The sequence below is a fragment of the Strigops habroptila genome, chromosome Z (assembly GCF_004027225.2).
Source record: "Strigops habroptila isolate Jane chromosome Z, bStrHab1.2.pri, whole genome shotgun sequence".
NCBI classification, from domain to species: domain Eukaryota; kingdom Metazoa; phylum Chordata; class Aves; order Psittaciformes; family Psittacidae; genus Strigops; species Strigops habroptila.
The window spans coordinates 56,914,464-57,491,179 of record NC_044302.2 but is presented as its reverse complement, the minus strand read 5'-3'; the positions used below and the strand labels follow the sequence as shown (position 1 = coordinate 57,491,179).

Genomic DNA, 576,716 nt, shown 5'->3' with positions numbered 1-576,716 from the left:
TAACACTGTTAGCCTATATAGTAAATTACAATATTTATCCAGTTATTTCAGCTTAAGGCTAACTGGATAAGTATGCTGGAGACAATTGTTTACATCAGCTATAAGCTTTTTTAGAGCTGTATGCTAAACTTTAATTTTCTTTCTGAAATGTCGAAGGTGTCAGCAGGTGACATTCAGGAGTTAGAAGACTCTCTCACAGAAGCAGGATACCACTGGTTTTTATTTTATAGGTACCTAAGGTGAGACCTTCAAAGCTTTGTAGATACAATATATAGCTATCTCAAATCAGTGTTTCTGATCAAGGACATGGCCAATTTAAACTGGGTTTGGAAATAAGGGTCAAAGTCAGAAATTAGGAAAGCCAATACTGCTATAAAGCCAGTGGTCAGAAAAATAGAAAACAAACAAACAGACAAACAAGGGTACTCCAAATTGCCAGGTAAGACAACATGTTCATCCTCCTCTTGGGTCTCATGGTGGCAGTAATCCCTGTGAGTAGATCATTTGCACTTGGTTCCAGATAAGACAAATGAAACGCTGGGTCTTCTGAATGTTTGTCAGCAGTTATAGTCTTTTCAAAGACCTGAAATTGACTATGTATTGATGTCTCACTTTGTTTGACTGCTGTACAAATCCTTAGATCTCATGTAAAGCTCTACAATTAATGAAAAAGCAGGTGTTTCCCAAGGCCCTGGTACATATGTTTCTTCAACAATGTTGCAAGATGGATTGCTAGACTTTGCGAAGGTTTTAACTAATCTGATAGGTACTTGTACTTGGGAGGCCTTAGAAGAGGGTGGAGCTGCAGATAGAAACCCTACCTGGAAAACAAGGGAGTCGTGTAAGGAGAGGTGGTCTGAGGTTCATGTGTACATTCTGTGCATGAACAGAGATTAGTCCAGATTATCCTAGTAACATTTTGAAAACAAAAAGATACTTCTATGATTTTTTATTTTTTGGTTTTTTTCAGCTCTCCAGGTGTGCTTATCTGTCCCAGTGGGGTAACCAGCTGGGCTAATCAGCTCAACTTAACACGTTTAAAGAGAACCTGCCTGAAGCATGAGGTGAAATTTGGCAGTCTGTCGGAAATAATGCCATCAGAAAGGCCATGCAGGTGGAAGGTTCCTGTTGGGAACAGCTATCTGACATGCTAATGGAAAAAATTGTGATAAAGCACCATTACCCAGTGATAGCTGTAGATAGTCTAGATTAATCCTGTATTATTAGTTTTTAGTTTAGAACAACACATTTTCTGAATGAAGTGGGTTACTGGTATTAAAATCTGATGCAGCCTTACTGGGACAGAGTGTATTAGAAAACAAAAGTAATTTTATGCAGTTATTAAAAATGAAATTAAGAAATATGAATTTGACTCCTTGATTTTGATCACAGTAAATCTATTGTCACTGGTAAGATATTTCTATGGGTTATGGATTATATTCTTAAATCAAAGAAAATAATAGGAGAAGTAAACAAAGTGGGATTGAAGAGCAAGGTTTTAACATATCTACTTATTTGAAAATTGTTCTGTGAGTGAAAAGGGATCACTCCCAGTTATAAACTCCAAAGTTAAAGCTTAACTATGAAACAACCTCAAAAAGTGCCTCTCATCACTAGCTAGTAGCAGGAAATCTTTTTCATCCTGAAATAACTTAAAAAATATAAGATGCTCTTTTGTTCACAAAAACATGTTACAGCAAATACTTGCAGTGCTTTTCTACTTTTGAACATTATCCAATCAGCAGTTCATGCATGCTGCTGCTAATTGTGAAGAAATTATTAACAAATTCATCAATTCAAATAGCTATAATTTTATTGCTGTGTTTTACTACAGTTTGGAACCCACACCCAATTACTTGCTTAGGCTTGCAATCCCAAAAACCTGCTCTTTTCAGTTGCTTGCGCATTACTTGATACAAAATACCTTGCCAGTCAGTCTTCCTAGATATTCCAAAAATATACTGTCCATTTTTTTGTTGTATAAAAAAAAAAAAAAAAAAAAAAAAATACACAGGAAGACAATAATAATTCTATCTTGAAAGTTAAAAGAGTAATAACATATCTGAAAATGTGTCTCAAGCTATTCTGAAATATTTTTGGCCAATTCTGTGTTTTCTGGATTTCCACACCCCACCCCCACCCTTTTCATCCATTATAATAACACCCACAGGGCTTTGTCTGCATTTTCCTTTAACAATGGAAATTGCTGATTGAATTGTATGTAGATTATTATTCAGTTGCAGCTTCCTAATGGAAATGTATTAGTATAATAGAGAAACGAAAGAATAGTAATAAAAAGGAAAGATTTTTTTGCCCTCATTGTTTTACATTTGTTCTTTAGCTTCTTAAATTATTCTTTTCAGCAGTTACACTCCGTACAAGTTTGAACCTGAATGAACTCTGTTTATCTATGTCTTAACATTAAGCATTTTACCTGTAAAGGCAGAGATAAGACTTTTAGCAATTTCTGTGTAGCCTGTGTTGTCTCATACTTTCATATTAACAGCTAAAATGCCGAATACCAACATGTAGGTGCCAAACAAGCTGAATTGTTGGAACACATGGAATTAAGCAAAATAAAAATAGACCTTTCTAAAAATATGAATTTAGATAACAAAGGCATACACTGTGCTTGACATATATCTTCTTTTGTTTATTACATTCTGTGGGTCTAGAAACATCTTGTAAAAATATTTTTACTCATATAACTGGGTTTCATTTCCAAGTCATGATAAGGCATTTGTTCTTTACACAGTTATTTGTTTAGTTTTTGCATAAGTTCATTATCATTCTTTAAAGAAAAAGATGGGTTTACCCAAGATCAGCCTTTCAGAATATTTTTTCCTTCATTGGTCTTTCTGGGAGGTGCTGATTCATGTAGATTTCCCATAATATTGAACAGGTTACCTATAGTTTGTACAGCTATAGGGAAGTAATATTCTTTGTAGTACTGCTAGTTCACTTCTTTCACATACATACAGGACAATCACTAATTCTTTTGGTGTTCATAGCTTATGAAACACAGTAGCTGTTTATGAGTCTTGTTTGTTATCAGTTAAACTCTGTTTTAGATGGGACTTCTGTGACATGCCTTGTGTCACGGCAATTGAACCAGTGTATAATAACTGTGCAATAACGTGGAGTAAATCCTGTGACTATGGAAAGACCATTAGATAAGTAGATCTTCAAGTTAGTATTTTATAGTTAATAGATCATACTTTTTTAAATTTAATTTTCATTTGATAAACAGATGTGATTAACAAGTCAGCATGTGTATTTTTCTATTTAATAAATTAATGCCTAAAAGTATTTTGCACTAAGTACATACCATGCCAAATCACAAAATTGTTTCTGTCAAGGGTAAGATTTAGTGTGCTAATAACAATAAATTGTGATACAAGGTTTCTCAGAAGCAGCTTCTGGTAGACGGATATAGAAGACAACTGAAAACCACAAAAAGTTAATAGGGTAATCATTACATCAGGGTTCCAGCTTACAATTTATTTGAATGGATTCTTATTGCCTTACAAACTGAATTAACATATTCTACCCAGGATCCAATATGAACAATATCAAGCAATAATATTTTCTCTTTGAAAAAAACAAACAGACAAACATATTAAAAAACCCCAACACACAAAAACAAAGAGAACAAAACACTTTAATTATTTTAATCAGTGAAGACATTTAAAATTGATATTGTATTGGTGATCAAGTGGTAATGTCTCCTCAGACATAACCAGGAAAAAAAAAAATTGTTCAAACATTAGAAAACCTGGCATTTTCAGGATATGCATGTTACATGTATGTCTTTTTTGTATTTAATAACTTTTTAGTAATATATGCACACTAATGGGTCAGGTCTACCAGACCATCAAGATCTCACTCTCCAAGATTGCAATACCTTTTAAATTAGTGCAATCACACAGTTATAAAGAGTTAGATTTTCAATGGATATATCCCACTTTAAATATTTCTAGACAGTTTTAAGTACTGGATAATGAAAGTAGACTTAGATAACAGTATCAGCTGAAGTAAACTGTTATGGGTTAACAGAGGAAGATCAGAGCTTTGTTAATGTTAAACTTTTTTCAGTATCTAACTACTAACTCTTGAAGACTATATCTATAAACCTTGGATATAGCACGTGGATTATTGCACGTTTTAGATAAATTAAAATGTTAAAAAGTTGGGGTAAAATGTGTAGAAAGCATTGCAGCATAACATGGCTCTTATGCGAAGCATGATAGAACTGGATGAGTACTGTGAGGGGGTTTTATTAACCAATTCAGTTTCTCTATTCTGTGCACAAAGCCTTCTTTGACAATATGCCACCTTTAATACTAACTAGGATTAATTTTCATTCATTAACCATTCATTAGGTTTCTAACATTCTTCCTAAAGCATATCTTCAGTTAATTTTCTATTCTAATATGTAAGACTTCTATTGCAAGTGCAATATGTAGCACAAAATGTACACTGATCTTTTAGATCTGTCACTAATACAATCTCAAATAAATACTGAAATGAAATAATTGAAACCTACAAACAAATATGTCTATTTGGCAGTCTTTAAATGTCATCAGGACAGCTTAAATTAATGATATTGCAGATGGATGTTAAAATGTAGTAGTATCTATAACTGAAAATCATAATTGACTTATTCAGAGCTGAATTTATAGAAAAGCTGAGCTTAACATGAGATTTTTTTTCAGAAGATCTAATGAAGGAGAAATGAAAAAGACAGATTTTTGTTTTCTGTAAAAAATTGTATAAAATATAATGGAATAATAAAACAAAACTTTAAAATAACAAAATAAACCAAAACAAAATAAACTAAAACAAACTAAAACAAACTAAACTAAACTAAACTAAACTAAACTAAACTAAAATAAAATAAAATAAAATAAAATAAAATAATTACGCTTCTGGTATGGTATTACACATCAGAGGCATACCTAGTTTGGTTGTTTCTGATTTAGACATTAATAGTTTTCTTAAATTTTAGTGATCTATTTTATCTGCACTGATGTAATAAATTCATTTGGGTTTGTTATTTGATGCCCCGAGTGTCTGCAGGATCTGCATCAAACAGGAAGAAAATGAATCTAAATGATTAACCAAGGGGAAATCACACTTGACCAATCTGATAGCCTTCTATGATGACATGGCAGGATGGGTCGATGAGGGGGAGCAGTGGATGTTATCTACCTCAACCTCAGCAAGGCTTTTAACACTGTCTCAAATGACATCCTCGTAGGTAAGCTTAGGAAATGTGGGTTAGACAAATGGACAGTGAGGTGGATTGAGAAGTGACTGAATGGCAGAGTTGAGACAGCTGTGACCATTGGAGAAGAATCCAGTTGGAGGCCTGAAGTCAGTGGTGTTCCCCAGGGATCAATACTGGGTCCAGTCATTTTCAATTTTTTTATCAATGATCTGGATGAAGGGTTCACTCAGCAAGTTTGCTGAGGATACCAAGCTGGGGTAGTGACTGATACACATGAAAGCTGTGCTGTCATTCAGCAGGACCTTGATAGGCTGGGCAATTGGATGGGGAGAAACCTAATGAGGTTCAACAAGGGCAAGTGTAGGGTACTGCACCTGGGGAGGAAGAACCCCAAGTTCAAGTACAGGTTAGGGGCTGACCTACTAGGGAGCAGCTCATCTGAGAAGGACCTGCGAGCATTGATAGATGATAAGTTAACTATGAGTAGGAAGTGGGCCCTTGTGGCCAGGAGGGCCAATAGTATCCTGGGGTGTACTGGGACGAGTGTGGCCAGCAGGTCACTCTGGAGACATTCAAAACCCACTTGAACATGTTCCTGTGTAACCTGCTCTAGGAGGCCCTGCCTTGGCAGGGGGGTTGGACTAGATGATCTCCAGAGGTCCCTTCAATGCTAATGATACTGTTATTCTGTGATTCTGTAAAACTGACAATTACTGAAAGGGTCCTAAGAAGATAGAAGTTGTGAAATTTCCAAATCAAAATTTTTTAAGGACGCAGTGCTTGAGAATTATTCACAGAGAATTTTTACACAAAATTGAGATTTCATGTACTTTTTGAGAAAGTAGTTCAAATTAGTTTTGTATCTCCATCATGATCATTGTGGACAATCTGCTGCGTTCAAGCCTTCCAAGTAACTTCTGCACAATAACAAGGTTGCTAACTGCCTCACTTTTAGTTATTAACTAATCTGTGACCGGTGAGTTAAATAACTATCAATTATAACTAGATAACTAGATATCAATAACTAGAATAAATGGCTATGTGTTCAGTAACATATCTTCTTGCCATCCAACATACCTCTAGCCATGTGGTATTTGCCAGCTGGTATTTTTTATTTATATGGCCTACCGCCAACTGGCTGTCATTTACTCAGTCACACTGGAATGGAAAACAAGCTACTTGCTGTACGTACATACCCACTTCTATTTGTACTTTGCCCAGGAATAAACTAATTGCTGCTGTAAACAGTGTTCACACCTTACCCAGGGATGTAAAATTGTGCCAGCTGGCCTTTTGGCTTTGACTAGCCAATTAATAGTGGCTGTCAATTAGCTATTCACACTGGAATGGTTAAAAGAAGAAACATCTACTGACATGTAAATTAGATTCAACATCTATTGCTCATTCTGATCACTCTTTGCTTCATGGATCTTAGGCACTATAGTTGGAAAGGAATCAATATGTCTTGTCAACTGTCTCTCTGTGAATGCGGGTTTCCTTTTTATTTTATGTTTACAGGGTACTGTCTAACCTAGCTATGTTTCAAGTGATATCGCTTCTAATTCTTTTTCATTATGTTTTTAATCAAAAGTTGAGCAGATTTTTATTTCTTAATGGTTTGGATGTTTTTTTGTCTCTTTGTTTTCTTTAAAAAAAAAAAACCAAAACAAAAACAAACAACAAACCCAAAACCTATTTCTTCACAGTCAGCCTAAATGTTCTCTCTGTTCGTTTATTCTCTTGCCTCATAACACTCCTCCTTCATGGCTTTCTTTTCCCTTTCCATCTGCTGCCCTTTGCAGTCAGACACAAGTTTCTGCTCTCTAGTAAGTGATGCACTTGCACTTTCTCATTCCCCCTATTGCTAAAAAATGACACTTTCTATCATCAATACATGTGCGCATACCATAATTCACAAAAGAGAAAAATCTGCTTCCGGAAAGGAGTTATTTCATATATATACCTGTGATGCTATTAATTGTTACTGGGTGGGACTCAGGAACTTAATATGTGACTGTAGTCTAATTTACCATATTTATTCTCATCGTAATAGAAGCTCTAACTTTAAATCGATTAAATAATAAATATGAGTAAGTTTGCAAAATGAAAATCGTAGGTCATTCTCTCACAGATATCACCAGAATTATCACCAGTTTGATGCAATATAGTGAATTAGAAAGGACTATTTTACTGAAAACTGTGAAATATTTAAACTGCCCTGACACTAGGATCCTATTTGATTCTCAACATTACATAATGTTCTAAAGATCTAAAATCACATTATACAGTTTTGGTTTTGTTCTATGCCCATCTGAGCTGACAGTCAGGTGCTCAATAACAGTAAAATATTTCTGTTATCACAATTACAAGGCCAAAAGTGTAAAGCCTTGAGTGATAGGAAAAAGTCACTTAGGATTTCTGATTTGGTTGACAAAATATTCCCCAGATACTTGCCATCTTGCAAGTAGCAATGGCACAGGTTAATCAATACAAATTCTTCCTGTCTTTTTTAGGTTTTTTTAGGAAGAAGAAAAAGAAAGACATTTTACACGGTAACCAATTTTGTTGCAATGACTTTAGACAGACTGGAAGGCTGGTGTTTCACAAAGGATCATATTATATCGACTATTCTCAGAAGGCCAAGACAACCGCTAAGAAACCATCTGAAATATTATGCACAATTCTGATCATGTTTGTTCAAGAAAGATTAATTGAGTTTGAAACAGGTCAGGAAAAGGGATTTTGGTGCAATCAAGGGAACTGGCAGTCTGCATTAAAACTTGCCAAGCCTGACTTGATAATCTCATAAAAGGGAGCTAAAGAAGAGGATGGATCTTTATCGGTATGCCTGTGAAGGGAGGAAGAGAATTGAACTAAATAATTAAAACATCCGTTATGTAGTCAAAACTATTACATATATGAATATGAAGATATAATGAAAATTGATGGCTAGCTACATGGGAATTAAGCAAAATACATGATAAATAGTTGAATAAAACAAGTTGTTTGAATCTTCCTAGCAGAACATATGTGAAAATTATTCTGGTAATGTAACTGTGACAGATTTTTTGTCTTTATGCTGAAGGCATCTAAGCTTCCATGTGAATATATTCTCCAGGAAAATTTAATGTGTAATATTCCCTCAAGTACCTCATTATTGTATATCTTCTATATGTACTTTTGTATTGTATTTATTTATGTATTTTTGTACACATAAACCATAGATACTTATCCTACATTTATTAGGGTTGTTCAATTCTTGTTGGTATGCTGGAGAAGTTCAAGTACACAGTATTTTTTATTTCATGTCTTGCATGTAACCTTTACCTACTAGAAATTGTATTCTGCATTGTCTTTTTTTTTTTTTTTTTGTGGAAGATATTTAGTGACTTTCACTGTTCTCATCCTACTACTCAGTGCTGAATGTATTTTAGTAGCCGTATTTGAATAGATAGATTGATTTTTGATTTGTACATCTGAAGTTCTCAGCTAGTTAAAGTGTAGTGTTATATATTGCAATGATTTCCCAAAACTATTGCCCAATGCTGTAAAATAAATATAAAACCCTTCCTCATCTGTTCAATTGTGGTACCTCAGCGATGTGTGCAGTCTGCTGCCTGAGAAGCAGAATTTATTTCCCACAAAAAAACAAAAAAAGTACTTTATTAAACTTTATGTAATGTGAAAATATATAGATGCAATAAAATAAACTTGTCACGACTTTACTGGATTTACAAGGAATTTACATGGAATATCTTTTGTAGCCGAGGTTATTGAGATAGTTCTGTGAAAATTCCTCAAAAGGTTGGGTGGTGATACAACTTTTTGTGGTTAGCAATTTGATTTAGGTCATGTTTGAAAGTCAATTCTAAAATCCTAAATCTTAAATATGTGTCTGCCTTCTGTATGTTACAGCAAAAAAGGAAAGGGCTTTGGGGAGAACAGTCAGAGGATTTATGGTACTTCATATTTTACTCAAATTTGATAATCCACAAGAATTGCTGCTTTACCCACTGTCGTGGTTTAAACCTAGCTGGGAACTAAGTACCATGGAGCTGCTGACTCCTCTCCCTTCCCCCCCCAACCCAGGACAGAATGGGGAGGAGAATCAGAAGAATGTAAACCTCGCAGGTTGAGATAAGAACAATTTAATAATAGAAATACAGTGCAATATAATGATAATAGAAATAATAGCAACAATAACAATACTGATAATAGTAATAGAGAACAATAACAACAAAAAAAAAATAGAAATGAGAATTCAGAAAACACAAATAATACACAATAAAATTGCTAACCATGCTCTGACCAATAGCCAGTTTGACCCAAGCAGCGATCGGTCCCTTCTGGTAACTGGAGTAACTCCTCCCAGTTTACATCCTGGGCATGATGTGCTGTGGTACGGAATACCCACTTGGCTAGTTTGGTTCAGGTGTCCTGTCTCTGCTTCCTCCCAGCTTCTTGTGCCTCTCCTCACTGGCAGGGCATGAGAGACTGAAAATTCCTTGATCAGGGTAAGTGCTACTGAGTAACAACTGAAAAATCAGTGTATCAGCATTATTCCCAGACTAAAGCCAAAACACAGCATTGTACCAGTCACTAGGAAGAAAAACAACTCTATCACAGCTGAAACCAGAACATACAAACCTTTTTTTAAGTTTCTGGCCAGTTAGTAAACAGAGTGGAAGTGTGCCTTTGGTTAGATAATGGTTCAAATATTACTCAGTAGGACAGTATTTAAGTAGCTGAATATGAAAATTATAAATACATAATTTTTAATCTAGTAAAATTTTTGACAATGAAGTACAAACCTCTAAATAGTATTGATGGCAAGAAAAATCATTAATGTTGAGTTAGCTGCTGCTGTATTTTAATCTTACAATAATTAACAGTGGAATAGAGACAAGGAGTAAGTTTTGGGATCTATTGCTGGGTTTTATGAATAATTCAGAAAGTTATGCAGAAAGTCTAGAAATTCTTAGGTTTTAACTTCATTTAGGATTAGAAATGTAACTAGATCCAATGGATCTCAATACTATGGGGAATCTTGCATCTAACTTAAAACCTTGTCTGTTCTGTTTTTTAAAATATCTGAACCACAAGAAGGGATCTTAATAATAGCTTCATAAGGATGAATTTTAGAGTTTAATACAAGAATTACCTTATATTTAAAAATTCTTCAGTGGACATGGGTATTCCCAAAGTTTACCTACAAGTTTCTGAAAAAATCTATTTCAGTTGTAACCCTTTATTTAGGATACGTCTTGTGCATTATCTATACCTAATTTGTGAGGGATAGTGTATTTTTCATCCTTGCTGGTGTTCACTTTCCAAAGACTGGCTGGAATTGTGGGAAGTTTATGAAAATATGTAGTGGTGAATTGTTTTGATGACATAGAGTAATACACTATTGAATTATCACAGCAAGTTCAGGTACTAGTGTGGAAAGTTTTTGTGGTTTTTTTGGTAGGCCTAATTGGGAATTTCTTGTATGTTAGAAATATCAAAAGCTTTTTCAAATACATTAGAAATAGCTGGTGTTCCACATAAGCCACAGTGTAGTTCTTGAATGTAATAAAAGTCAGTTCTTCCTCTTACTGCATTGGTCCACCTAGAGATTTATCAAAGCCTTATGATCTTAGGAGACTTTTTCTATTAGAGAGGGGTTGTATAATCTTAAAAAAAAAAAAAAGTCTTTTCTGATTAATATTATGTTAATATAATTTTTATAGCTTCCTTATAGTTTAAATTGCATATTATGCTTCCTATTTTTACTTTTTTCCCTCCTTCATAACTGCAGGTACTCTGAGAAGGCTGCCAGGTAAGCATAAGCAGCTGCAACCTAATCACATACAGCTTAATGAGTCTGATGAAACAGTGTGATTAAGTTCAGATTAAATATATCCTATCTAGCATCAGTCTTTCTGCCCTATAAACTTTAAAAATGCAGATTTCTAACCTATAGTGAATTGTTACCTCGTTACTGAGTTTAGGTACTATACTGTACTTTTTGAGTCTTTCTTAATTTAAGTTTAGTTGTACATCTTTGAGACAAGAGGTGTGTGTTGGGATTATTTATAACCTGAATGATTAGATTTACTTGTAAGTGTAAAATAAGATCCCTCTTACAAATGTAATTCTATTTCAGAAAAGACTGAATTAAGGGATATGCATGTAAACAGGCTTTTAGAAGATGGAAGAATAGATATAAGCAAGAAGTAAAAGAATAAAAAAGGGGATTTATACTTTAACTGGAGCTGACCAGAATTTTTCTGTGATGGGAAAAACCTGATTCAAGCTTATTGTAAAATGTTCTATAGAGCCTCATGGCAAGCCTGTCTGAGTTCATCTTTGAGCTGCCATATTGGCTACCTAAAACCTGCCGAGGTTTTAGGCACATACTTAAAAAAGGCACATACTTACAACAAAAAAAACCTAATCAGTGAACCTAACAAAGCCAAACAAAACCAAACCACAACAAAAAACCTAACACAAACAAACAAACAAACAAACAAACAAACAAAAAACCCCAATCTGCAACCTCTTTTTGGTTGGCTAAAATACAATTTTAAAAGGTTTTAATTTAAATTCTTATTTTTCTGACTTTGTATTGTAGCTCAGAATAGATAAGAAAAGGTTTGAAAATATCAGCTCGCTTCCTTTAAAAAGGTAAAATTTTCATTCCCTTTAGGATTTAATTTTAATTAAAAATGTAATAAGAAATTTTACTAATGATGGGAGATTGCTGTTTTAGCTCTTTATGGGTAACAGTTTTATGTCTAAAGATGTTCACATATGCAGTTTTCTTTTTTTGGTTTTTTTTTTTTTTCTGATGAAAAGACATACATATCCCTGATGAGTTTTCTCAGTGGGTTTTTAATTTTGTTGACTCTTTTGTTTGAGTTGAATCTAAAGTAATTTGAAGGGAAAAGATGCTAGAAGAGCTATGATCTGCATTAAAGAACACGACTGTTTTCTATTTATAGGCAGAATAGCTACTTATTTATGTTATAGTGAAAATTTGATTAAAGACATTTCTAAGTATCTATCTTACTTTAAGATCAACTAATACTAAAAGTAATGACACTAAAATAAATGTTTAGCTTATTTTCAGTGTAAATTTGTAGTGGAAAATGCTGAACATGTTTCTATCTGGTATGTGTACATTGGTGACAGTTGCAAAGCATCACAATTGTATTTCTTTTTATAAGACTTAACAGACCTGATTTCAATGCTACTACTGTTGCTGTTACTAATTCATCCAGCTGTTTGTTAGATTATTTTAAACTTGATTGCAGGAGTGTGTAAATATGTTAAACATTTGCAGAAACCCCCATAAAACATGCAGTTCTTTAATCTTTTAACTATGGGGTGAGCTGTGGAAGATGGATAGGAAAAGCTAAGAAATTTCACTTGTCTTACTGTAGGAGGAGGTGGAAAGCTGAAGTACTCCTCTGGAGCTTTACATATGCGTGCAATGATAAATCACATGAAATTCATGCAGATGTCAAAACACTCTCTTTAATGTTGTGATTTCAGAGTTCTGTTCTGCTCTTTTCACTTCTATTTCCTTTATAACTTCATTCTCTTGAAAAAACAGAATATTTTTTTGACGTTCAAAGTGGATTTCTTTCACGTGAAAAATAAAAATCCCAAATGCTAGTTTCATTGTTTAACCACATTGTGAAGTGACAGCAGGTTTCTTCTTGAAGTAGAGGGAAAAATCCGGAGTCTTCTAGGTGGCTATGTAAAAAATAAGTGTGATTTGCCACTCCTACCACAATCTCCTTGCTTTTTTCTAATCTAACTTTAAATAATAATAAACATCAAACTTCATCAAAGACATGAAACCAGGAAATCATATTTGTCTAGTTATGTAAGCAACTTTACTCAAAGAACAACATTAAATTTGTCCAATTAATACTAATTATGTTTCAAAACACAGAAAATACATGCCTTTTGCATATTAAAAAGCAGCTTCTGTCATAGTTATTAATATGTCATTTTTTTCTTTTACTTTCACTGGTGTTGTACTGTATATTTATATAAAATCTTTACTGGAATTGAAAAATCTGAAATCATGTTTGGTTTGAAATATGTCACCTTCCATAAACCTCTCTCTGCATCAGAAGATCTATTTGGTTTCTGATGGGACAAAAATATCTTCTTCATGTCTTCACTTGACTCAGTTTGCTGGGTTTAATGTTTGTTTAGATTCCAGTTTTAACCTGGAGAAATTGATCAAAATTACCAAAATGTAGCTATCATGGGTCGAACTGCAGGGCCAAACTTTCAGCAAGCTGCAATGTGCACAGTATAGATTGCTCTACTCATTTCTGTCATATTTCCAGGTATCAGCACATATTCCTAACTAGGAACAACATAAATTTTACATCAGCACATCTCCTAGATAGATAGCTTTCAATGTTGGAAGCCTTAGCCAGAATGTAGACCTAACCTCCTGTTGCTGCAAATGGGACAGGCAGTGTTGGAAAAACACAGCAGTTACTGCTGCTGCTGTGGCTTCCAGCTGCCCCCAAAGTATGATTCTGATATAGTATAACCTGGGTAATATACATGCGTAATTAAAAAGCCTTTAGGGCTACCTTGTCAACTGTTCTATAGCTTTGGATTAGATTCTTCAGTGCCCTGGTTAAGAAAAGGAAAAAAGCTAACTTCTGTTTTAAGTTGTTTCATTAAGAAGCTTCAAAATCGTGCTACTTACAGTAATAGCCATTCCAAGGAGTCATTAATTTGCCCCAGATTTTCTTTTGAAACACTTGATTTGAAAATTGGCCTCCCTGTCAATGTAGTGTGAACAAAATAAAAAATAAACCCCAGTGACAAAACAGAAAATAACCTCCAGTGAAAATCTTCTTTTTTTTTTTTTTAAATCAAACTGACAGAAACCATAAAATGTGAAGAAATTACTAGCAATGGAGTAAACAGAGTGCTGCTGATAAAATCTTTAACCTTCACTTTTCAAAAATATACTTTTCATTATTCAAAGCAGGAGTTAATGAGGACTTAATACAGTTTTTGGCTCTGGCCTAAATTGCTTCTGTATAGCTAATACAAAGAATTTATTTCTGGTGAAAAGCAACATATTTGTTTTTACTGAATTTTTATGGATTGTGATTATACATAATGAGATTTTTCTCTAACAAGAGGGGTTTTTTTAGCTCACACATTTTGTGCAAGCAAATTTATATACTGTAGAACATATGATTCATGAAAAACTTTCGTTCTCCAAAGAAATTTTTCTTTAATAAAGGACAGAACATTTTTTTTCCATTATCATAACCATCATACTTATTCAAGTCTTAAAATGTTGCCTTTCTAGCTTTATTATGTACTTTCCAGTAAATAATCTTGACTTGCGCAAAACATCTGAGACTAATGCAAAAAGAATACTGGGGCTGAGAAAGAGTAATTACAAAATAATACAATATTTATTAACAAGGTGTGGTTATGCAACAAAAGAAGACTGACTGACTCTGCTGTGATGCTGTTGTAAAGTTTGAGCTGTATTGGGCAGAGGGCTGAAAAACATTTTTAAATTCCAAACCCATGATATTTTACTATTAAAATCCATCATTACCTTATGATGTTAAGCCATTTAATCATAAGTTAGAAGTCACATATATGAACAACTATCTTCTACATTAACATATATATTTTTATAATTGGTCAAAATCAATCTGTTCAGATTGGGCAAACATTCTAAAACCATCAGGTCATTCACCACATAGTGAAAAATCCATGTGCGTTAAAAATCTTTCATAAGGAATGAATATACAGAGCCAGATGGTTCTTAAAAGGAAAATGATATTCCATGTAAAGGTTGAGGGACAAAAGACATAGCACACATTTTTCCATAATAACTTGGGAGACTGAGACCTTCTATTAACCCAGGTTTCCTCAACTTATATAGTTTACTGCATAACTGGTCCAGTTGAAGGATACAGAACTTGTCTTGCATTAAAGTTCTCTTCATTATTGGAAAGAAGAGTCTTAGGGAAGTTTTCATTTTTAGAGAAGCACACTAATGCATGCATTGTGTTAATACTAAATATCACAGTCAGTGTTTTACTGGATTGTAAAAGAGGTTTCTTTCACGGTCTTGCCATGGAACAGCATTAAAGAAAATGATGCTGTTAGAGTATAGGCTAGAAAAAGACAGACAGACCTGTCTCTTCTGTCCTGAAGGGTTTATCATCTTGTTAAACTGAGAACAACAAGGAAGAGCTCAGTAATACTGAGTTTGGAAGTGTATAGTAAAAGAAAGGTCCCTAAAAGAAAGGTCCCTAAATACAAGTTATTTAAGTCCATAATTCCATATCTTATTTAAATAATCTTATCTATTTTACCAAATCATTTTAAACAGTCAAAAACACAGTAAAGAAAATTATCTTCTTATCTATTATTAACAATACAACTATTCAGATATTACTTTCTTGATAAAAGGAAAAGAATCATGATTCTTGATTGAAAAAAGAAGAAAATCTGTATCAAAGGATTCATGCAATTTCTACTTTTCTTGTTAAGGTAACTTTACAGCCTTTCTGTTCGTAGTGTGTAGAATACAGGTGGTGACCTCTTTTCAGTATTGAGCCAAAGAATGTATGGAAATTGGTTCTCCCATTCAGACTGTGGAATAATTAAACGTCCACCAAATGGAGATTGCTCCCATTCAAGGGATGTTTTTTCACATTTACGGGGAAAAAACTCTGCATAAAATTTAGCAGTTCTGCTCCTTAACCTGTCTGTATTCTACTTAGATTTTTTCCTTCCTGTTTTCCTTTTTATAGGCACACTAAGCATTCACAGAAAGTATTCCATCCTTTTCAGGACTTCTCTGACAAACTGTCAGACTATTTTCCCTGGAATATGTATTAGATGTATCTCAAGATAATAAATGAATAACAGCAGAAATAGTATAAAACAAGTTCTCCAGTGGGAAAACCAAACCAAACCAAACCAAACCAAACCAAACCAAGCCAAGCCAAACCAAACCAAACCAAACCAAAACCAAACCAAACCAAAACAAAAAAAACAAAACAAAACAAAAAACCCTACCAAAAAACCAACATAAAACACCAAGCAAGACTAGAAGATGAAGCATATCATGTAATAGTAGCAGTCAGCCAGCAATTTGGAGATTCAGTTTTATGAATGTAATCATATGGTAATCCATATGATATATATATTTAACTCTACATACGTCGCTTTCTATGCATAATCCATGTCTTGTGTTATCATAGATTTAAAGTTTTACGCCTGAATTAGTTTAAGGGAAAGTTAGCACACACTAGATATTAAGACTGCATATTGCTGGAGTTTTAATTTTTTATCACTAACATGTTTCATTAGTAACATAATAAGATAGCCTCAAGTTGCATTAGGTGATGTCTGGATTGAGTATTAGGAAAAATCACTTCACTGGAGGGGTTGTCAAGCACTGGAGCAGGCTGCCCAGGTAAGTGGTTGAGTCACCATCCCTGGAGATATTTAAAAGACGTGTAGATGTGTCACTTAAGGACATGTTTTAGTGTTGGAATTGGCAGCGTTAGGTTAACAGTTGACTCAACCATCTTTAGGGTATCCTCCAACCTAAATGAATCTATGATTTATGAAATGTGTTTGTTCAAAAATAGGTTTCTTAATTTTTCAGGGAATTCAATTTCATATAGATTCCAGGTCTTTCGAAATTAGAACAGCGCGATAGTTCTTGCCATTGTAGGCGTCCATCTCAGCTGAAGTGTATTTACTGAACTGATATTTTTCTGGTAAGAAAAATAATTGAATCTGCTGAATCAGCTTTGATTCAAACACTGAATAAGGCTTTCTCACTTCTACTTTTATGGTTTAATTACTCTTATTTCAATATTCATTAAAGCTCAGGTCTGTAACAGGATTAATAGTCCTTTGCCTATGTCCTCCATCCTCATCTTCCATGGGGATGAAATGAACTAATACCAATTTTGAAAATGTTACGAAAGGGCAGACTGCACCGCAACTGATCTAAATGACTTCCAAAGCTAGTCAAAGTTTGTCTGACAGTGTCAGAATGAAGTTCACCTTCATTTTTCCTAAAATACATTATACATTTGCGTGTTCTTTGGAAACTTATCTACTTAAAAAGTTTGTGTCTGTTCTGTTTCAAAATGTGTGGCTTTCATTGGCAGATTAAGAGAAGAGGTTGACAAAGCTGTTGGTATCATAGTAGTGTTTTTGCAAAGATACTTAAGGTGGCATGGGTCTTTACTATAAAATATTTAAAAATTGCTGAGGAGGAAGGTATGGGTATCCAGATCTTCTATTCTAGAATAAACAGTTTTCTTCTGGATTCTGTCTTATCGTGGTTGATACCTTTGGTGATCAATAAAAAAATTTACTTTTAGCAGATATTGCTTTAATTTTTATTTCTTTGTTTCTTGTTATTTTTATTTGTAAGTATTTTGCACAACATCTTTGGGGCTTATATTACATGAACTAATTAACTACTGTTTCAGCAAGGCTTTTAATTTCATTTGAATGGTAACAGTCCTTAAGTTCCATTCTATATCACATCTAGATACTTTTAAGGAATTTTCTAGCTTTGCATGGGACTTGCTCTATTTTATACTGAACAGCTTTGCTGTTAAAATCCATCTCATCTCACTTTTTCTGTATAGAATACTACTGCCATGGATGATTTTTTTTTTTTTAAGAGTAAGTGTGTTGTCTCTTCCCAGACACATCCCTTTCTCAGAGCATTATCTGTTTCTTCCATGCCTTTCCTGGAATTATATGGCTAAACTGAAAAATAACACTCAACATAAGGACCTGCCTAGTGACTTTTGCATGCTTAATGTCATAGGAATATTTTATTTACTGAGATTAAACAGTTCCAAAACTGATGTTGGAGTACCTTAATATTAACTTCTGTTCACTCAGAGAATTACCAAGTGAACAGAAGTTATTTATTACTTCTGGCTTCCCTGTTCTTCAGCACTTTTTAATTCATACCAGTGTTGCAAATGTGGTTATTGTCAACTTCCTTCATCCAAGTGTGTCATTGAAAATTTAATTTGTGTCCTCTGCTTCTCCTCTACAGTAATTCTTTTATAAAATAAATTTATTTTAAAATAATTTGACCATAGATTTTTCTTGCATTTCAAAATCATGGTGCTTTGTTATAAAAGAATACCTATCAAAGTGCTTTTTTTTTTTTTCCTTTGTTTGATTGGTTTTTCATTGTTTCTCCTTTTTCTGAGGTAAAACTTTAGAGTCATCTACTTTTTATGCAGTTTTAAGCAGCTAGAATTTTGGCCAGATGTTTAGGAGCTTCTCTCTGTGTGTGTATTTGTCAGAGTATGTTTCCTCAGGAGTCTTGAATATTTGTGCAAATGTTCAGTACCTGAGCACAAGGGCAATATCAGTTGCGTAGCACATGGCTCCTCACACTGCATGCTTTGTGTTTGATTCTGCAACTCTGGGTACACAGATGCCTCAAAGCTGGACAAAAAGTATTCTGGTGTTCTGATCTGAATATGTTTCCCAGCGATTTGAAGTCAGCAGGAAACCCAGAATGAAAATTGTACATTTACAAAACTTGAAAAGTTGGTTTCTCTAAACACTTCGCACTTTAAGGTCCAGGAAAATTAATATGAAATGTAATATTCTAATGATGTTGTGAAGATGTTGCAGAAATCTTATGGCTATGACAAACTCTAATTTAAAAAATATGGAGTGTTTCTTGACATAATCCTAAGACCCTTTTCCTGCTGAAATCTATTTTACTTTGTAAAACTTTTATAAATCAATTTGCAGGGCAAAGAAGTCACTTTTTTTCTGTTTAAAAATCATCCTTTAAGATGTCTTCTTAGCAAAAAACTTATAAACTCTCTGAAGAGAGCTAAAGAGCTCTTTTTTTTTCCCCGGTGTGGTTGGTATGCTTTGTCAGTATAAAACTGGGCAAGAAAGAACTGAATTCGAGAAGCTTTCCTTTCCTTAGATTGTCTTGGCCAGATTAGACAGCCTTTCTCAGAAAATGGGTGTCTGCTTCTCTTACTTATTTCTTGCAAAATTTACAGCATGCATAATGTATATGTGTAATAGTATCGTCATCTGATTTAACAAGCTTTAATGCGAAAGGCAGGCTTTATTGCATAAGCTTCAAAGCCATTATGCAGTATTTCTTTCAACAACGAAGACAGTGTAACTTTCAAGTACTAGGTGGCATAGAGCTGTTCATCCTGCCAATAGCTCAGCTTGTTCACACTGAAGAGGTTATTGCTATGATGCCAGGAAAACAAAAACCTACATTATATTTTGCTTGGATGATCAACCTGAATAAATAAAAAGTAAATTGAGATTCACTGTGGAACACCTATATTATATTGTTATTGGCTTGTGTGTTGTACGTACAACAGAAGAGCAATTGTATCCTGCTCCTTTTCCCACAACATAAGGAATCTATTTTTTGGAGCTCAACACTTTTTCTTACTGCCTGTGAGCATACATTTCCTTCCACAAAAAGATGACATCTCTAACTTTCCCATTTTGTGCAAAGCACTGTAAGCACAGTGACCAAAGCGATCCAGAATTCAGTTGAAAACACAGAGAATGATATGTTTTCAGGGGTCTAAAATCTTTTCTTATATAAGATTATTCAAGAGAGAGTTTGAGGATAAAATTTTAGTCAGGGGTTTGAAATTTATGACAAAGACAAATTTTTATCATGCTCTGTGTCCAGTTACATCACATTCAATATTCCCTTGCACTCTGTCCTGTCCACAGATCTTGTGGGGATTATTAATCTGTGTTGTTCTGATTTAACACTGAAATTTCTCCTCCAAGGAAAAAATAATCTACTCACACTTCATCCTTTTTTTTTTTAGTTGAACCAAATCTAGTCCTTCAATTAATTTTCTTGTTTTAATTTTTCAATATTAATAAGTAACTGTTGGTTATAAAGAATGCGGGGAGATTATTTTGAAAGACCTTGAAAAGTGTAATAAGGTTTAAGGTTTTACTGAAGTTCAAAATTAAGTTTTGCAAATGATATTTCTACATAAATTATTTATACAAGACCATAATGAACAAATGATTCAAGCTGCATTTTTAATTAGATGATAAAAAAACTTCTACAGCAGCCTATCATGGCTTTAATGATCTAGAAGCAGATCAAATTTCAATTTTGAAAAGCAAAGAACTTCTGCTCAAAGTCAAATTAGCAGGCAACTATTAAAATGCTAACTGCAATTGAACTGCTATCAATACTGTCTATATCCACAAACATACAGTGTATTATGATGTATAAAGCTTATGAAATGCCAGTAAAATGGACTCCAAACAAAGAGATTCTTAATGAAAATATAGTGCCATTTATAAGCTGTTATTAGCATTGGAAAAAAATGAGCCATGAATAATAAGCTTTTGAGTCCTAACATAAAGGGATAATGGAATACTGTATATTGGAACACAATAACCATTGCTTGTTTCTGTTAATAAGCATCTTTAAGTTCTCACATGAGAAAAAAATCCACTTTCTTTGCATCTAGGTCCTTATGTTAGGTATTAGAATTACTTAAATATCACTATTAAATCTTTAAAAACAAAAAGCAGGAATCAAAGAGCCCTTGAAAGTTCTTCTACAAAATCAGCTTACTCAGGGAATGGTCTATAAAGTATGGTAGATATTTGTCTGAATCTTTCCTGTTAGCTTTAACACTGAGTATTGTTGTATTATCTTGAAAGGGTACGTCCCAGGTTGTAATAATTGTACTACAAAGTTCTACCTAACATCAAGGCTGTTTCCTCCTAATTAAACTAAAGAACATTTTGTCTCTTGCTAGCACAGAAAAAAAAGAACTGTATTTCTTTCCTCCTGTTGGTATTTTTGATTGGTTGGTTTCATTTTTCGGGGGGTGTGTGTTTGTTTATTGTTGTTGTGTAATAAAGACTGTTATGTCTCATTATTTTAAACTGAAATTTGTAAGTTTTCATTTTCTTGACCTGGCGTCATTTTATTTCCTTTATCAATGTGAGTCCTGCACTCGTGTGCAGGAAAGGACGGTTGTCAACTGTGGCTGCAGTTTATCTCAGCAACCTTAACAAAATGCAAACATCTGAGATGCACCTGCGTTATTTTCAATTTTTTGGCTATTCTAAAGGAACATGTGCTGTTACCTAGTTTCATTTTCTACTTAGTGCATGCTAAGATATTTTCTGATTTACCTTTTTTTGGGGGTGGGGTGTTAAATAATGCGAGGAATTTAATTACATAGAGTAGTGCACAAACAAAATACAAACATTTCCTTATGAATTATCATGCTGTTATGTGAACATATTTGTGAATATATTGAGGGAATTACCAAATAATGGAATGAAAATTATTACGATTTGTTTCTGTATAAATAACTCAAAATAAAAAAAGTTGGAAAATTCCAGAAAAACAGATACTCCAAAATTGAAGTGCTCAAATTCCTTTCACTAGTTGAGAACTACTCTTCAGATAGCTATTATAGTTGCTGTTTCAAGATCTTTTTGAAAGCATGGATAACAATAGAAAAACTTGTAGACAAAGTTTTATGGAGGTTTATACTGCATACCTCTTGGACCATTTTCAGTTTAACACCTGCCACTGAATAGGAGCCTTGCACTGCTAACATAGAGGTCTTGAACCTTCTTTCTGCCAAAACACAGACATTTTAACCTGTGCAGTTTGTTTTATAAAATGTTCCAGCAGTTCTATAGAGCATAGTGCAGTCATAAGTCAATAATTTCATAAAAATTGATGCAGAAGATTTCTCAATATCTGTCCTCCTCTGTGAAGAGGAAGAAATATAATTTGGCTTACAGGTCACAGTCTATGCTGTCTCCTTAATAGCTGGCTGTTGTGGATTTTTGGTTTGATGGGGGTTTTTTGTTGTTTTTTTCTTTTCTTTATGATCCTTAGAAAACCATAGGCTTTATTTCAAAAGCAAAATTGAATCTAATGATTGTACTACTAACTAAATAGTATTACTATTCATAAAATCAAGGGAAGAAGTCTGAAGAAAGCTTAAAAAAAAAGAATAAAATTGTGCTAGGGACAGGGCAGGATGGACACCATTAATATTTAATGGTCTAAGCTGTGATAATGAGATTGCTAAATAACATTTGGTAGGTACAAGCAGACATTCAGCAAAGTGAAATTTAATTGCAAGGTCTGAAATATACACAGAGCTGCTCTTCAGTTATGAGCCTAAAGACTCCTGTGGCTGCCAAGCTACTGGGAAATAAAAGTGAAAAAAAGAAAGTGTAGCATGTGAAGTTGAGAATCCTACTTGTGAGGAGTAGTGGGAAGAAAAGAGAAAGTAAAAATAGGTAGCTGAGAAATTTACCAAACCTTTTGTGTTCTGTTTTGTTACATGGAAAAGAAATGAAAACAAAATCCAAAACTCTTCAGAAAACCAGTAACTTCCCACAGTCATCTTTTCACAGATGGCTCAGGGAAAGCACTAACACAAACTCTTGGTTCTCACTCAAGTACTGTTTAGGAATTTTGATTTCATGACTCTCTTTTGCAAATTACTCATTTTGATTGGAATCTTTCAGCATGAATAACTACAATACAGTGCCTGTCCCTGACACAGGTTTATTGTATTTCTCTTCGGCTTCAACCACTGAATCAGAACATATTTGGTAATTATTTTGCATATTAAGTACATGTTCTTTCTTTTCCTGCTGCAAGCCTTTCTTTAGAGGAAAATGAGAACCAAATAAACTATAAATAATTAAATGGAAAGCAAATGCGTTGAATTTTCAGAATTTGATAATTTTGATGAATTTTCAGAAAATGATGAGCGTTTAGTTTCTTAAATTGAAGCCCCAAAATATATGCTACAGAATCTGTAGCTTTTTCTCTTTTGATCATATTTATTCTGTGTCTTATGGAAGTTCTGTTTAACAATGATAATTTTTTTTCAAGTCTTCTGAACAGTTTTGTTCCAAGAAAAGATCAAACTCTTTAATGTCTCTAATGTCTTGACTGTTTTCACCTCTCAGCTGAAAATTATTACAAAGCTCTTCATAATTATCAAGAAATGTAGCACCCCAAGTGTTTGACTATCCATTTTTTTAGGAAGAGTCTGTTATTTCAAAACAGCTGTTGAAAAGTTCTCAGTAAAGGTGTCTCTATCGGGAACATGCACACACAGAGGGTACATACACACGTATATTTTGAAGAAAAAAAATTCTCTTACATCTTCCTAGAAGCCTAGAAGGGTTTACAGTTTCCCATTTGCCTCTTCTGGTCACCAAATATTAATGTAAGTCGTTTTCTAAATAAAAAGTTAAAAAATTAGGTACTTCCTCATACCTTCAGAAGGCTAAGATATTTTATTACATTTATACAAAGACTGGCAACCTAAGGCAGTGTACAATGTATTTAGCAGTAAGACAAGAAAATGACATATTTTACACTAGATATTTTATGATGTAAGCCCACTGAACTTTTTAAGAATATATAAAAAAGATCAGGTTGTCAACACAACATGAACTCGTACATGAGAACTCATGCTGGCTTAAATGTATCTATTTGGCTCCAGGACTTAAGTAAATTGAATCCTCAAAAGAAAATGAAAAAAGGGGGAAAAAATGGACACCTCGACCCCTAGAATTATCTTTTCCTTAACTGATCTCTAAATTGTAGGTAATTCTCTAGACAGCACAGTTAGATAAGAAGCTACACATCTGACAGTTGTAAAAATATCATTAGTTACATAACAAATGTAAGTTTAAATGTAAGTTGAAAAGTAACACTTTTCTTCACAAGGCAGGATATTAGAATTACCTCACCCACAAAATGTTTTGCCTCATAGTTTTATTCATTCTTATGATTCTACTTTTCTATCAGAAATTTTCAGCCTGATGTCACACTATGTATTTAATTGCTTCAGCTGCAATTTGTCTTCTGGCTTTTAAATATTATTTGCATCCTGCCCACATGATCTTCTGTATAATGTATGGCAAAACAGATGCAAAGCAATCATCAAGTCAGGATATTCATTCCATTTTATAAACTCACTGTTAGGATAGAACTAGGAAGAGATCTATTATTTCAGTTGTATCTGCCTAGAAGTATCCCATCACTAGAGGAAAGGTTTTACTTTGTATAGTGCTCATTTTAGGTCGGCTTTGATGTGCTCTGATTTTACTACAGCCTTAATCTTGTGACAGCTTTCTCTTCATGCCTACTCAAAATGGTTACTCCATCTCATAATGACTGGCAATTTTGTGCAGACTTTGCAGATGAAAGCAAATATCTTTGCTTTGGAAGTAGCTGAAATAGTCTTTCAAATATTGCCCTGAACTTGCAATGTATACAGTATTGGCTTTGTCTGACAGTGTAGTATGAGAGTTAGTAAAGCTGAAAGAAAACCTAAGGAGTATGCAGAAAAACTGTATGAAGCATCTATAAGGCCAAGAGAAGGTGTGGGGCTGGAAAATCATTGGAAGAGATTTCACATAATAAACCTTGAGCAATGGAGTAACTGAAAAAGGATAGCTGATGCTGAGGGAGAAAATGAAGTCTTCCTGAATAAGTGTTAAAAGGAGTCAATTAAATTAACCCAGTTATATCATTCAGACTTTATTTGTATCGAGGTACCGGCAAATGGCTAGCTGTGAGTTTAGGAAATTTTGTCCTTAAATAGAATATTATGGAGGGATTCTCATTATGAGCATCTGGGGTTAAAATTGGAAATAAGAACCTGTCTATGGATGTAGACTTCACAGATTTTATGGACTCAAATACTGCTTCTGGCTTGTGTTGCGTTTGTTCTTTGGAATTTAGATCATGCTGTTTGGAATGGTTGAAGTTACAGAATAATTTGCTACACACATGGCCAACACACTAACATGACTAAGTACTTTGCATAATGGATAGGTTACCCTAGCTAGCTAGACTTTTGTTGAACAATCTAGTGACTCTCCTGGCATTATAAGGTTTTGGTTAAGATTATAAGGTTATGCCTTCTGAACTCTTTTCCCACACATCAAGTCTGTTGACTTTTTTCCTTCTATCTAAATCTCTGTTTCTTTCCTACACAGTCTTCTAGTGCTACCATCAGTGCTGACTGCAGATAACTTGAATTAGCTATGCAGCAAAGCCACAGTGGACACTGACTTTGGAAATGCATGAATACACAAGCCTGTAATGATTGTTGCTACCTTTCAGGACGTAGATGGAACAGGATGAAGAAATCTGAAGAGACTTGATATATCAGCTCTTTCTGAGTCAATAAGGAATTAGATAATACTATATAATTGGTAGGATAAGAAGTAAATCACTATATTGTGATGTTGCAGAGGAACAAATATGCAGCTGAGGGAACTCACAGAAGCCCAAGTTTTAAAAAAATAATAACAAACAAAGTGCTATTATTATGTAGTAACTTAGAAAATGTGAAATGGATTGGATGTTTGCCCTAAGTACCCTTTAAGGGATTGTTGGGGAGAAACCAGCAGTGCTTCCAATAAGCAATACAATCTATAACTTCATGGCAACAGAGTCAGTGCACAGACAACATGGTTGGAAGGAATGGTGAAGGAAAGAGAAGCATACCAAAGCTTAAACTCTTGCCTTCAGGCTCTCACATGAACTATATCACCTAATGGTACCCTGAGACCTTAAAACTTATAGCAAACAAAACCGAAAGATGTGATTTTGTTAAAAAAACTAAGTAAATATTGGAAAGATTAGATGAGTGGGGAGATAATGACTGCTGAGTTCTGAGCTGGTCAAATGTATTTTTATTATTTCAATCTACAGAGAAATTTTCCTGAAGAAGTGGTACTGATGCCTCTGTTCTTTCACAGAAGGTAAGCACTGTCATTTGCTTTGTTATAAAATGCATAATAAAATGATGATAACAAAATGTTTTTCTGAGATCATCTTAAAAAAGCACACAAAAATTATAAAAATGCATAGGCCTTTGTAACGATTTAGCAGAGGGCAGTGTTTGATTTCCACCACTCCAGCGCAGAAAGCTACAGGGGAACTCATTTATTTTGCTCCCTGCTAGGCAGGGGTGGAATGCAACTAAAGTACAAGATATTCATCAAATTAATTTCTTCTGACAGTTTAGTGTGTCTTTCAGCCTGCACAATATGTATTACTCCTTCAGTATGGGCAATGAGTATAATGTGTAAAGGCATTTGAAATATCTTTATTTACTGTATGTGTTAACTACAGTCAATTTATGTAATAAGTATAGTTTCTGTCATAAATTTAACATCATGCCCTGGCAGGCAAAGAAGTAACTGGGATCTTATGTTGCTATTTTTTATTTTGGCTTTCTCTGCTTTTGCTTCCTCTGTAATCAGAAAGGATCCAAGCTTATGGGAAAGCAAAATGTGGCATCCAAGTGGCTTTTGTGTGCTCTTGATGACTAAAAATCATTGGCAGAAAGCAGAAGTGTGAAAATCATCTCTGCAGGAAAAAATAATTGGCTTAATATCTCCTTTTCCTTTGTTGATTTACTCAAAGAAACTATTTTTAATAAGGTCCTATTCATTATACAACTGGCATTTTACAGTGAACAAATTTCAGGCTGTGATTTACTCTACCTGTTCACTGGGATTTGAAAGTTTCATTCTGTCTTCAAATGCACTATGACAGTTTTATTTTATTTCCCCCTCTTCGTTATCGCACTATTTTTGTTGTCGGAAGAAAATCCTCAAATTTCAGACTCTCTGGCCCTGTTTCACTGTTTTCAGCCATTTTATGGAAACCACAAATATTCTTGGACATTTAGGTCTCTAGTTAGTTGTGATAGAAAGACAAGCTGCCCTGACTTAACAAACAGCAGTCATTCACAAATGTGTGAATCCTGTATGTTAATTTCAGGAAGTAGATTTGGTGCAAAAGACCATTTTCTTTCTTAACACATCCTTACAATCTCCAAATTATGTATCTCTTACAGGATTTGTGGTTTGGGTCAACAACAGAAATTTTTATTGTAATTTACTTTGGAACTGAAACCAGCTAATGCCACTTTTCATGAAAGGAACTCCTTCTTTTGGCCAGACCCAGGGATGACCAGTCCCATCTTTTAATCATTTGAGAATTACATAGCGTGAGCACAGGGGACATCATGGCACCTAAGGAAAGTTATTCACAAGGAAGTCCAAAAAACTTGGGTTTATTTTAAGGGCCTGAATAACTTGAAGACATATTTTGTATAAATGCAGTAAGGCCACCTTAATAGATGCCCTGTATTTTATCTTTGTATTGCTTCAGTAGTGATCATAGATATTGAGTTTCATGGCTCAGATTTTAAAAAAGAATGTCAGAATAATTTTCCCTTGTAAATGGGGAAATCGTTCTATTTCTACTTTCCTTCTACATTCCACTACAAAATGGTTATTTGTTTGTATAATGATTAGTTATTAGTGCAAAATAAAGATTTGTAGACAGTTGCATATAAAATTGGATTTTATTGTATCTGGGTAAACAAAAGAGGTGATTTTCTTCAAACATAATCTTGTCTCAGATGCACTTCTTTTTGATTAACTTCTTCTTCATACAGATAATCTAGACATGAAGACCTTCCTGTTTCTCTGAGGACATTGCTAACATTTGTTTCTGCTTTAAAGTGGCAATAAGCATCAATATATCTAATGTATGGCTAGTTTTATTAACAGTAATACATTGATTTTTCTCTTCTAAATAGTTCTGACAGTTCAACTGTTTTATTATTCTGACTGTATGACCAAAAAAAACCCCCAAAAATCAACAAAAACCAAACCAAAAATCACATGGAACACAAAAACCAAGACTTATTTCCCTCTAGGGGAAAAATGGGGCTAAAGAAAGGGAGACGAGTATTGAAAATGGAAAGAAGTAAAAAATAGGCAAACTGAGTCAAGAGAAAACAGATAAAAATTTGGTAATTATGGCATGTAATATCTGAGATTAACAGCTCCACAAGGTGTAACTCAAAGCACAAATACAAAAAAAAGCCTCCAGGCTAAAATCTAAAGAGATTCAGGGTGAACGATGGGGAACATACTATCATGCCTGTACCTATGAGGAGTTTTAGAAGGCATTTCCTTTTTGTTTGCCTTGTTTTTTTTCATTTTTTCCCCTAAAATGTGATGTATGAAAAACAAGAAGCAAAAAGGTCTTCAAGAAGTGTTTACCCAGTCCTGAACATCAAATGCTTGCCCAAGTTTGATACTCTTTAAGTCCATATGGCAGAAATTAAACTTTAATTTAAAACAAAACATTCATAACCTCTTTGTATTCTCCAAAACTGAACCAATTAAAAACTGTTGGAATGTCATCTTTGCTGGTCTTTAGGTATGCTGGGTTAATGACTCTGAAACAGATTTCCTTTCTCTCTAAAAATTTATTTCAAATATTAATCCTGAAATTTAATGATAGTAGTTAATTGTCAGTGTAAACCATATGAATGGTAACTATTCTGAAATGTTTTGGCCTAACCAGTTAGAAATCAGTAGCTGTTGCTGAACTGATATATAAATGATATTTCAATAGAAACACAACTTTCTTGCTAGTTGGATCTGAATAGTAATGTTACAGCTTTATAATGGAAGTCAAAGAGAAACAGAGCTTACTCCATTTGAATGGAAAATTTGAATTATGGGATTCTTTGCTCTAAATTTTTATGTTTAGTAAACAAATAAAATACATTATGAATGTTGAAGACGATGTACTGATTATTAACACTGAAAAACTATTGGAAAATTTGATACTGCAATGTTTATGTTATTGTTTGAAGAGTATGTACTACCTCCTAAAACATGAGGCAGACAAAAAACAATGAGGCAAAATCAGGTACTAAATATGTGGTTTTTAAATGAATACACATTAGTCCAATTACCAGTGAAGCAAAGGGCGGAACAAAAATCATAGGTGATCATGAAATTTATGGTTTGTGTCTTAAAGGATGTACACAAGGTCTCCAAATTAAAAAATCATCCTTGCATTTTCTAACTGTTCAGTTTGCATTTTCAGTCTTTGCAATATAATTACAATTGTGTTCCATGGCAGTAATATTTAATATGATTTATACATTTTGTTTTTCTGTTTTAATATGCCTAACTTTTGGAAGTTCCTGTTAATTATGTTGGGTTCAGAGGAGTCATATCAGGTAAAATTTTTTTCCCAAGTTCAAAAGGATTAAGAATTCTATGTCTCGTAAATCGTTTTGGTTCAATTATTGTAGGAGACCCAAATACAGTGCAGTAAAAGTTAAAAACTGCATGTTTCCACAATTTTTCTTTGATTAGGTCACATCTCTTGAACTGCTCTAAAGCAGTTTGGTCTGACACTAACTTCTCAGAGTATCCCATAACAAAGCTAACCAACTGATAAGGAAAAAGGATAAGGTCACATCAAACTGGCATTGGAATATGAAGTAATAATATAAGTTATGCTAGTTTGGGACAATAATTTAATTCGCATTAATTCTAATGCACATTAATTCAATTTTTTTATAATTCTTAGTTTTCACAAATTTTGAGTTTTCTGTTACCAAATTAATTCTGTTATTGTGATCAGGTAAATGCCTGACGAAATTAATTGTTGGCATGCTGAAGATGTCATGCTGTCATAACTTTTCTTTTTATTATCACTGGTTATTCACAGTTAACGCAATGGAAAACACCTGTCGAGAAAAGGTATGTAAAACTAAACTTTGTCCTTAGTCTAAAAAAACCCTTAAAGTAGCAATATTTTTCCCTATATGAGACTACCAGCTTCAGGAATTCTCAGTTTTTACAGATGCTAATTTAGACATACACCATGCTCCTGTCATAGCAAAGAGAGAGATAAAGTGAAATCAAGGTACTTAATCAAGTATTTTATTATTTATTTTATTTTATTTTAGTTTAGTTTAGTTTATTTTACTTGCAAGTAGTGTTTTCTCTAATACTGGTTCATCATACTGTCCAAGTGTCTCACAAAACCTTATTAAATAACACTCATAATACTAACAAGTAAAGAAATACAAGCCTCTCTGCTTTAGGTGTAGGCTGCAAATCATCAAGTTACTGTGAAACATTTCAGAAGACTTTGAAGTGATAAGCAGAACCTTGATCACAACGGCTAGTAACCATGTAAGTATACTCTCTCTTGGCTCATTACATTACACATGTATAATAAAGGTTTATTGGGTTTATATGGCAAAGTTTTGGTAACAGGGGGGCCACAGAGATGGGATCTGTGAGAAGATACTAGAAGATACTAGGTACTAAACTTCTAGATACTAGAAGATACTGGAAGCTTCCCCCATGTCAGGTAGAGCCAGTGCCATGTGGCTCCAAGACAGACCTGTTACTGGCCAAAGTTGAGCTAACCAATGCTATTGATAGCACCTCTATGATAACTTATTTAAGGGTGAAAACGGTGCTCCAGAATAGCAGCTGAGAGAGAAGAGCGAAAATATGAGTGAAACAACTATGCAGACATCAAGGTCAGTGAAGAAGGAGCTGGAAGACATGTTTCTCTGCAGCCTGTATTGAAGACTATGGTGAGGCATGTTGTCCCCCTGCAGTCCATGGAAGTCCACAGTGCAGCAAGATACCCGCCGTGTTGAGGGCTCTACACTGGATCAGGTGGATATGACCTGGAATAAGCTGTAACCCTATTGACGCAGACTGCAGCAGGCTTCTGGCAGGACCTGTGGCCCATTGAGAGGAGTCCATGCTGAAACATGTTTGTGCACAGGACTTGTGACCTCATGGAGAAGAGACACAATGGAGCAGATTGTGAAGAATTGCAGCCTGTGGAAAGGACCCACACTGGAGAAGTTCGTGGAGGACTGTCTCCCATGGGTGGGACCCCATGCTGGAACAGGGGAAGAGCATAAGAAGGAAGGAGTGGCAGACGCAAAGTGTGAACTGACCATAACCTCCATTCCCCCTCCCGCTGAACTGCTTGAGGACAGAAGGTAATAAAATCTAGACTCAAGCTGAACCTGGGAAGAAGGAAGGGTGGGAGGAAGGTTTCAGATTTGTTCTTATTTTTCATTGTCCTACTCTCTTACTAATTTGCAATATATTAATTTCTCTGAGTCAAGTCCGTTTTTTCTGTGACACTAATTGGTGAGTGATCTCCCCATCTTTGTCTCGACTCATGAACTTTTTGTTGTATTTTTTCTCCGCTGTCCTCTTGACAAGCTGGAATGATAAACTGGCTTGGTGGGCACCTGGTGCTCAGGGAAAGTCGACTCACTGCGAAAGGGAAAGTCATTTAGGCTGGAAATTCAAAGGCTCAAGGTTTGGGTAATGTAAACTTTTTAGATTGTCCTGCAGTCATATTTCCTCTTCTATGTGATGAAGGTTGGAAGACTAAAATGCACATCAAAATCTCTTACTGCTCTCAGAGAGACTATCTCAGCTTCAATAACTGAGTTGTGTCATTCTGGAAAGAAATAGTTCCACAGGCCATGAAAAATGTCAAAATGGTGCAGTGTACAATGCACTAACTTTAAGAAACAGAGGCCTTAAGGTACTACATGTAGATTATAAAAATTTTGTCAGGGTCTCTCAAATTATTTACTAAACAAAATCTTTCCTCTGAAAACCACCACAGGAACAGGGCCTGACTGAACCATGAGTAATATTTTAATCTTTGATGCCTCTCTTCTGTCATGGAGAAATTTGTCTTCCTACTCTTACTTTCTCTATAAGATTCAACAAAGCAAATAAACTCTATTCACAATAAATAACACAGAAGTGAAATGTCAAATAAATCATGTTTTTATTAGTCATTAAATACCATTATCTGCCGTTACACTGACCAGAAGACAAATTGAAAACTAACAGTAATGAAGTTACTGTTAATTGTAATTGTGTAAATGTCAATGTTAATTGTAAGTGTGTAAATCAAAAGCTATGCCTTATTTTCCCGATAGCAAAGTTTATATTTAATGTTACATAAGCCTGCTGCTTTAATACTTAGAAATCTTTCTAAGTAAGTCGACCATAAGAAATTGTAGGATGAGAAATTATGTCAAGTCATGTCAGCTTCCACTTAGCCAACTCAGTTCTTCAAAGAAGCATACAAACAGTGCAGCGTAAGGGGAGAAACCTTTTCACTACAGCTGTAGTACAATCGCTTATACTTGCATACTGATATAAAGTAGCACTTAAGAATATTCTTTGATACATTACTGGTCTCTGCACACTCATTGTTATGATGCCTGGCATCCCTGGGCAATGGGAAGGAGCTCATGGATGAAAGCCACCTCAGATCTGCCACAGCCTTCAGCTCTGTGAGGTGACTTTAGATATTTGAATACTGAAACATTGGGGTGAGTACGTATACGACTCCCAGCTGATCTACTAATTAGCTAGGCATTGCAGAGCTACTACTTTTTCACTCACAAAAACAGTTTCTTGCAACAAAACACTTTCGGGGATGCTGACTTGCACACAGGATTAGTTTATCTTGTGGACATGGGAGGATTCTCCATCTTCCTGAAACTACTGAAATAAAAGGGGTTTGTGGCTTTTCACACAGCTACTGGTGTTCAAGAGAACAGTATAACTCCCTCCTGTGGGCTCAATGTATGGGAGGTCATGGAGCAGCCAATCACTGATCATCCATTTTTTACAAAAGGATATTCATGCTACAGTCAGAACTCTTAAACTAATTCTACCATGAATGTCAAATGCTACTTTGTCTGTTTGTTTGTTCTTACATGGGAGAAGACATCCCACTAGAAATTTCAAATCACTGGCTCCTTTTTGGCTTGTATGAGAGCAAATGAGCATTCTCATGTAAAATCAAACTATGAGAAGCCTTACCATGTTCTTTAGAAATGCCTCAAGGAAGGTTTGTATGGTCTGTGAGTGTTGCCTTTTCCATTCCTGTTGAGAAGGTGGAAAAAAAGTGTTTTTATGTACATAATATTTTATGATTGAGGAACATTTTTTTAAGTGATTGATTATGAAGACGAGCTCAGTAGTTTCACAACTGCCAAGTCTGAAAGCACATAAGGTCATATAACACAACATGGTAACCTCTGGTAGAGAGGAAAAGCTTAGTATGTAAAATGAATATGTTAGAATATATCAGCTGTTTACTTGTAGTTTTTTGTAAGCATCAAGAAACAATGTGAAAGGAGTTCTAAAGAAGAACAGATAAAGTGATCTTTGTTTTGTCAAAAATGTATCTGTCTCCCACTCTGAAATAACAAAAAAAGTTCTGTTGCATTGTACTCCAGTTGCATGTGCTTTATTTTTTCAATGTGGAGCATAGACCATTGGTCTGTCCTGAAGATATTTTTTTTTTGGTGATATAACCAAGCATGCAGAAATTTCATGATCAAGCACATAGAAATAGAAGTTCCATAACTATAGGCAATTAGAAGCTATTCAGTAATTTCTACTAATATTTAAGGGATGTCCTTTTCTCTCTTTCCTAGCCTCCTTTTTTTTTTTTTTTTTTTCTTCTATGAAGTTGAACCCAAAATTTGAAGATATATACACGGTTAAAAAATCAAGATGTGGTTGAGACCAGATTGGTTTTCTCTGAACCTGTCGCTTTCTTTCTTAGTATTATACACTCTGCTTTTTGTTACTTTCATAACACATTTTCTGAAGGGAATGTCAGTGAAACGTATCTGAAAGTGGCACTAATGCACGCTGAAAATGACAACATCAGCTTGAACGCTGTGAAGGATTCAGACTGAAAAATTCTATAGCATTTTGGTTAGCATTTCCAAACAGATGCTAAAATATCTACATAAGGACAAAATTTAGATTTATAGATACGGGTTTTGTTATTTCTGAAGATATTCTTAATGGATTTTTAATTATACCTTTCCCATACCTTAAAATTTTTAGGTCTTGCTGCTCAGTGAGTAGCTAGTAAAATTACAGATTTATAAGCTAAAGCAGGACGGGTTTTAGACCATTGTCTTCACATGACATATACCACAACATATTTTATAAAGTTAGTTAGAATTGATAGGTCTATAACTTACACTAAGACAAAAATAAACTAAAAAAGTAATGAAAATTTGAATGAGAATAAAATTTTCAAGCTATTTAACTAATGGAACTGATAACAGCAAATTCTTTGGTGATAAGCACTTCACTTGTACAGAGAGGTACTTTCATTCTAATTACATGAAATATGAAATAGTTACACGTATGGCTTCAAATCCAAACTATTTGTAGACATTAAAATGGTTACTTTCAATATGAAAATTCAATCAATGACCTTGGTAATCTAGTCCATGCACATCTGTGTAACAGGAAAAGTAACAAAAAAAAAAAAAAAATCTTGCATTCTCAGCACATAGAAAGCAAAATGAGAATGCAAACTCTTTCTTGCCTCTAAAGACCCAGTGTCGGATACAGACCCAGTGTTGGATTGCTCAGACCCAGTGTCAGATACAACACTAGGAAACTTCTGTAGCCTCTGGCTGTACTATATCAATACTTTGGATATAATATTTCACTCTCTAGAGTTGTCAATCTCATTTTTTTTTTTTTTTTTATTTTCAAGCACTAAATTGAAGAGAGTGTGTCATTTTCCTAAAACAACTACAATACAGTATCGTTTCTTAATGACATTGTTGAGTAGCTGGAGACACAATAAACTTCTTCACTCGTGACAAGAGCTTACTGTTGAGGAAAGTGCAGTATTTCCAGTGAAATAGAAAGTGAGAATTGATAAAAAAAACCCAAAGGTAAAACCAGTAAAATATGCAAAACAGAAAAAGAGACAATTGACTTGAATAACTGAAATTATTCCTAAAAGGAAATATTGTCATGCTGAAAGCTAAATTTAAGAACTTTTAAAAAATTGTTTCGTCTTACCTATTGAGTGGGTAATTTCAGTATCAGTTACAGTTTTCTAAAACTCTTCTAACTACTCAGGTTTTATACAAAAGTCATATCAGCAAGAGATAAATGATTCATGTGGTGATCCTGAGCAGAAGACATGGAGAAGTTAGGTACCTGCAGTACCATTAACCTGAGTATGACCAGGCCAATGCTGTGCTGCATGGGGTTGCACACCCAATGTTGCCTTTAGGAAGTGTTTTGTGATGCACGAATGCCTGGGCTGTAGGAAAACCTCAGCCACCTTACAGCAACAGAAGACCCTGCAGGCAGCTTACTCAGTAATGGTGATAATGACACCAGTGTGGCCTGCCTTTATCTAAAAGCACAGCAAGAAATTCTCATAAGAACATAATTTCTCTTTAACTGTAGAAATGATGACTAGAGTTTTTCTGTTGTAAAGAAAATCTTACAATAGCTTGAATGGCTGAAAGGGGAAAATCTCTGCTATGCATAGGGTCTGCATGGCATGCTGCATGTGAGTCAGAGCCTGTTTGATATTATGCTGCTCGGGACTCCCAGGTGAGGCTGCACCTCAAATACTGTGTTCAGTTCTGGAACCCTCACAACAAGAGAGATACTGAGTTGCTGGAGCGGGTTTAGAGAAGGACAATGAAGCTGGTGGAGGGTTTGGAGCAAAAGTCTTAAGAAGAACGGCTCAAGGAACTGGAGTTGTTTAGTCTAGAGAAAAGAAGGCTCATGGGGAACCTTATCACTCTCTACAAATACATGAAAGGAGAATGGAGAGAGGAGGTGGCTGGTCTCTTCCAGGTTACAAGTGATAGGATAAGATGTAACGGCCTCAAGCTATGCCAGGGGAGCTTTAGACTGGATACTAGGAAAAATTTCTTCACCAAAAGGGTGACGAGGCATTAAACAGGCTTCCCAGGTGTCCTGGGTTCAGCTATAGCAGTCATTTTTCTCCTTCTTAGTAGCTGGTGCAGTGCTGTGTTTTTTAACTTTCAGCCTGGGAACAACGCTGATAACACTGACGTTTTTAGTTGTTGCTAAGTAATGTTTATTCCAACCAAGGACTTTCTCAGTCTCATGCTTTGCCAGGGAGGAGGGGAAGGCGGGAGGAAGCAGAGACAGGACACCTGACCCAAAATAGCCAAAGGGGTATTCCATACCACAGCACGTCATGCCCAGTATATAAACCGGGGGGAGTTACCCGGGAGGCCCAGATCACTGCTCGGGTCGGGCTCGGTATCGGTGGGCGGGTGGTGAGCAATTGTACCCTCTCCCCTTGTTATTTCACTAATCATTATTATCATTGGTGGTAGCAGTAGTGGTTTTGTATTATACCTTAGTTGCGGGACTGCTCTTCTCTCAACCCATGGGAGTTACATTCTTCCGATTCTCCTCCCCATCCCTCCGGGAGCGGGGGAGGAAGGGGGGAGTGAGCGAGCGGCTGTGTGGTTCTGAGTTACCGGCTGGGCTCAAACCACGACACCAGGGAAGTGGTGGAATCACTGGCCCTGGAAGTGTTCAAAACCCATGTAGATGAGGCCTTCAGTGACATGGTTTAGTGGTGGACTTGGCAGTCGTTGGGTAATGGTTGGACTTGGTGAATTTGAAGGTCTTTTCCAACCTAGTTGATTCTATGATTACCTGTGCTATTGTTTTATAATGTTATCGGTAATGAAAAGCATTTTAAATTATAACTTATGGAGTGTGTCTTTCTTACTGAGATCATAATGAACCAGCTCCTCCCAATGCAAAACAAACAACTAGATCAAAGAATATACTACTTATCAATAGATTTTTTTTTTTTTTAATCCCATATCCCTCTATGTTTAGAAGTCTTATCAATTAATACCTAAAATCTACTCTCAGTTTCAGGTGCCTCTCTGGTTGCCATTTTCATATTCTGGTGATCATATTTACCCTATTTTTATTGTTCTCCTTCTACTGAGATGTCAGTTAAGGCATGTCATTCTTTCCCCTTTTTTTTGTGATTGTTCAGGGTGAAAAATTACAAGAACCCTACTATGTAGTGTTACTCAAAAGGGCATGAGGAGTAAAAAGTCTATAAACTATTTTTGCTTAGCAACTGAAATTGCGTGACTTTTTTTCCAAATTCTACCTGGTTCATGAACTTCTTATTGTTAAAGTCAGTCTATGAAGATCTTCAGCAGAACCTATCAACCAAAGCATACGCTCTAGATCAACTATGTTCTTCTCTTTTTTTTTTTTTTTTTTTCTTTTTTCCCCCACTGGCAGCAATGATATTTGATCTTTCCTATATTTGCTGCTCTTCTTACCGGTACTGTCTAAACTCTGGAAAACATGAGACAATGTCGTGTGTCACTACTTCTTTTAACACATACATTTTCAGTCTTCTGACTTTTCCCTAATATGCCAAGTCTAGGCACTTCTTTTTTTTTTTTCTTCCTTCAGAATAGAAATCAATTATTTATTGACTATGACATAGAGTACCTGACTGTTCAATGCTGTCACGTTAGGTCTCAGGTAGTTTATGGCTCAGTGCAGGAAATAAAGACACTTGTCCTCAACATAAGAAGGAAATGGAACTGTTGGAGCACATACAGAGGAGGGCCATGAGAACGATCAGTGTGCTGGAGCACCTCCCATATGAAGACAGGCTGAGAAAGTTGGGGCTGTTTGGGTTAGCTATAAGGAAGAAGTTATTTACTGTGAGGGTGGTGAGGCACTGGAACAGGTTGCCCAAAGAAGCGGAAAATGCTCCATCTTTGGCAGTGTTTAAGGCCAGGTTGGACAGTGCCTTCGGTGACATGGTCGCCAAAAATTTGATGGGATAATATAATATATAAAACTTGGAATTACTAATGAACACTACGTCTTTACTACAAGTTAGACAAAAACAACGTGAGGTAGTATCAGGTTTTAAATTGAAAGTACTTGATACTCCTATAGCTTCTAACCTAGTAATCATATTCAGAGATGAAAAGATATGGAAGTGTCAACATGTGGCAACATGCTGGTAACTGGTGTTTTGTCATTTCAAATTTTCCAACTGAGAATGAGAATCCCTTGTCATGGCTGAAAATTTGAACGAGGACAATTTGTTTTGTGAAAGATATAGTTTCTGTCAGATGGTTGAACAGTATTATTGATTGTTATTAATTATGAATTAATTATGAATTGGTTATTGATAATTGTTAGATGATTCCGTTAGATCCAGTTCCAGCTGAATGGAACTTTGAGCAACCTGGTCTAGTGGAAGGTGTCCCCGCAAATGGCAGAGGGGGAAGGGGTTGGAATTAGATGGTCTTAAGGTCCCTTCTTCTTAAGGTCCCTTCTAACCCAAACCATTCTATGATTCTATGATACTGCGATTCTATTATTGTTTTTGCACAGAACTCAGCAATCAGTGGCAGTCCAAAAGAAAAGTTTACTGTGATTTGGGTGACAAGCAGGTATGACAAGAAAGATGAATTGGCCATAGTTAAGGAGAAAAGGTAAGAAAAGCAGGGTTTGCAGTTTTAAATATTATTATTAAAGTTTACTGAACAATCTTAGGATATGTCTATGAGATCAATTAAGTTGCAGTCATAGCTACCTGTCACCAGCTAGTAAGCTCATCAACACTTGCCGAACATGAAGTCTGGCTGTGGGATGACCATTGTATCACCTTGCCTAAGCAGGTAGTTAAGAAATAAAACTCACTGGCAGGAAGAAACTGCCTGCTTGCCAGCTTAAACCCACCTTTACCAACTTTATGAAAACTCTTTATCTAAACTGTTTTCAGTACTCCCATATTTAGTTAACCAATCTAGAATCAGATTCAGCCGAAATCTAAGGATTGGTGATGTGAAGGTACATATTATTTTTGCATATTAATAATTTCTTTTCAGAAAAAATGGTTTGGTTTAAGCTAAAAAACAGTGATATAAACTCACTTGCTTGAATTTGCTTGAAATAGTCATACAGCTACATGTTGAAGGGAGCTTTAGACTGTGTGAACTTTTCTGTGTGATACTCCTGATCTTCAGATGAGAAGCCAAGTCTGTTCTCTTTGTGTGCAGACAGCATGAAATTCTGGTTAAGTTTCTCAACTAGAATTCACTCTGTTTCCTATATGAAACTGCTTTATTGACATTATATTTTATCTTAAATGCATAACAGGCAAAAACATGAATGTAAGATTAGAATTCTCTGTGAGATAACATACTGTATTTGAAAGATATTCTGCAATCTAATTACTCATATAATCAACTGTTTGAGCTTTGATATATTGTCTATGACATTGGGGTTGCAGTTACCACACACCAAATAAACTTGTATAGTCAAGATTTCTTATGAACACAGTAAACTATGCTTTTCATTCATGCTCTTGTTTAAACAAGCAATAGAAATCAATCAAAAAAAAAAATAAAATAAATACAAGGATCTTGTTAAGAGAATGGAAATACAGAGTGGGAAAAAGACGTAAGAAATTAAGTAGTAAATTATCATTTCAGAGAGGGGAAAATGTTATATTTCAAGGTTGTGAAAAGTATTGAGAATGAAAAGAGGCAGAGAAGAGCAAAAGCCTTAACCACTCTTGAAACACAAAGGCATAAAGAAGAGGAACAAAGACATGGAGGAAAGTAGGCAAGGAGTCAAAATTAATAGTTTTATAACCAAAAAGTAGGGTAGGATGTCAAGGGAAATCTCAATCAAGTACAAGGAAGTTCATCATCACATTGTTAGAACAGAAAACAGAATAAAACTGTACTAAGTCTGGGACACGCTTGGTAATGAAGTTGAAAGAGTAATTTCAAGTAGTCTAATTAGACACAAGAAGATGAAATGATAACATAATCTTGGAAGAATGGATAGAATCAAAATGAAAAGCAACTAGAAGCTGGGAAGCTAAAGAAACAAAGGAGAGGAGAGGAAAAGATGGGGAAGATAATAATGTTGACCAGTATTATTTTAACTGTAGATCCTTGCTTGAATGATTTATTTTTATCTTTCACTATCACTTACTCTATCTCAGCTACACCTTTTCATTTTCTTGAATATCTTTCATCTTCAGAAGCCAATGAAGTTACAAAAGTAAAGGTTAGATGATGATGACATGACCAAAATGTCCGGATATTGGTATAGCTTGCCTGTCAGAAGTTTCAAAACCGGTATGTTTGAGCTTCTATTTTCTCTTTATGTTCCCAAGCAATATGGCACTGAATATAAATCAGAAATGAATAAATGTCTGAAAAGGCAAAAGCAGATATAAACATCTGAAAGAACAAATACTTAAAATACAAATAATCCCAGTTTTGATGGGTCAGCATAATTTACGTATTTATAAGGTACTTGTGTTTCTTATACATCCAAACTAAGAAACTTCTAAACAAAACAAACTTTTATTTATTTATGCATTATGATTTCCACATAAAGTGACCAAATATGATGATTCTGGTCTCATGGACCCAAGAAGGATTTGAAAAAATAGACACAGTTACAGTCAGTAACAGTATGCTACATGAATCAGTCAGTGGCTTTCTAGAAGACAAAATACCTTATCTATTCATAAGATAGCCTGTCAATAAATCCAACACACACTTATTACTTATCAGTCCAATCTACAAGAATTTGATCTGAAACCCAGGTCAGGCTTTTTTTTCTCTCTGTTTTCAGTTTCTGAAAATACGAGATGATAACTAATTTTCCTTATTCTGTGTATTTATAATTTCTCTACCCCATGATTTGTTCTTCTTCATGTATTTCTCTTTTCCTACTGTAGTTCAAAGTTTTGTGCTCCTAATGTTAACCTGCATTGTTTAAACTTGTGTTCTGTAGTTATTACTTTTTCCCCACTGTAAAGATCTACTGGTCTTCAAAACAAATCTGTGTTTTGCCATTACTCTCAGAACTACCAAATAAGCCAATAAATTGTTAAGGGGGGGGGGGGGGGGGGGGATTGCACTGTTCCTCAAGGGAGAAAAATATACTAGAACAAAGAATCCTTTGGTAAAGGTCTATAGCCTGAATGCTTTGTCCTCTGTTGAAATTATGTGGATAGGGAAAGAGGGACACAGTATTTAACTGGATCATAAATCACAGTTCAATAAAGATCAATCAGTGTATAAAGAACTCAGACTAGCTTTCTGATGGGAAGAAACGTAAGTTAACAATGAATAAGCGCAGAATCACAAAATCGTTAGGGTTGGAAGGGACCTCTGGAGATCATCTAGTCCACCCCTCCTGCCAAGGCAGGGTCACCTAGAGCAGGTTACACAGGAACACATCCAGGTGGGTTTTGAATGTCTCCAGAGAGGGAGACTCCATAACCTCCCTGGGCAGCCTGTTCCAGTGCTCTGCCACCCTCACCATAAAGAAGTTCTTCCCCATATTGAGGTGAAACTTCTTGTGTTTTAGTTTATGAATGCTGCTCCTCATCTTGTTGCTGGACACCACTGGAAAGAGTCTGGCACCATCATCCTGGCAACCACCTTTGAGATATTTATGTGCCTTAATGAGATCCCCTCTCAGCTTTCTCTTCTCTAGACTGAATAGACCTAGCTCCCGCAACATCTCCTCATAAGAGAGATGCTCCAGACCCTGAGCATCCTTGTGGCCCTCCACTGGACTCTTTCCAATAACTCCTTGTCTTTCTTGTACTGGGGAGCCCAGAACTGCACACAGTGCTCCAGATGTGTCTCACTAGGGCGAAGGAGATGGAGAGGATCACCTCCCTTGACCTGCTGGCCACACTCTTCCCAGTGCAACCCAGCATACTATTGGCTCACCTGGCCACAAGGGCCCACTGCCTGCTCTGATTATCTGATGATAAGTTGCTGATAGTCAATTTATCATCTACCAATACTCCCAGGTCCTTCTCAGATGAACTGCTCCCTAGTAGGTCAGCCCCTGACCTGTATTTGAGCCTGGGGTTCTTCTTTCCCAGGTGCAGTACCCTACACTTGCCCTTGTTGGACCTCATTAGGTTTCTCTCCACCCAATTCTCCAGCCTACCAAGATGCTGCTGAACAGCAGCACAGCTTTCAGGTGTATCAGACAGTCGTGGTTTAAGGCCAGCAAGTAACTCAGACCCACGCAGCCGCTCGCTCACTCTGCCCCTTCTACCTCCCTGCTCCCGGAGGGATGGGGAAGAGAATGGAAAGAATCTGACTCCCATGGGTTGAGATAAGAACATTCCAGTAACTAAGGTACAATACAAAACTACTGCTGCTACCACCAATAATAATGATGATAAGGGAAATAAGAAGGGGAGAGGATATAATTGCTCACCACTCACCGACCGATACCCAGCCCGACCCGGGCAGTGATCTGGGCCTTCTGGGTAACTTCCCTCAGTTTATATACTGGGCATGATGTGCTGTGGTATGAAATACCTCTTTGGCTATTTTGGGTCAGGTGTCCTGTCTCTGCTTCCTCCCGGCTTCCCCTGCTCCCTGGCAGAGCATGGGGCTGAGAAAGTCCTTGATCAGAGAAAACATTACTTAGCAACAACTAAAAGCATCGATGTTAGCAGCGTTGCTCCCGGGCTGAAAGTCAAAAACACTGCACCAGCTACTGCACCAGCTACTAAGAAGGAGAAAAAAATGACTGCTACTGCTGAACTCAGGACACAGCCACTCCCCTCAGCTTAGTATCATCAGCAAACCCTTCATCCAGATCATTAATAAAAAAGTTGGAAATGACTGGACCCAGTATTGATCCCTGGGGAACACCACTGACTTCAGGCCTCCAACTGGATTCTTCTCCAATGGTCATGACCATCTCAACTCTGCCACTCAGCCACTTCTCAATCCACCTCACTGTCCATTTGTCTAACCCGCATTTCCTAAGCTTACCTACGAGGATGTCATTTGAGACAGTGTTAAAAGCCTTGCTGAGGTTGAGGTAGGTAACATCCACTGCTCTCCCCTCGTCGACCCATCCTGCCATGTCGTCATAGAAGGCTATCAGATTGGTCAAGCGCGATTTCCCCTTGGTTAATCCATGCCAACTACTCTTGATGACCTTCTTCTGTTTTACATACTTGGCAATGACCTCCAGAAGGACCTGTTCCATCATCCTTCCAGGGATGGAGGTGAGTCAACCCACTACAGTCAGAACAATTGTAACTGCCATAAAGTCAAGCATGACTGATGTGATGGTAGTGTCTTAAGTTCTGTATATCTTTGTGTAATGTAATTGGCCGATCAACATAAAAGAAGGTTTTGCCACTGCTTGAAATATTGATGTAGATCAATATTGCACCATTTTCCTAATATGATTCAAACAGGCGTATGTTGTTATTCACTTTCATGCTCATTTGCTATTTGTGGCTAACAGTTTGAAGGAGTATGTTAGCCTCGGTTAATGATGCCTTTGGGGAAGTGCTGGGCATTTTCTAAGTCAACTCCCTTTCCTTCCACTCACCACAGAGGAGCTCTTTGGGAACTGGCAGTGTCCTTTCAATCTGTGTATGCAGCCTGGAGTGGCTGGACCTTTACCACCAGTGCATCAGTGCACTGGTTCTCCATTCTCAATATGCAGAAAGCCAGCAGCCTGCAAGACTTCACTCCTGTTCAACTTATAACATCTGCTTCACTTGGAGCAGAACAAGCAAGTTCTTCCTATCAGTGGATATTACTTCTGTACCCCATCCTCCTTTAGTATTCAAATAATAGGACAGTAAGATAACATGCTAGCATGTCTTTTTCAGCAGAGAGCTTGATTTCAGCATACCTGAATAAGTACTTTCACAAACTGATTGCTTTCTTGATACAAGAGACTACCTCTCTATAAAAATAATCATGACCATTCCGAGCACTTACAAATGAATAAACTCAGGAGTGAAGTTTCACTAATAAACACATTATGAAGAACATATTTTCTTAGAATGGTCTATATGTGACCTTATTTTTGATGAAATTATTTTTTAAAAACAAAACTGATTTCGAGCCCTGAAAAATCAATGCGTCATCAGCTAAAGATCTAATTTGGATGTAATCATAGTACACAGGATCTTCTGTTCAGGAATCTCAGAATGTAAATGCAGACCAGAATGGTTGAAAGCATTCCTACTATTTGAATGTGAATTATGATGACCAGTTTAAGATCATAAATTTATTTTCCTAAATATGTTGAGCAAAACAGTTCAAATAACACATGCAAATGACATCCCTTTTTGATACACAGCATCCAGGAGCCTCAGTTCGGAGCGGCAAGAGCGACCGAGGGAGCCTCAAGTCCTCGACAGGACTTGCTCAGGAGCCGGCAGCTCAGCTCACACGAGCAGCTGACTCACAGGGGGCGGCGCCAGAAGTGACGGCACCAGCCCTCAGTGGGTAAAAACCCATCCCAGGGAGCGCGAGCAACCAGGAGCGCGGCGAACAGGGCGGGCAGTCAGGGCGTGGCGCAGCAGTCAGGGTGCGGCAGTTCGCACAGGCAGGGCGAGCGGGCGGCGAGCGGGATGGTGAGCACTCGCCTCAGGACCAGGGCCCGCTGGCGGTGGCCAGCGTAGGCACCCAGACAGAGCCGATGAGAGGGGAGGCTGCAGCACAGACCTCGGAGTGTAGAAAGTGCCTTGACTGGTCTCTTGAGGCACGGGTGCACAATGGACAGGGCTGCACTCGGTGCGCCCTGGTGGAGGTCCTCCTGCAGCAGGTGGCTGAGCTGCGGGAGACTGTTGGAGAGCTAAAAGATGCCAAGGAAGCTGAGAGGAAGCTGGGCTGCTTGCTCCAGGCCCAAACTGTGCAGGGGCTGCAAACATCCAGCATTGCTCACATTGGAAAGAAGGAGGGCAGCAACCCAGGAAGCTGGGAATTAGTCACGAGAAAAACTAACAAAAAAGGGCAGAAGAGGACAATTAACGACAAGGGGCTTCCTCCTAAATCTGATGTCCCCACCCAGAACCGCTTCGCAGTTCTGCAGGGGGCTAATGAAAAAGCACCCACCACACCTAATGAGCATCCTGCTGATGCACCAGTAAAGAGGATCACTACTGGTGCCTCCAGGAGAAAGCAGAGGGTCATAGTAGTAGGGGACTCTACTTTGAAAGGCACAGAGGCACTCATCTGCCGGCCTGATCCAGTCTCGAGGGGGGTGTGTTGCCTCCCGGGGGCTCGGATCAGGGATGTTGCTGAGAGGCTGCCTGCTCTAGTAAGTCCCGCTGACTATTACCCCCTTCTAGTGGTCCATGTGGGTACTAGAGATATAGATAGCAGTAGCCTGGAGAACATTAAGAAGGACTACAGAGCCCTGGGAGAGGTGGTTAGGGGCTCTGGAGCTCAGATAGTTTTTTCATCGATTCTCCAGGACAAAGGGGAGGACCTTAAAAAAGCTAGGCGCGTTTGGCAGGTTAATAAATGGTTAGAACGGTGGTGCCATAGTCAGGGGTTTGGCTATTTAGAACATGGGGCTCCATTTGGGAGGCCAGATCTACTGGAGGCTGGTGGAGCTGGTCTGACAAAGAAGGGGAAGAGCTGTTTTGGTAGGAGGCTTGCCAGGCTGGTCAAGAAAGCTTTAAACTAGATGTGTTGGGGGAGGGGAGCATTGATCCACCCCAACACTCGTGGTCAGTTGTCAGCACCTGTAATAAGTGCTTGGAGCGATGTAGAGATGTTCCAGCTGCCCCAGCCATTGAGTCGGCTGCATTTGGAGCTCGGCTAAGGTGCCTCTATACAAACGCTCGTAGTATGGGGAACAAGCAAGAGGAATTAGAGATGTGTGCAAGGCTACGGGAATATGATGTCATTGGTATCACAGAAACATGGTGGGATGGCTCCTATGACTGGAATGTCGGAATGGAAGGTTACAGGCTGTTTAGAAAAGACAGGCCAGGCAGACGGGGAGGGGGCGTTGCTATCTATGTCAGTGATAGGCTAGAGAGTATGGAACTCTGTCTGGGGACGGGTGATGAGGTAACAGAGTGTTTGTGGGTCAGGATCAAAGCGAAAACAGCAGTGGGGGACATTACGGTGGGGATCTGTTACAGGCCGCCTGATCAAGAGGACTCTGTGGATGAAGCGCTCTACAGACAGATAGGAGCAGCCCCATGCTCGCAGGCCCTTGTCCTCATGGGGGACTTCAACCACCCTGACATCTGTTGGAGAGACGGTACGGCCCGGCACAAGCAATCCAGGAGGTTACTCGATTTTGTGGAAGACAACTTCCTCTTTCAAGCAACAGAGGAGCCAACAAGGAGAGGTGCCATGCTGGACCTCGTGCTCACCAACAGGGAGGGACTGGTTGGAAATGTGACGCTCCAGGGCAGCCTTGGCTGTAGTGATCACGAGATGGTTGAGTTTGAGATCCTCAGGACGGTGAGAAGAGCATTCAGCAAGCTCACTGCCCTGGACTTCAAGAAAGCAGACTTTGGCCTTTTCAGGAACCTGCTTAGTAAGGTTTCCTGGGATACAGTCCTAGAGGGCAGGGGGGCCCAAGACTGCTGGTCGATATTCAAGGATCACCTACTATGTGCTCAAGAGTGTTGCATCCCGACTAGAAGAAAGTGCAGCAGGAGGGCCAGGAGACCTCCATGGATGGACAAGGAGCTGCTGAGGAAACTTGGAGAGAAAAAAGAAGCTTATAGAAGGTGGAAGCAAGGACAGGCGGCCTGGGAAGAATATAGGAGCATTGCCCGGGAAGCTAGGGACCAGGTTAGGAAAGCTAAGGCCCAGCTAGAATTAAGTTTGGCAAGGGATGTAAAAGATAACAGGAAAGTATTCTATAGATAAGTAGCAAATAAAAGACAGACTAGGGACAATGTGGGCCCTCTCCAGAAGCTATCAGGAGAACTGGCTACCATGGATTTGGAGAAGGCTGAGGTTCTTAATGACTTCTTTGCCTCAGTCTTCACTAGCAAATGCTCTGACCACACAACCCAAGTCTTGGAAAGCAAATGCAGGGACTGTGAAAATGAAGATCTTAGTCCCACTGTAGGAGAGGATCAGGTTCGAGACCATCTTAAGAACCTGAACATGCACAAGTCCATGGGACCTGATGAAATCCATCCATGGGTCCTGAAGGAGCTGGCGAATGAAGTTGCTAAACCACTGTCCATCATATTCGAAAAATCCTGGCAGTCAGGTGAAGTTCCCGATGACTGGAAGAAGGGGTAATATAACCCCCATTTTCAAGAAGGGGAAGGTGGAAGACCCGGGGAACTACAGACCAGTCAGTCTCACCTCTGTGCCTGGCAAAATCTTGGAACAGTTTCTCCTGGAAAACATGCTAAGGCACATGAAAAACAACGAGGTGGTTGGTGACAGCCAACATGGCTTCACTAAGGGGAAATCCTGCCTGACCAATTTGGTGGCCTTCTATGATGGAGCCACGGAACTGATGGACAGCGGCAGAGCAGTTGATGTCATCTACCTGGACTTGTGCAAAGCGTTCGACACTGTCCCACGTGACATCCTTGTCTCTAAATTGGAGAGACATCAATTTGATAGATGGACCACTCAGTGGATCAAAAACTGGCTGGATGGCCGCACGCAAAGAGTTGTGGTAAATGGCTCGATGTCCAGTTAGAAACCTGTAACGAGTGGTGTCCCTCAGGGATCGGTGCTGGGACCGGTCCTGTTCAACATCTTTGTCGGTGACATGGACAGTGGGACTGAGTGCGCCCTCAGCAAGTTTGCCGATGACACCAAGATGTGTGGTTCGGTTGATATTGTCTGGAGGGAAGGGATGCCATCCAGAGGGACCTTGACACGCTTGTGAGGTGGGCCAATGCCAACCTTATGAAGTTTAACCAAGCCAAGTGTGAGGTCTTACACCTGGATCGGGGCAATCCCAGGCACTGCTACAGGTTGGGCAGAGAAGAGATTCAGAGCAGCCCTGAGGAGAAGGACTTGGGGGTGTTGGTTGATGAGAAGCTTGACATGAGCCGGCAGTGTGCGCTTGCAGCCCAGAAAGCCAATCGTATTCTGGGCTGCATCAAAAGAAGCGTGACCAGCAGTTCAAAGGAGGTGATCGTGCCCCTCTACTCTGCTCTTGTGAGACCTCACTTGGAGTACTGTGTACAGTTCTGGTGTCCTCAACATAAAAAGGACATGGACCTGTTGGAGCGAGTACAGAGGAGGGCCATGAGGATGATAAGAGGGTTGGAGCACCTCCGGCATGAAGACAGGCTGAGAGAGTTGGGAGTGTTCAGCCTGGAGAAGAGAAGGCTGTGTGGTGACCTCATAGCAGCCTTCCAGTATCTGAAGGGGGTCTATAAGGATGCTGGGGAGGGATTCTTCCTTAGGGACTGTAGTGGTAGGACAAGGGGTAATGGGTTCAAACTTAAACAGGGGAAGTTTAGATTAGATATCAGGAAGAAGTTCTTTACGGTGAGGGTAGTGAAGCACTGGAATGGGTTGCCCAGGGAGGCTGCGGATGCTCCATCCCTGGCAGTGTTCAAAGCCAGGTTGGACCACGTGGTTTAGTGCGAGGTGTCCCTGCCCATGGCAGGGGGGTTGGAACTAGATGATCTTAAGGTCCTTTCCAACCCTTACTATTCTATGATTCTATGATTCTATACTAATACAATATTTATTATGTTAAAACATTGCTGACTTCAAGTATATTAAGATCTCATCTGAAATAAAGATTAGTTACTCTAGGAAGACACAGTACAACACATAACACAACTGAAATCAAACAAAATTGAAAGTGTTGTGTACATTGCTACATAGTGTCTTAGTAAGTCATGATTACTCCATTTAGAATCATAGAATAGTTAGGGTAGGAAAGGACCTTATGATCACCTATTTCCAACCTCCTCTGCAAGAGACAGGGACATCTTCCACTCGATCAGGTTGCTCAAAGTCCCATTTGATCTAACGATCACCAATTCATAATTAATTCATAATAATCAATAACAATAATACTATTCAACCATCTGATAGAAACTATACCTTTCACAAATTTTCAGCCATGATAAAAGATTCTCATTCTCAGTTGGAAAATTTGAAATGACAAAACACCAGTTACCAGCATGTTGCCACATGTTGACACTTCCATAACTTTTCATCTCTGAATATGATTACTAGTTTAGAAGCTATAGGAGTATCAAGTACTTTCAATTTAAAACCTGATACTGTCTGTAGAGAGCTTCTTCCACAGAGTCCTCTTGATCAGGCGGCCTGTAACAGATCCCCACCGTAATGTCCCCCACTGCTGTTTTCGCTTTGATCCTGACCCACAAACACTCTGTTACCTCATCACCCGTCCCCAGACAGAGTTCCATACTCTCTAGCCTATCACTGACATAGATAGCAACGCCCCCTCCCCGTCTGCCTGGCCTGTCTTTTCTAAACAGCCTGTAACCTTCCATTCCGACATTCCAGTCATAGGAGCCATCCCACCATGTTTCTGTGATACCAATGACATCATATTCCCGTAGCCTTGCACACATCTCTAATTCCTCTTGCTTGTTCCCCATACTACGAGCGTTTGTATAGAGGCACCTTAGCCGAGCTCCAAATGCAGCCGACTCAATGGCTGGGGCAGCTGGAACATCTCTACATCGCTCCAAGCACTTATTACAGGTGCTGACAACTGACCACGAGTGTTGGGGTGGATCAATGCTCCCCTCCCCCAACACATCTAGTTTAAAGCTTTCTTGACCAGCCTGGCAAGCCTCCTACCAAAACAGCTCTTCCCCTTCTTTGTCAGACCAGCTCCACCAGCCTCCAGTAGATCTGGCCTCCCAAATGGAGCCCCATGTTCTAAATAGCCAAACCCCTGACTATGGCACCACCGTTCTAACCATTTATTAACCTGCCAAACGCGCCTAGCTTTTTTAAGGTCCTCCCCTTTGTCCTGGAGAATCGATGAAAAAACTATCTGAGCTCCAGAGCCCCTAACCACCTCTCCCAGGGCTCTGTAGTCCTTCTTAATGTTCTCCAGGCTACTGCTATCTATATCTCTAGTACCCACATGGACCACTAGAAGGGGGTAATAGTCAGCGGGACTTACTAGAGCAGGCAGCCTCTCAGCAACATCCCTGATCCGAGCCCCCGGGAGGCAACACACCCCCCTCGAGACTGGATCAGGCCGGCAGATGAGTGCCTCTGTGCCTTTCAAAGTAGAGTCCCCTACTACTATGACCCTCTGCTTTCTCCTGGAGGCACCAGTAGTGATCCTCTTTACTGGTGCATCAGCAGGATGCTCATTAGGTGTGGTGGGTGCTTTTTCATTAGCCCCCTGCAGAACTGCGAAGCGGTTCTGGGTGGGGACATCAGATTTAGGAGGAAGCCCCTTGTCGTTAATTGTCCTCTTCTGCCCTTTTTGTTAGTTTTTCTCGTGACTAATTCCCAGCTTCCTGGGTTGCTGCCCTCCTTCTTTCCAATGTGAGCAATGCTGGATGTTTGCAGCCCCTGCACAGTTTGGGCCTGGAGCAAGCAGCCCAGCTTCCTCTCAGCTTCCTTGGCATCTTTTAGCTCTCCAACAGTCTCCCGCAGCTCAGCCACCTGCTGCAGGAGGACCTCCACCAGGGCGCACCGAGTGCAGCCCTGTCCATTGTGCACCCGTGCCTCAAGAGACCAGTCAAGGCACTTTCTACACTCCGAGGTCTGTGCTGCAGCCTCCCCTCTCATCGGCTCTGTCTGGGTGCCTACGCTGGCCACCGCCAGCGGGCCCTGGTCCTGAGGCGAGTGCTCACCATCCCGCTCGCCGCCCGCTCGCCCTGCCTGTGCGAACTGCCGCACCCTGACTGCTGCGCCACGCCCTGACTGCCCGCCCTGTTCGCCGCGCTCCTGGTTGCTCGCGCTCCCTGGGATGGGTTTTTACCCACTGAGGGCTGGTGCCGTCACTTCTGGCGCCGCCCCCTGTGAGTCAGCTGCTCGTGTGAGCTGAGCTGCCGGCTCCTGAGCAAGTCCTGTCGAGGACTTGAGGCTCCCTCGGTCGCTCTTGCCGCTCCGAACTGAGGCTCCTGGATGCTGTGTATCAAAAAGGGATGTCATTTGCATGTGTTATTTGAACTGTTTTGCTCAACATATTTAGGAAAATAAATTTATGATCTTAAACTGGTCATCATAATTCACATTCAAATAGTAGGAATGCTTTCAACCATTCTGGTCTGCATTTACATTCTGAGATTCCTGAACAGAAGATCCTGTGTACTATGATTACATCCAAATTAGATCTTTAGCTGATGACGCATTGATTTTTCAGGGCTCGAAATCAGTTTTGTTTTTAAAAAATAATTTCATCAAAAATAAGGTCACATATAGACCATTCTAAGAAAATATGTTCTTCATAATGTGTTTATTAGTGAAACTTCACTCCTGAGTTTATTCATTTGTAAGTGCTCGGAATGGTCATGATTATTTTTATAGAGAGGTAGTCTCTTGTATCAAGAAAGCAATCAGTTTGTGAAAGTACTTATTCAGGTATGCTGAAATCAAGCTCTCTGCTGAAAAAGACATGCTAGCATGTTATCTTACTGTCCTATTATTTGAATACTAAAGGAGGATGGGGTACAGAAGTAATATCCACTGATAGGAAGAACTTGCTTGTTCTGCTCCAAGTGAAGCAGATGTTATAAGTTGAACAGGAGTGAAGTCTTGCAGGCTGCTGGCTTTCTGCATATTGAGAATGGAGAACCAGTGCACTGATGCACTGGTGGTAAAGGTCCAGCCACTCCAGGCTGCATACACAGATTGAAAGGACACTGCCAGTTCCCAAAGAGCTCCTCTGTGGTGAGTGGAAGGAAAGGGAGTTGACTTAGAAAATGCCCAGCACTTCCCCAAAGGCATCATTAACCGAGGCTAACATACTCCTTCAAACTGTTAGCCACAAATAGCAAATGAGCATGAAAGTGAATAACAACATACGCCTGTTTGAATCATATTAGGAAAATGGTGCAATATTGATCTACATCAATATTTCAAGCAGTGGCAAAACCTTCTTTTATGTTGATCGGCCAATTACATTACACAAAGATATACAGAACTTAAGACACTACCATCACATCAGTCATGCTTGACTTTATGGCAGTTACAATTGTTCTGACTGTAGTGGGTTGACTCACCTCCATCCCTGGAAGGATGATGGAACAGGTCCTTCTGGAGGTCATTGCCAAGTATGTAAAACAGAAGAAGGTCATCAAGAGTAGTTGGCATGGATTAACCAAGGGGAAATCGCGCTTGACCAATCTGATAGCCTTCTATGACGACATGGCAGGATGGGTCGACGAGGGGAGAGCAGTGGATGTTACCTACCTCAACCTCAGCAAGGCTTTTAACACTGTCTCAAATGACATCCTCGTAGGTAAGCTTAGGAAATGCGGGTTAGACAAATGGACAGTGAGGTGGATTGAGAAGTGGCTGAGTGGCAGAGTTGAGATGGTCATGACCATTGGAGAAGAATCCAGTTGGAGGCCTGAAGTCAGTGGTGTTCCCCAGGGATCAATACTGGGTCCAGTCATTTCCAACTTTTTTATTAATGATCTGGATGAAGGGTTTGCTGATGATACTAAGCTGAGGGGAGTGGCTGTGTCCTGAGTTCAGCAGTAGCAGTCATTTTTTTCTCCTTCTTAGTAGCTGGTGCAGTAGCTGGTGCAGTGTTTTTGACTTTCAGCCCGGGAGCAACGCTGCTAACATCGATGCTTTTAGTTGTTGCTAAGTAATGTTTTCTCTGATCAAGGACTTTCTCAGCCCCATGCTCTGCCAGGGAGCAGGGGAAGCCGGGAGGAAGCAGAGACAGGACACCTGACCCAAAATAGCCAAAGAGGTATTTCATACCACAGCACATCATGCCCAGTATATAAACTGAGGGAAGTTACCCAGAAGGCCCAGATCACTGCCCGGGTCGGGCTGGGTATCGGTCGGTGAGTGGTGAGCAATTGTATTCTCTCCCCTTCTTATTTCCCTTATCATCATTATTATTGGTGGTAGCAGCAGTAGTTTTGTATTGTACCTTAGTTACTGGAATGTTCTTATCTCAACCCATGGGAGTCAGATTCTTTCCATTCTCTTCCCCATCCCTCCGGGAGCAGGGAGGTAGAAGGGGCAGAGTGAGCGAGCGGCTGCATGGCTCTGAGTTACTGGCTGGGCTTAAACCATGACAGGCTGATACACCTGAAAGCTGTGCTGCTGTTCAGCAGCATCTTGGTAGGCTGGAGAATTGGGTGGAGAGAAACCTAATGAGGTCCAACAAGGGCAAGTGTAGGGTACTGCACCTGGGAAAGAAGAACCCCAGGCTCAAATACAGGTCAGGGGCTGACCTACTAGGGAGCAGTTCATCTGAGAAGGACCTGGGAGTATTGGTAGATGATAAATTGACTATCAGCAACTTATCATCAGATAATCAGAGCAGGCAGTGGGCCCTTGTGGCCAGGTGAGCCAATAGTATGCTGGGTTGCACTGGGAAGAGTGTGGCCAGCAGGTCAAGGGAGGTGATCCTCTCCATCTCCTTCGCCCTAGTGAGACACATCTGGAGCACTGTGTGCAGTTCTGGGCTCCCCAGTACAAGAAAGACAAGGAGTTATTGGAAAGAGTCCAGTGGAGGGCCACAAGGATGCTCAGGGTCTGGAGCATCTCTCTTATGAGGAGATGTTGCGGGAGCTAGGTCTATTCAGTCTAGAGAAGAGAAAGCTGAGAGGGGATCTCATTAAGGCACATAAATATCTCAAAGGTGGTTGCCAGGATGATGGTGCCAGACTCTTTCCAGTGGTGTCCAGCAACAAGATGAGGAGCAGCATTCATAAACTAAAACACAAGAAGTTTCACCTCAATATGGGGAAGAACTTCTTTATGGTGAGGGTGGCAGAGCACTGGAACAGGCTGCCCAGGGAGGTTATGGAGTCTCCCTCTCTGGAGACATTCAAAACCCACCTGGATGTGTTCCTGTGTAACCTGCTCTAGGTGACCCTGCCTTGGCAGGAGGGGTGGACTAGATGATCTCCAGAGGTCCCTTCCAACCCTAACGATTTTGTGATTCTGCGCTTATTCATTGTTAACTTACGTTTCTTCCCATCAGAAAGCTAGTCTGAGTTCTTTATACACTGATTGATCTTTATTGAACTGTGATTTATGATCCAGTTAAATACTGTGTCCCTCTTTCCCTATCCACATAATTTCAACAGAGGACAAAGCATTCAGGCTATAGACCTTTACCAAAGGATTCTTTGTTCTAGTATATTTTTCTCCCTTGAGGAACAGTGCAATCCCCCCCCCCCCCCCCCCTTAACAATTTATTGGCTTATTTGGTAGTTCTGAGAGTAATGGCAAAACACAGATTTGTTTTGAAGACCAGTAGATCTTTACAGTGGGGAAAAAGTAATAACTACAGAACACAAGTTTAAACAATGCAGGTTAACATTAGGAGCACAAAACTTTGAACTACAGTAGGAAAAGAGAAATACATGAAGAAGAACAAATCATGGGGTAGAGAAATTATAAATACACAGAATAAGGAAAATTAGTTATCATCTCGTATTTTCAGAAACTGAAAACAGAGAGAAAAAAAAGCCTGACCTGGGTTTCAGATCAAATTCTTGTAGATTGGACTGATAAGTAATAAGTGTGTGTTGGATTTATTGACAGGCTATCTTATGAATAGATAAGGTATTTTGTCTTCTAGAAAGCCACTGACTGATTCATGTAGCATACTGTTACTGACTGTAACTGTGTCTATTTTTTCAAATCCTTCTTGGGTCCATGAGACCAGAATCATCATATTTGGTCACTTTATGTGGAAATCATAATGCATAAATAAATAAAAGTTTGTTTTGTTTAGAAGTTTCTTAGTTTGGATGTATAAGAAACACAAGTACCTTATAAATACGTAAATTATGCTGACCCATCAAAACTGGGATTATTTGTATTTTAAGTATTTGTTCTTTCAGATGTTTATATCTGCTTTTGCCTTTTCAGACATTTATTCATTTCTGATTTATATTCAGTGCCATATTGCTTGGGAACATAAAGAGAAAATAGAAGCTCAAACATACCGGTTTTGAAACTTCTGACAGGCAAGCTATACCAATATCCGGACATTTTGGTCATGTCATCATCATCTAACCTTTACTTTTGTAACTTCATTGGCTTCTGAAGATGAAAGATATTCAAGAAAATGAAAAGGTGTAGCTGAGATAGAGTAAGTGATAGTGAAAGATAAAAATAAATCATTCAAGCAAGGATCTACAGTTAAAATAATACTGGTCAACATTATTATCTTCCCCATCTTTTCCTCTCCTCTCCTTTGTTTCTTTAGCTTCCCAGCTTCTAGTTGCTTTTCATTTTGATTCTATCCATTCTTCCAAGATTATGTTATCATTTCATCTTCTTGTGTCTAATTAGACTACTTGAAATTACTCTTTCAACTTCATTACCAAGCGTGTCCCAGACTTAGTACAGTTTTATTCTGTTTTCTGTTCTAACAATGTGATGATGAACTTCCTTGTACTTGATTGAGATTTCCCTTGACATCCTACCCTACTTTTTGGTTATAAAACTATTAATTTTGACTCCTTGCCTACTTTCCTCCATGTCTTTGTTCCTCTTCTTTATGCCTTTGTGTTTCAAGAGTGGTTAAGGCTTTTGCTCTTCTCTGCCTCTTTTCATTCTCAATACTTTTCACAACCTTGAAATATAACATTTTCCCCTCTCTGAAATGATAATTTACTACTTAATTTCTTACGTCTTTTTCCCACTCTGTATTTCCATTCTCTTAACAAGATCCTTGTATTTATTTTATTTTTTTTTTTGATTGATTTCTATTGCTTGTTTAAACAAGAGCATGAATGAAAAGCATAGTTTACTGTGTTCATAAGAAATCTTGACTATACAAGTTTATTTGGTGTGTGGTAACTGCAACCCCAATGTCATAGACAATATATCAAAGCTCAAACAGTTGATTATATGAGTAATTAGATTGCAGAATATCTTTCAAATACAGTATGTTATCTCACAGAGAATTCTAATCTTACATTCATGTTTTTGCCTGTTATGCATTTAAGATAAAATATAATGTCAATAAAGCAGTTTCATATAGGAAACAGAGTGAATTCTAGTTGAGAAACTTAACCAGAATTTCATGCTGTCTGCACACAAAGAGAACAGACTTGGCTTCTCATCTGAAGATCAGGAGTATCACACAGAAAAGTTCACACAGTCTAAAGCTCCCTTCAACATGTAGCTGTATGACTATTTCAAGCAAATTCAAGCAAGTGAGTTTATATCACTGTTTTTTAGCTTAAACCAAACCATTTTTTCTGAAAAGAAATTATTAATATGCAAAAATAATATGTACCTTCACATCACCAATCCTTAGATTTCGGCTGAATCTGATTCTAGATTGGTTAACTAAATATGGGAGTACTGAAAACAGTTTAGATAAAGAGTTTTCATAAAGTTGGTAAAGGTGGGTTTAAGCTGGCAAGCAGGCAGTTTCTTCCTGCCAGTGAGTTTTATTTCTTAACTACCTGCTTAGGCAAGGTGATACAATGGTCATCCCACAGCCAGACTTCATGTTCGGCAAGTGTTGATGAGCTTACTAGCTGGTGACAGGTAGCTATGACTGCAACTTAATTGATCTCATAGACATATCCTAAGATTGTTCAGTAAACTTTAATAATAATATTTAAAACTGCAAACCCTGCTTTTCTTACCTTTTCTCCTTAACTATGGCCAATTCATCTTTCTTGTCATACCTGCTTGTCACCCAAATCACAGTAAACTTTTCTTTTGGACTGCCACTGATTGCTGAGTTCTGTGCAAAAACAATAATAGAATCGCAGTATCATAGAATCATAGAATGGTTTGGGTTAGAAGGGACCTTAAGAAGAAGGGACCTTAAGACCATCTAATTCCAACCCCTTCCCCCTCTGCCATTTGCGGGGACACCTTCCACTAGACCAGGTTGCTCAAAGTTCCATTCAGCTGGAACTGGATCTAACGGAATCATCTAACAATTATCAATAACCAATTCATAATTAATTCATAATTAATAACAATCAATAATACTGTTCAACCATCTGACAGAAACTATATCTTTCACAAAACAAATTGTCCTCGTTCAAATTTTCAGCCATGACAAGGGATTCTCATTCTCAGTTGGAAAATTTGAAATGACAAAACACCAGTTACCAGCATGTTGCCACATGTTGACACTTCCATATCTTTTCATCTCTGAATATGATTACTAGGTTAGAAGCTATAGGAGTATCAAGTACTTTCAATTTAAAACCTGATACTACCTCACGTTGTTTTTGTCTAACTTGTAGTAAAGACGTAGTGTTCATTAGTAATTCCAAGTTTTATATATTATATTATCCCATCAAATTTTTGGCGACCATGTCACCGAAGGCACTGTCCAACCTGGCCTTAAACACTGCCAAAGATGGAGCATTTTCCGCTTCTTTGGGCAACCTGTTCCAGTGCCTCACCACCCTCACAGTAAATAACTTCTTCCTTATAGCTAACCCAAACAGCCCCAACTTTCTCAGCCTGTCTTCATATGGGAGGTGCTCCAGCACACTGATCGTTCTCATGGCCCTCCTCTGTATGTGCTCCAACAGTTCCATTTCCTTCTTATGTTGAGGACAAGTGTCTTTATTTCCTGCACTGAGCCATAAACTACCTGAGACCTAACGTGACAGCATTGAACAGTCAGGTACTCTATGTCATAGTCAATAAATAATTGATTTCTATTCTGAAGGAAGAAAAAAAAAAAAGAAGTGCCTAGACTTGGCATATTAGGGAAAAGTCAGAAGACTGAAAATGTATGTGTTAAAAGAAGTAGTGACACACGACATTGTCTCATGTTTTCCAGAGTTTAGACAGTACCGGTAAGAAGAGCAGCAAATATAGGAAAGATCAAATATCATTGCTGCCAGTGGGGGAAAAAAGAAAAAAAAAAAAAAAAAAAGAGAAGAACATAGTTGATCTAGAGCGTATGCTTTGGTTGATAGGTTCTGCTGAAGATCTTCATAGACTGACTTTAACAATAAGAAGTTCATGAACCAGGTAGAATTTGGAAAAAAAGTCACGCAATTTCAGTTGCTAAGCAAAAATAGTTTATAGACTTTTTACTCCTCATGCCCTTTTGAGTAACACTACATAGTAGGGTTCTTGTAATTTTTCACCCTGAACAATCACAAAAAAAAGGGGAAAGAATGACATGCCTTAACTGACATCTCAGTAGAAGGAGAACAATAAAAATAGGGTAAATATGATCACCAGAATATGAAAATGGCAACCAGAGAGGCACCTGAAACTGAGAGTAGATTTTAGGTATTAATTGATAAGACTTTTAAACATAGAGGGATATGGGATTAAAAAAAAAAAAAATCTATTGATAAGTAGTATATTCTTTGATCTAGTTGTTTGTTTTGCATTGGGAGGAGCTGGTTCATTATGATCTCAGTAAGAAAGACACACTCCATAAGTTATAATTTAAAATGCTTTTCATTACCGATAACATTATAAAACAATAGCACAGGTAATCATAGAATCAACTAGGTTGGAAAAGACCTTCAAATTCACCAAGTCCAACCATTACCCAACGACTGCCAAGTCCACCACTAAACCATGTCACTGAAGGCCTCATCTACATGGGTTTTGAACACTTCCAGGGCCAGTGATTCCACCACTTCCCTGGTGTCGTGGTTTGAGCCCAGCCGGTAACTCAGAACCACACAGCCGCTCGCTCACTCCCCCCTTCCTCCCCCCGCTCCCGGAGGGATGGGGAGGAGAATCGGAAGAATGTAACTCCCATGGGTTGAGAGAAGAGCAGTCCCGCAACTAAGGTATAATACAAAACCACTACTGCTACCACCAATGATAATAATGATTAGTGAAATAACAAGGGGAGAGGGTACAATTGCTCACCACCCGCCCACCGATACCGAGCCCGACCCGAGCAGTGATCTGGGCCTCCCGGGTAACTCCCCCCGGTTTATATACTGGGCATGACGTGCTGTGGTATGGAATACCCCTTTGGCTATTTTGGGTCAGGTGTCCTGTCTCTGCTTCCTCCCGCCTTCCCCTCCTCCCTGGCAAAGCATGAGACTGAGAAAGTCCTTGGTTGGAATAAACATTACTTAGCAACAACTAAAAACGTCAGTGTTATCAGCGTTGTTCCCAGGCTGAAAGTTAAAAAACACAGCACTGCACCAGCTACTAAGAAGGAGAAAAATGACTGCTATAGCTGAACCCAGGACACCTGGGAAGCCTGTTTAATGCCTCGTCACCCTTTTGGTGAAGAAATTTTTCCTAGTATCCAGTCTAAAGCTCCCCTGGCATAGCTTGAGGCCGTTACATCTTATCCTATCACTTGTAACCTGGAAGAGACCAGCCACCTCCTCTCTCCATTCTCCTTTCATGTATTTGTAGAGAGTGATAAGGTTCCCCATGAGCCTTCTTTTCTCTAGACTAAACAACTCCAGTTCCTTGAGCCGTTCTTCTTAAGACTTTTGCTCCAAACCCTCCACCAGCTTCATTGTCCTTCTCTAAACCCGCTCCAGCAACTCAGTATCTCTCTTGTTGTGAGGGTTCCAGAACTGAACACAGTATTTGAGGTGCAGCCTCACCTGGGAGTCCCGAGCAGCATAATATCAAACAGGCTCTGACTCACATGCAGCATGCCATGCAGACCCTATGCATAGCAGAGATTTTCCCCTTTCAGCCATTCAAGCTATTGTAAGATTTTCTTTACAACAGAAAAACTCTAGTCATCATTTCTACAGTTAAAGAGAAATTATGTTCTTATGAGAATTTCTTGCTGTGCTTTTAGATAAAGGCAGGCCACACTGGTGTCATTATCACCATTACTGAGTAAGCTGCCTGCAGGGTCTTCTGTTGCTGTAAGGTGGCTGAGGTTTTCCTACAGCCCAGGCATTCGTGCATCACAAAACACTTCCTAAAGGCAACATTGGGTGTGGCAACCCCATGCAGCACAGCATTGGCCTGGTCATACTCAGGTTAATGGTACTGCAGGTACCTAACTTCTCCATGTCTTCTGCTCAGGATCACCACATGAATCATTTATCTCTTGCTGATATGACTTTTGTATAAAACCTGAGTAGTTAGAAGAGTTTTAGAAAACTGTAACTGATACTGAAATTACCCACTCAATAGGTAAGACGAAACAATTTTTTAAAAGTTCTTAAATTTAGCTTTCAGCATGACAATATTTCCTTTTAGGAATAATTTCAGTTATTCAAGTCAATTGTCTCTTTTTCTGTTTTGCATATTTTACTGGTTTTACCTTTGGGTTTTTTTTATCAATTCTCACTTTCTATTTCACTGGAAATACTGCACTTTCCTCAACAGTAAGCTCTTGTCACGAGTGAAGAAGTTTATTGTGTCTCCAGCTACTCAACAATGTCATTAAGAAACGATACTGTATTGTAGTTGTTTTAGGAAAATGACACACTCTCTTCAATTTAGTGCTTGAAAATAAAAAAAAAAAAAAAAATGAGATTGACAACTCTAGAGAGTGAAATATTATATCCAAAGTATTGATATAGTACAGCCAGAGGCTACAGAAGTTTCCTAGTGTTGTATCTGACACTGGGTCTGAGCAATCCAACACTGGGTCTGTATCCGACACTGGGTCTTTAGAGGCAAGAAAGAGTTTGCATTCTCATTTTGCTTTCTATGTGCTGAGAATGCAAGATTTTTTTTTTTTTTTGTTACTTTTCCTGTTACACAGATGTGCATGGACTAGATTACCAAGGTCATTGATTGAATTTTCATATTGAAAGTAACCATTTTAATGTCTACAAATAGTTTGGATTTGAAGCCATACGTGTAACTATTTCATATTTCATGTAATTAGAATGAAAGTACCTCTCTGTACAAGTGAAGTGCTTATCACCAAAGAATTTGCTGTTATCAGTTCCATTAGTTAAATAGCTTGAAAATTTTATTCTCATTCAAATTTTCATTACTTTTTTAGTTTATTTTTGTCTTAGTGTAAGTTATAGACCTATCAATTCTAACTAACTTTATAAAATATGTTGTGGTATATGTCATGTGAAGACAATGGTCTAAAACCCGTCCTGCTTTAGCTTATAAATCTGTAATTTTACTAGCTACTCACTGAGCAGCAAGACCTAAAAATTTTAAGGTATGGGAAAGGTATAATTAAAAATCCATTAAGAATATCTTCAGAAATAACAAAACCCGTATCTATAAATCTAAATTTTGTCCTTATGTAGATATTTTAGCATCTGTTTGGAAATGCTAACCAAAATGCTATAGAATTTTTCAGTCTGAATCCTTCACAGCGTTCAAGCTGATGTTGTCATTTTCAGCGTGCATTAGTGCCACTTTCAGATACGTTTCACTGACATTCCCTTCAGAAAATGTGTTATGAAAGTAACAAAAAGCAGAGTGTATAATACTAAGAAAGAAAGCGACAGGTTCAGAGAAAACCAATCTGGTCTCAACCACATCTTGATTTTTTAACCGTGTATATATCTTCAAATTTTGGGTTCAACTTCATAGAAGAAAAAAAAAAAAAAAAAAGGAGGCTAGGAAAGAGAGAAAAGGACATCCCTTAAATATTAGTAGAAATTACTGAATAGCTTCTAATTGCCTATAGTTATGGAACTTCTATTTCTATGTGCTTGATCATGAAATTTCTGCATGCTTGGTTATATCACCAAAAAAAAATATCTTCAGGACAGACCAATGGTCTATGCTCCACATTGAAAAAATAAAGCACATGCAACTGGAGTACAATGCAACAGAACTTTTTTTGTTATTTCAGAGTGGGAGACAGATACATTTTTGACAAAACAAAGATCACTTTATCTGTTCTTCTTTAGAACTCCTTTCACATTGTTTCTTGATGCTTACAAAAAACTACAAGTAAACAGCTGATATATTCTAACATATTCATTTTACATACTAAGCTTTTCCTCTCTACCAGAGGTTACCATGTTGTGTTATATGACCTTATGTGCTTTCAGACTTGGCAGTTGTGAAACTACTGAGCTCGTCTTCATAATCAATCACTTAAAAAAATGTTCCTCAATCATAAAATATTATGTACATAAAAACACTTTTTTTCCACCTTCTCAACAGGAATGGAAAAGGCAACACTCACAGACCATACAAACCTTCCTTGAGGCATTTCTAAAGAACATGGTAAGGCTTCTCATAGTTTGATTTTACATGAGAATGCTCATTTGCTCTCATACAAGCCAAAAAGGAGCCAGTGATTTGAAATTTCTAGTGGGATGTCTTCTCCCATGTAAGAACAAACAAACAGACAAAGTAGCATTTGACATTCATGGTAGAATTAGTTTAAGAGTTCTGACTGTAGCATGAATATCCTTTTGTAAAAAATGGATGATCAGTGATTGGCTGCTCCATGACCTCCCATACATTGAGCCCACAGGAGGGAGTTATACTGTTCTCTTGAACACCAGTAGCTGTGTGAAAAGCCACAAACCCCTTTATTTCAGTAGTTTCAGGAAGATGGAGAATCCTCCCATGTCCACAAGATAAACTAATCCTGTGTGCAAGTCAGCATCCCCGAAAGTGTTTTGTTGCAAGAAACTGTTTTTGTGAGTGAAAAAGTAGTAGCTCTGCAATGCCTAGCTAATTAGTAGATCAGCTGGGAGTCGTATACGTACTCACCCCAATGTTTCAGTATTCAAATATCTAAAGTCACCTCACAGAGCTGAAGGCTGTGGCAGATCTGAGGTGGCTTTCATCCATGAGCTCCTTCCCATTGCCCAGGGATGCCAGGCATCATAACAATGAGTGTGCAGAGACCAGTAATGTATCAAGAATATTCTTAAGTGCTACTTTATATCAGTATGCAAGTATAAGCGATTGTACTACAGCTGTAGTGAAAAGGTTTCTCCCCTTACGCTGCACTGTTTGTATGCTTCTTTGAAGAACTGAGTTGGCTAAGTGGAAGCTGACATGACTTGACATAATTTCTCATCCTACAATTTCTTATGGTCGACTTACTTAGAAAGATTTCTAAGTATTAAAGCAGCAGGCTTATGTAACATTAAATATAAACTTTGCTATCGGGAAAATAAGGCATAGCTTTTGATTTACACACTTACAATTAACATTGACTTCATTACTGTTAGTTTTCAATTTGTCTTCTGGTCAGTGTAACGGCAGATAATGGTATTTAATGACTAATAAAAACATGATTTATTTGACATTTCACTTCTGTGTTATTTATTGTGAATAGAGTTTATTTGCTTTGTTGAATCTTATAGAGAAAGTAAGAGTAGGAAGACAAATTTCTCCATGACAGAAGAGAGGCATCAAAGATTAAAATATTACTCATGGTTCAGTCAGGCCCTGTTCCTGTGGTGGTTTTCAGAGGAAAGATTTTGTTTAGTAAATATTTTGAGAGACCCTGACAAAATTTTTATAATCTACATGTAGTACCTTAAGGCCTCTGTTTCTTAAAGTTAGTGCATTGTACACTGCACCATTTTGACATTTTTCATGGCCTGTGGAACTATTTCTTTCCAGAATGACACAACTCAGTTATTGAAGCTGAGATAGTCTCTCTGAGAGCAGTAAGAGATTTTGATGTGCATTTTAGTCTTCCAACCTTCATCACATAGAAGAGGAAATATGACTGCAGGACAATCTAAAAAGTTTACATTACCCAAACCTTGAGCCTTTGAATTTCCAGCCTAAATGACTTTCCCTTTCGCAGTGAGTCGACTTTCCCTGAGCACCAGGTGCCCACCAAGCCAGTTTATCATTCCAGCTTGTCAAGAGGACAGCGGAGAAAAAATACAACAAAAAGTTCATGAGTCGAGACAAAGATGGGGAGATCACTCACCAATTAGTGTCACAGAAAAAACGGACTTGACTCAGAGAAATTAATATATTGCAAATTAGTAAGAGAGTAGGACAATGAAAAATAAGAACAAATCTGAAACCTTCCTCCCACCCTTCCTTCTTCCCAGGTTCAGCTTGAGTCTAGATTTTATTACCTTCTGTCCTCAAGCAGTTCAGCGGGAGGGGGAATGGAGGTTATGGTCAGTTCACACTTTGCGTCTGCCACTCCTTCCTTCTTATGCTCTTCCCCTGTTCCAGCATGGGGTCCCACCCATGGGAGACAGTCCTCCACGAACTTCTCCAGTGTGGGTCCTTTCCACAGGCTGCAATTCTTCACAATCTGCTCCATTGTGTCTCTTCTCCATGAGGTCACAAGTCCTGTGCACAAACATGTTTCAGCATGGACTCCTCTCAATGGGCCACAGGTCCTGCCAGAAGCCTGCTGCAGTCTGCGTCAATAGGGTTACAGCTTATTCCAGGTCATATCCACCTGATCCAGTGTAGAGCCCTCAACACGGCGGGTATCTTGCTGCACTGTGGACTTCCATGGACTGCAGGGGGACAACATGCCTCACCATAGTCTTCAATACAGGCTGCAGAGAAACATGTCTTCCAGCTCCTTCTTCACTGACCTTGATGTCTGCATAGTTGTTTCACTCATATTTTCGCTCTTCTCTCTCAGCTGCTATTCTGGAGCACCGTTTTCACCCTTAAATAAGTTATCATAGAGGTGCTATCAATAGCATTGGTTAGCTCAACTTTGGCCAGTAACAGGTCTGTCTTGGAGCCACATGGCACTGGCTCTACCTGACATGGGGGAAGCTTCCAGTATCTTCTAGTATCTAGAAGTTTAGTACCTAGTATCTTCTAGTATCTTCTCACAGATCCCATCTCTGTGGCCCCCCTGTTACCAAAACTTTGCCATATAAACCCAATAAACCTTTATTATACATGTGTAATGTAATGAGCCAAGAGAGAGTATACTTACATGGTTACTAGCCGTTGTGATCAAGGTTCTGCTTATCACTTCAAAGTCTTCTGAAATGTTTCACAGTAACTTGATGATTTGCAGCCTACACCTAAAGCAGAGAGGCTTGTATTTCTTTACTTGTTAGTATTATGAGTGTTATTTAATAAGGTTTTGTGAGACACTTGGACAGTATGATGAACCAGTATTAGAGAAAACACTACTTGCAAGTAAAATAAACTAAACTAAACTAAACTAAAATAAAATAAATAATAAAATACTTGATTAAGTACCTTGATTTCACTTTATCTCTCTCTTTGCTATGACAGGAGCATGGTGTATGTCTAAATTAGCATCTGTAAAAACTGAGAATTCCTGAAGCTGGTAGTCTCATATAGGGAAAAATATTGCTACTTTAAGGGTTTTTTTAGACTAAGGACAAAGTTTAGTTTTCATCTCTGAATATGATTACTAGGTTAGAAGCTATAGGAGTATCAAGTACTTTCAATTTAAAACCTGATACTACTTCACATTGTTTTTGTCTAAATTGTAGTAAAGACGTAGTGTTCATTAGTAATTCCAAGTTTTATATATTATATTATCTCAAATTTTTACAGGAATTTTAACTTCCTATGTCACACTAGAACTTTTCATAAATTTGGTGATATATCAGAGGTTCCTAATATGCAATGTGGAAAATCAAGACACACTCTTGAAAGTGTTGTTGCCCAAAAAGGTATAAAACTCAATCAAATATATTTTTGTGACTATCAAATTGTGGACTATTAAAAATACTTATTCTTTTGTATAGTAGGCTAAATTTATTTATGCTATTTTTAATGTTTGTCCTGACACAAGATTTTTGGCATTATAAAAAATTAATTTGCAAACAGTCATAATGCCAGCCAATTTTTCAAGGAAGTCTTTCTTTATACCCAGCTCTGTTCTGTGAAGGCTAAAGAGAGTGATGGTTTGTTATCATTAACATGTCACAAGGCATGTAGAATTTGCATGATGTAATGAAAACTGAATTGGGTTTAGGTTCTTCAGAGGTATCCCCTTACTCTGTTAGCCTGTCAGAGGTCTCAAAATTGAAATAGGTTTGCTGTTCTACTTATCTGATTAGTCTGTTTTCACAGCCTTTTAGTCAACAGTTTCTCTTAAGATCACTGTGACAGATTTAAATTTCAGTATAACTCCTTAGGAATTACACATTCCTTAGGAATGTGAATTCTGAATGAAAATATAATTTAAATGTATACAGACTGGGAGATGAGTTAGTGTGGTATTGGAAATATGACTTTAGACTACAGAAGGTGAAGACATAGTGTTGTAGCTCTACCATATTTAAAAAGCAATGAATGGGTTTGCCCATGACTTCCACTTGACAAGTATTCTTGGTGGAGTCAAGGAAGGAAACCTAAAATGTGAAGAAGGTGTATCAGTGAATGTCATAGCTTTTTAAAATGGATGATTCCCAAAGAAGCAGGTTTGCAGCAATGAGGTAATTTCTTTCAGGTGAACTTAAGGTGAAGATGAGAGCCTAAAAACAGCTAGGCTACACAAAGTGGGTCTGCCTTTATTATCCTAGTCAACAGAATATCTGGTAGGTAAAAAAATGAAACTTTTCCACAGGAATTTATTCTCCTTGAAATGCATAATAAGTACTCTTCAGAACACAGCTACATCACAGAAGCCCACAAGTTGTGAGTTTATGGGTGGGAGGTGAATCATACGCATCCACATGTAGAATGTTATATCCGCAATAGAAGTGATTGGTCCATTGCCCAAGTATTTGACCCAAGAGTGGGAGAAGGCTTATGCCAAATAGGAAGAATCCCAGTTCCAGCAGAAATGAAATACAGAACATAATGACTGAAAAGGATTACTGAAGGGATTTGAAGTGGAAGAAAAGAGTAATCCTGAACCATTTTATTGGTGGCAGTAGTGAGCTTATGTTTGTTCCAAGTTACTAGGTGTTAAAGCATTTTGCCTGATTATTGAACTATTAAGACATGTCAATACATAGGTAATGTGTCTGGTTTTTCATATATTTTTTTCCTGTGTTGGTCGGGGGGGGGGGGGGGGGGGAGGAGAAGAAAATTTCTTCCACGTCCTAGAGAACATATCAGAACACTAAGATTTCTGGGTAGAGAATGTTGAACATCAAGGAAGCCTGCCTAGAAACCATTTTTATAAGGAAGTAACTACTTCTACTTGTTTGTAAGGATGTGATAATACAACAGATATTAATCAAGGTCAAACTTTTCTTCAAGCTTGCTCTGAAACACACATGCAGCTGTCACTGCTGAAGATAAGTAATCATTGGTTATCTGATGAAGAAAGAGTTGGCCCTCCTCTGTATGTGCTCCAACAGTTCCATTTCCTTCTTATGTTGAGGACAAGTGTCTTTATTTCCTGCACTGAGCCATAAACTACCTGAGACCTAACGTGACAGCATTGAACAGTCAGGTACTCTATGTCATAGTCAATAAATAATTGATTTCTATTCTGAAGGAAGAAAAAAAAAAAAGAAGTGCCTAGACTTGGCATATTAGGGAAAAGTCAGAAGACTGAAAATGTATGTGTTAAAAGAAGTAGTGACACACGACATTGTCTCATGTTTTCCAGAGTTTAGACAGTACCGGTAAGAAGAGCAGCAAATATAGGAAAGATCAAATATCATTGCTGCCAGTGGGGGAAAAAAGAAAAAAAAAAAAAAAAAAAAGAGAAGAACATAGTTGATCTAGAGCGTATGCTTTGGTTGATAGGTTCTGCTGAAGATCTTCATAGACTGACTTTAACAATAAGAAGTTCATGAACCAGGTAGAATTTGGAAAAAAAGTCACGCAATTTCAGTTGCTAAGCAAAAATAGTTTATAGACTTTTTACTCCTCATGCCCTTTTGAGTAACACTACATAGTAGGGTTCTTGTAATTTTTCACCCTGAACAATCACAAAAAAAAGGGGAAAGAATGACATGCCTTAACTGACATCTCAGTAGAAGGAGAACAATAAAAATAGGGTAAATATGATCACCAGAATATGAAAAATGGCAACCAGAGAGGCACCTGAAACTGGAGAGTAGATTTTAGGTATTAATTGATAAGACTTCTAAACATAGAGGGATATGGGATTAAAAAAAAAAAAAATCTATTGATAAGTAGTATATTCTTTGATCTAGTTGTTTGTTTTGCATTGGGAGGAGCTGGTTCATTATGATCTCAGTAAGAAAGACACACTCCATAAGTTATAATTTAAAATGCTTTTCATTACCGATAACATTATAAAACAATAGCACAGGTAATCATAGAATCAACTAGGTTGGAAAAGACCTTCAAATTCACCAAGTCCAACCATTACCCAACGACTGCCAAGTCCACCACTAAACCATGTCACTGAAGGCCTCATCTACATGGGTTTTGAACACCTCCAGGGCCAGTGATTCCACCACTTCCCTGGTGTCGTGGTTTGAGCCCAGCCGGTAACTCAGAACCACACAGCCGCTCGCTCACTCCCCCCTTCCTCCCCCCGCTCCCGGAGGGATGGGGAGGAGAATCGGAAGAATGTAACTCCATGGGTTGAGAGAAGAGCAGTCCCGCAACTAAGGTATAATACAAAACCACTACTGCTACCACCAATGATAATAATGATTAGTGAAATAACAAGGGGAGAGGGTACAATTGCTCACCACCCGCCCACCGATACCGGGAGCCCGACCCGAGCAGTGATCTGGGCCTCCCGGGTAACTCCCTCCGGTTTATATACTGGGCATGACGTGCTGTGGTATGGAATACCCCTTTGGCTATTTTGGGTCAGGTGTCCTGTCTCTGCTTCCTCCCGCCTTCCCCTCCTCCCTGGCAAAGCATGAGACTGAGAAAGTCCTTGTTGGAATAAACATTACTTAGCAACAACTAAAAACGTCAGTGTTATCAGCGTTGTTCCCAGGCTGAAAGTTAAAAAACACAGCACTGCACCAGCTACTAAGAAGGAGAAAAATGACTGCTATAGCTGAACCCAGGACACCTGGGAAGCCTGTTTAATGCCTCGTCACCCTTTTGGTGAAGAAATTTTTCCTAGTATCCAGTCTAAAGCTCCCCTGGCATAGCTTGAGGCCGTTACATCTTATCCTATCACTTGTAACCTGGAAGAGACCAGCCACCTCCTCTCTCCATTCTCCTTTCATGTATTTGTAGAGAGTGATAAGGTTCCCATGAGCCTTCTTTTCTCTAGACTAAACAACTCCAGTTCCTTGAGCCGTTCTTCTTAAGACTTTTGCTCCAAACCCTCCACCAGCTTCATTGTCCTTCTCTAAACCCGCTCCAGCAACTCAGTATCTCTCTTGTTGTGAGGGTTCCAGAACTGAACACAGTATTTGAGGTGCAGCCTCACCTGGGAGTCCCGAGCAGCATAATATCAAACAGGCTCTGACTCACATGCAGCATGCCATGCAGACCCTATGCATAGCAGAGATTTTCCCCTTTCAGCCATTCAAGCTATTGTAAGATTTTCTTTACAACAGAAAAACTCTAGTCATCATTTCTACAGTTAAAGAGAAATTATGTTCTTATGAGAATTTCTTGCTGTGCTTTTAGATAAAGGCAGGCCACACTGGTGTCATTATCACCATTACTGAGTAAGCTGCCTGCAGGGTCTTCTGTTGCTGTAAGGTGGCTGAGGTTTTCCTACAGCCCAGGCATTCGTGCATCACAAAACACTTCCTAAAGGCAACATTGGGTGTGCAACCCCATGCAGCACAGCATTGGCCTGGTCATACTCAGGTTAATGGTACTGCAGGTACCTAACTTCTCCATGTCTTCTGCTCAGGATCACCACATGAATCATTTATCTCTTGCTGATATGACTTTTGTATAAAACCTGAGTAGTTAGAAGAGTTTTTAGAAAACTGTAACTGATACTGAAATTACCCCACTCAATAGGTAAGACGAAACAATTTTTTAAAAGTTCTTAAATTTAGCTTTCAGCATGACAATATTTCCTTTTAGGAATAATTTCAGTTATTCAAGTCAATTGTCTCTTTTTCTGTTTTGCATATTTTACTGGTTTTTACCTTTGGGTTTTTTTTATCAATTCTCACTTTCTATTTCACTGGAAATACTGCACTTTCCTCAACAGTAAGCTCTTGTCACGAGTGAAGAAGTTTATTGTGTCTCCAGCTACTCAACAATGTCATTAAGAAACGATACTGTATTGTAGTTGTTTTAGGAAAATGACACACTCTCTTCAATTTAGTGCTTGAAAATAAAAAAAAAAAAAAAAATGAGATTGACAACTCTAGAGAGTGAAATATTATATCCAAAGTATTGATATAGTACAGCCAGAGGCTACAGAAGTTTCCTAGTGTTGTATCTGACACTGGGGTCTGAGCAATCCAACACTGGGTCTGTATCCGACACTGGGTCTTTAGAGGCAAGAAAGAGTTTGCATTCTCATTTTGCTTTCTATGTGCTGAGAATGCAAGATTTTTTTTTTTTTTTTTGTTACTTTTCCTGTTACACAGATGTGCATGGACTAGATTACCAAGGTCATTGATTGAATTTTCATATTGAAAGTAACCATTTTAATGTCTACAAATAGTTTGGATTTGAAGCCATACGTGTAACTATTTCATATTTCATGTAATTAGAATGAAAGTACCTCTCTGTACAAGTGAAGTGCTTATCACCAAAGAATTTGCTGTTATCAGTTCCATTAGTTAAATAGCTTGAAAATTTTATTCTCATTCAAATTTTCATTACTTTTTTAGTTTATTTTTGTCTTAGTGTAAGTTATAGACCTATCAATTCTAACTAACTTTATAAAATATGTTGTGGTATATGTCATGTGAAGACAATGGTCTAAAACCCGTCCTGCTTTAGCTTATAAATCTGTAATTTTACTAGCTACTCACTGAGCAGCAAGACCTAAAAATTTTAAGGTATGGGAAAGGTATAATTAAAAATCCATTAAGAATATCTTCAGAAATAACAAAACCCGTATCTATAAATCTAAATTTTGTCCTTATGTAGATATTTTAGCATCTGTTTGGAAATGCTAACCAAAATGCTATAGAATTTTTCAGTCTGAATCCTTCACAGCGTTCAAGCTGATGTTGTCATTTTCAGCGTGCATTAGTGCCACTTTCAGATACGTTTCACTGACATTCCCTTCAGAAAATGTGTTATGAAAGTAACAAAAAGCAGAGTGTATAATACTAAGAAAGAAAGCGACAGGTTCAGAGAAAACCAATCTGGTCTCAACCACATCTTGATTTTTTAACCGTGTATATATCTTCAAATTTTGGGTTCAACTTCATAGAAGAAAAAAAAAAAAAAAAAAAGGAGGCTAGGAAAGAGAGAAAAGGACATCCCTTAAATATTAGTAGAAATTACTGAATAGCTTCTAATTGCCTATAGTTATGGAACTTCTATTTCTATGTGCTTGATCATGAAATTTCTGCATGCTTGGTTATATCACCAAAAAAAAAATATCTTCAGGACAGACCAATGGTCTATGCTCCACATTGAAAAAATAAAGCACATGCAACTGGAGTACAATGCAACAGAACTTTTTTTGTTATTTCAGAGTGGGAGACAGATACATTTTTGACAAAACAAAGATCACTTTATCTGTTCTTCTTTAGAACTCCTTTCACATTGTTTCTTGATGCTTACAAAAAACTACAAGTAAACAGCTGATATATTCTAACATATTCATTTTACATACTAAGCTTTCCTCTCTACCAGAGGTTACCATGTTGTGTTATATGACCTTATGTGCTTTCAGACTTGGCAGTTGTGAAACTACTGAGCTCGTCTTCATAATCAATCACTTAAAAAAATGTTCCTCAATCATAAAATATTATGTACATAAAAACACTTTTTTTCCACCTTCTCAACAGGAATGGAAAAGGCAACACTCACAGACCATACAAACCTTCCTTGAGGCATTTCTAAAGAACATGGTAAGGCTTCTCATAGTTTGATTTTACATGAGAATGCTCATTTGCTCTCATACAAGCCAAAAAGGAGCCAGTGATTTGAAATTTCTAGTGGGATGTCTTCTCCCATGTAAGAACAAACAAACAGACAAAGTAGCATTTGACATTCATGGTAGAATTAGTTTAAGAGTTCTGACTGTAGCATGAATATCCTTTTGTAAAAAATGGATGATCAGTGATTGGCTGCTCCATGACCTCCCATACATTGAGCCCACAGGAGGGAGTTATACTGTTCTCTTGAACACCAGTAGCTGTGTGAAAAGCCACAAACCCCTTTTATTTCAGTAGTTTCAGGAAGATGGAGAATCCTCCCATGTCCACAAGATAAACTAATCCTGTGTGCAAGTCAGCATCCCCGAAAGTGTTTTGTTGCAAGAAACTGTTTTTGTGAGTGAAAAAGTAGTAGCTCTGCAATGCCTAGCTAATTAGTAGATCAGCTGGGAGTCGTATACGTACTCACCCCAATGTTTCAGTATTCAAATATCTAAAGTCACCTCACAGAGCTGAAGGCTGTGGCAGATCTGAGGTGGCTTTCATCCATGAGCTCCTTCCCATTGCCCAGGGATGCCAGGCATCATAACAATGAGTGTGCAGAGACCAGTAATGTATCAAAGAATATTCTTAAGTGCTACTTTATATCAGTATGCAAGTATAAGCGATTGTACTACAGCTGTAGTGAAAAGGTTTCTCCCCTTACGCTGCACTGTTTGTATGCTTCTTTGAAGAACTGAGTTGGCTAAGTGGAAGCTGACATGACTTGACATAATTTCTCATCCTACAATTTCTTATGGTCGACTTACTTAGAAAGATTTCTAAGTATTAAAGCAGCAGGCTTATGTAACATTAAATATAAACTTTGCTATCGGGAAAATAAGGCATAGCTTTTGATTTACACACTTACAATTAACATTGACTTCATTACTGTTAGTTTTCAATTTGTCTTCTGGTCAGTGTAACGGCAGATAATGGTATTTAATGACTAATAAAAACATGATTTATTTGACATTTCACTTCTGTGTTATTTATTGTGAATAGAGTTTATTTGCTTTGTTGAATCTTATAGAGAAAGTAAGAGTAGGAAGACAAATTTCTCCATGACAGAAGAGAGGCATCAAAGATTAAAATATTACTCATGGTTCAGTCAGGCCCTGTTCCTGTGGTGGTTTTCAGAGGAAAGATTTTGTTTAGTAAATATTTTGAGAGACCCTGACAAAATTTTTATAATCTACATGTAGTACCTTAAGGCCTCTGTTTCTTAAAGTTAGTGCATTGTACACTGCACCATTTTGACATTTTTCATGGCCTGTGGAACTATTTCTTTCCAGAATGACACAACTCAGTTATTGAAGCTGAGATAGTCTCTCTGAGAGCAGTAAGAGATTTTGATGTGCATTTTAGTCTTCCAACCTTCATCACATAGAAGAGGAAATATGACTGCAGGACAATCTAAAAAGTTTACATTACCCAAACCTTGAGCCTTTGAATTTCCAGCCTAAATGACTTTCCCTTTCGCAGTGAGTCGACTTTCCCTGAGCACCAGGTGCCCACCAAGCCAGTTTATCATTCCAGCTTGTCAAGAGGACAGCGGAGAAAAAATACAACAAAAAGTTCATGAGTCGAGACAAAGATGGGGAGATCACTCACCAATTAGTGTCACAGAAAAAACGGACTTGACTCAGAGAAATTAATATATTGCAAATTAGTAAGAGAGTAGGACAATGAAAAATAAGAACAAATCTGAAACCTTCCTCCCACCCTTCCTTCTTCCCAGGTTCAGCTTGAGTCTAGATTTTATTACCTTCTGTCCTCAAGCAGTTCAGCGGGAGGGGGAATGGAGGTTATGGTCAGTTCACACTTTGCGTCTGCCACTCCTTCCTTCTTATGCTCTTCCCCTGTTCCAGCATGGGGTCCCACCCATGGGAGACAGTCCTCCACGAACTTCTCCAGTGTGGGTCCTTTCCACAGGCTGCAATTCTTCACAATCTGCTCCATTGTGTCTCTTCTCCATGAGGTCACAAGTCCTGTGCACAAACATGTTTCAGCATGGACTCCTCTCAATGGGCCACAGGTCCTGCCAGAAGCCTGCTGCAGTCTGCGTCAATAGGGTTACAGCTTATTCCAGGTCATATCCACCTGATCCAGTGTAGAGCCCTCAACACGGCGGGTATCTTGCTGCACTGTGGACTTCCATGGACTGCAGGGGGACAACATGCCTCACCATAGTCTTCAATACAGGCTGCAGAGAAACATGTCTTCCAGCTCCTTCTTCACTGACCTTGATGTCTGCATAGTTGTTTCACTCATATTTTCGCTCTTCTCTCTCAGCTGCTATTCTGGAGCACCGTTTTCACCCTTAAATAAGTTATCATAGAGGTGCTATCAATAGCATTGGTTAGCTCAACTTTGGCCAGTAACAGGTCTGTCTTGGAGCCACATGGCACTGGCTCTACCTGACATGGGGGAAGCTTCCAGTATCTTCTAGTATCTAGAAGTTTAGTACCTAGTATCTTCTAGTATCTTCTCACAGATCCCATCTCTGTGGCCCCCCTGTTACCAAAACTTTGCCATATAAACCCAATAAACCTTTATTATACATGTGTAATGTAATGAGCCAAGAGAGAGTATACTTACATGGTTACTAGCCGTTGTGATCAAGGTTCTGCTTATCACTTCAAAGTCTTCTGAAATGTTTCACAGTAACTTGATGATTTGCAGCCTACACCTAAAGCAGAGAGGCTTGTATTTCTTTACTTGTTAGTATTATGAGTGTTATTTAATAAGGTTTTGTGAGACACTTGGACAGTATGATGAACCAGTATTAGAGAAAACACTACTTGCAAGTAAAATAAACTAAACTAAACTAAACTAAAATAAAATAAATAATAAAATACTTGATTAAGTACCTTGATTTCACTTTATCTCTCTCTTTGCTATGACAGGAGCATGGTGTATGTCTAAATTAGCATCTGTAAAAACTGAGAATTCCTGAAGCTGGTAGTCTCATATAGGGAAAAATATTGCTACTTTAAGGGTTTTTTTAGACTAAGGACAAAGTTTAGTTTTCATCTCTGAATATGATTACTAGGTTAGAAGCTATAGGAGTATCAAGTACTTTCAATTTAAAACCTGATACTACTTCACATTGTTTTTGTCTAAATTGTAGTAAAGACGTAGTGTTCATTAGTAATTCCAAGTTTTATATATTATATTATCTCAAATTTTTACAGGAATTTTAACTTCCTATGTCACACTAGAACTTTTCATAAATTTGGTGATATATCAGAGGTTCCTAATATGCAATGTGGAAAATCAAGACACACTCTTGAAAGTGTTGTTGCCCAAAAAGGTATAAAACTCAATCAAATATATTTTTGTGACTATCAAATTGTGGACTATTAAAATACTTATTCTTTTGTATAGTAGGCTAAATTTATTTATGCTATTTTTAATGTTTGTCCTGACACAAGATTTTTGGCATTATAAAAAAATTAATTTGCAAACAGTCATAATGCCAGCCAATTTTCAAGGAAGTCTTTCTTTATACCCAGCTCTGTTCTGTGAAGGCTAAAGAGAGTGATGGTTTGTTATCATTAACATGTCACAAGGCATGTAGAATTTGCATGATGTAATGAAAACTGAATTGGGTTTAGGTTCTTCAGAGGTATCCCCTTACTCTGTTAGCCTGTCAGAGGTCTCAAAATTGAAATAGGTTTGCTGTTCTACTTATCTGATTAGTCTGTTTTCACAGCCTTTTAGTCAACAGTTTCTCTAAGATCACTGTGACAGATTTAAATTTCAGTATAACTCCTTAGGAATTACACATTCCTTAGGAATGTGAATTCTGAATGAAAATATAATTTAAATGTATACAGACTGGGAGATGAGTTTAGTGTGGTATTGGAAATATGACTTTAGACTACAGAAGGTGAAGACATAGTGTTGTAGCTCTACCATATTTAAAAAGCAATGAATGGGTTTGCCCATGACTTCCACTTGACAAGTATTCTTGGTGGAGTCAAGGAAGGAAACCTAAAATGTGAAGAAGGTGTATCAGTGAATGTCATAGCTTTTTAAAATGGATGATTCCCAAAGAAGCAGGTTTGCAGCAATGAGGTAATTTCTTTCAGGTGAACTTAAGGTGAAGATGAGAGCCTAAAAAACAGCTAGGCTACACAAAGTGGGTCTGCCTTTATTATCCTAGTCAACAGAATATCTGGTAGGTAAAAAAATGAAACTTTTCCACAGGAATTTATTCTCCTTGAAATGCATAATAAGTACTCTTCAGAACACAGCTACATCACAGAAGCCCACAAGTTGTGAGTTTATGGGTGGGAGGTGAATCATACGCATCCACATGTAGAATGTTATATCCGCAATAGAAGTGATTGGTCCATTGCCCAAGTATTTGACCCAAGAGTGGGAGAAGGCTTATGCCAAATAGGAAGAATCCCAGTTCCAGCAGAAATGAAATACCAGAACATAATGACTGAAAAGGATTACTGAAGGGATTTGAAGTGGAAGAAAAGAGTAATCCTGAACCATTTTATTGGTGGCAGTAGTGAGCTTATGTTTGTTCCAAGTTACTAGGTGTTAAAGCATTTTGCCTGATTATTGAACTATTAAGACATGTCAATACATAGGTAATGTGTCTGGTTTTTCATATATTTTTTTCCTGTGTTGGTCGGGGGGGGGGGGGGGAGGAGAAGAAAATTTCTTCCACGTCCTAGAGAACATATCAGAACACTAAGATTTTCTGGGTAGAGAATGTTGAACATCAAGGAAGCCTGCCTAGAAACCATTTTTATAAGGAAGTAAACTACTTCTACTTGTTTGTAAGGATGTGATAATACAACAGATATTAATCAAGGTCAAACTTTTCTTCAAGCTTGCTCTGAAACACACATGCAGCTGTCACTGCTGAAGATAAGTAATCATTGGTTATCTGATGAAGAAAGAGTTGGCCCTCCTCTGTATGTGCTCCAACAGTTCCATTTCCTTCTTTATGTTGAGGACAAGTGTCTTTATTTCCTGCACTGAGCCATAAACTACCTGAGACCTAACGTGACAGCATTGAACAGTCAGGTACTCTATGTCATAGTCAATAAATAATTGATTTCTATTCTGAAGGAAGAAAAAAAAAAAAGAAGTGCCTAGACTTGGCATATTAGGGAAAAGTCAGAAGACTGAAAATGTATGTGTTAAAAGAAGTAGTGACACACGACATTGTCTCATGTTTTCCAGAGTTTAGACAGTACCGGTAAGAAGAGCAGCAAATATAGGAAAGATCAAATATCATTGCTGCCAGTGGGGGAAAAAAGAAAAAAAAAAAAAAAAAAAGAGAAAGAACATAGTTGATCTAGAGCGTATGCTTTGGTTGATAGGTTCTGCTGAAGATCTTCATAGACTGACTTTAACAATAAGAAGTTCATGAACCAGGTAGAATTTGGAAAAAAAGTCACGCAATTTCAGTTGCTAAGCAAAAATAGTTTATAGACTTTTTACTCCTCATGCCCTTTTGAGTAACACTACATAGTAGGGTTCTTGTAATTTTTCACCCTGAACAATCACAAAAAAAAGGGGAAAGAATGACATGCCTTAACTGACATCTCAGTAGAAGGAGAACAATAAAAATAGGGTAAATATGATCACCAGAATATGAAAATGGCAACCAGAGAGGCACCTGAAACTGAGAGTAGATTTTAGGTATTAATTGATAAGACTTCTAAACATAGAGGGATATGGGATTAAAAAAAAAAAAATCTATTGATAAGTAGTATATTCTTTGATCTAGTTGTTTGTTTTGCATTGGGAGGAGCTGGTTCATTATGATCTCAGTAAGAAAGACACACTCCATAAGTTATAATTTAAAATGCTTTTCATACCGATAACATTATAAAACAATAGCACAGGTAATCATAGAATCAACTAGGTTGGAAAAGACCTTCAAATTCACCAAGTCCAACCATTACCCAACGACTGCCAAGTCCACCACTAAACCATGTCACTGAAGGCCTCATCTACATGGGTTTTGAACACCTCCAGGGCCAGTGATTCCACCACTTCCCTGGTGTCGTGGTTTGAGCCCAGCCGGTAACTCAGAACCACACAGCCGCTCGCTCACTCCCCCCTTCCTCCCCCCGCTCCCGGAGGGATGGGGAGGAGAATCGGAAGAATGTAACTCCCATGGGTTGAGAGAAGAGCAGTCCCCGCAACTAAGGTATAATACAAAACCACTACTGCTACCACCAATGATAATAATGATTAGTGAAATAACAAGGGGAGAGGGTACAATTGCTCACCACCCGCCCACCGATACCGAGCCCGACCCGAGCAGTGATCTGGGCCTCCCGGGTAACTCCCTCCGGTTTATATACTGGGCATGACGTGCTGTGGTATGGAATACCCCTTTGGCTATTTTGGGTCAGGTGTCCTGTCTCTGCTTCCTCCCGCCTTCCCCTCCTCCCTGGCAAAGCATGAGACTGAGAAAGTCCTTGGTTGGAATAAACATTACTTAGCAACAACTAAAAACGTCAGTGTTATCAGCGTTGTTCCCAGGCTGAAAGTTAAAAAACACAGCACTGCACCAGCTACTAAGAAGGAGAAAAATGACTGCTATAGCTGAACCCAGGACACCTGGGAAGCCTGTTTAATGCCTCGTCACCCTTTTGGTGAAGAAATTTTTCCTAGTATCCAGTCTAAAGCTCCCCTGGCATAGCTTGAGGCCGTTACATCTTATCCTATCACTTGTAACCTGGAAGAGACCAGCCACCTCCTCTCTCCATTCTCCTTTCATGTATTTGTAGAGAGTGATAAGGTTCCCCATGAGCCTTCTTTTCTCTAGACTAAACAACTCCAGTTCCTTGAGCCGTTCTTCTTAAGACTTTTGCTCCAAACCCTCCACCAGCTTCATTGTCCTTCTCTAAACCCGCTCCAGCAACTCAGTATCTCTCTTGTTGTGAGGGTTCCAGAACTGAACACAGTATTTGAGGTGCAGCCTCACCTGGGAGTCCCGAGCAGCATAATATCAAACAGGCTCTGACTCACATGCAGCATGCCATGCAGACCCTATGCATAGCAGAGATTTTCCCCTTTCAGCCATTCAAGCTATTGTAAGATTTTCTTTACAACAGAAAAACTCTAGTCATCATTTCTACAGTTAAAGAGAAATTATGTTCTTATGAGAATTTCTTGCTGTGCTTTTAGATAAAGGCAGGCCACACTGGTGTCATTATCACCATTACTGAGTAAGCTGCCTGCAGGGTCTTCTGTTGCTGTAAGGTGGCTGAGGTTTTCCTACAGCCCAGGCATTCGTGCATCACAAAACACTTCCTAAAGGCAACATTGGGTGTGCAACCCCATGCAGCACAGCATTGGCCTGGTCATACTCAGGTTAATGGTACTGCAGGTACCTAACTTCTCCATGTCTTCTGCTCAGGATCACCACATGAATCATTTATCTCTTGCTGATATGACTTTTGTATAAAACCTGAGTAGTTAGAAGAGTTTTAGAAAACTGTAACTGATACTGAAATTACCCACTCAATAGGTAAGACGAAACAATTTTTTAAAAGTTCTTAAATTTAGCTTTCAGCATGACAATATTTCCTTTTAGGAATAATTTCAGTTATTCAAGTCAATTGTCTCTTTTTCTGTTTTGCATATTTTACTGGTTTTACCTTTGGGTTTTTTTTATCAATTCTCACTTTCTATTTCACTGGAAATACTGCACTTTCCTCAACAGTAAGCTCTTGTCACGAGTGAAGAAGTTTATTGTGTCTCCAGCTACTCAACAATGTCATTAAGAAACGATACTGTATTGTAGTTGTTTTAGGAAAATGACACACTCTCTTCAATTTAGTGCTTGAAAATAAAAAAAAAAAAAAAAATGAGATTGACAACTCTAGAGAGTGAAATATTATATCCAAAGTATTGATATAGTACAGCCAGAGGCTACAGAAGTTTCCTAGTGTTGTATCTGACACTGGGTCTGAGCAATCCAACACTGGGTCTGTATCCGACACTGGGTCTTTAGAGGCAAGAAAGAGTTTGCATTCTCATTTTGCTTTCTATGTGCTGAGAATGCAAGATTTTTTTTTTTTTTTTGTTACTTTTCCTGTTACACAGATGTGCATGGACTAGATTACCAAGGTCATTGATTGAATTTTCATATTGAAAGTAACCATTTTAATGTCTACAAATAGTTTGGATTTGAAGCCATACGTGTAACTATTTCATATTTCATGTAATTAGAATGAAAGTACCTCTCTGTACAAGTGAAGTGCTTATCACCAAAGAATTTGCTGTTATCAGTTCCATTAGTTAAATAGCTTGAAAATTTTATTCTCATTCAAATTTTCATTACTTTTTTAGTTTATTTTTGTCTTAGTGTAAGTTATAGACCTATCAATTCTAACTAACTTTATAAAATATGTTGTGGTATATGTCATGTGAAGACAATGGTCTAAAACCCGTCCTGCTTTAGCTTATAAATCTGTAATTTTACTAGCTACTCACTGAGCAGCAAGACCTAAAAATTTTAAGGTATGGGAAAGGTATAATTAAAAATCCATTAAGAATATCTTCAGAAATAACAAAACCCGTATCTATAAATCTAAATTTTGTCCTTATGTAGATATTTTAGCATCTGTTTGGAAATGCTAACCAAAATGCTATAGAATTTTTCAGTCTGAATCCTTCACAGCGTTCAAGCTGATGTTGTCATTTTCAGCGTGCATTAGTGCCACTTTCAGATACGTTTCACTGACATTCCCTTCAGAAATGTGTTATGAAAGTAACAAAAAGCAGAGTGTATAATACTAAGAAAGAAAGCGACAGGTTCAGAGAAAACCAATCTGGTCTCAACCACATCTTGATTTTTAACCGTGTATATATCTTCAAATTTTGGGTTCAACTTCATAGAAGAAAAAAAAAAAAAAAAAAAAAGGAGGCTAGGAAAGAGAGAAAAGGACATCCCTTAAATATTAGTAGAAATTACTGAATAGCTTCTAATTGCCTATAGTTATGGAACTTCTATTTCTATGTGCTTGATCATGAAATTTCTGCATGCTTGGTTATATCACCAAAAAAAAAATATCTTCAGGACAGACCAATGGTCTATGCTCCACATTGAAAAAATAAAGCACATGCAACTGGAGTACAATGCAACAGAACTTTTTTTGTTATTTCAGAGTGGGAGACAGATACATTTTTGACAAAACAAAGATCACTTTATCTGTTCTTCTTTAGAACTCCTTTCACATTGTTTCTTGATGCTTACAAAAAACTACAAGTAAACAGCTGATATATTCTAACATATTCATTTTACATACTAAGCTTTTCCTCTCTACCAGAGGTTACCATGTTGTGTTATATGACCTTATGTGCTTTCAGACTTGGCAGTTGTGAAACTACTGAGCTCGTCTTCATAATCAATCACTTAAAAAAATGTTCCTCAATCATAAAATATTATGTACATAAAAACACTTTTTTTCCACCTTCTCAACAGGAATGGAAAAGGCAACACTCACAGACCATACAAACCTTCCTTGAGGCATTTCTAAAGAACATGGTAAGGCTTCTCATAGTTTGATTTTACATGAGAATGCTCATTTGCTCTCATACAAGCCAAAAAGGAGCCAGTGATTTGAAATTTCTAGTGGGATGTCTTCTCCCATGTAAGAACAAACAAACAGACAAAGTAGCATTTGACATTCATGGTAGAATTAGTTTAAGAGTTCTGACTGTAGCATGAATATCCTTTTGTAAAAAATGGATGATCAGTGATTGGCTGCTCCATGACCTCCCATACATTGAGCCCACAGGAGGGAGTTATACTGTTCTCTTGAACACCAGTAGCTGTGTGAAAAGCCACAAACCCCTTTTATTTCAGTAGTTTCAGGAAGATGGAGAATCCTCCCATGTCCACAAGATAAACTAATCCTGTGTGCAAGTCAGCATCCCCGAAAGTGTTTTGTTGCAAGAAACTGTTTTTGTGAGTGAAAAAGTAGTAGCTCTGCAATGCCTAGCTAATTAGTAGATCAGCTGGGAGTCGTATACGTACTCACCCCAATGTTTCAGTATTCAAATATCTAAAGTCACCTCACAGAGCTGAAGGCTGTGGCAGATCTGAGGTGGCTTTCATCCATGAGCTCCTTCCCATTGCCCAGGGATGCCAGGCATCATAACAATGAGTGTGCAGAGACCAGTAATGTATCAAAGAATATTCTTAAGTGCTACTTTATATCAGTATGCAAGTATAAGCGATTGTACTACAGCTGTAGTGAAAAGGTTTCTCCCCTTACGCTGCACTGTTTGTATGCTTCTTTGAAGAACTGAGTTGGCTAAGTGGAAGCTGACATGACTTGACATAATTTCTCATCCTACAATTTCTTATGGTCGACTTACTTAGAAAGATTTCTAAGTATTAAAGCAGCAGGCTTATGTAACATTAAATATAAACTTTGCTATCGGGAAAATAAGGCATAGCTTTTGATTTACACACTTACAATTAACATTGACTTCATTACTGTTAGTTTTCAATTTGTCTTCTGGTCAGTGTAACGGCAGATAATGGTATTTAATGACTAATAAAAACATGATTTATTTGACATTTCACTTCTGTGTTATTTATTGTGAATAGAGTTTATTTGCTTTGTTGAATCTTATAGAGAAAGTAAGAGTAGGAAGACAAATTTCTCCATGACAGAAGAGAGGCATCAAAGATTAAAATATTACTCATGGTTCAGTCAGGCCCTGTTCCTGTGGTGGTTTTCAGAGGAAAGATTTTGTTTAGTAAATATTTTGAGAGACCCTGACAAAATTTTTATAATCTACATGTAGTACCTTAAGGCCTCTGTTTCTTAAAGTTAGTGCATTGTACACTGCACCATTTTGACATTTTTCATGGCCTGTGGAACTATTTCTTTCCAGAATGACACAACTCAGTTATTGAAGCTGAGATAGTCTCTCTGAGAGCAGTAAGAGATTTTGATGTGCATTTTAGTCTTCCAACCTTCATCACATAGAAGAGGAAATATGACTGCAGGACAATCTAAAAAGTTTACATTACCCAAACCTTGAGCCTTTGAATTTCCAGCCTAAATGACTTTCCCTTTCGCAGTGAGTCGACTTTCCCTGAGCACCAGGTGCCCACCAAGCCAGTTTATCATTCCAGCTTGTCAAGAGGACAGCGGAGAAAAAATACAACAAAAAGTTCATGAGTCGAGACAAAGATGGGGAGATCACTCACCAATTAGTGTCACAGAAAAAACGGACTTGACTCAGAGAAATTAATATATTGCAAATTAGTAAGAGAGTAGGACAATGAAAAATAAGAACAAATCTGAAACCTTCCTCCCACCCTTCCTTCTTCCCAGGTTCAGCTTGAGTCTAGATTTATTACCTTCTGTCCTCAAGCAGTTCAGCGGGAGGGGGAATGGAGGTTATGGTCAGTTCACACTTTGCGTCTGCCACTCCTTCCTTCTTATGCTCTTCCCCTGTTCCAGCATGGGGTCCCACCCATGGGAGACAGTCCTCCACGAACTTCTCCAGTGTGGGTCCTTTCCACAGGCTGCAATTCTTCACAATCTGCTCCATTGTGTCTCTTCTCCATGAGGTCACAAGTCCTGTGCACAAACATGTTTCAGCATGGACTCCTCTCAATGGGCCACAGGTCCTGCCAGAAGCCTGCTGCAGTCTGCGTCAATAGGGTTACAGCTTATTCCAGGTCATATCCACCTGATCCAGTGTAGAGCCCTCAACACGGCGGGTATCTTGCTGCACTGTGGACTTCCATGGACTGCAGGGGGACAACATGCCTCACCATAGTCTTCAATACAGGCTGCAGAGAAACATGTCTTCCAGCTCCTTCTTCACTGACCTTGATGTCTGCATAGTTGTTTCACTCATATTTTCGCTCTTCTCTCTCAGCTGCTATTCTGGAGCACCGTTTTCACCCTTAAATAAGTTATCATAGAGGTGCTATCAATAGCATTGGTTAGCTCAACTTTGGCCAGTAACAGGTCTGTCTTGGAGCCACATGGCACTGGCTCTACCTGACATGGGGGAAGCTTCCAGTATCTTCTAGTATCTAGAAGTTTAGTACCTAGTATCTTCTAGTATCTTCTCACAGATCCCATCTCTGTGGCCCCCCTGTTACCAAAACTTTGCCATATAAACCCAATAAACCTTTATTATACATGTGTAATGTAATGAGCCAAGAGAGAGTATACTTACATGGTTACTAGCCGTTGTGATCAAGGTTCTGCTTATCACTTCAAAGTCTTCTGAAATGTTTCACAGTAACTTGATGATTTGCAGCCTACACCTAAAGCAGAGAGGCTTGTATTTCTTTACTTGTTAGTATTATGAGTGTTATTTAATAAGGTTTTGTGAGACACTTGGACAGTATGATGAACCAGTATTAGAGAAAACACTACTTGCAAGTAAAATAAACTAAACTAAACTAAACTAAAATAAAATAAATAATAAAATACTTGATTAAGTACCTTGATTTCACTTTATCTCTCTCTTTGCTATGACAGGAGCATGGTGTATGTCTAAATTAGCATCTGTAAAAACTGAGAATTCCTGAAGCTGGTAGTCTCATATAGGGAAAAATATTGCTACTTTAAGGGTTTTTTTAGACTAAGGACAAAGTTTAGTTTTCATCTCTGAATATGATTACTAGGTTAGAAGCTATAGGAGTATCAAGTACTTTCAATTTAAAACCTGATACTACTTCACATTGTTTTTGTCTAAATTGTAGTAAAGACGTAGTGTTCATTAGTAATTCCAAGTTTTATATATTATATTATCTCAAATTTTTACAGGAATTTTAACTTCCTATGTCACACTAGAACTTTTCATAAATTTGGTGATATATCAGAGGTTCCTAATATGCAATGTGGAAAATCAAGACACACTCTTGAAAGTGTTGTTGCCCAAAAAGGTATAAAACTCAATCAAATATATTTTTGTGACTATCAAATTGTGGACTATTAAAAATACTTATTCTTTTGTATAGTAGGCTAAATTTATTTATGCTATTTTTAATGTTTGTCCTGACACAAGATTTTTGGCATTATAAAAAAATTAATTTGCAAACAGTCATAATGCCAGCCAATTTTTCAAGGAAGTCTTTCTTTATACCCAGCTCTGTTCTGTGAAGGCTAAAGAGAGTGATGGTTTGTTATCATTAACATGTCACAAGGCATGTAGAATTTGCATGATGTAATGAAAACTGAATTGGGTTTAGGTTCTTCAGAGGTATCCCCTTACTCTGTTAGCCTGTCAGAGGTCTCAAAATTGAAATAGGTTTGCTGTTCTACTTATCTGATTAGTCTGTTTTCACAGCCTTTTAGTCAACAGTTTCTCTTAAGATCACTGTGACAGATTTAAATTTCAGTATAACTCCTTAGGAATTACACATTCCTTAGGAATGTGAATTCTGAATGAAAATATAATTTAAATGTATACAGACTGGGAGATGAGTTAGTGTGGTATTGGAAATATGACTTTAGACTACAGAAGGTGAAGACATAGTGTTGTAGCTCTACCATATTTAAAAAGCAATGAATGGGTTTGCCCATGACTTCCACTTGACAAGTATTCTTGGTGGAGTCAAGGAAGGAAACCTAAAATGTGAAGAAGGTGTATCAGTGAATGTCATAGCTTTTTAAAATGGATGATTCCCAAAGAAGCAGGTTTGCAGCAATGAGGTAATTTCTTTCAGGTGAACTTAAGGTGAAGATGAGAGCCTAAAAACAGCTAGGCTACACAAAGTGGGTCTGCCTTTATTATCCTAGTCAACAGAATATCTGGTAGGTAAAAAAATGAAACTTTTCCACAGGAATTTATTCTCCTTGAAATGCATAATAAGTACTCTTCAGAACACAGCTACATCACAGAAGCCCACAAGTTGTGAGTTTATGGGTGGGAGGTGAATCATACGCATCCACATGTAGAATGTTATATCCGCAATAGAAGTGATTGGTCCATTGCCCAAGTATTTGACCCAAGAGTGGGAGAAGGCTTATGCCAAATAGGAAGAATCCCAGTTCCAGCAGAAATGAAATACAGAACATAATGACTGAAAAGGATTACTGAAGGGATTTGAAGTGGAAGAAAAGAGTAATCCTGAACCATTTTATTGGTGGCAGTAGTGAGCTTATGTTTGTTCCAAGTTACTAGGTGTTAAAGCATTTTGCCTGATTATTGAACTATTAAGACATGTCAATACATAGGTAATGTGTCTGGTTTTTCATATATTTTTTTCCTGTGTTGGTCGGGGGGGGGGGGGGGGAGGAGAAGAAAATTTCTTCCACGTCCTAGAGAACATATCAGAACACTAAGATTTCTGGGTAGAGAATGTTGAACATCAAGGAAGCCTGCCTAGAAACCATTTTTATAAGGAAGTAACTACTTCTACTTGTTTGTAAGGATGTGATAATACAACAGATATTAATCAAGGTCAAACTTTTCTTCAAGCTTGCTCTGAAACACACATGCAGCTGTCACTGCTGAAGATAAGTAATCATTGGTTATCTGATGAAGAAAGAGTTGGCAAAATGCCATAGTGGCAACATGACTCCCTTGTAGCTGATGTCTGCAAATGACAGGTTTTGTATTTGTCAGTCTACAAACTGTGCGAACGTTTGGGTAGACCTTCGATCTTCTGGGTTATGTTGGCAAAGCTTAATTTTTTCAATTTTTTTTAAACTTACATCAGTTTAATTCATTCTAAACCAGTTTTTAGAACATATACACAGTATTTTCTTCCAAATATGTTGTAGGAAAAAGATCTGTGGAGAGTAGCTAATCTCAGAAGACTCTTGTCAGTGGCATACAGATCATATTACATATGGGAAGCAATAGTGGGCTGCTTGTTGTACTGAATGAGGGATCTGGGATGCCACAGACAGCAGGAAGCACTCGCGTACAATTAAAAGGAATGTAATTCATTATATGGAAAAACCTCTGTGCCAAATGCTCTGCATTATTATCTAGAAATTGTGATGTGCAAACAAAAGAAAAATGTAAATCTAGAGGAAAAAATCTCAATCATACTAGCTGAATTCATCAGATTGATTATTTGTTAGCATTCAGAGTGACAACATATGGTCTAGGCAAAAAAAAAATTATACGTAATATTTTCATTTTTAGGCTTGAACCTAATAATACCACAAAATAGTAATATGCTCATATTCTTCTGTAGCTTTATTTCCTTTTGCAACTCTGATGGACTGATCATAACCCACTCAATCCAGAAAGTATCAGATACAGAAAATAACATACAGAAAAAACTTGGAACAAATCGGAGATAGTTCTTGATTTTAATCCTCAGTATAGAGACTTAAAAAACTTTGCTGGCACCACTTTATGTTGAGGATTAAAGTAGCCTGATATAATGCTTAGGTTTTCCATCTGGTGCATTGGGAGCGAGGAGTACTTTAGAATATGATTCACATCTTTCAGGGTGCAAAGTAAGAAATCCTGAAAAAAAGGAGGCTGTTTGTTTGAAAATCTGGTACTTTTTAAGATCTAGCTGTTGAATGATAACCTTAGAAAATGAAACCATATATTGTACCTTGGTTCAGGAAACAAAAAGACTGTATACACAAAAGCTAGGGCACATTTGCCCCAGGAACAGGTCTATATTTGTGGCCATTATGGAGCTTTTTTTTCATGTGAGCTGGAGATGAAGACAGCTATACAACACCATGAGGTCTGATGGTATAAACCCTTTCAAACCAATGAATATGTGGTGATCATCCTACCAAACCACAGGAACTACAGAAGTAGAAAGAAAAAAAAAGTTGAGGCAAGGCCACAACTGGAAAGGTGGTAGAAATGTGAGTTTGGGCAATACAGTGAGGAAGCATGGGAGGAGTGGGCCAGTGCTCAGCTCCCACTAAGTCAGATTTTTAAGTGGATGTTGGCTAATTTACTTCTGATTGGTCTGGGATCCTTCTGTTCTTGATTGTGACGTTATTGGGTTTGACTGAGACTCGGTCTGTGCACAGGGAGGACGAGCTCTCCATACACTAAAAGTTGGGCTCTTGGGCCAGTCCAAGCTGCTAGGATAAGGGACCAGGTGTAAAAAAAAGGACCAGAGGATAAAAAAAGAGTTGAAGTCTCCCTTCTGTCAATATTCCAGTGGCATGATAAATACTGTTCTCTCCATTTCTTATCCTTGAATAGGCATTAACCAACTATGGTAATTATCTAGTTCAAATTCCTTTTCTGAGAGAGTCAAAACAAAGTAATTTATTGTAAGAAATCATCTTATACAGCAACAGAAAAATTATTTTATGTCAACAAATGATACATTTTCATCCGCCTGCAGAATTTAGCTGGACTGGTAATTTTTCAACAGAACTAATCCTTGCACAATATTTAGGAACAAAGTACTGCTTTTGTGGATAGAAGGCTTTTACAATCTGCAACATTCTAGTCACATCTGATATCAAATACATCCCTTTTATGGACCAAATACAAGCTGTATTTGGTGTTATTTGACAAGCTTATTTCGCCAGCTGTAGGCTATAAATCAGTCATTCCATAAAAAGAAAACCAAAATACCCCAGGACATCCACATTTCAAAGATTGTAATTGGGATAATTTACCAAAGGTTGGCAGATTCCCTCTATGCAATCTACTCACACAATTTTAGAATGAACTGTGTTGCCTAAACACCTCACTGTGATTGCACTTTTGCTTCAGCAGAGGGAAATTACTGGAGAACTAGGGTGAGGAGGTCAGAACTACAAGACAAATGAAGTGATGAATTCATCTAAACATAACAGAAAAGGAAATAATGTTAATTTGACATTATCTTGAGCCATTTTCCCTAGAAAGCTGGGGACCTCCAAGGGATTAAACACAGAAATTGTGAAAAACAACTCTCTGTCTCAAAAAAACTAGATCACTGGATCCCAAGAGAAGCTGGTCTATCTCTAAAATTAAATGTTCTCATTTGCTTTTGAAAACAAAAGCTTATACAAACCTGCAAACATTGTGCTATGCCAAGGCTTATGCGTTATTTAGGTTAATTTATTCTTACTAATAGAGAATCATTTTACTTATGATACAAAACAATGCACATGATAACTAATCCTTTTGTTATTCTATACTTCCAAGGTACTTGAAGTTTTACTTTCCTAAACATTCGTCGTATCATTATTCCTATGTGGATAAAATTATGGCCATGGAGGAATTCTGTCAAAACCAGTGAATTAACCCTGTTCCATTGATGATTGTCCATATTAGACCAAACTTTCATATGCATTAATAGCTGTCAGTTACTAAACAGATTGAGGTACTCTAATTCCTCTAGCCACAGATAGCTGCAAAAGTCCTTTATGTAACATGACTATCAGGACTAGAAGCACTCTTACTATTACCTTTGTAGACATAGCGCTTCAGAATGACTAATCCCCTAACAGAAAATTGTCAAAAGAAATGCTAAAAAGCTTTATGCCTAGTTTTAATATCATTGTGTTTTCAACTGCTGCTGAATGTGTAGTTATGTAAAGATATTATAGTAGATATATACCTATTATACAAAAAATGCATAGTCATTAGTTAAAAACCTTTAACTGGTGCCCCCTAAAGCACTACCCAGAAACTTCAATAGGTTTATTATATCTTATACACATTCGATATCTGAATAAGACTTTAAACACAGGGAACGTTTTTCAAGGAAATTTTGTTCTCTGTATGAAAAAGTTGTGAACTGTGAGTTTTAATATCTGGAAATGGGATTGTTCATTATGCTATAAAATATATGTATGTTTTAATTTCAAGGCCCATTACATTAAGCAAGAGAATGCAACTAGCCTTTTAATGTCTCCAGTGGCAGGCTACAAAGCTGTTCTTACTAGGTACCTTAAATGATAGTGATTGATTTCAATATTGAAACCAAATAGAACAATGTTTTATAAAAAGAAATAAAAATACCCCTGTAAGCATTTAAGAGAATTCTGCAGGCAGAACGTTTTTTTAGGATATGTCAGCCTTACAGAACTTAGTACATGGTGGGCCTAAATTTAATTTGCTGCTTCTATGTACTATTCTAAAAATTTGGTGCATTAGAATTACCTGAATGTTCAGGTGTTTGACATCAAACTGTATCCAAGCTTTCTTGATCTCTTAGTCGTCAAACTGTGCAATAATAAAACTGTAATCAGAATGTAGATTAAAATAGTTATACAAACTCAACAATTATGTTGAAAAGTACTTTTCAATAATAACTACTTCTAATTAACATGGTTACTGTGAATCTGGGAGAAGCATTTACACCAAAAAGCATAACCAAAATCAACAGTCTCCTTGAGGAACAATAAAGCTGATGAAAGATCAACAAAATTAACTACTAGATTTCAGATCCAAGGAAAAAAAATCAGTGAAAATTACGAGAGTATCAAAAGTGGAAGAGAGAAATGGTTAAAGTGTGAGAAAAGTTTGAAAAAAACAGTAATGGGATAGAGAATTGAGTATAAGAGGAAAAAACGTTAGACAGTGAAAACTATAATTTCCCCAAGTTTTATGATTTGGTTGAATCACTAAAAGTTTAGGAGTTTAACCCGGTTCACATAGCATGCCTGGTCTTACCTGAACCTCTTTTGTTACAAAAGTGTGCTGAATATCTCAAAACCAAGTATATTTTACAACATTTTCAATATTTCTTAGATTTTTTTTTTCCCCCAGTCATTTTTCAAACTATTTCCTTAATGGAAAGACTTCAAATTTATGTCAGAATGTTAATCAATTTTCTTACTACCAATATTTTTTGTTGTTGTTGTTTTGAGATCTGACCTGTGTTTTGGGTCAATTTTTATATTTGGGTAACAGGGCACTGCTACTGAAAAAAAGTAGAGATTGTTCTTACATTTCTGCTCCTCCTTAAGGGAATGAAGTGCTTTTAGTATCAAGCAATGGAGCAGCACATTTCCAACTCTGTTATGAATTCACCTCTCTATTATTTATAGGCAAAGTAAATGGGTTACAAGTTTTATTTCTAGGTTTGCTAGATGCTAAAATACATCTATGTATTTCCTGAACCATTAATAAATAAGGTTCTTTCTTCAATGATAACATAAACTGTCATATCAGAAGCTGCTTTATCGTCACTATTAGTAAAACGATTGAAACAATTCATCAATACTGTTACCCGGGAATCATTTTCCACTTTAGTGTGGAAACTGCCTGTTAGAAGGCAGGAAGTTTCTTTAGGAAGCTGAGTTTTGAGAGCCACTGAAGGAAACTTCATGATAAAAACCAAAATAAAACTGCTATAAGGTATTAAATTCAGTGGATCTGAAAAGGAGTTGAATCTCAAATTTTATGTCACTAGTAAACTATATACTGTTCAAATTCACAAGATATTAGGAAATGTCTTCATTATTTAAGTCTTTCTGGGAAGGTGAACATTTGACCAATAATGTAAAGACATTTTAATCTGTGGCATTGGCCTTTTTCCTCACCTCGTGGTAAACAATAAAATTACATGAGGATATGCAAATAATTAAATTTCCTAACTCCCCACAGCAAATATAACTTCTATTTTGCTCACTCCAGAACCTTTTTAGAATTCCTTTAAATGTCTTCAGCATGTGCTTGTGTACAAAAAGAAGGGAGATGAGTGAAAGACAGAGACAAGTTTGCTTACCACTCATTAGCAAAAAAGAAAAACTTAGAGAAGCTTTAGTGAAAGACATTTAAAACTCTTTAAATTTTAGCTGATAATGCCCTTTTCATTATTTGTAATTACACTGAAGAAATATGATGACTTTTTGGTGTAATTTTGTGCTTACCTTTAAAGATAAGTGAGGTAAGAATGGCTTCAGCTGGTGGAAGTCAGTTCAGTGTCACTCCAGCTGGGGCAACGACGATTATTAGAGGAGAATCTAGCTCATTATTTTTTAGGGTTGCATTTTCTTCTTGCAGTTATCATTCTTGCTTAGACATAGTCTAGGTAATGCTAGGTGGACTGGATGTAAGCTGTAAAACTGTTATATCAGGTATACACTCTTCTCTCTAGTAAAGTGACTAGTCAGGGGTCACCGACTGAAAATGAAACATCTCCACTGTTGGCATTCAGCCCAGGTTAGAATCTTCTCGAGTACAAGGAGGTCTGGGGTGGCCATGTCAGTAGTTGCAGCACTCTAATCACACAGCTAGTGCAGAAGCAGCTTGCCATATTACAGACAATCCCAGATACACTGACTGTCACTCCTGTCCTCTGCTGTCCCACCTGCAGGCACTTCCCAGCATGTGCAGGCAAACAGCTCTGGCTCACACACAGTGCAGAGAAAGCCGAGATCCAGGACCACACCAAACCATTCTCACAAGCTGAGAAGAATGGGCTGGAAACATGGCCATAAATATAGCTGAGTGAAGTAGTGTCCAGAAGGGAAAGAAAAGCTCTGGAAGCGGGAGGAGACAGAAAGACTATTCATGAATGATACTAAATTTTGAAAAAAATACTGAAGACAAGAATATAATTCAGGAGGGTTGTAGAATTATGGGATGACAGGAAAGGAAGATTCATCCTGGAAACTGGAAAGTAATATATCAGAATAACAAAACACCAAGGAAATTCACGGTGAAAAACCTGGAAAAAAATAGTACCAGAAGAGAGAGGGAATATATGGGGAATGGTAAAACACTTAAATTACTGACTTTATGAGTCTGAAAATTACAAATAAAGGCCTAATATTATTGTCCTAAATAAACAGCTGTAGGGGTTTTTCCAGTTTAAGCTCATCTGTCTTTCCATTTGTAAATAATAATCCAAATTAAAACCAAAGCTTTATCAGGAACAAAATTCAAATCTTTCCTCTTGCAAGTTGCAGGAATATTGTACCTAACCTATACTTCCCTTCAGGACTGGTAGGAAAGGAAGATATGTAATTTCTTTTCACCACCATCACCTGCTGCATCAGTTCCCTGTCTCTCTTAACATCTTAGGCTGCCTGGATCAGTTCAGAGTATACAGTTTACACTGCATAATGTGGGATCTAGGGTGAGGGGGAAGATAACAATGACATTTAATTGTGACTATTAATTACAAAGATTAAAAATAAGTCTTTGAGGCCTATGATACTGCAAGTCCTAGTAGTTCAGTAAGCATTAGCTTATAAACACAGGAATAAAGTACTGCTATTTCAGGTTGCCTAAACAACATATCACACCACAAATCTGAAAGGTAAAGTTTTGGATTAGATGTAAGACGAGGAGGTAATATCATTGAGTTGTTCAGCCCTTACACCATAAAATCAGAGATCAAAATATGTTTAAAAAGCCATGAAATATACAACTAAAAATGTAACACAGCTCTTATTCAGTGGCAGCGAGGAAGCACAATATTTTTCACAGGAATTAATAATTTACAGTATTTTATTTTATACGTGAAATGTAATATGTACACATAATACAAAAATGCACAGTTTAATTATTTACTGCAGAATCTTTTTCTCATGCAAAATGTTCTGCAATTTTCTGCATATCAGGGATAATCACAGATTGTGACTTAAGCACATATATAATGCTATGATAAATAATATTTACTTATTCAATGAGCTATAGTAATTTCTTGAAGTTTAAATTTGCATATATTTTATAGTTACTTTATATTCTAGTTATATATTTTATAACTATAGTAGTTATATATAAATATATAACTATATTAGTTATATATTTAGTTATATATTTTAACTATATTTTAGTAATTTTATAATTATTTTATAGAATCATAGAATTGTTAAGGTTGGAAAGGACTTAAGATGATCTAGTTCCAACCCCCCTTATTTTATGAATATTTATATATTTATATTTATAGGTTTATATACAACTTAAAATTATATAAAGTAGGAGCTGGGCTGTCACTGACTATTCTGTTACTCAGAGGAATGCATTGCTACTTATTTTTCTGAGATATTTACAGTAAATATCAGTAGAAACTATTGGAGGCAGAAGATAAAATTACTTTTTTTACCACATGGATTTTCAATATGCTTCCTTGCAAGAGAGTGCTGATTTGTCAAATAACTCAGCAGGTGGAAATTTCAAGATCTTATCTATAAATTTTATATCCATATATTCAATATAATTGGATGCTTGTTGACATTACATTTGGATTATGTGAATCCTCCTGCCTTACAAATAATTTACTCTTCAAGGGAGATTTGGTATGAACAAATCTGTACTCCTATTAAAGAGTTTTTGTTTCAGATAGTTCATGCTATTAAAGAACTTGCATGACAAATTTAGATTGTCCTTTTCTCTACATTTACTTCAAAACCAAAAACCATTAAATTGAAAACAAACAATAAAAACCCCACCCCCCAGAAACAGAGGCTTTGTTTTGTTGAGAAAACCAAGACTTCAGTTTTCTTCTTTTTTTTTTTTTTTCAGAATTTTAAATCAACATTAATAACCTGAATGCATCGATTTCAGAAGTACTGGATATCTATTGCTCAATCATAGAATCATAGGATCAGCTAGATTGGAAAAGATCTTTAAGAGCATCAAATCCAACCTTTACCCCAGGACTGCCAAGTCCAACACTAAACCATGGCACTTGAGGCCTCATCTACACATTTTTTGACTCTTACAGTGATTCCACCACTTCCCTGGGAAGCCTGTTCTGATGCCTGACCACACTTTTGGTGAAGAAATTTTTCCTAGTATCAATCTAAACCTCCCCTGGCACAGCTTGAGGCTGTTGCCTCTTCTCCTATCACTTGTTACCTGGAAGAAGAGACCAGCCACCTCCTCACTTCATTCTCCTTTCAGGTATTTCTAGAGAGCGATAAGGTCTCCCCTGAGCCTTCTCTTCTCCAGACTAAACAATCCCAATTTCCTCAGATGTTTCTCATCAGACCTGTGCTCCAGACCCTTCACCAGCTTTGTTGCCCTTCTCTGGATTCAACTCAATATCTCTTGTAGTGAGGGGTCCAGAACTGAACACAGTATTTGAGGTGCAGCCTCACCAGTGCCACATACAGGGGGATGATTGCTGCCCTGGCCCTGCTGGCCACTCTATTTCTGATACAGGGCAGGATGTCTCGGCCTTCTTGTCTGCTTGGGCACAAGCTGGCTCATGTTTAGACATCAACCAGCATCTCAGGTCTTTTTCCGCCAAGCAGCTTTCCAGCCATTCTTCTCCAAGCCTGTAACGTTGCATGGGATCCAAGTGCAGGAGCCGGCACTTGGCCTTGTTGAACCTCACACGACCGGCCACAGGCAGATCCAGCCTGCCCAGATCTGTCTGCAGAGCCTCCTGATCCTCCAGTAGATCAACACTCCCACCCAACTTGGTGATACCTGGGAGATGTTGAAAAATTTTGAAAATCTAGCAGTAAACTACATTTCAGCTTTGTTTAAAAATCTTACTAATGTGAATTAACATGGTTCACTTTGCCTTTTGAATCTAAATTTTCATCACAGAAACTAGTATTCTTCAGGTTATGAATAAGACTGACAATTTGCCTCCACTCCCTCTCATTTTTCACTTGTCTGCTAATTACAAGTTATATTTCTGTAATGCCTCTTAAGTAGATTATTTTTTGTCCTTTCTTATGTCCCTGCAGCTGCTGCCTTATAACGCATCTGTCAGAGCAGGTGCTCTGCATTCATTTGCAACACAATTTTAGAATTTTGTTTTAGTGTTACTTTGTACATAGGAAATTACTGATTATTACTGGCATTTGTAGTAAATCTGTTTCATTTCCAACTTGATGTTTTCCTATGGTATTTATTATCAAGATATTTAGAAGACCTTCTATAACTTTGACAGGTTTCCAGATTTATACTCGCATGTTAAGATGTTAATAGCACCTCCAAAATAAGGCTGGTCTTGGCCTTTAGATTTTACTGACTTCATGCTGGAGAAAACAACTCCTACATTCCTACATACCGATTATTTCCTTTTAGATATTCCCACTAGTTTGCATATTGCTGGCAGAATTTTGTAAATAGATTAATTCTATATAACCTTTTGCCTTCTGACAAAGTGTTCACATTTGGAATCCCAGAAGGTATTTTTACATCTATTTTTTTCACAGTTGATTAGAAATCTATCAGCACTATGAAAGCACTTTCTGCTTTACATTGTTTGAACCACTAGAACTACTTTGTCAGCAAAATCTCAGTTCAATTTCATTTTGGCTAATATTTGTACTGTTATCTTTGTGCCTATCCGTTAATTCAGATGTGTTCTTTTACTTTCTTTGCAATTTGCTGAAGATTTGAAGTTGCTTAGAAGATCAAAAGGCAGGACAGTCTGGGACAGGACTATTTTCTGAGAAGTCCAAAGGTGCTTTGTATAGTGATCACTTAACTAGGAAAAAGAGCTCATAGTAGACTGGTTCTAACTTACCTCTATCTGATAGTCATACAGCATAGCTGTAGGGTTTTGCCCTAGAAATTTAAACCTATTCCAGTCCCTAGATTTTTTTCTAAGTGCTAACTCCCAGTAGACTATTCACTGACTCATCAGCTAGCAAGAAATGAAGAAAGAGAAAAACAAAATAATCAATCTGATAGGAAAATTTGAGGGACTGGAAAGCATAAATAAATCTGCAGCACCCTCGATAACATAGGGCATTTTGCTATCCAGAAGGAAGTGTGTACAAGTTGGAACTGCATGATGTTAAGGTCCTTTCCAACCCTAACCATTCTATGATTTTACGATTCTATGATCACCAAACTATGGCCAAAAGCCAAAATTTTGCGAAATTTACAGGCAAAAGTGTTGAGGATACATGAAAGGGAAGAAAATGTATATCTGCTTTGGGCCACTTTCCAAAAAGAGTGACAAAAGGAAAGGATCAATGAGAATGCCTTCTGGAATAATTTAGGATATCACTTACAGCTTCAAAATAGACTGATTTTACATATCACTGTCAATAAAAGGAAAATCTTACAATAGTAACATTTTATAGTATGTATCAATTTAATGTGTATATATAAATAGATACAAAAATGTTGTGCCAAAATATTTTTTTAAGAATTTATGATGAGAAAAACTAGGACTCTAAGGCTGAAAGTCACATCAAACTTGGTGTGACCACTTTCACTTATTTTAATGAGCACACAATGTTATACTTTTGTCTGAAATCTTGTCTGTATACTTTTAGTGTTACAGATCTTCGAAGTGTGCAAGCATTCAAGTAGGTGTTGTAGGTGTTTTTTGGTAATGCATATGGAAGGCAGATTCTTTCTTGTCTGTTGGTCAGTTTTGGGTTTTAAGGGTTAAAAGAACAGTATGCCTTTGATTTCTTGGACAAAAGAAATTTCCTCAAAATCTGGCTTACAGTCTTACCACAGCCTTTGGATACAGCAGGAAAATGTAAGATCTGAATTCAAGGACAGAAATTGACCATCCCTATATGGCTGCCTGTCTAATGGATTCATTATTTTTATATGTCATAGACTTAACTCTTAAAACTTTATTATTTCTTCTTTCTTTTGAGAATTTCCTGATATTAAAGGAGCAAAATAATCTAAATACTCATTTTCAGGGAATTTTCTGTTTGTTAAAATTTTTGAGAATCACCTTCTGAAAATTTGAGACCCTGGATCTTCTGACAAGTGCTAAATATCTTGATCTGGGAAAATCCCTTGTCTCAAATTAAAGGAAAATGTATTTTTTCTTCCATCATCTTGATTATCAAAATTCCCAATGCTATTTTGTTAACTATAAACATTTGATATGCTATTAGTATTTATTCAATTAAGAATAAATATCATTACAAAAATCTCTTCACTGCTGGGAAGTTACCACATCTTCTAATTATCCCATCGAAGAACTGTATGAAACACTACCAAAAAAAACCCCCAACAGCAAAAACCCATGTGAAGAATAATAACCAAATATATGAGTGTTAAAATCTCTTTTGTCTACCAAGTGAACATTAAACATTTCTTTCTGACTAATTCATTCTGATTGGCAAATCACATTTGGAAAAGAAGAATTATGAGGGTTTTTTATAGTAATGTTTTCAACTATCCCAGATCAAAACCTTATTTAGCAACTTTGTAGACATTCATTTCTCTCCTGCACTGTCCATTCTGTGCGCTTAGTTGGGTATGTTAAAGTTAAATTGGTTAGGTGAGTGCTATAGAAATGAGACAGAGTCCTTGTTTGAAAGATTTGTAAAGTCTGTCTCCAAAAAGAAGAGGAAGACCATTCCCAGAAGTATGGTATATTGCTAATCCATTAACAAATAGTTCCATAATGGGTCTACTTACATAGCTTTTTTCTGAATGTGATCTTCAGAACAAAGTATTTTTGTTTGTACTCTGAACAGTCCTTCAACTTCAGAACAGTGAAATTACATAGTATAAGGATAAAACTTGGAAAAGCTTGCATTTCGATGTTAGCCTTTGTCTTCTTTAATATCACTTATCAAAATAGTGAATATTTGTATAAGGATTAGCATCACTGAAATGCTTATTCATAGAGAAACAAACAAACAGAAAATAAGCAGTTTACTTATGGGGCAATTACAGTTTGCGATAATGAAGATTTTTCACTTGATATGAGTCATGTTACATTTTTTAAATCAGATTAGATCGGTCAAACCAGAGTATTAGGAATATAAGTAAATCATTACAAATAACTTGTAAATAGAACCAGACCAGGTTATTTAATTATTCTTATGGTGCTACCAGAAGGAAATATTAATTATATGTGTTGGTCAGTGAATGTGTAGTGGCATATTAAATACCCAGTAAACAATATTAATTCTTCTTCTATTTTTAAATCAAATTTTAAAAGCATTTATATTGTGATTTCAGAGTTGTGCCCATAGTTTCAGTGATTCTAGGATCACATTCTTAAACATGAAAGGTAAAGAGTCAATGATTTTTTTTTTTTTTTTTTTTATTTTTCTTAAAATCCAACAACTTTGCATTCTGAACAGTCATAGAAGGTTCATCTGCAAGTGACTGTTTTTCAAAGGTGGATATGTGAAAGGATTTTAATGGTAGTCCTGATGAGATCTGGCTATACTCAGTTTAGAGTTTACAAATAATTTTATGGATGTTTGTTGTACAGATGGCTGAGCCTGTGCCAGTTGTCTTGGCTTTTTAATCAGTGGAGAGAAATAGGCACTTTGGGGATAGGAAAGATCTAATTTTGAACTACTACTTTAGGACAACTTGAATCATCCTCTAAAAGTATCAGTTTGTTTTGTATGTGGAGTTTGTTTTATATATGAAGTAACTCTCACAAAATTGTCCATAGTAGATGTTGACTATTCAGTAGTTGGACCATGCCATAACTTCACCACAGTTGCAAGTTATTACAGTAACAGATAACCAGTAACATGATGCATGATAATACAACTGATTTTCTCAAAAATGACAGAAACAGAATTAAAACAGTAGAAAAGGAGGGATGTCTGCCATACAGAAAACCAACCAAACAAAACTTTTCAAGGAAAACAATGCAGAATATGGACAGCAAAAGTCTAAAATTAAAAAGAGCCTTTCCTCACACTGAATCAAGTGGCTATATTACGATCATGATTATCAGATATTATTAAGGACTTATTAAGAATCTGCTTTAAAACTCTAATGCAGTTTTGATTGGTTATTCAGGAAAATACAAGTTACTGCATACATTACAAAAGATGGAGCCTCAGGAAAGTTTTAAATAAAATTAATATCCTCTTTTAGAACATTTCTGCTTATTGTTTGAACTGATAAATATCACCATATTTCTTGTTATTTTGCTAAAATGCTGGTTTACTTCTTGATCTAGACATATGAAAAGTGGTAGCTGTAAACACAACTTGAGGCCAATATTATAAAAGAAAGCATCTTATTTTCTTTTAAAATTTACATGGTTACAGCTTTAGAGTATGCAGACAACTTCTGCTCCAAGATTCATATCCTTTAGGCAAATCAGTTGATCAAAATTTGATTCTCATTTGCTCAGACAATCTAATTTCAAATTTTAAAATGGTATAATTACTGATTCTTTTTACTTTATAGCTTAAAGAGCTTAATGGGCATTTAATGATAGCCTCTAAAAGCATCAGAGTAACAATAGCTGCTCTGTATGAGTTGCAAAAGTTTAAAATCGGAATTTTTAACAGCACAGGTGCCTCCTGGCATCTATCTTCCAAGCTGCTCCCAAGTCCAGATTAGACCACTGATTGTGACAGTACCACTGATAATTCATGTATCTGTGTTTTTCAAACCCAGATACATGTTTCAGGTAATTTTTGCATTTAGTTGCAATGGAATTTTAAAACTGATTTCCTTGGGAGTGGGATTGAGGCCTTCTGAACAGCATCTGTAAAGACTATCTGGGTACTTAGATGAGCTGTTTGTGGGTGTTCAAATAGCAGAACTGGACAGTAATAATGCAAATTTTTGCAGATTTTTCTTATTTCTTGTACTCTTTATAGTTTCACGAGGGAAGTAGATTTTAGTAAATTAAGAATTAATTCTTAACTACAAATATATAGTGACATTTAATCTTTATGAGATTAATAATAACAACAGTATCAACAGCAATATTAATATTAATCATGTAGTTTCATTAGTGCCAAAAAAACCACCCCCCTCTGGTACAGGATTTTTTTTACTAAATGTCTCATTACCTCATATCCAAACCATCTCATCTGTTCAAGAACTGTCTGTTTTATTTTTCTTAACTTCAGCATGGCAAAATGTACTCAAAATCCACTATGGGGTTCGTATATTTCACCTTTTAATAGAAGAATCAATTAAAATACTTGGAGTGTTAGTACTGCCTTCGCCAGAAGCAGTAGGAAGACTTTGTATGCTCTGGGACTGTATGTTCACAGGTGCAAGTCGAAAAATAGAAAATACGAAAGATGGATGAGTGTGTTGGATTTGTGTGGCAAGGTTTTGATACCAGAGAGGCTGCAGGGGTGGCTTCTATGGCATGCTGCCAGAAGCGTCCCCCATTTCCAACAGAGGCAATGCCAGCTGGCTTCAAGGTGGACTTACTACTGGTCAAGGCTGAGACCATCAGAGACAGTCGTAGCGCCTCTGGGATAACGTATTTAAGAAAGGGAAAAACTGCAGCTGCGAGAGACAGGAGTGAGAAAAATATGAGAGAAATGGCTCTGCAGACAAGGTCAGTGAAGAAGGAGAGGAAGTGTTCCAGGCACCAGAGCAGGGATTCCCCTGCAGCCCATGGTGCAGACCACAGTGAGGCAGGCTGTGACCCTATAGCCCGTGGAGGTCCATGGTAGAGCAGATACACACCTGCAGCCTGTGGAGGACCCCCACCAGAGCAGGGAGATGCCCAAAAGGGGGCTGTGACCCCTTGGGAAGCCTCCACTGGAGCAGGCTCTCTGCAGGACCTGTGATCCCAAGGAGAAAGGAGTCCACACTGGAGCAGGTTTGCTGGCAGGACTTGTGACCCCATGAGGGACCCACACTGGAGCAGTCTGTTCTTGAAGAACTGCACCCCACCGAAAGGACCCATGCGGGAGCAGTTTGGGAAGAACTGCAGCCCGTGGGAAGGACTCACATTGAAGAAGTCTGTAGGGGTCTGTCTCCTGTGGGAGTAATCCCATGATGGAGAACGCAGAGGAAGAGTGTGATTTGGAAGGAACATCAAAGACAAAGTGTTATGAACCGACCCCAACCCCCATTCCCCTTTCCCACTGCATGACTAGGGAGGATGAGGTGGAGATATTGAGAGTGGAGTTGAGCCCACAAAGAAGAACAGGGGGGTGGAGAAAGTGGTTTAAAATTTGGGGGGGTTTATTGCTTTTTACCATATTCTGATTTGACCAGTAGTAAATTAAATTAATTTCTTTGAGTCAAGCCTGTGATGGTAATTGGTAATGTCTCCCTGTTCTTATCTTAACCCCTGTCCAGCTGATGAGTATCACCTGGTGTCCAGCTGAGGTCAACTCACCACAAGACTAAGGTTAAACTAACTACAGTGAATGCATAACTGGTTAGGCAGAAGTAGATGCACTGAAGTTGCAGTGTCTCATAAGTATATATTTGCAACATTTCAGGACTGTTTCTTTCTCAGAATGCCTTCTAGGACCTGAATCTTTGTTCATGACGGTTCAGAAAATTCGTACCTTGGGATGATCCATTCATTTACCAAGGCTCAGGTTTTGTACAGAACTAAGCTGTAAACTGTATTAAATAAAATTGGTTTTCCAGTGAAGCTGAGCTGAGCATTTTATACATTGCAAAATAAAATTCCAGTTAGAATGACCTTTGTAAAAGTCTATTTTATAAATTTATTCTGTTAAAGTGAATAGGTGACAGACTAAAATTTTAAAAGTTACTTCATAGGAAGAGCTCTACACAACTGCCTCACTACTGTTTCTTTGCATTTCCTTCCTTCATGTTTCATAGATTTTTTTTCTCTTGTTTTCTTCAGCTTTCTACTAAAATATTTTAATATGCCTTAACTGAACACACATTTTCTTTGATCTCACTCACTGCAGATGAGTCCCTCAATGGCATTGAATTTAATATCTGACCTTAGTGAGTTTATGTCCACAGCTACATTCTAGATTTTTGGGGCTTTTAAATTAGAGTTAAGTAAAGAGTACTTTTAATCAATGTACAGTTACTCATAATACAACTATTTTTTATTCTTCCTGCTTCTATGATACAATGAGAAGTACTATCAGCTGGAGACCCTCATAGGTAAGAAAATTGGCAATGGTGACATTGTGACCAGCAACATAATGGACTCTTTTAAAAAGGAGTTATAAGCTGACCTGTACTTAAGCTTCCAGATATATCCCTATCATTTGTGATCTCAAAGATTGCTATTGGATTTTCATTCTGAACACATGAGTGATCTCAGTAGGTACAGATCCATGACATCTGCAGCTTGAAAAATAGATAATAGGAAACTGCTTCATCTGTCTAGCCTGCTATGACAAGCCTGACTGTACCCCTTAATTTATTTTTGTGGCACAACTTCACTAGTTCTAGCATTTGTCCCTTCGCTTTGTATACATATATTCTTCATAACAATTGTTTTTTATCTCTCCTGATACCAGGTCTACACAAAGTTCCTTGACAATTTGGGGAGATAATCATAGTGGATCTCAACAAAGTACAGCTGGCGTTCAGAACTCGGTCTCCAAGAAACTGCCCTAATATAAAGACATTTGGAAGCATTTGAATTCTGAAACACCTATTTGTAATCATAAATAAATACAGAGATAATTTTAGTAGGTCTTCCTTTCCATTGTTTTGCTCTGTTTTGTTTTTTAAATGTATGTGTTTAGCTGTTTCATATATGGAAAAATAATATGGAAAATTCTGCAGCAATAGTATAGGAATACTGGTTTTACTGGACAATATTGGAATATTCTGGAAAATACAGAATGCAGTACAGACCCATACTTTGATCTTATTTCAAAAGCATGCTACAAGCTAATTTGCTACATAAAATCTCAGCATAACAATGTATCATTTTATTGATGGTGCCTGTGGGTAATGCTCTAGAATGAGAAAACATCTACATGTCTTGATGCTTCTATGCTTTTCTCACTTGCTATGTTTTGCAGGCTGCTAGAGGTGACGTGCTGCACGGAAATCTCACCTAATGTAGTGGTGCACAATTAAATATTACTAATGAAATGTCAGCATCCAGAACACAAGCGGTGATGATTTACCCTTCTTTACCAGAGATAATTATTTATCTTTACTAATTGTTGATTTTCTTTTTTTTTTGTGCCCAGCAGTTCACATGGTACAGAGGTCCACTCAGATAGTTTGAGTGGGGTCCAAATTTCCTTTTCTCCTGACTTACACAATTACAAAGGATTTTGTTTGAGAAAACTTAGGCACAGCTAAGGGAAGAGTCTTGTTTGTCTGAAAACCTTTGAGAGCAGAAAGAGATTTCTAATGTGTGTCTGTACATAATTTTGCTTATAATTAATATTAATGGACAAGACAAGAGGACAGAAAGGGAAACAAGATAAACACAATTAAAAATGAGGTAAAGCTTTGATAACCTGAAGAGTACACTATCCAAATGAAAAAAAACCCACAAAAAACCAGCAGAAATTATGAATAGGAAAAAAACATAAGAAGAAACAAAACAAAAATTAAAGTTAGGTTAAAGTTCTTAAATCTTACACATATAGACAGCAGCTAGGCTTCTTGGGATAGGAACATCTAGAAAAATAACAGGCATAGTTCTATAAATTGAATAAATGTAAAAGACATTCTATATATTCTTTCCTTGTGGAAAAAAATCCTACCTTTTTGGCCTTCTCTTGTTTTGACCAAATCCTTTGAACCTCTTGCATAAAGAGTTCTCAGAAGAGCAGCTCCTTTAATTCCTGACGTAAGCTATTGCTCTTTTTTTTTTTTTTCCCTGATGTGTTAGTATTCATATTCAGTTCATTTCCTTAGCAGACATTAGAATTTTGACCCTGCAGCTGCTCTGTTCCTTGGCTGCTTGGTTGGCAACTGTCCTAAAACAAATACAGCTGACAGTTTAATACCACTAGAAATTAATAGTAAATATTCACAGTGGGTTTTAGGTAACTGATACCAAACTTCTTCCCCTTCAACCATAACAACTAAACTTATATCATAAAGTTGAAAACTATAATCTCAAAAAGGTGTAGGACTAAACTAAATTTTGCCAGGACTATTTTGGTTGTTTTCTATTGAACCTTTTAAACTACCAGAATATACACTTTTCTCTGAAAAAGTGTAATTTCTTCTCCTTTAAATGATTGAGGGATAGTCCCACCACAATAGCAACTCGTTATTCCTACAAATGGTAAAAGATATAAAATTTTAAGCATCTATACTTGACTGATTCACATAAGTTAGCACATTTTGCATTTTAGGGTTTATTTGTGGGTTTTTTTTTCAGTATACACTAGTATATCTCTGTTGTTAAAACACACTTCTTAAATAAAGAAGCAGTAGAGTATATATATAATCTTTGGAATTCTTTCTCTTTTTTTTTTTTTTTGTACATTGCAATAATTTATAAATACTGATTTTCTTCTGTGTGTGCATTTGTTTTCTGTGTTTTTTGTTCAATGTAGCTTCACTTACCTAGGGCTTGCTTTATTCTTTTAATGTTTATTAGAAGTTCACTTTTAGGCCCAAAGCAGGAATTGTTATAATACTTCAGAAATTGTTTTATTTTTAAAATGTGGTTGAATGATTGTCGTGGTTTAAACCCAGCCAGTAACTAAGTAAGTACCATGCAGCCACTCTCTCACAAAAAAATCACCACAGCAATGAAGACACTGAAAATAAGATGTATTCAATTTCTGGTACTGATCTGAATCCAGGCTTCATCAGGAAATTATTTGCATGACCCAGTTAGGTCTAATCTAAACATTCAGCTCAAACTGACTCTAGTTTCAACTCTTTCTGCTCTGCATACGTATCTTATTTTTCTTGTTCTTCTTTATTCTTGATTTTGGATAGGTCTGTGTTCTGGGAATAAGAAATTGAACTACTAAGTAACTCTTAGAACTGAGTGAGACAAAGCGTTTTGAAAAGCAAGAAAAAAGGACAATGTATCAGATTGTTTTTTCCATATATGCATTCATATATTCTTATTTTCTATTCATAAGGATATAGTAAAAGATAGAAAAGGACATCTTTGTACACTTAAATCAACCTCAGATTAAAATGAAACACGTTTTTGACTGGACATCTTTTTAAAACACATAGAAGGAAACACTGAGTTGAAAGGTAATCGTAAAACCTATATACAACATAAGAACATCTTGCCTTAATACTGTGTGTACTAAAACTAGAAAGAAAAGTGAGAGAAGAGTCTACATGATGCAAATCACCTAAGATTCCTCATGGAACACATAACTTTTTTTTTTAGATATAGCAAGAAAAATAACTGCTTAAAATACGTAAAACAGGAAAAGAATTAGTTACATTTATGTTTACAGAAGTAAAAGAATTTCTCTTCAAAGTTGCACCAAAAATATTACTGAGGCTTGCTTAACACTTTATTTCATATCAGTTTATCAGCAATAACTGCACAACCTTAATCCAGAGTAGGAAAACATAGGCAATTGTTATGGACTAGCTGGTCCACAATACTTTGCTACCTAGCGTAACATATATCATATGTTCATATGTTCATATGTCAAAACAAGAGGTCTTAGAGAAAACACTGATTTGCTTTTTAAACCTAAATGAGTTTGCTATCCCTGTGTTAGGCCTGTAGATATAATGTTCATTAACTGTTAAAGGATTTTTGTGGCTAGAATTCATCTGAGTAAAGCAGCCTTGCAACTAAAGAAATTTTCTGAAGTGTTTCATATCCACTCAGCAGGGTGTGAGCAGGTGATGAGATAGTCTGGAACATGGTTCTCACCCCTGGTTGCAGTCTAAATGCACATCTGGACCTCTAGATTGACAGCACTGCGCCAGCTACTAAGGTGAAAAAACGACTGCTGTAGCTGAACCCAGGACATCACTAGGCTTTTGATTTGAAGCAATCTGTAAAATGGTAAATTAGAGCAGGAAAAATAGTTTACTATGGCTTTCAAAGGCATTGTACTAGGTCATAAATACAGTGCAATTAGTACTCTGTACTAAGGCAAATATGTGTCTAACTGTAATTGTATGTTATATCTCTTCTACATTGTCCTGGGATTATGTACAAGTGAGACTTAAAAAGAAATGCTCACCTGGAAGCACAAAACTAATTCCAGTATAAGGAGGTACAGCTTCTGTAAATTTCACACAGTAATGTTCTTTGACATTTAATAATATTTAATAACATTTAATAACAGAAAAATTAAATATGCTAATCAGACTTGCCACCTGAATCTAGAACCCAGAAGGATCATAAACAGATATGAGTACTAATATGCTCAGCTATTTTAAGAAGCTGCACATTTCTGAATATACCTTGAAATTTCCAGTTAGAATTTCTTAACAGTTCTGTCCTGCCTAAATATTATCCTAGTTTATTCAGTCTATTCTAACTATAAATCATAACTGCTAGGAAATTTTTAGCTGATATTTGAGAATATTCCTTACAAATAATTCGGATGGAAAAAAGGAAATGCAATTGATTCAAAAATATATCTTTTTTCAGTTCTCCATGAAAACATGACAAAATCAAATTTCTGAATTAGGGTATTTAAGATTACTAAGTATGGAAAATTTGTTTTGTTATAAAAGCCTCATGAACATTGATATTACACATAGGAAAAAAAAAACCAAATAATAAAAACCATGAAACCGCAATCTTTATTTTTTATATTTTCTTCTCAGCATTTCCAGGTACTGGCATGAAGCAAATCCCAGTTCCATGGGACAGGATCCTGATAGGCCCCTTTAGGTACTAGAAGGTTGTTATAGGGGCTTCCTGGAACCTTTGACTTCCAGAGCCAGAAGCTCACACAAGGACAGGACCAGAACACGGTGCTCTCCTGATCTCAGCCACGTGGCCAGACATTCGCCAGCTGCTGCAAGGACAAAAGTTAAGTCATCGAGTCTGGCAGAGCACCTGGGCAGGGGTTGCGCATGGTGAACAGTGGTGGCTGCTCTGCAGTTATCTTGCCTTTTGCAGCTGCAGGCACAGAACAGGACAGGATCAGACCATGGCACGCTCCAGTCCGCAGTCACTCGGGCAGAGAGATTCGTTACCATCTAAAAGGACACAGACGCAAAGTGAAGTCATGGAGTCTGGCAGAGCCCCGGGCAGTGGTTGCCCATGGTGAGCCAGTGTGGCTGATGTGTCGTTTTTTCTCCTGCCTTTTGCGGATGCAGGCCCAAACGGAGAATGGGCCAGGCCATGGCACACTCCTTTCTTCAACCACACAGCCAGAGATTTGCTTCCTTCTACAAAGGACGCTGACGCAAAGTTAAGCCATGGAGTCTGGCAGAGCCCTGGGCAGGGGTTGCCCATGCTGGGCCAGGGTGGCTGCTGTGTAGTTTGTTATCCTCCTTTTTGCAGATGCAGGCCTAGACAGCAAACGGACCAGGCCATGGCATGCTCACGCCCTTCTCTCCGCAGCCGCTCAGCCAGAGATTTCTGCAGCTTTCAATAAAGCCATTGACCCAAGGACAAGGAAGCACAGCCAGCATCAGCCTGTACTGCGCCATCTTCCCACAGGCAGCTGGAGGCTCCCCACAGCCAGGGACAAGGGGACCTCTGTGCCACTCACCCTCCCTGTGTGAAACCGTCCTGAAGTAAAATTTTCTGATTCAGAAACCATTGGCTGATTCTTCTGCTTTGTGTGGTCTTTGGGGGCAAATCTCCTGGGTCTTTTCCTTATTATCGTACAATTATGGAATGGTTTAGGTTGGAAGGGACCTTGTGGTCCAACCCCCCTGCCATGGGCAGGGACAGAGCAGGTTGCTCAAACACCCATCCAAGCTGGCCTTGAACACTGCCAGGGATGGGGCAGCCACAACTTTTTTGGGCAACCTGTTCCAGCGTCTCACCACCCTCACGGTGAAGAACTTCTTCCTAACCTCTAAATGTACCCTCTTGCGTTTTAAAGTCATTCCCTCTTGTCTGATCACTACTTGCTCTTAAAATAAGTGCCTCTCCAGAGTTGAGATGACCGATAGAATCAGTGAGTGCATAACGTCTACAATGTTTTTCTTACTTTTTTTTGATGCACCCAGGTCAGATAAATAATAATATATAGATGTTCACAATTCACAAAAACATATATACATCACATTCCTTGAAACATATATTCTAGAAAACTCCTGTCTGTATTCTATGTTTTTGAAAAATGGAAAAATTTTCAATTCCATAACATTAATTTTTTCTCAAGACTATTACTTAAAATAGCTAACATTTACTTTTCCTAGTCCTAGAATCACCCAGTTCTTTCCTCCTTTTACTCACACTTCCTTTTCTGTTGGTTCTGTGGTCTCTCTACAACAATTGATACTCCTCCTTTCCATTATATGTTGATCAGTTTTTTTCTGATATAAGAATATTCAAATGACTGAACTAGATAAACTCCACTGTCCAGGGGATAAACCCCACACTAATTTCCAGTCTCTGACATGACTTTTTAACAGACAACTTTATAAAACAAAGTAAGTAGAACCTGAGCATATGTTCCAAGCCTGCAGGGATATACAATGAGGAATTAGACCTATTACCAAAACATAGGTTCACAGCCAAATGTTAGTTCCTTTGTTTTACAGAAAAATGGAATAAAACAGCTCCTTATGGCAAACATTTATTTAGTGAGTAACTTTTTTAAGCAGCATTTTATTTTCTTTCAGTTTAGATCATTTTTTTATTACTATGTCCCTGTATTCACTGCTGCCCAGCTCTGCTCTTTCATGCTACAAGGCCTATTTTCCACAATAAACTGTCATGTGGTAACCTATAGAAATATTTTCAATTACTTTAAAAATAAATATGCCTCAGTTTCTTACATCGGTTTTAATAAAATTAAGCCTTTAAGTAATGCAAATCCAGTTCACGTTTATTTCAGTATCTTGGATTCAATCATATTACAGTAAATTGTCATGGCTACTGAATTTTTACGGTATTCTAATAGATTCAGAAGAAGATACATGAATACATGCGGTATATGTATCCCAAGAACATAACAGGAACCATGAAACCACCACAAAAATCCAACTAATCTACTCTGCAAATAAACAATCAAGAATAAAACTAATAAAATGGTGGAAAAAAAAAATCCATCGCCATAAATTGACTTAAGTTTTTTGACACACTGCTATGCTTCATTGGATTACATTGTTGTTGGATAACCTGAGACATCAGTAATACCATTTCCCAAATTCCTAGTATTCACAGTGTATTTGTATAATCACCATTACACCTGTGATGATAATGGATTTATTTTTTTTATTTTTCCAGTTCTAGAAAAGGATGCAAAGTGGAATCAGACAAAATATATTGTTTTGGATTACATGAAACTTAGATATACTTAAATATTCTACTATTTTTCAGAATTAAAAATTAAATAATATAGGATAGTTTTCATTTTTTATTGCTTTTTCAGCAGAAATTATTGGAATAATGCAACTTAATAAACACATAAAATATTTAAAACATAGGCTGTAAGCAAAAACCACTTTGCCCTAACAATTCTGCTTACAGAAGAAGTATTTAAGATGCAAACCAATTAATTATGAATTAATTTGGTCCTGAATTTTAAAAATAGGTAAATGGTCTGAAATTTCATTAAACTCATTTCTACAGTATATCTGACTTACAGACAGGTATAGTGTCTTGGACTTTTTCTTTTCACTGGTAATTTGAAATGTAATCCTACTGCCTACAGAGGTCTCCAAGGACTGTGGTTTGGGCTAACAAAGCGATCTGCACATGGAAACACTGAAAGCTTCATTTCAGCTGTTTGTCTTCTGACTATTTCAAAATCATCCGCATTATGTCTCTGCTCATTGGAAAGGTGTCACTCAACAGCTGATTCCTTAGGCATATTGACAGATGTATAATTTGAAATACCTGCTGGATAGCCAATGCATCAGCAAGATTTTAAATTATGTTGTCATCTGGAGAGAAGGACTAAGCTGCTAAACTAGCTGCAAACATTGGCTGTGTAGTGACCTTTGCATAGAAATAGTGCTTCTACACAGGAACATTTTAAGGTCATGGGATTTATTCCAGTTCCTCACAAAGGCTGACATTTTGCAAAAGCCAGGAGCAACTCTGTACTGATTTTTGTTACCTAGGAAATATCTCCCTTTGGTATCCATCAGTATGGGTCAAACTAATTCAAACTCTAAGACCATTAGACCCTATAGAGTTTCAGAGCAAAAGGATTTTTAGTGTTGCAAATGGTGGAGTTGTACAAAGAATATTTTTTCCCTCATTGTTTTACATAGCTGCTCATAAGAAATTAACCCTGAATAGTGTGATAATCAGAATTCCTCAAAAATGCAATCACACACAGAAAACTAACAACTTGTCTTCCACTTCCTGTCACTTTAGTCTTCTGCTATTGAGGCAGTGTCATGTTTCACTTGCAAGAAAATTGGTCAGAATCTAAATAGATGCTATAGAACGGCCTGTAGGTAGCCATGCCCCTACTGCTTGGCAACAATCCTCTTGCACAAAACTCTTCCCCACCTGCAACTTGTGTAAATCCCATCCAACTTGTGCATCTGCTTGTATGGGAACATGGTGGTTTCCTGATGAATTCAGATTTGAATCCTTATGCATTAGAGTTCTAGGACTTTACATTCATTTTTTTTTACCTTTATTACCTTTATTACCTAAAAAAGTAAACCTTTCTTTAAAGACCCCAACACAGCTAAAAAGTAGTGAGATGTGTATATACTCGTCCGAAAGCAAATATGGCTGGAAAAAAACTTTATAGACCTTTTTAAAGTGTGTAGAATATCTTGCTCATTTAAAAAATAATACACTAACTATTATTGGCAGAAGTCAATGTTGAAAGCTGTTCCCTTCTCTATTTTTTTTTTATTTTCCTTCTTCTTTTTTTTTTTTTCATTTCTTATCATTCTTAGTTTTAGTTACTAAGCCAAACAATATGATAAAGGGTATAGAATTCATTACATTTAGAATGGCACAAAGAGTCTGACCCTGAGTTTTGTACTGTGTCTGAGTTTTGTAACCTTAATGAACCAAACTGTGGACTGTGAAATAAACTTATAAAACTGTAAGTTCATGTAGGGTGCTTTATAGCTCACTATTTAAGCCAAATGCTAAATGGGAGACTAATGTCATTGAATATCCTGGGATTAATATAGGTAATAATCATAAAGATCTGATAAAAATTAATCTTGAACACCACATTAGTCTAAGTGAAATGTGACACTGAATGCCAAGAAAAGGAAAATCTGACCCTTTGAGGTACAACAAATATAGTTAAAATTAATATGTTAGGACACTGCATATCTCCAGCATTGTTGATACAGGGACTAAGATCACCTTTATGCTTTATAAAAATAATATGAAGACCCTCTTTGGTATAAAATTAAAACTCTCTATAATAAATCTCAGCCCAGATTCCTGCTGTGCACAAAATCCCTCCAAATAATTGAATATTTCAACCTCGAGATTTAACTTGGATATATCTGTAATAGAGATTTTGCCAGTAATGTAGCTCTATTCCCTGTGAAATATACTACTTTACTATTTTGCAAAATGGAAATTTGACTATAGAATAACATTATTATGTTTTGTCAGATAAGCCCACAGACACTTTAACATTTGGTCTTCATATATTTTCTGCATTTCTAGGTAAATTCTGATGTATAGGTTTGTGGTTCACAAAAATCTTCATAAATTTTCAGGGTTGTTGTCTGTACATTTAGCCTAAATTAAGTTAATATTCAGATTCCATGGTAGTGGAAGAGTTCTTAAAATCTCATTTCCTTAAAGTTCTTCATTAAATAAATTGCTTTATAAATTGTCTTTTCTTACCTGTAAAGTTATTTATGCAATAAAGTTTTTTGGTTTGGTTTGGTTTGTTTTTTTTTTTTTCATCGATGTGTAGGATAGACTTACACTTGATAATAAGAAAACACTGTACACACATGTATATGTATATTATGTTGCTAAGTATATACAATTTTGCATGTATACGGCCAAATTTGATGGAGAAGTGTGGTTTTTTTTCGTTTTATTTAACTGCTCATACTCTACAAAATGTCAGACAGGACAAAGAGAAGATTTTTAACTCTGAAACCATAGACAAATTCTCATGTTACGAATATAGATCTCTAACTTGTAAGGTTGAAGAAAAAAACCAGATATTCAGCTGTGTTGACCAGTTAGAATTTCAGAAACTCAATATACTTAACAGCCACTCCATTGCAAACTTTCTCCTAAAAAGCAATTTTTGCAAGATAAGAGTATGTTACACATACACTCACAAATGAAGAAAGCGGTGAACATGACAATGGATTGTAAACTTAAATTGTAATATCTTTGGAAATCATCGATTGACACATTTAGAAGTATTGAGTGCTCTCCATCTAAAAATAAAACTAATGAGACCTATTGACTATTTTAGGTGCCATCACAAAACCATTAGATTTTGGACACCATTCTGCAAAATTCTTGATGCTAATGCAGGATTTCCTTTATGAACTTAACTAGCATTTTTGTAGACTTGACATACATATGGATATGAAATGCTGTTGACATACATTAAATTGTGTTTATTGAATAACTGTTATCTGATGCAGAAGGTGTGATTTAAAACCTTGGGAAGCCACAGAAAAATTAAGTCTTATTTCAAATAATTTTTACAGATTACTACTTTAAGTCTAACACGAATGAATTCTGGCAGGAAAGGAAGGAGAAATTACTTCAGAAGCCTACAGACTCATCATATGCTTAAATGAAACAAAATTATAACACATTATGATAAATCTTAGCATAATGTAATATAAAAAAGACGCATCTGAATGGGATAAGAGCCTGTCAAAAATAGAACACAAGTATTTTTATTATGATAATTTTATAAAAAACAAATAAACTTCAACATGTATATTATGTTCTTGTTTACAAGTCATGAATAGTATAAATATATTTGCCAGATGTAATCTAACCAGAATGAGAATCAGAGTGAAAATGGCACTATTCTTTGTTATTCTACTTCAAATCAAACTCACTGGTTCCTAAATACAATGCTCATTTTTGCTTCTTCCAGCTCAATTTTCTTCAGATAATGTAATTTCCTGTTTAATCCAATGAGATAGTCATATGCCTCATATCTCCTTTTATGACAGTGTACAAGTCCTCTTTTTATTTTAATAGTTTCCAGTTTTTTTCTAAAAAGGGTGTTTTTGCTGAAATTTATTCCTCTTGTTAAATCCTCATTAATTTCCCTTTTTTTGAAATCCAGAACCAGTACTGGAAATACATGATTTGACTCTGATAGAGATTTATTCCTACTATTGTTGCCAGACCTCTTTTGTCAGCTGCCCCCCATTCTTTCTTTTTATCTTCTGCTCTCTGTTCTCTTCCTACTAATTTATCAGGCTTTTTATAACAATTAAATGTTAAAACTCTGCGGTTCAGAAATTAGATAGAAATTAGAGAGCAAGGGAATGTGATTTTAAAACTAAGCTTAGTCTAGCATGACACCTTAGAAGTTAAACTCACAGTACTATGCATACTAATTTTGTGTCTTATTTCCCCCCCCATTTATGTCCAAGTTCATTGATCCTGCTTTTGAGAACCAATCTCAAAAAAACCCAAACAAACAAAAAATTTACCCCATAATATTTATGTTTACTGCAGACATAAAAAGAGATTTACAATAGTAGTTGAAGTGAAAGATAATAAAATGTCCTAAAAAGCTATGAGGTACGGCAGAGAATTCGTATGTCTTCGTAAGTTGATAAAACCACAAGACAAGTGGATCATCAGGAATAGGAAGATCGATAATCACCCACTGGAACTATTATAGGAGAACTTTAGTCATTCATGGAATTTGTATACAAATTTGGCTAAGAATAGGGAGAGAACAAAACTATCAAGGAAATCAGATAAGATGCAGAAGCTAGGGATTTCTTTTCTGCTAAAGGAGATCTAATTTCATAGTAAACAGACTTGGAAACAAACTTCAGTATCAGTATTTCCCAAAAAAGCTAGGGAGAAATCCAGAAATCTTCATTCCTGCCAGAAAGGAGGTAGATCCCCTTTCTCATGTCTTGTACCTCTTTTGAGGGTACAATAGTGGGGTGTCAGCACTGCACTAAAGATTGACATTAGAGAGAAAATGGGTGCTGTCTAAAGACTTCCTTAGTTATTGCTGCAGAGTATTAAATGAGAGACATTTTTGACAACCGAAGTTAAAGCTCATCTGTTTAAGCCATTTTATCTTGTCTTCATTCCATTTTGTCCAGCATGAAGGAAAACAAGATTGAAGGGACAAATTTTCTTCCACATAGACGATATACAGTACAGAACGACAAAAGAATAGAACACTGATTGATCTGGAATAATCTCATCAAATCAGCTGGTCCTGTATGTCCTCCCATAAAATCAGACATCAGAGGCTCCAGACTACAACTGAAAATGAAGAGGCAGACTTGCAACTATCTTCCAAGGAGAGGGTACAAACCCCAGAGGTACATTGTGCATGTTGCACAGGTTCAGATCATAGAATCATAAAATAGTAAGGGTTGGAAAGGACCTTAAGACCATCTAGTTCCAACCCCCCTGCCATGGGCAGGGACACCTCGCACTAAACCATGTCACCCAAGGCTCTGTCCAACCTGGCCTTGAACACTGCCAGGGGTGGAGCATCCACAACCTCCCTGGGCAACCCATTCCACTGCTTCACCACCCTCACAGTACAGAACTTCTTCTATATATCTAATCTAAACTTCCCCTGTTTAACTTTGAAGCCATTATCCCTTGTCCTACCACTACAGTCCCTAAGGAAGAATCCCTCCCCAGCATCCTTATAGACCCCCTTCAGATACTGGAAGGCTGCTATGAGGTCCCCACGCAGCCTTCTCTTCTCCAGGCTGAACACTCCCAACTCTCTCAGCCTGTCTTCATGCGAGAGGTGCTCCAGCCCTCTTATCATCCTCATGGCCCTCCTCTGTACTCGCTCCAACAGGTCCATGTCCTTTTTATGTTGAGGACACCAGAACTGTACACAGTACTCCAAGTGAGGTCTCACGAGAGCAGAGTGGTAGGGCAGGATCACCTCCTTTGACCTGCTGGTCACGCTTCTTTTGATGCAGCCCAGGATACGGTTGGCTTTCTGGGTTGCAAGTGCACAGCTCATGTTAAGCTTCTCGTCAACCAACACCCCCAAGTCCTTCTCCTCAGGGCTGCTCTGAATCTCTTCTCTGCCCAGCCTGTAGCAGTGCCTGGGATTGCCCCGACCCAGGTGTAGGACCTTACACTTGGCTTGGTTAAACTTCATAAGGTTGGCATCGGCCCACCTCACAAGCGTGTCAAGGTCCCTCTGGATGGCATCCCTTTCCTCCAAGATATCAACCGAACCACACAGCTTGGTGTTGTCAGCAAACTTGCTGAGGGCACACTCAATCCCACTGTCCATGTCACCAACAAAGATGTTGAACAGGACCGGTCCCAACACCGATCCCCGAGGGACATCACTCGCTGCAGGTTTCCAACTGGACATCAAGCCGTTTACCACAACTCTTTGCGTGCTGCCATCCAGCCGTTCTTTATCCACGAGTGGTCCATCTATCAAATTGATGTCTCTCCAATTTAGAGACAAGGATGTCGTGTGGGACAGTGTCGAAGGCTTTGCACAAGTCCAGGTAGACGACGCCAACTGCTCTGCCCCTGTCCATCAGTTCCGTGGCTCCATCATAGCAGGCCACCAAATTGGTCAGGAAGGATTTCCCCTTAGTAAAGCCATGTTGGCTGTCGCCAGCCACCTCGTTGTTTCTCATGTGCCTTAGCATGTTTTCCAGGAGAAACTGTTCCAAGATTTTGCCAGGCACAGAGGTGAGGCTGACTGGTCTATAGTTTCCCGGCTCTTCCACCTTCCCCTTCTTGAAAATGGGGGTTATATTACCCTTCTTCCAGTCATCAGGAACTTCACCTGACTGCCAGGATTTTTCGAATATGATGGACAGTGGTTTAGCAACTTCATTTGCCAGCTCCTTCAGGACCCACGGATGGATTTCATCAGGTCCCATGGACTTGTGCATGTTCAGGTTCTTAACATGGTCTTGAACTTGATCCTCTCCTACAGTGGGCCTAAGGTCTTCCTTCTCATAGTCCCTGCATCTGCCTTCCAAGACTTGGATGGTGTGGTCAGAGCATTTGCTAGTGAAGACTGAGGCAAAGAAGTCATTAAGAACCTCAGCCTTCTCCAAATCCACGGTGGCCAGTTCTCCCGATAGCTTCTGGAGAGGGCCCACATTGTCCCTAGTCTCTTTTATTTGCTACGTATCTACAGAATCCTTTCCTGTTATCTTTCACATCCCTTGCCCAACTTAATTCTAGCTGGGCCTTAGCTTTCCTAACCTGGTCCCTAGCTTCCCGGACAATGTTCCTGTATTCTTCCCAGGCAGCCTGTCCTCGTTTCCACCTTCTATAAGCTTCTATGTCTGTGGCTATTACAGGTGTATGCTCTATTTCATATTACTTCAGGTTTATTCTATTAATAATTCACTATTCTTGGCACAGTGAAATCACACGAACTGAATAATTCTCAATTAGTGCATATTAGTTACTTATAACAAATTAAAATAATACAGAAATGTTCAGTTGTCTTTGTTTTAACGGTATACTGAAATTGCATAATAGGAAAGAATCTTGAGATTAAATTTCACTTTATTAATAAAAACTTTGACTGTTTCTTTGTAATGTAACAACCAAATATTTGAAAATTTGAGATATCTTGACAGCTAAACTACTGTTTCACAATCAGTTCTAAAAAAACAATGAAAAGCTAGCAATCACAGACATCAGTAGTGGTATATAACTCTTTTATAATTAAAAGAGTTGCAGCTCTTCGAACTCACTTCTGATGATTCCATAATTTCAGAAATATTTTCATTTCGAAGCCAGATACTGCCAAAACCTGGTTTATATCTTCCTTTGAAATAAAGCTAAAACAAAGAAAAAAACAGAAATATTATGCTGCTAAATTTGTGCTGTTTTTTCAAAAAAGTCTCTTCATTTTCTTTAGTATGGTTGTATAAGCCTGAATATTTTCCAGTTGCCTTGCTGCTTATTAATGGCAGATGAAAACGTTTTCAAAAGTTACAGCAAAAAATACAGTTGCGATGCTGTAATAAAAAAGAAGAGTGTGGTGGAAAGAGTCTTTGAAATATGAAACATTTTTGGAAGCTTGATTGTCAAATTCCTTTTTTTTTTTTTTTTAGTGTAGGAAATGGAAAATACAGTAAGGAAAAAGACACTATTAAATATTAAGAACTGTGAAAATCCTGATATGTTAATTGATGTTTTAGTGCTCCAGGAAACAGGGAAAATATATTTCTACAGATTATAATCCCTAGTCACATTCTGCATTGAAATGCTACCCAAAATATACATGGTAAGTAGTAGCTGAAAAAAAACCACAACCCACATATACACAAATAAATCAGTATTTTTATGGTAAAAAAATGACAGTGAATGTACATTGCTGACTATTTATCAGCTGTGAGGTATTTAGCACTTAGAAAACTACATACAATGGTATAGTTGGACTATCATATAGACATAAGTGCACACATATTAAGATTTTCTGCTAGGGAAGGGGGAGGGTGAGCAAATGGCTGGCTGGTTCTGAGTTACCATCTGGGCTTAAACCACAACAGTCCTTTTTGGTACCCAGCGTGGGACATGAAGAGTTGAGATAATGATAGATCTGACCTGAGTGTGTCAAAACGAATTTGTTATAAGCATTCACTGTATTGGATTAGTAGTCACTGGTCACAATGTTGGTTTATTTGCTCTTGGAGTTGTTGCATTTGGTCTCAGAGTTTTGGTGTATCACACCTTACTTGCAGTCAGTTTTGCTGTTTTAGCTTTTACTGGCTTTGGGGCCCGTGCTAAGGTTTTCATTTTGTTGTCCGTTATGATAATGGCTTGTGACACCATGGAATTATTGATCATGAAACTGATCTGGTATGCATTCTCAGCATTGCTACCACCTCTATACTTTCAGAGGCATGTAATGGGAATTATTAACAATTACACCTCCTTTTTTCCCCCTTGGAGGGCCAACCTGTGGAGGAGACATCCTCCCGCACCTTCTGCTTTCCCATCAGGTTATTTACAGTAGCATTTGAGAATTTTTAAGATTTTGAATATCCTTTGAGTACTCTTGAAACCAGCCTGCTCCTTTTGCTGGGAACCATCATTTTGTTGAATATGGTTCAGGTCTTGTGTAAGGTTAAACAACTATCTAAAAAGAGATCTTCCCCAAAGCTGGACAGTTATGACTGTCATGGTGCATGGGATAGTATGGCCCACCTAGGCCAGTTGTCAGAACAAGAGGTAACTTCTCGATCCCTGTCCTTGACTGAGCTGTGGAATATGAGAAAAGATTTCAGCTGTTTTCCAGGGGAGCACATCATCACCTGGATGCTCTGATGTTGGGACAATGGGGCCAACAGTCACGAACTAGAGGGTAAGGAAGCCAAGCAGCTGGAAACACTTGCTATGAAAGTGGGGAGAAGGGCTGAGTGAATGGTTGCATGGTTCTAAGTTACTGGCTAGGCTTAAACCACGACAGCATTACATTTCTGCATAACTTTAGTTTTCATTTCTTAAACCTAAAGTGCAAAATTTTCACTCATTTCTGAAAAGGATTTTCATACTTAAGAAGGCTCACTGTTCCCTGTAAATTTTGAGAGGCTAAGGCCATATATACTCACATAAAACCTACCCATCAGAAGCATGAAAATATTTTCTAGAGAGATTGATAAAATTGTCAGCACACAATGCTTAAAGACAACACAGAAAGAAGAACAACAGAATAAAAATAAATTTATATTAAATGTAAAAATATGCAAATTAGTGCAGTCTTTCCTCATGTGGCTATTTACAAATGAGATTTAGAAAATTAATTTTTAACTTGTGATAAATTTCATTTATTTTCCCAGCACTGCCCTGTAATAGCATTTTCTCTTGATCTTAATTCATTTCCCATTAGTGCCTTGGCTTCCAGAATGTTATTTTCTCCTTATAGCTTGCAATTTAGGAATATAAAATGTATGCCTGAAGTTTTCTAATTAAAAAATCTGCACTTAGTCAGCAGTCTTTATTTCACTAACATTTAATTGGCCAGCCCAGTGGCATAGAAGAAATGCACTGAATTACTAATTGATGATCAAAAATTTAGGATAGGTGGCAGAATCCCACATTGTGCAATTTACAGAGCATCCATCATTGCTTTTCATGGGTAAGAGTGCATTATAACACACGCATAAAATGTTCTACTCACACACTGAGGTTTGCTGACTGTGTAAAAGCTTGTTTCCTTGGAAGTAAAAGTTGTTGGAGCTTTTTTTAAGCCTTATGCTTTTATTGTAATTGTCTGCAATTAGTCTTTTGCTTGGAAATAAACACCCATGTAGTATCTGTTTACAAAAAGATTTTGAGAATCCATATAGTATTCTGCTCTTACGGCATTGAGAAAAATCAGTTTAGAAGGTTTGACTTGCAAAGTTGTAATTGATTTACACTGAAGTGAACTAAATCAGTCAGTCATTTTACTTCTGACTACAGTCCCAAAATTATTTTCAGACTGCAGTTGCCGGATTTATTTTTTTTCTCCTTTGAATATGTCCAATATTTAGACACAATAATAACAGCAGAAATAGCTGTTATTATTATCTGCCCTTAGTTCTAATGACACTTCAGAGAGGACACCATCACCTAGGATGCTGCAAGTCAAGTATGAGGTTGACCTGCCCCAGAAGTTGGGCTTTTCTGAAATCATTAATAAATTTTAAACATTCTCAGGCAAGGTATTATCCTCAAAAAAAAAAAAAAAAATTATGTTGAAGCAAATTTAATGTTACGTGCAGTGCTGCAAAGAGCTTGCTCCACATACATTCATGACATTGGAAAGTCGGATTGTAAGCTACTTGTAGCAAAAGTGACTCTTCTTATCCTGACTTCCTTATTCAAGTCTCAATGCCTTTTCTTTTTATGTAGCAAAGGATTTTTATTGTGTTTGCTGTTTATGTTTGTGCTACTTTACTTTTATTTCTTTCAAAAGACTTCATCCTTGAAGTCTTTCTCTTGAAACCTGTCAGCACTGGATTAATTTGATGTGCTAGTAATTTAAATACAAATAAAAATCTAAAAGCCTAATGCAAATAGTTTATTCTCAAAAAGCAATGACAATAACATCTATTAGAAAAATTTGCCTAAATCTTAAAAAAAGTTTTACATTTTCTTAAAACTGGCAGATCATTTACAATGCCTTGCAGGAGCATGTAAGTGCTATGCTCAGGACAATTTCAGGTCATCTATTCATCTTTTTACTTTTGCTTTTAGCTTTGGATAATGCTAATTCACATTTTTTTCATTTATTTTAGTGACAGGAACAGAAGGAGGCTACATGTTGTACAAGGAGAGAGTGAGATAATGAAGAAAGCCTCCTCATGAGGGACCAAGAAAGAGGGCCAATGAGAGAGCTTACTGCTGTGGGAAGGTTCAGAAAACTAAGACTTATCCCAAGGGACACAGAGGTAGAAAGAGAGTCTGGAGCATGGGAAGTTCAGTTTGAAATTAGAAATGTTTTATACTCATGATACTCAAATCACAAAAGGGGATTGCCTAGAAAGATTGGGATTCCTAATCCTTAGAGGTACTGAAATGTTGACTAGATGAAGGCCTAAGTAAAATCACATGAATTGGCCCAGGTCTGTATAGGTAGGTGTATGATGTGATTAGAGGTCCCTTCCTACCTAAATTACTCCATGATTCTAGAAATCACGTGTATACTTAATTTCCTGAAATCTGACTACTTGTTTGCAGGTGATTATTATACAAATCTAACCTTATTCTCTCACATTACTTGATTTAATAAAGTCTAGGTTCAGACCCGCTTTCACAGCAATAGATACTAGTAGCTTTTCCTTTGATTTTGAGCACCGTACATACTAGAAACTTTTCCTTAAAGCAAGTTTGATTCTAGGGAATTCAGTTAAATCCCAGGTGAAAGTGAAAATAGAAACTAATTAACCTGAATCTTTCTACTCAGCCAACACCCAACATATTCTTCCCAAAAGAGCTGTAAACAATAATTAGCTATCTAGAATCTTATGAATTTGTGTACTTGTGATTATAAAAAGTTTGCTTCCATTTTCATTTTAGACATAATTGGAGATTTCATTTAGCAATGAATTCCTTTTACATATAAACAACTGCACAAGTGCTTCAATATTTATTCATAATTGATATACTTTGACATGAATGCAGTTTAAATGCAAGTATGTATCAAAAAATTAAAAGCTGTAGCGTCAGAAATCCCAGAGGTGGGTCCTTTTTTAAAGGCATATGAATGTTTTGTCACAATTTTCTCTAGTTTCTTAGAAAAGCCCTACAGCTAAGCAATGATGATGACACAAGATAATCTCTGGTCCTAACATGAGATACCTAAAGAGAAGTTCATCTAGTACTAGTGAATCTGGTGAGTTTTGATTAAAAGGAGAACTTCATTCCTATTGCATGCACTGATCTCAGCTTTTGCATGGAAAATCACGCATGTGCAAATACGGTAAAATTCTGTTGCAAGAAGTCATATATGTCTTTGTTAGTGTATAAATAAGTTACTGTAGAAGGTATGATGCTACAGAATGCATATTCTGTCCAAGCTTCTCTAGATAAGAAATACCCTTTGACAGGAAATCCACCCAAAATACTTTTGTTGGAGGGTTACAGCAGGGCTGTACTACTTTGTAGTAGAGCCTTCTATTCCTTTGGTGCTCATGGTATAGCAATGGATGTGGGTTAAAATACAGAGAGTTTATGGAAAGTCTTGAACAAGTACCACAGCTTGAAGTCACCAAAACAGCTTCTGTGCTATAAGCAGCAGTTTATGGACCTGCATTTTGTTAAAGTAATATTTGTCAAAAATCCTATCCAGGATGTTTCTGATGTTCACATCAGGAACTCAAGCTAGGAGATTGGCACAAAATTGCATATGTGCTAGAAAGAGCTCAGTCAGTTCATATTTTTTATCTGGCTTTTGAAAATCCTTAATTCCAAATTCAAATGTACAGTTCACAGCAAGTACCTTTTCCACAGTGTGAATCTCTTTTCAGTGCAGAGAATTTCCAGTGAATTACTTCTCAGTCAGGCCTTTCTGTAAGAGTTATTCTTGTCATCGCATTTTCTCTGAGTCAGCTACTGTGGTAGATATCATCTCAAATACACCCAAATGTAGGTTAATCTTCAATGGCAGTGTACCATGGCTTCATTTTGTCTTTTTTAAAGATAACACAGTCCACTGCACTACTTTGTGCTTTATTTGAGAATGATGCTTCTTTAAGCTTCTAGTGTAGCAGGTACTTTTTCTGTTTTCTTAGTCAGTGAAAATTAACTAACAACAAAGCCTGTTGTCCACTTTTAAACCCATGCTAATCAAATATATCCTTGAGAAAAAAAAAAAAATTCATACACTAAAACCAGTATCAATTTTCATCAATAACCACATGAAGATAGGAACCTTACACTCTCTTGACCACTTCCTGGCTCCTAGCATTAAACTGTGGTTTTGCCCATATGTTCACAACCAGTTCCCTGCTCTGTAATAAATTCTATACAATTTTCTAAAAAATAAGTCAACTTTTCTTCTCCAAATAAAAATTATAATATATTCATTCTCCACTATCCAGATAATTTTTGTCATACTAAACCTGGAGTGCTAGCCTCTGTACACTTACTGTGTGCTTAGCAATAATATCATACAACCACATTAAGCAGTTCAGAAATATACAACTTGCAGAATAATGGTGCTTTATTTACTTTTAGGGGAGAAGGTATTTTGCTTCTTGGAGGAAAAATTCTTGGGAATTTTTTTGTTTGGCTAAGGGGGCTTTTTGTTTTGAAGCCAGGATGGCCAGTTGGGTGGCTTGCAGTAACAGCCAACTTCTCCCATCTTCAGAATCCTAAATCTGGGGCTGCTGAGATAGGAGAAAGACCACTCATGTAAATTGTACTAAAATGTTGTTTCCAATCCTTTTGCTTACGTACTAACTCCCTTTTTCTTGTAGAGCAAGCTCCAAGCTGACTTATGTGAAATTACACATTTAGCCTTTAATCTTGAGACATGTCTAGGTCTTTGGTCTTCCCCTTCTTGCATGCACTGCTTTCAGGTACAATTACTAATGTTCCCTTCCGCCCTACACATTAATCATTATTGTGTTAATGCTATTTATCACCTTCGTGCTTGAGAGTTCTCCACCCCAAGTATTTCTAGATTTTCTCCTGTTACTTGGCTACCTTTGAGGCACCTCTTGATTCACAACTCGTTGAAGCTGTCTTTGTTTTCTTCTATGCATGTAGGTTTGTTGCTTGCATTATGGAGTTAGCCCTTAATATTATCCTTCTATAACAAGTGGTCATTTGAAACATGAGAAATAGTTTGCTACCTCTAAGATAAAGAATCACCATGGCATCTCTCACACACAACCACTCTTTAAACTCTCTGGTTTAAGCCGAATGTATTTGAGGACAATTCCATTTCTTTCTGGGTTTTCATATACTCAGAGTCGTGTAGATTGACAGAGTATGTTTTGGTCCTTGGGAAAAATAGCATGAAGTTTAATGGCAAAGGTGATTTGATCAGATCAATTAGTCCGTAATTGTTTAAGTGAAAACCAACAGGTGACTGTGATTGTGATACAGTTACTGGGTGACACTATGGCATGACACTTTTGTTAGCAGTATATACCCTACTGTCATGGTTTTTAATAATGTCTTTCTTCAGCAAGGAAGAGATCTTCAGACATTGAGGTGATAAATTCTGTCATCAGGGTTGACTATAGCTATCTTTCACTTCTGCAGTCTATTTTTGCACATAATAGCGCAAAAAGTTTGCTGAGGTGAGTAGCTCCGGAAAGCCACCTTCAGCACCGGAGCGCGGGGAAATCGAAGCGTCAGCAGCCTGGATCCTGACCGGCCAGAACCACCAAGGGAGTCCCAAATCCTCGCCAGACCTTGCCCGGGAGCCGGCCGCGCTGCTGACGCAGCAGCTGACTCAAAGGGGCGGTGCCAGCACCTCCCTGAGCGGGTAAACACTGCCTGGGGAGCACGAGCCAGTAGCAGCGCGGCGCGGCGTGGCGCGGCAGTTCGCGTGGGCAGTGTCCAGCAGTCCGGTAGGCTGCGGAAGTGAGCTCGGCCTGCGGTCGTCGAGCCAGTGTTCTGGAATGTCACCCTCTTGGCAAAAAGCAAAGAAAACCAAGTCCTGTCTGCTGGCCAGGAGGGACATGGTGTCACAGACGAGAGATCCCTCATAAACATGTAGCTGTCCAGGCACCTGGCTGTAGTGAGTGCCAGAGCCTGTCGGTGATGTTAGATGGTGGCTGTGTAAGATGTCATCAGGTTGATTATTTGTTCCACGTGGTGGTAGAGCTCCGAGAAGAGGTGGAACAGCTAAGGAGCATTATGGGATCTGAAGAGGAGATTGACTGGTGGCCCTGTACTCTACCATCCCTGAGAGAAGCAAGCCAGCTAACTGAAGCAAAGGAACTTAAGAATTCCCTATCTTCTTGCCATCAGGCAGATGGAAGGGACCTAGGAGACAGGGGAGGTTGGAAACAGGTTACTCCTCCGAGTTGATGGCATATTACCCCACAGCTCACATCACCTTCGCAGGTACCCCTTTACAACAGATTCGAGGCCTTGGTATTTCACGATCAGGAAAGGAAGGAAGATGATGATAAGGGATCATTCAGGTCAGAAGAGTTCCTACAGCAGAGTCAGAGAATAACTCATATTACAACCAGCTCTACTAGAAGAAAAAAAGAAGAATGGTTGTGGTTGGTGACTCCTCCCTTAAGGGAACAGAAGGCCCCATATGTCGACCTGACTAGAATAACAGGGAAGTTTGCTGCCTCCCTGGGGCCAGGGTAGAGGACTTCACCAGAAAACTTGCTTGTCTGGTATTGCCCTGCGACTACTGTCTTTTATTAGTCTTCTGGATGGGCAATGAGGATATCTCTTCAAGAAGCCTGAGGGGACTCAAAAAGGACTTCAGGGCCTTGGAGAGACTGGTTCAGGGTTCGGGATCCCAAGTAGCGTTCTTGCCCCTTCTGTCAGTAACGATGGCTCTGTGACTGTTGTCAGCATCACAATTTTGGGATTTTTGACCATGGGTCAGTCTCATGGCACCAGGCCTGCTGACAGCAGATGTGGTACACCTGCCCAAAGGGGGAAAAGTATTCTAGCCCAAGAGCTAACAGGGCTTATAGAGAAGGCTTTAAACTAGGTTTGAAGGGGGAAGAGGATAACCCCAGGCTCGCTAAAAATGAGCCACAGGGTACCATGCTGCTGTTGGAGTCCAGATCCACAGGGCGACTTAAATGCATTTGTGCCAATGCCTGCAGCATGGGCAACAAACAGGAGGAGCTGGAAGCCATTGTGCAGCAGGGAAATCGTGACATGCTTGCCATCACAAAAACATAGTGCGATGATTCATATATTTGGAGTGCTGCAATGGATGGCTGCAGGGTCTTCAGAAGGGATAGGCAAGGAAAGAGAGGTGGTGGGGTTGCATTGTGTGTCAGGGAGTGCATCAACTGCTTTTAACTCAATGTTGTGAGTAAGAAGGCTGAATGTTTGTAGATGAAGATCAGGGGGAAGGCCAACCAAGCAGACACCATGGTAGCAGCCTGTTATAGACCACCTAGCCAGGGCGAAGCTACAGATGAAGTGTTCTTCAAACAACTGGGAGAAGTTTCACAATCACTTGCCCTTGTTCTCGTGGGGGACTTCAGCCTATCAGATGTCTGCTGGAAGTGTAACACAGCAGAGAAAAAACAATCCAGAAGGTCCTTGGACGGTGTGGAAGATAACTTCCTAACCCAGCTAGGTTAGTGGGCCAACTAGGGGAGATGTCCGGCTAGATTTGCAGTTCGCAAACAGAAGGACTGGTGGGTGATGTGATGGGTGGAGGCCATCTTGGGCAAAGCAATCACAAAATGATTGAGTTTTCAGTCCTTAGAGAAGTCAGGAAGAAGGTCAGCAAAACCTCCACTTTAGACTCCAGAGGGCTGACTTTGGCCTGTTTAGGATGCTGGTTGGCACAATTCCTTGCGAAGCATTACTGAAGGACAGAGGGGGCCAGGAAGGCTGGACACTCTTCAAGAATGAAATCCTTAAGGCACAGAAGCAGGTGGTCCCTATTTTCCAAAAATCCAACCAGTAGGGAAGAGACCAGCCTGGCTGAACAGGGAGATATTGCTGGAACTCTAGGAAAAAAATGAGAATTTATCACCTGTGTAAGAAGGAACTGTCATGCCATGAAAAGTACAAGGATGTTGTTAGGAATAGAGAAAGTTAGAAAGGTGAAAGCACAGATGGATCTAAATCTGGCCACTGACATAAAAGATAATAAAAGTACTTTTACAAATATATTAGCAATAACCAAGGAGAACCTCCATTCTCTGCTGGATACTAGAGGAAACCTAGTGGCTGAGGATGAGGAAAAGGCTGAGGTTCTTAATGCTGCCTTTGCCTCAGTCTTTAATAGTCACACCAGCTGTCTTCAGGGTACTCAGTTCCCAGACATGAGGAGTTAATTGAAGTCCCCGTAATCCAGGAAGAAAAGGTTAGTGACCTCCTGCTCCACTTAGACATATACAAGTCTATGGGGCCGGATGGGTTACACCCAGCTGGTAGAGGAGCTTGCTAAGCCACTCTCCATCATCTATCAGCAGTCCTGGTCTAGTAGGTAAGTTAAGTCCCAGAGGATAGGAAGTTGACCAGCATGACACCTCTCTACAAAAAGGACAGGAAGGATGACCCTGAAACTACAGGCCTGTCAGCCTGACCTCAGTGCTGGGGAAGGTCATGGAGCAGATGATCCTCACACATCATAAAGTATGTGTGGGAAAAAGGAGGGATCAGGCTCAGTCAGCGTGGATTCATGAAGGGGAGGTCCTGCTTGACCAAACTGATCTCCTTCTACGATAAGGTGACCTGCCTGGCTGATGAAGGAATGGCTGTAGACATTGTCTATTTAGACTTAAGTAAAGCATTTGGCACAGTCTTCCACAGCATTCTCCTGGAGAAACTGGCTGCTCATGGCCTGGATAGGTGTATTCTTCATTGGGTTGGAAACTGGCCAGATGGCCGATCCCAAAGGGTGGTGGTAAATTGGTATCACATTAGTTGGTGACTGGTCTCTGGTGGTGTCCCTTAGGGCTTGGTATTAGGGCCAGTGTATTTAACATCTTCATTGATGTTCTGGTTGAGGGGATCAAGTGCACCCTCAGTAAATTTGCAGATGACACCAAGTTGGGTGGGAGAGTTGATCTGCTGAAGGATAGATGGGAAGGCTCTGCAGTGGGATCTGGGCAGGCTGGATCGATAGGCCAAGGCCAGAGGTATGGGGTTCAACAAGGCAAAGTGCCAGGTCCTGTACATGGGCCACAGCAACCCCACGCAATGCTACAGGCTTGGGGAAGAATGATTGGAAAGCTGTTCAGCAGAAAAGGAGCTGAGGGTGCTGATTAGTGGCTGGCTGAACATGCTCCAGCTTGTGTCCAGGCAGCCAAAAAGGCCAACAGCATCCTGCCCTGTATCAGAAATAGCGTGGCCAGCAGGGCCAGGGCAGTGATCATTCCCCTGTACATGGCACTGGTGAGGCTGCACCTCGAATCCTGTGTTCAGTTCTGGGCCCCTCACTAGAAGAAAGACATTGAGATGCTGGAGCAGGTCCAGAGAAGGGCAACAAAGCTGGTGAAGGATCTGGAGCACAAGACTGATGAGGAATGGCTGAGGGAACTGAGGTTGTTTAGTCTGGAGAAATGAAGGCTCGGAGGGATCTTATCTCTCTCTACAACTACCTGAAAGGAAGGTGGAGAGAGGTGGGGGTCGGTCTCTTCTCTCAAGTAACAAGTGATAGGACAAGAAGTAACAGCCTCAAGCTGCACCAGCGGAGATTTAGGCTGGATATTAGGAAAAATTTCTTCAATTACAGAGTAATCAGGTGTTGAAACAGGCCTCCCAGGGAAATGGTGGAATGACCATCCCTGGAAGTGTTCAGAAACCATGTAGATGAGGCCTGCAGTGATATCGTTTAGTGGTGGACTTGACAGTCCTTGAGTAATGGTTGGACTTTATGCTCTTAAAGGTCTTTTCCAACCTAGTTGATTCTGTGATTCTCTAATCTTTCCAACAAGATATTTTTCTCTCTGGTTGTTTTATAATACTGTTGCTGCTTTTAATCTTTTAATAAACAACACAAGAGCTTTATTTCAATATCAGGATTTGAGAGGAAAGAGAATATAAAATGTTTTGAGCCATAGGACCTTAAGCTAAATAACTGATTCCTTGGTTTCACAGAAAGTCTTGAAATGACAATTATATATTATCTGTTGTGTTCTATGAACTCACTTTGTTGTAATCCAGGGACTATTTTAATAAGTATGACATGCAAAAACCAGATTCTTGGCTTCATGCTATACTAAGCCACAACTTCTTTGCGTGTTTATATGTACATAATTAATATTCTTAGCTGAAGAAACTGATATGTTGACATGGTTCATGAAATGCCGTCAGGATTTTCTCTCTTTTTTTTTTTTTTTTTTTTTTTCTTTTTGTGTTGGGGAAGAGGCATACAGGGGAAAGAAGAAAGGGGCATTGCAGGTGAGACATTCAGTGGTATAGAAACTCTGCAGAAAGAATAATTTATAGGACTTGGTCCTAAGGAGAAAACGGAATGTGTGAGGTTACAGTAATAAAACAAACTGCAGACCAATAACATTAGGAGGGAAGGATAAAAATTTGAAAGGAGTGTTGCAAGATTTGCCGACAAATTCAGGGTAAAAGTTAGTCTCAACATAAAGGTCTGTGTCAGACTGTGATCTGAACAGAAGATAGGAGTCTTCCCTTTCCTTTTTTATCCTGTAAAGTCTGAAAATGATAGCTTCTGGAAGGTTAATCCTCTCAGGCTGAGAGATGAGAGAATAACCTGAAGATGGACTGAGATGAATAAACCATGCAGAGCAGCTGCATGGCTATACATGTATTTTAGGACTGCACCTTCTAACATGCCTTCAGTAGGATTTTAGATATTGCTATCCTTGCATTCTCTGCTGACAGATGAGAGAAGGCCAGGTAAGAATTTGTGTGTATGGTACGTGAAAACAATGCAGATCAGAAGATGCAAAAGCAGGGAAGTGGGGAGGAGTTGTGCTCTCTTCTCTTGTCTCTCCGATGAAATATTTTGATGACGGGGTAAGGAAGAAGCCTTCAGGGCCACGTGTTCCTTTAGGTTACTCCAAGCTACCTCTCAAACTTTAGATTCATCTGGAAACTTACAGGTCTTTCAGTCCTGTCTTGTTATATTCTTTTCTTCACACCCTCTGCATTCCAGTTATGCCTCCAACAGTAAAGTTTGCCATGCCAGAGAACCATCACAAAAACTGTCCTAAAATGTCCAGATCTTCAACGTGCTTTTCACCCACTGGACTTTGTCATAGACATCTTAAATCGCTTCAAGTCACTTGTATACCACTATGCATAATGTCTTTAACAATCACTTCCTAAACTGTATCACTTGTTATCATCATAAAAAACATTTGTTATAAATATTTTATTAGAAAAATTTAATTTTTCAGTTTGCTTTCTTTCATAATTCCTTCTTAGTCATACATGCTGTCTAGATGCAGATAACATTTGTCAATAATAGAATCAATGCATACTGTATGCATCGACTTTTGTGTTTATGTTTAACAATATACTGTCTTTAATAATTAATTTGTTTTTTAAAATCAAATTTGTTTGGCTAGGAGTTATTTAGATGTAATCTAAATATTCTTTAGATAAATTCAACCGCTGGATATTTAATTCTCGATTTGAAGCTGTTTCATTAAAAAGGTATCCTTTAGAGATTTTTTGTTCACAAAAAAGCAGACTCATAACATTTAGTTGTTTTTCTTAATCAATAAAAAGTGTAGTTTCACTAGCACTTAAAAAACCCCAAACAACAAACCCTGAAATAAACAGTATCTGTCTGACAAAACATAATATGTAATGTAAAGAGTTTACATGTTAGTTTTGCAGTTACCAGATACAAGAAAAATGTATACATTTTATAACTGGATTTGAATTCTTAATTAGTCAAATTAGTCAAATGACCCAATAATCTGTGTCTCATAGAATGAAAATATTCTGTCTGCTTGGTCATTTGCTTTAGCGGGTAGAGGGAGGTGGGAGCGGGTGTCAGAACTCAGCATCTATTTTTAACTTATACAAGGGAGTAATGTGAAAAATAGAAATGCAACATTGCTCTTAAAAGCAAGTTGTATGTATAACTTCCATTGTTTCTTTGAAGCTATCCCCACAGATGAAAAGATCAAGCATGTCCCTGACAAGACAGGTAATATTGCTAAATCTCCCATTAGGGAAAAAAAAAAAAAAAAGAATCGTTACTTAAAGAAAATGTATATTGAGTAACAAAGTAGATACTGAGTGACAAAAATAAACTTATTTTTTTAAAACCAGTGTTATAATTGTTTGTGAGAAATGCTGTGTTTGGAGTATTTCTGAAAGAGTGCTACCTTGGATTTCACATGTCAATTACTAGTGGAATAATGAAAGCTGCAATTAAAACAGATTGGCAAAATGGGGATGAACAACATAAATATCATTACTTAAATTATGTTTTCTCAGACGAATATACATGGATTCTGTGGAGATTAAATAAATTATACACAAATTAATCTAAACTAAAAACAATAAAAATAAACCTGTGTGATTTAGTGCTACACTAGTCAATTTGACATTACACTATGTAACAAGTATATTCTTGTAGGACTATCTTCTAAGAACAGCTATATATGGCTTTTAAATGATTAGTGGTACAGAAACATAAGAAAGAACTATGCTGTTTTCCTTTTATTTTTGTACAGTGAAGATACATTCCATGACAAAGACTGCAGATACTTAAGTGTTACATGGAGCTAGCTGCCCAGATTTTGTTTTTTCATTCCAATTTATTTGTAATCAGACAAAAAATCCTCAAAAAAACTTCAAAGACATGAGTGTAAGTGTTGAAGACAAATACATAAATAGGGTGACCACACAAGCCTTGTTTTCTAAAAAAACCCAAGATGATGACTTATATAAAAGTTACGGCCTAAACAAAATAGTGTGGATCACAGTAATACCCAAATAAAGATAAAAAAGGCAAAGCTACACTTTTTTTTTTTTACTTTTATAATGGTTTAAGTTTACCTTCTCATAATGCTTTTTCAGTATTAGCTACATGTTATTTGTTTGGTTCTTGTGCTATAAGTTTGAGGGTTTTGCTTGGGTTTTTTGTTTTATGTCTTGGATACCAAAACGATAAAAACAATTTATAGGTATTCCAGAATGAAATAGAGCATTCTAGAAAACTGGCTTTTAAAAAGCACCTTAAAGAGAAGGGATTAAATAAGGAATCAAGCGAAATTAATAGGAAAGGGGAAGCCTTGGTTTTGCATTAGTCAATGCCTCAATTCACACTGCTTTCTCAAACATTCTGCCACCTGTTAGAGGGACTGTACTGTACATATGTCCCCTATGCCTTGGTGTCATTCTCCCACTAGTACACCTTCCCTCACTGCTTCTCCTAAACCTTCTCTTCTCATCTTAAAATTAATAAACAAATCTAATTTATTCTTTTTCAGGCAGGGAGAGGAGACAGAATTTGTAACTTCATGATACATAATAAGAGGCGACAAAATACTCTGAAAGCACATGAAAGAGCCATTTCTAGTACATAATACCTGATCCCAAAAGTTTGGCTTCATGAACCCCTTCCTGGTGCAGGGTGGCCAGGAGCCTGCTGGTGGGCACAGTGGCTGGACATCAAGAGCAGAGACCCAAGCCTCGGCCACGAGGCAATCACCCCCATAAAGATTAAAAGCAGGGTCCTGTGCCTCAAAAAACGGCTGGGCCCCACAGTGTTACGGGGACAGGTGTGTGAGTAACCATGCCCTGAGGTAGGAGAGGAAGAACTTGAACTTTTTCCCATCTCAGGGTTCAAGGAGGATCTGTGTATGAGCACATAAAGTTCTTCCTGGAACATCTAATTTAGAAATGTTGCATATGTTCAGAAAGAGAACATACAGACAGCCTCATGGAAACGGACACAAAGGAGTACCTGGACCACAGTAATGCTTGCAGAAGTCAGGTTAATATACCTTCCTATTTACCAGTCTTGCAGCAGGTTTGAGGCAACTTTTGCTTGTAATTTCTCCTGATGGGGTTTGTTTTGGGGTTTTTTTCCATTCTACAGGATAGCAGAGTGGCTGAGTTCTGACAGATGCCTCTGGGGACCACATAGTCCAGCCTCCTGCTCAGAGAAGGGTTGGCCAGATCAGGTTGCTCCAGATTACATCCAGATTGCAGTTTTGAGTATTTCCAGGGATGGAATCGCCACACTTTCCCTGGGCAACCTATGCTAATGTTCAATCACCCTTGCAATAAAAATATCTTCTCTACATTCTTATACAGTTCCCTGAAGACTACATTTAGTACTGTTTTTTGCTTGATTTTATACTTTGAGGAAGACTATTTCACCTTGAGAATACAAAGAATGAAGGACTACTACACTTCTTCTCCTTTGACCTGGATATATAAAATTACTAACAAAGTTCAAAGCAGATGTCCAATGATACAAAATCAAGTCAATCCAAAGCTTAGTTTTGAAAATGAAAGGAAAACCATAGTTTTGGTACTTATTTGGCTAAAAAAAAAAAAAAAAGAAAAGGATTAAAAATAATAGGAACGATTTTTCACTCAAAATAATGAAATGCGATATGGTAATAGCATAAACTGCCATTAATTAAAACACTGGCATACTATTCACCTAGAGGAAACCCTTGACCTGACTTATTATTACAGATTTTCTGACAGATCTGGTTAAAGTAGAGATCGTCTAGTTTTCGTAGAGATGGGTCAGATTTTCAAAGGTACAATGGCACCTAAAATATTTGGCTTTTTGAAAGTACTTAGATCAAAGGACTTAGTAGTTTGGGAAAATCCTTCTTTAAATATGTTCTATTGAAAAACCTGACCTTCATGGAGTGAGAAGTCAGAGTAATATCAGCCAACTACAAGACTAGAGTCCATTCAGCACTTCCCAGCTTCCAGTGTCCTAGCATGTCTCAGCCATCACTGGAATGGTTAACAGCTGGGCTACCACAAGTCATAGCTTCTGCAGTAAGGAATTCCGTATGTTCTCCAGTCCTAATGGAAGAAGGCAATAACCCAGGACTCTCTGGGAGTGCATCACCTAGTCATGTTAGATAAGTCCTGCAAATAAACAGAGAGAAATATTTAAGAATGATTGGTTACGAGGAACAAAGTATGAGGAAGATAATTAATTGAAAAGAGAAAATAGCACAAACTTTTTCTTGATTTATTATTTATTAAAGTATTTTTTTAATCTTTTATTTAAGTTCTAAGACCATGTGAGTAACCTTGCAGACCATAAGTTAGCATGTATGTTGACCAATAGTAGTTACATCGGTATGGGATCAGGATACAGTCCTGAAAATAGGTAAGGTATAACTCCTTATTTGGCTTTATTTACTCTGGATTTGATGTTGAACTTCCTCCTTGAAGCTGAAATAAAACCAGTTAGCATTGCAAACAGATCCAGAGACTCAAGCACATAAAACTTTCACGGACAAAATATTTTATCCCCTTAAGGGATGTAAGATCATAGTGCTGTTATTTGTTCTATACTCTGCATAAGAGCAGCCTACCAGCAATTATTTCATGGTTCTCCAACTCACTATCTGAACAGAAGATGAAAGCAGAAGTGTCCTGTTGATACACTACTGTAAGAAATGACTGAAGAAGTAAGATTGACAGATTGACAACCTTTTTTCTTTTGAGATGAACTACTTTACTAAGTAATTCATGATAAGTTATGCTAAGAATTTTTTGTAAATCAAAAGCACTAAAAAAATTTAAAAAGAAAATCAGCAGCAGGCTAGGCAGCACTTCTTGCCTTGTTTCAGCTGGGTAGTTTCAGCAAGTTGTATTGGCTTGCTCCTTACTCTTGCCATAGTTAATTTTTTTAATTATACACAAAAAAGATAAATCATGTACTTCTGAAAATTTTAACCAGGTTCTGAAACCTTCAGTCCACCCATCCCCAGATATAATTGTGCATAATTATGCACACACACACTTTTTGCAGGAACCTGACCTATTACTCTTACATTCAGGGCAGATTGAAAGAATGCATGCCTTTGTTCTGGTTTGGTATGGTTTAGTTTGTTTTAATTGACATCTCTACAATTTTTCTTGCTATTACAAGGTTAGTCGTTGCCCAAATAGCAACCACTTATAGTTAAGAGCATAATAACTGGTTTTAAAAAGCCCCACAAAAAACAAATAAACAACAAAAAAAAACCACCATAAACCCAAACCCTCAAAAAACCCAACCAACCAAAACAAACAAACAAACAAAATAACACACACAAACACAAAACCACCAACCCACAGAAGTATATTTCTTTACTGTTTCCTTGAGTCGGCTCAGGAAGAAAAGTACAAACTGAGATTATTTTGATACTTCTCCACTGAGCTGTCCCTCCATTTGTTTTGTTTTTTCTTTTTTTGTGTTTTCTTTGCCTTTGACGTCTTCAAATAACCTCTAAAGCGTTCCCGTTCAGTTCATAACAATTACAGAAGTATCTGGCCTCATCTTCTTTGCTGTTTTGTTCTTCAATTACTTCAGATAAGTGGGTTTTGGAAAATAAGGTAACAGTTCTAAAAATATACTTACAGCTTTCCTGTGTGTGTGTAAAGACAGGTACACTTTTCATTTGGAAGTGGATGGGAAGAATTGAACAATATACTCACAAATCAAAACAAATAGCAACTCAAAGAGAATTTTTCTGTGTAATCAAACTATGGTAAAAATATTTATAATTAAATCATTAATTTGTGATAACATTAAAAATACATGCAGAAATAGGAATTATATTTTGATGTGCTATTTACTTGGGATTAAGCTAAAGACCTTTTGATAACAGTCTTGAATCAAGAATTGCTTGAAAGTACAAAGACAGAGTGGGATTCTAATTATGTGTCATTCTGATTAGAAAGTAAAACTATGCTGCCTGGAAAACAGGCTATCTTCAATACTGCGGTTGTACAGCCAAACTGCAGAGTGCCTGAAGGTAAGGCTGAGCAGCAGATGGTTAATAAGCTAATGAGGAGGACGTCTGTACTCATGAATAAGCTGAAAAGGTTTATATACCCACATTATTATAGAATAGCAAAATATAGAATAAAAAATGCATGTATAAACTGATTACATGCTGTTGTAAACACTGGACTTTGGGTGAATGCTTAGTAAATAGGTAAAGTAAATTGACGAATCAAGACATGCAAAGTAAAAGAAAAACAAATAGAAAAGGAATAACAAAAGTAAAGTGGACTTTTATTTCTTGGGCTTAGGCTGACACACACTGTAAGCATGTTTTATTGCATGGGCACCTGTTGTATGACACACTGCTTGATTAAAGGAATCTGTATTCATGCTTTTTTGGCTTATTCCTGTATATGGAAAAGGTGGGGTTAGAAACACTTTGATACAGCCAACTGGGTCTGTTGTGGCATCTCTATTCTGAACTGAAATTGTAGCATTAGGTTGCTATGGCAGTGAGAAAGACATGACTGCCAGGAGCAAAGGCAGACCATACTTAGAGCACTCATTATCACCATATCTTACTTCTTACATTACTTATTCATCCAACTCACTTAAGACCTGCTTTGTAGCTAGGATGGGAGAACAGCAATGGGGGACATTATGGTGGGGATCTGTTACAGGCCACTTGATCAAGAGGACTCTGTGGACAAAGCTCTCTACAGACAGATAGGAGCAGTCTCACGCTCGCAGGCCCTGGTCCTCATGGGGGACTTCAACCACCCTGACATCTGTTGGAGGGACGGTACGGCCCGGCACAAGCAATCCAGGAGGTTCCTCGATTGTGTGAAAGGCAACTTCCTCTTTCAAGCAACAGAGGAGCCAACAAAGAGAGGTGCCATGCTGGACCTCGTGCTCACCAACAGGGAGGGACTGGTTGGAAATGTGACGCTCCAGGGCAGCCTTGGCTGTAGTGATCACAAGATGGTTGAGTTTGAGATCCTCAGGACAGTGAGAAGAGCATGCAGGAAGCTCACTGCCCTGGACTTCAAGAAAGCAGACTTTGGCCTCTTCAGGAACCTGCTTAGTAAGGTTCCATAGGATACAGTCCTAGAGAGCAGGGGGGCCCAAGACTGCTGGTCGATATTCAAGGATCACCTACTATGTGCTCAAGAGTGTTGCATCCCGACTAGAAGAAAGTGCAGCAGGAGGGCCAGGAGACCTCCATGGATGGACAAGGAGCTGCTGAGGAAACTTGGAGGGAAAAAAGAAGCTTATAGAAGGTGGAAGCAAGGAAAGGCGGCCTGGGAAGAATATAGGAGCATTGCCCGGGAAGCTAGGGACCAGGTTAGGAAAGCTAAGGCCCAGCTAGAATTAAGTTGGGCAAGGGATGTAAAAGATAACAGGAAAGGATTCTGTAGACACGTAGCAAATAAAAGAGACTAGGGACAATGTGGGCCCTCTCCAGAAGCTATTGGGAGAACTGGCTACCCTGGATTTGGAGAAGGCTGAGGTTCTTAATGACTTCTTTGCCTCAGTCTTCACCAGCAAATGCTCTGACCACACCACAAAAGTCTTGGAAAGCAGATGCAGGGATTGTGAGAACGAAGACCTTAGCCCCACTGTAGGAGAGGATCAGGTTCGAGACCATGTTAAGAACCTGAACGTGCACAAGTCCATGGGACCTGATGAAATCCACCCGTGAGTCCTGAAGGAGCTGGCAAATGAAGTTGCTAAACCACTGTCCATCATATTTGAAAAATCCTGGCAGTCAGGTGAAGTTCCTGATGACTGGAAGAAGGGTAATATAACCCCCATTTTCAAGACGGGGAAGGTGGAAGACCCAGGGAACTATAGACCAGTCAGCCTCACCTCTGTGCCTGGCAAAATCTTGGAACAGTTTCTCCTGGAAAACATGCTAAGGCACATGAAAAACAATGAGGTGGTTGGTGACAGCCAACATGACTTCACTAAGGGGAAATCCTACCTGACCAATCTGGTGGCCTTCTATGATGGAGCCACGGAACTGATGGACAGGGGCAGAGCAGTTGGCGTCGTCTACCTGGACTTGTGCAAAGCCTTCGACACTGTCCCACACGACATCCTTGTCTCTAAATTGGAGAGACATCAATTTGATAGGTGGACCACTCGGTGGATAAAGAACTGGCTGGATGGCCACACGCAAAGAGTTGTGGTAAACGGCTCGATGTCCAGTTGGAAACCTGTAGCGAGTGATGTCCCTCAGGGATTGGTGTTGGGACCGGTCCTGTTCAACATCTTTGTTGGTGACATGGACAGTGGGATTGAGTGTGCCCTCAGCAAGTTTGCTGACAACACCAAGCTGTGTGGTTCGGTTGATATCTTGGAAGGAAGGGATGCCATCCAGAGGGACCTTGACACGCTTGTGAGGTGGGCCGATGCCAACCTTATGAAGTTTAACCAAGCCAAGTGTGAGGTCTTACACCTGGGTCGGGGCAATCCCAGGCACTGCTACAGGTTGGGTGGAGAAGAGATTCAGAGCAGCCCTGAGGAGAAGGGCTTGGGGGTGTTGGTTGACGAGAAGCTTAACATGAGCTGTGCACTTGCAACCCAGAAAGCCAACCGCATCCTGGGCTGCATCAAAAGCAGCGTGACCAGCAGGTCGAAGGAGGTGATCATGCCTCTCTACTCTGCTCTTGTGAGACCTCACTTGGAGTACTGTGTACAGTTCTGGTGTCCTCAACATAAAAAGGACATGGACCTGTTGGAGCGAGTCCAGAGGAGCGCCATGAGGATGATAAGAGGGCTGGAGCACCTCCCGCATGAAGACAGGCTGAGAGAGTTGGGAGTGTTCAGCCTGGAGAAGAGAAGGCTGCGTGGAGATCTCATAGCAGCCTTCCAGTATCTGAAGGGGTCTATAAGGATGCTGGGGAGGGATTCTTCCTTAGGGACTGTAGTGGTAGGACAAGGGATAATGGCTTCAAAGTTAAACAGGGGAAGTTTAGATTAGATATATAGAAGAAATTCTGTACTGTGAGGGTGGTGAAGCAGTAGAATGGGTTGCCCAGGGAGGTTGTGGGTGCTCCATCCCTGGCGATGTTCAAGGCCAGGTTGGACAGAGCCTTGGGTGACATGGTTTAGTGCGAGGTGTCCCTGCCCATGGCAGGGGGGTTGGAACTAGATGGTCTTAAGGTCCTTTCCAACCCTTACTATTCTATGATTCTATGAAATGCAAATTGTGATGAAATATCACGCAGCTACTCCTGTTCTCTGACTTTTTGCTAGCACGAATGAGTTTTTTTTTCTCTCTTTTTAAAACGTACCAGCACATACACACACACATATATACATACCATAATTATATAAAAGAAATGGAAGAGTTCAGTAGATTGATTGTCCATTATTCTTCATACACTTAAGTAACACTAATCAGCACCAAAACCTGAAACCTGGTGGATTCGAATTAACACCAAATTCCAGTTTCAAGTAGAAGCAGAGAAGAGAGTCCTTCAGGCATCTGACAGACAATTCAAGAAAAATGAATTATATTTGCGAGAAGCGTGACATGTAGAACAGTAATTATTAAAATCCTCAGTATTTATACAGTATAGCCAGTCAAATTATCTGACAAGCTGAAAAACTTCTGTCATATTCCTTTATATAAAATTTTCCAAAGCACTGAAATTTATTTCAGAATAACTTGACAAGTATGAATAATGGATCACAGTGGGCAAAATCTGATTTCCCAAATCAACATGATAAAGCCAGGCCTTTCTTCATCAGTTATAATATGAAGTTTTCAATTTCAAAATTTATTTTCAAAATGGTAGAGGTCAGTGAGCTAATAACAAAAATATGTCTTAGTTAAATGTTAGAATACTCATTTACATATATATTGCATTATAGGTTCAGAACTGCAGTTTGTTATAAAATCATAAAAAAACAGATTGGTCCTCCAAGCTCAATATAATAAACCAAACCCCAAATAATTCATGCTTAAATGATTGATCACAGTGGTGAATAGTCTCAACCAAGAGCCCAGATATAAGCTACGGCTTTATATCTTTATATTTTTATAATAAATATATTTAATAAATATGAAGGAATACTGAAGTGGTGAAAAGAAAAATTACAAAAAACCTCAAAACACAACCCAACCAATAATAACAAAATTATACTTTTGTTTAAATGACCTTCATTGATAGCCTGATTTTAACATTAAAGTATTATTTTAAGTCAGTAAAAATATTAGAAATAATTATAAAATTTAGTTTTCATCTGAATTAAGTTACATGCCCAACTAAAATAAACTAACAGAAACACTCTGGCTCTTCCTTCTGCCAGCCGCAGCTGCAGATTGCTAGCCTTCCAGTTTAATTACAAGAGCAGGTCTAAAGGTATTTTTCACACAGATTTTTGGAGTTAAAAGAGAACAATTGAATATTATACAACACTGTGCAGGATCCATATCTAGGACTGTAGATGCCTGAGAACATGAAGAACTCTTCCCTGGACATGAAGATACAGAAATTTAACCCTGAAACAACAAATAGTGGCATGGTTCATTTAAATAAGTGATAATTTACCTAGTTAGATGGAGACTGTATGGCAACCTACAAACAAGCAAACACTTTATTTTCCCACTAGATAACCTGCTACTTAGTTTATATATCTTAAATCTATAGAGGTCCTGAGACCATTAGATTAGTGTTTCTCTCCTTTTATACGAAACACTTTCTGATTCTTTTGCTTTGCCAAAAACCAATGGACAACTGGGCAGACCATTGCCATTAACACAGTGCCAATGGTCATAGTGTCTCTGAGAGGCCATCCTTGTGCATGTGATAGGGATGACCATTTGGAGATGACTGGCACTTCTAAAGCTGCCACTCCAGTGACACAAAGAACAAATGCAGCTCTCAGATTTTCAAGGTAGTTCTCTGACAAAGCACTTCTGCTTCAGTTTTTATTTCTGAATCATGGGCAACTATGCCCAGTTCCTCTGCCAGGAGGTTTATTTTTCCTGTGCTGCTCACATGGTCTGAGGTGGCTCCATAGCAACTCTGGTATTTTACAGGAGGCATAACTTCTTGTCATCCACCTCTTGGCATGCTGGAGTCAACAACATTTCAGGGTTGTAGAGCTGGCTCACTTTAAAACTTTAAAAGTGAAGAAGTTTAATGAAGAAATGTATATTTCCATTATCATTAATAATCTGGAGGGAATGAGAAAATATCACACACTCAACGCAATTACTTGATCAGATGTATTACAAGTTGCCATATCTTGCACTAATCATAGAATCACTATAGAATCATAGAATGATTTGGGCTGGAAGGGACCTTAAAGATCATCTATGGGCAAGGACACCTTCCACTAGAGTAGGTTGCTCAAAACCCCATCCAGCCTGGCCTTGAACACTGCCAAGGATGGGACAGCCACAACTTCCCTCAGCAACCTGTGCCAGAGTTTCACCACCCTTGTAGTGAAGATTTTTTTCCTAATATCTAATCTAAATCTATCCCTTTTCAGCTTAAAGCCTTTCCTCCTTGTCCTGTCATTATATACCCTTGCAAAAAGTCCCTCTCCAGCTTTCCTGTAGATTCCCCCTTTAGGTACAGGAAGGTTCCTCTAAGGTCTCCCCAGAACTTTCTCTTCTCTAGGCTGAACAACCCCAACTGTCTCAGTCTGTCTCCACAGAAGAGGTGCTCCAGCCCTCTTATCATTTTCATGGCCCTCCTCTGGACTTGCTCAAGCAGGTACACATCCTTCTTATGTTTGGGGCCCAAGAGGTGATCACAGTACTTCGGGGGTCTCACAATAACGGAGTAGAGAGGAAGAATCACCTCTCTTAATCTGCTGGTCAGGTTCATTTTGATGCAGCCCACCATATGGATGGCTTTCTAGGTTGCAAGAGCACATTGCTCATGTTGAGCTTACAAATTAGCACAAAGAACCTAGAATAGTAACAAAGGACATACTTGTTTTGGAAGCTATGGCTGTCAGTCATTGTTTCTCAGGTGGGAAAGAATAACAATTTGCATAATTACCATTAAAGTAAATAATCTTTCTTTAATTCAGATTTTTATTTCACAAAACATCTGCCATCAGAGAAATAATTAACATTAATTACTTTAGACAGTAGGGATTCTTAATTCACTTTTACTTTTTCAAAGAATCATCTGGTATAATACGACAAGATACTAGATGAACAGAGTTTTCTGTCTCTCCATCAGCCCATGCAGTCCTTGCCTTTTACCACATTTTGTTTTATCAGCTTTCCAATATGTTGTTTCTTTCCACCATAAAAATGTATGTACATGTTTACAGAAAATGTTTACTGGGAACTAGATTTTTTTTTTAAGTAAGTATGGAAAAATAATATATTTCTTCTACAATTGCAGAGGCTCAGTGCGTTGATATGCAATTAAAGTATATTATACAAAGCAGGTATGGTGAAATTATTCATTAAGGAAACAGCAAGTTAAACTTCATGGTAACTCTCTTTCATAGGATTGAAATAGGAAATGATATGCTAATTTTCTTTCCAAGTTGTTTCTTTATGTTCCATGAAAATTTCTCTTTTCAAACCTGCACAGAGGATCTTGATTCTCATACTATATTCATTTTGCTTCAGTGGCACAGAGGATCTTGATTCCTATGTTATACTTATTTTGCTCCAATTCAAACCTTAATTAAACTTTATGAGAAAATTGAAATTCAATACACATTTCCTTCCAACCATGCCCACCCATTGATAGAAGCTTTATTTGAAAGTTAAAGTGTTCGTCATGTGACCCAAAGCTTCATCCTCTGTAAGACAGACATAGTATTAAAAGCCACACAGTTATTCTCACTTATTTTATAGGACTTACTTCCTTATTAGTAGCAGAGTATTTCTTAGCTAAGACTCAGTACATTGGATAAGCTATTACAGTCCTCTGCATTTGTGCAAAACATGATTTGCACACAAATCTGTGGGCCAGTTAGGAAGAGCATGCCTATGAAAAAGTACCTAAAATCTCAAAACTTTTTAACTCTGTAAGACCTTAGTGATCCTAACTTTTAGGTAATAAAAACCTCTAAGTGTCTGAACATGGGCATGATGGGCAGCTCTCCTGCACTAGGAACGCCTGTCTGTGCCTTCCTCAGGTCAATACGCCAGTGGGATTCACTGCCTGCCTTCACATGGGCCTTAGAACCTACCTATTCCCACATCCAAGGAAATAGCATTTCCAGAGGTGAGGTTCATGGCCATGACTGTCAAAGAAAGATTTAAACCCAGAGTTTTCTCAGAACTAATCTTTTGGACAGCCTGAAGATTTTCACTTTGTGCAATAAGCTGCAAGGGCTCCTTCTGGCATGTGAAAGTCCTTCCCAGCCCTGTTAGCCCTTCTAATAAGCCCCAGCCTGTTCTGCAGCCACATGAACACCACTGAATGCTGAAGCTGGGTTTGCCAAAACCTTAGCTTTACTTTGAAACTAGCTTCTCCACAAGCTTTGCCATATCATTTTATTCCACTAAATAAATTTGTCTTTGTTTACCTTATGTGAAACTGCAGATGTATTGGATGTAAACCAGAGAAGCCTGGGGAGAAGGAGGAAGGGCTTCTTGGACATGTACCACCAGCCAGTGGGACTTACTTTCAAAAAAGATCACAGGGGTTGTGACTAAGGGCATTGACATAGGATTTGGCATTCACATGTAAATCAAGAACATAAATAAATGCTTTAGATAGGATAAAATATAAATCCTCATACCTCAGAGAATAAGCCACTTCGGTTGGAAGAAACTGCCTATGCAAGAAAATCTGCCAACAGCTAGGTTGGCAGCTTGCTGTGCCTTCCTCTGGAGGATCTGTCACTGTCAGGCTCATATTTCCATGCCAGACGCAGTAGTGAACTGATCCAGAGAGGCAATTTCTTTGTTTTGATGTTCCCTATATTTAGACATAATAAGGTCTCTGATCCTGTTTGGTAAAATCACTCTCTTGTTAAATTTAAGAAAGTGTTCATTAAACTGTATTACAGTATCACTCTAATGTTGTCTAAATCTGCTTGTACCCAAATTTATACTTAGGCCTCTAGAGATGCTTGACTGATTACCCATTCTGTTGAGACACAACCTTTGTCCCCTTTTTTCTGCACGACAGTGCTTTAGCACTGCTGACAAGCCAAAAGCTCTAGCTCTTCAATCCTTCATTTACTTGCAGAAATTACATGACAGAACTTCCAGCTCAGACTACACTGGCTCCAGAATCCCTGGCAGCAGGAACTTCTGTCAGGGAATGGTCGTACTGGCACCATAGAGCTGCCTTGCCCTGGGTCTGAAAAGAACGTGGAGCTTGGTAAACCTGCAAGCATAGTGTCTGATTATTACAGGAGTAATAAAGCTTTAGAAATTATAATGAACCGAATTCTCAGCTTCTGTAAATTGATATCCATCTAACTACACAGATAAAAGCAGTAGGGGATTGGCTGTCCCTCCTCTCTAACCCTCCTTAGTTCAAGTGCACAAACCAGACTGTCGTGATTGTTCTTGGAGAAAGTTCAGTTCTTATTATCCAGCCACTAAAGTCTATAAACTTTTATTATTTTCTCTTTATATTGCAATAAAACATTAAAGCTTCACTTAAGGATTAGAGTTCTGTTATGCTGTGCACTGTGCATATACACACATGCATACACAAAATATGTGAGTACACATACAGCAAAAATTCTTAGGTATTTTCCTTTCTGGATTGGTACTGAAAAAAACTGTGATATCCTTGCAAAAAGTTTCCCTCATCCATTGCTGGAAAAACATATCCAGACAATCAGACGCATACAAATACATCACTGCCAAATCTTACACCTTTATGTTATTATATAGCCCTATTTTATATTTAGCTAGCAAAAGTAGACCTTGAAAGTTACTTCATGTGGAATGCCCTTATCACTGGAAGAGCTCGTCAAAATAATCATTTCTTCCTATAGTTGCTTCTAGTGTTTGTCACATTTTTAGAACTTTTAAGTAGTCTTAAAGTCTATGAGCAAATATTTAAACAGTCTTTTTTTCTTCATTAAAAACTAGTAGATGAAGGTGAAAGTGCTCTGCTTTGTAATCATATAGGTTAAATATATTTTGGGTAAATATCTACATATTTCTACATCAAGAACAGCAATCTAGGAGCATGCTATTTCAATCAGCTCGTCCAATCAACTAGAGCATTAAACTGCTTTACAAATTTCCTCATAAGAGATGACACTGATATTCTTGTATTAGAAATTTAGGCTAACAAACTGCAAATGGAACTATTAACAAAACGGTTGTATTAACCTTTATCAGGTATGAACTTAGCTGTTATTTTTATCTGTCCTGCAAAAAGTGAAACAGTAGTATCAATCTCTTTTTAAAATAGTGTTAAGTGGAAAGGGACCAAAAAAAAAATAAAAAAAAATTAAAAGAACAAACTGAAAAAACCATCCTAGGTGGCTTAAAAAACTGAAGCAATGTAAGGAAATAATAAAATATTTGTCTCCAATATAGTATAGAATAAACTCATTGCCAGTAAACAGCATTAAAGTTTCTTACTGCAATGGTGCTAAAGTACTTACAGAGTAAAAGTTCTTCTTATATCCAGGCATTAAAGATCTCCAAAAACCCAGCAACGAAAAGTTTTCATGTGAGTTGAAAAGATTGTCTTTAGTAATTGATAGCCATATTAGCATGCAGGTAAGAGGTGGCATTCAGTTACCTAAACACTAATGTGTTAAAGTTATTTGAGATGCTCTAGTACAATGAACCTCATCTTTAGATGACATTCCAGAAGGGTGAGGGTTTCTGTTGGGCAGTCTTTTACTGTACAGTCCCACATGTCTCAAACCTTGCTGGGTTGACAGTTAATTCCACCCACAGGTCGGTGTGGTAAACTCCTGACTGCTAACCATTTTAACTTACAGAATCATAGATTCGTAGAATGATTGGGGTTGGAAAGGACCTTAAGATCATCTAGTTCCAACCCCCTTGTCATGGGCAGGGACGCCTCACACTAGACCATGTCGCCCAAGGCTCTGTCCAGCCTGGCCTTGAACACTGCCAGGGATGGAGCATTTACTTCTTTGGGCAACCTGTTCCAGTGACTCATCACCCTCTCAGTAAAGAACTTCTTCCTTATATCTAACCTGGACTTCCCCTATTTAAGTTTAAACCCATTACCACTTGTCCTATTACTACAGTCCCTAATGAAGAGTCCCTCTCCAGTATCCTTGTAAGCCCCCTGCAGATACTGGAAGGCTGCTATGAGGTCTTCACGCAGCGTTCTCTTCTCCCTAACAACCCCAATTTTTTCAACCTGTCTTTGTATGGCAGGTGGTCCAACCCCCTTACCATCCTTGTATTGTCCTCAGGACTTGCTCCAACAGCTCCATGTCCTTCTTGTGTTGAGGACACCAGAACTGCACACCGTACTCCAAGTGGGGTCTCACAAGGGCAAAGTAGAGGGACAGGATTCAACCTGCTGGTCACCCTTCTTTTGATATCGTTGGCTTTCTGGGCTGTGCGTGCACGCTGCCGGCTCATGTTCGCTGAGATATCTTAATATTTTTGTACTACCATCATGCACTTCCATGGTTTACAGTTCATTAAACAAGGTCTGGTAAATAAATAAAAAGAAAATCTATCATTGTGATCAGTCAAGTTGAACAGAACTGTTAAATTTTTCTGTATTTTTTATCATGGCCAGAGTTTCCATAGAAGTATTTTAGCATTCCAGAGACTAAGCTTCTTCAGCTGTTCTTCCGCTGGGCCTCTTCTACCTTTGAGTATTTCGAAGAAGAACCTGTGATATATTGAAATCAAAACGTGATGGATTTGTTGCTTAGCTATCTCCTGGGAAGATTTGTGGAGGTAATAAAAATAAAGGAAACTGCAATATTATTGGATGTGGAAGCTGTAACAGAACTAACTATCCAGGGGTCAGAAGAACACATTCGGACTAGATTTTTAACCACACAAGAAATATTGTAGCTATTAGGATGTGGAGAAAGTGTCCAGTGATAACACTGTAATTTCTCTTTAACGGTCAGAAGTTTCTTTGAAAATTCAATGAACTAAATATATGCCAGATTTTCTGTTTAGGAGGCTTTAGTCAATTATATGTCAGTGTTAAATGCTGGTACAGATAGCAGGCTTTCTAGGACCTAGGCGTTGTATAGTTTCGTTAAATAAACTTTACAGAATTATGTAAGTTCATGAAATAAATTTTCAAAGGCCAAATAAGAAGGAAGGCTGATGTTCTCAGGTTGATCAGTTCAGTTGACAAATTCTAAGGCTATTTGAGAATTGGAGCAGTTGTCACTTTGTGTTAACTTGCTATGTATTATTTATTCCCATGAAGAAGACTATGCACTACACTATCTACTTAGTGCCAGACAATCTGGGGAAATGGTATAGACAGTAGACTTGTCTCCTTGGTCGCCAGTGGCCTTGGTTGTATATATTGACATATGGGAGGAAAATAAAATAATGAAAAATAAAAACGAACCCCCCTCCCCCCCCAAACGTTAAGAACAAGGTTGTTCTCTTTGCGCTTTTATCCTATATATGCCTCCTCAATATGATCCCTAAGATTACATGCTACCTGGGGACAAGTAACTCACGGCTCTTTTTCTATTTCACATGAAGAATAAAAAGGCACACAATAATATCAGTGAAAATTGACATAATACATTTCTGAGCAGTAACGCTGCAGGACTAGTAACTGTGATAAGATTATAATATTTTGTTGTTTAAAAGATGCATACAACGATCTGTCTTTTAAGGAAAGTCTTGAAAGCTTTTTTTTTTTTTTTTTTTACACTCATTTTCTGCAATAAATACACATGAGAGTTCAAAACTTCCAAGCTACGTTTTTTTCCTACTGCTTGCAGAACTCATTGGCATGTCTGCTTATGCACAATTTATAAGGACATATTTGCAGTGTATTTGCAATGAAGCTGAATTAGTTTTTCATAATAGAGTCTGCACGTGATTTTTTTCTCCTTTGCAAACTTTCTTTTTCTGCTGCTATTCAGAACAATGTTGCAATGCAGCTGTGGGAGCATGATCCTGGTTCATCTTTCCTTCCTCCCTAATCTTGCGCTCATCACTAAATTTTGAGAACTGTCAGCAGTGATAGTACATCAGGCAAGGAGGCAACAGCCACATTCCTGCATTTCAGACCACTGCTATCCTGGCTGTGGTGACAGTTCTGATGGTCAGAGCTACTCCATGCCCAACACCATTGGACCCTCATCTTCTGGATCCTCCTTTTCAGCTAACTACTACCTCTGGACCAGATCCTTTACTTATAAACAGACTGAAAAATCAACAATTAAATGAATGACTAAAATGTCACTGAAAAGAGATATTATTGAGGAATGAAATCCCCATTATCTGCGTTTTTTAAAATTCCAGAGATGTACTTTGAATGTCCTGGGGACTCACTACATAATTCTGAATCAAAAGCAGATGCAAATAGGTGAGACCTCCATTTACATTGAATTAGACTAGAACTGTAAGAAAATGGATATTTACAAAACTCAGATTCTCCAGAATTCAGATAGCTCTGGGAAAAAAATTAAGTAGTGTTGTCTCACTATATATGTATTTAGGTCTGTGCTTAAGGCTAGGGAGCTTCTGAAAAGCTTTGCCTCTCCCTGATCTTCTCAGTAGTTGATAATAACCAAGGCTTGCCAGATGTTTATTAGTAATTTTAAATTGTACTAAGCAAATTACAGGATTTTTTTTTTTTTTTTAAGGTTTAAGTACAGACATGACATTGAAGTCAGTGAAATAGTTTTTATATTGTTGTACATGAAGTTCTCAAAAAGGAAGAGTTCAGCATTTGAATATGGTATACTGCTTCACATTGCACAAGTTATTTATTTAAAGAGTTGTTGATGTTACCCATAAGGGTATAGATTATTAACAGAAGATGTCACAGGTATAAAGCAAGACCAAACTGATAATCAGTAAATCTACAGGAATGATGAAATAGGGAATTAATCCAGTACAAAAATAAATTAGGAGAAATTGTATAACCTTGTCAAGATTTTTCTTCTTTTTTTTCTCTCTTTTTTTTTTTTCATACCTGTATGGACAAAGTTTTGCATTGTAAATTCAAAGAACATTTATATTGAGCATTGCATTTGCAACTTATTAAGAGTGAAATTTGAATCTAGACAGAGATGAACAACAAATGGTTTTTGACAACTGATTAGATTCACTCAAAAGAAAACCTTTTTTGTAACCAGGTATTTTAGCTGGGCCCAATCATTTTTCGTCTTCACCATTTTATGAAGGTAATGAAAAGTTTATAAAATTTTAGACTAGTATTATTTAAAAAAAACTGAATATTTTTTGAAAATGTCTAAGATCATAATCTGTATGTTTCAAGGGAAAACATATACCTGCTCTTTGCAGAAAGGAAATTAAAAAGTTTCAAAGATATTTCCATTTTTTGCAGCATTGTGTAGCAACTACTGAATAATATGTTATTTAAGCAAATAGTCTATTCAATCACAGAAGATAGGGCCTTAAAGTTTGACTGTCATTTACATAAAGGGCTGCAGAAATCTGTTTAATTCTACATATTTTCCTACAGTAGGAAATGTTACTTTTAATAATAGAAATAGAAATAATTGCTTAGCACTTTAAGCAAATAGTGCAATATTAACTACAATACCATAACATATTACATTGAAACATATCATATTTTGAATACACTGTGTATCACTATAACACCATAGCATGTACGATATAATATATACAGTAGGTAATACAGTATTTTACTATAAATACATAGTATTATGTATTTATATATACTATAAATACATAAATACATAGTATAGTCTTATGTTGCATAGTGAAAAAACTGTAAAGTGTCTGAGGCAGGTTAGGCAAGAAGGAACAACAAACTCCAGTAGTGTTGATTGTACCATCTACTTTGTATTACTTTCTGTTGCTCAGAGCTGATTTGGTCCTATATATCTCAATTTATTTACAAGACAATTGAATGAACTAACTTTGGCCAATGACAGTTTGCCCGGAAAACATCTCATCTCTGGGAATGGAACAAGAAACTTTTGCCAATGGGAGGGATTGGATGACAAGGTACATTTAATTCTTATTTCAATTGAGTTTTATTTACCTCTTCAGACTCACATTTTCTCCTCCATTTTGCCTTTCCATGTCGCTCCTCCCGAAGTGTGCCATAGAGATGGTTTTGTAAAAGGGCAGCAAAAAATAAACAAAAATATATTCTTTCCAGTTCATATATGTCACTAAATCCTCACTGGCAAGAAGAAAAATTGAGTGACCTTTGGCTTCTAGTTCTCATTTAATATTTCATAGTGTCTCCTCTTCCAAGTTAGATAGAAGTAACAAAATATATCCTCTATAGACAAATATGTTTTATACATTTTCAGATTCTCAGCTGCAAAATAAATAGAAGGACTTTAAAATATATTTTGTAGGTGACTTTGAGTCCTTGTTTAAAATTAGTTCTGGATTTCTTTTTTTTTTTTTTTTCCCCCCACCAAAAACTGAGATAAGCCTGGTAATGTGTCTGGAGTATAAACCAAGGAACAGAGACATTGCTGCTGGGAAGTGCCATTTGTTTACTATTAAGGTTGCGGAGAAAGAGATTTTCAATATTAGTATCTCTCCTTGAGGTGTTAAGTATCATAATCCTTTTTCCTTCTGAGCCATGATAACACAGCGGGGGTGGTGAGTTTTTGGGTTTTTTGGTTGGTTTTTTTTTTTCCCTAATGCCTGAGAGCTCATAAACTATATATACCTCACAACTGGAAATAAGCTAGTATCTATCTGCTTAATTTTGACTAAAATACTTACATATTTGCAACTACCACTGTGTGTTTGCAATATAAACTTTGACTCAGGATTAACATATAGTGTCCCCACCTCTGACATCCTTTATTAATACTTGGGTGTCTTTTTTTTTTTTTCCCTAGTAACTGTAGAAAGTCCAGAGACAAGGATGCATTACTGACCTGCAAACACATCTTCTCAGGTGCTTGCATTACCTACCCAGTCCCTGTCACAGGTTTTATTCTGAAATCCATTAGCCTTGGTCTGTGTGTAAGATTATTTATATGTAGCATCACATGATGAATACATTTTTACTTGGCTAGACCAAAATCTTAGCCCTTCTCTCCAAAATTCACATCAGCAATGAACGTTTTCTTTCAAGATATTAAAGGATGAGGTTTCAAAGTCCTGCAGATTTTGCAGGTAGAACAAAAGAAAATTAATAGAAGAGGAAATTTTTAGAGACAGCTATGCTGCATGTAAGATTAAAAGACAAACCTCCACTAGGAAGCAGCAGCATTTGAAAACCTAGCTGCATTTTTAGATTGTTTTTTTCCTCCCTGCAGGCAGCCTGGTGACCTCTGTTCTTACTTCCAAGGTCTGCTCAGGGGCAGTGAACAACACTTCTGATAAAAGGAAAAAGGTTCTTACTGCAAGCAAGTGAAGGAGTCATCTGAACTGCTACCTTGATCATCTCCCTCTTGCCTTGTATCATAACATGCTACTTTGGCTTTTGCTCTTGTATATTTGAAAATTGGGATACAGTGCTGAGAAAAAGATGTTTCTGATGCCATCTTTTAGGAGAATACTAGAAAGACATGCCACACTGCTAACTGAATCTCTGCAAGCTCAGCTGCCATAGTTTTACACATATGATTTCTAGCTCTTACTACAATAAGTCAATACTAAATGAAAAGTGAATATTATAGTCGTGTCACAATAATATTTTTGTTTATACGTCTATGTGCTACAATGGCATTTGTTGGTACTACTTCACAAAGCAATTGCTTTCTGTTCTTACATACAGCCTTTTTCTAACCTAAACTCACAAGGTGTTTTTCAGAGTTTTATTCTGTATAAGAAACAGTGAATCCTAATGTTGTTAAGAAACTTTAAATTCCATTAGAACTCACACTGAGGGCTGCAGAGAAAGAATGCATTTTTCAAAATAAAGCTCTCTTTTTTAGGGTATGTGAGGCATGGATGGACTTTCTTTTAGTGATAGGCAGCTACAAAATCATTATGCCTTCTCTAACCACAAAATGCTTTCAAGTGAGGAAACAGAAGATATTTTGCCTTTGATGCAGTGAAAGCGAGGAAAAAGAAAAGCACAGCAGGGGCAAATAAACAAGACACCACAGGACTCAAACTGGTTTACATAATATGTATATATTTATAATATATATAAAATTTACATGACTATTGCTGAGATCTTGAAGAAACTTTGACAATTAAATCCTAAAGAGAGACACTTTTATGGTTTGTGTCATTTGCAAGTTTTTCTTAAAGTTGTGAACTTTAAACCTTCTTTATATAGGAAGCTGTTCCAATTGTTATTCCACTCTCTGTCTCTGATGTTACTGCTGCTGGTTCTTACAATCTCTTACACCAACTGTTCCTTAAAAATCCACAAATTCTATTTTTTGCCTGTCTCTGCTCTGCACTGAATAAGTTCTGACACAGGAACCAAGGAATTTGCTTTCATAATTTTTGGAGCACAGATTATCCTGTGCCTTGATGTCCACTGAAAAAGGTTTCACTCTATAAGGCCACAGCTATAATGTGGGGAAGGGTGATATTCACCTCCAGTGGGCCAAATGAAGAATGGCAGCAGCCACCTGACCACCTCTTCCTCTTTCTTACCCATCATACCAGTCAGCTTCTTCCAAAGGACTCCATTCTCTTCAATGGCAACGAGAAAGGCCTCCCGTACCAGAAAAGAGGTTCTTTCAGCCTTCATCCTCTTACCCAGTGGTATAGATGAGGTAAGTGTCACTAGAACTGCTTCAGTAATTTGATTCCAAGGAATTCCTTTAGCTGGTGGATGCATGAACTCCTGACAACTTCATTTTCATGCATAAAGAAGATACAAAAATCTTCGTTTAAAACCCTTTATATAAGTACTTTTTTGAGGTTGGCAGGTTGTAATTATTAGTAAACTAATAGTGTGACTTACTTTTTTGTAAAAGAAAATTATAGGAAATTTTGTTCATATTCTAAAGATTACTTGATGACTTCAGTTTAGCTCTTTACCTTTGATTTTACCTTAATAAAGATTATTGTTTCAATCAACCCATAATTGAAACATGTACGGATGTAGATGGTTAAACTAAAAGAAATGCTTAACTTAAAACAAATAGGTAAGAATAGATATACCTGGATGCACTTAAGAATGAGGGAAGCAGCACTTCATTGAAAGTCCCATTGCTTACTGGTCAGACCACTAAAGTATAACAATTTTAGGCACTGAAGTATATAGTGACATTAAAATATAACAAGTCTAGGCATTAGGATATACATTTTGTTCGTCTGATGAATTTCCTTTTCTTTGTGTCATTATATTTTTTTAAGTGGTTAAGTGGTTTATTTAGCAAAGAAATTTTTGTACTATCCATTTTATGAAATTTATGAATTTAAAATCTGAAATACACCCAGATAATATTTAAAGTTACTCTAAAGGAAAATTTATACCCAGTGAAAATGTGCTTTTACTTTTTCTGAAGTTGAAGGCACTTCTCAATCATACTTGGGCTTGCTGTCAAGTGATTTTACTTAAGATTATATAAAATTTACATATTTCATATGCAATTATGAAAAAAAAGACAGAGGTTATTTTACTTTTTTTCATTGTTGGCTTTGTATATATGATAATATTCTGAATGCCACCGGTTTAACTTCTTTTATTTTTTAGTTTAGAAATGAATAACATTTCAAAGAACATAATAGACTGATAGAGAGATGTGAGGAAAAATCTATTAGTTAAAAATTTAAAAATATATTTAAGTAAACTCAAGGGTTGAATATGTAGAAATGCACTATGTAATTCTCTGAGTACTGGGTTTACACTACAGAGCCTAGCAATTCTGAGTGAGTAAAGAATTCTGTAGTCGGTTTAAGAATAATTATGTTGACAAAAAATAATAAATTTAAATAATTTAAAGGATTAACCACTAAAAATTCAAGACAAATATACATGACATTAATGTGTTAGTCTCAAATAGAAATAGTTGTCAATTTGTTAAATATGTGTTACTTCCATCAGCCTTGCTCTAGTATAAAGACCTCCTGTATTTTCACTGTTCTTATTGGTATATTCACCACCCTGCAAGGAAAGCATCCATCTGAACCTCCTTTCTCTTGTCCTGAATGTGCGCATATGGCCAGAATAACTTTTCAAATAAAAAGGCCAGGTGATGACTGCTTGAGCACTGGCATCCTGAGCTGGCTGCCCTGTCTTGCTTTGTTTAGAGTGACACTGATTATGGCTTCAGTGAGCCTTCACCAGTGCTTTTCATTGGAAAGCACTTTTGAAGAGTGTCGCCAGCAGGTCTCAGAAAATTGCCCACAGGCAAGGTCAGCTCCCCAGGGCAATAACTGCTTGTCAACTATGTTAGGAAAATAAAACTAGTATTATAAAATGTAGGAGAGCTAATCCAGCAGTTTTGTATTTTAAAATACAAATTTCTTGCCCATTAAATAAACTAGCCAGAATGGTTTGGTTAACAAATCCCCCCTTTCATGTAACATACAAACTCACATGCACTTCAGGAATGATTATTTTAACTTTTTTTTTTTCCCCCTAAACAATCAATTTTAGAAATATGTATCTAGAAATATATCCACAGAGCAAAACAACATCTATGGTCTGCATTAAAAAATCAGGAACAACTGATATTGTAGTGCTAGCAACAACAGTTTTGCCATTGACACCTTCTTGATCATTTTAATCTTTTGTTCACATAGAAAGCCAGGCATAAAAGATTTATATTCCAAAATACTATTTCAGTGCGTTTAGTGGGGAAAAAACCTTGAATTATGAGAGAAACATTGGGGTAAGTTCCCAAGGTACGTATGTGAGTTGCCCCTTGTCCCACCAAATACCAAATGTCATGGCCGGACAACAGTGGGAACCAGCTTGTAACCATTCAATATGAAGTTTTCTCATTATTACACTCAGTTTTAATAAATCCCTTTCAATTCTCATTAGGTTTATATTGTCATCAAAGAATCCAATTCACTGACAAGTCACCCCCAACATTCTGAGAAAGTGAGAAATAGAGAAAAATCCACATGGACAAAACAAAATAATACTTTTTTAGTATTATTTTCTACTGCGTAAAGAATTGTGGCTAAGGACAGTCTTTTAGATTTATAATTTAAAATGTTTTTATGATATGTCCATTAGAACCAGGTTAAAATGAAAGATTAGGTATTTTTATTTTCACTTTGTATTTGAAAATATTACATTAGAGGATATGTAATTATATTACATCTACTATCTCTTGTGTTAGAGAAGATAATGCCTGTATAAGAAAATAAAAAGTGTTCTGTGTGGAGGTAAATTGAGCTGGTGGTTAAAAAGAAGAAAAGAAGTAATAGGATGAACTTCCTGCCCTGCCAGTTTTTCTGGTGTTTTTGTCAATTCATTTACTTGGCCTGTGTCTGCCGTTTACTAGATAGGCTGTTCTAGATAGAATCCATCTTATACTGTATGTCTATGTGTGTGTGTATTTTTCCATTACTGCAACAGGTTAGTTGTCTAAGTTTGAATCTCTTGGCACCATTAAGATAAAAATAATGATGTAGACAGTTTGAATTTTCTATCAGACTATAGGCAATAAAACAAACAAACAATAAAAATTCACAAAGAATGACGTATTAAGTAAGGAATACATGGTTTAGCGAAATGCGCTGTTAAAATTGTTAAGCCATCAGATATACTAATCTCTTTCTCTATGTATGTATCAACTGTACTGCAAGCTATTTACTTTGTACCAGATAATTTGTGCTTCTGTTATGGCAGTTTTTTAGAGAAATTGTATGACTTTACAATAAATACTATTTAGAAAACCAAGTAGAATCTTGAAAATTGCTAGTGTATTGAATATCTATTCCAAAGTCTTTTGTTACTGGATATATCCTAAGGATATATAGGTATTTGACAGTCTATTTTTACATATTGTTCTGATTATTTTGAAGAGGGCTTTCTCTTAGCTTTTAGGTTACTTTTCCTTTTATTGTAGCCTACATAATTTTATATTTTGTGAAAACAATGCCATAAAATTTGATATATGCAATATATTCACAAACTAACTCAATCAAGAATTTACTGCTTTTTTTACTAATTATACTGAAAAAAACCCCACAATATCACATAGGATATGGTTTGGGGTTTTTCGTTTGTTTGTTTTGGTTTGGTTTTGTTTTTTTTGCCCCATAATTCTATTTTAACAGTTGTATTTTAATAGCTACAGGTGCGGGAGACCCTAACAATTAGAATATACATGAAAGAAAAAGGTAGTGGCCATTTGGCTAGTGCTGTTCCCTACAACTCATGCAGCCGCATCACTTCTAACGAGAAGCCACATCCCTGAAAAGCTCACGTTTTAAAGAAAATAAAAAGTTTGAGATCTGATCATGGTTGAAATAAAAAGCAGAACATAACTCTTCACTCTACTATTCAGTCTCAAACATGTATGGCAAATCGAATAGGAAAACTAACAAAAACATTTCTGAAATCTTATGATTACTGAATCTCTTTTAATTGCTTTTGCTGAAATATTATATTTTTATCTAGCCTAGTTACATATTTGTATAAAAAATTAAATTTTGCCATTTTAAGTAAAAATAAATAAATCAGTACTAGATAGTGCCTCTAACAGCAGTAAGCAGAAGTACCATCAGGTAAATTGTAAGACTTCTGAAGATATTTGGCTGATTAATGATGTTTATAATATTAATGGTGTTATTTTGTATGGATACAAACTCCATTCATGGGGAGGAATAACCTTATGCAGCAGTATGTGATGGGGTTTGTCCAGCTAGAAAACAGCATTGCAGAAAATTACCTCTGAGTCCTGGGAGTCCACATTACCAGGAATGTGACCTTATAGAGGGAAGATCAGTGGTACCCTAGCTGCATTAGGCAAAGCATTGCCAGCACGTTGAAGGAGGTAATCCTTTCCCCTGTCCTCAGCACTAGAGAGTCCAGGAAAGGGCCACAAAGATGATTAAGGAACTAGAAATCTCTCCTATGAGGAAAGACTGGGGGAGCTGGAATTGTTCAGCCTGGAGAAAAGAAGACTTGGGAGGGATCTCATTCATGTATGTAAATGCCTGAAGAGAGTGTATAAAGAAGACTTTTTCCAGCAGTGCCCTGTGACAGAACAAGAGGCAGGGGGCACAAACTGATACATGTTCTTTCTGAACATCTGGAAGCACTTTTTCACTGTGAGGGTGACCTAGCGCTGACAGAGGTTGTGGAGTCCTGGGTGACTGTCTTCAGGTGGCCTTGCTTGAGCAGTAATGTTGGACCAGATGGGACCTCTAGGACTCCCTTCTGATTTCAGCTATTTTGTCGAACAGTTACCTGCTCCCTGAATAAACGTAAGTGCTTTAGAAAATCTCATTTATCCTGTCCAAGGGAGGATGACTGACTCTGGTAGCATGTTGTTAAGGCATGATGAGGTATTATTTTCTTGCTGTGCTCAATTGCTGTATGTGGTTCCTTTTTTTTTTTTTTTTTTTCCCCCTAGAAATGCCTTCAAAGAGTGTATCAAAGGTCACACTGCTGTTTTTCTCTCCAGTAACAGGAAAAGAATCGTCTGTGCCTGCTCCTCCTTTGCACCTTGCCGCTCGGCTCTCTGGGCAGACCAGGTCACTGTCAGCCACAGCACTAGAGCCTCCCAACTGACAGCCTTCCAGGTCATGTGCCTCCTTTCTGGGGCCTAAGCAGAAATTGCCAGCTTTACCTTTCTTATTCATTTTATTGAACATTAATAAGAAAAAGTCTCCAGGCTAGGTATATCCATGTGTGGCTGCTATAGGTGGCCTTGCATCATTATGACCTGCAGAAACAGCAGTATTCATGCTTCCTTTTAGCTTCCAGCTGAGATTAGAACTGCAGAGAAGCACTACTCTACCAGTGATGTTTGGCCAGCCAGAATGGATTATTCTGTGCTTGGGAGACCTGTGCACTGAAGATAGGTGATAGGATTTTTTTACCAGGAATTCAGCCCAGGAGAACTGAAATACAAACAGTTTGGAGGGAAACAGTTCAGCAAGATGGAAATAGGACAGCCGTGCTGGCTAACAGTGAGGAGGAATACCCTGACCTATTGTGAGTTAACTAGTGGTACAACAGTTACCTAATGCTGCAACCTCTATTGCAGCAACCTTGTATATAATTACAGTTATAGATTCTCCACTAGTTACATGGTTATGAGCATTATGCTGGTGCAAAAAAAAAAAAAAAAGAAAAAAAAATTGTAGATGAAGTAAAAAAGACTAGTGTGAAGCAATGAATTGTGTTTACCTCAAACATACTTTTTTTAAGGATTTTGCAGGATACTACAGAACTCTAAGGTGAATCCGGTAATGCAGAAATGGCTTAACCTAATGACTAGTAAGTGCTACAGTGGACAAGCAGGTACTGCACAAGGGCAGCATTATTACCATAATAAGCATTATTTGGCTCATTTTAAAAACGTTTCATTTCTCAAGTGTAGTACTTATCCATTCCAGAGTACTGAATAATAAGTGTTTACTAATGCTTTCCTAATTAGATCCTAACTAAATAGATTTACTTGTAATCATAAAATAAGACTGTCAAGGCAACTCTAGACATTCAAAGATCTTACTGTTTCAGGGGATTGTTAATTACTGTTATTATTTTGCAAAGAGAAGGTACATAGGAGACATTTCATGCTGAGCTTAATTTATAGATTGAAATATTTTATCAAGGAAAACAGCCAGCTAGATATCAACTTGCAACTAAAATTACTGTTAGCTTGTTTTTACAAAAGAAATAATTGAAAGGAGATGTGCTTGATAACATGATCCCAAATAAACACTTCATATGAATAGAAAAATAGCTGCACAAGAATATAATAAAAACAGTTTTTCAGGACTTCTGTAAAAATACTTTTATCAACAAAGAAAATTCTGGGTTTATATTCTTCTCCTTTTCTATGAATTTCACCTTTTCATTCCCACTATGTGTTCAAGTAATAAATCACAAATCCATCACAGTATGTTCTGTAAAAAGTAAATGAACTTTATCAATGTGCAATGTAAAGGAATATATGACACATTTTAAAAAACCTATTATATACTTAACTGCTACTTTCAAGTAGGGTTTATCTGTAAGATACCTGAAGAATGTCACTTTTGTGTTTATTAAATGAACTAATGAAGAATGACTTTGAATCAGACATGCATGTATTATGAACTTGAATGTCAAAGAGACAAAATCATTGCAACACAGCACCAATAATTCAAATATGAGAAATATGAGTTGCTGATTTACAGGTCACTACACTAAACAATCTATTTAAATATTAGTTTCATGGGGAGAATAAGGCCCTGTATATTTTGTAGGAAAACATTGTAACCGCTAAAGGACTTCCTGACCCTATCTGTAAAGAACAAATTACTTGGCAGGCAAAATTTTTGACCATTCTCCATGGTGAATGGACCATGACTGAGTGGTTACTCTTTTTTGAGATATTTCTAGTGCTATTGAATGTAGTGGGGGGGGGGGGGGGGGGGGGGGGGGGGAAGGTTATACCATATAAGGAGTATTTGCTAATTTTTTTTTAATTGGAAAAGAAAGAGGCTGTAGGTAAGGGCAGGAACTACTGAAAAATTCTGAGTGTTTTCTTAGTAAGAGTGTCTACAGTTTTTAAAATTAAGTATTAGCATCCTGTAGCAGCCTTTTAAAATAATTTGTTCACAACCAATATGTGATGAAGCTAAAAGTAACAACCACCTGTTTGTTTACCAGGGTGGGGCGGTATGACACGACACAACATCAAACCTGAACCCGAACAAAAAACCAACCCAAACTAGTCTATACTTACTTTTAGATTTGCTACTTCATGCAGAACATGAACGTTAATAAATGCACAATATGATTTTAGCTAGATAAGGAGTATTTATATGTGCAATAGTTTTAAATGTGTTAGCACACAGTAAATTTTTTATACTGTCATCTAAAAAATAAAATATGGTAAGCCTAGCAGTTATTGGTCGTTAGAAGGGTAACTTTGTGATAACTAAAATTATTAATGAATAGGGTTAATAAAGCAGCTAAAGCTACTAAGGAGGAACTAGGAATTACATTGAAAATATATACTTGTGATATTTCCTTTGAGATAATAAATTAGCAGAAAACATTTTATAAAACTGTAGATCTGTTGTTATGATCCATGTTTTATGTTTATCTCTATGACACCTATCTTGTTTACTTCAACTGTTACCCATTTAGTTAGATGTAAATGTTATGGGCTCTAATTTGGTGATAAAATAAGACATGCAATCAAATCTATACTACACCAAATAGTCTAAGGTCTGTTTTTCTCCTCCTTATCCATCTGTAACTCTATGCATAAATGGACAGGAAAATTCTATTATTTCTGACTGAAAGAAAAAGGAATATCTCCTGAAATAAATGTATGAAAATAAATACAGATAATTAATGTTACTTACCATAACATTATTTGCTAAATAAAAAATAGAATCTCATTTCTATTATCATGCTGTCCATTTATAGAAAGGCTTCCATCTTCAAAGGGCTTCACAAATATTAATAAAGCAGGCTAGTCAACACTTCAGTATTTTAGCTCTATTGCACAGGTAGAGTGTAAAGGTTAATGGTTTTTTTCAAGGGCACACACTTAAGGGTGGGATAGGTATTCTAGGGCTCCTCAGAGCTCTGTTCACACACTTTTGTTATTGGAGAACTGTGCTGAACATCTGTTAATTACTGAAATAATTTATAAGGCATCCATTACTGAATTTATAATATGTAGGGAGGGATGTATTTGCAACCTTTACTTTTTTAATCCAGAAGATTTTATGATGGCTGCTGTCAGTTAAATTAACATCCTAAATTGCTTGCAAGGCACTTTTGCTTTTCAAAACAAATAATCACCAGTTCACAGCTCCAACAAGGTTGCAAAGACTATGTTGTGTTAAAGAGTATAACATGAAAATGTTACCGAGTCATATCTGGTATCTGTTGGTTTGCTGAATAATATATTTATTATTTTAATAGTTCTTTTTATGCTATTATCACTAGGTTCTTGATGACAGATGCATACTTGTGAAATCTGATTAACCCATTGACAATTCCTCTTTAATTTTCTGGTACTTTTTGAGTGGCTGTTTCTCTTTTGCAGATTTAGGAGTCTTTCACTGGTGCCCACTGCCTCACCTAATCTGAAGGCATGAGTTCTGATGCTTCCTAAAAGCCACTTAACTGACTGAGAGAAATACACCTGAAGTGAATTGGTAAAGGACATCATAGCTGGTTAAAAGATTATTAACTGATTAGTGTTTTTCCAAGACACATATTAGACAGCAGATAAAATATGATGAATATGCTGTAGTCACTTTGTATGTGTGAACAACATTTTATTTCGCTATTAATCCAATGATTCCTCAAGTCCTGGATGCAACTAGAGGAATTTAAAATAAAAAAATAAAAAAATAAATAAAACAGAGAGAACTTACCAGCCTGGTTGTCTACCTCTTACTTTTCTGGAAGAAATTACGAACTGTAAACCCCCTTTTTTTTTTCCCCTTGAAAAAAAGTGTGAAAAATCTAAGTATTTTGTGAAATGGGTTGGATATTTTTCCAAAACTAGGGAAGGTGGTGTTTCTGAACTGTAGATGGTTTTCAGTACTTGACATAATACCAAGGAAACGGTAAAGTCCCAAGATGCTTACCTCTGACTACATAGTTCATTTACGTGCATATGTGTGTACGCACACACACATTTGCTTACATGCTTATGGGGAATTTTACTGTGGATTTACCACGGTGTTTAATAAGGACTTTATTCATGATTTGTTCAGTGCTATTTATATAATACGTTAACAACGTCAGAATTTCATCATAGCTGAAAGTTAGGAAGTCTTATGAAATCAAATGTCAAGAGTTTGAAGGAAAGGCATCCACCTATCAGCAATGCAGTTGTGATGTCTGATTCCTTGCTTAAAAATGGTAAGAGCACAGATTAAGAGGTTTAGACAATGTATTCAAAGAACAATGCCACTTCTTGTCAAAAATTACTTTTCAGACAGTTCTTCAAGAACAAGGATGAGCATGGTTTCTTAGCAAAGCAGAGTCTATAAGCACCTTTGGATTTTTAGTATGGTTTCCCATAATAGTAGCTTTAGCACTTTCTGTGAACAAACCCATTAAACCTTTCCTTTCTACCACCACCAAAAAGCCCCAAGATAAGGTTCCAAAAAGAATAAATTTAAAGGGAAGTTCCTTTCTTTTCCTTATTCTTTTAGGCATCTTCTGGTGTGTAGTTTAAAAAAAACTACTGAAATTACTTCAGTACCTTCATTACTGCACCTTTTAATTCAGCTCTAATTTCTACAGGATTTTTCACTTTTATTCCTTCTTGATAACACACAATCTCATTAAATGTTCAGAAACACTGTGGATTCATTGTACTTTTGGCTGTAGAATTAGGAGCTTGATTTGATGTAATTATGTGGCATTTCTGCATACTCACTCCAGAGCACGTACCCCAGAGGGCACATGCTTTTTCAGCAGTAAGTTTTCTGACTTAGCAAATATACTTTTGTTACAAAGAATACTCTTCCCCTGTCACATGCCATGGTTTATACAGCTACAACTCTGCCTCGAAGGTAAACTGTTACAATTATTTTTCAAAGTAATTAATTTTATTTCAAAAGGGTATTTTCTTATCAATCCTTTACTGACTTGCAATAGTTACATCTTCTGATTTCATCTGGCATTGGTGCAGCAGGCTGCCAAGCATCTAAATCTAGATCTGTGTGCCCTACTCTACACAGCTAAATCCTCCCAGGAATTCTGTCTGTTTTGTCATTTACACACTTTCTTCCTTGTACATCACTGCCATGAATAATGGTGCTGTAAATTTATTTTGACTGTAATTACCTCTCATGTTAAGTTGTGTAGTTAGCTTATTCTTCATCTAAACAGTGGATGTACTTGAAAATGTTTTCCCAAGACATAACTAAATCATATTTATGCACTAAATATTGACTATATAAACAATTACAAGCCCTTTGTAGCTAGCACCCACACAAAGTTTTAAAAATGTACCAGCATAAATGCGACTATTTATTTTCTAATGTACTTAAGAAAAAAATATCTTTGCCATGGAAAATATGTCAATGAGTAGTAAATTGGTTACATTAACCCTCAGTAATATCTATAAATAACCACACTCACCAATATATTGTGTGCACTTCTACATATTTTTACTGTTAAAAAAAATCATTATACTGTTGTCAGTTTTAAACCTTTTAGTACAAATTTTTAAAAAATATTTTCCTCACTTTATTTTAAAAAGTGTTTATTAACAGAGAGGTGAAAGGTCGCACACTGGAATTGAGAATCAAAAAAGGGACAGCACAATGTTTTATGATGTCTCAGCACACTTCGGTGCCACCATTTTTTTGTAGCAATAGAAATGCAGCAAGTGATGGAAAATGCTGTTTCATTGATTATGAACTTGTATATTTTGAATTCAGGTGACAAATATATGATCACTTTTCCTATGGATGTAAATGGGCATTCAGAGAGACATAATTATTGTATGCTACAAATCTGCAGATAGATGTGCATTCAACAAAATCCATTTCTGGTTTTCCCCTTTGACTCCTTCACATAATAAAATGCCTTAAAAAGGTTTTTGAATGAAATAATGTGCAATTTACATAGGTATTTATAGCCTCCCCCCTCTTTTCTAATTAGGCTGTGAAATAGGGGTTTTACTCAGCTTTTCCCTTCCTGTTGCTTTTAAAAAATTTGACAAATATGGAAAGAAAATAATTACTCATTTGAAAGAAAACAAACTAAGGAACTACACCTTTTTCTCCATCAAGACACACAATAAAAATAAACCAGGAAATAGAAGTAAAAGCAAGAAAAAAAAGTTAGCATATGGGTGTATTCCTGTATGAATAGTCTGTCTTTTATTAGTCACTCAAAATATTCATTTTGGTGATCTAATGTATTATAATCAACATTTTCATATAAGTTTTGTCCCCCATGGTTACAACATCCCACATTGATAAAAATGGAGTTGACTGGGACTCATCATTGCTGAGAGATTTGTTGATGTAAGTGACACAAAAAGGTGGACACTGACGTATCTGTCATGGAAAGGGATGCAGGCAGTTTAAGTTACAAAGACGTCCACAGAAGAACTCCTCTTTAATTCAAAGCAATTTAGGTCAGACCCTGGAAAAGAAGGATTCATAATTTTCAATTTAAAGTAACTAGCTAGACTAGAGTGTCCAAAGTAGCAAGCTTAACAACTGAAGTTCTTCTTCTCATGACCTGTGTGAGGCTTTCATCTCCTCCAGTCCCCATCCACAAAATAGGGTATTCTCATGCATATCGCTTGCCAGGAAGAGTCCAGTATCATTCCTTCACCATATTCTGTCCTTTCTAAAAGGTGACCTATTGTCATGGACCAAACTGTATCTGTAAATACACTAGCATACATATATGACATGGCTAGCCTGTTCTTGATCCTAGGTCCTCAGCCTTATTTGTCTGTCAGAGACACACACAGAATTGCAAAAATGAGAAGAATAAGAAAGCACTGCATCTTAATTTGAACAATTTCTCACTGCAGAGCCTCCAGATACCAAAAATAGGGAATACATTCATAAAAATGAAGTAAAGCTGTACAGCAGGAAGCAGAAAATGAAACATAGAATTCTGAAAATAGAAGATAAAGATTGATGGAAGAAAAGAAGTTTTAAAGGATGATATCTGTTGGACATTTATATTTACAACTACTGTTTATGTAAATAAATGTACATATTAAAGGATTTGACACACCATGTCAGGTTTCCATGTTTTTATAATGTTCTTGGGCATCTATGATAATTTTCTAATATTCACAGTCTAGGGTCTAGCTTTGATTCTCCTCACTGAAAGAGGAGAAAAGTGGTGACTGTTACTATCGCTTTCGATGGGAGCAGATACAAATCAATTCTGAAAGCTGTTTAAATTTTAAACTCAAGTCTACAAGGGCACAGAATTCCTGATTATTTTCTCAGATCGAAGCTCTAGGCACACAGTCTTCTGTCTGGGGAAGAAAAAAAATCCTTTATCTGTGTGTTAGATATGTAAATATTGGTATCTAGCACCATTTTCAATGTCTTGGGGTATTCTACTGAATTCCCAGATGTCACATACCAAGAGACACATAGCTTCTGTAGAACTTGTAGCATTCCTACCAGGCCACATGGGTATTTCAGATACCCTGTGGTGTCCAAAGTGACCTTACAGTCATCTGTTTAGACAACTTAAACCTACCCTTCATATCTGAGGGGTTCATACAACATCATAGATAGCTCTTATTTACTCTGTCAGGATAATAAGCACCTGCTTAATTTTGAGTGGTATAATCAGACCTTATCTTGCAGGGGTATAGTAGGTGCTAAAAAGTGTAAAGAACAAAAGTATTCAAGTAGTAGTCTCTGTACTAGACTTTAAATTCCCTACTTCTATTGTCATAATAATCAGAAATAATTTCTATCATTTAGAACAACTTAATTTCTGGAGCAGATAATAGATACCATGTTTTCAGAGAATACATGGAGTGCACAAAGCACTTCTTGACAGAAGAAACATTACTAATTACCACGGACAATAATCTTAATCATCTTTTGAATGATCATGATAATTTAACTATGCTTAATATATTATTTGATCTTTCCAGGAAAGTGTTTTGCTTTTTGTGATCCCAATTTTATTTAGAATGCTTAGAATGAGTCTCTTGGTGCCATCACTTGACCACAAGTGAAAACCTATTACAAAAGAGATTTTACAGCATTTCAACACCTTGTATACATTTCAGTTTTAAGTCTTGCTAGGCTTGCCAAAGAGAAGGAATAGTGATGACATTGGTTTCATCCAGGGGAAAAAAGTATGGTTTGCTTTGGACACCAGACTCCAAGCAGGTGCTGACACTAGCCAACAGCAGTTCAGAAGGCATTTTCCATTTGAGGAAGTAAGAGCAATCACTATAATGCAACACAACAGAATTTCTTTAGTAACACAAAGTATTCAAATCTACCTTTCACCTTGAACAAAATTTCAGAATCAAATTTTAAATAAAAGGATAAGAATAACTTCATAACAATCTTCCCATTCAAAAATCATATTCAGTGCATACATTAAACTTCAGTTGTAGAAGGTAACATCAGAACAGTCAGAAACTACCAACAATGAAATTGGTTACAATATCTAATTCACTGTTACATAAAATGCATTTACAGTATAATAGCTAAGGAATGCATGTAATTTAAAGAGGTCCCCTACAGCAATCACTGAGACTGAACATATGCAGTATAATAAGTCTCAAATCCATTGCATTTACTGTAGAGTGCAAGAGCTTTTTCTGTCCATTGAGAGCCCCTGGCTTAGCAAGAAATCAGACTGTCACATTATTATTAAATTAAATTATGAATGCCAATCAGAAGAAGTATTCCTTTTGATTTTCATTGGCTGTATTTTGCATGCTGATCTCACTTTTCAGCGCAGATTCAGCACTGTCTTCATTTTCAGATCCTTTTGCTTCATCTTTTGAGTATATGCCTTTTTTTTTATAAATGCGTATGGCTATGGCGGTGATGCAAAGTAGGATGAATATCACGACTGCGATCACACCTAGGAGAAGAAAAGAGAAAAAAGTCAAGTGAAAGGATCAACAAATAAGGACAAAGAAGGAATGACTCCTCACATAATGAAGGGGATTGCAATGAAGCCTGAGAAATAAGAAGGCATAGCTGCTTTCAAACGAGAATCAGCACTGTAGTATAAGCTTCATGGTGATTGTTTTGAAATCTGTGGATTTGAGGAACTTCTAGACAATGGGACTAAAAGGGCACTGCTATGACTTTCTCCTTTTCCTCATATCCTATGAGTATTGGGCAAAGTACTCTCACTTTTCTCAGTTACTCATGTTGCTCAGGACCCTTTCTCACACCACATGACATGAAGAAGGAAGGGAACATGTGTCCTATCATCAGCTGTCACCTGCCAATCATCTTTCGTATCACTGCTCCAGGTCTGGGAAAGGAATCTGGAGAGCAGAGACAGAGCAGAACAGGGTGAGGACAAAAATACCAATCTGAAATTCTGAACGAGATCTTCTATTCGCTCTGGCAGTGTACACCACAAAGTCCGAGCCTAGTCCCTTGCCAGTAAAAATGGTTTCACAGAATTAGGCCCATTCATATCCAGTACTTCACACAAATTAGTTCAGACCACAGCAAATGGTTCTGACTGAACAATGCAGTTAATGAGGAGAATTTGTAAAAGAGAATGTAAAACTGCGGAGAACTGTAAAACATCATAGGGACCCCAGTGGAAATTGGCCAGTGCTTTTAACCACCTATCATCAGTTCAAATAGGACCGAAATTCTAATGTTTGTTCTGCCTCAGGTAAGAAAATCACAACTACTTTTAGTACATCATAATGGGATAAAGAGGTTTTCATGATCTACATCAGCAAAGGCACACATTTCTGTGACTGCATCATTGCAATGAATAGACAGTGGTTACAATACTAAAATACTAAAATTGACTCACTTCATGTTCAGGGTGAAATGACATAGGCTTCACTCCTTCTCTTTCTTTCAGCTTTGTTGCGCTTGTTTTGACATTCTAGGTGTTTTACTGCTTTGCATGGCTACGTGACCTTGGGTTCATAAGTAAACAAGGTCCCTGCCTACACAGATGGCAGTGGGTAAGCTTCCTTTTCCAACAGCTTTAACAGCCCCATCTGGTAGGGTAAAATCATCATCAGTACATCTGCCTGCATTATGGTATTCTAGATGATCAGTTAGAAAGTCAAGGAGCAGGAAAATAAGCTTTATATAAGGGATTCATCAGGCACCATATGTGCCACATTCTTAACACACACGAGAGTAAATGGAACACAGAAAAGGAATTTAGTTTTATAGGTCAATATTTAAGATTTATTGAACTGTTACCAGGGCATGCTGCTCCTAGCAGAGCAAATTAGGGACACTAAGAAAAGTAATACTTCCTACAGTGATAAACGTGACCTTATGGACTTCCAGCCCATCTCCTCACTTCCTCATTCACCCTCTCATGGTCTCAGGCCCTCAAGTTCATGAGTCAGAGGTTGACAAATAAACCAGAAGGAATGCAGAAAGTGCTTGTCAAAGATATAAAAAGCAAGACTAAGCTGCAGGAAGGAAAAAAGCCCTCTGGGAAACTGTTGGAATGCAGTGGCTCAGCTGTACTAGGTGAATGAACAATCTGCTGCATAACTCAGCCACCAATACAAGAAAAATAAAATCCCATAATCCCTTAGTGCTGCAAATAAAAACAGACCATCCAAAATTTGGCATGTCATTTTTGGTTGTTCTCTAATATGAGCAACCATTCTTAATGGTAGGAATATAACTTTTTTATGTAACATCTTCTTCTCTGGAATACACTCTATGATCTGAGTAAATGTTTTCTTACGTAGATTAAATAGAACAATCATTCCTTTGTTTCACAGTCACAGCGCGTACATCCTGTGAGGGTTTGTCTATAAACTTGCCTTGTTTGAGGTATCTGAATTGGTACAATTCTCAGTTATACTCGTTTAAGGGTACTTACATTAAACTTTTACTGTGTTGTACAGTGTAAGCTTGCTTCATTCTGACTTTTAAACAACCATACTTAAGTAGAAGAAAAATTGTGAGTACATATTCCCAAATGTGTTTAATAACAATAAAATTTTCAGGTGATTATTATCTAAAAAAGACTGTAACTATTGTAGCTTGAAGTTAAAAAATGCCTTTGTCATTAGTACACTTAAAACTCTCCACCTACAGTAAATTACCTACTACCTAAAGTGATCTTTTACATAAGTGATCTTTATGTACAGATACTTATGTAAAATAATGCTTATCTTTTGAAATAACAAAATAAGTTTTGACAGTTATACATGTAGAAGAACTCAGAAGACATATTTTTAAATTCTGACCCCACCGAACTCAGTGGTAAAATTCTCAAAGTTTGTGTGTATAATACAGGCTTAGTGACACTTTACAAGCAAAGAAGCCTCTAGTTTTACTACCTCTTATTTTAGTATCTTTAGCACTACTATGTTAAAGGTCACTGACCACGCAGTGGGCTGTTGGCAGGCACTGACCATAACAGGTATCATTATTTAAATTGCAGACACAAAAGTGAATGCAGGTCCTGAACTCCACCTTCCACAGAACTAATTGCTTTTATCTTCAATGAGAAGCCTTGTCAGCTTTATTTTGCTAAATCCCACTATGCCATTTTTCTACTGAAGCTTTTAAAACCCTTAGAAAGGAAACCTATTCGGTATTTAAAAGATGGAGGTTATGACCTTTCCCTCCCACTGCTCTCTTTCTGTTGAAGTAACTAATGGAAATTGAAACAGTGAATTATACTGCAAAAATGAATGAAAACATGTTTCCTTCCCTCATCTCATCCCAAGAGATGAAATACCACCACAAATTCTCAGAGGGGAAGAGTGTCACAAGAGACAATAGTATTCCTTGAAAGAAAAAAACTGAGCTGACACAGCCATACACTTGCTCCAGTACCAAAGACAAGAACTGAAATTCTCCTGAGGGTCCCAATCCCAGACTCTCCCAAATAAGGCTCACTTGGAGCACGCTTCATTTCTGTTAAAGAGACAGAACTGCTAGCCTTCCCCACTCAACAGAGGTAGATTTCGGCGTAAGGATAATCAGTCAGAAAGACACAGTAATGGAACAAGCATATTCTGATTATCAGTCCTGTACTTTAATCACAAGAACTCTGTCCGAAGCTGTATACCATATTTGTTCTGATAGGCTAGAGTACATTGCTTTCCAAATGATGAACCAGAATGAAATTCGTCTCAGTCTGTCAAAGAATTGATTCAAGCCATGCTAGATCCCACTTTCTCAAGAAAAATCTGTGTTTCTCAGATCTGTTAAAAAAAGATTTTGAACTTGACTGTTCAATTTGAGTAGAAAAATATTTTGGGTTTGGTTTTTTTTTCCATAGTCAAGGAGCGAAGACTGTTCTTTCTTAAACATATACTATTTTTCATAACATATCCAAGTACTTTTTAAAGTCATAGACACTACCACCAGGCAGGTTAGAAACCTATTTTTAGTATCTCCTGTTTCAGCAGAATGTTCCCATGTATCGAAACACTGATCGCTTAAATTTATGTAATAAGAAAATATGAGAGCTACTGATTGCATTTAAAAGCAATGCTTGATTTTTCTCTACACTTGTAATAAAATTAAGCTTTTTTACTAGTATTCTTATGCTCATAAAACTATTTTGAGTTCACTTCAGCACTGAAAGACCCACAGTTATTAGAAAGAAAAGGTTCCCGTGGAGTTGTTATAGTCCCTATTACCTCCAATAATTGCAGAGTCACTTCTGATTGCATTAGCTAAGGGTTCTCCCTCATCTATTGGTCCAGAGTGATCTGCATCAGAAAAAAAGGAAAGTGACAGACAAAAAGAAGAACGGTTTCCAAGTAATTCTTACATGGTTACAGATCATGTACATTATGGTACGGTGGCAGTGGTGTAAGTCAATAAGCACGGAAAGAGCAGCGGTGTATCATCTCTTTGCAGAGATAAAGAGAAAACTGAAAACATTGAGAGGAATAGAGAAAGCCTAAAGAAAACGAAGTAAGTACATATACAGAAGAATTATTTTTGAAACTGCTCCTAAGATGTTAACTCACATGGAAGAAAAAAAAGAAAAAAACCAGCTGTTATTCAGGTCATGAGTGCTCTACAGAGATCAGAACAAGTGCTAACCACACACTACCTGCAAATGAATGGGTTGTTTCACTTGATGTTGAGTCAGATGCAGTTAAAGTACCGCAGTTGGATTCAGTGAGGCGTCCCTTTACAATGATGGGGGCTGAGCTGCTGTGATGCAGTGCAGCCTTCAAAGGAGCTATGTGGTTGAACTGCACTGAAGAGAGACATCCAATAAACCCCTGAGAGTCTGCCTTCATTGTCTCCTCATCTGCATCACTGTTTTCTGTTAATCAAAAGGAAAAGAACACAATTAATCATAGTGCAAATGTACAAAATAAAGTGACAGAAGAATAAATGAATAATTAACCTGTGTTCCTCTGAGTATATTTGAGTTACTGCAACATATGTAGTTTCACTGAATCCCTTTCTTGTCTGTCTTTAATGAAAAGACAGTCAAATACATTCAGCCTTTTTTTAAGAGATGACAGCTCTTAGTCTGCTGAGAGAAGTGCTTTTAACTTACTATAGCAAAAAGGTAATAGGATTCAACGCAAAAGGATTCAAACGTAACTAATATATTTAAATTAAAATGCAACGCTTTTTCACCCTGCAAAAAGATAAGGATGAAGCATGCATTCATGAAAAATACATATTTCATTAGATTTCTTCTCATAAATATGTACATTATTGTATCATAATCTTTCCACACATTAATATATCTACTTCATCCCATCACCATCAAGTCTGTCAAAACAAAACCAAAAACTCTCTGAAGACCTCAGATCCTGGAACTCCATCAAGATATTTTCTGTGAAATTCTAAAAGATGAATGTTGTTGCGGATTACCATACATTTTACACATGATACCATTATCTTTCCCATTAAGGAAAACCCAAACCCAAACCAAAATCAATCAACCAACCAAAAAAAAAAAAAAAAAAAAACACCACAAAAACCCGACCCCAACAACAACAAAAAAAAGCCCATCACTTATTCTCTTGAGCTGCCTTTCTGAATGTATGTACCCTGTCAGAGCTTTCTATTTATTCACCAGCTAATGCTCACTAATGCTCTACTTTGGAAATGGAAAACAGTTCATTTACTATGACAGTTCTAATTTAAACAAAAGCTCTGGAACTACTAATTATTCAAAGTGGACTCTTAAGGGAAGTAAGATTTCAAGTTTTGTGCAAATAAAATGGGAATTTAATCTCATTAATTTCCACCTCTAATTTACCCTAGAACCCATGAATGAACTTGTGAGCTCTACAGTGGCTACCAAAACAATTTTAAATACCAATGTACAATTCACTTCTCCATACAATTAGGTTAAGAGTGAAAATTGGGCTAATGTGATTTGGAAGAATGTTGTAAAATAGCACAGAAACATTTTTCCCAACTACTCTCTGCTTTTTGCACAAACTATTGGCTGACGAGTTGGGCTCAAGGAGTTACAGCAAATGGGATTACAGCAAGCTGGTGGCTAGTCACCAGTGCGTATCCAGGGCTCAGTTATAGGGCCAGTTCTCTTAAATGTCTTTATAAATGATCTGGATGCATAAGCTAAATGTACATTAAGTAAGTTTGCTGGTGATACTAATTGAGGAGGAGCTGTGGACTCCCTCGAGGGCAGAAACGCCTTACAGAGAGATCTGGATAGACTAGAGAGCTGGGCAATCACTAATTGTATGCAATTTAACAAGAGCAAATGCAGGATTCTCCACCTGGAGCAGGTTAATCCTGGTTATATGTACAAATTGGAGGATGAGAGGCTGAAGAGCAACCCCACAGAAAGAGATCTGGGGGTTTGGGTTGATGCCAAGTTGAATATGGGTCAGCATGTGCCCTGACAGCTAAAAAGTTCAGCAGTGTCCTAGGAAGCATCAAGCACAGCATTGCTAGCTGGTTGAGGGAAGAGATTGTCTTGCTCCATACTGCACTGATGTGCCCTCACTTTAAGTACTGTGTGCAGTTGTGGATGCCTCAATATAAGAAGGACATCAAACTATTAGAGTGTGTCGAGAGGAGGGCAACCAAGATGGTGAAAGGTCTCAATGGCAAGGCTTGGGAGGAGCAGCTGAGGTCACTTGGAAAAGAGAAGGCTGGCGTGTGACCTTATGGCAGTCTACAACTTCCTCAAGGTGGGCAGAGGATTTGGAGCTTCTAATCTCCTCTCTCTGGTGACCAGCAATAGGACATGTGAAAATGGTAGGAAGCTGTGTCAGGGGAAGTTCAGATTGGACATTAGGAAAAGTTTCTTTACTGAAAGGGTGGTCCATCCCTGGAACATGCTTCCAAGAGAAGTAGTCACAGCATCAAGCCTGTCAGAGTTCAAGGAGTGTCTGAATGACACTCTTAGTCACATAGTTTAGGTAGTCTTGTGAGGAGCAAGAAGTTGGACTTGATGATCCTTATTGGCCCCTTCCAGCTCAAGACAGTTCTATGATTCTATTAATCTGATTGGTAAAAAAAAACCCAAAAATGAACATTTGTTATTCACAATTAAATTACTAGCTGGAGGTACTAACAATGTGCTTGGAATGGACTGCCATAAAATCTTACATTAGTGCAACAAGCCTGTATTGGTATGCAGATTTTCATATGGCCAGGCTTTTTCCATTAAAAGTACTTATTACAGTTAAAACTAATTACACCTACACACCCAGTTGAACCATATATTCAACTATATTAACCACATATCATATATTCAGCCACCTAAATGCCACTATGCTGTTATTTTTTACTGAGGTTTTCTTGTGATTCAGATTGAGATGATAAGGAGACAATTTACTGAAAAAACATATCATTAAACAATTATTTTTCTGATTTTCATGCACAAAAGAATACCTTTTAAAACCAATCCAAAATGGTCTAGGCCCCTTTTCCTTAATTTGTTATTTGCTTTAGCAATTTACTACTGAAAAAAAATCATAGCAAAGAAAGCAATTTGATTGACAGGAAAGAATAGACAGTTCTGTCACTGAGACTTTTTACTGCTTTTTCAACAATACAAATCCAGCAATTGGGAGTCACAAGTGGGTGTTATTTCTAGAACTGTCATTTGTTATTGCTGAGATTAAGTAGAAAAATCTTTAAAATAAAACCTTAAAAGGCAGATGTTTTGCTAGCAGAATTATTTAATCAAACTAAAGTATCTCCGTTAAATCCCTGATTATTGATTTTTTAAATACTGGTATTTTTGCCCAAAATTTCAAGACTATGGAAACCTCTTCCCCCAAATAATTATTCTGAAAGGCTTCTGTATTGGAAGGAAGCTTTGACAAGCTTGGCCAACTAAATTAGAAATCCAATTACAAAAAATAAATTAAAAACAATTATATGTAGTTTAAATTGTGGGAGCCACATAAAAATGTATATTTTACACTAACAGACTTATGTTAAAGGATTTTCTAAACCAACTTAAACAGACTGAATTTTACCATTTCCAAATTCATATAATAGAGTTGAATAAAAAAAAAAAAAAAAAAAAAATTAAAGTAACTGTTATTTAACATGTGCCTTACTTCAGAGCTTTTGGGGAGTACCCAGATATTATTGCTTTAAAAGGCTGATTTTCAAATTAACAATTTGACTTATCATTACATTTTTACATTTCAGTAGAACACAGTGAAAGTTTTGCAAATCCATCATTCCTTTATCACTGAAACCATAACTAGAGATCTTAAAGAAGCTGTGCAATTATTATCCTCAAAGATATTTCCATAAAGACAGAATTACATTATACAATTTTGCAATTTCAGAGATAAATGAATCAATATAATAAAAGAAAAATTCATAACAAATAGAATAGAATAGTTGGAATATACAGACATTCAATTTCATATGTGAGTCCAAATTATTTTACTGGTTTGACTTAGGCCTTCTTATTAAGGGTCAAGTGAAAACTTGGTTTTATTTATTACTGAAATAACCAATTTTTCCATTGTTGGAGATGTCCATAATCAGTGTGACGCCTTCCTTTAAGTGAATTGGCTTATAAACACACATTCTCATTAGCTGGTAAAACATTGTGTATAAATCAGACCTAAGTAAATCACGCTGAAAGCCTGTCTTTACCTCAACATGGAAAGGTTAACAACTCTCATTCAAGAAAACGTCACCAACAGCTCCCCACCCTCAGCCTCAGGAAGGCTAGGAAGCTTTGTCCCTGGCAAATGTGGCTTTACTCAGCAGTAATAAATTAATTCCTCAGTGGGCTTCTGTAAAAAGAGGGGTTTCTACAACCTTCTTACAGTGTAGGGTGCTTTGAGAGAAAGTACCTTCTCAGAAGGAGAACAAAAATATAAGGAGCCCTTTGGTTTGTATCCTGTGAAGTTTGTGGCTGAGTGTGCTGCTTCTCTTTTCCCTCTCAACTTAACATTCACGTATTTTGGTGAGTCCCAACACAGCCGAGCTCCCTGACTATTTTGTCACAATATTGCATAACACAAATTCAGAATTCTTGTCATTGGAAGACTTAGGTTCTGGAAAGTTCTGATTTTTTTTTTTTTTTCTCCTGGGAATTCAAAACTAGTTCAGCAGCTAACTCTCAGATTTTCTTTCAACAAAAAAAACCTGAGCTGTGTACAACTGAAGAAGAGCTCAAACAAGTACTTTTCCAACTGAAAATAATTCTTAGAAAATCCATAGCTTTCTGGCCTACCTTAAAACTTGTGGGTTTTTCCTAAACAACATTTCAAAGTACAGGAAATAAATACATGTTTTCATATTTTGCTACTCCTCCTTCTATTTAGACCTCTTCACTGCAGCAAACACTCATTATGTTTTCCACTGCCTTCACAAAGTCTCCTTCCATCTCTAAATATGACTTCACAGGAAGCAGGACCTAAAGCAGTCAGATTTAGAAAAGAAACAGTAGGTTTTTGATAGCATCTATCATTTGAAAGGGACAGATGTATAACGTATGTTTTCTTCAGGACAGATTCCATAAACAGAGCCAAATTGGGCCAAGTACCCCCACAGATCATTGTAACTCCATGCTTCACAATACTGTGAAGTTGCAAGGCCATTGTTTACCTGAAGAAATTCCCACATCTGAACTTTTATCACAGTGTGGTTTCTTTGGAAGAGATGACATTGGTCCTGATCAAACGACTCTGCTATTTACCTAAAAATGTATTTTTCGATACTTTGCATCAAGTACATTTTTAAGTAAATTGATGCAAGTTTTGATATGGGGTCTCATAACAAAAATAATAAAACCTTTAATTCTATATTTGTCATTGTAGTATTACCCTCATGTGAGATGACTCCAAAAAATACTACACTTCAAAACATTATAAATTCCTGATTCAGTTTTATCACCAGTTAGTGGTGGGTTGAAATATTTTAAACAATTTTCCTCTAAAAGTTTATATTTCAGCTATTATTGCTTCAAAGTTATGCCTAAACAACTATTCTCTTTTCTATTCTCTGCTCATACCAGTTCTTTTCTCAACTGTAAATTCTACAAAGAAAAACTACACTTCAAAAATGATACACATTTCTGTTTGTGTTAGAGGTCGTTAGCTTTTTTCCTAGTGAGAAAATAGATCAGCTACACTAAGACTCTTCCAAAAAATCAGTAATAAAAATAATTATGATTTTTTTTTAAAGTCTACAAACATGATCTTTAATTTCATTATTTAATACATGAATGATGGTAACCAAAAGCTACTTAGCATTTGGTTACCATCATTATGAAAACAATTATCACTGTATGCCTTTTATTCTTTCACCTATTCTAGATAATGCCATCAGAATTGAAAACCACAACCTTCTATTTCATGGATAAAAAATTAGCTGGGTTGCCTTATCCAGATAGTTGCATGCAACAGCTCAATATCTAAATGGAGATCAGTAACAAGTTGTTCTTCAATGGCCCACTCTGGGAGCAGTATCGTTCAATGTCTTTATTAATTACATATACAGTAGGACTGAGTACATTCTCAGCAAGTTTGTGGATGACACTAAGCTGAGTGATCCTGTTGATTCACTAGAGGGAAGGGATGCCATCCAGAGGGATCTTTACAGGCTTGAGAGCTGGGCCAGTGCAAACCTCATGAATTTCAACAAGGCCAAGTGCAGGATCCTGCACCTGCACTAGGGCAAACGCCAATATCAATACAGACTGGGGGATGAGTGGATTGAGAGCAGCCCTGCAAAGAAGGACTTTAGGATACTGGTGGATGAAAAAGTGGGTATGAGCTGGCAATGTGTGCTTGCAACCCTGAAAGCAAATTGTATCCTGGACTGTGCAAAAAAAAAACGTTGCCAGCAGGTCAAGGGAGGAGATTCTTATCACCTTATATGTATGTGACAGAAAGCATTAAACTCTATTTTTTTGAACTCCGAATAGAGTAGAAAGCTAATTTCAAACACATTTTGGTTTTGATTTACATTGTTTGAATGTTTGGCAGAGACTTACTGCCCCCAACCAGTGACATGATGGACTACTTCATCATTATCATAAGATAAGAATTTGCTTATCAGTAGGAGATTCTTTGGGAAAATGTAAGAGGGTTTTCTACCATCATAGCCAAGACACTATTTCTGGCTCTGCTACAATGACAGAAATATTGATTTACCAAAGTTGTTACGTTATTACCAAAGGTGCTGTACAAGAAGTGGTAGATGTATATATCCCAGGGAGGCACCTCAGGTACATATCAATAAAACACCTCTAAACTCAACAACACAAAATTGAGTCTGAAGAAAACACTTCTTCAATCTTCTGGGTTAGGGTAGGTATTATGTAAAACATGTAAATAGTTTCTATAAGCCTGGGAGAACCAAGATAAAGTAATACATCATCTAAAATAAGTTGAGATGAAAATTCATGTTTTTTCTATGTCACATAGCACAGTATTCTGAATTTATTTTTACAAAAAGCATGTTAACCCTTTAGCTTACTTCAAGAAATTTTTAAAGACTGGGAAACCATCATTCCTTTGCAGGCATTCTACTGGCTAAATGTTCAAGCAAAAAGAGTTAGAGAGGAAGGCAGTATATTTCCCAGATCTTGTTTTGTAACATGGTTCATAATTTCTGTCCAAAATGGCTTTTATTAAAAATAAACAGCGTTGCTATTGGCAGTGGTGACCTGTGGGCCATATGAAAATATAAACATTTAAGATCTATAAATTTAGATGTGATCATTTCCAGTAATCCTTATTTTGGTAAACCTATGTAATCTACACTTAGCCCAAGACCACTTGTAGGAAGGTGAAAATAACACTCTAATAACAAAATGGTGAAAATATCAGTGTAGTCTTAATTACTAAATGTCACGAATTATCCCAGCTCTGTCTTTTATTGCAACAAAAAGTGCTACTAGAGGAAGAATGTACAAATGGACCTTTGCTTGATGTAACAACACAGACTTTAACTGTCTACCTTCTTTGCCAGAGACACAGACAGTGGGATTCATATGACAACACCCAGCTGATAAATTCGATTGTCTTCTATGATGGGCTTACAGCATTTGCGAATAAGAGATGCTATCAATGTCACCTACATGCACTTGTGCAAAGCAATTGACACTGTACTGCATGACATCTTTGTCTCTAAACTAGACAGACATGGACCTGATGGGTAGGCCACACTGTGGATAAGGAATTGGCTGGATGGTCTCACTCAAAGAGTTGTGGTCAGCGGCTCAATGCCCAAGAGGAGACCGGTGACAAGTGATGTTCCTCAGGGGTCAGTACTGGGACCAGCGCTGTTCAACATCTTTTTTGGAGATATGGACAGTGGGATCAAGTGCACGCCCAGCAAGTTTGCTGAGGACACCAACCTGAGTGGTGTGGTCAACATGCTGGTGGGAAGGGATGCCATCCAGAAGCACCTTGGCAGGCTCGAGCAGTGGGCCAGTGCAAATGTGTAGTTCAACAAGACAAGTGCAAGGTTCTGCACCTGGGTCAGGGCAAACCCAAGCACAAGCACAGGGTGGGAGGAGGCTGGACTGAGAGCAGCCCTGAGGAGAAGGACTTGGGGGTGTTGGTTGATGAGAGGCTCAACATGACCCAACAATGTGCTCTTGCAGCCCAGAAAGCCAACTGTATTCTGTGCTGCACCAAAACCAGCAAGTTGAAGGAGGTGATTCTTACCCTTCTACTTCACTCTTGCGAAACCCCACCTGGAGCACTGCATTCAGCTCCGGGGCCCTCAACATAAGGACATGGACCTGCTTGAGTAAGTCCAAAGACCTGGAGCTGTTCAAGGCCAAAAGAGGGCCATGAAGATGATCAGAGGGCTGGAGCACCTCTCCCATGAAGACAGGCTGAGATAGGTGGGCTTGTTCAGCCTGGAGAAGAGAAGGCTCCACAGGCATCTTATACTAGCCTTCCAATACCCAAAGGAGGCCTGCAAGAAAGCTGGAGAGGGACTTTTATACAAGGGCATGTAGTGATATGACAAAGGGTAAGACCCTAAACTGAACGAGGCGAGATTTAGATTAAATACTAGGAAAAAGTTCTTTACTGTGAAGGTTTTGAGGCAGTGGCACAGGTTGCCCAGGGAAGTTGTAGCTGCCCCATCCCTGGAAGTGTTTAAGGCCAAGTTGGATGGGGCATGGAGCAACCTGAGCTAGTGGAAGGTGTCCCTGTCCATGGCTGGGGGGTTGGAACTATGTGATCTTTAAGGTTCCTTCCAACTCAAACCATTCTATGATGTTATGATTCTAATAACTTTTGAGGAAAGTAAAATATCCTTTAAATTCTCAGCAGCACCAAATCATAGAATCATAGAATCATAGAATCGTAAGGCTTGGAAAGGACCTTAAGATCATCTAGTTCCAACCCCACTGCCATGGTCAGGGACACCTCGCACTAAACCACATGGCTCAAGGCTCTGTCCAACCTGGCCTTGAACACCACCAGGGATGGAGCATCCACAACCTCCCTGGGCAACCCATTCCAGTGCTTCACCACCCTCACTGTAAAGAACTTCTTCCTTATATCTAACCTGAACTTCCCCTGTTTAAGTTTGAACCCATTACCCCTTGTCCTACCACTATAGACCCTAAGGAAGAGTCCCTCCCCAGCATCCTTGTAGACCCCCTTCAGATACTGGAAGGCTGCTATGAGGTCACCACGCAGCCTTCTCTTCTCCAGGCTGAACAGCCCCAACTCTCTCAGCCTGTCTTCATATGGGAGGTGCTCCAGCCCTCTTATCATCCTCGTGGCCCTCCTCTGGACTCGCTCCAACAGCTCCATGTCCTTTTTATGTTGAGGACACCAGAACTGTACACAGTACTCCAAGTGAGGTCTCACAAGAGCAGAGTAGAGGGGCAGGATCACCTCCTTTGACCTGCTGGTCACGCTTCTTTTGATGCAGCCCAGGATACGGTTGCCTTTCTGGGTTGCAAGCGCACACTGCCGGCTCATGTCAAGCTTCTCGTCAACCAACACCCCCAAGTCCTTCTCCGCAGGGCTGCTCTGAATCTCTTCTCCACCCAGCCTGTAGCAGTGCCTGGGATTGCCCCGACCCAGGTGTAGGACCTTACACTTGGCTTGGTTAAACTTCATAAGGTTGGCATCAGCCCACCTCACAAGCGTGTCAAGGTCCCTCTGGATGGCATCCCTTCCGTCCAGTGTATCAAATGAACCACACAGCTTGGTGTCGTCGGCAAACTTGCTGAGGGCGCACTCAATCCCACTGTCCATGTTGCCGACAAAGATGTTGAACAGGACCGGTCCCAACACCGATCCCTGAGGGACACCACTCGTTACAGGTTTCCAACGGGACATCGAGCCATTTACCACAACTCTTTGCGTGCGGCCATCCAGCCAGTTTTTGATCCACTGAGTGGTCCATCTATCAAATTGATGTCTCTCCAATTTAGAGACAAGGATGTCGTGCGGGACAGTGTCGAACGCTTTGCACAAGTCCAGGTAGACGACACCAACTGCTCTGCCCCTGTCCATCAGTTCCGTGGCTCCATCATAGAAGGCCACCAGATTGGTCAGGAAGGATTTCCCCTTAGTGAAGCCATGTTGGCTGTCACCAACCACCTCATTGTTTTTCATGTGCCTTAGCATGTTTTCCAGGAGAAACTGTTGAAGATTTTGCCAGGCACAGAGGTGAGGCTGACTGGTCTGTAGTTCCCCGGGTCTTCCACCTTCCCCGTCTTGAAAATGGGGGTTATATTGCCCTTCTTCCAGTCATCGGGAACTTCACCTGACTGCCAGGATTTTTCAAATATGATGGACAGTGGCTTAGCAACTTCATTCGCCAGCTCCTTCAGGACCCATGGATGGATTTCATCAGGTCCCATGGACTTGTGCACGTTCAGGTTCTTAACATGGTCTCGAACCTGATCCTCTCCTACAGTGGGCCTAAGGTCTTCGTTCTCACAGTCCCTGCATTTGCTTTCCAAGACTTGGGTTGTCTGGTCAGAGCATTTGCTGGTGAAGACTGAGGCAAAGAAGTCATTAAGAACCTCAGCCTTCTCCAAATCCATGGTAGCCAGTTCTCCTGATAGCTTCTGGAGAGGGCCTACATTGTCCCTAGTCTGTCTTTTATTTGCTACTTATCTATAGAATCCATTCCTGTTATCTTTTACATCCCTTGCCAAACTTAATTCTAGCTGGGCCTTAGCTTTCCTAACCTGGTCCCTAGCTTCTCGGGCAATGCTCCTATATTCTTCCCAGGTGGCCTGTCCTTGCTTCCACCTTCTATAAGCTTCTTTTTTCCCTCTAAGTTGCCTCAGCAGCTCCTTGTCCATCCATGGAGGTCTCCTGGCCCTCCTGCTGCACTTTCTTCTAGTCGGGATGCAACACTCTTGAGCACGTAGCAGGTGATCCTTGAATACCGACCAGCAGTCTTGGGCCCCCCTGCCCTCTAGGACTGTATCCCAGGAAACCTTACTAAGGAGGTTCCTGAAGAGGCCAAAGTCTGCTTTCTTGAAGTCCAGGGCAGTGAGTTTGCTGCATGCTCTTCTCACTGTCCTGAGGATCTCAAACTCAACCATCTCGTGATCACTACAGCCAAGGCTGCCCTGGAGCGTTACATTTCCAACCAGTCCCTCCCTGTTGGTGAGCACAAGGTCCAGCATGGCACCTCTCCTCGTCGGCTCCTCTACTGCTTGAAAGAGGAAGTTGTCTTCCACACAATCGAGGAACCTCCTGGATTGCTTGTGCCGGGCCGTACCGTCCCTCCAACAGATGTCAGGATAGTTGAAGTCCCCCATGAAGACCAGGGCCTGCAAGCGTGAGGCTGCTCCTATCTCTCTGTAGAGTGCTTCATCCACAGAGTCCTCTTGATCAGGCGGCCTGTAACAGATCCCCACCGTAATGTCCCCTGTTGCTGTTTTCCCTTTGATCCTGACCCACAAACACTCTGTTACCTCATCACCCGTCCCCAGACAGAGTTCCATACTCTCTAGCCTATCACTGACATAGATAGCAACACCCTCTATCAATGAGTTTTTCCAGTGTGATGAATATTAAAGAGCTGGAGATTTTTAGTTCAGGCTATTTTTTTAACAAAATTAACAAAATGGTAATTGTAGATAGGTACATTTCATTTTGATCATTACTACAGGGATACAAACACCTTTCAATGAGTCTTCGCTAGACATAATATTTTTTCAAAGCATATCTTGGTTTTTAAAAATAGCTCTAATAAGTTTTTGCTTACATTACCTTACCCCTAACTGTTGACATCAAAATCTAATCACAGAAAATATTTTTCAAATACAGTATATGAATAATAGTATTCTATGGTGTTTGTGTATGATTTCACAGTGATTTATTTTTTTCCCCGAGAGTAAAAAAAAAGTGGTGTTTCATAAGGCTTAATTGCAAAATGAGAGAGAGAATTGTGAAATTATTTTTAATGGAATCCACTTGATCATTTTTTTGGAAATACTTACCCATTACTATATTGTATTTCAACAAGCCTGAAGCTTCTACCTTGATTGTGACCCAGTGTCTAATTAAATTGAAGACAACAAATGTCTTTCAGTGAGATTAAGGTTATTATTTTTTTAAGTGCCTTGATGACATTTTGGACTATGTTTTAGAAAATCCTGCAGTGTTCCACTTACCTAAAATCTTGCCAAGTGTGAGAGACTTAATTGCATTGAATTCTGTGTCTGAAGTCAGAACAAACTTCACTCTTTCATTTTGGTTAACCTGTAGGATGGTTCAGTGAAGAGCAAAGCAGAATAATGGAGGAGATATTAGTCAAAGGTTGCGAAAAAGCTGATATATTCAAGGTTAAAAAGGAAAGGAGCTGAGGGCAGCATTTTTTGGTTATAGCATAAAAACTATTCTGGAAATAGATGATCAGCTTCATCAGATCACTGATTATAGCTGTGATACTTCTTAAGCATCCCAATTAATAAACCTGTATTTATCTTACTGGTTTGTCTGATTCTTTCTTTTTCATCTATGAGATGAATAAATGTGGTTAATCTTCAAAAACATGAAATTTCTTTTCGTTAAAAAAGGCATTCAACATCTAGTTCATAAAGATCAAATATTATACTGTAAATTCTCTGCCCCCAGGGTACCTCTAGAACTACTTGCCTTCAAGCTTTGTACCAGTGCATAATTAAGCAAACTCAGCCCTAGTCTCAAAATACTAACTTGTAACATCTAGGTTTTTAAAATTATAATATTAAAAAATCAAGATTTCTTTACATGTTAGTATCTAGTATTAGGAAATCAAATCTTTCTATTTTATTCTAAAATTTCCACAAAAAATAACAAAAATCTTTTCCTTAATAGTCATATTGCTTTGATATGAAAGGGTCCAAAGAAAATAAGACAAATAGGCTTAAATTATTATCTAGATGGTAATTGTAATGTAGTTTGATATGTAATTTGAAACAGAAACCAGAATGCAAGACTCAAAAAAACCATCAGTGGTCATACGCATTTCATAAATACTGAAAAAATAACCATCAAACAATTAATTTAATTTTCATATAAAATTGTGACAAGTTGACCTTTTGAAATAGACAAAATGAACAACAAACGGACTGTCTAATGTAGATTTTCACTGTGCATCATAAGTCTGCTATCCTTTGCTTTATTTAATTGGGATGCTAAAGTACAGTTTATCTGAGGTAATTGCTTTGTAACTATTTACTTAATTTTGCTTTAAATATTCTACTTTTTTTAAGATAACCCACTTTTTGGTTTGGTTTGTTTTTTGTCTAACTGAATTACCTCTACAAAGAGCATTTCCTTCTCTCTATCAATCTTCACGTGTTGCAGTTTTCCATCAGCCATGCTTTTGAGATTGATGCTGAAGATATCAGGATCTTGACGGCTATCTAGCTTGTACCTGATCTGTAAACTTCCTGCCAGGTTAAATAGAGTAAAAAGATTAGTACACTGCATACACAACAGATAGTGCAGTTCATATACAATGCCTCCTGCTTCATGGGAAAAATGAAACAATGTTTGATTTATTTAAAGAATTAACTATGAGAAATCTACAGAAGTGAGAAATTAAAAAAGGCAAGGAGAAGTAATAGTAATGTTGGAGGTAGGATGTATTTGCAAAGAAAGCCATAAACTGTCACAATTCTCCAAAATTAGTTAATTTGTACAGAGATTTAGTAAGAACTTCTGTAATTCATCTGAGAAAGGGTTGTTCTGGTAACTCATATTAATGTGACTTTTCAAATGAAATTCAGTACCTTAGGGGTACTGTTCTTGAATAATGTTTACACTGTCTGGACCTGTAAACTTCTGACCATTTGCCAATTCACTTGGATGCAGGTAATAACTTCTAGCTCACTTTCCGCTTCTTGTTAACACCCAGCTTACTGTCTATACACACAGACTCTGCCACAACAAAGACACAGCATGGTTTCCATGCAGAGGTTTCCTCCCAGCTGTAGATAGACTACAACTTTCTACTCAACTTTTGGAAAGCAAGGCCCAGACCATACCCAAGACCCAGGCCAGTCAGGAGTAAAACATGTTCCACCTCACATGACGGGGAGGATGCTACAGTTATTCTACATTCAAATCTGTATCTGGGAAAGCACAGAACCTCCTTTGAGCACAGAACCACTGTGACTGCAGAGCCTCTGATAAACCCAAAGATTCAACTCAGTCTTGAGGGGTTTTAATTGAATAAAAAATGTAATAAAAAAATCTAGACATAGAAGAAAGAATGAAAAAGAAAGATATAACTAACACCTGATGTTCAGCATAAATTGAAACATCAATTACGCTATGTGTATTTTCACAGGAGTATATATATGTCTAGTCATAGGTATATAAGCAGGTTATAAAACTAGTTGAATGTAATGACCTCCATTTAATTTGGAAATGGATAATGCACTTTCAAAAAGTAATTTATTTCATTATTTATCATGAGAATGGCAATTAATATGGTGAGTGAGTAGCAGACAGATCAGATAGATACCTTTTGAGATTCATTTTAAAACTTTAAAAAAATATTCTACTGCATTTCTAGAGAATTTCCAGAAATAACTATTTCTGCCAGCATGATAAAAAACTAGCAAAAATTGAAACTACAGTAGAAGGAATGTTTTTCATGTGGAAAACATTGCTTAGTGCAGCTGAAAAATAAATATATCATTTAAAGCAACAACAGGACAATGCTTAGTTTGTGATTCAGGTCTGGAAATCAGAGTTGGCAGCTGTGATGTTTATTAGTGTTTTCATATGACCTATCTGAACACTCACCATTTCTGGTGAGAATGACTGAGAGGTATTCCTTGTAGAAGGAGCTGACATAAAGCAGTAAGCTTGGTGTCCGTGTTGTTCGGAAGGCAAATGTAATTGCTTCTCTGTTCAGTGTCATGTCAGCATAGAAAGAAGAAGCGTGAGAACTGGAATTTTTAGCTAAGGTGTAGTATTCTTGAAAATTGTATGTCACAGAAGTGCCAGTCCCAAAATAGGCAGAGATCTCTGAAACAAAAAGTAATTTGATTTTTAAATATGCATAAGGCTACATCTCTTTTCTATTTATTTCTTCTACACAACAAGATAAAGTGTATTCTTAATGATTGTAATAAAGCTGAATAGAAAATCTAAATGGAACTAATATTTAGAACTGTAGCGAAAAATAAGACCCATGGGTAGAGCAAAGACCAGTTAGGTAAGTGTTTTAAATATCTGTTGCATGAAGTGCTTCTTTTTGACTAGTTTTAGACATGCTTTCTCTTGGTTTTTGTTTTTTTTTTTTTTTTCCTGTTTATCCATGTCCTCAAGCCCAATATGTCCTCTCTAGTATGTATTATTCCTATTGGTTATCCCACACTTTCAGCAACAGGAACCATTTTACCCCTGCAAGAATAATAAACATAGAGTGTGACCGTTAGTCTATTCAGCTGTTTGAAGGGGAGGAGGAAAGGATCATTCCACACTCAATGATGTTAGCTCCACAGGGGAGCTAAGGCGTGGAAGGACTTCACATGAGCTCTTCATACCTCTGGTGGCAGTGGTGGCTGGACAGATGTTATGCTCACTAATTTAGAGGAACACAGAATTATGACATTTAAGCCACCAGGTACTGTGCATAATCCCTTTAATACATTGAGGAAACAAGTAATTTTTAACAGATTGGAATTATATTCAAATACAAAAAGTTCTAAATTTACATTCTTAAAATTGAAATTTGATGACTTATGGTCATAGAATCATAGAATGGTTTGGGTCGGAAGGAACCTCAAAGATCATCTAGTTCCAACGCCCCTGCCATGGGCAGGGACACCTTCCACTAGCCAGTCTCCATGATGCTAATTAGATCATTTACCGGTATGACATCACAACCAAAGAATTCCTTTAAATTGGCTAAAAAACAGGCTCAGTCCTGTTTCTAATGTTTTCACTTTGTTCTCACAGTAAAAAGAATTTTACCTTCTGCTTCTCAGTTTGTTTTCCAAATTTAGTCTTAGTTTTGAGATCAAGATTTACAAGCCAGAAATTTAAAAAATTATTCATAAAGATATAGCTCCTGACTTATTGTAATATTAAAGAATCAAAGGAGTTGCATAACACTAAATAAAGATGCTAATCTCAGTTGATGTGGTCCTGCTTTAAGCAGTATATGTTGAACACATCTCTGGAAGACAGTGTTTAGCAAAACTTAGATTTACTGAACAAAATGAGTTGAATGTTGCTCTGCATTAATTAATACAAATATTTTACAAGCATGTAAGCATCTCTTTAAATTGTTGTAAAGGTCTTGTTATGAACTGTATGGTCCTATTTCAATAACTGACAAAGCTAAAAGACATGCTTGCCTTTCTTACAGAATGGCCCAGCATAGGCAGAGAAAGTGCAGTCACAGGAGAATCCACTGTATTTCTCTTTACATTTTCCACCATTGTGACACAGTTTACCATAGCTGCTACAGTGTCCTGGACAGCCTGGTTCAACTCCTGGTGTTATCTTTGCTCTCTCTTCCAGGTCAAGGGCCATTCCATTCAACTGTAATGAACGAATGCATCCCAAAAATCCTTTCTGCCTGGATGCTGTTCCACCTGAAATAAATTCATATGATCTTTTAAAAACTTAAATGCATTGATGTGCAAAAACCTCTTTATATTTTACAGCCCCTGAACAGTATATTATGAATTTCCAGGGTAGAAGCCTATGTATGTGTAAATACTTATAAATAGCTTTAAAAACATATTTTATTTCTTTTTTTTAAAGTAATTACAGCAAACACTTGAAGATTTAAGGAGAAACAAGGATTTTGTACAGTAAGATACGAAGCAATGATGCATACTTCTATTAATTGACAAAGGATTAATATGCAGAAGTTGGAGAGGAGAAAAGAGAAGAAGAGAGAAAGAGAAAGAGGAGGAGAAGAGGAAAAAAGACAAGAGGAAAGCAGAGTAGAAGAAAAGTAGAAAAAAGAAAAAAGAAGAAAGAAAAAAGAAAAAAGATAAAAAAAAGTAAAAAGAAGAAAAAGAAAGGAAGAAGAAAAAGAAAGGAAAGAAAGGAAGAAAGAAAAAGAAAGAAAGAAAGAAAGAAAAAGAAAGAAAGAAAGAAAGAAAGAAAGAAAGAAAGAAAGAAAGAAAGAAAGAAAGAAAGAAAGAAAGAAAGAAAGAAAGAAAGAAAGAAAGAAAGAAAAAGAAAGAAAAAGAAAGAAAGAAAGAAATGGAAAAAAGAAGAAAGTAAGAAGAGAAAGAAAGAACAAAAGAAAAAAGAAACAAACAAGAAAAAAAAGAAATAAGAAAAAAGAGGGAGAGTGATGAGCTGTACAGTTTTACATTTTCTATATCTTATGGCTATTCAACTGATTTGTGTCTCTGTCCAGCTACGAGTCTTTTGGTGTAGATCACAGAACCCCACAGTCAGTGTCTGGCCTGACATACTCTGTCCCATATTGGAAGCTGTGTCCATTCTTAGATAATAGGAATGTTTATCCCTCTTACTACAGAAGAATAACAGTTAAGATAAAACTGACTACCAAGCATATGTGATAAAGATATAGGGCAATCCTAAGGCTAACAATAATTTTTGCTTCATTTGTTTTCACTGTTTATTTTTAGGACACTCCCTGACCACTAACGTTTTTTTCATCCTCATTGCTTAGAAAGGTGTGCAATCTACATACTATCTCTCTTGTCCTTTGTTGTACAACTTAATCATATTTCCTGTCACTTGTTCTCTTTTCAAAAGTAAAAGCAGAAAATACTCCACAATATACAAGATTACAAATTATAATTCTCATACATTTCCAATAAACTTCTCGTTTAATGTAGTTTTCACCCTTTCCTGTTTCAAAGTTTGCAAAATTCTTGGTGTTACATAGAAAATCTTGACATAGCTGTTCTTATTAACAGATATAATGGCACAAAACCACCTAAAAATATGAAGATTTGATGTTATCTCTGCTAAAATGAGCATTTTGGTGGCAGCTTCAGGCTTTTGTTCTGGCTTCTGTGGAAAACCAGAGTATACACATCCAAGAAATACAGTGTTTTAGCCTGAAGAAATGTCATCCTAATATACTAGTGACTGACTGATGCATGACTATGGCAGGTACTAGGTATCTGATGTATACTGTATGAGAAAACATTTAAGTAAAGTGCCTCTGCTAATGTCATTCTTAGGACACTGTATATTTCATTTTTCTCTAAATCCTTTCACTGGCTTGAGCAGACAATCCTGAGTCTGTACGAGAGGACTGTCAGGAAAAATAATAAACCAGCAAGTCTTATTACTCCCATCACTGAAGAAAATTATACTTAATTGAAGAAATGAAAACATCTTATAAATAGTTGGGAGTTGTAAAAAATTGCATTATCCAAAAGACTTGTTTAGCTCAAACACAAAAGAAACTACACACCATATTGATCTACATGACAGTACTGCAGTTAGTTGCAGAAACAGATTACCCCAAAAACCCTTGCTGCAGTCATAGCAAATCCTCACAAATTATGTTCAGGAAATGCATGACACAAATTTTTGTCATACATTTGTCATGACACACTTCAAAAGCACTGTTTTAACTGAATAAAATTAAACAAATGCCATTTTTTTTTTGTCAATTCTGCTCCAAATTATTTCAAAATAATAGTACAAACTCATAAGGGATTTCAAGGTACACAATACTATAGCAAATGTTATTTCATTTTACTCCTGGGATCTTCAAAAATTTTCAGAGAGGAAAAAACCCCACAAATCTAAAAGCAAAACAGAATCACTCTTCTGATACAATTATTCACCTGAACATTATATGAGAAAACAAGCTACATAGCATGCTTGTAAATATGTCAAAAGAGTTTTTAAATTGTCAGCTCAATACAGGCAATGCACTGAATCTGTAATCTCAAAATGCATCTCTATCTCCATGGATTTTTCACACAGACTCTCATTGCATCATACAAACTCTTTTCAAAAGATCCAGTTATCACCTTTTTGTCTTCTTTTTTTTTTTCTTTCCATGATAACTAAGAAAGATTCTGTTAAGTGAGTGCCTACCTACAAAAAGCTGGCTGTTGAGCTGCAAGCGAATATGCCCGTCAGGTGGAGCAGTGTGAAACCTTTGAGGAAACTGATCTACTTGTAAGGATGCCTCTTTGATGTTTCGTTCGGCCTTCACATAATGCCACTGGTTGTCGTTTAAGGAAGTGAGTGATTGCACTGTAACTTCACTAGGTCCATTTCCAACATCAAATGAAAAAAGCACTTCAGATGGAGCTAGAAAGAAGTCAGTAATAAAGGATATTTAAATTATTTCATAGTTAATTGGTTCACAAAATCACAAAGTGGCAGAACAAGTTACTTTAAGCAGTAGCCTATTATTTACTGGAGTAAAACTGATTGTTTACTCAGAGGAAAAGTTTACTTCAAGAGGCCTATACTCAAAGTTCATTCTTCACACACATTGACAGTGAGAACAATGATTCATTCACAGCATAAAAATCAAACCTTTTGTGGACATCTAGAAAGCATAGTAGTCAAGAAACAGTAAAATGTGATGGCTTCATTATTTTTCAGTTTGGATAAATAATATCTCTTGACTACACACTAATTGGTTATCATTGTTAGCTATATTTAAATTATCACCACTATAATCCAATCGATATCTTTTACTGTCTATTTGCATTTGTTTTACTCACATAATCTCTACAAATATCAGAGGGTAAACTTTGATGTAGTTTCTAAGGCGAATTGAGGTGAATTATATTGAGTGATTTCTTAAGCAATATTTCACATTACATGAATTTATAGTTGGCTAAAAAATCATAACCAGGTCTTTGCAGGTCAAAATAGATAGATGAAATTGAAGATTTGAGAATTTTAACTATTCTCCCTGAAACAGTTTCTTTCATATATTCAAAGACATTCATGTATGAAAACAGGTAATCCCTAAAGAAGGAATTACCATAATTTTTAATTACTAAGGAGTTGATTAAAGGACTAGAGGTATGAGAAGATTCCGTGAATCTTGAAGAAAGGTTCTCATTTATGTCATTGAATTCTGAGAGAAAAGCAAACCAATTTGGAGTGGTCAAGAGAAATAAATCAGCTTCAAACAACATTTTCAAAGATGCATTTACTGATTAAAAAAAAAATAAATCAATGGGTTGGGTTGGTTTTGGGTTTTTTTTTCACTTTTAAAAGATACATTAGACTTCTTAAAATATTTAGATCCACTTTGGCCAACCTTTAGACTGAGTAATGCCACACACTTGCAATCCCTTAAACCCTGAATCTCATTGTTATAAAGTACTTCTCTGTAACAGTTGAACCTGAGAGACAAATGTAAAATGACAAATACATCAAGCATTTGACTTACTAAATAAGATAGAGCATAATATGAGATCAATTTTTAAACAGAATGCCTTTTATAATAAATGATCTCTTCCGCATAAAATAAAAATCAAGTGATTTTATACAATAATAAGAAATAGATTATGTCTAAAAATAGTTCCGTAGTAAAATGAGTTTCAGGATTAATTTGTTTCATTTGGACAAAGTTGAGAGCTCAGTCTCCCCTTAATTAGGGGTAAAAGGAAAAAAAACAAGCCACACAGTAGGAGAACAAAAGCAACAGAAACTCCATGTGATTGGGTAAAGAGAATTTCTGCTGAATGTTACCTTCTGTAGGGAGGTCTTTGTAATCCTCTGGATACAGTTGCAGTGAAGCCTGAAAACACAAATTCTGCTTTGAACTCACTGAATGTGCCTATTAAATAGCATATCAGAATAACAGATCTGGTAAATAATGTTACTGTTTAGATTTTAAAGGCAAGAAATCACATAATAATAATAATTTTGAAATAACCACTGAAATAATGAATTATATTAATATGACTAAAAAAAAAGTAATATAATCTTGAAAAAAGGGAACTAATCCCAGAAGTTCCAGAAATGAAGGCACAGATAGCAAGGATGGTTGTATAGTCATCTGTTGGAGTGTCTGAACTTTGACCAGAAAATGTCCGAAAAAGTGAAAAATATACTCAATTAACTTTTATAATCTTTTTAATATTTCTGCTAAAACCAGCTACACAGCAAATTTGGAAGAAATTTAGCATTTATATGCACAGTGGTAAAACCACTTGTGAAAGGTATACCACAGGACATGGAGAGGTGCTGAGTGAGTTCTAAAATTTGTCCTCTTGTGATAAAGGACTGAGGCAAACAGCACTTAGGTAATTTCATGGGCAGCAGAGGAGGGTACATCCAGGAATTCTCTTTTGGTGCAAAATATTTTGTGGGCCCTACCTAACTTGGTGTTACTCGAAAATTTTCTGAACATTTCAGAGACTTCAATGGCTCTGATGCATTCAAACATAGGCAGAACACAGCTATAGATTGGCAAAGTGGAGCAGAAGATGCAGTTGATGGTAATCATGGAGAGCGGTCAGTGGCTAACTGCGATTAAAATAACTAAACAGACAGCAAAGTCATTGAGAACCATTCAGAGTATTGAGTTTGAACATCACATGAAGAAGCAGAGAGTGATTACCATGTTGTATGCTACAGAATACAAACCCAAGCACTTTCCGTAAAGGAAACAACTGAATTTCACTTGTCCTATTAACAATAAGTTAATAACTGGAACAAAGATCAACTACTGCATATTGGACTCTTCAGAACTATTTCCAAAGCAACTACGGAAGACTCTTCAAACTAGTACACCATAGTGTTCCCAACCCTACTTTAACTTTCTATTTAACTCATTGTTTTTAAATAGGAAATAACCCTTCAGTGACCACATGGTATAAAATAGTTACTCAGACTTTCAGCTATAGGATGTAAGCTGCAGTCATATAAGTATTTAATAGAGTACTATTCAGAGTTGAATGAGCCTTGTTGCTTTCTACCACTTCTGCAAAAGACCACAGGAACTCAGACAAAAATTCAAAGACTCAAGTTCTTTATAACTCTGTAAAAAAACATACCAAGTATTTTCTTCAAGATGTTTCACTTCCTCTGTGTTTTAAGATACTGTTAGGATTCATGCCTTTATTTTTGCAAAAGCTTTGTAAAATATTATACGCAAATGCACTGTGGTGTTTATAACTTCATTAAACCAACCAAACAACACTAAACGTCACGTTTCTTGTTAAGACTCTTTGGCAAAGTTAGACTTAAAGGTCTAAAGATTATTATGTCATAATGAAAAGAATTAGATACAAAGCTTTAGAACAATCAATAAAGTGCTAAGAAAAATCATTGTGTACACAAGTGTGGAATGCCAAATATTAATGACATAATGAGTTTTAAATAATTTCTAACATTCTGATCTTAAACATTGACATTTTCATTAGCCATTGATTTATGTGGAACTATTAATAGAATATCAAGTGTAGGTTGGTAATTTACATTCACAACTATTATAAAAGATTATGTGATGATGAAATCTAAATGACCCTGTACAATATGAAATGCTCAAGGTGATTATTTTTTTTTTTTTTAAGGGAGAAAAGTAAAAGGCATTTGTGATGGAAACGTACATTGCTAGTTTCTGACAATATTACACTCAGTGAAAACGCATAACTCTGGCTCCACTACAAACAATCCTACCCATGATGTACAAAAATTTATACGTCTCTATATTCAACTAGTTAGGATGTTTCTGGAAAGGAACAAATATCTCTACATGCTACACAATAATGTGATGAACTTCGTTTTTCTCAATGCTAAAAATACAGAACAGTTCAGCCTTTCACTTTCTCTCATGCCTCACTTGTAAAAAGTCATGTCAAAACCATAAGTACAGAGTAGTTTGGACGCTTATGAATGAATGGTACAAGTAACATGAGTTTATCTGCATACTGTTATTCTGAAGAAAGAGTAATGGTCTTCTGCCAAGTTTCTGAATAAATTTACTTCTTAGAAGCATGACTTGAATGCTTCCATGATCTAACTGTTTATTTTGAAAATGGAAAATCATTTATCACTCAAGAATGTAATAGTTGGTTCAGAGATTCTCCACTGAAGTGCTGACCTAGTACATTTTCTGTATCGCATTACACAGAGGTTATAATGCTACTGTATTTTCACCTGTTCTCAGAACTTTAATGGAAAGCAGCTCATACTCTTGATAAACATGGCAAAATCATTGTTGAAAACAGGGTATTTTTCAAATAAAGCATTACAGTTTAAGATAACACAAACTAAATTGATTAAGCATTGTGTAATATTCTATCATTAAACTGCCTACAGAAGAACACAAGAGGCATTTTCCAGTTTGTTTCAAAACCTTAGATTATTAGCATCAGAAAAAAAAAACCAAGCAAGCAGAATAGTTTACTTTTTAATAAAGATACATTAACTTTTCTATTGTTATTTTGCATTATATGATATATTATACATATATATTTATTTCTACTTCTCATTGGAAAATAATTGAGTGTGATAACACAAAGGATTTGTAAAAAAATAAGGAACTGTCTAATCCCAAGGTAAAAAGAGTTCTGAAGAACTCTTACAGGCACCTATCAAGTATAACACTTTTTCATTTATGTGGCATTTCAAATTAACCCAAAAGTTTTTTTAAAGAATACTTCACCTTTTTACATATTCTCCCTTTTAATAATGAATAATATAATACTAAAACATTGAGTCAACTAAGATAAAGCTTTAACTTTATGTTAGTCCTTTTACTGATTTTAGTGAGATATTTAATTTTCTCTTGTGCAACAAAAATTTATTCATGTGTAAAAGTCTAAAGATCTGCGAATGTACAAAGCAAAGAAGAACAAGAGGAAGAAGAAGAAGAAGAAGAAGAGAAAAAAAAGGGTAAAAGATGAGAAAATGTGACTAAGCTAGGACATTGTGCCACAGAAAATCTGAGTTAGATATTGCGACTGAGTTAATCACCCAGCAGCCACATGTAACGCTTGACCTTAAAATCTGGAGGGAGAGAATTTGGTGGCAGAGATGCAATAAGCAAGGGAAGGAAGAATAGTCTGAGCATTCAGGGTCTAATTGCTGTGCTCTTAGGTTAAGAACCCTTTAGGGCAGAAATTATCTTTGAATAAACAGTTGTATAGTCTCAGTGCTAGAATTTTTGGGGTGATTGTAAAGCTCCAGTAGCAGTAACAAAAGTAATAAAGCTAGAGAGCAGTTTTAAATATCCCCTCTTTAAGTTAACTCTAATTTAGTCTGACTAAAAGTCAGAAATAGTAATAACAATAGCAATAGCAATAGTAATAGTAATAGTTGTATTACTTACAGTATAACTCTATCCTTATGAAATCTTGAATTCCCAGGTTTTCTAAAAAAACTCCTGAGGAAGCAGTAGTTTTAAAGAAAAACGAGACATCTGCACTGAGCTCTCCATGGAAGGTGGGGAAATGAAGGTACGATGTCTCTGTGTTGAAGGATGCTGAATTCCAAAATGTTCCTGGTTATCAAAATGAAAGGTTAAGTGACAGATAAACAGTGTTATCTAATATTGCCAGTATAACTTTTATAATCAATTAAGCAAAAGAAAGTGCCCACGTGTAGGAAGGAGTTACATTGTTCAGAAAGTCTAACTTCCGCAGAAGCCTCATGCTTAGTTTATAAAACAAAAAGTGGTGGTTACTGGAGACACAGAAAATGATTCAACAAGAACAATTAATTTATTCAGTTCAGGCAACCAAAAAAAAAACAATTAATGGGAAATAAAATGCCTGGCATCTCAGCTAGACAGTCCAGTTATGGCATGATGTATCCTTGTACGAAATAAACGTAGGAGTTTTGAATGAAGTACTATACCTCCATTAGCTAGTATACACTATAACTGTGACAGTGGTTACGCATATTACTCACATAAGAAGGAAAAGAGTTTTGTTATTGTTTTACCAGATAACACAAAGAAGGTGGGATACAACTCCTAGTAATTACTGTAGAAGGAATAATAAAAAAAAAAATCTTATTTAGTTGTCTGCAGCTCAGAAATTCATATAAATTCTTACTTACATGATAAATCCCATGTAAATCATTTTTACTTATAAAAAAGTTACAAGATCAAACAGATATTTTCCTGGTTTGATTTTTCTTTTAGCTGGCATTTAATCATAATTTGTTAGATTTCATTCTTGATGATTAAAAAGTTTATGGAAAAATCCTCTTCTAGTAAGAACATAATCTGCATTTATGGTGTTCAACTAGAAGTACCTTGTTATTATTGCTGAATTCTTACAGATGTATCTGTATTTCTTTATTAAGCTATATTGCTTTCTAAATCAAATGAGGCATTCAGTATCTTCCTGTCTAACTGAACAAGGCCATTGCACATTCTCCTGATAACGCTGTAATCTAGACCTAAATACTGTACAAAATTGTGGTTTCTGCTCCAGGCACTCTCTGGGTTTAGTGTAAGAGAAATTTTTTTCTTCTTTTTTTAAGTTTCTCTCTGATCTGCAAAATCAAAATCTATGATACAGTGTGACACAAAGGGCTGGTCCACAGCCCAGTGAAGTAAAATTAAAGTCCATTCACTAATTCCTCCTGAATTTTTAGCAGGGTTTTAGTCAGAGTTCAGATCCCACACCTAGAAAAAGCAGCTTGGCTGGATGTTCATGCATATTCTGGCAATTGCTTGCTGTGGCACTCAGCGCTTGGGAGTACTGCCAGACATCACAAGTTAGACCAGCCATCAGGACAACTTTTATATGGTAGGGCAGAGTTGTGAACAGATGGCTCAGGCTACAAGAGGTAAGCATAGCTTTGCACCTTCCTCTCAATGCTGTCTGATGGGCTTCTTGAAGTTATCATCCTGCTCAAAATGCCATCGAATAAAGACATCAGCCTCACATATTGGGGCTCATATTCCTCATTTTAAGCTCATATTCCTCAACTCTTTCAGGTCATAGTTCCCACAGAGCAAAATTCACCACAGTTATGACTTAAGTATATAATGGCTATTTAAAAAACAAACACAATACAAAGTCTAATACTAGTAATTTGCACAAAAATTGTTAAAACATTGCTAGTAATTAGAAGAGAGACAATAGCAGCAGTAACAGTCCAGTAGAGTAATGATACAATTAGCTTCAATGAAGAATTTAAATGATCTTTGGAGAAGGGCAGGGATAGTAAGTTTTATTCTTCCTCTCTTAATTTCGTGTCTTATCTACCTGTTCTTTTTCTTAGCTCTGAAAATTGTGTGATTTATGAATGTTAAGGTACTCTATTCTATCTAGCCCTCTAAAAGGGTTAAATATCAAACTAGAAAAAGTATATCACAAAGTATCTTATGTTGTGAAAAATCAGGGTGGGAAAATAATTTCTTCTATTTACAGTATCTGGCTTACAGTCTCTTATTTAGATTTCTGGAACTGCCAAATGCCATGTAGTCAATAAATCAATAATATTTAACATTTTATCTGTTTGTAAGACTGCAGTTTTCCTATGGGTAAAAAAACAAACAAAAAAAAAAGATCCTCTTTGTTATAAATAAAAAACAGCATATTTATATTGCAAAAGTTACTTTCATTTTTGGCATATAGCAACTAGTTTTACCATCTTAAAATTGTAAAGTGAAAGAGGAACAAATGAGAACAAGACAGATAAATTAACCATTTTGATGTTGCAAACAAAAGAAATTCTCAAAACAACTGTTTTTCTGCAATTTCAAATTCTAGCAGTCTTCAAGTTTGTAATCAAAACTAAAATTTATTTATTACTTGTATCAATTCTTCTTGGTATGTCTAAATCTTGCAGCATCATTCTTTCAGTGTGAAACTCCAGCAGGGATAGTGAGTGTTGAAGCAGAGAAAATAAAGTCATGTTGCTGAAAAATATTTTGTGTATGTAGTTTTTGACTAGTGACCCCTTTTCCCCCAGACAAAGAAAAATCTCAAATTGACGTGTGTCCTGGGTTCAGCTGTAGCAGTCATTTTTCCTCCTTCTTAGTAGCTGGTGCAGTGCTGTGGTTTTGATTTTCAGCCCAGGAAGAACACTGATAACACCAATGTTTTTAGTTGTTGCTAAGTAATGTTTATTCCAACCAAGGACTTTCTCAGTCTCATGCTCTGCCAGGGAGGAGGGGAAGCCAGGAGGAAGCAGAGACAGGACACCTGACCCAAACTAGCCAAAGAGGTATTCCATACCATGGCACGTCATGCCCAGTATATAAACTGGGGGGAGTTACCCGGAAGGCCTAGATCGCTGCTCGGGTCAGGCTGGGTATAGGTCGGTGGATGGTGAGCAATTGTATTCTCTCCCCTTGTTATTTCCCTTATCATTATTATCATTGGTGGTAGCAGTAGTGGTTTTGTATTACACCTTAGTTACTGGACTGCTCTTATGTCAACCCGTGGGAGTTACATTCTTTTGATTCTCCTGCCCACCCCTCCGGGAGTGGGGGGAGGAAGAAGGGGAGGAGTGAGCGAGCGGCTGCGCAGTTCTGAGTTACCGGCTGGGCTTAAACTACGACAACACAGCACATAAAATACTACACAGCTCTTACAGATGAATATAGCTAAGGAACACTGCTGTTAATCTGGAGGTGCTTGTTGTGTTTTAAAAACAGCTGTAGTGTTTGTAAAGATAACATTCAATGTACTTTCCATCTTTTCCATATTCTGCCTCTTAAAGTGATTTTGTGAAACACTTAAAAAGTACTGAAAGATCTTCTAGCAGGGTGTGCTCTTCTTTCTAAGAGCAGCTTCTGGTCTCTAGTACAGCCACAGGATCTTTGAATTTCACTAGAATGTCACTGTGATCAGATTGTAAGTGCACAGCAGTAGTAAGGTAAAAGGTTAATACTATAGAAGGCATGCTCATTGTAAATTGCAGATGCCATTAGCCTGTCTGATCTACACTACTGGGTTATCTGATCTAGACTAGCAGTGGATGCTCAGGACTTTCCCTGATGTCTTTGGTCTGCTCCTACCTACTTGGTGTCTTAAACTGATCTTTAAGTTATGCAGTCATCTGCTATTTGTATCCTAATGGTTTTGGTTGATTGGTTGGTTGGTTTGGTATTTAGTTTTGTTTAGGGGTGTGTGTGTAGTGTGTAATGGGGAGTGTGTGCTTCACTATATTCCTGTGCAAAACCAAGCAGGAAAATCACCACTACCTATTACATGTCAGTTTTACTACATGGAAAAATTTCCCTTTCTAGAGTGCAGCAGAGAGAAGGCCAAAATTACTGAGAGGTGCACAAATTGCTTCTTCTAAAGCTATGCTGCTAATGTTATGACATCTGACTAGCTGACAACTGTTTGCCTCTGAGAATGTGTAGAGTTCAGCTGCCCCACCTGTATCACTACTTCCAGCTCTGCTACATTGCTTATTAGAAGATTTATAGATTAAAAGACCAGAAGGGAAAACTGCTGTCATCTGATTTGACCTCTGATATGCTAGAGAATATATAAATTCCCTGATTTAATTCATGTTTGTAAAAGAGTATGTATTCTAGAAAACAAATATTAAATCAATTCAATTTAAATTTGTCCATTTATGGAAAATTTACGAATGCTCTTACTATCAATTTTTACGTGTATTTATGTCTGCACATACACTCAACCCACTGGCCTAACTTAAGTCCTGACCACTGGATCTTTTTCTGACTTTTTCTCCTGCTTTCAAGAACATTATTTGAAAGTCCATGCTTGGTGGAACTCCATTTAAGTTGAGTATATCGTCTCAGATTTTGCCTGAATTAAGCAGAGATATTTAGCTTAAGAGGCCTTCAGTAAAAAATGCATCTCAACTTCTTTAAAGCAATCCTTAAATCTTACATCCTTTTTATATAGCATAAAACTAACCACAGACTTGTATTAAACTTCTTGATTATGCAGGAAATAGTGAAGAGGATCAAAATAATGTTGATTACACTGAGGTTAGAACAAAAATAGATTAATATGATACAGCTAAAGTTACTATATCCAAAGCTAAAATTATTACATCCAAAGCTTACGCTGGTCTTTTTGATTTAAATGTTGAACTGGGAATTCACAATGAGTGGATTATCTGCTCTCATTGTCCTGGGTTCAGCTATAGCAGTCATTTTTCTCCTGCTTAGTAGCTGGTGCAGTGCTGTGTTTTTTAACTTTCAGCCTGGGAACAACGCTGATAACACCGATGTTTTTAGTTGTTGCTAAGTAATGTTTATTCCAACCAAGGACTTTCTCAGTCTCATGCTTTGCCAGGGAGGAGGGGAAGCCGGGCGGAAGCAGAGACAGGACACCTGACCCAAAATAGCCAAAGGGGTATTCCATACCACAGCACGTCATGCCCAGTATATAAACCGGGGGGAGTTACCCGGAAGGCCCAGATCACTGCTCGGGTCGGGCTGGGTATCGGTCGGCGGGTGGTGAGCAATTGTATCCTCTCCCCTTGTTATTTCACTAATCGTTATTATCATTGGTGGTAGCAGTAGTGGTTTTGTGTTATACCTTAGTTGCGGGACTGCTCTTATCTCAACCCGTGGGAGTTGCATTCTTCCCATTCTCCTCCCCATCCCTCCGGGAGCGGGGGGGAGGAAGAAGGGGGGGGGAGGGGAGTGAGTGAGCGGCTGTGTGGTTCTGAGTTACCGGCTGGGCTCAAACCACGACAGCTCTTTGTGGCGCCCAACGTGGGGCTCGAAAGGTTGAGATAACGACAGATCTGACCAGAGTGTGTTTAATCATATTTGTGATAAGCATTCATTGTTACTACTCGTCACAATGGTGATTATTTGGCTCTCAGACATGTTGCGCTTGATCTCAGAGTTTCAGCATGTTGTACCTTACTTACAGCCACTATTTGCTGTTTTAGCGTTTATCGGCTGGGGGGCCTGGGCTAAGGTTCTTGTTTCACTGTACTTCATGGTAATGACTTGTAATACAATAGACTCATTGATCATGAAACTGGTCTGGTTTGTGCTTCCAGCGTGGCCATCACCACTATACATTGGGAGGTATATAATGAAATATTTTAGCAATTGCATATCTTTTTTTTTCTCCTCGGGGGGTAAACTTACGAAGGAAGCATTCTTTTTCACCCCCCGTTCCCCCACCAGCCTATTTGCAACAGCAATTGAGAGTTCTGAAGGTTTTAGATGGCCTTTGAGTACCCTTGAAACCTGCCTGCTGATTGTGCTGGGGATCAGCATGTTGGCAAACATACGGAGTGTGTTTTACCCACGGCCATCCCGTTGTAGGAACATCCTATTTCGTTTAATGTCAAAAATTCAGCAGTATCAGGTTCGAATCTGGTCTAGGGTTAGACGACGATATAGGAGGACCACCAGGAGATTTTCCCTGAGGCTGGACAGTTATGAGTGGCAGGGTGTGTGGGATAGTATGGGCAAGTACCTAGGCCAGTGGGCCCCTCCAGTGCTTTGGAACTTCACCACTGAACAAGTGCAACATCCGGAAAAACTAGTAAAACGCTTAAACGAGGTGTGCTGTCGTCCTGGTTATACCAGAGAGGGACAAATTTTGGCAACGTGCTGGGGCTTGGCCTATGCCTACAGAGCCCTGCTCAACACTATCCATCACCTTCAAAGGGAAAAAAATGTCTCTGGATCTGATGGCAAAGCAACAGACAACGCAGCTATGCCAACTACAAGCACAGCAGCTACTCAGACCCTGACCACAACAGTCAACACAGCTACTCCAAGTACAGCAGCTACATCAACCCCAGTGACAAGCACAACAGCTACTCAAACCCTGACCACAACAGACAACGCAACTACTCCAACTTCAAATACAGCAGTTACACCAACCCCAGTGACAAGCACAACAGCTACTCAAACCCCGACAGCAACAGACAATGTGGCTACTCCAAGCACCACAGCCACACCAACCCCAGTGACAAGCACAGTAGCTACTCAAACCCCGACAGCAACAGACAATATAGCTACTCCAAGCACCACAGCTACACCAACCCCAGTGACAAGCACAGTAGCTATTCAAACCCCGACAGCAACAGACAATATGGCTACTCCAAGCACTGCAGCTACACCAACCCCAGTGACAAGCACAGTAGCTACTCAAACCCCGACAGCAACAGATAATGCAGCTGTTGGTGTTACTCAACTCCCAAGCACAACAGCTGCACCAACCCCAGCAATAGACATTGCAACCACTCCAATCCTAGTGGCAGACACTGCAGCCACTCCAACCACAGTGACAAACACTGCAGCTAAACCAAATGGCCAGTTTGGGACAATGTCTGTTGCCCCTGTAAGCAAAAGCAAACGAAAGGCACAAAGAGCAACCCGTGAAGCGAAGAAAGATGAAGACCCAGTGCCATTACTATATGCAACAGCACCTGAACAAAAGTTACTACTACGTGGGTCAGAGGAAGAGGAAGAAGAAGAAGAGGTCACTTCTCGACCCCGGACCTCAACCGAACTGCGGAATATGCGAAAAGATTTCACCCGTCTTCCAGGGGAGCACATTGTCACCTGGTTGCTCCGGTGCTGGGACAATGGGGCCGACGGTCATGAACTAGAAGGTAGGGAAGCCAAGCAGCTGGGATCACTTGCTAAGGAAGGAGGAATTGACAAAGCGATTGCAAGAGAGAAGCGAGCCCTCAGTCTTTGGAGGCGGCTCCTGGCAGCTGTGAAGGAAAGGTTTCCCTACAAAGACGATATTACGAATCGCTCAGCCAACTGGACCACGATAGAGAAAGGCATCCAGTCCCTGAGGGAATCAGCCATTATAGAGATGATCTATCGTAGGCCGGATTCCAGGAACACATCCGTAGACCCAGATGAAGTCGAATGTACACGACCCATGTGGCGGAAACTTACACGGAGTGCGCCATCATCATATGCCCACACATTGGCATCAATGACCTGGAATGACGGAATATCACCAACAGTGGATTGCCTGATTCGTCAACTCTGAGAGTTCGAAGACAATCTCACCCCTTCCATCATTTCAGCTGTGGAAAAACTGTCCCAGGAGTTCAAACAATTGAGAGACGATTTATCCGATCTATCCAGCTCTCCACGCGTACCAACCCATGTCTCAGCTATCAACAGAAGGCGCCCTACTGTTTGAGAAAGAAAATATACGAGGTACACGCCACGGGCCACCCTATGGTTTTACCTGCGGGATCATGGAGAAGACATGAGAAAGTGGGATGGAAAACCTACTTCAGCTCTGGAGCAACGGGTGCGTGAACTGAAGAGGAGAACAATGGTCAAGGATGATCCTCCCAGGAAAGCTGCTGCTCCAGTCTCTGGCGAGCAGTTTCCCAGATGGAGCGAAAGAGCTGATTTTACTCCAGCTCCTGTGATAAGGAATACTAATCCCTTTCTACAAGACAGAAGTGGAGAATTTTGTGATCACTATTAGAGGGGCCCTGCCTCCAGCCAGGTGGAGGAGAGGGATAATCGGGTTTACTGGACTGTGTGGATCAGATGGCCTGGCACATCAGTCCCACAGAAGTATAAGGCTCTAGTAGATACCGGTGCACAGTGTACTCTGATGCCATCAAGGTATCAAGGGGTGAAACCCATTTCTATTTCTGGAGTGACAGGAGGATCCCAAGCGTTAACTATGCTGGAAGCTGAAATCAGCCTGACTGGGAGGAAGTGGCAAAAGCACCCCATTGTAACTGGTCCAGGGACTCCATGCATCCTTGGCATAGACCATCTCAGAGAGGGTATTTCAAAGACCCAAAAGGGTATAGATGGGCCTTTGGTATCGCTGCCTTGGAGACAGAGGAAATTAAGCAGCTGTCCACCTTACCCGGTCTCTCAGAGGATCCTTCTGTTGTGGGGTTGCTGAAGGTCGAAGAACAACAAGTGCCAATTGCGACCACAACAGTGCACCGGCGGCAATATCGCACCAACCGAGACTCCTTGATTCCCATCCATAAGCTGATCCACAGACTGGAGAGCCAAGGAGTGATCAGCAGGACCCGCTCACCCTTTAATAGCCCCATATGGCCAGTGCAAAAGTCTAATGGAGAGTGGAGATTAACAGTAGACTATCGTGGCCTGAACGAAGTCACACCACCATTGAGTGCTGCCGTACCAGACATGTTAGAACTTCAGTATGAACTGGAGTCAAAGGCAGCCAAGTGGTATGCCACAATTGACATTGCCAATGCATTTTTCTCAATCCCTTTGGCAGCAGAATGCAGGCCACAGTTTGCTTTCACTTGGAGGGGCGTCCAGTACACTTGGAACCGACTGCCCCAGGGGTGGAAACACAGCCCTACCATCTGCCATGGATTGATCCAGACTGCACTGGAACAGGGGCAAGCTCCAGAACACCTGCAATACATTGCTGACATCATCGTGTGGGGTGATACAGTGGAAGAAGTTTTTGAGAAAGGGAGGAAAATAATCCAAATCCTGCTGAAGGCCGGTTTTGCCATAAAACGGAATAAGGTCAAGGGACCTGCACAGGAGATTCAATTTTTGGGAATAAAATGGCAAGATGGACGCCGCCAGATCCCCACAGACGTGATCAACAAGATAATAGCAATGTCTCCACCAACTAACAAGAAAGAAACACAAGCTTTCTTAGGTGTTGTGGGGTTCTGGAGAATGCACATCCCAAATTACAGTCTGATTGTAAGCCCTCTCTACCACGTGACCCGGAAGAAGAATGATTTCAAATGGGGCCCTGAGCAACAACAAGCCTTTGAACAAATTAAACGAGAAATAGTTCATGCAGTAGCCCTTGGACCAGTCCGGGCCGGGCCAGATGTGAAAAATGTGCTCTATACCGCAGCTGGGGAGAATGGTCCTACCTGGAGCCTCTGGCAGAAAGCTCCAGGGGAGACTCGAGGTCGACCCCTTGGCTTTTGGAGTCGGGGATATAAAGGATCCGAGGCCAGCTACACTCCCACTGAAAAAGAGATACTGGCAGCCTATGAAGGGGTTCGAGCTGCCTCAGAAGTGATTGGAACTGAAGCGCAGCTCCTCCTGGCACCCCGGTTGCCTGTGCTGTGCTGGATGTTCAACGGCAGGGTCTCCTCTACACATCATGCAACTGATACTACATGGAGTAAGTGGGCCGCACTAATTACACAACGAGCTCAAATAGGAAATCCCAGTCGTCCGGGAATTCTAGAAGTCATCATGGACTGGCCAGAGGGCAAAGATTTTGGGATGTCACCAGAAGAGGAGGTGACGCGTGCTGAAGAGGCCCCACCATATAATGAACTGTCAGAGAGTGAAAAGCAATATGCCTAGTTTACTGATGGGTCCTGCCGTATTGTGGGAAAGCATCGGAGATGGAAGGCAGCTGTGTGGAGTCCCCTGCGACAAGTTGCAGAAACTGCTGAGGGAGAGGGTGAATCGAGTCAGTTTGCAGAGGTGAAAGCCATCCAGCTGGCCTTGGACATTGCTGAACGAGAAAAATGGCCAGTACTTTATCTCTATACTGACTCATGGATGGTGGCAAATGCCCTGTGGGGGTGGTTGCAGCAATGGAAGCAGAGCAACTGGCAACGCAGAAGTAAACCCATCTGGGCTGCTGCATTGTGGCAAGATATCGCTGCTCGGGTGCAGAACCTGGTGGTGAAGGTACGCCACGTAGATGCTCATGTACCCAAGAGTCGGGCCACTGAGGAACACCAGAATAACCAGCAAGTGGATAAAGCTGCTAAGATTAAAGTGGCTCAGATGGACTTGGATTGGCAACATAAGGGTGAATTATTTTTAGCCCGGTGGGCCCATGACACCTCAGGCCATCAAGGCAGAGATGCAACATATAGATGGGCTCGTGATCGAGGGGTGGACTTAACGATGGACACTATTGCCCAGGTTATCCACGAATGTGAAACATGTGCTGCAATTAAGCAAGCCAAGCGGTTAAAGCCTCTCTGGTATGGAGGACGATGGCTGAAGTACAAATATGGGGAGGCCTGGCAGATTGACTCTATCACACTCCCACCAACCCGCCAGGGCAAGCGCTATGTGCTTACCGTGGTGGAAGCAACCACCGGCTGGCTGGAAACATACGCTGTGTCCCATGCCACTGCCCGGAACACTATCCTGGGCCTTGAGAAACAAGTCTTGTGGCGACACGGCACCCCAGAGAGAATTGAGTCAGACAATGGGACTCATTTCCGGAACAACCTCATAGACACTTGGGCCAAAGAGCATGGCATTGAGTGGGTATACCACATCCCCTACCATGCACCAGCCTCTGGGAAAATCGAACGGTACAATGGGCTGTTAAAAACTACACTGAGAGCAATGGGTGGTGGGACTTTCAAACACTGGGATACACATTTACCAAAAGCCACCTGGTTGGTCAACAGTAGGGGATCTGCCAACAGGGCTAGCCCAGCCCAATCAGAACTTTTACGTACTGTAGAGGGGGATAAAGTTCCTGTGGTGCACATAAAGAATTTGTTGGGGAAGACAGTCTGGGTTATTCCTGCTTCAGGTAAAGGCAAACCCACTCGTGGGCTTGCTTTTGCTCAGGGACCTGGATATACTTGGTGGGTAATGCGGGAAGATGGGGAAGTCCGATGTGTACCTCAAGGGGATTTGATTTTGGGGGAAAACAGCCAATGAACTCAATTGTACGCTGTTGCCTGCTCTATAACACTTTTATAGCCCACCAGCTAGATATCTTCAGGTCACCAGCCATTGACCCTGGCTTCCCTCCGATCATCACCTCAACAAAGAACGAATTTTGAGGAAACCAGACGAGCTCAGCAGTGACCAGATGAGTTTGGCGGTATCATCAGCAGGCAACAACCCAACACTATGTACCGTCCCTCCTGCCCTGAAAGACTATTACAAGAGATGGAGCCTGACATCATGGACTGGATGAGTTCAGCAATTTTACAGGGATTGGTCCATGGACTAGGGAACGATATCTTTCTCTGTGTGTGGGTGTGGGTGTATATATATGTGTATATGTGGGACAGGGGTGATGGTGTGCTGAGAGATGTGGGATCTGAGCATGACGTGAATGGTATGGAATAAGGGGTGGATACTGTCCTGGGTTCAGCTATAGCAGTCATTTTTCTCCTGCTTAGTAGCTGGTGCAGTGCTGTGTTTTTTAACTTTCAGCCTGGGAACAACGCTGATAACACCGATGTTTTTAGTTGTTGCTAAGTAATGTTTATTCCAACCAAGGACTTTCTCAGTCTCATGCTTTGCCAGGGAGGAGGGGAAGCCGGGCGGAAGCAGAGACAGGACACCTGACCCAAACTAGCCAAAGGGGTATTCCATACCACAGCACGTCATGCCCAGTATATAAACCGGGGGGAGTTACCCGGAAGGCCCAGATCACTGCTCGGGTCGGGCTGGGTATCGGTCGGCGGGTGGTGAGCAATTGTATCCTCTCCCCTTGTTATTTCACTAATCGTTATTATCATTGGTGGTAGCAGTAGTGGTTTTGTGTTATACCTTAGTTGCGGGACTGCTCTTATCTCAACCCGTGGGAGTTGCATTCTTCCCATTCTCCTCCCCATCCCTCCGGGAGCGGGGGGGAGGAAGAAGGGGAGGGGGGGGAGTGAGTGAGCGGCTGTGTGGTTCTGAGTTACCGGCTGGGCTCAAACCACGACACTCATTTATCTGTTTGTACTATTATTTTGCAGTTGAATTTGCATATTTCACCCCCCCCCCTTTTTTTATTTAATTCAAACAAGTATCTGACACTCCTCCAAATATCTTACTAGATACCAATACCACCCCACCAGTTTGCCTTTACCAGTACAGAAATCCCTCAAAAGTTTGGCCAAATTTACTGTAAATAAACTCATATTGAAATATATATTATCTTTATATTGCATTGCCCTATCCTTATATTAAGTTTCTTTCAATTAAGATTTGTATCATCAATTTTTGCTTTTGGCCAAGAATCAGTCTGATTTTGACAGATTATAATTACTCACTGATCATACATAATTTTGGCACATTAGCTTTCCGGATATTTCTATATGTCCTAACAGTTATTAGAAATTCATAGTAATGAATTGGAGTATTTCCAGTCAGTTCTTGCAAGGGAAAAAACAATGAAAAAAACCTTGAATGGTGTGTTTTTTCTAAAAATCTACTCATACTAACTGAATCTCTTTATTACACTTTGTCAACATGTGGCTTTTTTCTTGAATAATATAAAAAATTATGGAGATATCTTTTTTTTCTTTATTTAAAAAACCATAATATTTCTGTCTATTAGTGCTCCCAAATTTCTTTTGTCCTCTTATGCTTCAAAGTCTTTCCTCTTATGCTTCTGACCTATACCTATTCAGCTGGTATAGGTCAATTTTATTCTTAACTTTCACTATATTTAGACATATTTTTCAATCTGATACCAGCAGCGCTGGCATAAAATTTATTAGAATTTTGTATTGTTTGCAGAAAAGGAAAATACAGTGATATATTTTAAATGTTATAGAAACAGGTGAATGCCACCCACATGTGTAGAGACAAGTGTCACCAAACTCTGTGGCCTAATTTCTCTAAATGGTCATATTCCTCTAGAATATTTTTACTTACATTCACCTTGGCATCTTACAATTAAAGATAGCTAACTAGCACAAATGCCAAGAAAAAATTATAAATATTATAGAATCATAACATCATAGAACGGTTTGGGTTGGAAAGGACTTTAAGATCACCTAGTTCCAACCCCCTGCCACAGGGAGGGACATTCTTCACTAGGCCAAGTTGCTCCAACTGCCATCCAACCTGGCCTTAAACACTTCCAGGGATGGAGCAGCCACAACTTCCCCGGGCAACCTGTACCAGGGCCTCACGACCCTCACAGTCAAGAACTTCTTCCTAATATCTAATCTAAATCTCCCCTCTTTCATCCTAGAGTCATTATCCTTTGTACTATCACTACATGCCCTTGTATAAAAGTCCCTCTCCAGCTGTCTTGCAGGCCCTCTAGGTTACTGAAAGGTTGCTATAAGGTCTCCCAGGAGCCTTCTCTTCTCCAGGTTGAAAAAGCCCAAATCTCTCAGCCTGTCTTCATAGAAGAGGTGCTCCAGCCATCTAACACTCTGCATAGTCCTCCTCTGTACTTGCTCAAATGGGTCCATATCCATATCTGAATGGAATTTTATACATAAAAAAGCCCCTGTACTGGTATTGCTTTTGCTATTATTTTTCTTTTATTAGGTTACTCTTTCCTGCTTTGTTCTAGCAAATATAGTTAGGTTTTATAAAAGCAACGCACTTCATTGAAGAGTCAATCCATAAAACCTAACAAAAAGAAACAAGTACAGAAAAGTAATGTTAAATAAAAGAGTCAAAATAAAAAATGTGCAATGAAGAATGGGCAACTTCTCCTGGACTACAATGATACATGACTTCTTAGAGGTACCTATTGAAGTAACTCTGAGTGGGAAACTTAGCCGACAGTGGTTTATGACAATTCACTTCAAAAAAACTATTTATTTATCTGCTTGATTTTAATTATTTTAATCTCTAAATAGATTTCCTACAAGGACTAGATTATTGCTGCATTTAGAATTTGTGATCTTTTGGTTTTGAATCATTTAGTGAAGTCTAAGTGTATCACAAATACAAGTAAACCTTCTCCCATACTTTTTCATATAGTATGCCAGTGAGTTATTCAGAAGAACTTGTGTCTTCCAGAAAGAACAAACCAAGTGCTTAATAAAAGAACAGACTCTTGGAAGTAGAATTGTATAATTTAGTTTTAGAGAGTGAGAGAAACAGAAATAAGTAATAAACTCTTTGGAAAGTTCTCAAATCACACTTGTGAATCCAAAAAGATATCTTTTTATTTTTTGACAGCACTTCCGAGAAATGGGTATTTTCTACTACCTCTTTTTTGTGTTCTCCTCCTATCCAAAGGTGCGGAAGAAAATAAATGTCATTAAAAGTGAATTTAATTAGGCCTTCATGGTTATCTCCAGCCTCAGATTAGAAAAAAATCTTAATAAACATCTGCTTCTTTCCTGAAGTTTCAAAGCATTATGAGTGTATTACTGCGATCTCACAACACAGTTGAGACTTCATCAGTTTTGACCACTGTGAAATTTAACATGTAGAACTCAGAAACTACTACAACTCATAGGTTTCTACATTTTCTGGAAAACTAAAGGTTAAAAAAAATTTTCTTCATAAAAACCACTGCTGATACAAAAAGACCAGTGCAAAAAATTCCAACAAGTTGTACACTCAGTCATTTGCAGTATAATGATTAAAATTATATGATAGAATATTCATTGCAATATATATAATTATATCATATATGATAAAGTGTATTAATATAATTTAATATATATATTATGCATCATCCATTACATATGCTATAGTCTGTATTATATATTATTTTAATATAAATTATGTAGAATGATATAGTGTGCTAATTATATAATATAAATAATTTATTATATATTAAATATTTTATGGCTTATGCATCAGATTATACAATACTTTATATTTTTATATTGTATTACATATTATCATACAATCAATATTTTTACTCAATAACCTGCACTTTGGGTTTATGCAAAAATTCTATGATTTTATGTTAATTTTTCCTTCAGAAATTTCCTTCAAATTTTAGTCCCTACCTCCCTGAAAGCATGTCATCTCTTACCATCTTTGTCTTTATGATATAAACAGCTGAGAAATATTACACTAAGAAATATTACACTAATGCTGCTTTTATTTAAAAATCAAAGTGAACATTCCTTTTCAAAGTATTTTTTGTGTAAGTACCATTAACTGCTATATTCTGCAAGGTCTTTTCATTGAGATTATTTTAGTCCTCAATTGCCTCTTTCAGAAGTTAAATTCTATGACGTAGTCTCTGACATTCAGAGTCTGAGTTCTTGTGCTTGTACGCATGATATTTTAGAATTCTCTATTGCAGCTTGTCTAGAAATACAGTGATCATTTAACATCAGTGTGAAATTTTGCCACAATTCAATCACTCAGAAAAAGGAAACATCAAATAAAGGCAGGGAAGTCACTAGGTGTCACTGCTGTCTATGTGTTTTAATGATTCACTCGGGGAAGCTAGTTGGCTTTCACATTTTAAGATTTGTGATAATTGGGGTCAGGTTATGTAATTAATTATAGTTGGGAACTTGGTGAGTAATGAAATTGAAATTTTTCCCACTTATTAGTACTACAGAAGCTGCAAATACTTCTGTTTCATCGTTGGCATTATCCCTGGTTTCATTGCCCTTGGCCACAATGGAGGTCTGCTGCATCATAGGCTAAATGAGCATGGGCAGTCAGTTGAGAGACGTGGTTATTCCCCTTTACTCAACACTTGTAGACAACATCTACACGCTGCCTTCAGTTTTAGAGCTTAGAGTACAGGAAAAACATTAACAAACAGGAATGAGTATGGGAGAGGCCACCAGGATATTCAGGTCTGGAGCACTTTTCCTGCCTTTCAGGCTGAGGAACCTGGGCTGGTTCAACTTGGATGAGGGATAGCTTTGTGGGGGACATGACAGTAGCCCCCGAAACCTACCGTAAAATTACTAAAAAGATGGAGCCATGCTCTTTGTACTGGTGTAAGGTGCAAGTATCAAAAAAATGGGTATAAGTTGAAACAACAGTATTTCAGGCTTAATCTAAGTAAAAGAAATTCACTATGGCACACAGGCTGCCAGGAGATGCAGTGTAGGCAGCATCCTTGCGAGCTTCAAGCTCCAATTTGACAAAGCTCTGAGAGACCTAGTCTGAGCTCATGGCTGATTCTACTCTAAGTAGGAGACCTCATTAGTTCCTTTCCACTCTTAATTATACCATAATCCTATATCATAACCCCATGATTGAACAGTTCTTTGGTAGGTAGGATAAATGATGAGCTCACAATCAGATGTCAGACAAATGATAAGGAAGCACTCAACAGGGTATGTTTTATGTCTTATAAATTTTTATAGCAAAATTAGAATGCACTGCTGTAAGGCACATCTGTTAACAAATCTTCCAGGCATAATTTCCCTGAAAAGCCACAGGAATGAAATCAGAGATGGCATAAAAATAAAAACATGCTAATTTATATTTATTTATCTATGCAGTCTCCTGAGTGAACCTAAAAGTATAGATAGGTATTTTTTACTGAAATTAATTTCCTGTTATTCATAAAGGCTGAAGAAATTTGTAAATAAAACACATCATATTACTATGAAGAAAAATCACATAATGAATTAAAATAGATATTACAGCAGCCATGGAATTTTGTGCAATAATTTACTACTTAACATAAGCCAAAATCTGTTTCCTTTGCTGATAAAGATGGAAAATAATGAAATCATAAATGTCATCACAAATATTGACTAAGGTATCAGTTTTACTCCACTTGTCTCATTACCTTTAAGTAATTTCTTCACATATAATATTTTTCCAGTTAGTACATACAGGATGTATAACCTTTATGATTTGAATTACTGTATAACTTCCTAAATTTTAAATTTTTATGTGGAGTTGAAATTTTACTCATAGGTATTGCATATACTGGATTCATCTCCTGCAGTATAGTTGGATTAATCTCCTGTAATATGTTTTCATTGTTGCGCAAACACTCAGAAGTTAATAAGGTTTGGTGATGGAAGCATGCGTATCTAGTGAAACGTATGTTCCCAAGATATGATAACCAGTTATGAATTCCCCTTCATGTAATGCTTTATTGATAATTTAATTCAAATTGTATAAACAGACTGTACTCAAAATAGCTGTTTGAAAACTATACAGTTTCTGTCTTCAATATTGATACTTGTCATTGGCAATATATCTCTACAATTTTACACTGGTTTGCACTAGACCATGGTGTTTTGTCTTTTTCCTTTGTAATTACTAAAAGATCTGGATGAAATTTTTACAAAAGTGTATCTTAGGCTGCTTTTCAAACAACATTTAAAATTATTGCAATCAAAATCTGTTGATGTTTAGCAAAACTCTGCAGTTGTTACTTACTGTCACCACGGCAAAGCAAAGGTCCCAGTTTGTAAGCTGCTTCAGAATTTGGTCTGTCAGTATCTGTGATCACAATTTCAGTTACTGGTAGATGATCTTTGTAGGAAAGGAATCCAGTATCATTAGTCCTGAAAAAGTAAAAGAAAGCTACATCTCCTAAATGTTTCTGACAAATGTGTTATTATTCTTAACACATTGCTGGGGAAAAGAATCAAATTCTGACAAACGTGCTGCATAACTCTCTAGGTAATACAAGAAACTGTGAATACAAACCTACGCTTTGGTATTGATATTGTGATCATTTGACTTAGCAAATTAATACTAAGGGGGCAGATTTTTGGTTGTACTTGTTTGCATGAGAGAACTCTTTTTGGCATAAATGGGTACCTGACTGGCTGCCCAAGATAATGTATTTACCCATGTGAGTGCTTTTATGTTGTTGAGGACATACTGTGTCTATAATTGGCCTTCTCTTCATTATGGAATAGTAAATGGCTTACTACAACTTTTAAATAAGTCTAAGTTTGGGGTTTGTTTTCTTTTCTTTTTTCACTTTGACAAAACTTAAAAAAATAAAGAAGATTACAAAGTCATGCTTAGTGTACAGGAAAAGCAACATATGCTATAAATATGTAACTATTAGAAAAAGAATTATACAACCTAGCACTCAAAACACACATACAGTACTTGTAATCTTAGACCAAATTCCTTGTTCAAAATATCTGACAACTTAGTGTCAGAACAGAATGTAAAAATTTCATAAGCACCAGTTTTGGCCCTAAACTTGCTTCTCCTGAAAGCCTGGAAATATTCAATCACTCAGGACCATTCTGGAAAATTAAATTTGTCCATTCAATCCGTTTATGGTTGAATCTTCCTTTTAATGGGCAAAGACAGAGACAACAGAACAAACTCAGAGAGGGAGTCAATCTGGAACTCACACTGCTCAGAGATTAAACACAAGACACACAACTCAGGAAGCAAGTCACCATATTTCTCTGGGAATGTAGCTAGGCTTAACAACCCCCTTTCTCAGTATACCGTGTATTAGGACGGAGACAACGTGAAGGATTCCATCCTTGTGCTGAATGAAATGAGAGATTTCCCCCCACACCCATCCTTCCTCCTTTTACTAACATCACTATATTTCCACTGCTTATAATTTCTGTTTATGTGTCTTGGAGCATGGTGCAAACAAATGTACATTTTTTTTCCATGAGACATTTTTGCTTAAGTGAGAAATGCAAAACATTTTTTTTTTAATTATAATTTTTGATGAGATGAGATATTGCAGATTCCTAATTTAAAACTGAAAAAAATCCTCAAAACACTGAAGAAAATGTAATAAAACTATGCTGCAAATAAAGGGAAACTGAATAGTAACTAGCTTGCCTCTTCTGCAGAGAGGATTTGCATTTTTGTAGATCTTTAAGAACAGATTTTCTTTTTTTAAATGGCATATTTTTTTGTTTTAGACTTAAAGATTTTTGATGAGTCAAATAAAGAATTTTAGAGCTAAGTCTATGTCCAAACTATGAAATAAAACAGAATATCAAAACCATATTTTCAAAACCACTCTGCAAGTAACTCTGGGATTCTGTGCTCTGAAAGCATCTCAAACAAGTACTGATTCTACCTACTTTTTTCACCTTGCGAACAGTATTGAGTCAGCTGATTCAAACCAGTAGTCTCTAGGGAACCAAATGTAATATTAAGCACAACTACTAAAACAAGCGTAAACATTGCCTCCATAACATTAGAGTTACTGAGATAAGTGACTACTTAAACTGAAAATTAAAATGTCAAAAGTGAATACATACAAAATATAAAACAGAAGACATTATATTTTTAATGTAACAAACTCATCAAAATGTCTGCACTTTAGACAGTCAGAGTGTCTATAGCGAAGACATGCATATTATCCTCTATCTACTTTATTTACAAGTATGTTACCTTTATAAATTAACCTATGTATGTGCGCATGGATTAAATGAATGACAAAACTGAGCAAGAATGTATTACATATACTTGCAACTACTCAAAATCATCTCTTAAAATGAGTTAATCTTTTAACACTTATTTTACTGTTGGGAATCAAAAATTGTTTGTATTTTTGTACAGCACAATGATAGGGAAATTCTTATGCTTCTGTATATTTGTTTAATTTCTTTATTGAAATGAGAACAGCAGATATTACTCTGTGAGTTTTACTGCATATGCAAATTCTTTCCCTACAGAAACTTTTGAAGCTTGTAAAGAATTGTTCTTTGACCAACGCTTTATTGTATTTTCATTTCTGTATTTGTGTTCCCTGCTCATGATGGGAGAATAAGCATCTCCCAAACAAATTCACTAGTAGTTCCTTTAAAAAAAGCAGGAGATATATAACTTGAGGAGAAAATAATGTATTGCTTCATTTTGTACACATGGATACGTTCCTAAGTACCTTCCTTGCATTTTTTTATTTTTCAAAAAACAGATGTTAATAAATTTTATTAACATGCTTATATTAACATAGTAACTGAATCTGATCTATATAAGCTAAATATGCTTTACAAGTTGAAAAGGTTAAAAGTTTCTCCCGTAGAAAAGTTTTCACTTGGAAAGTCCTTTCCTGCTTTAGAGTCCTATACTGTACTGGAGCTGTTGTTGAAAAAGTTGTATTTGATCCCCTTAATTGAAAAGTCAGGGTCTGATTTGACACTGTAACAGGAACTCATCTCTTACAGTACTTATTCCAATGGGATCATAAATAATGTCAAAGAATCTCAAGTACAAGTGGAAGATCTACATTTTAGAAATCCTTCCATCCCCTTAGAATAGGATTCCATATGAATTCTTTCTTTTGCTGAGAGCAAGGGTGTCCAATTTTAATTATCTAAGTTGCAAATGACAAAAAAGAAGGTAAAAAGTCTAAACTTAAAAGTATAATTAAAAATTACATTAGAAATTTATTTTTGTTTAATTATTTTCAGAATTCTAAAACTAATAACTGAAGTTGTACTAAAGACAAGAGCTAATGTCTTAATATATATCATGCAATATACTGAAAAACTAGAAAATATCTGTATTAAAGTAAACCCTTTCCAGAATTCATAGTGAAAGAATTAGCAATAATACTTAATGCATATAGAATCATAGAATCAACTAGGCTGGAAAAGACCTTTAAGCAAGATCTGTGTTCTGTGCCACCAAAGAAACAGGTGGCACTATCATATTTTAAATTTACATCAGCCTTGGTATTCTAAATGTGCTAAGGCCTGTATATTTTCTTTATTTACTTTCCAGGGAAAATACTGTGAATAAACAACAGTAAAAAGTCACCATTCATCTCTGTCTGCATCACAATTGCAGTAATGCTGTGAATCGATACAGTTCCCCTCTAATCCACAAGCACACTTTTGCACAGCTGGCAAGGATCCTCCCCAATAAGTCTGTGTTTCATTGGTTCTTCCAATCCACCAGCTCAGTGGCATCCCACCTAAAAGGTAGGTTAGAGAAAATCAGTGACTAGTCTTGTCTTCTACTTCCTTCAGATTTTCTGATCCAAGCAAGTTTCCAAAAGATAAAGCAGAGAAAGGTCAACAATTGGAAAAAAAAAAAACCTACTACATTTATTTGATAATTATTCATTTTAATACTTCATTATCAGGTATTAAATTATTGTCACAGGTTTTTGCTTGCATTAGTGGAAAAGTGAACTCACAGTCCCTAGCTCAGCCAGCCATGATATTAGAATCACTTATCTTAAGCAGTCCATTTATATAATTCATTTTAAAATAGTCCACTAAAGAGGAGATACCATCACCCTAAGAATTGGGGTAGTTTATATTCCTCAGTAAATACCAATTTCGGATCATGAAACCACCAGCAACAAAATGAGAAGAGTTTTCACCTGTGCAGAAATTGTCTCATCCCACTACCAAGAGTACTACAGAGTACTACTACCTACATCTGTGATGAATGTTGAGCAGCTGAATAGTGGTGTTAATCAGAAATGCCCAATGACAGCTGTTAGGTCACAGGCAGCAGATTCAGAATTTATATACTTAGCAGCAGAAATCATGCTAATGGCGCTACCATAAGCAAGATGAATTATCTGGTGAGCAGAAGTGAGGTTTCCCAGGACTATTATATCTCTGTGTGGTGCATCCAGTCAGCACTATTTGTAGCAAGGTGATAAAACTGGATGTTTTCTTAATGTTACAATACTGCAGATTAAGCTTAAAGATGTTGCCAAGCAAGCACAGCAGCAGGAAATATATACTGAATAGATAATAACTAAAAGATATAAAGTATAAAGATAAACCATCTCAAATGAGAAGGAAGAAGGGTGACAGATACAATGCTTGAACGCCAAAGCATGAGAAGAAATCAAATAGTGATAAATTACTGAATTTCTTATAGATGCACTTCTTTTTGCTGTTGTTGGACCTCCAAGCATTCAGCAGCAGGCCCCCACAAAGAAGCTGGAATTTATCCTAGTGTCAGGTTTACTTATAACTGCCACTGTTTAGTAAACCTCACTGTTAGGAAAGACCTCTATTACACTGACAATCTCTCAGATCATAAACATATTGACTGCATTCATTGCCACACAACTGTCAGCACAGCAGGCCAAAAACCAGAACAAGCAGTTTCTGAAAAAGTCAAACTTGCATAATTGCATCAATATCCAATATCATTGTTTGTGTTTGCAAGCCATCACAGGAGGAAGAAAACCTAGAGACAATTTACAAATAATTTATCAGACAACACTTTAAAAAGCTTCCAACAACTAAGACTGTAAAAAGCAGAGTATTTCCGCTGTTTCAACAGCATTCCTTAGGTTTATACTGTAGTTAGAATTAGTACTCCCAGTCTTTTGTGAGGGACATTGGGGTATCTTTAAAAGATGGTCTCAGTTATTTGGCCATATAGCAGGGTGAAGAGAGAATATTTACTGAAATGCTGCAAGTTCATACTGATTAGCCCAGATTGTTATCCTTGCTTTAGCAGAAAATATTGCCTAAGCAAAATGAAGCTTCCTATTAAAATGACTAGAGATTTCTTCATAATGATCACATAAATGTATTAACAGGTGACTTCTTTAATTATATTGTTTGCAAATGCTATACGGGCTGATTGAATATAATGTATTCTTAAAATATAGTCAGTAAAGAATTCCTTCATGACTGCATGTTCCAAAAAATATTTTATATGACCATCATCAAATTTTGTACTTGTCAGACACAGCTAATGATATAGATAGCAGAAGTGGGAGGGATTAAGTTGTTCAGGCAATTTGATAATGCACCTATTTGCATTTCAAATTCTGCTATTTCATTGTGCTTATAATAAATGAAACAGAACAAACTTATTTCAGGAAAATGTTGTTTGAATTTCATTTCAATGTCAGGTAATGCCTCAATTATCAGCTATGTGTGATTGACTGCTTTTTGTTTGGTTTGTAATTCTGACTATAAAATCATTCAAAGAAACATGCATAAAAATCAGCAAGAAAATACATAGATGTGATATTAAACAGGAAAACTTGGTGAAGACTATCTTCATAGTCTTCACTATGTATAGATGAAATAGCAACTCATTTAGCAAGGGAAAATTTCAAATTAGATCACTTTACCTTCCTAAACTTCATTCCAACTTTTTTAAAGCATTTCTGTTCAAAAGAGAATACTTATCTAGCTTTCTGAGCTCTTTTAAATAGGCTGAGCATCCTATAAAATCTAATTATAATTCACACGTACAACTGCAATTTCCTTACAAAAAATTTTAGTAAAACTTCTAAAGTTTATGTTTCTATTGAGACATGAAAAGGTAGAATGCATACGTGCTAAAGCAGCCTGGAAATCATATGTTTCACATAAAAATAGGTAATAAATCTATTTCCAAAGCTCTCAAAAAAATAGAACTTGTTTTTTCGGTGACAGTTTCAAACCCAAAATTGCTGCTCTTCAGAGGAATATGTTTTGTCTTATCTCTATTCTTTTTAGTTGAAAGACACATCTTCAAGAAAAAAGACGTGAAAACAAGGGAGTATGCTAAATTCCCCTTTTTGTTCCCCAGCCCTTTTATATCCAGGAAAGAAAAGACGTATTTCATGGGATTGCATGAACTTATAATTTTCAAAAGATACTAGAATTTTCCTTTTCTGTGATATCAGCAAGTTTCAAATTTTTATTTCTGAAAGAAAAAGATGATAAATTGGAGGATAGAAAAACTTACTCTCACAGCCTCAGAGACAAAAGCCCAGGGCTTACATTTCATTGTATTCAAAGAATAAATATATTTGCCAGACTAAAACTATTTTAGTGTATATTCACAACATGCTGACTGTTGCCAGTTTAGATGCATCCCAGTTTTAAATAAGGCTTATCTAGGCACTGCCAGTTTTGCTTAACAGTAGATTGCTTGACTGCTTCTAAAACTATAGAGACATCTTTTAGAAAACAGCACTGATGTGGCTAATTCTGTAAAGAGCTCTGCTTAACAGTGATCTAAATATCTGGTCTACACAGTTTTAAAGTGATTCCTTAGGTCTTCTTTGGCTACAACCTCTACAGTGATCACTGTGTAAATATAATCCTAATCTTCCACCACTTATGAAACATTTTGGACTCCTATGTGCATCAAGACTTTGGAAGGAGTGGCTGATACTCCAGAGGGTCACACTGCTGTCCAGAGGGACTTTGACAGGCTAAAGATAACTTGCTGACAGAAACCTCATGAAGTTCAACAAGGGGAATTGCAAAGATCTGCACCTGGAGAGGAAAAGCCACAGGCAGCAATGTATGCTGTGGGCCACCCAACTGGAAAGCAGCTTGGTTGAAGAGGGCCTGGGGGTCTTGGAGGACGCAAGGTTGAACATGAGCTGTCAATGTACCCTTGCTGCAAAGAAGTCTATTGTTATCCTGAACAGAATTAGGAGGTTGAGATGTTGCCAGCAGGCAGAAGGAGGTGATTCCTCCCCTCTGTTCAGCATAGGTGAGACCACACATGAAGGCGGCCACACATTGAGAATTGTGTCCATTTCTGGGCTTCTCATTACAAAAGAAACGGAAATACGGGAGAGAGTTCATCAAATTGCCGCAGAGATGATTAAAGGGCTGAAGCATCCCTTCTGTGAGGAAAGGCTTGGAGAGCAGGAACTGTTCAGCCTAGAAAACAGAAGGTTTAGGGGGATCTTATCAACGTATATTAATAGCTGAAAGGAGGGTGTAAAAGTGACTGAGACAGAAAAGGCTTGGGGAGGGTTCTCATCCATGTGTATAAATGCCTGAAGGGAGGGTGTAAAGAAGGATCTTTCCAGTTATGCCCAGTGACAGGACAAGAGGCAACGGGCACAAACTGATACATGGGATGCACTTGCTGAACATCAGGAAAAAACGTTTTCACTGTGAGAGTTACTGGGCACTGGCACTGCTTGCTCAGAGAGATTGTGCAGTTGTCCATCCCTGGAGACATTAAAAAGTGGTCTGGACATGGTCCTGGGCAAATGATTCCAGGTTGCCCTGTTTGAACAGAGGCATTGGACCTGGTGACCTCTGAACATCTCTTCCAGGCTTGGCCACTCAGCGATTTGTGATTCTGTGATTCTAAGACTGTGCAAACTCACGTTGTTTGTTGTTGATGTAATTCAGATGTTGAAAACAACATCTGTTTCAGTGGATACTCTAGGCACACTGAACACTGAGTTCCCTGAAAAAAAGTATTAACATATATATTTTGAAAAAAACCCCCACTTTTTTTCTCCTTGTAGGTGAGACCTAGCCCTTCAAAATAATAGAGTAGTCCATAAATACAAAGGGACATCTGCTTCTTCACCCAGGAACTTCATCTGGTTTCACTGTTACTGTACGTGAACGGGTCAACGAGGATCTGTCCTTAGCAAGTCATCCACCATCTTTGGACTAAAAAATGTTAGATACAAATCCTGGAATGTAAAAATCTGAGTCTGATTTTAAAGAAGTGATTTAATTAGGAATGTTACAAAATATAAGGCAAAGTTAACACATCCTCTAAACAGTTATAAGTTGTGGCTCTGGCTGCTTTCAAACGGAGAGGGAAACTTAAACCGTAACTCTCCTTAATAAGTGTTGTTTTTTCATCCTTATATCACAAAACTCAGCTTTACCTGTTGCAAGTGGCCTTTCTGCAGAAACTCAGACTGACCATCACTAGACCCTAGCTTTCTCTGACCTCAGAGCTCTCTCAGAACAGACTAAAACCCATTCTTCAAGGAAATGGCAAGCTGCATTTGGTACAGTCTTTGGTAGTGTTTAAACAAAGAAGGGTTTTAGAAAAACCTATAAAACTCACAAATAACTTTCCCATGCATATTCACTCCTGCCATTCAAACCTCTAAATTTTAGATGTCTCAGCACAATTGACTGAATGGACTCCGCATTTCTGTGCAATCTCATTGGATTACAAGGAAAAAAAAAAAAAAAGAAATAAAAGTCCTGCTTGCCTAGGTCTTTCCCTGCCCTCCCTTCTTCTCCAATCTAATTTTTTTCATTGTTTCCAGCTTGATCACTCTGCTGAAACTGGTGAATTGAGAAGCTGGGGTTTGTTGTTGTTTTTTGGGTTTCCACTTAGTCTGTGTGACAGCTAACAGACAAAAGATTCCAACAGGAATCTTGAAAACCTTTGCTTTATGTAAACCAGCCTTTAGAACATCTAACCATAACTTTAATTTGGAATCCATATGTAAAAGGGAGGCTCAGTGGTGCATCTTAAGGACTAAGTTCATCTTTTATGCTGTAGAGATGTTTTTAAGCAGATAATTCTGCCAAGAGCCAATTCTAGTCTAAGAAGTCCAATGATGTCCATGATAAGGAGAAAGAATATGAATGGAAAGAGTTTAGAGACACAACCAGAGATTGTTGCTGTCAGAGATCTGCTTTATGCATAGTAGGAAAGGATGCCATTAAATCAATTTGAGTAGTTTCAGAGTTTCTGGTGGTCAAGTCAAACAATTTCACATAGTTTTCAAAAGACAGTAAACACTGATATTTTTTCTTCCACATTATTTGGAGTATTTAGAAGGAATTTTAATAGTAAATTCTATTAACAGTAGCTCAGTGTCAGTGAGAGTTAAGATTTAAGTAGACTACATAAACTTCATTTTTCTTTAAGTAAATCAGAGTATCTCCATTCATTTTGCTCTTAAAAAATATATACTTTTGTCAATAATCCACATTTTAACAAATCCTTTTTTTTATGAGTGCCTGTGCCGGACAGTGAAAATTTAATGTTACCAATGCTTTTTGTCAAGCACTCACAATATGTTTAAGTGTTCAAAAACATTCAGCAATAAACTTCTGCTGATATCTATGCTCTAATTTGTGTTCTTTTAAGAAGATATTTCCACAGTAATTCCTTCATTAATGTTTAAAAATCCCTGGAAGGCAGACCAACAAGAGCTCTGTTAATAATAATCTCTGTTAATTTAAAAGACTTACTAGAGAAATTAACTTTGAGAGCACTTAATTCTGTGAATGAAGATCATTATAAACTGCCATTTGTGTTTTTCTGGCTCAGATATCTCTTGGTAACTTACAGGAATGTGAGCACTATATATATGAAGTAGATCAAGCTCTGTAGCAGCAAAATGCTATAACCTTGATAGAAATAAATACCTATAGTAACCAGTAAAATAAAATGTACTATACAACATAATAAGATTTGTTTGCTTTACTTACCTTGTTTATCTAAAAACCTTGACTTTTTGCAGTGGTAAACAAACTCCTGTTCACAGTGCTCTGCATGATTAATTGTAGCCTGAAGCTGGTCTAGGCTGGCAGAATACTTGAAAAACACAGTGTGGGGGTTCTCACGATTGGCACTTTTGACTCTGCTTAGGTTGGTGTTGTTATGCTGCATAATTGTCCATGTTGCATCTTTCAAAACACATGTAGAAAGTAATAAAGAATGAGAAGTAGCTGCATAAATTGCTAATGGAAAGAGAATGCATGATGAAATCAACCAAACTTTAAGGTGACTTCTTTGATCACAAAAAGTGCTTTTGGGCATACAAATAGAGACATAAATCTGTACATTATCATACTATGAATATAACAGGTATTTGGCTTGTTATGACAATTGAATAAGAAAAGTGACAACATCTAAATAATGGTGTCTACAATAAGATATAGTTTACTTCACAAATTGCAATGAAAGAATAAATGGAAATAATTTTTTTTTATTGTTATTTTTTGTCTGCTTTTTTTTTATAAAATAACAGTAAATTCTAGTCTACATTCCAGTTACATTACAACAACTGTAATTTAAATTAATTTATTCTGTGTGAGAAAATGGCCTACATACTTTTTCTGTTATACAAAGGAGCAAAAGTAGCTTGCAAATACCATATTTACTATAAAACTCAGATTACACGAAGGTGAGTTATCCTAGCCATCTAAAATCAAATTGTAGTAATTATGTGAAGTACTATTCAAACCCTGTATTTAGTCAAGAGCTAAGAAGCACAGTTTCCAAAGGTCAATAGAAAGTTTCTTTGAAACATCTGACATGATACTGATTTATAGCAATCACCATGGTATTGCTACTTGATTTGGCACTGTAACATGGTGAATACCAGTTCAGAACTGAAAGGTGCATTTACCTAAAATACACATACTGCTCTTCAGTCAACTTTTGACACAGATACTGCTGGGTAAGTCAGCTATGTACTTCATTGTGTTGTGTAGACAGATTACGATTCATATAAACTGCAGCATGCAAAATATTTCCAAAATATTTATTCCAGAAGCAATTAAACTGTGCCTGCAAGATTGCTTTTTCTGCAAATCACTAGTAAATACTCAGCACTCCAAATGTTATTTTTAGAAAAATATGTTCTGAAGTAATGCTCCTGTAATAAAAAAGCAGAAAATACTTGCATATAAATATAGATATAATTCAAGTGGTTGATCAATAAACAATATATTGCATGTTTATAAAAGGTATATGCTAAGATGTGCAGTCTGCTGTGAAACTGACTTTCTCCAACTTGGAGCTATGTTGCTTACACTAAGGAACAAAGCAGTTCAGTAGCTTTACAGTTATCTTGATATTCTTTCATTAAAAGTCTTTTTTTAACCTCCTACATGTTAAAAATACATGGAATGTATTTTTAATTGTTAAAACTTACTACAATCCAAAACCACACAGATCAAAACCTAAACTTGGCATTACAATATTTATATGAAGGTATTACTTTAAAAGCTACTAGAGATAACAGGCTAATTACTGTATATTTACTATGAGACTAGAAGAATAATTTTTTTGCACAGTGAGCCACAGGAGGAATAAAACTGGCTGGTACAATAACACAGGAATGCATTGCACACTCTGTCCTATTCTTCGCATACAAGGAAATGTGACATTAGTGTCCTGGTTTCAGCTGGGATATAGTTAATTTTCTTCCTAGTAGCAGACATAGTGCCCTGTTTTGGCTTTAGTCTGAGAATATTGTTGATAACACAACAATGTTTTAGTTGTTGCTCAGTAGCACTTACACTGATCTAGGACTTTTCAGTCTCTCGTGCTCTTCCAGTGAGGAGGGGCACAAGAAGCCGAGAGAGAGCAAAGACAGGACACCTGACCCAAACTAGCCACAGGGATATTACATACCACAACAGGTCATGCCCAGTGTATAAACTGGGTGGTGTTACGCAGAAGGGACAGATCGCTGCTCAGGCTGGGCTGGGTATCAGTCAGCAGGTAGTGAGAAATTGTATTGTGCATCACTTGTGTTTATTTTTTTTTTCTTTCCCCTTTTTTATATTCTCTCCCCTTGCTATTTCCCTTATCATTATTATTAATAGTAGTAGTATATTGTACTTTAGATATTAAAGTGTTCTTATCTCAATCTGTGAGTTTTACACTGTCTCGATTCTCTTCCCCATCCTGCCCAAGGAGGGAGAAAGGAGTGGAGAGGTAAGCGAATGACTGTGTGGTATAGTTGCTGGCTGTTTTTAAAGCATGACAACCAGATACTCTTCTTAGGAGTACAGAGATTACTCTCTTCATGTTTTTTGAAATATAAATTGCCCCAAATATGTGTAGTTGATAAAGGCTCATGTGATTTTGCTGTTTTGTATATTTACCATACCTCCTTATCTATGAATAGGAAAGCACTGAGCTTATTCTGTTTCAACTTCCAGTCACAAAGCCTATAACAATCCGACTCCCATGACTAAAATCTACTTCAAGGTAGGAGTGAGCAGGCTCCTGGTTAAAGCCAGTCTGGGTCAGGTAAGTTTAGATTCATCTTCACTGTATTCTTGTATCTTAATGGCCAATGTAATTTGAGTACATATAAGAAATACTATTTTTTTCTAACTTGAAGTATTGATGATAATATATCTCATGTTCTAAAACAAGTATTTTAAACTCTTTAACAAAGCTGTATTTTATTGTATTCCATCAGACTTATGGAATACATAATATCCATCAGACATCCATCACACTTGCAAATTTACAAAAGAAAAAAAAGGTCACTGCAGAATTTGATCATCTTAACTGGCAGTGTGAACTGTTTCATTCTGAAAATGACTTCCAAGAATACAACCAGGGAAAGACATCTCCCTCCCATCTGCCTGAAAATAGAGCCCCATGAAAGTGAAAGACAAGGCAGTGCTGTAAGAAATGTGGGCATCTGTCTTCCCTGCCTCTGGTGGGAAAAGGGAATACTAGTCATGATGAAACTGGGAACAAAACAAATATAGAAAATTCATCCTGTCAGGCTGCATCTTAAGATGAAGAACTGATCAATGAGGTTTGCTTAATGTGGTGAATAAAGAATGACTGAAGAAAACAGGAACATCTGTTCATGGACACACAAGGATAAATCAGACACTACACTGTACCTTGGAGGGTTATACCCACTTACAAAAAAAAAAACCAAAACCAAAACCAAAACCCACCAAAGTCATCTTTCTGCTGTGATTCTTTGGTCTCTTTCAATCTCATAGGACACTAGCATATTTCTTCTTAAGGGCATGTGGTAATCTGAAATGTGCCCACCATGAGCTAGCACAGTTCACTATAGAAGTCAAAGTCAGGGCCTGACATGCTGAGAGCAGTTAAATTGCACAGACTGATTGCGATGATGAGAATTTTATTATAATAAGTATTCTTTAGATCATTGTGAAAATCAGCCAATGCCACTGGCAGTCAGGGTCCTGCCAATTTCTAAATAAATATGTGTGACTACAAATTGTTTACAAATCAACATCAAAAGCTTATGATAACATTTCTAAGTCAAGTTCTTAACACTTAGGATGTAACAAAATAAAATTCAAGTATAGCCTATTCATGTAGTTTTTCAAACAGTTATAACTGTGTAAAAATATATTTTTGTCACATAAAACAATGAAGTATTTCCATCATCATGGCTGGAAAGTAATTCAAATAAATAGAGGTTAGGCAAAAAGAAAAGGAAACCGACACAAACAAAAAAATAATTTCAAAAAGCCATTTAAAAGTAATCTTCATTGAAAGGAAATATACCAGTAGGAATTTGTAGACAACTGGTTTGTTATAAAACATACAGACAAAAAACTCTGTTATCTAAACCTTCTAGCTATGTGAATGATGATTCAAAGAGCAGAAGTGGAGGCAGAGTGCCTGAAAGTGAGGCTGTGAGAGTCCCAATGGTTGCATTTCCATTCTCCAAAAGATCTACTTGCAATTTGAAAAATTAAGATTAATGTCTGTATTCCTCATAACAATGGCCAGTTCTGAATTCCAATTTTTCAGAAGGCTACCTGGAAAAATCAGTATTTTTCTCATAAAATATAGTTTCTATCTCATTTTCTTAAATGTTCTCAAGAGGTTGTACCTTCAGTGAAAACAAAGTTCTGCTCCCCAAAAATGAACTAATATGACATTGTCTCCATATGGAACACATCTCATATACTCAAAACACAACAGAAATGTAGTGTTAGATTTACAGCCTGAATCCTGTTGTTATTATTTTAATTTCTCAGCCTAATTCTTTGCCCAGTATTCTGAGCTAAGGAGTCACCTTCATTTTGTTGTGTGTGTATACGCTAAACTTCTGAAGTACAGAAGCTTATTTCTTGATAACTCGTGTTTCAATACAATAAGCATGCATAGAGACCCAGCTGTGAGTTAAGAAAGTTTATCACCTCACCTGTCATATTACAGTATACAAGAAACGGTCCCAATGGGCCACTTCCATCTGAATCAATATTGTAAAAGCCTGAAGTGTTCCCTCTGTGCTTATAGGCTTCACATGATTGCTCATAGATGGCTGTAAAAGAACGCATTCCATCACTAATGTAACGGCATAATTTTACATTTTAGTCAGGGAATTAAGAAAAAAAGCATGTGCCTGTCAATGGGGAAAAGAAGTTGTGTGTGTTCACTGCTAAAGATTACAGAAGAAATCACATAACCAGAACTACATTTTCATTTGTTTCTGTAGAGCGCATTTGGTTTTCTGTGTTGAGGAGATCACAAGGGGCGTTTTCAAGCATTTTCTCCCATATTTCAATCTGGAAACTTCAGAGAGGAAACTGTGAGATGTAGGTGAGTAAATGGTCATAAAACCTGAAAACTAATGTGAATGCCAAGGGTATTACTTAGATCTTGCTAATCAGATTTTGAGGAAACAAACACTAACTACATCAACTAAATCAGATTTTTGTTGTTATTACAGAAGACAGAAGGCAGGCAGTGTTTCTAGGTGTTCTGATTGTCTCCTGGCATTTTTTTGGCTTTCATACTTCTTATTTTCTTTCCTGTTTAAATAGAAGGGTAAATGACTCGTCACACACTGCAGTAGAAGAACTAAATAAGCAAAGACAAAATGAGAGCTCCTTGGTCCTGTATGTCATGTATACTTTGTATCAGACAAAATTTAAAGAAAATTTTGTGATGACTTCTTTATGATCAAAAACCTGAGAAAAGGACTTATGACTTCACCTCTGTACTTAAACAGACAGGAAACACTGATGATAATGCCATAGCTAGACCACATTAGTCCAACTTCTCCTTTAACCATTATAATACTTCCAGCAGTCGTACAGTTCTGGTCTTTCTTTTCAAAATTAGACTGTGTGCTCAATCAGTTATTATCAAAACTTGAAAGCACTCTACCAAAAAAGAAAGAGCTGTTAGATTCAGACAAAACAAATAGTGCTGAGTGCTATACAAATAAAAATATAATTCCATAACAATTATTAATATTCTAGAAGATTTTGATCTATATAAATTCAGTTTATTGAAATTAAAAAAGAAAAAAAAGTACTAGTACAGTCATATTTTTAAAAAATAAGCTAGCTCTAGGAAGACTGTGATTTTTGTATTTTTTGCTTGATGGTTACTGGTATTATATGACAACACCTATGAGAAAGAAAAACCATTCAGATTGCTAACTTTATGAAATATTCATAATGCACAAATTATGTAATTTTTCAATTGGAATTTGATGGTTTCTTAAGAAAATAACTTTAGTTAAATTTAAACAATATAAAAGAGATTCAATTATTCAATAATTGTTTTCAAGTAGTGCTTCCAGATTTATTCTGTTCCCAGAATACAGTGAAAGCAGTACAAACGTAGAACATCTCCTGTGAAGCCAGTTAAGTTACTTTCATTTTTTGTTTGTTTGGTTTTGTTTATTTGGGGGGTGGGGGTTTGGGGTTTTTTGGGGGGGTATTGTGTTTTGTTTTTCATTTTTTTAAATTTCTCCTAATCTAATTCCTGATTCAGCTAACTACTTAAACACAGGTTTAGGGCTTAGCATGTGATTTGTATGAATGTAGTCCCATTGTCCTTGAAAAAAAAAATATTAACAGTTGTAATGAATAATGGTGAATTAAACACATTTCTAAATGATTTGCTGATTCATGAAGTGTAGGTATATGGATGGAAGAGTGTATTACTGACCATCTCATGTAAATTGTGAAAAAATGTAAAACTGAAACAGATAAACTTTAGAACTTTCAATGAGTTTTTGCTGCCACATATTTTATATTCTCAAAGCCTTTCCTTGAACCAACTTGTGAATATTTACACAACTGAAAAATCTTCTAATATGAATGATCAATACTAATGTATATTTTTTTTGTGAAAAATGTTCAACCAGAAGTAAAAATAGTCAGAAAACATCTTAGACTTACGATAGTGGCAAGTAGCTCCCTTGTATCCAGTACTGGCACAGTTGCAGTAGAAGTTGTTCCAGGACTGTGAGCACTCCCCACCATGTTCACAGTAATTAGGCAAACATCTAAAATGAAAAAAAAAAAAAAAAAAAAGGGAGAGCATTTTCATCCTCTTTTCCATTTATTTACGTGTCACTTGTACTTACCAAGGGATGCAAAATCATGGAAAAGAAGTACAATAACATGAGGTCCTCAAGCTCATTGGGAAAGATGTTAATATACTTACTAGAAAATTTAGAGAATTTCCCTTCATCTTCCCTGCTATGCCTATTGCCTATAACAAATACATCAATTATGCAATAAGCCTCTGAGAACAAAAATAAAGTGTAAGTTGTGTAATTGTTACTTATTACCATTCAGTTAGCTGCAATTCAGTACAGATAAACCAGTGAAAGATTTACATGCTGATAATTCACTGGCAATTACTGCAACTGATATGATTTCTTCAACAAGTCACAACAAAGCAGCATCACAATCGTATTATTTTACAAACAATAGAAAATAATTAAAAAAAAATCACAAAACAAATAAAATTTACAGTAATACCTGGGAGAGGTTTCTTATTCTAAAATCATGATTACTTACTATTCTGGAAAGAACAAAATGTTTAGTGTGTCAGTTCTGTCACAAGAGGTAATTACCAATAAAGCATTTTTTTATTTTGGTGATATGAACAGAAACCTGAAGAATTCTGCTAGCTTTCTTCTGGAGTTAGAATGATTGGCTACAAAGAATATTTGCCTGTAACTGCTTAATGGTTGAGACTGCAGCATTATACCTAGATATAAAACATAGCAGAAGATGAAAAAACCGCCAAATTTATCTTTTTATAAACACAACTGAAAGTATACTGAAATAGAGTGGCACACTGTAGCTATTTTTCATTAGCTTTTCACCTTAGAAATTAGTTAATATTCCAATTGCAGTGAATGCATATGTATATGCATGTGTATATAATAAAGCTTAAAAGTATAACAAGGCTTAGTTGCTGATATTAACCACAGGAAAAAGAAAAACAGACCCACTAATATTCACATGATCTTAAAATACCTTTTGGTTCATTCAAGAAATCTTAGCAGGGTATTAAATTAGGATCGCAGGAAATCCAGCAGTTCACACACCTGCCCTATGAATAATTCAGGAATTCAAGGCTTTTGTACACTTACTTCTCCTGACTTTCAAAGAATTTTAACTTTCTTTCATGTTTATAAACAAAGGTATGCAGAGGTTTTCATAGAAAGGAAGAATAAAAAAGAGTAGAAGGTGAAGTGTAGGTAAAGAAAGTAAAGTGATATAGGTCACCTATTTTCAAGGAAATAGGAGATACTTTTGCAAGTGAAAGAGCTGATCTTGTGTCATACCTATTATCTCACTCACAGAATGTATGTGTAAGACAAGTTTGTACATGATGTATGTCTCAATGAGCTGTGGTTTGGAACATAGAAACGAATTTTAGGCACCAGGCTTATCATTGCTTTGATATTAAATACTTTGAAGCAATAGAAGAAATGTGGATAGTAATAATTCTTAGGATAAATGCTTTATTTTGCTTTCTACAGGTATGACTAGTTATCAGTTATTCTAACTATACATCTACTCTAACATAACTGCCATTCAGGTCTTTCAGTGCAACCTCTTGATTGCTGCTCTGCTTGCATGTATTCCAGTCACAGTTTTTCTTGTCTTAACTCCTTTTTGATAAAGACAGCACTATCTCCAAAGCATGATTTACATGGTTCTTACTTGTATTGACTCCCTGTCCATATTAATTAATCATCCTAATCATGTTCACAAAATGAAAAGCTTAGATGAAATTGATGATGCTTGAAACAACTTTAATAGAAATTAAAACAATGTAGCATATATGTAAAATCTTGTAACATTGGATTTTGCATCTTCTCTCTATTTCAGAATGTATATTAGAAAGTAACCACTACCTACATAAAAGCAAAGCTATATGCTGCAACCCTACCCAAAGCAAGATTCAGAACAATGTTTTCTCTAAGGAAACTAATCTTCTAACAAAAATATTTCTTATATTAGAAAATGCATTTCTAATACTTCATTTATAAAAGGTAATTTTTGGATTTCTTTACCATGTCTGCTTAAAACAGAAAAAAAGATAGCTGATAAATATTTACCACATATTATTTGATGGTATGCTGTTAAGAGTATAACACCTGAAAATGATATATTATTTAAAACCAAGGCAGAAGGCTAATAATAATCATAAGCTAAAATTCAAAGCAGAACACTAATTCAGCACATGAATATACTTTTGATAAAGAGGGGGAAAAGAAGAACTTCAGATGCCAAGTGTCTGCTAAATACATTTTTGTGTACTATCATGGTTCCAAACTATGGCTAAAAAAATCTTAAAGAATAAATAGTTTTTCTTTTTTCACCTTCAATTAAAAAATAAAAAAAAAAAGAAGAGGAAAATGTCTGAAAACTGCTACAGTGCCAGTGTCTCTTTTTTCTTTTCTTTTTTTTTTTTTTTTTTTTAAATTAAAGTCATTTATTCTGGTTTCTGTAAAACACACACCTGCTAGGACACCAAAAGTAATAACACCTGGTAGACAATAATATGTTTCTGTTTAGAGCTTGATGTAATTATGACAGATTCATCTGGTATTCTCTCTTCAGACTAACTTTGTAAGGCATTTAGAATGATGTATTATTTTGCCACTGGTTTATGTATAATTGGTAGTTATAAAATCAATATATACTAATAAAGGAGCTGAGAGAACAGATATTAAGGAGAAATATATGAAGAGAAATAATTGCATGCCCAAGAGGTATATGAGAAATAGAACAAAATAAAGATATTACACAATGAAAAGGCCATATGAAGGATCATGGGGAGAGCAATGACTTATGTCCTGGTTTCAGCTGGGATAGAGTTAATTTTCTTCCTAGTAGCTGGCACAGTGCTGTGTTTTGGCTTTAGTCTGAGAATATTGTTGATAACACAAGGATGGTTTAGTTGTTGCTCAGTAGTGCTTTTCAGTCTCTCATGCTCTGCCAGTAAGGAAGGGCACAAGAAGCCAGGTTGGAAGCAGAAACAGGACAGCTGACTTGAACCAGTCAAGGGGATATTCCATATCACTGCACAACATACCCAGTATATAAACTGGGAGGTGTTACCTAGAAGCGGCTGATCACTGCTTGGGTCAGGCTGGGTATTGGTCACTGGGTGGTAAACTTCTGTTTTGTTTTTTTTTTTCTTTTCTTGTTTGAATTTTATATCTCTCTCCTAGTTATTTCCCTTAGTAGTAGTAGTAGTAGTATGTTGTAGTTTAGTTATTAAACTGTTTTTATCTCAATACACAGGTTTTACATTCTTCAATTTTCCTCCCCATCCTGCCCAGAGAGGGGGAAAGAGGAAGGATGAGTGAGTGGCTGTGTGGTACTTAGTTGCCAGGTGATTTTAAACCATGACAACTAGAAGGAGTCATAATAACTTTAGTATAGGAGCAGGAATTGAAAATGTATTTTAAATGTGTGTGTGTGTATATATATATATACACACATGAGATAAAGAATTTGCTTAATAGATTTTTTCCATTTATTTACTCTGCATATAAATTCAGATGATTATGTAAAAAGTAATTCTTATTTGTGTTCATGCACTTTAAATGTGTAAAACTATTACATTTAGTGATTCATTCTTTTCCTACTACTAAAGCCATCAATAACAACAGAATTTGGGTCATACTTTATTATTTGGTATTTTAGATGAAAAGCCTCCCACAAAGACTCCAAAACAAAGAAGCTGTTGGTTTGCCCTCAGCTGTAGGAGGGATGTCTACCATCAGCAGCACAGTGGCAAAAATGCTGATTACTTTAGCTTTGGGCAAAAAAAGACACATCAAAGTCATTGTAGGAAGCAAATATTTTCTCACAAATAATATAATCCACAAGATCATAGAATCATAGAATGGTTAGGGTTGGAAAGGACCTAAAGATCATCTCGTTCCAGCCTGCCTACCATGGGCAGGGGCACCACACACTAAACCATCTCACCCAAGACTCCATCCAACCTGGCCTTTAACACTGCCAGGGATAGGGCATTCACAACTTCCTTGGGCAATCTGTTCCAGTGCCTCACCAGCCTTACAGTAAAGAACTTCTTCCTTATATCTAACCTAAACTTCCCATTTAAGTTTGAACCTGTTACCCCTTCTCCTATCACTTTTTCCTAATGAAGAGTCTCTCTCCAGCATCCTTGTAGACCCCCTTCAGATGTTGGAAGGTTGCTATGAGGTCTCCACACAGCCTGCTCTTCTCCAGGCTGACTAGCCCCGACTTTCTCAGCCTGTCTTCACATGGGAGGTGCTCAAGCCCTGACTTTCTCAGCCTGTCTTCTTATGGGAGGTACTCAAGCTCAAGCTACAATTTCTGATAGCTATTACCTATTAGAAATTGTTTAATATATGTAAAGAATGTGAATGTGGCAAAGAAGAATGTATCTTATCGATTGGGTTTTATGGAAAGATGTAGAATTCGTTTGATAAAGAGAAACATGAAGCTGCAGATGTCAAATGAAATGTGACTGTGTGAGGAAACTGGAAAGAAACAGTCCCTGGATCAAGCTGGCACAAGACCAGGAAAGCTTTTCAAAAATGGTCTATTCTGAAATAAAAGATAATAAGCGTAATGAAATTAATAAAAACAGGTGGATTAATTTTCTATTTGTGTAAATTAGGAAGACATATGGTAAGCATTCTGAGAGCTGAAAACTGAATGTGGCAGAGCTAATGTTAGAAAGGTGCAATTGTCAGGATAAAAGACACAAATGAACATTAGCAAATCTTAGAGAAAACAAAACCAACCAACCAAAACCCATCTATAAAGACTTTTTTTTTTCTTTTAGTATCCACACATAATTTTGATGAACTATGAAAGTAACATAAACTCAAAAAAAAAAACCCAAAAAAAACCAGAGGGACTTAATACAGTGCCAGAAAGTAATAAAAACACTTTGAAAAAGACTATGGCTGGGAAATTTAAGTGGCTTACACAAGTCCATAGTGAAAAAAAATTGGATGGCAGTGGTATTGACACGAAATAAGGATAACTGTCTTCTTATGCAATAAAAATTCAGCAAGATAAAAATATAAGTAAATCAAACCCATTTGATGCACTGCTTAAAAAAACCCAAAATGACATTTATTTATGACATTTAGAATATTGTAAATAATGCTGGATTTTTATAAACTGACATTTTACACTCATAATCTTGCTTACATCTCTTTTGTATTTGACTAAGAACATGCAGATCTCCACATTACATTTTTTTCAACCTGATTTTGTTCCTGATTCTGTCTCTATACTACAAACAAAAAAAGCAAGCAGTGTAATGGAAGTTGACTAAGATCAATTCCAGAGTTGAAAAAACAACTTTAATGGCTTTAAAGCTCTAAATGCTTTAGAAGCTGGAAGGAAATGTCATGAAGTCTATCAGAGAGGAGAAGAAGGAGGTGCTAAAAGAAGTTTGAAAAGTGAGAAGATGAGTCAAAAGGAGTAGAGTGCAAGAAGCTAAAAAGAAATGTAAATGTATGTTGCATCCCAAATAACTTTTCCTAACATGTCATATGCTAATGTTTTGACTGAGGCCAAACAGTTTTGTTGCGTCTATCACACTTTCTGCCTACTACAAAGTCAGGATTAACCCAGCAAGGGATAAATTAGCACAAAGAATTAGATATATGCAACTGTATATATTCTTAAAACATAACAGATGTCAAAGATCAGTGAGAATACACATTAAAACCTAATCGAAAGGATCACGTTGTAGGCAGATTTTTTACCTGCCTTTTGGAGATTTCTCTCTGTAAACTTTTATGAACAATTAGGCAAAGAACTAGTATTATTTTTGTCTTTGATCTATAAGACATTGTGAATTTCTTCAAAATAATAGCCTTGATAGATGTACACTGTGTTAGCTGTATTAATAGAAAACAAGTCACAAAAATATGTCTGTGTGACTGAACCTGAAATTTGCTATGATCTTGAAGAAGGTCTCATAGAATCATAGAATCAACAAGATTGGAAAAGATGTGTAAGATCATCAAGTCCAGCTGTCAGCCCAGGACTGCGAAGTCCAACACTAAACCATGTCACTAAGGGCTTCATCTACACAGTTTTTGAACTTTTCCAGGGATGGTGATTCCACCACTTCCCTTGGAAGCCTGTTCTGATGCCTGACCACCCTTTTGGTAGAGAAATTTTTCCTAATATCCTATCTAAATATCCTCTGGTGCAGCTTGAGGCTGTTACCTCTTGTTCTATCACTAGTTACTTGGGAGAAGAGACCGACCCCCACCTCTTTCCATCCTCCTTTCAGGTAGCTGTAGAGAGCAATAAGGTCCCCCCTGAGCCTTCTCTTCCCCAGACTAAACACCCCCAGTTCCCTCAGCTGTTCCTCGTCAGACTTGTTCTCCAGAAACCTTACCAGCTTCACTGCCCTTCTCTGGACCAGCATCTCAATGTCTTTCTTGTAGTGAGAGGCCCAGAACTGAACACAGGATTCGAGGTGCAGCCTCACCAGTGCCAAGTACAGGGGGATGATCACTGCCCTGGTCCTGGTGGACACACTATTTCTGACACAAGGTGGGATGCTGTGGCCTTCTTGGCTGCCTGGACACATGTTCAGCTGTCAATCAAAACAGTCAATCAAAAGCTGGCTCATGTTCAGCTCTGTCAATCAGCACCCCCAGGTCCTTTTCCACCAAGCAGCTTTTCAGCCACACGTCCCGCAGCCTGTAGCTTTGCATGGGGTTGCTGTGGCCCATGTGCAGGACCTGGACCTTTGCTTTGTTGAACCTCATGCAATTGGCCACATCTCATTGGCCCAGCCCGGCCAGACAGCTCTGCAAAGCCTTCCTCCCCTCCAGCAGATCAGCACTCCAATCCCAGTGTCTGCCTGAACTGTTTTCCCCAAAAACCCCTAGTTTTTGAAGACTTATAATTCAAACACCAGCCTTTTTGAGATAAAATAGCAACTTTTGAGGACTAGAAATTTAGGGTGTGGGGTAGAAGTGATTGCAAGCACAAGCGCATCTTTCCCCTGCCTGTTTTGTCATTTTAGTGTATCCTTTCAGCTTGGTCCGACGCAACCTTTTCTGGATTAAAGCAGACTTTGCACAAATGCCTATGTCTGCATTCTTCTGAGTCTACAGCAGAAAATCTCTTCTTCCATTTCCATTTGCCTGTCTGCTCTTGCCAGCAACCTCTGCCATTCTGTAACACCCATTTTGGATCATCCTCTGCCTTCTCCATTCTGAAATCCAGCAATGTCTCTGTAAAGCATTTCAATTTCAAGGAAGGTACATAGTCTTTCCTCCCTGCAGAGGGGGCTCCTACAGCTACTCACACTCCTTTGGATCATAGAATCATAGAATAGTTAGGGTTAGAAAGGACCTTAAGATTACCTAGTTCCAACCTCCCTGCAACGGATAGATGCTAATACCATCTATTGTAAGTTATGAGATTAGTTCTGACCATAGTCTAAAAAAGATTGCTCTCTCACTGTGATGAATACTATGTACTGTGTTTCTGGATGAGTAGAATATACAAAGCAGCAATAACCTGTAAAGAACATAGCATTTCAAAGGGTGAACGGGACTACCTGTCACAGAAGGGGGTTTGTCTATAGCTTTACTTGAAAAGAATATAAGATATTTAAAATTTGTCCTAAGCATCAAATAATTTTAACCCCAGTTACTTTAATTTTTTTCACAGTCCATGGAAATCTAATTGCTCTACTATGTTTACTGAGTTTATTCTATTCTGGAATTCTTACAGAAGCAGCAGTATGCCATTTTGCAAATGTTCTGTTCTTTGTCATTAATTTAGTATTGGAAACAAAACATTCAAATAAATAAATAAGGAGTAAGTATTATTTTCTTACCTGTCTATAATGCCACATAAATCTATCTGAAGGTCACTGAAATTTCCAAAAACATTTTGCTGAACTGAGATCATATCCACTGCTTTGTTATCAATGGCAATAAGTCGCATGCATCCTTGAAAACCACCAAATGAGGTATTACATTCAGAAATGTTTCCAGTGGTAGGGCAGCCTGAAAGAAGCATAAGACCTGGAGCTGAAGAAAATATTTTATTTAAAAATTTATATATTCCAAAAGTAGACTGAACTATGATAATCTCCAGGTATTGTAAACTTTGTGGGTGGAAGACTTTAGCCAGAAGCTCTTCTTATTAGGTATGGTGGTGCAACTGTAACAAAATAGTTCTGTGCAGTCTTACTGTTTTTAAAATATATGAAAAAGCATCAATAAAACTTTCAGTAAAGGACAACTCAAGCAGAAGTTCCAAAGCAATGAATGGAATCAAGGTCTGAACAGATTGACTGACTTACCTTAGTCACAAAACTTTAGTTTACAAGATGCACTAAAGTCAAATAAGACAAACAAATAGTTACTAAGTACAATGATTTTAATTTACCAAGCTGTAGAGAAGATTCCAGGAAGTACTAAAAAAATTTCTTGATGCAGGTCATCAATGATTTAACTAGGAGTGATCCTCTGTTGGACCTGCTACTCCTATGTAAGGAAGAAATGGTTGAAAATGTGAAAGTCAAGGACAGTCTTAATTGCAGCAAACATGAGACTGTGGAGCTTTTGATGCACAGAGAAGAGAGGAAGAAAAAAAAGCAGAATTACAATCCTCGACTTCGAAGGAGCCAGTTTTGGTTTGTTCAAGACCTGCTTTGAGGATCCCATTGGAAACTGCTTTGGAGAGCAAAAGTGCTGGATATTTTTTCAACAAAAAGCTCTTTGGAGCACAAGAAAAGTCCATAGTGATATCAAAATAGTTAAGAAAGTGTGGCAGAAGGCCTGCAGATATAAACATGGAGCTCTTGAATAAGTGAGGGCAGGACACCTAGTGACAAGTTTCTTGTGAAGAACTGGTTTGTGTAAGGACTTTTTTCTTCAGTCTTCACTGGTAAAACTAATCCTTAGGCTTCCCATGTCCTAGCAGAGCATGAAGAAGAGACACAGTACCAACAATGAAGGAGAAAAGAGTCCAAGAGGCACCTGCGGGAGATGGCCAATGTCCTTAGAACAATTGCCATTATCATTGTGAAGCTGTTATAATTCTAATTCTCAAAAGGGCCTGGACATTTGGTGGGCTTCTTGATGACTGGAAAAGGCAGATGTTACATTCATCTTCAAGAAAGGCAAAAAGGAGGACACAGGAAACTAGAGGTCAGTCAGCCTTACAGCAATCCTTGGCAAGTTCATGGAGCAAAGCCTCTTAGAGGCCATTTCTAAACATGTGAAGGACAAGAAGGTATCTGGGTAACTTTAGTTTCAAAGTTAATAATGCTGGACCAAGCTCTTTGTTTAATTTGCTGAGATGATGGGCACTGTGTACAAAAGAAGAGCAGTGAGCATGGCACACCATGACTTCAGCAAAGCCTCTAATAGTTTTCTACAGTCTCCCTACCAGCAGATTGGTGATATATGGGTGGGATAAGCGGACAATTGGTGATGCAAAGTCCTGCTTCGCATCAGTGAACTAAACGTCCTTCAGATATCAGTACTGAAAGCTATTCTGTTAAATATCTTCATTAATGACCTGGATGATAGGAAAGAGTGCACTTGCAACATGGTTGCGCCTGATACTGAGTTGGGGGCAGGGGTCAACTGTTGGAAGGGAGGGCTGCATCTCAGAGGGACATGGACAAGCTGAAGAAACAAACTGACAGGAATGCCATGAAGTTCAGTAACAAGAAGTTTAAGGTCTTAAATATGAGATGGAATGAATCCATGCAACTATCCAAGCTGAAGGATAACTGCCTAGATCCGCAAAGGGCTGGGGTTCTGGTGGCCAGAAGGTGGACCATGAGCCAGGAGTGTGCTCTTGCAGCACAGAAGGCCAGTGGCATTGTAGGCTGTATTATCAAGAGTACAGCCAGCAGAACCGAGGACGTGGTCCTTCCCTCTGTGTGACATTTATGGGACCATAGCTGGAGCGCTGTAGTTCCAGACTCCTCAGAAAGGCATTGACATACAGCATTCTACAGTAAAATGCTAAAATAAAGCCTGTAATTTCTGGAAAAAATCCAACACTCATTTGAAAATGAGGTACTTGCACTGGAGGTCATGATGAAGAAAAAAGAACAAAAAATCCAGAACAGGCAGACGAAGTTTATATCTTGTAGCTATTCCACAAAATCATATTTCAGATTTTTTGAGTGTGTCTGTTTGTAAAAGTTGTCTGCTAGTTATATTAGAAGAAAGGCAATATCATTAATATTAATAAAACTGGGATTGCTTTTAATTGTGGGGCAGATACTAAAGATAGTAAGAAATCCTTTAATAATGATATTTACTGTATTTGTGTATTAAAAAACAATCTTTTTTTGCCCTTGTAGTTGCAATGAGTTGTTATTCCCAGAACAGGGAGAGGTAGTATATCCTTGATGATGGCATGACTGAAAATTGTGCTGACATAAAGCTAAAGTAATTTCATGTTTATTACACGTTTTCCTAGCTAAGGATACACATTTCTTGCATACTTTGCGTTCATTAAAACAAGAAAACTGACAATCATGTCCCCAGAAAACTTATCCTGGAAGGCTGATATTCATGTTTTAACAACCAGCATATAGAAACAAGGTAAATATTCATGTAAATTTAGAAAGAAAGTCAAAATGCATTGTCTGCATTTTAACAGTGGTATATACCATAAAATTTTAATAAACAGTTTTCTAAACTCAGAAACCTTCTATTAGTTCTCCCAGAGTTTGTATGACATGCTCAAGCTGCTGATTTCAGCTACAGAGCTGAAATCAGAGACAATGAGGGGATGATACGCAGTTAGTGCTTTCAGTGTTCTTGGAATTAATTTGTCCCTTCCACCCTCTAAAAGATAAATAGAAATGTCCTTGTACAACTTAATTGAAGTTTGCTGGTTTTTGCAACTGCCCAAATCCCTCCTGTTCTGTTCACTTGTGCCATCAACGCTGAAATGGTGCAGATCACCTAATGAGATTTTTGGGAACTTGGAGAAACATAGAAGGAAAATAATAAAAATAAAAAATAACATAAATAAAAAAAAAAAACAAACAGTTTTTTTTGGTTCTTCAGGCCAATATTCTATACCTTTCTCTGATTATCAGCCAGCTCAAGAGGTGTTTTTAGTAGAGAAGGCCAGATGTAAGATGTGAAATGTCACATGGATGCTCACGTAATAATTCCTATATTTATGGTCTTCTTGTGAATATTAAATTTTTTTACAACCGGTTGATTCAAGTGAACTGATCTGTGGACAATGACTTGGTCCATATTCATTTAGGGTTTTGTATACATTTTTAAGTTTTCTCAGAAACCTGAGAATTGTTATATTAAAAAATAGTTCAGTTATTAATTCCTAAGCTACAAAGAGATGAAGCATTAGGCTAGTGTAGAATAATGTATTTGGATGCTGTTTAACATTGCTATTATGCAGTCCATTCCCAACTGACCTAGACATTACAACCTGCTCTAATCTATCGATCAGTAACAATATATTTGATTAATGACAAAATCTCTTGGTGACAGAAAATTGTTAATATTGTTAGGGAAATGAAGATATCAAAATGTAGGTTTTAGGCACAAGTTATATTCCTCAAACATGGGAAAGCTGTGTCATTGTAGTAAAAGAAGAAAATATAAAATTAAGAGTTTCTGTTATGAGGATATTTGCAAAAGTAAGTAGGCACTAACTTAAGCTGAAAACTTGAAATCATCCCAGTGGAAGATTCTAATGAAAAATTGATTTAGATACACAATACATGTGCAAGACCTTTGTGTGTCTGTCTGATTGTCAACTAGATTATATTCAATTATCAGAGTATGATTCCAGAAAATTGTGTTCAGAAAAGTGACCAAGGACTTAGGGTTGCATATTATTCTAGACAACACAACAAAATTCTAAGGAAACACAACCTCAAAAATATCATAGCAGTGCCTGAAAACTGGATCATTTGAGAGATATCCAAGCTAGGCAAAGACTTAAGGCAAGCCAAATAATTTATGTTATTTGATCAGATATGTCAGAAAAAAAAAATATGTTTAACTGTTGGATATTACCAGCATAAATGAAAATATTTCACCTCCAAAGTAGAAAGAATCTCCTGAATAAATTTGCAGAGATATGGAGGCATGAGCAGATGCGGTCACATCATTGTCCACTATTACACTAATACGATTCCTTTTGACAGAGAAGGATACAGAATGCCACTGGCCGTTATTTAATCCAGCACCTGGAAGGAAAATAAAAAGCAAGATGAAGTATAAACATCCATTATTTGTTATACTACCTGAATGTTATATAGACTCGAAAGGAGGAGATATCAGTAGAATAATCATAGCCCATATAAAAACCCCACATGATAGTGAAAGGAAAATTAGTAAAAACCACAAATGTCCTTTGTGAAGATAGAACCTTTGTCCATTGCCTTGCTCACATCTGATAAAGCAAATATAAAAGTACTTTAGTGAATAAGCCTTACTGTTGTAATACACCTAATTATCAGTAATACATGCAAGTAATACATCCATTTAAAGTGGTAGCTATAAAAAATACCCTTCCAATCTAAGAAGGGTGTCATTAAGATATCATGACAGCTGATACAGTATTTTACATGTAATACACATTTTTACTTCACTGTTACAAAGGATTTCTTCATCTTTCAAAATAAAACATAGACATTATATTAGAACCCACTCAAAAAGTAAAATCCTGCTAAAAGCTTCAGCAACAGTCATACCAATGTCACAAAATTATTTTTCTTTTAGTTGTCTCTTTTATTGGAAAGGTATAGGAAAAATTTCTGAAAATGTAGCCTCTAACAGCACTTTACATTACCTTGGACTCTATAGGTGTAAGATCCAACACAGCAATAAATCTAAAGTCCTAATTCTGGAAAGCACTTGGATATATTCTCTTAGATAAATTTTATAGGGCAATATGTAAGCACATTATTATCCTTAAGAAGTGCTCTAGGTCAGCCATGTTTTAGAGTGTTCTTCAGAACAAAAATACTTCTCTTGGTGAAGAACAAACAATACCACCTTAGAATTATGTGAAATCTTTTCTTTACTGCAGAGCACCTATGATTTGTGATCTGTGATTTCCTTCCTGAAATTTCATGTATTCATATACTCTCTCTAGAATGTCTTGTATATTGTATCTTGTAAAGAAATAGTTCACCAGTTAACTGATTAGTTCAAACAGAAAGAAAAAAGTAAAAATAAGAAGATGAGAAGGTTCAAATAGCTAAATTACATCACAATAAGGATCCGTATGTTAACTGTCTAAAGACAGGATCAGCATACAATCAAGAGATAAATCTTATAGCATAGACTATACATATTCTATAAAGTTACTTGTCACACTGTTTTTAATATTAGTGGTTTGAAAGAATAATCAAAAAAAAGAAACATTTTCCTACATATTGCCTTCTTTATAGCCTCCATCCTCAGCTACAAAAAGCTCTAGCTTCTTTCATCTGATCTCTAAAATTAAGCAAGTAGGTTTTTTATTGTTAGAGGTATTTCAGGTGAATGAAGTTTTCCTCAATCACATCTCTGCTATATGTGATTTAGCAATTTTTCCTTTAGCAATCATAAAATCCTACAATAATTTGGGCCTAAGGGAACCTTTAAAGATATCCAGTCCAGTCTCCCTCCTATGTGCAAGGACCACTTTTACTATGTCAGGTTGCTGAAAGCCCCATACAGCCTGACCTTGAACATTTCCGGGGGTAGCACACCTAAATCTAATCTCTTTCAATTTAAAACTGTTACCCTTTGTCTTGTCAGTACAGGCCCTGGGAAAAAAAATAACTCTCCATCCTTATTCATAGAATCATAGAATCATACAATCATAAAATCATACGATCATAGAATCATAGAATGTTTTGAGTTGGAAGGGACCTTGAAGATCATCTAGCTCCAACCCCGCTGCCACGGGCAGGGACACATTCCACTAGACCGGGTTGCTCAAAGCCTCATACAATTTGCCTTGAACACTTCCAGCTATAGGTCATTGAAAGGCCACAATAAGATGTTCCTAAAGCCTTCTGTTCTCCAGGCTGAGCAACTCTCAGCCTTTCTTCATAGAAGAGGTGTTCCAGCCCTCTGGTCAATTTTCTAGGCCTCCTCTGGACCCATCCCAACAGGCCGATGGTTTTCTTCAGCTGGGAAGCCCAGAGCTGGATGCAGGACTCCGGGTGGGGTCTCATGAAAGCGCATAATGGGGGAGAATCACTTCCCTTGACGTGTTGGCCATGCATCTTGTTATGCAACCCAGGATACAATTCACTTTCTGGGTTGCAAGTGCACATTGACAGCTCATATCCAGTTTTTCATCCACCATACAGCTAAGTATGTCACTGAAGGCCTGCTCTCAATCCATTCATCCCCAGGGTCTGTATTAAGAGTGGTAATTGTGCTGACCCAGGTGCAAGCCTCACACTTTGCCTGTTGAACTTCATGAGGTTCACGTGGGCCCACTCCTCTAGCCTGCCAAGGTCCCTCTAGATGGCATCCCTTCCTCTAGTGAATCAACAGCACCACTCACCTTAGTGTCATCAGCAAACTTACTGAGGATGCACTCAATCCCACTACCCCTGTCATTCTTGAAGATTTGAAATATAACAATAAGTTCTGTAATTTTATTTCAATTGTTGCAAGTATAACTGCTTTTAATTCTTAAGTTTGCATCCTGTTTCAATAACTTCTGATGAGAAAGCCATATTCTAAATACTGAAATATTTAACTTTAAAGGTAGGTAAGGCATGAAGAAGGAAATTGAATGAATGACTGAAGCAGATACATTTTTTGGTTTCTGGAAAATTGATTATATGAATTTTGCACTTTTTGGTTTGTTCGCTATAGTTTATCACACTGACCCACTACATGGTTTTGGGACGGACATTTAATCTCCTCTTCATACACCTGGCATGATTAGAGATACTAAGCTATGTTTATATAGCTCAAGTTAAGTCTTTCCAAAAGTCCCTTTCATTAAGTCTGGAGACTGAGGAACGCTATTGTGAGCGAGTAAAAGCTGATAAAAAAGCTCGTCATAGCCATTGAATTGAGAAACTTGATTAAATTCACATTTGCTTATGCAAAGCCAAGGAGAGGTATGACATCAAAATAGTGGAGGCCAACATTTCCATTCCATCTGAAAAACACATATCTGGTGTTCTACTGAGAGTTTTAAAATGCTTTACCAGAAACAAGTGAGGAAAAGAATAGCACTTAAACTTTTAGCACATAAAAAGCTAGTTATTACAAGATATCCATTTATACTCATTAGTAGTACATTCATTATTTTAATATCTAAATACTAAAAAAAAGTGGTCTGTGGGTTGTCTTGCAGAACAATGACATACAACCTTAGGGACACATATATAAAATACAATGAATATAATTTATTAGATCAGTGAGAAATAAACAAATAAACAAAAAACCAGTTTAGGGAAAGTAATGTATAGATTAGTCTGAAGAATAACCACCAAATGCAATGATTGTTAACATCACTTAATTAAAAGCTGCATAGAAATTAAAAGCTGTTTAGAAAGACAGGGTCATATGAAGAAACTAAGTAATAAGAACTCAAACATTTATACATGTTGTAATTTAGTCTCATAATTCAACATGAATTGACTTTCTGTTATTTTTTTTTATCTGTGTTGTTCCTTTGTGAATATTTGATGACTAGCTTACAAAAGAGGCTACAAAGGAAAGATATTAAACAACTATTCTGTAAAAGGATGCAGCTTATTATAATTCAATTACTCAAGAGTTAACGTGTCATTCTCCTTGTTTTTATATGGTTGAAGAAATCTTTAAAAAGCATGATAATGAATTTAAGAGCTGTGCAAAAAGAAATATACTCTGATTTAATTATCAAACTGGATGTGTGTGTTTGTGCATGTGTGTCTGTGTGTGTGTGTCTGTTTGTGTGTGTGTGAAAGTCAGGTCATAAGTCCTTGCCTGTAGGACTGAACAAACCTGTCCAGCCATCCATAATTTAATCACTCAATCTCCAAAGGCAGACTAGAATTGCTTCAGTGAGTGTAACAATAAACACTTAAAAAACTCTAGAAAAAGTTCCCTACATGGTTTTACTAGATAACTTCTTTCTCATAAGAGAATAAGATGGTTTTGCAGTATATTCTGTCCTTACCAAGACAAACACAATTCTTCCTGTTAAACTTTATGAAGAATAAGCTTAGCATAGCATGAAAACACTAAATTCTGTTTCACTGTAGTGTCAAGATTTATTTTGGGTTGTTTCAGTTAATATATTATGTATTGTGTTCCAACTTTGAAATTGAATAAAATGCTCTGTGTTCAAGTCTACAGCTGTTCAAACTGCCCCCGCCTTCAGCTGGTCTGTTAAAATGACGTTGCACGGCAATAGTATACATCACCTAATTGAACTGCAATTGCAATAGCTCCCAAAAGCCAAATTCATCACTGTTAACTATGTACCACTGACATTCTTACTAAGGAATCGACATTTTCGAATGGTGAGCCTAGGGAAACCTCTTGTCATTAAAATGGTGCTCTGAGCATCAGTTATTTTAGACTACAACAAATACCAGGGCTGATCCTGTTATCAGCCACAGAAACAGGATCAAAGTATTTTACGTAAATTTCAACATTATCTGTGGTCATTACTGGCTTAGAGCCTTTTCCTGAATTGAAATAATCAACTGATTAAAATTTTATTTTTAATCATTATACACCTGTAGAAACAGAAAGAGCTTCAGAGTTAGGTTTAACTTTTTTATTTTTCCTTTTTTCCCCCATCAAAGGAATTTTCATTTGGTATCAGGAACTGAAGTAAGGAATCAATCTAAAAGAAATAGAAGCACAGAACTAAGATCAAGGGGTCTCATCTTCAAATCCTGTGGCTGTTTCTTTGCTCTGTTTGGCTGTGCTTTGTTCTTTTTGCCTGCCTTACACTGCCAAGCACATGATTTATGAATAAATCAGTGAGTAATTCTTATTTTTTTGTATACCAAGTATACATTTTTTGTGGAAATTTCTCCCTCTTTTACATAACTTTTTAAATTCTGTGAGGTCTGCAATAGATTTGGAGGCTTTACTTTTTATGGATTTTTTTTTTTCTTTTTATTTTACGAATTATTTTATTATTTATAATTTATTTTTATGTCAGTAACTTCTTCACTTACTTATTGTCTGTGTTCTTGCCCAAGGCAAACTAACAGTAAAGAACATCATTAAACTCTCTATATTCTGGCTTGAGAACTCCCCTAAAATACACGTTTGGTTTGTTCCTATCACTCCAATGAATATATCCTGTACAAGGTGTTCTTCACACATTCAAATCCTTAACTTGCTTTCTAAGTACCAAAGGAAAATGCAGTTGTTATTCACCTGTTAATTCAGTTTATGTATTACATTACTGGAACTAACTTGGCTTCATTTTCACTGATAATCCTGCTTTATGATTATGAAATATATGATTGTGTACCATTCAAAATAAACCTAGGAATAACTGATGCTTTGGATATCATCACTGTGTTTTTTGCAGCCAAATTATCCATTGCTTCTAGGGTATATTCCTCCAGCTATTAGGTCTTTCTAATATCATTCCATACAGAAACCACGCCAATCCCAGCCTAATTTCCTCATGTTCATACATTCTTTGTAATGACAATTTTATCCTCTGCAAGAAAGAAGCAAAATTCAATTGTTTACATAAAGGACAAGAAACTCCGAGGAGGCTGTGGTGCATGGAATGTCAGAGCATAGTATACTACTGATGAAGTACTGTTAGATAAAGGTATTGATATTATCACATGCTGATGTTACTGCTTTTCACCACTATTTTAAAAGTTGTGAAACATAGAGATGATGTCAGCTCTGTCCTGGTCTCACATTTCAGGAAAGACGGAGATTCCTGGCTGGACCAACAGTCTTGCTGTTTTCACATCTAGTGCATATACATGTATGTAAACACATACAAATGACTCTCCTTTGCAGTCTATATTACTGCAAGTAATTTCTACTCAGTCATGGGGAAAAAACCCCATGGAAACGGGTTTGTGAGAAGAGAAAGTATTTATAAACCTTTGGTATTAAAATTCACACACATAAAGCAGAGTTACACACATACTAGTCATAAAACTTGTCAAGAATGTAGGTACTAATTTGAATGACTTAATAATAACCATAATAACCTTTTTTCTGTATAGGAATCTCGGATTTTATTTTTTTTTTTTACTGAATTTCTGTTACCTGCGGTGATGTCACTCAGCGCTTTTCCTGGTTTATGAAGACTGATTTTAACTTTCCCATCACTCAGATATAAAAGGAAACCACCTGAAGCCTGGTGTACTTTACTAGATAATAGAAGTCCCTCCTTGTTCCAGGTGCGAAACTGGAAACTGACGAATGCTTCATCTTGCCCTGATGTGCCTGGCAGTGCCAGGTAACTACTGGGGCTCAAAAAAGTCACAGGAACCACCTGTGGCTCTGAACATGAGAAGGATATGTTGCCCTAGAAATAAATGAAAGAAATATGTCATTAGGAACATTCAGGGAAGAAAAGTCATGAGCACTTTTTATGGAAACTACAGAGTTTCAAAACATTGTGCATAGAACCTAATATTTGTAACACTGGAATGTGTTCATCTAAAAATCATGTATGAGTATGTAAGAACATCATCAGTTTGAGAAATGTTTATCTAGCTGTTTGACCAGAATAGACATATCTGCGTGAGCAGACAGTGGCAAGGACCAAGAGAATGAGGTAAAATCCTAATTTACATGGGTGATTTAATGGTACTTCAGGAGTTAGACAGACCTGCTTTCTTTCTATTTTGGTTCAGCCTCTGGAGGCTTTAGGGACTTGGCAAATTTATGAACATCAGATAAAATGTCACTGAATGCAAAGTTTGGTACAAATATTTGTACGGGTCTAAATCCTAGCATGCAGAAAAAGATGTTAAGCTTGGTTACTGATTGTTTAAGGCAGTGTTAAATTTGAGAAAAAAAAAAAATCATTTTAGCAAACCAAGCAGCAGTCTTTCTAAATCAATGCAACTGGAGATGTGCACTGTCCCCAGTATTTGTTTCCACAAATAGAAAAAGTTCCACATATAAACTCTTGCTACTCATAAATGTAAAACACATACTTCATAAATCAAAAGGAAACATGTTTTCAAGAGCGGCCATATGGACCAGATAATGAGTTGCATTTAGGTACCTAGACTTTATTTTGTGCTTGACTGCTTCTGAAATCACTGGTTCTTGGGTACCTAAATATACTTGTGGATGAGTTCATTGACAAACCCTGAGCTTAACCTGCATTTATGGTTGTACTGAGTGATATAGGTAAGACTGGAAAGGGAATAATGCATTTTTTGCATCTGGTGTAAGAGTTAGTCGATACATTATGACTCTTGATAGTGCACAATATGACTTGCTGGCACCCTTTGAACTCTAATTTGTTCTGTAAATAAGATTACTGAAAGATTAACGTCTTTAGAATTCAAAGTATATTGTGTTCAACACAAAGAACTTTTAAACTTTTGAACATACATAAAACTTTTACCTTATAGTAAAAAGCTAAAAAAATCAATTTAAGAAAAATACTTTCTAGCCCCTGGCATGGTAAGACATTAAATTTTATCTAGATTTATTTTTCTTCAAGAGAAAAATATAAATAGATAAAAGCTCTGTGCTATGAACTCAGCTGTAGAGAAATGAATTGTCAACTGAACTGATCCAGTGAAAAGGCAGTCATCAGATTAATAAACCCTGTCAAATGCTAAAAGCTTACCATCTGCAGATTCCCCTTCTGTGTTATCTGGACAGCTGCCTGATATTGTATCAGACCAGTAAAGTGGCTATTTAACAAGGATTCTATTGTAACATAGATATGTTATAAAACACTTCCTAAAGAGTTCTGAAAGTACCACAACAGTTTCAATTACTTGAGATAAAGATGATGATATTTCCTATGACAATAGTTTCATAGTTCCCCTTTCACTAGTTCCCACAGAACCTCCTGAAACTACCTGCTCCCCAACATCCATCAGCATCATGAACGGGATACTATATGGAGGTATCAGTTTAATTAATTCTGGAATATTTCAGATGAGCTTCACATAAGAAAAGATGCCTGTCATCCATATTTTCTGGAACAGAGAACCAAATTTTATCTTTCATATTCAGAAGTGAAATCCAAATGAAAAGATTTGGAGCATGAAAGCATTTCATATTTGGTTAATTATTTTGAAGTGATTGTTTCCATCATAAGTTTGTATATCCTACTGTTAAATAAATAAATATTGCAAATAGAGATGTCTCTGGTACTACTGGAAAAAAAAAAATAAAAAAAATAAAAATGAACGACAAAAGTCTTAGTAAAATATATAGATAACCTTCTGTAACATAGAAGAAAGTCTATTCGCTATTGGAACTGCTTCTCTAAAAGGCAGCAATTTGGCTAATAGAGCTGTTGGCCATTTCACAATAAACACTCTAAACCCACTAGCCTAAGGTATAGCTCTTCAGACAATGGGCAATATGAATGACAAGCAGAACTTATCTACCAAAATTATAATGCTCTGGAGAAAACAGAGTGGTTCAGTGTCCTCAGCAACAGAAGGCTTTTAAAATGTACTGCTGGTGTTCTTACTAGTCAGGTACAGAACTCAAAGCCAGACCTTCAATTACTTCAAATACGTCTTATTTTACTTTTGTACATGCACAACAGTGAGATACCACAAAACAGTGAGATATCACACACACCTAAATATCTGCTAAAGCGCTGAAGAATAAAATACATCCTGCACTATCATACTGCATATGAAAGTGGTTGTTGTCTTTTTCTTCTTATTTTACTTATTTATTCTTTCTTAACTATGAATCTCTTACCACAAAGTAGATCTGAGACTTATGCCTCCTGGCCAGGTCAATAATGTTCACTCCATTATAATAAATATTTTCAAAACACCCATGAAAGTTCCTGTGTGACAATATATCTGATTTTCCAGGCACTGGCATCCCTCCAAAGCTGAGCTTAGAAAGAGAAGAGAAATCAATGATACTATTAAGTAATTTTCTAAGAATGAAGTAGCCAATAACATAAGATCAGAAGTCAAAGATTGGCCAGAAATGAATCAGCTATTTCTTGGCTCTTTCCTTGTATCACATCTACATATTAAAAGAACTGGCTAACAAAAACTAGGTTATATTCAGTCATATGTACACATGAAAATATTCTGAAACGTGTTATTTTTTGTTTGGGTTTTTTTTTTTTTTCTGAGGATGCCTTTTAACAGTTGCTTGCTTTTAACAGTCTTACTATAGTCTTATTAGTTCTCAGGGTCTATAGCTGCAAAACCAAGAGGGAGAAGAAGAACAAAGCCCAGTGCATATAGACCATGCTGGACAGTGCGAAGAGGGAGAAGAGAATTCGTTAACAACTTCTTTAGGAAATTTGAGCCTGACTTCTCCACTGTGTGTATATTATAACTACCATAGTGGAGAACAAGAATGCATCAAATTAAATTATTCTAGGGCAGATTGAAAACAAATGAAAAGAGATAACTTTTTCCCTTTCAAAATGCTTAGGCTGTGCGGTTGCTTGATGTGATGGTGTATGTTTCCTTTGGTTCAGAAAGAGATTGGAAGATTTAATAAAAATAAAAATCTATTGACAGCTATTAAATTCAAGAATATCACTCTGTCTTAATAAGTCCCTGAGGCAGAAACTGTTGGAAAACAGTAGATTATTTTAGAAAAGCATTGACACAAGGGTGATCTGAATTATGCTCTTGTCTATATTTCCACTCTTGGGCATTATCAGATACAGGATGTCAATTTAAGTGAACTTTTGAACTCACTCATTTCAAAGTTATTTTGCTTGACATTGTAGAAAAGGTAATTTTAAATTATTTCTCTTTTAATTTTGAAATTTCACTCGATATTTAAAATCATTTTATTAAAAAAATCATGTTTAATTCAGTTATTAAATTAAGAAATTTTTATAGTAAAAAATGCAATTGTAAATACAGTGGTTCATAATTTTTTGGATGCTTTTAGGCTTTTTTCCAGCTTCTGCTTTCCTTTCTCCTCTGTATTTGTAACACATACTTCAAACTACAGTATGTGGAAGAGAGGAAAAATTAATTTACAATATGGGGGGGTTAGTAAAATATATCTATTTGCTAATCAGTTAAAACTAGCATTTTTCCCCCCCCCCTTTTTTTTTTTTTTTTATTCTTTTTAATTCAAATGATCCTCCAAGCCTTGGCATTGTAGTTTAGATTTAGAAATTTAAAGCAGAATCATGACTTTAATCTTGTGAACGATATTTTTGAAATGGGATAATGCAGACACAGAACAGCATGCAATCTTACTCTAAACTGCTTAAAAACTCGAATGAGTAGAATAAAGTAATTTAGATCTGCAGGCTCCAGACATTCTGCTCTATCACTCATTTTCTCATCCAACAAACAGGACAGGGGAAAACATAAAGCAGCTAGTCATCACATTACAACTATGAAACAGTGCTATTTTCAACCATAGGTGGGAAACTCTCACAGCAAATTACATCTACTCCTTTTCATGAATCTACCATACATGTAAACATGATTTTTTCACAGTACATGTGACAGATTTAACAGGAATTGAAGTTTTAATATAAACATTTCTAAAATGATTTTATGCTGATTTATTGTAATTTCCATCAAGCCATAAACTGATTACTTAGAGTTGGGGTTCATTCCTTGCATTTTCTATATTTTTCTATATATGTTTGTATAGAACATAATTTCTATATATTTTTCTAGATACATTTTCCACATTTGCAGCACTACTGAAACAAAGACATTAAAATGAATTCTGAGATCAAAAAGATGGTCTTTTGAAAATTTTTAGTTGGAAGTCTAGTGGAGCATTAGTAATTTAAGAACATCTCGTTTTCTTTGATTTAGTCTTTTATAAGACAGAAAATCGCCAGTCATAAACACTACAAACTTCTTTATGTTCTATATCCTTTGCTCATTTCACTGCCTTTACATATCAAAGTTAATAACGATAATAATGGAAAAGTAATTTTCACACCTCAAAATCAAGGTCCAAATAATTGAACTCTCCTTTTGCATGAAAATGATGAGTGTGTTTATCCACTGTAAAGTTAACTTGATTGTTAAATTGCTCAATGAGAACAGAATGCCACTGCTGATCATCCAAAAGGCTGCCCAGTTTAATATTAATTTGGGCATTAGAAGGATGAGTTTTAGTATCACCTTGAAAGAAAAAAAAAACAACAAACTATTAATTCCATATAAAAATAATTATTCTAATAGATATTGCTAGTTTATCATGCTCTATACATTAAAATCAACTTAATAAATTGAAAGAAGTTTTAGTCAAATAATACCTAATAACTATATTAGATTTTATGATACTGTAGCTGTTACCTAAATTAATGAGTAGGGACAGCTTCCCTTTAATTAATTCCAGGGTGATGTGGTCTCCATTTTGTCCTTCTCTGTGGAGGAGAATTCCATCACTTTGCATTGTCTTAAACTTCAGAGAAATCACATGTGCACTCATGAGTTTTTGATTAAATGTGTAAATTAGACAACTTTTCCCATCAAAGCCAACCACCTCGGACCCTAGAAGTAAAGAAATTAAAGATAATGTATAACGTCTAAAAGAAATATCTAAAAGAAACACTTGCATGTTACTTCAATATGATATGAAGTCCTTCACTAACATTCCCAGATCCACTTCCCTTTGTTAAATGGCATGGCATTCCTGTCAGCCCATTTCACCACCCTGTCTGGGTTCCTCTAAATTGCAACAAAACCCTCTGATGTGTCGATCAGTACTCCAAATTTTTATTGGTTGCAAACTTGCTGAACGTACACTCTGCTTCATCATCCAGGTCATTAATGAAGGTGTTGAACATCATTGAAACCAGTATCAATCCATGGGATATACCACAAGTGAATAGATGCAACTTGACTTTGTGCCACTGAACAAAACTCTTTCAAGCATGCAGTTCAGCCTGTTTTCAGTCCACTTCATCGCCTACCTGAACAGCCTGTACTTACAAGTTGTCTGTGAGGACATTACAAATACAGCATCAAAACTCTTGCTAAAGTCAAGATAATCAATACCAAACACTCCCTTTCACTCACCAAATCACTTATATCTCTGTAGAAGGCTATTAGTTTGATGAGTTATTATTTTCTCTTCATAAATCCATGCTATTTCCAACAATCTCATTTTTTCCTGTGTTTGGAAATGGTTTTAGGATTATTTGCTCCTTTACCTTCCCAGGGATTGAAACAAGGCTGATCAGTTTGTAGTTTCCCAGGTATTCCTTCTTGCATTTATGGACAATAGAAGTGACATTTGTTCTCTTCCAGTCTTTAGGAACTTCTCCCAGTCACTGCCACCTTTCAAACATAAATAAATGTGGCCTCATAATGACTGTGGCCAGCCCCTTTAGCTCTCTTAAGTGCATTATAAGAGGGACGATACACCTGTGGAAACTCTTCTTTTTTGTCTTCCATAACCTTTATTAATTTCAAATCCAGGTGGTTTAGTTTTCCTAACCACATCCTTGCATGCTTAGACAGTTTTTATACTCCTCCCGGGTCATCTGACCTTACTTCCACCTCTTAGACACTTCCTTTTTATTCCTGAACTCAGTTAGCAGCTTCTTGCTTATCCATGCAGACCCTTTGCTACTTTTTCTTGATTTCCTGCTTTTTGGAATAGAACTTTCTTGAGCTTGGAGGAAATGATCCTTGAAAATAAATCTGCCCTCCTGGATCCCTCTTGTCTTCGGGACCACCTCCCATGTCACTCTTCCAATCAGGTCCCTGTGCACGAAAAAGCCTGCTTCCCTGAAGGTCAGGGCTGTGATCCTATTTGACTTGTTGCCTTCTCTGAGGATCTTGAACATCACAGTCTCACGGTTGTTGCAATCAAAGCTACCCCAGCTTTAACTTCCTCCACCAGTTCTTCCTTTTTGCAACATGAGGGCCAGTTGAGCCCTCATGTTTACAGAGTAGAGATTTTGTCAGCTCCTTGATCACCTGTGCTGGCAAGTTATCATTATAAAATTCCAGAAAACTCCTGGATTGCAACAGTTATGTTGTCCCATCAGCAGATACCAGGGTGATTAAAGTCAGCAATAAGTACCAACACCTGTGAACCTTAGTCTTCTTCCAGTTGTGCGAAGAACCTTCGTCTTCTTCCAGCTTCATCTGTTTCCCCCATATTAGGCTGTCAGTAATAGATATCTGCCACAATGCCACCACCTATAGTCTGTCCTCTAATCCTGATCTATAAATTCTCAGCCCTCACATCATCTGTCCCCAGGCAGAGTTCCATGCACCCCTGCTGCTTGCTCACACAAATGTTAACTGCCTTTCCTCATTGACCTGGCTAGTCTTTTCTAAAGGGCCTGTATCTATCTATGGCACCGCACCAGCCGTGAGCTATTCCACTGTGTCTTCATAGTCGTGATGAATTTCTAGTCTTTCAAATACATAAAGAACTCAATTTATTTTCTATGTTACCCATATTGTGTGCACTAACACGTAGGCACTTCAGAAAGGCATCCACTTCTGTTGATTTCTCTGAAAAAAATGTCGCCCTCGCAGCAGCACTTCTCTATTTTAACGTTTGGACTTCAGATGCTCAAGTGCTTTCTGTTCAGCCCTGGTTTGTTGTTTCCACTATCTCGCCTTTTCACACTGCCCTGAAGCTTTTGGTTCTCAGTCCAGTCCATCACTTCCTCACTTGATTTTGTCCATCACCTCTCTCCCCTATCATTCCTAGTTTAGAGTTCACCTCTCCAGGTTGGCCAGTCTGTTGGAACAGGCGGTTTTGCATGGTCAGATGGATTCTGTTTCTTCTTAGCACTCCTGATCCTCAGAGTGCCCTAAGGTTGTTAAATCTGGAAAATTGTTGCTGACACCAGCAGCACAACTAGCTGTTGATCCAAAGGATCCACGCAGTCCTCCTCAATCTCTTAATTCTTGTCAGAAAGAACAAGGAAAATGACATCTGAGACCCTATGCTCTTTCCCCTAGAGTCATGTAGACATGTGTGATACCCACCAGATCACCCCTGGCAGTACTGTTGATGCAGCAGAGGGGGATAATCTGAAGGATAGACAAACCTCAACAGTCTCTCCACAATGTCCTGAATCCATGTCCCTAGCAAGCAACAAACCTCCCTAGAAGGCAGGCCAGACAGGCAGATAGGGGGCCTTCAACATCTGCAATGAGGGGAGTTGTGAACACACTGAAAGGGACATTGTCATAGCATAGAATCATATGATAGTTTGGGTTGGAAGGGACTTCTCAAAGATCATCTAGTTCCAATGCCCTTGCCCTGGGCAAGGAAAACTTTCACTAGGGCAGGTTGCGCAAAGCCCCATGCAACCTGGTCTTGAGTGTTTCCAATGAGTGGGACATCCACAAATTTTCAGGGCAACCTGTTCCAGTGTCTCACCACCCTCAACATTAAAAAACAAATAAATTCTTCCTTATGTTCAATCTAAATCTAAAATCTTGCAGTTTAAAACTATTACTGTCCTGTCACTACAGGACCTGGGAAAAAAAATCTTTCTCCATCTTTATTATACACTCTCTTTAATCATTGAAAGGCCACAATAAGGTCTCTCTGAACCTTCTCCAGGCTGAACAACCCCAGCCTTTCTTCATAGGAGAGTTGTTTCAGCCCTCTGGTTACTTTCACGGACCTCCTATGGACTCACTCTGAAGGGTCTATGTCTTTCTTGTGCTGGAGATCCCAGAGTCAGATGCAGGGCTCCAGGTGGGGTCTCATAAGAGTGGAATAGTGGGAAAGAATCAGCTCCTTTAACCTCCCTGATTTTGTACTACACTAGACAAAACAAAAAACTTCTAAGTTTTACAGGTGAAGAAAAGAGTAATGCTGTGGAAATTTCGTTATTACATTATAAATGTATGCTTTCTCACTCACACACGTTCATAGTCCTAATGAGTATGTTTAAAGGTAGACTCAGTGTCACTGCTACATGACAGTACTGCAGTGAAATCTAAGTTCTATTTATGACTAATTCCTATCAGCATTACATAGTTTCAGTTTATTTGGGGGAAAGGAGTACGGAAAGGGGAAAGGAAAAGGGAAGGCAAGGGGAAAAACAAGGGGCAAGGCAAGGCAAAAGGCAAAACAAAGCAAGGCAAAAGGCAAGGCAAGGCAAGGCAAAAGGCGCAAGGCAAAAGGCAAGGCAAGGTAAGGCAAAGGCAAAAGGCAAGGCATGGCAAAAGGCAAAAGACAAGGCAAGGCAGGGAAGGGAAAAGCAAGACAAGGCAAGGCAAGGAAGGAAAAGGCAAAAAGCAAGGCAAGGCAAGGCAAGGCAAAGGAAGGGAAAGATAAAGCAAGGCAGGGAAGGGAAGGGAAAGGAAGGGAAGGGCAGGGAAGGGGAGGGGAGGGGAGGGGAGGGGAGGGAAGGGAAGGGAAGGGGAGGGAAGGGGAGGGGAGGGGAGGGGAGGGGAGGGGAGGGAAGGGAAGGGAAGGGAAGGGAAGGGAAGGGAAGGGAAGGGAAGGGAAGGGAAGGGAAGGGAACTGATTGCTGATTTTATCCCAGTAATATCTGTCAAAATCAGTGCAGATTGAGCAAGACACACACAAAGGAACAGATAACAATATAAAAAACTTGTAGAGTATTTACAGTTCATAAGTAAAGAAGAAAAAGGTAATTACCCTTGAAAGGTACATTTGTGAAATAAATGAAGATTAAAGGACACTCAGTAAAATATGAAGTTATTTTTCAATTAACTGGTTGACTTTTTCCAAGTCAATGGAAACCCATTATCTATTTACTAACTTTAATTTCACCAAAAATATTTCTCCACATTGTCTGCATGGAAATGAACTCAATTCAAATTAACTATTGCACTTTAAAGTCAGTCATTTATATTCCATTTCTAAATTCCCTTGCCAAATCAATGCAGCTACGTTTTTAAGTATGGTTGCTTGATTTTCTTCACATCTTGATAATGTACTTCTTACTTATGAAGAATTCATTTACCAAAGGTACAATGAATAAATACTACATTCTACCTAAAAATGAATCCTAGGCTATCTACTTCATCATGTCATTGAATGAATGTGGACAGTAAAAGCATTAATCAGTGTTAAATTTAAATAATGACTAAGTCTTAGAGCTTCCAGGAAAACTTCAGCAGCAGAACTTGTGCATTGTTATGTATCTATCAAACCAGCTATCTAGCTATATTCTTAATAGGTACCGATAGCAGTACGGAGTTTTGTTTGGGAACATACTCCTGTTATTAGTTATAAAGACAAGAGCATAAACATTTAACACAGGTCTCCAAAATCTCTTTCACAATTCTGCAGCACTAGCTCCTAAGAAGCAAAACCTACTCTTTCCAAATCTGGAAAATAAACAAAATCAAAACTTTTGCCCACCACCATGCATGAAGATTGTGAAAACGCTGCAGATGTCAATCAAAATTCTTGTAACTTTTCTCACACAAGTTTTGTTTTCACCATCCATGCATTACCACTAAAAATAAATTGAAAGAGTTATGAAAGATAAAGGCTGGGTCTCCTGCAGGGTTATCAGGATAGAAAGAATGAGCCCAGATAGCCAGAGTGCCATAACATTTTCCTCTTTTGTATTTACCAAGTACTCTCAATTTGCTTTGTGAAGACTCATCTTTTGTTTTCGCAATTTACACGTCTTTCTCAAAGTAATGTAATCTAAATCCTTATTCATACTGTGAAAATACCTTTGGAAGTGATGAAATGCCTCTGAGAAATTGGAAATTCTAGAAACCTCACACACCATAGGATCAAGAGTTCTACCTATCCTGAGTAAAATTTTCAGCTGCAATATCTTTCAAGAACAATTTGAGTTTCATTAATTTTTAAATTAATTGAAATTAATGTTAATGTCCTGTAGAGAAAAAAAAAACCACACCCATAAAATAATGCACATTATTGTGTGGGTTTTTATTGGTTTTAGATATCCTTACTCCTGAAAAAAAGTATATTAAAATGAGATATCTGCTTTATGTAGCTTTCTGATGCTGGGGAAAGCAGACCTGAAAAGGTTCACAGTGTTCAGAGAAGTTAGAAAAATCAGAACTAGGCTATTGCTTTACAAAATCCTCTTGAGAAAAAAAATTAAAAAAAAAAGAACTGGCATGTTGAAATTGTTCATAATTAGCCATATTTAAAATTAACTTTTTTACAATCACTTTCACATCAAGCCTTTGAAACTACATTACCCCAGTTATGAAGTGGTTTGGAAGTCCTCTCTTTGATTAACGTAACTGTGCCATTGATTTTATGCATTCCAGCCAGGAAGGGAATGCTCAAAAAGCCTCAACACATTTAACTGTTAGAGGACTCTGGAAAAAGGTTTGCACAGCACAGTATCTGCAGTGCTTGTTTTTAGGCACTGAATCTAACAATGTATTTATGTACAATTTGCATGTAGCTCCCAGTTATCTTTGTCCTACAATTTTATACAATCGTCATTTTCACATTTAAGCCCATTTTTCTGTCTGTCATATGAAGACCTTTTATTTTCTTTTTTTTTTTAATTTCTTATTTTTAGCCTACTGGTTTTCAGAGGACAAAAAGAGAAAGAGAGCTTTGTAATCAAGGGAGAAAAGAGTAAGCCAAAAGTAATTCTAATTTCTCTTTTTTAGTGCCAGAGCGTAGCTTAACATGAGCTCTGTTTTACACGGCTTAATTGTTATAATTTGACAGTTCAGGGAAAAGACACAAGATATATCTGCAGAGATTCATCAGTCTCTTTTGCATACACCAAATAGGAAGAACTATCAGGCGGATGCTGAGAAAGATTTTGAAATGTTTTTTTTGGAAGCATAAAGTGTTTGTTGTATAGTCATGGCACAAGCAGATTTTCTCAGTCCACATAAAGCCAGGCAGACCCTTCGGAAAAGGAAAATATCTTTCTTTCTTCAGAACAGGTGTAAGAAAAGTGAGGAACATGGTAGATGTAGCAGAGTGAGGAAGGGGAAGAACTAAACACAAAGAATACAGGGGAGCTTTTTCAATGTTTCTTTTAACTCCATAAGTGACTACCCTTATTTAGCCTTTCTATTCCATAAGTGGTAAAAACCAAAAATGGAAGGACTTGTTCTGGATGCATGCTTTAATAACTTATAAAATATGACGGTCCTTGGCCTAAAAGGTTTATAGTAATAAAGAAGCTGGCTGTGAAAAAACAGGAAACAAAACTCCTGGTTTATCCTATGGACATCTATCATGAACATTATTAAACCTCATTGAGACTGTAATTAAAGGGGAAACATTAGCGCTGAGGATATAAGTCTAAGTTATTCAGAGCAGGTATTTGGCTGGAAAACAAAAGAGCAGCAACTTGAAAGTAGTACCAACAATTATCCTTTAAGTATTATTTCACTAAGATAGTAGTGACTTTTGGATGTAACAGACATGCATTTTTCAGTACCACTTTATGAAATAGGGAGATCAACTTTATATGTTCTTGCAGTTTTAGTTATGTAATTTGTAACAGATAAGACTGAAGGAAGAAATTACTGCATTTGCACTTGAATACACGGTCCACGTATTCGGTAGTAAATGGAGAGTTGCTTACTTTTATAAGACCAAGTGAGATCTGTCTCTCTGAAGGGAAGAATGAGAAATGGGAAATCTGGAAAGTGTAAATCAAAGTTAAAGCAGGTATCACTGGCATTTGTGCTTTCCTTTTCCCACCTGGAAAACTTCATAGCAATTTAGAAAGCGCCAGGTGTAATTACTATAACAATAACTACATGTCCTGCATGTGTCTGACAAATGGAGGAAAAGACTGGAGAGAAAGAATTAATCTTTCAAATGATTAAATATATGTTAGAACTCTAAGACTATAATCACCTGCTTTGTCTTCAGCAGCAGCCGCTGAATGGAACTACTAAAAGCACATGGCAATTCTAGATGTTAAAAATAAAGATACGATAAAGAGTTTGCAATTCATTTAGAATGAAAGCATTTATACATAGAAAAAAAAAGCATTTCAAGAGCTCACACCATTAGTACAGAGAAAATCTTTACCAGCTTAAAAAAATTCCCATGTATTTAAGAGTCATATTCTCTATGTACTCTATTATGGTGGACAGTGAACGAATATTCCTTTTAAATTCAGCTTTATCTTTATCAGAAGATAATTATCTTTACCTTTAATTTATCTTTATCAGACGATATTTATCGTTGATTTGTTTCAATAAGCTAGCTATAGCATCGATCTTGAACCAAAACAGTAAAATACAGAAAAATACATAATCTTCCTCAAATTAATTACTGACCATACACTAAGTATTCTATCTACATAACTGCTTATTCTATGTGTTTTACTATTTTTAATAACACAGACATTGTCTATTTTTGTCCTTTAGAATTGTAGATTTTCCATTGACATCAAAAATGAACACAGCAATAGCAATATCAAAAAGAGAACCATAAGACACTTTGCAAGGTCTGATAGAGAAAATGACAGTAGTGAACATAAAAAAGACCTAGATTTTAGGTATGTGCCGAAGACAGCTCTTCAGTTTGGAAATGTCTGATAACATGACTTTGAGTAAGGATTTAAATATTGTCTAATGAACAAGGTAAGTGACTGGTAAGAAGCAAAGCTGATTCACTTTCAGTGAAGCTTAGAGACAGGAGAGAATGTACTTCATCAAATGTGGTAGAGATGAGATTTCAAAGGGAGACTCACATGCGCTCCCACCTGGGAATGATAAAATCATCTCTTCAGCCTCCATTTTCGACTTTTAGTAGTTAAACCAGTGAAGGGTAAGTTGTATCTGGCCACATTTCTCAGTTACAGCAGTATCATTAGATTGGTCTAAGAATCAGAATCATGTTCCTAATATCCAGGCAGTTGTCATTAAGAAATTCTGTGTGTTTTTATCTCCTCACACCTTTCTCCTGGCATGAGCTCTCTGTTCTCTGGGATTGGGTGGTTTACTTAATTTCTAATGTGACCTAATCCTCTGCATCCAAGTTGAAAGTTTCAGTATCCTTAGTTCATGACGGTTCACTCATTTTACAAAGCCAAGTTGGAGGCAGAAAGCCCAGAGATGTGTTTTACTGATGTTCAGTTTACAGTAAGATACTAATGAATAGAAATAGAAGAGGGATATATGGAAGCTTTTCAGAAGAGAACAACTGTGTAAAGCATGCTTTAAGAAGAGAAGTTAAAAAAAATCCTACAAAAACAACAGATGAAAGTTCTTAGAACAAAAAATTAAAGAGGTTGATTAAAATAAGCTCTACTTCCCTCATGAGGAAAAGATGTGGAGAGAAAAGACAGTAAGCAACTTGCTAAGAGGAATATTTAAAAAAAAATCCTAGGGATGAAGAATTATAACAGGAAGACAACAGGAAGATTTACATTGTCCAGAAGATCAATACAACCAAATGCTTGTATCAGATCTTAATGTTTTATTAATGACCCAAAAATTATTCTAAAAGTACCCCTTAAATGTATAACAACTTTGAAATACCCTTCAACTGTGTATTTGTGGATCTACTTGTACATTTATTGGATCAAGACCAAGATCATATATTTTTGAAACTGTAAACATTTTCCATATTTCATCATATTAAGTGCAGTTTTAAAGACTATTAAAAAAAAAAAAAAGAGTTTTTAGTAAATCATTTCTTGGATTATGTTCACACCATTCATTCCAACACAGAAAAAAATGGAAAATAAACATCACGTACCATTAGATGGTGCAGAAATAGTAGAGTCTGCACATAAATGTATTATTGAGTCAGTTTTACACAAGATTAAACTTAAGCTTAGAAATCAACTTTCAAGTGCAATTTAGGTTACAAAAGACAATGATGAATAGTCATTTCATTTAGCTGATTCAGCAAAACACTTACTGTATGCGCATCCATACACTTCAATGCGCATTCCAATTCTGCCGTTTGGATTCCAGTCCAAAGGCACAAAACGGAGAAATCTTGCTTTAATGGAATGCTGAAGCTTATAGTATACAACACTGTCTGCATTCATGTTTCCAGAAAAGGCCTAGAAGAAAATGAAAGAGAGATCAGCCACAACCATATTGAACATAGAAATATATGGAAGTATTGCTGATCTTTTCACTTTATACCCTCATCTGGCAAACAGTCAAGCACAGGAATAGAATGTAATTGTCAGTGAATTCCATAGGAGCAACAGCTGAATCGATCTGGTTTATTCTTGTGGAACAAGTATCATGTCATCTGTACATTTAGCACTGACACTATAGCAATTGAAAAATCTCACATCTTCCAAAATTTAAGTTAATGAAACACTTCAAAAACAAACATTCCTTTGTATGTATGTGTATAACATCCTGGTATTTCAGTGTATTATACCAACTAATATTTTTTCCTCAGACAACAGAGTGGGGAATGTGAGTTCCTCTTACCGAAAGGTTAGGTAAATGTCATTGCAAACTTGTATTTTAGATGCATCAAAATGAATCAAAAAAAGTTCGAATCAAAAAAGTTGAATCAAAAAAATTCTTATATTGACAGAACATGGTGTTGAAAGACTGGTTTCCAACTAAAGAATCCAGAGTATAATAAAAGGATTTTAATTCAGTGTTCTGTTAAAAAAACAAAAAAACGTAGATTTCTAATTTTATTCCCAGATGAGACATAAAAGGATAAGGTATTATCATAGAAACTATTTGGGGGGCAGTATTTAACTGATGAGACTACTTTCCCTTTTTGTCATATAAAGAAAACTTAAAGAAACCTAAAGAAATTTAAAGAAGAACAGAGCTATAACCATGAATTTTAGCATCCTAAAGACTGGAGATTATCTTCTGATTTTGTTGGTTACATGTTCAGATGTTACGGGGTCTTTTTTTCTCATTGCCTATTTGTGGTAAGTGAAGCAGAAAAAATTTTTTCAAACATTTTGGAAATATTTTCATGAGCAGAATTTAAAAGATTATACATTTCTGGGTATATGGGCAGTACTGTTGCTATAGCTGTAAGTCACAGATGTTGCAACTAGAGAAGCATACAGAAACCAACATCTTTTGGTATGCAGCTTCTCTTCACATAAGTTTTTGTACCAGAGGTGAGCTTAATTTTATTAATTATGTATCCTCCTATACATCAATCTTTGCATCTTTCCTCCCCTCTACTAAGTAAAATTTTAGTAAATTCTAACCTCTGAACATTCAATAAGAAGAAAAAAAAAAGGCAGCTGGTGAATGGTGTATGGGCTCATTACAGCTAACCTATTCAGTTTGTAATAGCAATAAAAGTTAGTGACTCTGAATGTCCACTCCACTTTCAACTTCATGCTTTATAGTTTCACTATCATAGCAGGTGAAGGTGGAAACATGCTAAAACAAACACCAAAGAAGAGATACTGTTTGAAGGGTGAGACCTTTCCAGACCTCTTGTCCCTTCAAATCCTTATTTGCACTCTGTAACAAATTTAACTTTCAATAGAAGTGCCAATTAGTTTGTTGACTGAACCATAACTCAGTCCCCAGAAGTTTAAGTACTGTGAGCAAATGAAGTGTTTGATTAGGGTTTAAATTTTTTCCAAAATTGTTTTCGGAAGGCAGCCACTTCATGAAAATTAAGTGTTAAGTTTTGAGTACAGAATGCATATTGCTTGATTTTTTTTTACTTCAGGGTATACTTTAACCCTGTGTTTTAATTTATAATTAGGTTTTTTACTTCAGTAACAGCCAAAAAGTAATTCAAACTACTCTTTAAGCCATTCAAAATGATCAGTTAAAATCAATGTTTTTAGCTGTCATTTTACAAAGCCTTTATCTGGGAAGAACACATTTTAAAATTTAGCCATTGAGTTGACTCTTAAATGGGTCTTTAATGCTTCATTTTAAGTACTATGAAGGTTAAAACATGCAGTTTGGGGCTTTTTTCAGTTTTAATCCTTTTCACGAGAAAGAGAAAGAGAAGGCAATCAGACAGCTTTTCCCCTAGGTTACATGTACTAAAGGTGTACCTAAAGCCTATGAAAGTAGTTTGTAGGCTTTTTAGAGGAGATGCATATTCAATGTGACAGATAAACTCCTGTTTTTACAGGAGAACACAATCCAGCAATCATTTAAGCATGCAATTATAACCATTTAATGAGCTTCCTTCCTCTCACCCCTGCCTTCCTCAGACTGTTCAGATCACTTCATTCTTGTGCCAAATCACTTGAAAGGAAGATGCCATTATTCTAGATTATGCAGACTTCTCACAGTTTATAGAAACATCTAATGGTTAAAAGACTCAATGTGACCTTGTTAATATGAATGTTACACATAGTAAGTATAGTTTGCATAAATATTTATAGGGTTGTAAAGCTAACCCTTCCAATGTAACCGCCTGCTGATTCTTACTTGATGCTCTTACAGATGCTACTTTTTAATAGCATGAAGACATAACACCTTTCTCAAAGAATGCAGTTTTTGAAACATGGAAACACTGTATTGCAGTTTAACCTTAAGCAGTAACAAAGGCACTGAGCAGCACAGAAGTTTTAATAGCTCTTCAAGGCCTATTTTATTCCACAGTGGAGAAACACCCTGGGCTGTACTGAAGCCTGAAATGAGGGCCTACTCTCAAACTTATTTTAACACTCCTACTCAATTTCTAATCCTGTAGTTTCTTTACCTCGAGCTATTTTAACCCTGCTTTGAAGACAGAATTACAGGGTTCACTGTAGCACCAGAAAACACAAATGTATTCCAGACTATATTAGTAAAGTTAAATCCTGTGTGTAGAAGGACATCACCACGCTCAAAACTACTGTGAAAGTAAGATTACATCAATATAAATTAAAAAGGAAGATATTTGTTTCCACTATGTAGTAGGAAAATGTCTTTTTAGAACAGATTCGTGTCCAAAACTTCCTCAGCCAGAGTCCCCCACAGGCAAAACTGTGTCTGAGACATTCTGAATGTACTAAGTCATGCTTTAAATCACCTAGAAAAGATAGCACTTACTTACAAATATGACTTCTACTATATAATATAGTATATATACACTGTAAAACATACAATAGGACTACATAATGTTCAATGTTTTTACATATATTATGTACCCATTGTGAGAAATACTATCATATTTATTACAAATATTACTTCATATGAAATACAAATATTACTATGTTAAATAAGTACAGTTAGATGCAAATTCTCATTTCATGTTTAATGACAAAATATGGAACAGGACTAAAACCTGGATAATTTTGTCAGAAGAGGAAGTTTAGGAAGTTTAGTAAGGTACTAGTGTACCTCAAGAACAGTCTGAGTTTTGCTATGTGTTTTATGAATTCTACTACCAAACCCAGCAAAACCAGTTGACAAAATCAGTTTGAAGTAACTAAGAGCTGTTCATATTAAATGCTTGCTGTTGGTGTATGACCATAGAATCACAAAATAGTTAGAGTTGGAAAGGACTTAAGATCACCTAGTTCCTACCCCCCTGCCATGGGCAGGGACTCCTCGCGCTAACCTGTGTCACCCAAGACTCCATCCAACCTGGCCTTGCACACTGGCAAGGATGGACCATTTTATGATTCACCACTCCTTTGGGCAACCAGTTCCAGTGCCTCACCACTCTCACAGTAAAGAACTTCTTCCTTATATCTAACCTAAGCTTCCCCTGTCTTAGTTTAAACTCATTACCCCTTGTCCTATTGCTACAGTCCCTAACGAAGAGTCCCTCCCCAGCATCCCTGTAGGCTCCTTTCAGATATTGGAAGCTTGATATGAGGTTTCCACACGCCTTCTCTTCTCCAGGCTGAATAGCCCCAACTTTCTCAGCCTGTCTTCATATGGGAAGTGCTCCAGCCCCCTGATCATCCTTGTGGCCCTCCTCTGGACTTGTCTCATTAGTTCCATGTCCTTCTTCTGTTGAGAACACCAGAACTGCACACAATACTCCAAGTGGGGACTCAAGAGAGCAGAGCAGAGAGGCAGGACCACCTCCTTTGTCCTGCTGATCACACTTCTTTCGGTGCAGCCCAGTATACGGTTGGTTTCTGGGCTGCGAGCGCACACTGCAGGCTCATGTTCAGTTTCTCATCGACCCTCAAATCCTTCTCCACAGGGCTGCTCTGAATCTCTTCTCCACACAACCTGTAGCTGTGCCTGGGATTGCCCCGACCCAGGTGCAGGACCTTGCAGCTCATGATAATGGTTATGCTTTGCAAACACTGTCAAATAAAATCACCTGTTTAACTCTTTCTACTTATGACACACACCAAAACTTTAACTGCTGTAGGTCATAAAGAGAAGTGCTAGGGCTTTTCACAAGAGGAATATATATCCTGGTAGAACACTGTTAATCCATTCACCATAGAGCAACATTAAAACTACTCTAAAAATGCAGCAGAATTAACCCATCTTGAGCTCTTCTGAGAACTAAAGGAGTTCAAAAGAAATTATGTTCTGCCATAAGTTCTAAGCTACATCCAAGTTCACATAGCAGCTTAACTATTTCTCAGGGGAAAAAAAAAAAAAAAAGAGTGTCTTCAACATCAAAGAAATATTCATTGTAAAAGAATCCAAACATTCACTCTTCCTTCTCATCCCATTACTACTGTGAGAAGTTGTTGTTAGTCTTTTGAAATTGGTCCTGAAAGTCAACAGATATGAACTGTTTGGTTAAAGTGAAAAAATGAGTGTGAAAGTCCTTCACTCTGACCAGAAAACACTTAACCAAACAACTGCCTCCTTTACTTGATCTCCAGACCGGAATTATGGCTAAATGATTAGGAAAAAACAATTGCCTAGATAAAATGGTTAAAGATTGTTAGAGCTTTACTGGTTATAATCAATGTTTTATGCAAAAACTGACCTATATTTTGGCTATAAAATATTAGCAGAGGCATCTTGGTGAGGAGCCCTGTGCCCTAAGTTACTCACTGTATTCTTTACCAGGTCTTGTCTCTGAATCATTTGAAGATACAATTGAACTATTCTAAATTAATTCTAAGTCAGCAAAATCATACAACAGTTGCATATAGTCATTATTATTGAATTGCCGAGGTGTCTCCAGAGAGGACGCCTTTAACACCGGAGCGGGGGGAAGCACAGAGTCCAGGAGCCTCAGTTCGGAGTGGCAAGAGCGACCGAGGGAGCCCCAAGTGCTCAACAGGACTTGCCCAGGAGCCAGCAGCTCAGCTCACGCAAGCAACTGACTCACAGGGGGCGACGCCAGGAGTGACGGCACCAGCCTTCAGTGGGTAAAAACCCATCCCAGGGAGAGCAAGCGAACAGGGTGTGGCGCAGCAGTTTGCGCGGTAGGGCGAGCAAGCAGCTGAGCAGCTGAGCAGCTGAGCACTGGCCTCAGGACCAGGGCCCGCTGTGGGAGCTGTGCCCCGGCGGTGGCCAGCGTAGGCACCCAGACAGAGCCGATGAGAGGGGAGGCTGCAGCACAGACCTCGGAGTGTAGGAAGTGCCTCGATTGGTCTCTTGAGGTGAGGGCGCACAATGGACAGGGCTGCACTCGGTGTGCCCTAGTGGAGGTCCTCCTGCAGCAGGTGCCTGAGCTGCGGGAGGCTGTTGGTGAGCTAAAAGATGCCAGGGAAGCTGAGAGGAAGCTAGGCTGTTTACTCCAGGCCCAAACTGTACAGGGGCCGCAAATGTCCATCATTGCTCATACAGGAAAGAAGGAGGGCAGCAACCCGGGAAGCTGGGAGTTAGTAACAAGAAAAACAAACAAAAACAGGAGGAAGAGGACAATTAATGGCAGGGGACTTCCTCCTAAATCTGATGTCCCCACCCAGAACTGCTTCGCAGCTCTGCAGGGGGCTAATGAGAAAGCACCCACCACACCTAATGAGCATCCTGCTGATGCACCAGTAAAGAGGATCACTACTGGTGCCTCCAGGAAAAAGCAGAGGGTCATAGTAGTAGGGGACTCTACTTTGAAAGGCACAGAGGCACCCATCTGTCGGCCTGACCCGATCTCGAGGGAGGTGTGTTGCCTGCCGGGGGCTCGGATCAGGGATGTTGCTGAGAGGCTGCCTGCTCTAGTAAGTCCCGCTGACTATTACCCCCTTTGAGTGGTCCATGTGGGTGCTAGAGATATAGATAGTAGCAGCCTGGAGAATGTTAAGTAGGGCTACAGAGCCCTGGGAGAGGTGGTTAGGGGCTCTGGAGCTCAGATAGTTTTTTCATCGATTCTCCAGGACAAAGGGGAGGACCTTAAAAAAGCTAGGCACATTTGGCAGGTTAAGAAATGGTTAGAACGGTGGTGCCATAGTCAGGGGTTTGGCTATTTAGAACATGGGGCTCCATTCGGGAGGCCAGGTCTACTGGAGACTGGTGGAGCTGGTCTGACAAAGAAGGGGAAGAGCTGTTTTGGTAGGAGGCTTGCCAGGCTGGTCAAGAAAGCTTTAAACTAGATGTTTAAAGATGTTTAAACTCGGGGGAGGGGAGCATTGATCCATCCCAACACTCCTGGTCAGTTGCCAGCACCTGTAATAAGTGCTAGGAGCGATGTAGAGATGTTTCAGCTGCTCCAGCCATTGAGTTGGCTTCATTTGGAGCTTGGCTAAGGTGCCTCTATACAAATGCCCGTAGTATGGGGAACAAGCAAGAGGAATTAGAGATGTGGGCAAGGCTACGGGGATATGATGTCATTGGTATCACAGAAACGTAGTGGGATGGGTCCTATGACTGGAGTGTTGGAGTGGAAGGTTACAGGCTCTTTAGAAAAGACAGGGAGGGGGCATTGCTATTTGTGTCAGTGATAGGCTAGAGAGTATGGAACTCTGTCTGGAGACGGGTGATGAGTTACCAGAGTGTTTGTGGGTCAGGATCAAAGGGAGAACAGCAATGGGGGACATCATGGTGGGGATCTGTTACAGGCCGCCTGATCAAGAGGACTCTGTGGAGGAAGCGCTCTACAGACAGATAGGAGCAGCCTCATGCTCGCAGGCCCTTGTCCTCATGGGGGACTTCAACCACCCTGACATCTGTTGGAGGGATGGTATGGCCTGGCAGAAGCAATCCAGGAGGTTACTCGATTGTGTGGAAGACAACTTCCTCTTTCAAGCAACAGAGGAGCCGACAAGGAGAGGTGTCATGCTGGACCTCGTGCTCACCAACAGGGAGGGACTGGTTGGAAATGTGACGCTTCAGGGCAGCCTTGGCTGTAGTGATCACGAGATGGTTGAGTTTGAGATCCTCAGGACAGTGAGAAGAGCATTCAGCAAGCTCACTGCCCTGGACTTCAAGAAAGCAGACTTTGGCCTCTTCAGGAACCTGCTTAGTAAGGTTCCATGGGATACAGTCCTAGAGGGCAGGGGGGCCCAAGACTGCTGGTCTATATTCAAGGATCACCTGCTACGTGCTCAAGAGTGTTGCATCCCGACTAGAAGAAAGTGCAGCAGGAGGGCCAGGAGACCTCCATGGATGGACAAGGAGCTGCTGAGGAAACTTGGAGGGAAAAAAGAAGCTTATAGAAGGTGGAAGCAAGGACAGGCGGCCTGGGAAGAATATAGGAGCATTGCCCGGGAAGCTAGGGACCAGGTTAGGAAAGCTAAGGCCCAGCTAGAATTAAGTTTGGCAAGGGATGTGAAAGATAACAGGAAAGGATTCTATAGATACGTAGCAAATAAAAGACAGACTAGGGGCAACGTGGGCCCTCTCCGGAAGCTATCGGGAGAACTGGCTACCCTGGATTTGGAGGAGGCTGAGGTTCTTAATGACTTCTTTGCCTCAGTCTTCACTAGCAAATGCTGTGACCACACCACAAAAGTCTTGGAAAGCAGATGTAGGGATCGTGAGAATGAAGACCTTAGGCCCACGGTAGGAGAGGATCAGGTTCGAGACCATCTTAAGAACCTGAACGTGCACAAGTCCATGGGACCTGATGAAATCCATCCGTGGGTCCTGAAGGAGCTGGCGAATGAAGTGACAGCCAACATGGCTTCACTAAGGGGAAATCCTGCCTGACCAATTTAGTGGCCTTCTATGATGGAGCCACGGAACTGATGGACAGCGGCAGAGCAGTTGATGTCATCTACCTGGACTTGTTGCAAAGCATTCGACACTGTCCCACATGACATCCTTGTCTCTAAATTGGAGAGACATCAATTTGATAGATGGACCACTCAGTGGATCAAAAACTGGCTAGATGGCCGCACGCAAAGAGTTGTGGTAAATGGCTCAATGTCCAGTTGGAAACCTGTAACGAGTGGTGTCCCTCAGGGATCGGTGTTGGGACCGGTCCTGTTCAACATCTTTGTCGGTGACATGGACAGTGGGATTGAGTGCGCCCTCAGCAAGTTTGCCGACGACACCAAGATGTGTGGTTCGGTTGATACGCTGGAGGGAAGGGATGCCATCCAGAGGGACCTTGACACACTTGTGAGGTGGGCCGATGCCAACCTTATGAAGTTTAACCAAGCCAAGTGCAAGGTCCTACACCTGGGTCGGGGCAACCCCAGGCACTGCTACAGGCTGGGCAGAGAAGAGATTCAGAGCAGCCCTGCAGAAAAGGACTTGGGGGTGTTGGTTGACGAGAAGCTTAACATGAGCCGGCAGTGTGCGCTTGCAGCCCAGAAAGCCAACCGCATCCTGGGCTGCATCAAAAGAAGCGTGACCAGCAGGTCGAAGGAGGTGATCCTGCCCCTCTACTCTGCTCTTGTGAGAACCCACTTGGAGTACTGCGTACAGTTCTGGTGTCCTCAACATAAAAAGAACATGGAGCTGTTGGAGCGAGTCCAGAGGAGCGCCACGAGGATGATAAGAGGGCTGGAGCACCTCCCATATGAAGACAGGCTGAGAGAGTTGGGGCTGTTCAGCCTGGAGAAGAGAAGGCTGCGTGGTGACCTCATAGCAGCCTTCCAGTATCTGAAGGGGGTCTACAAGGATGCTGGGGAGGGACTCTTCCTTAGGGACTGTAGTGGTAGGACAAGGGGTAATGGGTTCAAACTTAAACAGAGGAAGTTTAGATTAGCTATAAGGATGTTCTTTACAGTGAGGGTGGTGAAGCACTGGAATGGGTTGCCCAGGGAGGTTGTGGATGCTCCATCCCTGACGGTGTTTAAGGCCAGGTTGGACAGAGCCTTGAGCCACGTGGTTTAGGGCAAGGTGTCCCTGCCCATGGCAGGGGGGTTGGAACTAGATGATCTTAAGGTCCTTTCCAACCCTTACGATTCTATGATTCTATGATTCTATAAGTTGCTAAACCACTGTCCATCATATTTGAAAAATCCTGGCAGTCAGGTGAAGTTCCTGATGACTGGAAGAAGGGTAATATAACCCCCATTTTCAAGAAGGGGAAGGTGGAAGAGCCGGGAAACTATAGACCAGTCAGTCTCACCTCTGTGCCTGGCAAAATCTTGGAACAGTTTCTCCTGGAAAACATGCTAAGGCACATGAAAAACAACGAGGTGGTTGGTGACAGCCAACATGGCTTCACTAAGGGGAAATCCTTCCTGACCAATCTGGTGGCCTTCTATGATGGAGCCACGGAACTGATGGACAGGGGCAGAGCAGTTGGCGTCATCTACCTGGACTTGTGCAAAGCCTTTGACACTGTCCCACACGACATCCTTGTCTCTAAATTGGAGAGACATCAATTTGATAGATGGACCACTCGGTGGATAAAGAACTGGCTAGATGGCCGCACGCAAAGAGTTGTGGTAAATGGCTCAATGTCCAGTTGGAAACCTGTAACGAGTGGTGTCCCTCAGGGATCTGTGTTGGGACCGGTCCTGTTCAACATCTTTGTCGGTGACATGGACAGTGGGATTAAGTGCGCCCTCAGCAAGTTTGCCGATGACACCAAGATGTGTGGTTCGGTTGATATCTTGGAGGGAAGGGATGCCATCCAGAGGGACCTTGACACACTTGTGAGGTGGGCCGATGCCAACCTTATGAAGTTTAACCAAGCCAAGTGTAAAGTTCTACACCTGGATCGAGGCAATCCCAGGCACTGCTACAGATTGGGTGGAGAATAGATTCAGAGCAGCCGTGCAGAGAAGGACTTGGGGGTGTTGGTTGACGAGAAGCTTGACATGAGCCGGCAGTGTGCGCTTGCAGCCCAGAAAGCCAGCCATATCCTGGGCTGCATCAATAGAAGCATGACCAGCAGGTCAGAGGAGGTGATCCTGCCCCTCTACTCTGCTCTTGTGAGACCTCACTTGGAGTACTGTGTACAGTTCTGGTGTCCTCAACATAAAAAGGACATGGAGCTTTTGGAGCAAGTCCAGAGGAGGGCCATGAGGATGATAAGAGGGCTGGAGCACCTTCTGTATGAAGACAGGCTGAGAGAGTTGGGAGTGTTCAGCCTGGAGAAGAGAAGGCTGCGTGGAGACCTCATAGCAGCCTTCCAGTACCTGAAGGGGACCTATAAGGATGCTGGAGAGGGACTCTTCCTTAGGGACTGTAGTGGTAGGACAAGTGGTAATGGCTTCAATCTTAAACAGGGGAAGTTTAGGTTAGATATAAGGAAGAAGTTCTTTACTGTGAGGGTGATGAAGCAGTGGAATGGGTTGCCCAGGGAGGTTGTGGATGCTTCATCCCTGGCGGTGTTCAAGGCCAGGTTGGACAGAGCCTTGGGCCACATGGTTTAGTGTGAGGTGTCCCTGCCCATGGCTGGGGGATTGGAACTAGATGATCTTAAGGTCCTTTCCAACCCTTACTATTCTATGATTCTATAATTCTATGATTCTATGATTTTTTCTGATCATAACCTTTTTTATAGACAAGAATGTTATGTATTAATGAGAACAGGATTAATAGAGAGCAGATTTAAAAAAAAAAAATCGCTAGAAAAATGTTATAAATGCTTGTTCTGAACAATGTACATTGCTTGTAACATCTTCTGCTATTTCTGTATTAACATACATTATCTGGCAAATTCTGATGCATTTACATCGTTTGTACGTTGTCCACAACATCTCAGCAGTGCTGTGGTCAAAAGAAAAATATGGCCAGCTACAGCAATTACATGATTTTCAGGCAGAAAAGTGGAGGGATATTAAAATCACTGCCATGCTGCAACCATGACTAATTGGTGTCAGATATACTGTAGAAATATTATGGTGTCCCTTTCATTCAGAGGTTCCCTCAATCTATCATCTTTGTTAGTAACAATGCAGTTTGGGCTTGTTTGTGGTTTTGGTTGCTTGTTTGTTTGTTCATTTGGGTTTTTTTATTACATAGATATTTCTAATGGGCTCATTTAAAAGATTTTAAATATTTGTGACAACTTGTTTCATCATTCAATATCATAAACTTGTCCATTGCAATCCAAAGGAGAATTCCATTTGAACACTATGTTATTTGAGAAATGAAAAATAAAAAATAAAAAATAAAAAAAAAAATCGAAAAATCCTCCTAAGCAAGAGATTTCAAAGACTACTTCATCTATAATTACATTTTTCAGTTAATGCTTTTACAGTTCATTAAGAATACTTTAAGGAATACCATTCAACATTATATTTCAAATATCTCTTAATTCATTCTGCTGTAGAATTTGCCATTAAAGTATAATTTATTGTACTTTTAAATCAAGAGTACACAATTGGAATCGTATAGCTTTTAGTACTGAAAGTACTACTGGGTGGGGGTTTTTTAATAGAAAATTATTTCACTTACCAAGAATAGTGCAAATCTCTCATTTAATTGCTAATCATCTCTGAGTGCTATTAAAATTACAGATGGCAAGACCGGACTCTTGAGTGCTCCTCAGAATGTTTCAAAACACTATTTATTTTGCAACTGCATTACTAATAGTTTTATGCACAATGAGCTAGAAACGTATAAAGGGAATTTATTTAATTAAAGATTACATTGTACATAGTTATTTTATATCGCTTCCCATCATAACAACTTACTAAACTATGTCTCTGCTCATTATAGAACACCTCAAGGTGAATAAGTCTCATGTATGATGAAAAACAGGAAGAGAGTGGATTTCTTGTGGAAAAAAAAAACAAAAACCAATTCACTCTAGCTATTATATATAGCTAGTTATGTCAAATTACTCAGTATCCAGTCTGAAAGACTCCAGAACAAGATATTAATTCCCACCTATTATCTTTTACTGTTTAGGGCAGCACATTAGGGGGTATGTTTTACTGCAATAAAGTGGTTGGTTGACCAGCGTGACCATGGTTTAATGCTGTTTGCTGCCTATTGATATTTCTTCTGAGCTTTAAAACTCAGCTCCTTATATTCATGTTATAATACTTAGCTTGTAGCCATGAGCTTTTACATAGCCCTGTCCCGTCATTTGCCTAGTCATGCTTCTTAAATTCTTTAGGCACTTTTTCTTTTATTTTTTTGTCTTTTGAATCATAGATTCATTGAATGGTTAGATTTGGCAGGGACATTAAGCGTCATCAAGTTCCAACTCCCATGCATTGGTCAGGGACACTTTCAGCTAGACCAAGTTGCTCAAAGCTCCATCCAACCTAGCCTTAAAAACATCCAGGGATGGGACATCCACAGCTTCTATGGGCAGCCTGTTCTAGTGACATAATGACAATTGTAGCACCGTAGAAGTGATATGGATGTTTTCAAGTTTTTAAACAAACAAACAAACAAACAAAATCCTAAAATTCACAGCATAGAAGACAACAGGCAGTGAAGGATGCAAGAAAGACATCATAAGATCTGTATGGCCAGTGGAATTTTTCTACGGTATACGTGAGCTGCACTCAATTTTACTACTAACTTGTAAAGACAAACTGTTCCTTTTGCAGTTCCTTGTTTTGAGCATTGTTTAAAATTAACTTCTTCCCAAAGGCTTGAAAACTAGATCTATCTTCCACCCAAAAGTGCTAAAGGACAGACAAACAACAAAACCAAGCTAAGCCAAATTATTTAAACTTCACACAAAATAATGTAATTAGCAAGCCATGGCATACTTCCAACCAATAACTGGATTTTATTTTATGCCGTGTTCTTTTTCATTCTATTTTTGTACATTATGTGCTGGCAATATCCTCCTTAAAATGTCACTTGTGTACTTAGATTTATGTAAGCAGTGAATCTATGTTTCACTTATAATATTAACTAGTAAAAAATACACACAATCCTGAAACAGCCTGAACTAAAAGCATTTGCAAACACATTTTATAGAGCAGAAAGGAACAAGAAAACAACTTCTTCTAAAATAAATGAGACCTCTATAAATGTCAAAACACTGGAAAAAAGGTGTCATTATCACCAACTCTCAAATAGGAAAATTTTGAAAAAAGGTTAAATGTTCAGAATGCTGTGAAATAGGTGGTCAAACATCTATATAGAAGAGTGTCTCCCACCTCATAGACTTAAATCACTGCAATTTCTCTTTGGCAGTGGTAACGTGGAAGCAGAATGACTGTTGCCTTTGTACTTTTTTTTCTAAGGTAACTATTGCAAGGTTCAATATAAGTAAAAGATGAAATTCCAAAACTACTTTTTCTTGGTTGAAAACATCTCTGTAGACTCTTCATGCTAGACTTCCTATCAACAATCTGATTTCACTAGTCTGTAAACCAAGTCTAATAATGCTAATGCTAAGGAACATTAATATTAAGATATGATCCAAAAAATTTTTAACATGTTAATCCAATGTAGCAAAACGACCAAGCAATCAGATGGACAAGCTGCATACCACTTTTAGTGCCACCCTTCTTATATAAAGTTTCTCATCTGTAACTTTTTTACATACTTTTTTTTTTTTTTTTACATCCCGACAGTGATGTAAACCCAGAACTGAATACTTAAATAGAATGTATGAAAGAAAAACTATGGGGTTGTCAGACAGAGTTTTCTATTCTTGTTGCTATAAAAGTTACTTGTTACTCTGACCAGATACAAAAGAAACACTTGGCTGTTGTACACATGTGTAGTAGAAGTGTAGACTCCATTTGTGATTTTAATTCAGCCATATTCAAAAACTGGCTGAACAGCTGGGCCAAGAGGGTGATGACCAGTGGCACAAAATCTAGGTAAAGCCCACTAACGAGCAGTGTACACAAGGGTTCAATACTGGATCCAATCCTGCTTAACATCTTCATGAATGATCTAGATGATGGGACATGACATGCCCTCTACAAGTTTCCTGGTGACATCAGAACCTGGAGGAGTGCCTGGTACACTAGAGTGTTTTACTGCTTCCCTCAACAAGCTGAAGAAATGGACCAACAGGAAACTCATGGCACTCAACACAAGGAAGAGCAGTTTCCAAATTAAACTTGAGTCAGCAGTGTGTCATAAGGGTCAATGTGGCAAAGACAACAAGAAGAACTTTTATAGGTATGTTTGGGACAAAAGGAAGACAAGAAAAAAGATGGGTCCCCTGCAGAAGAAACAGGAGACCTGGTCACTCATGAAATGAAGAAGATTGAGCTACTGAAATGAAGATGATTGAGGTACTCAACCAGTTTTTTGTCTTGGTCTTTGACGGCAAGAGCTCCAGCCACACTTCCCGGGTTACATAAGGCAAAGGCAGGGACTGGGAGAATGAAGAACTACTTGCTGTAGAAGAAGATCAGGCTTGAGGTCATCTAAGGAACCTGAAGATGCACCAAGTCCATGGGACCCAACGACAAGAGAAGGCTCAGGGGGAATATTATCAATGTATGTAAATACTTCTAAAAAGGACATACAGAAGATGGATCCAGGCTCAACCATTTTGTGATTCTGTGATATTTGGTTTCACATTATAAAATGGAAGGTTTGCGTAGACTTTTTTTGAGGTGGTGGGAGTACAAAAACAAGAAAATCTTAATGTGACAGCAGACTGAAATCCCAGTAGAATCCTCCATGAGGCTCAAACCTCCAGGTCCACCTCTTTGATCTTGTGTAGACTAACAGTGTTAACATCTCCAATGCAATGGAAGACAGAGTACCAAAAATTTGACACACAAACTACCTCTCAGAGATATACTCTCTGAATATTAAATTGATGTTTGATCATGTGAAGTATTCCGTTTTCAGTCCTTTCTCTTTCTTTTGCCTAAAATTTTGAGGGTTTTGTCTGTAAAAATTCTGGGTCTGTCTTTTCTCTTCAGAATTTTTATTTCAATCCTGATCTTAAAACTAAATGATTTGGATTTTCTGGTGTGTTTTATTGATGATGGTGGTATAGTTTTGTATGACATCTGTCATCTTTACCCATTTCTCTTCCTGCAAATTAGTAAGCCATGAATCACATCTGGCTTGGAGACCAGACCTGGTGAGTATTCAGTAAATTCTCATGCTGTTCTTACAGCTTTCCATCACTATCAGTCAGAAACAGGATACTGGGGGAAACTACCAATATTTCTTCAGTCTATCATCTCAGGTATTTTTTCATATTGTTTGCTTTATTCACTGGGCTATTATGTCATGTTTCAGTCTCTTTTTTAATTTACCTTTCACTGTGTGAGTTGAATATTAGAATATCTTTACATAAAAGAACAGCTCTAGAAGTAGGAAAAGGTAGGATGAGACGGCACTTTCTGTTTTATTGCTTGGTTGTTGTGTTTTGCTTGTTTGTTAGCTTGCTTTTTGAGAAATAAAATTTGAAAGTCTGCGTTCATATTATTATAGAAAAGAGAGAATTTAATATCTAAAAAATAAGAAAAATAAGCTAACAACAAATGTTTGTTGTGGTTTTTTTTTTTCCCAGCAGTAGCATTTGGATACCCCATTTACTCCATAGCATTGCAGGGGTATGTGCATAGGGTATGAACCTAGGGCCCTTGAATAGCTCTTGATAACCAGTGAAGTCTATCACCACTTGGCCATGCTTCTCTGGAAATGTGGTTAACACAAACAGTGTCTTTTCCTTTTTTTTTTTTTTTCCTTTCATGTTCAGAAGATCTAAAATTAAAAGGTACTTTATTATCTAGATATCTGATGCCGTAATGTAGGGACCAATGAATGCATTAAAAATATCTTAATGTAAACCTCCAGAGACAACTACTTTTTGAACTCTTCCATCAACCTTATTTCCGGTTTCATTCATCCGTGTGTAGCAATACACTGTATGTGAAGTAACTTGTCGCCATTGGAGGGAGCCCTTGTATTAACACAAATGGGCACTACGCTGAGATCTGTTAATCCTCCCTCAAAAATTATCATAATAATCTTCTTTATTAATTCCCGATATGTAATTATGAAACTACTATGCTTTATTCATTAATACCTACGTGCATGTACCTCAAGATATTCCCTGGAAATTGAAAATGTGAATGATTCATAATAGTATTACTGTGATTTTAAACAATATCTTCAATGACTTGCAAAGATCAGCTAATTGTTTTTCTGAAATTAATATACATATAATTTTAAAAATATGGAACTGTAGTCCACAAATTTGGATTCTAGTATTCTAAAGGTAACTGTGGTGATCTCTGAGGGTAATAACCAGAGCAGTTTTTAATGAAATGACAATTTATTTTCACTTCACTTTTTTTTCTTTTTTTTCTTTCTAACTTTTTTCTTTTCTTTTTTAATAAATCTATTTGAAACAATCTTTAAAATATGAAAACATTGAATTTTGAATCCAGACTGCAGTGTAACTGCCCTTTTTACTTTCAAGTAAGTTTGAAGTTCAACCTCTACTGTGCTTTACTGTGCTGGATAAAGCAATATTTTTAATAAAGGTATTTAATGTTGAGTGTCAAATCAAATAGACTTTCATACTTAGAAATAATAAGCTTCATAATATTATGAAATGTTTTAAAAGAATAATGAATTATTTAACCTGTTTCTTGCACATATTTACTTGTTAAAAGTTGCAAACTTTGGGGTGTTGGTGTATTTCTCATTATATGAAATTTAGGTAGGAATCAGGATTCATTATTATACTTAACTGCACATAGCATAGCACAGACACTACCAGAAAGAAATAAGAAATAAAAATATTTCAGGTAATTTATAACTAAAATAGCTATGATGCAACAGCAGTGTGTCTACTGAAATATCAAAACAGTATGTGGGAATCCTGTTTTCTCAAAGCAATATAAAAGAACTGTCTTAATATTACAGTGTAACATTCCTTTGCTTACAATTTCACACTTTGCATCAAAAAAAATTAAATGAGCAGAAAAAAAGGAAGGAAACCTCATTAGCTATGCAACATAGAAATGGCAGACCAAATGCTTTGTAGGTCTTATGTCCTAATGGTCATAAATAGTAACAGAGTTCAAAGTTTCCTACTAAATTTATTTCTGTGGTTTTTCACATATGAATTCTCACCATTTCTGCCTTTACAGAAATGACTTTATATGAATTCTTCTGTAACTCATCATTATGGACTCAGTGTATAACACACCAAATTAACATAATGCTAATCAGTTTCTTCTGTTGTTACAACGTTCAAATTACTCAAATATTTCACCCTTCTCACCAAAAACCTCAGTGGCAAATTATAACTTTACTTTTAATATAATGCTTGCCACTCTGGTTTCAAGAAAAACTTTCAAAAGCAAGCAGTTTCTATGTCACTTCTTTACTCTATTGAAAGATATTACTAGGGACAGTGTGAGCCCTCAATAGGGACGATGTGGGCCCTCTCCGGACACTATCGGGAGAACTGGCTACCATGGATTTGGAGAAGGCTGAGGTTCTTAATGACTTCTTGGCTTCAGTCTTCACTAGCAAATGCTCTGACCACACCACAAAAGTCTTGGAAAGCAGATGCAGGGACTGTGAGAATGAAGACCTTGGGCCCACTGTAGGAGAGGATCAATTCTGAGACCATCTTAAGAACCTGAACGTGTACAAGTCCATGGGACCTGATGAAATCCACCCACGGGTCCTGAGGGAGCTGGTGAATGAAGTTGCTAAACCACTGTCCATCATATTTGAAAAATCCTGGCAGTCAGGTGAAGTTCCTGATGACTGGAAGAAGGGTAATATAACCCCCATTTTCAAGAAGGGGAAGGTGGAAGACTCAGGGAGCTACAGACCAGTCAGCCTCACCTCTGTGCCTGGCAAAATCTTGGAACAGTTTCTCCTGGAAAACATGCTAAGGCACATGAAAAACAATGAGGTGGTTGGTGACAGCCAACATGGCTTCACTAAGGAGAAATCCTTCCTGACCAATTTGGTGGCCTTCTGTGATGGAGCCACGGAACTGATGGACAGGGGCAGAGCAGTTGGCGTCATCTACCTGGACTTGTGCAAAGCCTTTGACACTGTCCCACACGACATCCTTGTCTCTAAATTGGAGAGACATCAATTTGATAGATGGACCACTCGGTGGATAAAGAACTGGCTGGATGGCCGCACGCAAAGATTTGTGGTAAATGGCTCAATGTCCAGTTGGAAACCTGTAACGAGTGATGTCCCTCAGGGATCTGTGTTGGGACCGGTCCTGTTCAACATCTTTGTTGGTGACATGGACAGTGGGATTAAGTGCGCCCTCAGCAAGTTTGCCGACGACACCAAGATGTGTGGTTCGGTTGATATCTTGGAGGGAAGGAATGCCATCCAGAGGGACCTTGACACGCTTGTGAGGTGGGCCGATGCCAACCTTATGAAGTTTAACCAAGCCAAGTGTAAAGTTCTACACCTGGGTCGAGGCAATCCCAGGCACTGCTACAGGTTGAGTGGAGAAGAGATTCAGAGCAGCCCTGCAGAGAAGGACTTGGGGGTGTTGGTTGACGAGAAGCTTGACATGAGCCGGCAGTGTGCGCTTGCAGCCCAGAAAGCCAGCCATATCCTGGGCTGCATCAATAGAAGCATGACCAGCAGGTCAGAGGAGGTGATCCTGCCCCTCTACTCTGCTCTTGTGAGACCTCACTTGGAGTACTGTGTACAGTTCTGGTGTCCTCAACATAAAAAGGACATGGAGCTTTTGGAGCAAGTCCAGAGGAGGGCCATGAGGATGATAAGAGGGCTGGAGCACCTTCTGTATGAAGACAGGCTGAGAGAGTTGGGAGTGTTCAGCCTGGAGAAGAGAAGGCTGCGTGGAGACCTCATAGCAGCCTTCCAGTACCTGAAGGGGACCTATAAGGATGCTGGAGAGGGACTCTTCCTTAGGGACTATAGTGGTAGGACAAGTGGTAATGGTTTCAAACTTAAACAGGGGAAGTTTAGGTTAGATATAAGGAAGAAGTTCTTTACTGTGAGGGTGGTGAAGCAGTGGAATGGTTTGCCCAGGGAGGTTGTGGATGCTTCATCCCTGGCGGTGTTCAAGGCCAGGTTGGACAGAGCCTTGGGCCACATGGTTTAGTGTGAGGTGTCCCTGCCCATGGCTGGGGGACTGGAACTATATGATCTTAAGGTCCTTTCCAACCCTTACGATTCTATAATTCTATGATTCTATGAGTCTATATTATAAAATTAAACCCCAGAGAAACTCACTGAAGAGATTAAGCTTTTCAGACAGACGGTAAAAAATGTCTCAAAGGCCTTTCTGTATACTAATTCTGTATACTTATGGAGATTTTGTATTAAATTTTGTCAGAAATGTTCATCAAATGTGTATTAAGGTTGTATTCAGAATTAGTTATCAGGGACTAGAAAAAAATTAAAACCTACACCTAAAATATGTCCTATTAAGAACATTTGGAGTACAGAAGCAGAAGTTCGGTTTTTGAGAAATGTCAACATTTACTGTAGCCACACTGAAAATAAATGGGACAACAGGATAATCACCCAAATTCACGTTTCCTGATTACATTCTCTGACTATTCTTCATCAAGTTAATCAAACTTCTAGTTGACAAGTCTTGTTCTGTGGTTATACACCTGTATTGAAATAGACTAAGACTACTTATTAGACTGTTATAGAAACTTCAGGCAAAGTGAAATCAGAGCTATACCTAACTGATAGAGGTACTGAATTGATCATTCAAATAAAAAAAGAAAAAAAGGTTAAAACTTATCACTTGCTTTGTGTAACCAAATACAAAGGATTAAGCAGATGAATACCATCTTATTCTGCCCATGGAATTTCAATATGTAATATTTTTCAACAGATTTTCTATTTTCAACAGGTTTACTATATCTATGCAAGGTTTTCATTTTCACAAATCCTCCTTCTTCTGAGTTGTAGGCAGCAAGACCACAACACTTCAGGATTAAAAACACAGTTAGATTGATATATGAAGCATTTGGTGTTCAAGTGAAAAACCTGGGTCCTGGAGTCAACTGGTTCTGTAGTTATTTTGATTGTCCATATGTATTCCTAAGTCAAAAAAAAAAAAAAAAAAAAAAAAGAGGCTTTTTGTTTTCATGCCTTCAGAGAAAAAAATTAAACATGCATTTTGAGCTATGGTCTTCATAACTTGAATTAGAAATTATAAAATTGTCAGGTTGAAAGCACTACTATTTACTTCTTGGAGGATAAAACCCAGTATAAGATAGGTATCAGGAGAGTATAACTTCATTCTGGTTACGAATAAAGAAAGAATACTGAGTGAAAGAAAACATTTCATATTCTATGATTCTGTGATTTACTTTCTTCCATGTTTGATCTTTGATCTATGGAAATCTTTTTTTTTTTTTTTTTTGTTGCATTTATGAGAAACAGATGCAAGTATTTCAATAAGGTTCATACTTCATCACTGATTTAATTGATAAGTTTAACATGTGTTTTGTAGCCTTTAAGGCTCTCAAATACAAAGAAAACTTAACTGGGGAACATGTGTATTCAACTTATTGAACATGGTGCTTAAAAACACCTGCAGTGTAAGAACAAGAGACAGAGTTATCATGGAACAAAGTCATGCTCCACTTATACGCACAGAACTTAGCTATACATGAGGATACAAAATAAAGTTCTGTCTTCAAAATGAGAGACAACCAGTTAAAGTAACACAAGCATTGAGCTGTTAGTACTAATAAGAAATCCTCTATCAGCACTGAAGGTGGCAACAGCAAGAGATAGTTTTGTAGTGATTCTATTTGGAGCCTAGATGGAAATGCAGCAGAGCAGAAAAGAGGTGTAGAAATTTGAATTAAACAAAGCAAGGAAAGGTTTTCAAAAGACAGCAGTCTGCACCTGTGGAATAAAATGGTGTAAACTTCAGCAAAATGTCACTTGCCTTCCCAGAAATCCTCTTGCTGTAACCTATTTTAGCAGAAGAGATTCAAAGAATATTATTTATTTGGATGTGGAGGGGGGAGAAGAAAATAATTTTCTAAACGTTTGGGAAAAGATCTGAAAGTAGCTAGAAGAGTGTGCTAGTTTTGGCTAGCAGAGAGTTAATTTTCATCATAGTAACTTATATGGGACTGTGTTTTGGATTAGTGCTGAAAACAATGTTGATAATTCAGGAATGTTTGAGTTACTGCTGAGCAGTGCTTACACAGAGTCAAGGCCTTTTCTGCTGCTCACACCACCCCACCAGTGAGTAGCCTTGGGGTAAACGCAAGGTGTATTTGTGTACCCACCAAGTACTTGTGTACTTGGGGTACACCCAAGGTGGTACTTGTGTACCGCCACAGTGGCTGTGCTAGGGGACACAGCCAGGACACCTGACCCCAAATGACCAAAGGGATATTCCGTATCATACAATGTCGTGCTCAGCATATAAAGCAGGGGAAGAAGAAGGAAGGGGGGACATTCGGAGTGATGCTGTTTGTCTTTCCAAGTAACCGTTACATGTGATGGAGCCCTGCTTCCCTGGAAATGGCTATCAATGGGAAACCTGAGGATAGGAAGCAGCAAGTGAATTCCTTATTTTGCTTTGTTTGTGTGTGCAGTTTTTGCTTGACTTATTATTTTGTCTTTGTCTCAACCCATGTGTCTTCTCACTTCTACCCTTCTGATTCTCACTCCCATCCCACTGTAGGGGGCTGTGTGGTGCTTAGTTGCCAGCTGGTGTCAAACCACAACAAACATTCTCAGTCCAGGCTGCAGTGAAGATTGGAAGGTTTTGTACCATCAGTCTTTTTACACTTACCACTAGAACCTTAATATCTTTATCTCACACAATGCACTTAGGATAAAACTCAGAACAAAGCAAAAAAACCCAAAAATCTGCTCATATTAAACAGAAAATAGAGTCATTTTTTGAAAAAAGGAGAGAAAATCCACAGTATGAGAGACTTAACTATGTTTAATAGCTAATGTGCTTACTGACATGCTACTGCTCTAGCAAGCATAATAAATGAAAGAACCACCAAATTCCCTTTTCACTTGCTTAACATGGTGTGCCCCGGGGGATGTTCATGTGCCAGCAACATGTTTGTGAGACAAAATCAATGCCACACAGCTCTGCTGAAGTACAAGTGTTGCCAGCTTCTATTATAGTAACTTTCAGAATATTTAATATATTTTATGTCTAATATTTATGAGGAAGTTATAAATGAAGGATGAGAGTCAGTGAGAGTCATTTGTGCATTGCTAAACTGGAAATTGTGATCAAATGACTACAGGTACATGGGTGGTCACATCTATCCAGCTAATTTTTTTGTTGTTTTTCTTTGTAGTCTTGGTATTGATTTTAATTTCATTAATTTAAATATTCTAAACTGACATGTAGGAATAGATTTTCTAAAAGAGACAGTACCATTCCACATGCACTGAAACTGCTTTTAAACCCATTCTTTAAACCCAAACTGAGGATGGATGGCATCTCATAGCTTTCTGTAGGATAGAAAAAGAAAGCAGTAAGTAGAAAAAGAAAAATCTGCTTTTTTATTCTTTATTTTTTTAATGTAGACATTGCTTGTGGAGCTCAAACTCTATAAAATCCTCTTCTACAAGAATCTTGACAATAAGAATGTTAGTTCTTTGGCTATATATTTGTGACACAAGAAATTTTATTTCAAGCTAATTTTGATAGCAATTTTAGATGATTTTTAGATATCTAGAAAGCTGAAGTAGTCCGTAGGAAAGTGTGTGACTCAGATTAACTTTTACTGCCTTAGACTTTTTGAAATATTTCAACCTAATGGATCTCACTTTATATTGTAACTTCTTTAAACTGGCTTTTGATGCTCTGGAGTGGATACAAATAGAGCAATCAGAAGTGGACAAATTTAGTTTCCTAATCATCCGTGCCTACTCTATGTGTCTTCAAAAACCTAGGCGCAATGTAGAAGGAAACAGAGAATTAGTCTTATATACCTGGAGAAAAGAATGCATTTAAACAGATAAACTGATTCTGAAATGCTTCTGAAATGTATTCAAACTGAGATTTAACTGGCTGAGAACTTGAAGGAATTCAGAAACCAATCTAAATTTCATTTTTAGTATCAGGCTTCTCTTCCTTTTTTTTTTTTTTTTTAATCTCCTGTAGAAGTTGTGATAAAAAAGCCCAAACCAAATCATCATATGATGCGTGTAACATGAATGGATTGAGGATCATCGTTCAGAAATGGAATGTCTCTTCAAAATTCCAATTTGTTTAGGATTGTTCCATAGCTTTACAGCATCCTTTTAATCATATTAACAAAGGAGTAAACTAGCCCACCGAGCTTTTTCTGAGGTCTCAGTTTCTAATTTGTCCCAGTCATAACTTTTCTAACCAGCTAACCAAACCTACAAGCAGTATTATAAGTCTAAAGATTAATTTGATTCTAGGAATTTCTGTAATTTTCTCCAACTGTGGCCCAGGAAACGGAAATTCAGCTCCAGATTAGCAAAGCTAAACTGACAAAAAACTCATCAGATCTGTGCAAGCAGGAAAAAAATCTCAAAGCTTTGAGCTGCTCATGGAATGATCCTTGCTGGTTGCCTCAAGTCGTATGAATACATCTTTGGTTTGGATGGCAGTCAGTGTCTCAGTGGGAGAACACTGTAGTTATAATAAGCAACTGCGCTTTTGCTGACCACTTCAGCGTGCTTTTTTGCATGATTCTCCTTGCAGCCCTTACAAACCTCCACTCTTATGCTGACAGAGATTTGCTCTACAGTATTATGTGAGCTTCATCCCCATACTGTTCATCTTCAGTCAGGTAAGTAGGCTGGTGTATACAGCCTACAAGCTACACACATATTCAGAAAAAAATTTTGTCCTGCACAAGTAAAGTGTACTTCAAATATGACCCCCAAATATTACTATGTAAAATACAGGCGAGTTTGGGAAAAAATACAGGTTGTTATGAATGGAATTGCAATCCATATCACGAAAAGTCTATTACAACTGACATATTTCCTGACAGTCCTGAAATAAGACTGCATTAGAGAAACTCCTGCCATGTTAAAAATAATCTCCCATAGATGACCAAAACCAAGACTGAAAATTTATGATAAGCTCTGTCAGTGACAGAAAGCAGGACAAACAGAAGCTTTCTTTGAAGGTACATTGGTTCTGGAATGTAAAAAAAAAAAAAGGAGAAAAAATATCAGTAAAAATCTGCTTGTTAAATCCAGGATGTAAAGTATTCTAACACATATCTAAGTGTTTTGCTCAGCTGTAACATCGCTTTATAATTCCATGTGAACTGGCTGCTTTTTTCACAAAGCAAAGATCTGACCTCACATAAAGAAAAGGCTAAGACAACATTCTGCAATCATTCTTTCAAGGATAGTATTTTCAGTTAAAACTATAATCTTTTTCATTCCAAAAATTAGAAAAAAAAAAAAATAGAAATGAAAACATTAGATAAAAAAACAAAATGTGTGGAAAATGTGCCATAACAAACCAATAAGCCATGTGCGTTATCCAGACTGAGGAGAACATGCAAGATAAATCAACCATTCAAGCCCTCCTTAAGTAAAATCTGTTTGTGAGGAAATTAGCTATGGATACTTGATCCAATTAAGAACATAGATGTTTTTTCTTGTTTCACTTCAGCAAGCTAGAATTTGGCAGTCTTAGTTATTTCTCATCTTCATATTTTCAGAAAGTTAGTCTGTGTTTTTGGAGGTTTGGGGTTTTTTATTTTCTTTTTTGCTTTTGATCTCCTCTATCTTATTTAAGAAAAAAAAAATATTCCTTTATATTTCTTATTTTTAAAGTCTGTTTCCTAACTACATATTTTTCAATTATTTTTTGAAAGGGAGAAAAAGTACATATTATAAACAAACTAAAAAAATTTAATTTATGATTGCCAAGCAAGTACTATACAGCAAACATGTCTTTTATCTTTTTATTTATTTTTTAAGAAATTCTTTCAAACTGGTTGCCTTTGGTGAGATTTTTGAAAATATGGGTGTGAAAAAATGGAAACTAAGGTTTCCGGTTTCCATGCAAATATTCATGCTCCTTACTGTTCCTGGTAATTTTATTATATATTAATATATTAAAATATATGAGTTATCTTAACATTCATTAAAAAGCTGTATGACTATTTTTCATTTTACTGTGGCCAAATGGCATTCTCTACATCAAAGCTGTTTGTCTATGAACTTGAGGTCAACTGACTTGATTGAACCATCCTTAACAATAAATTTGAACATTTTAGTGGGCTCAACTTATTATTGTTAAGAAAGTTTTGAGTTAACCCAAAGAACAGCTGTCCTGTGAGTTATAAAAATTCTCCTACCTTCAACAATAGTGTAAAATATATTATTATATTATTATTACTATTATTATTACTATTGTTCTTGAGTTGCAATTTATTTATATTAAGTACACTATATTTACATACACTTTTACATATATTTATAATTTTTTTTCATTGTTGCCTTGTAATTATCAGTGACCTGACACCATACAGATTATTCTAGTCTTGCAGAAGCTATCACTATGAGAGCTGATTTTTCCTGTTGGCATTCATTAAAGCTTTCAGCTTCTTGTGTCTACATCACCAGAGGCAATGTACTTCATGTTCCTAAGGCTCACCATCACAAATAAAATTGGAGAGGTCACAGTTGTTCAAAAGATTAGATCCTGCACTAAAATAATTCTGACAGTGGAACATTTATTTATTTATTTATTCATTCATTTATATCTTAGCTCTTTGTTATAAGGAAGATAATAACTATTCTGGATATCTGGGCCTAACAGGAGTACATATACTCATTTTTCTAGAGATTGTGATCTTCTGACCTTACTAAGCAAGTTGCTACAGGTTCTTTACTGTTTCAAAATAATTTATTTTGCATATTGGATATTTTGTACACAAGATTTTTCAGCTTGAATAACATTTGCCTTCTGAGTATGACATAGTGGAATGCCAATGCAATACAACTCCACAAAACATTTATTAACCAAAGTGTAATGCAGACTCCATACAAACAACTAAATCTGTCTCCAAACACATTATAATATCATTATGATAAATATTCTCTAAACAGATAAGAACCGTGGAAAATACCACAGTGTGATTATCCATTATTCAAACAACCAGAACTCAGTACCAAGAATGTGTTTACCATATGATGCAAACCCTTGGTACAAATCATTAAATGGAAGACCTAGTTAAATTTTCTGTATTTGGTAATATTATCAAACAGAATGTTTATATTGTTATAGCAAGCATCCCTAATTATTTGAACTAGCAAGGTTTTTTTCTTTGATGATACATATATACGAACTTTTATATAAAATATTTTCATTTCAGTGACAATACTGACCATTACCTTCATCACTATAAAGATATTTCTACAATTATCAGAGTTCTTTTCTGAGTGCTTTATATACAAGAACAGTCAGGCATGCTACAGTGTAAGATGCCTCCCTCATTTAGTCTTCAGTGGACAGGTTTAAGCAGCCTACTCAGAACAAACATCCCAAAGGAATGAGTTTTGTTGAGTCATGAGCAGGGCACATGACTCCTGCTCTGCTGTACTGGTAGAGGCAGTGAAAAACTGACTTATTTTCTCTTCATGCCATTGTGCTTACAGATTTCTGTCACATCCATACTCAATATTCTCTTTTACAGGCCAAAGAATCCCAGTCTATTCAGTCATTTCTTCCATACCAGCTGTCCCATCTTTTAAATCATCATTCTCTGAATCATCTCCAGTTCCATTAGATCATTTTTCAAATGTGTGATCACGTCAGCACTGAATACAGGAACAAAACACATATTTACCTTGTGGGATAATGAGGTTTTTCTGTCTCATTTTCTACTCATTTCTTAATAACTCTAACACTGCATTTGCATCTTTGTTCCTGAGGATCTACCTGATATTTATAAATCATTTATAACCTCAAGCTCTTGTCCTGCAGTTGTCCATAGACAGTCATTTAATACGAAAGATGGAGGCAGAGTTTTTTTTGGGGGGGAGAGGGGTGCTGATTTTGTGGGGGTTTTTTATTCTGTGTACATTAAGCCTGACTTTTCTTTCTGTTTCATTGTAGTGTATATATATACACACTATAGTGTGTATATATATTTAGTGTATATATATAGTGTATATACATATTTATATCTATTTATATAAATTTATATATATTAAGTATATATATTTATCTATATTTATATAAATTTATATATATTAAATATATACTTTTTTATATATTTATATATAAACACAGACATACACATATATAAATATATATTTATGTAAAAATAAATGTATATTTATATATATTTTTTATATATATACACATATATATATTTATAAGTGCTTATATATGCTCCAGACCAAAATCTAGGCCATAATCTAGGACTGCTTTTTTTTTTTTTTCTAATTTATTCAATGTCTATTGAAAAAAAAAATAAATTACATAGCAAGATAACATACAAGATACCATAGACAGATTTAGAAGGTCTGGAAACTGAGCAGAGGAATTTGTTAACTATTTCATGTTTCTATTTATGAATTTGGTACTGCAAATATGTTTTTTTTACGTGTGCTGAAAGGATGTCTTAAGTCAACTTTTAGTCCAGTATGCTAGCTTTGCACAAGGACATGATCTTTCTCTCACACAAAGAATTATACTATTGTTTGGTCTAATTACAAAAGAAAAGAAAGGTAAAACACCATGTTTTTCAAGAACACACTTACAAAATTACACATACACTATAGTGTGTGTGTTTGATATGTGTATTTCTATAAAATACTTTGATAGAAAAAGATTTTGAGCTGAGGTTTAGTCTGCTGTGCAAGAAAGAGACAGAGAATGTTGAATGTATAAGAATACCTGTACAGTTTCATCATTTTCATTGTTGGAATCTTTTCAAAGATGAATGTAATCTAAGGAAAAATGCAATCTTCATTAATTTATATGATATTTAAAGATGAAGTTGTGGTAGTTCAATATGTAGATGAGGAATAGGAATTTTATAAGGGCTAAACATTTCGTGCAATATTACACTTCCACTGAAACTAAATTAAATGTTAGCATGTTTTTGTTTGCTTCTACATCATTTCAATAATTTTGTTTTTTGCAAAGCAGTAGAAGTGAAGAGACATGAAAAAGAAAAAGAAGTTAAACTGGTAAACTTCAGGAATCATTCAAAAGAATACCATTTCAGTGGATCATAGGATAATTTGGACTGGAGAGGTCATTCAGTCCAACTTCTTGCTTGGAGCAAGGTCAGACAAGGTTACTCAGGGCTTTACATTTGGTTAGAATTTTAAGTATACATTGAGAACTTTTACAGATATCTGAATGGGCTAAGCTATTCCTACCTGATGCTTCAAGTATCTTGATGGAATATCTTGAAATGTGCTTATAATTTTTTACTAAGCAGCTACTGCAGAGATTCAGAATTACTTTTCAAGGATACCTATTTTGCTGTGCCTGCTTAATGCCTGTCATATCAAGTGTCACAGATTGACAGGAAAGATCTCTTTTCTTCCCTTTTCTCTCTTGTACAGCAGGTTAGAAAAGAAATGAGACAAGCATAGTGCATAATTAAACACTCTTTCAGTTTATGTCAGCTTATTAAAGGTTTGATTCTTCCAAGATACAAAGCATATCATCTCTTGATAAAATCACTTATATGAGGCACTACCTTTGGTGATAGTTCTCCAGATACCATATGAAGTAGATCAGAGGTTAACAGAGCAATTTCACTTCATATTACAGAAAAATCTCTTTGAAGATAGATGAAGTATAGATATCACAAGAATTGAAGAATCATATGCAGGTTGTTTGGTTTTGGTTTGGGGGTTTTTGGGGTTTTTTTCTTTGTAAAGATGTTATCATGCTGACTATTTATCTGTTACAAGCTAAACAGCCTGAGCAGTACTATGAGGATCCCATTTTTTTGACAGCCTCCTTGAAATAAAAACTAATTATTAATCCACTTTTATTTGGAATATATGACCTTTGGTTCCCAAATGTCATTTACAAATAGAGAAGAAAATAATGTGAAAACTTAATTATATTTAATTAATATGCTCTAACATATAAATAATACATAAAATTAATAAAATTTATTATCTTTCTAATTTTAAGATTTTAAATCTATATTCATATAATGGTAAATAAATTAGATAAAATATATTAACTAGTCACCAATTTTTGCCTGATTTTTAGGGTTTTTTTTTAACACCTCAGTATCCACAGTTCAGGTGCTCAGGTTTTGAGGTCACATTGTGTTACTGCACGCTCACAAAATACAAATGATAGACCAGCTCATGTAGTTTACAATACAGTAAGTGTCTTGTAAACTGCTATCAGCTTCACTGCATTAGAAGTATTTTGCATTTTTGGAGAATAAAGGCAGATTTAGAATTATTTTGAGTATCTGCAAAACAGCATGAAAATGATGTCAATAGAACTATTGTCGACGATAGAATTTTTCACAATTTTCACAACCTGGCTGTATTCAAAACATAATAAATCTTATGTATAAACATAAAGGCCTTCAACCACTGTCTGCTTCTAGCTGAAGTGCCTGAGACTTGATCTAAGCACAGAAGAGTTTTGCCATTAGTCAAATCACAGTGCATCACAGTGAAATGCAGCTGGACTAAATTCTTTAACTACATCTTTTTTTTTGACTGGATTCATCTGACTGGTGAACTGGTGAGCAGGTTAATACCAAATCAACAAGCAGGAGCTAAAAATTATCACCTTCTTGAGGGAAAAATAAAAAATAAATATTGGGGATAATGCATATCCTTTTCATTACTATTGAGTCAAGTTTTTAACCATCAACACCGAAAGAAGAATCATTTCCCTCCTTTTGCAATTTCTGTAAATTTGTAGTGGCTGAGCTAAAGACACGCAGAATAGAAAGGTAACATCCAATACTATTATCCGTTTTCCTTAATTGTTTGTGTTTATCCTTTGGAACTGAGAGCTCACAAATCAGCATAGTATCCTACTGACAATGCCAGGTGACACTTGTAAATGATGTAAATGAACTGTGAATTTAATCAAGCAGGAAAAAACAACTGGAAACATTACATCTAGATCCTATTAATGTTCTTCAAGACCTTATCTTCACCATTTTTTTTTATTGTTCACCTAACATTAGTCCATAGACTAGTATCTTACATATACACACAATATAATAAAGTATAATACAATAAATAATTATAATAGTTCAACATTGTATAAATTATTGTATGTAGTGTAATGTATATGAATGTTAATATATCTATAATGCTGTTACTGATAGCACTTTCAGTGATTGCTTTTGACAGACCACACCATCTCTTTCTAGAGCTTTATTATTGTGTAACTTTACGATGACTTTTCAAAATACTTTAAAAAAAAAAAAAATCAAAATCACTGAACTTTATCACTGATTTACCCATTCTAACTGCTGAGATTCATTCATTAAGACAAAAGTAATCGAAACAAAATTATTTCTGTCATTTTTTTAATTTATTTTTTTCAATGACCTTGTTTAACAACTACAGGTAACATTAGCAGGTTTGGTATTGTTTTTCTCCAAAGGAAATTTTTAAAGTATGATTTTATTTCTGTAGAATCCCTAGAAATCCATTTAGTCACAATAATGAAATAACAAGAAGTATTGATATTAAAATTAAAGTTCAGTGATACTTGTTTTCTGAATAGCCAGTTTCTGAGTAAGAGAAAAGTAAGTCCCTTTTGCCAACTTCTAGACCTAGCAAAGGGCAGTTACATAATAGATAGAGCAGCTTCACTGTCAACAAATGGAAGCGGTTTTGTTTTGTTATTATTGTTTTGATTAGTTTGTTTTGTTTGGTTGGTTTGATTTTGCTGTTGGCTGGATTCACATAAAGTACAAGCTTAAGCAGGCTATTAAGGAATACCAAACTTTACCATGCTCAAAAATATCTTAGAGGCAAAGTACTATAATATCACATTCGTAAACTTGGCACATGGTTATTTTAATCATTACATAACTTCTTGCAGAACTTTTATTTCTCTAGCTCAAGGAAATATCCATCGGTGCAGAATTGGGGGAATAAATACTGTTTTTTCGCCAGGTGCTCCTACAAATCTGAGGAAGGTCTCTGGGGCTAAGTTCAGATACAATACTATCTGAGCAAAATGAGAAGATGAGCCTGCTTGGTTCCTTTGAGAAATTTTTGAGGTGGCATTATGTCAAAATATTTTGACACAACAAAATACAAACAGATTGTACAAGTACTCTGAAAACTCTTAATCCCTCAATTATATTCTTGGTTATTCTGGTATTTGTGGAATTTTTTTAGGCAGAGCGGTATTTATGGATGTCTTGGTTTAAGCCCAGCCGGTAACTCAGAACCAAGCAGCCGCTCACTCACTTTCCCCCTTTTCCCCCCCAACTCCTGGCAGGATGAAGAGAAGAATCAAAAGAATGTAAACCCCATGGGCTGAGATAAGAACAGTCCAATAACTAAAGTATAATACAAAACTGCTACTAATAATAATAATGATAAGGGAAATAACAAGAGGAGAGAATATAAAACTAAAAGGGGAAGGGAAAGAAACAATAAACACAAGTGATGGACAATAAAATTGCTCACCACCCACCGACTAATACCAAGCCCGACCCGAGCAGTGATCTGGGCTTTCTGGGTAACTCCCCCCAGTTTATATACTGGGTATAACATTCTGTGGTATGGAATACCCCTTTGGCTAGTTTGGGTCAAGTGTCCTGCCTCTGCTTCCTCCCGGCTTCTTGTGTCCCTCCTCACTGGCAGAGCATGAGAGGCTGAAAAGTCCTTAATCAGGGTAAGCATTACTTAGCAACAACTGCAACCTCAGTGTGTCATCAGCATTGTTCTCACACAGCACTTCACCAGCTACTAAGAAGGAGAAAAATAACTGTTACAGATGAACCCAGGACAATGGAGAAGAGGCAGATAAGAAGACATTTGAACTGTAAGCATAATGATACAACAGGAATGTTGTATCAACAGGAATGTTGTATCATTAGGAAAGTGTAAGAGGATTTTTTAATCCATTTTACATCTAAAAAGTAAGAAAAATTACAGACACTAATAATCAAAATCCGTAATAACAAGGTCTAATATTCAAATTCTTTACAAAAACATGAAAAGATACATGGCAATATTTCTCTTATTAAAGACACAGCTTTAAATTATACTTTTAAGCACTGAGTTAATGTTAACAGTTCCATATCTAACATTTATTTAACAGTTCCATTTCCAACATTTATTTTTTTCATTATGGATATAAGTGTTTTCAATAGCAGCTATGGCTCTAGCCTATCTCACAATTGTTCTAGTGGTCAACAACTTTAATTGTGGAAAAATGACTGAACTACTGAATATTTTAGAAAGTAGTCTTTCTGAAGGACTGAAATGTGTGGGCAGAAGCAATTAATGTCAGATATCGTAATGAATTTCAGGCAGAGATGAATGTGTTATGTAATGAAATTCAGATAGAAGTAGTTGATCTGCAAAAAAGAATATCAGGAAAGGCAACTCTAATGAAAACTATAATTTATTTAAAAAGAAATTATAATTAATTTTTCCAAAAGAAAAATGTCAGGAATCTAGTGAAAAAATAGCTCTGATGCTGATGAGGAAGTGTGAGAGACTGATCCAAAATCAGACTCCACTGTCCGTTGTCTCAAAGATTGGTATGAGAAGCTGAGATGAAATTCCACCAATCTATTGTCTCAAGGATTAGTATGAACAGCTGAGATGGAATTCCACCTATCTTTTATCTCAGAGATGGGTGGAAGGAGTTGAGATAAGACTCCAATATCCATTGCCTGGGAGAAGGGTGTAAGGAGCTGAAATGGGACTCCACCGTCCATTGCCTGAGGGAGGAGTGGGAAAGAGCTGAGATAAGACTCTTGCATTCAGTATCTCGAGGATTGGTGTGAGGAATTGCTGTCCATTGTCCCAAGAATTGCTGCAGACATTTGCAGTTGAAGAACTGGCTACAAGCCCAGGGAAACTGGTACACCAGGAATGTGTAATACCTGACAGGAAGAACAGAGATACTCCCCCCAACTCATTCTAAGAGGAGGAAAAGGTGACTACGAAAAGGAGCCATTGCCATGAGGACTACTCCAGAAGGACACCTCCACGAGGACACCCACCTCCAACCACTACTACAGAGTCTTGGGGGACACTGTTCCGATATCGACTACGAACCCTGAAGGACTCAGACCACCTCCAACAATGATGGATTCCCGGGACACCGCTGGATCTACAGTGGTGATTCTCACTCGCTCGCTCGCTCCCTCTCTGCACCCCGAATTCTTGCTTCATTTTCTACCTTTTTTTCCAATCTGTCCTATTGCTACCCCCTTTATTACAATAATTTCCTTTGTAATAATTGTCTTTTCATAATAAACCAACTGATCAATTATGGTAGTTGACCTCGTTTGCATCTCAATTCCGCTCTTGGGATTACAAACGAAACAGGGTCCAGCACTGGGTTTTTCTCCAATTGGACCCTGACAGGAATGGACTCACATTTTTCATGAGTGCGGCTTTTAAATGTCTAAGTACATGTGGGAGAGGTTTCTTATGGCAAAACTGGAGGTTTATTTCTTTTCTGTAGAAGTAAAAGTTTTGTGAATCCATGTGTTTACAATGTGATTCAAAGTGATCAGTAAACCAGAACAGTGAAAATACTAGTGCACCTACTGTAGCTAGATCGTCTGATCTTTTCATCAGAACTATCTTCCATAAAATGGATTAAATCTACCTAAACTATAAATATGAGCACAATTGAACATACCAAACCTTTAATCTGAACACTATAAGTACTAGTGCTTTATACAGTAATAGTTTTAATTATACTGTATTAAATGCACCATAAGATGACCATACATCACACCATTATTTCAAAATATTGTTCAGCATATTGCCAGCGTCTGGGTAGAAGGAAGATTCTCAGCATTCCTACCAAACCTGATGGAATTCTTATTTATTTCCTGATATGACATAAGCTTGCTGTTATCAAGATCAGAGAGATAAATCATCACTCAAGAGCAATGAGTTAATTTAAGATCTTTGTACAGATCTACAATGAAGAATGAGGAACAAGTGGTCAATAATGAATAATGAAGAGTAAATGTAATATACATGAGCTCCGCTGTACTCTTAATAATATCTTAATAATTTTTAAATTAAGAAAACTATTCCTACTGACTGTTTAATTAAAAGAGTTAGTTCTCTGTACTTCATCTATGTTATATTTCCAGAACAGTGTTGTGATTGTTCACAACTAACATTTGTTCTAAAGCACTGCTGTGCTAACTCCTCTCCATAAATCAAAGGTATAATATTAAGATAAATCCAAGTGTGTAGATAGTGATTGGATATTATTAATTACTATCCTGTATTTATAACTTCACATATTCCATAGACATTTTTACTGGAAAGGAAAAAATTTGCTAGTGAGGAAACGGTGAGTGACATTTTGCATTAAAAACATAAGTTTAAATACAGTCTAGAAACTTGATTTCAGTGCCTGTTGAATCAGGGATAATCCTTTTCTGCTGGGTGTACAATGTCCCTGATGAATCAGTTCTATCAGTTCTCTCAGAATGATTATGTCACTGTGAAAGGAACTAAAGTGAAGTGCTTACAAAAGCCTTAGCTCTTCATATATGGCAATTCCAGAAAAATCTCCCCTTTTGTCAGTGAAAAAGGAAGTTTCTACTCATGATTATGGGATAAGGCTCAACAAGCCTGTTCTGATGCTGAACCCTGCAATCCTGAAACAACAGCTCGGATGTGTGACTAGTTTTGTCCTGTGAAGTTTTCTGTCCAAGAAGAATAATCCTGACACCACTTCTTAACTTCTGCCAACACTTCTTGGAAATAGTTCTGTGACTGCATATCAACCTAGAATGCTGGAACAGCTAATTATATTTTGGGTGTTAGATAAAATGGCTTGAACATAGATATAACTATTTACTTGTAGAAAACAAGCTATCTTCTAGGAAGGATGAACTGCATTTCCCAAAACCACTGAAAAACAAGGACCCTAGTTTATATTCTCTAGTAAAGCATTTCTAATTAGATAGGATGAGCCCTAGCCCAAGAGAGAAGAAAGCCATATCTCCTTCTAGAATTTGTGCCCCAGAAAATGGACATATGACAAAGTATAAGTAATTTTGCCTAAGATGCACAGTATAATTTACCATATGATCTGGGAAAATAAATGAGAGATAGCAGAGGTTTTGCCATAGAATTCTAGGAACAAACTGATCCTATGATATAAGGTGCAAACAAACACAAAGGCAGGCCACAAAGAGAAAACACAATATAAAATCCAGTGCAGAACAGTTTCCATCTTGACTGCAGCTGAAGAATAACTGTTGTTTCACAGTATATCACTTTTATTGTAGAAGTCTCTCAGCTTCTAACACATCTCTGAGGAATATCTTGAACAAGAACTAGAGTAAATCAACAAAAATGGACTATAACTCCATAAAAGTGCCTTTTACAGATTTACAATTATTTCCATAACATTTAAGTCATTGCCCTCGTTGCAGTTGTATCTGCCAGGAGACCAATTAATCCATATATTGAAATCATCGCTCTTTGGTACACCTGACCCAGGATAGAGATGTTAAACCTGTGTGCGTATTGAGATACTCAAGAGAGCAAGAAATGGGAAAAGCAGCTGTCCATTTATAGGTGACCAATTTAAACTCATTCCAACTCAGCAGTGACTGAATATCACTATATAAAGACTGTCTGATGACCTGTGGGAAAGATTTTTTGTGTCTTATTCTAGTTCCTAGTAGAAAAGTCTGCATTCTGTACTCCGTAAAAGATTTTGGCAATAATCCTTGTGTTTTGAGTCTGACCAGTTCCCATATTATTGGAAAATGTAATACAACATCGTCTGATGGAAGTGATTCTTTTAGGTTAGGAATGATGAGCTCTCCAAGAACGAGAGTAGATTCTCTATTTAGTCTGTGTTCTGTTGCAATAAAGTTAGTAAAAAAAGTGAATTTATCCTTTTCCTAAATGCATAGTATATTACAAAAATGGTTTTACACTACTTATATTATATGGATTATAACATGTCCTGGGTTCAGCTATAGCAGTCATTTTTCTCCTTCTTAGTAGCTGGTGCAGTGCTGTGTTTTTTAACTTTCAGCCTGGGAACAACGCTGAGAACACTGATGTTTTTAGTAGTTGCTAAGTAATGTTTATTCCAACCAAGGACTTTCTCAGTCTCATGCTTTGCCAGGGAGGAGGGGAAGCCGGGCGGAAGCAGAGACAGGACACCTGACCCAAACTGGCCAAAGGGGTATTCCATACCACAGCACGTCATGCCCAGTATATAAACCGGGGGGAGTTACCCGGAAGGCCCAGATCACTGCTCGGGTCGGGCTCGGTATCGGTGGGCAGGTGGTGAGCAATTGTATCCTCTCCCCTTGTTATTTCACTAATCATTATTATCATTGGTGGTAGCAGTAGTGGTTTTGTATTATACCTTAGTTGCGGGACTGCTCTTATCTCAACCCGTGGGAGTTACATTCTTCCGATTCTCCTCCCCATCCCTCCGGGAGCAGGGGGAGGAAGGGGGGAGAGTGAGCAAGCGGCTGTGTGGTTCTGAGTTACCGGCTGGGCTCAAACCACGACAGCTCTTTGTGGCGCCCAACGTGGGGCTCAAAAGGTTGAAATAATGACAGATCTGACCAGAGTGTGTTTAATCATATTTGTGATAAGCATTCATTGTTACTACTCGTCACAATGGTGATTATTTGGCTCTCAGACTTGTTGCGCTTGATCTCAGAGTTTCAGCATGTTGTACCTTACTTACAGCCACTATTTGCTGTTTTAGCGTTTATCGGCTGGGGGGCCTGGGCTCAGGTTCTTGTTTCACTGTACTTCATGGTAATGACTTGTAATACAATAGACTCATTGATCATAAAACTGGTCTGGTTTGTGCTTCCAGTGTGGCCATCACCTCTATACATTGGGAGGTATATAATGAAATATTTTAGCAATTGCATATCTTTTTTTTTCCCCGTGGGGGGTAAACTTACGAAGGAAGCATTCTCTTTCACCCCCCGTTCCCCCACCACCCTATTTGCAACAGCAGTTGAGAGTTCTGAAGGTTTTGGATGGCCTTTGAATACCCTTGAGACGGGCCTGCTGATTGTGCTGGGGATCAGCATGTTGGCAAACATACGGAGTGTGTTTTACCCACGGCCATCCCGTCATAGGAACATCCTATTTTGTTTAATCTCAAAAATTCAGCAGTATCAGGTTCGAATCTGGTCTAGGATTAGATGACGATATAGGAGGACCACCAAGAGATTTTCCCTGAGGCTGGACAGTTATGAGTGGCAGGGTGTGTGGGATAGTATGGGCAAGTATCTAGGCCAGTGGGCCCCTCCAGTGCTTTGGAACTTCACCACTGAACAAGTGCAACATCCGGAAAAACTAGTAAAACACTTAAACGAGGTGTGCTGTTGTCCTGGTTATACCAGAGAGGGACAACTCGCTGCAACGTGCTGGGGCTTGGCCTATGCCTACAGAGCCCTGCTCAACACTATCTATCACCTTCAAAGGGAAAAAAATGTCTCTGGATCTGATGGCAAAGCAACAGACAACGCAGCTATGCCAACTACAAGCACAGCAGCTACTCAGACCCTGACCACAACAGACCACACAGCTACTCCAAGTACAGCAGCTACATCCACCCCAGTGACAAGCACAACAGCTACTCAAACCCTCACCACAACAGACAACACAACTACTCCAACTTCAAATACAGCAGCTACACCAACCCCAGTGACAAGCACGGTAGCTACTCAAATCCCGACAGCAACAGACAATGTGGCTACTCCAAGCACCGCAGCCACACCAACCCCAGTGACAAGCACAGTAGCTACTCAAACCCCGACAGCAACAGACAATATGGCTACTCAAGCACTGCAGCTACACCAACCCCAGTGACAAGCACAGTAGCTACTCAAACCCCGACAGCAACAGACAATGCAGCTGTTGGTGTTACTCAACTCCCAAGCACAACAGCTGTACCAACCCCAGCAATAGACATTGCAACCACTCCAATCCTAGTGGCAGACACTGCAGCCACTCCAACCACAGTGACAAACACTGCAGCTAAACCAAATGGCCAGTTTGGGACAATGTCTGTTGCCCCTGTAAGCAAAAGCAGACGAGAGGCACAAAAAGCAACCCGCGAAGAGAAGAAAGATGAAGACCCAATGCCATTACTACATGCAACAGCATCTGAACAAGAGTTACAACTACGTGGGTCAGAGGAAGAGGAAGAAGAAGAAGAGGTGACTTCTCGACCCCGGACCTCAACCGATCTGCGGAATATGCGAAAAGATTTCACCCGTCTTCCAGGGGAGCACATTGTCACCTGGTTGCTCCGATGCTGGGACAATGGGGCCGACGGTCACGAACTAGAAGGTAGGGAAGCCGAGCAGCTGGGATCACTTGCTAAGGAAGGAGGAATTGACAAAGCGATTGCAAGAGAGAAGCGAGCCCTCAGTCTTTGGAGGCGGCTCCTGGCAGCTGTGAAGGAAAGGTTTCCCTACAAAGACGATATTACGAGTCGCTCAGCCAACTGGACCACGATAGAGAAAGGCATCCAGTCCCTGAGGGAATCAGCCATTCTAGAGATGATCTATCATAGGCCGGATGCCAGGAACACATCTGCAGATCCAGATGAAGTCGAATGTACACGACCCATCTGGTGGAAACTTACACGGAGTGCGCCATCATCATATGCCCACACATTGGCATCAATGACCTGGAATGACGGAATATCACCAACAGTGGATTGCCTGATTCGTCAATTCCGAGAGTTCGAAGACAATCTCACCCCTTCCACCATTTCAGCTGTGGAAGAACTGTCTCAGGAGTTCAAACAATTGAGAGACGATTTATCCGATCTATCCAGCTCCCCACGCGTACCAACCCATGTCTCAGCTATTAACAGAAGGCGCCCTACTGCTCGAGAAAGAAAATACAGGAGATACACGCCACGGGCCACCCTATGGTTTTACCTGTGGGATCACGAAGAAGACATGAGAAAGTGGGATGGAAAACCTACTTCAGCTCTGGAGCAACGGGTATGTGAACTGAAGAGGAGAACAATGGTCAAGGATGATCCTCGCAGGAAAGCTGCTGCTCCAGTCTCTGGTGAGCAGTTTCCCAGATGGAGTGGAAGAGCTGATTTTACTCCAGCTCCTGTGGTAAGGAATACTAATCCCTTTCTACAAGACAGAAGTGGACAATCTTATGATCACTATTAGAGGGGCCCTGCCTCCAGCCAGGTGGAGGAGAGGGATAATCGGGTTTACTGGACTGTGTGGATCAGATGGCCTGGCACATCAGTCCCACAGAAGTATAAGGCTCTAGTAGATACCGGTGCACAGTGTACCCTGATGCCATCAAGGTATCAAGGGGTGAAAACCATTTCTATTTCTGGAGTGACAGGAGGATCCCAAAAGTTAACTATGCTGGCAGCTGAAATCAGCCTGACTGGGAGGAAGTGGCAAAAGCACCCCATTGTAACTGGTCCAGGGGCTCCATGCATCCTTGACATAGACTATCTCAGGAGAGGGTACTTCAAAGACCCAAAAGGGTGTCGATGGGCTTTTGATATTGCTGCCTTGGAGACAGAGGAAATTAAGCAGCTGTCCACCTTGCCCGGTCTCTCAGAGGATCCTTCTGTTGTGGGGTTGCTGAAGGTCGAAGAACAAGTGCCAATTGCCACCACAACAGTGCACTGATGGCGATATCGCACCAACCGAGACTCCTGGATTCCCACCCATAAGCTGATCCGTAGACTGGAGAGCCAAGGAGTGATCAGCAGGACCCGCTCACCCTTTAATAGCCCCATATGGCCAGTGCAAAAGTCTAATGGAGAGTGGAGACTAACAGTAGGCTATCGTGGCCTGAACGAAGTCACACCACCATTGAGTGCTGCCATACCGGACATGCTAGAACTTCAACATGAACTGGAGTCAAAGGCAGCCAAGTGGTATGCCACAATTGACATTGCCAATGCATTTTTCTGGATCACTTTGGCAGCAGAATGCAGGCCACAGTTTGCTTTCACTTGGAGGGACGTGCAGTACACTTGGAACCGACTGCCCCAGGGGTGGAAACACAGCCCTATCATCTGCCATGGATTGATCCAGACTGCACTGGAACAGGGGCAAGCTCCAGAACACCTGCAATACATTGATGACATCATCGTGTGGGGTGATACAGCGGAAGAAGTCTTTGAGAAAGGGAGGAAGATAATCCAAATCCTGCTGAAGGCTGGTTTTGCCATAAAACGGAGTAAGGTCAAGGGACCTGCACAGGAGATTCAATTTTTGGGAATAAAATGGCAAGATGGACGCCGCCAGATCCCCACAGACGTGATCAACAAGATAACAGCAATGTCTCCACCAACTAACAAGAAAGAAACACAAGCTTTCTTAGGTGTTGTGGGGTTCTGGAGAATGCACATCCCAAATTACAGTTCGATTGTAAGCCCTCTCTACCACGTGACCCGGAAGAAGAATGATTTCAAACGGGGCCCTGAGCAACAACAAGCCTTTGAACAAATTAAATGAGAAGTAGTTCATGCAGTAGCCCTTGGACCATACCGGGGCGGGCCAGATGTGAAAAATGTGCTCTATACCACAGCCGGGGAGAACGGTCCTACCTGGAGCCTCTGGCAGAAAGCTCCAGGGGAGACTCGAGGTCGACCCCTTGGCTTTTGGAGTCGGGGATATAAAGGATCCGAGGCCAGCTATACTCCCACTGAAAAAGAGATACTGGCAGCCTATGAAGGGGTTCGAGCTGCCTCAGAAGTGATTGGAGCTGAAGCACAGCTCCTCCTGGCACCCCGGTTGCCTGTGCTGGGCTGGATGTTCAAAGGCAGGGTCTCCTCTACACATCATGCAACTGACGCTACATGGAGTAAGTGGGCCGCACTAATTACACAACGAGCTCGAATAGGAAATCCCAGTCGTCCAGGAATTCTAGAAGTCATCATGGGCTGGCCAGAGGGCAAAGATTTTGGGATGTCCCCAGAAGAGGAGGTGATGCGTGCTGAAGAGGCCCCACCATATAATGAACTGTCAGAGAGTGAAAAGCAATATGCCTAGTTTACTGATGGGTCCTGCCGTATTGTGGGAGAGCATCGGAGATGGAAGGCAGCTGTGTGGAGTCCCCTGCGACACGTTGCAGAAACTGCTGAGGGAGAGGGTGAATCGAGTCAGTTTGCAGAGGTGAAAGCCATCCAGCTGGCCTTGGACATTGCTGAATGAGAAAAATGGCCAGTACTTTATCTCTCTACTGACTCATGGATGGTGGCAAATGGCCTGTGGGGGTGGCTGCAGCAATGCAAGCAGAGCAACTGGCAACGCAGAAGTAAACCCATCTGGGCTGCTGCATTGTGGCAAGATATCGCTGCTCGGGTGCAGAACCTGGTGGTGAAGGTACGCCACGTAGATGCTCATGTACCCAAGAGTCGGGCCACTGAGGAACACCAGAATAACCAGCAAGTGGATAAAGCTGCTAAGATTGAAGTGGCTCAGATGGACTTGGATTGGCAACATAAGGGTGAATTATTTTTAGCCCAGTGGGCCCATGACACCTCAGGCCATCAAGGCAGAGATGCAACATACAGATGGGCTCGTGATCGAGGGGTGGACTTAACGATGGACACTATTGCCCAGGTTATTCACGAATGTGAAACATGTGCTGCAATTAAGCAAGCCAAGCGGTTAAAGCCTCTCTGGTATGGAGGACGATGGCTGAAGTACAAGTATGGGGAGGCCTGGCAGATTGACTATATCACACTCCCACCAACCCGCCAAGGCAAGCGCTATGTGCTTACCATGGTGGAAGCAACCACTGGCTGGCTGGAAACATACGCTGTGTTCCACGCCACTGCCCAGAACACTATCCTGGGCCTTGAGAAACAAGTCTTGTGGCGACATGGCAACCCAGAGAGAACTGAGTCAGACAATGGGACTCATTTCCAGAACAACCTCATAGACACTTGGGCCAAAGAGCATGGCATTGAGTGGGTATATCACATCCCCTACCATGCACCAGCCTCTGGGAAAATCGAACGGTACAATGGGCTGTTAAAAACTACACTGAGAGCAATGGGTGGTGGGACTTTCAAACACTGGGATACACATTCACCAAAAGCCACCTGGTTGGTCAACACTAGGGGATCTGCCAACAGGGCTGGCCCAGCCCAATCAGAACTTTTACGTACTGTAGAGGGGGATAAAGTTCCTGTGGTGCACATAAAGAATTTGTTGGGGAAGACAGTCTGGGTTATTCCTGCTTCAGGTAAAGGCAAACCCACTCGTGGGCTTGCTTTTGCTCAGGGACCTGGATATACTTGGTGGGTAATGCGGGAAGATGGGGAAGTCCGATGTGTACCTCAAGGGGATTTGATTTTGGGGGAAAACAGCCAATGAACTCAATTGTACGCTGTTGCCTGCTCTATAACACTTTTATAGCCCACCAGCTAGATATCTTCAGGTCGCCAGCAATTGACCCTGACTTCCCTCCGATCATCACCTCAACAAAGAATGGATTTTGAGGAAACCAGACGAGCTCAGCAGTGACCAGATGAGTTTGGCGGTATCATCAGCAGGCAACAACCCAACACTACGTACCGTCCCTCCTGCCCTGAAAGACTATTACAAGAGATGGAGCCTGACATCATGGACTGGATGAGTTCAGCAATTTTACAGGGATTGGTCCATGGACTAGGGAATGATATCTTTCTCTGTGTGTGGGTGTGGGTGTATATATATGTGTATATATGGGACAGGGGTGATGGTGTGTTGAGAGTTGTGGGAACTGAGCATGACGTGAATGGTATGGAATAAGGGGTGGATACTGTCCTGGGTTCAGCTATAGCAGTCATTTTTCTCCTTCTTAGTAGCTGGTGCAGTGCTGTGTTTTTTAACTTTCAGCCTGGGAACAATGCTGATAACACTGATGTTTTTAGTTGTTGCTAAGTAATGTTTATTCCAACCAAGGACTTTCTCAGTCTCATGCTTTGCCAGGGAGGAGGGGAAGCCGGGCAGAAGCAGAGACAGGACACCTGACCCAAACTAGCCAAAGGGGTATTCCATACCACAGCACATCATGCCCAGTATATAAACCGGGGGGAGTTACCCGGAAGGCCCAGATCACTGCTCGGGTCGGGCTCGGTATCGGTGGGCAGGTGGTGAGCAATTGTATCCTCTCCCCTTGTTATTTCACTAATCATTATTATCATTGGTGGTAGCAGTAGTGGTTTTGTATTATACCTTAGTTGCGGGACTGCTCTTATCTCAACCCGTGGGAGTTACATTCTTCCGATTCTCCTCCCCATCCCTCCGGGAGCAGGGGGAGGAAGGGGGGAGAGTGAGCGAGTGGCTGTGTGGTTCTGAGTTACCGGCTGGGCTCAAACCACGACAAACACCACTAAAGTTAACAATTTTCAAATGAAACGGTGAATTAAAAAATCCAGAGTAGCACATAGGGGATCTGCTCTAGATTTCTTTTTCTATTTTTATTCAAGTTATGTACAATGAGAATAATATAAAAATTATTTTTTCCTGATTATTTTCTTTGCTTTCTAGAAATATAACACCCTTAAAATCTTTTTTTTTTCTTTTAAGTTAGTGAAGTTCAAGTTTACTAGAATCTACAAATTTTACACAAAATTACCTTACTTAGGATCCTCTGCCATTTTAAAAATAAAAGTAAGATAAACCGTAGAAATCTTGAAGTAAGATAAACCATGGAAATCTTGAAATGAAATGGTAAAATGTCTTGTATTTTTTCTTTCTTTTTTCTTTTTTTTTTTTAATCTAAACATCACTAAGATAAGTTAATCAACTCAGAAGAGAGTTTTACTATTGTTCCATCCAACACAAGCACTTTTTTCAGATTAAAATCAGGTTCTCCTTCACTATTTAATTAAAAAACTACTCCCTTCTCTATTCAACACAATTACTGTCTTGGAAAGACTATCAAGGCCTCCTCACTGACACTTTCCTAATGTTTATGAAAGTTGCATACTGAGAACCACTTCCATTACAGCTTTTGAACCTAGGTTTTACTTATTTTGTTTTGGAATATTTGTGTATTTCATTCTTCATATCAGTACACACCAGATGCATATTACTAAGTGTATTACTAAGAGGAACACCTTTTAGTGAATATCAAGAGATAGATTTCTTCAGGTAATATCAAGAATATCTTTGATATCATGACCCTGTGGAAGGTTCCTTGATTGTATTGTGATCCACTCAAGTTTATTTTCAGTGCCTGAACTAAATACCTTTATCATCTCACAGATATTAAATTTCTTCATTCTTCTTTTTAATCTTCTTTTCTGCTAAGTGCAGTCAAGGATTTGATAAAATTGATCTTGGTTTATAAGACAGCAGAAGTAGAAATATATGACACCCCCCAGTATCAGTATCCACTACTGTTACAAAAAGTAATAAATATAGCTTAAATGGTAACCTGATCAAAAGAAATTTAAGTGCCACATAAAGCTCTTGAACAGCGAAATGTTGTTTATAACAAAACTTTCTGTATGCCCTTCTCATATATACCTTTTTCTTCCCATGAATGTCTTTTGAGAATTGAAATGGTTTTACCAAAAAGAGTTTTACTGCAGTTCGTTTTTAAACAGCACTTTGTAGGATGGTATATTTATGCAGTAGTTTGGTACTCCTGATAATTTATTAACAAGAATTAAGTTGAATAACTTACATCAGCTTCCAAGAGCATAACAGTAATATAACGGTAATTTCTTCCCTTCCCCTCCTGAATTCTATGTTACAAGGCATTAAATCTGCTAAGGAGACAGCATAGTGATTTTTAGAAAGTGTTCAGAAGAGGAGGATTGTGTCTTCAACTACGCAAATGTAACTGGGATGAAAATCTAATAGAAGACTTCTATTTTTCTCTCTTTCTTCATTGGACAAGTAAAAATTTTTAAATTTCACTGTCAAATCTAAAAAAATACCACTACATGAAATAGAAAAACTTGCTTTTAATGAAATCACATAACGTTATACATACAATTTCTGAATGTTGATTAATTGAATTTGCTTAAAGAAAAAAATGCTATTAAATGCAAATATTTAATAGGAACTGAATTTAAATGCTGAAATGCTGAATATGTTTCTAATAATGAAAATTTACTATTTCAAAGAAATTTAACAGCTAGAAATATGTTATACCTGTTTTAAGGACCAGAAAATTTTCTTTATTATTTAACTTTTACAAAATGTCTTTCTACTAGAAAGCCTGAAAAGATTACGTCTTTTTAGTCAAATGTTTCTTTAGGAAAAATACTCCTGTGCATGTAAGGTTACTAGTAATTTTTATTTGACCTTACATCATATGAAAAAATTATTTTCATAAACTGCATTTTTCTCCAATATTTCATATATTGAAGTTATTTTAAAATACATTTTTTGCTAAAATGTACTGAGTTTGAATTTATTTGAGATCAATAGATTCAATGTATTTATCATCTAGCCTGAAATGCATTGAATCATATCAATGATGCAGCACTGCTCTTGTGGAAAAATGGTTTCATACCAAGGAGATTTTCAGCTTTTCACAGAAATTGATCCTTTTATTTCTTGGTGATCTTTAGTGTAAGTAAAATAACAAATTAATAGCCTGAGATACACTTTATTAGACAAAATACAGTTTTCTGGAACTTGTTTATACATTTAACAAAATTTTTTCTTTCTTTTTTCTCCTTCTAATATCCTGATGAAATCCCAGTACTCTTATTATTTACCTTAAACCTTAACTGAAGCACTATACGAATTTTCATGTTCTTAAAAGGATTTTGACACCAACAGAAAGACTACCACATTCTAAATTTCAAGGTGAGAGCATTTTAAAGGCAATGAAATGATGCATGAAGAATGTTCCCAAAACGTGAAAATGCATCCACAAAATCACACTGTAGTTGCATTGAATCTTCTGATGTTTATAAATACTCTATACACTGAGATATAGTAATATAATATGTGTTGATGTAATGCTACATGTACTGATGTAGAATAATGGCAAGAGATCGTTAGTACAAAACTTAAGTAAAACCCACAAGTACAAGACATAAGTAAAATCCACACTATAGAATCATAGAATAGTTAGGGTTGGAAAGGACCTTAAGATCATCTAGTTCCAACCCCCCTGCCATAGGCAGGGATGCCTCACACTAGACCATGATGAGAATACTTTGCTGAACTCGATGGCAATTTTTAACAGGTGCCGTTGTATGTCTTTGTATCTGCGTCTGCATGTGTGTATATACATTGATATAGCAAGTGTAGTAAATCCCTGTGATTCACTTTGTAATATTCAGACCCACCTTAAAACTACAGACTGCTACTAGGTGAAAGCTATGTTAAAATCACCTCTCTGGTGACTTGATACACTTAGATAGAATCATAGAATCATAGAATGGTTAGGGGTGGAAAGGATCTTAAGATCATCTAGTTTCAACCCACCTGCCATGGGCAGGGACACCTCGCACTAAAACATGTCACCCAAGGCATTGTCCAATCTGGCCTTGAATACTGACAGAGATGGAGCATTTACCACTTCTTTGAGCAACCTGTTCCAGTGCCTCATTACCCTCACAGTATAGAATCATAGAATCATAGAACAGTAAGGGCTGGAAAGGACCTTAAGATCATCTAGTTCCAATCCCCCAGCCATAGACAGGGACACCTCACACTAAACTATGTGGCCCAAGGCTCTGTCCAACCTGGCCTTGAACACCGCCAGGGATGGAGCATCTGCAACCTCCCTGGGCAACCCGTTCCAGTGCTTCACCACCCCCACTGTAGAGAACTTCTTCCTTATATCTAATCTAAACTTCTCCTGTTGAAGTTTGAAGCCATTACCCCTTTTCCTACCACTACAGTCCCTAAGGAAGAGTCCTTCCCCAGCATCCTTATAGACCCCCTTCAGACACCGAAAGGCTGCTATGAGGGTAGAAGGAAGAAGTAAAGAACTTCTTCCTTATATCTAGCCTGAACTTCTGCTTAAGTTTAAACCCATTACTCCTTGTCTTATTGCTACAGTGCCCGATGAAGAGTCCCTCTCTAGCATCCCTGTAGGCCCCCATCAGATATTGGAAGTCTGCTATGAGGTCACCACATAGCCTTCTTTTCTCCAGGCTGAACACTCCCAACTTTCTCGGCCTGTCTTCACATGGGAGGTGCTCAAGCCCTCTTATCATCCTCATGGCCCTCCGCTGGACTTGCTCTAAAAGCTCTATGTCCTTCTTATGTTGAGGACATTGTTTAAACATAAATCACACTTCATGAGAGATACTTCATGTCAAATAAAATTCCGAAGCAAATTTTACAGTAAAAAAAAAAAAAAAAAAAATTCAAAATACTTCAGGGGTAAAAAAAAAAAAAATCCTGATAAATCCTTTACAAAATAGGCTGTGTAAATAAGTCTATCCCATACAAAAGACTTATATCTATAGGCTATACAAGCTACCTTTAGGAAACAAAAGAGATTCGCCAGGACTAAATTCTATTCCACAGTGTTGATAAACAAGCTCCACAGTCTGAAAAAAAGTATAGGTACAAAAGAAATTATACTTTTAAGAAAAGTATTTCATATTACTGAGTACAGCTTCCATCCCTCTTACTCTATTTTCTCTGTACTTCAAGCCATGATTTCTTCTATAGTTGTGATCAAGACAAAGGTATGGTCATTAATAGCAAAGACTAGCCATCTGTTGAATGTATTCTACAGATAAGCTTACAGGCATCTCAGGGGTGACTTAAAACTCTCTGGTGTTCTAGACTAAGGCATCACTTTCCTATCTGAGAAATTAATTTATAGTCTAAGCCATAAAACCCATGTGACCCTTTTAATTGTACTCTAGGTAGTGACACCAGAAGTGCATTCTTTCATTGCATGAATAGCATTTTGTGAATGCACTCACAATTTCTGTTTTAATTAAAATTTCATCTGACTCATTTCTGAGAGTTTTTGAGTTCTGGTAAAGATCTGGCAACTGTCCATTTGGCTATTTCAGCCACATAATCATTGCCAGTTGGGGTTCTAAATATGTGTAAGGACAGGTAAAGGTGAGGAATGAAATGTGGTTGTTTCATTTATTCATGTTTTGTGAGTTTGTATGTGAAGAGATACCATATCACCAAGCTATTTATAATGATGGCATAATGATTACACATGGCTGGGAAAATACATTCCATACGTTGAGACAGGAATGCACAACAGAAGGTTTGGCTTGACATCTTAACTTTCTGAATGGTGATGAAAACATTTTCAGTGGTTTCAGTGGTAGAATAGTATGATTATAGGTGGCAGCTTCAAAAAGTTGTTTTCTTTCAGCCAGTTCCTCCAGTGCAAATCTGATTAAGGAATTACATAAATAAAAGAATTTCCAGGTGATTTAATCCAGATGCATAACCAAGAACAAGTAGATTCTGATAGTAAGTTACTTTAATCAGTCTATGAAATCCAATGAAATCTAACAAGATCTGTGAATGTAAACACTAGAAAGACAGGTTGCAGAAGCATGTAATAAAAAAGAATAATTACAGCCATTTTCAATGTATCCATTCATTTTTACTTTTCCTAATCTGATACTATCTCTCACAGGCTGTTTCACTAGAAACCTAAATAAGAAATCAGGGTGTCAGAATGCTCACTATGAAACTAACAAACATAGCTCCACTGAAACCAGGAGGAAAGACTGTGAAGGAAAGTAGGGATCTAAGTTTGACAGCAATAATTTTTTCTATAAAATTGATGTTGATGTCCAGGGATGAATGGAGCATTAAGCTATGCTCATGTGTCGAAACAGCTGTGAAAACAAATATGATAGAACTGACATTAGGTTAGATACTGGGAGAGGGTAAAAGAATGTTTTGGGTTTTTTGAGTTTTGAAGTTGATTGCTCCAGTGATCTTACCTGGAGAGGTTAAGGATTAGTCTGGGCATGGCTGATACCTCTTCTTTGCACAACAGCAAATCCAAAATTCTTGATAGAACTGATAGGTGCTTCAGGATTGCTTGAACCAAAGACAATAAATATCTCTGGGTTTGCTGACTTCATTGCAGGCTGTAGCAGACTAATTTATTATTTACTGTGAAGTCAAAAACATATTTGGAAAATAAATTTGAGCCTGACCCTGACTTCATTTAATAATAAACCATAGACTAGATTCTGCTGTTTTGAAGGGGTTTTGATGATGATTTCACTTGGATTAAGAGTAGATACTGTAAATAAATAAAAATTCTCTATGTAACACGACTCATTGGAAATTCCTACTAGCTGAATTGTATATTATTCCATATTTGTATCATCTGTTTGATACAACACCTCTTGGTTGTCTATTTCTGGATTATCCAAGTTAGCTGCAAGTGAACTTGTTGGTGCTGAGTCACCCAGGCTGGTTCAACTGCAGTCAGCTCAATGCCAGAATTTTAAGAACCACCATAGGTACAGGTACAACACATACACAGTACCACTGCTTATAGTGGGCAGAGAGGAAAAATGTTCCAAAAAATAACAGATGGAAGCCTAGAAGTCGTAATTCCGCTTTTCATTAAATATCAAAGTGTTTCCAAAGAAGTTATATATTATTGGAAAAAGAGGATATTACAGAATGTAATATTTTTGTCTACCTGGATTTGTGCAAAGCATTTGACACTGTCCCGCACAACATCCTTGTCTTTAAACTGGAGAGACATAAATATGATGGAGGGACAACCAAGTGGGTAAAGAATTGGCTGGACGGTCACACGCAAATAGTTGTGATCAATAGCTCAATGTTCAACTGGAGACTGGTAGCAAGTGGTGTCCCTCAGGGGTCAGTGTTGGGACCAATCCTGTTCAACATCTTTGTCAGTGACATTGACAGTGGGATTGAGAGCACCTTCAACAAGTTTGCCAACGACACTAAGCTATGTGATTTGGTTGATACGCTGGAGGGAAGGGATGCCATCCAGAGGGACCTTGACATGATCGAGAGGAGGGCCAATGCCAGCCTCATGAAGTTTGACAAGGCTAAGTGCAAGGTCCTGCACCTGGATCAGGGCAATCCCAAGCACAACCACAGGCTGTGTGGAGAATGGATTGAGAGCAGCCATGAGAGAAGGATTTGGGGGTGTTGGTTGATAAAAAGCTCAACATGAGCTGGCAGTGTGCACTTGCAGCCCAGATAGTCAACCATATGCTGGGATGCACAAAAAGGATCATGGCCAGCAGGTCAAGAGAAGTGATTCTTCCCCTCTACTCCACACTTGTGAGACCTCGCTTGCAATACTGAGTCCAGCTCTGGGGCCCCCAGCACAAGAAGGATGTGGATCTGCTCAAGTGAGTCCAGAGGAGGCCCATGAAGGTGATTAGAAGGCTGGAGCACCTCTCCTATGAAAACAGGTGGACAGAGTCAGTCTTGTTCAGCCTGGAGAAGCGAAGGTTCTGAGGAGACCTTATAGGAGCCTTCCAGTCCCTAATGGGGGCCTACAAGAAAGCTGGAAAGGGACTTTTTACAAGGGGGTGTAGCGACAGAAGAGGGAATTGCTTTAAGCTGACAGAAGGGAAATTTAGATTAGACGTTAGAAAAAAATACTTTACTGTGAAGGTGGTGAGGCACTGGAACGGGTTGCCAGGGGAAGTGGTGGCTGTCCCATCCTTGACAGTGTTCAAGGCCAGGTTGGATGGGTCTTTGAGCAACACGATGTAGTGGAAAGTGTCCCTGCCAATGGCAGGGAAGTTGAAACTAGATGATGTTTAAGGTCCCTTCCAACCCAAATCATTCTATAAGATAATTCTATGATTTACGTGATTTATGACAAGCACAAATTTTGATGATAATTCACACCAAGCACAGTCTGTGTGTCACAGGTTTTTTTTGTTAGTGTAATTTCGCCAACTCCAAAGTTGGTGAAAGCAAAATAAAAAAAGAAATATCAAGCAAAAGTTACCAGATTAAAAATTACCTTCATATTAAAAAATAGGTTAATGTTCACAGAAGAAGATTGCATGTATCCTCCTATTTCAGTATTAGCCTGCTGAGACTGTCAAAAGGTACAGAATTCACAAATATTTAAATTAAAGTAACAAATTTTCATCAGTTTCTTGAGAATGGAAATAATTAGGTTTTTCTAAACCACCAAGAGAATGTGAGAGAGAGGGAAAAGGGAGTAAGGCAGAGAGAGGAAGAGAGAGAAATAATTTATTCCTTGAAAAAAGGAGCTTGAGGAATAGTTCAGAAATTAGCTTTGACTTTAGAAACATGAACGTTGCTTTATCCTTCTTAACTTATCAATCTATGTCTTTACATTTACAACAAATATGCTAAGGATTTCAGTCCTGAGCATTCAATTGACCTGGCCAAGTGTCTTACAAGTTACTTGCTACCCACCATCTGTGCACATAAACAGCAGACAACGGCATCTTCCAATTACTAACTGAATTTTGACAGGAAAAAAAAAAGAAAATAAAAAAAGAAATTAAAAATAAAAGAGAAATTTCTCAAAGTTGTATTGATGGTTATAACTCACATATCTTCTTGCCCAGTCCTTTGAAAGAATCCCATCACTCAAGCGTATTGCAAAATTAAGTGACTCTTTACGACCTTCTATTTTGACCTCAGGACCTGTATGCAGTCCTTAGAAGTACCTTTGTGATTTGAAGAGGGTCAACACAGAAGTGAGGTGGCCTTGGTTCCAAGTAGCACATTTTCTCTCTGAGATACAGACTATCAGAGGGATTTTTCAGATAATATAAATACATCTAAAAAAAAAACCATAAGCAGAAAAAAGCATTTCTATAAAAAGCGAATAAAGAACAAATAATTTGAACTATCAAAAAAAAAAAAAAAAGGTGAAAATGTTTCTATTGAAAACTATGAACAAATAAAGTCATTCTGAGCCATGTTTATGTGCTGTTATTTCTCATTATGTTCTGTATTTTATACCAAATAAAACTCTAGTTTTATAAAGAAAATCTAGGAAATATAGCTTGACTTTGATACCCCAGCTAACTTACTTGTACAACAATAAAAATCTTAGCTTACACAGTGTAAAAATCCTGTTTTTCAAGGACTTTTTGAGACATTTGCTCAGCATTTGAGTGCTCTGGTTTTACAGTGTGTAAGTAATTTATTGTACCTGATCAAGGTATTCAGCATGTTTGTTGTCGTTGAGGGGATAATATTCATTCTGCATTTTTTTTCTTTTAATAACAGTGTTATGATTTTTATTTCTATGTTATATTTTAAATGTAATGAACACCTATTTTCTCTAGTAATATTTTTGGTTTTCAGTTATTGTAACATTGAATATGTTATCTGTTGCATCAATAACATAATAAAGGAGAACAACAACCACAATACATTTAAAGTGCATTTACATACAGATTAAAAACAATTTAGTCTTTTCAAAATGTGTGCAACATGTATTTATTCACAGCTAAATACTTTCATCTGGCAGAAAATTTAGCAAGATTATAAAGCTGAACTAAACAAGTGACCTGTAAGGTATTTCGGTGAACTTTTCATTACAAACTTTCTGAAAGCCATCAGGTCCCTGACCTAAGCAAGGTTATTATTTCACTACCCTTGTGAACAATAATATATAGCAGCTTGTGAAAACTGGAATAAAAAGTTCTGTATTTGCTATCTTTAGCTTTTTCTTCTTGCCAAGTTATATTCATTCAATATTTACTTGTATTTAGCCTGTACAGGCAGATGACATTTTTTTTTCCTCTAAATTCCTCCATACAGTAAATAATTTAAAACTTCTATAATACAAATTACACAGAATAACACGTTAAATACTTCTCTGAAGCAATCTGAGTTGCTTTGTAAATATCAAAATAAAATAATGCTGTTCTAACCGCAGAAACAGCTGGGCAGCAGAAACAACTACAGTTTTGTAGGATATACTATCTGCGAAGACTTATGTTAGTTTTCTTTAAACTTTCCCTCTTGTTCATTGTGACTTCAAGGAGAAACACAGAGATAAAACCTCTGTTGCTATAGGACATTCTTGGATTAGCACATACTCAAACAAGAATTACCTAGGTAATAGGCTGGTGTGGCTGGAGGACTTATTGATACAGCTGTGCTAGCATTGACTCACTTTATAGTACCAGCTTGCACTTAGGTGATCATGCACACTCTGCTGACTTGAGTATTGATTTCATGTGAACATTATTTTTAACATGAGCACCTCTTGAGTCAGAAAAGCAAGTTACAACAAACCATGTCATATCATTTCCACCACTATAATTCTCATAAAATAGTCCCTAATGTGTCTGACTCTTTCTATGAAAGAGAAAGGCCTTCATTTCAGCTTACATTACTGTAAAAAGGAAGAGAAACTACGCTCACAGAAAGGTATTCAGGTGATCAGTGTATGCAAAACTATCTGAAGAAATCGAAGCACGCCCAAGAGAGGAACCCCAAGAAACTTTGGAAAAGTGCAACCATAGATGTAAATAAGATAAAAAACCTCAAACAGTTGAAATAAAACATTAGAAGAGTTCATATATTCCTGGAAATAGAGTAATTAAAAAAAAAAACAATCAACTAAACAGGAGTATACTTAATAACTGCTGTCCTGCATTGAGAAGAATAGATTAGTAGATGTCCAATAAAATGCTTAAGTATACAGACTAGATACACAGATAAGCGCAGTTGAAGGTTTTATTACTATGACGAAGTTCTGTGTACTAACTGTAAACTGTAAATAGGAAGCTCTTTCCTTAATTACTAACGGTCTTGGATTGCTTATGGAACTATGGGGTGTAAATAACTTCATATCCCAATAAACCTAACCAAACTGCTAATGTGAAGTATGGAATCATAGGCCAAAATATTTTTTTCTGTTGTTATAAGAATAAGAAAAAGAAGCTGTACTAGTGCTCAAGTCCCAAAGCCATCTGATTGACAGAATGAGAAAGACAGTACTGAATTGGATGGCCCTTATATTAGACCCTACCTACCAGGATAAAAAGACAAAAAAAAAAAAAAAAAAAAAAAAAAAAAAAAGGAAAATAAAAAAAGGAAAGAAATATACAAAAAGAAAATTGAGTAAGAAAATAAAAATATAACATAAGAGGCATTGCTATGTTTCTTTAGGAGCATTGTAAAATCCATGTAAGACTAATAGAAATGAAAGATGTGCATGGACATATTAGCTGAAAACCTATTGTTGAAGCCTAATAAAAACTCATTCTGCAATTTTTTTCTGATTTTTATAAAAAAATTACACATATGAGTTTTTATTAACTTGTGATTCAACTTTCATGGGAGGTTATTACTTCCTCCTGCCAATTTGTCTTAAATGCATGTTATTTCCTTTTAGTTTGTGCACACTGGCACATTTATAGATAGTGAACAGAAGCTCTTTTCAGCCTTTCTTGCTAGACTAAACAAACCAAAATGTTTTTGCCTTGTGTCAAATTATAGCCTCTCCATTTACTTGATGATATTCATGGCCCTTCTCTATCCCTTCAAGTTTGCATTCTTCTGTAACATAATTAGAATAACATTAAACACATCAAGAGGAATTTTACTCACAATTTCTATTCAAGATCTTCTCTTTCCATTCAAAAATTTTGCCTCATGCATGTACAAGCTCTACTGCTTTTTCCAGAACCATGTCAGCAGCTCACAGGCATGTTCCAGGTAAGAAATGCAAGCTTAAAGATTCTTCCAAATGATGAGCTCTCTACTGCTACTGACTGGTGCTTCATTCTTACTGCCCCAATACTCAATGTTATCCAGTTGTGTTTATAAGCCACACTTTTCTTTTTTCTCTCTTTGCAGACAACACTAATTGAACAACGTCAGTTTTAATTAACACGTTTCTAGATTTTTTTTCTTCTCAATGTCAATTATAATATTAAGTAACTATTGTATTAAGACCAGCCCTCAAAGAGGAGTTGATCTAACCTGTACCTTACTCAGTTTTTTCTTCTCCCACAAGTCAAAGAAATTTCCTTAGTCAGTTTTATTATTAATTTGAATTCTGATCTTCTGAAGGCAAAAGAAAAATATTATTTATCATTGCTTTGTTAGATAAAGCTGTAATTTTGTTCTCAGTATAGAACAGAAATATATGTAATGAAAAAAAATCAGTTTTGGTGACAGAATAGCTAGAGTGTGCATACCTATACATGATGAAAAATTTTAAAATGAGAATATGGATCTGCAATCAATCTCCTTTTCGTTTTATCTATCATTTTCATATGGTGGAGGAAAATGCCATACTTGTATTCCCATGAAGAGGAATTTTATAGAAAATAAACACTTTATTAACATTTGTTAGAATAAAGAAATATTAATCTGAATAGTAATATTTTCAAGGAAAAAATCTACTCTGAATAAATGTACTATTACCAACTATCACCAAAGACATGAGAAATAGGTGACCTCCAATGACTAAGGATTTCAATGATTTCTTTAAATCCTGAGCATGAGCAAGAAATACAGCACTGTATCATATGGAGTCCTTTTTGGGCATTGATTAGCACCCCTCACATAAAGGTTGCATTTGCCCAAGTAAGCATCGTAAGATCTGTGACCAGACTATCAGATGTCTACAGTGAAATGGTACTTGACCTGCAGTGCTGGAATTAAAAAAGCAGAAGAGAAATACTTACTGAGTACAGTGTGACTCAGTCCAGTAGGTACAAAGAAATACAGACATAGGCAGGAGAGGGATTTCTTGATGGATTAATGGATCCAGAGAAGAGGAATGGATGGAAGCAAGGAGCAGATTTTGCTATTCTGTCAGTTGGGCATCATAAACCATGGCAATTTTTTTATCAGCCTATGGACATGGCTTCATCCCAATGCTTTGTCACAGGCATTCAAATTTTAACATTTTACTGGAATAACCATGTTAGGCCAATGGACCATTGAACAAGTCTGGCCACGTATTTTCCATTTTGCCTTATAATACCAGCATTACATTAGAATTTGGACAGGCAATTGATAACGCAAGAAATGCAGCTGTCAAAGACATTTTTCTTGCCACTGGAAGTAAATTTTTATTTCCTGACTTAAATGACGTATACATTCCACTGCCTTGATGGTGTTGTTCATTGAACCACTTGTACACAACTTGCCCAACCTTAGAAACTCTAAGAAACTGGCCCTGAAGGGTACTACTAACAGCTATGACTACTTTACTACATGCTATGGTTTGTTGAACAAGAGGGAAATAGAGAGAGTGACTAAATAGCTACACTGTTTCTCTATGTCCGAGGTGTTCATTGATGGCTTAAGCCATCAGATCTGTCAACTCTCCATAGATTTTCTATGGCAGACATTTGTGGCAAAGAAGGATTCAGCTTTATATATGGATTTGTATAAGTCTATTAGTGCACTTGTTAAATTTTTCAAATCTTACTAAGTGTTAAATTAGTCCTAGGTGCAATTCTATAATGCAAGAAATACAGATTTTAACAGAAACAGGAAAGAATTAGTATTCTTTTAATTCAACACACATTAAAAAAAAAAAAATACAATCTGCATGTCTTTCACACTAAAAAGATTCAAGAACTATATGGAGGTGTATGAGGAACAGATGAAAACATTACATAAATGGGAAAAGACTCAGGGGATGTAAGAAAAATCTATAAATATATTAATAAATAATAATATGCTAAGAAATACTATAAATAATAATAATATGCTAATAAATAAGCTAATAATATCCTAAACATTATTAATAAATAAGACGACACTGTTATTCATGGACATACTGGAAATTATTCATGGTCTCAAAACAAAGAAATAAAATTTTGTTGAAGTTAAGCCAAGAAGAAGTTCAAATCCACATATGGATTTTAATATGGAAATTAATTCCAAAATGACACACATGAACAGAAAACTAATGACAGTAATGAAACACCCCTAGGAAATGAATAAAAAATGTAGTTTGAGCCTACTTAGTTTACATTTTTTGAAGTTTCAGAAAGAAAATAATATTTCAAATTTATTTATAGCTTGTGGAAAGCTTCTTACTCACTACCATTGAGGATTTAAAAAAATATTAATTTTTATAGAAGTATAATTCAAAGAAGTATAATATATATATAACAGATTACAGAGGGCCTTATACTCCTATATAATTTTGCCTTTTTCCTCATGCTGTTTGTGGTATGATTTCACTAAGATATTCTTATATTCCAAGCTTTGAAGATTTATTTTCTTTTTATATTTATTTTGCAATTTATGTGAAGTTCATCCATTTCTGTGTTGAAGACACAGAAATTACCTAAAGTTATTTCTTTATTTCAGTGTTTTAAAACATAAAATACTAGTATAACACTAATGAAAATCAAGTTTTGTTCAAAGTCTTAAAGCTAAATCTCAGGAATTATACAGTATGAAGAATTTTGATTTCTTATTGGATTTGAAGATTTATGCCTTTAGAAAATGTTCATGTAATCTAACCTGGGATAAATAAGGCAAAATTCAACACCTCATCTTCAACTAAGATGACAAAACAATAAACTTTGGTCCTTTTTAACTCCTGGTATTCACATGATTTCACTGTTCTGCCTTTCATATTGTGTTAATGAATCTGACGATTCAACCGGCTTGACTGTAAAACTACATAAAAATGTAAAAAAACTAAAATTTAGGGTTTTTTTGTTGTTGTTCTGTACTTCAGAGTTGCATGTTTTAGTTCAATTCTGATTTCTCAAAAAGATGAAAAGTGAAATGTAAATTTTTTAAAGAATACATTTGCCAGAATTTTAATCTTGCTTCTGTATAGAAACTTATAAGCAAATCTGAGAACTGACCATGTATTTCTCAAAATGCGTTTGAAGTTTTTCCCATTTTAATTATCATCCAGACATAATTAGGGATGACCATATACGGACCCAAGAAAAAGGAGTAAAACCAGTTAAATTTTTAAAGAAGACAGAGCCTTTTAGTCAGAAAAGAACAGTACAGAATTCTTCATGTGATTTCACATTTTTCCAACATAACACAGTAGGGTTTTTTCATTATGTTTTTGTAGCTAAGGATTTCAGACCAGTGTAAACAGTTTATAAAAGATAGTTGAACACTGTGAAGATAATATGCTGAGTCAACTTACAGACTAAATGAGTGACAAAAAGCTATTTATTTGGCTCAACACTAGACAGATAATAAAGCAGTTGTTTTTATGACAAAACTCATCTTTTAACACATATGTCTGTCCCTTATTCCTTCTCAACATGAAAAGATACTACTGTCCATCAGACACCCTTTCATCAAAACAAGGGCCAAACTAATGAAGACAGGATAGATTTCCATAATATCATCATCTGGCCAGAAATTATTGTTTTCCAGTAATCTGTTTTAAAGAACTGTAGTTTAAGTTACCAAATTAGAACATGAAATTTCTTTTACCCTACCTTGTCGGTCATCATAAAGTTGCTAAAAAGTAACAAAGCCAAAGTCAAATAGAGTAACTTAGGCCAAGATCAGCTTTTAATAACAAGAAAATGGCATTTTCAATAGCTTCTCTATTGTAACATTTTCATAATGATATATTTAACTTTTCAAGATAGCTTATTTTTGTTTTGAAAGGCATAATATTTTGAAGTGACAGTAAAGAACTGCTAATATTGATCTAAAAGCATGACTTTTTAGAAATATTTTTTTAAAAAAGCATATAATTATGCTGTTCACCATAATGATGAGAGGTACAGTCTTTCATAGAAGACCCATGGTAAGACCCATAGTAAGACCATAATAAGACTCATAGTAATAATGCCCTAATTATTCTTATTATCCCCCCGACCTCAAAGTCAGGGACACGGAGCAAAATGAATCCTACATAATCCAAGTGGAAATGGTTCATGACCTGCTACACCACTTCGACACACATAAGTTTATAGGTCTAGCTGGGATCCACTCAAGGGTACTGAGGGAATTAGCAGAAACACTCACTGAGCCGCTTTCAATAATTTGTCAGCAGTCCTGACTAATCAGGATGTCCCAGTTGACTGGAGGTTAGCAAATGTCACCCACATATTCAAAACAGCTAGAAAGAGGATCCAGAGAAGTAAAGGCTTGTCAGACCTCAGTGATTGGAAAGCTTATGGAGCAGATCATCTTGAGTGCCATCACATGGCATGTACAGGACATCTGGGTGACCAGCCCCAGTCAGCATGGATTTATGATAGGCAGGTCCTACTTGACAAACCAGATCCCCTTCTATGACAAGGTGGCCCATCTAGTGGATGAGAAATCACTGTGGATGCTGTTTACTTGGACTTTAGTAAAGCCTTTGACAGTTTCCCAAGCATTCACAATTCTCTCACAGAGAAACTGGTTGTTCTTGGCTTGGATGGGTGTTCTCTTCAATGGGTAAAAAACTGGCTGGGTAGCTGGGCCCGAAAAGTTGGTGAATGGAATTAAATCCACTTGGCAGCCAGTCACAAGTGGTGTTCCCCTGGATTCAAAATTAGGCCATTTTTATTTAATGTCTTTATCCGGGATCAGGACAAGGAGACTGAGTGCACCCTCAATAAGTTTGCAAATGACACCAAGTTGGGTAGGGGTGTTGATCTGCTTGAGGACAGGAAGGTTCTATAGAGGGATCTGGACAGGCTAGCTAAACGGTCAGAGGCAAAGTGTATGAGGTTCAACAATGCTATGTGCCAGGTTCTACAACATACAACAGGTCACAACAACACCATACAATGCTACAGGCTTGGTGAAGAGAGTCTGGAAAGCCACCCAGCAGAAAAGTACTTGGGAAAGCTGGTCAACATATGAGCCAGCAGTGTGCCCAGTGGCCAAGAAGGCCAGGAACATGCTGGTTTGTATCAGAAACAGCATATCCAGCAGGACTAGAGAAGTGTCCTCCTGGCATTCGTGAGGCTACACCTCAAATACTGTGTTCGGTTTTGGGCCCCTCACAGTAAGAAAGATAACAAGGTGTTGGAGCATGTCCAAAGAATGGCAACAAAGCTGGTGAAAGGTCTGGAGCACAAGTCTCACAAGGAGTGGCTGAGGGAACTGAAATTGTTTAGCCTGGAGAGAAGGAGACTAGTGGGAGACCTTATCAGTCTCTACAACCACCTGAAAGAGAGTTGTAGCAAGGTGGGTGTTGGTCTCTTCTCCCAAGCAACAAGTGATAGGACAAGAAGAAATGACCTCAAGTTGCACCAGAGGAGGTTTAGATTGGATATATTTAGATTGTCTCTAAACTGGAGAGATTGTCTCTAAACTGGAGAGACCTAAATTTGATGGGTTGGCCACCCATGGATACAGAATTGGGTGGATGACCACACGCAAATAGTTGTGGTCAATAGCTCAATGTTCAACTGGAGATTGGTAACAAGTGGTGTCCCTCAGGGGTCAGTGTTGGGACCAATCCTGTTCAACATCTTTGTCAGCGACGTTGACAGTGGGATTGAGATCATCTTCAGCAAGTTTGCAGGTGACACTAAGTTGTGTGGTTCCGTTGACACACTGGAGGGAAGGGATGCCATCCAGAAGGACCTTGACACGCTTGTGAAGTGGGCCAACGCCAACCTCATGAAGTTCAACCAAGCCAAGTGCAAGGTCTTACACTTGGATCGGGGCAATCCCAGGCACAGCTACAGGTTGGGTTGAGAAGAGATTCAGAGTAGTCCTGCAGAGAAGGAGTTTAGGGTGTTGGTTGATGAGAAACTTACCATAAGCCACCTTCAGTGTGCGCTCGCAGCCCAGAAAGCCAACCGTGTCCTGGGCTGCATCAAAAGAAGCATGACCAGCAGGTCGAAGGAGGTGATCCTGCCCCTCTACTCTGCTCTTGTGAGACCTCACTCGGAGTACTGCATAGAGTTCTGGTGTCCTCAACATAAAAAAGGACATGGAGCTGTTGGAGCGAGTCCAGAGGAGGGCCACAAGGATGATAAGAGGGCTGGAGCACCTCCCGTATGAAGACAGGCTGAGAGAGTTGGGAGTGTTCAGCCTGGAGAAGAGAAGGCTGCATGGAGACCTCATAGCAGCCTTCCAGTACCTGAAGGGAGCCTGCAAGAATGCTGGAGAGGGACTCTTCATTAGGGACTGTAGTGACAGGACAAAGAGTAATGGATATAAACTTAAACAGCGGAAGTTTAGGTTAGATGTAAGGAAGAAGTTCTTTATTGTGAGGGTGGTGGGGCACTGGAATGGGTTGCCCAAGGAAGTTGTGAATGCTCCGTCTCTGGCAGTGCTCAAGGCCAGGTTGGACGGAGTCTTGGGTGACATAGTTCAGTGTGTTGTGGTGTTTAGTGTGTGGTGTCCCTGCCCATGGCAGGGGGGTTGGAACTAGCTGATCTTAAGGTCCTTTCCAATCCGAACTATTCTCTGATGGCAGGACTAGCTTAACAGTTTGACTTGATGATCTTAAAGGTCTTTTCCAACATAAACACTTCTGTGATTCTGTGACTTTGTGATTCTATGAGCTGTTTGTCTTTTCAAGTTCCAACTTCATACATTTAAGTTTCTTCCGCAAACAAATAGTGGGAGAAACATTGTTTGAGTAATTGTCCTGGGTTCAACAGTAGCAGTCATTTTTCTCCTTCTTAGTAGCTGCTGCAGTGCTGTGTTTTGGACTTTCAGCCCAGGAACAACACTGATAACACCAATGTTTTTAGTTGTTGCTAAGTAATGTTTACTCTGACCAAGCAATTTCTCAGTCTCATGCTCTGCCAGGGAGGAGGGGAAGCCGGGAGGAAGCAGAGACAGGACACCTGACCCAAACTAGCCAAAGGGGTACATCATACCACAGCACATCATGCCCAGTATATAAACTGGGGGGAAGTTACCCAGAAGGCCCAGATTGCTGCTCGGGTTGGGCTGGGTATCGGTCGGTGAGTGGTGAACAATTGTATTCTCTCCCCTTGTTATTTCCCTTATCGTTATTATCCTTGGTGGTAGCAGTAGTGGTTTTGTATTATACCTTAGTTACTGGACTGTTCTTATCTCAACCCGTGGGAGTTACATTCTTTTGATTGTCCTCCCCACCCCTCCAGGAGCAGGGGGAGGAAGAAGTGGAAGAGTGAGCAAGCGGCTGCGTGGTTCTGAGTTACTGCCTGGGCTTAAACCACGACAGTAACATTACCTGGCATAAATCTACCCATATTTCCCTCAATTATAGAGACATATAAGGTATATTTTTATGTAATTTCTCTTTATTAGAATCTGTATCAGTCAGGTTCCTACCATGGAATATATCTCTGTATTTGTAAGTGTGGGTGTATACATGCACATACATCAAAATATTTTTTCGGTTTCAAGGAAGAGATGTCACTTTAGAATGTTTTACCAAGTAACCAAAGAGCTTTGAAAATGTTGTGCAATGTACTATTTCTGATAACTACAAATGATAAGAAGCTGCTGTGGAACCAAAGATGAAGGACAAGAAATCAGGTATTACTAGAAATATCCAGAAGATTAACAGTACCGAGATGCTTGGCTTTAATTTCCCCTAGAACTGTGCAGGCATTAAAAGTGATCAGTCATAATCTTTTTTGAATTAAATTATTTTAACCATTTTCATATCTCATTTGTTTTCCCTACCCACAATTTTCTAGTTCATGGGGTACTGTAAATATATTCACCACGGTGTCATGAAATTAGCACAGAATACTTCTGGAAAATTGATTTCAAATTCATTATTCAGAACATTTACTCATGAAGCTCTGAACTTAACACTTATGGTTACTTAGCTGGGGAATTTAAACATATGATTGTGATCTGTGTACATATTGAAAGCTGCCCAGGACATGTTCACGAATACTGTAGCAAGCTGAATAAAAACTCCGAACTATTTTTAAAAGCAGTATTTACAAATAATTTGAAAATAGCAGATTTATTTTTGTAAATCACACTCTAACAGACAGTTCTCAGGAAGAAAATGCAAACATTTGTTGTATAAATTATTAGTCATGAATTATTCACCTGCCTGTATTCTTCTCCTCACATTAAGTAAAAGACTAAGCAAACTTTTCAAAGGTCTCAATTCAATAAATGATTCAGTATCCAACCCTTTTTCACTGAACCTCATTTTTCTTATCTCAGATGGTATTTCTTATTCTTGTTTGGACCTATGTTGGGTTCAATGGAAGATAATAATGTCTACTTCCACTGCTCGCCTCTTACTCAGAAACATACCACCCCTAACACACACACAACAAAAAAGCCCAACATTTATGTTACATTAAGATATAAAATAAGCCAATTATGCTACACAAAATATAAAATTATTTCTTTGCCATAGCTATATTTTTGATAGAAAAACTCTATTGCAATAGATAGCTAACAGTATGTGTTGGGTTTGTATGGCAAGGTTTTTGTACTAGAAGGGCTACAGGAGTGGCTTCTGTGAGATGCTGCTGTCCATAGAGCCAATGCCAACCATCTCCAAGACAAATCCACTGCTGGCCAAGGCCAAACCCACCAGCAATGGTGGTAGTGTCTCCCTGACAACACATTTAAGAAGGGGAAAGAGTTACTGCATGAAGAACCGTGACAGCTGGAGAAAGGAGTGAGAATATGTGTGAGAAAAAGCTCTGCAGACCAGGTCAGTGAAGAAGGGGGAGGAGGTGCTCCAGGCACCAGAGCAGAGATTCCCCTGCAGCCCATGATGCAGCCCATGGTGAGGCAGACTGTGCCCCTGCAGCCCACGGAGGTCCACAGTGGAGCAGATGTACACCTGCAGCCTATGGAGGATTGCACTCTGGAGCAGGAAGATGCCCAAAGGAGGATGCGACCCCATAGGAAACCCATAATGGAGCAGGCCTCTGGCAGGACCTGTGGCCCCATGGAGAGAGGAGCCCACACTGGAGCAGGTTTGCTGGCAGGACTTGTGACCCCATGAGAGACCCACACTGGAGTAATCTGCTCTTGAAGGACTGCACCCTCTGGAAAAGACCCATGTGGGAGCAGTTCATGAAGAACTGCAGCCCGTGGGAAGGACTTATTTTGGAGAAACTCATGGAGGACTGTCTCCTGTGGGACTCCGCAATGGAGCAGAGGGAGAGTATGAGACCTGAGGAAGGAGTGGCAGAAACAGTGAGTGATGATCTGACACAACCTCCATCTCCCTGCAGCTCTTAGGGGAGGAGGTAGGGAAAAATAGGAGTAAGTTAAGCCTGGGAAGAAGGGAGATGGGGGGTAGCTGTTTTTAAGGTTTAGTTTTCTTTCTTATTACCCTATTCTGACTTGATTGGTAATTAATGAAACTTACTTCCCCAAGTCGAGTTTGTTTTGCCTATTACAATAACTGCTGAACGATCTATCCTTGTCCTTATCTTGACCCATAAGCCTTATGTTATATTTTCTCTCTCCTGTCCGGCTGAGGAGGGTGAGTGATAGAGCAGCTTTGGTGGGCAGCTGGCATCCCGCCAGGGTCAGCCTACCACACACCATATGGGTATGCACCATAACCATTTAAATGGCTCTGGAAAAAAATATTTGCATTTTTTTTAAATATATATATAGGTGGAACTATATACATCTGGTTTACTATAATTATGATAATGGTGAAATAAGGAAGAAAATATAATTACAAAAAACTACAAAAGCTTATGTAATATCATTCTGCATACTCTATAAGAAGAAGTACATTTGATATTTATCTTAATAACACTCAAACTGCTGAAGGTGAAAGTCTTTAAATTATCATCTTAATCTATCATGATACAGCAGATTTTTTTATGTGCCACTAAACTGTACTACCATCTCTTACTTTCAGATCCTGAAAATCTTTATTTTAATTCAATATCACCAGAAAATTTACTTCTGGCCTGCACAGATTTTGATAACCACTATTTTTCACTTTCTCTTTCTGTTACCTATCCTTCTAGTCAGTGGCTTTCGGTTTTGTTCATTAATTTGCATATCCAGTGTTATGGACAAAAGCGATGCCATAACTGTTCCTACTGTCATTTTAACAAACCTTCCTGAAACAGGACATTTCCAAGATAAGCCATTTTGATGATGATACATTTTACCATTTCAGGATACACAGTTTCTTTTTTTAACACATATATTTCTTGTATTTAAAACACACATTCTGCACAAGATGCAGAGGATTTTTTAATCAACACGATAAAGTAAAATACAGTTTGCTTGTCTTTCACGCTATTATCCTTTATACGAAGAATTTAAAAATTTAAAGCTGCAAGTATTTTTTTTTAACCACTTTGTATATACTGGTGCATTTTTAAGTTTTTACACATGAATTATGCAATCTGACAAAGCCTGTGATAATTTTCTCTTTGAGGATGTTACAGAAGGACAGAAGTAAGTTGTAGCTAAGTTATTACTTGTCCTTGAGTTACACAGTTGAATTGAGTAGTTAAAACTATTCTGTTGGGAATTTTTTGGCCGAAAATGCATGAAAAGTGAGTGATGAACATATTAGCACAAATCTAGGCACATCAGACCCAACTGTGTTGAAGTTATCACCGTCTGCCCTACTTTAATTCATAGATAAAAAGGTAGTTTATTTTGTGCGAGTAGCAACAGAAAAAGTGACGAGCCAGTCTGTGTACTGGTCACAACATTTGGAATATATATTTAAGGAAAATGTAGTGAAGGAGTACCCATTTAAATTATCTATGCCATTGGCTGCAGAAGGAATCAGTAGAAAATAGTTTTGGTTCAAAGAAGTAATTAACAGAAGTCCCGCAAAGTAACATATAGGTGCAGACTTTTTCTTTTACGGTGAAGAAGATTGTGATGAACAGTAACTGATTTTATTCCAAGAGGGAGGAATGCTTGTGATTCGTTATTCCTTAACATGAAAGTTTGCATAATGGTGGGTCATTTTATAGCATGGGAAGTTTCCAACAAGCTCTAATACCCCAATTCCTTTAGAGAGGAAATTTGAAATATGTGTAGCGAGGCATGCACAACAAATAATTCAACATTCATACAACTATATATCATCAAAATAGTAATTGTTAAATTAATCCTTCTCAGAGGAAAAAGTTGCTGTCCACAAATATGTATTTTACCATTAATAACAACTATTTGGTTTTAGAATTACATCTTGACCAGAACTCTACGACCTTAAAAAGATGTCAATATCGATCTTAGGAAGTGCTGCCTGAAAAAAGAAGTCCTAACATCAAGAACAGTGCAGAAAATACTTAGAGATAACTTTAAAAAAGATAGTAATAGTCATGTCAGTGAGGACAGAAATCAAAATGAGTGTGTAAATAGATTTTTTTTCAAACTAAAGGAAAACTACTGAAAAAAACTATACCTAACTACCCTCGACAATACTTAACGTACAAGAGAAGTTCTAGTAATGGAATTAGACTTTAAAAAATATCTTTAATAATTAAAGGATTTTAAACAAGAAATAAAATCTACATGAAAGATAAACTCCTTACAGGTATAGGATAGCAAGTGAGGCATACATTTAGGTCATTAGTAAACAATAAGAAGAATGAGATCAAGGCGTATTTCCTTGGTTAACACTAAGGTCACCATGATTCCTTCTAAACCAATTCCTAATATGCAGAGTAGTGAAAACAAATCATATTTAGCAGCCACAAGAGCGGACAGAGCTTCATCTCACCTAACTTTAGAAGACCTACATCCAAATTTAGCACCAGCAGGCAATGAAGCATTTTATAGATGATGGAGGAATAAGATAATTGTACGTGATTCATTTCAACCTAACAAAGATATCTAAGGTCAGAGGAACCAGCCTCAGAAAACAGTGCTCTTTCCAGAGTCTATGATGAGAGTTTTTATAACTAGGTCCTCTGCAAATGTCTGGATAGTTATCTTTGCATCTGTCCTGGGTTCAGCAGTAGCAGTCATTTTTCTCCTTCTTAGTAGCTGCTGCAGTGCTGTGTTTTGGACTTTCAGCCCAGGAACAACACTGATAACACCAATGTTTTTAGTTGTTGCTAAGTAATGTTTACTCTGACCAAGCAATTTCTCAGTCTCATGCTCTGCCAGGGAGGAGGGGAAGCCGGGAGGAAGCAGAGACAGGACACCTGACCCAAACTAGCCAAAGGGGTACATCATACCACAGCACATCATGCCCAGTATATAAACTGGGGGGAAGTTACCCAGAAGGCCCAGATTGCTGCTCGGGTTGGGCTGGGTATCGGTCGGTGAGTGGTGAACAATTGTATTCTCTCCCCTTGTTATTTCCCTTATTGTTATTATCCTTGGTGGTAGCAGTAGTGGTTTTGTATTATACCTTAGTTACTGGACTGTTCTTATCTCAACCCGTGGGAGTTACATTCTTTTGATTGTTCTCCCCACCCCTCCAGGAGCAGGGGGAGGAAGAAGTGGAGGAGTGAGCGAGCGGCTGCGTGGTTCTGAGTTACTGCCTGGGCTTAAACCACGACAGCATCTCAGTTATAAAAAATATCCAGTGAGTTAAAAAACTGTGATCAGCTCTATTTATAACAGGAGGTTCAGAACCTTAAATTAAATTAAGTCATAAAATGACAAACACAATTCAAAACTAACTTCTGAAAAGGAAAAATAAAAGGAGGGAGCTGTGAAATTGTACAGAAGATAAGTAATCTTTAAGCATACAAAGAGTAGTTGCAAAATGCGAATCCTTACACACAGCAAAGAATTCTGAAGTACTTATAGTAACACAGGACCCTCAAAACTAAGCATTTTCCATCATTCTAAGGCATGGTAGTAGTCAAAAAAAAAAAAAAGGAAAAAATACCTTTGGTATGATAAGCAATCTTGTAATAGAGCAATGAGTCATTTATAAGGAAGACAGAAATAGCACGGTAAGTATCATCAAATGTGAGGTGTTCTTGCCTGAAATGAACTTGGGGGCTTCATTTAAGAAGACTTAACATAAACAGGTAACAGTCAAAGAAAATCTATAAAATAAAGAGAGATTTAAAAGCTTAATTTCAAGACTATGTCTATGCATTAGGTTAGAAAACAGAAAATATATTCCCCTAGAAACAGTACTCCTAAATAAAGATACATAAAAGAGATCAATAGACTATTCCTGAATTTGATGGTTCCCATCCTTGAATTATGCATCACTGCCTGCAAGACATGCCTCCAATCTGCATTGCAATAATTAAAATAATATATTTTTTATTAAGTTTGAGATAATGGAATTGAAGCCTACAGATCTAGCAACCTCCTCACCCCAGTGTCTGTATCAGCATTTAACAATTTTTTTTTTTTTAATACATATTTTACTGGTGGCAATATTCAAGAAATAAGTATCTACATCACTGTTTGCAATACCAATATGAGATTTCAAAAAAGCCCTTCTTGAAGAGATAAAGCAGCTCTACCTCTCAGATTCATTTTATCAGTCTGTCTGAAGATGGGCAAATCAATATTGTAGCAGCTTATGCTCATTTAACATTTGGAAGATTGTTTTTCTTTTCTCACTTCCCACAGCCATATGGATTAGAAAATCATTTATTTCTCTTTGTTATGAAAACACAATCTGAAACAAAAGTATGTAACAAATTCAAAAAGGAAGATAATTATGCAAAAAATAAGACACTGTGTAATCTCATTATACCATAGGTGGGGTTTGACAATAAGAGTAATAAGAACATTTTGAATTAAAAGTCAATAAAATTAAAATGCATAAAAGAAAATATATTTTAACATAATGTTTAACTGCAGCAAGAAACAACTGAAGCCTAAAGCTTAGTAAAGTTTAAAAACTAATCAGCTTTTTTATATGGACTGCAACACACAAGTAACAGGATAAAAATACAGGCCACAAGTACCGAAATTCTTCCGATATAATAACAGTATTCAGTCCAAGCTGCTAATCACTGCAGATCAAGGAAAGATGCAATTCTGGTCTGGAACTGTATAATTTAATTTTTCATGTAGATTTTGGACATCATCTGTCTGGTTTTGTGTATCCTTTGCTCGCAATAAAATGCATGGGAATAATTAGTGATGATCGTAGAAAGGCTTATTAATTATTATTGTTAGCTACAAAGCTAATAGGAGAGAAATGGGTTGCAATATCAGAAATTAGACTGAGTTAAATGATCAAAAATTAAATATTGCTTAATATTCACTGGTTTTTAAATAAACTGGGATTTGGTTATTATTTTGATTTCTTGTGTTACTTCATTTTATTTTTACAATTAGATTTAATGTTCCAGAAAAAAATAAAGCAAGGTTTGTTTTCTTTTCTTCCTAATTAAAAAAATCAAAATTAACACACTGGGATCAGTACTGCAGAAACTTAATCCTCATTATTGAGAATTACATGAACGTACCCAAATGCTTTCTTCTTGACGATACTGCTTCCAGTTTCGTCCACTATCACTAAACATCAGAAGGTAGCTTGTTACCCAGTCGGAGCTCCCATAACCACCTTGAGTGGCAACAGCAGTAATCTCAGTTCTTTCACCAAGATCAATCTGAAGCCATTGATATTTATTGGACACAAGAGGAGACCAGCCACCAGCACCTTAAAAAGAATGAAAAAGATTGAAATGTATTCCTAAAAGAAGCAAGTTAACACAAAACTTGTATATGAAAAAATGAATTAATCATTTGAGCAAACTCGTCTAGTGAAAGGGTAGCCAATCTCGTGAATAAAAAATGTTGGGTTATGACAATGTTTTGCAGAATTTTCAAGTATTCAGACACAGCTGGCACCTAGTAGGTTTTATTAGAGAATGGGGTGACAACAAATGATAAAAGATCTATTTTGTAAGCACAAATTTGGATCTAATTCAGCCAAACTCACACAAGGACACCTTAAAAATTTCTTAAAACACACAGACCCAAAACAAGAAAAGTAGATATATCTAGTTCCCACAATCAATAAACAGTATATTATGTGGAAATAGACAATTTCAATCCAATCTTATGATTGTATAGGCTTTAAATACATAACAGTTCATAAATAAAACATCACATCTGTTTAATTCTGTTCAGGGTCAAGTTTTTAACATTCTCTCCTTTAGAAAAAAATAAAAGAAAAAGGAATTATTACTGAAGGATTTAAAACTGTCATATAAAAATAAAATGGGAAATCATATAAGAGTTCATAAGCTACAAAAAAGTGAGGTTCATTCTACAGAGCAAGGTAAGCGGAAATAACTCAGAGAAATGCATAAAGCACCATGTATGTAACAAATCTTTTGTCTGAATATTTATAAGCCAAATAGAGTGTAACATGTACTTCTCAAATACTTTGAGATATTTTGCCGTAATTCCCATTGAATTTCTCCTTTTCTAAATTTCTTCCTAAAAGGAGACATCAGATCCAGGATATATCTATAACATTTTCTACACATGAATTTTATGTGATTTCTTTATTAACCCATTTTTCATGTAAACTGTAGTGGAGTGGGACTTTGAATTTTCTCTTAATCATAATTAGTGATATAATTATTTAACAAACTAATTTCAAAAGAGCTATAGTTCATCTCAAAAGTCACTTAAAGGCAATCATTCTATCCCAGCTATGTCCTTTACCAATAAATATCAACTTTTTTTTTATATGTATATATATTTTTATAAGAAGACAGTTCTGATGAGACAGTCACACCAGACAACCCAAATAACCCAAATGTTTGCAGATGCAAGTTGATTAAATGGGCAAGAATTAGCAGTCTCTGAAGACAGATGTCTTCAAAACTTGAACTGTCTCTAATAAATGTAAGTTCTGACAGAGAATACTTTTTTCCTTAAATGAACATGTAACTGACTACATCTAACAGAAGAAATACAGACACATCTCTGAAAATGAAGATGAAGAGCAAGAAGCAAAGAATAAAGCATTACCTAAGATAGGAACTCAGTGAAAATACACACTAAATTCCTAATATATACAGAGGCAAGGTCATCCATATTCTCTTATGTTTTCTTAATGAAAAGTATATCTCTAGGAGAAAAAGTGTCTATTTCTTTAAAATAAAAGGTTTGACTTTTTTCAATTTCTTGTTCGTAACAGTTTATTATACTTTAAGAATCTATTCTACCAGTTCTTCAAGGTGCTGGCTAGAAACTCTTCATACTCAGCATCAATGTAAAAGCAAAAGAGATTTAAAAGAAAAAAAAATCAAGATTTCAAATGTATTTCATTTAGCGCTAGATGGCAAATATTTTTTTCTTTTTTTTTTTTAATTTTTTTTTTCCCCTTTTTCTCTTTTTCCAAAAACACAGAGAGACAACCAACGATAAGAAACAGCCCTGGATAAGATAATAAATATATTAATGTAGTCCTCAGTGAGAGTATGTGAGTCACCTTTTCTAAACTGGTCACTGGTCTCCCACTCAGCAGCTGTTGGTTTCTCTATATCTTTTCCATGATCTTCTTTGCTTTATCTTTCTCAAACAATATCAGTGCCCTGAGAGCACTAAAAGTATTTAGTAGCCCTACCCAGTCTCTGACGGGTCCTTCCCGTATGCCTGACTATGGGCTCAGGGCTATATTTGAGCTCAGCCAGCCCATCCTTGCTCTGTGACATACACCTTTGATGTTTTCACTTACTTTCTGAAGTGAAAGAACCTCATTAACACAACTCCCCACCACATGCTTTTTATATTACACCTAACATCACTAATAAATTTCCAATAATGTATTTGTTACTGCAAAACCAAGACTGCAAATCCAAGCCTATCACAAGTTTGCTCTCTGAGAAGATGCCACTGAGGTGTCCAGGTTTTCTCTAGCAGCACTCTCAGGAAAAAAGGCCCATTCAGCCTCTCCCCTGAAAACAGGTACATCCACAATAGCATATTTCCAGTTAAAATACAAGTTCTAAAAATTGTTAACAAGATGACACTCAATTTAAGACAATGTCTAAACTACTTGAAAAACTCCTTCATCTTCCTTTCAGGTAAATTCAGTTCTTCATTAAATTCTCCTCTTTCTTATAGAGAAGTTCCCCTCAAAATTCTCAAGTAGCAGCCTCCATTTGCGCTACACTTATCTTCACATAACCACCCTGCTATGTCCCATCTACTCCTACCTATACCGGTAGCACCTATTCAGTAGCAACAGATGTTAAGGAGAATACAGCACAGAACCCAACAGGAAGGCTTTCTCCCTGCAAGGAAGGTAACATAGTAGTATTTGGGGCAGGATTGCTGTGTCCCTTTATTGGACAGGGCGCCATTATACTCCTTCTAACCCACCAGCCTTGACAGCCAATTCCATCTTGCATTAGAGCCTTCACTAAAATGAGGGGCCAGCTAGCCTCTTGGGGCTGAAGTTTGGCTGTAGTGAGATTAGATTGAGGTGCCAAATGGCACCTATAAAAAAAGGAAAATCAGTGTGAATACAGAAAAAAAATCCAGTAAATTTATTTGGCCCATTATCACTGTTAAATGCCAAAATATGGCTCACTATTTCCTAAGCTAGTCATAAAACTTCCTAGTACTGTTAACTGAAAAGTAGAGTTAATTGCAATACTTCCGTAAAAAAAAAAGTTTTCCACTAAAACAAATACATGACACTTTGTCTTCAAGAAAATTCAAATAAACTAAATATGTATAATTATATATAATAAATAAACTAAATAAATGAATATATTTTTTGTGTTGTTTTATTTATTTTTCAGGTCTGTGGCAAGGTCTACAAATACCCATCAAATTATTTACTTTATGAAAAAACCTGCTGCTCTCTCAAGCAAGCTCCTCAATATTTACCAGGAGATTCATCCTTTGGCACTTTCCAAATTTAGCCAAGTTAAAGTTAAATCACTGATAAATCTCACATACTCACAGTTACTTTCTATGAAGGCTCCACTAATATTTCACGTGCTCTACTTTAAAACAGAGGAGGTCAAAAAGTTTTTCCTTAACATTCAGGAAGATTAAGTGATACCATCTCCTCCCTGGTTTGTGGCTGCAACTCAATTGCTCTATTGCAGCCTCCACAGCCTTATCTTCATGTCCATGCTGTTTCATCTTTTAGTGGCTGCAGAAAGCCGCATGGCAGCATCAGGCAAGTAAAAATTGTTGTCAACTCCCAGCCTTGAAAATTAAAAAAGGAGCTTCACTCTCGCAAGCAGGGCAGTCCACGTCTGTAGCATATACTATCTGTGGCTCATAGCTGCTGCCAGCTGAGGGATGTACTTCTGCTTTTAGTACCACGTTTTCCAGAAGATTTTGCAAGGCAAGCCACCAGGTAGTCTATTCCACCTCATTATACCGCACTACATTACATGGAAAGAAGAGAAGGACACAGATACAGAGATTTCTAATGCCAGTGATAGTTGATTTGAAGGATTACAATAAGGATGCAGTGCCAGAAGCCCACTGTCAGCCATCTACTGACCAATACCACATAAGACCCATACAGAATAGCCAGGGAGCAAATGCAGCCAGAGATTTCTAACGGCCTACGTGAAGCCATAGCCTAGCCTGGATCACCATTCAGTAGCTGCAAGATGTTTCCTGCAGCACTTCACCACTGTTTCACATGGTGCTTTCATCTGTCAAAGGCTCTTCAGGAGCTCTCCTGTCTGACTGTCCAGCAGCCAGCTGTCCTCCCAGCACCTGACCTCTACCTGCAGCATCACAGAGATGAAACATTTGCCCAGTCCTGAAGGAAACATTATTAGGACACGTCCGGTCCTCACCCAGCACTTTACAGTATTTTTTACAGTGTGCCTTATCCTGGGAGATCTGGGAGGTCCTCGAGAGTCCCTATGGGGATACAGATACCGTGTACATAAGTCACTACAAGAACATATGAAAACACAGTGCTAAATTGAGATTTACAGGAAGAACATAACTGTTATCTCTAAACTTTCTGGATGATTGACTTTGCAGACTTCACTTTTATTCTCTAACTTTTCTTTTTCACAGTAGCATTTATGTAAAGCACATATTTCCTTCAATTGCCTCTTTCTGCATTTTCTAACAGCTGCTGATGAAACATATTCCCCTGTGAACTAACAGCAAATCAGAAAAATAATTTTCACAAAGGAGGCAACCCATATCTAGAGATACTTTGTTTTGAACTTTTTCTCAGGAGTTGTTTAACCTTCCTCATTTTCCACTCACTCTTGCCAATACTGAGATTCATTGCATGCACTATACCAACAATCTACAATCAGGCTGCAGAAGCATGCAAGTTTCATGCTTGGTATCTGTTAAAAGAAAAAAACACCACAAATGAACAAAAAACAAAACCAAAAACATTATACATTTCATTTTTATGAGTAACATGCTGACTTAGAGTCACACACACAATTAATAAATAAAACCTTTTTCTTCTGTTTAATGTTAGATCTTCCTATTTTAATTGTTTTTTAATTTAAATGTTTGAAAAATATATTTGTACACATATAGTGCAATTCTCTTTAAAGTACACTAGTTTACTGAACACATCCAGCAACCACATACTTTTTCTGAAGTACTTTTTTTCTTAACTTATGAACCTCTTTTTATTAATCCCATTTTAGTAGCAACTTGCCAGCTTGCCTTGATGGCTGACAAATTAATGGAGTGTCTATGGTTACTGGAAGACTGGTTTCATCCAGCCTAGCAGCAATCAAATCAAAGTTCAAATTCCATGTATCTCTTGTACAGATGGATAAATAGAATCCTTCACTTTATGTAATATTCATAAATAAACTAAGTATTAAATGATGGAAAATTTTCCTAAGCTTTTGATATTTTTAATGCATTAAAATTGATTGATTTGTTCTGGATTTTAAATCTAAGCAATCATGCATATTTCATATATTATTGAACATTCATTATTCTTGGTTTCTGTTTCAACAATATTAGAACATTCATTTTCAAGTCAATAAATAGTGTCAATATATTGGGGGTTCCTCACACCCTCCCCCATGCAATGCATAATTTTTTTCCTCAGAAGTTAAGTAAGGAAGTGTTATTCATTAAAGCAATCAGCATACAGTAGCCAACAATTTCTTAGTCACTTCAATTGCTAAAATATAAAAAAGATTCTAGTCCTGTAATGTGTCCTGGATTTAGATACTAAATGTATGGGAGAAGACTTGCTTTTCCTCAGATTAACTACATTAATAGATTTTCAATCTTATGCACTTCCCATACAGTTTAAATTATATGAGATGATTGTTTTTCCCTTGTTTCTGGAGTTTAAATATCCTCTGCCTTCCCACCTGGGTACCAATATAAATACATCACAAAGCCGAATGAGTATTATTTCCTCATCCTGGCTCCTGTCTGCTAAGACATATGTTTTAAAGGGAAATTCTATTGCATTTTCACAGTTCCTTAGCTTCACAAGGGTGATGATACCATCATCATTAAGACATTGAAAGTAGAAAAAATAACAAAGTTACTAAATGGCTACAAAAGAACAAACCAAGAAATGACTGAGGAAAAAGACCCAAAACCTCAAATCCATGACAGAAAATACCTGAGTATTCTTACAGTGGATTTTGGAGGGTCACATCAGGTTTAAAACTTGACCTTGCTGCAGAAAATTTATTAGGTGATGCTTAAGCTTTCCAAACTGATCTCTGTAGCTGCCATGTTACCAGGCTTCTTTTGCTTGATTTTAAAAACTCTATGCTACAGAGAATAGAAGATGATATAAAGAGTACCCCTTTGTATGAACAGACCCTTCTTACTTGTTTATCCTGCTCTGTGGCTCCCATTGCCTTATGTTGTTGTGTAAACCGAAACACAGTTCACACTCATATGTACATTCACACCACTTCATCACATGCAGTTCATTATATCATTTAGCCAGAATCACTATTTATACCACTTTCAAATTCAGTCTATCCGAGCAATATAAGTAAAAATTCAGATTTAAACTAAAACATATTATAAAAGATGTTTTCCTTCGATTAATCAAGCTATGTATTTCCCACATGGATTATTTAACAGAAAATTATTTTAATTTGAAGTCAATGAAGTTACACCAGGGATAAATATGGCTGCACATATTACAAAGCAGATTTTCTATATGCATTAAGTAATTGACAACGGAGGTTTCCTAGGCTTAGAAAAGTCAAATGAAGTGTTTTAAAGCATTCAAATCCATAAAATACCAAAATCTGACATTATTTCCTTTCTAAGCTGAAAACCAAGGTGTCCTCTTTCACGAGTGGAGAATTACAAAACTGTAGTAAACAGTGCAAGGGTTTTCTTCTCTAAAAATCCATTGACTGATGATAGGGATGGGAATTAGGGAGGCAGATCTGATAAACAGTGTTGATGGATTGTTACCATGCTAGAACCCTCTTAGAAAATCCTCTCAAGTAACAGGACTGGGGAAAAGGATGAATGCTAGGATCAAACCTTTGTCTTCTAGATTTTAGTTCTCCTGTACAATCCAAGAAATAGAGCTCATGCAATTAGAACCCCAATTTATTATTATTAGCAAAATACAAAAAAAAAAAAAAAAAAAAAAATTAACCAAAAGAACCTAAACTTTGGCCAAAGAAGCCGAACAGCGTAAATCACAACTTGGCCAGTATGTGAGAAAGGCTATGCAAAAGCAATTGCAGCAATGTTGTCCTGAGTCATACCTCAGTGAAAAAAGACATGAGCATAAGCATCAAAATTTGAAAACAAGGATAAACTGCGGCAAGTAGAACTGAGAAGAGAATGAGAGACCTTTGAACACAGACAGAAGGAGGCAGAGAGGGACTGTTAGATCAGAATCCAGCTTTGTACTATATGCTCCATGTATAATATTTCAGCATAGTCTGTTTCCTTTGATTTAAGGAAAAATCTATTGCTTCCTATGAAATTATTTTCAGGACTAAAATTTTTTTCGCATACTACATGCTTATATTTAAAACTATTATACAAAATAGTCAATCCTAAAGCCGATGTCTAACTGGTCCCAGATGGAACAACCTCAATGTTTTCATCTCTGCAGTCTCCTCTCCTTGTTATTTTATCTGGTGAGTTTAGCAGATTTATTGTATTCAGTTACATTGTAAGAACAAATACCTCTTTATTTAGAGATAACTAAAACAGGAGCCTTTGAATAGTTTGGAGATCTAAGATTTCTAGTAAGCAATTTCGGCATGAAAGACACTTATTACTCATTTGGAGGAGACTAAACGCAGTTTTGACCTGCCACTTCAAAGATGTATAAAAAGACTCCATGGCTATCCTTCAGGACAGTGTCATGGTTCAGTATCCTGGAATAACTGGATTTCTTAGGAAACCACTCAATGTCTTTATCATTTCCTACCTAATATTTAAATAACATAAGATGAACCTGCCTTAACTATTAAGGACTGGTAAAATTAAGAAATACTCCCAACTTTATGCATTGCTTCTTAGCTGTTTTCTGGTCTTGTCTTCATATATTACAAACTGGCAAAGACACGTTAAGCTCAGTATTAAGTACTAAGGTCTCAACAGAAATACAGAATGAAATCTTGGATAGATTTTAAGGAATCAAAAAATTATTTCCCTTTTAAGAAGTCTTCTGGATGGTGCCCTCTTTTATGAAACAATACTTATTTCCCTATAATAAAACAAAATTGGATTTTGGGGGGGCTGTACAAACTCTGAAGGTCTTTAGTACCTCCCATTCTTTCCTAACATGATGAGCCAACATTCTCTGGATTGTTATGGGAGATCTTAGTCAAGTTTCAAAAAATGAGATAACAAGCAAGAGATGCATTATATGAAGGCCTGGTATTTGGGAAAATCCTACACAAACACCAAAAAAACCCAAATAAACAAAAAAGCAGAACTCACTTAGGAATATTTTGTGATATGCATTGTTTGAATAAAGAGTGAAAAGTCCCACATGAATGGCATCTGATTCTGAAAAAAATCTAAGTTACTTTTGCTGTCAAGAAATTAGTGAAGAAGTCTTGTTTCTTAAAATTAGAAGAATGAGAGGAATTTATCTGAGTAATTTCCAGGAATAAATATAGAAATAACAGATATTTGTTAGTTTATCTATGTAAGGAAGTTATATTTTCACCTATTTCATAGGTGGCATGCAAAACTTTCTCAATGGAAATCAGAACTATTGAAAAATTTCAGGGTTTTTTTAGCTGGGCAGAACATAAAAAGAACTATATGAATGCTTCAGTCAGGCAGACTTTCTTTTAAGGGAGGTGGTTGGAACAGCTACTTCAGTGGCCTCAAAGGCAGAATAAACCGACTTTTGTAGGAAGGTCTACCTTTTTGAACCTAAGTATCAATGAAGAAAACAGATATGATCTTAGAAGAGAAGGAGCAATTGCATTTATTTTTTCAGCTGTCAGAATATTTAATATATAAGGATTTTAAATTTCAAAATTGTACCAGGTATTATAAAATGAATGTTAGGTTTTAATAATAATTTGTGACAAGTGGCAGTTACTATGTCAAGAGATGTTTCAGAGACAGTTTGGATCTGATTCAGTGCAACAGAAAGACTCTGGGAAATTGTATTAATAATGACGACATTTGCTCTAGCTTCATAGAGCAATGTTGAAGAATGTACCTAACTATATTTCACCCCCCTTCTTCTGTGTTAAAACTAATTTAGAAGAGTGAGTGAGCGAGCGAGTCAGTGAGTGAGTGAGTCAGTGAGTGAGCCAGTCAGTCAGTCAGCGAGTCAGTGAATTCCACTTTGCGTTCCACCTTCAGAAGGTTTTGAAGACATTTCTCCTCAATGGATCATTATGTGTACATATCTAGAGAGATGTTTTTTTAAAAGGTGACTGCCATAGTTTATCAAAAGGAGAGCTTATTGGCAATGATTCAAAGACTTATCAAAGCCAGTATTGGGTTTTTTTTTCAGATTTTTCATCACTGTAAAACCACAAAGTGCTAGAACCAGTGGTCTACACCAGGCAACATGTTTTGTATGTGTTGGAAAGCCCAACTTTGAGTCAAACCCTTTCACATAAGTAAAACTATACTGCGTTATTTGAAAGTAGAACACGTCTTCATTTAAATAGATACTTTTATTTAGAAATATTATAATAAAGCTATAATTATTTAGGATATACTCTGATACTGAGCCACTCCTACTATGTATTAAAAAGCGATTTTTTTTCTCCCCCAAAAGAAAGCAGGTACTAGAAAATTATCCTTCAAAAGGGTCCTGCTAGGAAAGCAGTTCTTGTTCTTCACAGACAATATTTCTTATGAAAAAGTATTTTGGAAGGGCATTTATTCACTGCAAAATTTTCATCATTCTGGACTGTTACCATCTTTTCTTATTTGATAGTCATCAGCAAACTACCTCCCTTACTAGGAACTAGGAATTCCATATAGCTTGCAGGTGTACTGTTTTTTTGGCACATACTCTGACAATTATCTAAGACTGAAACTAAGCCAGGAGTCAATCTGGGAGACTGTTTCATTCTTAGAAAAATACAGTCTTGCAGTAGTGCTGTTCTCTTTTCTTTCTCTAGTCTCTGAGTATATCTGAATTTAGGATGTTGTATTTGTAAATCCTGCTGTGTGTGAAGCTTGGATCATTAAATTTCATCCTTAATCTTCTCTCTCTACTTCTTCATCAGCAAAGTGGGGATCTTACGCCTTATTGTTGTAAATTTTGTCTGAGGAGGTCATTTTGTTCGTAGGTAGATGATGCATAGAAAACTTGATGGGGACAACAAGAATGGAAATATCTCATTGTCACCATCTTCCATTACACAGCTGAGTTTAGGAAGAATTTTCATTTACAGTTCTGTACTGATGTAATTTCTAATTGTATATTCAACATTCTGTTATTAAATATAAACTAATTGGAGTTGAAATGTAAAATATGTATTTCTTGTGTCAATATTTGTTGCAACAAAACAGAATAATAGCATAACTAACTCTGATAGACTGTTCAGCACAGTTTAATAAAGTTATACAACTTTCAGGCTAATAAATGTTTATATGCTCTTTACATAGCAGCTTTCACTGAACAAAGTATATTTGTTACTCCTTTTCAGTAGTCTTACCCAACAAGTTACTTTGCTGTCTTGCAATTTAAACCTATCATCAGTGATAATTAGCCATAGCTTTCAGGGCCAAAAATGTTTTTACATTGACAAAGATGGTTTTACATTTAAACTTCTGCAATTTATTCACTTATAAAACTTTTAATTTTTTACTTTCTTTCTGGTTTGGGTTTGTTTTGTTTTGTTATTTTTTTCCTTTCATTGCCTTGGATGTGAAAAAAGACAAAAAACCCCAGATAAAACCAAACTATCAAACGACGTCAAACCTAATTCTTTTTCAGGGACAGCTGTGCACACTGGTGCACCATCCCAATATTTTTCTAACTATGGTCACAGCATTTAAAGACAAGCAAAATAAGATTAATATATTTTGTGTTGACTAGTTGGACTCAGTATATGCGACATAAGAAGATTGTGAGTATTTCAAATATATGCCACTGTGACAGTGTTCTCGTGTTGTTTTCTGGGGTAATTAAATTAAGTTTCCTAACTGAAGCTACAGACTTCAGTGATGTGAATTACACTGAAAAGTACAAATATGTATACCTATACTATATTTCTCTGATCCAGGCATTCATTTATGACTTGTGTTCCTGACTCCTCAAACATAAATTCACCACTGGTAGTTTAGTAGAAAATACTGATTTTAAGAAATACTGATTTTATTAAGAGCAGATTGACACAGGTAATTTTTAATCATACTGCAAACAAAAATAAGAAGAATATTTCATATGTTCTGTATTTATTTTGAGGAATTGAACACTGCTTTGGACACTGTTAAACAGCAATATCAGTGAACTGTAAAAACAATGGCAACAGATTTAAAAATAATATCAAACTAAGTCTTAAATCCCCCTGATATTTATCACCCAGTTTGAATATAAAGCTAGACAGATCTTCTCCAGTTGTACTTAGCATGAGTGATATGTTTGTACACTCTGCCAGAGAATGATCAAGGCAGTATCTCTGAGCAGATGAACATGTTTGTGTCTACCGTTTTTATCACTACTTTAATCTCAATAATTCAATTTCTGATGGCGGTACTTCAGAAAATTCTATTCAACTCTGGAAATGCTGACTCACTTACTTTAGCACCTGTTTTAACACATAAAACATAATGCATTTAGTACAGCAAGGTGAACAGTAAAATATTGACACCTGTAGTTTCCAAGCAAAAATACTCAAAGTGTTTATTTAAAACAGAAAAGCTCTATTTCCATTATTGTGGGTATAAATTGCTACAGCTAACAGCAGGAGAATACCGGCCTATTCCATTTGGCTATTGGCCTGCATGCAGATCTGACATACACAAAAAGAACATGATTTTATATGTAAGAGAACAGGTGCAGTGTCATCCTCCTGGTGCTTATCATCTATTTGTGCTTATGTGGACAAAAATGTGAATATTCTACAATGGACTGACAAATATTCTATAAACCAGCTCAGATGTCTGGTCTTATTCCATTTTGGCTCTGGATAAGGTACTCTCAAGTGTCACAATATGCATGCACATGTGCGGTTCCGTTTGTATCCATGTACATTTGTGAGCTACTTGACCTGACAAACACATAAAAGGGTAAGATAAAACCAGGTAAGTGCAATGTCTCCTACATAAACAGTATTTCCCTAGTTTGTTGTTCCAGTTATGAGTCCCAGCATTCTGTTCATTTATGCAATTATAGGTCACATGGTACTTATTTAGAAAATATACACATTAATAATTCAAGTACTTGCCAGTCAACTGACTTTTTTAGTAATTCCAAGGTTATATAGCAATTCATTAATTGGTGTGTACAGACACACTATGCCAGATCCTCAGCTGGAAAGTTAGTAGAACTCTCCTGAAGTCACTGTATTTAGTTTTCACTAATCTTTTCCATATTGACCTGAAAGTTAAAATGTTCATATAGCAGTTTAGTATGGAGCTTTCAGAAAGCCTTTATTTAAACAATCCATTGACTCCTTTGTCTTCTGTGTCTTAATATCCCTATTCTTTTACAAAAATAATCAAAAATAAACTACATTATTACTTGTCAAACCCAAGGGAATTTCTGGTTTTGTGTATTTCTGTAATATCTGTGTTTTTCAGAATTTATGGGTTCTAGTGTCAATATTTCACCACAGGATTTGAAAATAAGCCCTCATGCGTAAGAAGAGGTTTGGACATTTTAAGTTAGAGAGGGACAAACAGCATTTAGTCCTGACTCAGTTTTGTGTCTTAAAGACTGAGAGTACAACCCTGATGGCTAAAAAAATAGGATTGAGGAAAAATGTGATTGAGCTAGACTAATGGAATCTCATGATCAGAAAACATAATTACATCTGGTTTGATTATCAGAAATAGAACATAACATCTTTGTTGGTTAAATGGTTAAATTATAATTATAAAAGCTATAAATATTACCAGATTAAGAGTGTCATTATTGTTTCAAGCAACTTTGGAGGAGAAAATTTATTAGCTGAAGTACCTAACAATGAAGAAAAAGTGCAGTTCAATTCATTTAAATTTTGTCCTTGGAACAAAGGACAAAGAAGAAGTCTAATTTTTCATCAATCTGGATTTTTTTTTCTTTTTTTTTTCCCAGAGTGTTATAATGACATTAGTCCTAATTTGTGATTTTCAAAAATATCATTATAATGTTTATGAAACTAAATCAGCCAACCTTGACAGCCAAATGAGAAATTCAGGGACTTTGTATTTGCATAAGTTTTAAGACAACTGGTGTATAGCAAATGCACAGCTAAGCTGTATTTATAAAGCTATGTTTAACTTAAAAGCTTTTCTCACACTGAAAATTGTGCATTTATGCATATTCAGACTCCATCTCTTCAGAGCGTCACAGCTTCTTACTTTTAATGGCAGCCGTTATAGAGAGCAGAACTACTGGAATCAGGCTATACAAAATATGTAAAAATAAATAAATCATGGTAGTTGCTGTGTAGAAAAGTTTCCAGAGATTTCAGAAAAGGAATATTCTTGTTAAAAGCCTTGAAGAATTGGATAGTGCAGCTTTTGTGGGCTACTATGATTCCAACTTTATTTTTTTCTTCAGAAATATTAGAACATTTAAAATAACACAGACAATTTTTTTAAAGGAAAACAATCAAAATACCAACCCAAAACAGCTAAATAATGCTTACACAGTCTCTTCTTGTTTGTAAGAATTTTGTAAACTGACACTGTTTTAGCATGAGTGGTGACTTAGAAGTCAATCTGATATCAGCAATTATCCACTAAATAATTGTATTTTTAGAAATAAACCCACTTCCTTTGTAAATTATTTTCAATTTCTTGTAACGCATGGGTAAATAAAATATTAATTACTGAAATAAAAGTTCTTTTTAGGAAAAAATAAAAGGAAAAAATAAATACAACCATAGACAGAATTTCACCAGATAATAGCTGTGCTTCATTTGCATCTATATTTATTCAATTACTAATTCCCAACAGCAAACTAATGTCTGACAACACCGATGTTGCAGTTCTGCTCTCCATGTGCAAATACTCATGTGGCAGCTTAACTAACTCTATATCCTGAAACATTATCCTAGATGATAGGGTATCCAGGATTCACTAGATGGATATTGAATAAGAAATAGGACTTCTCTCTCTGCTTTTATTTCTAAGAGATTTCATGGTTGTCTTGTTATATCAAATATGTTATGGAACGGTAGGCTGCTCTCAATTAAAATTTTGGCTCTTTACAGTTTTAAGATTTTTTTGAAGTAGATTATGATGATAAACATATATATATGTAGAGACATCCCATATAAATACACACAAAATATATATAAATACACATATATACATAAAAACCCAAAGTTGACAGAAACCTGAAAAACATACGTGTGTATATACATATATAAAAAAAAAATTAAAGTTCCTGTAGTTTTAACAGCATATGAATTATTTGATTTGTGAATATCAGGTGGCTAAGAAATAAAGATTTCTAACTGGATTGTAAGTGGATTTATGAACTCAAGAACTCATTTCAACTTACTCCTGGGTAGTCTGAAGAGCTTCAGTCAAGGATTGAGGTCAGATTTGTTAAAAACTGTCCAAACAATAACAACTCAATCTCTGCCCCTAAGAGAGGTAGATTTAGAGCTTGAAAATTCTGAGACTAGATGTAGATAACACATTTGCCCAAATGATAACATCATATACTTTGGTTTTGAAGATTTATATCTGTGTGACGAAATTTTTTCTACCTAAGCAAGTGAATGAAGATGTAACACAGTAAAGACTTCTTCACAATAAAAACTAATATTTAGAGAGTGTTGATCTTTGCTATTCAGTAGATGATTGTGAAACTGTTAATTAATAATTAATACAAAACATTCTCTTAATTATTCATTAATATTAGCTTTTTTTTTTTTCTAGTTGCTATTTGTTATTGTGTGACCAGTCTTTTCTTTAATTTTGCTATAGCAAAATCACAAGCAAACCAACAGAAAAATCTGGAAGATCTTAAGCCGGGAAGAAGGTCAGCAAAACAGCCACCTTGAACTTCGAGAGGGCTGACCAGCCTGTTTAGGATGCTGGTAGAGAAGATCTCTTGGGAAACATTACTAAAGGACAAAGAGGTCCAGGAAGGCTGAACACTCTTCAAGAATGAAATCTTAAAGGTGAAGGAGCAGGCAATTCCCATGTGCTGAAAATTGAACCAGTGGTGAAGACCAGCCTGGCTGAATGTTGCCTTTGCCTCATTCTTTACTAGTCAAACCAGCCATCCTCAGAGTACTCAGTCCCCTGAGTTGGATGACAGAGAAGGGGAGCTGACTGAAGTTCCCATAATCCAGGAAGAAATGGTTAGTGACCTTCTGCTCCACTCTGATGTACACAAGTCTATGGGGCCAGATGGGTTTTACTCCAGATTATTGAAGAAGCTGGCAGAGGAGCTTGCCAAGCCATCCTCCATCATTTATCAACACTCCTGGTCTTGTGGGCATGTCCCAGAGGATTGGAGTTGGCCAGTGTGGCACCTCTCTACAAAAAGGGCAGGAAGGAGGACCTCAGAAAATACAGGCCTGTCAGCCTGACCTCAGTGCCAGGGAAGGTAATGGAGCAAATGATCCTAAGTGAGATCATAAAACACATGTAGGAAAACAGAGGGATCACGCCTAACCAGCATGGGTTCATGAAGGGCAGGTCCTGCTTGATCAACCTAATCTCCTTTTGTGACAAGATGACCTGCCTGGTTCATGAGGGAAAGGCTGTAGACATTATCTGTTTGGACTTTAGTAAAGCATTTGGCACTGTCTCCCTCAGCATTCTGCTGGAGAAACTGGCTGCTCGTGGCCTGGATAGGTGCATTGTTTTCTGAGTCAAAAACTGGCTGAATGGCAGAACCCAAAGAGTGGTGGTGAATGCGTTACATCTGCTTGGCACACTGTCACTGGTGGTGTCCCTCAGGGTTCGGTGTTAGGGCCAGTGTTATTTAATATCTTTATTGATGAACTGGATGAGGGGATCGAGTGCACGCTCAGTGAATTTGCAGATGACACCAAGTTGGGTAGGAGTGTTGATCTGCTGAAGGATCGGGAGGCTCTGCAGAAAGATCTGGACAGGTTGGATCGATCGGCCAAGGTCAATGGTATGAGGTTCAACAAAGCAAAGTGCCAGTTCCGGCACTTGGGCTACAACAACCCCCTGCAATGCTACAGGCTTGGGGAAGAGTGGCTGGAAAGCTGCTCTGTGGAAAAGGCCCTGGGTCTGCTGATTGACGGCAGCTGAACACGAGCCAGCTTATGGTCAGGCAGCCAAGAAAACCACAGCATCCTGGCTTGTATCAGAAATAGCGTGGCCAGCAGGGCCAGGGCAGTGATCATCCCCCTGTACTTGGCACTGGTGAGACTGCACCTCAAATCCTGTGTTCAGTTCTGGGCCTCTCATTACGAGAGAGACATTGAGTTGCTGGAGTGGGTCCAGAGAAGGACAATGAAGCTGGTGAAGGGTCTGGAGAAAAGTCTGATGAGGAACAGCTGAAGGAACTGGGGGTGTTTAGTCTGGAGACAAGAAGGCTCAGGGGGGGCATTATTGCTCTCTGCAGCTACCTGAAGAAGGATGGAGAGAGGAGGTGGCTGATCTCTTTTCCCATGCAACAAGTGATAGGACAAGAGGTCCTCAAGCTGCATGACCTCAAGCTGCACCAGGGGAGGTTTAGACTGGATAATAGGAAAAATTTCTTCACTGACAGAGTAGTCAGGCATCTGAACAGGCTTCCCAGGGAAGTGGTGGATTCACCGTCCCTGGAAGTGTTCAAAAACTGTATAGACGAGGCCCTAAGTGACATAGTTTAGTGGTGGACTTGGCAGTCCTGGGATGATGGTTGGATTTGATGATCTTAAAGGTCTTTTCCAATCTAGTTGATTTGATGATTCTATGATTAACTATGCCAACAAGTAAAAAAGAATGCATATATAGCACAGAATTTTGATAGGAAGGTCAACACGTTCTTAACTGCTGTTAATCAAATTAAATTAGGTTCTCAGCAGAAAAATCATCTCTAGTAGAAATAAATCTGATTTCCTACTCAGACCAGAATACTACAGCAATGCAGTAGATGTTTCATTGAAAAAGTGTGTTACAAAAGTCAAATTTTCCACAGAGGTGTTTGTTGGGAAGTGGTATCTTAAGATCTTCCAGTTTTGTCTTCAGAAACATTCTGTCCCACAACAATAATCTTCCATGTGATGCAGGCAGACACAAAATAATGCAAAATAACGCAAAATAACACAAAATGCCAGGTTGCCCAAGTTCTTCCAGCTGTAAAAATTTTGTGCATTTTGCATTTTTAAGTATCATGGGGCGGGGGGTGTGTGTGAGAGGGGCTTCCCTTCTGAAAGATAATTAAGACTTTTGGAGAGCTATAAACGTGTAACTACTTCACAAATAAAATAACCAAGAGTGTTCTATTCTTCAATACCCATGGCATTATTTGGAGATGAAGAGGAGAAAGTTCAACTGAATGCTTTTGTAACCTACGATAATATGTAATAACTTTTTATCAATCTAAAATGGCTAAACCAAATATAGAAGTGTATATGTCTGTTACTAAAAACATAATATCTTCACTTGGGTGGCAGAGTATTGGATCTTCAGAAGACCAAGTATACTCTCTAGAAAAAACACAAATATTGTGTTTGCCTTGTTTTTTTTCCTTATTCACTATTTGACAGTCTATTCTAAGAGCCACCACAGAAATTAGAGATCTGGTAGCTAAAATTCCACTTTCAACTCCTATTCCTTAAGTAATTTAGCACTAATAACTACGTTTTGTTTTACTAAATAGGATGATATACAAATGGGCTTGAAGTGAGCCACAAACCAATCACAAACCTGCCCTCAGCTGATCATATTAATGGAACCTTTTATAGCCATATGTCAGCTCTGAACATTGATTGTCCAACTATAGCCTGCCAAGAGCTGACATGTTCTTCCTTCCTTATTAAGTTACATGAAATGGAAAAGATACAGATCTGCATTTGAAATCCACTGGTTTGTAAAAAATACAGGAACAATTACTTCTTAGGAAATTTTGGTAGTATGGTTTATTGTAAAGTTATTCATTATTCCCAATTACAAGTCTCTGCTTTCAAATCCTCAGAGACTTACAACTAATCTGAAATCTTTCATTGTTTCAGGTTTATTTTTCTCTCTTTTTCTATTTCCTTTTTGATCTGACAAATGCCCTTGGCAATTCTAAGATTTAGATAAGGATTTTGCTCATTGTTACGTGATAAATATGTGTCAAGAATATGTTTAGGTTTTTTTTTGCTTTCCTTTATTATCAGTCACCACATGTGGCTGACGTATAAAGTTTTGCACACAAATTATTAATATTTTTTTATAAGGTAACTCCGAAAGGCCTGCCTGCACTGTGTCACTGAAATACTGGTGCTGCTGAGATATATAGGCTAACAGCAGGTACCAGACCAAAATAACGAAGTTTATTTTGCAGCTTATTTCCATCTTCTTTATTTAGGTGATGGGAAAGCTGAAGATTCAGTATGGAAATACAAGAGTTTGACCACAGATGAGCAGTCTAGATTGGGACAAAGAACTCCACTGTGACTTGAACTGGACTTCAGTTAAAGAGGTTTAGTACAACTGTATCAGATGGTTCATAAGTACTACATAAATACTTAATGTGAGAAGAATATGTAAAGAAAGTCTTTAAGTGAGCTCAAAATCAGGGATGGTAAAGAATGACTCTCAGAGAGAATAAATTATGATCTTAGAATATGTTCTCTAATAGTTGGGTCATTAATTTTTTTCTTCATAAATATTGATGCTGAGGCAAAAAAGATAAGCATGTTGCACAAATGGAGGACAAACAGATATTGCCATTATGACATGGATGAAGATACTAACATACTGTCTGCTTTTAATTCAACGAGCTCAAAGTCAAGGGCTCATTGTTACCAAAACCTGAATCAGTTGCAGGTAACATTCAATTTCTTTAGGGATTTTAGACTGAGGACTTTTTTCTGATAACTGTTTTCATGGTAGGATATTCTGTATCTACAGGGTCAGTTCTCCTATGTGACTGTCAACCAGGTGCAGTGACTTCAGGTCTGCTTTGAATATCTGGTAGTTCAACTGTGAAATTGAGTCCTGGCAGTCTGGAACCTGTATTAAAGGCCCGAAGGACATTGGTAGTCATGTAAGCCAATACTGTCTCAGCAAGTAAGAAGCTATACAAATAATTGTGTCTTTGTCTCTTCTGACTTTAGAAATTGAGTAAAGGTTAGAGAAATGAGTGGAAAAGCCACATTAAAGGGCTTGAGAGCTACTGCAGATGGAATATAGCCAGAAACTGCACTGGGAATCTTGTCTTCTGTAAAGAAAAATTTTGGCACTTAGAAAATTCTTCTTGTCTCTCACGATGTAAGTCCTCCCAGGAGGAGGATCCAGCTGCTTCAGATCCTGGAACTAGGTCAAACTATACAGTATTATTCATACTGACATTCTTGGTGGTATAATTTATGTGCCAGAAATCCCAGTTCAGTCCTGAATTTGCCAAATTCTTCCTGGTTTCTTCTCAGTTCCCAGTCCCAGAAAATGAGGAATACCTGAGGGAGAACTGCTTAACAGTGCCTCACAGTCTCACACCAGCTGAAAAGACTGCCATAGAGAGTGGAGAGAAACAAATGGGTCAGTCAAATAGATGGATCTTTAAATAAGTTTCTAGGAGTTCTGGGAAAGATGTATGCAGATAACTTTTCTGGATTTGTGAGAGGAAAAAATATCTTGCATGCTCTTAAAAAATTAGAACGGAGCCACAGCGGGTTTTATGCTCTCTCATTTGAGTATGAAGAGTCCTAAGCATGGGTATGGTCCTTTAAGCACGTCTACGCATAATAGTCTGATTACATTCTCTGTGTTCCCGTGTACACACACTAGGAAACTTTAAGGCACCAGTTATGGCCACATACTTAATTTTATGTGACAAACACTCATATGGCAGCAAAAATAAGAGATTCTGTGTTGCAGTTAGAAATAGAAGGTGTTTGTTTTGTTTTGCCTTTTTTTTTTTTTAATCAGGAAATAATAACCTGAGATTACAGGGGGTTTTTTTTATAATATATGTATATCTCTAGCACTTTCACCTTGTAAAAAAATCAAATTATGAAAGATTTTCCATATTTCTACAGGCTAGAAAAATAATGAAGCTGCCTTAGTTCTCCAAAAGACAAAACAATCCCTTGAGGAAACATAGTCAACAATGTAATGAGTTGTGAAATCTATGATTTTAATGGGTCATTTCATTTTTGCCTGAGCTGCTCTTTTGTGACTACCCTTCTAAGCATAGCAATTTCAAGGTCGACTTTTTACTAAATGTAGACAGCTGGCCTTCTGCAGCGAATTAGTACTTAGTCCTGTGAGTATATACAGAAACTACTCATTAGAGACTGTGATTTTCCTACAAACTGTATTTTAAAACTGCTACTGCTATGACTATTAGAGGGGTTAAAAAAGGTAGCTTAGAAAAGTAGTCTGGGTTTGTCAAATAAATAATTTTCAATTTATGAAAAAGATCTTGTACTTAAATATAGCTACAGTGTTAAAGGATAAGTGCAGAAGGCAGAATATCACAAGAAACAAAGCTATTGAATTATTACTTTAAAATACAAGAAGCTTGATGCACCATTATAAAACGATAACAAACCCAAAATCTGTCCTGGTTTATTGTATTTTAGATTACGTATCAGGCACACACACACACACACACACACTCAACTTTGAGTTAATTCTCCAAGTACATTTACTCATCTTTCTATTGAATATTTGCATTTTAGCAAAATAGAAATGTATATGGTTATGGATGTGTTAAACTTTGCAAACCTAAGTCAGAATACTTACATTTTAGTAAGTCAAAATAGTTTATCTATAATTGATGTACTTTGAAAAACTGTAAAGCCATCAGTTTTTAAAGTAAATGGATGATTTTATTTTCAGTGCCAGTTTCATTTAGGACCAATTAGTTTCTAAAGAAGAGGTATCTCTTTTGACAAGTAGCAGTCACCTCAGAATGCAATACTCTTTAGTAATGTGATGTGTCCCACATTTATTAGGATATTCTGCAGTCAACAAGGTGGTTATTTGTGAAAAGACACTGAAAACTGAGAGACATGAAATAATATCTTAACAAAGGAGTAAACAAAATAACACTGCATACATTTCCTAGAATTATTATGATTAATAAAGCTAAAATATCTATTTAAATCCTCCCGATTCATTAATCAAAATATGTTTAGAAGATGTCTTGAAGCTTTTGGATATAAAGCATTGTAAAAATACATTGAAAGACATGCAAATTTTCCACTGGATATCTTACTGAAAAATCTTTTATGGAAAAAGAGATGGAAACAATAGGTTTTTTTGTTTTTTTTTTTTTTTTAATAAATAGCTATATATTTTTCCATTTTTTTCTCATCCCTAATCAGGCCTGATTTTGGTTTAATTTAAGATACTTCAACAATCTTTAAGCACCTGAATTTAGGATGATTCTATACTTCAGTAGAGTTGACTTTTCATTTCTTTTTTTTTGGTTTTATGCTTGATTAAAAGTTCAATGATTTTATAAATTCTCTTAAACCACAAACATTCTATTTCAGAAGCACGGACATACTATAATCTTATACAAAGGGTTCTGCTTGCCAGATTTAAATTTATTTATCCCTTTCAACACCTGCAAAAGTGGAGCTCCCACTTCCTCCCTTCATTCTATGTTTAGAAATCAGGTATACTTTCACATGAGTCAGCTTAATCCCATTTAAAATGTTAGAAGCTAAAATATTAAGAGCTGTCTGAAAACTGATTTATCAGTGACCTGCTGCCAGTCTGTTTTTGACAATGTGCACTTTGTAATCAATAGACCTTTCTGAGTTTCCATCAGAAAGACATTTATCTTTCTATACCTCAAGGATTTAATACCAAAGACAGACTTTGTCTGCTTTATTTCTAAAAATAATAAGCAGAACTTTTACTTGTTGTTCACAAAGCAACAAATAAATTATAACACTGAAAACATTTGTATTAATTTTATTTTATGCACTTGCTTATATATTTTTATTAGATTATTACAACTATTCTTTAACATTTGCTGTTAAAAATAAATTCAGAACTTTCAATAGATTTTCACTGTATTACTGAAATTAAACAACTATTGTTAGAAATGGTGCTTAAAGTTCTATTCACATCAAAGTTTTCTGGATTGTGCCTGTGTTAAAATTCCCATTCTTGTGCCTCTCTTCTTCCAACTGGCAACACAGGAGATCTCATCCATGGATATTTTTAAATTGATGGCTGATCAATGACACTAATTATCAATTTAAAATTCCATCTACGTTTCAAAATTTTATTAACTATACTTGAAGTATAGTACTCACACTTGCAGGATGTTCAGTAGTGCATGTATTTTTTTACATTTGGAAGTTTTAAAATAAAAGACCATTTCAATTTATCAACATAAAATAAATGTTGATTAAGTGGATACAAATACTTCTTTAATAATAATACCCAGCATTCTTGGTCACTATTGAGTAAAATATATTTTTTCAGTCTGCAGAGTCCTTTTTCGAAGATTAAAACTTCCAGCAAAAATACTTGTCTGGCAAGGATGCAGATGGTCTTTCTTTGCTAAGTCCTTATCTTTTCCCCTGGAGATTTAGTACTAGTCTCTTATGGCTTTTTAAAAAATTTTTTTTTACAAAACTCTTGGACAAGGTGCTCAAAATTCTGTTTTAGACTTCAAACTTTAAAAAGTCTTGGGGATTCCTACTAAATTTTTATCTTTATTATTCTGAGGGTGACTAATTAGGTTTGAACACATCCTGAGATGGATTTGTTTATGTAAGTAACGATTACTTCCTCAAAGAGGGTTATTGAGGGTTACATCTCTCTGTGCTTATCTTCTGTCCCAAAGCAATTTTTCTCAATTATCCTTTTTGGCAATATTTTTGTGAAATTTACTCATAATAACATAGAATTACTATGAATCCCCAAATGTATTGTTTCCCCCCTGTTCCTTTGCAGGTCAAACTATTTAACAATGATCTCTTTATGTTGTCATACAAATGGTACAGAGGATAATCTATGAGTGAGACCTAGTGCAATGAACTCACGTTTCAGGCAGACAGCAACCTTGGTGTGCAGTGAGGCACAGGTATCTCTGATATCAACAGCACTTCTATTTAAGTTAATTATTTACTGGAGAATTAGAGACTACATCAGCCATAAATTTACTGTAGACACTCAAGTTTCTGATCTCAGAGTATCTGCAGAGCTGGCTTTTGCAGTGCCTATCACTCCATTTGCCCTTGAAAAAAATCTGAACTAAGACATGAACTACCATTTATTTCTTTTCTAGACACATCTAGTCATGATGAGCTTAATGCAGAACCATATTTCAATTGTCAAACACAGAATGAAAAACTATAAACTAGGGTTTTTTTCTAGGTTAAACTATAGAATAGATGACTGTATAAAATAAAGAACAACCTTTTTTTTTTTTTTATTGGTAGGAAAGGAAGGCCTCCCTATCTTTCCCTGCAAAGAAACCCCAAAACAAACTGAAACAAAACAACAATAACCAAAAAAAAAAAAAAAAAAAAAATCAAAAACCAGAAAAACAAAAAAAACACAAACAAAAAACCAAAAAACCAACCCAAAACCCAACCCCAAACCCCTGGCAAAACAATAAAAAACCTGTAATGTAAATTATTCTTAAGAGGAACAAAAAAAACAGTAGTGTTGACAGCCTAGATAAATTCACATACTACATAAAGGAAAAGATTTTTTTACCCTGAGCTACTGAATACTGAGCAGCTTAATTTACTGGTGACCTTTTAATTTCATTTAATATGGTTCATGAGCAATAATTTACAAGATTGGAAGCAAAGGCCAAGTTTATATTTGGTACTAACTGGTACCAAGTACTACTCTGACACTAGGAAGAGAGCACAACAACAGAAAGCCTAGTTACTAAATTATTTAAATTTTAGAATCTTCATAAAACTGCAATTTAGGTCCTTAATATTTAATATTGAAGGAGGACTGTAAAGGCTACAAAATCATATAGCACAGCTGATGTGCTATGGTATTTATTGATACCCTCAAAAATTTTAGATATTTTTCATCTTTTGTTTAAAATGGTAGAAAAATTAGAGACCATACAGGTGAAGACTTTGTGAAGTATCCACATGCTTATAAATTGCACAACTGTAGAAAATAACTTCAGGAAACACCTTGATCCTCCATATGACATCAATATTAATTTGAAAATGTATTACAATCTATTGATTCCTAAATGACGTTAACATATAAAAATAAATAGTACTGACTGTATTACTAAACATAACAGAATTGATATTTTTGTTAAATAATGACAGAGAAAAATAAAAATAAGTCAGAAAAGTCTCTAAAAAGGCCTCTTCTGTAAAGGAGTTAACAAAATAATATTCACAAAAATATTCAGTAAAAGTTCTACTGATTCCATCCAAATCAATTCTACTTAACTGTACCTTCCTATCTACCATCATGCCATTTTTTTTAAAGCCATTTAACTGGCTTAAAAAAAAAAACCCTAAAAGTACATTATCACTTCTGTTTGTATATCAATCATCCTGCTGAAGGAGCTACTTTATCTTTTTCTTCTGATTTCGGTCACTGGGAGGAGTTATGGGAACCCCACTGCAGGTGAAAAAAATCATAGGTACCATATGCCGGACCATAGCAGTTTTACATTATGTTTATACTAGGAGCAACGAATGGAATTAATTCCAACATGGACAAGGATGTTAATGTTCTGTTATAAACTTCTCTGTACAGCAGAAATGTTTGTTACATCCTCTTTCCATTCACTACACCCAAATAGTTTCTTACAACCTGTCCGGTTATCGGTTGAGTTCCCAGACAATAGCAAAATTGATTGAAGAACCGTAGATAGATTTCATTGTTCACTAGAAATCTCAAAGAAAATTAGTAGCAAAAACAATGTAGTGCTTTTATTTTATGTTAATTTTCATTATGTAACACTGATTTCTCTGTCTAAACTTTTATATACAACATCTGTAACTGAAAATTATTCATCTAGGATATAAATTATTTCTTTTTTGGAAGAAAAACAAAATAATATTTAACTTTTAGACATAGTCTGCTATTCTTTAGCTTGCCAGGACACCAATGAAATTTATTCAAAACTGCTAAGTAATAAGATTTTAACTGTCAATCTCACTTTGAAAACTTTCCTCAGTTATTTGTCTTCTAAGCAGGCCCAGATTCTGATAGAAAGTTTCAAAAGTGAATGAAAATATAAAAGTGCATTTTGCATACATAATGCAATTATTGAATAAATATATTAATTTAAGATATTATTTAACATTACATCTATCCCTAATGTTTGATTTGATGAAGAAATTTTAAAAATAATATCCCATTAATGGATATTTTATTTCTATTCATATGTATAGCAAAAAGATGAGACAGTCAGGTGAAAGTTACTTTCCACTTTAGATAGTAGCCAACATAAGGAGTCTGTTACTTCTTAGAGAAGTAAATTAGACTTCTTAGAGTCTAATTCGGTTGTAGCTTTTATGCAGTGTTTTCTGAAGCAGCTTAGTGTAGGAGTTTCTACATCTTTTATATGTCTAAAGATGTAGTATCATATTATAAAGATTATGATAGTATTTGGTTGAATTACCTGCATACCTGACACTGACAGAAAATAGTGACTAAGATATTCATGAGAATGCCACCGTTGTGGAGGGCTTTAAGATGGATTTAGCCTCAGAATTCTGAACTCTCCACACAGCTGAGTTGGTATGGCAATAGTGTCCTAGCACAACGGCAGTATGAATAAGACCATAATAGAGAAAAGCATATCTTGTAGGCCAGCAAATTGAACACTAACGGGGTAAGGAGAAATATTTTAAAGGAGATGGCAAAAGAAAGTTCCTTTGCCAAATGAAAGTCTCTGAACTTTTTTAGGGGTGTGACAAGAAGACTGTTTTATGGGTTTATATTACTTTCCTTTCGAACTGAAAAATGTAAGGATTCTGTAAAAATGGAATTTAAGACACTTAAATTCGCTTTGCACTACTGATATCAGTCAAGATTCCATCATATGGAAAACTTCTTACCTTTTTTGATTTAGGAAATTGTCCAAAATCTGTGATGTTGGCCTATCTCGCAATAGACAAATGCTCTTCAGCGCTTTCGATTTGTTAGGGGGGAAAAAATATAACACAGCCCCTCCTCCCCTCTTTGAACATGAAAGGAAAAGATTGAGAAAAATCAAATGCATCAGCAATTATGATCTGTTTTTCCACCCATCAAAATATTAAAGGACGTAGGATCTTAAATTATTTATTACTGCAAAACAGGCCTGGGAATTAAATTCAATTATATCTCTATAAAAGATATCACATTGATTCAAATTTTTGGTAAAATTTAGCCTTTATCTAAGATTTCAAAAATATATCCTTTAAAACTATCTAAACCCAAAATATTGATATGGAGACATCTAGATATCTATTTTTTATTATATTGAGTTTAACAAAGATGATAGTATACATGACTTGTAGCAAATTTGATTTCTGAAATAAATTTTTACCCGAACTTGTTCACAGCCCCTTCAAGTTTGCTTCCAGGAGTATAGAAATATTGTAGTTCTACCAACTTTTTTCAAAAAATGTTCTCACTTTTTCTATTCCCATAGTTATATTTGAGGTGGAAAAAGAGTCCCCCCAAAAAAATCAACAATAAAATACCCTTATTACCATTTCCTTGTTCCTTCTGTGCATTTCACCATAATTTAATTTTGTTATTCTACAGATGTTCTCACACATGAAATATCTCTGGTTGAAACCTTTTGTTATGCTTTGTTAGGCTTGAATGAATTATGATGATAAAGCAGGAATTCAGTTTCTGGAAATAACAGTATGAATATTTCTAACTACTAAATAATCATGAAATCACAGTGCTCTGCAAATTTAAAATATCTGTAAATCTTTTATCCTATTTACTTATTCCTTCCTTCCTTCCTTCCTTCCTTCCTTCCTTCCTTCCTTCCTTCCTTCCTTCCTTCCTTCCTTCCTTCCTTCCTTCCTTCCTTCCTTCCTTCCTTCCTTCCTTCCTTCCTTCCTTCCTTCCTTCCTTCCTTCCTTCCTTCCTTCCTTCCTTCCTTCCCTCCTTCCTTCCTTCCCTCCTTCCTTCCCTCCTTCCCTTCCTTCCTTCCTTCCCTCCTTCCTTCCTTCCTTCCTTCCTTCCTTCCTTCCTTCCTTCCTTCCTTCCTTCCTTCCTTCCTTCCTTCCTTCCTTCCTTCCTTCCTTCCTTCCTTCCTTCCTTCCTTCCTTCCTTCCTTCCTTCCTTCCTTCCTTCCTTCCTTCCTTCCTTCCTTCCTTCCTTCCTTCCTTCCTTCCTTCCTTCCTTCCTTCCTTCCTTCCTTCCTTCCTTCCTTCCTTCCTTCCTTCCTTCCTTCCTCCTTCCTTCCTTCCTTCCTTCCTTCCTTCCTTCCTTCCTTCCTTCCTTCCTTCCTTCCTTCCTTCCTTCCTTCCTTCCTTCCTTCCTTCCTTCCTTCCTTCCTTCCTTCCTTCCTTCCTTCCTTCCTTCCTTCCTTCCTTCCTTCCTTCCTTCCTTCCTTCCTTCCTTCCTTCCTTCCTTCCTTCCTTCCTCCCTCCCTCCCTTCCTCCCTCCCTCCCTTCCTCCCTTCCTCCCTTCCCTCCTTCCTCCATGCCTGCCTCACTTCCTCCCTTCCTCCCTTCCCTCCTTCCTCCCTGCCTGCCTGCCTGCTTGCCTGCCTGCCTGCCCGCCTGCCCGCCCGCCTTTCTGCCCGCCTTTCTGCCCACCTTTCTGCCCGCCTTTCTGCCTGCCTTTCTGCCTGCCTGCCCAATACAAAGCAAATCAAAACCAGCATAAATTTAACTTTAGACATTTATGAAATAATATTGCTTCAAAACCTTCCTTCGCTGAAGCTGGTATAAACTTGATAATTTCTTAGAACTTGTAGTCCACCTAGAATACTGTATACATGTTGTATACAACTTTCATGTATGCCCCTGTGTTTTCCGTAAGGTGTTTAAAAGAGGTGTTAAAAACATTTTCTATCAAAAATGTGAAACTGTACAATTGTATTAAAAACAATTTTGTAGTTAACATGCTGAGAGATTGATGACAATGTTCTCACTGAAAGCTCTAATTATTGCAGTAAAAAAGAAAAAAAAAAAATCTGATTTCTTCCAAAGAAACTGAATGGTACAGGAATTTCACTGACAATACAGCAGTACACATCATCTTGTCTTTTATGCATAAGTCACTGTAACCATTGATTATTTTATTTAGTTTAAAAATAAAGGATTTAGATTGTCACTTTTTCCTTTTCCCACATGTATCTACTGAAGTCAGGTAAGTCATAAAAGTCTAAGTGATGATGTTAGCTGGATCAACTTAGATTTGCTGTAAATTTATAAAAGCACAATGATTACCATCAGACTGGATCTTTTGCAGTCTAGCTTAGTCATTTTCTTATTGCTTGTACAATAAAGCAAAATATCAGCCTTGATGAATTTTATTTGCATACTAATGAAATAGAGAGGGTAAGCTCTTTCTAATTATCTTTTGGTGACTAACAAACCTAGCTGCTATGGAGTTTTTTGATTGTAAAAGTTAAACTGTTTCTTAAAAAAAGAAATTGCCAAAAATAGATGCTGCTTCTTATTGTGTGAGATATGTTCTTTTTTTTCTTACACTGTTTCCTTGATGTCTTCTTTAACTACATGTAGGTAGAACTCAATTATCCATTTAGGCATACTTAGTGTGAGTTCGCAAAAAGGGAATAACATGTAGAGTTTTATAAAACAAAACAAAAAAAAAGGTGGAGCTTACAGTACCATATTGAATAAACTAGGCTTTAAATGCTCTTTATACAAAAAAAAAGTGCAATAAGGTGTATTTGATATTCAGTGAAATGATAGGGTAAAGATTAACAAAAAACCCAAGGAAGCTCTATATACACACCAGAAAAAAAACCAGAGCTAGTAGCTGTTAACATATTCAACTTTCCAGACTGCTTCGGAAAATCTGGCAGTATAAACTGACAGCATAATTAAAATACATGGGTTTCTTCCTACTTCAGGGAAAGAGAAAGCTGTGAGCCAGTTTCTTTTTTGGCTACTTAACAACTTCTATATTCAATTTTCTTCTGCTGGATTCTAACCAAGTAATTGAGTGCGAATATGGGACAAGGCTACCACGGCCAAATCCTTGGCCAGCTCATTTAACTGCCCAAATATCAAGGCTCTTCCACCAATATGTGTAGTCTCGTATCTCCACTGTCTTTGAATTTTTTTACCTCTAAAGTTGCTAAAGTTCACTAATTCAAGAGAAGGCCTGCATTTCGTGCACATTGGTTCGCAGTCTCATTAATAAATCTTTCCCAGTGAGACTGGAATGGTGAATGAGAGGAACTCATATACAACCAACATGACATATTGATCTCATTACAGCCAAAACCAGAAGACCCTGACCTCAATAATAACCTTCCGTCTGGTTTTTTTATTCAAAGTAGAAAATTATCTATATTAGAGGCAAATCCATTTACAATTATCAGACAATTTACTTTGAAACTGTAATTATGTGTTTATTGCTTCCATGAGATCACTGACAAGACAACAATCCAAGTCATATTCTCCTAATAACAGACCTTTTTTCCAGTCTGTACTTTTTAACAATCGTTTCCTGTGTGACTAAATCCATTTGCTTATAGCCATGTATGTATAACGACTTGCTTTGTTTCAACCAAATAAAATTTTCATGTGTGTGAACCTACAAATATAGTCAGGTTTTCCCTGTTTGGTCAGAAGTTATTAAACCAAAAAATATTTGAACATGACAAACGAACAGGACATTGAAATCCATACTCTGTTGAGTACTGTGAACCTGAGATACATGGAATGAGAAGGCAGGGAGCTAGCAATCTTCTTTCTTCATTAGACAACTTGCTGCTGTATGTCTACATGGGGTGGAAAGATACAGCATGTAAAGCTATGAGCATTTCTAATGTGTGCATGCTCTACAGGGCAATGTGAAGGAAATTGTAAACCTAAAAAATGCATTCTAACATGGTACAAACAACTTCATAGCACATGAAAAGAGCCAAATGGAAAAAGTTATTAAATATGCATTTCTGGAAAGACCAATATACTGTTTGATGTGAAGTCCTGTGTTCTTTAAAATCCTAAAAGCACATATTGCTTCAAGTTAAGGCAAGTCCTTCTAACACATAGAATTTTCTTTAATATCACAACTTCATTTAAAACAGAAGTTCATGCTCTTCAAATTAGGATAATGAAAGAGATTGTGATATTCTTTTTTCACTATACAGTACATGTATCTATCAGTACATAGCAAATGTTCCGGTGAATCATGGAGGTTCAAGAATGGAAATGCTTTCAGCAGTGTAAAATATTCTTAAGATTTAATTTACATACTTATCAATTATATATACCAGTGTAAAATATAATAATTAAATTTATGAGGGTGGATGTATTTGAATGGCTCTGAGTAACCAGCATGATTTTCATCTGTGTTAATGCTGAATTATTCAGATTGAATTGTGACTTGAGGCACAATATTTCAGTGATGTCTCCCAAGACCACACCTTTGAATCAGTTTCTTTCTTGTTGCCTCACAGGTAATAATTAAACAGAAGTCAATGTCCATAGAAGCTCATTCTTCCATAAGCCCATACAGCAACACCAGCCACTGCATGCTCGTGTTCAGACAGTTTATTTCAAAGCTAACTTTGATCTTTTTATATTCAATGTACTTCTATGTGTTTTTTTCCATGACTTTTGAGCATAATACTTATTAATTTGCTATGTCTTGACAATTCAAATTCTTTTCTTTCTCTAACAGATTTTTATGTAACCTAGCAGATACTGTCAAAAAACTTCAGAATAGGTGTTCTTCAGACAGGAAGTATACTAAGACTTTGTCATTAGGAACAGAAAACATGTTTACAGCAATTAAGCAATTAATAGAAACTCATAATTTCTCATTCCGACAGTATCCTTGACACAATATGTAAGATTTGAGTTAGCACTAAACTTCAGTTAATAGAAACTCGTAATTTCTCATTCCGACAGTATCCTTGACACAATATGTAAGATTTGAGTTAGCACTAAACTTCAGTTAAAATGGGTAATCTCCAGATCTTCTGACATAGATCCAAGTGTATAAAACTTTTACCTACTTGGCAGAAAAGTAAAAAAACCAAACCAAACAATGCTATTAAATGTATTTAACAAAAGAAACTTGACCCATAATTAACCATAAAGACTGAAAATATATGTTTAATTACTATATCAAAGAAAACTTGAAATGATATCTGAAAACCTGCTTTTGACTTTCCAAGTGAAATCTACATTTACCCTTGTTTCTTTATAGGATAACATGCAATGACATACCTATGTTTGCACTTCTTTTGTTTGTCCTCTAAGAGAAAAGAGATTATTCATGTTATTATTACCTAGTTATGAAACAAATCTTTCTTTAATTTTTTTTTTTTTTTTTTTTTTTTTGGGGGGAGGCACAATTATATGTCCAAAGCTGTCTACATTTTATGCTGGAAAACCACACACAGATTTTGGGTTCAGACAGAATCAATTATATACTAAAATTAATAAATTTTACTTTATACTAAAATTAGTAAAATGTTCACAAGTGTCTAAACATACAATTTTATCATGAAAAATTCAGTTAACATAGCAAAATGAATCCTTTGAGACAGTTTTACCCTCCAGTTCTCCTAAAAACAACAAATGTAACTCTCTTCATCCCAAATAACCCAGAATATGATTACTATCTATCATTTCAACATTACGCACAGATGCAAATTTAAAAGAAACTTGTTAAAAAAATAACACCAATCAACCAATAAAACACACTTACCCTCTCTTCGGTTAAGCCTTGCAAATCCAGGGCTGTGGCTGCTAGACAGCTCTGATGAACTGCTGAATGATGACTGAGGCAAAGCAGACACCAAATGATCATCACAGTTATCTGCCAGTGAAAAATATCACATTCAGGTTAATACAATGAACACCATTTAATAGAGCTGTGAGCAAAGAGAATGCTAGAAAAATATCTGAATCAACCCTGTGTCTCAGAACACTACATCTCCACGTGTTTTCAGTAGCTGTATTACACATGAAAGTATCAGTACTGAGGCATCACTTTTTTTTCTTTTTTACCCAATATTTCATGAGGCTACCAAGTTATAATTTAATATGTTCTTCAGCTGCCTGTACTTCCAACCTAAGTTCTGAAATCATACTGATAAATGGTTCACACCTCACTCACTATCATTTACATGGATAGCAACTGACATCTTCTAGTCCTGGTTGTAGCATAAAGCTACAGCCTCAACATGTGTTCTTTATTTTCGTTAGACTTGATGCCAGCACAGGTCTGTGCAGCCACATTTAATGTGCAATCACTTTTAATACAACTGTTCTTCAAATGAAACCATTAACCAAATGAAATAAAAATAATACCTGTTTTAAGCACTGTAAGAATAACAAAATGGAAAATCTTCTGCTTTGCAAATGGTATGAGCATTTGATAAAGACACAGTAAAAAATCATGATTGCAGTTATTGGTATGCGAGTCCTAACACCACACAGAATGAAACCTGAGTGTTTCAGAAAGGAAGACTTAACTGCAGTTCACAATCAATGGTGCATAAGCAAGCAAATGCTAATCAATACTTTGGATGTTAAATGTCTCCCCAGCTCAGTTACTATACAGGGCATGTGTTCATTCTGCATTTAAATTTGAAAAACATAAACTGAGAATCAATGTTTTTCTAGTTTTAGCTGAAAGAAGACTGACTTTCAAACACTAGAAGTGTAAGCAAGGCTTTCCCCTAGCTATACTGTGCTGGCATCTGTTGCTTAGAAAATCAGAGGAGATTATGTAAACTATTAGTCTTTATGAAATTGTTCTTTTTAGGACAAACACATTCTCTGGGTGAAACTGACAAGTGACAAGACACAGGCGAGTCCTTTTTCTTCTAACCCTTTTGTTTGTGTACCAAATTTCCACTGTCAAAATAATGCATAGTAATTAACTTTTTTTTTTCCTGACTCAGTGATAATTAAGTGTTTCTGGTGAATAATTATGGATATTTGTAAATAGCAACAAGACTTCTATGGTTGTCTCAAGAGAATTTTTTTATCACCTTCAAAAATAATTTTTTTCGTAAAGTTAGTTCAGTTGGTTCTTTAAGCAAAACTCTTCCTAAGGAGAAGGCCTGATACTGACCATGCTACAATTAGAAGTTCTATCAAATTCCATAAATAATGTCTAGTTACTGCAAACAAGAGGATATTTCAATTTTCTTGATAAGGTTATGTACTTCTTACATAATTACTTACATACATACTTACATACTATATTTCTACCAATTAGAAGTACCTCAGTCATGTACGGAATAAACAAAATTATTTACTTTTATGAGTTTATTTCCTGCTCTAGTTTTCTATAACACAAACTGCAAAATTTTATAAATACTCTCTATTGTCTAATTACAAGCTCATTTTTCACTTCATTATCCTCAGATTAGATTTATAATGGTGAAGGAGCGTGTGCTATCTGGGACAAATTGTCCAACTGGTAACCACAGAAGAATTAACAAAAAAATAAAGGCAACAAGATTTCATCTTATGAGAAAATGCTTTACACGGGTAAGTCCTAAAAAATAATAATCTCATTAGTGAAAGGTTTCTTTACAGCACAAAAAATAAAAAGAACTTACTAGTCATAAGCTACACCAGAAAGAGAAGTGTATGATGCTGTGTTCCACACAAAGAGCCACTTACGCTGCTGGTGTATGGGAGCTTGTCAGGTGCCGCTGATCCTTTTTCTACTGTCAAAGTCTACATTGTAATCCTAGATACTGTTGTGGTTTGAGCCAAGCCAGTAACTCGGAACCACGCAGCCGCTCGCTCACTCCCCCCTTTCTTCCTTCCCCCACTCCCGGGGGATTCACATTAACAGATTCACCAATCAAGTCAATTATTCAAGTTTCTGGAAACACACAAAACAGATCTCAGCAGAGAATTTCTATTATACAAATTCAGGACAGGTTAAGGTTTGAAAATTGCCACTGATAGTATTCTAACTGCAAGAACAAGTGTGAAATATGCAAAAGCCAACTAGAGTTAATCATAAAGTGTGATATAGCTCTTACCCTGTAAGCATCCCCACTGGGGAGAAGACAGGTCCGGCCTATTGACCTATCCCAGCAGCTGTGATGGAGTCTTCCCTAACTTCTCCCCTTCCTAATTCACTTTTATATTGTTCATTTACCTTTAGGTGGAGTTTGAGTGACTCTAGTCATACATACTTTTGTTGCTGATTGTTGTAAAATTCTCTCTTTTTGCTTTTAAAGATACAACTAATAAAAATTTAAAGCACATGTTCTGTGAAGTTAGTCGTATATTAGAAGTAGGTAGCTTTGCGTTGGATGTGTGCTTTGGTATTACAATGAGATTATAATGAGCAAAGTTCATCCAAGGAAAGCAGTTTCACCACAGTTCCTTGCTCAAACACCGACTTTTTTCCTTATCTTCCTTGTTTGACAGCTGCTATGTGGTTTATCATGCCAACCACATTCCACCCTGGAAGCAGAAGCTGCATTTTACCCTAATATTTCCTTAATGTTGTAAATTTGGAGACTGGGGGAGTTTTTTCTAATTTTCCCCGTTTTCGCACATCTGGTCTGATTCTAAAGTTAGGCAGTCTCAAAGAGGAAATGCATAGACAATACGTCACTAACTAGGTCATGAGCATTCATTGGAATGGCAGGATAAGCTTTATTGTAACACTGGATAAATTCATTAAAAAATAATGAAATGCAGTGTTTTTTCTGGACACCATACGAGTTTGGGAGATCATTACGTTTGTTTTCTTTGAAGGTGAATAACATTTCTTTAAGCAAGCCAACAAAATAAGACATACAGGAAAACACAAAACTTTTACCTTTGCTCTGATATATACCAATATGTATGGAAATACGAGGACGTGTGCAGCAAGGGACTGGCATGCAAAGACTACTCTTGCTGAAAAGGATGAATAAAGACTTGAGAAGCTAGGGCCGAGAAAAAAAATGACTGAATTCTGTCAGACAATGTACACTCTTCAGAAAAAGAAGCTCATACTTGTGCTACTGTCGTGGTTTGAGCCCAGCCGGGAACTCGGAACCACACAGCCGCTCGCTCACTCCCCCCCTTCTTCTTTCCCGCGCTCCCGAAGGAATGGGGAGGAGAATCGGAAGAATGTAACTCCCACGGGTTGAGATAAGAACAGTCCAGTAACTAAGGTATAATACAAAACCACTACTGCTACCACCAATGATGATAACAATAAGGGAAATAACAAGGGGAGAGGATACAATTGCTCACCACCCGCCGACCGATACCCAGCCCGACCCGAGCAGTGATCTGGGCCTGCCAGGTAACTCCCCCTGGTTTATATACTGGGCATGACGTGCTGTGGTATGGAATACCCCTTTGGCTAGTTTGGGTCAGGTGTCCTGTCTCTGCTTCCTCCCGGCTTCCCCTCCTCCCTGGCAAAGCATGAGACTGAGAAAGTCCTTGGTCAGAGTAAACATTACTCAGCAACGACTGAAAACATCGGTGTTATCAGCATTGTTCCCAGGCTGAAAGTTAAAAAACACAGCACTGCACCAGCTACTAAGAAGGAGAAAAATGACTGCTATAGCTGAACCCAGGACAGATACCAAAATGAAAAATAAGAGGACACGATAGAAAGGTATTTTCCTAAAAATCTATCTACATGATCTAGAATCATGGAACTGTAGGATCACTGAATAGTGTGGGTTGGAAGGGACCTTTAAAGATAATCTACTCCAACTCCCCTGCAATGACCAGCAACATCTTCAACTGGACAAGATATCTCAGAACCCTGTCCAGCCTGGCCTTGAATGGTTCAAGAGATGAGGTATCTACAATCTCCCTGTGAAACCTGTTCCAGTGTTTCATCACCCTCATTGTAAAAAATTTATTTCTTATCTACCCTTTTTTAGTTTAAAACCATTAGCTCCTCCCCTATCACAATAGAGCCTACTAAAAAGTGTCTCTCCGTATGTCTATTTATAAGCCCCCCTTATAAATGTGGCTGCAATATGGTCTCCCTGAAGCCTTCTCTTCTGCAGGCTGAACAACCCTAATCCTCTCAGCCTTTCCTCATAGAAGAGGTGATCATTTTTAGGGCCAACTCCAACAGGTCCACGTCTTTCCTGTGCTGAGGATTCCAGACCCGGACACAGCAAAATGCCTCATCATTTTCGTAAGCCTCGTATTTTCAACGTTACTCTTCTGGTGAAGGGTGGCGTGCGTTATTAAATTAATTACCATGTGATTAATACAAGCACTAGCATATAAACAACAGCAGATACACTATTTTACAACGCTCCTGGGTCTAGGTTTTCACAACTTTTTAATTAAGGAAAAAAACCCTCAAAAACATCTAAAACTTTAAAATTTAAAAACTTTCCACTGGATGGATGAGACAGATGCCTTTATATTATTTACTTCTGCTGACTACACTTTTCACCTTTTATGATCTTAACATACAAGTTCAAAAGGAATCAATAGTACTGTGTTATTTTACCTAAATGGTCTAATACACATATATCTGAGATATGCCCAGAAGATCATTGAGTACTTATATAATTATATAATATATATATATTATATATAATATGTGATATCCCGACTAGAAGAAAGTGCAGCAGGAGGGCCAGGAGACCTCCATGGATGGACAAGGAGCTGCTGAGGAAACTTGGAGGGAAAAAGAAGCTTATAGAAGGTGGAAGCGAGGACAGGCGGCCTGGGAAGAATATAGGAGCATTGCCCGAGAAGCTAGGGACCAGGTTAGGAAAGCTAAGGCCCAGCTAGAATTAAGTTTGGCAAGGGATGTGAAAGATAACAGGAAAGGATTCTGTAGTTACGTAGCAAATAAAAGACAGACTAGGGACAATGTAGGCCCTCTCCAGAAGCTGTCAGGAGAACTGGCTACCCCGGATTTGGAGAAGGCTGAGGTTCTTAATGACTTCTTTGCCTCAGTCTTCACTAGCAAATGCTCTGACCACACCACAAAAGTCTTGGAAAGCAAATGCAGGGACTGTGAGAACGAAGACCTTAGGCCCACTGTAGGAGAGGATCAGGTTCGAGACCATCTTAAGAACCTGAACGTGCACAAGTCCATGGGACCTGATGAAATCCATCCATGGGTCGTGAAGGAGCTGGCAAATGAAGTTGCTAAACCACTGTCCATCATATTCGAAAAATCCTGGCAGTCAGGTGAAGTTCCCGATGACTGGAAGAAGGGTAATATAACCCCCATTTTCAAGACGGGGAAGGTGGAAGACCTGGGGAACTACAGACCAGTCAGCCTCACCTCTGTGCCTGGCAAAATCTTGGAGCAGACTCTCCTGGAAAACATGCTAAGGCACATGAAAAACAATGAGGTGGTTGGTGACAGCCAACATGGCTTCACTAAGGGGAAATCCTCCCTGACCAATTTGGTGGCCTTCTATGGTGGAGCTACGGAACTGATGGACAGCGGCAGAGCAGTTGATGTCATCTACCTGGAATTGTGCAAAGCCTTCGACACTGTCCCGCATGACATCCTTGTCTCTAAATTGGAGAGACATCAATTTGATAGATGGACCACTCGGTGGATCAAAAACTGGCTCGATGGCCGCACGCAAAGAGTTGTGGTAAATGGCTCGATGTCCAGTTGGAAACCTGTAACGAGTGGTGTCCCTCAGGGATCGGTGTTGGGACCGGTCCTGTTCAACATCTTTGTCGGCAACATGGACAGTGGGATTGAGTGCGCCCTCAGCAAGTTTGCCAATGACACCAAGCTGTGTGGTTCGGTTGATACGCTGGAGGGAAGGGATGCCATCCAGAGGGACCTTGACACGCTTGTGAGGTGGGCCGATGCCAACCTTATGAAGTTTAACCAAGCCAAGTGTAAGGTCCTACACCTGGGTCGGGGCAATCCCAGGCACTGCTACAGGCTGGGCAGAGAAGAGATTCAGAGCAGCCCTGCAGAAAAGGACTTGGGGATGTTGGTTGATGAGAAGCTTAACATGAGCCGGCTTCAGTGTGCGCTCGCAGCCCAGAAAGCCAACCGTATCCTGGGCTGCATCAAAAGAAGCATGACCAGCAGGTCGAAGGAGGTGATCCTGCCCCTCTACTCTGCTCTTGTGAGACCTCACTTGGAGTACTGCGTACAGTTCTGGTGTCCTCAACATAAAAAGGACATGGAGCTGTTGGAGCGAGTCCAGAGGAGGGCCACGAGGATGATAAGAGGGCTGGAGCACCTCCCATATGAAGACAGGCTGAGAGAGTTGGGGCTGTTCAGCCTGGAGAAGAGAAGGCTGTGTGGTGACCTCATAGCAGCCTTCCAGTATCTGAAGGGGGTCTACAAGGATGCTGGGGAGGGACTCTTCCTTAGGGACTGTAGTGGTAGGACAAGGGGTAATGGGTTCAAACTTTAACAGAGGAAGTTTAGATTAGATATAAGGAAGAAGTTCTTTACAGTGAGGGTGGTGAAGCACTGGAATGGGTTGCCCAGGGAGGTTGTGGATGCTCCATCCCTGGCGGTGTTCAAGGCCAGGTTGGACAGAGCCTTGAACCACGTGGTTTAGGGCAAGGTGTCCCTGCCCATGGCAGGGGGGTTGGAACTAGATGATCTTAAGGTCCTTTCCAACCCTTACGATTCTATGATTCTGTGATTCTATATGTATTTTATATATAAATAATATGCTATAATAATTTATGTCAATCTCAATTTACAATAGAAAGGTGCACAAACAGTTGAATAAGCACAAGGAGTTATCTAAAATCTAACAGTGCAAGACAACTTTTTGCCATTACATAGTAGTAATTAAAGAAAAATGAGCAATGTATCACAAATAGGTATACTCTGAATAATATATTTATTTCACAACAGCTGCTATGCTTTATTCAAGGAGAATAACTTCACATCAACTTATTTTTTGTTGCTTAGCATTTGTAGCTTAAAACATGTCCTTGTGGCAGCTTCCAGTGTGCAATCTAACTTAAAGTTGCAAAAATTCTGTAATTAAATCCAAAACACTTTGTAGAAATTGGCAGGAACAGATGGTCAGTATTGATTTGTTTCTCAAATTTAATAAAAGCAAATGAAAACATAATCTGTGCAGCAAGAAAATTCTATATGGTTTTACCTAAAGTGGAAGATGTACTACACTGTTGAAATGTTTGAATTCAGTGTTTTCCCACATGCTTCTGATCAGTTCGTCAGTTCTCTTGGACATCCTTCCTCTGTACAACAAAACAGATCTTACTGCTGAAAGCGATCTAGGGCTTTCTAGGGATATCTTGTATAGATCCTCCAAGCTAAATGAAAACTTAAGTAATCCATTCTAATATGACTTTTAAACTAAAGGTTTTTTGTTAAAAGCTATGCGTCATAAAACTTTTCTTAGATTTTTGTGAATTTTTTTCTGTCTTAAACGACAGCTAAGAATATAAAAAATGTAAACAAACTAAAGGTTTCTGCAATATGCACAAAAACCTGGTATCAAATAAGGCTTTGTGAAGGAAGGAATATGTATTTAATTATGTGATTCTGATGTAGAGACCTTTAGGCAAATAAAATCAAGCTCAGGCCTACAGAGTTATTGTACAACAACTGTACAATGGGAAGAGTGAGAAATAATTGTGAAATTCTAGGTTTGGCTAATGCAGTATGTTGACATGAGCTGTAATAGCTGTTGTTTATAAAACAATTTTTGAAAAGAATAGTATTCAAAAGGACAGAAAGACATTACTCTGGGAATAAGAAGTGAAAAGCTGAAGTGCAATTGGTTGAAAAAAAAAAAAAGCAAGGATGTGCAACTGGAGGGAAGGATACATAAATAAAAATATATTACAAATGCAAAAATTTATTCAGGTTATGTAAGGCATGCCTTTCCAAATACCATAATTTCAGTCCAGAATTAATCCAATTTGTAAAGAAACTGAGTCATCTTATAGGAATAAAACTTAAGCGTTGCATGTAAAAAGCATTTTTTAATCTTCCAGATTCAAAAACTATCTCATTATGCAAATTCACAGTAAACCAAGAAATTATTCATACAGTGGTACCATAATTTACATAGATCATGCCATATAATCTACAATAGACAGAGTCCAAATAAGATATCATGTAGTAAAGCAGTTATCATGGTTATGCTTTGAACTTCTTTGGTCAACTACAGTTGATCAAAAAAATTTTGTGCCTTAGACCAAAGCAGCAGCTTGCTAAAATAAAAAATAAAATATTAATAAGAGTAGTAGAATTCTGGGACACCATGAGATTTATTTCTTCAGGATGCATAAGTATATATTTTCATTTCCATGTAGTGAAAAAACCACGATGTCATTTACAAGCACAAACGTTTTACCCTTTGCAATGTCAAGAATGTATTTTAGTTTGAATATAACAGTAAACCTTTTTCTTTTGTAATGTCAAGAATATGTTTTAGTTTGAATTTAATAGTCAGGCTGCTGTTTGTCATGTGTATTTTCAGCCTGGTCCGTAATATAGAATCACAGAATTTCATACATTGCAATTTGAGTGCAAATTTACTCTAAATAAGCAAATGTCAAGATTCTAGCTCTTACTTACTATAAACTGATATGCAAGCAGGACTCTGTTCAAAATTATCCAAAATGTACACGTAAAGAAGGACATATGTAGAAAAGAAAGAAAAAAGGTTATAATGATTGACTTCCCTAAAAAAATATTAAATTCTTCAGCTTTATCAAGGATTCAGTAAATATTGAATGCCCAATCAGCAGAGTACTAATTTTAATGTTTAAAAATGAAAATATGTTCCAATAAGTCACATGGAAAGAAAACAACACAACAACAAAAAAAAAACAAATCAAAGTGTCGTGGTTTGAGCCCAGCCGGTAACTCAGAACCACACAGCCGCTCGCTCACCTTCCCCCTTTTTCCCCCCGCTCCTGGAGGGATGGGGAGGAGAATCAGAAGAATGTAACTCCCACGAGTTGAGATAAGAACAGTCCAGTAACTAAGGTATAATACAAAGCCACTACTGCTACCACCAATGATAATAACAATAAGGGAAAGAACAAGGGGAGAGGATACAATTGCTCACCACCCACCGACGGATACCCAGCCTGACCCGAGCAGTGATCTGGGCCTTCCGGGTAACTCCCCCCGGTTTATATACTGGGCATGACGTGCTATGGTATGGAATACCCCTTTGGCTAGTTTGGGTCAGGTGTCCTGTCTCTGCTTTCTCCTGGCTTCCCCTCCTCCCTGGCAAAGCATGAGACTGAGAAAGTCCTTAGTTGGAATAAACATTACTCAGCAACAACTGAAAACATCGGTGTTATCAGCGTTGTTCCCAGGCTGAAAGTTAAAAAACACAGCACTGCACCAGCTACTAAGAAGGAGAAAAAATGACTGCTATAGCTGAACCCAGGACAGTATCCACCCCTTATTCCATACCATTCACGTCATGCTCAGATCCCACATCTCTCAGCACACCATCTCCCCTGTCCCATATATACACATATATATACACCCACACCCACACACAGAGAAAGATATCATTCCCTAGTCCATGGACCAATCCCTGTAAAATTGCTGAACTCATCCAGTCCATGATGTCAGGCTCCATCTCTTGTAATAGTCTTTCAGGGCAGGAGGGACGGTATGTAGTGTTGGGTTGTTGCCTGCTGATGATACCGCCAAACTCGTCTGGTCACTGCTGAGCTCGTCTGGTTTCCTCAAAATTCATTCTTTGTTGAGGTGATGATCGGAGGGAAGTCAGGGTCAGTTGCTGGCAACCTGAAGATATCTAGCTGGTGGGCTATAAAAGTGTTATAGAGCAGGCAACAGCATACAATTGAGTTCATTGGTTGTTTTCCCCCAAAATCAAATCCCCTTGAGGTACACATCGGACTTCTCCATCTTCCCGCATTACCCACCAAGTATATCCAGGTCCCTGAGCAAAAGCAAGCCCACGAGTGGGTTTGCCTTTACCTGAAGCAGGAATAACCCAGACTGTCTTCCCCAACAAATTCTTTATGTGCACCACAGGAACTTTATCCCCCTCTACAGTACGTAAAAGTTCTGATTGGGCTGGGCCAGCCCTGTTGGCAGATCCCCTAGTGTTGACCAACCAGGTGGCTTTTGGTGAATGTGTATACCCGTGTTTGAAAGTCCCACCACCCATTGCTCTCAGTGTAGTTTTTAACAGCCCATTGTACCATTCGATTTTCCCAGAGACTGGTGCATGGTAGGGGATGTGATATACCCACTCAATGCCATGCTCTTTGGCCCAAGTGTCTATAAGGTTGTTCCGGAAATGACTCCCATTGTCTGACTCAATTCTCTCTGGGTTGCCATGTCGCCACAAGACTTGTTTCTCAAGGCCCAGGATAGTGTTCCGGGCAGTGGCGTGGAACACAGCATATGTTTCCAGCCAGCCGGTGGTTGCTTCCACCATGGTAAGCACATAGCGCTTGCCTTGGCGGGTTGGTGGGAGTGTGATAGAGTCAATCTGCCAGGCCTCCCCATACTTGTACTTCAGCCATCGTCCTCCATACCAGAGAGGCTTTAACCGCTTGGCTTGCTTAATTGCAGCACATGTTTCACATTCGTGAATAACCTGGGCAATAGTGTCCATCGTTAAGTCCACCCCTCGATCACGAGCCCATCTGTATGTTGCATCTCTGCCTTGATGGCCTGAGGTGTCATGGGCCCACCGGGCTAAAAATAATTCACCCTTATGTTGCCAATCCAAGCCCATCTGAGCCACTTTAATCTTAGCAGCTTTATCCACTTGCTGGTTAATCTGGTGTTCAACAGTGGCCTGACTCTTGGGTACATGAGCATCTATGTGGCGTACCTTCACCACCAGGTTCTGCACCCGAGCAGCGATATCTTGCCACAATGCAGCAGCCCAGATGGGTTTACTTCTGCGTTGCCAGTTGCTCTGCTTGCATTGCTGCAGCCACCCCCACAGGCCATTTGCCACCATCCATGAGTCAGTACAGAGAAAAAGTACTGGCAATTTTTCTCGTTCAGCAATGTCCAAGGCCAGCTGGATGGCTTTCACCTCTGCAAACTGACTCGATTCACCCTCTCCTTCAGCAGTTTCTGCAACGTGTCGCAGGGGACTCCACACAGCTGCCTTCCATCTCCGATGCTCTCCCACAATACGGCAGGACCCATCAGTAAACTAGGCATATTGCTTTTCACTCTCTGACAGTTCATTATATGGTGGGGCCTCTTCAGCACGCATCACCTCCTCTTCTGGGGACATCCCAAAATCTTTGCCCTCTGGCCAGCCCATGATGACTTCTAGAATTCCTGGACGACTGGGATTTCCTATTCGAGCTCGTTGTGCAACTCGTGCGGCCCACTTACTCCAGGTAGCATCAGCTGCATGATGTGTAGAGGAGACCCTGCCTTTGAACATCCAGCCCAGCACAGGCAACCGGGGTGCCAGGAGGAGCTGTGCTTCAGTTCCAATCACTTCTGAGGAAGCTCGAACCCCTTCATAGGCTGCCAGTATCTCTTTTTCAGTGGGAGTATAGCTGGCCTCGGATCCTTTATATCCCCGACTCCAAAAGCCAAGGGGTCGACCTCGAGTCTCCCCTGGGGCTTTCTGCCAGAGGCTCCAGGTAGGACCGTTCTCCCCGGCTGTGGTATAGAGCACATTTTTCACATCTGGCCCGCCCCGGTATGGTCCAAGGGCTACTGCATGAACTATTTCCCATTTAATTTGTTCAAAGACTTGTTGTTGATCAGGGCCCCGTTTGAAATCATTCTTCTTCCGGGTCACGTGGTAGAGAGGGCTTACAATCGAACTGTAATTTGGGATGTGCATTCTCCAGAACCCCACAACACCTAAGAAAGCTTGTGTTTTTCTTGTTAGTTGGTGGAGACATTGCTGTTATCTTGTTGATCACGTCTGTGGGGATCTGGCGGCGTCCATCTTGCCATTTTATTCCCAAAAATGGAATCTCCTGTGCAGGTCCCTTGACCTTACTCCGTTTTATGGCAAAACCAGCCTTCAGCAGGATTTGGATTATCTTCCTCCCTTTCTCAAAAACTTCTTCCGCTGTATCACCCCACACGATGATGTCATCAATGTATTGCAGGTGTTCTGGAGCTTGCCCCTGTTCCAGTGCAGTCTGGATCAATCCATGGCAGATGGTAGGGCTGTGTTTCCACCCCTGGGGCAGTCGGTTCCAAGTGTACTGCACGTCCCTCCAAGTGAAAGCAAACTGTGGCCTGCATTCTGCTGCCAAAGGGATTGAGAAAAATGCATTGGCAATATCAGTTGTGGCATACCACTTGGCTGCCTTTGACTCCATGTTGAAGTTCTAGCATGTCCGGTATGGCAGCACTCAATGGTGGTGTGACTTCGTTCAGGCCACGATAGTCTACTGTTAGTCTCCACTCTCCATTAGACTTTTGCACTGGCCATATGGGGCTATTAAAGGGTGAGCGGGTCCTGCTGATCACTCCTTGGCTCTCCAGTCTACGGATCAGCTTATGGGTGGGAATCAAGGAGTCTCGGTTGGTGCGATATCGTCGTCAGTGCACTGTTGTGGTCGCAACTGGCACTTGTTCTTCGACCTTCAGCAACCCCACAACAGAAGGATCCTCTGAGAGACCGGGCAAGGTGGACAGCTGCTTAATTTCCTCTGTCTCCAAGGCAGCAATACCAAAAGCCCATCTATACCCTTTTGGGTCTTTGAAGTACCCTCTCCTGAGATAGTCTATGCCAAGGATGCATGGAGCCCCTGGACCAGTTACAATGGGGTGCTTTTGCCACTTCCTCCCAGTCAGGCTGATTTCAGCTGCCAGTACAGTTAACTTTTGGGATCCTCCTGTCACTCCAGAAATATATATGGGTTTCACCCCTTGGTACCTTGATGGCATCAGAGTACACTGTGCACCGGTATCTACTAGAGCCTTATACTTCTGTGGGACTGATGTGCCAGGCCATCTGACCCACACAGTCCAGTAAACCCGATTATCCCTCTCCTCCACCTGGCTGGAGGCAGGGCCCCTCTAATAGTGATCATAAAATTCTCCACTTCTGTCTTGTAGAAAGGGATTAGTATTCCTTACCACAGGAGCTGGAGTAAAATCAGCTCTTCCACTCCATCTGGGAAACTGCTCACCAGAGACTGGAGCAGCAGCTTTCCTGCGAGGATCATCCTTGACCATTGTTCTCCTCTTCAGTTCACGCACCCGTTGCTCCAGAGCTGAAGTAGGTTTTCCATCCCACTTTCTCATGTCTTCTTCGTGATCCCACAGGTAAAACCATAGGGTGGCCCGTGGCGTGTATCTCCTGTATTTTCTTTCTCGAGCAGTAGGGCGCCTTCTGTTAATAGCTGAGACATGGGTTGGTACGTGTGGGGAGCTGGATAGATCGGATAAATTGTCTCTCAATTGTTTGAACTCCTGGGACAGCTCTTCCACAGCTGAAATGATGGAAGGGGTGAGATTGTCTTCGAACTCTCGGAGTTGACGAATCAGGCAATCCACTGTTGGTGATATTCCGCCATTCCAAGTCATTGATGCCAATGTGTGGGCATATGATGATGGCGCACTCCGTGTAAGTTTCCGCCAGATGGGTCGTGTACATTCGACTTCATCTGGATCTACGGATGTGTTCCTGACATCCGGCCTATGATAGATCATCTCTAGAATGGCTGATTCCCTCAGGGACTGGATGCCTTTCTCTATCGTGGTCCAGTTGGCTGAGCGACTCGTAATATCGTCTTTGTAGGGAAACCTTTCCTTCACAGCTGTCAGGAGCCGCCTCCAAAGACTGAGGGCTCGCTTCTCTCTTGCAATCGCTTTGCCAATTCCTCTTTCCTTAGCAAGTGATCCCAGCTGCTCGGCTTCCCTACCTTCTAGTTCGTGACCGTCGGCCCCATTGTCCCAGCACCGGAGCAACCAGGTGACGATGTGCTCCCCTGGAAGACAGGTGAAATCTTTTCTCATATTCCACAGTTCGGTTGAGGTCCGGGGTTGAGAAGTCACCTCTTCTTCTTCTTCCTCTTCCTCTGACCCACGTAGTAGTAACTCTTGTTCAGATGCTGTTCCATGTAGTAATGGCATTGGGTCTTCATCTTTCTTCTCTCCGCGGGTTGCTTTTTGTGCCTTTCGTCTGCTTTTGCTTACAGAGGCAACAGACATTGTCACAAACTGGCCATTTGGTTTAGCTGCAGTGTTTGTCACTGTGGTTGGAGTGGCTGCAGTGGCTGCCACTAGGATTGGAGTGGTTGCAATGTCTATTGCTGGGGTTGGTGCAGCTGTTGTGCTTGGGAGTTGAGCAACACCAACAGCTGCATTGTCTGTTGCTGTCGGGGTTTGAGTAGCTACTGTTCTTGTCACTGGGGTTGGTGTAGCTGCGGTGCTTGGAGTAGCCACATTATCTGTTGCTGTCGGGGTTTGAGTAGCTGTTGTGCTTGTCACTGGGGTTGGTGTAGCTGCTGTATCTGAAGTTGGAGTAGTTGCGTTGTCTGTTGTGGTGAGGGTTTGAGTAGCTGTTGTGCTTGTAGTTGGCATAGCTGCGTTGTCTGTTGCTTTGCCATCAGATCCAGAGACATTTTTTTCCCTTTGAAGGTGATGGATAGTGTTGAGCAGGGCTCTGTAGGCATAGGCCAAGCCCCAGCACGTTGCCATGATTTGTCCCTCTCTGGTATAAACAGAACGACAGCACACCTCGTTTAAGTGTTTTACTAGTTTTTCTGGATGTTGCACTTGTTCAGTGGTGAAGTTCCAAAGCACTGGAGGGGCCCACTGGCCTAGATATTTGCCCATACTATCCCACACACCCTGCCACTCATAACTGTCCAGCCTCAGGGAAAATCTCCTGGTGGTCCTCCTATATCGTCGTCTAATCCTAGACCAGATTCGAACCTGATACTGCTGAATTTTTGAGATTAAACGAAATAGGATTTTCCTACGACGGGATGTCCGTGGGTAAAACACACTCCGTATGTTTGCCAACATGCTGATCCCCAGCACAATCAGCAGGCCCGTCTCAAGGGTATTCAAAGGCCATCCAAAACCTTCAGAACTCTCAACTGCTGTTGCAAATAAGCTGGTGGGGGAACGGGGGGTGAAAGAGAATGCTTCCTTCGTAAGTTTACCCCCCACGGAGAAAAAAAAAGACATGCAATTGCTAAAATATTTCATTATATACCTCCCAATGTATAGAGGTGATGGCCACACTGGAAGCACAAACCAGACCAGTTTCATGATCAATGAGTCTATTGTACTACAAGTCATTACCATGAAGTACAGTGAAACAAGAACCTGAGCCCAGGCCCCCCAGCTGATAAACACTAAAACAGCAAATAGTGGCTGTAAGTAAGGTACAACATGCTGAAACTCTGAGATCAAGCGCAACAAGTCTGAGAGCCAAATAATCACCATTGTGACAAGTAGTAACAATGAATGCTTATCACAAATATGATTAGACACACTCTGGTCAGATCTGTCGTTATCTCAACCCTTCGAGCCCCACGTTGGGCGCCACAAAGAGCTGTCGTGGTTTGAGCCCAGCCGGTAACTCAGAACCACACAGCCGCTCGCTCACTCTCCCCCCTTCTCCCCCTGCTCCTGGAGGGATGGGGAGGAGAATCGGAAGAATGTAAGTCCCATGGGTTGAGAGAAGAGCAGTCCCGCAACTAAGGTATAATACAAAACCACTACTGCTACCACCAATGATAATAATGATTAGTGAAATGACAAGGGGAGAGAATATAATTGCTCACCACCCGCCAACCGATACCCAGCCTGACCCGAGCAGTGATCTGGGCCTTCCGGGTAACTCCCCCCGGTTTATATACTGGGCATGATGTGCTGTGGTATGGAATACCCCTTTGGCTAGTTTGGGTCAGGTGTCCTGTCTCTGCTTCCGCCCGGCTTCCCCTCCTCCCTGGATGGGGTCTCAGCATGAGACTGAGAAAGTCCTTGGTTGGAATAAACATTACTTAGCAACAACTAAAAACATCAGTGTTATCAACGTTGTTCCCAGGCTGAAAGTTAAAAACTACAGCACTGCACTAACTACTAAGAAGGAGAAAAATGACTGCTATAGCTGAACCCAGGACACAAAGAAAGTTTAGCAATCTTTCTTCAATTAGGGAAAAATAAACACCTAAGCACCAGACAAATAGACTAGCTAGGGACCACTGGAAATGTGGTCTTAGTGGAACAGAATATATGAATTAATAATTCTAAGAGTCTCTCGAAGTTTGATAATGTTCGTCTTTCTCATGCAGGTGAAGCTACAATGTTCAGGAAGGATCAACTTTGCTGCCATCAATACATTCAGATTTCAATAAATGAGTAACTATGATCAAACACTTCATGAAAACAAGTGAGGGTATTAAAAATAAGAGACATCATATTGTAGCAACAGGACTAGTACTTGCTAAAATCTAAAAAACAACAAAAAAAGTGCTACAAAACTATCCTCCAATAGATATTTATGTCCTGGTTTCAGCTGGGATAAAGTTATTTTTCTATCTAGTGTTGTGTTTTGGCTTTAGTCTGAGAACAGTGCTGATAATACACTGATGTTCTAGTTGTTGCTCTGTAGCACTTACCCTGATCAAGAACTTTTCAGTCTCTCTCATGCTTTTCAAGTGAGGAGGGGCACAAGAAGCCGGGACAGAGCAGAGACAGGACACCTGACTCAAACTAGCCAAAGAGGTATTCTATACCGCAGCATGTCATGCACAGTATATAAACTGGGGGAAGTTACCCAAAACAGACTGATTGCTCAGGTCAGGCTGGGTATCGGTCAGTGGGTGTTGAGCAGTTATGTTGTGCATCACTTGTGTTTATTGTTTGTTGGTTTGGTTTTTTTTTTCCTTTTAGTTTTATATTCTCTCTCCTTATTATTTCCGTTATCATTATTATTGTTATTATTAGTAGTAGTTTTATATTATACTTAAGTTATCAGATTGTTCTTATCTTAACCGTGGGGTTTACATTCTTTCAGTTCTCCTCTCCATCCTGCCCAGAAAGGGGGAAAGGGAAGACATGTGAGGGAGCAGTTGTGTGGTATTTAGTTACTGGCTGGGTTTAAACTTCGAAGCTTTCCTTTTCCTATTGCTGTGAAGACCAAATAACCTCAAGCCTATTTACTATTTTCAACAGAAGATACTTAATTTTCCCTAGGACTAAGCACTTATCTCATTTTACTTAATAGCTCTTTTAAATATGTTAATTGTGACAATTTAGTCTTCAGTCCATGTGCAGGCTTATAATTAGTTTCCAAAGATTAATTGAATTTCATGAGATTCATGTAACATGGATAAAAAGAGATTTGCCCCTCTCCTTCTTTTGCTGAGTGGTATTGACCATTATGCTGAGCCCAATCATGGTGAACTCTTTATTCGTGAGGATAAGAATAGTGAGGAGAAGTCAAGTTAATAGATTTACAAACAATCAGATCAGGTTAGTTTCATTTTTTCTGCAATGTCACTTACATGAAACCGGCCTGTTGCTGCTGCTGCTATATTCTTCCCCTTGTATTTGTTTCCCGACCAGGTATAAGCTATCTTTTTTCAGAGAACCTAAACATTTCTTTATCTTGGGTATACTGCTGCCTGTTTGTAGTTAAGAGTATAAAAACAACTCTCTAGAAAAGTTTCATCTGCTTACTACTTTGAATAATGTTAACCGTTCAAGCCGAAATTTTATTAGTGATTAGCCCAGACTGATTTTGTGTGTGTGTGTGAGGTTTGTTGTTTAAACAGGAGTTTTCATAAATAGATTTCAACTATATTTTGAAGTGGGGTGGAAGGAGAAAGAAGGGAGCTGTTTGCTCAAGTTAAAAAGAAAAAGCCTTTAGGCTTTTGCAACAGTTTCTCTGTGAACCATGGACTCATAGAATGCTTTGAGTTGGAAAGCACCTTAAAGATCACCTAGTTCCAACCCCCCTGCCATCGGCAGGGACACCTTCCACTACACCAGGTTGCTCAAATCCCTGTCCAGCCTGGCCTTCAACACTTCCGGGGACGGAACATGTAAAGGGAATGTAAAGAATGATATATTAAGGACATAATCTTCATGGAAAGGCTGATTCTTTTCTTGAATTTGAAACAAAATCTTCCAGTTTGCTGATAAAATAGTTACTTTGCAAGAGAACTGTAAGAGTTCACAGTAACTTCTGTACATAAGGCCTGGAACCCTGGAAACGTAATTATTGATTACAAGACCAATACAGCTGGGTCATTCTTTGTTACTCTGATTTAGGATAATTGTTGTCAAGCATGTTATCTTAGCTAAAGTAAGTTATTTTTCAAAGCATCTCTGAAAAAAACACTTGCATTTGTTTAACTAGACTTTAACAACTCCAGTTAGCTTTTCAACTACAAAACACTTGGCTTCCATTCCAAAAGCTGAGGTTTCAGAGTAAGGAACAAGAACATCAAAAATCTTCTGACAAGTATCAGAGAGGTATAATTTAGGACCAATTCATTTGGATGAAAGATAAGTATCAAGAAAGAAGATCCAAAGTGAAACAATTCTAGCCATGGCGTTAGTGACTTCCATTGATACTTTGGTCAAAAGCAGGAGGGGAACTAGTTAATTAATACTCTGGCCCCTGATCATCGCCTGCAAGGCACAGTGCTAGCTCTGCTCTGGTTGAAAGTATCTGGCACAACTATTAAACTCAATCGGCCTAAGAATACTGAAGGCAGTAGAGATCCCTGTTACGGTGCTGTAGGAAGAGGAAACAAGAAATTGTATATACTTACTAATTTCAGGATTAAAGGAATCAGTACCAAACTGAATCCACTTACAGACTCTAAAAAATGTCCCAAAAACAGAACAGAAAGCTGATAAATCGTACATACACTGCTGAGGAAACATACATGCACTGCTGAGCTGCTGAGGTAACTTAGAGTGAAAAAAGCAGCTTATAAAATGTGGAAGCAAGGACAGGCAGCCTGGGAAGAATACAGAAATGTTGTCCAGGAAGCTAGGGACCAGGTTAGGAAAGCTAAGGCCCAGCTAGAATTAAGTTTGGCAAGGGATGTGAAAGATAACAGGAAAGGATTCTATAGGCATTTAGCAAATAAACAACAGACCAGGGACAACGTGGGCCCTCTCCGGAAGCTATCGGGAGAACTGGCTACCATGAATTTGGAGAAGGCTGAGGTTCTTAATGACTTCTTTGCCTCAGTCTTCATTAGCAAATGTTCTAACCACACCACCCAAGTCTTGGAAAGCAGATGCAGGGACTGTGAAAGCAGATGCAGGGACTGTGAAAATGAAGACCTTAGGCCCACTGTAGGAGAGGATCAATTTTGAGACCATCTTAAGAACCTGAATGTGCACAAGTCCATGAGACCTGATGAAATCCACCCACGGGTCCTGAGGGAGCTGGCGAATGAAGTTGCTAAACCACTGTCCATCATATTTGAAAAATCCTGGCAGACAGATGAAGTTCCTGATGACTGGAAGAAGAGTAATATAACCCCCATTTTCAAGAAGGGGAAGATGGAAGACCTGGGGAACTACAGACCAGTCAGCCTCACCTCTGTGCCTGGCAAAATCTTGGAGCAGACTCTCCTGGAAAACATGCTAAGGCACATGAAAAACAATGAGGTGGTTGGTGACAGCCAACATAGCTTCACTAAGGGGAAATCCTGCCTGACCAATCTGGTGGCCTTCTATGATGGAGCCACGGAACTTATGGACAGGGGCAGAGCAGTTGGCGTCATCTACCTGGACTTGTGCAAAGCGTTCGACACTGTCCCGCATGACATCCTTGTCTCTAAATTGGAGAGACATCAATTTGATAGGTGGACCACTCAGTGGATAAAGAACTGGCTGGATGGCCACACACAAACAGTTGTGGTCAACGGCTCAATGTCCACTTGAAGACCAGTAACGAGTGTTGTCCCTCAGGGATCTGTGTTGGGACAGTGTGCACTTGCAGCTTAGAAAGCCAACTGTATCCTGGGCTGCATCAAAAGAAGCATGAGCAGCAGGTCGAAGGAGGTGGTCCTGCCTCTCTATTCCGCTCTCGTGAGACCTCACTTGGAGTATTGTGTACAGTTCTGGTGTCCTCAACATAAAAAGGACATGGAGCTGTTGGAGAGAGTCCAGAGGAGGGCCACGAGGATGATAAGAGGGCTGGAGCACCTCCCGTATGAAGACAGGCTGAGAAAGTTGGGGTTGTTCAGCCTGGAGAAGAGAAGGCTGCGTGGAGACCTCATAGCAGCCTTCCAGTATCTGAAGGCAGCCTGTAAGGATGCTGGGGAGGGGACTTTTCCGTAGGGACTGTAGTGGTAGGACAACAGGTAACGGTTCAAACTTCAACAGGGGAAGTTTAGGTTACGTATAAGGAAGAAGTTCTTTACAGTGAGGGTGGTGAAGCAGTGGAATGGTTTGCCCAGGGAGGTTGTGGATGCTCCATCCCTGGCGGTGTTCAAGGCCAGGCAGGACATAGCCTTGGGTGACATGGTTTAGCGCAAGGTGTCCCTGCCCATGGCAGGGAGATTGGAATTATACGATCTTAAGGTCCATTCCAACCCTAACTATTCTATGATTCTATAATTCTATAATACACTCACGGTCTAATTGTGTTTCATAATATTGTAAATTCAACTTTTTCTTCATAATTTTCTCATGTTAAATATCACTACTGCAAGATAATAATATGTATTTTTCAGATACAGGACTTCAAAGATAAAATCTTGAGTCTAACTATAGTTGTAAGCCTTTGAATCTTGTTATCTTGCCTCCATATGAAGAGAAAGATCTCCTGTTCACTATCAGTTATATCATTTCAAGCACAAGTATATATAAATGGTGATCAGGTTATCTCATCAATTCTTTAGTAAGACAAATTTCTTTGGTTTTATGCTGTGAGCCTTATTTTCCAGCCCCTGTGTCACTTTGCAGGCTTAATTTGAACAGTCAGCATTTGCGTATTTTTCTTGGAGGGAAGCTACCAGCACAAAAATTGGTAGCAGAAGTCAGTGCTGTGCATTGAAAGCAAACTTATTCCCAATACTACACTTTATTTCCCTTGTTAATTACTTTCATACTTTCTTTGTTCAATTTCTTTCATCTATTTTATTTGTCAAACATTTGCCCATGGCATTACTCAGGCCTTATTTTGTAAAAATTTTCTATAATGACCTATTAAACATTTCTTAGGTCAGTACTTGGGATACTTTCCCATTTAATGGACATAACCTGATTTGGTAGAAAACAAGTGTACACCCATATTAATCAATCCACATTTATCTCTGTAGGAAACATGGTGTTTTTTATTGTGACTATGTAAACAGATAATTCAGATGACCCTCTAATGACTACCTACCTTGGTTTTTTTTGTTTGGGGTTTTTAAAATTATTTGCATAATCTGTAATTGTGTTATTTTTATCCTAGTATATGTCGCTGATAAAATAGGACTGAATGAAGTACCTCTCAATGAGTCATCCTTTTAACCAAAGTTCAGTTTATTGATATCAACTTATTTACAGCCACACATTTTGAGATTGGCATTGAGTCAGTTTTTAATTCAATTTAAGATGCCTTACATTAATGACATAAAATGCAATACTTTTAATTGAAGTCTTATACACAGCATGTCACATTGTTGTTATCAAGTGTGTAATATTAGTAGTTCTTTTATCATGGATTTCTATTTAATGTCATTTACTTATTCAGATTATTAGTGAAAGTTTTAAATTTAATTGATCTGGATATAAAGCAAACCCTGAAGTCCTGTGCTAGACAAAACACCCATTTTCTATCACTCCAGTTTGCCTTTGTACATTATATCCAAATCTTTATGAAGGATGGATTTGACATCAAAAACTATCACCATCACTTCATTAAAGTGCAAATACTACTCCTTTTCACCAACAAGTTTGTTAATCACTTTATAATTTGTGAATGCCAACAATGACTAAACTGGTATTATGATCTTTTTAGAATGCATAGGCATGCCTGGACCACAGCAGTGATAAATTTTTTTAATTTTTTTTTTATAATTGGGATCTACTGGTATCTGATATCATTGTGCATAGTAAACAATGTAACAGACTGTCAATTTCACTGGCATGCATGATGAAGTCTGACCTCATTAAGCAGATATAACGAAAATAGAAAAAAACCTCAAAAAAATAGGAAGATCAGCTAGAAAAGACTATTACATATACAATTATATAAATCTTTGTATTTCAAAAGAATGCCTGTGCAGACTTAATTATTTTCTGAAAAAGAAAAGTGCTCTGACCATGTGTCCTGGGTTCAGCTATAGCAGTCATTTTTCTCCTGCTTAGTAGCTGGTGCAGTGCTGTGTTTTTTAACTTTCAGCCTGGGAACAACGCTGATAACACTGATGTTTTTAGTTGTTGCTAAGTAATGTTTACTCCGACCAAGGACTTTCTCAGTCTCAAGCTTTGCCAGGGAGGGGGGGGAAGCCGGGAGGAAGTAGAGACAGGACACCTGACCCAAACTAGCCAAAGGGATATTCCATACCACAGCACGTCATACCCAGTCTATAAACTGGGGGGAGTTACCTGGCAGGCCCAGATCGCTGCGCGGGTCGGGCTGGGTATCGGTCGGTGGGTGGTGAGAAATTGTATCCTCTCCCCTTGTTATTTCCCTTATCATTATTATTAATAGTGGTGGCAGTAGTGGTTTTATATTATACCTGAGTTACTGGACTGCTCTTATCTCAACCCTTGGAGTTACAATCTTCCGATTCTCCTCCCCATCCCTCCGGGAGCAGGGGGAGGAAGAAGGAGAGGAGTGAGCGAGCGGCTGTGTGGTTCTGAGTTACTGGCTGGGCTCAAACCATGACACCATTGGAAATTTTAAATAGAGACAATATCTCCATATAACTTTGGTATTTATCTATAGTAAATTATATATGGGTACATCTAAAATAAAAATATATATATATTTATGTAGAAGTACTTACTACAGAAACGTTTTGTATTCCTTACAGATCTAGAAGCTTAGGCTCGTACACCTTATTGCATGTCACCGCATGCTACAGTTGTTCATGCTACTCCACACTAATTGCCTTCTCAATTACTATTTTTCTCAAACATACTTCTCTTTCTTTTTGGTGCCATTTTCCCACCTTCTCCCTCAGCTGGAGTGAATTCACACACTATTACCTTTCGCATGTTTTGGAAGAAGTAGTTTGGAAGCTAACATACCTGTTGAGTGCTCCAAACTACATGCATAGATAGAGAATGTCTTGTTCTTACCCAGGTGCTTTGAACCACATTAAATTATCCTTCAATTAAGGCAGCAGGGAAAAATTAAGATTAGTACAATTTCTTTCTATGAAAGAGTGAGCCACAGGCAGACAACTAACACTAATCAGAAAGATTTCTCTTTGTCTCTCACTTTTTTACTCAACTACCTTGCTTATCAATCCTTATAAAGCATAGTTACTGTTTCAGACTTTGTACATGATTTCAAGGCTTGCCCGTTTGGGATTGTTTGCCAAAGACCAGCTGCAGAGAGCTACTCTGCCAGTGACTGGGCTATAGTGCCCCTCTTTGAGTGCTTTATTAACTTTTACAGACAAACTTGTCTTCAAAGCCTCCTAGGGATCCAGAAAGACTTAATTTTGTCTCCCACATGCCCTTCTTGGGCTGACCACTCTTCATAACTAAAATAATCCTTGTTTTGCTTCCTTGAATATCCAGATATCTCTTTGCTAGGCTGGCTGCTATCTCCATTTGACTAGCTAGTAAGCAGGTCCTTGCTCCAAAGAGATAAAACCCCCTCCAATCTCTTGGCAAGACACTGGAGTGTGCTATCACAAATGTATTTTGGACTGGATGGGTTATTTAGTGTTTATCGGTTCACTAGGGAACATAAAAACACCTAACTATGATTATCCACTTACTCTGTTTTGGGTATGAGTGAATCTGAGGTGATCTACACTAAGCTGCTTCCTAAGCACAGTGTGAAATAACCTACAGGTATTGTCTATCCATTATAGATGATTGAGTGTTCTCTAATGAGTTTAATTACGTGCATCCAATTTGAATCAGTAATGTCTTTTCCATGTTTTCCAAGAGATAATATTCTACAACAATGTGACTAATGGTAAAATATCATGGTGGATTCCACAAATAAAAGGCCTCACAATGCAGGCTTTGCAGGGACAAAACCTAGCAATTTCAGCTGTACACAGAAATCCAGGATAGATAAAACTGCTTTTATACACAGGTTTATCCATGTATCATTTAATTCTCTATAAACAGCTTAAGTGCTATATAACACCCTATGTAGGAATATACTTTCTAGGAGTTATCCAGAAGTTTCACTTAAATTAAAATACATTTTTCACACATACCTCAACAGTTAGTTACTCCCTAAAGTAAAACAAATCAGTACTTGGTGTGAAGCCCAGTAGGCACTGCTAAAATCCAAGAACAATAAAGAGTAGAAGGCATAGGAAAATTACCAGCTGGCAAATTCCTATCCCTGGTTAAGAGCACAACTGTGTCCCAGGAAGAAGGCCAAAGGAAGACATGTTCCTTTCCGTAACCCACTAGGTTTATAAATTCACTCAAACCAGATCGGTGACAAGCAGTGAAAGTTTTACTGCATGCTGTAGTTCTTTGGAATATTTATCTGAAAATCTCTGCAATCAGTTTTGTCTGTTAAACTGAAGTTCGACACAGCTCTAACTGAAGAACTAGATACTACTTCTCCTACTGCTGCTGCTACTACTACCACTGCTATTAATCTAAATGAAATACAGAGACAAAATTACTTGTAAGAAATTTTGGACAATTCTTCACATACCAGTCATAACTCTAAAATATGAAACTGTTATGAAACTGGTGGCATTATTTCTCAGAATAAAACATAGCAGAGGCAACTATGTCACACAGAGAAGTAAAAAAGTGGACCATAGCAAATTTTAAGTTATGATATTTAAGTTATGCTAATTATGACTTCAACAATGATCTAGATCATACTTTCCTTTTTTTCACAAATTCAGCTAAAGCTGCCTGGGTCTGGCACTGCATTCAAAGGAGAACAGTGGCACTGTGCTTTGCCAAGTTAGTCTAACCCAAAGAAAGGACTTTAACTACTCCTTTACATTAAATCTATCTTTCCATTGCTCTAACACAGTAAGTGGCATTGAATAAGGAAGCTTCGTAATGTATATTCAAACCACTGAATGATTCCAGGTAACAGTGCACACAGATTTAAGTGGGAAACTAACTCAAAATAACATTCTACAAATTTGTACTATGGCGTGTGGCCATACATTGAATTTGTCAGGTTTTAGTTAGTTTATGAGAGGAACGTACAATAGGACACACAATAAAAGGAAAACAGAGTAAGGTCCTCCTTATACACTGTTAATTTTACATTTTTCTAGGTAAGTTACTAGTAGAAAGTAGAGAAATAGTTTCCTGGTTTGTTTGTTGGTTGTTTTTTTTTTTTTTTCTTTTTCATAAACATTTTTAATATTAAATTATAAAGCAAACCTTTCAGAGATTTATTTTGAAATCTTATTTCCAACCAACCCTATTAAAGTGATTTAAGGAATTTTGACTGATGGAATGTTTCTTTGAAAGAACAAATCATGTCTCAAACCATGCCTTTTTCTTTTTTTTTTCTTTTTTTTTTTTTTGTAACTACATTGTTATGTGGTGAATGGGTGACACAGAGATGTCATGTTGAATAGAATGTGAGTTCAGGATTTTGTTTTGAAAACATTTTATTCATCCTTTTTTAACATTACTTGAAGAAAGCATACTCTAGATACCGAAGTTCTTTGTCTCAGGAAGGGACAAGGACAGGATTTTAACTACGATAAAGCTTTATTCAAATTCAAATAGAAGCCATGCAATGCCGCACAGGGACGAAAAACAGTGCACTGTCGCCCATTTCAAATCATGATGTCTATGCACTATGACTTCAACAGTGTTTTGGGCAAGATTTGTGTTCTAATAAGGACTTACCCTTCTTTTTTTTTTTTTTTTTTTTCACAAGTTCAGTGGAAGTTGGCTGTGTGCCTGGCATGGCATTCAAACTGTAGCTAAAGATGTATCATGTCATTATGTTATTCCAGTTCAGTCTAGCCACCACTAAATTTAGGAAAATTGAAATGAAACCAGTAAAATTTTACATAATCGTATTCTGAGGATTTTACCTGATTTAAATTGAAAAGTTTCACCTCATCCACTATTTTTCCACACGTTATTTACTGTTTTTCTTGGCCACAATATGGCATTGGCAGATTACTATTCCCTGGAGCCTGTAATTTTCAACTAAGTTAATTCTCACCCAATTTTGTTATGCAATGAAATAACCAGAAACATCTGCCTCAGGTAATAAAGTTACATAGTTACATCCACGTTGTTTAAAGAAAAGAAGAATAATCTGATAGCATTGCTAATTTTCCTTTTTTCGCTGTGCTTGCAAAGACTTTGGCTATCAAAAATTTTATAGCCTTTCCTTTAACATTCATATCTGGAATGCAACTCTAGAACTGACAAGTCAAAGTCACGCAGATCCCCCTAAGCAGGACAAATATTCAGGTCATCAAATCACCAACTTTCTGACTGCTTTAAATTATGAAAGCAGAGCAGCTATCTGGTCTAAAGCACTACAGTATTTCCTGTTTTCTCTCTGTTGGGATGATAAGCAGAAGAAAAAAATAAAAGTTGTTCCAACTGCATTGACTTCTGTTATGAGCAAATGAGATCTCTCCATCATGACTTGGCCTTCTGCAGCCATATCTTTGAATGTATTTTCTATAAGAAAGGACCTGTAGTCACTGAATGTACTGTTAGTTTATTCCCAACTTGAATATTTATTTTTTCTTGAAAAACACTCAACATCACAAGTAAAATAAAACTCTAGAAAAATTGTTTCATTTCAGAAAATTAAGATGAGTTCTTGTAGTGTTCAAAGTTAACAGGCGTTAACAGGTAATTACATTAATATACAGGTAATTACATTAATATACAATGAAGAATTTTGGATGCATTAAGGACAACTATATAGGGGGAGATAGATTGACTTTATTTATTGGTTATTGTTTCTGATTTATACAGGCAGTTTACCACAGGATAAGTAGAGACAAGTAGCATGTTAACTATGCAAAAGATCTAGTAGAAAGCCAAGTGATAATGGAGATACTCAGCTAGTTACAAAACCTATTTTCACTTCCAGCTATTGATTTTAGTTGAAGTCCTTCTGAAAATTCTTAATTTTGGGGGGTTTTGTTTTGGTTTGGTTTTTTTTGTTTTTTATTATGTAAACACTGCAAATAATTTCCCCTTCTCAGAAAATTCAAAATGTAAATTTTTGCTGCAAACATCTTTTGTGGTTACTCAAAGGGAAGAAAACCATTCTTGATTTTGAGGACTTTCACATTTTTCAGACACAAAATAAATTTGATTGTGACACATAGCTTATCTTATCTAGAGTACCTATGTTCCGTTATACTTTAATACAGATTCAAGAACCCTTTTTTTATTTTCTTAGTATGAAAAACGGTTTCACTTCAAAAGAAAATAAGGTCCTGGCAGTTCTAAGAGGTTGCACAGACTGTAAGATATCAAATATTGTAATGAAGAGTGATTATGAATCTTCATGTGAAACCATCCAAGGCTGGAGCACTACCATAATAATATATAATAAAATTTACTGAAAAACAATAAAGATCTAGGAGTGGTAAGAAAAAAGATTAAGCAAACTTTTGTGGTTCTAAAAGGTACTGAAAGAAATTATTTCATATATCAATTAATTAGATTGGCAGTAATTTACCCTGGAAAAGACATAATTCTATAATTATCAAAAAAAAAAAAAAACAAACCCCAAACCAAAACTGTTAATACAGGATATAGGAAAACCTTTATTTCAGATTTTTTTCTGCATTAAAATGTTTGTAAAGCTGAATTAAAAATGAAGTCACAAGGTGAAAATTAAGTCCTATAGGTGGTGGAGAAATCTTAGAAGAGTACATGCTTGTCAAATAAAGTAGTATCTTTCACTTAAGTAGTTACCTGTCACCAATCTGGTGTCTTCAAGAAATGCAAAGAATACAGTTAACTGATGCTGAAAAATCTATTCACTGTGTTACCTCCCTTTCAGCCGCTATCTTAGTCCTTTACTCATACCTCTTGTTTTTCAACAACATGCAAATTAAGATGTCAGTTCAAAATATTTTCTCCAATTAGTTTGAATCCGTGTACTAACCTGAAATAATAACTGTCTGGAAAGACACATAATTAATTTTTGTTCATTGTAATTACTTTTATTTTAGAGTAAATCAAGATGTATGATTTGTGTATATGTATTCAACATGGGAATCAAATTTTTCTTTGTTTCAGAGGAGTGTGACCTCCCATAGGTTCTACTTAATTCTAGAAAATCTTTGTTTAGCTCAGAATATCTGAAAGTAACTTTATTTCTACGCTAGGCCGAGACAAGGCAGAAAAAAAGAGTATAGTGGCATTAGACAAAGGTTACACACTAAGTTTCCTTTCTTTCCTCTTCATTTTAAAGAATAGAGGTAAATGAAAGAGAATAGCCAAGGTTTTCACTTTCACAAGCAGAACAGTAGTCATACAAGCCTCTTTTTTCCAGCAAGTGCGTTCAGAAGCAGTTTTCAGAATACCTTGGAATTTGGCAAGATAGCAGGTCAAAATGATAAAATCTACCATGGGATGCATGAATGACAGTGGTAATTCCAAACCGTCATTCAGCACTGAAAGAAGGAAAAAAACTTTTATTGTTTAAGCCGTATTTTTCTCTAGATTAGTATTGTCACAGACAGTAATCCAAAAGCATTGGAAAGGTTTAAATAGTTTTTGTAATTTACATTGTTTTATCTTCCTTTAATTATGCACAGGTTAAAGCTACTCTTGATTTCTAGGATTATACCTTTTATTATATTAAATCAATAGAAGATTAACAGCCTAATATTGAAGTTGCTTTTGGAAGCAAAATGTGTTTGTATTCAGTTGAGGATGCAATTGCTTTATTTTAAAGGCCTGTTTTGGTGTTTTTTTTAATATAAAACAATTCTAATATTTGCATTGTAATTAAATAGGATTTGTAAACTTCATAAATAGGTAGTAATTAATTCTTAAAATTTTAATGGGAATTTTTATTATTACTAATTTTCCCCTAAGATTTACTTAAAAATTATTCAGACATACACAATATAACGGCATTAGCTATTCACAGGAGATTTGTTTCGAACTGATATTATGACATACTTTTCAAGAGTTTAATTCTGCAGCCAGGCCATTTAAAGTTCGATTTCAAAATAAGAGCTGTTATAAAACTATTTTATAGGAGTTTGTGATAAGTTAGCAAGCATTCCCAAAGTCATTAATGTCGTTAACTATTTCTAGTTTAGTAAAGACTAAAAAAATAGTAGTTTATCATTCATTTATAAATTGTATTTTTTCTTAGTAAATCTAGTTTTGTCTTTATAAGGCATGGCAGGCTCTCAGCATTTAGGAACTGAATAGAGCATAAAACTGCCATTCCTTTTCCTAAGGAACTTATGTAGAATTGTTCCATTAGTTAAGAACTCTGAGGAAAAGACAGAAGTTTTGTGGTTTTGGTTCGTTTTTGGGGTTTTTTACTTGAAAATTTGACTTGAAGTCCAATCATGCCATCCTGCCACTACTAAAATTCATAGTATTCTAGAAGCATTCTGTTTTGGACACACTTTGCCTTCAAAGAAAAGATATTCCAGACGATCACTTTATGAAGGAATAATTTGCACTTTAATACAGAAGGCAGATCAGCTCACAAATGCTACACAATAATAAATGAATGTGCCTGTGATACCCTTGGTGCCGATGTCATTCAGCAACAAAAGCCTTCCATTCATATTGCTAAACTGTCTCAGCAACCCAAACAGTATAGCCATAGCCAAACTCATCCTAAATCATGTAATGTACCTAGGAATGATTGGTGGTGAAAGAAAAGACTGAACATTTGCTTACGGCAATCCTGGCAATTTTTAACAATGTAGATAATCAAGTCCTACTAATGAAATGTTCCCCAGCTGGCATGTAAATACAGCCATAACATGTAAATTTCTGTTCTAGTACTTGGACTTCTTTAGCACAAATAATCTCACATACAGTTAGAACAAATTTCTATGTTAGTTAATAATTTTGTCTTGTATTAGGCTAAAATCCTCATATTTCTGATTTTTGGGAATTTATCTTCAGGAAAAGAAAAAAGGTCTGCTCGACATCACACTTATTTTGTACTTATTTGTTTCATAAACATGAAATTTAGAAATTTTATTTAAATGTATACATATTTATTGATTTTTCTTTTTTTCCTGTCATTTTCTGCATCTCTTTTCATGGGAAATGGAACTGAAGCAGAATGGCAAACTCCGTCTGAGTTGTTAGGATAAGCATAAATTTCATCTGTACCTGTCATCTGGGCTGGGAGGGCTGTTTTTCAACACCAATTTATCAGCCTCTAAAGTCAGCCTGCTAATACCTGTTCTTTTTCGTGGTGATTTTAGTTACGTGTATGCAACCTTCTGTTCATCCTAATTAGAATTAAATATCTACTTTTATATTAAATATATGAGTGAGAACATGTTTGCCTTGTTTTCTTTGGGGGGTGGAAGGGTGAAGAGGGGAACAGGGAAAAAAGATAGTACTCGTGGGAGGAAAGCCTGGTGCTTAATACTGTTTCAGTAGTAAACCTGATGCTCTCAGATGGCAATGGTGCATGACTGCATTCAGGAATGCAGAAACTGTCATTTCTCATTTTACTGTATATTTCTAAGATTCTCCTTTAGAGCTATCCCATAATATTTACAGGAATAACAAATAACAGTAAATAAGATAAAAATTGAAGACTTTTACTTATCTACTTTATCTACTTTAAAGCCTAATTAGCCAGCAAGATTTCTGTCTGTTTTCCTGGTCAGTTTATTTTTAATGACATTTGCTTCAGATATATGTATTTTAAAATGCCAGAAGAAGGACAATTCTTCCCTGTATTCAGCCTTGCACCAGAAGTTTAGCCTTTCCATGTTCTGGTGCAACACATATACCAAAATTGAAAGGAATTTATACCTATCGTACTTAGTTCCCAATAACCTTTACTATGTCATCTGAGTGTGTCAAATTTTTAACACATTTACCTTCAGAAAAATTCTGAGACATACCAGATGGTGTAAATGAAACAAAGAAAAGGCTTAGTGGCTGTCTCCCAAGCATTATAAAGCTGGACACTTATTTTTACCCAATTCATCCAAGAACTTTAAAGATTAACACGAATAAAGAAACATGCAGTTTAACTTGGTTGCCTAAAGAAATAAGGCATAACAGTTGTATAACTATACATGTACAGTGTATTTGACTGTTTCTATCTCCATTCTGTTGTCCAGCTTTTCATTGTTTCCTCATTTCAACTGAATTTGAAGAACAGGAGAGGCTCTAAATATAACAAAATTCCTACAAATTTTGTTTTCATAAGGGAAAGGGACTTTATTAGTGTTCTGCTTGCAGGAGAAACTGTCAGATGGACTTTCATCTTATAAAACACCAGAGAATCCACACAATCACAGATAATCACAGACCTGGTAAATGTTTACAATGGAACTCAATGCATCTTGTGTCAGTCTATCTATACGTATTCAATTTTATACTGTAGAATGTAAATCCATAAAAAGGTGGCTTTTTTAGTGCTGGCACTTTCTATTTCTTCTTCCTTCTCAGACAGAACCAAAATTAATCCATTAACACAGCATATTTCACAAGCAGTGAACTAGAAGTTCAATTCCACCGTTTCTTATTCCAGCTTCGTTAATTAATCTCAAACACAAATACTTATTTACAGACACGATCAAAACTCAGTATGACTTATATCTGCATGTACACATTCTCAGTCTTTGCAGGGTTAAAGAATTCAGGCAGCTGTTCCCAAGCTCTTCCCCTTACAGAAAACCTTATTCATAGGACAGTAATTTTATTATAGTCGTCAGAGCTTACTATCAGTTTTAGTTATTCATTATTTTTATCAGGTTTGTTTTTTAATGCATAAAAGAAATTAAGTTTAAAAGAGTAGAAAGAAAACAGAATTTTTCATCACTATAATAGCGAATAACATATGTGTGTGCACACGCACATTTAAAACCAGTGTGAATTGCAACTGAAGGAATGTACTGATGGTGTCTCAAATACTAATGGGAAAAAATCAAGGTTGGAGGCTATATTAAGATTGAGAACTTTCAAAAAAGCTCAAGTTCGGACTGTCGATAAATAAATTTTATACTTTTCCTTTCACAGAGTCCTGAGAACCTTGGCCTTCAGCATGAGAGTTCATGGTGAGCCTGCCAGGAAGTAAAACAAACAAACAAAAACAACTCCAAAGATAAAAAACCAAAACTAAAACCAAAACCTAAACAAGACATGAAAAACAGAGATACATATGGGAGGTGGATAACTAATCCTTTATTTCCCAGTATTTTTAAATAATAGTCAACACTTAGTGCACTCAGTTGAAACTCAATTTACAGCAGGTCAAAGTATTTTTGACAATTTTAGCTTTTAAAAGTAGGAGTAAAAATACTATGTTTACTCCTCACAAAAGTCTCAAAAATTTACTATCTGAAAGTTTGTAAAAGTCCAAGTCAGTTGCACGGTATTGTTAAAATTAATTTCTCCCTTCCTGTTTTTTTTTTTTTTTTTTTGATTGATTGTAGGGGTTTTTGTTGTTGTTGTTTGTTTGTTCTCTTGGGGTTTTTTTCAGTGTTGGGAAGGCACTGGCTTGCTATGGAACATTGATTTTTTTCCATTATGTAAATGAACAACCAACCAAACAATCCCAAAGTAGAGAAACAGCTAACCTGCCGATATTATCAAAGGAATATAACATAAATAGCAAAGAAACCGTATCTCATGGGACTGAATGTCATATAAAATACAAATCTGAATATAATCCGCTGGCAATTCTTTTTTTAGTTTAATTCAATTTGGCACTGTTATACTACCCATATTGTTGTTTAATGTAATAGTTAGCTAAAATTTATTTAAATTTACATAATAAAAATAGCTTAAAATTGGGAATGAGCCAAAGTAACTTCCATAAAATAATCATTACATTTAACTGCTTGTATTTATTCAAAATGATGGGCTATTACTATTATAATGCAACACAATTTGATAATTTTCTTTGAAGTCTATACATACAGAGAGAGGTTCAGCAGATCGCTCTGGACAAACATAGTGTTTACCTTGGTTCTTATAGAGAAATGTCTATCTACTAATACTGTAATTCTTTTCAGTTACTAATGTATGTTTTATGTTGAGATATACAAACATAGATACTTACAATCAAATTTTACACTTGGTGAGTTTCCATGTAATATTTTTGAAACACTTCATTGACTCAGCAGCATAGATCAATAACTTTTATAACAAAATCAAGAATATTAAAAAAACCCATATACTCAGGAACTTGGAAGGCAAAGATATTTTTAAATATTAAAAAAAAAATGTTTAAACAAAACATAAAACAACTAAAACATTTCTATTGGGCACAACACATTTAGGAGATTAGACAGAACTCACTGCTGTGTTACTTTTGGTTTTCTGTGGTGATGGTTTTCTTAGGTATTTTTATTAAATTCAAACCATTTATTGTCTTGCAGTAGCTCAGGCACATTACTTGATTTAACTAGTTAAAGAAAACAAGTAAAAGAAAAATCAATAGTACAAAATTAAATTTAATTATTCCCTCATAGTATAATAAAAAGCAAATATAAAATTAAGTATACGCAAAGTGTTTTTAGAAGCAATATTACCAGAAAGCTTTCCAAGGTTCATGTTACTTAAAGATTTATTGGCCCTTACCATTCATTTTTTTACGCTGTAATTTAAGAATGAATTCTGAGAACATGACTATCTTTTAATGTTCATGATTCTCCAAATCAGTATGTTTAACAAATACAGTGTGCTATGTTTATTGATGAGACATTCTACTTTTTGTTGCACACATCTCCTTTCTTCTTGAAGTATGAAAACATTTAATATTAATTGTGAAATTTCTTTGCTCCTCCTCAAATATGGTTAGCCACTAAATTATATAGCAATCTCTCTCAAAATATTTTAGAAATGTGATTGATGACCGGAAGAACAGAGTCAGGATGAATAATGTGAACAAATGGAAAAAAAAAAAAAATTAAAAAATCAAGCAGTGGATTATAACACTCCAGTTCTGTTCAAAATAAAGTCTGCATTCCTGAATTCTGAAAACCTGATACAAGATGCCACAGTTCCAGAAACAACCACCATAAACTAATCTACAAGGGAGAATTGATAGTGAATAATTGGACAACTCCCCATGAAGTATAAATGAAGAATGGAAGAGGTGAGGAATATAGACGGGGTGCAAAGCAGGCAGTAAAAATCTGTAAGTCTGACTTAAGTAATATATGCAATTGTAGAACAATTTAGAAAGGAAAGAACATTTAAGGAAATGAAGGTAAGTGTAAAACTAGATCAAATGTAACAAAGGTTATCTCTCATAAATCATGTCAAGTAATCTATGGTTTTCTAAGACAGACAATTTTTAGATTGAAAAGCAGTGGCTGATTTTTACCTATTGTTGCATAGGAAATTGCTAGTCATTCAAGAGTAGATGGGAAAGAAGCTACATACTGCATAAGAACAAGAAAATGATAATGGGAGATACAGAGAAGGAGAGAATCAAACTGCATTGGAATTAACAGTCTGGAATCAAGACATTCCTTAATTTCATTAAGACCATGAAAAAAAAAGATATGTTTATGAATTCGTCTCCCTGTAAAATTAGGACGTGTCATCACTACAGAGCAGAATAAAGGTATCCTAAGAAAGAACTACATGATGGCAGAGTATATAGAAATAGAACAAACATCAACACCAGAAAGTACAAGGTCTTGTACTTGACAGGAAATTGCAAGAATTTTGGCTCAATTCAGAAGCTCATTAGATGGACCTGACCGAAGTGTATTCGTCAGTTGCAAGATGATATGAAATTACCTACCAGTATGAATAACTGTGAAAAAGCAAGTGGCTGCTTAAAATTTAGCATATTCTATTGTTGTCTTAACATAAAAGATTGCAAATCCATGCCCCAGCCTCAAAGATAAGGTTATAAACATATATATATGTATATGTACAAACATACAAAACTGTAAGCCAGTGGTAGTGGATAGCATCTCATCCACAACCTTCAATCATTTGGATAGACAAGAAAGAAAGAGAGAGAGCAGAATAAATCATTATTTTGTACACTCTAGTTCGGAGACTTTTAGAAAGGAAGAGTTTCTATTTCAGGGCTTATTTTCACATTTTACATTACCCATTAACAAGGAAGAATGGAGTTGTGGGATAGTAAAAAAATTCAGCATTACTGATTACTTGTTCTTAGGTGAATGACAAAATTCTATTGAATTAATAACATGTTACCAAGCAATAAAAAATACTGCTGAATTCAAGCCTCATCATCTAAAATAAAAAATCTAGAATTTTAAAAATGGATCTTTAAATGAAAATCAACAGCTTGCACCTAATGATTGTATAAATTTTGCTAGTGCTCTATAACTGAGGGACATTGGATGGACATATGGATAATCAGTCTAAAGAGTTTCTGCTTTATTTAGATTGTTAACACTATATCATAAATTGAATAATATAACTGAGTATAACATAAATAAAGCTAAGAAGGCTGCCTACCTGAAACAATGAAAAACACACGTAATGTGTGTTTCCCTTTCCACTTATTCCTGAAGTACAATATTACAAAATTAAACTGAGAGCTGTCAAAGAGAAACAGAAAAACAGCAAAAGAAAAATGTCTTTATTACACCCTCCACATGTTGTAAAAGAGCTTAAATACTCTATAAAAGAACTACGCTAAAAGAATCATTATATATGTCACATTTTTAAATTGTTTTTAAAGAATTAATAAGGCCCTTGAGGCAAAATTTAATTTTCAATTTAATTGAAGGATAAATATTGCAGTCCAAATTCTTTTACAATAAAGAAGTTTGAGATAAATTTGCCTTCATGGTTATGAGACCCTCCCACAAAGGCCTGCTTTTGTTAGCTATTTTATCATATGTCTTATCAATATGTCAAACTTTTCATAGAATAAAATTTTTGTATGAGCTTCCACTGTTTTCTTTTCTGAGGCTATAATTAAAAGGATCATTTTAAGCTGAAGATGGTAAGATCATAATCTCTTGGCAAACTCTAAAACCTCAAAGGCACCCTAGGTAGCTGTCCTGGGTTCAGCCATAGCAGTCATTTTTTCTCCTTCTTAGTAGCTGGTGCAGTGCTGTGTTTTTTAACTTTCAGCCTGGGAACAACGCTGATAACACCGATGTTTTCAGTTGTTGCTGAGTAATGTTTATTCCAACTAAGGACTTTCTCAGTCTCATGCTTTGCCAGGGAGGAGGGGAAGCCGGGAGAAAGCAGAGACAGGACACCTGACCCAAACTAGCCAAAGGGGTATTCCATACCATAGCACGTCATGCCCAGTATATAAACCGGGGGGAGTTACCCGGAAGGCCCAGATCACTGCTCGGGTCAGGCTGGGTATCCGTCGGTGGGTGGTGAGCAATTGTATCCTCTCCCCTTGTTCTTTCCCTTATTGTTATTATCATTGGTGGTAGCAGTAGTGGCTTTGTATTATACCTTAGTTACTGGACTGTTCTTATCTCAACTCGTGGGAGTTACATTCTTCTGATTCTCCTCCCCATCCCTCCAGGAGCGGGGGGAAAAAGGGGGAAGGTGAGCGAGCGGCTGTGTGGTTCTGAGTTACCGGCTGGGCTCAAACCACGACACTTTGATTTGTTTTTTTTTTGTTGTTGTGTTGTTTTCTTTCCATGTGACTTATTGGAACATATTTTCATTTTTAAACATTAAAATTAGTACTCTGCTGATTGGGCATTCAATATTTACTGAATCCTTGATAAAGCTGAAGAATTTAATATTTTTTTAGGGAAGTCAATCATTATAACCTTTTTTCTTTCTTTTCTACATATGTCCTTCTTTACATGTACATTTTGGATAATTTTGAACAGAGTCCTGCTTGCATATCAGTTTATAGTAAGTAAGAGCTAGAATCTTGACATTTGCTTATTTAGAGTAAATTTGCACTCAAATTGCAATGTATGAAATTCTGTGATTCTATATTACGGACCAGGCTGAAAATACACATGACAAACAGCAGCCTGACTATTAAATTCAAACTAAAACATATTCTTGACATTACAAAAGAAAAAAGGTTTACTGTTATATTCAAACTAAAATACATTCTTGACATTGCAAAGGGTAAAACGTTTGTGCTTGTAAATGACATCGTGGTTTTTTCACTACATGGAAATGAAAATATATACTTATGCATCCTGAAGAAATAAATCTCATGGTGTCCCAGAATTCTACTACTCTTATTAATATTTTATTTTTTATTTTAGCAAGCTGCTGCTTTGGTCTAAGGCACAAAATTTTTTTGATCAACTGTAGTTGACCAAAGAAGTTCAAAGCATAACCATGATAACTGCTTTACTACATGATATCTTATTTGGACTCTGTCTATTGTAGATTATATGGCATGATCTATGTAAATTATGGTACCACTGTATGAATAATTTCTTGGTTTACTGTGAATTTGCATAATGAGATAGTTTTTGAATCTGGAAGATTAAAAAATGCTTTTTACATGCAACGCTTAAGTTTTATTCCTATAAGATGACTCAGTTTCTTTACAAATTGGATTAATTCTGGACTGAAATTATGGTATTTGGAAAGGCATGCCTTACATAACCTGAATAAATTTTTGCATTTGTAATATATTTTTATTTATGTATCCTTCCCTCCAGTTGCACATCCTTGCTTTTTTTTTTTTTTCAACCAATTGCACTTCAGCTTTTCACTTCTTATTCCCAGAGTAATGTCTTTCTGTCCTTTTGAATACTATTCTTTTCAAAAATTGTTTTATAAACAACAGCTATTACAGCTCATGTCAACATACTGCATTAGCCAAACCTAGAATTTCACAATTATTTCTCACTCTTCCCATTGTACAGTTGTTGTACAATAACTCTGTAGGCCTGAGCTTGATTTTATTTGCCTAAAGGTCTCTACATCAGAATCACATAATTAAATACATATTCCTTCCTTCACAAAGCCTTATTTGATACCAGGTTTTTGTGCATATTGCAGAAACCTTTAGTTTGTTTACATTTTTTATATTCTTAGCTGTCGTTTAAGACAGAAAAAAATTCACAAAAATCTAAGAAAAGTTTTATGACGCATAGCTTTTAACAAAAAAACCTTTAGTTTAAAAGTCATATTAGAATGGATTACTTAAGTTTTCATTTAGCTTGGAGGATCTATACAAGATATCCCTAGAAAGCCCTAGATCGCTTTCAGCAGTAAGATCTGTTTTGTTGTACAGAGGAAGGATGTCCAAGAGAACTGACGAACTGATCAGAAGCATGTGGGAAAACACTGAATTCAAACATTTCAACAGTGTAGTACATCTTCCACTTTAGGTAAAACCATATAGAATTTTCTTGCTGCACAGATTATGTTTTCATTTGCTTTTATTAAATTTGAGAAACAAATCAATACTGACCATCTGTTCCTGCCAATTTCTACAAAGTGTTTTGGATTTAATTACAGAATTTTTGCAACTTTAAGTTAGATTGCACACTGGAAGCTGCCACAAGGACATGTTTTAAGCTACAAATGCTAAGCAACAAAAAATAAGTTGATGTGAAGTTATTCTCCTTGAATAAAGCATAGCAGCTGTTGTGAAATAAATATATTATTCAGAGTATACCTATTTGTGATACATTGCTCATTTTTCTTTAATTACTACTATGTAATGGCAAAAAGTTGTCTTGCACTGTTAGATTTTAGATAACTCCTTGTGCTTATTCAACTGTTTGTGCACCTTTCTATTGTAAATTGAGATTGACATAAATTATTATAGCATATTATTTATATATAAAATACATATAGAATCATAGAATCATAGAATCGTAAGGGTTGGAAAGGACCTTAAGATCATCTAGTTCCAACCCCCCTGCCATGGGCAGGGACACCTTGCCCTAAACCACGTGGTTCAAGGCTCTGTCCAACCTGGCCTTGAACACCGCCAGGGATGGAGCATCCACAACCTCCCTGGGCAACCCATTCCAGTGCTTCACCACCCTCACTGTAAAGAACTTCTTCCTTATATCTAATCTAAACTTCCTCTGTTAAAGTTTGAACCCATTACCCCTTGTCCTACCACTACAGTCCCTAAGGAAGAGTCCCTCCCCAGCATCCTTGTAGACCCCCTTCAGATACTGGAAGGCTGCTATGAGGTCACCACACAGCCTTCTCTTCTCCAGGCTGAACAGCCCCAACTCTCTCAGCCTGTCTTCATATGGGAGGTGCTCCAGCCCTCTTATCATCCTCGTGGCCCTCCTCTGGACTCGCTCCAACAGCTCCATGTCCTTTTTATGTTGAGGACACCAGAACTGTACGCAGTACTCCAAGTGAGGTCTCACAAGAGCAGAGTAGAGGGGCAGGATCACCTCCTTCGACCTGCTGGTCATGCTTCTTTTGATGCAGCCCAGGATACGGTTGGCTTTCTGGGCTGCGAGCGCACACTGAAGCCGGCTCATGTTAAGCTTCTCATCAACCAACATCCCCAAGTCCTTTTCTGCAGGGCTGCTCTGAATCTCTTCTCTGCCCAGCCTGTAGCAGTGCCTGGGATTGCCCCGACCCAGGTGTAGGACCTTACACTTGGCTTGGTTAAACTTCATAAGGTTATCATCGGCCCACCTCACAAGCATGTCAAGGTCCCTCTGGATGGCATCCCTTCCCTCCAGCGTATCAACCGAACCACACAGCTTGGTGTCATTGGCAAACTTGTTGAGGGCGCACTCAATCCCACTCTCCATTTTGCCGGCAAAGATGTTGAACAGGACTGGTCCCAACACCAATCCCTGAGGGACACCACTCGTTACAGGTTTCCAACTGCACATCGAGCCATTTACCACAACTCTTTGCGTGCGGCCATCGAGCCAGTTTTTGATCCACCGAGTGGTCCATCTATCAAATTGATGTCTCTCCAATTTAGAGACAAGGATGTCATGCGGGACAGTGTCGAAGGCTTTGCACAATTCCAGGTAGATGACATCAACTGCTCTGCCGCTGTCCATCAGTTCCGTAGCTCCACCATAGAAGGCCACCAAATTGGTCAGGGAGGATTTCCCCTTAGTGAAGCCATGTTGGCTGTCACCAACCACCTCATTGTTTTTCATGTGCCTTAGCATGTTTTCCAGGAGAGTCTGCTCCAAGATTTTGCCAGGCACAGAGGTGAGGCTGACTGGTCTGTAGTTCCCCAGGTCTTCCACCTTCCCCGTCTTGAAAATGGGGGTTATATTACCCTTCTTCCAGTCATCGGGAACTTCACCTGACTGCCAGGATTTTTCGAATATGATGGACAGTGGTTTAGCAACTTCATTTGCCAGCTCCTTCACGACCCATGGATGGATTTCATCAGGTCCCATGGACTTGTGCACGTTCAGGTTCTTAAGATGGTCTCGAACCTGATCCTCTCCTACAGTGGGCCTAAGGTCTTCGTTCTCACAGTCCCTGCATTTGCTTTCCAAGACTTTTGTGGTGTGGTCAGAGCATTTGCTAGTGAAGACTGAGGCAAAGAAGTCATTAAGAACCTCAGCCTTCTCCAAATCCGGGGTAGCCAGTTCTCCTGACAGCTTCTGGAGAGGGCCTACATTGTCCCTAGTCTGTCTTTTATTTGCTACGTAACTACAGAATCCTTTCCTGTTATCTTTCACATCCCTTGCCAAACTTAATTCTAGCTGGGCCTTAGCTTTCCTAACCTGGTCCCTAGCTTCTCGGGCAATGCTCCTATATTCTTCCCAGGCCGCCTGTCCTCGCTTCCACCTTCTATAAGCTTCTTTTTTCCCTCCAAGTTTCCTCAGCAGCTCCTTGTCCATCCATGGAGGTCTCCTGGCCCTCCTGCTGCACTTTCTTCTAGTCGGGATATCACATATTATATATAATATATATATATTATATAATTATATAAGTACTCAATGATCTTCTGGGCATATCTCAGATATATGTGTATTAGACCATTTAGGTAAAATAACACAGTACTATTGATTCCTTTTGAACTTGTATGTTAAGATCATAAAAGGTGAAAAGTGTAGTCAGCAGAAGTAAATAATATAAAGGCATCTGTCTCATCCATCCAGTGGAAAGTTTTTAAATTTTAAAGTTTTAGATGTTTTTGAGGGTTTTTTTCCTTAATTAAAAAGTTGTGAAAACCTAGACCCAGGAGCGTTGTAAAAATAGTGTATCTGCTGTTGTTTATATGCTAGTGCTTGTATTAATCACATGGTAATTAATTTAATAACGCACGCCACCCTTCACCAGAAGAGTAACGTTGAAAATACGAGGCTTACGAAAATGATGAGGCATTTTGCTGTGTCCGGGTCTGGAATCCTCAGCACAGGAAAGACGTGGACCTGTTGGAGTTGGCCCTAAAAATGATCACCTCTTCTATGAGGAAAGGCTGAGAGGATTAGGGTTGTTCAGCCTGCAGAAGAGAAGGCTTCAGGGAGACCATATTGCAGCCACATTTATAAGGGGGGCTTATAAATAGACATACGGAGAGACACTTTTTAGTAGGCTCTATTGTGATAGGGGAGGAGCTAATGGTTTTAAACTAAAAAAGGGTAGATAAGAAATAAATTTTTTACAATGAGGGTGATGAAACACTGGAACAGGTTTCACAGGGAGATTGTAGATACCTCATCTCTTGAACCATTCAAGGCCAGGCTGGACAGGGTTCTGAGATATCTTGTCCAGTTGAAGATGTTGCTGGTCATTGCAGGGGAGTTGGAGTAGATTATCTTTAAAGGTCCCTTCCAACCCACACTATTCAGTGATCCTACAGTTCCATGATTCTAGATCATGTAGATAGATTTTTAGGAAAATACCTTTCTATCGTGTCCTCTTATTTTTCATTTTGGTATCTGTCCTGGGTTCAGCTATAGCAGTCATTTTTCTCCTTCTTAGTAGCTGGTGCAGTGCTGTGTTTTTTAACTTTCAGCCTGGGAACAATGCTGATAACACCGATGTTTTCAGTCGTTGCTGAGTAATGTTTACTCTGACCAAGGACTTTCTCAGTCTCATGCTTTGCCAGGGAGGAGGGGAAGCCGGGAGGAAGCAGAGACAGGACACCTGACCCAAACTAGCCAAAGGGGTATTCCATACCACAGCACGTCATGCCCAGTATATAAACCAGGGGGAGTTACCTGGCAGGCCCAGATCACTGCTCGGGTCGGGCTGGGTATCGGTCGGCGGGTGGTGAGCAATTGTATCCTCTCCCCTTGTTATTTCCCTTATTGTTATCATCATTGGTGGTAGCAGTAGTGGTTTTGTATTATACCTTAGTTACTGGACTGTTCTTATCTCAACCCGTGGGAGTTACATTCTTCCGATTCTCCTCCCCATTCCTTCGGGAGCGCGGGAAAGAAGAAGGGGGGGAGTGAGCGAGCGGCTGTGTGGTTCCGAGTTCCCGGCTGGGCTCAAACCACGACAGTAGCACAAGTATGAGCTTCTTTTTCTGAAGAGTGTACATTGTCTGACAGAATTCAGTCATTTTTTTTCTCGGCCCTAGCTTCTCAAGTCTTTATTCATCCTTTTCAGCAAGAGTAGTCTTTGCATGCCAGTCCCTTGCTGCACACGTCCTCGTATTTCCATACATATTGGTATATATCAGAGCAAAGGTAAAAGTTTTGTGTTTTCCTGTATGTCTTATTTTGTTGGCTTGCTTAAAGAAATGTTATTCACCTTCAAAGAAAACAAACGTAATGATCTCCCAAACTCGTATGGTGTCCAGAAAAAACACTGCATTTCATTATTTTTTAATGAATTTATCCAGTGTTACAATAAAGCTTATCCTGCCATTCCAATGAATGCTCATGACCTAGTTAGTGACGTATTGTCTATGCATTTCCTCTTTGAGACTGCCTAACTTTAGAATCAGACCAGATGTGCGAAAACGGGGAAAATTAGAAAAAACTCCCCCAGTCTCCAAATTTACAACATTAAGGAAATATTAGGGTAAAATGCAGCTTCTGCTTCCAGGGTGGAATGTGGTTGGCATGATAAACCACATAGCAGCTGTCAAACAAGGAAGATAAGGAAAAAAGTCGGTGTTTGAGCAAGGAACTGTGGTGAAACTGCTTTCCTTGGATGAACTTTGCTCATTATAATCTCATTGTAATACCAAAGCACACATCCAACGCAAAGCTACCTACTTCTAATATACGACTAACTTCACAGAACATGTGCTTTAAATTTTTATTAGTTGTATCTTTAAAAGCAAAAAGAGAGAATTTTACAACAATCAGCAACAAAAGTATGTATGACTAGAGTCACTCAAACTCCACCTAAAGGTAAATGAACAATATAAAAGTGAATTAGGAAGGGGAGAAGTTAGGGAAGACTCCATCACAGCTGCTGGGATAGGTCAATAGGCCGGACCTGTCTTCTCCCCAGTGGGGGTGCTTACAGGGTAAGAGCTATATCACACTTTATGATTAACTCTAGTTGGCTTTTGCATATTTCACACTTGTTCTTGCAGTTAGAATACTATCAGTGGCAATTTTCAAACCTTAACCTGTCCTGAATTTGTATAATAGAAATTCTCTGCTGAGATCTGTTTTGTGTGTTTCCAGAAACTTGAATAATTGACTTGATTGGTGAATCTGTTAACGTGAATCCCTGAACAGGATTGCTGAATCACCCTCCAATAAAGTTTACTCTCTAGTCAAGACCCTGTAGCGGGCTCTGAAAGGCTATGCAGGCCCCAGGGTCATGTCATTCCTGGGACGATGACAGAACCATCAAATACGAAGGTCTGGGGAAAAAAACCCTTACTGTGACACCATGTATTTCTTGCTATTAAATCAGTAAACTTAAACAGATGGCAGCGGGTAGATGGGGTGGTGAGGGAAGCAGGGGTTTTGAGGGTTTTGGCTAAATATGGCATTATCAAAGACATAAATATCAATATGAAGTTTTGAAATCAATGGAGTCTTGCAGCAGTACCATATTGTCAAAAAGCAATTGTACTGTTTAACGTGCTTGCGGTACATACAGCAGAACTGCAATCTATGTAACCCAACTTCAGAAGAAAATCTCTGCTGAGGCAAAGACATTGTAAATGGTCAGAGGAAGGGAACCAGTTATACTAGATGTACCACATATATTTGCATAATCAAGAATGTCTAATCAGCTCCTCGAAAACCTAAAAGAATACCTGAGATGAGATCTATAAGAAGGAGTTACCGTGTTTTCTGGCAAGTTCATAGTCAATGTGAAAAACTTTAAGACAAAACACAGGCCAAAGTTCATAACCCTATGGTATCTATTTCTGTTATAATTACTCCAAAACATAATTAACCAGAAGGAATAGCCAAAATGTTGATATTCTTCTTAAAAGCAGAAGCATTATATGGGTTGTGAAGCACATATCCATAAAAAACTTAAATATTTAGCTGTTGGCCCAGCTTTGCTAGAGTCTATAGCTTGCTACCTACAGAAGACATCCAGTGGCAGCATACTCTATAACCTTCCTTGCTCCATAAAGACCACAGAGACCAACCAAGAACTCTCTCCATCTGGACTCCTGATGGACCCTGTAAATGGAATTCACCAATCTAATAAAAAGAACACCAATTTCCACTGTAAATCTCAATGAAAATAATTCTTTCCAAACTATCATGATTGTTTATCTCCTCTTGATAAAACCTACTGTTTTCACTAAGCAAAAAAAAGAAAAAAAAAAGCTCTGTTCGTTGTGTGACGTAAAAGAACCAAGAAACAATCAAACCTGCTATCAATGAGAGGGAAAAAAGACACTAAGAAGCTTTCCATCATTTGGAAATGCATTGCTTCTTGCAGATGTGAGCTCAACACACATTAGCTGTGAATGAGACATCCAGAAAACCCCTAGAAAATGTTTGTGCTGGATGTTCTGCATTTGTATTTATTCTCTGAATGTGTATCAAAATTAACTCTGAAACTCACTTATAAGAACAAAAATAGATCTATTCCTTACCATCCTGAGGCAGGCTCTGCATTGGTATCTCCAATTAAAATACTTGTGTTCTGCATTAAATTCACATATGCAATTGCCCATGAACATAAATAGGAAAACTATGTAAAAACTCCGCATGAAATAGAGGTCAAAGAGAGCACCGCAATGTGAAGCACATTAAAAAGATGCAAACATATGGTAAGCATTTTTGTTAAAATAAATTTAAAAGTCATGATTCATTGTAAAAAACCAACAAACACCTGTGTATTCAAAGTCATTTTTTATGTCTAGTTTTCCAAGTACACAGTTGCAAGAGAAATCTTGCCAGCCTAAAGAATTCATTCATATTACGCATAAAGTTTTTCTGAAATTTAAATGTAAGAATTAAATGATAGAGTTTTTTCTTGTTGTTTTACAGGTGCTGATGTCTTCTAGGTCCCTGATGAAGTCTTTCCTTTGACAGCCAGCACTGTCAGCAAAGTCAGAAAGAGACCTACACTTAAAAGCCTGGAGACCTGCACATGGATTGTTCATGCCTTCATTAAGATAACTAGTTACATGTTTTTATTCTTTGTTCCACAATTAAAAAGATTAGGTCTTAAAAAAACCCTTGGAAAGTTTCATTTTGTTCAATTATTTCGGTACTGGAATTTCACAGAAGTAATAAAATACCAAAAGACAGCATAAGGACAAGTTACCAACACTGTACGCGCAGAGTGTTGACATGCACAAACAAGCTTTGCGAGTAAACCCATTTGCTAGCACAGAAGATGATGTGTTACAGATGGGCTATGAGCAGTACACACATTTTAAGTGACTATTAGTCTCTTCTCTTTTTCAGAAGTTATTTCTTCACCCATTCAAGTATACGCAAAACTTTGAAGCTGGAAGGATCTATGTCCATCTGCTCATATCACTATGAAAAGCCTCCATTTCTCAGTAATTATACGAAACAGTAAAGAGCAAGAGTAACCAAGGCTGTTCTTGGCAGCAAAACTACATGTCAGAAACAGACAATTTCAACTCTTGGACAACTTGCCAGGACAAAAAAATGAGGCCACGGTAAAAAAATATCTGGCATCTGAATTTCTGATGCCTGCGAAAGGGAATGGAAGGAGTTTACAAACTACAGTGTCACTGACAGAGCACTGGATCTGCAAGCCTTTCTTTTGATTAATCACATAACATTATTTCATACTACAGGAAGTTTCAACCTTGAAAAAAGCCTAAACCAGAATCAATTAAAAAAACAAACCAACATGAACATTTTCTGCATGTTGGGCAAGTGTAAATTTTTATAGGCAATGGATGAAGTTTTAAGTCCTTGTTGTGGTTTAACCCCAGCAAGATGGTTAAAAAGTGATATTTTGTAAAAGAAATTTACACATTTCTTAACATATCTTAAAGGTTTCTTCAGGAGAGTGCTATAATTACCTTTAACCTTCAACTGTGCCTAGGACAGCTGATAGTTTTACACTTATTTATTGCTATATACACCATAAGTTTCTCCCAGACAAAAAAAATATATATTGACAGTCTCTTACAGTAACCATGGGGCTATCAAATCCTAACAAATATTTGATAGCTGATTCATCTATCATTTAATTCCTTCTACATTTCATCTTAATTAGCTACTGAAGCTAGAATAATACTTTTTACAACACTGTGCCATGAGCAAAACCCTGTCATAGTTCTCTTCTTGTGCCAAACTCATCACTGTCCTCCTGACTGTCCAAGAGTACATTAGGAAATGAGACCACAAACCACCATGGCTCTGTTTCTTCTGTCTTACAAGGAAAGAAACATATTCAGTGACATACATTTACATGCTCAGATATGTTTATGCAAGAGTAAACAAGCTAAAATTATGGGTAAGCATTTGCAAACAAGAGATTTGTTCTCTGTCTTAATTACTGGAGGACGTGTCTATTGTGTGGAAAAGCAGACTCTGAGACAGGTTGTGCTTGAGGACAAAAATGTAATCACTGCAGGGTACAGGGTAGCTCCACAGCACACTGGCATGGTACAACCGAAAAACAGCTCTACAAATTCCAGGTTCAGGCTGATAAAAATAATAGTTTCAGCAACACACCTTGTCAGTTGGAGGGCAGAGCTTCGCAACCTCCTATGTGTTCTGCTGCATTCAGATACTCCTGAAAGTACTAAGTTTTGAGTGGCTATTTTACCCTTTAAAATTAAAATCAATCATCCTGATGTTTTTTTAAAAAATGTTACTATTTGCTCAGAAAAGCAGAGCTTTTTTTAGTTTTTTTACTGTAGGCATATAAATTCCCTAACCACAGGAAATCGTTAAAATTCTAAATGTCTTTTCCTCCTCATATTTATTTTTTGTCAAGTGGGACAAATGAGTAATTCTTGTTTGTTACACATTTCTGTATCTGAGTTCTCCAAACAAGGCAAAATGAAAAGACTGGTACATAGAAAGCACGGTACATAGAAAGGAAATAGATACCCCTTATATTCAGACAATGCAGCACAGCACTGTTGAATGAATATTCAGCTCATTCTCTCTAAAGCTTTTATTCAATATTTATTTAGGCAAAGCTCCAATTGATTTTACTAGGAGCTTTAGTTGAATAAAAACATCGAGACTCAGTGTTGTGTTTCATTAATTAAAAAAAAAATAATCTTAGTAACTAAAGATTATGGGTTTTTTTCCAAACAAAGAAGGGTAAATCTCCCCATGATTACAAAACTATTGCAAATTAGTCTGCTGCATAGAAGATAAACACCCAGTGACTGATCTGGAAAAGAAGTTACAGTGAGATCCACAGTCTGCTGACTTAGAGCATAAAAGGGCTTCCTATTCTGTATAACAGTCAGTTTATAACCATCATTAGATGCTGGATAGTAGAAAGGCTTTAAAGCAACTATAAATATACTAAGATGCTTCTATCTGTTTTACTACTGTTCTATGAAAATACATGCTGATTTTCTCAAAATAATCAAAAATCTCAAAAAAATTTTTACCCTATGCTTTCTTTAGGGGAAAAAAAAAAAGTTTAAGATGTTTTGACAAGACTGAAGTTAAAACACAGCAGATTGTCCCAGCAGAACAGGCAATTCCAGTTTATTTAAATTAATGAGATTTTCATTTTACTAGAACACTGTGGAAGATTCAAAATACCTGTGTATTTCATCCTTTCAGGAGTGAAATCTGCTTTCACTGGTAGGACTTTTTGATCTCTTCACTTAGAACCTATATTTTGTCTAGGACTGTGAACAGCAGCAGCCTTAACCCTTGGGAAATCAAGGAGAACCCACCTATCCCAATACAGACAAGGGAGACTAGAAGCTTCAATTCCAACTAGGAATACATTAGGTATAGACAGTGATTATCGCACAAGGCAGTCAGTACAGCTTGCTATATCTTTTTCTAACATTAATTAGAGTAGGATATTTTGATGGAACTGGAACCCATGCCATATAAGTTTTTATGTCTACAAAGCCTACAGCTGACCTAGTTATTTAGACTCAGAGTCGTAATCAATAATGAGGCAAATGGCACTTCTACACTGCAATTGCCTTACACTGGATAACTAATTTTGCATGCTATTTCTTCCTTCCATCTTCTGCATGAGTTCTTCTGATAAGAAATATTTTTTCCTCTCATATGACTAAAAAGGGACTTAGCTAGCTTAGAAGCAAATATCCAACTCTTGGATTTTTAATTTTAGACAGGTAAATCCCAATTTTCCTGTCTCTGCAGGAAAATTCATCATATACCTCAACAGCAAGGCACATTTGTTAATATCTGAAACAGTTAAAATTGAGCTCCTGTATAGTTATTTCTAATTCTAAATGTCTTCCAGATTCAAATCAGTATTTTCTTGTTAATATTGCATGGCAGTAAACATCATATGACCTCTACCATAACTCGTAATATTCCCTTCTCCTTCCTGCAAAACATTCAGATAGTTGCAGAATATCCATGTTGAGCACACCCAGACAAATGTAACTGAGGGAACAGCGCAATGCTGCAGGTGAATTAAACAAAGTGATTCAGGCTCCCTGTATGCAACTCAACCTGTTCACAGCATCATATTTATAGTGCATGTTACCCTTTGAAGGTCTTACTCTTGCTGTCTTGTTCAAGATCTCTGCTTCTCTAATAACAACTTACTCAGTTTTCTCTCCTAGTGAAGCTGTTTATTAGGTGAATAATTAGGTGGCATCTGAATAATAGCAATTTTTTATACCTTGTTTAATCACATACTATATGAGATTGTATTTTATTGTTGTTTCAAATTTTCTTTAAAGGTACATTTTCACAATTACTGATCAGGTCAATCAGATACAGCTGGGGAAAAAATCTCTGTAAAATCATATTTTTGAGAACAACATAGGTTTTGAAAAGCGCTTTCTGTTTAGATTTAAAAGTGAACAGATAAACCTCTTAAAAAGAGCAAGAGCTTCTTCAGCTATTGGCTGAATAAATAGTGATATTAAGTAAAAACCATAAATTAAAAATATTCCAACATGCTGTTTCTAATCTATTTTTCCCTCAAGACCACATATGTAAATATTTTAATTGCTAAAAGATTGTTATAGAAACAAACAGGCACTCTAACAGCAAAGAGTAAGCAACAGCTTATTCTTGAGCACAACCAAATAATGAGATCCACTTAATAAAAAAATAATTAGACCAGCTACCCAGCTGGATAAATTTCCTAACCATATTTTTTCTCTATCCTTTGAGATTTAAAACCCTAGAGGTAGTTTTCTTGACTAGTCTATTAAGTGAGTATGGCATTTAAATAATAATTCTGTAGTTCATAATTATAATTTACTTTAGATGTCACAAGTTTACTGGTTTTCATTCACTTTTCAAATTATTGCACTGAAAATACTCATTAAGTAGAATATAAACAGTATCATTTTTACCTCCCACTCCACACTACATTTTGCTTACTAAAAAATAGCATAGAAATTTGCAAAAAACACTGAAACTGTCTTTTGAGAAGCAAAATATTGGACACCAAACCTCCTCTGCATTTCACAGATTTAACTCAAGGTTACTGGCATAATGACCTACAGAGTATTCCTTCGACAAACATCAGTCCACAGTGCTATACTTGCACATATATAAAACACAAACACACAGCAGATAACTAAGCATTATTAAATATTTAAATACGAAACATTGAAGAGTCAAAATTTCAGTTAACCTCATTTGGTTAAACCTTAATGTTAAACCTGCACCATTTTTTTACAAAAAAAGTAAAACAAAACCACTTTTGTCATGACAACATACTGTCTCTTACACATTTTATGTTATTTTCAATTTTAGAGAGACAGCTTTTGTTATAATGCCATTTATGTAATACACGTTTGTATACTGAGACACGCATGTCTTTTTGAAATTTTGATGTAGAAGTCATGCACAGACCCTGATTGACATAGGTACAAGTTGTTTTACAAAAAGTACTTTATATTCAAGAACTACCAGATCAATCTACCAAAACCATTTGACATCAGTCCTACCTACCAGTGCATAAAACCAAGCAATAATACAGAAACTTGTGAGATCACTGTTACCACTATTTTTTTTTCGTTTTCCTTCCCTTCTTCATAAAACAACTGAAAACTGAGAGGGAAAAGAAAATTTTAACTTTTCACTTCAGAAACCTCTCAAATAAAGTTAATGTGTTCTTCTAGAGTCACCAACAGTCATTCTAATTTTAGTATTTGGTATTTCTTTATTATTCCTAACAAATTGCCTGATGTGTTCTAGGAAGGAGAGTCCTTTGAGTTAGTGATGAACTTCACTGTCCCCACCTCAATTGTCACCTTGTTAGTTGAGAGCAACTAACAAGGAATAAACATTTTAAAGTACTGAGAAGCAGTTCTAACTTTCACACAAGACAGAACCGTAATCCTGTGCAATGCTGAACAGTAACTCTCACTTCCAAGTAGCAGCAAACTACAGGGTCACTTCAGGGTGGGGAAGAAAATAAATATTTGAAATATGTAATGCTTTTCAAGCATTCAAGTGTTCTTTGATTTTCTTCTTTGGGGTGGGAGGCAGCAAGGGTGAGAAGGGATGGGATAGAGATTTGACCTCTTTTTCCCAGCTAAACATTTAGAAACTATGCTATTGTGATTGTTCAAGTTCTTACAGAAGATGAAGCAGTGGACAGAATACTGGTAAATATATTCTCACATGAGATACATTAATATATGACAAACTATTTGTTGCTTCCTACTGCAACACAGAAGCATTCAAAAAAAACCAACCTAAACTTGAGCACTGTACCTCATATACATATGCAACTAAAACACAGTATATCCTAGAACATAATGTGAATATTGCTAGCACTGACAATATACTTTACATATAACCTACTGCATTTTCGTTTTATGGTTTATTCTAACCCACTTAGAGAATGTCATTACTTGTTTGTCACTATCCATCAATCCTAACCAAATTTGCTTCATACATCTCACTGACTGAGCCGAGGGACGAATATGTTCATGGGAATTTGAAAGCCTAGTGCTCTGGGATGCAAATTGCTGATTATACTCAGTGTAATCAACCCAAGGCCTTTCTGTGAATTCTCAACCTTGAAAGTCTGAAACAAATTTTGATAGATTTTTCTGTTAATATTGGTTTACGTTGATCTTGGTACAACTTTTTGATATTACTGTACTAAGAACATACAAAATATACTAGGGATGTCTGTAATGTTTTATTCATGTAAGTAATTGCCTAGAGGTGGCCTGATCTCTGAAGGGGTCTCCATTGCTATCTCAGAGCAGAGATTGATAATAATAAAAAGAAGATAAATATTAATGAGGCTAGAAGAAATTTAAGGAAATTTCTACTTTCTCCTCCCCTACACTTCATATCAACCTCAAACTAATGGTAAAATAATTACCTTTTAATTTAAATTGTTTGTGGTAAATAGCATTGTAGCATATTTTTAATGCAATTCCATAAAGTTGTCAAACAGTCTATGGAATTGTTGGTACCAATGATTAACATCAGAATGAAATTATTTGTTAAATTAAGATCCAATATGTTCCCTGTAGCAAGTAATCTCTTTCCTCTGGATATCACTTGTACAATGTTTTGCACTTGATAACATAATCCAGGCATGTGATCACTCAGTCCTCTATTTTAAAACTTCAGTATCATTAATTGTCATTTTCTGTCAGCTTTAGAGTAGGTTTTCTATTGTAACATTAGCAAGAAAAAATCTCTGACATTTAAAAATAATAATAACAGTAAATTATAAATTTAATTAATTTATGACTTAATAATTTATTATATAATTTACATACATAAATATATATAAATATATTAAAATGCATCTAAATATATATAAAAATCTATAAATATATAAAAATGCTACAAATATATAATATATAAATTAATAATTCATAAATTTAATTAATAACAGTAAAATATTAATTAAGTAATATTATAAATGTATAATAATAAAAATTTCTACATTCATATAAATTATCATCACTGCAGAAAAAATATGAAAATCTGAATTGATAAAATCTTCTGTAAAACTGGAAAGTTTTAACAAAGAGAAGTAGACATAAAAAGTCCCTAATGTGTTCTCTTTATTTCTATTCACCATCAAAATTAACCTTAATAATTTTTAGTCACAGTTCAGTTGATGTCTGTAGAGGATTTAATTATGTTTTGTGCAACACTTTAGTTTTACAGAGATAAAAAAACCCAACAAAACTGCATCTATTAAAGTACAAATTTCTGGCAAGTTCTCAAGGGCTGATTTAATAACTTGCTGATTTACAGCTGTAGAGACAGTTCCCAATAAAATAGAAGTGTTTCCTAGAACCAGTGGAAAAAACCTTACAGGAGTACTTACTTTAATCCTTCATTTAAAACTCACACTTGACCTTATACAGTTGCTTATTTTGGGCTGTGCACTTCAAACTTCTTTCAACTGCTTTGGAAGTGTAGTTCTTTGGGAAGAAGAAAGCATGGAAAGTACAAAGCAGCACTACTACAGAACTTTAAAAATGTTTGGGTTTCCAGCAGGAATTATTACCGCACTTCATTGGAGGTGTTAGAGTTATTTTTCAGCAGAAAACAACCAACCAAACAAACTCAAAATAAAACCGCAGAAATTAACTTTTATATTCTAGGTAGTAGTCTGTCATCTTCAGATAACCTAAGAACTTAAAAATCATTTTACTCAAAAGAGGAATATTTTCATTCTTTCAGGACAGATATAATTCTGAACACATCAATTTTTGTTCTAAAATATTTTCTTTATAAAACTGACATAGTAACATCAACGTTGACACTTCAAGGTAAAGTGTAAAGGTCTTTATTTTGGTCTTAATGGCAGCTGATCTGAAGGAAGGCAAAGCAAAAGTTAGGTATTCAGGATATGATATTAAAGAAATAACCATAAAATTAAAAGAAGAAAAATAGATCAATTTAGAGGAAGAATATCAGCAGCCTACTGGACAATTTAGCTATCAAAATTCATGCAATACTGAACGGATTTAATTTCTTGCTCAACTTCTTAAGAAAAAAGGAGTAAAGCAAGTTCAAGGGAATAGATACTGGCTGCTGCTTGTACCCACTGTAATCAGTAATTATGAAAAAACTTTTCTCCTAAGATCATTTTATGAAACCTACACACTAACCAATTAATGCTTTGAGAATTGAGATGGAAACTGTCACTTTTAAACCCAACTAATTCTCCCGCTGAAATGCTCACTCCCAAAGTAATGTATAAAGGGATTCTTTTTTTCCAGATTAGATATTGAAAAGGAATAATATGCATTAGATTGACCAAGATCTCCTCACATGTTAGCACTCACTCCTTAATTTAAATAATTTCATTTACTTTACCAACAACCAAGTTCCTTGCATATAGCATGGGACAGTTCTTAATTTTTCAGTTCAGATGAGTGATTTGACATAGAATTTAGGAATTATTCATAAATAAAGGTACTACACATTTATAAATAGTAGAATATATGTGGAAAATTGCTTCATTGAAGTCACTCATTTTTATACTGTAAGTTTGGCTTGGTTTTGAGAAGTACTTTAGAAAGCCAGTAGTAAATGTATTTCATACCTTATTTGTTTTATGCTTCATATTTCTGCATTGGGAAGGATCTTGAGCCTTTTCCTCAGACCTTGCTTCCTAAATTGTAAGAGTGACCTCTAGTGCTTTTCTGCTTTACTGTGTAATGCAAGTCTTTTTTGCAACGGCTTTAATATGCCTCCCTGTAAGCAACTGATTTAGTTTTGTGCCTAGTGCCAAATGCTATTAATGTGCAATTCAATTATCATGGTCTTGTGAAAATGGATGTATTCATAAACTGTACGATGCAGAATGATGAAGAGAATTAAAGCTGTGGCTGGATTGCAGTACGGTGTTTAACAAGGAGAACTTAGTATTCATGTTCAGGGCTACACTATGCACTTGAGTATCAAATGAGATATCATTACTGAATGACAGCACAAGATCATTTTGGTGCTGCAATGTGAATGTCTGGCTCATGGGAGCATGTTTAGTTTACAAACCATCCATATGCAAACCCCTGTGGCTGCAGATCTTTAGAGCACTTCAAACTTCTCTGCCATTGCCCAAATGTTTCTAGGGAGCTGTCCCCTGACACTGGGCTGTAAGGTTATTCCTGAACATTCCTTCTTGCTTTGGCACTCACTTTCTTCCCAAAGACGCATTGCTCCTGCCCTCCCCATTCCTGTGATGCACAACCAGTGCCTTAATAGGAAGGAGGGAAAATATGCTCAGTTGAGATTATGAACATCTAGCATTTAGGTTACTGTTCTATCACATGTATGCAAAATTAAATCCTTCAGCTTGCTGAAGCTGAATCAAATTGATCAAGAATAGCTCAGAAATACTACTGAATGATAAACCCCATGAAAATTATCTAAGTTTTTTCTTTTATTCTTAATGTAAAGATAATTAATCTAACTCAACACTGAAAACAGATTTTCAGGTATATATCATATTTGCCTCCTGGAGAGCAGATTGTCTTTAAAACTGTAATCACGATCTTTATTTTGCAAGACCACTCTACTGGCTAACTCATTTTTAAAAAAACTTTCTGCTGGAACTGATAGCATTCTCTTCTTTAGTCACGCATGAACAATATTCCCTAAGAAGAGATGCAGAGACTATAAAGTCTTGCTACCCACGTTTTTTCCTGTTATATTTGTACTGCTCTTGAACTGCACAGTAATGTCCATTAGTTATTTGTGTGTCAGCTTAATTCAGGAGATTACAAGCTTTCAAAATTATAAATTGTTAAAAACCAAGTTGAAACAGTACACAATAGAAATATGACAGTAATTTTCATGTAAGACAAAATTCCTTGGAAAATGCTCCATTTACAAACAGAAAACAAAAATTAAAATGGGGCTGAACATGCATCCCTTAGTAAAATGATGCTTTCAGATACTCTTAAGACTGTATGTAAGCTTTAAAAACAATATTCTGTACAGAGACTCACGACAAAAATCTATAGAGGGATTTTAGAACATTTTCAGCCTAGCAATATGCTGTCATGATTTCAAAGCAGTAAGCATTTTTCTCAAAAATAATATTTATTATAAATGAAAATAAAATATCTCAAAGTTTTCAAAACACTGTGGTTTGAGTTTTAAATCAGATGCAATACTTACATTTATTCCCTGCCATTGCCAGCTGCCAGTTATGAACAGACAGAAGAAACAGCAGCTTCAAGAAGATTTCAGTGACAGAATCCATGTTCACGTTCACGGAGGCACCCAGAAGAACCAGAGTATTAGGAAACAGCCGCTCTGTACTTCAGTCCTGCTCCTGCCTCTTCTCGCTGCCTCTCTCTGCCTCTTCTCACAGTGCTTCCCAGGGGCCAGACACCTCAATCAAACGCACTCCACATCTCCTCACACGTACGCACACACCTCCAAATCTGCTTTTCCCTGTAACAACCGCAATCTATGAAGAGCAGCAGCGAGAATCCCTCCCTCAGTTTCACAGAATCACTCAGTGCCGAGCTGCCAGACTCCCCGCTTCGCTCGGTGGCTGAAGCCTCACTCACGCTCGCAGTGCGTCCTGGACTCCCCTGGTGGTGACAGATAGGAAATGTGGGCTCAGACAATGAGGCAGCACAGGCAGCACATGAGCACTGAGGCACAGCCGCTTGTTGGGTGCTTGCCCTGGCCAGCTCTTTGTCATTATCTTTTATTTTTTCTACTTCTTTTTTCTTTTTTCTTCCTTTTTTTTTTTTTTTTTTAATCTTTTTTGAGGGAGGGGAGAGGAAAGCTTTAGCTGCACATGCTGCCGTTCCTTGTGGGTTTTGAGTGTGGTAATTTTGTACACTTTCAGCTGCAAGAGTGTTACAAGTTCTGCATTTTTTGAATGAACACATTTTGCCTGTAGTAGAGAATCTAAACTTAAAAGTAAAAAGAGCAGTCTAGTTTTACTTGTGAAGTGAGAGTAGGACCGAATGATCAGCTGTACCTCAGAAAACTGCACCATGAATATCCCTGGTCAGGTTTATTGCTATTATAGTCTCTGCTAAAAGTAAACACTTATAATATAAAAGTGATTGTGCCAATCTTTCCCAAAACACTCCAGCCCCCAGCTACCTACACAAAGCACGTTTTGCTTTCTACGCTTTTGCAAAAAGGAAGCTTTCTTCAACTGTCCTAATGTTTGTACTTACATTACGTTGGGAAAGTGCTTCATTTTGAAAGAGCTTTCAAGCAATTTCAGGTCATTATATTTAAACTAGACCCTGAAAGTGTTTTTGCAAAACAGGCTGAATTGCTGTGTATGTTAACTATAGAAAAATTATAGTCCTCAAGTATGAGTAATAACCCCCTTATTAGAGAATTCCTGACATTATTGAGGTGAAAGGCTGCACTAAAGGACCACATCAGTGGTTCCATCAATGCTGCTTCTGAAGGACTTCCACTGTACAGGCTGTCTTCAGGTTTGGCAAAAATTACTGTGATGATGTAATACAAAAGGTCTTCCTACTTTTTGTGCTCATGTATCAACAGTTTTTTCCATCCAAAAGGATTCTGGTGTTGGTGGGTCAGACCCTAGACAGCATACTGCCGAGTTTCCTTCTTATGTGTTGCAGAGACTAGATAATTTAATGCAAATTGCTGTGTAGAACACTTTGGTGTCAGGAATAGCTGTGGGATGGAGAAGAAACATGAATTAAGCCCCAGAAGCTTCTGAACTTTAGTTGTTTATTTAAATCAATTTCTTTAGCCCTTGAAGGATGCTCTGATTCAACTAGAGAAGGAAGAGTAAGCTGCTTTTTGGTTTCATGCTACCTCAGCCAGACTTATTTAGGTTTTACAAAAATAAGTTTAAGGCTCAGCCAAAATATCAGAAATAAAAATGCAAAAAACCAAAAAATATTTTGATTGGTGCTTAATGCAGCTTTTGTTTACATTCTTTTTAAAAAAGCAAGTCAGCTTGATTAAGATTAAAAATGCCTATTTCTGACCATCCTGGGCACAAAGATTATGGGGAAGTTAATATATTGTGCATCCAGTCTTTCTCTCTTCCATACCAACTTTTATTTGTGTGAAAAAGGCATGAAGAAACTGTATTAAAAATTATGTAGATAGTAAGCTCTCCTAAATCTTCCCTTAAATTACAAACTCGATTTCCAGAGTTTAGTACTATTATAGAGTAATTTGTCCATAAGCTGGGTTTCTTTGTCATATAGTTCCTTGAATTAATATTGACCTTCTGACTAAATTAATACAAGCATAAAAATATTCCTTGTGCTGCATCTCATCTCTAAAGAATATCCCATGAAATTGTCCTGGACTCTGCAGCTAGACAAAATTTCATGTTAAAACTAGCACAAATATCACATAAAATCTTGGCAAGGACTTTTTATGGAGAGGCTTTCTGTAGGATTAGCTCTAAGAAAACCAGGGCCTGAATTAGGAAGAATTGCTATTCTGGTAATGTAATGTAAATTCAGTAAAAAGGCCAATGTCATTTGGGTAAATATTTGTTTTATAAAATAGCTTACAGTCACCAAAAAAGAACATCTGGCAGAGAAAAATCACTTTTTTTTTGCTGAATTTCAGGTAAATATACAGATGGATATAATGTACTTTTATAATGACTGAAAAACCAGTCTTACTCTTATAACAAAATAATATGCTGAAGCGTGTACATATGTTTGTGTATGGATAGACAGAATTACAGAAGTCTATACAACAGTGTGTATCTAGAATGTGAAGATAATCATCTTCTTTATGCAGGGATGAATCTGTGGTATCTAGAGAGTACATAAGATAACATAGCTTGACTCACCCAGAAGATTGCAACCTCTTCTTTGCTATTGCATCATAATATATCTCCCTCCGGCATCCACGAACTCTTTCTGCTCACCACAATCTTATCTCTATTCCAGCATCTTATTTGCCATTTCTCTTCCATTCAATGTACAGGTTTGTTATTAACTTTTGAGCTCCTTTATGTGGAACTTGGGCAAGTCTTTTCCACTCCTGTTTGGATGCATAGCTTTTTTACAAGTGTCTTTTCATGGTGGCCTCTTATTTCCCTCACTCTTTCAGTGTTTGGTTTTCTTTCTCATATCTTGTTTTTGAAATTTCCCCTGCATGACAAAAATCTTCTTCATTCTATTTACCTTAGAAATCTAACATTTTGTTCAACTGGTTTGATAAAGGATCTTTCCTAGCGGATCTTCATATATGTATTATTGAAAAAGACTGCAAGTGCCCAGAAAGACAACTATGTCTTGTTATAGATTCATCCTCACAGTTGAAACATCTGCAAAATTTGGTTGTGCAAAGCTCAAATAATTTGATTTCGGTGTTGCCAGCCTTCATTCACAAATGAAGGATTTTATAGAAATAGTCCTTTTTCTTAGCAGACTCAAACTAATAGAAAAATAATTCCTCTTAAAAATTATTCTCACTGTGACTTTTTGTCTATAAAGAGGAATCACTTTTAAATTAAGGCTAATGATACTCCTGGTACTGCTGTGGTGTGCTTATTAATTGTAAAACAATTTTAAAAGACGATAAAGACATAGGACAGTTATAAGCTATAGGCCAGGCAATGCAGTTTCCTCTGCCTCTGACAGTAAACTTTACAAGAGAACAATTATTTCCATTTTCATTGTACTATCGTTATTCACTATATATATCGTTTAACGAAAACAAACAATAAATGAATATTTTCTTGTGAAGCACAAGAATAGAAGTAAGCAAAGTCAACAGTAACCATACCAGCTGGATGAAAATATTTGTTTTAATCCTTCCCGGTAAATTCCTCGTTTCCCATAAAGTCCTCAGAGACCATCAAGCAAGCTGGAAATTAGCAATTCACTTACTACTTTCTGCATCTCACCTTTCACTAATCCAGCTCTACCAAGTCAACATTTTCTATATCCAACTACCTTTACCACTTTTTCTTTATTTCAGGAGACTGGGGGAAAAAAAAAAAATAAAAGGAAGAGATGCAATTGTAACACGTTTCTGTTCTTGTCATCCTATTTATTTCAGTTTTCTTGATCCCCTCATCTTCCTCATGGCCCTGGCTAACCCTCCTGCTAGAGCCATCTGCTGCAGTTTTACTGGTATTACAGGTTTGTCTTTACAGCATCTAGTCATATTATGCAGCTGGAGAATGTAGCTTTTTAATGAAAACTGAGCTCTTTCAAGATCATGTAAAATCTGCTTCCCAACACTATTAGCAGCCCTGCAGAAAAACACTGCTGTAATTGTCTGCAGAGACTGCAGAGAGCACAAATGCACAAAGACAAATATAAACCAATAATAAATGAACAGAGCCACATTATGCTGGGTACACTAAAAATGATATTTGGAATAATTTTTAGCCATATGTAAGACAACATAAAATTTAAACCCTTCTAATACTACTACTTATATTTCTTTTAATCATAGATCTCTGTAATAGGGGTGACATAGAGTAAGAAATGCTTGCCAGAAATAAAGGCAGTATAACTACTAGTCTTAACATATATTTTTTTCTTCCAGTAGAGGCAGAATAGTACAGTTTGTCTTCTGATTGCAAAGCTTCAAGTTTCCATTCAGGCTGTATTTGTTAAAGAGGAAAAGAAAAAGCTACCTGTGTGCAACACATCTTACAAATTATTGCAGCTAAAGACGATTTCATTAGGCATTTAAAACCTATTTCTTTCTTGGTTGAGACACAGAACCCAGAACAGGGCACTGGACAATGAATTAATGAATTTTTTAATAAACATTTTTAACAAGTTTCACATGTGAAGGGAGTAATTTTAAAGAGATATCAAAAATAAAAGAAACAGGAGGATAATAAAAGGAAGCAAGAAAACAGTCTTGAATTACTTGATACTAAGCTACTTTGGTGGCTTTGCTCTTAAGTGGAGCATGTCTTGAAAGCCAGAATAATTAAAAAGATGGAAATTGAAAGGGGACACTGAAGTCGTAAAACATTGCATGGATATACCAAAGGCAAATCATAGTACACTAATCTGACATCTCTCTTCGATACCTGAATACTTCCTAAAAGAAAGAAATACAGATTCTTGGAAAAGAATACATGTGACTATGGTGTAGTTATGATGTTTCTTTGATAATGTAAAAGAGATGGAATATAGCAAAGAGTACGTGCAATGAATAAGAGGGAAAGATGGTAATAGAAAGTGCAAAAAATATCATTAAAGTAGAAGCCTTTCTTTAATATATTCATTCGTGGCCACGGTGCAAATAGAAGGAACAGGCTTGTGGGGCTGGTAGTTTGAGAGATGTTTCAGGAAAAAGTGTAGGAAAGGTCTATGGTGTTATACACAAGCACAGGATGACCTTCCCGAAGAATGAAAATTAAACAACATGCAATAACAAAATATGAAGAATTTGCATTATCTAAAGCTGATAATGATGATATAAGCTTGTAAGGTGATTAAGTGAAAAAATGAAAGACCAATTGTAACACTTGCCAGTGAGTTATTTGCAGTAAAAATGGAGTATAGTAGTATATTACAATTGAAAGAAAGGTTTCTGAACTGGGAATGGAGTGAGAGCTGAAGGGCCTGACAAGAAGCTAACAATGGATCCATACAATCCCTGTTCATGGTTTTGTGCTGTTTTGCTAGGGTTTAAAAACTTGGATTTGAAAATCTTCAGGGGTTGTAAAGAACCCAGAACTCAAGATTCATAACCTGGATTGTGACTTCAAACACCGCTTGTTCTGGAAAACTTTTCAAATAATGAGGTAAATCCTGCTCAAATTGAATCTTGGAGAAAACTCTCAGCCATGACTCCTTGTCGTGGTTTGAGCCCAGCCGGTAACTCAGAACCACACAGCCGCTCACTCACTCCCCCCCCCCCCCACTTCTTCCTCCCCCCGCTCCCGGAGGGATGGGGAGGAGAATGGGAAGAATGTAACTCCCACGGGTTGAGATAAGAGCAGTCCCACAACTAAGGTATAACATAAAACCACTACTGCTACCACCAATGATAATAACGATTAGTGAAATAACAAGGGGAGAGGATACAATTGCTCACCACCCGCCGACCGATACCCAGCCCGACCCGAGCAGTGATCAGGGCCTTCCGGGTAACTCCCCCCGGTTTATATACTGGGCATGACGTGCTGTGGTATGGAATACCCCTTTGGCCAGTTTGGGTCAGGTGTCCCGTCTCTGCTTTCTCCCGGCTTCCCCTCCTCCCTGGCAAAGCATGAGACTGAGAAAGTCCTTGGTTGGAATAAACATTACTTAGCAACTACTAAAAACATCGGTGTTATCAGCGTTGTTCCCAGGCTGAAAGTTAAAAAACACAGCACTGCACCAGCTACTAAGAAGGAGAAAAAATGACTGCTATAGCTGAACCCAGGACAGTATCCACCCCTTATTCCATACCATTCACGTCATGCTCAGATCCCACATCTCTCAGCACACCATCTCCCCTGTCCCACATATACACATATATATACACCCACACCCACACACAGAGAAAGATATCATTCCCTAGTCCATGGACCAATCCCTGTAAAATTGCTGAACTCATCCAGTCCATGATGTCAGGCTCCATCTCTTGTAATAGTCTTTCAGGGCAGGAGGGATGGTATGTGGTGTTGGGTTGTTGCCTGCTGATGATACCGCCAAACTCATCTGGTCACTGCTGAGCTCGTCTGGTTTCCTCAAAATTCATTCTTTGTTGAGGTGATGATCGGAGGGAAGTCAGGGTCAATGGCTGGTGACCTGAAGATATCTAGCTGGTGGGCTATAAAAGTGTTATAGAGCAGGCAACAGCGTACAATTGAGTTCATTGGCTGTTTTCCCCCAAAATCAAATCCCCTTGAGGTATGCATCGGATTTCCCCATCTTCCCGCATTACCCACCAAGTATATCCAGGTCCCTGAGCAAAAGCAAGCCCACGAGTGGGTTTGCCTTTACCTGAAGCAGGAATAACCCAGACTGTCTTCCCCAACAAATTCTTTATGTGCACCACAGGAACTTTATCCCCCTCTACAGTACGTAAAAGTTCTGATTGGGCTGGGCCAGCCCTGTTGGCAGATCCCCTACTGTTGACCAACCAGGTGGCTTTTGGTAAATGTGTATCCCAGTGTTTGAAAGTCCCACCACCCATTGCTCTCAGTGTAGTTTTTAACAGCCCATTGTACCGTTCGATTTTCCCAGAGGCTGGTGCATGGTAGGGGATGTGGTATACCCACTCAATGCCATGCTCTTTGGCCCAAGTGTCTATGAGGTTGTTCTGGAAATGAGTCCCATTGTCTGACTCAATTCTCTCTGGGGTGCCGTGTCGCCACAAGACTTGTTTCTCAAGGCCCAGGATAGTGTTCCGGGCAGTGGCATGGGACACAGCGTATGTTTCCAGCCAGCCGGTGGTTGCTTCCACCATGGTAAGCACATAGCGCTTGCCCTGGCGGGTTGGTGGGAGTGTGATAGAGTCAATCTGCCAGGCCTCCCCATATTTGTACTTCAGCCATCGTCCTCCATACCAGAGAGGCTTTAACCGCTTGGCTTGCTTAATTGCAGCACGTTTCCATTCGTGAATAACCTGGGCAATAGTGTCCATCGTTAAGTCCACCCCTCGATCACGAGCCCATCTGTATGTTGCATCTCTGCCTTGATGGCCTGAGGTGTCATGGGCCCACCGGGCTAAAAATAATTCACCCTTATGTTGCCAATCCAAGTCCATCTGAGCCACTTCAATCTTAGCAGCTTTATCCACTTGCTGGTTATTCTGGTGTTCCTCAGTGGCCCGACTCTTGGGTACATGAGCATCTATGTGGCGTACCTTCACCACCAGGTTCTGCACCCGAGCAGCGATATCTTGCCACAATGCAGCAGCCCAGATGGGTTTACTTCTGCGTTGCCAGTTGCTCTGCTTGCATTGCTGCAGCCACCCCCACAGGCCATTTGCCACCATCCATGAGTCAGTATAGAGATAAAGTACTGGCCATTTTTCTCGTTCAGCAATGTCCAAGGCCAGCTGGATGGCTTTCACCTCTGCAAACTGACTCGATTCACCCTCTCCCTCAGCAGTTTCTGCAACGTGTCGCAGGGGACTCCACACAGCTGCCTTCCATCTCCGATGCTCTCCCACAATACGGCAGGACCCATCAGTAAACTAGGCATATTGCTTTTCACTCTCTGACAGTTCATTATATGGTGGGGCCTCTTCAGCACGCGTCACCTCCTCTTCTGGTGACATCCCAAAATCTTTGCCCTCTGGCCAGTCCATGATGACTTCTAGAATTCCTGGAGGACTGGGATTTCCTATTCGAGCTCGTTGTGTAATTAGTGCGGCCCACTTACTCCATGTAGCATCAGTTGCATGATGTGTAGAGGAGACCCTGCCGTTGAACATCCAGCCCAGCACAGGCAACCGGGGTGCCAGGAGGAGCTGCGCTTCAGTTCCAATCACTTCTGAGGCAGCTCGAACCCCTTCATAGGCTGCCAGTATCTCTTTTTCAGTGGGAGTGTAGCTGGCCTCGGATCCTTTATATCCCCGACTCCAAAAGCCAAGGGGTCGACCTCGAGTCTCCCCTGGAGCTTTCTGCCAGAGGCTCCAGGTAGGACCATTCTCCCCAGCTGCGGTATAGAGCACATTTTTCACATCTGGCCCGGCCCGGTATGGTCCAAGGGCTACTGCATGAACTATTTCTCGTTTAATTTGTTCAAAGGCTTGTTGTTGCTCAGGGCCCCATTTGAAATCATTCTTCTTCCGGGTCACGTGGTAGAGAGGGCTTACAATCGAACTGTAATTTGGGATGTGCATTCTCCAGAACCCCACAACACCTAAGAAAGCTTGTGTTTCTTTCTTGTTAGTTGGTGGAGACATTGCTGTTATCTTGTTGATCACGTCTGTGGGGATCTGGCGGCGTCCATCTTGCCATTTTATTCCCAAAAATGGAATCTCCTGTGCAGGTCCTTTGACCTTACTCCGTTTTATGGCAAAACCGGCCTTCAGCAGGATTTGGATTATTTTCCTCCCTTTCTCAAAAACTTCTTCCGCTGTATCACCCCACACGATGATGTCATCAATGTATTGCAGGTGTTCTGGAGCTTGCCCCTGTTCCAGTGCAGTCTGGATCAATCCATGGCAGATGGTAGGGCTGTGTTTCCACCCCTGGGGCAGTCGGTTCCAAGTGTACTGGACGTCCCTCCAAGTGAAAGCAAACTGTGGCCTGCATTCTGCTGCCAAAGGGATTGAGAAAAATGCATTGGCAATGTCAGTTGTGGCATACCACTTGGCTGCCTTTGACTCCAGTTCATACTGAAGTTCTAACATGTCCGGTACGGCAGCACTCAATGGTGGTGTGACTTCGTTCAGGCCACGATAGTCTACTGTTAATCTCCACTCTCCATTAGACTTTTGCACTGGCCATATGGGGCTATTAAAGGGTGAGCGGGTCCTGCTGATCACTCCTTGGCTCTCCAGTCTGCGGATCAGCTTATGGATGGGAATCAAGGAGTCTCGGTTGGTGCGATATTGCCGCCGGTGCACTGTTGTGGTCGCAATTGGCACTTGTTGTTCTTCGACCTTCAGCAACCCCACAACAGAAGGATCCTCTGAGAGACCGGGTAAGGTGGACAGCTGCTTAATTTCCTCTGTCTCCAAGGCAGCGATACCAAAAGCCCATCTATACCCTTTTGGGTCTTTGAAGTACCCTCTCCTGAGACAGTCTATGCCAAGGATGCATGGAGCCCCTGGACCAGTTACAATGGGGTGCTTTTGCCACTTCCTCCCAGTCAGGCTGATTTCAGCTGCCAGTACAGTTAACGCTTGGGATCCTCCTGTCACTCCAGAAATAGAAATGGGTTTCGCCCCTTGATACCTTGATGGCATCAGAGTACACTGTGCACCGGTATCTACTAGAGCCTTATACTTCTGTGGGACTGATGTGCCAGGCCATCTGATCCACACAGTCCAGTAAACCCGATTATCCCTCTCCTCCACCTGGCTGGAGGCAGGGCCCCTCTAATAGTGATCACAAAATTCTCCACTTCTGTCTTGTAGAAAGGGATTAGTATTCCTTATCACAGGAGCTGGAGTAAAATCAGCTCTTCCGCTCCATCTGGGAAACTGCTCACCAGAGACTGGAGCAGCAGCTTTCCTGCGAGGATCATCCTTGACCATTGTTCTCCTCTTCAGTTCACGCACCCGTTGCTCCAGAGCTGAAGTAGGTTTTCCATCCCACTTTCTCATGTCTTCTCCGTGATCCCGCAGGTAAAACCATAGGGTGGCCCGTGGCGTGTACCTCCTATATTTTCTTTCTCGAGCAGTAGGGCGCCTTCTGTTAATAGCTGAGACATGGGTTGGTACGCGTGGAGAGCTGGATAGATTGGATAAATCGTCTCTCAATTGTTTGAACTCCTGGGACAGTTTTTCCACAGCTGAAATGATGGAAGGGGTGAGATTGTCTTCGAACTCTCGGAGTTGACGAATCAGGCAATCCACTGTTGGTGATATTCCGTCATTCCAGGTCATTGATGCCAATGTGTGGGCATATGATGATGGCGCACTCCGTGTAAGTTTCCGCCACATGGGTCGTGTACATTCGACTTCATCTGGATCTACGGATGTGTTCCTGGAATCCGGCCTACGATAGATCATCTCTAGAATGGCTGATTCCCTCAGGGACTGGATGTCTTTCTCTATCGTGGTCCAGTTGGCTGAGCGATTCGTAATATCGTCTTTGTAGGGAAACCTTTCCTTCACAGCTGTCAGGAGCCGCCTCCAAAGACTGAGGGCTCACTTCTCTCTTGCAATCCCTTTGTCAATTCCTCCTTCCTTAGCAAGTGATCCCAGCTGCTTGGCTTCCCTACCTTCTAGTTCATGACCGTCGGCCCCATTGTCCCAGCACCGGAGCAACCAGGTGACGATGTGCTCCCCTGGAAGACGGGTGAAATCTTTTCGCATATTCCGTAGTTCGGTTGAGGTCCGGGGTCAAGAAGTGACCTCTTCTTCTTCTTCCTCTTCCTCTGACCCACGTAGTAGTAACTCTTGTTCAGGTGCTGTTGCATATAGTAATGGCACTGGGTCTTCATCTTTCTTCGCTTCGCGGGTTGCTCTTTGTGCCTTTCGTCTGCTTTTGCTTACAGGGGCAACAGACATTGTCACAAACTGGCCATTCGGTTTAGCTGCAGTGTTTGTCACTGTGGTTGGAGTGGCTGCAGTGGCTACCACTAGGATTGGAGTGGTTGCAATGTCTATTGCTGGGGTTGGTGCAACTGTTGTGCTTGGGAGTTGAGTAACAGCAACAGCTGCATTATCTGTTGCTGTCGGGGTTTGAGTAGCTACTGTGCTTGTCTCTGGGGTTGGTGTAGCTGCGGTGCTTGGAGTAGCCACATTGCCTGTTGCTGTCGGGGTTTGAGTAGCTGTTGTGCTTGTCACTGGGGTTGGTGTAGCTGCTGTACTTGGAGTAGCTGTGTTGTCTGTTGTGGTCAGGGTCTGAGTAGCTGCTGTGCTTGTAGTTGGCATAGCTGCGTTGTCTGTTGCTTTGCCATCAGATCCAGAGACATTTTTTTCCCTTTGAAGGTGCTGGATAGTGTTGAGCAGGGCTCTGTAGGCATAGGCCAAGCCCCAGCACGTTGCCAAAATTTGTCCCTCTCTGGTATAACCAGGACAACAGCACACCTCGTTTAAGTGTTTTACTAGTTTTTCCGGATGTTGCACTTGTTCAGTGGTGAAGTTCCAAAGCACTGGAGGGGCCCACTGGCCTAGGTACTTGCCCATACTATCCCACACACCCTGCCACTCATAACTGTCCAGCCTCAGGGAAAATCTCCTGGTGGTCCTCCTATATCGTCGTCTAACCCTAGACCAGATTCGAACCTGATACTGCTGAATTTTTGACATTAAACGAAATAGGATGTTCCTACGACGGGATGGCCGTGGGTAAAACACACTCCGTATGTTTGCCAACATGCTGATCCCCAGCACAATCAGCAGGCAGGTTTCAAGGGTACTCAAAGGCCATCTAAAACCTTCAGAACTCTCAACTGCTGTTGCAAATAGGCTGGTGGGGGAACGGGGGGTGAAAGAGAATGCTTCCTTCGTAAGTTTACCCCCCACGGAGAAAAAAAAAGATATGCAATTGCTAAAATATTTCATTATATACCTCCCAATGTATAGTGGTGATGGCCACGCTGGAAGCACAAACCAGACCAGTTTCATGATCAATGAGTCTATTGTATTACAAGTCATTACCATGAAGTACAGTGAAACAAGAACCTTAGCCCAGGCCCCCCAGCCGATAAACGCTAAAACAGCAAATAGTGGCTGTAAGTAAGGTACAACATGCTGAAATTCTGAGATCAAGCGCAACAAGTCTGAGAGCCAAATAATCACCATTGTGACGAGTAGTAACAATGAATGCTTATCACAAATATGATTAAACACACTCTGGTCAGATCTGTCGTTATCTCAACCTTTCGTGCCCCACGTTGGGCGCCACAAAGAGCTGTCGTGGTTTGAGCCCAGCCGGTAACTCAGAACCACACAGCCGCTCACTCACTCCCCCCCCCCCCCTTCTTCCTCCCCCCGCTCCCGGAGGGATGGGGAGGAGAATGGGAAGAATGTAACTCCCACGGGTTGAGATAAGAGCAGTCCCGCAACTAAGGTATAACACAAAACCACTACTGCTACCACCAATGATAATAACGATTAGTGAAATAACAAGGGGAGAGGATACAATTGCTCACCACCCGCCGACCGATACCCAGCCCGACCCGAGCAGTGATCAGGGCCTTCCGGGTAACTCCCCCCGGTTTATATACTGGGCATGACGTGCTGTGGTATGGAATACCCCTTTGGCCAGTTTGGGTCAGGTGTCCCGTCTCTGCTTCCTCCCGGCTTCCCCTCCTCCCTGGCAAAGCATGAGACTGAGAAAGTCCTTGGTTGGAATAAACATTACTCAGCAACTACTAAAAACATCGGTGTTATCAGCGTTGTTCCCAGGCTGAAAGTTAAAAAACACAGCACTGCACCAGCTACTAAGCAGGAGAAAAATGACTGCTATAGCTGAACCCAGGCCACTCCTGTTTGACACAGTAATGTGTATCTGGACCAGAATCAACCTGTGAAGGCTTCAATAGGAGTAGTATGTTAAGATTATACCTTACTTTACTGCATCACACAGAATAAATTGGGTTATTGCCCCCTGAGTGTTTTGGTTGGTGCAATTCTCATTCACAACTAGTTCTCTCTGAGCATCAACTAGGGAACTTAGCTACCTATCTGTGGGAACTGTGATGGTGCATCTCCCACCCTCTGGGCTGCTCTACAATCTTAAGAATTCTTGTCACTCCTAGACCTTTGTGTAGTAAGTTGGGCAGTGAAGTGTCCTTTGACCATACCAGGAACTCTTGCATGGCTAAAGAAGGAGGCAGTAGTCGTACCAGTGACTCCTGACCCTGGCTAAGTGGGAAGCAAGAGCAGGGATAATCCGTCATCCCCTGACAGCCTTGGAACACTCTTTCCCTTGGTGGCAACCCAGGTGGAATGAGAACATTGTTACTGGAGTTTTGAAAAATGTCTAGTAATTATTGACTTGGGTTGTGGCCATGATGGAACTCTACTAATGGCTTAAGCAAGTCATCCTGTGACCCTATAAACAGTGGTCCTGGTGGAGAAATGTTGAAGTCTTCTGGACCGCAACAGACTCCCTCTGAGTGGGATGCCTCTCAAAACTCACAAACTCTCTAGTCTGCAATAATTAGAGGACCGTCTCCAAAAGCTGATGATGGGACATGGGCTGAAGTCCCCTCACTCCTCAAGGCTCAACCCTCACACACTGAGAAATGTCAACACATTTGATGAGAATACTTCGCTGAACTTGATGGCAATTTTTAACAGGTGCCGTTGTATGTCTTTGTGTCTGTGTCTGCATGTGTGCGTACACATTGATATAGCAAGCGTAGTAAATCCCTGGGGTTCATTTTGTAAATATTAAGATCCACCTTAAAACCACAGACTGCTACTAGGTGAAACCTATGTAAAAATCACCTCTCTGGTGAATTGGTACGCTTAGAATCATAGAATCATAGAACGGTCAGGGTTGGAAAGGACCTGAAGATCACCCAGTTCCAACCCACCTGCCATGGGCAGGGACACTTCACACTAAACCATGTCACTCAAGGCTATGTCCAACCTGACTTTGAACACCACCAGGGATGGAGCATTCACAACTTCTTTGGGCAACCTGTTCCAGTGCCTCACCATCCTCACTGTAAAGAACATCTTCCTTATATCTAACCTGAACTTCTCCTGTTTAAGTTTAAACCCACTACCCCTTGTCCTACCAGTACAGCCCCTGGTGAAGAGTCCCTCTCCAGCATCCTTGTAGGCACCCTTCAGATATTGGAAGGCTGCTATGAGGTCACCACGCAGCCTTTTCTTCTCCAGGTTGAACAATCCCAATTTTCTCAGCCTGTCTTTGTATGGGAAGTGCTCCAGCCCCCTGATCACACTTGTGGCTCTCCTCTGGACTTGCTCCAAAAGCTCCATGTCCTTCTTATGTTGACGACACCAGAACTGCACACATTACTCCAAGTGGGGTCTCACAAGAGCAGAAGAGAGAGGCAGGATCACCTCCTTCACTTCAAAGGGTGCTGCTCACCCTTCTTTTGATGCAGCCCAGTGTACGGTTGGCTTTCTGGGCTGTGAGCGCACACTGTCGGCTCATGTTTAGTTTTGCATTGACCCACGCCCTCAAGTCCTTCTCCGCAGGGCTGCTCTGAATCTCTTCTCCACCCAACCTGTAATTTGCCTGGGATTGTCCTAACCCAGGTGTAGGACCTTGCACTTCACATTGTTGAACTTCATGAGGTTTGCACAGGCTCACCTTTCAAGTGCGTCAAGGTTCCTCTGGATGACAACTCTTCCCTCCAGCATATAAACTAAATGACAGAGCTTAGTGTCATTGGCAAACTTGCTGAGGGTGCACTCAGTCCCAGTGTCCATGTCACCAAAAAAGGTGTTGAACAGGATCAGCCCTGACACCGACCCGTGGAGACTACTCATCACTGGTCTCCAGTTGGACATTGAACCATTCACTGCAACTATTTGCATGTGGCCATCCAACCAATTCTTCATCCAGTGGGTGGTCCATCCATCAGCTTTATGTCTCTCCAGTTTAGAGACAAGGACATCATACAGGACAGTGTAGAACAATTTGCACAAGTCCAAATAGATGACATCAACTGCTTTGCCCCTATCCATCAGTTTTATAGCCCCATCATATAAAAACTACCAAATTGGTCAGGCATGATTTGCCCTTAGTGAAGCCATGCTGGCTGTCACCAACCACCTTGTTGTTTTTCATATGCCTTAGCACATTTTCCAGGAGAATCTGCTCCATGACTCTGACAGGCAGAGAGGAGAGACTGACTTGTCTGTAGTTCCCTGGGTCTTCCATGTTCTCCTTCTTGAAAATGGGGGTTAAATTACCCTTTTTTCCAGTCATTGGGAACTTCACCTGACTGCCATGATTTTTCAAACATGATGGATGGTGGCTTAGCAGCTTCATCTGCTAGCTCCTTCAGGACCCATGGATGGATTTCATCAGGTCCCATGGACTTGTGCACATTCAGGTTCCTAAGATGATCTTGAACCTGATCCTCTCCTACAGTGGGCCTAAGGTCTTCATTCTCATGGTCTCTGCATCTGCCTTCCAAGACTTGAGCAGCGTGACTAGAGCACTTGCCAGTAAAGACGGAGACAAAGAATCCATTGAGAACCTCAGCCTTCTCCAAATCCAGGGTAGCCAGTTCTCCCATTTACTTCCGGAGAGGGTCCACATTATCTCCAGTCTATAGGTATGTTGCTGTTTTGTTAGCGACATACCTATAGAAGCCTTTCCTGTTATCCTTGACAACCCTGGCCAGGCCGAATTCTAACCAGGCCTTAGCTTTCCTGACCACATCCCTAGCTTCCCAGACAAATATTCCTGTATTCCTTCCAGGCTGCCTGTCCTTGTTACCACTTTCTGTAAGCTTCTTCTTCCCTTCTGCGTTTGCTCAGCAGCTCCTTATCCATCCATAGAGGCCTCCTGGCCTTCTTGCCCTGTTTCCTTCTTGTTGGGATGTAAAACTCCTGAGCTTGAAGCAGGTGATCCTTGAATATCAGCCAGCAGTCTTGGGCTCCCCTGCCACTTGTAACCCTTTAGATATAAACCATTAACTAAGCCAGAGACTAAGACCAGGCCTAGCCTCACCAAGGCTCCACCAGGAGTTTAGAAAACATTGAACATCCTCAACTCAAGGGGGCTCATCTCTATTACCCTTTTGCATTTTTGGTTTCTATAAAAATTATTTTAGCTCGAGTTTACCTTGTTTGTCCTTTGTATGTTTTATTCATCTAGGAAGTAATAGGCTGAACCTTGCCATCAAATTTTGTTAAGTCACACTTTTATAAATGAATATGGAAACTACTTTTGCTTATGCCTTTGATGGGGATTCTTTGAGCCACTCTAAAGATCTCATTTAGCAGCAGGGAATAAAGGTGATTTCAGGACTAGTGGGTGGCTGAATTCTGTAACTCTGCAATTTGGGATGCAACACCTAACTCAGAAGTCTTTGATAGCTTTCTTTCGACCTTGCCCTAAGTGGCTCAGACTTATTCAGGAAAGGTGTACCAGCAAAGTATACTCAATAGCCTGTGTTAGGATAGTGTCAAAACTATTTGTTTGTGCTTCCTGTCGTATTAAAGAAAACTGAAATTTTCAAGTTAATTAATTTTCAAAGGCTAGGAAATCACATTTTAAGCCAATAACCAAGTCAAGTTAGTTATTTTTAATTAGCGAAAATACATTGATATTCAAGATTAATAATTATTTGTCATACGTGGTAACAGAAATTTAAACATATGCATCTGTTCTGAAGGTGTTATTCTAGATGTTAGAGGTTATGTGTTTTAGTACTGCTCTTCTTTCAAAGGCTGTTTTCTGGCTTAATAAAACTCACATTGAGTTTTAGCTGTGTGACTGACTGGAAAACTGAGGTATAGTCCTGCTCGCAGACATAAGAGAGATCATTTTGTAGTGGTTTTGTGGTGCACAACACAACATACTGAAGTTCTGGCACTTAAATCATGTGAGGTAAAAATTAATACATTTTTGAAATACCATTTAATAGAGAATTTTGAAACCAAATCCACATAAAGGTTTCATTAATTGTCACTAGTTCTTTTCTATACACACATTAAAAGCAAAGAGTAAGTATTATTCATATGGAGTTGCAAACCAGTAAGAGCTCATTACTCTGTCTCAAGTCCCAGGTTTTAATTATCCCTATTTCCCATATAGGTTATAGAAGAAATAAAAAGGTTATTCTCATTTGCATTCAGAAAGTGCATGACTAAGCTGCATTTCAAAACAGAGCAAAGCCAGTTGAATACTTAATTTGTTTCTTCCCTATTATTAAAGCATGAAAACACAAAAGCAGAAAACAGCTATAAAACATATTGAACTTGACATATATGAGATTAATGTCTGATCATGTACAACATACATAGAAACGAATAAGCAGATCCATCAGTATACAACACTGGCTATGATTTTATTCAGTCTTCTACAAGTACTGTTTACTAGGGACTTTATAAGAGTTAAAAATACCATCCTGTTGTAATCTCTGTTTATCAGATACCTGACAAATAGTGACTTGTGTTACACTGGCTGTGTGTTTAAAGTTTGTAAAGGGGTTGCAGGAGAAAGGAGAGAATTTTCCAGGTAAAGAAAGAGCTTATCACCAGTACAATGGCTTTCACTGTATTGCCATCTCTGTATGAGCACCTGCAATTAAAACAAGACTGAGAGTTAACGAAAGTAAAAAGACTGCTTTCAGCTTGCTTAATTAGAGTTGGAGAGTTTCTGCAGAAGGCAACAACAGACGTACTCTGTGGTACCTCTCTAGTGACGTAAAGCTAGGAGTAAACCTAAAACTTCTCTCTTCTTTTTTCTATAGGTGTTTTTGTTTCTTCATTAGTTTCTCTTAATCTCAGGAATTTACGTTCAGTTTTTTCCATTGTGTGCTTCTGAAATGATAGATAACACCAAAACTTTGCTTGATTGCTCTGGAGGATCATAGGATTCCCTTACAGTCCTTTCCAGCATCACAAAATTGTCAGATTGGAAGTCATTTTCTTCTGTTCTTCTATGTCTCCATAAAATCTGCATGTTTCCTAACCCTGATTAGTTTTTAACTGCACTAGCAGTATGGCTGATATCAGCAGGGACATGCACAGCTCAATCTAGGTTGTATTACAGATAAATCATCCTCTTCGATGGGAAAAGCACTGAGAAAGATCAATATTAAACCCTGATTTGTGGAAAACCCAGAGCATTATCTACTGTTTCAGGAGGGATAAATGACAGAATGGAAGGCCTAAAGAATATAATCTTCCCTGTAATTGCATCAAGTGTGAGGATCTGGAGGGAATCTTGATTCCTAATGCAAAGATAGAGGTGCCTAGCCTCTGCAGCACTTTTTAGAGACATCCCTTCTCTTAGCTATGTGGAAGGCTTAGCATGCTCTACTGCTGTCTTCCTGGTTGCGTACTAGCTCTTGCTTCAAAGAATGCTAGTGTTTGGACTCAGAACTTAATGCTGCTTTAAGCAAACTGCAGTCACACCATAGCATGAGATATTTGTATATAAAGATAAGTACTTCCTCCAGGATGAGGAGCAAAATGAGTGTGCAAAGACTAAGTATTGAGCACTAAAGCAAACAAGACAATACTACATGATACTATGTGTTAAACCAACTAGTTACTGCTGATTTTGTTTTGCTGGTTTGTGAGAAAATTTTGCAGGCAATAAGTGGAAAAGGAACAGTATAATAGCTGGGAAAGGCTGCCAGGCACCTGATTCATTAGCATCTTGTTTGTCATCCCAGGACTTTGAGACGCTGTATCTCATGAGATTTCCCTAGAGAACAAACATAGAAATACAAAATTCCCATGGGTCTCTCATTCTCATACAAGAACTGGTCTGGGCTCTTAATGCAGTATTCAGCAAAAGGAGCAGTCTAAATAATTATTATTAGTCTAAATAAATATTATTTCAGACATGTGCAGTCCTGTCTGAAATAATAAAAAAACATACAGAAGAATTTATTCTTTTTGGTTTTACGTAAAAGAGGATCATACAAGACAATTGCTCAATTTACATTCAGAATGAAACAGCCTTTGCAAGAGCTTGATTGTTTCCTGATATGGATGGGGAGAAGTAGTCATGTGATTGATAATCTTTATGTCACTGCTCATATCCCAAATGTTTCTCCCTCTCAGTGTCTGTTTCACAGTGAAATATAGGCAGACTACATACCTGCAACACACTTACAAAGAAAATCTACTCCTTGAAGAGATCTTTATTGTATTTACGAGCTACGTACTTGTGTATTAAAAGTTGTTCATGCTATCATGTGATGTTACACTACTAAACAACATAGAATCATAGAATCGTAAGGGTTGGAAAGGACCTTAAGATCATCTAGTTCCAACCCCCCTGCCATGGGCATGGACACCTTGCCCTAAACCATGTGGTTCAAGGCTCTGTCCAACCTGGCCTTGAACACCACCAGGGATGGAGCATCCACAACCTCCTTGGGCAACCCATTCCAGTGCTTCACCACCCTCACTGTAAAGAACTTCTTCCTTATATCTAAGCTATACTTCCCCTGTTTAAGTTTGGAGCCATTACCCCTTGTCCTACCACTACAGTCCCTAAGGAAGAGTCCCTCCCCAGCATCCTTGTAGACCCCCTTCAGATACTGGAAGGCTGCTATGATGAGGTCACCACGCAGCCTTCTCTTCTCCAGGCTGAACAGCCCCAACTCTCTCAGCCTGTCTTCATATGGGAGGTGCTCCAGCCCTCTTATCATCCTCGTGGCCCTCCTCTGGACTCGCTCCAACAGCTCCATGTCCTTTTTATGTTGAGGACACCAGAACTGTACGCAGTACTCCAAGTGAGGTCTCACAAGAGCAGAGTAGAGGGGCAGGATCACCTCCTTCGACCTGCTGGTCACGCTTCTTTTGATGCAGCCCAGGATACGGTTGGCTTTCTGGGCTGCAAGCGCACACTGCTGGCTCATGTTAAGCTTCTCATCAACCAACATCCCCAAGTCCTTTTCTGCAGGGCTGCTCTGAATCTCTTCTCCGCCCAACCTGTAGCAGTGCCTGGGATTGCCCCGACCCAGGTGTAGGACCTTACACTTGGCTTGGTTAAACTTCATAAGGTTGGCATCGGCCCACCTCACAAGCGTGTCAAGGTCCCTCTGGATGGCATCCCTTCCCTCCAGCGTATCAACCGAACCACACAGCCTGGTGTCGTCGGCAAACTTGCTGAGGGCGCACTCAATCCCACTGTCCATGTTGCCAACAAAGATGTTGAACAGGACCGGTCCCAACACCGATCCCTGAGGGACACCACTCGTTACAGGTTTCCAACTGGACATCGAGCCATTTACCACAACTCTTTGCGTGCGGCCATCGAGCCAGTTTTTGATCCACCGAGTGGTCCATATAAACAAATAACACATTCAGGCAGTATACTTTGCATATAATCCTCATAGGGATATAATAAGAGAAAGAGGGAACTGAGAAAAAAAAAAAAAAACAACGGTAAAGTGATTGTCCTTTTTTGATGCTTGCAAAATAATTCCTAAAGGTGCAAAAAAAAAAAAAATAAAAGGAAAGAAAAAAAATCCTGTCAGAGAATTGTATGTCTTATTGCACTGAACAATGTCAGCAACAGTTAACCTACAGTATGTAGAGTACGACCCTGGTCTGTAAAATGTGGTCCAGATCAACGAAAGGTTAGTTATTTGCAGCTTACTCTAAGTGCCGACAGTGCAGTGAGACCTGCCCATTCACTTTAGACACATCCACATTTTTCAAAAAAAAACAGTCCCATAGTTTTGACCTTGTTCAACTTGCACAAATCTGTTTACTGCCATTCTTCTTTCATATTATCTCTCTGTTACACATTCCTTCAACAAAGCACCAGACTTGTATCCTAATGCAGCCACAAATTTTGTTGGTAAATGAACAATTTCACACAAATGAAGATTAAGAAGCCATATTACATGTTTTTTTTTTTCTCCTAATATTGAGGAAACCGGGCTTGTTTAAGTTACATTTTCTGTTGTATGGCAACTAAACCCTTGTCTGATTTCCACTGAATTGACAGATTTTGAACATGAAACAATTACATATAACTAAACAATTACATATAACTGAACATGAAACAATTACATATAACTTAAGTCTTAATAGCGCTGCAGTTTTTTCATATGTTCTAAATAAATTTTACATATACAATTCATTCATGTTCACCTTCTTAATATTTCTACTTCAAGGAGGGCTGTCTTTTGCATAAAGGAATAAAACCCAGGCTCATTATGGAATCATAGTTTTGTGTTTCTGCTTTCTTGGCAATGAAATCTAGGCTTGATAAAGAAGGAAAACCAGGGGATATCTTCTTAAACAGGTACAGACAGACCTGAGCTACATTTCTTGTATATCGATTGGACAGACACAAGATAGCTCCAGGCTGGATGCTTTATAGTCTTATTTGCATCAGTCTGTGTAGCCATATCCTTGGGCATGGCAGCTGCAAGGAACTCCATAGCTGACCTTCAGGTGGCTGAAATGTGGAGATTTCAGCCAGTGTCATGAAATCCTGATTAGGAATCCTGCAGACTATGCCAATTTGTCACAAAATAAGTGGCTGCTCAAAGAAACACCATCAAAGATATTAGCAAGCGTAGTTTTAATATGAATTTCTAAAAGTCTGACTTAACAAAGGTCAATGGCAAGGTTTGCTCAATTATTTATTTCATGGATTAGGCATCTAAAGGAAAATTTTTCATCAGCTTTTGGAGACAGTCGTCTGATTATTGCAGACTAGAGAGTCTGTGAGTTTTGAGAGGCGTCCCACTCAGAGAGAGATTCTGGTTGCAGCCTGCTGCATCCCAGAAGACTTAATGTTTCTCAGTCAGGACCACTATTTAAAGGGTTACAGGATGATTTGCTTAAGTCATTAGTAGAGTTCCACCGTGGCCACAACCCAAGTCAATAATTACTAGACATTTTTCAAAACTCCAGTAACAGTGTTATCATTCCACCTGGGTTGCCACCAAGGGAAAGAGTGTTCCAAGGCTGTCAGGGGATGATGGATTATCCCCGCTCTTGCTTCCCTGCTTAGCCAGGGTCAGGAGCCACTGGTACGACTAGTGCCTCCTTCCTTAGTCCTGCAAGAGTTCCTGGTATGGTCAAGGGATGCTTCAGTGCCCAAGTTATTACACGAAGGCCAAGGTGTGACCAGAATTCCTAAGACTGGAGACCAGCACAGAGAGTGGGAGTGGGAAATGCACCACCACACTCCCAAACTCTCTCTGTCTTCCAGCATTGAGCAGGAAAGCGGCATTCTCAGATGTGGCTGAGCTCCAGAATCAAAGCATTCACCCTGCTGCATCTTTCACATGGTAGTCAAAGCCCGTGTCTAATCTGCGTGTAAGGAACTTAATGATCCACTAAATAGACTAGTGGAAAAACATCCTCTGCAAACTACAGGTTCTGTGGTATTCCTTCTTACTTTTTTTATAACAGTCTGAAGGTTGGAGAACTTGCTGCATGCATGGGAAACACCAAGCCTCAATGGAAATTGACACCACATCTCTCTACTTCTTCGAGGGCTGATTTTGAATGGTAGAGGACAGTGTCTCCCATTTTATGGAGCTATTCAGTTGTCAAAAAAGTAGTTAGTTTAAGATTCCCTGGCCAACTGAAATAAGTACAGAAGGAAACATGAAGTTGTAGCCTAGTAGTTAAGGGAGTGCATCTGAACTCCATTTATTGGGGAATTACCAGCTCTCTGGTAACTGGGTCCTGGACTGGGTCTTTTGGATAGTGATTGCTCTATGCAGAGTGAAGAAACAATACCAAGGACAAGGGTCCAAGATGGTTATTCAGCTCTAACATTATGTCACCTTTGTTTTAGGCATAGGGAAAACCATGGGATTAGGCGTTATACCTGTCCTAGTTCCCTCTCCTTTTCAAAAACACAGATAACTGGTATCTTCTCATGTCTCAACCCTGTATAAAAAGAAAACACTGTTAACTGAGAAGTGTATGGACAATGCAATAACAAAACTATTAAATGCCAAAGATAAATAAATTTAGTAATGAAGTTTGTAGTCAAAATAGTTATCATGCCGTTGTGATAAAATATATTTGGTTTGGTTTTACATTTTAAACACAATTATATTACATAAAAACTTTAGAGAAGCTATTAATAATATACATTTCTGATTGGTCACAGTTGTTAGCTGTGTTAGCTATGACTAATCAGAAATATATATAAAGAAGTTGCCTCGCATTCATGGGACAATAGTACCTGCAATAAAAATTCGTCTCTCTTCAAGCAACCTCCTTGAAAGCTTATGCTTTAAAAAGCCCCAAGCTGTATTTTACGTTTTACTTTCTTTGAAGCTGTTCACTTTTCTCTTCCCTCATTTACATGATCTTTATATAGGTTTGTTGCAATAACCAGTAAGGGAGGTTGCTACTTTTTCTTTATTACTTTTATCGTTTTGTCCCATGTGCCAGGATTATCTTCAAGGAATTAAGCTCAGGAAATACTACAGTAATATATACAATAGAACTATTACAGGAAAAAGCAACACAAGAACCAGGAAAAACAGCAAAACTCTGCAAAGAAGGCTCTATGTAAATCTGCAAAATGTAACATTTTTCTTTTTTATTTTAAAAATAAATTAACAATGTATGATCTAATTCTGGTTTTCTTTTTCTAATACATCTTTTTAGGCTGAAATATTCATAAAAGTGCAAGTTTTGAGGATACTATAGAAAACTCTACCTGGTTTCATCTGATGAGCTTTCAGGGCTGGTAGTTCAGATTCAGAGGTGCCTCTCATTCTTTAAATACAGGCTGGCTGACAACACAGATTAAACATGTAATTTTAAAATGTCACTTTTACATTCTACTGCAGAAACAAAGTACAGGCTTCTGGGGGAAGGAAGGCAGATGAGTAAGTGAGAAACAGTCTGGATAGAATGCGGTTGAATCACAGAATCATAGAATTCCGGGTTGGAAAAGATCTCAAGGATTATCTGGTCCAAGCTTTCTTGTCAAAAGCACAGTCTAGACAAGATGTCTCAAGACCCTGTCCAGCTGAATCTTAAAGATGTCCAATGTTGGGGAACCCGCTTCCCTGGTGAGATTATTCCAACAGCTAATTGTTTTCATTGTGAAAAGTTTTCCTTTTGTGTCCAACCAGAATCTTCCTGGGAGTAACTTCTACCTATTATCCCTCATCTTTTCCATGTGATTCCTTGCAAAAAGGGAGTCTTCATCTTCCTTGTAGCTACCCTTTAAATACTGGAACATGGTGGTAAGGTTTCTCCCTAAGCCTGTGCTGAACAAACCCAGTTCTGTCAAACTTTCCTCACATGGCAGGCTTCCCAGTTCTTTGATCATCTTTGTGATCTTTCTCTGGACCTTCTCCAGCCTGTCCACATCTTTTTTGTATAGCTAGAACCAAAATTGAACACAGAAAACTAGGTGTGGCCTGACCAGCACTGTATGGAGTGGGATAATGATATCTTTATCTCTGCTGGTGATGCCCTAGTTGATGTAACCCAGCATCCTGTTGGCTTTCTTTGCAGAAGCAGCACACCACTTATAATGAGCTTGCTGTTCACCAGGCCCTCCAGGTCTCTTTCCACAGAGTTGCTCCCCAGCTGAGTAGATCTCAGCCTGTGCTGCATTCTTGGATTGGGTTTCTAATTTCTTATTTTTACCTCAAGAAGAAATAAAAAAAAAATAGAAAGCTATGCTAGTATCTAGCTGGGTTCAATAAATGAACTGTCTTCCTTGAACATTCTGATTCATGCCCCTACAGCACATAAATACAGGGCTAAGCATAAAAAAAAAAAAAAAACCAATAAACAAGAAAACATACGAAACCTAGCTTTGTGTTTAGCATTTTTCAGCTAATAGATTAAATTTTTTAGGGAGTTCCATGTCTGATATGAAGACAATAATCAGACTTGATATTCTAGGTGGCTCTTTGGTTCTAAAATTAGGCACAGAATCTCTGCTTTGTTGACACGTATATCATTAAAGGACTTAGTATTTAAGGTTTGTGAAAATAATTCTGAGGCTTGCACCAAAATTGGAATTTTTAGAAAACAACAAAAAACCAAAAAACCCTCAACAAAACCAAACCAACCAAACAAAAATCCCAACACAAAATAAAAAAAAAACAAGCCCAAAAAAAAAAAAAGCACTGACTTGACATCATTCCCTTCTACATTAAGAAAACAGTTTTGATTTCAATTTAGTAGATATTTAATTCCAGTATACAGGATGATTCAACACAAAGACTTACAGGTAGGCTTATAATGTTTTCTGCTTTTCTTGTACCAGTGACATTGGCTGGTATACACATATTTAATCATAATAGAAGTGACTTCATCCTGTTTGACATTAAAGTTCAGATTATGGTATTTATAATAAAAAAATATAAAAGAACAGTGAAAGCAGCCTATTATGCTTCTAATTAAAAAAATGTATTAGTAGAAATGTCACCATACAGGACAGCCAAATGGTACATAAATATATCCATTTGACTATTACAGACATGGGACTTTTAATTGGAGGAAGGAAAGAAGAAATTTATCCCTGATCAACCAAACCCCAGCAAAAAATCCCAACAACTGTAAGGCAGCAATGTTAGCCTTGCTCTGGTCACTTATTGGGACAGAAATCTCCTAACCCTGTTCACTGCTCAAAAAGCAGATATTTCAGTCTGGAATATCCCTCGTTCTTTGTCCCTTAATCATATTCTCTGTCTTTCTTTTGCCTTTCTTGTTCAACTTCTTATTTCACCACCAACTTGTTCTCTCTCTCTCTTCAACCTTCGTTTCCACTATCTTGTCCCTGCCGATTTACATTTCTAAGACAAAAAGTTTGTTCTTGTTGAGAATTATATGCATCATAGGAAGCAGAATGTAAAGCTAACTAACAATGAAATACAGAAGTAAGCATGTAGGTGGATGGTAACACACATACAGTGTTGAATTCAAACTCAGCCAGACATCTAAAGTGATTTTGAGAAAACAAAAATCCTGCAGAGGTAAATCTTTAAGAGATGTCTCAGACCTAAATATTCATTACCATGAAATTAATGAAGGTCCTTTAAAGGACAATTATGGACCCCTTTGAATACTTAAAGCCCAGTTAAGAATCTGAGAAGCATTTAAAGGACTTAGTGACATCATAACAAGTTAAAGTACATGGATAAGATAAAAAAGAATACCCTGAACACCATAAACAAGGTGGTGCATTAAAGCTACACTCTAATAACACATCAATTTTTCACACGATATGTATCAAAACTATTTACAGAGTTAAAAGTTTATTGATAAATTTTGACCATGAAGGAAATGCTACCTAAACAGATTTCTGCAAATGTACATTCTATGGAACCAGGATGCAAGATCAGTTAGCATGCATATTCATTCAGAAATAGCTTTATGTAAAACAGTTCTTCATATTTGATTGAGTGAATGATGGTGCTCTTTGTCTTTATACTGTCCTGTTGTGTGTGCCAAAAAGACATCTCAGGGTACTAGGATTCTCTAATGCCTCTACTCAGAATGGATGCAGAAATCAAGTAGACATGGTTTTCCTTTAAGAAATACAGAAGAAAAGGATCTTCTAATGGCTGCTTACGCACCATCTGTACACTTGTGTAAAACTAGCTACAGGCAGTCCAAAACCTATATTCAGGTATACTCACTTGAAATCTGTGATGTAAAATATCATCTGTGCAGTATCCAAAAATCTATTTATTTATTTTCCTGCTTAGAAAAAAAAAAAACACAAAACAAACCAAAAGATAAATAGTAATTTGTTACAGATCTTAATTTCACAGTTTAATTTCACACTCCAAATAACTGGTCAAATCATTCATTTGGCAGAATACCAGTTTTGTAAAGGGGAAAAGATAGATTCAGCCAACTAAATCTGATCACCGACTGCAAGGTGATCTCCTTATTCATATTTGTGAACCTAGGAGATTCTACAGAACAACTCTACTGTATTATTTCATGAAGCTATTTCTCTGAAATCAGTCATAATTAGGTTTTAGTGATTAGTATTGGAGTAGATATTGATATTATATATAAATAGCCTGTAGTGGTATGTTTTTCAATAAGCAAAATAGCTACAAGGGCCTTATTTGTTTTTTCAGCAGCAATTACCTCTATCATGAATGTAACGGAGAAAATTGTTAAGTATCTTTTCAATTGGTAAAATAAAATGTAACTTCTAAAAAAAAGTATTCTTTGTTATAGTACTTTAAAAATCCACTTATTGATCTAGTCTTTCGTATGAGAATATTCTACAACTTAAATTTTAAACCATAATAACATAAAAATGTGTTTTACCAATTTTTGAAGACAAGTTGATTTTTACTTTCTTTTCTGTTGCTCATTTCATGCAACAAGGTAAATAACATTCCAAAAATTCAAGTTGAATTGCAGAACTGGTATTTGAGATTAGCAAATAAACATGTGAATGTATAGATAACATTTTGTTTGAACACAGATTAGTAGCTAACCCCAAAGCATTTTATACAGTCTATAACTAATGAATAAGTAATGACAATTAAAGTTTTCTCCATTTGATAATAACTGAACGTACACAGTGCACGATAACTAAGACAGGTTGCTTTATGTAAAAAAGTTTCTTTGAGCTGTCCTCATAACAGATTTCTGTGAGTATCATAATAAAGACCAAAGCAGAGATAACACCCAGAGGGTTCAGAGACCTAACCAATCTTCGCTGTGTTAGTAGCCTTGAGTCACAGGCTATGCACAGCACACTTGAGCCAGAAGTCTAGGTGCAGTACAGCTTCGCAATAACAGAAGTACAAAGATGTCTTTATATTCCTCACTTCTCACCTATGGCTAGGAATTTCTTCCATCATGCTCAATACACTCCAGATTAATCCTAAAGTTGAAATGCAAAACAATTCTGAAACAACTGCTGTATTTATCTTGAAGATATGCATGCTTAAAAATGCTTTATAGTAACACACACAAATCATTACCCGACAGATTCTCAGCATTTATGGAAGATGTACAGGAATACAAGCAAAAATGTCTCCTGGTAGGGATAGCGGTGCATAAGTAAGTATGTAGAAACTGCAGATACATGTGCAACATATTATAGCTGGGTATGAGATGAACAACAACACAGACACAGTTGCCTTGCAGTAGTCACTGTTAAAAGCACACACCAGAACTGAAACTAACCTAACCAAGTAAATAAAATATATATGTGTGTTATGCGGATTTTAAGCAGAACTTTTGGTTGTTTTTGCAAGATTAGTTTTCCAGATCTGATCTTGACCAAGTGAAAAAAAAAGAAAATATATATATATGTTTTTTAAGCTACTGGTGATTATAATGTGAATTAACATCACAGAAAAACCCTGTGTAGGAAAATAAGACTGTTCAGTTCTCTAAAAACACTTCATTATGTATTCTAGGTGTGTCCTATGTAGCTCATCAAAATGAGCAGTGTTCATCTCCTGTAAGGATTAAACACTTCCTTTTAAAAACCACTGTTTTTTAAGCTTCAGTTTGTCTTGCATCGTCTTAAATCTTGATTTATCTGTACTACAAAGATTCATCCTGCAAAAATTAAGTACAAATGCTTTACGAAGCAGCAAGTGAAAGGCACTACATGTCCACAAGATTCTGAGAATAGATGTCTAGAAAGAAAGTCACACCTTTAAATATTTAAACATTGTGTTACAAGCCATATATTTTTTGAGAAGCAGTTGTCACATACAGAAATCCAGCATGGGTGTTTACTCTCCTAACTCCCTGTCAAGGTGAAGATAGCTGATCTATATTTCCCCTTAATGACAGTCTGTAGCTTCTATTAATTTTAACTGCCTAATGGATTTGTCAAGAAGGAAAAGACCCTGGAATTCAGTTGCAAAGTTTCCATGAATTTCCCTAGTCAATTGAAGGTAAAATACAAAAATAATATATTTACCTTGCTTAGAGAAAAATGAAATTATGTTAAATCCTACAAGAAAACAAAAAAATCTCAATCCTTTTATATTGTTCCCTGTTTTACCAGACCTTACTTTAATTTAAAACCAATTCACAGTCTGCTGAAGTAAGTAGTGTTCATTTAAATAGGAACAATTAGACAAATGGAGCTTCAAGCTACATATGTGCTAAACTATCCACTGGTAATTTCATTTAAAGACGCATCAGGGTGGAAGACATAACACTTCTCCACCTCATTCGTTGAGTTTGTTAAAATTTGTTCACAGAAAATCAGAACAAGGTAAATTACCAGAGCTTGTGCAAAGCAAGTCGTATTCTTGTTACTATGATTTGTGAATATAAATTCCTGATCTGGTTATTTCAGAAAATGTAAATGTGTCCTACGTCATCTTCAGACTTATTTCAGACCTCTGTGCCTAGTCTGCAATTATGAAGTTCCTGAAGAGATATAAAATATGAAGACATGCAGGTATTTACAGCCCTGCATTTGCCAACTTAGAGCATAAACTATAAAAATGTAAATTAATAATACAAATTATTATTGAAAATGCTTACACCCTTTGGTATTTTTCATCCTGAAAGTATCAGAAGCACTTTGAAATTTAGCAAGTTACCTACACCGAGCAATCAAGCACGTATTGCACACTACTTGGCATGCAGCTTTCAGACTGCCTACTTTTACCCCTAATCTGCTCCCAAACCTGCAGCACTGCCCGCATTTTCCACATGTCTCATCCTTAAAACTGATAATCACTGTGACAATGGCAAAATCTACCTGCGTGTCTTGCCAGCGCACCTTAGCCAGGGTTTGCATTCAAATCTCGGAAGATAGTTCAGTGAAAACTTTCCTTACATCTGACCTCTGTGATTCCCCAGAACATGCGCATGCTGCAGCAATTCTACCCATCTCTTTGCCTTTGAGCATAGTTAGGTTATACCACTGTTTTTTCAGGGATTCTCAGATTCTCAGATATTTAAAGCTTAGGACAAACCATGCCATGCTTTAAGTGTTTACATCAATGTTTAGCACACATATGCATCTCACATGAATGGAATACAGATACAGATAAAGGAATGATTCAAATATCATTTTAAACACAGAAATTAAGTTCTAGAGTTTATTATAAATTAACATTTCATAGAGCTATGTAAACATGATTGCTATTTTGCACAAAGTAAAAAATTAATTTAAATTTATTTTCACTTCTGATACAATGCTAAATATAAAATATTTGGGGTTTTATCATTATTGCTAATACAAGAAAAAGTAGACTAAAATATCTAATTGAAAAAGCAAAAAAAAAAAAGATACAATCTAAACCTTAATGTTGGAAAATTATATAAAAAAACCCAACACAAAATTAAAATTGATACTGAAAAAGGTATGACATACTGATTATGTTAAACACAGTATATTGTGCTGTAAAGGTTTAATGAGAGCTTATTTAGGCTACCCTGCCAGTATCACATTTCGACTACAGCTTATGTGACCATCCTGAGCTTCAGTGAACTTTGGCCAATAAAATCTTCGTGTCAGTCTACAGTATTCAGTGTTCTGTTTTTTGATTTATTTGTATTTTTTTCTTCAAACCCAACTTTTGTTTAAAATATCAAGATTGGTTACTTTTGGTAAGCTCTTCAAAAATAAAAGTTAAAAAGCAAGGAGACCTATCTTGTCATAGATGTTCCTTTCCAAATGCAATATTTGTCTGACAATTTGGTATGTCCATATAGACATCTAGCTATTACCTCAAACTTAACAAAGTTAAAGCAGAGTTCTTAATCTTTTTCAAGGTTTTTGAAAACGTCTCTTTTTTTTTTTTTTTTTTTTTTGCTATGAACTATCTCATCATTTGTATGTCACCTATTGCCAACATCTGAATACAATACTGTGCACAGATCTTTCTCTAGATTCTCACCCCACTATGGCCTAATATCTTTCTGCGGAAGAATATCACATGAAATACAGCTCCTCTTAGCTATCTACATAAACAAAAGTGCTGTGCTGATTCACTTCTCCCAGCTGCATTTCTGAGATCTTTTTTAATGGCCTTAGTAAATCGCTCTTGTCATTCTACTCAAACTTAATCTTAAAGGCCATTTTCGTGCCCTGGTCATTTAACCATGCCTCCCTATTCATAAAGTTGATCCTTCCCACCCCAATATTTGACTTCACATTCCTGCATTGAAAAGGTAGTACAACTACAATTTCTAATAGGCACAGATCTCTTTGCTAAAAAATATTAATAGTGAAAATTGTAATTTTTGGCAGAAGTCATTAGTGTCTCAATATACATCACTTCAAACACAGATGAATACAACAACTTATTTCACAAACAGTAAGAGCAACAAGGACTTTTAGTCACTCTAGGTAGCATATATCCCATCAAGCTAGACTTAATAACTAGAGAATTTATTACCAGCCTGCTGATTATTGAGCCAACCAGAATAGAGTATTTTTTGTGTTTTAAAACATATTCATTGATTTCCAACACATTTATTGGGGTTTACTTTTGCATACGTATAGAAAATGGTATTTATTAAGCACTAACATTTTCTAGTTGTATAACATCAATAATATCTGCATAATTGTGTGTTACTGCATTACAAATTTTTGTTTGACTTTATAAATATCGTGCTACTCCCTGATCAAACCACATTTGCAACACAAACACAGCAAATGTTAACACTGAAATCCTGAAGTTTCAACTTAGCCAACATCATGGTTGATAACTTCAAAAGAATATGGCATTTTTTTAGCCTGTGAGATGCAAGACATAGTCCCTCTTAAATTCTTCTCCACAATACTCAGGACAACACACAAGTGTTTTAAATTACAAATGGGCATGTGGGTAATTGATTCTGAAGCTGACCTCAACATGAGGAAGAATTTCTTTACATTGAGGGTGGCAGAGCACTGGAACAGGCTGCCCAGGGATGTGGTGGAGTCTCTCTGAAGACATTCAAAACCTGTCTAGAAACATTCTTGTGCAACCTGGTCTAGGTGGCCCTGCCCTGGCAGGGGCGTTGGTCTAGATGATCCTTTCCAACCCTAATTATTCTGTGATTTTGTGATTGGTTTTCATACATAACATCTTGACAGATGCTTTATTAAAAGTGTTATGAATTTAATGTACCTGCTACTGCTAAGCTGTAAATTCTCTCATACAGCCAGGTTTTAATACACAATGCCTTAAATCCCACCTGGAAATTGAATAGAAATTGAGTGGATCTTGAAATACATGGATCTCTGACAACTGGCGGTACCCATGAAAGCTAAGACAGCCCCAAGTCTTTAGAAATAGTTTCCAAATTTAGCTGAGTGTGACTTTTTTCTGTCAAACTGCGTACAAGCTTCTTACAGTTATGTATGGATCTGAACTGTCCATATACAGGGCACAGAACCTTACCCTTTCCTTTCTTACACACTTGCCTGCTTATTAGACAAACAATTCAAATCAAACATACATTTTAAATTGCCAAGCTCTCACTCTCTTTTCCAGGTGTAGTCCTGATTTCCATAGCTACCAGCTGTACAGGTGCTGTGTGAATGTGTGAGTGAACAGTTTGTCATGAGCACACTCTCACACTGGGGATAGAATAAGATACCTTTAATAATGTATTTTAAATGTAGGAGGTTTTTTTGAAAGTTTTAATACTATGTGTCTCCATATATAAGAAAATGCTAGCTCTTGCTTTGCACAAGACGAAATAGAACTTTGCAAATTTTCCTGTAAAAGAGGTATTAGAATTCTTACAGTTTTTCAACATTGCGTGTTTCTTTTATTAAAAAATATACCCCAGAACTTTATAATTAAGAAAATCTCTTAAACTATAATTAACTCAAAGAAATCCTTTATTTCACTCAAGTTACAATATTAAAACCCAGAAAATTCATTAATTTCCAAGGCGCATTGTATTGGAATTAATAGGGATTTGGGTGTTTGGGGTTTTTCTTTTACTTTTTTTATTTTTTATAATAATTAAACATTTGACAGTTGTTTAATAAGCAGATTTAATTTCACTACAAGGCTCCTGATTAATTTAGATTCTCCTCACAGTCTGCCAGAATAAGTAATATTTAATTAAAAAGGAACAATTACACAAATGATGTTCTAAAAGAAATGCCAAACTACTAGACAGTAGTGTGAGTACTTTTCTCTGAATGTGGAGGTACATGTACTACCACCCACAAGGTATTTCTTGCAGGTAAATTCTGTGCACAGAAGTTAGCCATTTACCAGTATGCACCAGTATGCTGCACATTGTCTGGAGGTACATGTCCTTTTCCATGTGGGAACAACAGATCTTGCAACATTTAAAATATCAAAATAATATTTAAAGGGTCATGATATTGCCTAAAGGTCAAATCTTTATCCAAGCCATCTACAGCCTTTAACTGGACAAGGATATTTGGTTTTAAACACAGAATAATTTTCCTGTTAAATTACAGTATTTATTGGGTTTTTCGTATAGACTTAATTTCATAGATAAAGGGAGGAGGGCATCTGAGGTCATTTGGGGTAAAATTACATCAACAATTTACTATATAGAGAAATCAGGATAAAATTTTACAGAATGCTCTTCCTCCACCATAAATATCACACAACCCATTTTAAAGGCTTAAAGAAAACAGCTGTAGAATTTAGGCAGCTATGGGAAGGGAGGTTTCCTTAAGTTCTACAGCAATAACTAAACTTTCCATCTTACAAAAAGCTTGTGTATAGGACTATCAGGTACATCTGCTATGAGCAATGTTCTGCAGTAACCTTGCCCCAGGGACTCCCAGTGTTGAAAGCCTGGGTGGCAGCAGTTGCTTTGGTCAACCTATCACACTGCTTCAGTGGCTGCTGGCACACAGGCTGCAGGACAGTCCCAGGGCAGCAAGGGGCAAAGGCAAAGAGGGCAGCCATCCATTCCTTTCTCCTGCTTCCTAACAGCAGCAGAACAGCTTTCAGTACACCGTAATTTAATGTATTTAGACTCTGATTTTCCTGTCCCTAAACCCTTTAAATGCTGAATCTAATATCCCTTCTGCCCTGTGCCATAATATGTGCTCCAATTATTGAATGTTCCTGCTCTATCTCAGCCCCACGAGAAGCCCGAAGCCAAAAATGTCAGTTCAAATTAAACCACATTAGTTGCTCACTATCACACACACGGATGCAAAGTACATGCAAAAAATCTTTACGTCAAAAATTATGAATTTATTTTCAAAGATAAAAATTACAAAATCTAACTTCTATGGAAAGTGGGACAACCAACATCCTCAGTCATTACTATTATAGAATGTCCTGGGTTCAGCTGTAGCAGTTATTTTTCTCCTTCTTAGTACTTGGTACAGGGCTGTGTATTTGACTTTAGGCCAAGAGCAAGACTGATAACACACCAATGTTTTTAGTTGTTTCTAAGTAATGTTTACTCCAATCAAGGACTTTGCCAGTTTCTCATGCTCTGCCAGCAAGGAGGGGCATGGGAAGCCCAAAGGAAGCAGAGACAGGACACCTGACCCAAACTAGCCAAAGGGGTACTCCATACCACAGCACGTCATGCCCAGTATATAAACTGGGGGGAGTTACTCGGAAGGCCCAGATCCCTGCTTGGGTCGAGCTGGGTATTGGTTGGCAGGTGGTGAGCACTTTTATTGTGCATCACTTTTGTTTATTGTTTCCTTTTCCTTTTCCCCTTTTAGTTTTATATTCTCTCCTCTTGTTATTTCCCGTATCATTATTATTATTGGTGGTAGCAGTAGTGGTTTTGTATTACACCTTAGTTACTGGACTGTTCTTATCTCAACCCATGGAAGTTACATTCTTTCGATTCTCCTCCCCATCCCTGTGGGAGTGGCGTGGGGGAGGGGGGGGCAGAAAAGGGGGAAGTTGAGCTAGCAGCTGCATGGTTCTGAGTTACTGGCTGGGCTTAAACCATAACACAGAAATACACAATCCTTATAAGAAATAGATACAGTGATACTTATCACTGTTAACAAAGTTCTAAGACAAAGATAAATAAAGTTACCAGGCAAAGCTGATCTACAGCACAAATCCAATGGGTATATTAGTGTAAGAAATCAAAAGGCCACGCCACTCATTAGGTTAGTGTTACCAATCAAAGAGGGAGTAGAAAGCAAAGGAAAAGTTGCAAGGCAAGCAAGATTTTATTGTCATCTGGTGCCAAAAGAAAATTTTTCTGCCTACATGGCACTATTCATTGGGTCTTCAGAACGGTCTAAGCCAACTGAGAAGACAGACACAGAGAAATTGTACAAATGTATTGACTTCTCATGCTTACCTTACCAAAATAAGTGGAGAGAAGGTGTGTAAAATAACTGAATAGCAATCTCTTAGAAATTACTAAAAATAGGCCAGCAAAGAATCATTCTTGTGTCCCACAAGAGGTTGAAATTTCAGTATAAAAAACTTCTAAGGGAATTCAAGATGAAAGAAAGTGTGAATTAACACAAAGAATCCGGAATATGGGAGAACGAAGCTGAAAATCCTACTCCAGTGTACACTGTTGCCACAGGAGGGATTTAAGCATATGTTTCAGCTGAAAAATTTCTTTTAGACCCTAAGCACAGCGTAGAGTACAGGAAAGTTTCAAAACCAGTTGATGGAATGGAATAGTTCTTTTTGAAATCTCTCATGTAAAGGAAAGCATGCTTACTTTCAGTACCTTACAGGGTTATCACAAAAGTCTGCTGTCATTGACCTTTGAGTCCTTGGAACAGACAGAATTACTGTTACAGTTTCTGTGTAAAATCAAGAGCCAAGAAGAAAGGTTCTTGTATCTCGAAAGCAAAAGTTTCTGTATCTCTAAGTGATTCAGAAACCCTAATAAATTTGTATTAAACATGTATTTAATTCTAAAAGATTTAAAGAGAGTAGACGAAAGAAATGGTTGTAGGCTATTTGCCTAAAGTCATAATGATATCAAAAACTGGATAAAAAGGCATTTTATGTTTTTTCATAGCAGTTAGGGGAATTGCCTAAATGCAACAGTATATGGGAAAGAAGTCTGTCAGACAAACTTGTTTTAGAAGCAATGAAGAAGCTCCACATGAAGCAATGCTGGAAAAATAATTTGGGTGCCACTAGTACAGGGTGAAGGATAAACAGATTTGTATGTTCCTCCTAATCATTTTATCACAAGTTAAGTGTAAGAATATTCTACATGTCAGATGAATAGAGAACTTACCAGTAACTCGAATCTTGAAAATCATAGTAGTAGTGATGGAACTAGTGGAAGGCATAGTATTCAAATATTTATTCTAATTTTTGCCCTTGTTTAATTGCTTAACTCTCTATTTTCCTCTGATGAATTAAGGACATGGAAATTATGCTGTTGCTGCAGCTGTGAAAAACTGTATTCCTTTTGAACTAAAGCTCTATATTCTTTATATCAGTGATTATTTTCACTCATTCTCAAAATTGATTTTTGCATATTCTTATTTTATACATATCTCATGACGATTTAAGTCTTGACTAAGAGTGAATCTAGAGGTATAGGAACATGATATGAAAGGAGTGCAGTTTCGTATTTGTTAATGAACAATCAGCAGGCTGGATTATAAGAAGTTGACGCCCACTGGGAGAAGTCTGGATTGTCTTCTATGCCCTATCTACTATACCTAAAGCGTAAACTGTTCCAAATTACAGGAAAAGTCCCAGGTCAATGTGAATACATTTTACCACTACTGTAACAACAAAGGAGAATAGAGAACTGATCTAGTCCTAAACCACAACTATACTCAGAGCTGAAGAGCACAAAGCAGAAGCCTGGACACTGCAAAATCTCTTGTAAATGTTTGCCTCCCTGCATACTGCGTGATATGCACTGTGTGATCTAACAAAACTCAGGATTGAATGAAGATGTTTCTCTTATAATTCTTCCTTTATGGTAGGACTTTTATTACCAGAGAAACAACAGTGAAGCTATAGTGAAGAAAGAGACAATAAAGAGTATTAAGCAGTTATTCAACAGTGCTACTTAATTATGTTCTAGAAAATTTTAATTATTTAGTGCAGGTGTATGATTAAGTACTTGTACCCATAAATAGTTTACTTCTGAAAATGCACTTAATTGAAATTTAAGAAATATTTTTTCTTTATTGGGCATTAGGAAAGTACAATTTCAGTTATTTCCAAACCATAAGTGAATTAAAGATAAATTTGATAACATTTTTATCTGCAGTTTGTGTCACTCGATTAATGACATTTTGGTTCCTGGTGTGTTCTTTGCAATAATCCTGTGGCTAAAATATTTCTCCAGTAAGTAAGTGACTTGTTTCTTTCCCTCCCCATAGGTTTCATTCCTCTCATTTCCTCTTGCTGGAAGACTACTCCAGCTGCCAGGCTACCTGGTATTCTTAAGTCACTTTTACTCAACTCTTCTTGTAAAGAAAATTAATATTGACTACTTAAAAAATAATAAATCCAGAGAATTATGATGGCTTCTTTGCCCAATAGAAGGAATATCATGGGAGAGATTACCATTATTTATTGTGATCATAATTTTCAGTTTGACAACCACCCTGAAAAATCTGTTTGCCTAGGCCTGCTTTTAGGCTACATGCTCTTCCTTAGGCCAGCGTATGCATAACAGACACAACTTACTGTTAAGAGACAAAATACACACTCATCAATTTGTGACCCAGTGCTGTCATTTCTTCTGCTCTACTCATGTTGAAGATGTTTTTCTCTATGGATAAAGGATTGAATGGCTTTCTAGAAATTGAAAACCTTTACTGAGTTTTATGGATCCTAAGTGACAGTCAGTAATGTATCTCATGGTGGAACAGCCAACCAGGGTGCAGAACACTTGGAAGATCAAACTTTTACCACCTTAATTCATAAACTGTATCAGTACTATTATTCACTGACAGTTAAATCAGAAGAACAAAAGGGGAGAAACTAGTCATTTACTAAAATATTGTAATAAAACTTGGAAATTGTAAAATTATTAATTCCTATCCAGTATGAAATTAACCCATTTTCAGTGCTTATAGGTTCCATTAAATAGAATATGGTCTTCTACCGTGTGGAAATCACTGAACAAATGAGGATTGCTGATCCAGCATGTAATTTTCACAATTACATCAGCAAGAAATCCAGACAAGTGAGTAACATATCGCATCTCTTTTTTCTGTTGCTTGTTGGAATCTTCGAACTAAGGCATAGCTAATTGATATAACATCTTAGTATGGTCTCACATTTCAAAAAAACACTATACAATAGATTTAAAGTCAGCAGACTCAAGCAATTTGACATGTACTTATTTCTTCAGTTTCAGGATTATCCCACAGCAGAAACAGAACAGCAGTATCATTCATTCTTAAAGAATAGGAGGCTAATACACAACCTCCTCTTTGATTAACTGACTTATATTGCACAATTTTTAAATCCTGGCATTAAATATCAAAACGCTGACACTCATGACCTTGAACATCTTTGATAGATGCATTTTTCTTTTTTTCTTAATTATGTCAACTTTCATAAATTTAGAATCATAAATTTGTATCATTAACAAATTCCTAATTTTAATAGAGCATGAGTTTCTGATGAATATTTAGAATATTCGTAACACTGCTAAAAGAGGATGTTGCAAGTGAAATATAAGCTGCAATTAATAAAAATGACATTTTTCTGCCACAATTACTAACTTACAATAATAAATACCTTATTTTTCTTTTTCAATATGCTTTGATAATAGGCATTGAAAAAATTAAAATGGTAGTCTTAAGGTTACTTATATAGTTACTTATAGTCCTATATTAATATTTTTTCGCAAAGATTTCTACTTTTGCTTGAAAATACAACATGATAATCCTACCACAAAAGACCATCTTTTGCTCATATTGCTTTCCTAGTCATAATATAATTCACTGAAAGAGGAGACTATATTTCCTCAAAGATGTTTTTGAACTAGTCACAATTCAAAACTTGCACGAAAGCATATGTGAAAAGGCTTCTAAAGCATCTTCAGATGCTTAGAAGAATTCATATTGGACCTGTAAGCTCCACCAATACATAACCTGGCAAGATAGACCCAACATATCTCCTTCTTTCACAGATTCTTCTGCCCTGAAAGGTGGTGAGCAGGCTCACGCAAACTAGTAAGTAACCTCTGAACTATCTCAGCCCCATATAACCATTAGTTACACCACAATGAGACACAGATAGTGCATATAAAAATTCACCTCATGGGATTCAGATGTACTAGAAGCTCCCTTATACAAAGAGCTTAGACATTGTTATAAATACCTTTTCTTATTTATTACTGCTAACACCTGGATTTTAGGTGTAATCAATTGAGAAAGGTGAAGTTTAAAGTAAAATTTATGACACCAAACTTATCCGACCACAAAATACATTTTTTCACCAAATTTAAATTTGAGAGTTTTCAATGCTAAGAGTAGTAGACATGTTCATTTATGAAGTAATTTTATTCAGTCAACCATTTCTACAAAATACAGTCTCTCAGGGCATTACTTTTTCAACCACTGTTATGAAATAATCTACCAGACCATCATTTAGATTTTTCTTTCCCCCAGCCATTTACTTCCATGTTTTTAGGTAGGGAAGGATATAAAATTAAAATAAAGCCGCCAGCTAAAAAGGAACAGCAGGGAGTTTAACGCACGTTTCTTTTGAATGTATGGAAGTCTGTCTCAAGATCCGTGGATTCAAAGAAATACTCCAGTTCTTGGAAATTAGTAATACGCAGTTTGAAATGCCATTCTGTGCTATATTAGATTGTCCAGGGATACTTATAAGTATGAATGCCTCTGAATTTGAAATACCCTGCAAATATTACTGATCCAAATTTTCTTTTTATGAATTTAACACTAAATTAAAAGACCCCGACGTTGCACTGGTTTGCAAATACCAGAACACTTCCACATTTGCTTGCTCCCAACAGTGCTTTCAGGTGTCTCAAATGGAATATCAGGCTGCTTGAAACTGTAAAATCAGCTTAATGATGTGCTCAAGTTTGCAAGTAATTCCATTTATTTAAAAGTTATAAATCTAATTCCACACCACAGATGGTTACCTCAGCCATAGAATTGTTAGTATTTAGATATCTGTCAAAAGTGAATGTTAGATGCAGAGGTAAAAAAGCCTCCCTTGTTTCCTAAAGGAGCCTCAACCCTGAGAGACCTTTCAACTTTCCCTGATCTTTTTGACATTGAGGAAAGCACAACATTGAACCAACACTCTAACAAATTAGCAGTATAGTATGAGCTAAAAGAGACCTTAAAAATTACATTCTTAAATTGACTTTGGGTTTGAGAAAAATCAAGTAATTCTGTTTCTAGACTTTTTAATATAGAAATGAATGTGAGCATTGCTATTCAGGTAGGTCATAAGTGTTTCATGTCAGTATAAGTATGGCATATTTTATGTGTATTGTTTGCTTTCTTTTATTCATTTACCATCAGGAGTTATTGACATATATTTTACCCAAATTTATAGAACTTGGATTTGACTTCATTCTGCTAAAGACATAAAATACTTCATTGTTAAACAGATTCAATGAAAAAAATGACAAAATCTTTTTATAATCTTATTATTTGAAGTTGAGAAATGGCTTTGGCTTTTCATTATTTATCTACTTTTGAAGCTGATTGTCCAGCATGTACATTAGACCAAGTGGTAATTTTTAATTTTATGTATGTCTCAATCAATACCTAGAAAATGGTTCTTCCAAGGGCTAACTTCACAAAGAAGTCTAACCTACCACTCAGATCTTGTTTGCTTACTAATCCCATTCTCATCCTCAGATACTCATTAGTATTCTCCGCATCCTTTGGAATACAAAACCACAATTAAGGTATTCATATGTTGGATATCTATATTTCATCCTTATTTTCAGTCAGTTCTTTCTTAACTTAATCTTAAAAGCTATCAGCTATTTATACAAAAAGCCTCAATGGAGACAACAACTGTGCATCATAACAGCAAAGAATATATGAAAGTGCATTTATGTAATTCAGAAAGGATATGCCAGTGAAGAATCAAGCCTATGAAGAAATAAACATATTTGCTCTAATAACTGAATATACTAAATTTTCATCAGGACATATGATATACAGACCTGCAATAATAGAACAACAATAGCTAAAATTAAGGTACAAAAAATGATATTCAGGCACTCCTGCTGAGGTTTCTAAGTAATTTAGTTAGCATATTCCGTCATCAATTGCATCATTCATGTGCAAGTGTAAAACCGAATTTTGAAAGTTATGTTACATTTTATAGTATCTGTTACAAAAGAAGAGGTTCAGACTGGATGTAAAGAGAATTTTTTTGCCCTTGAGGGTGGCCAAGCAGAAAAGCAGGTTGTTTACAGACACTATGCAAACTTGATACTCGGAGGTTTTTAAGCTCCAATTGGATGAAGTCCTGAGCAACCTGGTGTGAGATCATGACTGATTCTTCTTTAAGCAGGAAATTGTACCACAGATTTCCTGAGGTCCTTCTTAGCCTGAATTGTCCTAAATTTGTATTCTCACTACATGGCGAACTAGATGAAAAATGTAAACAAAAATTACTTTTTCTAAAATCTTGAAGAACTGGTCCAAATTTCAGTATATGCATATAACAAATCTGTTGTTTAGCGAACATGGTACTGAAACAGGCGCTGATTTTTCCCCCCTTTTCTTGTAAATCTAATTAATTACATATAATTTTATGTAACCATAGTTGTCCATCAACCTTTTAAGTACCAATATCATATGCCTTTCTTAACACAACAAACCTAAGAAAAAAATAAACAAACCCAAAGAGCTAAAGTGGTGGCTTTCTTTTTTATTATTATTATTATTTTAATTTTTTTTTAATGTGATACCTTTAAAATTGGCTAGAATCATTAAATGACCTTTAATAATTCTTGATATTTACATACTGTATTGTCTGACTGTACCAAAAAGAAGCACCAAATGCAATACAAATACTATTTTAGCTACTAGTCATCCTGCTCTAAATTCCTGCTAAGTTCCAACTTATCTTTAGAAATTTAGTAAAATATATGAATATAAAACAAGACTAAAATAAATTATGTAAGTGTAGGCTTCTTTCTTGCGGGTTTAAATAATGATTAAATTCATATTTAAATAAAACATATTTAAATAAAATCCTGTGGGCTACAAGACACAGGATAGTGATATCAGCATTGACATCAACAAAAATTTGAAGAACAGTCACATCTGTGATCGCAGAGTAAGATAGGAGAGTAGAGAGTAAGGTTAATTAGAAACTTAATTAATGCATGCAGTTTAATGAGAAAACCTGCAAAATTTGTGCAGGAAGGTGACATTAATCTTAAATTCATATCTCAGTAGGACTTTAAAAACAACAAAAAATTCTTACATTTCATTTCATGATCATGTGTAATACATTTAATTTCCTTCCCTTCTGTTAAACTACATTGTCCACATTTATAGGAGGAACAACAAGATATTTCAAAATAAGTTACTGAAACATACTATTTGCATTAAAAAAAAAAAAATGACAGGCAAGTAACTTGGTTCAAAAGAGCGAGATATTATAAACAATCATGCAAACCAAGCGTAAGCTAGAGTTACACAATAATGGTTTATACAACTACAAACCACATTTATTTTTCTAAGTATAAATCTAATTTCCTACAATTCATTTCTCTCCATTTGCCAACTATAACAGCTGATACATATCTCATCCCAGTTTTGCCAGCTAGTGCTGGTTACCAAAAGACATTTCTTCCTTACAGACCACAGCATTATCAGCTCTCAAGCTAATCCATCAAGTTAAGTAGAAAGAGAGATTATTGTGCCACGAACGTGCTGTGAAATGAGCAGTGCAGGTGGAACAGGTCATGTTAGAGGTGTCTTCATGATATATTTCTAAGGACTGCCATCTTAAGGAAACAGCAAAAGTCAGACATTTCCCTGAAACCACTTTTACCACAGATTAGTTTAGGCTAAATTTGAGAAAATAAATAAAATGAAAAAGATTAATGTGATTGACATCAAGCTTTTTATGCCGACACAGAAGAAAATAATAATAATAATAATAAAAAAAAATAACAACAATAATAACAATAATAATAATAATAGAGTATTTCTACTTCATTTACTCTCATTCTTCTTAACACCAGACTTTTAGCCTGATATTACAGAAGTTGGTCTCCTCTTTCCTCCAGGAAGACTTACTATTCATAAACCCAAGTTTAGACCTTCCTCTCATCAAATATGTCTCTCACATGCCTGTCACCTAAGCTTGAAAGTCTTAAAGACACAGAGAGAGCCCAAAGAATTGTCACATACTTCACCCAAAGACAGGGTGGGAGTCATCTATCCTAATTTACATCTGGACTAATTCTCTGAACTTCTTTTATGGTCAGTAAAGAAAAAGAGCTGCTGAAAGGCTGCAGTTCTTGTCATCCCAAAATAGGTTACATGAATCACTCCCAGAAGCATTTATTTCAATAATAACTGTGAAGAGAACTCTGAATAGTAGCTCAGATGTCTATGCTATGTTATAGATATCTAAAGGTAGATGAGAAATTTCTGTATTGACTTAACTAAACCCATTACCTTCCTCTGAAGTATAGATAATGTTCCTTGCCATTGACTAAATGTTTAGATCCCTTATACAACTGTTCTCCAATTTGGTCACTGTCAGGCTGCATGTGACACCTGGTTCTTGAATCATTGCAATTTCACATCCTGTGAAATCTATTGAACTTAGCCTAAATGTTCCCATGGCCTATAAGACCTCCTAAAAGCTAGAGTTGGAGCTTTATTCACCCCAATTTTTAGTCCACAGAATTTTAAACTTATAGTTGACATTTATACCAAATTTTCCGAAGCATAAGCTGCCACTTCAAATAGAAATTACCAAATTTTCTTTTTTTCTGATTAGGACTTTAGGTTAAGCAGCTTATCTGGTGTTGATCATATTTTGTAAACATGATGAAAACAGTAGATTGTGCAATGGTTCCCTGTTACATTAAACTACCCCATTATATAGAAGCTCAAGTTTTCCTTATTTGCTGTCTACTAAACATGCATCCTAAACTACCTGTCATTTGTTCTCACAACACAAAAGAATTCTTCTTTAATAATAGGGAGAAAAAATACAGGTATTAGTCAGGCACTTTATTTCTCTAGCAATAGGGTAAGAAAAACATCTGGTACCAGCCAAGGTTTGTCCTATAATAAAGTCCACAATTTACAGTAATAATGTATTTCTAATATATACACTGTGCACTGCAACACATTAGAAATTCATTGTCCACAACACCATGATACATTTCCATGCTATACTTAAGTATTTTGTTAATCAAATCTCATTCAAGAACCGTTTCAACCAAGTCTTATATTTCTACATTTTATCACATTCTTCTATTTATATCAAATGGGCATGACAGAATAGGTAGCAAGAATTCATTACTTGTGGTGCAAAGACTGAAATCACTCTGATTTAAACCATGCTTTCTATTCTTGGTTATGGTATTATTACTAAGAGTGGCACAAAACTGGGAGGTGAAGACTTGTTTCCACATTTATTTGCTTCTTCACATTTCTTTTGACTTTGTTGTAGAATGTTTTTTTTTAATTTTCAGTTAAATTATTTATGGCAGCTATATCCATTTGATGTTGTGCCAAAACTGACCACTGTCTTACACAGATCTTCTATAGATATTTTCCATTGCTGCTGTCTATACCCTGACATATCCACAGCCAGAAGTCTCATACCTGCTTGACCTTTATTTTGCCAGGCAGTGCTGAACACTGGAAAAACTCTATATAGGATGAACCAGAAATTCGGACTCTGCCTTATTCTTTATTAGACTGAGAGAGTTCCTGTGAATGGGGGCAACCAATAAGAACACCCTGATCATTAGTCATATCTCTGAAATTAGGATTATCAATTTCAATTAATTTGTTTACTGAGTTCAGTTTAGGTAGTTAGGTAAAGAGTCATTGTATCAGATAGTAACAGTATTTAAAGGGCAAACTGTAACCCATACTCTCCCACCATTAAGTCACTGGAATTTAGTGGAGCAACACTTAACATACTATTGCGTTAAGTACATTCAAAAAGCAGGCAGCTTCCTTTCTGTTGCTTAAATTAAAAATGTAACTGTTCTTAGTGTGTGGATAATGATCTTGGATAGAGATCACAAAGATGTAGGTAACCATATCCGAAAGAAAAAGCTACAAATTTGTGGTTGAACAGATGCAAAATTACAAATTACGAGGTATTTTAATTACGGCAGCTCTTAGTTTGAAAGAAAAAAAAGTTGGCGGAAAAAAAGAAAGCAATGAAAAGCCAAATAGTTCATGTAAAATCACTTCTGTTGAAAATTTGGTATCTTTTTAAGGGAGTTTTAATGACTTTATCTTCATCTGTATTTCCAGCTTTCAGAAACCACTTCCTGAAAATATTCTATTTTCACTATTTATAAATGTATTCATTTATCTGTTCGTTGAATGGAAAGAAAACACAATCTTGATTAAAGTCTTTGATTTTCATAGTGGAAAAATAAGATTATTTGCACCCTGAAAACATATTTTAATATATAATAAAATAATTACTTATACAACTTGTACAACTGTTTAATTTTATTTGCTTCCTGAAGCCTTTGCTTGCCCCATACCAACTCCCTTAAAGGAGAAAAAAAAAAATATAAATCAAAATATCTGACTTATTTTTGCATATAAAACAAACAAAAGTAAGTTTTTCATGTCTTAATATTTTGGTATTTATGAGTCTAAGAAAAAAATAGGAGTGTCCAAGAAAGTAACAGAAAAACCTTCCATTAACCTCACTCAGTTTTCAAATACTCAACTTTAACTATATAAAATAGAAGTTATGGCTCTTTGAGAAAATGAAAATGCTCCCCTTCTAGAAGGGACAAGTAGTATTTTTGAAAGCTGGAACATAGTTCAGATATTTTCCCCATCCTTCACTGCTGATTGTTGCATATTTTCTGCTTCTTCTTCTGTTTCTCAAAGGCTATTAAAAATTAGGATTCACACGAACGTTATGGGTAACAGAAAAGTCGTTCCCTTAGCAACAGAAGAAGTGAAAACTCTTCATAGTCAAGGTTCAGTTATTGTTTGAGATTCAGATGTTTTGGACAATGCATATTAATTAATATCTGGTCTGGCAGATGTTCCTCTGTGGTAATGTGTTACTTTAACAAATAACAATTTACATCAGGATGTACTGGTTTGTTACAATCCCAGTAAGAAAAGCACCCAGACTTGGTAAAGTGTCAATCCAAATACTGTTTGTTAAAGACAACACTAGACAGAATGAGAGGATAGTATAGGTAACATTCGAATTTTGAAGCTCTACAGAAAAAGTTGCACGTAGGACACTTCCACTCTTTGACAAGCACAGAATATAAACATTTAATAAGACCTCTTCAGGCTACTCTGAACAACCTCTAATAAGAAAGTTTTCAGTTTCATTTTATTTCATGGAAAGGCAAATGTCCCAGGGTAAAAAAGATAGAAAGAGAACAATTTTCTTGGCATCCCCTACCATATATGTCTGTAAGTTGGTAGCTCTCCTGTAGGGATAGCTGTGGTGCAGTGGACAGAAAAGGCAACTTCTTAGTCTTAAAGAAATAAAAACGATATAAAATAGGAATAATGATTCTCAGTTTTCTTTTCTTCTCTTGGCACTATTATAATATTTAGCACAAATGTGTATGAGTCTTTGCAGTTAATGCCACCCGGTTTACAAGTTGTCAGCTGTACTAATTTTATCACAGGTCTCCCTGCTAGTACCTGGTTGCATTCTTCCTTTTCAAAGGAACCATTCTGATTCAAGGGAGGCAGCAGTCAGTGCACTGCATTAGAGATTGCAGTCTTCTCAGTGCAACACAGAAACTTTAGACTGACTTTCTGCTTACATAGCTATTCAGAGTATTTACCTTTTTATTCCTCTAGTTTTCATTTGGTATTCATGCTCATTGCACATTTTATACCTATATTTGAAAGAGTAAGAATTTCTCTTACATGTTTAATTTTCCCTCTGAGCTACTGATTTGTTTTTCACTAATGGAGACTTGCTTATACAACTTATCCAGCTAAAATTGCTTCCTAACTTTCCTCAAAAATGCTTCAGTTTGCAGTATTTCACCTCTGAGCAGCATCTTGTTATCTGTTTTACAGCAGGATGTGTTTGTTTGTTACAATCCCAGTAAGACAGGCACTCAGACTTGGTAAAGTGTCAACCCAAGTATTTTTTGTTAAAGATAACACTAGACAGAAAGAGAGGATAGAATAAGTAATCTTACATCTCTCAGATGTTGCGAATCTCAAGTTGTGTAAAATCAAATGCGCCTCTGATCAGGACACAGCACGCAATGCAGCTTCTGCATAAAGAGAGAGAAAGAAAAAAAAAGCACCAACCTAAACAACCTTTATTCATCATTGACAAACACCAAAGATTTTAACACAGAACTTCTGACTGAACTTTTGGCTGAACTTTCAGACAAAGACAAGGCTGCACAGATGGCATGATTACTAGTACCAAGTGGGAGCTGCCTGCAGGCTCATCTGTTACCACCAGCGGGCTGAAATTTCCTTGCAGCCATGCTAGACATAGAATCATAGAAGCAACCAGGTTGGAAATGTTTCCAACAAGGCTGGAAAAAGGCCTTTTAGATGATCAAGTCCAGCCATCACCCCAGGACTGCCAAGTCCACTGCTAAGCATGTCACTAAGAGCCTCATCTACACGGTTTTTGAAGACTTCCAGGGACGGTGACACCACCACTTCCCTGGGAAGCCTGTTCTGATGCCTAACTAATCTTTTGGTGAAGAAGAGACCAGACACCTCCTCTCTCCATCTTCCTTTCAGGTAGTTTGTAGAGAGCGATAAGGTCTCCCCTGAGCATTCTTTTCTCCAGGCTAAACAGCCCCAGTTCCCTCAGACATTCCTCATCAGACTTGTGTTCCAGGCCTTTCACCAGCTTCATTGCCTTTCTCTGGACCCACTCCAGCACCTCAATCTCTCTCTTATAGTGAGGGGCTCAGAACTGAACATGCATTAGAGGTGCAGCCTCACCAGTGCCAAGTACAGGGGGATGATCACTGCCCTGGCCCTCCTAGCCAAGCTATTTCTTATACAGGCCAGGATGCTGTGGCCTTCTTGGCTGCCTGGGCACAAGCTACTTCATGTTCAGCTGGCTGTCAATCAGGACCCCAATGTCCTTGTCTGACATGAGGGACAGCACAGCACAGACCTGCACCTCTGCAGGTGTCCTGGGTTCACCAGTAGCAGTCATTTTTCTCCTTCTTAGTAGCTGGTGAACAGTGGGAACAGTGGGAACAGTGCTGATAACACACCGATGTTTTTAGTTGTTTCTAAGTAATGTTTACTCATATCAATCAAAGACTTTTTCAGTCTCATGCTTTGCCAGGGAGGAGGGGGAGCCAGGAGGAAGCAGAGACAGGACACCTGACCCAAACTAGCCAAAGGGGTATTCCACACTGCAGAACGTCATGCCCAGTATATAAACTGGGCGGAGTTACCTGGAAGGCCCAGATCACTGCTCGGGTCAGGCTGGGTATTGGCAAGTGGTGAGCGACTGTATCCTCTCCCCTTGTTATTTCCCTGATCATTATTATTATGGGTGGTAGCAGTAGTGGTTTTGTATTATACCTTAGTTACTGGACTGTTCTTATCTCAACTCGTGGGAGTTACATTCTTTCGATTCTCTTCCCCATCCCTCTGAGAGCGAGGGGAGGAAGAAGGAAGGGAGTGAGCGAGCGTCTGCATGGTTCTGAGTTGCCGGCTGGGCTTAAACCACGACAGCAGGTTATTTATCGTGTGGGTCATGCTGTGCTGTGTACAGTGGTCATATTGGCATCAGGATCATACTGGCATCTTACTGCTTTGTCAGCTAGTTGTAATCTCGGTTCTCATAAAAGAGGAAGGCTTAGTTTGGTCATTAAGAGTCGAAGATGGATTTTTTTTTCTTAGCAAATTACTATTTATTGAAAATAGAAGTGCTCATGGATTTTTTAGGTCCAGGTTGGAATTGTGGAACAAAATGGCAGTGGAAACAGAGGCACCATTAGTCCTAAGAGAAATGGATGACTATAAATCAGGTTGGAAGAGTCAAAATCCTGGCTGAATTGGTTCAAAAATTTACAAAAATATTTCCTTATCAACTCATGTGGTTGGACTTCTTCTTTACATTCACACTTGTAACTCTGCTGCATAATATAACCCACAAAAATAAAGAAATGTAACATGCAGTATACTTTGGTGGTTTTGCTAGTTTGGGCCACAATTACAGATTCAAAGACACTGTTGAAATGAATATCTTTTCAGATTTTTTATATCTTTATTATTAAAATTCATAGTCAAACTTTAGGTGAACTCCTGAGTTAATTTGCTTTTTTTCCAAGTAGTCTAACAAAACTGGACTTCATACTAATCTTGCTCTATCACACCTAACTATCTATCTAACCCATTACTCAGTCTCACCAAGAATAAGACAAGGAAAATTTTTTCTAAGTTATCAAATGAAACAAATGAATCCAATGAGACTGCAAAGTCTCCAAAATGAGGTGATACCAATGATACCAGATGTAATTGTTTTGAAGTATTAACATCTTCTACTTCTCTTCCTATTAGACAATTCTAATTTACAATGCAAAGACTGTTATGGAATTTCTTCAAACAGAGACATATAGCTGAGGTGATCAGCTCCAGAGAAGGCACATCCTGCAGAGGAGCTGGGGATCACAGCATATGAGGGGGGAGGCTCCTGAGCCTGGAAAACCCCAAGACCTGCCAGAGTCAGCAGCTCACATAAGAAGAGTTGATGAAACATGTGTGGGGCCCAGAGTAACAGCTGTCACCCCCCACTCCCACAAATGGCAGCCCTTGGGAACATGAGTGACCAGGAGCATCACAAACAGGATGGTCCAACAGGGCATGGCATGTCATCTGGGGTTGTGGTGCAGCGGGTTGCACAACAGTTCATGTGGGAGGCCATCTCTTTTGTTGACAGACATTCCACTGGCCAAGTGGAGAGACTTGAAGTCCCATAACCCAACAACAGGGCACCATTCTGTGGCCACTTGCACAGGTCAGGAACACTAGCTGACCCTCAAGGCAGAATGGTGGGTGTTCATATGAAAGCAAAAGCTGCAGCACTGGCTGGGGTATTTGCTCCAATACTTGCACCCAGATGGGGCTGCTGAAGGGAGAGGCTGCAGAGCAGAACTCAACTTCAGGAAGTGTCCGGACCTTTCTTCTGGGGCGGAGACAGGCAGCAGACCTGCCTGCAGAAAGGGTGCTTAAGTAGAAAACCTCCTATAGCAGGTGGCTGAGCTGCAGGAGGTAGTGAGAAGGCTGCACAACATCAAGGAGACTAAGAAGGTGTTAGATAGCTGGTTCCTAGCACAGCTTGCAGTGGACTCTCAGCCTGCAGCTAAACAGCAAAAAGCTCCCCCACCAACACACACAGAAGGGAGGCGGCCAATAACACAGAAGGATGGAAGTTTGCAGCAGCAAGGACCTGCAGGAGGGAGGAACTTACCTGCACCCTGATATTCCCTTGCAGAACTGCTTCGCTAGTCTGCAGACTGAAGAGGAAAGACCTGTCACATTAGGATTGATGCCGGAGATGAGTACAGCAGCCCAATCTGATCACTGTATAACAACCAGCACAAGTAATAAAATGGAACAGATAATAGTAGTAGGAGACTCATTTTGAGGGGCACAAGAAGGGCAACAAGAAAAGCTTCTACAGATACGTTGGTGATAAAAGGAAGACTATAGAAAATGCAAGCCCCCTCCAGAAAGAAATGAGAAACCTAGTTACCTGGGATATAGAGAAGGTTGAGGTGCTCAACGACCTTTTTGCCTTGGTCTTTACTGGCAAGTGTTCCAGACACCCAAGTTGCAAAAAGCAAAGGCAAGGACTGGAAGAATAGAGAACCACCTGCTGCAAGAGATCAGTTTCAAAACCATCTAAGGGAACTGAAGGTGAACAAGACCATGGGACCAGAAAAGATGTATTTACAGGTTCTGAAGAAACTGGCGGATTAAGTTGCCAAGCCATTATCCATCACATTTGAGAAGTCATTGAAGTCCAGGGACGTTCACACTGACTGGAGACTGGGAAACATAATCCCCATTTTTAAAAAGCGAAAAAAGAAAGACTCAGGGAACTACATGCTGGTGAGAATCACTTCTGTGTCCAGCAACATCATGGAGAGGATATTCACGGAAACTGTGCTAAGGCACATGAAAAATAAGGAGGTGGTTGGTGACAGCCAGCATTGCCTCCTCACTAGGGGCAAATGGCATCTGAAAAATTTTATGACTTTCTATGACAGGGTTATGGCATTGGTGGATAAACGAGAAACAATTAGCACTGTCTACCTCAACTTGTAAAAAGTATTTGAAACTGCCCCACATGACACCTTTGTCTCTAAACCAGAGAGATAATTTAGAGGCAAAACCTGGAAACCAGAAGATGGGTCACTTGATGGATAATAAATTGGCTGGCTGGTCATGCCGAAGGAGTTGCCATCAATGGTTGGATGTCCAGGTGGAGACCAGTGAGGAGTGGTGTTCCTCAGGAGTTAGAATTGGGACCGGTGCTGTTTAACACCTTTGTTGGTGACACTGGCAATTGAACTGATTACACCCTCAGAAAGTTTGCCAATTTTACCAAGCTGTGCAGTCGACATGCTGGAGGGAAGGGGTGCCATCCAGAAGGACCTTGACATGCTTGAGAGGTGGGCCAAGACCAACCTCCTGAAGTTTAACAAAGCCAAGTGCAAGGTCCTGCACCAGGGTTGGGGCAATCCCAGGCAAAAACACAGGCTGGGTGGTGAATGGATTGAGAGCAGCCACGAGAAGGACTTGAGGTGCTGGTTGATGAGTAGTTCACTCTGACTCAGCAGTGTGCGCTCACAGCCCAGAAAGCCAACCGTCCCCTGGTCTGCATGTAAAGAAGTGTGACCAGCAGGTCAAGGGAGGTGAGTCTACCCCTCCACTCCACTCTCATGAGACCCCACCTGAAGTACTGCATTCAGCTCTGGGACCCCCAGCATAAGAAGGATGTGAACCTGCTGGAATGCGTCCAGAGGAGGGCCCCAAAAATGATCAGGGAATTGGAGCACCTCTCCTGTGAAGAGAGGCTGAGAGAGTTGGAGTTGTTCAGCCTGGAGAAGAGAAGGCTCTGGGGAGACCTCATAGTAGCCTTCCAGTCCCTAATAAGGACTTACAAGAAAGGTGGAGAGGGACTTTTGACAAAAGTATGTAGGGATAGGGCAAGGCATAATGGCTTTGCACTGAAAGAGGGCTTTGCACTGAAAGAGGGCTTTGCACTGAAACCTCTTGCAATCAACACCAGAAACTTGAAATACAAGTAAACAAATACAATAATTATATTTAATACTCATATAAGACCTTACAAAATGTTATCCTTCATGTTACTGGATGGAAATATTAGAGAGAGAAGTTAACATGAATAGTCTGATAATGCAGAACAAGAGAATGAGAGATGGGGTCAGTGCTCAGAAGCTGCCGGCTCTCCGACCTATTTCTGTTGCATAGAGGTAGGATTATTGGAAAAAAAAATCCTGGATTCAGGAAACACAATACCCTAACCTGTGCAGATGTTTTGAGTTCTAACTGTTCCTTTATAGTGTGAGCTACTTTACATAATCTCAGGTACAGGAAAAGGGAAAGACTTTTTTTCCTTTCTTTTTAGCTGCCCCTCAGCTCACCTTTGCAATTATATAAGTGCAACAAGACTACTAGATATTTGAGAAATAAGAAAGTATCATGGGATTACTTGATAAAAGGGTAACTTCTGAAGAATTAATGAATCTCAGAATAGATTATAAAAAAAGAAAAAAGAGATAATTCATTGACTTATGGGGTGAGTTTATCTCCATTGTGACTGATAAAAAACTAACAGAGAGTGACTAAGTCTGTTTTTTACTAAGATGATTCATAACTCCTTTTATCATTTGCATAGAAATAAGTGGTAATTAGGATCTTGTTCAAGATCCATGTTAGGAAATTAACAGCTTTGCCAATTATCCTGTTACAAATGTCTTGGTTTTCTACAAGCGCTCTCATGAGGTGGCAACAGATTGTTTTGAATACAAGAGTCTTTACCAATGGCATGTCAGTCTAGAAGTGTTAGTAATGTGTCCTCCTCTTTAATGTCATACCAATGTTTTCTCCTTAAACAATCCTATTGTAGCAGTCAAGGAACAGTTATGCCACTTTGCTGGCAAGGAAATTTTCTTACATGTTATCCTGCTAAAATCACCCTCTAAATATTCCCTTCTGATCAGTGTGTATAAAGAAACAATTCTGTTCCCTGCACAAACAATGTCCCTTCCATTGAAAGAAAGCTAGCTAAGTTATGTGTATTGGTCAATGCAAAATGAATTGTCTGATAAATACAAACTACTAAATAAAAATAGAAGATCTACTGAGGGCCCCACAGAAAACATTTAGTTTGTTGGAAACATCGATATTGGTTTAATTCACTGCACAGAATTGTTAGCAACAGCAGGATCTATTAGCTATTACTGAAAAATCTTATTACACTGAGTTGGGGAATATTTGATGCGTTCAATATTAAAAAAAAAAAAAAAAAGTCCCAGGATCATTGCCTGTTAATGAAGAAAAATGAGTAGCATATATTATAAAGACAACAGAATATAACATATAATTGTATCATTCCTGAAAGGGCCAAATTTTGTGAATTATTGTACACAGTTACGAAACAAATATTTGTAATGGGTTGACCCTGGCTGGCTGCTGAACCCCCATCCAATTGCTTTTTCATTCTCCTTCCTGATCAGGGCAGTCAAGACAAAAAAAGATGGAAAATCTTATGGGTCAAGATAAAGATAGGGAGATCACTGAACAGTTAATGTCACAAACAAGACAGACTCAACTTGGGCAAAATTAATTTAACATTTTGCCAATTTAAAAATAAAGTTGGATGGTGAGAAAAAAAGACAACTGATCCAGCATAGGTCCTTTTCACAGGCCACAGTCCTTCAGGAACAGACTGCTCCAGTGTGGACCCCATAGAGGCCACAGTTTCTTGCAGAAAAGCTGCTCCTGTGTGGGCTCCTCTAGAAAAGCCACAGATCCTGGCAGTAGCCTGCTCCTGTGTGGGCTTTCCACTGACCACAGCTTCCCTCAGGGCATGCCCAACTGCTGCAGCATGGGGTTCTCTATGGGCTCAAGTGTTGATGTCTGCTCTGGTGTGGTCCTCTTCACAAGTTGCAGAGGAACTGCTTCACCTTCGTCTTCTCCGCAGGCTGCAGGGCAATCTCTGCTCTGGTGCTTAGAGCACTGCTTCCCCCTCCTTCTCCAATGTTGATGTCTGCAGGGTTGTGTATCTCACTCTTTTTCCCACTTCTCTGTCTGAGAACTCCTTCACAAGTTTTTTTACCCTTTCTTAGATGTTTTCCCAGAGGCACTATCAGCTTTGCAATTGGGATCAGCTCCATCTTGTGGCGGGTCCTTTCCCAAGCCAGCTGGAACTGACAAAATCTAACAAAATTTCTCCATGTAAACACAATCAAACTTTATTAATAGAAGACTTTTATTTTTTTTTTTTTAATTTTACTTAAATTTTTAGTGATTATGACTTGCTTTTGAACTTACCAAAAAGTCTGTGGCCTAAATGACAGATTCGTTAACTTTAGCAGCAAACCCTTATTTATTTTCTTTTCTGTGATGAAAATATTTCATTTATTTTCAGATCTTACTTGAAGACTGGTGTTTCTCTTTATACTAGGGTAACTTTCATCCTGATCTGTTAGCATTGCACGGTGGCATGCCAATAGCTCAGAACGGAGAAATGACCCAGAAGATGCGTGATAGATGCAATGCAAACTCATCTCAACTTTTGAATCCCCTCCATGTTTATCTCTTTATTCAGAGTTCTCATTGCATTTCTTAGATATTTTAATGGAGAAACAAAATTTTTGTATAATTAGTTTTCTTACTGGTGTTCGTACCTAAGCTAAAAGAAGTAACCAGGGTTGGAAGATACCTATAACAAAAACAGAACCAATCACAGATATCCTCCTACTGCAACAGAAAAAAACACTTCTTTTCAAGTCAGAATCACAGAGCAGTTGAGGTTGGAAGGGACCTCTGAAGGTCATTAGGTCGAAAGTGGCTGCTCAAGCAGCCACCTACAGCACATTCCCAGAACCCTGTCTAGATGGCTTTTGAAGATCTCCAAGGATGGAGACTCCACAACTCAATGGGCAACTTATTTTAGCACTCAATCACTCACACAGTAAAAAAGTTTTTCCTGATTTTCAAGAGGGACATCCTTTGGTTTAGTTTGTGCAGATTGCCTCACTGCCTCGAACCCTGTCACTGGGCGAGGCTGGCTCTGTCTTCTTTACAGCTTCCCTTCAGGCATATGTATATATGGATGACATCCTTCCTCAGATCCCTCCTCCAGGTTGAACTGCCCCAGCTCTCTCAGCCTTTTCTTCCTTGGGACATACATGAGTCCCTTAATAATCTTAGTGGCTCTTGGCTGAATTCCCTTTAGCAGCTCTTTCTCTCTTCTGTACTGCGGAGCACAGAACTGGAAACAATACTTCAGGGATCTTTCCCTTGGCCTGCTGGCAACATGCCTCTTAGTGCAGACCAGAATATCGTTAGTCTGCTTTGCCACAAGGAACACCAGATTGGCCAACTTGCTATCTACTAGGGCCTCCAGATAATTTCCTGCAAAGCTGTTTTCCAGCTTTGGTAGGGCTCATATATACTTGTACATGGGGCTATTCTCCCCCAGGTGCAAGACTTTGCACTTCACTGTGTTGAACTCCATGAAGTTCCTGCCACCTTACTTTTCCAGTGTCTCAAAGCCCCTCTGGGTGGTAGCACAACCCTCTGTTATATCGGCTACTTCTCCTGGTTTCTATCATCAGAAAACTTGCTGAAGGTAAATTCTGCCCAGATCATTCATTAAGATGTTGAACAGGATAGGAACAAGTATTGACCCCTGGGGTACATCACTGGTTACTGGCCTCCAGCTAGACTTCATGTCACTGATCACCACCCTCTGGGACCAGCCATTCATCCAGTTGTCAGACTACCTCTACTTATCCAGTCCATACTTCACAAGTTGTCTGTGAAGACAGGAGACTGATGTTTTGTTTTCAAAGTAAGGTTTCTATACTGTTTTGGTTTTAGTACATTAGTAGATTCGAACATTAAGAGACACAGAGACAATTAACTGGGACTGAGCTGGACCTGTGTTCTTGTTGATGAAGTGTATGCTACGTATAGCATTCCTTATAGTATAAATGGTTCAGCAGTTTGTATTTTCTGGAATCATCCTGGTATTTTTTTTTTTTGACTGCTATAGTACACCTGGCAGTCAGCAGCCGGAAAGTGAATCATGACATACAACAATGCCAACTGTGAGTGATTTATTGCTGTATGTGTTTTTCAATAAACCAGATGTGTTTGTTCATACTTTTAACTTCTAAAAGCAAAACCAAACACTAGTGTTAACATTATCAGGGTTTTTTTTTTTAATCTTAAAAAAAAAAAAAAGACAAAAAAAATACTCCACTATTGTCCATTCCATAATAAAAGGATATTAGTCTGTTATTGAAGGAGAGCCTCAAATGAAGCTGTAATGCTTCATTAAAGAATGTAGCAAGAATGACAGGAAAAGCTCTTCTTTCTTCCTCTCCTTTGTTTCCCTACCTTTCCCCTTTTAAAGTGAATCAGCTTGCCTAATGAACTAAAATAATTCATCAACCCCACTTTTTTCTTCACCAAAAGTGCTCTTCTCCAGGTCTATAAACAGATTTTGAAAAATATACCAGTTATCTTAAGACCTGCTTCTGCTCTTCTCAACTCCTAGGGAGTGCATTTGCCTTCTTGAATATAATAAAAGAAGAAAGAACTGCTGTCATGAAAGACATTTGCTGGGGACCAGACCTGCATCTCTCATCTCTATAAGCTAGAAGATATTACTGTCTCTTCAAGTAACAAATGACAAATTCAATTGCAGATGGTAAGTGTGCCAGCACTTGAAATACTAATAATAATAAAAAAAAAAGCTGAAGTAACTGAAAAAATATGCTTTAAAAAAAAACAGTGTACTGCTTTTTTTAAAGCTGACTTAAGCTCTCCTTCTGTCTTTTATAGGTACCTTAACGCCTTCAGGATCCCTTCTCACTTTGCTTAGAGTATTTACTGAGGGTGTTATTTTGCATAGTACTATATTTGCTGTCAGTCAGTGTCAGTCACAGAGCATTGGATCTAATATCTGCAAATTTTTAGAGATTTGTCAAAGTAATGAACATCTGTAAATTTCTGGACTCTTGCATTAGCTCAGCTGAAGATATTTCCCTTTCTTCCCTCTATCACTTCTTTGCTCCCACTCATATTTGCATAGAAGCTCTGAAATTACTTTAACATTATGTTTTTGGAGGAAAAGGTCAGAAGAAAGAACGGTTAATCTTACTTACAAATTTTAGGTTTGGTCTCCTGTGAAAGAAGAGAAAAGCAGGCTTGTGTTCCCTTCCCACCTCCTCATTATAGTGATTAAAGTTCTTAAAACTGAAGTGATCATCAGATTAAAACTTAAGATCTCAATCTCTATGTGTACACTGAAGAATCATGTAAACCACTATTCAACAATATTTTAAGCAAGATATATTTCTGATAGAAGCTGCTTTAATCATGTAAGCTGTCATCAACTGGAGTTTTAAAAGGTGGTCTATGGAAAGGTATGTGGAAGGAGAGACAGTCAGATCCCTTAAAGGTCTCTGTCCAAGGACCTTTCAGTGCAAAAAGGGATAATAATTAAAGGAGAAAGCCATAAATGACATGACACAGGCACAAACTTGACCAACAAACAATGAGGAAGGCAGTAATGAAGCTGGTCAGTTGTACTCATTGATAAGGGTCCTGCAACACGGGAATGTTCATTTCAATAGGATAACCTGATCAAGGACCTTGTAAAATGAGGTGGAAAGTAAAAGAAGAAGCCATGAACAAAATACACAGAGGCACAAAGCTATCAGGCAAACATAATCAAGACAAAGACAAGAAACAGTCTGGTCAGTCACACTTAAGACCTGCTTCTGCTCTTCTGCTGGACTGTTGGACTATCAAGGAACTGCAGGAAAAAAGGACTTTGCAGCTGACTGCTATAAAAACCTGAGAGTCCAGGATGTTGGGGTGGCAGTGGGATTGCACAAACTGATGAACGATTGTGAAGAAGAGAAGGCTTGGGAAGAACAGCAGGAATGTAGGCAGAAATGGATATAAAAGCATCCAGTTGAACATAAAATGAGTGTGTCAGTCTGTTTTTCTGACTGAGACCTTCACCTGTTGGCTGCAGTGCATCCTATCTTCTTGTTAAACTCTTTTTTCAACTTTGTGTAATCTCAGTCTATACTGCGTCTGTTAATGATTCAAGGACTAAGAGAGAGTTGGTTGGGAGACTGATGTGAGTGATGTGGGTGAGGGGCACAATGCCAGCAACTGGAGCAGAAACACAAGTCATAGCCCATGTCCTTGGTGATGGCTGTTGGAAGGGGATGAGCCTCTGTACTATACTCACTGTGTGGGAGGGGTGTCTGTATGTGTCATTTGCTCATAAACCATAAGATGGACAGCCCTTAACACTATGTCTGCTGTGAAATATGCTATTCATTCTCCCCAGGAGATCAGAATCTTAGTATTTTCTAAGTATTGGGACTGTTTATGCTAATAAAATCTTCCAGGTAAGTGTGAATTATTGAGTGCTCCCTTGCTTGGCATCATATTTATAATTCGTTGAACATGCCTCTCTCTTATTAAGAACACCATGAGGTGAGAGAAGCAAATTTGCTTTACTGATATTTTAATATAAAATGACAAGAAATGTCAGGTGGGTTGAGTGAGGACAGACCCCGTCTGTTTTATTATGCTTCACCTTTATGAACTAAATGTCCAGGCAAATATAATTATCGGCATGGATAACTGTTGTGAGTTTTGTTTTTATTAGAGATTTTTATTTCATGCTCGTGCCAAACCAAACTGATCTTTTTGCCAACCATGGCTCACACTCGACCTTTTTTTTTCTGGTAACAACACAGATAGATACTTGACTTTTGGTCTGCCTGAGACCAACAAGGATAATTTAAAAATAAAATGGTAATCCTAAATAGTATAGAAAATTAATTTTTAGGACTATCACTGGTATGAGAGATACAGCACAGGATGAAACCTCAAATATGAGGCATTAGACTGAAATCAAGGAAACTTTTCAATTTTTTAAATTTAACTAGCTGCTGTACTCCAAATTTCATGTACGGTCTAAAAACAGGTACATCCTAAATAAACCATTCTTTAGGTTTATGTGAAAAAACTGTCCATCTCAGTGGACTTCCACAGCAACATTGGGATCTGCAAAGTAGGCAAGTAGCTGGAAGAGTGAGTTTACGCTTACCTGAGAGGTACATCTAACAGTATATTATTTTTCCTTAAGCTTCTGTTAATCTACATTTCTTTCTGAATACATAGTACAGAAACTATCTACTTTGGCTTTGTGAGCTGTGAAAAAACTTCACCATGCTGACCCTAAGCCTAGCTTCCCTTAACCCATCAATGGGGAAGTCTCAGGTACATACCTCAGGCATAGATCCTGGTGCCACTGGAAATTTAGAAGGTGAATGGTGACATAAGATCAACTATATTAATACTTAATGCTGCTGTTCTGTAAGGGAGCAAAAATCTAAATTTTCAAAGTTTTGTTTGTTGGAGTTTTGGTTGAAGTCATTAAATTAGTTAATTGTTTGTTTGTTTGATGGATTCAAACTGATCTCTAGCTTTCATACAAGTGCAGTTAAGTTTCAGTATGGGAATTTGCTACACTGTAGAAAAAATATTCTACCTATAAGGAGTACATTTATTCTATTGTAGTAAGTTATATGGAAGCAAATTAAATCAGGAATTTAATTAGGTTGTGAAACTAATCTATTTTGACTATATCCAATTGGACTGTGTCCATATACACGTATATATCCCTTTATACAGATGTAAAAATGAATATATTTTACAATTAGAAGTATGTCTGTTATGTATATAGTAGTTTTCATACAACCATTGTGAGCATTCCTGAATTAGAAATACTGATAAAAATGCCACACTGATTTTCAAGGTAAACTCAGTATTAATTTAGTGGAGATTTTATTTTAAGACTCACAGAAAGAATTTGTTTCAGTTGTCAAAACTGCCTGCAAACAAGAAACAATGATTTTTTTTCTATAATGCTGACAGCAATACAACACATAAACACTTACTTACACAAATAAACACCATTCTGTATCAAAATATGAAACTCATCTAAACACATTTCAAGATAGGTAAAAATAAAAGATCAGCAAATGACACAACCAATCTATTCAGAAAAAAATGTTGTGTAGTAGTATTTAACATTTTTTAAGAGCTTGCATAGAAAAGAATTTTTTTTTAGTCTTCTTCAGACTTTTAAACAGTACGCATGGACTGGGGCCAGAACGCAAATATTTTGTTTATACTTTCATACATAAGCCTTTTTTAAAAGGGAGTTTTGTATTTTATGACCCTTCAAAGGCTTACAACTTATTGCTGAGTCATGAAGTCTTTATTGTTATTTATGTTCAACTGGAGATTAAATTTCCTATTTGTAATGATTAAAAAGTAAACTTTTAAAATGCATTAGAAATATGTATAGGCAGTTCAAGTTGCTGTTCCATACATTTTTCCCAATAGCTTCTTAATAGAATGTGTGCATTTCCACCCAAGTCTAAAAATGGATTTTTAAAATAAGTTACCAGAAAATTTTCTTGAACATAAATTAAATTTATTTTTAAAGTTTTATAACGAGAAAATCCACGTGTCTTAGCATGTAAAACTATGTATCTTCTCAAAATGCAAAGCAACATAGAAAGGCATGTTTCATACTAACCTTATTTGACATTTATATGGCAAAAATCTTAGGCTATTTACACTTACTGTAATTAATAATAATAATAATTAAAATAGCTGAGATGACTTTAACAATATTATCAGGTTTAAAAAATTTTGGGGTAAAAAACTGCTAAAATTTTTATTGCGGTAGTACCCTTGCCTCCGAATTTTTAATATACTGACAGGAAAAAGGAAGCAAATGCTAGTTTCAGGTTTGAAGATGTCCTAACACCAAACTAGTTTTTAAATTAGATTTAAGAGGAATTGTTAGACTCAAAATGTTCAACTGGTCCCAAGGAAATGAGTTTCAGTTCACTACAAAATTAGTTTAGGAAACCTGGATTGTCATGCTATATGGATAAAAGCAGAGCATACCTTCTCTGAATAGTTTTATTTTGATCCTACTTCTATGTCAGATCATTGGAAGCAACTTTACATCTATCTACACTGCCATCAGACATGGTACCTGAAGTCTAGGTTTTTGCAGCCAACCGTGTGCAACGTAACCACAGAGGGAAAAAGTCAAGTGTCAGTCCTCTGTTGCTGAAGCCAATAGTGCCTAAGCAAGATAGTTCTAACCCACCCCACATACATCCTATGTGAGCTGCTGTCACACCTTTCAAATGCACTAGAAAAACAGCCTTAGCCTTTTAGCATTCCACTTACAGACCATTAACTTTTCTGCCTAGGTGTGTAGTATAGCAAAGAGTAACTGATTACAGCAAAATATTTTATTGCAAAAGCAAAGTATATAACTCATTCCCATAGAAACCTTTAATCTCTGTTAGGACACAGTTCAATCATTGACTTTTCAAAATTTCAGATTTAATATTAAGTTGGAAACGTGATAACAGGGTATTCAGCTACGCTAACATGGAAATGCTGGAGAAAACTAAATAATAGCGACATCACATTTGAGTTAATTGTGCAGGTTACCAACATCAAGTTCAAAACACATTACATTACAGCTATGGAGGGATACTACAAAGAAAATAAAGTAATCTTAACAAGAAACTGCACAAAAAAGAATTTCTGAGCATTTCCTGATTATACCTGCGAGGAAGTGACTATAGAAATACTAACATGGGTTAATACTTACATTGTGTGCTGCAGTGGGAGGTGAGTTCATTAACATAGCTCATGGATGAAGCTATGCAGAACACAGGGCAAAAAGTGTCCCAGCATTGAGAGAGCAGCTGATAGAGAAGTGTTAAAACTATATCAGAAGAGTGTAAAGTTAAACTTCTAAAGTTTCAGAATAGTTTTGTTAGGATAATTTTCTTATTATATAATTTTCTCCTTCTGGCTTTTTTAATTTTTTTTAATTTTTTTTTTTTTAAGGTAACAAACCCCTAATTGGTAGAAATTACTTAAACATCAGCTACAGAAACCAAACTGAATATTCTTATGAAGATCAAGAACAAGTTGTGAGAAAAGAGAAAGCCTAGTAAAAGCAGACAAAAGGAAAAATGATGTCTTGGTGTACAGATAATAAGTTCATGAAAGCACAACAAATGTATTGTCATTGACAAAATAAAGTGTGACATAATTTGTCACAGTTTGAAGAGGTCATAAAACTTTGCAAATGCACAGTAACCACAAATTCACTTAGTTTATATGCAAGATATTCAAGAAGCAGCAGAAGTCTTGTGGATCTGCATTCCCAGTTGCATGGTAACAATGGGTCATCCTTTAGCGATAATTTTGCAAGGAATATGTATAGCACACCAGCAATTCCTCTCTGTTACACATCTTATATGATCTAAACGGGTATGGTTGTGTTTTAAAAATAATTCATGAGTATGTTTGACTCCGTAATAATCCTATCTTACAAATAAACTTGAAATCTGGAAGTGTTTTGTTACTTTTTAATAGAACTATTAATATCATTTTCTATTATTTCAAAGTTCAATAAAAAAGAAAATTTTGCTTTGCTTGTACATGAAAAGTAATGTTTCAGTTGCTACATGGATCAAAGAACTAGCCTTCTAACACTGCTCACATTTCAATAAAACTGATTTCAAAACCCCAAGATTTAAGTAATGTATCACATATTTCATAAACGAGACTCAAAAGTATCATCCAAAATTACCTTGGAATTTACAATGACTAATTTGATACTTTATTTAATGAAACAAAAAAAAAAAAAAAAGAAAAGAAAAAGAAAAAAAAACATTTCACAGTGTAATTTAGGCATGTGATTTAGACACCTAATCCCTTCTTTGTGTTTCTATTCTTAGGAAAAAAAATGGAAGATGTTTTAGGAAAACTACTATATGATATATGACAGGGGATGTTTTTTCCTCCAACTGCAGTCAGTAGTCATCAAACTGACTAACAATCACAACTCCCAGATGTTTGCAGACATCACTGAAGGCATCACAGATGCTGAAAGGCAAAAAAGGTACACCTATGTGCACCATTAATTGCAAGTGAGTACAAATTGTATGAATGCCATCTTGTTTGTACAGCTCAGATCTTAAAAGAGACATTTAGGACAAAGGCAGTTAAGGATGTAAGGCTAGCCATGAACACAGAATATAGGTTGTATGAAGGGATACTTAGGGCATGGCAACGATATGCTTCACATCTGTGCTAAAGGATAAGTGTTCAAAGAGAAAGAAAAGAAAAGAAAAGAAAAGAAAAGAAAAGAAAAGAAAAGAAAAGAAAAGAAAAGAAAAGAAAAGAAAAGAAAAGAAAAGAAAAGAAAAGAAAAGAAAAGAAAAGAAAAGAAAAGAAAAGAAAAAGAAAGAAAGAGAGAAAGAGAGAGAGAGAAAGAGGAAGGAAGGAAGGAAGGAAGGAGGAAGGAAGGAAGGAAGGAAGGAAGGAAGGAAGGAAGGAAGGAAGGAAGGAAGGAAGGAAGGAAGGAAGGAAGGAAGGAAGGAAGGAAGGAAGGAAGGAAGGAAGGAAGGAAGGAAGGAAGGAAGGAGGAAGGAAGGAAGGAAGGAAGAGGAAGGAAGGAAGGAAGGAAGGAAGGAAGGAAGGAAGGAAGGAAGGAAGGAAGGAAGGAAGGAAGGAAGGAAGGAAGGAAGGAAGGAAGGAAGGAAGGAAGGAAGGAAGGAAGGAAAAGGATGGAAGGAAGGAAGGAAGGAAGGAAAAGGATTGAAGGAAGGAAGGAAGGAAAAGGAAGGAAGGAAGGAAGGAAAAGGATTGAAGGAAGGAAGGAAAAGGATGGAAGGAAAGGAAGGAAGGAAGGACAGAAGGAAGGAAGGAAGGAAGGAAGGACGGAAGGAAGGAAGGTAGGAATGAAGGATGGAAGGAAAAGGAAGGAAGGAAGGAAAATGAAGGAAGGAAGGAAGGAAGGAAGGAAGGAAGGAAGGAAGGAAGGAAGGAAGGAAGGAAGGAAGGAAGGAAGGAAGGAAGGAAAGGATGGAAGGAAGGAAGGAAGGAAGGAAGGAAAAGGATTGAAGGAAGGAAGGAAGGAAAAGGAAGGAAGGAAGGAAGGAAAAGGATTGAAGGAAGGAAGGAAGGAAGGAAGAAAGGAAGGAAGGAAGGAAGGAAGGAAGGAAGGAAGGAAGGAAGGAAGGAAGGAAGGAAGGAAGGAAGGAAGGAAGGAAGGAAGGAAGGAAGGAAGGAAGGAAGGAAGGAAGGAAGGAAAGGAAGGAAGGAAGGAAAAGGAAGGAAGGAAGGAAGGAAGGAAGGAAGGAAGGAAGGAAGGAAGGAAGGAAGGAAGGAAGGAAGGAAGGAAGGAAGGAAGGAAGGAAGGAAGGAAGGAAGGAAGGAAGGAAGGAAGGAAGGAAGGAAGGAAGGAAGGAAGGAAGGAAGGAAGGAAGGAAGGAAGGAAGGAAGGAAGGAAGGAAGGAAGGAAGGAAGGAAGGAAGGAAGGAAGGAAGGAAGGAAGGAAGGAAGGAAGGAAGGAAGAAGGAAGAAAAGGAAAGAAAGAAAGAAAGAAAGAAAGAAAGAAAGAAAGAAAGAAAGAAAGAAAGAAAGAAAGAAAGAAAGAAAGAAAGAAAGAAAGAAAGAAAGAAAGAAAGAAAGAAAGAAAGAAAGAAAGAAAGAAAGAAAGAAAGAAAGAAAGAAAGAAAGAAAGAAAGAAAGAAAGAAAGAAAGAAAAAAGAAAGAAAGAAAGAAAGAAAGAAAGAAAGAAAGAAAGAAAGAAAGAAAGAAAGAAAGGAAGGAAGGAAGGAAGGAAGGAAGAAAGAAAGAAAAAACCACCACAGATTAAACTTTCAAACATAAGCAGAAAGATGATAACTCATTGGAGACAGTGAAGAAAAAGTTTCAAACATACATAGATTTCAGTAATGATTTTGACCTAGGAAGCAGGCAGCTGTTACGTGCTCAGTATAAGCTGGGTAAAGGCAAACAAGAATCATCTCAGTGAATGGTGATTTTTACTTCAACAACAATGCACTCAAAAATTTCCGAACTACAAAGCAATACATCACATATTCAGTGAAAAACCAACTCCAGAGACATGATTATACACTGATGTAGTGTCTTCCTCTAATGAAGAAGGGGCCGTACTAGCTGGCACTTATGGGTGCAGAAGGGGGCATTATATTCCAATACACAATTTCCCACAACTTCTGGATAGATTGACTTCGTAATTAAATGAACTATATTGAGCTTTGGTTGTGAGACCAATGACATAAATATAAAACACTATTTTAGATCCTGTGTTTTCTTTTGTTTTGTTTCCATTGCATTCCTCCACATCTCCCTTCACCGCTAGGAATGGAAAGGAATCTGACATCAATTCATTGTACCCAGGAACTACTGGACTGACACATGACTGTAACCAAATATTGTTATAGCCAAGATTCCCAGGCTGTTTATCAGATTGTTAGTTCATTGTTAATATCCTCTGTAATATTACTTATATCAGAGTAAGGTGAAATTCAGATTTAAAATAAATTTATGAGAAGCTGCTTTTTTTTTTTTTTAATCCTCATATGATACCCTCATTATCTCATCCTGCCTTTCCTGATGCCTTCACAGAGCAGATGATCTGTGTCACTGAATTCACTCATTTGTATCTGAAGTCCTTAGTGCATAATTGTTCACCTGTATATTCCCTGCACCTATAATGTTTGTTACTTTAAATGAAATGTTCACCTGCATTGCATCTTCGTAATTAATTTGTCCCAGCAGCTCTGTTTGCTGAAAGTGAAGTACAGATCCTTGGTTTTGAAAATTATGTATTACGTCATTACTTGAAAAGTGATGATCCTCTTCTCTGTATCTGAGTTTATGACATTTAATCGTACACTGATAAGCTGTTTTACTCAGGCATTTCTTTAGACTTCAATAAAATGTACTAACCAGGCTTGCAACATATTTCAGTTTCAATTGCCATTTTCCATAGGTTTTAATAGATTGTCTGCCACTAATTTATCTCCAGGAGTTTTTCTGCACTGACCTACTACAATAACTCCCTGCACTGTTGCTCTTGGGGTTCTCATTTCCATTTTCCAGCCTCATCACTGTTGATTCTTGTTTTGCATGTTCATCAGACCAGATGGTGTACCATCTTGAAGGATCCACCTTGTATGCCATGTAGCTAATTAGGGAGGCTCAATTTCTAAGATAACAGCTTGCAGTGTCTGAGGGATCTTCTGTTACAGACACCACCACAAATCATTATTTAGAGTGACATTATTTAATTGGTGTCTTCCCAGGATTTACCCTGTTTTGGCAAAGACATCGTGACATTTTGTTTGTACTAGCTCCCTCTCCTCTCCAGTCTATAAACAGCATTACTGAGGGATCCTAAACTTTTATTATTCATATTGAAGATGAATAATTTTGTTGTCTGTTTCTAAATTGCCAGTCAACACTTCGTCAAGGGCTTGTGGCCCTTTGGTTGCTTGGCTGACTGGGTCTGTTCCCAGATCCACACATCACTGTTCACAACATATCCGGAAGGCTTTGGGATTTCCCCAGTGGTGCATTCACTCATTTTATGGTTGAACTGTTTCTTTCTTGGAAGGGAGATAAAGAACTTGTAACATAGACAAAGTTCCTTCTTCCCTTACAATGGGAGCGATGGTGAACGCCAACCTCATCACTACATTTTCTTCAGTACCCTTCTTTTTAAGCATTCATTTTGAAAACTGCTCCTGCAATCTCTATTAGCTTCTTAATATTAAAAGTGCCTTGAAAACCTAGAATATGTAATTCCTACTTTAGATCATTAAAAGAACAACCTTACATAATTTAGTGCAAATAGTGTCTACATAGAGGACGCACAAAAACAAAAAGCAAAAACATTTGGGACAACATGGGCAACAAGAGTTGTCTCTACTGAAAAAAAAAAAGAAAAAAAAAATCTTGTTGGAATATACAATTCATCCCAATTAAAGGGTAAGGATAATAATGAGACATCTTGGTTTGCAATGAACAAAGTCTAGATTTAGCCTGTTCACCGGAAATGATTGCAACTTACTGGTTAATTGTTAAAGTGACCTTTGGAAAACCATGTCTTTTATCGTGTTCTAGCTTCAAGGTTACTATGAGATACAGAAATACATTATTTCAATAAAAAGTAGAACAATATTATGGGATACAGCAGTGTTCATGGGCATCTATAATCTGAGTTCTGCTGCTGGCGTATTGTTTGTGGTATGGATTTTTTCCCTTCATTATTGAGTTTGTAGCTACCCTGTACGCAGCCATTGCAAGTGCACTTGCAAATATCAGGACATAACTGCAGGCTTTTTTTGTGAGTGGATCATTACATTTCATTACTGACTGAATAGCCAATAACCCAAGTGTACATTTGTTTAGAAAAACTTAGGTTTAGAAAATAATCTTATTTTTAAAATGCAAAAATTACCATTTAATTGCATTTATATTATGCAGGGCATTTCATTCCTATTACATGAAGAGTTAACATTAAGAGTTAATTAAGAGAATTAATCATTAAGAGTTAATGATAGTGCAACCAGCAACATTCATTTAAATCCATATTATTTGTACAATCAGTTTCACATTATGATGGATTTCATTGTATGGTGGCTATAAAACTTTCGTCAATTGGCTTCTATATGTTAAATTATCAAGCAAACACTTTAGTGAAATGTTTTTTAGACATTTTCAATTTACAGTTAAAATTTTTAAACATTTTTTTTTTCCTCTTATTTCGTCCACCAACATAAAATAAGTACTTTAAATGGTAACCTCCCCCATCATTTCACCTGGATTATTTGTGACTTTGGCATTATACATTATAACATATAATTGTACATTATAACTATTAACAACAACAAAAGCAAAACAATAAGTAGTAGTAGTGGTGTTGATATTTGTTGTAATTGTTACTGTTATTGTTATTAATTGTAGTAGCAGTATTGGTATTTCCTTTTGTGCGTCAATAATATACACCTGTAAGAAAAGTGTCAGTGAAGGATTTCAGTGTATTGACAGACAAAAGAGTGCTGATCTTTTAATTTGACTCATTTAAACTGTAGGATGGTGAGCACAAATTTAAACCTGAATGTGAGGCCTTCAGGTTTCTGCAGTCCTATTGCATAGTGTATATGTTCAACATATAATTAAACCTGATCAATAGGAGACTTTATGCGCAAAATTGAACCTAAACTTCTCTGATGACCTTCCATTAAAATGCATGAAGATACCTCCTGTGAGTTGACACACATAAGAGAGAATCACCCTGGTGTCTATGCACTTTATCGCAGATCTAAATACAGTTCCTTTTTCAAGGCGCAAAACCAAGGATGTTTTTCACACAGCCGGGTTTCCCCAAAACTAAGAAGGTTCTTTTTCCCCATAGAATGGCTCAAGCACCAGGCTAAAGGCTACTCTGACTGAAAACAATATCCATCCTTCCCTTCTTGAAATGTATCGTTAGGCAGAAAATACTGTGGAAAAGAGTAAGAAGAGCAAATCTACTCTATCAATCAGAACATTGAAGCTTTGGAAGCAAATCCTGGGTATGTTTTGGTCATCATCCTTAATGATTAGGTTTTGCTACAATGTTGTTCTATTATTCCTAATCTTTTATTCCTAATTTATTTATTTACTGCATACTTATATACCAATTAAGAATCAAACTGCTCCAAAATCTAACAGATCATAGTGAAACTACTTTATGACATAAAATCATAGATATTAAAATTTCAAATAGCTGAATAAACAAGACATTTTTTCCAAGTATTGAATTATCAATGCATAAATATAGAGGAACATTAGAGCTTATTAAGAATCTGGTAGATGATAAAACATGCTAATTAAATAAATTATAGTAAAATCATAAAGGTCTGTTTTAAAATGCTAAACTCCGACATTGATCAGGATATGAAATATAATAACAATGTCCTTGAGGAAAGCTTTAGAATAAAAATCTTTTAAATACTGATCAGCAAAATTAAGAAGTATATGCACATAAATAATTGGTAAATCATTAAGGAACACTAAATTTAGAAAAGGTATTCTATGCTTAAAATACTATAAAATGTGGTCAAGAATATCAAATTCTTTGTTTTCCATATAAACTAGATGCTCAGTTTGACTCTAATGCCAACTGCTGATAGACAATATGTGACACAAAGTTCCAAATCATTATCAAGTTGCGTTTGGGTTTTTCTTTAGTATTTTAGTTCACAATTGTTTCTTCATCTGGTAACCCACTAAATTACTTTTCTCCTAACACTCATAATTTTATGAAAGATATAATAATTTGAGCAGGTAAAGTTATGTGTTTTAACCAATTACTTACAAGTCCAAACTGGAAAAAAAAAAAAAAAAAATTTAAATTATGATGTGAAGAAAAAAGACTTATAGCCCTCTGTTCCTTATGACTTACCTCAGTAGTCCTTAAAAACTGCTTGCAATATAGCCACTTAGACACTTCTGATTGTTTTCTTTTCCTTCTGAAATACAAGCCCTATACCAGCCTTTCACAGTGTGGCAATCTGCCTCAAACTCTGCGGCAAAGAGTTTGATTACAGCTATTTAAAATAAAAACTTGAAAATTCTAATATCAATACATGTAATTTCAACTATTTACAAATAAAATACAATTTCTGTTTTTATTTTTATTTTTAAATTAAGCTAATTTCAATCTTAATTATAGTATGATGGATATTTTTTTTTTTCCCTGAAACAAACTTATCCGAATTGTTTGAAAAAAATGTTAGTTATTGGTGGATCAAAACTAGTGAAGTTTTATATAAACTCAAAAAACTTCATGAGTGTCATGGTTTAAACACAGCTGGTAACTCAACACCACACAGCTGTTCGCTCACATCTCCCTTTCCCCACCTCCGAAGGGATAAGGAGGAGAGTTGAAAGAGCGTAAGCCCTACAGGTTGAGATAAGAACAGTCCACTAACTGAAGTACAGTATACTACTACTACTACTACTACTACTACTACTACTACTACTACTACTACTACTACTAGTAATAATGGCAAGGGAAATAACAAAGAGAGAGAATATAAAACTAAAAAGGAAAAAGCAAAAGAAAAACAATAAGCACAAATGATACACAATACAATTGCTCACCACCAGCTGACCCAAACAACAGTCAGTCCCTTCTGGGTAACTTTCCTCATGCTGTGGTATGGAATATCTCTTTGGTTAGCTTGGGTCAGGTGTCCTGTCTGTGTTTCCTCCCAACCCCTCCTCACTGGCAGACCATGAGAGACTGAAAAGTTCTTGATCAGGGTAAGTGCTACTGATCAACAAATAAAACGTCATGGTTTTATCAACATTATTCTCAGACTAACGCCAAAACACAGCACTGTTCCAACTACTAGGAGGAAAATCAACTCTACCCTAGATGAAACCAGGACAGTGGGAAAAAAAACCCTGCAGCTTTCCCAGTGTTTGCTGGATTATTCTTCAATCTCCCATTACTTTAAAATGTACTTAGTTGATGTATATTCCTATTTAAAAATCTGAAGTTCAAGCCTAACAAAGATGTGTTTTGAAACACATGATTTTGAATTATTCATTAACTTCTTCACACTCTTCTTATTTAAAACATCTAAATTCCGTAGCTCCTATACTTTCAGAACACAAAGAATCAAGAGTTGCCAATACAATCCCAGAGCTGAGTATTGAATAAGCCAATTTATACAACCAATACAAACTTCTAGTTTTTGCTATATGGAAAAAAATTTGTGTCTCACTATGCTTGTGTAAGCACTTCTGCCTATAGAAATGGGTAGGAAAGATGTTTATTATAATATGAAAACAGTAATTTTTAGATTTATTTTACATTAAGAATGCTGTTTTCATCTGCCACTAAAATTTATAAATCAGGAGAAACTATGAAGGAGTGGTATGTTCAGATAAAAAGTAGCTAAAAAAAAAAATGAGGGTAACGACTCCTGATTTCCTGGAAGGGAATGTACTTGTAAATTAGATTGACAGGTATTTGCAATGCTGAAAGAAGTGCATGCAAGTACATAGAATGCAACAAAAAAGAAATCACAAAATAACACATGATCTAAAGATTGCATATATCTGAAATATAGATGCATGGTTTCTGAAGAAATCCTTCTGATTCAGAAGCATCATAATGACTATTTTTCTAAAATTAATCCTTAATAATCACCTTTTCAGACAATTACTGCAGACACTGATGAGCAATACCAACCACAAGGCCTGTTATTTACTTTTGTGACAGGGCTAACTTCTGCACAGGACTGCCTCCTTATTCCTAATTGTAAAAAGCTGTCAGAAGAATACCTTAGGCCACCTGTCTGTTTCTTGCTATAAGTATTATTATGTGGGTGTCCCAGTGGATGTCATTCTGTGCTCTGAAAACAGAAACAAAGAGAGAAAGGTTGTGGGTTTTTACCCCTTCAAAAATGTTCACATTAACATTTATTTGGATCATATCTTTATTTCATGATTGGGTTTGAACTCTGACACAGTTTTCCAAACATAAACTGTTCTTAGATAACCTAATCTTTCAACAGGATGTTGAAGGAATAAAGTGCTACTATCATTATCTGCTATGTTGCTAAGTAACCAAATATATAGATAGAGTGGTGACACAAGATGATCTCCAAAAGTACCTTCCAAGCTAGACTTTTTTTTGGTTCCATACTAAAATAGCAAGAGTTCAAATCTCTGATTGGGTAAGTTCCAGTAAAAATGAAATAAAAAATACATATACAAATTAGTTAATACACATTAGTTAATGCACAAATACCCACCAAATATAAAAACTAGTTGGAACACTTTAACAAAAAATCTGTCCAAATAGGTAAAAAAAAGGTATTAAAAAGTAAATGATATCTTTACTATAAGTTGTCATAAAGCACAAAGATTATTCTCTTTCATCGGTAACCACATATTGTAAAAATAAAAGCAGTTGGATGGAAATTTTAACTCTTCCTTTTCAAATATCCAATTTGTCTTTATAGATGGATGTGTCCTTCTTCACATGTTCCTCATAATCTCTTTGGTTTTGTCCAAATTTGTTAATAGAAAGTTAATCATTAGGTCGAAAAATGGAAACGAAGACACTATAATACATACAACATGGCAAAAAAAGATAAGGAAAATAGAATGAGTATTGAACGTACGAATGTGATTAGGAAATTAGAGGAGGTGAAAACAGGATAGAGAGATAAAAAATGAAAAATGCAGAATGAAGATGAGCAATTAGCCAGATGCTAAGACTATTTGATGCCTTAAAAGTTACCTTTACTTTTTTTTTTTTCCAATGTAAATGATTGACTGTCAGGAGGAATGATGCAGAAAAAGTGGTACAAAAAGAGTTTCAAGAGAGCGCTAATGCAACTAAAGACAACACTGACAAATAAATATGAGGACAAACTCAAACTGCTTTTCGAAAGTGGTTATCAGTGTAACCACCCTGTTGTATCTTCTCTGTACTCCACATGTACACTCACACTTAAACACAATTAGCCAAATGCTCACTTTTGAACAGTCAACTTCTGAAAGAAACTAGCAATTACAATGCAGAGAGCAGTCAAGTGTTTCATACACTCAGTACTGCAAGCTTACAAAATTCTTGGTTGTGGGCACTGTTAAAACCTTATTTGTTAGGGGTTTTTTGCACACAGACAACAAATGGACTGGTGTATTTTAGCTGCAGTATACTATTTATAATTACTGCAAATTAGTTGTCACATATTAAAGTGTTATGATTTGGTTGAAAGAAGCATTCACAGTTTAACTAAATGTAACTTATGATAACAAAAAAAGAGTCACTGTGTGCTCTGTTATTGCATTTAAGACATCCCTTGGTATAGCTGTGTAATTTGCGTCAGTTTAGTAATAGCACAAATGAAAGGTTGTTGATCAGATCCTAAGAAGACAGCTATGTCTTTAGTAAATTTAAAGTGTTTTGTAGCTGATTTCCTACTGACAGATGAATGGCGGATCCATACTCTCAGGTCCAGCTAAAACATGACTGGGACAGACCTATAGGTAAACAGCCAAAGACAGCTTTAACACACCTTTGGAACTCCTACGTGAAAGATCTTATCTGGAAAACAGCATGGGTTTTAGCTACTCAAAGTTGCACTAGATTGCTTGCATGCTTGTCTACACAAGTTGTAGTGCTATAACACAGAATGTGAATTAAAGTCACTAAATATATAGCCACATAACCTATGTGTGCTCTCTAATTCCAGTTAAATTTATGGAAATTATTTAAACAACAAAAGTCAAGAATGACTCTTCACAATAACAGACTCTATAATTTTGCATTACTCCAATATTGTTTTAATGATTTAACATTGGTGTAAATATACTGTCAAACTGGAAAAAATTAGAAGTCGTGTGTGAACCAAGACCAGTTCCAACTGAAACATTGCATTCTCTTTTTTTCAGCTGGACAAAAGCTTGTATGTCACTTCTACTTTTCAAAGAACCCTCAGACAGCTAATTTCAAAATCAGTGACAAAGCTGAAAAATAGCTGAGAGCAGCCATGTGTTCATATAAAGAATTTCAGTCTAAGCATTGAAAGCTCCTTTTTATATCTTAACAAAATTTATATGAATTACCTTTCATGCATATATTTTTTAATTAAACTCTAATTACTTTGGTACTTCAAAGTTACATTCTTAACCTAAAATTAATCCATTGTTTATGTTTGTTAAGCTCATTGGAAGCCCAGGAGGCTTCATGATTTGTTCTCTCAAATTAAACAGAATCATTAAATTATTCACATGTTCAGAATTCTTACCAGCATCTTACCTGGTACATCATTTATTATGAATGAACACCTATGACACTACAATAAATAATAAAGTTTGATTTATAGTGTAGTAGAAGTAACCTCCTTTCCCTTGAACTAATGTGTTCTTAATAAGACATTTTGAAAAAAATCTTTTTCTAGGGAATGAAAAATCCTTTTGATTTGTACCAATGTACCTGACAAACAAGAAAAGTTTTTGTTTTGTGGAAACAAAAACAAACACAGGAAAAAAGCAGTATGTCAGCTTTAAAATAGGAGCATCGCTTGGGAGCATACGGTCTTTACATGTTGACCAGGCAAAGCAGTTTACCTACATTTTCTTTTCTTCTAACCGCAAACCTAGAAAGTTTCTTGTGCACTGAAGAAAGTGGGATCCAACAACTATTCCAAAAATGTCAGCCAGCAACCTAGAATGATCAAAAATTAAGTTCATCCACAAAGTTCAGGAAACTGCAAAGCCTGGATGGCTGAGCCTTCTTCCCTAGGATGCATTCAGGACACAAAAGAGCATAAATTCACATAAAAGAAAGGAAGATTTAAGGAACTAGTAAATGTAATTATTTACTCACATGTTTAAAACAGTTAGGATACAAGTTTCCATAGTGAGGAGGTAGTCCATAAAAGTATCAATGTGACTGGCAATGGTCTACAGTAAAATCTTGGGAAATTATACTTTCTACGACCATGATTCATTTTTTCACTCCTGTAAATTTCAGAAATGACGTCATGTGCATATGCATAATGAACTATGCATAGAACTGACATTTTCCAAAAACATGAACTGAATTATCCTTATATTGTTCTCTCAAAGATAATCTCCTTATATTCTTTGTGCAAATATGTCCATGCAAATATCAATTCAAAATACTTATTCAGAATATTTTTCACATGTAATACGGGTTACATTTCTCATTTGGAAAGCTCTATGGTTAAACATTAACAAAGCAGTTGTTAAAAAAAAAACAGTGAATCATACCCCAGGTATTTCAAATTCGAAAACACTGGTTTAGAGAATAACATCTCAGTTGTGTGTGAATATGCTCAGGAGGATAAGACCTCTTGATTTCCTAACACCAAAATTTAATCAAATAAAGCTCTTCAAATGTTAATAGCAACAGAAGAAACAAGGCCAGTAAAGCGTTAATGATGTCTGAGAAACACTAAGAAAAAATGTAACCATATCTATACTAATAATTATGGTTATTGCAGAAAATTTCCCCAGTATTTGAATCCTGACTCCCTCTAGGAATCTGTAGGGTTATAGTTTATATATTTAACCTGTAAATTACATAAAAATATCAAAGTAACATAAAAAATGCAATAGAGGAGCAAGAAGGAAACCATCTTATTCTGGGATCTCTGTGCAAATTTTCACAGGAGAATATTTCCCAAGTTTGACTAAAAAAGTAACAGGAAGAATTTGAGTACAATTATGTCCATTACAAGAAGATAACATTTTAAGTGCTCATTAGTAACAGAAATGTTGCTAAATAAAACACCAGTTTATATCAACTTGAAAAACACCAAATTAGTATCATTTTTTAAAGAATTAATTTCCAATATTTCTTAAATGTTTTCAAAACCTGATCTGACAATATGCTTTAAAAATGCTTCTAACACACCTGATTTTGTATCATGGAGAATTGCCTATCAGAAAAGTGAACTTCCAAGGTCACTCTGGAAAATGGCTAACCAAACACCTTCACCCTATTGTCCTGCTGTGAATCAGATTAAGCTGTATTACATGACCAATTTCTGGAAAATAACTCCAAGTGTGTAGTAATAATGTCTACTTCTCTGCGTGGAGAGCTCAAGTCCAGATAAAACATCTCCAGGGATGGTCTACTGTGCCCATTGCAGTTTTTTGTGAAGTCCTTCTCTTGCACATCATTAAACTAGGATAGGTATATAAGGAGATTGAAGACTCCTCTGTGTGCAAGCACACCTATGCCCACGCTATAGGTGTATATAGTTACAAATGAAGGGATAATCTTGCAACCCAGTGTCAGTGATCATAACTAGAACTGGCTACTGGTGGAATAAGGTTTTAATCAGTCTACATAGTAGCAGCATTTTTTTAACTCCACCTGACAAGAAAGAAGTAGAAAGACAGGGATAAGAAAATGGGATGTCCTATACAGCAATGGACTCTCTAAACTCCTTTTTCTCCACTTCAGTGTACACACCATTTTGTATAAGGAAATTTAGAAGTTCTTCTGTTCTTCGATGCGAAATGATTAAAGGCATGACAAAAATTTATCCATTTATTTTGAAGGCATAAATCTCATAACACCAATATCAGTCCTACTAAATAAACATCTCAAAGACAGCCATGACTGTAAGTTTTTAATTCATCCTTTATTCAAAACTGATTCGTTCAATGGAATGAATGTTAGACACAAATTCTAAAATTGAATTATTCTTTATTTATAAAGGCATGTGCAACCACTTGTTATACTTCTATTCTACTAAAACTCTATCTGTACAATAAACATGGACAAAAGAAAAATGTGAAAAAGTGTAGAAAGACTGGAAAATATAACTGAAGAACACTGCACTTCATTTTGAAATTAACATATCTGGAAGCAGATATGGAAGTGAAAGGGCAAGTACAGGATTCTAAACAAATATTTTTATGATAAATTCTTCAAGTAAAAAAAAAAGAAACAGCCTAAAAAAAAAGGATTTCATAAAATGAGAAATTCAAATAAAAGACCACAGACTAAGCTGTTCAGATGAGAAAGAAGTTTGAAGATATGCAAAGCACTTTTTACTTGAGTTGCAGTAAACTCTAATAAATTGCATCCTAACCTAAAGTATCTAGTTTGACACTTTAAAATATTCATGAATCATATTCCTTGAAGACTTAAGACATTAGATAAAATTATAGAGTACGGTCTCACTTATATTACTGAAGACAAACTGAAAAAATGTATTTATATTTCTTTAATCTCACTAAAACAAAAGGTTGTAATCTCTTTTTTTTTTTTTTTAATAACTGGCAGTAGGAGTAACTGGGCCTTATTTATTTATTTATTAAATATGTATGGTCTCAAAAGCCTTAATAACAAAAACACTGTTATAAGAAAATTGTTCTAAAATATATTACCTATGCAAAAAAACACTCATGGTGAAGACCAATATTGATTTCTTTTTGTTTTTTCTTTTTAGTTTTGGTTTTGGATTTTTTTTTTCTTTTTAACTAAAGTTTAGGTTTGTTGGGTTTTGTTTTGGAGTTTTTTGGGGGTTTTTTTGTTTGTTTTTGTTTTTTAATTAAATAACTTTTATAGGAACTTCTTATAGTCAAGATAGACTGATTGGTCAAGACATGGAATAGATTTGGCCTTAGAAATTACAAGCTGGTGTTTAGGAATACTCAAGCTATGGGCCATGTTCCAGAGAGAGAGAGATAAGTTGTGAATACATCATATCCCAGAAAATGCTTGCAAGAACTTAACTTTTTTATCATCAGCCTTCTCTCTGACGGAGACTATTTCAAGGAAAATAAATCTCTTAGTCATTTCATTGCAGAACAGAAATTTTCAAAGCTTCCAAGTTTACATAAAAACCCCAAACTTTTGTTTTCAAGCCAGCCTTATTAAGAAGAAAAATGATGAAAATGAAAGGAATAGATCTGAAACATTCTGACAACTCTATATGTAACATTTTAGCATTGGACTGTACTGTGATAAAACAGTCAACAAAGAACTCTGCTGTTACTCTTTATCTGTAACTTGAGGCTTAGTACTTATCTGTGTTTTGTAAAACTTCATATCAGCAGATATTTCAAAGCATTATATTTATGCTTATGCTTTGAAAAGACTTTTTTAGAATGCAGCCTACAGTTATGAACGTTTAGAAATTACTTCAAAAATAGTAGTTAAAAAACCAACTTGATATATGAAAGTTTGGGTTCAGGTGAATACCTGTGTTTTTGCTAAGCACTTAAGCGAAATTTCCTAGGTATGTGGTATAAACCATGCCTGAGTATATGATGAAAACAGCTTAGATTTCAGCAGAGCCAGTTACAATCCAGAAGAAAAATGAGATAAAGAGAAAAGATTGCTTTTGCAAAGAGCAGTTGCTCTCTGCTTACTTTGCCAACTGACTGCTTTAGAGGGGTTCTTGAGAGTTATCAAAGCTGCACAAATAAAGCAAGTTGTTAAGTATTCAAAGCAGAAGAATTTAATTGAAGGAAAGGCTTGAAGCCCAACATATGAACTATTGCAGCAAGAAAGGACCTATTCATGACTGACCTAAGCAGCAGAACAAAAGCTTATGTAAATTCAGTTCTGACATTTTTGGAACCAGCACCCCACCAATATGCATAAGCCTTAAGGGCAGTATTGAGAGAAAGCCACCTAGTGTGCAGAGACATTCTTTTCATGGTCTTTACAAGTAGGGCAATAAAACAATGTCCAGAAGGAGACTAACTCATTCACGTTTTTCAAAGAGCTGTTTTTTCAAAGAAACAATTTGTGTTTCTCACGTCTCCCACTGAAACATAAAATAAGAATGGCTTACAATCTCAATATATAATATTTGATCACTGTAGGTACATCAGAAACTTCAAAACAGCATGAGAAAACATGTGGCATAATCACAATTGGAAGGAATTTAGGAGGTATAAAAGACTGAGCATACTACCTATCACAAACCAACATAGAATCATAGAATGGCAAGGGTTGCAAAGGACCTTAAGATCCCTGCCATGGGCAAGGACACCTCACACTACACCATGTCCACTCCAAGGCTCTGTCCACTCTGGCCTTGAACACCGCCAGGGATGGAGCATTTACCACTTCTTTGGGAAACCTGTTCCAGTGCCTCACCACCCTCACTGTAAAGAACTGCTTCCTTATATTTAACTTGAACTTCCCCTATTGAAGTTTAAACCCATTACTCCTTGTCCTATCACTACAGTCCCTAATGAAGAGTCCCTCTCCGGCATCCCTGTAGGGCTCCTGGAAGGCTGCTATGAGGTCTCCACGCAGCCTTCTCTTCTCCAGGCTGAACGGCCCCAACTTTCTTAGCCTGTGTTCATACGGGAGGTGCTCCAGCCCCCTTATCATGTTTGTGGCCCTCCTCTGGACTTGCTCCAACAGCTCCATGTCCTTCTTATGTTGAGGATACCAGAACTGTACACAGTACTCCAAGTGGGGTCTCACAAGAGCAGAATAGAGGAGCAGGATCATTTCTTTTGACCTGCTGGTCACGCTTCTTTCGATGCAGCCCAGTATATGGTTGGTTTCTGGGCTGCGAGTACACAGTGCTGGCTCATGTTAAGTATCTCATTGACCAACAGCCCCAAGTCCTTCTCCTCAGGGCTGCTCTGAATCTCTTCTCCACCCAACCTGTACCTGTGCCTGGGATTGCCCCGATCCAGGCGTAGGACCTTGCACTTGGCTTGGTTGAACTTCATAAGGTTGGCATTGGCCCATCTTTCAAGCGTGTCAAGGTTCCTCTGAATGGCATCTCTTCCCTCCAAGGTATTAACTGAACCAGGCAGCTTAGTGCCATTGGCAAGCTTGGTGAGGGTGCTCTCAATCCCACTGTCCATGTTGCCAACAAAGATGTTGAACAGGATCAGTCCCAACACCAACCCCTGAGGAACACCACTCATTACCCGTCTCTAGTTGGACATAGAGCTGTTGACTGCAACTCTCCGCTTGTGGCTATCCAGCCAATTCTTTATCCACTGGGCTGCCTATCCATCAGATTTCTGTCTCTCCAGCTACATTTTCAGAAGTCAGCAAGTGTTTGCACCTAAGTAAATGCAAACAGTACCCTAGAATAGCCAAAAGGACCTTTTTTTTTCTTTGATAATCTGTCTTAGATTAAATGGAAAATTGTATGTGCATCATCTTTTGACACTATTGATTAGCAAAAAAGGTGAATAAACATCAGAATTCCTCTTTTTAGTTTTTACGGAAAGAAATTTTAACTTAGATGTATACAGGTAGTTGCATTTCTGTAGATATGTACAGCATCCTGACTTATGCTCTTAGTTTAAAGGAAAAATCCTGCTACAATAAAATATGCTAAAACTACAAACTGAATAATTCAATTTTCAAATTAAAAGTCAAAATGAAACTCCAGTTACTAAATCAATCAAGCGACAAATACACTGAATTAAAACTCACTAAGTAGTTCAGTTGCCAAGAAGACAAAGCCTCCTAAGGTTGACACAGTCGATGTTAATTCTTTAACACCAACATCCTGGAATTGAGACACAGTGTCTCAGTTCTAAGCTCTTATTAAGGAATATACTTCAAAGGAAGTCAGATAAACCTTGTGAAAATTTTAATATGCAAAGGAAATTACCTTACTTCAAATTGAAGTTCTTTCAAGGTTTCTGTGAACAAAACAATACCTTACACCCTCTTTTCTAATCCAGTCCTAAGAACACTAACCACAAGAGAAGTCTTCAGCTTTTGCTTACTCTATTAACTCATATTTTCTGACAAAAATAAGTCAGATGCTCCATCTGAAGGTGTACACTTTAATATTATGCCTTAAATTACTCATGTCAAACTGGAAACTCAGCTTTAGGCAATGAGGACTCAAAATATAGAATATTTTTAAGGTCTGAACTCTTTAGTTTGAGTGAGCTTTGAACCCATACGTCAGAGTACTGCAGTCAAAATGTCTAGGTACCAACATGGCTGTCATCTTCTAGAAGGACAATCAGCTGGACTGGCCTCCAACTGCAACGTCTGCTCTAGATACCACCTGGGCTATGTGTCAAAGCCTGAGGGTCTAATGTAATTTAAGGAAAATCTTATGAACTTACCCATAAATTTCCCTAGAGTGTTTCATCTTGTATGAAGAATCTGAAGATCCTTGGTGGTTATGTTCTTTTCTCCCTATGGCCGGTTTTTTAGTAAATTTTCAGATTTCTTTCCTTGATCTTCCCGTAAAACTTCCTTCCTCAACTTATTGCTTTGGTTTAGTTTGGGTTAGTTTTGGGGGTTTTATATGTGTAAGAGTTGAGTTGCATTTTCCTCTTCATTTGTTTTAAGTTTTTATGAACACGTCATGTATTTGAGATCTTCTTTCTCTTTCTAGTACATTATACGCATTTTTACTGCAATGAAGGAAACATACACACACATATGTATGATACTTTGTATGCCATCTGTGTGCAGAACCACAACCTCTTTTCCAAAATAACTTATCTCCACAATCGGCAATGCACTTCAATATAGTTAAAAAGTTCTCAGAAAAACGTTTCTTATTTTCCACAGAAACCAGCAAGTTATTGATATATGAGTATCTGATAAAGAATACACAATATTAAATGTGCACAGATGCATAGATGATAGTGCAGAGAGGCACTACGTGGGCTTCAGGGGTCATTGTCCTACATCTCTAAGGGGTAACCACCTCCTGATCCTTAGAGCTTCTCTGTTGTATGCCATGGCAATTCTGATGAATGTTCTATCCTGAAGGAAACTTTTCATTTGATGTAGGCATACAGGTGGCTGTATCAATTATAACTACATTTTGGAATCTTAGAAAGAAAAGAGTAAAAGAATGGACTAAATGTATTTGAGTAACAGTAACATGACTGTATATGGAACAATCACTTATGATCTATGTGGCTTAGCTTTCTAACCTAATTATTGAGGCTTAGTTTTTTTTATTGGCAGTCTAAAGGAAAGCAGAACTTATGCAGCTCCTTCTTTCTGGTATATATGTGCCACAGACACTAATTTTGTGTCAAGATCTTGTTTCTTTTTTTCTGTTGACTGTGTTTTTGAATGAAATACATGTTATGATAGGTATTAGGTGCAACACAGTAAGAGACATGCAAACTGCTGAAAGCCTATCTATCACATGCCTTGAATGTGTAGCATCATTCTGTTGTTGTAATCAAACATCACTAGGAAATATTTATGCGCCTGATTCTGTTGCACTCAGTTGTGTCAATCATGTATAAAAGGAATCTGCTGCCTTCGTTACTTCTGAGATGTCACCAGCATTTAGAACAGAAAATTCTTGATGACTTTATTGATTGTTCTTCCCAGGTTTTCCACACAACACATCATTAAAAGACTGACTCTAATTCCATTGAAGTTAATGGAAAGGAGTTCTGAAATGAAAGGCAGCAGGCTGAACTCTAAGACAGATTTTCTATATGACTCTAAGACCTGTTTCTTTCTATAAATGCGGGAAAAAATCATTCTGTAAACCCTGAACATCAACCCTGCTTTCATCAAAGATCTACTGTAACAGTTAGAAACTTCTGACCAGTTTGCAAAAAAGCGTTGTCAGTGGCTAGTAAGTGGTCATCAGCTTGTGTAAAACAGCTCTGCATTCTTTAACACCAGCCTTATATCATTCCTCTGTTTATGCTGTGCTGCTTCTTTCTGAATATTTAAAAGACACAGACTCCTCACCACCTACAGTTGTCAGATCATGCATTGCATATGTTATTACTTATGTGCCAATATATATTATTTGTGTGCCAAATCACATATTTTGAAATTACCATCAGTTTATGCCTCAGTTGTTCTTCTCTGGTTTTGATATGTGAAATTTAACCCCACTTAGGTCCATTCACAATACACCAGCTGAAAGTAAAATCCATTAAATATCTGCAGGTTTCCTTGTTCTTTAAGCTTTTTTACTGTGTTTCATAGTATATGTTTACATACATATACACACATACACACAGTCATCAGTATGTATATAAAATAAATAATGAGCTTGAAAATCCTTTGACTTGCTGCTATGTTAGATTGCTGTATTTCTAACTACATTTATCACACTAATAAAAATACTGTCCTATACTCAAGCAGTACAACATTATTACAAATCACAACACAATAAATTGTGTGTTTGATGAAAAAGATCTATGACCTAAAGTGTCACTTCCATAAAAACAGAACCATGAAAACAGAAGTTATAAAATAAAAAATATTGCCAAAGGGGTGGTCAGTTAAGAAAGAAGTTAAGCAAGTTTGACACTGTGGCAAGTACTATGCTCCACAATTGCTACCTAAGCTTCCTATTCAGATAGAGGTTTTACTTCATAACTGTGGACGAATAACACAGATAGATAGGGAAAAGTGATATATTTTTTGCTAGTGTGGTGACTGAATTGAAATGTTCTGTAATCACTGTTATAAATCCTCAGTCACTGCAAACAGCAAAGCTAAGCTGACAAACAAATAGTACCATATTATTAGCGAAGCATCTAGGTAGTATCGACTCATGAAATAAATAACACCTGCAAATTTATACCATGAAGCTTTATATAAGCATGATTTTATACAAAAACAGATTCTTATGAAGTTTTTTTTCACACAAAGATTAGGAGAAAAGCAGACCCTGTGACAGCACAGTGGAGCCACATCTGTTTTGACAAGCTTCTAACCAGCCTGTTAAAATTAGATTATTCTTTTCTGGGAGGGCTGGATCTAGTCTGTGTTTGGCCTAACATACACAGCATAGACTAAACACCGTCCCCTCCTAAAGGTCAATTCAGTTCTTCCACAGTTTTAACAGGGGCTTAGTCCTTCAGAAGAATTTGCAGAAAATGTGTGGCCCACAGAGATGTCTGTGATGTATTGTCAAAAGCAAAACTGCAAATTGAATTTTACTTCTCTACAGACTATCAAATGTCATCATGACTTGAGGACAGATAGGAAACAGTCACTCATCAGAACATTTCTCAAAAACAAAGCTGAGAATCAGACACTTCAACTTACTTTTTTCTATAGAGTTGCTATTTTCCAGCATGTTTGCTCACAGTCATAAGTCATGCATTTGTTTAAATGGTTGTCAGCTTATATGCTGGTACAACATACATACACAGCTTAGTACACAGAAAGGCTTCTTTTTCATCATTGCTCATAACCTCAGTAAAGAGAAGCTTTTCTCTTCTACAGAGAGTTATTGAGAATTAAGTCATGAAAAATCAGATGGCAGCTGACCTGATATTTCACATACCATTTCCAGTTATGAAAAACAAGCAAGAAGATGTCAAAGTTCCCTCTTAAATAAGATAAGACTCAGTAATCTCTGGGCACATCCTATTCACCCTCCTTCTCCAGGAAATAGGATATTAATAAGATAGCTACTGCCCCAGAAATTTTACATCACCTAAAAGACTACAAAATGCTACTGGGGGAAAAAAAAAAAAAAAAAAAAAAAAAAAGAGATGGTTTTAATACACAAGCTGAAAAGGAAATCTCTCTGTGATTCTTTTAATGTGTCCTTCATGAACTGTGTCCCTGTTCCAGAGGTATATGAAAATAAGGAATTTTAATAAGCCTGTCATAACAGAAGCAATGATAAAATGCAAGAGCATTTGGATGCAACAAAGATTGATTTTATTCAAGGTTCATAACTCAGATTTCATAACTTTCATAACTCTGCTACGAAAAGGGATTAAGAGCAAGAAAGCACTAAGGAATGATATACAGATCCTTCCATTATGCCTGCATAACTCTGTAGAGTCTGTGACAGATGCTGATGTAGGGGTATGTGCAGAAGCGTGTTTAGCAACTAGTGCACAGCAACTAACTCCAAAACTCTATGTCTCAGAAAACATGAGGATTGTAATGTGGCAGGACTAACAAGATGTGATCATGAGAAAAGCACCATGCCTTCCATCAAGCAACTCAGTCAAAACAAATTAACAAAAAAGTAAATTACAAGATACACTTTCAATCAGAGGAATCTTCTACCAAACCCTTTGTGCTTTAGTGAAGAATCATCTTATAGGACCATAATTCCCAGGAAATATTAACAGCAAAAGTTCAAAGCAAAATATCTATTTAAACGATCATAATCTGTAAGCATGAAGTTCTATGTCATGGTTACCAACTAGCATATCAACGAAAACCTACTTTGACTATTTACTTAGAATACTAAACATCAAATTCTATTTCTGAAAGCTCCCTATAAAGAATGGGGTAGGAAGGGGCAGAGTAGTTGCACGGACAATAAAATAACAGTGAAAGGCAGCTGGCAGCAATCCATACCAGTAATAAGAGCATGCAAAGACATTTATTTTGAAATGTATGTGTAAAATTAAAATTTCCTCAGAAAGGAACATTTAATTTTTTTATTTTTTTTTTTTCTTCTCCAGTCTATTGCAGTGTCTTAGTACAAAGAAAACCACAAAGAAATTCATTACAGACAGTTCACGTGCAGCCCTATGGAGGGAAGACTTACAATACAGTCTCTTTTGGCAGTGGTACTATTTAACCATTGCAACACTTCACATATAAGCTTTACAGCTCCAGACAGCTGCTTGCTTGTGAGATATCTAGATCTAGAGGTGTCTGAATTTGGAGATAGCTCAAAGGTTCAGCAGTATTTCTTCTGACCTGGTTCACATGTTGAAAGAAAAACCACTGTTGATCCTGTAATCTTTGCCAGAAGGGTTTATTGCTTTGTTCAAAAGCCTCCTTTTTCTCCTCATTTTCTCTGTCTAAAGATTTTTTTCATACTCTGTGGTAGCTATCATAAGTCTGTATCTTCATGCCTGAAAAAGAAAATTAGTATTAATATAACAAGAAGTCCTCAAAAATCAGAAGCAGTCACTTCCACAAAACTGAAGGTGCATTTGGATCAAAAGTTCTGTTTATTATTTATTACTCAGTCAGGTTGGTCTATAAAAAATATTGTCTGACAGGAACACCAGCTTTATGGTTCTATTATTTCAACACTATAGGGGGCCTAAAACTTTCAACTAAGGGGCCTAAAATCTGACTATTCTCGGATACATTCCTCCTCAGGCATAAAGGAAAGAAAAGGAAATACATCATGTCAGGTAGTTAGAAACGTTTCTGAATACACGGTGGTGTACATTTTTCATCACATATGAATTAAAAATTCTTTGACTTAATAGGTTTGTTGTTTAGAGACTTAGGCATTGGAGAACTTGAAGAAAAGTTGGTGAAGCAATCTGGAAGTGCACATAAGAGCTACAAAACAAGAGGAGAGTTAATATTTTATTGGTTACTACTACGTGGCAAAACAGATGGATTTATTTCAGATTCCACCTAGAAAAATACTTTTAGCATGAGGAAAAAGGTATCTCAAGGCAGCCACATCATTCATCATGTAAACAATAAACTGCCTCTGTAATCTTTGTATTTCTGTCATTTTTGTATGAAGTTACCTAAAAATTTTTCTGTTTTCAAAATTTATAAAATACCTTTCAGCTTTGGTGCATAGTTCTTCCCCAGAGAATGATTAAAAGGTACTATTTTTATGCAGATCTATTCAGATTCGGCATGATAAACTTAATTTGTTTTTGTACTTGTTCCATTCTTGCACAAAGCCAGAGTTTGTGCTGCTTCATCCAATATGAATATAATTATGTTTATATAAAATAATAGTAAGTTTTCTGTGCTTCATCACTTAGTAATATTAAAAAAAATCCACAGTAATTTCTGAAAGAGTATGCAGACATATTGCAAACTTCCAACTTTCTGAATCTCTACAGTCTTCTTTTTTTTTTTTTTTTTTTTATTTCACTTCAGAATCAGCACTCTCTCCAAAGGCTAAAAACAACTATTATCAGACAATGTTTCTGATATGGTGCCTCTACCCCATACACATTTCAGTATGCATACCTAGTTAGCAGCCAGCTTACAGTTAATGTTGCAATATGTCCCAGTAGCATGATTAACAAAACTTACGAAGCTTGACAAGATGAAAGTAATACTACCTGTTTGAATTGAAATCTTTAATACAGGATATCATTCCATGTTCTGTAATCTGTTCATTGCTGCACATGACATATTAGGAAACACTATAAATTACCAGATTTTACAGACATTGACAACTACCTACAAAATTTAATATTTTTGCATTGGGTATACCAAGAAGTTGAAAAAATATTTCAAAACTAAATTATATACATGAACAGCTCTCTTGTAACACATTTTTTAAATTTCTGAATTCAATGAATACAATGACTAAAAAGTGAAAATTCTACTACACAATTCAAATTTCAAAATATAGGTGGCTGTAAAGATTACTAGTTTATGCTTCCTTTCTTAAACTACTGAAAATAGTGACCTTACCAGCATATTTTATTTCAACTACCTCTAGCATTTTCAATGGAATTCTTTACTCTTAGACTATTCTGATCCCATAAAATTACCAAAGAGTTTTCAATGAATAAAGTATTACTTTTAGACTTCAATAAATAAAATTTCAGTAATAGCCATGATCAGAATAGTCAGCTATTGATACCAAGACGGCAAATAGTAACAACAAGCTTGGTAGTGATAATGGTGCCCTTAGAAGTGGTAATGTTTACACTATACTAGCAAAGTTTGCATACTAGTTGTTAAACAGATCTACCCAACAGAGACAAGAGGAAAAACTATATGGACAATAAATATGTAAACAGAACACTTTCATATGAAAGTATGCTAAGTATTAAAGAAAGCATTCTAGCCATGACAGAACATCAAATGCACATTTCAACGATTTCCATTTTCCTCTCACTGCTTTACTATTCATTGTTGTTATACCACTTGCCATTGTCTCAATCATTAGTCTTCGCTGCTGAGATTTCTAATTTGCAAACACATCTGAGCAGTTTATATACTAAAAATGCATACACTTGTATAGATTTATCAGGAATAGACATTTAATAACTTCTAAGATGATGTTAGTGATCTGGTTCCCCACTGACCATTCCATTTCATTCTGGCATCAGCTATCTGGCCACTATGTTAGATCCTGCCTGAAGGATTTATTTTTCAGATTTTTTTTGCCTTACACTTTGCAGCAGTACAACAACAAATCAAAGAGTACTATTTCATGAAAGCTTGATGAGGTCCATTTTATGACTTCTGGCACAGACCATTAAAAAGAATGGCATTTTGGCATTTGTAGACCTTGGTTATTGAATATTTAAGGACATACAGGTACATTCTGAAAGATTTCACAAAAGGCCTCCTATCTTTTGGAGTGTGATTCATTTACTTCATTATATGCTCCTCAGTTTCTTTTGGATGACCTCAAGTAAATAAATAAATAATGGCATTCATACTCCAGGAGGTTTAGTCCCAAACCAAGGACTAAAGCCAGTTATTCTGATAGCTAAACACTGTGGTCATTTTATGAGATGCTGAAGGAATGTCACAATTACATGATTCTAAACGAACTTATGTGGATGCAAAAGACCTGAAAAGACCAAATAGCTCTTGAAGCATTGCATCAAACACTCAGACATGACTATATAGTCCTACCACATGTTTGTTCTTTTCAACAGGTTTTTTTTTTAGAAACATTGCACGGAAGGAAGTGTACAAATGTTTACAAAGGATTTTTTTAGCATGGTTCTCCCTTATGGAATTATTTTGACTGTATTTGCAAAAGACATTAAAACCCATTTAGAAAGCTGTTGTTTCAAATGGAGAGTTGTTGCTTAGAAAAATGTTAGCCTATATGCCAGCTTGCATTTCAAGGTGGCTTGTCAATACTGGAGAGACCCTTACAAAAAACCAAACTAAGCAACTTTCAATACAGTGATTGTTACAATATGCCTCCTTCAGAAGACATCACTTGGTCATCTCTTATCATCACTGGTGGAGAGAGTCTAGTCCAAAGACCAAATGTTCAGGCATTGCACTGACATTAATAGGAGATTGTAGAACTTGAGGGTTATTAGCTCTGTTTAAAGGGGCAGAATGTCCTCAAGTTGATGCTGAATATTTTTCAGGAGCTGAGGGAGGTGGCAGATGATCCAACAGATGATCCTACACACACATTAATTTCGTGAACATAGCTAGAGGTCAAAAAAAACTACCAGTGGAGAAAATATTTACATTGCATAACCAACAAGCCAATCTCCATCAAAATCACTGCTGAAGAACAGAAAAGAAAAAGAAATTGTAGTAATAAGCCACATAACAGCATTATTGATACCATTTGTAAATCTTGCTTTTTCAAGCTAACCCTAAGGCCCCTCTGAGGATAGAACTTTTCAAGTTATTTGATGAAGAAACACATAATTTCGAGCAATGTCTAGGCTTTCCTGGCAGTGTGTAGGAAAGTGTCATTAGAATCATAGAATCATAGAATGGTTAGGGTTGCAAAGGACCTTAAGATCATCTAGTTCCAATTCCTCTGCCATGGGCAGGGACACGTCACACTACACCATGTCACCAAAGGATATGTCCAATCTGGCCTTGAACACTGACAGGGATGGAGAATTTACCACTTCTTTGGGAAACCTGTTCCAGTGTTTTACCACCCTCACAGTAAAGAACTTCTTCCTTATATCTAACCTGAACTTCCACTGTTGAAATTTAAACCCATTACTCCTTGTCCTATCACTACAGTCCCTGGTGAAGAGTCCCTCTCCAGCATCCTTGTAGGCCCCCTTCAGATACTAGAAGGCTGCTATTAGGTCTCCAAGCAGCCTTCTCTTCTCCAGGGTGAACAACCCCAACTTTCTCAGCCTGTCTTCCACAGGAGGTGCTCCAGCCCCCTTATCATCCTTGCTGCCCTCTTCTGTATTTTTCCTTCCAGCAAATCAGGCAACATTCTATGAAATCATAGGTAGAGGCAAAATTAAAGATCTCTATCCATAAAACCATGATTCTGATTAGTGATGAAGTTTTACCTTTGTGCTTAGACCATGACCATGACCATGGGCTTCTCTCAGACCTCAGAAATATTCCATGTCTCCAAATAATAATAGGTTTCTGTCTAGCTCCACACCAATGCAATGAAGGCTACTTAATGTGCTGAAGCACACTTAACATAAATCATTACAGAAAAAAATACGAAGTTTGGATAAAAGTCACATGATTCTGTAGAACTCTCACCAAAAACCTATATGTGAACATTTATACATGACAACAGTTTTTACTCCACTACCTCTCTTAAAGCTGTTGTCATCATTTTTGAAACCCTGTGGCTGCCTTCAGCTGAATAACACATTCTTTTTAATCACACAAAAAATTCCCAAAATAGTTATCTTGGTGGAAACAGGAAACTGTACTATAATAGAAGAAGTCCCAAAGGCAGAAGAGACAGGACACACTAGAAGATTTAAAATCTTCTTAAAAAGAGGCATTTGCATAATGTCTTTAATATCATGCTTTAACTTTTGATCAGCTCTGAATTAACCAGGTAGTTTGAGTAGACCTTTCCAGCTAGAATTATTCCATTTCATTGCATTCTATTTTTATACTCCTGGGTATATATTTTTTTTTTTTCAGTATTTTTTTTCTCCAGCACCTTTTCAAGAAAAACTTTACATGACAATTCAGGATAAACTTTCTATTCTGGTTGGTTTGGGGTTATGTGGAGGTCTTTTTTAGTTTATTTTTTTTTTACATCTTCTTTTTCTCAAACTAATCTTTTAAACACCTATTCATAGAAATAACTGTAGTATCCTAAAAATATTGGATAATGGTAGGCCTCAAGAATTTCAGTAACTGCTCAGTCAGTATCCAGGCACTTTTAAAAAAGCTAAAAGAAATACAGAGTACAAGAATTGCCTATTCTGTAGAAATAGCTATATGCAAAACAATACCTGCATCTTCCTTGATGTTTCAAAATCAAGTTTGATTAACTCAATATTTAACAGTTTTTACTTTTACCTCACTGTGTATATAGATTCTTTCAAGACTTTGTAAATTAAATTTCATGCTAATAGTATTCTAAGATTTCTAGTCTTACATTTTCACACTTGTTTTTAGGTTTAGGTTGTTATTCAGAATTGCTGGATACTCAACACAGTTAAAAATACCAGCTGTTACCCAACTTTCACAATGGAATACTATGAAGTATGAAAGGAAGAATGGAAATGTATTTCTGTGTCTTTAATATGCTTCTTTGCCATACCTCTGAAGCTTTATAGTTAGTGTGTCTTAGTGTGGGGCAGAAGATTCAAAGGTGATATCACAAGCTTAAATAGGTATAAGTTTAACTGGACAGGGAATGTTTGGGCTTTCCTATCAGTTTATCCATGAGAATGCCATGCTGTGAGGCAACCTGTTGCAGTCTGGAAGTGTTCAGATGCAGCAGAGACTCTCATACTCTAATATCAGAGAATGAGAAATAAAGAGAAATGATAATCCTTTTGACCTTGCGTCACTAACCTCAGGTGCTATTGCTTTGAGACAACAGAAGAAATGCAAACATGCAGAACACCGGCTTATCTGTGTGGTCTTGGGTTTCTGGTTTCGTTACTGACAATATTATTCATTATTTCATTATTGACAGCAACAGAATTGCTTACACAGTCAACCACCTCAATGAATCAGTTATTCAAATCAGGTAGAGGTAGTGTGAAAATTGTTTGGTGTCTGTAGGAACTCTTGACAACCAAAATTACAGTTTCTTTCTGTTCATTGAATTATATCAAAAAGGTAGCCATCATTCTTTAAGGGATTTGTGTAACAACATGAGTAAATCTCTAGTACAGGAAGAAAAATAGGTATTTTAGAACTACTTATAAATGAAAACCATTTTCCAATGTTTAAAGAAGTAAGTATTCTCCCTAAACAGACAGTTAATAGGGAAAATAAGAAATAATACACTTACTTGTTTGAATAGCTAGTGTAAATTAGGGCTCCTGCAATATTTACCTTTTTTTCATTCTCAACAATGCAAGATTTCATAAAAAATTAGAAATATTACCTCACAGTACAAAAGCATCATCCACAACTGTGATGTACAAACGTAGCTTTAACTAATGTCCCTCCTTTGGACTACGTCAATTGAACCTGATCTCTGTGCAGATACTTATAGCACCTCTGAGTAGAAGAATCACAATTAAAAAAAGAAAAAAAAAAAAAAAAGGGAAAAAAATGAATAAACCCCAGTCAAACCAGATCTTGAATAAACCACAAACTAGTCTTGACTTAGGGAAAGGGACAAGAAACAACAAAATAGAAGGACCCTGTTCAGCTGCAGAATTATGCAGGATCATGTATTCCTGAAGAAGACATCTCAGAAGCCTGAATGTAGAAGTAATGCCAGAAGAGGGAGATAAAAACATTAAGCTTAAGAATCAAGAATTCAGTAGAAATTCTAGGGAAATAAATACTCTGGGGCTGGAGTCTTACTATTACCATAGGAAGTGACTGTGGACCCACAGCTCAGTGTTGTCTAAACAACTGCTGTCATCTTTACTAAGAAGTCATGCAAAGCAAGCCGGACAACTTCAAAAAAATTTGTAACACTCTAAAGTGGACATTAAGAAATCATTACTTTCTACATTACTTTCTACATTACTTTCTACATTACATTCCTACATTGCATTAGGGTTTTTAATATTTTAAAGGATATTGTAGGAATAGCCAGACAGTTTGTATCATGACTTCCTGATCACACAGTGTAGCAATAAGCCTTAAGGTGATCCAGAGATGTATGGACAAGAAGTAAAGTTAAAGGTTTAATTTCACAGCAATATTCAGCTTCTGTGCGACCAAAACAAGAATAGCAAGTTTTAGTTGTTGCATTTAAGATTAAAAATATGGATAAGGTCCAGCTTTTGGTAGCACACCTTATAAAAGGCAGAAAGGGGTGTTTCACTAACAAGATGTAAAGGTGAGCTAACTAAATCCTAAAGACTTGGGGGAATTGACAAAAGAATCTGTGGGAGGAAGTTATATGCTTAGGATATTAAAAGATTTTTTTTTTTTTGCTTTTTTTTTTTTTTTTTTTTTTTTAGCAGGCAAGACACAGAGACAAAATTCTAAGGAAAAAAAGTGAATCTTACATTCACTTTTTTTCCTGCCACCCTCACTTTAAGGCAATGATTTTCTTCATAAACTAGGAATATATTAAGAAAACAAGAATGGTTATGCAGTAGTGAGAGTAAGTATTGAAATAGTGCACTAGTACTGGTGTTCATAAAATGCTGAAGTTCACAAAAAATGCTGAAGATGATAATAGATAACTAAAGAGTACCGCCTAATTATTCAGTATGTATTACGCGTTTAGTAGTGTTTCCACCTTTGTAGAGTTTTACCTGTTGTGTCCAAATATTATAACTAGGGCTTAACATGTACCAAGGGTTGTTAGTTGCTTTTAAAATATATTAATATTCTTTCTTCAAACACTAAGATTCTTTCAGAGAAAACAATGTTGCTTGCTGGAGAAAATATTATGCATCCAGAATGACCATTTTCACTGAAGGGTGTGAGAGAGAGACATAAGAAACACTACAGAAAAACTATAGCATGACAAGGACTAAATATATGCATATACACATATATATATATACACACATACACATACACGTATATCAGAAACAGGTCTGGGGACTGGTGCTGCTGCAGAAAGAGTCTAAGCCACAAAGAAACCTACTACCTAACTGTATTAACGTACAAGGAAGAATGACTACTTTTACACTTCTGTCAACATCAAGTACTTTGATGCTGCAGAGAAAAGGTAGAAATCTACCATTTACTTTGATACAAGCCTTATCTAATCCTAAAGACCAAGGTGAATGCATCAGAAAAGAGAGGACGAGGGAGGGAGAAAACCAGGCAAAGTATCTTCCTGTTGAGGCCCAAAATCGTGCAATTTTCCAATATGAAATGTAATACAAATTGTTGCTATAATCACAGTAGACCTTTAAAATTATTACTTAACAATAAAATTTAATTTTTTTCATGAATGATACAAAATATTTGATTATAATGTTTTTCATTTGTGAACTTTCTGCTAGTGATTAATGTTCACAAAATTATGCAATCCATTTAAAAATGAAGTTACATTATTTAGCTAAAAGTGACCTATTACTGAATCAAATTCCAGCACTAAAATTAACATATACACACAGCACTAAAATTTTATTGCTGATTCTCAATTTGCTTACACACACACACCCCCCTCCCCTCTGCCCCCGGACAAGGTTAAGAAGATAGCATGACCAGTGTTTAGCTGACATTGAACAAATTAACACTTTGCTAATTCTTGTTCCCCTAAAGCATTTTTAAAATGATGAAATATTCATTGTTAAGTTGTTTTATTGAAAGAGAACTCACACTTCCTGGGAACTTGCAATCCCTTGCCACATCTTCTATTCAGGTTTATGTGCACCTGAAGCATATGTCAGCAGTATGTGCAAGCCTTTGTATAATGGAGATCTAAATAATAACAACTTTATTTTCTTACCTAGCTTGTCTTCATCTTGTTTTAAACAGGAATTATGTTGCACACTACTTTTCAGTGAACTAGACACAGTGATCTGAAAGCATAGGTTGCCCCAACTTTCTGTACATTCTTTAAACAGCTCAGTAAAACATACTTTAAAGGTAATGTAACTGCTGCTGTTACTTTATAGTTTGGGCTTGGGTTTTTTTTGTTTGTTGTTGTTATTGTGGGTTTTGTGGGTTTGGTTTTTTTTTGTAGTTTGGGGTTTTTTGCGGGTTCTGGGTTTGGTTTTTTTGAGAAGTGGGGGTTTGTGGGTTTATGTAAGGAATAAATGTAAAAGATAAAAAAAAAAATTCCTGAGGCAAGAAAAAAACAAGAACTTATCCACTAATAGTATTTGACCATTCCACCAATAAAAGGAAAAAAAAAAAAAGAAAAAAAGAAAAAAAAGGTTTTTATTATTAGTTTTAAGGAACAGAGTCAAAATATACACTAATGACTGCTTTTTCTTTCAGCACTGAGAAAGAAGCAAAAAATCTCATGAAATTTTTAGATTTTCAAAGTAATTGAAAATCAATTAAATAATTTATTTCTTAATTCAAGTTTATGTTGGTACTCCTGAACTACTCAATCAAGTGACTTACAGATATTTCAAAAGGTCAATGATTTCATTTTATGATGCAGTTAGATATGAATTTAATAGATCACAGTTAGTACTCACATTGTGCTGTTGCACATCCATCTTTGTAAAAAAAAACAACAAAATCATGTGTGACTTAACAATCAAAGGGACTTTTTCTGGATTGACTAATCACAACAGAAAGCCATAGTTTTCTTAGCTGCAAAGTAATTGATTTGCAAGATGTATTTGTGTTTGATGTTACAAGAAACTGCATTCACTTAAACAGTTGTGCAATCTTTGGATGCAGCATTTTCAGTTAAAAATTAGAAAGGTTCTAAAACATAGTATTTATCTGTCTTTTACTGTCTGGAAATTCAAACAGTAATGCACGTAACCAAACACAATTGTAAATAGGCAGTACAAGCTAATACTATTCTATGTGTCAGTCATGGATTTCTAGATAACCAACCATATGTACAACTGTATGTCTACTGCTGTAAAAAAGACTGCATAATCACTAATTAAAGACTAAACATAACTTGTATCAGCTATAAAATTAATATACAGATACTTTAAACAAAATTGATTTAAACTATTAAAAACAACCTTTAAAAAATTTCTTTATAACTAGAACACAAGTAAATTTTATTTCAATCTTTCCCTATCACATTTACACTCTACATATTGCACAGAAAGCAAGTGAGAGAATAGGTAAGGGAAAAGGGGAGATATACTATAGCTCATAAATGTAATTTAATATACAGAAAACAGGTTACATACACCATGGCCTCCTTCTGAGTCAGTTTGTTTCACAACAGGCAAGAATGAAGACTGAATCCTTCTCAGGAGGGCTAAAATAGGAACTAAGTGGTAGCTGGCAAAACCAGCACATGAATATTCATTTGAGTTTGAACAAATCAGGATAGGCTGTTATCAAAGTGGTTTCATTACAAGGAAGCTGAGAAAGTTGTCATGTTGAAACAAATAAGTATGAGAATCAGAATTTGGTTAGTTTGACCCAGTATTCAGGAAATACAGAGAAAAAAAAACAAGAGAAGATCTGTCTGGTTTCTTAGTTTCTTGCACCCCTGTGCTGCTTTAATCAAATAAAGGAATGTACAACTCTCTTTTTACTCATTGAAGTGTCCAGACCTGGAAGAACAATAGCCAAGTATGCTCAGTTTCTTGTCAGACCTAGGAAGCTTCTGTATCTGTAGCCACATTAGAACACTCACTTTAAAATACAATATTAATCACTGTCTATGAATGTGTCACAGATAGTGAGTGACATATTCTTTTCAAAGTAATTTAGAATTTTGTCCAATTGTCTGATCAAAACAAACACACATCACAGCTGCTTTTTTTCTTACCTATGCCATATATAAGCCATTGAAAGCCATGGCAAGATGCTCAATCTACTTTTTTAAACTTACTAGTTACATGGTAGTTTTAAAGTGTAGATGAAGAATTTGCCATGGCTTTCAATGTTTTTGTATTTTCAGTGTAAAATATGTTTCTTCTAATTCCTCTTTTTAAAGCCAAATATTTATGGACAGTATTATGCAGTATCAAATAACTATTTTATAGTACTTTTCATAATAAGTTTTTCTTGTTCAATTACTACATTTCATTAATCTATTTTTTCAATTAGTTATAAGCTAACTCAACTGATACTTGAAATTTTAATTACTAATGAATAATTTATGCATTTAAAATAATTAATATGAATGTAATTTAGAGAGCAAATCTTTATCTTCTTTAAAGTCTTTCAAAGAATCTTTTCTAGCGGCTTTTAAAAAAGTAGAATAAAATTTTTAGCCTAAAGATGTATCTATGAAGGCAGAATTTTTCTAGAAAAATTTAACCAAAAACTATCAAACAATGCATCAGTTTTTCTTAATAACTAGTTATGTAATTTTAAGCCTGTCCAGTGCTAATATTCCTTCCTTAATGTTCACTTAATTCTCAGAGAAGTGACAACATAGTAATCTTACACACTTATTTTTACTACTATGCAGTTAATTTTATACACTGCCAAACAGGAAAGCTGTTACTGTTAATAAGAGTGTGAGCCTGTAATAACCTATCATGTTCAGATGAATTTTTCTTCTTATAAAGGACCCCAATCTCTTCTACATTCTTGCCAAGACCATAAAAAAACATTCCTGAAAGATGAGTCAATGTGTACAGGATGGGTTGGCAAAAGAGATCAACTCATCAGTACTGTTGACATATTTTAGAAAGATAATAAAACCTATTGTTATATCTCTGTCAAATATGACCTAGATGGTAATTGGGTAACGAAGGCCAAAACGGTCTATTCACAACTGCAAAAAGCTCCACTGTATAGTAGAAGAACACATATAAGGACTTTTGGCCATTGTGTTGCTCAGGCTGAAGTCAGTAGGTACAGAAATACTTTAATGTAATCATACTTTTGATAAAAAAAGTTGATGTACTGATATAAATTGTCAGTATATGGGCAATTCTAAAACTGCCCATAAATATGGAAGATGAAAGGTGGAAAAACATTGGAAAGATGCAGCATCATTATCTCCTGCTTAATCAATGTAGACAAGCCATTTCTTAAAATAAAGGATGTTTTCTGGAATGTGTCAAATATCTCTGTGTTTTATTCTTCTCACCATGGCAAAAAGCAGTATCTTGTAAAAAGTTCAGATTCTAAAACTCCTCAGCATGATAGAGAAATGGTTGAGTCAAATAACAAAGAGTTTTATGCAATTTAGGCACACAATTATTGAGAGGATTTGGGGATACAGCTGGTGTAAAACAGAAAAGAAGAATGTAGTTACATCACTTCCTTTGAAGTAAAACTGATATTTAGAATTCATCTAATTCAATTGAAAGTCCTCTAACTGGCCAAAATTCAAAACATACACATCTTGGCTTCTTCTTTGAGGCACAGATTATTTTGGCTTTATGTTATCTTTGCTCGAGGAATCTGTGTGAATGTCTTCATGAAACAGAATTTTGATAGTAGTGTCATCACAGAACATGACATTGGAATGGTAGTCTGGAACACTTCATACTACTGCAAAAGAAGTATTGAACAAAGCACTATGAGAAACATCCCTCTAGCTCTAAAATTCTAGACTTGTTCAATTCATCTCCGTCAAAGCAAAGCATAATTCAGCAAGGTCTGATGAGATACTTATAAAGTGACAAAATACAGTCAAATAAAAAAAAATTATTGCAATGAATCAGCAACCGTTAAAAACATGTGTTTAAATATATATCATGAATACACCAGATTTCAAGGAAAATAGGAGTTTATGCCTAAATGAAAATAAACAAGTGTTCTGTGTGGACCCATGCATTATAAAGTAAGAAAATTATCTTGAGAAATTATGAAATGTTTTCAAGCTCTGCAGGATTCTGCAGGACCACCAAGATGCATACTCACAGAGGAGCAATAGTAAAGTCTTAAGATGCTTAAATTATAAATTAGCAAGGGAGAGGATATTACAGATGAAAAATCAACTGTAAACCACATTTGATCAGAAATAAAAGGCCAAATGTGCTGGCTGCCAGGTTCTCTTTCCCTGCTTCCACACTTGCAGTTTACAGGATTGCTTAGAAGTGTTTTAGATGACAGCTTCTTACAGATTTATACAGTTTCCACATGAGTTTTTTAGTTCCAATGTATCTGAGAACTTAAGGGTGAATCTGGTGGTTGCTCTTTGGTCAAACCTACTCATGTTAGTAGCATTTCCTGCAAGACGAAAGAAAGACTACAGACCGTTGCTCATGTAAGACCCTGTTTGCAGCAAAATCTTCAGTGTTTGCCTTCCAAAAGGTGGGATGCATAGAAGGACCCAGGATCTGATGTACATAACATTATTTCAGGGGGAAATAATGAACAACTAATGTTTTGAAGGGAGCTTGAGTTTTGTATTCAGCAGCCTCCAGGATTTATTTACAATACAATAAATACCTTATGAAAACTTACTCTCCATACTCATCCAGGTGAGAATCTGGACTTTGGGCTTGTCTCAAACACTGCTTACATTCCATAGTGTGAGTCAGAGGTGGGCAACTGACCTTGTCTCAGGCATCATTTTCATTTGACCGTGGGAGGCCTTGAGTTTAAACAAAGCAAATAACAAGGACGTTAGGTATTGATACTGCAAAGGATTATTCTAACTCCTTTGTTCGAAGTTGATAAGACTCCACAGGATGAGCTGACTCAGAGGATGGAGTCAAAAGCAGACACCACAATATGAGGAACAATGACCACCCAGAGGACCCTCAGGGAAGCCCAGCTTTGGAACTGCCCATGTGCTCAAACTATGCTCATCATTACCATAGTAATACTTCTTTATGTTTTGTATGCAAATTGTGGATAACACCCCAAAAGAACATGAACATAAAAGTGCAGGGCTCAGGTCAGAGGGCGAGCTCCCACCACCGACAACACCTTCAGTAAAGAGGATCAACGAGACATCACTGGATCCATGGGTGGTGATACTTTTCTCTCTTTCTCTCCCTTTCTTTATCTCTCTCTTCTCCTCTCCTCTCTTTTTCATTGAATATTGAGTAGATCTAAGTAAAAATGCATGGGGTATGACTGGCTGATCCAGTTAAAATAATCATTGTTATTATATCTAACCACATGCCTTGTACTTTGTATTAATAAATCATAAAACTGGTTGGTTGATGTCATTTCACCTTAATTCAGCACAAGGGTACCATGAACTTGGTCATTGGTCCCAAGGGGAGGGAGGTCATCCTAAACAACTCCTTTCGGGTTGTGACACGTTATCAATTCCTGTGCTCCCAAAGTTGTCCCGCACAAGGTAAGATCTGCTTCTTATCTTCCAGTTGAAGATTTATCTAATTGTCTCCTTGTCTCCACCCTAGTTTCCTGCCACACTTCATTCATAGCTGTACAAATACCTTCCCCTGCCTCACTAATCCTTATGACTTTCTCCTATCCTTTCTCTTTCATACTGACCTCTGCACACTAGACAGGGACAAAGTTATAGATGGCGATTTCATACCTAAAAAGGCTAATTCCATAACTTGGTAAAACCAGTATGGAGACTTTTGGGTTTTGTAGTGTTTATACATACATTTCTCAGATGCCTCAATTTAGATTGTAAATCTTTTGTAGAAAAGTCTGGTATTGTTTTGTAAACTTGTCTGTTCCTGCTGTGCTGCACAAATTAAAAGAATCTTGCAAAAGCTGTATGCTGCAGAGAAATCTGCAGATGAAATTTGGTGTGTTGTTTGTTTCATGACTTCATATTTTCATCAAGTGGGATCATTTCCTTTTCTTTCTCAAAAGATTTCAAGTTTTGCTGCTATAGAAGTATCAGTAAGACAAATGGTGTAATAGTGATATTCAGCATGTTCAGAAACAAAGATTCTTCACAACTGCACCTCTTCAAAACACATAGCAGACAAGGAAAAAGTTTCAGAAATTGCCTCCCTAGTAGCTTTCAAGATTAAGATTAAGCCATCAGTTATTCCAAAACAGTATTAGAAATAGATTATGTTTGCTTTGGTGTTATTTTATTTTCAAGACAGTAATTTCCTGTAATATATTTGATGTGAGATGTTCTTCACTATAGACCTGTTACTATGGTTCTTTCATTGATGTTTTAGTAAATTCATTAAAAAATAAATTGAAACGTACAATGAGAGTCAGGGTTGGTTTTAGGGTTTTTTTTTGTGACACTGAATTTTCAAAAACTGTTTAATTCTTGAGGTAGTATTATATCTGTATTTAAAACAAAAACAAAACAAACAAACAAACAAAAAACCTCCCAAACAACCAAGACACAGAATCATAGAATGGTTTGGGTTGGAATGGACCATCAAAGATCACCTACTTCAGTTGCCTTGTTATGGGCAAGGGCATCTTCCTCTAGATTAGGTTGTTCAAAGCTCCATCCAACCTGGCCTTGAACACATCCAGCGATGAGACATCCACAACTCGTCCGGGCAATCTGTTCAATTATCTCGCCACCCTCATCATATGGAATCATAGCATCATCTAATCATAGAATGGTTAGGGTTGGAAAGGACCTTAAGGTCATCTTGTTCTAATGCCATGGGCAGGGACACCTCCCACTAGAGCAGGTCACTCAAGGCCCTGTCCAACCTGGCCTTTAACATGGACCACATGTGCCCAGTCTAAATCCAAATCTCTTGTCCTGTCACTACAGGCCCCTGTAAAAGTCTTTTTCCATCTTTCTTATAAGCCCCTTTATATATCGAAAGGCTCCAATAAAGTCTCCTCTTCATTTTTTTCCATTCTGAACAATTCCAGATTTCTCAGCCTTTCCTCACAAAAGAGCTGTTCCATCCCTCTGATCATCTTTGAGATCCTCCTCTGGACCTGCTTGAACAGGTATGGCTTTCCTGTGCTGGGGAACCCAGATCTGGATGCAGTACTCCAAGTGAGATCTCATGAGAGCAGAGTAGAGGAGCAGAATCACCTCCTTCGACCTGCTGGCCGTGCTTCTTTAGGTGCAGCCAAGGATATGTACTTTCTGGTCTTCAAGTGCACACTGCTGGGTCATGCCCAACTTTTCATCCACCAGTACCCCCTGGTCCTTCTCTGCAGGGATGCTCTCAATCAATTCATAACCCAGTATGTATTAATAAATTGATAATATGTTTCATAATTCCTCAAATCTCCCTGTCATAATATAGTTATTTGATGGTAGAGATGATTGTTAAGTTTTACTTTTAAAACCTAGACCATCATTCAAATTTGGCTTTAGAAACAACAAAAAAAATCTGCCCCCCAAAACATTTTTTTCACACTGAATAACTAGGGTGTGCAGTGGTTCACCCAGCTGAACATTACCGCCAGGCAAAATTCAAATTAAGTGATATAGCTGTAAACTGATCTTAACAATCCCTAACAAAAAAACCAAAACACAAGCAGTGATAAACACAATGTCTCATTTGTGTGGTATCTTGTGGCACATAAATTCCAGCCTGATATGAAAATGCAGGACAATATTTCCACAGAACTATACACAACACTTCAATATACCTGACTCTTAATTTTCAGTTCACCAACAGAAAACAAAGCAAACAAATGTTTCAAAGTAGAAGAAGACTGTCTGCCATCATCAAGATGATTTATTATATAAGCCACTCTGACTGAAAGGTTTTTGTCATTTTCCTCCTACTTTAAATATACCATTTTTCAGATGCAAATCCTTAAGAAAGGTCGCATTGACAAAACTGCCCTACTAATTCATAAACCCAAGAAAGCTGGCAGTTAAAACATTGTTTAATAAGTAGCATGTTTCCTACAGTGTAAGACTAAATTTAAAGTGAAACAAGGTCAAATACATTTCCCATACCCATCTAGTCCCATCACTATGTGAATATTAGACACACAACCAACAAACAAAACAATTTAAGTCAAATATAGCAACTTAGCAACTCTAGGTGCTCTCATGAATATCAAAGGTTATAAATCGGAACTGATGTGTATCAATGACCTAAATTTTCTTGGTATCAAGCATTTACCTGTGTAGCTCAGATTGTCACAAGTTTCACTATGTACTCACAATATTTATTTACTCAGATTTTAGTATTTTTTCTAATATTAAAGTAACAGATTAACACTTCATTTCATATATTCCTAACATACTTTTGATTCCCTAGAGAAAGACCTGCACCTTTGCTGGCAGCCTTTTTTTACTCAATTCAAATCGAAGTATTCTGGTTCTGAGACAAAGATTTCCAACATATCTTTGAGTTAACCTATTTTGGGATTGATGTCTTTTGGTTTGTCGAACATAACTAAACACACATACACCTATTATCATCTGTAGTTTGTATCATAAAGTCATCTCTTTCTTTTCAAGTGAACTAAGGTCCCAGAACTGTAAAATGGCTACACATCAAAGTCATTTTCTCCTTAACCAAGTACAAGAGAGTCACAGCTTTTAATAGTCTTACAGACTTCCTATCTTGTCAACTGTAGCATTCTCCTTCTCAATTAAAATGACAAATATTTTATATTGATCCTTTAAAAAGAAAAACCAAACAACCAAACAAAAATAAACCACCAAATCATACTTAAATGAGCTGGGTTTCATTAAATTGAATCTAGCTGCTGTAATAATGTATTTTCATTAAGGAAGACCAAACAGATTATGGAGCATTGCACTTGTTTTGATCTAGTGTGCATGTATATCAAGAATATGTATTACCCAAGGATACTTTACATTTGCTTCTGCAAAATTCTGTCAGAAAACAAGCAAACAAAAAGTCCTTCTAGATAATCGTTACTCTGAAATAAAATTTTGCCTACTGAATTTAGTTACCGATCTTCCCTCAGGTGCTAAAGAAAGCACTTTTGCATCCTGTGAAGATGAATTACCAGTAACTCCCATATCTCTCTTTCTCCAGGCCTTGAATCTTTGAATTCTGTTTACATATGTGCTTTATGAGCATATCTAATACACAGCCTTTGGAATATATGTTACTAAGGTCACTGGGGAACAGTTTCTATCAGCTCACATGTCTACTCGTATGTAGGATTACTTCATCTTCTGACATTTTTCAGTGGATTAGAAGTAGGCAACTGCTTAACATACTGAGCCTAGAACCAAACCACCCTACACTAATGTAAAGCCTTTTTTTCTGAGTATGAGGCAAAGGTCAGTGGATGACACCTAATAGAAAAAAAACTTGAGAAAGAACAAATTCAGTATGGCTAAACAGCAGGGTAAGGAAGATTATTAGAAAATAGAAGACATGTTTCAAAAATCTGGACACAAATCCAAATTACTACAATAGGGAGAACCAAACTGTGGCAGATTAAATATAAAAGCATTGTAAGGCTGTCCAAGAGATTGAGATGTAGCTAGTAAAAAGAGTCAAATCCAGTAAGAACTTTTCCTACAAATGCTTCAGGATCAAGAAGCCCATGAGGCTATCTATAGGGCCAATTCCTGATCACACTGGAAAAGGAACATTCACAGAATATAAGGTTACTGTGGAAACACTAAAGGTAGTCATTGTTCATTGCAGAAGAAATTTGAAAAACTGCTGTGCTGGCAACCTCCTACATGGGAACTCAGGGGATCTATTTGAACATAAGGTAACTGCAGAAGTCATCATCTGACAAAGAGATGATAATGGCAGTAGTAAGTTACCAGGATGAGATGGCATAAGGCAGAGAACCAATAACATGAAAAGAGGTAGCCCACGTACTCAGCAAATAAATAGAAATTGTATCCGCATATACTTAAAGGTGTGTGTAGAAAGTTCTGAAGGAAACAATATGTTCAGAGGCTTGGAATGGAATATAGAATATGCAAGGAAGAATTAAGCAAGTTAAAACTCTTCATTCTGGAAAGGACTGGATTTCTGTTGTGTTTTACTATAGGATATACAGAAAAATTGTAACCATAAATATTAATTGTTCATCATATCCTTAAACCCTCTGGATGGCATCCCTTTCCTCCAGTGTGTCAACTTCACCACATAGCTCAGTGTCTTTAGCAAACTTGTTGAGGGTGCACTCAATCCCACTGTCCATGTCACTGGCAAAGACGTTAAACAGTGCCAGTCCCTGAGGAACACCACTTGTCACTGATCTCCACTTGGACATCAAATGGTTGACCACAACATTTTTGAGTGCAGCCATTCAGCCAATTCCATATCCACTGAGTGGTCCATCCGTCAAATCCATGCCTCTCCAACTTAAAGGCAAGGATGTCATGTCAGACAGTGGCGAATGCTTTGCACAAATCCATGTCTCTCCAACTTTAAGGCAAGGATGCCATGTCAGACAGTGGCAAATGCTTTGCACAACTCCAGGTAGGTGACCTCAGTTGCTCTTTTATCCACCAGTGCTGTAACCCTATGGTACAGGGTCACTAAATTTGTCAGGCATGATTTGCTCTTAATGAAGCCATGTTGGCTGTCACCAATCACCCTCTTATTGTCCGTATGCCTTATCTTGACCAATTATATTCTGTTTAACTAAATCTAAACATCTGTTGCAGGGTGCTAGACTGTTCTTTCTTCTTACAGTGTTCCAGTGGGCATCAGGAAATCAGTTGGCAATTTCCTCCATTGAATGTTTTTTTCCTATTGTCTTGGTTCTGAAAATGTATTCTTCTAGAGCTTCCAAAAAACATCAGAATCTTGGTCTTTGCCATGTTTCAACTGAAGCACCAGAAACTCTCAGCGATTATGAGAAGTTTGCAGTTAGCACTATCTTTTGCACTGGTGGTTTAGATCAACAACTATGAAACTTATGATAATATTACTAATTACTAATTACTAATAATCATAGAATCATAGAATCATAGAATAGTAAGGGCTGGAAAGGACCTTAAGACCATCTAGTTCCAACCCCCCTGCCATGGGCAGGGACACCTTGCACGAAACCATGTGGTCCAAGGCTCTGTCCAACCTGGTCTTGCACACCACCAGGGATGGAACATCCACAACCTCCCTGGGCAACCCATTCCACTGCTTCACCACCCTCACTGTAAAGAACTTCCTCCTTATATCTAACCTAAACTTCCCCTGTTTAAGTTTGAAGCCATTACCCCTTGTCCTACCACTACAGTCCCTAAGGAAGAGTCCTTCCCTAGCATCCTTATAGGTCCCCTCCAGATACTGCGGGAAGGCTGATACGAGGCCTCCATGCAGCCTTCTCTTCTCCAGGCTGAACAGCCCCAACTCTCTCAGCCTGTCTTCATACAGGAGGTGCTCCAGCCTGCTTATCATCCTCGTGGCCCTCCTCTGGACTCGCTCCAACAGCTCCATGTCCTTTTTATGCTGAGGACACCAGAACTGTACACAGTACTCCAAGTGAGGTCTCACAAGAGCAGAGTAGAGGGGCAGGATCACCTCCTCTGACCTGCTGGTCATGCTTCTTTTGATGCAGCCCAGGATATGGTTGGCTTTCTGGGCTGCAAGCACACACTGAAGCCGGCTCATGTTAAGCTTCTCATCAACCAACACCCCCAAGTCCTTCTCTGCAGGGCTGCTCTGAATCTCTTCTCCGCCCAACCTGTAGCAGTGCCTGGGATTGCCCCGACCCAGGTGTAGGACCTTACACTTGGCTTGGTTAAACTTCATAAGGCTGGCATCAGCTCACCTCACAAGCATGTCAAGGTCCCTCTGGATGGCATCCCTTCCCTCCAGCGTATCAACCGAACCACACAGCTTGGTGTCATTGGCAAACTTGCTGAGGGCGCACTCAATCCCACTGTCCATGTCACCGACAAAGATGTTGAACAGGACCGGTCCCAACACCGATCCCTGAGGGACACCACTCGTTACAGGTTTCCAACTGGCCATCGAGCCGCTTACCACAACTCTTTGCGTGTGGCCATTGAGCCAGTTCTTTATCCACTGAGTGGTCCATCTATCAAATTGATGTCTCTCCAATTTAGAGACAAGGATGTCATGCGGGACAGTGTCGAAGGCTTTGCACAAGTCCAGGTAGATGACATCAACTGCTCTGCCACTGTCCATCGGTTCTGTGGCTCCATCATAGAAGGCCACCAAATTGGTCAGTCAGGATTTCCCCTTAGTGAAGCCATGTTGGCTGTCACCAACCACCTCGTTGTTTTTCATGTGCCTTAGCATGCTTTCCAGGAGAAACTGCTCCAAGATTTTGCCAGGCACAGAGGTGAGGCTGACTGGTCTGTAGTTTCATGGGTCTTCCACCTTCCCCTTCTTGAAAATGGGGGTTATATTACCCTTCTTCCAGTCATCAGGAACTTCACCTGACTGCTATGATTTATTAATAATTATATTTATTAATAATATTATTACTTATAGCTAGGTAGTTGAAAGCACATAAATAAAACTGTATATCAGAAGAAAATCCATCAAGCCTTCTCTTACTGTCTGCTGGACTTTTCTCATTCCACTTCTTTCCACCAGACACAAAATTTCCGCGCATGACTCACATCCTCAACTTGCCACCGGATGTGGTGTGTAGGTTTGGGTGCACAAGCTTCACCTGACTACAACATTCAAAACAGATTTATTCTAATCCACATCTGGGTTCTGTTCAGTTCCATGATTAGGCATTTCTCCACCTGAGACATGTTCATAAGGTTTGACAAGGAAGTGTTTAAAATATAAGCTGCTCCCCCAACTCCTCCCCCCCTTCCCCCCCAAAAGAAGATTGTCCTAGCTTCTGTTGCTTCTCCAACCAGAGAGGCTGTAGAAGGCCCACAGAGGACCCTGCATGAAAAGAATTGAAAAGAGACTCTCACAGTTTTTTCAGTTTCCTGAAAATAAAGACAATGATAACAAACCCACAAGTTTAAAAAAGCAGCTGGAAATTGCAGTTATTCCCCTAAAACTCTGAAATATAAAATCATGTGGAAAAATACAAACACATAATAAACAGAAGATGTTTTCTGTTTAGAGCTAAGGTGTTTTACAACAATAAACAACTTTTAACTAGAACTTCCCATCCTTCTCTAATGTGGTCTTGTTTCTGCTACCACAACGTAAGATGGCCACCCATTTACTAAACCTGTCATTGATGATTTGATGTATGTGCATTTTTTTAACAGGATGAACATAAAGAGTAGGAGAGAGGAGAACTGTCTAATTAATTCATAAGACTTTTAGTAAGTTCTAATCTTATTTGCAATCCACTCCAAGAAACATCTAAAACAATAGAAATATTCTTGAACGCAGTGGTAGTTGAATGAAACCTTTTAAAATAAATATGGATCTTCTCTGGCACCGCCCATGTAAAATGTTACTTCTGCAGAGTAGTTTTGTCAAGAAGACACTATACCCTTTTGATATACAATGGCAAGCAACAATTAACACAATTATTCCCAGTTCTCATTAAATAATTACGCAATTTATTGTACAAGTAATTAAACTATTGCAATTTAATAAATCAAAGATGAAAACATATCTAATTTATATTTATAGTTGCACTAGATTTTCATTGCCATTGGAGCTAGCTAGATTTTACTACAAATTGCAATAGATTTCGGTACTCACGTAGATTTTATTCACAACACTGTCAAGGGTCTTAAATATTATTTCTACTGAGCAATCGGAAGACTTATTTGATAACCTTATATATAACAACTATTCTAAATTTGCCCCCAAATTAGAAACTTATTAGTCTGAAAACTTACGTATAAATTTATTAGTTTGAAACTTATGTATACATTTATGTATAAATTTATACCTAAATATGTGCAGAATTCCAATGCCCATTTACATTTTAGTAATTTCCAAATCATTTGTATTTCATCTTCATGTTTGGTGTAATTTATGGCTTTAAACTTAGGTATTCTGAAGTGGCTTACTTTGTCTAGCATGATTTATGTTCCAGTGTATCTATCTGGGATGGTATCAACTGCAATGATATCAACTGCAATATCATTCATAGACTATTAACCTTAGAGGCAGTAGTGTGAAACAATTTTAGCTTACCTGTTCTTATTTCTCTGATCAATATGACCATCCCTAATGAATTTTAAGATATTACCATATACTGATGAGTAGTCCAATTGCAAGATTAATTTAGCAGGTTCTTGTAATGTTTAACTCATTAGATTTTAGATTCAATGTAAATTTTTCTTTGCTCTATCATGGATGGAATCAGCTAATTATTCATTGTGAATGAGGACATATTCAATCTCTAGCTTTCTTATTGAGTTCCCTTTCCCGAATGAAATTAACTTATTTAATAAATTAACTTATTTAATAAATTTGCAAAGTTTATAAACATTCAAGACAATGCAATTTACAATTTAAAAAAACAAATTACTTTCTGTCAGTGTCAGAGAAAACAGTTAGACCAGTAGTCTATTTGTTTATTGACGTGCCATCTGCAGTACATATCATCAAATCTATTAGGAAAAAAAAAAAAGATCCCTCTTTATACTCAGTTGCTATTTCTTGAACAAAAGATCATCTATAAATCAGTCTTATCTTCCTCGCCACCCAACATTTCAACAATATTTGTGTTATTCTCAGGTTTAGTAATTTTGTATTTACTTCAAATGACTTGATGAAAAAAAAACCTAGAATCAATCTCAGCAAAAACATATAAAGTAAAAACCAATATGATTACTTTTGGAAATCTGTAGTAGAAATAGAGGAAAAAATAAAAACAGTAATAATTAAGTGATGAAAGGAAAAAAATTCCACCCTAGCTGTCTTCTAAACTGCTCTGAAGAAATTTTGTATTTTTTCAGCATAAATACACATTGAATCATATGAAGTTAATTTCACTTTTCTCTCTCACAGCTTAAGAATTTACAGGTATATATAGTAATAAAATGGGTAAATTTGTTTTCAATACACATGAAAATGTTTCACCTTGTTCAATTTCTTTTCCAGCTGAACTGCAGTATTCTGCACCTTTAAAGTCCTTCAGATTTCTCTCTCATTGTTAGCATGGAAATTGTGTTTCAACACAGCATTGACTTAAACCTATACACTGGGTTCTATAGTCATTGATTCTGTATTGCTAATAAAAACTTGTGAAATAAAAGTTAAATAGAAAAGTAATTTGGAAATAAATATTTTAAAAGGGATAAACAGTGTCCATCAGTCTCAGGTTTTAGTGGAAAAGCTACGCTACGTTAAGCTGTAAGAAATGTCTTGTTTTGCTTCTTTAACTCAGTTTCACCTATGGAAATTATATTATGACATCTTATTATGAATTATTTTATTGTCATATTTTATCCAGATTTCTATATATATGAATGATTTTAATAACAAATATATAATAATAAGTTCATCACAATTAAATCCTGATTATTTGGTATTGCATGATTTTCTAATGTCAAACTTAATTACTGAGATTCAGCTTCTGTAAAGTCTAGTGTATAACAATTTTTAGCTTAATCAAGGCCAATTCTGAAACGTTGTAATTCTGAATGCAATCAAATGAGTAGAGAATTATGTACGTGCAGGAAGGGATAGAAAGCAACAAATGTCATAAATGATCACAGCAGACTCCCACATCTTCAGACTTAGCTAAATTGGAGAGCTGAAGAGGGCAAACTACCAGAGAAACTGTTTATGAACGAGTGACCAGAGCACAGTGCTGTGAATCAGAGCACAGAGAAGAGCTCGAATAAAACCTTGTAGAAATACTTCCAGAACAAACATAGGTTTGTGTCTGATTAAAGAATGGGTTTTGTGAAACTAAGAATGCGAATAATTAAACACATAGGTAACAAACAATTTCTACCTTTGCTATAAAGATTAAATTGACAATCTCATTTGTGGCAGCTATAACATTACTTGTTGCTAATGCAGATTCTTAGAGTGTGATGTAGGTGGCTGGAAAATGGCAAATGATGAACAAACCCAAATAACCCTTTACACTCAGCCAAGGATATAAGGATCACTTTCCACTCCTCTTCCACTGTTTACAGAAGATATTGACTTTCAAGAATGAAAGGAACCATTGTAGAACATTGATTTCATGTGATTTTTGAAAATATCAGAGGTGAAGCAATTGCTTGAGAAATAAAAATTAAATGCAAAATGATTTTTGAAAACAATGGAAACATGTTGAATTTTTATAACTCCAGATTTGTAATATGGAAATATTCTAGCAAATATATGAGCTACTATGAAGAAAAGTAACTCTATCTAAATGAAAAACAGCATGTATAGCTAAACAGTATTTGTTTGCACACACTATATTTCATCCTATTTGTTTCTTGCTATCATTTTAAATAGCAAAAATCTCAGACAAATTAATATTAGCATTTTACAGCTTGGTGTTATTAACCAGAAATCAGCACCTGCATTTCAATGGTAGTAATACATAGCTGCATTTTCAACAATATGCTTTCTTGTATCAAGTACACAAAAAAGAAAGAAATGTCCACTCTTTCACAACACACTGTAGTTGTTTTGAAAATCTGATAATCTCATGATTTGTTTTGTTGGATGTTACTGAAGATAAGTGAAACTAGATGCTTTCAGAGGGAATAAAGAGGGATTTCATATTTTTACACAACTGCCCAGAATAACTCCGGATGAAATCTTTGAAGTATTCCTTTTCCACATTTTGGGAAGGGATGATCCCAGAAAACATAACCTCCAGAGCATATACCAAAGTCATACAATTTCTCTCAAAACTCATACTGTGAAGTAAATTAATATTTATTGCACTCTGAACCAACTAATTCCACAAAAGTAATGCGTTCACAGCTATCTTTTATTAAGTAGGAAAAAGCATAGTTATCTTTTAAAACGTAGAGGGATAAATTTCACAAGTTTGGAAATTAAGCTCAGATAAGCAAACTTTAAATGCAGCTGTCATCTGGATTTTTTTATTCAGAATAAACTTTTAGAAGGATATCTAATGATTTCTTTCATTATTAATTTTGCATATTTCCTTACAGTGTGACTAGTAAGTGTTGAATTTGGTTCTAGACAAAAATTTCAGTAAATGCAGCTGCACTTGCTGGCAGAGTCCACTCTTCAGTACACATGTTCAAATTCTCCACAAAAACAAAGGTACAGGACATTTCATCATATATTTTCAGCTATATCTCACTGCTCAACTGTGCCAATTGAGATAAATTGATTGCAGGCATAAAAACATACAAAGATTTTTACTTAGGACTTTCAGCTCCCTTTTAAAATTTAGAACTACTTCTTCACAATCTTGGCAGAAAATCTGTCTAATTTCTTGCAGCAGGGCAAGACACATTTTGAGTGTCCACTGGTAAGGAAAACTTATGCCCTTCCTCCTTCTAAATAAATCAAACACAATTTGATCTTCAGAAGATTTCTATTTGCAACAAAATTGAAAACATTGCAACTTCATTATTTTACAGTTCTCATTCCCATATTCAGTTTTTGCTATAGTCTAGAGAAAAAAAGTAACAATAAGCCAAGCCCAAGCGACTACCTGTTCTGTACTGTGGTGGGTTGGCACTGGCTGGATGCCAAGTGTCTTCCAAAGCCAGTCTATCACTTGCCCTCCTCAGCTGGACAGAGGAGAGAAAATATAATGAAAGGCTTATAGGTCAAGATAAGGACAGGGAGAGATCACTCACCGATCACTGTCAGAGGCAAAACAGATTCTACTTGGGGAAATTAGTTTAATTTATTAACAACCAAATCAGAGTAGGGTAATAAATAAACCCAAATCTTCAAACACCTTCCCCCCACCCTTCCCTTCTTTCCAGACTTAACTTCATACTGATTTTTATTATGTCCTTTCCTCAGTGGCACAGGGGGATGGAGAATGGGGGTTTGTGGTCAGTCCATCACACATTGTTTCTGCTGCTCCTTCCTTTTCTCTAGGGGAAGAATCCTCACACTCTTTCCCTGCTCCACTGTGTCTCCCACAGGAGACAGTCCTCCATGAATTTCTCCAATGCAAGTCTTTCCCATGGGCTGCAGTTTTTCCTAAACTTCTCCAGCATGGGTCCTTTCCAAAGGGTGCAGTCCTTCAGGAACAGACTACTTTAGCGCTGGTCACCCATGGGACCACAAGTCCTGCCAGCAAACCTGCTCCAGCATAGGTTCCTCTATCCATGGGGCCACAGGTCCTGCCAGGAGCCTGCTCCAGCATGAGCTTCCCACAGGGTCCCAGCCTCCTCCATGGAATGTCCGCCTGCTCCGATATATGGTCCTCCACAGGCTGCAGGGGGATAGCCTGCCTCACTATGGTCTGCACCATGGGCTGGAGAGGAGTCTCTCCTCTGGTGCTTGGACCACTGCCTCCTCCTCCTTCTTCACTGATCTTGATGTCTGCAGGGCTGTTTTTCTCACATATTCTCACTTCTCTCTTCTGGCTACTGTTCCCCAGCAAGTTCCCACACACACACACTTCATAAGTGTGTTATCAGGAAGGCACTACCACCATCGCTGATGGGCTCAGCGTTGACTAGAGGCAGGTCTACCTTGAAGACAAGTGGCATTGGCTCTATCAGACATAGGAGAACCAATAGCAGCTTCTCACAGAAGCCACCCCTGTAGCCGCCCCACTACTAAAACCTTGCCATGCAAACCGTGTATAGGGACCTGTGTTTAAATGCACATTTTGTGCTGCCTGTGGCATTGTTCAGTTCTGGGTCCCCAGCACAAGAAGGACATGGATCTGTTGGAGCGAATCCAGAGAAGGGCCATGAAGATGATCAGAGGGCTGGAGCACTTCTCCTATGAAAAGTGGCTGAGAGAGCTGGGTTTGTTCAGTCTGGAGAAGAGAAAGCTCTGGGGAGACCTTGTAGTAGCCTTCCAGTCCCTAATGGGGACTAAAAGAATTCTGGAGAGGGACTTTTTACAAGAGCATGTAGGGATAGGACTAGGGATAATGGCTCTAAACTGAAAGAAGGCAGATTCAGATTAAACATTAGGAAGAAACATTTTACTCTGAGGATGGTGAGACACTAGCACAGGTTGCCCAAAGAAGCTGTGGCAGCCCCATCCCTGGAAGTGTTCAAGACCAGGCTGGATTGGTCTTTGAGCAACCTGGTCTATTGGAATATGTTCCTGCCCATGGCAGGGGGATGGAACTAAATGATCTTTAAAGTCCCTTGCAATCCAAACCATTCTATGATTCTATGAGTCTATGATCTCTGTAACATACTCTTTTACCTCTTTTCATAATATATGAGACTAAATACTTTGAGTATTTCATAATGGGAATGGAAGAGATGAAAATACCATAGGAGACTCCAGCTTGTACAGATGGGCATGAAGGTTTCTCCAATTCTTTTGCCAGCCAGAAAGAGGAAATATTCCTGGCCGCTCTTTTCTCAGATGCTGTGTATTTGGAAAGCTTCTTCTCCACAGTGGTTAACCTCATCCTTTTTGCATTGAACTTCAGCTAGTCAAAATCCACCTATGGATTTGCCTATCCAGACACTGTAGAAGCTCCGATCATACATTTAGAAAGAGTGATGTGTCACCAGTGCATCACTGACATTTCAGTTGGTACTTTCTCATACCTTCCTTACAGTTAAGTTTAACAAGGAGGATTGAGTGAGGAAGGCTTCAGAAAGTCTGCTTTCAACACAACGCATTGGTTAATATCCAAAGCAATGCTTTGATCAGCATTTGTTAGCTTAGTGGTCATGCTGAAACACTCTAAACCCCTTATATTCCCATGGGAGAGAAACAGCAACAAGCCTTTGGTGACATCAAAAGTTAAGCGTTCAGGCTCACATTTCTCAATATTTAGTCATTAAATTAAAAACCTTTGGTTGTTGACATCATACACAATTTAGAGTGTAATAACTATGTTTTCATAAATTACTTGTTTTTGTTGAACTACTAATATTCACTTTGTTAACCCACAAGAAAATGTAATGATAAGTAATTATATTGGGAGTGAAGTAAGATGTTAAAAAAGAAAGCAAACCCTAGAACATTCTTTTGCAGAAAGGACTAAAAACTGGCTACGCTTTGTTTTAGAAAACATAGATGTTTTTCAACCGTTTGTTCTTCATGAAAAGAGCTCATATCAGTATTGTGGGTTCAGATACTATTTTTGGAAAACAAGCTGTTGTGCCCTTTTTTACAGATATCCAAATGGCATTTATCAATGTAAAAATCTATGTAAAGTTTCTTTTAGACTAGTCCAAATATAAAAATATTCCCTGCATGTGTTTAGAAGTGACTTGCATTAACATGAAGTCAGTTTCAGTCTTTAGAAAAACTAGTTTAAAGCTTCTGCTATATAAAATTAAGAATAAGTTATATAAGCAAAGATAAAACACACTGTAAAACTACATTTGCATCCCTTTTTGACTTGGAAAAAATACTGTATTACTCTATTTTGATTTTGGTTTGACTTCATTTTCAACGAAGGAGAATTTTACAACAAAACCTGATTTGATCTATTGTTATTTACTCTTTAAAAAAAATATTAAAATATTGAAGGCTTTTATCTTTTTACATGGCTATATTTCTTACTGAAGGCAAATGTTTCCGTCTTTCTTTGAAATATGTGCTGACACACATAATAAAATATTCTTTTCAGTTTGGAATAATATGACATTATGACCTTAATCTCCAAGTTTTAAAGTTAAAAAGGCTACTTGTTTATTCTGATCCAATTATAAAATAATTAACATGACTAATTTAACCCAGCAGTTCAGCTCCTTCAAAAACACAGAGTACAAAACATTTATAGTTTAGACATTGATCTTGAGTAATACAAAATAAGATCAAATCCACAATCTACCTGAGTGTATGGTATAATAAGACAAATTAAATTCAAAGATTAGGACAAATTTATTGCTTTTCTTTAGAGAAAGTTGCCTGATTTTCAAGCCTTTATTGAAAAGCAGAAATTTGAGATCATATTCTCTTGATCATTTATGGAGGGATGTAACATAATTTGTCCTCTCTTATGCACTGCTACTATTGTTCTTTCAGAGCAACTTAGCCACTGCTGATTGTAGGGCCACACACTATGAGCTGAAGCTCTTCTGTCTCTAGGCATTAGGAGACTAATATCTTTAGCTCATGGCCACCAGAGAACCAGTAGTGCTGACCAGAGCTCAAGCCTATGATGTACCTAGCGCAGCAATAACATCACCATGCAACATTACTCTTCTTATACAGACATATCCTTATCATATGCCAGAGGAGATGTGGATCATGTAGTTTTGGTGATGTAAGTTTCCTGGCACTAACCAAATATTTTTGTCTAGGATATTTAGACCACTACTGTAATTAGCAGTGAGGAAATCCATTTCTGGTTACTGCCTATAAAACTGTATTTTTACCAGCTCTCGGAAGCTGCTGGAGATTCCTCTTTTTTTCCATGCCCAGAGGAAAAAAGTCATGTCTGTCCAGCACAGTGTCTTTAGAATGACCTCAGAGGAAAAAAAAAAATGTTATTTCACAGAATCATGGAATGGTTAGAATTGGAAGAGACCTTAAAGATTATCTAGTTCCAATCCCCACTGCCATGGGCAGGGACATCTTCTACCTTCAAGGCAGGGATCACATTTCCAGAAATTTAATGAGAGCAAATATTACACTGCTAACTATGACGGGTGATCCTTCCTGCTTCCGTATTTCCAGGCCAAGTCAAAGCTAGAAAACACAGTTTAAGGTGATTTACCACTTTCACCTCTTTTGTAATTTTATTTTTCTAACTGGCAATGTGGAGGATGCTGCTTCTTCAGTTCTTTCCACCTACTTTTGGGTAACAGGCTATATATATTTAATATATCCTAATTTCTTTAGCTAGTCTTCCATGCATAGATTAGCTTTCCTAGTGACAGAGCTTGTATTAATGAAAAAAAAAGTGTGCCAAACAGCTACTTCCTAAAAAAGTTGAAGCTGGGGAGATGTTACATCATGGAATCTACTAAATTCAGTGAAGCACAAGGTCCCCTGAACAACAGTTGACAAAAAGCTATCAGATTTTTGATTTAACTCATTTTTCACTGTCATCCAGACTTGACAGGTAGTCATGCAGGAGAGGAAGGTTAGGCCTGTTAACAGATTACTTTTAGGTCCAGGAGAAAGCACATAACCTTTGCATATTAAGAAAACCTTACAAAAATCACTCATTATTGTTAGCTTCACAGCCTGTATAGTAAATTGCAGTAATTTGCATGGCTACTATTGTTTCTCCTGAAAACTAGTTTTCCAATGTTTTGCAAAACCATAAAACCTGCTATTTTAATCCTTGGGATAAAATTCTTGAGAATTTTCAAGTACACAATCTACTATTCATCAAATAAATACTCAATAGTGTTATGCTATACTAGTTAGGAACATAACAGAAATAAATGTTGCATTATTTGCAAATTATTCTGTTTAGCTGGACTAAGTAGGATTACATTACCTCCAGGCAGGCCTAACAGCTGGGAGTCCTGACAGAGGAGACCAGTATAGGTGATATTATACTGGGTGTCTGCTATAAGTCATCTGGTCAGGAAGAGCAGATGGATGAGGCCTTCTAAATAAAGCCTGAAGTAGTCTTGTGTTTACAGGCCCTGATCCCATTGGGGAAATCTATTAACTGCTGAAGAAACAGCACTACAGGGCACAAGCAATTAAAAAGGTTTCTAAAGAGCATTGATAGCATGTGCCTGACAAAATTGACAGAAGAGACAAAGAAGAGAGGTGCTCTAACAGACCACATAGTCACCAACAAGGAGGGGTTTGCTGGAGATGTTAAGGTCACAAGCAGCCTTTGGCTGCAGTGACTGTGCCATGTGAAGTTCAGGATGTTGAGAGAAGGGAGAAGGGCAAAATACAAAATCACAACTTTAGACTTTTAGGTGTATCATGGTTTAAGCCCAGCTGGTAACTCAGAACCATGCAGCCGTTCTCTCACTCCTTCCTTTCTTTCTCCCTGCTCCCAGATGGATGGGGAGGAGAATAGAAAGAATGTTAATCCCACGGTTTGAGGTGAGAACAGTCCAGTAACTAAGGTATAATACAAAACCACTACTATGACCACCAATAACAATAATGAGAAGGGAAATAACAGGTGAAGAGAATATGAAACTAAAAGAGGAAAGGAAAAAAAACAATAAACACAAGTAATGCACAATACAATTGCTCACCACTCACTGACCAACACCCAGCCCGACCCGAGCAGCGATCTGGGCTTTCTGGGTAACTCCCCCCAATTTGTATACTGGGCATGATGTGCTGTGGTGTGGAATACCCCTTTGGCTAGTTTGGGTCAGGTGTCCTGTCTCTGCTTCCTACTGGCTTCTTGTGCCCCTCCTTACTATAAAGTCCTTAATCGAAGTAAATATTACTTAGCAACAACTAAAAACATCGGCGTGTTATGAGCATTGTTTTCAGACTAAAGTCAAAAACACAGCACGGCGCCAGCTACTAAGAAGAAGAAAAACAACTGTTACAGCCAAACCCAGGACTAAGTGATATGCTTGAAAGAGTTCCATTGAATGAAGCCCTGGAAGATAGAGTGGGACAAAAAAAAATTGGTCAATATTCAAGAGTCACTCCATCCAAGATCAAGAGTTGGCCATCCCAGTGCATAAGAAATTGTGCAAAGATGTCAGAAAGCCTGCATAGATGATCAAGAACCTCCTTACAAGAGTCAAAAATAAAAAAGTATGCAGAAGGTAGAAGCAGGGACAGGTGTTCTGGGAGAAATATAAAAACACTAAGTGAACATGCAGAGGGATACATGAGTAGAAAAGACAAAATCTAGCAAGGATTGAATCTGACAAGGAATGCCAAATGCAACAAGGTCTTCTCTAATGTCCTGGTTTCAGCTATAGCAGTCATTTTTCTCCTTCTTAGTAGCTGGTGCAGTGCTGAGTTTTTTAACTTTCAGCCTGGGAACAACGCTGATAACACTGATGTTTTTAGTTGTTGCTAAGTAATGTTTACTCTGACCAAGGACTTTCTCAATCTCATGCTTTGTCAGGGAGGAGGGGAAGCCGGGCAGAAGCAGAGACAGGACACCTGACCCAAACTAGCCAAAGGGGTATTCCATACCACAGCACGTCATGCCCAGTATATAAACCGGGGGGAGTTACCCGGAAGGCCAGATCACTGCTTGGGTCAGGCTGGGTATCGGTCAGCGGGTGGTGAGCAATTGTACAATCACCCCTTGTTATTTCACTGAGCATTATTATCATTGGTGGTAGCAGTAGTGGTTTTGTATTATACCTTAGTTATTGCTTAGGGACTGCTCTTCTCTCAACCCATGGGAGTTACATTCTTCCAATTCTCCTCCCCATTGCTCCGGGAGCGGGGGCAGGAAGAAGTGGGAGGGTGTGAGCGAGCGGCTGTGTGGTTCTGAGTTACCGGCTGGGCTCAAACCACGACAGTTCTTTTTGGCGCCCAACGTGGGGCACGAAGGGTTGAGATAGCAACAGATCTGACCAGAGTGTGTCTAATCATATTTGTGATAACCACTCATTGTTACTACTCGTCACAATGGTGTTTATTTGGCTCTCAGACTTGTTGCGCGTGATCTCAGAGTTTCAGCATGTTGTACCTTACTTACAGCCACTATTTGCTGTTTTAGTGTTTATCAGCTGGGGGGCCTGGGCTAAGGTACCTGTTTCACTGTACTTCATGGTAATGACTTGTAATACAATAGACTCATTGATCATGAAACTGGTCTGGTTTGTGCTTCCAGCGTGGCCATCACCACTATACATTGGGAGGTATATAATGAAATATTTAAGCAATTGCATATCTTTTTTTTTTTCCTCGGGGGGTCAACCTATGAAGGAAGCATTCTCTTTCACCCCCCGTTCCCCCACCAGCTTATTTGCAACAGCAGTTGAGAGTTCTGAAGGTTTTGGATGGCCTTTGAATACCCTTGAGACCCGCCTGCTGATTGTGCTGGGGATCAGCATGTTGGCAAACATACGGAGTGTGTTTTACCCACAGCCATCCCACCCTGGGAACACCCTATTTCGTCTGATCTCGAAAGTTAAGCAGAATCAGGTTCAAATCTGGTCTAGGGTTAGACGACGATATAGGAGGACCACCTAGAGATTTTCCCTGAGGCTGGACAGTTATGAGTGGCAGGGTGTGGGGGACAGTATGGGCAAGTATCTAGGCCAGTGGGGCCCTCCAGTGCTTTGGAACTTCACCACTGAACAAGTGCAACATCCAGAAAAACTAGTAAAACACTTAAACGAGGTGTGCTGTCGTCCTGGTTATACCAGAGAGGGACAACTCGCTGCAACGTGCTGGGGCTTGGCCTACGCTTACAGAGCCCTGCTCAACAATATCTAGAACCTTCAGAGGGAAAAAAATGTCTCTGGATCTGATGGCAAAGCAACAGACAACGCAGCTACTCCAACTACAAGGACAGCAGCTACTCAAACCCTGACCACAACAGACAATGCAGCTACTCCAAGTACAGCAGCTACATCAACCCCAGTGACAAGCACAGTAGCTACTCAAAATCCGACAGCAACAGACACTGCAGCCACTCCAACCCTAGTGGCAGACACTGAAGCCACTCCAACCACAGTGACAAAAACTGCAGCTAAACTAAATGGCCAGTTTGTGACAATGTCTGTTGCCCCTGTAAGCAAAAGCAGTCGAGAGGCACAAAGAGCAACCCGCGAAGAAAAGAAAGATGAAGACCCAATGCCATTACCACACGGAACAGGATCTGAACAAGAGTTACTACTACTTGGTAGTAGTAGTGGATCAGAGGAAGAGGAAAAAGAAGAAGAGGTGACTTCTCGACCCCAGACCTCAACCGAGCTGCGGAATATGCGAAAAGATTTCACCCATCTTCCAGGGGAGCACATTGTCACCTGGTTGCTCTGATGCTGGGACAATGGGGCCGATGGTCACGAACTAGAAGGTAGGGAAGCCAAGCAGCTGGGATCACTTGCTAGGGAAGGAGGAATTGACAAAGGGATTGCAAGAGAGAAGCGAGCCCTCAGTCTTTGGAGGCGGCTCCTGACAGCTGTGAAGGAAAGGTTTCCCTACAAAGACGATATTACGAGTCGCTCAGCCAGCTGGACCACGATAGAGAAAGGCATCCAGTCCCTGAGGGAATCAGCCATTCTAGAGATGATCTATCATAGGCCGGATGCCAGGAACACATCCGCAGATCCAGATGAAGTCGAATGTACACGACCCATCTGGTGGAAACTTACACTGAGCACACCATCATCATATGCCCACACATTGGCATTAATGACCTGGAATGGCGGAATATCACCAACAGTGGGTTACCTGATTCGTCAACTCCGAGAGTTCGAAGACAATCTCACCCCTTCCATCATTTCAGCTGTGGAAAAACTGTCCCAGGAGTTCAAACAATTGAGAGACGATTTATCCGATCTATCCAGCTCCCCACACGTACCAACCCATGTCTCAGCTATTAACAGAAGGCACCCTACTGCTCGAGAAAGAAAATACAGGAGATACACGCCACGGGCCACCCTGTGGTTTTACCTGCGGGGTCACGGAGAAGACATGAGAAAGTGGGATGGAAAACCTACTTCAGCTCTGGAGCAACGGGTGCGTGAACTGAAGAGGAGAACAATGGTCAAGGATGATCCTCGCAGGAAAGCTGCTGCTCCAGTCTCTGGTGAGCAGTTTCCCAGATGGAGTGAAAGAGCTGATTTTACTCCAGCTCCTGTGATAAGGAATACTAATCCCTTTCTACAAGACAGAAGTGGACAATCTTATGATCACTGTTAGAGGGGCCCTGCCTCCAGCCAGGTGGAGGAGAGGGATAATCGGGTTTACTGGACTGTGTGGATCAGATGGCCCGACACATCAGTCCCACAGAAGTATAAGGCTCTAGTAGATACCGGTGCACAGTGTACTCTGATGCCATCAAGGTATCGAGGGGTGAAACCCATTTATATTTCTGGAGTGACAGGAGGATCCCAAAAGTTAACTGTACTGGCAGCTGAAATCAGCCTGACTGGGAGGAAGTGGCAAAAGCACCCCATTGTGACTGGTCCAGGGTCTCCATGCATCCTTGGCGTAGACTATCTCAGGAGAGGGTACTTCAAAGACCCAAAAGGGTATAGATGGGCTTTTGGTGTCGCTGCCTTGGAGACAGAGGAAATTAAGCAGCTGTCCACCTTGCCCGGTCTCTCAGAGGATCCTTCTCTTGAGGGGTTGCTGAAGGTCGAAGAACAACAAGTGCCAATTGCGACCACAACAGTGCACCGGCGGCAATATCGCACCAACCGAGACTCCTTGATTCCCATCCATAAGCTGATCTGTAGACTGGAGAGACAAGGAGTGATCAGCAGGACCCGCTCACCCTTTAATAGCCCCATATGACCAGTGCAAAAGTCTAATGGAGAGTGGAGACTAACAGTAAACTATCGTGGCCTGAATGAAGTCACACCACCATTGAGTGCTGCCGTACCGGACATGCTAGAACTTCAATATGAACTGGAGTCAAAAGCAGGCAAGTGGTATGCCACAATTGACATTGCCAATGCATTTTTCTCAATCCCTTTGGCAGCAGAATGCAGGCCACAGTTTGCTTTCACTTGGAGGGGCGTCCAGTACACTTGGAACCGACTGCCCCAGGGGTGGAAACACAGCCCTACCATCTGCCATGGATTGATCCAGACTGCACTGGAACAGGGGCAAGCTCCAGAACACCTGCAATACATTGATGACATCATCGTGTGGGGTGATACAGCGGAAGAAGTTTTTGAGAAAGGGAGGAAAATAATCCAAATCCTGCTGTAGGCCGGTTTTGCCATAAAACGGAGTAAGGTCAAGAGACCTGCACAGGAGATTCAATTTTGGGGAATAAAATGGCAAGATGGACGCCGCCAGATCCCCACAGATGTGATCAACAAGATAACAGCAATGTCTCCACCAACTAACAAGAAAGAAACACAAGCTTTCTTAGGTGTTGTGGGGTTCTGGAGAATGCACATCCCAAATTACAGTTCGATTGTAAGCCCTCTCTACCATGTGACCCGGAAGAAGAATGATTTCAAATGGGGCCCTGAGCAACAACAAGCCTTTGAACAAATTAAATGAGAAATAGTTCATGCAGTAGCCCTTGGACCAGTCCGGGCCGGGCCAGATGTGAAAAATGTGCTCTATACCGCAGCTGGGGAGAATGGTCCTACCTGGAGCCTCTGGCAGAAAGCTCCAGGGGAGACTCGAGGTCGACCCCTTGGCTTTTGGAGTCGGGGATATAAAGGATCCGAGGCCAGCTATACTCCCACTGAAAAAGAGATACTGGCAGCCTATGAAGGGGTTCGAGCTGCCTCAGAAGTGATTGGAACTGAAGCGCAGCTCCTCCTGGCACCCCGGTTGCCTGTGCTGTGCTGGATGTTCAACGGCAGGGTCTCCTCTACACATCATGCAACTGATGCTACATGGAGTAAGTGGGCCGCACTAATTACACAACGAGCTCGAATAGGAAATCCCAGTCGTCCAGGAATTCTAGAAGTCATCATGGACTGGCCAGAGGGCAAAGATTTTGGGATGCCACCAGAAGAGGAGGTGGCGCGTGCCGAAGAGGTCCCACCATATAATGAACTGTCAGAGAGTGAAAAGCAATATGCCTTGTTTACTGATGGGTCCTGCCGTATTGTGGGAAAGCATCGGATATGGAAGGCAGCTGTGTGGAGTCCCCTGCGACAAGTTGCAGAAACTTGCTGAAGGAGAGGGTGAATCAAGTCAGTTTGCAGAGGTGAAAGCCATCCAGCTGGCCTTGGACATTGCTGAACGAGAAAAATGGTCAGTACTTTATCTCTATACTGACTCATGGATGGTGGCAAATGGCCTGTGGGGGTGGTTGCAGCAATGGAAGCAGAGCAACTGGCAACGCAGAAGTAAACCCATCTGGGCTGCTGCATTGTGGCACTGTATCGCTGCTCGGGTGCAGAACCTGGTGGTGAAGGTATGCCACATAGATGCTCATGTACCCAAGAGTCGGGCCACTGAGGAACACCAGATTAACCAGCAAGTGGATAAAGCTGCTAAGATTGAAGTGGCTCAGATGGACTTGGATTGGCAACATAAGGGTGAATTATTTTTAGCCCGATGGGCCCATGACACCTCAGGCCATCAAGGCAGAGATGCAACATATAGATGGTCTCGTGATCGAGGGGTGGACTTAACGATGGACACTATTGCCCAGGTTATTCACGAATGTGAAACATGTGCTGCAATTAAGCAAGCCAAGCGGTTAAAGCCTCTTTGGTATGGAGGACGATGGCTGAAGTACAAGTATGGGGAGGCCTGGCAGATTGACTCTATCACACTCCCACCAACCCGCCAAGGCAAGCGCTATGTGCTTACCATGGTGGAAGCAACCACCGGCTGGCTGGAAACATATGCTGTGTTCCACGCCACTGCCCGGAACACTATCCTGGGCCTTGAGAAACAAGTCTTGTGGTGACACGGCACCCCAGAGAGAATTGGGTCAGATAATGGGACTCATTTTCCGGAACAACCTCATAGACACTTGGGCCAAAGAGCATGGCATTGAGTAGGTATATCACATCCCCTACCATGCACCAGCCTCTGGGAAAATCGAATGGTACAATGGGCTGTTAAAAACTACACTGAGAGCAATGGGTGGTGGGACTTTCAAACACGGGTATACACATTTACCGAAAGCCACCTGGTTGGTCAACAGTAGGGGATCTGCCAACAGGGCTGGCCCAGCCCAATCAGAACTTTTACGTACTGTAGAGGGGGATAAAGTTCCTGTGGTGCACATAAAGAATTTGTTGGGGAAGACAGTCTGGGTTATTCCTGCTTCAGGTAAAGGCAAACCCACTCGTGGGCTTGCTTTTGCTCAGGGACCTGGATATACTTGGTGGGTAATGCGGGAAGATGGGGAAGTCCGATGCATACCTCAAGGGGAATTGATTTTGGGGGAAAACAGCCAATGAACTCAATTGTACGCTGTTGCCTGCTCTATAACACTTTTATAGCCCACCAGCTAGATATCTTCAGGTTGCCAGCAATTGACCCTGACTTCCCTCCGATCATCACCTCAACAAAGAATGGATTTTGTGGAAACCGGACGAGCTCAGCAGTGACCAGATGAGGTTGGCGGTATCATCAGCAGGCAACAACCCAACACCACATACCGTCCCTCCTGCCCTGAAAGACTATTACAAGAGATGGAGCCTGACGTCATGGACTGGATGAGTTCAGCAATTTTACAGGGGTTGGTCCATGGACTAGGGAATGACATCTTTATCTTTGTGTGTGGGTGTGGGTGTATATGTATGTGTATATATGGGACAGGGGAGATGGTGTGTTGAGAGATGTGGGATCTGAGCATGACGTGAATGGTATGGAATAAGGGGTTATTTTTCTCCTTCTTAGTAGCTGGTGCAGTGCTGAGTTTTTTAACTTTCAGCCTGGTAACAACGCTGATAACACTGATGTTTTTAGTTGTTGCTAAGTAATGTTTATTCCAACCAAGGACTTTCTCAGTCTCATGCTTTGCCAGGGAGGAGGGGAAGCCGGGCAGAAGCAGAGACAGGACACCTGACCCAAACTAGCCAAAGGGGTATTCCATACCATGGCGCGTCATGCCCAGTATATAAACCGGGGGGAGTTACCTGGAAGGCCCAGATCACTGCTCGGGTCAGGCTGCGTATCCGTCGGTGGGTGGTGAGCAATTGTATCCTCTCCCCTTGTTACTTCACTAATCATTATTATCATTGGTGGTAGCAGTAGTGGTTTTGTATTATACCTTAGTTGCGGGACTGCTCTTCTCTCAACCCGTGGGAGTTACATTCTGCCGATTCTCCTCCCCATCTCTCCAGGAGCGGGGGGAGGAAGGGGGAGAGTGAGCGAGCGGCTGTGTGGTTCTGAGTTACCGGCTGGGCTCAAACCACGACAGTGTATTACCTATGTGTCCTTGTCACCGAATAATAAAATGAAGTTTGAGAACAGGACCAACAATGGGTATAACTGTTACCAAAATGAAGTCTGAGTCACCTGGGTATCATATTAGTATTTTGGAAAACCGCATTTAAAATACTTAAAAAATGCAATCAGCATCCAAAGATGCTACCTAAAGAATATAACTGAAAAAATTACTTTCTGTGTATTGTAAATAACCATTTCCTTTCAATTTAAGGCTTGTTTGTGGTAGGTTACTCTTGTCTCACCTCAGCCAAAGTATTCTGGAATATACTAGGAGTGTGATTGAATCACAGCTACCCAGTTCAGACTTTTTCCATATTTGCAGACTTCATCTGCAAATCGCTCTTTCCATATATTGCTTACAGAAGGATTTAAATAGGTTATGAACTTTCATACCATTCAACAGAATTGGTAGATGAGTTAGCATTATTAAGAAGAGAGATCCTGTTTCTTGTTATTCAAGTTGAGCTATAAATGCTATAGCTGATTAACCTCTAAAAGTCTGATGGATTCTATGGTCACTCTACCTTCTTAGGTTTGATGTGGCATACTTTCCTTCATTTGTCCTTGGAACCAAATTGTTGCTTTAAGAACTGGACCTTAGAGGCCATCACTATGATTACAAACGGGAATGATAGCTGGAACACAGAGAATGAGTAGTGGATCTCACAGCAATTTTGAGAGCAGCTTTCCTTGCTCTGCTTTCTTCTGTGCCATCATACTCCAGTTTTATAGTGCTCTGACTCATCACCAATTTATGTACCCAACAACAGCTCCTGACATGTCTCTCCCATTAGTTGGCATTCCTGATACTGTTGAAGGACTTCAATGACACTAGTTAATATTGCCTTCAAAATTATGTTTGTGTCTTGCCAAAGTTCTCAGGGGGAAGGAGAGTTTAGAACCATACATGGATTTCGTTTAAATTGAGCATGGAACACTACTTCAGCAAAATTTCTATGTGTATTTAGCTACAATTCACACATCTTCGTAAGCTGTGATTTTTTTAAAGTCTGCTTTTGATGTCCATGGCAACAAACTATAAGGTCTTTTAAATTTTTTAAATCAGAAAGTTCCAGGAACCGTGGAGTACTTGTATTACTGTTTGGGGTTTTTTTTAAGTTTTAGAACTAATTTTCTAAAACTTGTACTTGGGAGTACACTTCTGGGACTCTCTTCTTGCGATCTGGGGGTTCAAGTTTTTACCTGATGCTGCAAATGCATACCAGAAGCCTTCAAGGTCACCAACAGTTGCCCGGAGGTGTCACGTCTCACCTATGAAAAGGGGAGAGTGACTAGGACTAGCAAATCCCTGCAGTGCGGATTAAGATGAGGTGGCATTCAAGGCCCATACATAAACACCAGCTTTAATGGACAAATATTCTCTAAACATTAACCTTTTCACCATTATATTCCACCTAAGCGATGTGGGTTTATGAGAAGTCGAGGTAGGCCTTGTGTTACCAATTTTAAGAGAAAAGAGAGAGAAAAGAAAACGGGGGTGAGAGGGTGGGGTGAAAGAGATCGGGAGATCATCAGCCCTCGATCCAGCATCAGATCTGCCACCGGGGGTGTTCAGTGTAGAGAGTGTGCCAGAGGCTTTTGTGTGCCACATTTATTGGCCCTAGTTCCTGTACTTCTATAACCATTTCTCACCCTGATTTCAGGAGGGCGTGAGACATCAGTCAGTCAAGAGAAGTGGCACCAAGCTCCTCCCCATGACTTTCCTTTCCTACTTCCATAATCTTCCCTTTGAGCAATGTCTAGGCTCACAGTACAGTCATTTGGGCCTCCCCCCTTACAGAAGGTTACTTGATTTTTCAGGCCTTTGTGATGGTGTATCTCTGGCTTTTGTTCAAATGCAAAGGCACTCTATTCCTTCAAGTCCTACTTTTAAATATCATCAAATTGTTGAATGATAGAAGCCCATTTGTATTCCTGTTTCCTCACATTACCTGTAATCCCAGGTATATACCAATGGCATATAAGTATTTATCTGTAATATCAAACCATACAGCATATTTATAAAACTCTTAAACAAAGAAACAAAACAACCCCTGCAGTTTAACTGACATGAAAACAGAGATACCTCTTCCCTTCCTGAAAAGGTGGCTATCATTGTCTCAGCCTCTGCGTAGGCATCTTCGCTTTGTGGAAGTTAGAACTAATCTCTACAAGTCTTTCAGAGGTTTTACACTGATAATCGTTCACTACAAAAATCTCTTTTTTTTCCCCCACTCTCCACCTCTCCCAGTAAAGGATGTTTCTCCTTTTTAATTGAATTGTTTATCTGCCATATTTACTTATACTTTTGTTAAATTAGGAGTCCTCATCTGCATTTCACTCCTAAAAAGCAACCTTTTTTTAGGAAGATGTAAAACTCCCTGTCTTCCCTTTCGTAACTACTTAATATTCTTCACTGCAATTTATCTTTCACAAGATCTTATAGTCAGTATCCTTTTGTAGATTAGAATAACACATGATGCAAGCATCTAAACAGGCTAAAGAAATAGTTTCCTGCTGTCTAACTAATGCAGTAAACTGGAAAACGAACAAACAAACAAAACCCCCCAAAAACCCCAAGCTAACAAAAAGTAATCCAGATGTTGTTACATTCAGCTCAGAAACTGACTTTTTGTTGCTCTTTCACTTCTTATGAAAAGACAACGAAATTTTTCATGAGTACATTAAAACCTTGTCTGGTTTTGTGCCTCTCAACTAATACATTTTCCTACAGTTAGCCTTACCAATAGATGGAAGTGACATAGATGTTTATCGTTACACTTAAAATTCAAAAGTCAACTCATATGATTTTGAGATCTCTTACTCCAAAGAATTTCAAAAAGCAATAATAAACAATACTTACATTCTTCAGTTATAGTGTTGATCCTACTGCAAAGGACAAACATAGGCTGTCAATGTAAAATAATGTTTTAAAAAGTAACCTGAGAGATAGAAATATTAACCAGCTATCATCTTCAGCTCAAAACAATGCACATAAAACTGACTCTTCAAACCTTGGCTGAAGCTTACATAAACTTTCTGATCAACTTAAATACGATTTTTGTTCATGCTGGAAATTTATGACCCTGGCCTGTGCTACCTCCATGCATAGTCAGGTGCTCCTGCTTCTATAAATGGGGCAAGTGCAACACTTTTGTGAAATCCAGCTCTTGTGAAATGCCTATACTATTCTTTTGCCTTTGCTGTGGAACAAACAGTTTTGAGTAATAGGAAAGAACCGTTCTGACTATCTTCAGCTTCTGAGAGCAATAACTGTTTTTGTGACTGATGAAGCAGAATTTCAGGATGATGTTCTCTGGACCACTCATCCTCCCCCAGCCCTGTCAAGCTTGTCGTCAGCATTAATGTGCTGATCCTGCAGTCTCTCTGCTGAAATATCACATGGTGCAAATTTGTTAGGGTACAAGAAAGAATTGGAGTTAATTGTCCGAAAAAGGTCAGATATAGGCCTGATTTAAAAGGGAATGGAAATCTGATGTTTAAATCATCGTGTGCTTCCTTTGAAAATTTATTTATAGATATACATGTACTATTTAATTGTGTTAGCTGAACTTTAATATATACACTTATCCATAGCTTCTTTATAGGTTATATTACTTCAGGTTTTATGTTTTCAATAATTTTCCCCAAGCTAAGTATACTTGATACAATTCTATTAGTTTAAGATTATAAAAGCTGATGAAAACCTAGATGTTCCTGGAAAGAGCCAAGAGAACCATCAGAGCTTTTCCCACGCAAGCATTTATTAGGAAAGTCTTTCAACAATCACTCTTGGACATGTTGTACATTTTGACAGCACCAGAAGAGGACACAGAGCTTGTTTCTCCTTTCATTTACAATACATAACTTCCAAATGAGTGGAAATCATTCCCCTGTGCATTATCCTAAGTAAAAGGGACAGTCAGGTTCTGCCTGCACATGTAGCTATCCTACAAACAGTATGTTCACCGGGCTTAGAGTTCTGTGATCTGGGAAGGAGCAATCTCATCCCAAGTAAATATTCCAAAAGGATAGTAGCCTCCAAAATGCTACTTTTTCTAGTTTCATTCTCTTGGTTCACTACAAAAGATTTTGATGAAAACAGTCAAATTTATTGTTCCTCGTTTTAAGAGATCACTGAGGGAATAAGAACCAAGAAGAAGTCACACTGAATGAATACTTTCTTATAGCTTCAGAACAGAGAACTATGATTTGTGGATGAAGAAGCTGGGACAAATTCCAGTAAAGGATTTTGTAAAATTTCTAGGGAGTAAACTCCCTAGAAACAGTATCAGAGAAATCTACTGTCAATGAATACTTTACTTCATAGCAATATTAAAGTAGAAAACATACTCACAAAATGGACTGCTACCTTGTAACATACTTGGAATGTTTTATAGGACAGGCTTTGAATCTTCTACCAACAGGGTCTCACTTCTTTACTGCAGATGGGTTTTTTACTGCCATTTATATATGAGGCACCTTATTACCATGTGTTCTGCATGATTCTGTTTACCTTACTTAGATCAAACTGTTGAAGTCTGTACCCTGCATTTCTTCTGGAGAGTTGGGAGAGGTTAGAAAGAGGAACTCAGCCTGGTAAGTCTTTACACTCCTCTCTACAAAACTGTGTAATAGTGCAACCCACTAATAAGCAGGACAGACCACTTTAATTCAGCGCACACTTTAATGTATGCTGTTTCATTAAATTTGTATCATTTAATTCATGTCAGCCAAAGAGCAAGTCTGTCTTTTAAAAAAAAGTTCTATGAAGTCAAAGAATTCCCATAGCAATCACAATCTACATATTACCTAGTGGACACTTTCTTCTGTTTGCTGGAGGAGATATGTTTAAAATCGAAATGGATAGCAGTTATACACAAATGGCTCTGCAATTCTCCTCATCAAATTAATAAAAATAAATGAATAAAAGATAGAAGGTGAACATTTAATTACATGAACAGTTACTTTTCCAAATTCTTGCAGCTTTCTGAGTGAAAGAACTCAGAGGCTGTTTATGCTTTATTTGTTCTGAAGGTTCCAGTCTCATTTTGGGATCAATGCTAATATAGACAACTGATAGGACCAAAGGTTTTATTACACCTTAACCATCATTAATAGCAGTTTGAGTATATTTCTCAAACAATACTTAGACCTATTGTAAAATTAAGATCAAATGAAACTGAAATACAGATATTACCACAGTTCCACAGCAAGATAGTCCAGCAAAAGCAAAGCAGACTATAACCAGAGAGCCTACCAAGCAGGTAGTTTTAGAGAAAAAGTTCCAGGTTGATGATTTTTTAAATAGAAGTTTCCAGATTGTGTTTACTGAGAAGTTTTTCCCCATCATCTAAGCCCACATCAGTAAATTAAACAACGCCAAAGCATGGGCCTGTGACCTGATGCTCAACTACTGTCTATACTGAATGTCAACATGGTTCTTAGCAGTTTCAGCCTGTTCCTACCTAGTAGCATTCTCCCATCCAATGCACAGAAAGGTCTGAGGATTAACCCAGACCAGGAAATATCCACAGTAGGCATTAAAGATACCTATTTGGCATGTCCGCAAGGTTCAATTGTCCAGGTTGACTGAGATACCTAAACTGTCATAGTTCATTATTTCTTGTGCAGGAGTCAAAGAGAAGACATGCAAAGATTGAGTCCTTGTAGATTCTTGTATAGAATTGGGTAAAAGCTAAGGAGGTCTGGCATAGGCCATGAGTCTCTCACTATTAATATTAAGTAGGAAGAAGCCTGGCAGGAGGCATGGTGGCTATTAGCACCCCATCACAGTGCTGTGATAAGCTACATTTAGGTACATAACCTGACCCACTGCTCTAGTGCTGCTCAGCAGTGCTGTCTACGTTAACAAGACTATGACAAGAATGGAAGATGTAAATCCTTGATGAACTGTCTCCATTTGAGACTTCTATGCCAACGATTCTAGGCTCTCTTTTCATATTCATCACGTGCCATGAGAAGCATTGGCACCTCAAACATTCGTTCTAGAGATTCCAAGCGAGGAAAGAGTCAAGCATGGGAGTGTGATCAGACCTGAAGTCAGACTCCAGTGAGTGACAACTTCACCGCTACTGCAAATAGGAGAGGGTGAAGGGAGTGACATGTTCGTGTCTTGGGGTCAGAATCTTGCTGACCATTGACAGAACCAGGAGGAGAGGGTCTGTCACTGCAACAGGAAGACATTCTTCCACAGCAACTGCAGCAGATAGAGCAGCATCTGTCAAAAATTACATTTGCATAGCAACCTTCTATGCCACAGAGGAAGGTGCCATGTCCTGTAAGTGCTGATAACTTCGATAAAAGGTATGCACAGTATGGTGAAGGCTCCTGGGGTTTTTTTAGAGTACTCCAGTGAGATGGCAATCACTCAAGTAGCGCTCAAGTTCAGAATGTGGCAGAGGTAGCAAAGAAATGTGCATAAAGGGAGGCTTCTTCCACTTCCAGCAGAGAAGCTTTGGTTGTCTGGAAACATAAGGCAATCCAGATCATGAGACAGGGAAGATATAAGAAATAACCATGTGATAAGGCATAGCTGTAGCAGGCAAGCAACACCTGCCATGATTCAGAAATATGGGCATATACACACCAGAGGCAGAGAATTGTGTGGGATGCATTTTGAGCAAGGCTGTATACCTGCTAGTTTAGATCAGACATGTTAATTTATCACTTGACTCCAGGAACACAGCACAGCCCCAGGTAATTTTGTTTACAGACATACATGATGAGTATATGTGTGTTTTTCTACTGTAAAAACACAGGAATTACATTCTTCCTGTTCACATGGCAAGATTTCTCCCATAATGGCAAACTATACATGTACAAATAAAACCACTGAATTAGTTAATGAGACTAATGCCTAGAAATTTAATTAGTACTAGCTTCATGGTGTAAGAGCTGCTTCTGGAAAACAAAGACAATAAACAAAGTTTGAGAAATACAGCAATTTCATGAAAACATCTGCTGCAGTTCTTTGAAGTTACATAGCACGTTTTGTCATTAGAGTCTCCCCAGCCTTCTATTTCCTCAATAGAAATTATCCATGTATTGGGAAAAAGAAATTTCAAGACAGAGTCTAACCTAGCAAGAGGATAATGCAGGTGACAAGACTGCATTTCATACTTTTATGCACATAAGAATTTGTATGTCCTGAAGCTTTCATCATAAAAGCAACAACCTTTGTATTTTCACTCACCTACCTACTCATACACAAAAGCAAAAATATAGGTCATCCAAGCCAACTAACACTCAACAGACAGAGACCCAAGAACCAACCTTCCTGACCTCCCTCAAAAAAAACCCCCAACCAAACTACCAAGACATAAAGCCAAAAAACTGTAAAAGCTTGTTGATATAACCTAAGCTAAGAAAGTTGGATTTTGGAGATAGCTGACTCAGATAAGGAGAAAAACAAAGCCAGCAGTAGGAGAGGAAGGAAAAGAGTAGAATAAACCTAAAAGACTTAAGTTACATGCATTTCTTTTGCTTGTAGCTTCAAATAAATCTATAACAATCTAGCAGTTAATACTGCTTTTTCCTTTAAACTGTCATGAAACTATTCAGTAAAATGCAAAAATTTCCATACGTCCTGGAAAAATAAGGTTTCAACAACCAGATGTTCTTACCTACTTATTTTTCCTGGATCAATGTTTTCCTATTTCCTATTTATAGCCAGTTTTCAGTTAACAGGGTAAGCTGACTGAGGAAAAGTACAACAAATATTTCAAATACTAGTTCTCAGCATTTTCTCTGCCCAATTCACACATGTGAAGTTTTTGTTAACAATCTGAGCACAGTCATACTTGCTTGTCGTGAGATAAATTAACTGCAGTCTATCACTATGCTTTTCACTTCCACATTCATGTTCACCATGGGAAAAGCAAATTCACTCCCAATTCATGTTTCCTTCATCTTTTGCCACAGCAGAAAAATAGTTTGGAACTCAATTAACAAGAGCTTTTGCAGGTGATAAAAGTGGCTCCAGATGCCCTAGATCCTTTCTGGGGAAGAGGCAGGAAGAGTATAAATTAACAGACCCTGTCCCTGAAACCACATCCTGCTTTACTTTCTGCTGCCTGCCTGGAGGACTGTTACAGTGCACAGAAGAACACGCACCTGGTTTACTACACTGACAGGTGGTTGCTGTCTCTTTTCTTTCTCTCCCAATAGTTAACAGGATAGCATAGAATTACACTAATGTTCAGTTGATTGCCATGAATATATAAAGTAAACAATATCTATCTGAACCATTTATCTTAAGATGCACGTCACATTACATAACAGACAAAAACAATTGCTTCTGGGAAAGCAGAATTTAAACCATTTCATACAGAAAACATATGTTCAGTAATGTTAAAATCTTAGCTGATTGGTACTTTTTTTTAAGAAAAATTGCAGTGCAGGTGGAGCCTCTGTGTATAAACTGTAAACGCGCTGAACCATAGGCTGGTTGAGTGAACGCAGAAAATCTGATTTAAATAGTAATTACTTGTTCCACATTTCTTCTATAGAAATTTAGGGGGTTTCTCTACTTAATTTTTCATCATAGGCTCACTTACTGCTTCACCAAGACCTTAAGCCTTGTTTTAAGGTTAATGTTTTATTAATGGAAAGACATGAACTGTTTGACTCAAATAACTTTTGCCATCAAATAGGGAAAAAAAAAAGAAAAAAAGAAAACCTAGGAGTACACTCACAAAATCTCTTCAGCAGGAAAGTTTTGTTTACTCCATTTAGGAATGCACAACCCCTTTGTACAATGCCTGTATACCCTGAATTTGTTTCATTTGATATTTTCATTCATTTCTTTGCATGCTGTCAGAGTACCGTGGCCGACTGTTACAGATACAAGCATACACACATACAATTAATTCTCAGAGGTGCCTGAGGGATCTGGTCTACCGAGATCACCATCACAGTCTGCCAAATTTATATAACTGACTAAATTAATTCTTCTTTTTATTGATGTTCAAACCAAGCTAACTTTTTATTAAAGATACATGTGACGCATTTTCTAGTATCCAATTTCCTGGTAAATTTTTCATTCTCAAAATTCAGTGTTTCTACTTTCACAACTGGGTATCAAAAGTTAGCTCACAATAGCAAGTAAAAGTATTTCTGATGTTTTAGGGTAATATTTACAAAGTAGGTGAACCACGTAAGTTATGTAAGTTACCAAAAACTGTGTAAAAGAAGTATGGCAAAGCTATTGAAGATAAACTTTCTTTTATAATGAAGAAAAAGGAAATATGTTTGCTTTATTCTTAGGCCCCTTAAAATGTCCTAGGGAAAATATAGTCCTCCCTCTGAGCAATGCAAACCCAAAGCTTAGAAATACAACCTGATCTTTGCATTTTACTTCATTTTGAAGTTCAGTCATATACTGCACATGTATTTAAACCTAAGCATTTCGCAGTCCTTCAGGTGAAGGAACAGGATCTCTATAGTCCTTGTTGGTAGTTGTATTTCAATCTATAAAAGACTGTGGAATGAGGACTTAAGGTTTCTAAGAACTTCAGTATGTAGAAAGATACCAAATACAGTAATAATTACAATAAGCTACAGACAAACAAACAGAAAGGAAATTTTAACAGATATATATTATAGTATCTACTGCCAAAAAGAGAGGCTAATATGAAATGTATATTATAAAGACAATACTTAAATTAAATGCTAATAGAAACATCTTTAAATCTACAATTTATGAGCAAAAATCTATTCCATGGGAAATTTAAATATATGTTGCTTTCCATATGGTTTTAAAGCAGAGAAAGTGGAATCACTCACAGAAATTGAAAGTGCATTTTGATCCTCTTTTTAAAATTATAACTTTCAAAGCTGAGCATTACATAACTTTCTGATGCCCTATCAACAAATTGTACATTTCTTCTTTCCTCTTTGAAGGAAATGTTCATACAGCCATACCTATATAAGTAAAAAGTGTGTGACTAAGCCTTCCCATTTCATTACCAAGAAAATTGTTCCAAGTTATAAAAGAACAGTTTGCATATTTGGTAACTGGTATTCCTGCATAGCTGCCAACAGATATTTACAGTAAGTTCTAGATACTCCTCCTATATAAAATAGTATATATCAATATTCAGAAAATAATAAAGTAACATAGGATTAAAAAAACGTATCTTCACACCCAATTCAGACTTCTCTTTTGATGGATGATAAATGAAGAAAAACAAACAAACAAAAAACCCGACAACTTAACAGCTGATGAGATTTTGTTTGCTTAACAAAACATGTATTTGCCTTGATGTGTTAGGAGGTATTGCAATAAAAAGCTTTGTAAATTCTAAAATATCAACAATCATAGAAAATTTCTGAAGATTTATAGATGGACCCATATTACTATACAGGGATTATAGAGAAAATAGATAACACTTTTAGTTCAGAAAGTCTCCAAGTTACAAATCACTGATGAAGACTTCATTAAGAAAAGTACCACCACCATTTTGTTTCCCTGTTCCTAGTTCTTCTTTAGATATCTGAGATACTTGCTACTGAACATTGCTGGAAAGAACTAGATATGGACAAAATCATATTTGCATAAGACACCCATGTACACACTGTACACACATACTAGTCAACCAAACTGCACAGTAGCCTTTTTTTTTTTTTTTCTTTCTTTAAAATTAAAGGAAACATGGGAATGCTAGTTTGAAGAGACTTCTGGGGATCGTCTAGCCCAACCTGAAACAGGGCTGTCCCCAATATTACATCAGGTCAGCTATGTTTTTTCCCAGCCAAATCTTGACAGCTTTGAGATATGGAGTTTAATCAACCTCTTTGGTTGGACCCATGACAGTCCTGCACAGACTCAACAGTGAAGAGCTGTTTTCTAACAACTAAGCTGGCTCTCCCAGGCTACAAGTTGTGGAACTGCCCTTTATCATACCATCTGCCCTTGTGGAGAAGAGTTTGTTTCCTCAGCCCTGTAACCTTTCTTCAAGTAAGAAAAGGATATTTTTAAAATGCTTCACTTGGTCTCCTTTTCACTGGAGTAAACAAACCAAGCACGCTTATCCTCTCCTTCCGTGCTGTAGTTCAGTGGTCTCCAAACTAAGGTGCGAAGGAGTGCTAGAAAATCCATTGGGTTATATGAAGAAATTATTTCTGGTACCATTGTTACATAAAGTAAAATAAAAGTCTGTTTTAAAAATAGCATTTACATTACCTTTGTCTCATTCATCCTTTTTCATGTATATTTTGGTGTATATTTTATAATGTACACAATATAGGAGTACAGTATTACATACATAAGGCACTGGGTAAAGAGGAAGAACTTTCCTCAAACTTCTGACCATGCTCATTACAATGTAACTTGCTATTCTTTTGTGTGTTTGCACTGAGAGCACACTATTGGCACATACTCGGTACTGAAATGCTGAGATCCAGTTTAGCAGGCCTAGCCAGCCAGTACCCAGGTTATACTGGCACGTGGAGTTACTGCTTCTCTGATGAACACTTCTTTGTGTTCAATGTCATAAGAGATTTTTTGGCCCCAATATACAATTTTCTCAAGGTCTTTTTGGACTGAAACTTTATTGTTCGGAAGGTATGCCATTTCCTTTAAACTAGTTTCCTTTGTAAATTTGCTGAGGGAGAATATTTGCAAACTTCTAGTAGCTACATATGACTGCAGCAGTCTTGCTACCATTTAGCTCCAACAAACACCATTTACAATTGCCTCTTAGCAGTCCTCTGTCTTATATACAGTCAGCTCTCATGTTACTGTTATTAAAACCTTCTGTAAGATGTGAACTTGCAAGAATAACTCAAACTTGAAGGTTTTCAAACTCTCTCCTGTAGCAGTAGTCTCAGTCCTTCGTTCATTCTTTCATTCAGTCCTTCATTCAATCAACTACAACTGGCAATACCTCTAAATAAAGCTTTTTCAATAGCACCCTGCCTACTTCTTTCCTCTCCATCTTTCTCTCTGTTTGGCTCAACTCCTGAGCTGTCACTAAGGTCATGTCATTCCTTTTACTGTGATTTCCACACTGACTGAAGCAACTATCTTAGCAAGATTAGGAGTCACCAATAATTTCAAGTATTTTTCACTGCTAGGCTTTTAGGAATACCTTACATTATGACATCTGAATATACACAGAAACATGGAATGTCTTAAGGATGTCTTCCTTCAATGTACTTTTGCCTCAGCTTTCCCTGAATGCATGAAATAAACTGATAATATGCTTCTGTATTGAGAATAAGAGCAGTCTCCCATGACAATACTTGTGTCTCGCACTACTAGTAATAAGACAATCAATCACAGCTACTTGCTAGTCAGGAACCGGCAAAAACTTCTTCACTGCTGGTATTTAGTCTTTATTCATTGAAAATTGTTGATATAGATCACTACATTCTATAGAGGAACAATTTAATTGTGCATCTTTATAAAAACTGTACCAGCAGAAAAAAATGTAAAATGTAATAACACCCCCAAACCACTATAAAAAAAAATTCGTGAAGTTCTACCTAAGTTCACACCAATGGAACTATAATGACTAATTTATTATCCATTATGAGTAACAACTGCATAAAAAGATCAATGTTGATAAATGCAGACATACTCAATAAATGCAGCAATTTTTTCCTGTAAATTCGTAATGTAAGATAATATAACTTATATCTCACCCATCATTTTTAAGGAACAAGCTATGAAGTAGCAGACAGAAAAATCTCCAGTTACTCTTCAAGAAACTGGGCAAAAAGAAGTTTTTTGAGAATCCTTATGTGTCTTGCAAGTCAAACAATTTGACCTTATATGTATTTCAATCTTCAGTTGCGATGATGATCAGAATTTTTCAAGAATAAACATACCAAATATGTGTACTCAACTCATACTGCCCTTGAATCCCCTTTTCCCCAGTGCTGGTTAAACCAGCAAGACACAAATATTTTAAAGCAAAGGAAGAACCTGCTTGCATACTGTGTGGTCCACCAACTGAGAACTCAGAGAATCTCTCTTCTAAGTCACTGCAGGCATATATTAATTTTTTCCAGGTTGTCCATATTTGTAATTATTTAACTTAAAATTCTGTTCTTAAAAAATTCCAAATTGAATATGATGTCTGTTACTGGTACATTTCAAGTGATTTTTCAAGAGAAGAAACTTGGAGATTGTTGCTAAACTGGGTAATACTGGGTAATAAGATAATTTTATAGAAAGTTTTACAAAGACAATTTTCCACTGTTAGAAAAGGTTTCGTATCCGCATGGTATTCTTCACATTTCATTGGATTTTTTTTCTGTCAGGCCATTTTATAGTAGTGAGGTACAGTATATTGAATCTATTTTACATATAAGAAAGAGCTTGATTTTATAAATGTTTGGAAGAAACTTGCTTCTGTCCCCCTTTAAGACACTCACTTACAGAATACTATTCTATTATGCTTTTACTATCATTATGCCTGACTTCCAGACTATAAAACAGACTATGTTCTGTATTGAACCACTCTGTTTTATCTTTTGTGTAGTAAAACTTAATGAGATCCCTGAAAATCCAAAAATGACAAGTTTAAAGCAAAAATTTGAGAGCAGGTAGCCATGTTATACACAATGGGAGAAATTCTCAGTGTTGCCAAACCAAAATTCTTCAGGCAAGGTTCTACCAGCACAATAAAGACAGTATCAGTCACAAAGGTCTTCTGTTTATATAAAAAGCTTAGCATTTCTGCTGAAACTAGAAAATCTATATTTTTTATTCAGCATCAACACAGGAATGAACAGAGCTTGTTTATTAACACACAGAATCAAAGTCTTAGGACTGTTTAAAGGGAGGAAAAAAATGAAAGCAAATATTTTAGGTACAGCAATTTCTTCTTGTCCATGTATCATTACCGTAGATCTTCTCATGAATAGTGCTAAAAGAACACATTAAGCTATTAGGAGAGAGGCTGCTGCTGTCTAATTAGAATAATAAATTATCCAACATTTTATTCAAAATACAAGGGAACTCTTAAAGCTATGTGATTGTTGCAATCACACAATCACCCTAGTAGGAAAAAATGCTGTCCTTTTCAGCCATGTGGGGAGAATGACAGGTGTTATGCCTGATATGATTCAGGCAACTACTTTATATCTCCATTAAAATAACAACAGAATGTGATTAAACTTACTTGTTTAGTATGACTCACAAAATGTGGGAATGTTTATTGACAAAGTATCACGTGGTCAAATTAAACTGGATTAGTTTCAGTCACATTCGCTGGCAAGCATTTCTTATCCATACACAAAATAATTTCATTTTTAATTTAAACTCAACTTGTTTACTTTTTACTGAACAGGACTGAAGAAAACCCACACAGTTAGATCCTTGTAGACAACTGAGCAGGTAGTACCTTCAGTTGGATAAACAGTTCTAAGAGAAACAAGCAGGGACTTCTTAAACAACTCTCCAACTCTGCAGGATTTTGTCTGTCTATAATTTCTGCTTATGGATTTGACATTAAATGATTTTTTTCCCACAAAATAAGGTTCAGTGATACAGAATGAGGAAATGTACCCCATGTTGTTTGTTCAGATCTAGTCAGTCAGTGCTTGGAAACACTGTCATAATGTCAAGTCATAGTTATCGTCTTGCTTGTGCAACATGAGTGGGTTTGGTTTGAGGATGATCCCAGTACAAACACACTTAAACTGCAAAGATTGCAGTGATAATGTCACTGACTTGCCATGCACCCTGAGAGGCCAATCTGAATATCTGCATGCTTTTTAGTTTTGGTAGCAGAGATAGTGGTTCCAAGTTTGACACATACTATAGAAAACAGTTATTTCTGATTCACGGAGAAATAAGTAATCCCAGTCTTGAATTATGTCATACTAATATCTTCTATAAACTATCAGTCAATTCAGAAAGAGAAACCAAACCTGAATATATTTTATGTCACTCAATGACAGGAACTTTAAACTCCATAAATTTATAAAATATTATATATACTTGTTTAAGGGCAGTAGAGAAATGTAGAATGGCTTACAAATGTTCATTTTGCCATCTTTTGCCTCTCTTCCTTTTACTACCTCATTATCCTTTTCTCCTTGAATATTCAGTCTCAGCAGTGCATTAATTGTATCTTAGAGAGACAAGAATGTAATCCCAGACAGCTAAGAAAAGGAGAAGAACCTGTCTCTTTTCACTTCAGAGCCCTTTAAAACATTTTTTCCTATAAGGATAAAGATGTGATAATCATGATATGGTAATCAACTAAAAAATTAAGTGCTCTGTCCTTTTTATTTTCACAGACACCTTCTCACTAATTATAGGGTTGGGTTTTTTTTCAGCTGTAAGATTTTCCTTTAATTCTAAGAACAGAAAATTTAAAAATCCGGAAAATTAAAACATTTAGTAGTCTTGTGGGATTACAAGGTAAACCAGGAACCAGTAGCAAATATCTTCTCCCTCACATACTCCACACTGATTTTTGGTGAGTGTTATCTCGCAGGCCAATGTATAAATCAAATATAACATGACTTTCCTAGCAGTCACATGTTTATTTATACTGTTTGGAGTAGACTTATATTTACTCATTCATGTTTGGGTTTCATTCTGCCATTTGTAAATGATGTGCCTAATGTTTCAAGGAAGGTCACACCGGAAGAGTATATATCCTGATCTTGCTCAGCACACATGCAGAAAATAGTCATTTAATGTATCACTTAGAAACTAGAAAATCAGACAGAACATGTTTTCTCACAATTTTCTCTACATTTGTTTAATATCTTAACATGGTGTTGTGGGATTTGTAAAAAATATCACCTGCAAAATCCCTCATGTATTTTTCATTAGAAACCCCAGCATTTGCCAGTTATAAAATTAACTTCTATATCAAGTTCCTTAATTTTTGAAATTTCAGTTGTCACACAAATGAAGAACAAGAAACAATATTCAGGTATGATCCCTGGAAATAATCCAGACTGCTGTCATGTACTTGTAAAATTTTCCCACTTTTTTTATTTGTCATGCACATATTCTGAAAGAGTCTGTCCCAAGCTTCACAATCTGCATGTCAATCCCCACCTCAATGTCTCTCTATCTTCCAAAGTCTCAGCTGTTCTATTGATTTTGTTTAGAATCACTGATGATTTGACAGTCATGCCACTTTCTCCCCTGCTCTAAATGGTTAGAAAAAATGGGAAGTCGTCTGGAATTTGGTATGTGATTTTAAATTTTTTTTTTTTTAATATTACTGAAACTACAAATTAGATTAGCCTTCACAGTCTTCCCACAGTTTATTTCTAACATCTGAGATGCAGAGTAAACTAATCTGCAAGTTTCACATCCCTACTTGCGTATAATCATTGAAGTGGCAGAATTACATTTAAATCCTCCATCTTTTCCCCTTCCATCTGTTCTCCTCCCATCCTCTTGCCCCTTGGTGACAGTGAGGTTTTCTCCCTTGGGGCCAAGATTTTACTAAGCTAAAGCAGAAAAAATTATAATAAAGCATATGCTTAGAATCTGAAAGATTGAAAAAAATATTGTGAAAAACAAAAAAAGAATGTATTAAAGTGTGCACTAAACTAGACTCATTCTCAGTTAAGTGTGCTTCCTTGGCACTTCACCTAACTTCCTCACATGTGAGACAGATACACTAGACCACCTTGCAATTTACTTTGATGTAGATTCACAAACCCTCTGTTACATCAGCTGTGATAATCTTTATTCTCCTATAAGTATAAAAAATTTCAATATTCTGCTTTTACCGTTACACTTCTAGATAAAGTTCTGTTAGGTAAATATGTAGCCAAATTCCCTTCCTCACAAAAACTGCCTTATAAAGGCAATATCAGATTCATCGTACAGAAATTTGATGAAAAATCAAGATGAAGAATTTCCATGACTTTTTTTAATTTTCTGTCTAAATTATGAACAGTCAGAAGACTTGTGACTGTGTGTAATCAAATTTAGGTCACTTTATTCTTTTCTGTGTTTTACCCAGAGAATGATTTGTTCAAATCTATGCATAAAAGTCCGTAAAATCTGTACCCATATTTTGGGTTTTGATTTGGGGTTGGTTTGGGGGTGTTTTTTTAATTACCAAACATGACAAGATTTTGTGAAAGCAGATTCTGTCACATAAAGATTTTCTGTTTCACAGTATCTCTTACAAACAAGTGTCTTATATGCTATTACTATATGAACTAAGACTTTAATTAAATAATTAAACCTAGAGCTTCAAACGTCCTAATTCAGCACTGCTTTGTTAACTTCCAAAAGTTAGTGTTAGGTCACACACATAATCGCACACGCAGTAGCAACCAATGTCACTGGGAAGCCTAGACCCTACAGTGTGGAAGTCCTGAGGGTGCCAGCATTGCTCAGGACCAGTACAGGGAGAAGAGATCCTGAGCACCAGACTGATGGTTCCTGGCAGTTCATCAAAAATAAGCAAAATCTCTTCTGAATTTCTATCAGGGTTTTATTAAACTTTTGTCAAGGCAGATTTTTTTAATGAAATCTCTAGTCTTTGGCAATTGACATTTTAAAATGATCCAGATGTAGGTATGAAGAGTGTACTCTATATTGTATTGCCCTTGAGGCTAGTGTCTTCATAACACCATAAGGTACCAAACATAAAATACCTTATCCAGTGTAATGAACTCATACCTAGAGTGTTTTCAAATGAGCAGACTGGTGTTCAAGACCAGCTTGGAAGGGGCTTTGAGCAACCTAGTCTAGTAGGAGGTATCCCTGCCCTTGGCAGTTGGGTTGGAGCTAGATGATCTTTAAGGTCCCTTCCAACTCAAACCAGTCTGTGATTCTATGAAACCGCTGCAGTACAGAAAGAGATTAACTAAAGGTGTATACTGCCTAACATTCCCAAGGTTGAAATCATCTGTCACTGGCAAGATTACTGGAGACAGGATCTCTGTAATAATATACCTACTTAGGAGATTTGTAACAATATTAAGAACCTCGAAGGAACATGAAACATATACATCTGTGTAACAGGGTTAATAAGAATGACTTAGAAGGTAATAATAAATTAGGGGATTACAGAACTTTCAAATATTTAATTATTCTAATAAATATAGTACTATAAACAAATCATATTATTAACATATTTATTACCTTATGACTCTCAGCTTTTAAAAGATAACATATTCAGGTTTTTGAATACTCAGATGTTACCAATACTCCTTTCCTACTTTGTAATAGTGGTCAAAGATGATAAAAGGATTAAAAGCAGGATCCTATGCACCTCCCTGTGAGAAGTCTTTTCTAACATGACTATTTTAATGTTCTTATCAGATATTGGAACTAAAAATCAATGTCAAATCAAAGACTGCATGTATTTTTATTAAAAATTAATGTTGAAACAAGCCAGGGATTTATATTCTGCACTTAAATGACTTTTTTTCTTACTGCTGTTTCATCGTCTACAATGCAATGATCTTTCTGAAGTTCTCAAATTTACGAAACAATGTACTCTGTCAATTAAATTTTACAAGTTCATTAGGAAAGAAAACAAAAATGACAAAAAAGAGTTCAATCCCCTTCATACAGACTAGTCTAACATGTGAATTCACTAGTTCATCCCTTAATTCATGAGGTTTCTAGCTCACAAGTTCTCTATTTCATAACTCCTAACTTGCAGTTTATAACTTCGACTTGTAACTGACCCACATGCCTATGAACAAAAAACTAGCTGAAGGTGAGAGTGTTCATCCTTCTTCCTTCGTCAGGGTGCAGATGTCCCCTGTTTCACACAGGGAACAACAAAAGCTTAAGCAATCCTGTTGGATCAGCTTTTAACAGCTTTTTGCGTAAGCTGACACATTAAGCTTGGAATTTGAGTCTATACTGTTTCCATGAGTGAGTGGATTCTGAAGAAACTGTGAATCAATATGAAAAGATGATGGCTGCAGGTGACAGTGGTTGCATAATGTCTTTTAGGCTTCCTGGACATCATGTCCTGTCTACTTGTTGCTCTCACATGAACCCAATAGTGCTGCTCCCAGCGTACATCAAGCCTTGGCATGGGCTATGTTAGCCAAAACCTGAGCGGGAGTTGCTTGAACAGTCACATGCACCAGTTCCTTATGATACTACGAGCAATTGCTTATGTCTGCCAGTGGCCAGAGGATACTGTTAATACTGTAAATCAAACCCAAACATGTTCCCCATAAATCAAAACTTTTAACCATAGAATGTACCATGCAGTAGACGGTAACTACAATGATTTTCTACTTTACTATTAATCATTGTACCACAATAGGGAGAGACTTGTTGGAAATGTGACGCTCCAGGGCAGCCTTGGCTTCAGTGATCATGAGATGGTTGAGTTTGAGATCCCCAGGACAGTGAGAAGAGCATGCAGCAAGCTCACTGCCCTGGACTTCAAGAAAGCAGACTTTGGCCTCTTCAGGAACCTGCTTAGTAAGGTTCCATGGGATACAGTCCTAGAGGGCAGGGGGGCCCAAGACTGCTGGTCGATATTCAAGGATCACCTACTATGTGCTCAAGAGTGTTGCATCCCGACTAGAAGAAAGTGCAGCAGGAGGGCCAGGAGACCTCCATGGATGGACAAGGAGCTGCTGAGGAAACTTAGAGGGAAAAAAGAAGCTTATAGAAGGTGGAAGCGAGGACAGGCGGCCTGGGAAGAATATAGGAGCATTGCCTGAGAAGCTAGGGACCAGGTTAGGAAAGCTAAGGCCCAGCTAGAATTAAGTTTGGCAAGGGATGTGAAAGATAACAGGAAAGGATTCTGTAGTTACGTAGCAAATAAAAGACAGACTAGGGACAATGTAGGCCCTCTCCAGAAGCTGTCAGGAGAACTGGCTACCCTGGATTTGGAGAAGGCTGAGGTTCTTAATGACTTCTTTGCCTCAGTCTTCACTAGCAAATGCTCTGACCACACCACAAAAGTCTTGGAAAGCAGATGCAGGGACTGTGAAAATGAAGACCTTAGGCCCACTGTAGGAGAGGATCAGGTTCGAGACCATCTTAAGAACCTGAACGTGCACAAGTCCATGGGACCTGATGAAATCCATCCATGGGTCCTGAAGGAGCTGGCGAATGAAGTTGCTAAACCACTGTCCATCATATTTGAAAAATCCTGGCAGTCAGGTGAAGTTCCTGATGACTGGAAGAAGGGTAATATAACCCCCATTTTCAAGAAGGGGAAGGTGGAAGACCCATGAAACTACAGACCAGTCAGCCTCACCTCTGTGCCTGGCAAAATCTTGGAGCAGATTCTCCTGGAAAACATTCTAAGGCACATGAAAAACAACGAGGTGGTTGGTGACAGCCAACATGGCTTCACTAAGGGGAAATCCTGACTGACCAATTTGGTGGCCTTCTATGATGGAGCCACAGAACTGATGGACAGTGGCAGAGCAGTTGGCGTCATCTACCTGGACTTGTGCAAAGCCTTCGACACTGTCCCGCATGACATCCTTGTCTCTAAATTGGAGAGACATCAATTTGATAGGTGGACCACTCAGTGGATAAAGAACTGGCTCAATGGCCACACGCAAAGAGTTGCGGTAAACGGCTCGATGGCCAGTTGGAAACCTGTAACGAGTGGTGTCCCTAAGGGATCAGTGTTGGGACCAGTCCTGTTCAACATCTTTGTTGGTGACAAGGACAGTGAGATTGAGTGCGCCCTCAGCAAGTTTGCCAATGATACCAAGTTGTGTGGTTCGGTTGATACGCTGGAGGGAAGGGATGCCATCCAGAGGGACCTTGACACGCTTGTGAGGTGGGCCAATGCCAACCTTATGAAATTTAACCAAGCCAAGTGTAAGGTCCTACACCTGGGTCGGGGCAATCCCAGGCACTGCTACAGGTTGGGCGGAGAAGAGATTCAGAGCAGCTGTGCAGAGAAGGACTTGGGGATGTCGGTTGACGAGAAACTTAACATGAGCCAGCTTCAGTGTGTGCTTGCAGCCCAGAAAGCCAACCGTATCCTGGGCTGCATCAAAAGAAGCGTGACCAGCAGGTCAAAGGAGGTGATCCTGCCCCTCTACTCTGCTCTTGTGAGACCTCACTTGGAGTACTGTGTACAGTTCTGGTGTCCTCAGCATAAAAAGGACATGAAGCTGTTGGAGCGAGTCCAGAGGAGGGCCACGAGGATGATAAGAGGGCTGGAGCACCTCCTGTATGAAGACAGGCTGAGAGAGTTGGGGCTGTTCAGCCTGGAGAAGAGAAGGCTGCATGGAGACCTCATATCAGCCTTCCCGCAGTTTCTGAAAGGGACCTATAAGGATGCTGGGGAGGGGCTCTTCCTTAGGGACTGTAGTGGTAGGACAAGGGGTAATGGCTTCAAACTTAAACAGGGGAAGTTTAGGTTAGATATAAGGAGGAAGTTCTTTACAGTGAGGGTGGTGAAGCAGTGGAATGGGTTGCCCAGGGAGGTTGTGGATGTTCCATCCCTGGTGGTGTGCAAGACCAGGTTGGACAGAGCCTTGGACCACATGGTTTAGTGCAAGGTGTCCCTGCCCATGGCAGGGGGGTTGGAACTAGATGATTTTAAGGTCCTTTCCAGCCCTTACTATTCTATGATTCTATGATTCTATGATTCTATGATTCCATGAATATTTGTTTTTACAAGCTTTATAATACCCAATATAAATTTATTACAGTATTTTATAAATTGAGACCATTTAATAATATTTTATTAAAGCCTTTCATTTTTTTGCCAGAGCTACTGTAGACAAAATTTGCATATTCATGAAATTTTCTAAAAGCAACAATGTATCTTAGATGCCTACAAATGCACCTTTCTTAATACATTTCTGCTGACAAAGGAAAAAATATAGTTTGTAAACATACTGAATACATGCTTTATGTGGGGGTCAAAAAGCACTCTAATTTCCTTGCCTTCACACTTCAGTAACATAAGCAAGTTGCTTGGAGAATGCATGTTCCTTTCCCTTTTTTCTGGCATTTCTTCAAAAGGAAACCATATGGATGGCAAATGGGGGAGAGCTAAACGCACGAATTTTGACATTCTGTGAAGCCAGAAAGTGCCAGAACACCCAACAGAACTTGTTCTCAGATTACCCAGATTTAGGTGAAATAGTCTCATTTGATGAAACCTACGTGAAAACAATGATCAGATAAAATAAGGCCTGGACTGTACCTGCCCAACTGCCATCAAGTAGCTGATTCTGGTATGCACTACAAAAGCAAGGAAGCACAAAGAAGTGCCATAGGGGAGGACTACCTGAAAGATCTATATCTAGCCCTCTATTTTTTCAACTGTGTATGGAAGAGACTAAAAAAAAAGCACAGATTAAACCACTAACACACACTTTAGACCCTTGTAACATACTTGAGATGGGAATCTAGAGGGTAGTAATACCTCAAATAAGAATTATTAATTAGCTTTAGGTACAGACAAAGTCAAAGAGATTAGCATGGGGCTTCAAGACCAGCAAAGTTTGTGATGGTTTATGTCAATAGCCTAAATCAGAAAGCAATATAAATGGCGATGAACAATAACTCCTCTGTGGATCTCTGGCTATCCAACAGCCATCCAATGCTCTGCAGCAGGTTGAGCCTGAAGTGGAGTCCCTACAGGAAACCAGACACCAGCCAGGACTTGAATGCTGACTGGTTAAGTGCCCCATTTCCCCAAGTCTATGGTGTCACTTATAATGGGACTGGAGGAGCAGGAACACACAAAAAAGGTCTCTTCACCACAAACAACACATCCCTAACTGAACATTGGGAAGAGTCAGGGTGAGACACCTGCATTTATGCATTTCAAGTACAATCAACACTCCAATACTGTCAACAAATGAACTCTCTGATTTCTCTGTTGTAACTCAACCATGACTTAATTACTTGCGAATATTTCTTAGATCATTTCAATTACTAATCTCTCAAGAAAATTTGTTCTTCCAGGACAGTAGAATGGTATGGAGGAGGTTAGTTGTTGTTTTTATCTCTTCAAGAAAGAAAAAAAAAAAAAAATTCAAGAATGGTTTAATGTATCAAAAGATAATCTGTTCAAGGTTATATCAAGAAATATTCCTGAACCTGGTAAACTGGTATATCAAGATTGCATTAGCTGTATAAGCATTAAACCTGGAGTTGCTTTCTTAGTGATTTGAATAAATATCACACTTCTTCCTAGGATCTGACATCACGAGGTCAGCAGTGAGAAAGATGTCACAGGGTTGACCCCATTTTTGGAGATCTGAACGACTTTAACTACAGAAGCTACTCTCAGCTGTATGCTAATATCACTAAGCCAGGGTGACATTTTATCAATCAAATCTGAAAACATACTTTAGTCACAGCTTTGCTAAGTAAAGTGCAAATCATTTGTAATAATATCTGCATAAACTGTATTTGGAAAAGGATCAGTAAGCGTCTGTACTAATTTGCTATTGGAATTAAATTATTTTTCTTGAAAAAGGACACCTAAGTTTAACTTCATTATCCACAACATCAATGTAACATAATCCTGACAGTTTATTAACATACATAAATATAGCATTCTTTGGTGACAAAGACCATGAATATAGATAAATACAGAAAGCATGAGATTTAAAAATAAAAAAGGTATTAAGCCTTGTACTAAGGTTCTAACTGCCATGTTATTAGTCACTTCAGAACAAGCATAATAATGCTTTCAAGCCTTTTCCCTCATTTTTCTCTTTGCACATACATGTGCATTGCTAAGATAGATTTAAAATAATTTGCTCTGATTGAATAAGTTAAAACTGAATGACTCCCACCCCTAACAGGGAAGCTTGTAGCACGTGGTCTGTGGTTTTAGAGACAAGGTCATTGTCACCAGGAACAGATAACAAATACCAAGTTTTTATTTCTTTGGTTTGGAACAAAATGCGATAATTTTGTATTTACTTAAAAGACATAATAATAAAGATATATTTATGCCATAAAATTAAAGCATTAAACGTGGTAAATACCAAGCAATAAAACAGATGCTTTTAAATAATATGAGTGATAGGAAGGATTATTAAAAGAATCACACTACTTTGTAAAAAATAAGAAAAACTCAGAATTTTTTTCTGATTAAGATATTTGCAGCCCTCTAAAGGGAAGTCTCATTAGTGCATTTAATATCCTGCTCTCTCAGTAGAAAAATTACATTTGCTTGTTAGCTAATTTTTTGAAAGTAAAAATGTCGTGAAAGTATTATTAAAGAAATATGAAAAATTCATTTATCTTCATGATATGATAACATATCCTCAACATAAAAAAGACATGGAGCTGTTGGAGCAAGTCCAGAGGAGGGCCACGAGGATGATAAGAGGGCTGGAGCACCTCCTGTATGAAGACAGGCTGAGAGAGTTGGGGCTGTTCAGCCTGGAGAAGAGAAGACTGCATGGAGATCTCATGGCAGTCTTCCCGCAGTTTCTGAAAGGGGCCTATAAGGATGCTGGGGAGGGACTCTTCCTTAGGGACTGTAGTGGTAGGACAAGGGGTAATGGCTTCAAACTTAAACGGGGAAGTTTAGATTAGATATAAGGAGGAAGTTCTTTACAGTGAGGGTGGTGAGGCATTGGAATGGGTTGCCCAAGGAAGTTGTGAACGCTCCATCCCTGGCGGTGTTCAAGGCCAGGCTGGACAGAGCCTTGGACCACATGGTTTAGTGCAGGGGGGTTGGAACTAGATGACCTTAAGGTCCTTTCCAACCCTAACTATTCTACGATTCTGTGATTCTATAAGAACACACAATGGGCAACAATTTATTTGAAATATAGATAAGTACCAGTACAAATTCTGATATCTAAAAGTTTGTAACAGTGATGCAAAATATTACTACACATGAAAAATGCATCACACTTTGTGAAAGAATATATTTGACGTGAGGTACTCATGATCTAGCAGAATACAAGCAAGCCTTTTGTCTGCATTGATTTTATTCATCTGTTAGCACAATCATTTTCAGAGTGAGTGTGAAGCATTTCTTGCATAATTTGACAGATGTGTTACCAAGTTTATGCTGTTTTAAGAAAGCTACATGGCTGCAGGGTGACACAAAGCAAGCTCTCTGCCACATTAAAAAAAAATAAAATTAGTTCACTACATGTAGGTGATCCTAATTGTGAGGGAGGTCTTAAATCCTTTGTGATACATTTTTACTGCATACTTCCTAAGAGATCTCTTTGAAGAGCTCCAAGAATCAAGCTGTTTCTCAGGCTCTCTCTTACCTGTACTGTTGCTATCTCCCTAAATAAATATACAGAAAGTTAGTGATCAGTACCATTGTTATTAATACTACTTACCAATCAACCTGTAATGTTGATAGCACTGCACTGTGTGTCTAAGAGCAGGAAGCCAATCTGTACTACCTGGTTACAATGACACCAGATAACACTAGTATCAACTGGACATGCTCTAGTCTTTTTGATTGCATTCCTTGGACTGTAATAATGACTATTTGAAAACCTGAAGTAAATCTAAAGTTTTCCCTATTCATTATTTTTGAGCTTAAGAGAAATTTCTTTAAATGGGAAAATTATTTATCTCTTTCTTCTTTTGGGTCACTGAAGAATGGGAATAAAATCCATAACTTCTGCTTCATATTGTCTCTTGTCATTACCTGAGAAGAAAAATATGATTTCTGTACTCTCATGGGGCTTGTGTGTTAACTGCTGATTCTTTACAGCATCTCTCATGTGCCTCATATTCAATTTGGCACTTGAATGCTGACATAAAAGGTAATTTATGTGGTTTAAAGTTCCTACTAAGAATGAATGAATTTCAGAAGCATTCAGTTCTTGTTCCTCCCCTGACCTCATTTATATTATTTTATTTTGTTTAGTCCTTTCTACAGCGCTTTCAAATCACTTCAGATGATAACAACACCCTGTGAAACTTTCTTCTGTCTATACACATCAAGAAGATTTGTACAACCTTTGAAGGTCCCTTCCAACCCAATTTGGTCTAAGATTCTAGCGTTTCCAATGTTTTTGTGTTCTTCTGGTTAAGCAAATATTTCAATGGAGTTAAATTTCAAGTTAGTTATATTTTCATGTAGTGTGTTACCAGTTCACATGAAATTCATGCAGATGACCAGGATGTTTATGAAATAGTCAGAAATATCCATCTGAAATGTTAGTATTCAAGTGCACAAAGGGAACTCAAATGCATTTTTATTAAAATTGAAGTCTCTGAAAAGCTTTTCCTGTTGGATACAGCTAGAAGGGGAGGAATCTAACTGCTTCACTGGGGGCTGGTTGTCTTTGTTTTTATTTCCAGTTATGGGGTCACTCTTAATTTACAATCTACTGAGAGTACTGTACGTTTTGTAGAGTCATCCTCTATGCTACACTACAGCAATTGTTTAGAGGAATTGAGATAGCTTAACAACAGAATGACATGGGAGATGTCATGAATGTTAGCAGCACAGCAATCACCTGGCATTTTATTTTGTGGAAGTATTTGCCAGATTCACTGATAATACACACTGGAAGGATGACCTAGAATCAATGTTAAATCTCTATTGCATTGCTTTGGTTTCATGCTGCAGTAGCTTCACTGACATTTGAAAAATTAAGTCCGTATAAAACTAGAGTAACAGAGCATGTATCAAGCTCTAACTGATATTCCAGCGTTTTTGGTATTTTTTTTTTTTTTGTACTTACTGTAAAAACAAAGGAAGTATCTTTTCTTAGAGAAAAGAGAATTTGTCACTAATGTGTTTCATATCAGTCAGCTGAAGTAATATAGTAAGCCACCCTTAGAATCTGTAATATATGATTCATCAGTATGTATAAACATATACACACACACATGAATGCATATATTTTTAAACTCCTTTCCATTCCTACATTTTCCCAAACTATTGCTTTGTGACTTTATGTAAAAACAAGAATGATTTACAGGGGAGGTAGATAAGATTTATAGATTCCTGCTGTTTAATGCATTCATTCCTTGTCAGCAGATTCAGGATACCGCGCAGGTTTCCTTCACTGTAGCAGTTGGGAGGCAAAGGAAGACAAGGACATACACTTACTTCAAGCAAAAGATTCTACAGAGGCAGCAACCCAGAAGGTCAGAACACACTCTTAATGTTTCCTTTCAATCTTTAAGTTTAAGTTCAAGTTTACCCACAGGGAAAATAACTGGGTTAGTATACACACCATTGCCTATAGCATTGCTAAGGAAACAACCTGGAAAAAATGTGGGAATTATTTCATATTTACCAATTTGAGGTTAGTCATATTTCATACTAAAGGTATGTTACCTTTAATCATAAGAGCAATTTTGTTTCAACCTGGTGCATCTCAGAGCAACAAACCGAGAAAATCTTATCTCAGTTTTGATTGTATGGTCAAATGGAAAATTACTATGAAACACGGGATGCCATCCTTTCATTTACTTTAATTCCAGATGAAGAGAGTCTGCACAGAATAAGTAACAACAGAATGTTCACTAACTACTCTCCAGCTACTGAAAATTGGCATTAATTCCATAACTTCGCTTGCATTACTCTGAGCTAAGTAAATAGTCTCATAGCTCAGTTTCTAATTTTTACCAGATTCTGGCCAAATAATTTAAGATTTCAGCAATCTATGTTCTTATGCTCTAAACAATCACCCTGAAAATTTTTTTTCTTTTTTATAGAAACATAAAGTGGTTTCACTAAAATGTTAGATAACTCAGGAAGCTGTAGGTTAAAGAGCCAAGCAAGTTAAAATTCAGCTTTTCCTGTTGTCATAATAGCTTCTCTTTGAGTGTTTTGTCGTCACTATAAATTATTAATGTTTTATAACTTTTCAGATTAGCTTTTAATCCCATGAAAGTATAAAAAGAATATATCTTCTCACTTTGCAAAAAATAATCTTACTTGATTAGGTTTAGCTTTCTTAGAACAAAGATGGACCACAGAACAAAAAGTCATCTGTTGTTATGTGAGCTACTTTGTTTTACTTAGTTTACTCAATAGAGGTAAGTGCCATTTGTTGGAGAAACTAGTTATTATTACACTTATGATACATTTAAAAAGAAATTCCCTAGTGACAGTTAACTCATAAGTGCAAACATGCACACTAAACATCCTGTTTTGGGGGTTTTGTGTTTGTTGGTATTTTGCCTAACTTTATAGTCAGTTTTCAGAATAGTTTTCTGTGAACTGTTACACATTTTCAATATTTTATTAAACCAATAAAATCACCTAGTGCCACACCGAGGTATCTTTGCACCTCTTCCCTGCCTGCTCCTTCCTTCCTTTACATCCTTTGCACTGTCACCACATGGCCTTTCTGCTGTCCATTTTAGATATTAAGGGCTGATAATAAGCTTGAATTTAATTTAAAATAGATACAATTGCAAAGTCTATGTTCATATACAAGCATGAATGCCCTGAAAGACAATAGGGCAAACGTAGTGTATATGGCATAACACAGACATTAGTCATATCCTAGAAGAAATAAAACTACCTTTTCAGTTATTAGTACACCAAGTCATGAGCATGCTTGTCAGAAAAAGTTGGAGAAAAATGGAAGATTATTCTTTTCCATTACTTTATAATTGTGGGTTTGGGGTTTTTTTTTTGTCCTGCTGCAGTGTTTGTAGAAGGCACAAAGACATGTATGAATTTAAGTGTAACACCATTTTGTGTTATTAGAATTAGATATATTGATGAATGAATATACATCACAATATTACTCTATATTGCTAACAAGTTTAATTCAGACCTTTAGAAATCCACCCACCTTCTTCAGGCCCAATTGTCTGTTGCGCCTCTCGTAAATTGGCTTTCAGAAACTGTAAAGAATTTGCTTTTTAACCTGTCAGCTTTTCAGGTTATATATTCAGATTTTCAATATATATTATACTATATATAACGCATCTTAAAAACTGTATTTTTTTTTTACAAAAGTCTGCAAATAATATAGGCCTTTCCTTGACACAAATTAGGCTGAGTCAGGTGAACAAGAAATAAAATAGCAGGCATTTGTAATGGGACATAACAGAGCAAGAAATGAGCCAGTACTTGATCAAATCAATCTGACCACAAAAACAAATGAGATGTGTGTATTTGTCATAAGATAGAATAATCTTTTATTCATGAAAGTGGAACAGAAGAGGGACTTCAATCCTGGCTCTGAATTTACTCTCATGTAAATATTCACACCTGGCTGGTTCCCTAAGAATTTTTTTTAATACTTACCAGGTATTACAATTGTTAGTCAATCTTTTATTATATTATTTGCATCAAGCAATTTTCAGAAATTACTTGCATCCACTTATTCACTTTCTATGTTTTATTGACTTTGAAATTCTTTTTTATTCACTCTATTACAGTTAATTGCAATTCTATTAATATTTCAAATAATGTTTAAAAAACCCTTTTTCTCCTTATCAGATCTTTGAAGTCACTTGTTTCCCAGATCTTTACACTTTAAACTTAAGCTTGTGCAATTGAAGTCACTCGTGTATTTCTTTTAATAGTGTGTAGCCATATATTTCCTTTCTAGACCTGCATGTTGTTTTCTTGTCTTTCAATCTGCTAACATGAATACTAAAAAGACAAGGCATGTTTTTTATTACACTGTGAAACGCATTGATACTGACTTTCAGTAAATATCATATGCTGAATTCACATTCATGAATGCATGAATCCTCATGAAGATAACTCACAATTCTAAGTCTTTGGAAATAAAAGTGCTCTGGCACTGCCGTCTTTAAATTGACAGTCAAATGGGGTTTCCTAGTCCCTTGAGATCTAATTAGACTTGCAGAGTTTTAATGTCATTCCTAAGGGGGTTAGAGCTACACAGTATCTTTTGTTTATGCTACTGATGTCGCTGCTTGTCTACTTCAGAAATGGTTCCGGCATAAGCAGGATTACCATTCCCTCTATAAAAGAAATTGTCATTACTTTTATGTAGTTATATGAGCTGATGCAACTATGTTTTTTAAGGTACAGTATACTGATGTTTTGCTACATCTGCACATATTAAAAAGACACCAGAGAAAGTACACAGAAAAAAACATGTCAGTTTAAAAAACATATCTCAAGATACTAAAACCAAAAAGTCCATCTACCACTAAGGAATTAGGTTGAGAGTTGTAAGATTTAATTTGGTTTTTGTTAGGGTTTTGTTTGGTTTGGGTTTTGTGGTTTGGTTTTTTTGGGTTTTTTTTTTTTTTTTTCTCTGTTTATGTTGAGTTTTAAATGTATTAACTATCAGTCATATTACTCGGATTTCTCCGAAGCACAAAACACGAATAAGTGACAAAACAACACTAGCTTTTCAACTCATAGGCAAATTGTGCTCAGCTTTGTAATGTGCAACAGAAATAATATAAAATGAAGGATCAAAAAATAGCTAGGAAAGGGGAAAGAATATGTGGGCTTTGCAATGGTAGGACTGAGGAATATGATTTCTACAGAGAAAATTTAATTATAAGAACAGATGAATTCTCTGCAGCAAGATAATTCATAATAGAGTATTAGCTTTCTTGAAAAGGGCACAGAATTTGTCTTTCTTATCTTTTTGTAGTTATTATTTTACTTACATGACACGTATGGATACTTCACTTTTGAATGCTACATAGTCACAACACAGGAGCAAAGAGTGAAAAAGTGCTGTAGAAATATTTGGTTTGTTGTTCTTTAAGCAGCATCTGAGCATAATTAAGGCCCTGCGTGCTTTCAATATCAAGACTGCTCCTGTCTTGACACAATTCCATGACCAGTTAAGGAAAAGTGAAAAGCAGTAAATACCCTCAGGGTTTTTTTTTATGTTCAGAAGACTGCAGTATTAGCAATGTATTTTTCAGTGCATGAAGGACATCTCTTTGTATACAACAAAGCTCTGCATGTCCCGTAATAACTTCTGTGGAAGCCTTGTTTAGCATGCTTTTAGATGGATTCCATAAGAAGCAGCTCAGCCCTAGTAGGTGGAGACTGACACCTTTTCTGGACTTCAAACATGTAGCTTGAAGGCTACTAAAGTATCTTCAAGCTACTTCACTTAGCTTTGCTTAACAAAAGCATTTTAGTTACATCAGATGGTAGTTTGGTTTAAAAGCGAGCGATCTCTTGTCTTCAATATCACTACCCCTTCCTACTGCCAGCCTCCTGAAACTGAAGTATAATATTCAGAGCTATAAGAAGGAGAATGAGCAATTCAGAACTAAGATTATTCTCTACCAGTATGATTAATCACAGACTGCAACCATTATATAGCTGTCGCAGATGTCTTTTTGACTCTAAGCAGAGAGTGTTTTATATCCAACTGGGAGTTCTATCACCTTGGAATTTGCAGACACACTGATAAAAATGTACCTGATTATACAATGAGCAACAGCAGAAGTCCAGATTGACAAGGAGGGAATATCTAAACAGCAGAAACTCGACAGACTGGAAAACTGAGACAACATATTTCTCTGGCAGATGCACAGTGTCACACATTTTAAAAGGTTTCTGTGAAATTCCTCAAGCTCAGTGACAATGAATATATTTTATATGAAGGTAACAGAACATCTTAAAGATTTTAGAACAAGACTCCAATTTCTTCCCTTTTCTGCTTTTTTCTCAGAAGTAAGGCTCAATATGAGAAAAAAAAAAATCAACAAAAAACCTAAAAAAACCAGAAACCCACAGAAATATTTTCTCTGAAGCAAATATGGGTCTTTTTATGAGTGAGAAAAGTAGAAAGATGTATTTAAAACCTTAGGAACAGAACTGACCACTAGACAACAGACACTTAATTTTTTTGCTGCAGCAAAATTAAGTGTTACAATTGGGGTTTTTTTTTAAGTGGTAAAAGGTAGGTTGACTGTTTGTTGGTTTGTTTGTTTGTTTAATGGCCATTGATTGATTAACAACATATACGTTGATGAATTTTTGTATTTTGCACACTGATACAGGCTACATATTGCCTAGATGTCAGTCTCTGCTTCATATCTGATCTAATCAGAAATGTTGAGATTTTGTAGAGTATTCAACTAGCATTTTGTAATTGTGGTGTATCAATCTACAAAGATGTTACTTTCCTCGCTCAGGATGTTGTTCATGTCTTTCAAAACCATGAACAACTGAAGGGCTATGCTGAACCTTATTAGACCTTGAAGTACCTTGATAAGTAGTTTTGGTTTTACTTGTAGCCTGGGTTAACATGACAACATTAAAAAGTATATAAGCATAATGCTATGATTCTATGAAATATCAGGAGAAAAGCTAGCTTCTGAGATATTTTTCCTTCCTGTTTGAATATTTGAAGATCTGCATACAGCTTAAAGATATTAAGACAAATAAGAATTTTCTACATTTATTGAGCACAATCCAAATTTTCAATCCAGTATTCAGACTACCAGGCTATCTGGTCAGTGAGGTAATTCAGGACATAAATTTAGTTATTAGCTAATCAATTGAGAAGGTGGTATTTCCATTCTCTTTGCCATAACTATTGATAAAATTTTCTTTAAATTTGATGCTTCCCAACCAAATATCTCAAATTTAACAAAATGAAAACATTTGTGAAAGTCCTTTTTCTCAACCAGTTAAATAAAATTGTTGTTATCAACTTCTATCCAAAAAAATTTTTATGTAAATTCCTAATTTGAATAAAATTACAATAGAGAATTTTCTTAAGCTACTTTTTTTCGGTTTTGATTATTTAAAAAAAAAATAAAATTGTGATTGAAGGCAAGTATAAATTTTGATTGGATTATTAACATTGAGGATTCATAGCCCAAGACATGTGAGAAATTCTCTAAAGAGAGCAGTTTAGGAAGCCAAAGTCATTAAAAAGC

General features: G+C 37.6%; 1 protein-coding gene and 2 long non-coding RNA genes across 6 annotated transcripts in view; 2 read left to right on the top strand and 1 right to left on the bottom strand.

The window, feature by feature from the left end:
- Positions 1-162,881: 162,881 nt before the first annotated feature.
- Positions 162,882-419,288, bottom strand: CNTNAP4 (contactin associated protein family member 4). Of its 4 annotated transcripts, none has more exons than XM_030470203.1 (24): positions 418,870-419,288; positions 362,861-362,971; positions 330,796-330,989; positions 261,304-261,451; positions 251,799-251,996; positions 251,440-251,624; positions 249,247-249,390; positions 246,601-246,862; positions 240,429-240,578; positions 236,214-236,385; positions 228,257-228,363; positions 226,264-226,383; positions 221,804-222,001; positions 215,424-215,580; positions 212,100-212,227; positions 194,508-194,678; positions 189,296-189,514; positions 186,604-186,843; positions 185,042-185,266; positions 183,545-183,678; positions 182,416-182,503; positions 170,431-170,649; positions 170,009-170,080; positions 162,882-166,263 (listed from the first exon to the last, which is right to left on the bottom strand). In XM_030470203.1, exons 1-24 carry the CDS (start codon positions 418,952-418,954, stop codon positions 166,070-166,072), a joined length of 3,921 nt encoding a protein of 1,306 aa, XP_030326063.1. In that variant the 5' UTR covers positions 418,955-419,288; the 3' UTR covers positions 162,882-166,069. The 4 variants fall into 4 exon arrangements, with proteins under 4 accessions (XP_030326063.1, XP_030326064.1, XP_030326065.1 ...); XM_030470204.1 differs by having other exon boundaries at positions 186,703-186,843; XM_030470205.1 differs by lacking the exon at positions 330,796-330,989.
- Positions 419,289-537,311: 118,023 nt separating this feature from the next.
- LOC115601210 lies at positions 537,312-556,245 on the top strand. The gene is made up of 3 exons (XR_003989262.1): positions 537,312-537,449; positions 545,905-545,914; positions 556,234-556,245. It is a non-coding gene; the product is annotated as an uncharacterized LOC115601210 (long non-coding RNA).
- A 10,152-nt stretch (positions 556,246-566,397) lies between these two features.
- The window catches only part of LOC115600645, a 20,126-nt gene continuing 9,807 nt past the window's right edge, over positions 566,398-576,716 (top strand). The window contains exon 1 of the long non-coding RNA XR_003989093.1: positions 566,398-566,409. This is a non-coding gene — a long non-coding RNA (uncharacterized LOC115600645). The remainder of the gene's footprint in view (positions 566,410-576,716) is intronic.

Bases quoted from the DNA above. Each gene is read 5' to 3' on its own strand.
- CNTNAP4 (XM_030470203.1), bottom strand. From the start codon at position 418,954: ATGGATTCTGTCACTGAAATCTTCTTGAAGCTGCTGTTTCTTCTGTCT. The intron at 330,990-362,860 runs GTAAGTGTGTTT...ATTCTTTTTAAG, and splicing joins AAGGCTTAACCGAAGAGAGG to GTGCTGGTGGCTGGTCTCCT. The intron at 246,863-249,246 runs GTAAGAGATTCA...ATTTATTTCTAG, and splicing joins AGTCTCAGATCTACTTTGTG to GGCAACATATCCTTCTCATG.